Source organism: Emys orbicularis, chromosome 1, assembly GCF_028017835.1.
Source record: "Emys orbicularis isolate rEmyOrb1 chromosome 1, rEmyOrb1.hap1, whole genome shotgun sequence".
NCBI classification, from domain to species: Eukaryota; Metazoa; Chordata; order Testudines; family Emydidae; genus Emys; species Emys orbicularis.
Window position 1 is genome coordinate 99,903,865 of NC_088683.1, and position 576,716 is coordinate 100,480,580.

The following is a 576,716-nucleotide window of genomic DNA, read 5'->3' on the forward strand; positions in this document are numbered from 1 at the left end:
GCTTTACATACATTTAAGTTATGAATAAACAGACAATGGAAAGAGGGAGTGGACAAGAATATTTCCTGACTTAGATTTATTGATTCACTGGGTGGAGGGGAATTGGCTTATCTTTTTATTTGTGTTTTGCATCTTCACCACATTTTTCTTAGCCCCAATAATAATCTCCCAAACCACCTTTATAATTCTAATAAACCAGAGTAGAAAGCAGCAGACCTTGGTCCCGGCAGGAGTCCATTCACCTGCTTCCCCCACTTCAAGTTGTGGAATGTCCCAAGACCAACAAAAGGCCCCTGACTCCATCTTTTCTGTGGCCTTGGTTCATCCAACAGTCTCATACTTCCTGATATCTGAGAAATACATGTGGAATTGGTGCCAGCCCCAGGCTCTTCCAGCCCAGGGGCCAATGGGTGCCTCACTACTCTTTACAGGGGCCATGTGTTTATTAAAACACTCAGGATGCTTTCTTCATTCTAGGCTTATCGCTGGAAATGGAAGCCGCAGGTGCTTTGATAAATGGAATTAAAAGGTCAGGTGGTTTAACTGGAGCTTCTATCAGCCTCTCTGCTGAAAGATAACTTCCTGCAGGGAAGACACCTCGGTATATCTCCATCAATATCACCTAGCTCCTAAAGTAATAACTCCTCAGTGGGTCTCCAGAGCTATCTTTCCACCTCGCACAGTGCTAATGCCTCTGCCTCGGGTGGCAATACTGTCAGTTCAAGCATCTGTTGTCCCCAGGCTGCCTCTGCACATCTGACAGCACACATGAGTTAAAGAGAACAAGGAACAGTTGCCTCAGCTCAGCTGTACTCAGCTCCCCGCTCTGGCCATGTGTTTCAGAAGGAAGGGAGGGAGAGGAATAGATGGCTGGGCAGTATAGAATTGTCCAAGCTGATAGTGGGAGGCAGGAGAAGCTGGCAATGTGGTAGGAGATTAGAGGAGGCTTGCTAGAGAGCAGAAGAAAAGTCCCAGATGTGGGAGGGAATCTTGGCAGAGAAGCAGGTGGGATACTTGAACAAAGCATGTAGTGACTCCAGATGCATAAAGCTTGCAATGTGTAATACCAAGTGTTGGTGGGTGTGTTTACAAGACCTGCAGCATAAGCAGTTGAGCTGCATGCATAAAGTATGTAGCATCCACTGATAAAGAATGCATCTTAAATAATTCCCACAGATGAGGGTGAATACTTACTGGGAAGGAATACTGAACCACCCCTCCACACAGAGACACTCATCGGTTACCAGAGCAGTAGCTTCACCTTTGGTACTATACCCAAAGCCAAAAAGAATGGTTTTGATTGGACCAGTTTGATTGCTGGCAGCCAGAGGCAGTCTCTTTAATTGAGGATAGCTATAAACTACCAAGGTTGTGATCCCCAGCATGACAGCAACGTCATGATAATACTCAAAATGACTCCTACAGTATTGGAAAATTCCTCACTCCTGGGACCTTTGGGGCACACTAGAATATTTCAGGCTAGTCTCATTTTGTCCTCAGTCAATAGGGTAGAATGAAAACCACAGAGCCATTTTAATGTGAGCAAATATTTGGTCTTAATTACCACTGAAGGTTAAGACCAAGGCAAACACCAAACCTAATGTTAACTGGGAAGGCAGTGTTAACAGAACAAATGGTCATATGGCAATCTAAGAAAGGAGAAGTGCCATACCAAACCCGGGGGCACCCTTCCTTCCACTCCACTGAATCCCAGGACTAACTTATTTTTCTTTGCTCCCACTGTTTGAACCTTGGGAAGAAAGAAAAGAGAATAACAAAACAAAAACAAACCAGTCTCCAATTAAAAAGAACAGGAGTATTTGTAGCACCTTAGAGACTAACGAATTTATTTCAGCATAAGCTTTCGTGGGCTACAGCTCACTTCTTCAGATGCATAGAGTGAAACACACAGACAGAAGATATTTATACATACAGAGAACATGAAAAGGTGGAAGTACGCATACCAATTGTAAGAGGCCAATCAATTGAGATGAGCTATCAGTAGCAGCAGAAGAAAAAACTTTGAAGTGATAATCGAGATGACCCATAGAAGGTGTGAGGAGAACTTAACATGGGGGGGAAAAAATTCAATTAGTGTAATGACCCAACCATTCCCAGTCTCTGTTTAGACCTAAGTTAATTGTGTCTAATTTGCATATTAATTCGAGTTCAGCAGTCTCTCTTTGGAGTCTGTTTTTGAATTTTTTTTGTTGCAAAACTGACACATTCAAGTCTGTCACTGAGTGATTAGAGAGGTTGAAGTGTTCTCCCACTGGTTTTTGAATGTTATGATTCCTGATGTCAGATTTGTGTCCATTTATTCTTTTGCGTAGAGATTGTCCAGTTTGGCCAATGTACATGGCAGAGGGGCATTGCTGGCACATGATGGCATATATCACGTTGGTAGATGTGCAGGTGAACGAGCCCCTGATGGTGTGGCTGATGTGGTTAGGTCCTATGATGGTGTCACTTGAATAGATATGTGGACAGAGCTGGCATCAGGCTTTGTTGCAAGGATAAGTTCCTGGGTTAGTGTTTTTGTTGTATGGTGTGCGGTTGCTGGTGAGTATTTGCTTAAGGTTGGGAGGCTGTCTGTAAGCGAGGACTGGTCTGTCTCCCAAGATCTGTGAGAGTGAGGGATCATCTTTCAAGATAGGCTGTAGATCTTTGATGATGCGCTGGAGAGGTTTCAGTTGGGGGCTGAAGGTGGCGGCTAGAGGCGTTCTGTTATTTTCTTTGTTGGGCCTGTCCTGTAGTAGGTGGCTTCTGGGTACTCTTCTGGCTCTGTCAATCTGTTTTTTCACTTCAGCAGGTGGGTATTGTAGTTTTAAGAATGTTTGATAGAGATCTTGTAGGTGTTTATCTCTGTCTGAGGGATTGGAGCAAATGCGATTGTATCTTAGAGCTTGGCTGTAGACAATGGATCGTGTGGTGTGTCCTGGATGGAAGCTGGAGGCATGTAGGTAAGTATAGCGGTCAGTGGGTTTCCGGTATAGGGTGGTGTTTATGTGACCATTGTTTATTAGCACAGTAGTGTCTAGGAAATGGACCGCTTGTGTGGACTGGTCTAGGCTGAGGTTGATGGTGGGATGGAAATTGTTAAAATCATGGTGGAATTCATCGAGGGCTTCTTTTCCATGGGTCCAGATGATGAAGATATCATCAATGTAGCGCAAGTAGAGTAGGGGCGTTAGGGGACGAGAGCTAAGGAAGCGTTGTTCTAAGTCAGCCATAAAGATGTTGGCATACTGTGGGGCCATGCGGGTACCCATAGCAGTGCCGCTGACTTGAAGGTATATACTGTCCCCAAATGTGAAATAGTTGTGGGTGAGGACAAAGTCCAGTCACCAGGTTTGCCGTGATGGTATCAGGGATGCTATTCCTGATGGCTTGTAGTCCATCTTTGTGTGGAATGTTGGTGTAGAGGGATTCTACATCCATAGGCCAGGATGGTGTTTTCTGGAAGATCACCGATGGATTGTAGTTTCCTCAGGAAGTCAGTGGTGTCTCGAAGATAGCTGGGAGTGCTGGTAGCATAGGGCCTGGGGATACAGACTAACACGGCTGCTACTTTGAAACCAGTCTCCAATTAGATTCCTTACTTAGCCTTTCAGTCAGAGGCCCATAGAAAATAACTGAGACTTAAAAGCACCAAAACAATGTAAGAAATAGTTAAACACCATTCATGTTACTGGGTTGTTATACTAGAAAGCGCACAGTTATATCTGCCAAATTGCACCACTTTAGTCTATTCTCTGAGTCTCCCAGTCTAGTGACTGGACTTATTGTGCTGCATTTTACCTCATCCAAGACTCAGCCTGGATCCCTAGAAAGGAAGGTAGTGGCTTTGACAGAAATCTCCACATAGCCCAACCAGGCTGGAGAGAGAGAAGCAGCACTTAGCTGGAACTTACAATTACTTTAGAGTCTGTCGTTTTTCTCAGTGTCCTGTTAAGGCAGGCAAGTTTGTTTGCCATCCCAATTCCATAAACATGATGGGGGAGTGGGGGGGTTGGAGGTTGGGAAGGGATATTATTCTGCTCTTCTCAGCTTTATCCCTTTGCTGAGTAAGAAGAATGCCCCCACGTCCTTCTAAACTCAGGAATCTGAAGCATTTCTTACCCCCTCCGAGAAAGGGGAGGAGCAAGAGGAGGTGTCTGAGATGTTGAGAAAGGTCCTGAAACAATTGGAAAGCCACAGAACTGTGAGACAGCAGTGGTGAGATGAGGATATGATGTACAGGCCTAAGATTAGAGTTTTTCTCGCTGGCCGATTTGCTATTAAAATAGGTATTAAGAAGTAAAGAGCCACTATTCTTGTCTTATGTTATGTAGACAACAGGATTTGTTCTAGATATGTTCTGGTGAGGTCTGGGTGAACCAGAGGCAGGTAGACAGCTCACAGCCCAGGTCTAGTCTTTGGCACATTGATACCTTTGCTGGGTGATCCTCACCTCTGTTGGCCCTTTTGTGCAGTTTCACTGGATGACAGCCTTGCACGATATTGAAAGCCAGGTAGCAAATGCTGATCAGGAAGAAAATGGGGCAAGAGGAGCTGGAAATGAGAATGAGGGGGACAAACTGAGGTAAAAAAACAAGCACTGTGCATGCTCTTAGAGATTACAATAATAGGCATATTAGAAATTTGTAGAGTAGGTTAGATTGTAAGCATGCTCTGAGACATTCTTGTTAGTGCGTAGATCAGGAATGTGGTCTCCCCAACTTTACATCATGCGGTTATAATCCCAACACAGCATTTGGAGGAAATCATAAGCTCCAAGAACAGATCTCAGGTCATCAGATCTGACAAGATTGTCCTCTGCCTGAGATAGGAATACAGCCTTCATTTAGATGTATTTCTGGAGAAGATAAAACCATCTTTCAGTTGTGTCAAGGTACAACGGTCCTGTAACATTATCCCCCAAAATGGTAGTTTCTACTCTCTAGTATCTGTGCCTTCTGCTGGGGAGCAGGGGAAACACTCTAGACATGTAACAACGAGGTTCTCCTGTTAATTGCATCCCACTCGACTGAGAGCAGAGATGTTGGATGCATGTGATATTCTGCTGTGGACTTTGCCACTAATGCGTTAAGAAAATGACCACAGTTTTCTTCTTTGTTAAAGCAGAAGCAAGAACTGTGGTGATGGGGTAGGAGTTTAGCAGGTTATGAAGAATCTTTCTATTCATTCACTTAGCACAAGAATGAGTGGATTGCGGGGGCACGTTTGATAGGATTTTACCATAGACTGGCATAAAGCAGCTGTATTTTATAGGCAGTATGCTGCATTAAAACTACAATGCATCATGCACATTCCCTCTGGCCTCAGGAGTGACACACTAGGACAAGCCATTGAGCCCACAACTTCTGCACAGCTTTGCAGAGTGCTCCTGGCCCCCTGCCATAACTCAAGTGAGCAGAACCAAAACTCAAGCTCAGGTGACCAGAAGTCAAACCTAAGTCATCTAAAGCTTTAACCTCTAGGACATGGAACCAGCCTTGTTTCTTGTTTTTAAGTTCATGGTTCTCCTCCGCCAGTAATCAAAGAGCTGAAATCTGGTTCTTGTACTGGAGAGAAGTGGAGAGGCATGGACATATATAGGAAAGGGAAGTTGTGAGCTCTCAACAGTTGATGACTATTTCCCAAAAAGATTTGGCACTGAATGGATACAGTTCAGGGCACATAGGGAAAGAGGGAGTAGTAAATGAAGAGGTTCATAATGCATGTTGTTCCATTCTCCCATGCATCTGCCTCCAAAGTGCTGTCTCCTTTTGTTATTGTGTGTGAACTCAAACTATAACCTGCACCTATAGCAGCCACCAGCACTTGCTACAGCTTTATAAAGCCAATACTGAGCATTCTTGAGGGATCCTAAATTTTGGACTTTCAATGAAGCTCCCTTTGTTGGTATTTCAGACACCACAGAGCTCTTACCAATACTATGTTGTGACATTCTGCAGCTCTGTACATGTGTGGTTTCTTAACAAAGTCCCTGTGGTTAGCATTTAGCAATATGCCTTCTCTGAGGTAAACAACTTTACTCCCTTGTCTCTCTTTGTCTTTTATTCTATCAATTTTTGGCTAGAAACACTGCAAAATAAAAGCAGAGATTTTATCTGCAAAACATTAGGAAAGTGTTTTCATTATTAAAGTGTACTTAGTTGCTGGCCAAAGGTGCTGGCCTGTTTGACAGACTTGGAGACTGAATCTCCTGTTTATCTCAGGAATGGTACAGCTTGGGCAAGAGAAGTGCAAGTTTACACACACACACACACACACACACACACACACACACACACACACACACACACACACACACACACACACACACAGAGAGAGAGAGAGACTTGCCAATGAGCATCTATCCGGACCTATCTTAGATTAGCCTAAGAAAAAAGGTTGCACTTAAAATATTTGGCCCAGTGCCTTACATGCCTGGCATAGCACATTAAAGCCATTGAGATATCTGACCTGGTGCAATATATGCACAGAGCATGTCTGGCAGCCTGCTTCATTACATGCACTGAGCACACCTGGTCCAGAGCATAGTCACCGACTTCCAGAGAATAATCAAGTGGTTGCAGAGCAAAAGACGCCCAGAACAGTGTGCTTCTAGAGCTGGATCAGTCACCATAGTGCCAAATCCATTAAAGCAAAATGAAGGGCAAGCTTAAAGAGAAATCAGAGCTGGGCAGGATTTGTGTCTGTAAGGGAAGGAAGAAAGGTATTTCCGTTTTCTATGCAGAGCAATACTCCAGTTGAAAAAAGAATGACCATGGAGTACCCCCTGACAGTCAGTATGTATGGAATATTACATTCACCGCATTAGACAGGAAATCTTGCATAGATGATGTGATTGCATTTCAAAATGTACAGGGTTGGTGCTATGTGGGAGACCTGGGTTTGATTCCTGAACACAGGTGAGAGGAGACAGTGTTTTCAACAATCCACAATCCCTGATAGATTGGGGTGTCCTGGAAGCTGATTGGTTGGAGACAATTGTAACTCTGGGTGCTAATTGCCTAGGAGAAGATGTGCTTCAGAATTCTAGAACCTGGATGCTGATTGACTAGGAAAGAGGTGTTTCCTGACACCGGGTACTTCTGGATACTGCTGGTTAGTTGTTGAGGAGGTGATGACTTAGAATTCAGATAAAGACAGTGGCAGATTTGTTCTTCCAAATGGATGCTGTTGGCACATATTGTCCAGCAATAAATGTTATGATTGGAACTAGTCAGAAGGATCAAATAAAAATCGCATGAGCTTTTAGGACATAACAGGTGCACTCAACTTGCATGGCTTCACAGGAAAACTTTCTGATTACACTTTTGTATGTATGCCTCCTTTTTAGGGTGACTGCTGCCACCACAAAACAAAAGTCTCTGTACTGTGTAACTGGCATGCATAATCTGGTGCTAACAAATAAACAAGCAAAGGAAACTAGCCATTTCAAACCTGAATCAGCTTACACACAGAAATATTAGCATTAGAGAACAATTAAGAATGTTCAAAAGAAATTAGACATTTTTCCAGGAGGGAAAAGAGGGCGCAAAATTGCAGTAACTGTGGTCCTAACTACTAGGAGGACCAGACAGCAAGTGTAAAAAATCGGGACGGGGGTGGGGGAGGGGGGGTAATAGGAGCCTGTCCCTATAAAATCGGGACATCTGGTCATCCTACTAACTACTCTCCTCTCTCTAGTCTTTTCCTTTCTCAGCCAAGTGGTTGAGAAGGCAGCTTCCTCTCATTCTTTAATAGCCTATTGCACATTAGTATCTTTGACCATTTTCAATCTCAGTTTCACTCCAGCCATAAAATTTAAACCACTCTCCAGTAGTAATCAGCCTTTTTTTATGCTGCTACTGATGGCTCTTTCTCTTTTCTACATGCATCCTTGGACATAATGGACCATTCCATCATCTTGGGCCACATGAATACTGTTGATTATGCATATGTCCCTGGTTCCCTCTTGTCCTACCTCCCTTGCATTCTCTGGCTCTGCTGGTAGGTCTTTTTCTACACCAAGACCTGTCCTGTATGAAGTCCCACAGAGTTAAATTTTCAGCCCTCCTATTCTTTTCCACCAGCATTCCTCTCACTCATCTGTATCTTTAACAATACCACTTTTATATCCCTGTTACTTAGCTGTACATATCTTTTACCACCTTTACTGACTTCTCCCGCTCCACCTTTTGTGGCTTGATCAAGTAAACTTGTAGCTTTGTTCCAACTTCCTTAGCTAAATCTAAGACAGAAGTGCTTCTCTTGGGCAAGAAATGCTTGCTCAAACACATCTTAATTTCTTCTAATTTTTTTTTCAGCTGAAGCCTCTATCATTCGCCTCTTCTGTAGATAAGCTTAGTATGATCCTTGATCTTTCTTTATTTTACATTGTCTATGCCTGTGAATCTGCCTACCTCACAAGACTGTTATGAGAAGCTCTATATGGGTGGTACCTTGTATTTTTATTTACCTGTAAAATGCCTGACGCATATATAGTAACCCCAACCCTAATAATTAATAGCTAAGTATTCCTTCCTATCAACACTTCTGCAACATTGTTCATGGTTCACTGCCACTGTCTTCTGAAAGCCTTAGTCGTTCTTCCTCGCCTCTCATCTTGGCTATTACATCCCCCTCTTCTGTGGCCTCCCTGTATCCCAGCTCTCTAAATTTCAGCAAGTGAAGAGTGTTGTTGTCTATGTTCTTGCATGCACAAGAATGCTCAGCCACATCACCTCCATCCTTCCACAGCTCTGTTTCTCCATTCATTTCTTAATCCCTTTCAAGGGTCCTTATTTTTAAAGACCAATTGTAAAACAAAGAAAAATATATTTGTGCCTTTCCTGCTCCTTAATAATGGGTAAAGAATATCTGATATATAAAGCCAGTTATTTTCACATTAGAAGTATCAGGTTCTGCTTTCTTTTTCCTAGACAACTTTGGCAAGATCTTTGGAGGACCAGGAATATACCCCATCAGAGGAGGCTGAAACCTGGGCTGTAATTCTGCCAGCCTTCAAGCAAGAAAGAAGGAGATATTGAGGCATACACAGTGTAAGAAAGGGAAGGCACTAGAAACCACCCAGTAAAAGAAAGGGTCTGCTTAGGCTGGCACTGGTCAGTGGGTTGTAGTTTTTAAAGTGACTGGCAGACAACTGTAATTTTTACAGATGAAGAATTCCAGAATGGCCTGGAGCTGCCCAGGATGGGCCCAGTAGCACCTGGCCCAGGGATCTCCCAGCTGGCCCTGGTGGAGGAGATGCCAGAGGAAGGGCAGGTGGGGTGAAGGGCCATGGGACGGGCCTGGCACTGCCCACCCAGGGGCTGTGTGGGGTGGTGAAGGGGATTGTGGGAGTGTAGCTGTGCTTTACAAGGGCTGTGGTGACTGTGGGGCATGGAGGGAGGCTACTCTCTGCCCCCTCCCCCCCGTACAGTGCCCTTGCCCTCTCCCTCCCCCGCCTATCAGCTCCTAGGATCCTCCCCACACCGGCAGGACACGCTCGGCAGGCCTACTCTAGTTCTCATTGGTTGGCCAAGTTGTCAATCTGCGCCCCTCCCTGACTGAGCGCCCATTGGCTGGGCTCTTCACTCTCGAGCGTTAGACCCCCTCTTCCTAGAGGCGCCTCCTCGATCGCTGTTGGTTATGGTCGGAGTCAATCAGAAGCAACCCGTGTTTCTATTGGTGGATGATATAGAAACGGGGCGGAACTGTGCCTTGGCCGCGGCCGCTCCGCCCGGCTTGAAACCTCGCAGTGCCGGGGAGTTAGAGGTGTTAAAGCCGGAGCAGCGCGGCGGGCGAGCGGTGAGTCTGTGCAAGGAACCGGCCCCGAGGACCAGTCTCTCACCGCAAGGAGCAGGCGCCGCCGCCGCGGCTCTTCCCAGGCTTTGACCGGACTGAGGTGAGGTGCGGGCGGGGACGAGAAACGCAGCGCTCGCGCTTGGTTCTCAGGGTGGCGCTGGCGGCTTTGAGAGTGGGCAGGGTCGGGCGGGTCTGCTCCGGTACCTGGGAGCCGCTTGTCTCGCCAGTGGGCTGGGGCCCGGGCAGTGGCTTTGCCCGGCCTGGCAGCAGAGCCGTTACCTGCCGTCTCCCCCTCGGCCGGAGAGCGGACAGGGGGCATCCGCAGGGGCACGGAGGTCGCCCCGCCCCGTGCAGGGCAGCGCGCTGGCAGCCCTGCCCACAGGGCGAGCCCTGGCCCGGGGCAGCGCAGCACGTGCCCGCGCCTCTCTGCGGGGGCGGCGTTGTGCCGCGGGCGGTCCCTGCCCGGCGCTGGGTGGGTGCCGCTCGCGCGGGTGAATTTTCTCTCTCTTCTCTTCTTCCTCCCCCCGCCCCCCGCGAGTAACGGGCGGGCGAAGGGAGCGTTTGGCAGCTGTCAGGGCTCCCGCCTGAGTCACGGGCTGACAGTCCCGCTGCAGACATTGCAATGGGCTTGGCTTCCGCCCTCCGAGCCCGACTTCCTCATTCGCCTCGCTCCGGCTAGTCCAGCCGCGGGGAGGGAGGGAGTGACGGGGCAAGATGAAGCTTGCAGTGTGCAAAGGCTCGGAGAGCGCGGGACTTTCCGAGCCCATTCCAGCGCACCAGCGCGAAACCCTCCAGCTTTGTTACAACCAACCTGCCTCCGCTAGGAGTAGAAAGAAACAAGCTTCCCCCCCCCCCCCCTTGAGGGTGAAACGTACCCAATGGGTTTAATCAGGAGTGCTCCTGTCCTGATCTGCCTCGGCGCCGGGTGAAATGAGCCTTAAAGCGGTATCTTGTTCTGCCGAATACACTGTAGTTTCATGGTACCAAGATGCACTGGTCAGGTTAAGGAGGCAGTTCTCACAATGGCTACTGGTACCCTCTTCCAGCCCCGTCCTCCTGCTGAATCACCTTTGTGCTTATCTGCATTGCTCTCTTCCTGTTTGCGAGTCTTTCAGGCCTGGCCGCACCCAGAGTGGGCTAAGAATCTAGGGTTTTGTGGGAGAGACTGTTTATCAGGTCTGTCTTATCTACACTAATGTGCTAAGTAACGCATGATAGGTTTGAACTTCGAAGCTGAACGAGTGTTCTCCTAGAAGGAGTCCAAACTAGCAAACCATGTCGCCCTGCCCTTCTCTGTAAAGAAGGTACAGAGTAATTTGCATAGAGGTGTGGAGCTTTATGAACCTTGGTTCTAAGATTAAACACACATCCGTAACTCTTCTTAAAATACAGTTTCTTCCCTTAAGCATAGGTGTGATGCCTTTTGAGTTACTTTTCAGTTAAAAGTAAAAGCTCTGTAATCAGTTACTGCCTGTGTAAAGATACTTTCTAACTTAGTCACCAGGTAACAATGTGACTTAGTTAAGTTATCTGTGGCACTCCAATGAAAGCTGCAAACCTTGATGCAGCCTTGCATTGATTCATATGCCCACTTTCTGGAATTGTGGCACTCAAATCTTCTGCTTAGCTGAGATGAGATAAGCAAATGTTTCTGCTATGTGGGGTGTTGAGAGGGGTAATATTTGGAAGAAAAGACCCTTAATACAAGTAAGTGGGGCTACTTTAGTAATTAAGTACTTTGAAGTTGTGCAGGATAACGCTAACAGCCCATGATACTACTGATACTGGGCTATGTGAAATTGCCTCTGAAGCTACATCTGTAGTAAACAGTTTACCTTAAGTCATGGAAGCTTCACATCAATAGAGGCTAGTTAGGGTGGCTTGTTTCTCCTGAGCAGTTTGGATTACTTCAGTGTGTGTGTGTGTGTGTATGTATATATATATATATATATATATACACATACATGTCTGCAGGCAGACACTACACAAAAATCTCTTGTCTAAGATTTTCAGTAGTTTTGTTGGAATCAGTGTAGAATCATGAATGGTACCAGATAAATAGCTGTGAAATGTCTGGACCTTCTAAACTGGATATGACTAAGAAGGTTGAATTTCTTATGTAGTGTCCCCTCTCAATGTTTAATTTGTCTTGCCAAGAGCTGATATTGTAAATTTTCAGGAGAAGGTAGTGACCTTGTCCGCAGGCTTGCATGGCCATATAGCGCACATCTGTTCTTATATAAATAATAGGATGACTGATACTTTTATTAGGTTTTTCTGCTGATTACTCTTATTCCAGAGGAACAAACCCAGGCCTTGATGGGTTTCTGTCAGAGCAGTCTTATCTCACTTTCCAGGTTATTGATCCTAGGAGTATGGTTCTGCTTACTTCATGTCTGGTTCAAGTTAAACTTTCAGTAAAATAGTTAGACCCTTGTCAGCTTGACATCTTTGTTCTAGGAGAGGCGGTTGTGGCTGTTGAGAATATACAATTTTTCTCATCCTTTCTAGATGTATTCTGATTGTCTGTCTTAAAATGGGCTAAAGAAAACAAGTCGATGTATTGTCACAACTAAGTCTACATTGTAAAGCAGCTCGTAAATAATAAGGCCAGGAAATGGTTTATTCACTAAGTAGCACTAGGGAAGGCACTGTACATATACCTTCACTTTGGAGACTTCAGTCATCTATGGGTATGTCCACACTGCAATTAAAAACCCAAGCTCTAGGACCTTGCAAGGTGGGCGGGTTCAAGAGCCTGGGCTGCAGCCCAGTGTCTGCACTGCACTTAAACAGCCCCTTAGCTTGAGCCCCGTGAGCCACAGTTTTTTAATTGCAGTGTAAACCTACCCTGTATGTCCTCCTAAGCATTTGTTTCCCTGGTATGACAAATGCCAGGGGACTGAAGGTCTTGTGTTAAAACTCTGTAGTAAATGGCAACTAGTACTTCTCTTAAGTTGCAAGTTTTTCTAATGTCCTCTGTGTAGTCAAAAGCTGCAGGTGTTTAAAGCAGTCAAGCGTGCTGATAATGCAAAAGCTCATAGTCTGACTGCTGAGGCCTAGTATTAGTATTGTAACAGGCAGCATGAAAGCACGAAGCATTATTTTATTGGTCTTGCTTTAAAAATGCCATATTAAATGATGCAACAAACCCTATTTCATAGGATAATTCTCTTCCAAACTATCTCCATGAAGGTGAGAACATGAATGTACATGCCTGCGTGGCTAGCTGTGTTTGAAAATGTGAGAGATAAAGCTGCTATAGTGTCTAAATTATTTCAGACATTGATTGGACACCAGTCTGTGGGAGGTGTCTGTCTCATGACCTTCTCAATATGCTGAGTTGCTGGGAGATGAACAGTGTGACTAGTTTGTTCTGAGTTTTGCTACCTCTAACCTTCTAATTAGGCTGGAATGACTTTAAGACTCTTGAGTATGAGTAGCCTTCTGAATCTTTCTCTTGCCCAGGATTATGTAACTTTTAGGGATCTGTATGACTTTACCATGGTGAGATCATAAAATGGACCTGCTTGGAGGTACAGGCACACTCTTATGGTTAATCTAGGATTTATTTAAAGAGGAATTAAGAGTTATGATGCAAAAATCTTTCTGTAGTAGGTCTACATTCTTGCAAGGCAGCTTCAGGTTGTCTTATAGGAGAGGCTTTCTAACAGCTAAACTTCAAGGTCCAGAAACTAGTGTGAAGTTCTTCTGAAAGATGTCTGAATCCTCAAGACGGAACATAAGATTGAACATGGTTTTGTTCATTGTAAGTGCAGTGCTTAATCTGAAGGAATGCTAGATGGCACTGAGGGTTCTTCCTGGCTTCTAATGTGTATATTTTGTTAACCCACTTGCTTGATGTTTATTTGCAATTTTAAAGCATATATGCAAACAGCTGCATTGCATAATAAGTGTTAGAGAAAATTTTTCCTTGTGTTCATTTTCAGTAATTCCTGTGGGCTGGGATAAAGCTGTAATAGTATTGCATTGCCTGCAGCAGCATTGTTTTTGCTGGCAATCAATCTAGTTGTGTGCTGGCTTGAGGTGACCTTGCATCTTCAGTTTCTTTTTGGTCTGAGCACGCCGTCCGGTAGGACTAATTCAGTCGTCTTGTGCAAAAGGATCTGGAAACGAACAACCTATCTTGAAGTGTTATCCAATAACACAAACTGTATGTAGTCACATGCAAATGCAACGTCTACCCTGGAAGTTATTACCAATGGGTGTGTCCTAGTAAATTAGGAGTACATTAACTACAGGTTTGTGTTAATCTGTGTGCCCATGTTTAATTATGGTTTATCCCTTTCATGCACACTTTCCCTTTTAAGTCACTTGGTGGCTGTGGGAACTTGTATTGAGAAGATCAACATTTTCGGAACTCAACACTGATTCCTGTTGTTATCCAAGAGTACTGTAGTGGCATAGCAACATCTGATCTGATACCAACCCAGATTCTCTCCACAGCATACACCATGTACCTGCTTTCAGTCATTGCCTCTTGAATCTGTTACTCTCCCAGGCAGCATGCTGCTTTTTCCCTGAGCTTCCTAAAGAAGACCAAAGAGGTAGTGGAGTTTGCAATTTTCCATTAATAAAACTCTGAACAATTTCATTGCCAGTTACTTCAGAAACTAGTTCTTTTGCTCTTGCATTATGTATTGCTTATGTCAATGTCACCTTTGTGTCTAAGCATAACAAAATTGTAACTATAGAACTCCCTGGCATATTTATCTGAAATAATAGTTCCCCACACCTGAGGAAGAGCTCTGTATAGTTCAAAAGCTTGTACCTTCCACGAACCGATGTCGGTCCAATAAAAGATGTTACCATACCTTGTCTCTCATATCCTGGGACCAACAGGGTTACAACAACACTTCATACAGTAGCAGGAAACATAGGCAATAGATATGCATTATGTTGGATGAGGAAAGGTATTATGAGCAGGGTATGCAAAGGCATATTTCATAACTCCTGTGGGATTTGTGTTGTTGGGGGTTGAGGTTTCATCTTCCTTCAAAAGAAAACTAGTATCTAGTTACAATGTACACAAGCAGCTTATTTAGGCACTTTACTAAGGAATAGAGGCTAGAGCCAGGTGGATGGGTGACCAGCAACAATCTGTAACAAATGAACAGTAGTATATGTTGAGAGAAATTTAACAGTTTAGGAACATTTGTCATGATCAAGATCGGCATGAATTCTGCTGCTCATCAAAAGCTACAGTTTTACTGATCAGTCTCAGCAAGAAATCCACATGATATGATGTAGGTTAAGACACAGGAACTACAGTTCTCATTTGAATGCATGCAAAGCAGATACTCAGATTTGTAAGGCAGGTTCTATTTTTGATAGAAAAATCTTTGTTGTAGGCAAAGCTTACAACTTTGGTTTCTTGTATTTGGCTAGGAACTGCGTTTCTTGTCAGATAATCAAGATTGCAATTTCCTGTTTATTCTTAAGTAAAATGTATTCTTGTAGTTTACTTCTCTGTAATTGGGTTTAGTGATACAACACAATTTAAGATAATATGATCTTAACTTTCTTTAAATGCGCCTGTTTACTTGAGTTTATGCTATCTCTTGACCAACCTGGATGTGCAGGATATGCAGGTGGCTTTACTGTTAGAATGCAGGCTCTTTTCCTCTTAAGAGGATGGCTGCTTTTGCGTCTGAGTGATTTTAGTGGCATGCTTGGTGCTGCTTTGAGCAGAAGTGAACTGGAGTCACTGATCTGATTTTACAGCAACGCGGTAGTAGTTATGGTGGTGGTTTAATCTTGCACCCTGTGTAAATAAAGTGTAACTAAAACAGTTATTTGTTAATCCCCCGGCCCCAAAATGTAGCTGGTAACTGTCTATAAAATGGTATGGTTTCCCAGGTGAACTTTAGGATGAAATAGTGAGGGCTTTTTGGCTGTAAACTCTGTTGGGCAGGGACTGTCATGCTATGTCTGTAGAATGCCTTGCAAAATGGGGTGCTAAACTGGTTATTGCCTTTAGGTGCTATTGCAGTATGAATGTTAATACTAGAACATCATAAAAGTTTAAACTTTCTATTGCATGCTAAAATGTTCTTTATCTGCTTTATTTAACTTCCTGACACACAAGTCTTGTACAGAAGCACTTGAGCTTGCAGTTTAAGATATTGTATGGCAGGCAACGTGAAATGCACATGTGTAATTTTGACACTTGTGTACTGTCATGATTCAGCCACCTAAAAGTGGAATTCCCAAATAACTTCAGTAAGACTTAATATGTGATTTTTAATAACCGTTACATAGATATATGCAGATATGTATTGCATTGTAAATATTAAATCTGGAAATATGTGGTTGTATCAACCATAACTCTGTCTAGTTCTTTCTCTCTTGCCATGTAAAATACTTTAAATTTTCCCTTGTGCACATCTGATTATGACAGTATGGACTATGATTCTTCAATATAGGCCAAAAAGGCAGATGCAGGTTATATCTGAAACTGATATTTTTGACTGTATTGGTAGAATATGGTGGGGTGATGTCTCTACTCTGACAATTACTGCATCTAGCTTACAAATACAGTCTCTTGCTTGTTTGGGTACTGGGAGGATTAGTTGTGTAGACTTACCCCATCCACCACACTTATGGTGGAGAGGCTAAAGTTTATTGTGGTCCATGTGGGAAGGCTTTTACTCATTGATTATGAGGAGTAAGAATGCGCTCGTATTTTTCTTCCTCCTCTTGTTTTGTTTTTTTCTCTTATCACTGAAACTTTGTCTGGTACATTATATTTTCCAAATTATTGCCCTTACAGTGAGGGGAACATGAAATTTTATAGGGTGTACATGCTTCCTGTAAGAGTGAATTTGCTACTTCTGGTGCTTGAGTTGAATCCCTCCTCATTCTATTGTACTTGGAGACCACTACTTATGAGCAGCACTAGCACTTCAGACTAGTAAAAGAACACGCTCTATGGAGTTTCCAGAGTAAAGGAGACATAAAAGGGGTGAGAAAATGTGGGGAAAGCACTCAAATATTTATGGTGATAAGTGCTCTAGAGCAGTGGTTCTCAACTTTTCCAGACTATTGTACCCCTTTCAGGGGGTCTGATTTGTCTTGTGCATCTCAAGTTTCACCTCACTTAAACTACTTGCCTACAAAATCAGACATAAAAATACAGAAGTGTCACAGCCACTATTACTGAAAAAGTGCTGACTTTCTCATTTTCATCATATGATTACAATATTTATATATTCCAATTGATTTATTTTATACTTACATTTCAGTGTGATACTTGAGCCTGTTTTTCACTTGTGAGCCTTGTCTGAAGTCACAGACCCGGGCGGCGGGGTTGAAGCCTGAGACCTGTCACCATGCAGAGCTGAAGCAAGTAACTTAGCTTCACAGGGCCCTTGCACTTGGGGACCCCCCCTAAATTTGTCGCATGACCCCCCTGGGGGTTGCAACCCCCAGGTTGAGAAACACTGATCTAGACAAGTTGAGTACCCCCTGGAAGACCTCTGCGTACCACCAGGTTGAGAGCCACTGCTCTAGAAACATTTAAGAGGAGGGTTTGGGAGGACAGGTTCTAAATCAGTAAAAGATTGAGAGGCTTATTGTGTGCATAGGTAGGCTCCTTATTATAAATGAATAACTTCCTCTTTGGAAAGAGGGAAAAGGTAGAGGTCAGGGCTGGATGACTAACCAGAAGGAGCAAGTTAGCTTAAGGTCATGGCAGACAGGGCAGGGGAAAGCTCAGTGTAGCAGAAACAAGTGGAAACAACAAAGTGTGGGGTGCACACAGGGTTCAACTAGATAAGTATGCAGGGATGGAGCAGTGCAAAGCCTTGCAGATGTTAGATATGTCTTCAGAGTCTGAAGGCAAGTCTATACTACAAAATTAAGTTGACCTAAAATACATTGACATACAGCCACTGCAGTAACTGAATGGGTTCTACACATCCACACTACACTCCTTGTGTCAGCCTCACTAGGATTTAACTGTCAGTGAGGGGCATTGTGGGACTGTTTCTGAAAGGGAGCAACAGTCGCTGTAAGCAATGCAGTATCTACACTGACACTGTATTGGCCTAACTGTGTTGGCCTAATTATGTCAACCTAAGAGCTAGACCTCTCTTGGAGGTGGAGTTAAGTCAGTGTAGTGGGTGAGTTACATCAATGAGAGCTACATTTTAGTGTAGACGCTTACAGAGCTGGTCAACATAAGATGCCTTACATCGTCCGAACTCTGTAGTGTAGACCAGGCCTCAGTATTTATAGGTGGTGAAGTTGTTTTCGCTTGGCCCCTGCATACCTGTTGAGCCTCAAGGCTGCTTGGTATTTTCTATTAAAGTGTCTTGGCTGTTTTCCTGGCCAGAAGGTACTTAATGAGTCCTCTTTGCAGCTTACCTCTGCTTCCAAGGGAGGATCTCCCAATCCTTGACTGCATGGGGAGTGGTGTTGAGAATCAAACTTGGATCTTGTAAGCCTTAGCTACACTAGGCTTTTCTGTCCAACATTTCCACATTTGCTGTCAATGGTGGAGCTGAACCATTTGAAACGCAGGTGGGCAACTTTTGGCACAAAGGCCTAGTATATAGACTATCATAGTGTAGTAGAACTAATTACAAAGCCAGCCATAGTGTTTCTGGTGAGATGTAGACCCTGTTTCCATTGTAGAAATCACATTTGAACATGGCTGCCAAACAACTTCAAGTTTTCATTCTATATGGATAGGGAAAAATATTAGAATATTTATTTGAAATATTATTGGTATGGAAGATAAAAACAAGTTCTCTGATATGCTATTGCACTGAATTTCTGTACCTAGAGGCTAGGATGATATGGCTGTACCAATATTTTCCTTGGTAAGGCCTTGTGCCCTACAGCTCCACAAAAAGTAGCCAGCCCTATTTTTCTTCCCTGTCTTCAAACTAGATGTAATTAACTCAATCCCTGCCCTCTCCTGTGACAAGCAAATGTGTATTTACTACAATAATGTGAGTAGCTGGAGGGTTCTTATACTTAAAGCATCTGACTAAACTTTTTTCAGCACCCCAAAGTGTCTCATTAGCCCTAATGCAAAGTATTGGAGAAGGGAGAAAAGTGACCCTGAGATAACAAGGGGCTAAAACTGTCTGAAAGTCCTTACACCCTCTAATGCAGTGTTCCTGAGGAATTCTACATGTCTGGTCAAAGTTCTTGCTGTTTGTTCTGACTCCCGAGGCAACAATCCCCCAGCAAAACTGTTTGAGCAGCAGGGATGGGCTGCAGTTTTCTAAACTACTGCTATCTCCGTAAGTGGGATTACTCTGTCCAGTGGTCATGAAGTATGTGTTCTCTCTCTGGAATGTTTTCCTTGTGGGCATGCTGTCTCTGGGAGAGGGATTCTCTCCTTTGCTGAGAAAGCATGTACTGTATATCACTAATAAGAAACAACAGTTGCAGAAAGCATGTAATGCAGGATAGTGATCTTGGAATATTTATTTCAAATGAACAGTGTTAGGTGGCAGCCAGCCTAGATTTGCTGGATTTAAGACTGATCTTAAAGTTAAGATAAGGCCACTCCCTGTGAACAGCAGTTGGTATTTTCAAACACCAGTGCGTGCGCTTTGTAAGCCCTAGTTAGCTTTGAGTCAACTATAAAGTGTAATATGACTTAGTTTGAACAGTGTTATTGCGTGGGATGGGAAATGTGACTGACCGTTGCCTTCACCCAGATAAATTGTGATGGTAGTGTCTTACTGTTGTATGATTTGTGTTTTTTGGGAATTCCCACTTAAAACCTTTATGTCCCAAAGCAACCCTCCTGTGACAAGGACTATACTGGAGGGTGGAAATGCTGCTTCATGCACTTACCAGATAGTGCTTGAGATCAAATTAAGAGAATTCTAAAGCTGGTCATCCAAAAGCATGTATCCCATATTCACCATTCTGAAAATACCTGCTGCAGACCTTTCAAGGGAACCTGTAAGACACACACACTAACTCTTGTCTTTCTATCTCATGATTGACCTTGACAGTAGACTAGTTCAGATTTACTTATCAGAGAAATTCCGTGTTGCGTGGTACAGGGAGGAAAGGTAGAAAGAAGTCTCTTTTTCGGACACAACTATCCACTTCCAGAATCCAGTTTGCCATTCACTATCTAAACCTTGTATAAATCAGGTAGTGCACATATGTGAAATGAACTAATTTCCCAGCAGGGTAGGAATGGTTCAGTGTCTTGAAGTTGCCATATTGGACCCTAGAACTTAAAATTTCTCATCAGTGTTTAATTTACCCCTCTCCTCCAGTTAGTCCAACTCCCTTTAACCTATTGTCACTAAGATTCTTGATACCTCGCCTATTTATTGCCCCATTGGCGTGTACTCTATCCAGCTGAATACATGATGCCAAAATGCCCTCAAAGTTTCTTGATTACTTTTTCTCATGGCCAGTGGGGCACATATTAATGCTGTGCCTTTTACTTAAGGTACAGTAGTAGAAATATTGCAGCTGGCAAGTCTGGACAGCCCTAATGTCAATGAATTTTTAACAAAAATCACCAAACATCTACATTCCAATTATGAAATAAATCATTGTCCAATGTCTTGGATGAGTCAGGATGTGACTAGAAAGGACAGCAGTGAACTATATACTCCTGAGGGAATTCTGTGCCAAAAAATAAAAATTCTGTGCACAATATTTTAAAATTCTGCATATTTTGTCAAATAAATAAATATAGAAGCTCCAGCATGGCAGTGGGGAGCACAGGTCACTGGCTGCACAGAGGTGGGAGATCACCCTGCAGCTTCCCCCCACCCCTAGACAGTGGACTTGGCAGTGAGGCTGCACCCGACCCTGACACAGTGCAAGGGCTGGGCTGGCCCCAGAAACACTCTGGGATCCTGCCCCTCTGCGCCAGGTGCACCAAGATAGCAAGCAAGAGGGACAGAGTCTTGCACACATGCTCAGCCCTGGGCCCCAATCCAGATGTGGAGCAAACGGGCTCAGCGTGGCATGCTCCAAGTATGGAGGGGCTTAGTGTGGGGGGATCCAGGTGTGGAGTGAGAGGGTTCTGTGTGGGGCAATATGGGTGCGGTGTTCGGATGCGGTGGGGATTTGGATGCACAGGGGCTCGTTGGGGGGTGTGTGTCCCAGGTGCAGGGGGAATGGGACTCTGGGTGGGGGTCCAGGTGAAGGTGGTTGGGGCTCAGCAAGGGAGTCTGGGTGCTGGGAGAGTGGGCACAAGCACTTGGTGGGGTGGAGGTCCAGGTGCAGCTGGTTGGGGCTTGGTGGGGTAGGGGTTTGGGTGTGGGGGCCTCAGTAGGGAGTGGCCTGGATGCAGGGGTGTGGGTCCAGATGCAGGGGGAGTAGGGCATGGTGGGGCGGTCTGGGTGTGGTGGGGCGTGAGTTCAGGTGTAGAGGGCTCAGTGTAGGGGTTCTGGCTGCAGGGGGTGTTGGGCCTTGTGGGGTCTGGATATAGGGAGGTCCAGATGCACAGGGGTTGGGTGGGTGAGTGAGCATCTCCCTCTATAGTGAATCCTCCCGTGGTGGTTGAAAGGGTCAGGAAGCAGGGGGTCGGAACTTCCTGCAACCGGGGGAGCTTTCTGGGGGTGGGTCTGGCCCACCTCCAGCCGCTTCTTGCAGGGGAAGAGCAAGTCCCATCCTCCGCCACCCCCATCCAAGCCAGGACTAGCAGCTGAGCCCAGTGCAGGGCAGGAGCCACCAAGGCATCCGCAGCGTGTCCGTGTTCCCCTCCCCCCCCCATGGTGATTTACCTCTCTGCCGGCTGCTTTGGGTGCCCAAAATGACATGCCTGTGCTGTTGGGGAGGGGCGCATGACCACTCTTTCAGTTTCCCTTTGCTTCCCCATCATTTTTCTGTGGGGAAGCAAAGAAATCTGTGGGGGACATGAATTCTGCATGCGTGCAGTGGTGCAGAATTCCCCCAGGAGTAACTATAGCAAGTCTAGTAATGACTTCTGGAAGTCTTAAGTAAAAGCTCCATTAAAAAGAACAAAGCTGTGTAGCGACACAACCTCCTAAAAAAAAAAAAAAAAGTGAAGATGAGCATAATGAAGAACCTCTTAAATTCTAAGGAGGCTGTGTAGTAGGGTCAGGATGGAATTCCTGTCCCCACCCCCAACCCCACTGCGATCTACAGCATTAGACAGTTGACTGAGTGCACTATGACTTTTGGCTTTGTCTGTAGCATCAGGCTATGTATGTTATAGAGCATACTGGATTTGATGGGCTAGTAGTTAGATCCAGAAAACTGTTCTCCTAGGAACAGACATGAAATATTAAACTTAGCTTCTTCAATGATAACTGAGGTTTCAAGCTACAGTCCTATCTACAAACTAGGGTATAACCTTGTTTTTGCTCTTTCTTTGTTCATCTTCCCACTCACTTAATCAGTCCTAAGGAGCTGAGGCCAAACAGTTCCTCAGCAAATTCAGAGGAACATTCATAATGAATAGTAGATGCTGCAGTCTTGCAAGAAGCTGCTTTCAGTTCATAGTCACATGATGCATTTTAACACTCTCACCACTTGCTTAACCTACATACTGCACTTTCCAGTTTGGCACCATCTGCTATATAATTAGATCTCTTAAATATGGTTATCTTTTAGTTGTTGGTTTTGATAAACTATGCTCAGATGGCTGGGGAAGGAGAAATAGTTCTATCAGCAGAACCGAGGCAAGAACAGATTGCTCAGGCCATACATTTGAATGGGACTCCTATCATGTCTATTGATGAATGTTTCATTTCAGCCAGGCTATTCAAGGTCAGATTCTTTAAACATTCTACATTAGCAAAGAGTATCCAAGTTCTCCCACTGGGAAGAGATTCTTAGCTGTGATTGAATTGTATCTTAATCCGCCAGTAATACTAGTTCTCTAATGACAGAATCTTGTCATGTCAACAAGACATGGAGTTTGCCCTTCTTGATGGAAGGTCCTAAGCTGATGTATTCAGTGGGTTGTAACTACAGAGTAGTTTGTGGGACAATTCAACAAAGAACTGATGACTTACATTTGTGAACTTTGTTCAAATATACAGACAACCTAAAAATGTGAACTGCATACACAAAGTGAGTCTGTTTATCTAGACAGTAACACTTACCTAAAACAAGCTAATCTTCGTTTCCCCCTCTTTCTAATCTTGCCTCTACAATGCTGCCATAAAGGTCACTAAACACACTTCAGGATAATTTCCTATGAAATTTTCTTAGTCATCTAGTAAGACACTATTAAATTTATCAAAAGGTAAGCTTCCAGACAAATCATTCCTGCATGTAGAAAGGGAAGCACAAGCTCCAATTCTGAGCATGTAGACTGATGTTCTGTTACAGTGAGCTGTTTCGGACACTACACTACTTCTACCTAGGTATTCTATGGCCCATACCAGTGCACCTCACAAACATCAGTGAAGTTATCCTGACAAGACTCTAAAGTAGGAAAGTAATATTCCCATTTTACAGATAGAGCTGATGTTACCTGTGACCCTCCCAAGGCCACACAGGATATCTGTGGCAAATCCAGGAACTGGTCCCAGTCCAAGACTTACACTATAAGACCAGCCTCTTTCCCTTTAAATGCTATTCTCTGATAAGAAAGGAGACAAATCTGCCTCAGCATGGTAACTCCTTTTCCCCAGAAATTCTGTTTTAGCACCTATGGGACTAGTTTGGGAATCTCCAGTTAGTGAAAGCTTTGGAAGACTCAAATCAGAAGTCTCCTGGTTTAATACTAGCTGTTTAACCCGCCCTCCAAGTACTACAGTAAATTTGATGCAAAACTCCTGTTAGTGCTCTTTGATTATTTTCAGTCTAACATTACTTCTGCTTTTACCTAGATAGTTTAGTATAGTCCAAGCCCATCTTGATGAGCAATGGCTCAATCCCAAAAATAACAATTCTGTGGCTGCTGACAAAGTAAACACTGGGGGAGAGGGGGTAATGCAAATAGTTCTGGAAGATTAAATTACAAACAGATTACGCTGGCTTCTTTTAAAGGTCTTGAATCAGTTCTTAGTTCTGAAACATAGAGGCAATGGCTTTCAGCAAGGCGGGCAACTTTTAGATCTTTTTTGGCCAAGGTGAGTTTCAATTTGTAGAATTGTTATATTGGCACCTGATAGTCCTGCTGGAGTAAAAGGGTGTGGGGAAGAGAACCTCCTTAACTCTCAAACCCTAAAGCTGGAAATCCGTGGGAAGGCTAAACCTATGGCTACACTACAGAGCTTACTGCACTGCTAGTGCAGATGCTCTAAGCCAATGGGGGAGAGCTCTCCTGTCAACTTAATTACTCCAGCCCCCGCAAGTAGCAGTAGCTCTCCCACCAAGTGCTGGTGTGGACAACATTATGTTAGGTCAGTGCAACTTGCATTGCTCCGGGGGTGGCTTGTTCACACCCCAAGCATGTAAGTTATAGCACGGTAAGTAGTAATGTGTACAAAGCCTAAGGCAAACTTCAGTCTGTGTGATTCCCTTGGTGCCACAAGTACTCCTGTTCTTTTTGTAGACCGAAGTGTTTGAGACAAATGCATGTTTCCTCCTAGTTCCTAAGGGGGACAGATAGTGTCTTAACTAAAAAGCAATGTTTGGTCCAGTCAGCTCAGAAGAATCTGGAAGGAAATGCATAAATAAAGGGTTCTCATACTTTTATTTCATAGTGTGGACTATCTTAATATCTTATGGGCATTACCTCTCCCATTCGTGACTGTGGAGACCACTTCTCCTCCACTTGAAATTGCACCACATCGTTGTGATAATCACACAACTACTTACATAGAAAAGAATGTGTTTGTAGATTTCTTTCAATGTGATTTGGCACCTGGATAAAAGAAAGCAAACAACACTTGACTAACCAGCTCTTCAGACTACTATGGACCACTGTTTGGGAATTACTGTGTTAATAGATCTGTAACATTCCCTTGTGTACCATTTCTGAAAACAACACTAGGAAGGAGAATTTTAAACTCCAAAATTTTTTTTAGAGATTTTGATCTTGACACTTTTTTTACATTTTTTTGTCTATAGGCTGTATTGCAACAAACAGCACAATTATCTTCTCATCTGAACTATCGCCCAATATACTTGTATGTATATATATAAATGTCCATGCCTCACACAATCATGTCTACACCCAAAACAAACTACTGAGCAAACAAACCACTTGCAGAGCAACACTAGTAGCTGGTGTCTTTCCCAGAAAGAATGATTACCTGCTCAGCGCACCCATTAATTGTTTGGCTTTTAAGCATGACTGCCTGTGTTGATGCTGTGTCTCTAATTACCACATCAGCTTCTCTGGCAAACAGGATTCAGCACGTGGAAATCAGCCTATAGTCACAGCAGAGTGTTGTGATAGCCATGCTCATGAATATATAAAGTTTCACATCTTTCATACTCATCCATGTATAGGATTTCTTAGTATTGTAGTTCATTGGGTACTTGTACATAGCTGGCTTCAATAATTGCATCCCTCCCTAAACTAGGATCTTCTGCAGGCACTTGGGTAACTATGAATTTTTTTGGCCCATGGCCTCACCACTGCATAGAATTTGGGAACTCAAGGCTCCCAGGGAATAACACTGGCACGGGACCTCTGCATTATCACAGGCTATGTCTACACTACAACCGGGATCGATGCTCTGAGATCGATCCACCAGCGGTCGATTTAGCGGGTCTAGTGAAGACTCGCCAAATTGACAGCAGATTGCTCTCCAACCGACCCCTATACTCTACCCCGATGAGAGAGAGTAAGGTAAATCGATGGGAGAGTTTCTCCTGTTGACCCCCCACGGTGTAGACCCTGTGATAACTTGACCTAAGGTACGTCGACTCCAGCTACGTAGCGTAGGTCGACTTACTGCGGTAGTGTAGACATCACCACAGAGGTCCCAGGTTCAGGAGGTACTGTGGAGCTTGTCAGAAACAGGCTGGAGCAGTGAAGGATTGGATTGGGGGCAGTAGGTGATGTGACTGGAGCAGTCTCTGTCTAGGCAATTCCCTCCTACTGTGAGCCCCATAGTTGTGGTAGGAAGCACAAGGTAGGGCAGTGCTAAGGGTTGCCCAGGAATTAGAGGTGCAAACAACCTCTTCTTAGTCCTGGCACTAGTGTTAGCACCAGCCCAGGAGGCCTAATTTTTCTACATGCCCCTCCTGCACAATGCACAACCTGGAATAACTGATGGAGGCAGAAGTGTACCGTAGATGCTGAAGCCATAGGCTAGGAGGGCTAGTTAGCAAATGGTATTGTGCACTCCAACCATCTCTCACTGCTGAAGAGTGCAGTCTTACTGTGTGTGAGATGGAGGAGGAGGAGAAACCCTGAAATAAGGGTTTTGACCAGTCTCCTTAATGTGGCTATCATCTTTGATTGTGAAAGGGTCCATACCTGGGTGAGGTATCTTTTTGACCTGTGGTCCCATTTCCTAGCCAAAAGGTGTTCATCTCTACCTCAAAATGTGAGGGAGAAGAATCTCCAGACTGTAGCAAAAGTATGCTCTGAGTGGAAAGGAAGTCAGGAATATGTATTTTAGGCTGAATGTAAAGCTCTTCAGAATGTAGTTGCGTTCAGTTTAATCATTTCCTGAGGAATCCTAATTTAGCTGAAGCACTCAGCCTCTGGTGTCCTGCTTGATTATAGCCAAAAAAGGCAACTGGTTAAATTCTTGGGAGTTGCATTTGCAGGAAGCTGTGTAATGGAGGTTAGAATACATCTGTTGCCTTGCCAAACCTGATACGATCATGGACACAATGAACGTTTTAGTTCCTTTTTTCTCTCTTTAACCCTTTGGCTGGCCTACAATCTGTAGTAGATATGCAAGGCCACCTGAGATTTGCAAGATCTCATACTGAATCACCAACCCATTCTTCCAAGAACCTGGACTACTTTCCCCCTTCCTGTGTATTCTCTCAGGCCAGATGTCCTGGAGTGTGGTGTAGTGCTAGAATGGTCTGACAGCTGACTCTCATTTTAGTGGTGGCCTCATTTACAGGTGTGTGCTGTCTAAGCACTGTAGGATTACAAACACTGTTGCTCTACCTTTGCTCCTGCTGCTATCTAGCCAACAGTGGGTGTAATGGGTTGTCTCCTTGGGCCCCTACTGCAGGTTGTACCTGACTTGCTGCAGAAATAAGGCCTAAAATACCGTCAGATCACAAGGGCCCTGCTTGTGTCTACTTAGTCTTCTAGCCTCAAGTGTATTCTTAAAACAAGCTTGTTTAATTCCTTGCATTCATGGTCTAAGACAGGGGTAGGCAACCTATGGCATGCGTGCCAAAGGCGGCACGCGAGCTGATTTTCAGTGGCACTCTCACTGCCCAGGTCCTGGCCAACAGTCCAGGGAGCTCTGCATTTTAATTTAATTTTAAATGAAGCTTCTTAAACATTTTAAAAACCTTATTTACTTTATATACAACAATAGTTTAGTTATATATTATAGACTTATAGAAAGAGACCTTCTAAAAAAGTTAAAATGTATTACTGGCACGCAAAACCTTAAATTAGAGTGACTAAATGAAGACTCGGCACACCCCTTCTGAAAGGTTGCCGACCCCTGGTCTAAGATGTAGATTTTAAATCTGAGTCCAAGTGATATTGCTATATGTGGACTACTTGTTCCTTACTGATGGCTACAAAACTTGCAGAGCAGGAACAAGTACAGCATTCAGTACAAAGCAAGAGTACAGTTATCCATTTGTTAGAAGGAATTTCCCTGCATGTGCACACATTGCTGGATTGGGCCTCGGCGCCCATCTATACCATAGTTGGCATTTTTCCAGACTTCTCTTGCTGTTGCATGTGCCTGATGTTAGGCTTTAAGTTGATCCCAATGCATGTTGGGGCCAGATTGCTTCTGCAGTGAAGCTCTTAATGCCTGTTGTCTCTTTGGGAAACTCTGCTGTGCCCAGGTGGCTTTGCAGGCTTTGTTTATGTACCTGAAGAGGAACTGTTGTAACAGTATTTGACAGCCTCCTGTTGCATGCATAGACCATTCTGCCTCTTCTCCTTTTTTCTTCTCTTTTCTGGCTAACTGAAAATTCTGACAAAGTTGCACAAAATCAGAATGAGTTAAGTGACTGACAGGTGGGGGAGCACGGATTCTAAGGGGTAAGGCTTTTGGTGTTTTTGTGAAGTGTCTGGCTTTCTCTGGTTTAATGAGCCCTGGTGCATGTAGCGCACTAGAATCTTGATTCGCCAACCAAATGGTGCCTTTCATAAATCCCATTTTAGGAACCAGAAAGCGCTTGGCGGAAGCATTTCTGATAGTTTTGATGAAAGATTAAATCCAAATTACTTTGTTTTATACACACACCTAGAAATCCCCAACGTTCTCCCTGATGCAGTGTCAGTGATCTCTCCATCACTAAGCCTCAGTTATGTCACTGCTACAAAAACATGATGATCTTTAAACAAGATAGTGACCACAATATTTCTTAAACCAGAAGGTTTCTGTACCCTGATAACCAGCGTCTTCAACAGTATTTTCCTGTAAAGATGACCTGCAGAGCACAAATAAACTGAGTTAAGCCCAGATTTGTGTTGGGTATCTACCATAATCTGGCTATGGGGAGTACTTAGTGCATTCTTAACCCGCCTTTTAAATTCTCTTCTTAAAATGTATCTTGAGACACTTTGGGATATCTTCAAGGAATAAAGGGTAACTGCCAGCTCAACCCAGGCAATCCATGGCATTCGTAAATGCTGAAGTACATCAAATATCACATTTTCAGTGAACCAGGAAATACCAAAAAGACTTCAAAATGGAGGGGGAGCGAGGAGAGAGCTAAAAGGCTTGGTGAAAACTGTTCTGTAGTGAATTCTGTCAACAGCCTCGGGGTGGGCAAACTTTTTGGCCTGAGGGCCACATCAGGTTTCTGAAATTGTATGGAGGGTCAGTTAGGGGAGGCGGTGCCTCCCCAAACAGCCAGGCATGGCCTGGCTCCTGCCCCCTGACGGCACCCCCCCCCCCCGGGACTTCTGCCCCATCCAACCCCCCCGTTCCTTGTCGGGACCTCTGCCCCATCCACCCCTCCCTGTCACCTGACTGCCCCCCGCTGCCCCATCCAACTCCTCCTCCTCTCCTTCCTGACTGCCCCCCGGGACCCCTGCCCCATCCAACCACCCCTTCTCCCTGACTGCCCCCTGTTCCCCGCCCTCTGACCGCCCCAACCCCTATCCACACCCCCGCCCCCGACCACCACCCCGAACTCCCTTGCCCTCTATCCAACCCCCCCTGCCCCCTTACCGTGCTGCCTGGAGCACCGGTGGCTGGCAGCGCTGCAGCTGCGCCGTCCAGAGCACCGGGTCAGGCCAGGCTCTGCAGCTGCGCTGCCAGGCAAGAGCTCACAGCCCCAGTGCCCAGAGCATTGCGCCGGTGGTGCAGTGAGCTGAGACTGCGGGGAAGGGGGAACAGCGGGGGAGGGGCCGGGGGCTAGCCTCCCGGGGCAGGAGCTCAGGGGCCGGGCAGGAGGGTCCCACGGGCCGTAGTTTGCCCACCTCTGGCCTAGATAGTGGTGGTGATAGTACAGAAATCTGGTCTTAACTGCAATGCGAACAAGTAGTTATCTAGGTGTTTGTCAGTAAATTACTATAGGGATTGGTGCTTCCAAATTGTCTAACATGTTTACAACCTTAATTTCAGTTTAACTTGTTTTTGCTAGGGAATAGAAAATACATATTTTACAAATGCTAAATACTCAATGTTTCAAAAGTCTGTTCTTTTCCTGTCATTTTAGGAGGAGAAACCTGACCTTGTATGTAATTCAAGCAAGCCACCTGTGATTACTGAAACAAATTTAAGGTGGGGGAGGCTCTGATAGCCAGGGTAGAGTCTATTTGCCTCTAGGAGTTCATAATGCTGCTTAAATTGTAAAAACTTGACTTATTTTTTTGTTCTTTCAGGTCACTCATAAGTCACCATGGCTCAAAAAGAAGTTGATAAGTACCTTTATGTGGACAAAAACCTCATCAACAACCCCCTGGCTCAGGCTGACTGGGCAGCCAAGAAACTGGTGTGGGTCCCATCGGAGAAGAATGGGTTTGAAATGGCCAGTCTGAAGGAGGAAGTGGGAGATGAGGCCATAGTGGAGCTGGCAGAAAATGGAAAGAAAGTGAGAATAAACAAAGATGACATCCAGAAGATGAATCCACCCAAATTCTCTAAAGTGGAAGATATGGCAGAGCTGACCTGCCTGAATGAGGCCTCTGTGCTGCACAACTTGAAGGAGAGATACTACTCAGGGCTCATCTATGTAAGTAACAATCTTCTGTAATGGGGGGAAAGGCTTTTATGGGGATTCCATGTAAACTTGCTGCAACCAACTTCTCCCAAACATGCATAGTTAACCTTACACTGCCCCATATGAAACTCTTATGTGACACTGCTGCTTCTTCAGCCCCACAACTCCCCTGGGTAGAATGGATCCCCCAGGGAATGCTGTGGTGAAATGGTTGGATGTTGGCATTTGAGTGTCGTTGTTTGGAGTATGTTTTGAATATCATTAACTTGCTTTTGGCTAGAAAAAAAGACTTTGGAAAGCAGTAAACAGGAAGCCTGATTAAAACAGTACTAAATAACAAACATCCCAAATGGGGTTATACCTAACATCTGGCTTGCTTTTCCCACATCTGGAACCTCAGTGGAAGGGAATGCTAATGCCAAGCTGGCTGTCTAATCTCCCTCTGAGATTCAGGTTTTTAGCACATGTGCCCTCTCCAGTAACAAACATCCTGTACCCCAGAAGAGTGTCTTTTTCTGTGGATGAAATGAGAAATAGCTATCTGAACTGGCAGGTTCTATTCTCTTCCCACCCACCAAAATTTACAAGAGCAACCTTTTACTGGGTTGTTGCCATGGAAATGACAGTGATCTCTGTAGATGATTATGACAGTCATGCACAAGGAACAAGGTATAAGAGCCAGGCTTGCTGACATGCTTACATGTGCCCAAAGGGGGCGTGCTAGAGGATAAGGATTTGGAATCTGCATTGGTTCTGTAGTTCCTGTTTGTGACTTGCATCAAACAGTGCACAAAAGTCTATCCCTTAAGTCACTGTTAAAGCAGAGGCTGTCAAGGGGCATAGGATGAACTAGGTTCAGTGGTAATGTGGTGGTTTTTTAATGCACTGGTTGCTTACATCTGGAGAAACTTGTTCCAGTTTTGTTTGGTCCTAGTCCTTATTTGACAATACAGAATAGCAGCAAAATGGTCAGCACTGGAATTAGCAGGAGATATTACTATTAAGGCCTGATGTTGAGTGTCTCTAGGTAATGTAAAGTAGATTCTTTAGTGTGTTATGTCTGCTGCCCAATGACCTATTGAGGACACTAATGTTACTGTAGTTCTAAAGAAAATCTAGATGACTGTTTTGTCCCCCCCCCCCCCCCCCCCGAACACCAACCAGTAACATTCAAATCTCATGTACCTTGTCTGACCTCTCCTCCAAATGTCAAGAGCATGTTTCTAACAATACGTCTCCTATAGTGTCTCTCACGTACCTGCTACTTAATCACCCAAAGAGGCCTAGTCCTCTTCCTTACCACTTCTGTGGCAAGACAAAGATGATCTCTGTAGCCATTAGCAGAGATAAGCAATCTAATCTAGGGCAACAAATGGCATATGTTCACTCCCGCCATGTACCTCTGTAAGAACTCCTTTGAACTACCAACTTCTTGGTCAGTGGTTTTCAACCTGTGGTCCTGACCCCTGGGCATCCACAGACTGTCTCAGATTTCCACAGGAGTCCGAACCTCCATTTGAAATTTTTTTAGGGATCAGCAAATGGAGAGGCTGAAAACCACTGTTCTAGGTAATATAATCCTAACCTACAGTCTTTGGCTCCACTTCTGGCTGATGCTGTGGCCACCTTTATGCTACTCCAGAGGCACAGGGGACATAGGCAGCTGCTACAGAATACCATTGTTGGAGTGGGGGGGGTTCAAGGTATAGAACTGGTGTAGAAGCTCTATGCCAGCCTTCTCCCTGTCTGATGTCAGGGGGCATGATGAGGTGTTGGCTGGAGCTCAGTACATTTAGTTATTCTAGGTTGCTGAATAGCTGATTGGTATTGTGTGTAACCACACCTGCCCCCATCTCCCCAGGCTGTGACTTCTGAGTCGTGCAGCTCAGAATCAAAGCGGTACTTGTGCCTTGTACTGTTGAGAAATGGGTATATTTTCCCTTCCTAATAAAGCTATTAAATTTAAAAATAAAGTGTAAATGGATCGTATGTATCCTAGATAATATCTCCCTCCTAAATTAAATTAACAAGTCTTGAAACTAGTGGTAGGTAGTCAATTTTAAGTGACTTAAATATTTCACTTGCCTTGCAATAGGCTGCCATTTCACAGGTGTTGAGATGTCCCCTCAGTGATGCATCGGACAGATGGTCACATACCCTTTGTGAAACTGGTTATTTGTGGAAGTAAGATTTCCTTCTTAAACCTAACTAGTAATGCATTATGCTAGAGAGAAACTTGGTCCTACCAATCCATCCAAAAACATGAGTCTGCCCATTAGTGAAGTGAGCTGATCAGATTGGCCAGCAGCTCTCCCCAGTGAGTCAGGTGATTAAGGTGAAGGGCTAAAATCCTTCCACTGGACAGCAGCTGGGCACTAATCTTTGTGACAGGAAGAGAGCAAGCACAAACTATCTCTGGCATAAAGATCTCTGGAAAGGTCATAAATACAACACAGCTTTGTTCTTGGCTTCTGCCTCTTCCTGCGGGTAGGGGCTCTGTTTCTGAGAAGTGTGTTTGTGGGGGGGGTGTTTCCCCTATCCTTCCTGTGAAGGGGGTGGGAAAGCTTGAGACTAAGTTTACAGTGGGGACTCTGAGGCTGTCTACACTGCCACTTTCAGTGCTACAACTTTAGTCGTTCAGGGGTGTGGGAGCCCCCCCAGCAACAAAAGTTTTAGTGCTGAAAAGCGCCAGTATAGACAGCGTTTTATCGCCAATAAAGCTACCACCCCTCATTCCGGGGGGTTATTTTTTATCGCCCGGAGAGCTCTCCCCCGGACTTCTGGCTAAGAGAGGTGAAAACATTATATACCCTAAGATGTTTGATCAGGGCGTGGCAGACATTTCAGGAACTTGGAAACAGCAAATCAGTGTCAAATTGAAAGATTTGTTTCTACAATGGTGATTGGTTTAGATGACTTTGCTGATGGTTGTGATTATCTGCTTTCAGTCTCTGAACTGAGCTTGACTTTAACCCTTCCTGTCCTAAGCATGTTCTGTAGCTCATCTTGGTAACTTGTTTTCCCCACTGCTCACCTTAAGTGTGCGTCCTGGGTCCTGAGCAGAAAGTAAATCCAAAACCTTACAAATATTCCAGTCCAGCAACCACATCAGCAGAGGGTAGACCCTGGGAAAAACTTTTTTTCCTGCCTAAGCTGTTCTTGTCTCCTGAGTCAAACATGCTCAATCTACTCCTGTCAGCCTTGCAGAGATAGTGTAACTGCTAAAGAGTAAACCTGATTCAAGTCTGCCCTGTGCATCAACCAAAACACCAGTGAGGTTTAATTCCAGAACTATAATATTGGGCAGTGATATCTGAAGCAAAGCACAGCTGCAGTGGAGGCAACTTGTTAGGTCTCACCTTTGTGCATTAGCCTTTAATCTCTGGAAACTTGGGTTCAGTTCCTAGACTGGGGCAAAATTGACAATACAAAGAGCCTAAGATGACTTTTGCACTCCTTGGTAAGGCTGGCAGACTGAGTGGAGTAGCAGAGTGAGTGAGATCCCTGTGTTGGGACTGCAGATCAGGAGGGACGTGCACTGGTAGAGCTGTGTAATAAGTATCTCTTCCATGAACCTCAAATACTTAATTTTATCCTTTTAACTATTGTCTTAGAAAAAAGAACAGGAGTACTTGTGGCACCTTAGAGACTAACAAATTTATTTGAGCATAAGCTTTCATGGGCTTAGAGAATTACTGCTCTGCAAAAGAGACTGCCCTTAGGTGTTCTCTTCCCCCCGCCCTCTCCCAATTGGTGGTGGTGATGGGGGGAGGAGACGACAACCTTTTCCTTGCTGCATGGCTTCATTGGTCTGATAGCATTAATGTTCTTTTTGTTGCTAACTGCTGCTCTTCCTGTGCTGCAGACTGCTTCCATCCAGCTTCAGACCTCCAGGCTATTCTTGCTTGGAATATGGGCAGTCCTACTTCACCAGCTTACACTCCTCTGTAGGAAGCTGTACTAATGCAGACTCTAAATCCATAGCTGAATCTTTCAGCATTATTTGCTGCCACTTATTCACTTCACTTTTTTTTTCTTTACCCCTGGCCCCTCCCCGCAACAGGCATATTCTCTTCTAATCTGTTTCTATTTACAATATCCATATAGTGGCTATAACCAACAATGGTTATTCCCAAGAAAAACAGCTGCATAGTTTACAGTATAGCATCTCTTTGAACTCCAGCAAAACAATTGTGCAAGTTCCAGTTAGACTATAACTTGTCCCTTAACAGCATGGTTGCCTGCTGCATCAGCCACACCTGGTATAGGGGAAAAGAAAGGGTGTGTCTGGGGCATTCTGTGGGCAGGTGTGGTGGAACAGAGCTTCACTGCATCTGATCCACCATTGGCGTAAGGTATGCAACAGACCTTACACCATTGAAGGAAATTAGAGCAGAATGGGGCCTATTAACTTCCACTTGCATCTGGGAGCCATGGCAGCTCTATGTCCAAACACTATATTGGACATCCCGGAGGGCCAATATCTGCTGGTATTACTGTGGCAGAGCAACCCACTTGGCTAAGTCAGCTCACTAAAATTCAGTGAACCTATCTAAGCATGGCAATGATTGCTCATTCGTGTCAGTTTTCTCTTGGCCTCACTTAAATACCTCTCAACATTGAGCTACTAACCCAGCAGGTTGCTAAATTTATCTAACTCCTTTGGTAGGATCCCATCCTGGACAGATGCTTCAATAATATTGGGGTCTTCTCTTTTGGAAAAAGAACAGGAGTACTTGTGGCACCTTAGAGACTAACAAATTTATTAGAGCATAAGCTTTCGTGGGCTACAACCCACTTCTTCGGATGGTTGTAGCCCACGAAAGCTTATGCTCTAATAAATTTGTTAGTCTCTAAGGTGCCACAAGTACTCCTGTTCTTTTTGCAGATACAGACTAACACGGCTGCTACTCTGAAACCTCTCTTTTGGAAACTATTCTTTAAATAGTGTGCAAGTTGTCTAGTGTCTTCCAATGCAAGACTAATTCTGAAACCTCCATACACACAGGAAAACTTAGTTGGCATACTTTCTTTTGGGGAGGGGTGTGTGTGTCTAATTGGCGCACAGACTTCCATTACAGCCATGTGAAAATGGATGTGGATGCCCACTGAGGTGGTGTGGGATTAAAATCGTATTCCTGAACTTCTTTGTCTTGAGTCTCAGACACACAAGTAGGGCTAATTATTCAAAGTGAAAGCAACATCCAGAAAATCAGGGTTATGATCATAAACTATGTAACAGATGCTATCTCCACCCTTCTAATTGCCAGTAGTCTAATCTTTACCCTGATCCAGCTGAAGAGGCTAAATCTGATCAAATGCCCCCAGTGCTTAGAGTAGAGGACTCTTTACTACACCAAAACAGTTTTCTTTGAGAAAGTGAGGGAAGTGTAAGATGTAGAATGTGCCAGATATGCCCTATTCTTCTAGTAGCATTTCAGATAGGATGAGAGAGTGGTCTTATGAAGCAAACACATGCCAATAAAATCTATATGCTCTTTGAGTGACTACAAACCTCAGGAGCAAAGCTTGGATTCTTAGAATATCTAAGAATACATTCTTCCTTCTGCCCAAAATACTTTCCAATTAAAAAGTGCATTCTGAGACTTGGGTACTAACAAACCTGTAATACTTTCTCTTCCTGTTGTCTTGGCACCTGTCTTTCTCAGGTAGGTGTCTTAAAATTGCAGTAAAAGTATCTGGACATTTATCTTGCCTCAGAACTCTGCAGGATTAAAACCAGTTGAAACTAAATTCCAAAATTTGGGTTTGGTGTGATGGATGCTAGTGATGGTGGCAAGTATTCCCTTATTGTTAAAATGGGAGACTCCAAAACAGTTTTACATGTTGATCAATTCCAAGCTACGTTGGACTTGTGACCTTGTTTTAAATGCAGCCCCAGCCAAGTTTGTGTCTTGTATGTGAATGAACTACAGTGGTGCCTCAAAATATTTCCTCTTACAAACTAACTTTGGCTTCACCTCTGAATCAAAGCGTTGTTTTGAATGAAGGGGTCAGGAGGAAGTATCAGCTGTCCATCAAATAATGCAAAGAATAGCTTACTGTGTACTCCTTCAGGGATTTAGTATGGAGGACCTCTCCTGATCTCCTACCCCTTCCCTTTCTCCTACCTAGGGAAGTGTACTGCCTGTCAATTTTTTACAGCAACTTTAATAGGGGGAAACTGCTGAAAGTAAATCCTTGGTTACTCCCATACAGGGAATTCTACTGGAAATGAGTAACTTTGTAGGATCCTAACCAAGCAGTAGCCATAGATTCTAAACCCACAAAGGACCATTGTGATGGTCTAGTCTGACATCTTGTATAATACAGGCCATAGAACATCCCCAAAATTCCTAGAACAGATCTTTTTAGAAAAATATCCTATCTTGATTTAAAATGGTCAGTAATGGAGAATCTACCATGACCCTGGGTAAATTGTTCCAATGGTTAATTACTCAGTGTTAAAAATGTATGCCTTCTTTCCAGCTGGACATCGGTTTGTGATAGCATGACTCCTGTACTTCACACTTCTTGGCAAAGGATAGCTCTACTTAAGAATTGATGAATTTGAGCAGGGGGACCATATATGCATGTTAACGGGTGTTCTGTGATATATTAAGAAAAAATGCATGCCTCCCTGCCCATGGTGCTTAATGCAACACATTACTACTTGTCCCTACATTAGCTTATGGATGCTTGTTCCCTTGTGTAGCTTATCACGGGGGTCTCAGTTATACTCTGGACAACTATAGTAAGCAGGCTTTACAAATATGAGCTAGTGCACAATAAAATGTGGTCCCAGGCTTCTGGGAGGTGAACATCTGTTTTCTACAGTAAAGTGTAACTTGGTTTAAACTTCAGATCTCTGAAAGCCGGGGAAACTAGTTTTGATGGGCCCTGCAGTTAACTGGAATGAGCTAGCCAGTATAGATCAGTTGCTGCACAATAGCATCCTGATAGCATGGAGTACCTACTAGGGTAGCTTGAAGGTGGTTATGTGCCATAATGATAAACTTGGTATTAGCTGTTGCCCAGTTTCTAGTACTGATTTGTGCCTTCCTGTCTCTCTTCACTGCCCCAGTAGAACCTCTCAAGCAAGAAACCCTTAAAAGAACAAGGATCTGTCTGACTCTTAACCACTGTTAACTGATGTCTTTTCTCTGCAGACCTACTCAGGCCTTTTCTGTGTGGTTATAAATCCCTACAAGAACCTGCCCATATACTCAGAGGAGATTGTGGAGATGTACAAAGGCAAAAAGAGGCATGAGATGCCTCCTCACATATACGCAATCACAGACACTGCCTACAGGAGTATGATGCAAGGTGAGTGCCAACTATGGGACAGTGACTTTCTTAGTGAGATCTTGAAGTCAAAATGATATTCAAGACATAGTGGGAGGACTTATTGTAAAAGACAGCAAACCTCTCTGAGGATGTGTGGAGGAGTCGCTAGGCAGTGTAACTTCCTGTCCCCCTTCTAAGGAGGGGGAGATATGCTTGGGTGTGTGTATGTGCGTGCTTATAATAAAACCATTGAAATTCACTGAGGACAAACCTAGAACTGTTTTTGGTGCCGGGAGCAGAGTGTGGTCTGAAACTCTACATCAAGACTGTACATCAAGACCAGTTTTTTATTGCATGAAAACTCAATCAAGTTCTATCTTGTCAATACTTATCTTGAGGATAAATACTTATTTGCTAGTACTACACAATGTATTGGCTTTTCATAAATTTAAAAGTCAATACATTGACCAGGATAGTTTCCTGGATATACTTAGCAGAATGCATACATAGTGTCATCAGATATAAAGAATTTAATGCAAAACCAGGTGTGGTTTATGGGTTCCTGGTAAACTGCCAGTGGATTTCTTGGTGTCACTTGGGGATCTTTTATGTAAAGCTCTGAAGATCCTGTATGAATCCCACCTCTCAGTAAGGTGATCTCCTTTTAGAGAATCAAAGCCTGCAGTTGGGGATTCCTGTGGAATGCCCAGATGTATATAGAGTTAGCACTATTCTGTCTCTTCCTGTCTTGGTATCTGGATTATGGATGCAGACGTAGAAAAGCTAAAAGGAGTGCCTAAGGGAGATAATGGACAGTCTGAAATAGTTACACTTTAGGACAAGACAGCATGGGAGGGTTGAGGCTGAAACTCCCCCATCTTGTAAGCAACTGTTCACTATTAAAAATCTGGATTTCTGTCACTTCCCCTAGAAGGGCAGAACTTTATATCACCTTTTGTTTTGGAAGAAAATTCCGTTTGGTCAGTTTCCAGTTACCTGGTCTTATCTATAGGGCCCTACCAAATTCTCATCTATTTTGGTCAATTTCATGATCATAGGATTTTAAAAATTGTAAATTTCGTTATTCCAGATATTTAAATCTGAAATTTCATGGTGGTGTAACTGTAGGGGTCCTGACCCAGAATCAAGTTGTGGGGGTGGGGGGAGTCGTAAAGTTGTTGTAGGGGGGTAGCAGCATTGCCTCCCTTACTTCTGCACTGCTGCTGGAGGCAGCGCTGCCTTCAGAGCTGGGCAGCCGGAAAGTGGTGGCTGCTGGCTGGAAGCCCAACTCTGAAGGCAGCTCCGCCTCCAGCAGCAGCGCAAAAGTAAGGATGGCATAATATGGTATTGCCACCCTTACTTCTGCGCTGCTGCTGGAGGGGCACTGCCTTCTGAGCTGAGTGCCTGGCCAGCAGTTGCTAGTCTCCAGCCATCCAGCTCTGTAGGCAGCGCAGAAGTAAATGTGGCAATACCATGATCCTCCCCCCTGCTCCCACAATAACCTTGTGACCCCCATTTGGGTTGGGAAATGCTGGTCTGCCCCCTGTGAAATCTGTATGGAATATGGTAAAAGTACACAAAAGACCAGATTTCATGGTCCATGATGCGTTTTTCATGGCCGTGAATTTGGTAGGGCCTTACTTATATAGCTTGACACAGTTAATGACCTCCATTTCTCCCCGCCCCAACAGCCTCTCAGAAACTCTCCAGCATAGTGAAGCTATGACAGTACGATAGCGTGGAGGGAAAGGAAACAGGAAGAAACTGCTTTCCTTGTGCCCAGATCAGTGACTCAACAAAACTTAAAAGTGGAGGGAGAAATGCCAACAAAGGCTGCTGGAGTACTGTCCCACAGGAGACTTGGCATGACAGATGACTCAAGGTGAAATGGAAAAGCTGCTTTCTGGAGGAGTGTAGGCAGGTCATAGAGGAGTGTAGGCAGGTCATAGAGGAGTGGAAGCAGGTGGCAATGACTTCCAGGAGTAGGAAGGCAGTGCTTCTTGTTAAAGAGCATGATTCCCCGCTGAGAAATACTAATACCTTTCCTAGCTGTCACTCTAAAACTGCTCTTCTGCATCCAGAGAACACTGCCTGGAACCTGTCTTTTAAAGAACCTCATTTCCTCTTTAAACAAAGGAATTTCTAAACTCCTTGCTCAAATGACAGGACAAATGTGCCTTCTATTCACTACATGGTAGCATGACTGCCCATAAACCTCTTATCTCCAGTTCACTTCCTCTATTGCTTCCTTCTCTTCCCTGCCTACTCCTTGTCAGCAACAGTGCCAACAGCTGTTTTCTTTAAACAAGCTACTGACTTGTCCTAGCAGAGTTTCTAGTTTGTGGGAAGCACCTTCACTTCTGTGCAACAATGGAGGCAATTCCTTTGATGCTATTGTAACAGGATTCTCTGGAAGACGAGGCTTCCTTTGATTATAACTAACAGCAAAACCACTTGACGGATGTAGAGCAAGCATCCTGTATGGAATCTCTGCCAGTTACACAAGTTGGTTCTGCGGACAGCCACACAGTTGTGGCTTAGAAGTGATAGGTGAAGTTCCCTTGCACGTGGTGGTTTGTAGCCAAATGGTCACTAGTATCTCTCCTCATCTTTCTTCCTGACTTTGATGCAGTGTTAACTGTCTGAAACCCAGAAATCCCAGACTTGCATTGTTGATTCACTGCAAGAAGCTAAGGCCTTGGCTACACTTGCGAGTTGCAGCGCTGTAAAGCCGCCCGCTGCGGCGCCAGTGTGGCCGCCCAATGCACTGTGAATAGCCTCCAGAATTATTCGACAGTATCCCACAATGCCTGTTCTAGCCACTCTGGTCATCAGTTCAAACTCTACTGCCCTGGCCTCAGGTAACCAACCATGTGACCGACCCTTTACATTCCCCGGGAATTTTAAAAATCCCCTTCCTGTTTGCTCAGCCTGGCGTGGAGTGCTATCAGCGAATCTTTCCAGGTGACCATGCCTCCACGTGCCAAGCGAGCCTCAGCATGGAGCAATGGCGAGTTGCTGGACCTCATCAGTGTTTGGGGGGAGGAAGCTGTACAGTCCCAGCTGCGCTCCAGCCGTAGGAATTACGATACCTTCAGGAAGGTATCAAAGGACATGATGGAAAGGGGCCATGACCGGGACGCCCTGCAGTGCAGGATTAAAGTGAAGGAGTGCGGAGTGCCTACCGCAAAGCCCGCGATGCAGACGGCCGCTCAGGTGCTTCCCCCGCGACCTGCCGATTCTACAAAGAGCTGGATGCGATACTTGGGGTTAACCCCACCTCCGCTCCGAGCACCACCATGGACACTTCAGAGCCGGTGGGGGGGGAGGAAGAGGAGGAGGAGGAAAACAGGAGTGATGGTGGTGGGCCGGATGGAGACACCCCGGAATCCCTGGAGCCATGCAGCCAGGAGCTCTTCTCGAGCCAGGAGGAAGGTAGCCAGTCGCAGCGGCCGGTACTTGGTGGAGGACAAACAGAAGAGCAGGTTCCCGGTAAGCAGTTTTTTTTTTCGGGAAGGGATTTTTTCTGTGCAGGCTCTTTGGGAGAGGAGGGTTAGGCATGCATGCCTAGATGCGGAATAGTGCATTGATGTGGTTTATCACATCGCGGTAATCAGCCTCGGCAATCTCCTCGAATGTCTCATCCAGAACGTGTGCAATGCGCTTGAGCAGGTTTATCGGGAGAGCCACCGTGGTCCTTGTCCCAGCCAGGCTAACGTGTCCGCGCCACTGTGCCGCGAGGGGAGGGGGGACCATTGCTACACACAGGCATGCTGCATATGGGCCAGGGCGGAAGCCGCATTGCAGTAGAATACCCTCCCTTGCTTCCCAGGTCACCCTCAGCAGCGAGATATCATCCAGGACGAACTCCTGTGGAAAATGTTGGGACAGTGTTCAGTGTAGGTGCCCCCTGAAGCTGTTGGCTCTCCCCAAGGCACAGAAACCCAGAGGACAGTGCAGCCCTGAAACAACCAGTCCCCCTTACTCACCATTGTGAGGCTCCCGTGGGATATGTGTGCTCTGTTTCGGACGGGAAAATTATGCTATTGTGTAGACCCTGTGTGTTTTCTACTCCTTAAGTGTGGGGGGGGATCATTACTCTGTCTGGTATGAACAATGCTGCCTCTGTTAAATGTTGCATTTTGCCTATACAGCTGCATCAACCTTGAGACCTCAGCCGTCCCTCTTATCGCCTGCTCAGAGACTGCAAAGACTCAGGAAGAGACCGCGAAAAAGCAAAGAAGACATGCTGCAAGAAGTGATGCGGCAATCTATTAAAGAGAATGAGAAAGCACAGGACTGGAGGGAGAGAGAAAGCAGGATCCGCCAGGAAAACGCAGCGCACCGGCGGCAAAGCACCGCGCACCGGCAGCAAAGCACTGATAGGCTCATAAGCATCCTGGAGCGCCAAGCAGACGCTATCCAGGAGCTGGTAGCCATGCAGAAAGAGGAGCAGTACCGCAAACGCCACCCCCCCTACAGCCCTTGTCCCAAAACTCTTTCCGTTGTGCCCCACTGTCACCTCCAACCCACTTTCCCCAACTTCCGTGTTCTTCACGCCACCCGCTGCCTCCAACACCAGTATCTTCACCACCCAGCCCTGAAAACCACGACCCTTACCCTCTGCACTCAACCCCCATCACCATGCAGTATAGCTATCCTGAAGTGCAGCACTCACTGCACAGCACACCAGACAGGACATATGCGAATCTGTGATTGTACCGTTCCCCACTCCACCCCCTTGTTTCTTTTCAATAAATAATTTTTTTTTCTTTTCAATAAATGGATTCTTTGGCTTTGAAAACATTCTTTATTATTGCATAAAGTAAAAGACTCCTTAGCCCAGGAACTAAACAGGCACTGCAAGTCTGCTTGTCTGCTAAGCAGACACTGATTTCTAAAGATTGGAACTACTGCACTTCACTCCCGTGCAGGGCACCAGATATCACTGCTGGTTTTCAGCCTCAAATTGCTCCCTCAAGGCATCCCTAATCCTTGCAGCCCCATGCTGGCCCCCTGTAATAGCCCTGCTCTCTGGCTGTGCAAATTCAGCCTCCAGGTGTTGAACCTCGGAGGTCCATGCCTGAGTGAAGCTTTCACCCTTCCCTTCACAAATATTATGGAGGGCACAGCACGCGGATATAACCACAGGGATGCTGTTTTCAGCCAAGTCCAGCTTCCCGTACAGAGATCGCCAGCGGCCCTTTAAACGGCCAAAGGCACACTCCACAGTCATTCGGCACCGGCTCAGCCTGTAGTTGAACCGTTCCTTGCTGCTGTCAAGTCTCTCTGTGTAGGGTTTCATGAGCCACGGCATTAATGGGTAAGCGGGATCTCCAAGGATCACAATGGGCATTTCAACTTCCCCTACCATGATCTTCCGCTCTGGGAAAAAAGTCCCGGCCTGCATCTTCCTGAACAGCCAAGTGTTCCGAAAGATGTGTGCGTCATGCACCTTTCCGGGCCAGCCTGTGTTAATGTCAATGAAACGCCCACGGTGATCCACAAGCGCCTGGAGAACCATAGAGAAATACCCCTTCCGATTAACGTACTCGGATCCTAGGTGGGGTGGTGCCAGAATAGGAATGTGCGTCCCATCTATCGCCCCTCCACAGTTAGGGAACCCCATTTGTGCAAAGCCATCCACTATTTCCTGCACGTTACCCAGAGTCACGGTTCTTCTGAGTAGGATGCGATTAATGGCCTTGCAAACTTGCATCAACACGATTCCAACGGTCGACTTTCCCACTCCAAACTGGTTTGCGACCGACCGGTAGCTGTCTGGAGTTGCCAGCTTCCAGATTGCAATAGCCACCCGCTTCTCCACTGGCAGGGCAGCTCTCAATCTCGTGTCCTTGCGCCGCAGGGTGGGGGCGAGCTCCTCACACAGTCCCATGAAAGTGGCTTTTCTCATCCGAAAGTTCTGCAGCCACTGCTCGTCATCCCAGACTTCCATGACTATGTGATCCCACCACTCGGTGCTTGTTTCCCGAGCCCAAAAGCGGTGTTCCACGGTGCTGAGCATGTCCGTGAATGCCACAAGCAATTTCGTATCGTACGCGTTACGCGGCTCGATAGCATCGTCGGACTCCTCACCCTCACTCTCACTGTCACTTTGGATCTTAAGGAATAGTTCGACAGCCAAACGTGACGTGCTGGCGAGACTCGTCAGCATACGCCTCAGCAGTTCGGACTCCATTTCCCGCAGACAGATCGCGCTGCACTCTGAAACCGTTGAAAGATGGCGCCAAAGGTGGACGGAAACAAAGGGATTTCTGGGATGCGAAGCGATGCATCACGGGGCATTGGGACAGGACCCAGAATCCCCCGCACCCACGCCCCCTTCCCACAACCCACGGCGCCAGAATGGGAAAAGGTGCTCTGTGGGATAGCTGCCCATAATGCACCGCTCCCAACAGCGCTGCAGTTGCCGCAAATGTGGCCACGACAGTGCGCTGGGCAGTTGTCAGTGTGGACAGAGTGCAGCGCTTTCCCTACTCAGCTGCATGAAGTCAGGTTTAACTCACAGCGCTGTACATCGGCAAGTGTAGCCAAGGCCTAAAGGATTAGTCTGTCTGTTTTCTTAGCACTGGTGGGGGGAGGGAGGGAGGGTTTGAGCTCTGCTTAAGTGTTTACCTTGCCTGCTGTAAGGGAAGAGGTAACAGGTGGAGGAAAAAAGAGGGTTACAGTCCTGCCCCCAGGCAAATAGCTCTCAGCTGTTGCCCCTTTCCCACAACAAATCTAACTACATGATGAATGTGGCAGTCTTGTCCAATTAGCTGATTGCTCCAGGTCCTCTTTATCTAGTCCAGAATAACATGGCCTATAACCACCCTCCTTTGTGCACTTGCTGGGCTTGGAAATCATTCCCAACTGATGGGCTAGCTGGCTGTGACCACACTCTATTTAACAAGGTTTTAGTGGGCTCTGAGTGTGGGTTTCAGTGTCTTGTAAAGTGTATGTATTGGCAGCAAAGTAACTCTAAAGCAACAGTCTCCTTTTTCAAGGATACCAAATGGCAGAAACCCTAAACTGTAGGGATGACATTGGGGTTTGACATTGGGGGGGAGGGCTGTTGTAAAGTTTCTGGTCCCAGCCAGCCTCCTGGGCAATGGAGAGCAACATTCCTATTTGACTTTCTCGCCTTTTGATTAGCCTGTGGGGGAAGCTTGATGTAGCAGCCAGTGGTATGGGAGGAATCTGAACTGAGAACAGAAGATGAAAGAGCCCAGTGCTCTGCAAGGACTGGAGGCATTTAGGATTAATGGTTGTGCCCCTTTCAGAGTCCAATATGCAGGGAATCCTTCATGGTCTGAATGCTTTTAGAGAAAGATAGCAAGCTGGTAACTCTGAATGGAGAACAGTTATCTCTTGAGCTGATAAAGCAGAAAGCCCTACATGTTAATTTGTTTGGATTCTGTATTTTTTGGTTTCACTGGGTTTATGGTATTTTAATATGCAGCCTGTTCAGGTTTAGGCGTGGGGATAGAAGGATTGCTTTTTTATTCTGATTTAAACTAATCCAGAAATGGTTTAACCCTTTGTTTTTTGTATTCAAGCTGATGCGCTACCTTTCAGAACTGGGCTTTCTGGCAGGTTGCTGTAGAGGCCCCCTTACCAAAGGTGCACCGGTGCCTATATGTTCAATAGGATTCAGTCGCTTGTGGGAAACTTAATCCAGGGCACTGCGGTGACCTAGAGGCATTGTGGAAAATTTGCCATATTTAAAGTGGTGCTGTCTTTATCCCCAGTCTACTCTGCTATGGGGCCTTGGAGGGACTTCAGAATTCTGCTCTTGTTGACAAACTTTGGAAATCCTCCAGTGTAATAAAGTTACCATATTGGTGTGTAGGAGTGAAATACCCAGGGTGCCTAAGTGCTGCAATTCTCCTGGTGTCTGGCACCTTGAGTACCTAATGGTTTGAATGCTTTCAAAGGAAGTGGCTTTATTGCGTTGAAGGATAATAGTTTCATATGGAGATGTTTTAAGCATGCAAAGCATTACTCTAATGCAGCAGATGTGCATAAAAGGGAGAGTGTGTGTGTGTGTGTGTGTGTGTGTGTGTGTAAATTCTTTTACCTGCCTTAAATTTCTAAATAGTCGAGGGTAGTATCTTCAGTAGATCTATTTGGAAAATGCATTTCAGAGCTGTTGGAATGGAGTCTGTTCAAGCTAGTTGGGAAGCTTTCTTCACCAGCATCTGGAGCAGGTGAACAATCTTCTCTATGAATTACTGATGTAGGGCCAGACTGTCCAGACATGACACCAATGTCTAAAGAACCACACAAAATGGCTGTCGAAATGTCGCACTAAACATTGGCAACAAAACTTGGGGTCAACAGGGAGTACAACTAGTCCCTAATGGCTTCTTCAAAACTTCTCCCTAGAAGAGTGCTCCCTCTTCTTGCTCCTAATGCACCTCTCAGGTCTGGCTCTATCTATTCCCTCCCTGCCAGCTTGTCTCACTTCAGCAAGCAGAACAAGTAGCAGGGAGAGACTGTTTCCTACATGTCCCAGTGGTCAATTGTTGGGTTTTTAGCAGTGGATTGGACAAGAGTCTTAAAAATATGGGGCATATTAAACACTCCTTGATCTCCATAGATTAGCCCCCAGTGATTCTTAAATAGCCAGTTTACTGCTGGTAGTCACTTGGGAGCTAGCCAATCTAAGGGCTAAAGGGAATGAAACATCTAAGGGTACATCTGCACTGCACAAAAAATCAAACCCACAGCAATGAGTATTAGAGCCTGGGTCAACTGACTCGGGCTTGTGCTATGGGGCAAAAAATAGCAATGTAGATGTTCCTGCTCGGGCTCTGAGAGCCGTCCCCTTCTCTGGGTCTCCGAGCCCAAATGGGAACATCTACATTGCTTTTTTTTTTTTTTTTGGCCCCGTAGTGTGAACAAGGCAGTTGATGCTCACTGCCACAGAGGTGTGTTTTGCAGTGTAAATGTACCCTGAAGTACTGAAGCTTTGGATACAAATAATACAATTTTATCTTAAGGGGAGGAATGCCCCTAGATATTCTATACTGCACTAGGACAATTTTAGGTTCTAGAAGTATATGTAACCTCTTTAGATTCTATAGGGAGTCTTACCAGAGCTGTGCAGAAGCTTCCTTTTTAAAGAGGACACCATTGCATGTGGTTCACTAAGAGGCACAAAGTGGGTGGGGAAAAATAGCCTGTCAAACTGGATTGGAGGAGAGCTAAACTGATCAAGTCATGTCACTCTCTTAAACTCTAGAAGTGCCACATGTAATGTAAGTCAAAGAAAATACTGTAGTGGCCCCTCCATGGATTAGAATAAATCTATGATTAGTTGAATCACAAGTGTTTAAACTCAATATTAACACCTTTATCCCCCTTTGGGAAGGGAGATTGAGGCTCTTCACAGAGGCCCTTCCCCAGTTGCCACATTTCATAGGAAATACCAAGTCCCCTTGATCTGATACTATAGAACTTGAGCATGAATTACTTAGTTTATAACTCTCAGATGTTTACATATTTCCTAAGTCTGAGGCCTTGTCTACACCCAGCCGCTAGTTCGGCGGCTGGGAATCGAAGTTCTGGGTTCGATTTATCGCGTCTGGTCTGGACGCGATATATCGATCCCGGAAGCGCTCGCCGTCGACTGCGGTACTCCAGCTCGGCGAGAGGAGTACCGCGGAGTCGACGGGGAGCCTGCCTGCCGCGTGTGGACCGCGTCTGAACCGCGGTAAGTTCGAACTAAGGTATGTCGACTTCAGCTACGTTATTCACGTAGCTGAAGTTGCGTACCTTAGTTCGAAGTTGGGGGTTAGTGTAGACCAGGCCTGAGTTAACAGGACACTTCTGGTTTTGCTTAGTTTGACTGGACTGACCCAACCAGCATTTCATCTTTTTTGTGTCAAACTTGTATGTGCTGAACTGTCTGCTCTGCCCTGTATGTCCCTGGATGTTTAACGCCTGGCAAGTGCTCTGCAGTAAATATCTGAACTGGTTCTCCATCAGCTACGTAGCTGTTCAGGTGCTAGAGGTGGCAGCAGAACTGTGGGTTATGGGAGACTAAGTGTGGGAGTTTGAGTTTTGTTTTGTTTTGTTACAGCATGGAAGGGTCCAGTTAAATTCTCACTAAAAGGGAAGGAAAACTACCAGTGATTTCTTTAGCGATTTGTGCAGGGCTCTACAATAATCCAAAGCAAGAGGCACTGTTAAGTTTTTGGTTGCTTGTCATACAGAATGTTTCTTTTCAGTGGTGTCTACACATGAATTGGGTGATAAGGTTAACGTAGCTTTTGATTTCCATAGTTGAATTTTTTTTATAGGTTTGTCTTCTCTCAGATTGCACTCGGTAATCTTAACTAATTTGCAAGTGGCTTTTTGCTTTGAAATACCATTTCTATTAGAGCAAAGAACATAGAAAATCCTTTACTCATTTGGTCTGTGCTGCTTACCACGCACCTTCTGGTTGGTTCTTGTAAACCAAAGCTGAAGTGTTTTAGCCAGTGTATGTGGCACTTTAGCCCAGACTGTCAGCCCCTCTGCTGAATACTGTATTAGCACTATGAGCACAGGAGCATGCATACTAGGTTTTTTTTTCCTTTCAGAACTCCCCAAACATTTGTGTAACCTAAAATTGCAGGTAGACTCATTTATTTTCCAATTTTGCTGTTTCCAGATTCAGACATGGAATTGCTGGAGGAGGGGATCTGGTCCAAGAATGACTTGGGAAATAAGCTTGGATGTTTGTTTCCATCAATAGATGGAAAAACTTGTGTATATAACTTTTTCATACAAATCTTTCAGCTTAAGATAGCATGAAGCTGAGACTTCACTTCAGCTGATTCCTTTCTTGTCCATTCCTAGAAGTTCTGTTGCTATCCCTGTCCAAGGTCACCTTCATATTAATTCTGGTTTTGGATCTTGGATTTCGACTCTGTCTACGCTAACATTTTACTTCCAAATTTCTTCCCAGTTGGAATGCTAAGAGACTGTCTGCTGGCTTTTTAACCATCGTGCTTCTAACCCTGCTTGCAGCATGTCTAGATGGCATGCATGTTCAAATATCACTGGTCGGTCTGTGCTGGCATTCCCACCAATGGATTAATTAATTACAGATTTATTCAAATCCATGGAGGGGCCACTACAGTATTTTCTTTGATTTACATTACATGTGGCACTTCTAGAGTTTAAGAGAGTGACATGACTTGATCAGTTTAGCTCTCCTCCAATCCAGTTTGACAGGCTATTTTTCCCAGCCACTTTGTGCCTCTTAGTGAACCACATGCAATAGTGTCCTCTTTAAAAAAGAAGCTTCTGAACAGCTCTGGTAAGACTCGCTATAGAATCTAAAGAGGTTACATATACTTCTAGAACCTAAAATTGTCCTAGTGCAGTTCAGAATATCTAGGGGCATTCCTCCTCTTAATATAAAATTGTATTATTTGTATCCAAAGCTTCAGTACTTCAGGGTACATTTACACTGCAAAATACACCTCTGTGGCAACTGACTCTTGTGGGGAGAAACTTGAATTAAAATGCAAGTGTAGATAAGGCCACTGGGTAGAGCCCTTAAGGAGCCTGCTTTGTGTGTGGGGCAAAGGCTGTAATAACTTTACATAGTAAAGTCAGGTGTGTGTGTGAAGAGGGTTCAGGACTGAAATGCTTCATGGATAAAGCTTTTTCGTTTAAGGCTAAATCAGTCCAGCTCTCTTGCTTCGGCTCAATCCTATCATTTGGTCAGCCAGTCAGTTGCTTAAATTGGAGTGCATGTACTAGCAGCAGTGTCAGAGGAGCATTTAGTAACGGAAACCAAGAGGACTAGGCATTTTCTCTGGCCTCTCTCCTGCCAGACGTTATGTTCGGTGGTTAGGAGGTGGGCGGTACCATCTAGCAATGGTTAAGCTTTTTGCCTTAATGAGTCAGCTATAGGCTGGGGATTGCAAGCCAAGCCTTTGCCTTTCAGATACACTTCCTCTTAGCTGGAAAGATGATGTCACCATTGTGTGAAAGCTATATTACTTCTCCTTTTATGGAGATGTACAGGCTCAAAATCGGAGTTGCTCATGCAGAGGAAGTGGGTGATAAAGGCCTTTTAGGATGTTCTGTAACTAAGATGCTTAGCGCAAACTAAATGTTCTGTTCTAGCCTTCTAATTTCTCTTCCTCCCCACCCCCAAATCCTCCAAAACAAAACCACCTGAGCTGGGGTTGTAGCCATTTGCCCATTGTACTAGCATATGCAAAAACAGTCCCAGAACTCAGTCCATTTGCTATCTCACTGTACAATGTTACATAGAGGATTTTTACATACATCTCTTGTAAAAATCAACTTTTGCCTTAATGATATTTTTGCAAATGCTTTCAGATCCTGGAACCAACCTAAATGCACTCTGATATTTGGGGACTACAGAGGTTAAGAATGGTTAGTTTTTTGCATAGGCAAAAAAAAGTATATAATAAGCAGTTAGAGTATTACTGTACACCTTGAATTTGAAGGTTGTATTACTTTCTGGATCCTTGAGATTACTTTTTGTTTGTAAGTACTCTGATACTGTGGTAATAACTAAATAAAGCTTAGATAGAAATATTTCTTTGCCAGCTGGTCTGAAGTACAGAATTGTTGCTGCAATTAGACTAATGGCTTACTTATTAAATATGTAATTCAGAGGCGTGACTCTGTCTGAAAAGCAGATTCTTTTCAATTACTTTTTTTGATTGTCCTGTAGTAAACAATTGAAGTTATTGTACCCAGTATGAGTAACTTGCATGTGCCACCAGTTTTGGAGATGTGGGAGGTGGACCTCTAAGAAAATGGGTCCCTCTAGTTCTGGCAACTGAAGTTTGACTTTGGCCATGGTTATGCAAGAAAAATCAGAGGGTTGTATGGAATATGTAACATCCTGGAATTTAGAGTAAGTGCCTCTTAAAGTGGAACAACTTCTAAGAGGAGCTGCTTTTGTAGCAGTTTAACAACTCTTTTTGGTCTTCTGCTAGGATCCTACTTCCTGTAGCTCAGCACAGCATTTGAGTAGTCTGTCTGTACACAATTAGAAGAATTCCAGCTATCCCAGTGATGGCTGTTTTGCAGTGCTGGGAAAGAATTTCTTCTTAGATTCCAAACTGGAATGTTTCCTTTTATGGTAGTGTCTGCATACGGCTGTGACTTGCCTGCACTCGCAGGTACATTCCTGATGGCTTAAAGCGGAGGTGACTCACAGCTGCAGCTGGTCATGGGGAAAGCAAATGGGAGGGGGTAACATAGCACTGAAAGGGTCCACCGTTATTGTCTAGGGCTTTTCCTGTATGTTCACCAATTGGTATGTCTAATTTTGTAGTAAGGTGTGAAAAGGAAAAACTCTACTTACCATCCACCTGTGGAAGATATTAATTAGACTGCTGCTGTGTCACCACCTCCCTCCCTCATATGAGATTCTAAAACATTCTTGTAGACCAGTGGTTTTCAAACTTCATTGCACCGCAACCCCTTTCTGACAACAAAAATTACTACATGACCCGGGGGAGGAGGGAGAGTCTGAGCCCCGCTGCCCAGAGCTAAAGCACTCAGGCTTCGGCTTCAGCCCCGGGTCCCAGTGAGTCTAATGCTGGTCTTGGAAAACCCCATTTAAAATGCGGTCATGGCCCACAGTCTGAGAACCTCTGCTCTAGATAAAGTGTCTGCCAGGGCATTTGATTTGTGTATGTTTGATTCTAGTGTCCATCATCTCTGTTCTATTTGACATCTGGCTTATGTGACTGTTTGCCAGTGTTTTATCATGAAGGATAGGGATGTTACCTTTTTGTCTCAAACATGCTTCCTACATGAGCCCCCGAGTACCCAAATGAGTGTAAGCTTTTTCGGCAGATGAGCTGCTCATCACAAGTTTTCAAAAGGCCATAGCTACATATGAATGTGCTGCAAAACCAGCCAGGTGTCTGTCCTACTGAATACAACACCTGGGGCTATGTGCAGATGAATCATTAGTTATTCCCCAATGCACCCTCCAAGTGCCCAGTCATGCAGAATCCTGGCGCGTACCTTGGTGATCCATTGACCGACTGGAGACCTTAATGGGTGTGGCCTTCTGAACTGCTTAGAGGTCTGTCCTTATACCTGTCATTCAGCTGTGGATTTCTTAAAGAACTACATTGAACATATCTTAAGTCTTCAGTGACTGAAGAGTCTGCCACATCATTATAGGTAGTTATACCTATAGTTAAGGTTGCCAGGTGCTTAATTTTAAGACCCTATTTTCTTTTTTTATTACTTAAGCCATTTAGGCAGAGACTTTCCATGCCCAATGTCTGCCTTGCACTAAATATTTTTGGCAAGTTTCAGTAAAATGGCTCAGTCACTTCTGAGGACAAGATCAGGGGAAAATACATTTTTTGACTAGTTTTAAAAAAAAACAAACAAAAAAACCCTCTTGCAACAATTTCATTAAGAAGCCCTACCACTTCCATGTTTTAAAGCAGGGACCTGAAATTTGTCTGGGGTGATTGTCCTGGTATCTGATGTTCCTTTTGCCTTTGGGTGAATGTTTACAGGAAAGGACTAGATCCTTGGATGTATAACCAGGAGTAGGAAGGTGATTTTTTGTTTTTAAACCTCTGTATGGCATTGGTGAGACTGGTACTGGAATACTGACTACTAGAGGGCTGGTATCAAAATTTTTAAAAGGATACTGAAAAACTGGAGAGGGTGCAGTAAAGAGCCACAAACTGTTTGAGGGCTGGAGAAAATGCCTTACAGTGACACATAGAGTGCAATCTGTTTATCTTACAAAAAGAAAATTGAGAGATGACTTGATTACAGTGTACAAGGGGAGAAAATACTAGGTACCGCAGAGCACTTTAGTTTGCTTGAGAAAGGCATAACAAGAACAAATGGCTGGAAGCTGAAGCCAGACAAATTAGAAATAAAGGCACAAATTTAACAGGTTGTTTAAGCATTGGAACATATATCAGGGGAATTTGTGGATTCTCTATTTCTTGATGCCTTCAAATCAAGACTGGATGTCTTTCTGGAAGTTCTAGTCAAAAAGTTATTGGGCTAAATATATGGGTAACAGGGTGAAACAGAATGGCCTGTAATACAAAGGTCAGACTAGATCTAATAATCCCTTCTGCTCTTAACCTCTATGAACTTGGATTAATTCAGAGCATCTGAAAATCTCAACACATCATGCTCAGAGACTTGGTTGGCAGCTAAATTCTTGAAGATTCAGTCTGCACAGAGCATACTGCATCCCCATAGCTCCCATGTGAAACCAGACTTCACAGAAGCAGCAATGCTGTCCCCTCAGTAACTGAGCATCTTCCATTCCTGGGCTAGGACTCTCCCTGCAATTGCTACTCCTGGCTACTAGGAGCCACCATAGCACTAGGCTCCAACTGAGCATGGAAACTGTGTCCTGTGCTGTGTCTCCCCCTACTGATGCCTAGCCAGCATGGAGGAGGAAGCTACCTGAATTAGGAACAGGGGAGGGGAAAGTGATTACATACTGGGGTAGTGGAGGGGGGAAAGGATAGGAGCTGGGGGGAGAGGGGGCAAGATGGGTACAGATAGGAATGGGGGTGGGGGAGGATAATAGTAAGAAGTGGATATGGGGATAGGAATGGTAGGAACCATGTAAGGGGAGGATAGGACTGTTAGGGATGCAGGGGGAACCTTGAACAGGAGCCAGGGAAGGAAGGTGGAAACTGTTGGTGGGGGAGAGGAAAGGGAAGAGGCTGGGACATAGGGGTGTTTGTGAAGATAAATTCACTGTTTTTTAAAAATCTAAGATGTTATGATAGCACCATAGTAAAGCCTAAACACTAATAGTTGTGTATTCAATGCAGGGTTTGGATGGTGTGCAGTAAATAATACATGCGGCCACATATTGAAATGTTAAATAGTTACCCATTCAGTGAGCACCATTCATTCTGCGCTGAATGAGGGTGCGTGTGGGGGGGGGGGGGGAGAGGGAGGATGGTATTTGTTAATGTAATTGAATACTCACAGTGCATATACGCAAGGGATCCAAATTTGGGTTTATGGTCAACCTTAATTCTGGTACTTCCTGTATTTGACCTTACAACCTTAATGTTCTTTTAATGTGGTGGGTTTTTATGTGTAGTAGTACAGTGCCTCAGTCCTGAACTTGCCACATAAGAAATGGCTAAAGCAAAAAACTTGAGCCACTTCTTTTTTCACTCTAGCATCCCCATCTCCACTAAAGCTGTAGTCAATGCTTAGGCCTCCCTTGCTTTAAAGGATAGGTCAACGTGGCAGGGTTTGAGTTGCATGGAGTATTCTGCATTTGGTAGCAAATAGTTCAGGAGGCACAGGAACAAATCAGGAGGTTTGGGGGGGGGGGGTTCTATTCACACCCTGGAAAAAGCAAAATAACAATTACCTTGTTTTGTGCTGAACTACAGATACATCTGGACAGGTAAAACTAAAATGATGATGGTGCTATCTTTAGGACTTGGGGAGAGAGGAGGAACTATACCAAGATTTAGAGGTGACTGGTCATACTTCTGAAGACACTTGCATGAGGGCGCTTAGTGGCTTCTGCTCTCCATGTTTTGGGGAGTGCCAGCATACCCTCTGAACTTAATAGCTTTTGTGGTTTAGGCAGAAGTGAGTTTTGGCCTGTCTGATCCTGTTTCTTTTATTTCAGATCGAGAGGATCAGTCCATTCTGTGCACGTGAGTATTTACATTCTTCAGCTTGTCTTGCTGTCAGCTCTTGTTAAAATCCTGCTGGAGGGCTTAATTGGGGGGTTTACTGGAGTCAGTATGTCACATGATACTGTAGAGGCTAGGGAACATTTGCCTGTTTAAATCCTACTATTAGCATCCCTTCCCTGCCCACATCTCCCCTCTTTCTGCACAAGGATTGTCTCTGGCATGAAGGAGCAGGAAATGGGTGATCTTAAGGTGACTCCCTAGTGGAGATGTTACTTTATTGATGCTTGGAAAGGACTTTGGAAGAACTGGGGTAGCAGTGGTGTATATACAGTCAACAATGCAACTAGGAAGGCAATAGCCATGTGCTCTCATTCATGCTATCTAGGTTGAGGTTGTAGGGAATAATGTGCCTACTCAACATTGCAGTTTCCTCTTCCGAGCCTAAAAGTAAGACTGATCCCCCAAACCCTGTTAAGTTCTGGTTCTGAAGGAGTTAACTACAGATCTTTTGCTTAGGGGAATTCCTTTTAAGGAATTCACTTAATTGCCTTTGTGTCTCCTACACCCCTCCCCCCTCCCCCCCCCCCCCCAATATTATTCCTCAACCACTTGCATGTAAAGGCTGCCAAGTGACTGGAAAGCAAAATTTCCTCCTCTCTTCTCCCCCCTCCCCCCCCCCCCCCCCCCCCCCCCAAGTCACGAGAAACTGGCTGAGCAATAGGACTAGAGCACGGTACTGATTGCTCTACTGTTCACTTAATGTGTTCAGGTTCTCTGTTAGGGCAAGTATCTCAAAGCAATGTTTAATAGCAAGAATGCAACTAAAAGCACTGTGGTCAGCTGAAAAGCATATTGGGTTTAAAAATGTGAATGCATTTCCCCCGTCTTGTTCTTGAATGAATCCCAGACTCTGTCTTTGCAGAGGTGAATCGGGAGCTGGTAAGACAGAGAACACCAAGAAGGTCATTCAGTATTTGGCTCATGTTGCTTCCTCGCACAAGAGTAAAAAAGACCAGGTAAGTGCCTGTGTTAACTACAAGGATGCTGCACTGTCATGCTGAGCACCTACAAGCTAAGCTAGGAGATACCTTGGTTAATACTGGCTGAATAAAACACTAGGTACCAACTTGGGCATAGGGGAGTCAGGAGACAATGAACTATGGAGCCATGACAATTTTGTGTGTAGCTTGAAACACCCCACAAGTCAGGGGCCATTATTCTCCCCCATAATTCCATTGACTTCAGTGGATATACAGCAGTTTTTCAGAGTGTCTTGGTTTCATAGGTGGGTGTGTTTAGGGGCACAGTTTACAAACCATCACATATTAGTCTTCTGACTCGTTCATATAATGATTTGTGACCAATCTAAGCAACTTAAGTGACCCTGGGGATGTGGTCTCCTTTATTCTACTCCCCTGTATCTTGGGGCTGGTTGTTAAGTCTGTTCTATAAGCACAGTCTCCAATTTGGAGAGGTTCATAGATATGAGCTGAAGACTTGACTGAAACTATAACAGAACTTTTAAATGGGTGAAAAGTATCTAAATACATTAGAACAAGGGTCTTTGCAGTTGTCTCACTAATACTTTTTTCCCCTCCCTCTCCCCTTGATGGATTATGACCGAACTCATCAGTTGTATCCTCTTAGGTGAGCTGCACGTTTACTGCACGTTCTGCACCAGGAATGCATTTTGTCCCTTTGTGTGATTTGAGCACCTTTTCACTTCACACCAGTGTCACTTTCTGCAGCTAGAACAGTCCCATAGACAACTCACAGTTCTGTTTTTGTCGTGCACAATAACCTTTTGTGAGATGCTGTCAATTAGAGATTGCAGATATGTCAAGTTCACTCATCTAGTCTGCACTCAAGGTCTCTCTTGTAGAACTTCCCAAGTACGCTCTTGAGAAACTGTTCCTGTATAGTGAACTAACCAAGGGGAGTTGAACTGAACCTGGCTTTCCTAGAACTGTATATAGAGCCTCCGGTGTGCATGGTGTTCCTAACCAGATGGAGTTGACTGGCTGTCTAGCCTTCCACCACAGCAAGTTAGCTGTGAGTGCAGTTGCTGGGAAAGGTCAGGAAGCTGCTGCCCTGAGTGTACTGGATGTTCCAACACAATGAGCTTGTTAGCCAGAGTTGCACACATGGGAAATGCAGTTAACTTCTGAGCTTTATAACGAAACCCAGATGCCAAGCACATCTTCAATATCTCTATGTAAAAACCTCCTCTTAGTAACTTAATAGCCATGCTCTGTGTGTGTGTGTGTGTGTGTATAGGGTATATGAAAAGGATACGCTCTGCATGCAGGTGTGTGTATGTATGTGTAAGGACACCTTTCTAATGAGTGGTTTCTGGAATCAAAACAAAAACCTAGCCTTCCATGTGCCAGACACCTGAGATCTACAAAACCTTTTGCCATGGGCTGTCAGTAGCTGTATTTAGAAACAATTTTGTTTTTATATTTTTTCTTGGCATATGTGTGTTTGGGGGGGGAAGGATCATGGGATTGGGAGTTAAGCATTCTTCTGCTGCTTATTCTCAAGTGAAACTTCAGTCATCTAAGCCGACCAAGGATCTGGTTACGGTATAAACCAGCCTTTAGCTGGGCTTAACACATGACTTCTCTGAGTTCAAGCTCCATTTGGAAGGTTCTCTTAAGGAATCCTGCAGCTCACTTTGTAACTATGGTGGCTCCATGTTGGTTACCAGCCTTACCAATGAGGATTAGAACTATTCAGGATCCTTAATGTTAGATGGTAATGAGCCGTCTCTGCAGCCCTGCTGACCTTCACACTCCCTAGGCCTGACTCCGGATTCCAACTCAGGTTGTCTACAGATTAGTATAGTAACTTTGAGACATCTGTTCACCTATCACAGGGCTGGGCAAACTTTTTGGCCTGAGGGCCACATCTGGGTATGGAAATTATATGGGAGGCCATGAATGCTCATGAAATTGGTGTTGGGGTGCAGGAGGGGGTGAGGGCTTTGGCTGGGGGGGGGGGCAGAAATGCAGAGTTCAGGGTGTGGGAGGAGGCTCCAGGCTGATGCAGGGGGTTGGGGTGAGGGCTCTGGCTGGGGGTGCAGGCTTTGGGGTGGGGCTGGGGATGAGGGGCTTGGAGTGCAGGAGGGTGCTTCAGGCTGGGGTTGAGGGGTTCGGAGGGTGGGAGGGGGGATTAGGGCTGGGGCAGGGGGTTGGGGCTCAGGGATGCAGGCTCCAGGCAGTGCTTACCTGAAGCGATGGCATGTGCCTCCTCCGACTCCTGTGCGGCCAGGCGCCTCTGTGCGCTGCCCCAGCTGCTGGGGCCACCCCATCGCGCCGCCCCTGCAGCTCCCATTGGCTGGGAACTGCAGCCACTGGGACCTGCAGGGGCGGCGCTTGGACCGGGGGAAATGCACGGAGCCCCCTGGCTGCCCCTAAACGTAAGAGCCGGGGGGGGGGGGGGGGGCGGCGGGACGTGCTGCTGCTTCCGGGAGCCGCGCAGTGCAGCGGCACGCGTGTGCCGAGTGGCCCCTCGCCCCGCTTCCCGGCTGGTGCCGGGAGCGGGGCAAGCTCCAGACTCCACTCCCCAGTGGGAGCTCGAGGGCTGGATTAAATTGACTGGTGGGCCGGATGTGGCCCGCGGGCCGTAGTTTGCCCACCCCGACCTATCACTACCCAAGGGAACAAGTCTGCAAACTCTGCTTGTGCTAACCCCCAAGGCCACTAGATTAGGCCCCGCTGCTGGCACCATTAGATTGAGGATGGAGCATGACTCTTGGTCTCCTGCATTGGCAGTGCAGTACAGTAATGGTGTTACATTTGGTAGCCTAGAGCCTTTTGCATTTCTGATATCTTTTGCTCAAGAGATTAAATTTACAACTCAAGTCTCTGCTTTCCTACTTTTTCAAACAAAAACAGGTTTTCTAAAGCCCTTCTCTCAGCTGCAGTGGGGGGTGGGGAGGGGGACACCCCTTCCACTGATTTCTGTTGACTTGCAAGGATTCTAAAGCAATGATTAATGTTTTAGGTGATTTTTTCCCCAAAAATAATTCACTGCATTTATGGTGGTAAGTACTACTAGGCAAGGTGAGGCTGCATTTAGGGCATACAGCATTCCATTAAAATCTCTGTTTTCACTTAATCAAATTGTGTATTGGGGAATGGGGCAGGTGAGTTGTGGTTGAAGCTTTCCATGTTTGCTGTCTACCTCACTTCACCTGTCTCGAATCATAGGAGAGTAGAGTACTATTTTCAAAACTAAAATTATAACTTTTTGCAATCAGAAATGCAAATGCCATGTTGCAACTCCGGCAGTTTTTATTGTGAGTGATGTGGTGCCTGGTGCTGTTTTCTTAAAGCTCCAGCTGCTGGAATTCTGTTTCTTGAAAATCTCTCGTCTTATTTTTAAAGGAAGTTTGTAGCTCTCATGGCTGTAGAGAAAAGCTTGCAATCGTGAACCATAAAGGCTCAAAAACCAGAAAGAAAATAAAAAGAAACCAAAACTTATTTTTTAAATTGAATGATTTTTAAGTTAATCTCCTGATCTTTGGGGGCTTGCCTCATGATTTTTATTTTTAAACATGGGACTGGCAAGCTTGCTATTTTTGGCATATGGCTCCTCCTTTGGAAAGAATCTCTTAGACGTTGGGAGTATATGAGGAGGAATTCTGAGTTTTCAGTGGGCATCAAAGACGTTGGTAACTTAAACTAATATGAAATCATGGAGAGAGGGGGTGCTAAGGGCCCAGCTGCACATTCCCACTGTGGGCTAGCAGACCTAGAAGCTGGTACTGCAACAGTTTGCATGGGAGGGAGGGGGATGTTGTATCCATCTCAAATGCATACAGAATCTTTTTTAAATTGTTTAAAAATCGGCTCAGGACCTGCAACTACAGGTACAGAAAGGTTGGCAATTTACAGGATCTCAGCAGTCTTAATTACAGGATCTCAGCAGTTCCTGCTGAATTCTGCGAATTGTAAGGTTTCGTAGCTTAAAAAAAGTTTTTCCTCTTGGAAAGATAGTCCTCAGCATGCTGCTGCTTCTACCTTGCTAATGAGCCATGCAAAAACAGTCTTCAGTCAAACAATGGCTGCAGAGGTGTGAATGCTGCTTCCTCCTATGAGGTATGACCTGAAACCCTACATGGGCTACTTAAATACCAACATCAAAAGCACACTTTTTTTTTTCTGCTTAAAACTAACACTAAGGCAATGTTCAAGTTACATGTTTATACATCAGTGAGGAAAGGAGCTAATGCTTTCATGGTAACATTAACCTTTTAATCAGATGCAGCATTATAGTAGCATACTGAGAATTTGCTTCTGCAAAGGATTTGGTATTCCTGCTGCATTGCAACACTCTACCAAGCTGGTTCCCATGATTGGTCTCTGATTTGATTCACTTTAGCCTTTCCCTCTTCCTCTCACCCCACGCCCCCCCCCCCCCAGCCCCCACTTACCATTGTGATCTGCTTACAGGCAGCTGACATGCTACATGCCTACTACTACTGTGGGTCTCCTTATCCGTTAGAGCCCACTCTCCTAGCCCGCCCCTTCTCCTTGCTTCTGACTCCACCAACTTCTATGTGTCACTAATTGCACCCTTCATTCCCGAGGTTAAAAAACATGAAGGAATTAACTTGCCCACAATGCACACGTTGCTGTGAGACTCAACTGTCACTTTCCAGTTCTTGTGTAGCTAAATTTGGCCTTGCCGGTTTGGTTTTTTTTTTTTTTAGCTGAATAATTAAATCTATTTAATGCCAAAGTCTAACTGCTGTTTTCTTCTAAATAGTCTTTTGATCTTTTCCCTTGGTCCTGCAGTGAAGTTGTAATGTTGAATTTGTGACATCACTCATTTCCATAGTAACAGATTGCAGTCACAAACAGGATTAGGACTTCACTGCAGGATCACTCAGACAGGATGGAAACTGTTGGAGAGTAGGCGTGGGTGTTGCAGCTCACACGTGTGTCAGAATAACAGGAGAAATGCAAAATTACTGACAGACTTTTTATAGCAAGTTTTGAGGTTTTCTTCTTAGCACAGCCAAGTGTGACCTTATGGGATGGATGGCTGCTGTCCCAGCCTGTTCCTTCCTGTAACTAAACATCTTATACGCACTTGTGACAAAGTGCATAAAAACTTAATTGTGGCTGTCTCTTCTGTGTGTAACTCTGCAGACTAATAGAAATGGTTGACTTTAGGCTTGTGAAGGAGAGTTGTGACCTGAACGCAGCACTAAGGAGTAGAAATGCCAGGGTTCTAATTCCAGGTTTTAACCTTGGGCAAGTCACTTCATATCTCTGCCTCATTTTTACCATCACTAATGGGGCTAATATTTATTTTATCCACACCTAGAGGCAACATGAGGATTGACTAATGTTTATAAATGCACTTTGAGAATGAAAGGAGCCGTAAAAGTATTTTGTCATGTAAACACACCCTCTGCAATCTGACTTCTGGGATCAGCATTCATGGGCAAAAACGTTGGGCTCTATTCCCATGCATCAGGAAGTCCTGAAGGCTTACTCTCCACTACTAAAAAGAGAAACCTTAACCCAGTTGTCAATTTCAGTATGTGGGATGGCGTGTTTTTTGCATATGGCTAATTTTGAAATACATGGGACTCCCTACTTCCAGCGCAGAGAAGGAACAGTCAGTTCAAGTAACCACTTACAGACTTCTGGAAAACGTGTATATGCTCCAGAGATTGAGCACTTAGTAGGGACAGCAATTCTGGCTGGTCTCTCCACCCCAGAACTGTTACCTATGGGGAGGAGGAGTGTGTGGAAGTGGAAGACAGCGGATAAAACAGTTTGACTCAAATACCAGTAGTTGCCTTTTGTTGCATCCCCGCAGAGGAGGCTTTGATGGTCTGTGTAGAGATGAGAGCCCCAGTGCAAGCAAAGATTATTGTCCCCAAACCTCACAAACTGATTTGTATTCTGATCATCTATTACTGGTGAGGTCATCCTGTGCAGAATCCAGGGCTCCCTCCCACCTGAAAGCCAGGTTTGTTTTATTTTTCCGCCTGGGAGGCAGGATGCTGCTGGGTTGTGGATGTGATCTGGGGGAAGAACATTCCTTTCTCATTGCCCCCAGAAGAGGGGAGTATTGCACTGATGCTGACTGGTTGGGGAGGAGAAAATATTTCTTCATACTGAAATGAACTCAGTCTTGCCAAAAGAAGAATCAGTGGTACCCTAAAATGTTTAATATCTCCAAAGATCTAATATGGCTTCTCTACATAGATGCTAAGCTGATGTGAGATGAAACCTGGATCCTCTAGGTTAAGGTGTTAAAAGCTGCTGTCTTCATCCACTTTTGGTTTTCTGTCTAGGGAGAGCTTGAGAGGCAGTTGCTTCAGGCTAACCCTATCCTGGAGGCTTTTGGAAATGCCAAGACAGTGAAGAATGACAACTCCTCGAGATTTGTGAGTATTGTTGTCCTGCATGAATTCTGGTGTCCCCAGTGTTCCAGAGGGAGAAGCCACTAGTTGAATGAGTTGTGGGAGTCTTGCTTTACTTTTGTGCCTGATATGCAGTCCTGGGATGTTCTTTTCTGTAACTTGCTTCTCTTGAGTGAAATTGGGACACAGTTTTCACTTGTCAGTGAATTATCCACAAAGTACTGATGGGATTGAGTACCTGGAATGCAAGATGTTGAACCTTTGCCAGGACTCCCTGTGCCATTGTTTGTCTATCAAATTCATTTTTCTCCCAAGGAGAGATTAGTGACCCATATTGCATTAATTCTGGAGGGCAGTAGAAAGCTTCTAAGGGATGGGGAAGCTACACTTGAAACCAAATTGAAGTGTAAATGGTTGAAGAGGGGCTGAGCTGTCGTGGTGGTCAGTCTAGAATGCTATCTCTACTTATGGCACCTAGAACTGAGGTGGAGGGGATCCACTTCAGAGTGAAACTTAACATGTTTCCTGATGCCTAGGCAATCTGAAACCATGTAATTTGATGGCCCCTTTTCTCTCATAGGAGTAATTTATGGTGTCAAGGATGTTAAACTGTTCCATAATCAGTGAGTGTTGTGAGCTGGCTGGGCTTGTGGTCTGTTTAAAACTTGTCTTGGCTGGTAATTATTTGGGTCCTCTACCATTTTGCTCTAGCTGTGATAGCATAAGATAACAGTAATATTTCTGCTAATCTCTTTCTCAGGGCAAATTCATCAGAATCAACTTTGATGTCAATGGCTACATTGTGGGAGCCAATATTGAGACTTGTATCCTTTGCACGGAGCCACTTAATAGAAATAATTTACAGGGTGTGGGGAATGGAAACATGCATATCTAACTATCTACCTATATACAGCCAAATAGTGTCTGCCACCTCAACAGCAATGAAGTCAGAGGGATCCCTAGACTTCTGTCAACACCTGTCGTCTTAGGCTAGAGAGATCCCTGTTAAGATCGCTAGTTTCGTCTGCAAGTGAAAAAAGGAATCTCTTATTTAAATGGTACAGCATTTCAGAACCTATGTTGGGGTTATAGCAAGAATCCCTTCTGGATGAAATAATTCTAATGTTATGGGATAGAAGTGGCATTTTAAGCTGTGACATGCTGAGTAGACTTTGGATTCCATGACCCTTTCATGTTTTAACCCGGGGAAATGAGGAATGTGGCAAATGTCTTTCCTCCCTTTTATTCACAACTCAGTCTTGCATCCTGGTCCTACCCTTGGAATGAGGATTAACTCAGGAGTCCAGAAGTGCATCTTAAACTTAATCAGCCACTGAGGTTGTTGAAGGGTGGGTTGCTGTCGGCCTATGGCACTACCCAAAGCTTTGAAAGGGCAATGCAGAGCACTAAGCTGCCTGTCACGCCAACCAACTCGAAGGGCACTGACACCAAATAGAACCTCTTTCCTCAGATGAGTGGAATGGGAAGTTACTTGTTAGTCTCTCTGCTGTTCCTTTACTCTGTAAAGATCTCTTGGAGAAATCACGTGCAATCCGTCAAGCCAAAGACGAGCGAACCTTCCATATCTTCTACTACCTGTTGTCTGGGGCAGGGGAGCACCTGAAGAGTGAGTACCTTGTGCTGTAACTAGGGTCCCTTTCCCCTAACTGCCAAATGGTTCCAAACACTTGCAGTCTAGGCCCTATTATTTCCCCTCTTCCAAAGCCTGGAACTGCCTCCCACTGTTTGCTGACCAAGACCTCTCCTTTTAACCATCTCCTTAACTTTTTTCCCTTCCTGCATTGGTACCCCTGCCAATGATGTCTCCACACCCTTCCTTACGTGAACTATTGTCCCGTCCCATGTTTAGTCTTGTCTAATACAGTGCAAGTTCTTCAGGGCAGGAACGATCTTATTGTAAACTTGGCAATTAACAAAATACAGAATAACATTTGGCACCTATGCAGCACTAGGTGTGCCTGTACTCTGTTAGGGTAACACCTCAAGATCTCAATCTAACCTTCCTGTTAAGTAAGCAGTTTAAACTCACGCCGCCACTGTGGGAGAGGGCAGACAGACTGGAGAGGTGGGGGGCAGGGAGAAAACTCACTTCATAACCATCTGCACAGCATTAATGGCAGAACATACTGTTCCTAGAGCTGCGTGATGACCTCCATAACTGATTTGAAACAAACAGGATACCTGAAACTGGACGCAGTTGCAGGGCAGTCTCTGCTTCTAATGGAAGTAGGATCCAAGAATCACTGGGGCTGCTTTGGCAGTGTGCCAGGGGGATAGGATGGAGGAAAGAAAAAATAGTCTGGGCAGAAGAGCATTCTGATTTGTAACTACAGAAATGCTGCTACAAGAAAAACATAAGACAACTGATCTAAACATAAACCCTGGTTCACCCAGCAAGACTGTTTTTTTTACTTGCTGGGGACAGGAAAAGAACTAAGGGACAGATCTTCAAAGGTAATCAGGCACCTAACCTGCTTAGGTGCTTTTGAAAATCTCACTAGGCACCTATATGCATCTTTAGGCTCCTGAATACCTCTGAAAACCTGAACCCTGAGTCTTTAGTGCAGAGGTCCCCAAAGTATGGGGTCTGCCCCCCCGGGGGGGGGTGCAGTGGGGCCCAGGCCAGCCCTGCCCCCCACAGGGGTGGGGAGGGAATGCCAGCCAGCCCCTCCCTGCCCCCACTCTGCTCCGGTCCTGCCTCCAGTCGCATCCCCGGCTCCCAGCCCTGCACCTGGACCCCATCCCCAACCCCGGCACAGCTCTGCTCCCAGCCCCGCGCTGGCCCCGGCCATTGGCCGTGGCTACATTCCTGGGCCGAGGCTGGGGGCAAGGCCCCCAGCTGCCGGCCCCCACCACAGCCAGGCTGCGGCTCCGCTTCCAGCCCAGCCTTGACCCCTGGCCACAGCTCCCTTCCCGGCCCAAGACTCACCCCCAGCTGTGGCTCCAGCCTCAGCCCCCTTAGCCCTGTCTGTGGCCCTGTCCCCCCGAGCTGCAGCCCAGTGGCAGGAGGGGCATGCACAGAGGTAAGGGGGGCATGACCTGCCAAAGTTTGGGGACTGCTGCTTTAGTAAAAGAGGCCAGAAAAACAAAAGCTGTCTTGTTTTTGTCTCTGCTGGGTATTCTTGACTTCTGTGCTGATGGTTTGGCGGGGTCGGGGGGAGATGGTTGGAAGTGTTTTTTAAAGAAGCTGGAACTGGCAAATGAAATCGTTAAAATCAAGACTTCAGGTGGTTATAACTGACTTTCTTAGAAGCTTGTACAAAGGAGGTAATTCATTTTGGTAGATCTGGGAAAGCATACATTTGCAACTGCCTAAAAGAATGCTAGCTTGTTACCTATAATGAAGGCTACAATAATTCCTTGTCCTTTCCTCCCCCTTAAGCTGATCTGCTGTTGGAGCCTTACAACAAGTACAGATTCCTTTCAAATGGGCATGTTACGATCCCGGGTCAGCAAGACAAGGATATGTTTCAGGAGACCCTGGAGGCAATGAAAATCATGAGCATCCCAGATGATGAGCAGATAGGTATGGATCCTATGAAGGGCTTGGAAATGCATGGGAAAGGATTAAAAAGAATGGAACAGTCTGAACATATTCAAAACACATGAGGGGAAGGCAGCCTCTAGTATACCAATTACACAAGTCAATTAGTGGTATCTGAGAAGCAAGCTGGCTGGTGGTTGTATGGGAGTGGCCCATCTCAAAATTCACCAGCATAGCTTCAGCTAATGCAGAATGCAGCAGGTCACTGTACACAAACTGCCATGTCCCAGGCTTGTTCCCAATCTGTTGGAGTGCTATACATAGTGCTTACCTGTAAAGTCCTCATTCGGTTCTCACGTGGGTGCCTTTCATGGTGTTATCTCTAGAATTTCCTCTACTCTGCAGTCTGCCAGAGGCAAGACTTGGCCTTCTATGGGATGTACTGCAAGACATTTGTTCACTCTAGATTTCTCAACTTGGGCCCATAGCCATAGGGGTATCTACTCCACCAATGATTGGAGTCGCTTAGTTGTGAACAGTGGCACAAAGCAATGTACCTCTCTCCAGCTTACTGCACAGCTTGCTAACCAGAAAGTAATATTGTCCAACATCTAGATACCATAGTGATAGGCCTTTCTAAGGTACCGTTTCCTTCATCTACTTTCTAAGACTGGCCAAAACTCAGTTATTTTTGTCTTCTCTCTAGAGTGTCAAACATCTCAATTTAGTATCCTTTGTTCATCTTCGACTAAGTCCTCCTCCAGTTCCTGAATCAGTCAAGGAGGCTGGAACCAATGTGTGGGTGAAAAGACATCTCTGCATTGAGGTCTAGTTAGGGATTTGGCAACCTAATGTGTGGCCAAAGAGACCTGATGTCCGCTTTTTAAATTATGCTGAAGGGCACATCTTTACTGGCAAATGGAAGTGGTTCCAATAGCTCATTTGCAGAGATGCATGGAATGCCATTTCCTCTCTGTTCCGGGTGTGAAATATGTTAAATGTTCTTTTAGGCTTATGAGAAACATACATATGGCAGCTGGTTGAACAGTACATTTATTTGGTTTGAATCCAAAGTCTAAACACTCTAACCATCTTTTTAGATGAGACAATATAAAAATAAGCTTTCTGTTTGAAAGCCAGGTCTCCAGATCCAGTCATTGGGCTGTCAGATTTCATGTCATGTCAATGGGTGCATGTGTGCTTCTTTCCTGCCGGTCCTGAAATATCTGTGGAGGCTTTGTTCACTGTGGACATGTGGGCCAGAGATCCTGTAAACTAGCTAGTGCTATAGTAGGTAGAGGGGGAGACCACTTGAAGAGGAAGTAGAGTGACCAGTTAGTGGTATAAATAGTTAGCTACTAACAGACTTGCTGTTCAGTGAGACTTGAGATGAAGATGGCATCAGATCAACACTTTTTTCAATATTCAGTATTGAAAATTCTCCCTCTCTGTTCTAGCATCTGATGCTGATTCTTGAAAGGGCTAAGGGGGGTGCTTCAGTATGTTGTCTGCAGTGGTACAGGTGCTTCAGTGGATATCCTGATACCTGCAGTCTGCCACGCTACATATGTTCCAACAAATGGAGACTTTATAACACTTGTGCCAGGGAGGTGAAAGTGTGCTGGATGAAAAGAACAAAGATCTGCCCAACCTTAACTGGCTCACACCCTAATACTGGCGTGGCTTTGCCCTTTCAATGATTACTGTTACACAATGGAAACTTTCATCCTCTTAATCTGATGCCTGAGGTGAACAGGAAAAAAGTCTGTGCATGCTGTTCATACCTTCCTTACATGTATTGCTAATATGCAATTTTAATTTTCTAAATCTGACCTTCCTTTGCTCTATAAAAGGTCTGCTGAGAGTGATCTCGGGTGTTCTTCAGCTTGGCAACATAGTCTTCAAGAAAGAGCGCAACACAGACCAAGCCTCTATGCCAGACAATACAGGTAACCAATCCCACAAAAACAACCAATACTTCTTCCTACAAGAGCATGGGATAAGGGATCATATTTTATAAAGTTCTGTGCTTTCCAAAGGAGCCCAAGTTCTTTAACAAAACATAAATGTACAAATAATTTTATTCAGTGCTGAACTGCAGCCACCTTTGGGCAGGAATGTGGCAGTGTTCTTGTGGTGTTGGACAGGAAGTGAACATGGTAACTAGTTGAAACTGTTATACTATTGCCATGTGACCTGAGTGTGTTCAGCTGTGGTCAGACGTATGAGAACACCTATAAAACCTATTCTCAGCCTAAATCATGTGCCTTGCTCAAAGGATTTAAGGAAATATCCCTTCAGTAGTCTGTTTCAGTTAAAATACTGCTTGATAAGGCTTGAGTGGGCAGATCGGTGATGGATAAATGATACATTTACCTTAGCTAAGTGTTCTCTCTAAATAGGTGTAATTAGCACCCTGTTGGTGCATGCTTGGGAGACTTCTCTCCATTGCCCCATTTAAAAAGGGTACAAGTGGGTGCATTTTCTAGTGGTGTCCCACAGGGATCTGTTCTTGACTCCACAGTACTTAAAACTTTTGTCAATGACTTAGAAGAAAACACACAATCATCACTGATAGTTTGCATGTGACCCCAAAATTAAGGGAGTGGTAAATAATGCAGACATTTCACTGATAGAGCAATCTGGATTGGTAAACCAAAGAATGCAGGCCGTACTTACAGGTGGGGGGGCTCTATCCTGGGAAACAGTGACTTTGAACAAGATTTGGTGTGCGTGGTAAATAATCAGCTGAACATGAGTTCCCAGTGTGATGCCATGGCCAAAAGGGCTAATGTGATCCTAGGATGCATAAATGGGAATCTAGAGTAGGAGTAGGGAGGTTATTTTACCTCTGTATTTGCAACCACTACTGGAATACTGTACAATTCAAGGAGGATGTTGATAAATTGGAGAGGGTTCAGAGAAGAGCCAGGAGAATAATTTAAAGGATTAGAAAACATGCATTAGAGCAATAGATTCAAGGAGCTCAGTCTATTTAGCTTAACAAAGATAAGGTTAACGGGTGACTTGATTACTGTCTGTAAGTAACTACCTGGTGAACAAATATTTAATAATGGGTTCTTCAAACTAGCAAGAATGGTACAATATAATCCAATGGCTGAAGGCATAATTTAATAGAGCAATTAACCATTTGAACAATTTAGCAAGGGTTATGGTGATTCTCCATCACTGACCACTTTTAAATCAAGATGGGATGTGGTGTGTGGTGTTTTTTGTTTTTTTAAAAGAAAATTTTAAGAATTATTTTGGGAAGTTCTGTGGCCGATGTTACTCGGGACATTGGACTACATGATCATAATTCTGGACTTGGAATCGATGAATTGTAGTAAGAGGCCAGTAGATAGGAGGCTGCTGAGGACCATAAAAATGGCCTTTGGATTATACTTTCAACCATTATGTCACGATTTAGCAAATCCACTTCAAATGGTTTCCCTCCAGAGGAGAGGGGACAGTCTCATATCAGATGTGAAACGTTCTTACACTGATTACAGTTACCTGAAGAGGCCATTCAGCCAGTGCAGATAGACTGATTAGCTGGGATTCCTTTTATATATTTCAGCTACTTGGATGCATCCTCAAAATGGGTGCAGGTAGGGTTACCATACGTCTGGTTTTTCCCAGACATGTCCGGCTTTTTGGTAATCAAACCCCCGTCTGGGGGGAATTTCCAAAAAGCCAAACATGTCCGGGAAAAATACTCCCAGCTTCCGGCATCCCTGGCTTACCTTAGAGCAGGCTCCGGTGGCTGCTGTGCTCCCTGACTCCTCAGCTCTGTAAGAGCCGAGCTGCCCAAGCGCTACCGGCTTCGGGCAGCCGCCATGCCTCCGGACCCTGCGCCCCCGGAGGCTGGGAGGGGAAGTCCCTGGCCGGGGGCACAGCGGGTCTGGAGGTCTGGGGGCTGCCCGGCAAACCGTGAAGCCGGTAGCGCTCGGGCAGCCCTTTTCGCGTGGCTGGGAGGGAGGAGGAGGGGGAATGCGGGGCGCTCAGGGGAGGGGGTGGAGTTGGGGCGGGGACTTTGGGGAAGGGGCGGAGTTGGGGCGGGGACTTTGGGGAAGGGGCGGGGCCAGGGCCCCGTGGAGTGCCCTCTTTTTTTAAAACCTTAAATATGGTAACCCTAGTGCAGGCAGTTAATTTGATGGTGCTACTAGGCCAGTGGTCCTGTAGTATCACCTAAAATTTACTCTTGTGTTTCCTGAAGCAATTTAACACACTCCAGTGTTTTTAGATCTCTTCTTTGATTGTCTCATTAACCTGTTCAGTTAAGAGCTATTCATTGCTGGTATTTGACTCTCTAAGGGATAGATTGCCAGGAATATCTTTCTCCTTTTCTCATTTCCCTGTGAAGCAAAAGGAGCATTAATCTTAAGGTGAACATCTTTGCTTCCTCTTCTCCTTTCTAGCTGCTCAGAAAGTATCCCACCTTTTGGGTATCAATGTGACCGACTTCACCAGGGGAATCCTAACCCCTCGTATCAAGGTGGGACGAGACTACGTCCAGAAAGCTCAGACTAAAGAGCAGGTATGTGTTCTGCAGAAGTAAGTGAGCCCTTATAGTAACATAGCACTAAGATTAACATATGCACTAAAGACTTCCATAGCCTCAGATAGCATCTTAATTGACTCAGATAATTGCAATGAGATATGTAAGCAATAGAGTGTGGAAACTGCTTTAGTATTTGCTCCAGTGATCTACTATATATAGAAGGTTGTGTGGTGGTGCAGAGTGAGGCAGCTTTTATTTCCCATGTATATTGACTGTGCGACCTGTGATAAGGAAATGTGAAAATGGCAGTTGGCTGTCTCTAGGGAGTGAATTCCCTTCAGGGCTCTCAGCGTCTTATCCAAAGCTGGCACATGCCAGTCAGCCTCTGGGGTAACTCCTTGTGGCCTGCCATGGCACTGTTCACCCTGCCCCAGTTTCCCCCTGGGAAAGTCCCTGGCAGTCATCTCTCTGCATCACCTGGCAAGGCACCGGTAACCCATGTAGGTGATAGTCCCAAGTGCAACATAAACAAAAAGGGTCTTGTGCCCTTCTGGGCTCAGTTCTTTCCCATTCTCCTGCAGAGCTCTGATTCTCAGGGCTTGCTCCCTCTTCCAGGGCCAGTCATAGGAGCAAGCCAGCTTTCCTCCTGCAACAATCCTCAGTCCCCCTCCAGGGTGTCTATCTGAGAGTTATCCTTTTCCAGAGCCTACTAGAGGAGTCAGCTACCCTTCTGGAGCTCCTCTCTCCCAGATGAGTTCTCTCAGGCCTTTATAGATGCACCCAGCTGGGAAGGGGCCAAGGGGTAACAATTAAATGGAGCTATCTGTTCCCTAGCCCAGTAAAGGGCCAGTCAGCTGTAACATGGCATTTCCTACACATTAGGTGCAAAGATAGTGATGCTCATACTCATCCTCAGTGTTGACAAATGCCCTGTGGCATCCCTGAGTGCAGAAATTTAGTTGTAAAATGGAGCAGACCATGCTAGGCCTTTATCTTGGCTATATGTGGCAACTGGCTGCCTCCTGCCAAAGGGCTCTCAGGCCTGCAGTCTGTGTATTTTCACTTCTCAACTTGTCCTGTGATGAACACTTCAGTGTGGTCTCTGTGTGCTATACAAATATCCTCTTTAGAAGTGGGGTGATGGGAAGGAAGGATACCAGTCAGATTCTATAAATCATCCTTGACTGCCCTCCCATTTCAATATACAACTCTCTGCCTCTGATGCGGGAACTTGACCTTCCAGGAAGTGAGGCATTGAGAAAACAAGCCCCAGACTCCACAAATACCTAGGGTTCCCTTATGGAACCCTGAAAAGTCACCATGGTACAGCCATTGACCTTTATGAGAGGACTAGACAGAATTTCCCCTTCGGAGTACCTGGTATTGGCTCCTGCCAGAGGCAAGATGCTGGAATTGGGACTTCTTTGAATCTGATCCAGTATGACAAGTCCTCCATTCATTACTGAGTCCCTCCTTTTTCATCTGGAAGAGTCTGCAAAATGACTGACTCATTCACTAAGCCAGTCAGTCCACTGACTCCAACCTGAGTCTCCAATATGCCAGATTCCTGAGCTATTCAGTTTTGGATTACAATATAACTCTTGTTTTTGTTTCCTTCCTACTCAGGCTGACTTTGCCATCGAGGCACTGGCCAAAGCCACTTATGAACGTATGTTCCGTTGGCTGGTGATGCGCATCAACAAGGCCCTGGATAAGACCAAAAGACAGGGGGCATCCTTCATTGGAATCCTTGACATTGCCGGCTTTGAGATTTTTGAAGTAAGGAGGTATTCTATTCCTGCATACAATGCAGCATGTTCCTGCGCCCTTGCTCCCTGGCAGAATATCACTGAGGTCTGGGGAGAAACAGATTAGCCCCTTTTTAAGACTGAACTGGACTTTCTTAGTGGGGAACCGCACTGCCCCACTAATTGGGCAGTTTCTAGGTGTTATTTCAAATTTGTTGCAAATATTTAAATTATCTGTAGTATGTTCTGAGGCTCTCCTCCTTTCTGGAGTGTGTATTGTGGATACTGCAGTAACCATCTGTATGGTTCTGTATCTCTAGATTTCCTCCCATAGATCAGAGTCCAAATGTTCGTTAGCTTTAGGCTGAAGTTTAATGACTTTTGTTGTCTCTCTTGCAATGTGGAATTTAAGGGCCACTGTCAACTTGAATGTTTTGAAATTGACTAAAAATGTTTCAGAACACTAAAGGAGGATCTGTTGAAGTTTTTCCAAAAGATATGCTTTAGGAATTTTGGGAAGTTCTATTGTCTGTGTTATACAGGAGGTCAGACTGGATGAATACAATGATGGAACAAGAATAACCAGTGGGACACAGTAATACCAGGATACAAAATATATCGGAAGGTTGTGCTGGTGGGGGAGTGGCACTATATGTGAAAGAAAGTATAGAATCAAATGAAGTAAAAATCGTAAATGAACCAAACTGTGAATCATAGAATATCAGGGTTGGAAGGACCTCAAGAGGTCACCTAGTCCAACCCCCTGCTCAAAGCAGAACCAATCCCCTGACAGATTTTTGCCCCAGATCCGTAAATGGCCCCCTCAAAGATTGAACTCACAACCCTGGGTTTAGCAGGCCAATGCTCAAAGCACTGAGCTATCCCTCCTCTGAATCTCTATGGATAGTAATTCCATGCTTGACTAATAAGAATATAGCAATAGGGATCTACTATCAACCACCTGACCAGGATGGTGATAGTGACTGAAATGCTCAGGGAGATGAGAGGCTATAAAAATAAAAAACTCAATAATAATGAGCAAAAATAACAGGAGTACTTGTGGCACCTTAGAGACTAACAAATTTATTAGAGCATAATAATGCTCTAAGGTGCCACAAGTACTCCTGTTATTTTTGCGGATACAGACTAACACGGCTGCTACTCTGAAACCAATAATAATGAGGGATTTCAACTATCCCCATGTTGACTGCGTACATGGCACCTCAGGATGGGATACAGAGATAGTTTCTTGACACCTTAAATAACTGCTTCTTGGAGCAGCTAATGCTGGAACCCATAAGAGGAGATGCAGTTCTTGATTTAGTCCTAAGTAGAGCACAGGATCTGGTCCAAGAGGTGAATATAGCTGAATTGCTTGGTAATAGTGACCATAACATAATAAAATTTAACATCCTGATGTGGGAGGGAACACCAAAGCAGCTCATCATGGTAGCATTTAATTTCAGAAAGGGAACTACACAAAAATGAGGAAGTTAAACAGAAATTAAAAGGTACGGTGCCAAAAGTGAAATCCCTGCAAGCTGCATGGAAACTTTTTCAAGACACCAAAATAGAGGCTCAATTTAAATGTGTACCCCAAATTAAAAAAACATAGTAAGAGGACCAAAAAAGTGCCACTATGGCTAAACAACAAAGTAAAAAGCAGTTAGAGGCAAAAAAAATCCTTTAAAAAGTGGAAGTTAAATCCTATTGAGGAAAATAGAAAGGAGCATGAACTCTGGCAAGTGACATGTAAAAATATAATTAGGAAGGTCAAAAATGAATTCTAAGAACAGCTAGCCAAAGACTCAAAACATAACAGCAAAAATGTAAGTACACCAGAAGCTGGAAGCCTGCTAAACAACCCGTGGGGGGCCACTGGACAATCGAGATGCTAAAGGAGCACTCAAGGAAGATAAGGCCATTTCGGAGAAACTAAATTAATTCTTAGGGAGATTCCCAAACCTGAGATGTTCGTTTTTAGTTGACAGATCTGAGGAACTGTCCCAGATTGATGTGTCATTAGAGGTTTTGGAACAAATTGATAAATTAAACAGTAAATACAAGTCACCAGTATGAGATAGTATTCACCCAAGAGTTCTGAAGGAACTCAAATGTGAAATTGAAGAACTGTAGTATATAACCTATCCTTTAAATCAGCTTCTGTACCAGATGACTGGAGGATAGCTAATGAGACATGACTTTTTAAAAAAGGCTCCAGAGGTGCTCTTGACAATTACAGGCGGTAAGCTTATCTTCAGTACCAGGCAAATTGGTTGAAACTATAGTAAAAAACAGAATTATGAGCCACATAGATGAACCCGATTTGTTGGGAAAGGGTCAACATGTTTTTTGTAAAGGGAATCATGCTTCACCAATCTACTAGAATTCTTTGAGAGGATCAATAAGCATGTGGACAAGGGTGATCCAGTGGATATAATGTACTTAGGTTTTCAGAAAGCCTTTGACGAGGTCCCTGACCAAAGGCTCTTATTCAAAGTAAGCTTTCATGGGATAAGAGGGAAGGTCCTCTCATGGATCAGGAACTGGATAAAAGGTAGGAAACAAAGGGTAGGAATAAATGGTCAGTTTTCAGAATGGAGAGAGGTAAATAATGGTGTCCACCAGGGTTCAACATATTCATAAATGATCTGGAAAAAGGGGTAAACAATGAAGAGGCAAAATTTGCGGATGATACAAAACTCCTCAGGATAGTTAAGTCCAAAGCAGACTGTGAAGAGTTACAAAGGGATCTTACAAAGCTGGGTGACTGGGCAACAAAATGGCAGATGAAATTCAATGTTGATAAATGTAAAGTAATGCATATTGGAAAACATAATCCCCACTATACATATAATCTAAAATGATGACGTCTAAATTAGCTATTACCACCCAAGAAAGAGATCTTGGAGTCACTGCGGCTAGTTCTCTGAAAACATCTGCTCAGTGTGCAGCGGCAGTCAAAAAAGCTAACATAATGTTGGGAATCATTAGCAAAGGGATAGATAATAAGAGAAAAAAATATATTGCCTCTATATAAATCCATAGTATGTCCACATCTTGCATACTGCATGCAGATCTGGTCGCCCCATCTCAGAAAGGATGTATTGGAATTGGGAAGGGTACAGAAAAGGTCAACAAAAATAATTAGGGGTATGGAACAAGTTCCATATGAAGAAAGATTAATAAGACTGGGACTTTTCAGATTGGAAAAGAGATGCTGGGGGTGGGGGGGAATATGATAGAGGTCTATAAAATCATGACTGGTGTGGAGAAAGTAAATAAGGACATGTTGTTTACGCCTCATAATACAAGAACTAGTGGTCATCAAATGAAATTAATAGGCAGCAGGTTTAAAACAAAAGGAAGTATTTCTTCACACAATGCGCAGTCAACCTGTGGAACTCTTTACCAGAGGATGTTGTGAAGGCCAAGACTATAACAGGGTTCAAGAAAGAACTAGATAAGTTCATGGAGGATAGGTCCATCAATGGCTCTTTGCCAGGATGGGCAGGGATGGTGTCCTTAGCCTCTGTTTGCCAGAAGCTGTGAATGGGCGACAGAGGATGGATCGCTTGATGATTCCCTGTTAAGAACATAAGAAAGGCCGTACTGGGTCAGACCAAAGGTCCATCTAGCCCAGTATCTGTTTACCGACAGTGGCCAATGCCAGGTGCCCCAGAGGGAGTGAACCTAACAGGCAATGATCAAGTGATCTCTCTCCTGCCATCCATCTCCATCCTCTGACGAACAGAGGCTAGGGACAGCATTCCTTACCCATCCTGGCTAATAGCCATTTATGGACTTAGCCACCATGAATTTATCCAGTCCCCTTTTAAACATTGTTATAGTCCTAGCCTTCACAACCTCCTCAGGTAAGGAGTTCCACAAGTTGACTGTGCGCTGCGTGAAGAAGAACTTCCTTTTATTTGTTTTAAACCTGCTGCCTATTAATTTCATTTGGTGACCCCTAGTTCTTGTATTATGGGAATAAGTAAATAACTTTTCCTTATCCACTTTCTCAACATCACTCATGATTTTATATACCTCTATCATGTCCCCCCTTAGTCTTCTCTTTTCCAAACTGAAGAGTCCTAGCCTCTTTAATCTTTGCTCATATGGGACCCTCTCTAAACCCTTAATCATTTTAGTTGCTCTTTTCTGAACCTTTTCTAGTGCTAGAATATCTTTTTTGAGGTGAGGAGACCAAATCTGTACACAGTATTCGAGATGTGGGCGTACCATGGATTTATATAAGGGCAATAATATATTCTCAGTCTTATTCTCTATCCCCTTTTTAATGATTCCTAACATCCTGTTTGCTTTTTTGACCGCCTCTGCACACTGCGTGTTCTACCCATTCCCTCTGAAACACCAGGCCACTGTCAGAAGACAGGATACTGGTTTAGATGGTCTGACCCAGTATGGCTGTTCTTACGTCACTTCTGGCCTTGGATTCTATTAAGTGCTTCTAAAAATATTCTTAGAAGCAAGGGAGAGTGGGTCAGATGCAAACATCAGGCATTTTGTGGCCTATGTGCATTCCTGCCTGTCAGCCTGTTCAGCAGCATGCAGGTAAGGCATCCCAACTCCAGAACTTCTTCCTTGGACCTACAGAAGTCTCTAGAGGGTGAAAAATACCCTCTCCCGTGTCACCCCATGCTTCCCCAGGTTCCCGTTGCTCCTTGAGCAAAAACTTGGTGGGGAGGGTCAGGAGAGGAGAGAAGGGTCTGGGCTCCCATTGTTCCCCAGATCTATTAAGGGAGCTCCCAACTTTGAGGTTGTGGGAAAAGGGGAGACCTTCCTTGTCCCAGATTGCTGCAGTTTCTCAACTCTTCTGCTATATTGTAGAGTGTATAAGTGACGCTCTTGTATAACTGAAAGTGATTGACGTGGTGCTACCAGATGTACAGCGTACACAGAACATTTTTTTGTCAAACTAATCTGTTATAGAAGTGATCCTAAGTGGTAGTAGAAAAATAGTAAGTAAATCTTCTAACAAAGGTGACCATTCAAGTTGAGTCCCCCTCTAACTTCTCCCCTTTTTCTCCCTATTAGCTGAACTCATTTGAACAGCTGTGTATTAACTACACAAACGAGAAGTTGCAGCAGCTCTTCAATCATACCATGTTCATTCTGGAACAAGAGGAGTACCAACGGGAGGGCATAGAATGGAACTTCATTGACTTTGGCCTGGACCTACAGCCCTGCATCGAGCTCATAGAAAAGCCGGTAAAAAAACAATTTGCACACCCTTTCTGAGCAGCAAGCAGAGGCTGCATTACATGCTTTTTGCCTTCTATGCTATCATGGACAGGCTGGGGACTGGCCTTCCAGTTCCTGCAATCCTTTATCTAAGCAAGTGATTTTACTTAGATGTGAACATGGGCACTTCTTTCCATCTTACTTCCAAATAATATAATGCTGATCAGATGTACCAGTACCCATTCCTAAATTAATGTGCATTGTGAAATCCCCTGCAATAACCTTCTGTATTTTAATGTCCTCTGTCTACGCTTGTAAGGAGAGTGGTCAAGTAGCTTTCCTTTTTCCCTTTAAAAAGCATCCTGTCACCTAAGGCTGGCTCCCTAGACAATCCTAGTCTTGTTTAGGGGTCTTACTAGTGAAAGGAACACTCCAGAATCCAATTGGGGAATCACAGGTGATATTCTGTGATTAGCCATTTCTGTATTGTTGGGAATCTAATTTTAATACAGCTGCTTTTGGTGGTTGGGTATTTTTCTTTCAAAGTGTTTAAATGTTGGCAGTAGCGTAGGGCTGATTTGTGTCTTTATTGAGATGTTCTGGTATATTCCTTGTTTTAGGCGGGGCCCCCTGGTATATTGGCTTTGCTGGATGAAGAGTGCTGGTTCCCAAAAGCGACTGACAAAAGCTTTGTGGAAAAGGTGGTGCAGGAACAAGGCAACCACTCCAAATTCCAGAAGCCAAAACAGCTGAAAGACAAAGCTGACTTCTGCATTATGCACTATGCTGGCAAGGTAAGACTCATGGCTGCTGTGTGGAGTGAATCCAGAACATGCTGCTGGATTCTTCACAAATCTAACTAGATCTAGCTGTTCTTAGAATTCTGATGCTTCACATGCCAATGAAAGAAGTTTCTATAATTACTCAGGTACCTGACCCAGATGACCCTACCAAATGCATCCACCTTGTGGGCTAGGAGGACTTGCCTACAAAACAGTAGGTGTAAACATTGCAAGACTCAAACTCCAAACTGAGACTAAGATGACCTAACTCAACTTGTTGACTCTTGGTGAACAAATATTCGAGTGATCCTCCACTGCTGTTGAGTGACACTCCCAAGGTGGTGCATACTGGTATTGCAGCCTCACTCCTAGCTCTTAACAGCACATACTATAGCAACTGTTCAACTGCATTCTGCAGGTGTGCTCACTAGATACCTCAGAGCAGGCAGAGTGGGGAGTAGAGGGTCAGACCCACAAACAATGTCTATTAACCACATCCTTAATGTTGGTTTTTAGACTTGTGCAGGGTCCTACTAGATCCTGCACTTTTGGAAACCCTCAGTCAATTTCTTGGTGACTAACCTGATTCTTTCCTTAGGTGGATTACAAAGCAGATGAGTGGCTGATGAAGAACATGGATCCTCTGAACGATAACATTGCTACTCTTCTCCACCAGTCCTCAGACAAGTTTGTGTCTGAGCTGTGGAAAGATGGTATGTGATTAAAACTCTTTCCTGTTGGCAGTTTTTACTAGAAGAATTGACATTTAACATAATTTGGTATCTGATAAAACTCTATAACAAGATGTGCTGCTTTTCCCCCTTAGAATGAGAACAGAGATCAGCATGATCTGGAATTGAGCCCTGCGTGGGACTTTTTTTTTTTTTTTTTTTTATTCTGACCCGCAATACTCCCTCCCATCAGCTCCTGCAATGTTTCTTGCATTTTTATCCTGCTCCTACCCACAAAAACCTTAGATCCTGCAAGAGAGACAGATTCCCCCATGCTACTAAAAACCAAACAAAAAAAAGTTGGTTAATATATATAATAGAATTCAGAGTTTTTTACCACTAAAAGAGTAAAATATCTTGCTTAAACCATGTAAAAAATACTTTAACTCCTTTTATAATGGACATCAAATCTTTCTATCCCTCGCTTAAATTTAAGTATTAAAATGTTTTTTAAAAAAAAGAAACTTGCTTTACATTTCTGAAATTCTATTTGACACACTGACTAGAGATTTAGTATTTACCGTAGTCTTGTCTTTTTGTCTTGTTTGGGGGTGGGGGTATATTTTTGGCCCATCCAATCCCGCCTACAACAAAGTGTGTTTTACCTGCTCCCACTATTATGGCAGCGGGTTCTGCGGGACCCAGGGGATCCCAGTCCCACTGCAGGGCTCTAATCTGGAACTTGCTATCTGCTTGCTTCGCTTAGGCAACAATACTGCACAAGAGAAATATCCCCTCTAGCTGAAATGAGGGGTTGACATTCATTGGCCTATAGCCTGGTGCATGCACTGCAGCTACTTCTCTAACCAAGGAATCCCAGGCTAAAATCTGAATCTACCAGTATGTAGCTAGTAGCTACAGCATTCAAGCATGACATCTCAGAGGGTGAAACGATACAGTTAATTCTGTCACTAGTGTGTTCTTGCTGCAGTGTCATTAGGTGTTTTACTCTTTCCTCTTTGGATGTGTTTGTTGCTTTTGACTCTTACTGTTACTATCGCTTTTTTTCCTTGGGTTTTCTTTGACGTCTCTGTCTGTTGCAGAGATGCAGAACGTTCAGAGAGCCTATTTCTATCAACACTTTCCTATTCTTCATCTAGAACCAGGTGACTGAGAAAACCGGCTGTCGTGTCGTGTGTAACGCATCCTAGAGCCATGCAAGAAATGCTTCCGTTAATTCTTCTGTCCCTTTGCCACTCCTGCTTCTCTCTTTGTTCAGTCCCTTTGCTTCATGCTAGTAACCCCTCTTGGACTTGAAAAACAAAAGCAAAGCTCATACTTTGCAGTGAGATACTTGAAAATGCAGGCACATCCATATGCTGTCCATGCACTCCTAAGACCTGCATAGGAACAGTTAGAAAGGAAACCTAGGAATAGCCAAAAAGCAAACATTTCCATCATCTGTTTGAATACAGACCAGTGATGCTGCATTTCAGTGCAGGATTTTGAGGGATGGTTTCTGAGATGGTACCTATAAAAACAGAACTTCCACTGAATAGTACTCCAGTGGAATGATTTGACTTCAGCTGCTAACCATTTGAGAATGACTTAGAGACTAGTCTCATGTGACTTGTTCTGCATGGAAAATGGCCTGCCTAGTGAATGCTGTACTGCGCCAGGCTTGCAGAATTCATTCAGAAATGACAGAATGCAGTTGAGCAGTCCCCATGTACTGTTCCTAGCTGAAACGTCTGTCTTAAATGATTGTCATTTTTGCTGTTTTCATGTAGGCTGTAGGGATCAAGATTTTAAGAGAATTGTTCCAGCCAGAATCTGGGATACTCTTCTGTGGATTTCCCTATGATGTCATTCAGAGACACAGCCTTCTTTTCTCCCTCATTAGAGAGACTTGACCCTATTTTTAGCAGCTATTGTAGGGGTGGCAGGTTGTAATGTTGCCTTAGCTGAATAGCAGAGCCTGCCTCTTTGTGGGGTGTCTCCTCTTACCAACAGGTTTTTTACCCCAAAGCAAGGTTGTGCTCAAGTTAAATAGATCCTTTTGGAGTGATCCCCCCCCCCCCCCCTTTGACATGGTGATAGCTGTTGCCTGGCATCTAAACGAAGATCAGAGAAGCAATGATGCTACCAAGCCAATGTGATTAGGAGCCTAGGGAATTTGTTTGTCTTAGTTTTGCAGGCTGGTAGAAATTGGGTAGGAAAGTTGGGAAGATAAGTGCTATAGCTTCTCCTGGCCTCTTCCCCCAAAATTTGGCCAGTATCTATTGATAAAATAGCACAGTTCAAAAATGGAGAAACTCCATTAATCTGTGTCTAATGGCTTCTTCAATTCCTTGGAGCACAGTGTTTGTGGTACAAAAGGGAGCTGTTAGGATCTCTAACAACTTTTTCCACCAAGGCTGTTGGAAGTGTAGCGCACTCTCATATCTAACTTACAGTGTACTTGTCCTCTGAAAAGTGACTCAAATAATGGCATTGTGGGGGTTCCAAGTTTGTGATGATTCCATTCCATGTTTGCTCAGTTTACTGGTTAAGAATGTGGCTTTTCTAACTGCTAGCCCTGCAAGGTCAAGCAGAGTTATTACCGTGCACATAACTGGCTGAACTTGTAGCTCCATTTGTGTCAGTGTTGCTGGTCGTTGTGTAGGAAGGAAAAAGACCAGGTTGAATCTGTTAGAAGTGCCATCTTTTTACTTGGAAACTAACCAAGCCTGGTGTGGAATCTGAGGTAGTAAACACAAAATCCATTATGCCATTTTTTGTTTGCTCTTCAGAATACAACTGCTCTTTTTTTAAACTGTCAGTTGTGTCCATCTCACACAACAATTCATCACTTAAAGACCCAGTAGTGAGCTGCTGCTTTCTTTCCTTCCTGCCCCATTCCTGCACAAATGCTGGACAGGACTTCTACATCTGTGTAGAGAAGAAGCAAAAAGGATCCTGCAGCTCCTCTTATCCTGCTCTGCCCAAATATTATTTGCAGACACTCACCTACCAGACTATCGTGGAAGTTCTAACTCTCTCCCTGTGCTTTCTTTAGTTGATCGTATAGTTGGGCTGGATCAGGTGGCTGGTATGTCAGATACAGCATTGCCAGGAGCCTTTAAAACCAGGAAGGGTATGTTCCGAACAGTGGGACAGCTCTACAAAGAACAGCTATCCAAGCTGATGGCTACCCTGAGGAACACCAACCCCAACTTTGTCCGCTGCATCATCCCCAATCATGAGAAGAAGGTGAAAGACGATCTCTGGCTGGGCTAGCAAAATACTGGCAGTGTCTTGGGAGTGAGGGGATGACTGGTAAACCTGCTTGTTGTGAAGGACACAACTATGGCCTTCGATCACTTGCAAGGCTTTGTAGAGGGGTATGAAGAGTTTCCTTTCCTGGTGACTGCATTTGTTGCACAGCAGAAGTAATACCTACCTCTCTGTTACTCTTAAATCTCTGATGTCATTTTAATTATAGTCCACTTGTAATACCTGCCTGAAGCTCAGATGTATGATTTTCTTTCTACATGGCTTTGTAACATTAAATACCAGCCAGACTATTCTAGGGCACTAAGAATGAATCCTATAACTCCCTTAACTTTGGAGGTGGATCTCTGTTTTCCTCTATAGTAAAAAGGTGTAAGGGCCTTCCTTATGGCTTCCCCTGGAATGGGCACTTTGAGCTCAATGAGCAGAGTCTCTCTTTACAGCTCTGGTAAAGTTTTATAACATTTCTAAATGCCTTCCCTCATTAGGCTGGCAAACTGGACCCCCATTTAGTCCTGGATCAGCTCCGCTGTAATGGAGTGCTGGAGGGAATCCGTATCTGCCGACAGGGCTTCCCCAATAGAGTCGTCTTCCAGGAGTTCAGACAAAGGTAAAGTTCTGATCAGAGCATAAAAGTAGCCTCTCAATCATACCAGTTTAAATGCATGTTCAGTGCGTAAGAGTCGCTTTGTTTTAATCATAATTTGATTGCCCCTGCTTCTAAATGGCAGGGGACTTAAATATCAAAGGCAGTGACATAGGAGTTCGCCACTTGTTGTTATGGGAGCGAGGTCTCTCTAGAGATTGTAGTAATCTGTTGGATCTGGGCTGCTTTGCTTCTCTCACAACAAAAGCTGTGACTTGTGTGGTAAACCTGTAGTTGGCATGATGGGTAGAAGACCTCAGCCAAGACTGTGGCTTTATCTACTACTACCAAAGGGCATAAACACTGTATTCTGTAATCCACTAGAGTTGCAAACTATACAGATTGATAGTTCCATGGGAATATGTTACAGGCATTATTCTCTCCCAGATTTCTTCATCGGAGTGTCTAGTGCAACTTCTATATCATCTGTCAAACTGGTCTAACACGTAGATTGTCCCTGCAGATATGAGATCCTGACTCCAAATTCAATTCCCAAAGGATTCATGGATGGAAAGCAGGCCTGTGTGCTGATGGTAAGCCACATCCTAAACCAGGGGCAGGCAAACTTTTTGGCTTGAGGGCTGCATCGGATTTCGTAAATTGTATGGAGGGCCGGTTAGGGGAGGGGGTTGTGGCCTATCCCCCACCTCCTATCTGCCCCCCTCCCCCTGGGACTCCTGCCCCATCCAACCCCTGCTGTTCCCTGACGGCCCCTCTGGGACCCCTGCCCCATCCATACATCCCCCACTCCTTGTCCCCTGACCGACCCCGGACTCCCGCCGCCCCATCCAACCCCTTCTCTCATTCCTGACGGCCCCCTCAGGACCCCTGCCCCATCCAAGCACCCTTCTCCCTGTCCCCTGACTGCCCCCCGCCGCCCCATCCAACCCCATCTCTCCTTCCTGACTGCCCGCCCCCGGAACCCCTGACCCCATTCAACCACCTGTTCCCGCCCCCCTATCCACCCCCCCCACCCCCTGACCACCACCCTGAACTCCCCTGCCCTCTATCCAACCCCCTTTGCCCCCTGCTCCCTGACCGTGCTGCCTGAAGCACCGGTGGCTGGCGGCGCTGGAGCCAGGCCACGCCGCTGCCGCCACCACTCAGCACAGAGCACTGTGTCAGGCTGGGTTCTGCAGCTGCGCTGCCCAGGAGCTGCCCCGCTGCCCAGAGCATTGTGCCAGCGGCAGAGCGAGTGAGCTGAGGCTGCAGGGGAGGGAGGACAGCAGGGGAGGGGCCGGGGGCTAGTCTCCTGGGCCAGGAGCTCGGGGGCCAGGCAGGATGGTCCCACGGGCTGGATGTGGCCCGTGGGCCGTAGTTTGCCCACCTCTGTCCTAAACCCTACTTGTGTGCATTGGGGCTGGAGAGGAGAGTGAGGAAGGTCTAAATCAGACCTTCCTTCCTTCTCTAGGTGTATTACAGAATACATCCCATGTGCTCACAGAATTCTCCAACTGGAACGTCTGGTCTGTTATGGGGGAGAGCAGCAGAAGACTATAGCAAGTAAAAGCCCCTATGACTAATGCTGCTAATCCTTCTGCTAGCCAAATGACATATTGGGATTTTTCATGCTGGTGAGCTGAGACTCAGATACAGGCGGAGGTGAGCTGGGGGGGCGGGGCAGGGAGCTCCCGGTGGGTGCAGAGCACCTACCAATTTTTCCCCGTGGGTGCTCCAGCCCCGGAGCACCCACAGAGTCGGCGCCTGTGATGATAGCTGCTTTTAGTGCAGGGTCCAAGTGGCCAGTGCAGGAATGCCTGTGGCAAAGTGGCTATCTAGCATTCCGACTGAAACTGAACTAGTGTGTAGTGGATGCCACATCCACTCTGTCACATGCATAATGTAGCTGATTTTTTCCCCAGCTGTTAAATGCTTAATGCTAGGCAGGTCCTAGGGGAAGAGGAAACTGGGTGGAGCACTTCTTCTGACAAGGGAAAAGAAGCTGGAAGAGTTGTATCATTTATGGGAGGGATCAGCAAGTCTGTGCTGTTTAGGAAGGGAAGAGGAAGGTTAGGCACAGTATATATTTAAATATATTGGGTTAAACCCAAACCCGGCTACAACCTCTAGCAGACGGTGGGAGCACAATATTCACATTGTAGCTTCTTAAACTGGCTAGTAAGATGTCTTTTGTGCACAAGTGGTCAGGCCTGGACATACATGTTCCCTAAAGCACTCTTGTGGACTTAAATGCTCTAGTGTGGTGTACTAAACCTGACTGCATGTTTCCCCTCTGCCCCTCCATCCCATCCTGTGCTTGACTGAACTCTAAGAATCCTTCTAGAGCAGTGGTTTTCAACCTTTTTTCATTTGCGGACCCCCAGAAAATTTCAAACAGAAGTGTGAGGGCCCCTTTGGAAATCTTAGAAATAGTCTGTGGACCCACAGGTTGTAAACCACTGCTCTAGAGCCAGCTGTGTCAACTGGCCAGATGATCTCGGTGCAGGGGAGGAATGTCTTCTAGCATTGTAAACGGTTGTTTCTTGTGACAAATCACTCAGAGCAGTCCCAGTGCAGGGATGTTTTCCTATTTCTAATGGGTGCATTCTCCCTCTCTCTCCCCTCTTTAGATCAAAGCATTGGAGCTGGATCCAAACCTGTATCGAATTGGACAGAGTAAAGTTTTTTTCAGAGCTGGAGTCCTCGCTCACCTTGAGGAGGAAAGAGACCTGAAGATCACAGATGTCATTATTGAGTTCCAAGCATGCTGCAGAGGATACCTAGCCAGAAAGTAAGAACCATACTCCATGATGTACATGTGTGTCAAATGCATACTCATCCTTGTTGGGTCAAGCTTCTATTCTACGAAGCCAACTAAAAATGATTCCCTTCAGAAAGGACTAACTCTTGTCTGAGGATTCAGTCACAAAATGCAACAGCTGATGTTTAAGGCATTTACAAAACTCAGGTACAACTTATGAAAACTTGACACCAGAGTGAAATTGCAATGCATTGACTAAATCCTGGTAAAGACTTCTGCAAGGAAGTGTTTGAGCTAGTATCCTACCTCCTCCTTGGTTTTTATAGGCTGTAAAGCATACTCTTGTCTATAGGTACTTCAAGCAATGGGGAAGCCTTTTGCCAGAGCAATCCCAACCACAGATGGCAGATGTGAGAATTTGAAAAGGGTTTCTGTCATCAACATGGAGACAGTGTAGTGCAATACAAATGTTTTGTGTACATCTGCCTCTCAAAACTCTAGAGTTGGGACTGTGGAGAGAACAGTGTAAACCACAGCACATTTCTGTAAACATACAAATGGTATGGTGAGCAAACAGACATCGAACCAGTAGTGAAGGGAGACATGGGCAAGGGAACAAAGATCTCTTGATGGTGAGTAGTGAGTCATTGAGGCTGGGAGGATTGTTCCTCATGGGGCAGAAGTTGGAGAGAAGGCTCTTCCTCACTGATGAAGAAAATGAAGGAAGGAAGACAGCCCATGTATACTGCTCAGTATAGTCAAGGTCTGAAATAAAGAAAGCTCATGGAATGTTTAGAGAGGACAATCTGGAAATGACAGTTGGAGGTGGCTGAGGATTGACTTGATGATGTAGATGTCTGTGTGGAACCTGTGGCTTTGTTGGTTGTCTGACCACTCTTATTTTTCAGGGCCTTTGCCAAACGTCAACAGCAACTAACTGCAATGAAGGTGCTTCAGAGGAATTGTGCTGCCTACTTGAAGCTGCGTAACTGGCAATGGTGGAGGCTGTTCACCAAGGTACATCTTCTCACCTGGCTATTTGGCAAAGGGTTAACAGCTGTAACTGGAGCTTTCCATGCTCAGCAAGACAAAAACTCCTCCATACAGGGTCTCTGCTCCATGTTGTAGCTGGATAATACCAGCAGAGCTGTTCCAAGTGTAGTTATGCAGGATATCTGCATGCCTCAGGTGCACTGCTGCATAGGAATCTAGTAACGCTGTGGAAAAGGCAAAAATAATCTTCCAAGTCCTCCAAGCCCAGAAGAGCCTTGTCCTCTGCACCCTTCCAAGAGGAGGGCTGTTTGTTGTATAGCTGAACTGTGCTGTTGCTGGAGTTGTTTAGAGTGGTGAGGGGTTCACCATCCCTCCCAGAGCAGTAGAAGAAAAGAGGGGGAGTGCCTGAGGTTCTGATCCTCTACCAATAGACTCAATCATTTTCTGGCCTGTAACTGAAGTGGGCATCAGCAGGAATGAGGCTCTTGAGCTGAGTTAGGAGCAAAGTAAATCTTAATTTTCCCCAACTGTGAAATGAGATTTCTGATTGACCTTTCTGTGAAGTATCCCTCGCCAACATGCAGATGGACTTGCACTCTTGCTCTTCTCTCCTGATGTCTTTCCTGGCTTAGCACCAGGTCCTCCATGCACCTAGACATTACCTACCTCTTTCCTGCTGTATCCTGGCCTGAAGTAAGGGGTGGGTGGGCATTGAGAGTTAGTGGTGGGGTAGATTATACGGAGTCTCCAATGATTCTGCCTCCCAGCAGCACCTCTCCTACCATGACATTCTCTAGTGTCCCAACAAAACCCTGGCAATTGACCAGTACACCGCTACCCGATATAACACGAATTCGGATATAACGCAGTAAAGCAGCGCTCCGGGGGGGGGGGGCTGCACGCTCCGGCGGATCAAAGCAAGTTCGATATAACGCAGTTTCACCTATAACGCGCTAAGATTTTTTTGGCTCCCGAGGACAGCGTTATATCGGGGTAGAGGTGTACTTTAGATCTAAAACAAACCTTATCTAAGCTTGTGTTGGGACTGGCCTGTTTTCTAGTGTAAGTTTCCTTCCAGTGCCCATTTACTGAATACTAGGGCCTCTCCATGCTATTTTTCTTGCTATTGACTCTCTATACATTCCATTAATTTTCTCCTTGCAGGTGAAACCCCTGCTGCAGGTAAGCAGGCAGGAAGAGGAGATGATGGCCAAGGAAGAAGAGCTGGTGAAGATCAAGGAAAGGCAGTTGGCTGCAGAAAACAGACTGACTGAGATGGAGACCCTCCAAACACAGGTGAATCTCCCTCACAAAACCCCAGCTAGTCAAACTACTAGATGGCTGTTCTTTCACATAGCTGATCCATGATCTACAAATGGCAGGATTCCTGCTCAAGTGTGTTAATTAGTTCTCTCTGGCTTAAGTACCCCAGCTCTCTTCTCTTAGTTCTGCAACAGTGAACAGCTGTTGCTCCGCTACAGCCATCATTTGGATTAAAATCTCCATTGACTGAGTATTGTGGAGAGTCATAGAAACAGAACATGGTCACTAACAGATTGTCTCTGGCTTGGAGTAGAGAAGGGTTTTTTTTGTTTAGGGATAACATCTGTGTGTTTTCCTCCTCCCTCGTAAAGAAAAATCTCTCTCACTCAGGAAGGGCGGTCCCAAGACATCTCTTAAGGGTTGATGTAACGTATGAGATTGTACTATGCAAGGGGATAAAACTTAAAACATGACATTCCTACTTTGGCTTGTGACTAGCAGCAGGAGACTCCTGGTCCTGCACTGAGAAGAGTCTATGCAAAAGGAAGAGCATATGTGCAAAATATAAGGAAAAGTACCTGGGGTTTAGCACAAAAGTAAAGTCACCAAAAGGTTCAGTGATTTGGAACTTAAAGATCCCGGGTTTGTCTCCTGTGTAGCTAATAGCAGAGAAGCTGCAGCTGCAGGAGCAGCTGCAGGCAGAGACTGAGCTCTGTGCTGAGGCTGAGGAGATAAGGGCCCGTCTAACGGCGAAGAAACAAGAGTTGGAGGACATCTGTCATGACCTGGAGGCCAGGGTGGAGGAAGAGGAAGAACGGTGTCAACATCTGCAGGTTGAGAAGAAGAAAATGCAGCAGAACATTCAGGTAACATCCTGGGAATGGCACCAGTATGTGTGAATGAGGTGGTTGGTGAGTATCAGAATAGTGGTGCTGTCTCAGTGGGAAGGATAACAGAACAGGAGGCAAAAAATAGTGGTATGGAAGGTGGGGTCTGAGCTCCACATTAACTTGTTAAGGTCTGTTACCTCACTCGTGCCTTCAGGAAGTTGGCACAGACTGCTGACTCTGGAGACAGCAATAGGACAGTTCTAGCTCTGGGGTCAGCTAAGCCTAATACACATATAGCTATCTGAGAGAATTTCCCCAGTTCTTAGGTGATGGTTGAATCTGAGGTTGCTCTTAGGTGGCTGGGTGGATCCTTAGTTAAAATGGTAGTCTGGAGACTATATATCCTCTCTAGCAGAAGCAGCAGTGCCACTTTGCGTATAAGTTTATGTACTTGATTATATTTCTAAATGGGAATGCAGTGTGCTACATCCAACTAGTGGCTACAGAATTCCTGTATATTGGTGATTGTTTGGAGGATGGGGAGACCCTCATTTTGAGGGTCAATTTGTAATGGTTGTATTAATACTATAGTGATGACACGTGAGCAGTATGAATAACATGCCATGGGCCTTATTCAGGAACTAGAGGAGCAGCTGGAGGAAGAGGAAAGTGCAAGGCAGAAGCTGCAGCTAGAGAAGGTGACCACAGAGGCCAAGCTGAAGAAGCTGGAGGAAGATCTGATAGTTTTAGAAGACCATAATCTCAAACTGGCCAAGGTAAAGTGCACACACAGCTCCCTACACAACAGCATCGGGGTGCCCAGCTGGTCTGGTGGGTACAGGAAGTCAGCTGTAGCCACTCCTGGTATGTTGTGTCAAGGGAGGGGCTAAACTGGGTTTTCAGTGACTTTGCTGACTTCCTGAGCTGAACACATTCCTGAAATTAGTTACCAGTTTACAGGTCAATATACAGAGACTGGTACTGTGCTCAAGCAGTCTTGAGTGGGCCTGTTCTGTCTGATTATATTGCCTAGGGTGAGCAGCACATACCCTAAAGAGCTCTCTTCACTTTCAAAGGGCTATCAAATACTAGTCAGCTATTTTAAAAATAGCTAGTATTGGAATATACCCTGAATCCTGAAGTCTCCGTTATCACCAACTTTTATCTCCCTTTGGTCAGTGTAAAATTCCTTCCAGGGAATGGTCCTGTAAACCTGGAGATCAGTCTCCACTCCCATTCTGTCAGTGAACCTCCCTCTGAAGCCAGTGAGCACCCATTCCTTGTGTCCTGCAGAAGTGTGGTTGCTGGAGCCCAGAAGACTCCGGCCTCTGCCCCCACCCACTCTGGGACTCCAAGAAAAGAGTGCTTTATTTTCCCAGCCTCTTGGACTTGAACTGGGGTTAAATGACTAGTTCCGGGTGTGGTTGGGGGGAGATGGGGACACAGGGGTGTCAGACTTCCATTACTTCTAATCAGGTATGCATGAGACAGTTGGACTTGATACTGTCATTCAAACATTGCCAACCTAGAATGAGTTGTGCAGCCCGGTGAAAGAGCCATGGAACATTCTTGACCTAAATTAAACAGTATTTTAATTCTTAATCCAGGAAACGAAAGTGTAAGGGTTACACTGTCCCTGTATCCAACCCGTTGTGCTGTAGCCTCAGAAGATCTTTGGTCATAGGATGATCCTATATATAGGATTTGGGAAACCCAGGAAGTGTGGGTCAGCCACCACTCTCTAGCCAAATCCAAGACTGGGTTTGGGGTTTTTCTGTGGCAGGAGTCGGCACACATGAACAGATTATAGCCTATTTCAGTCTATACAAATGAGTTCATCCAAATTCCAGCACCAGATTTGACACTGGCTTTTAAATCCTGCAGGAGAAGAAACTGTTGGAAGACAGAGTATCTGAGTTCACAACCAATCTAACTGAGGAAGAGGAGAAGTCTAAGAGTCTGGCTAAACTCAAGAACAAACATGAGGCCATGATCACAGATCTGGAAGGTAGAGAGAGGGCTTGGGAAGAACTTGCTTATTTAGTATTGGTGTTCCTGTCAGTCAGGATTTCCTAAAGCTCAGTCAGACTGATTCTAGGTCTGTGGCCTCATTGGGATTCCAGTTACCAAAGGGTTAATACTGTGGGACTGTAGCGGGAATGCTATTGATCAGTCTGATGGAACCATTCAGTGGCTGGCTGGCTGAAGGTTATATGCCTTGTCAGCTGAGCTTTGGTCTAAATAAAATCATCTAAACCAGCAGACTAATGGCGAAGAAAGACTGGTTCCATTTCTTTTCGTGCTGTGGGAGTGTCTCCGCTCTTCTGCTTCCAGTGGTACCTGTACACTGGGGTTAGTGCTGCTGCTGATCCAGAGTGTCTCCTTGTTAGTGCCATTCAGGATGCAGATTTAAAGATTTTATTCACCTCTGATTGGTCTCTGTGGAAAAACTGCTGGGAGAAACACAGCCTGGAGCAGCCCATTCCCTTTCTGTGGAGGGAGGGGAGCTATTGCTGAGCATCACTTTGTAGCTACATGTGCAGTGAGATGTAGGTTGGGAGGAGCATGGCACTGTCTTCCCTGGCAAGGCGTTCTCATGATGGAGGAGAATAAGGGGAGCTGGCTGTAAAGTAAGAACCTGAAACATCTTCCGGATCTCACGTCTAATAGGAGTGTCAGACTGGGGGCAGACGCTACAGGTCATTGGAAGAACATATAGTATCCAGCAGGGTGGTGGTTAGATGCCATATTAGAAAAGATTCAGTCACTCAGTTTTGCTCTCTTGCTGATACATCATGCGGTGTCCTAAGAATAAATATCTTCTTTTATGCTACTGTGTCCCTCTTCCCTGTCTGTCTCCTTCAGAACGCCTGCGTCGCGAAGAGAAGCAGCGGCAGGAGTTGGAGAAGACTCGCAGGAAGCTTGAGGGAGACTCCACTGATCTGCATGACCAGATTGCTGAGCTGCAGGCTCAGATTGCAGAACTCAAAATGCAGCTGGCCAAGAAGGAAGAAGAACTACAAGCAGCCTTGGCTAGGTGAGGCCTTGCCACCTGATCAGAGTTTCTTGCCCTGTGTTGCTTATCGGAGTAGGAACTGAATGGAATAGGCAGCTCTTGTAAACTAGCTTATTTGACTGTAAAATCAATGCATTTAACACTATAGTTTTTTGACTGCCGATTCCTGCCACAGACGTGTGTGCAGCAGTAGAATATGAACATGCTGTGAAATGCCCATGCTTCCCAGGACAGCAATACATCAAAGGGGGTTGACATGGGCAGCAGCAGGGGCAGCTTAATTTACTGAACAGATACAAAAATCAACCTTGAAAAGTCAGTGCTTAAGTTACATTCTACATTACAAATTAACATGCAGTATGTGGCCCCTTCTCTTCTGTCTTCTCCCACCTTGTCAACATTCCTCTGCCCTCCAGTTTGAACTAGATAATCTCACCTCTCAATCAGTGGCAGACAGAATTAGGACCTTTAATTGTGGAGGGAATAAGACCAGAAACTAGGACCTTGGCCTCACAAACCAGTGCAGAGCACTAACCTCTCTCCTATTCACTATCTTGTGATCACTTTTCTGGAGACAGGTGGTGTGGGTCACTCAAGCGTCACATGGCTAGAATTGTATTGCTGTGTCTTATGCAGGGTGGAGGAGGAGGCAGCCCAGAAGAACATGGCTTTGAAAAAGATCCGGGAGCTGGAATCTCAGATCACTGAACTGCAGGAAGACCTGGAGTCTGAGCGGGCAGCTAGGAACAAAGCAGAAAAACAGAAGCGGGATCTGGGAGAGGAGCTGGAGGCATTGAAAACAGAGCTAGAGGATACGCTAGATTCAACTGCTGCACAGCAGGAACTCAGGTAACTGCAATACTCAAAAACAGTGGTGCTTGGTGAAGTAAACCAGGTGCTAGCATCTTCACCATGGGAGGAGAAGACTGAGTACTTCAGCAACTGCAGAGATTTAGAGAGGCTAGAGTGAAATGTCTGGTTAAGACTGCAGTCTCTCACAAGATGGTACCTTTCCTGGTTTGTGAAAGCTGATATTTTCCTAATCCTAGAATGACAAGGCCCCAGAACTACTGTTCTTGCAGCCAATGGGCAAAATAGACTCCGTCTGGAGGACACTTCTCCAAGCTTTGATCTGAGCTTAGAATCACAAAATTTAAAGATGGGCAAGGCTGGACTCTGATAATAACTCAAGGATTGTTTTATTTTTTCATAGCTTGAGTCTCTTAACCAGTACCTGGTTATCTCTGTCAAAGATGCCAAGCTACAGGGGAATGCATGTTCCTTGGTCTTGTCCATTAAAAATGTCTGGGGGTTTTGCAGGTCAAAACGGGAACAGGAAGTGACTCTTCTGAAGAAAACCCTGGATGATGAAGCAAAGACCCATGAGGCACAAATCCAGGAGATGAGGCAGAAACATTCACAGGCATTGGAGGAGCTGGCAGAGCAACTGGAACAAACCAAGCGGGTATGTAAAAGAACGGGAGTCATAGTGCAACATCAGACAATCTCTCTGGAACAGTAGCTGCTGTACAACAGGGGCCAATATTTAAAGCTTCAGAGGACTATGGAAATACACCCGATCAGTTACAGAATGGTAACTAATTTGTCTCATGTTTTTCTCTCACCCTCCCCCCCCTCGCTGCTGCCCCTCGCCCCCAGTAGATCAGCATATATCCTGAAGCATTATAGTTACTCTTAATATGTTGCACTCAGTGCTCTCCCCTCTCGCCCCCCAATATAACTGTACTGCATAGCTGTGACACACTAGTTCCTTTCAATGATGGTACTTGCTGACCTCTGGTCCCTGCTCTTACTATGACTGCAGGGAGTTTAATTTGCTAATCTGAACTACAAGACTGTCCTCAGTTTTATCTTCTCCCCATGACTGTTACTACTTTGAGTAGGTAAATGTCTGCAGCTTTTCAGTGGCTGGGTGCTGAATTCTAACTATGGGATCTGCTTTCTTGAGTAAGCAGACAGGGCCTAACTGTGAAACACTATTTGTTGGCTGTCAGAATAAACACCTCAGTGAGAGTAAAGATCCACTACATCTAAAATCTGCTCTTTCTCCTTCAGGTGAAAACGAATCTTGAGAAGGCAAAGCAGGCTCTGGAGAGCGAGCGTGCTGAGCTGTCCAATGAGGTGAAGGTGCTTCTGCAAGGCAAAGGGGACTCTGAGTACAAGCGAAAGAAAGTAGAGGCCCAGCTCCAAGAGCTACAGGTGAAATTTACGGATGGTGAAAGAGTGCGGACAGAGCTGGCCGAGAAAGTCACCAAACTCCAGGTAAGGGTCCATGAGTTTTCCTTAGCTCCTGTGGGGGCATGTTATGGGAAAGGTGGAAAATGACAGCTTCAACTATTGCTGCTGACTCCATAAGGGAGGGGTAAACCTTTCCCTCCCTCCCACTCAGTGGACACTGCCTCATGGTGCCTTCGTGTAGGGATACCTAGTGAAACTAAGTGCAATGGGTGGGAGACATACTGTGATCCAGGAAAGAGCAGAGACATGGTGCTGAGGAACTGGCATATCTAGTCTTGGGGCAGGTGGGTGTAAGAAGGAAAAGTATCAACAACTCCTCTCTGTAACCTTGAGTAATTGTGTAAAATCTCCCGTGGGCTGCAGCAGAATGGATGGCCAGTGCAGGCCTTCACAGATGGGGAAATTTGAATTGAGGTTCCATTAATGTCTTATTCAAGGATTCCATCCTTGGCACTCTTAGGGTACGTCTATACCCAGCCGCTAGTTCGGCGGCTGGCAATCGAAGTTCTGGGTTCGACTTATCGCGTCTTGTCTGGACGCGATAAGTCGAACCCGGAAGTGCTCGCCGTCGACTGCGGTACTCCAGCTAGACGAGAGGAGTACCGCGGAGTCGACGGGGGAGCCTGCCTGCCGCGTGTGGACCGAGGTAAGATCGAACTAAGGTACTTCGAACTTCAGCTACGTTATTCACGTAGCTGAAGTTGCGTACCTTAGTTCGATTTGGGGGGTTAGTGTAGACCAAGCCTAAGACATATAACGCATCCTGTTTGCAGTGAAGAAGGTGGCTTTTTCACAGGTCAAAAGCTGCACATCTATTCCTAGTTCGTTTGTTTGTGATTCCATTTGATAACTGGCATGCTTTAACTTCTCTTGCAGGTCGAGCTGGACAACATTACAGGCCTTCTGAATCAGTCTGACAGCAAGTCAATCAAATTAGCGAAAGACTTCTCTACTCTGGAGTCACAGCTTCAGGATACCCAGGTGAGGTGTGGGAGTTGCAGCATCCTTATGTACTGTATTCATCATACTTGCCACGTTAGTAGAGCACAGAGCAGATCTCAGCACTAAATACCCATGAACTTCTGTGCATCAGGTGTTTCTGGCTGATGTGATACGCTGAGTGGGTCCCCTCAGGAATGATCCCTCTGTCCTCCTACCTGCTCCATCAGTAAATGGAACAAACTTAACTTCCCTTACCCCAGGATTAGAACCATTCCCATCACCTTCCCACTTGAGTGTTGTGTGCGCCAATGCAGTGTTCTCACTTTAAGATCAGTGGTGGTTTTGGTGCACACTGTTTTTCAATTACTTTCCATTTGTAGCTTCCTGTGAAGTCCATAGTGACTGCACAAAGTAGCCTTATTTGGTAGTGAAGGGGAAAGCAGTACATCAGATACATTTGAGTGTTTCAGAAAACCTTATTCTGTTTAGATGGGCTTGGATACAATTGCCATTTAAGTATATAGGCCTGCAGCCAAAGGGGTGAGTTGTGGGGATACTCTACAGAATGATGAAGGTGGTCAGATTGGACCCAGTATTAATCTGGCAGAGTAAACAGCATGTAGATGGAATATAACTATGCTAAACTGGAAGGCACTGAACAACAGGGAGGATGCATCATAATCCAGAAAGGATTAATTGGGAAGGAGCAAGTTAGAAAATAGTCTTAGTACTTGTTGCTTCTGGTCTTAGATTATAAATTCTTCACAACAGGGATTCTCTTATTATTTGTACAGCACCCTGCACAATGGTCCCAATCCTGCTTGGGACCTAGGTGTTACTATAATACAGATAATAAATAGCTTATCCAAAGTTACGGTTGAAAAGGTTGATAGTGGACCTCTGACTAGAACAGAATGTGTGGCAGCAAAAGGCCAGTATAGTTTGGGGCTTTGTATGCAGAAGCAGCATATCTCTATCACCTCCCTGCTCTACGATATGCCTCTGATGCAACCATGCTTAGACTATTGCATTCGGGTCTGGGCATCTCTTTATCAGAAAGACTGACCAATTAAAGATTGCTCAGAAGAGGAAATTATTAAGGGGCTGGATGGAATCTTTTATGTAGAACTTGGCTAAGTGGGGAATGTGATGAGCCTACAAATTTGGGGGTGTAAATGCCAAGGAAAGGAGAAAAATTATTTAGTGGTCCACGAGTATAACTCTGAAATGGAGGGGGAAAGCTTAGGTTGAATATTTAGGGGCTGACTGTAAGACCTGTCAGTTTGTGGAATAAGCTCTATCTCTTATTGACACCTGTGTTCTTGGAACACTTAAAAGTAAACTAGACCCAATATTAATACACCACCGAACAATTGTGCATTGGCAGGGAGATTGAAGAGATCAGTATCTTTAGGTCATCTAGTCTAAATAGTGGCAGCATGATTTAATCAATGTGGGTGCTGCCCTAGGACAGTTTGTAGATCACAATCACCTATCTGAGCAGGAGTGTTAAAGGCACCAGCTGCTTAAGAGAGAATTATCATCCTTAACCTGTTCTGATTTTCAGTATTCAAGTCCATCATGAAATGGGGATGGCAGAATACAGCTAACTGCCAGCATGAACTATTGGAAGGAGTTGAAAAGCTTTGTGTGCTGTTTGCAGAGAACCCTGGAAAGGATTATGGGGTGGCTGGGCCGGGAGGCAGATGCTAGCACTTGTGCATCTCAGCTATACATAGTAAAGGAGTGTCCTTCAATGGTTAGAGTAGGATTGGAAATAGGAGTTGTGGGTGTTCTCCCTGGCTGTACGCTGACTTGCTGAATGACATTGAGCCGTCATTTAAACTCTGTTGTTTTCTCTTTGAAAGTAGGATTCTTAAACTGAATCTCATGAGTTGACATCCACGTTGGGTGGTTGGGGATTGTAAAGTTCCAAAGGCTCTAAATGTCCATGTCTTTGCTGTGTAGGAGCTGCTTCAGGAGGAGACTCGCCAGAAGCTGAGCCTCAGCACCAAACTGAAGCAGGTGGAGGATGAGAAGAACAGCTTCAAAGAGCAGCTGGAGGAGGAAGAGGAGGCAAAGAGGAACCTGGAGAAACAGATCTCTGCCCTTCAGCAGCAGGTACAGAACCTGCATCTCCTAGAACAAACCTTCCTGATTCCTAGGAATTCTAGTTCAGATGGAGAATGCTGGCGCAATCTGGATTTGTTAGCAAAGGAAACTATCCTGAGGAAGCAGGGACCTTGCAGGGCTCAGGCAACTGAAACTCCTGATAAAATGCTAAATGTTTTTAGATTTCTATCAGAGAGAATCTTCCCTAGAAACACCTAACTATTTGAGGAGAAGGGGGACTCTTCATCCCACACACCTCATAAGTCTGACTAACATGATCAGTTCAATTCTAAGGGAATAATTTCTCATCTCCCCCCCCGCCCACACTTAGGGTGACCAGAACACACAGGTGAAATACCGGGACGCGGGGAGGGCGGAGCAATAAAAAAAGGGGGGGAAAACGGCCGCCGGAGCTCCACGCCCCCCCCGCACCAGCATGCCTCTGCTCCGTCTCCACCTCCCCCCTCCCTCCAGTGCTTGCGCCGCCATACAGCTGATCAGTGGAAGCCTGGGAGGGAGGGGGGAGGAGGAGGAATGTGGTGTGCTTGGGGAAGAGGCGGGGGTAGGGCGGGGATTTGGGGAGGGATCCAATGGGGGAAGAAGGGGGCGGAGTCGGGGCAGGGGGGGGAGCCCCCTCCGGGCTCCGCCCCGCCTGTGAGCAGAGGCAAAATATCGGGACAATTTGCGTCCTGACCGAAGGTAGGTCGGGACGTGGGACAAATAAGCAAATATCGGGACGTCTGGTCACCCTACCCACACTAGAGGTCTCTGTGGTTTGGCTTAATCTCTGTTCTCTTCCCCCTCCCCAGGTAGCAGACACAAAGAAAAAAATGGATGATGGCCTGGGCTGCCTGGAGGCAGTGGAGGAAGCCAAGAAGAAGCTGCAGAAGGACTTGGAGGCCATGAGCCAGCGTTATGAGGAGAAGGCAGCTGCTTATGACAAGTTGGAAAAAACAAAGACCCGGCTGCAGCAAGAATTGGATGACCTCATTGTGGACCTTGATCACCAGCGGCAGATAGTCTCCAACCTGGAGAAGAAGCAGAAGAAGTTTGATCAGGTAGTGTCAGTCATGGGATATACAATGGGGAGGATCTTCCTTCCCAATACTACCTACCACAATGTAAACATCTGTTTAGGGAATGCATATTCCTTTCTGAATCATAATGGGGGTGGGGAGAAGAAAGCTGGCACTGGTGGAAATTCATGTTCCTTGCATGTGAATTCTAGTTTCACCTCTTGTCCAGGGGGACTGAAATGTTGAGCCTCATCTAACTTGTATAAGTGTTTGGGAGCAGACCCAGGCCGTGGGCAATTTGCAGCCGTCTCTTTGGACTTGCATATAAGTAGTGACTGTGACTACTATAGAAGACTATAGTCAGTAGAGTTCTAGTCCCAGCCCTGCCAGTCAAGTTGGGAGCCATATGTTTGGCTCTCAAGAGCCATGTTCTCTGCATTACCCTTGCCGCCCAAATCCGAGACACTGTCTGGAATGGCACTTAGAGATCAGCCTAGCTCAGCAAACCTCATAGCAGTCATTCTCTCTCTTCCTTCAGCTGTTGGCAGAGGAGAAGAACATCTCCGCCAAGTATGCAGAGGAGAGGGACCGAGCTGAGGCAGAAGCCCGCGAGAAGGAGACCAAAGCCCTGTCCATGGCCAGAGCCCTGGAAGAAGCCATGGAGCAGAAGGCCGAGCTGGAGCGGCTCAATAAGCAGTTCCGCACAGAGATGGAGGACCTGATGAGTTCCAAGGACGATGTTGGCAAGAGCGTAAGTATACTGTTAAAACATCTCCCTGTCAGTGTGTCACCTGCATCCCAGCCTGTTAAGCAGATTCATTGAGAAATTTGCAATGTAGGAGCATCTGTAAAGGAATGCAATTGGGAAAACGGAACACATGCAGTGGGCTTCGGAGTAGGAATAGATTGTTTTGTTTTTATTGGGGTTGAATGAAAGGCAGGAAGGAGAGATGGAATTTGACGAGCGTGATAAAGGCGCAAGCTGGGCATTGGCTAAGTGAAACCCATTAACCATTGTGGAGAGACACGAGAGGGTGCCAGATGAGCCTGGAATTTGAAATATAGGGAGCCAGCCAGAGAATAGGAGACTGACTCAAATCTGAAGATGCTAAAGATTAGTGATAAGGCAGGGGGAGGCTCGAAGGGGAGTTTGAAGCACTTCCACATCTTCGGCAACGTGACATGAGTGTTTCATGCCGCAGTGAGATCAGGACTGGCCTAACACATGCTTCCCCTTTAAATTTTCTCAGCATGCCTGATCAGAGGGAACAGGAAAATGCAATAGCTGAGGTCAAGGTTCAGATTAAAGGCTCTCAAGTATGCAAGCAACTTTCTTTAGCCTTAATAAGGAGGCATCATGGTGCTAGTACAAGGAAACTGAGGGTGATGCGGCAGGAAGGGCAGCAGGGTCTTTGCATCCTTTCCTCAGTGAGCTGCTGCCCTATTGATGTGGATGCCTCTCTGTTCTTGGGGTGGGTGAAGTTGGTGGCTGTGTTATTTGGGTGATCTGATGTGTGTTCATGCTACAGGTTCATGAGCTGGAGAAATCTAAGCGAGCCCTGGAACAGCAGGTGGAGGAGATGAAGACCCAGCTGGAAGAGCTAGAGGATGAGTTGCAGGCCACAGAGGATGCCAAGCTGCGGCTGGAAGTGAACCAGCAAGCCATGAAGGCACAGTTTGAGCGTGACCTCCAGGGCCGGGATGAGCAGAATGAGGAGAAGAAGAAACAACTGATCAGACAGGTCAGCATCACTCCACAAATCCTGGAAGTTGTCTACTCAAAGGGAAGTGCTTCTCTTCATCTGCCCTAGGACAGCTGGACACTGCCTTTCCAGATCTAGCCAGTGCCACTCCAGGAATTCCTGTTATCATTGGGAGGCATTGCTAGCGCTACAAATCACTCGCTGGTGTGTGCCCCTCATGTACCCTTGTCACAGCACTTGCACTGTCCATCAATCCAAGAAACCAGAATAGTGCTTTATTGCTGAGGGAACACTGTCTTAACTCTCTCTCCCTTGTTTCCTTCCATCCCCACCAGGAGAGGGAGTGAACTCTGATTATCTCTTTGTGGGAGATGAATGGTTCGTGCTGGCTTGTTTGGTTTCCACTGATGCCTTGTTTGTCCTACCAGGTACGAGAGATGGAGGTGGAGCTGGAAGATGAGAGGAAGCAGCGCTCCATGGCTGTGGCTGCCAGAAAGAAGTTGGAGATGGACCTGAAGGATCTGGAAGTCCAGATAGACTCTGCCAACAAGAATCGTGATGAAGCCATCAAACAGCTCCGCAAACTGCAGGTGAGGGATTTCAGTCCTGTGCCTGCTGCCTATGTGGGGGCATGGGGTGGAGACCTGGTTTTCCCTGTCAGAATCATGCATTTTCATCACCCGAGCGGTGTGGCACAGCATTAGAACCTTGATCTATGCAACAGTCCAGTTGGAAAGGTTCAGCAGCAATTCAGATGTCTCTGTAACCCCAGTTTGTGTCAATCCCTTAATTTATTCCCCTATTGGTGTTGCAAAACCAGAGCAAGCTTTCCTTACTTTGTACCACTGCTTGTGTAATGTAGTGACCGGAATGAAGGATGTTCTCTGAACTCTGTTTTGTTACCTCTGCAGGCCCAACTGAAGGATTACATGCGGGAGCTGGATGATGCACGCACCTCCAGAGAAGAGATTTTGGTCCAGGCCAAAGAGAATGAGAAGAAGATGAAGAGCATGGAGGCTGAGATGATGCAAATGCAGGAGGTAATGGAGCCTGCATTCAGGCAGGAGGGGCCTATTCACTTACTTTAGCCAAGGAATAGGCTGCTATGTGGCTCCCTAAGCCATCTCTGAGCACAGCACACGCGCGCACACACACACACACACACTTCCTCCACATAGTTGGCCCTTTCTTGCTAGTTGAATGAGAGTGACTCAAACACAGGGAGTCCATGTGGAAGTACAGAACACTAGTCCTCTTACTTCTTGGAATCCACCCACTACTAGTAGCTGTTTGTCCTCTGATCTGCATTAAGTGCTAATTTCACATTGCATCACTGACAGTCTCATTTTCATTCCAGGAACTTGCAGCTGCTGAACGTGCCAAGCGCCAGGCCCAGCAAGAGAGGGATGAGTTGGCTGATGAGATAGCCAACAGCAGTGGCAAAGGGTGAGTAATAGCTCCCTTTGTTGGGGAGGAGAAGCTGGTTTGGGGAGGTGCCCTACATAAGCATATACTCAGGGCCGGCACCAGGCAACCAAGCACATGTTTGGGGCGGCACCTGGTAAGGGGCGGCGGGGGGAGCGTGGCGCGGCATTCCGCGGGGGGGGGGCGCTCCGGTGGCTCGGCGGGGGCGGGCTCTGGCGGCGCGGCGCTCGGGGGCGCTCCGGCGGGGGCGGGCTCCGGCGGCGCTTGGGGGGGGGGCGCTTTTTTTTTTTTTGCTGCTGCTTGGGGCAGCAAAAAAGTTAGAGTTGGCCCTGCATATACTCTAGCCTGTATTGTAATAGTCTGTTAGATGCTTACTGTTTTGTAAGGCTATAACTGGTAGGCTTTCTCTAGAACTGCACTGCATCACCTCCATCCAGCACTTAATTCTTATTGTCATCGTTAGAGCCCTGGCCTTGGAGGAAAAGCGACGTCTAGAGGCCCGGATAGCTCAGCTGGAGGAGGAGTTAGAGGAGGAGCAGAGCAACACAGAGATGGTCAACGACCGGCTCAAGAAAGCAAACCTTCAGGTACCTACTCAGGGTCTTCCCACCAGCTGGCTCTGTAAACTCCCAAACTGAGTTCTGGATGAACTTCCTCCGGTCTTCCAAACAGTACAGATTCACAAAGTGCTTTACACAGCAGTGTCTGTGCACTGCTGTAGATAAAATGGGATAGCCATTCAGCGCTCACTGATGGCTCATACTGACCCTGGAATGTTATAACCTCTTTGTAAGAGAAGAAAAGTAGCTGGGACTGTCCCCCAAACTCTTCAAGAGTTCTGTCCAGTCATCCTTTGTATTAAGGGGTGACTGTCCCCTATCAACATTAAATATTTTGCTTCTTATCCATCTCTGTATTGTATTGGAACAGTCCCACTCTATAGAAAATCACTTTTCACTGCATCCTCCAAAATGATTAACCTTACCAAGTGCATTAGTCCATTGTAGTGTCTTTAAACGAAGACCTTAATCTGAATGTTCTTGGCATATATTTGATTGTAAGCTTTTTGGGGCAGGGACTATCTTGTTCTGTTGGTACAATGCCTAGCATAACAAGGCCCTGGTCCATGATGAGGACTCATGGTTGCTACTGCAATACAAATGATATATATTGTCCACCTCATCTAGAGGGTTAAAATAACCTGCCTGATTGCAAAAGTGAGTGAGATTAGTAGTTTCACTAGAGGCAGAACTGCAGGTTCATTCCTAACTGGGAGCTGGGAGAGAGGCACACCAGTGAGAAGGGAGAACATGACTGGCCATAGGAGGAAGAGAGATTACAAGGGAGTGGATGCTAGGGCATGCTCCGAACCTAAGAAAGGAGGAGCAGCTGAGCTGCCCATTACACAGGTACTATGGGAAGAGGGCAGCCACACTTACTAGCTGCTCCGCTTCCAGTACGTGTGTGTGTGTGGGGAAATGAAGACTGGGGAGGGGAAGGGGTGGTACAGAAGCCAAATACTGGAGTTCTGTCTGGTTCTTGGCCCAGTAGCTAGTCAAAGCTGAATTTTGGTACATCTTTCATTTCAATGGACTGATGATGTAAAGCAGAGCTTCTGACCTTCAGAGGCAGTCCCCACTATGCCATGCAGTCAGCACTGACTATGTATCAGACAGAGTCCTGGGCTGAAAGTGGCTTCAGTCCATTCCCTTGAAAAGAAAATCTCTCCAGGCTGCTCCTGGGTAGCTGAAATGTGAGGCTGTCCTAAGCATGTGACTGGCACATAATTTCTGGCAGATCTTTCTTATGGGGGCAGCTGGATGCTATGTTGTAGGGCAGACTGTCACTGCCATACCGCATGGCCTATGGCTGAGTTTGGCTAGCAAAAACAGCCCCAGAGAAGGGGACCTAGCAAACTTAACTCTCAATCCGTTCAGCCCTGGGCGTTCCTTGAATGAAAACTTGAGCAAACCAAAACAGGCTTCTAGGAGAGTTTGTCCTTTTGTGACTATGGAGAGCATTATGCTACGTTATACAGTGTTAGTCAAGCTTGACTTGTACAACATAAGCTTTTCTGCTCACGCTGGAGGTCCTTCCTGACAAGTATCCATTGGTGAGTAGAAATAAATCAGTCTTCCAGCCCAGAACCCTTCTGGTATGCTGAGTCTTTTCTCTCCCCAGATCGATCAAATAAATACTGACTTGAATGCCGAGCGCAGCAATGCCCAGAAGAACGAAAATGCTCGCCAGCAGATGGAGCGTCAGAACAAGGAGCTTAAGGCCAAGCTGCAGGAGATGGAAAGTGCAGTGAAGTCCAAGTACAAGGCTTCCATCACTGCCTTGGAGGCAAAGATAGCACAGCTGGAAGAGCAGCTGGACTCAGAGACCAAGTATGTTCTAGCAGAACCTCCTGTCATGTTAAAAGCCACCGGCCCCTCTGATGTACTAGCACAGAGCAAAACCCTACTCTTGAGTGCTGTGTGCCAGCCTCTTGGAATGAGTGCTCATCTGGTTATCAGGAAAGAGTAGCTCCCCTGACCTCCCCCATTCTCGCAGCAAAGTCCACTAATTCCTAGCCTACCAAGCTTTGCCGTTCCAGGAACTGTAGCTCTAATTCAGTGACCCCTTAGCGTCCCCCTCAAACTCTGGCAAAGAGGTCAGACTGACTAGCTAGTGCCTCCTGGGCATCTCCAGGAAACCAGACTTCTGTCCCCTTTGCTTTGCCAACTCCCTGAGTGGAGTTCTTGTCTCCTTTCATTCCCCTGAGGTGTAATGACTAGTGCAATTTTGTTCCTAACCCACATACATGAGTACTTTCTGTCTGGGATGGTGCCCATAGTGTCACCGGAGATAATCTGCTGCCTGAGCTGACACTGTGTTTCTGCACAGGGAGCGCCAGGCTGCAGGCAAACAGGTGCGCCGTGCTGAGAAGAAGCTGAAGGATGTCTTGCTGCAGGTGGATGATGAGAGACGCAATACTGAGCAGTACAAAGATCAGGTGTGTGCAAATGACACCGTGTAGCAGTCTGTAGTTTGGCTTGTGGCTGGTGGACTTCTCCCACATAAAGCCACATCTGCTTCATCAGTTACAGAATGGTGGCATTATTTTCTCTGTAGACTTTCCACTCACTGTTACACTGAGGATATGGCTGCCCATGGTCTTAGCTCTGTTCCATTTAATGGCTGGTACAGCTGAAAGGGTGATGCTTTAAGAACAGCTTCTCCCCTTCAGTAACTTCTACAGTTCATCTGTGCAGCATAAGTTGGAACAATGTGCTGGTACTGAGTCAGCTCAGCCTGGCATCTAAAAATCCAAATTCTGTTCCTCCGCTTCAGATCCTGGAGGCATATTCCTTTGTGGTCTCCTCTGTGTGGTGGAAGGAGAGTGGTGGCGTGTAGTGCAGGCTGTTGGCCTTCCGAGTGAGCCCAAGCTGAAACATTTGACCCTGTTGTATGAAAGAGGCAGCTTGTACAGCGCTTCCTGCACTAACAAGCTGAAACAAAAGGAGAAGCAGAAGGAAAAGCTTAAAACTAAAATAAATCCAAGTCTAGACAACTAACCTCAGGGAGCAAAGAGTAAGAGTAGGTGCCATTAGGGACTCAGCTTCCTTCTGGTGTAACTCCCTGCTGCAGTGCTGGAGCCCCCACGAAGGGCTAGGAGTGAGCTTTCTGAAAGGCTGACTTCTCCGTTCTGCTCTGCAGGTAGATAAGGCGAACGTGCGCCTGAAGCAGCTGAAGCGCCAGCTTGAGGAAGCCGAGGAAGAGGCCCAGCGAGCCAACGCGTCCCGCAGAAAGCTGCAGCGTGAGCTGGAGGATGCCACTGAAACGGCTGATGCAATGAATAGAGAGGTCAGCTCCCTCAAGAGCAAACTCAGGTAAGGGCAATCAATCATGCGTGAGAAATCAGCTCCCACCCCAGCAAGCTTCTGTCCTAGCCAAAAGCAGAGACTTCAGTGACCAGATGTGCATCTTCTCCAAGGAAGCAGTGTGGCCAGGTCCTTCTTTGCCCTCCCTCCCCCAGAGCATAATGTCTGACAGACGGTAAATGAATTCTGTTGCCTTGATTTGCTATTCATCCCTCTCTAGGCGTGGGGACCTGCCATTTGTCGTGCCACGCCGGATCGCCAGAAAGGGCACAGGAGAATGCTCCGATGAGGAAGCAGACAGCAAGGCAGATGCTGGTGATGCCAAAGCTACTGAATAAGTCTTCTCATCTGACCCAGGTTACGCCTGACGGAGTGACCTACCCACTCCTCCTCCAGTGGTCTTCCTGCAAACCACCTCCTGGGGAACACAGAGCCCATCCAATGTGTGTTTTGTGTATCTGGAGCCATTGGGCACCTGTGTTCCACATTTCCTCCTCTTCCCAGCTTCCAAGTTCTCTTTGTATTTAATGCCAAAGAGTTGGGATTCTAAAATCTGACCAGCAGAGTTCGATGACTACACACACCTGTAGAACTGTCCGTGCCGTGGCTGCTGGTGAATCTTTACACTTGGAAGGAGAGGGGTTAGGGAGAAAAAATTATTTTATTTTTTTTGCTGTAAATCTACTTTTTCTTCAGATCCTAGTTTGATAGATGCAAAGAAAGCCCGCTCCTCTATTCTCTTCCCCCTCCTTCTCTTCCCCTCCCTCCCCCCCGTTTGCTTTTTGGCAATCATGTTCAGTGACCTCAGACTTCTGCCTCTTTAATCTGCCCACCCAGATGGTTTGGAAGCAGTTTCAGGAATAACGGGGTGCTTTGGCCATGGCAATTCACCCTTTCTTCTTTCTAGAGCCCACACGTTCACAGGCAGGGGTGAAGGAGGGAAGCATCTTTCAGGATCACCCACCTGGGGGACTTGCCAAAGACTTTTTCTTTCTTGTTCTTACTGTCTGGCCAGATCTCGGAAGTGCAATGATGTCCTGGTAGTGTCTCTGCTTCTGTCTGCTTGGCTTTTTAGCTAAGGTAGTGTGGACCAGTAGCTGGTGACAGGGACAGAGAAACCAGAAGAATCTCTGTGTGCTTGTCTGAGAATCTCTTGAGGACCAAATATATTGAATGGTAATGGACCGAATCTAGTGGAATTTAATGTGTGTCGGTGGGAGGGGTGAGGAAGGGAGGAGAAATCCCTTTTTTTATTGACATGTCCAAGCCTCTTGTGTATCTGCTCTGTAACCAGGGGATGGGGTTAGTTATTCTGCACCATTGACTAAGAGTATATTAAAAACCCTTTAATCTGCACAGATATACGTAAAGGGCCTTTGTGTCTCTTGTAATAAGTAATTAAAAAAATAAAATAAAGGTCTTTATCACTGCCTTTCTATTGGGACCTTGGTTATATAGAGATAGTCTTTACTTTTCTACATCGTACACTGGTTGCTGGATTTACCTGTATTCTTAACCATATTGTATATGCTGCATTTAGACTTACTTATGAGCAAAGAAAAATAATTAAAAATATGAAGCTCCAATACTGTATGCCTGAAAGCTCTCTAAATTCAGGCACCTGTGTCCCAATCGCTGTCACAAAGGATTTAAAACCTTTTTTATATAAAAGTGCCTTAGCATATGCCTCAGCTGTCACCACTACAGTCAGTAATGGTTTACTGGTGCTCCACTGATGTTACCAATAAAGATTATCCATGTGCTGCAATCCGTGTGCTTGTGTTGCTGTTCCACCTTTCTTGAACGCAGTGGAGGAAGCCTGTGGAGCTGCCAAAGGGAAGCAGTCATATGGAATCAAATTGTCGGTCTATCCTGTCAGTATTGCCTCATGAGCACGTAGGCACCAGGTGACACTTCTTAGCCCAACTTCCTATCAAATATGAACTAGCATTACAGTACCCCAAGAGACTTCTGGTCTGGGAGCCTTTCTCCAGCAGTGGCCAGAGAAAGACATAACACCTTAACTATGCAAGACTAGATCCAGGTGGAGAAGGTGTAAAATTCTATCTGACCCAGCTGGCTCTGTTCATGGCCTGCAGAATGAGAATGTAATTGCTCTAATTGTAGAAATGCTATGTCTAAGCTTAGACATAATGCATGTCTGTTACCTACCTCCCCGCTTCTCCCACAGGGTTGAGGGGTGATAGGAAGGTCAATTCAGCAGAGGAGTAATGGAGAGGGTTAGAATAACCTTTCTAGTGTGGTGAGTGTGCTCTGTAGAGTCCCCACTTTCTCTTCCCTTCCCAAAGAACCTAGTCCTTCCAGCACTTCCAAAGGAGATACCCCTTTCCCAGGGTAGGGCTCCAGCACTCGTGGCCATCGTTTTTCTCCGCCCATGCCCTCCTGGCTGTTCAGATACCAATGGATGGATGTGATACGAGAATCTGGAGGATGGGGTCAGTGTCCGTGCTACAACGCAGTGCCTTCTCCTTTGGGGTTGCATTGAAGGTTGAATATTTCTGCAGGTTGAGGGGTCTTTACTGATGGACATGGTACATCCAGGTGTGCAAAGGGAAAAGCTACCCTACAGCGTGGCACAAGGACAGAAAATAACATCAAAGATGACCGGTCTCCATCCAGCTAGGTTAGGTACTAGGTATGCATGATGTCTGGAGGAGTTACTCTAAAGTCATTGTTAGTACAAGTGGCACTTCAGAATTCTGATCGTCCTAACCACTGCTGTTGTCCTACAAAATGCCAAAGGATCCAGCCTAGATAAAAAGGAAACCTAGGGTTGGATGCTGCACTTAAGAGGTGGGCTTACACCCTGAACTGAAGTGTACAGTGGCGGCTGCAAAATCCAGGGGAAGTGCCTTATGTTAACCAGCAGATGGCGTTTAGAAATTGTCAGCTGCTGCTGCAAAGGGGGGGAAGTGAGTGACCACAGTGTGGTTAGGACAAAGAGGAGGGAGGAAGCAGCTGTCACTCAGTGGAGCGCAGAAGACTAGAGCCCAAGGGCAGGAGGGGGGATTCTTGTCGACACAAGTGCTGAAAAGGAGGGGGTTGATCCTCCTGGAAAGAACAGAGGCAACCAGTGGAAGAGGCGATAGGTCCGAAAGCAACACATCTGCCACTACAGAAGTGGGCCCAATCCCACAAATCAATACTGCTTGTAAACTAGTTTCTATACTGTTTAATGGGGGTTGCAAACTTTCTTAAACTTCAAAGCAAAACATGTAATGCTTGCATTTTGGATGAGAAGTTCCTTTGTATGTGAAAACCAGTTAAAAGCATCCTTCACGCTTGCGTTACTGGAGCCTTGTATGAGAAAAGACAAGTCCTGGGGGAGACCACTCTTTAGCAATGTGTCTCCTGCCACTGCATTGCTCAACCACATGGCTGATCAGATTTTACAAATACAATGAATACTTACTAAGTATGAGCAGGAATTCCCCATGAGAGCACCTAGAGCAAACAGGGCACAACAGTGCTAACGTTATAGGAAATACAAGCTTTGCAGCATGTGAAACACTTGCTGTTTTGCTAATGTCTCATGGGCATTCTGTTAAAACCAAGACTTCACTCACTTTGCATAATACAATCAGGGAATTTACTGGTTCAAATAAATATGTAGCTATGGCCTTCACCAAATTTAAGCTGCTCACTGCAAAACAAGATGTTCAGACCTGTGTAAAGCACATGCCCTCAAAATGTGTCTTTGAAATACACATTCAGATGTGGGGCTCCTCTTAGGGTTGGTCCAGTATTCTTTAAAACAGAGAAGTCTCTACTGTCAAGAAAATACCTCTCACAATTGCATCAGTTTAATAGATTAACCCAGGGATCGGCAACCTTTGGCACGCGGCCCTCCAGGGTAAGGCCCCTGGCGGGCCGGGCCGCTTTGTTTACCTGCCGCATCCGCAGGTTCGGCCAATCGCGGCTCCCACTGGCCACGGTTCGCCACTCCAGGCCAATGGGGGCTGTGGGAAGCAGCACGGGCCGAGGGATGTGCTGGCCGCCACTTCTCTCAGCCCCCATTGGCCTGCAGTGGTGAACCGCAGCCAGCGGGAGCCACGATCGGCCAAATCTGCCGATGCGGCAGGTAAACAAACCAGCCCGGCCTGCCAGGGGCCTTACCCGGCGAGCCGTGTGCCAAAGGTTGCCGATCCCTGGATTAACCAGATTCACTGTCCTACTCAGGTAATTGCTAGGACCTGCTCCAGAATTCTCCCACGATTGAGCAGGTAGATGTTCTGAATCGAAGGGTCTGGGTCCATCTCATAGTTGTGTGGCCAGAATGGCTATAGCTGAATTAAACTCTCTCTACTTATTCAAACACATGGAGAAATTTCCATTTTCCTGCCGTATCAATGTTTGAACTGGGAAGAACCAGGGCAGCAGCCAGCTCTACTCAAGGAAAGCTGATGCTGTGGGATAGTCCTTAGACAACTGTAATGAGTTAGTAAAGGGATTTAGATGAGGAATTTGAACAACCCCCATCTTCCTCCTCTTTTCCCCCACCCCATTGATTCAAAAGGCGATATTGCTTTGGAACATACGAAGTTACAAATGGTTCCCCTTTGCCTAAACTATAGATATAGATGAAGTGACTCTAGTCTGTCTGAGTGACACACATCTTCTGGCTGCCATGTATAAGGGGGGAGGGGGAAGGAGAATGGGTGATATTTGACTGAAATGTGGATTGCCACGGGCACGCAGGGGCGAAAGAAAATGCAGGCCTGTTATTTACCAGGCTGCACGTGGCAATAGACTATATTGGTAAGGGATGCAAGGAGAGTATGGGTCACGATGCAAACTGCAGACACACACACACACACACACACACACAACTAAAATTAATCAATTTAAAGTTTTATTGGGGATAATTACAAGGGGTAAGGGAGCAGTGTTTGATTAGCTAATAGAGTTAATGAAACTTAAAACACACAATGACTAAAATATCTACTAACAATATTTATAAAAAAGATGCAGCATTTAGTAATAACTGATACTTACAAATACAAACCAACGCATAACGACCGGCAAACGTAGAAACTCTGTTTGAAACACGTGAGCTGAGAGAGAGGCTTCGAGGTGATCAGGCTCGGTTACGGGTGTACACAGGATACACAGGATTCGTTTTTCTTTCTCCTCTCCCTGCCTGCACATGGCAGGCAGGCCCATAAAGTACCAACTATGACATCATAGAAGTGTCATAGGGGACGGGGCCCAAAACCTGTTTGTGTTCGTTTCTGATTGGCACAAGCAAAGTTTACACCAAGTAGGGGAGCAGGTGCCTCAAAGTCTGGCTTCGCCCCCAAAAGGTGAGGAAATGCATATTGTTTTAGAATGCGTGCAACACTGAATGACAAAAGAAGAGGCCAGGGCAATACCGGTATGGGCAAGTTTTACAGGATGCAGACAGGAACTCATCTCAACAAAAACCTCAACACAAGATACTACATGTCTGAGGAGAAGTGAGGGCTGAGCCAAAGCTGGGTCTTAGGGTGACCAGATGTCCTGATTTTATAGGGACAATCCCAATTTTTGGGTCTTTTTCTTATATAGGCTCCTATTACCCCCACCCCCCACCCCCGTCCCAATTTTTCGCACTTGCTGTCTGGTCACCCTACGGGGTCTTGACGTGAGCTGTGAAGCAGAGCTCCGGGTTGGACTCAAACACACGCTGCTGCTTAGCTCGAGTTCTGTAAGTGACATAACCGGGGCAAGTTACAATTGATACACTGTTTGCTTTTGCCAGCTAACAGTGCTGTCCAGGCATCTACTTTCTCTCCGGCAGGCTCACTGTACATACCACTAGGTTTTCCCTTCCCTCTGTGGTTGTCCAACCCTGCCTCCCTCTTGAACCTAACCCAGTTCAATTTGTCTCCTAGCCACAGTAATAGCTGTGTTCCACACATCCTCCTCTCCCTGAGCTATGTTTGTTTTGTAGGTGTGGCCAGGGGCACCCCCAATCAGGATTGAGGCCTGTTGGGATAGGTGCTGTACAGCATGGTTGACAAAACATAGGGGATCAGCTGAAAGTGCTGAATGATACTTGTCTTAGAGGCAAATTTCTGGGCTCTCCTCAGATTAAAGGGAGTTTGCTCCATGGTGGGCAGCAGCTGCTCTTCCCTCATCTCCAGCACAGGATGAAAACTGAGAGTCTCGCATGCAGCTCCTTGCAGCTTTGCTAGACAGAGGAATAAGGCAACTTTTCCCCTCAGGAGCAGTCTCTCTGCGCTCCAGCTTCCAGCCTCTCACTTATTGCACTTCAGTATGGAGCCTTGCTGCGGTCAAGCTCTGGCCCTGCTTCAGCTTTGCTTATGCTACTGCTAGAGCTACCAGCTAGAAATGGGTGGAGGTACCAGTGGCCCAGAGGGGAACCCTTGGCTGCAGCTTTGCAAACAGCACCCCAACTTCTGAGCAGCGGGAGGGCCAAACAGCTTTATTGACTCTAGCTCTGGTAGGGCCACAGCATCAGAGATACCAACGAGGCTGTACCCTACAGGCCCTGGCCCAACACCACAGCCCCTTATGGAAGCTTAATGGGCCCTTTCCTGCCTCTGTGGCCTTCATCTCAGCAGCTGCATGAGCCACCTCCACTAGCCACCAGTGCTGCTTAGCAGCTGGGAGTAAATTCTCTCTACAGCATGCATTGCAGCAGCGTGTGATCCTTTTTCTCTGCTCCTCTAGCCACCACCCTCTCTCCTCATTGGGGAGCCGCTCAGAAACTATGCTTGAGCGAGGCTGCCCTAGCAAACAGGCTGAAGCCCAGGTGAGGCTCTCACGCTAGGAGTCCAAGGTGGCTCAGAAGTGGGGCCTGTCCTGCCCAGTTCCACAAAGAATGCTAATGTTCTCATAAGCAACTGCAGTAGGCTTTGAAGCAGACCAGCCAAAAAGAGTGTAAACAAGAGAAACCAATTAGCTGGGTGGGGTTTGGAGCCTTTCTGCTAAGGCTGTGAGTGTACGCTATGCTGCTCGCAACATGCAGGCAGCACCTTTTCAGAAGCACTGTGCACCCTGCTGTGGAAAAAGACTGTTTCCCTGTGTGTAAGGGACGTGATCGGCCATTTAACCACGTTGTACTTGGAAGAGTAGCTCACTGTTTCTCCTGTAGCTGGTCTCTGATCTGGGGAATTTCTGGGGACCTGATTAAAGCAGGGGTTCTCAAACTGGGGGTCAGGACCCCTAAGGGGGGCATGAGGTTATTATGTGGGTGGTCGTGAGCTGTCAGCCTCCACCCCAAACCCCGCTTTGCCTCCAGCATTTATAATGGTGTTAAATATATTAAAAAGTGTTTTTAATTTATAAGGGGGGGGGGTCACACTCAGAGGCTTGCTATGTGAACTATATTTACTTATATTGTCATTTCTTTTGGTCTGTGTTTCTATGGCGCCTGGCACAATGGGGTCCTAGTCTGGGATTGGGCTTCTAGCGTTACGGTCGTACAAATAAATAACAATCATATATTTGATCTCTGACCCTAAAATCTTGCAATGGGAAACTCCTGCTAACACAATGTGGACTTTCTAGCTTCTAAAACAGCTAATAAATATTTATACAAAGTTGGGAACAAACAGAACAATTTTAACAAGAGGTTCCCCAAACCAGGTCCCTTTTTGCCAGTGGCAAGCTCTATGTACCAGCGGTATGGCTACTGGGGGGAGGGACTGGGGAAGGGACTCGTGTTTTCCCCACTTACACTGAAAGTCTCTCATTACAATAGGTAGGAGCAAATAGCCCTTGGCAAGCACATATACATTAAGTGCCTTTGCTGGAAATGCTTATGCTTTGTTCCTGAAAAAAAATGACTATAGTGTTAGAGTTGAGTGCCCTGCTTGTGTTATTTGAATGGAGAGGGGGATGAAGAGAGATGTTTAGACAATCCTTTCCATTTGGTGCAATCTAGGCCGTTCCAAAGACCAGAAACTGCTCTCTTCTTTAGCAGTATGTGTTCGTGCTGGTTCGCTTTAGCAGTCTCCTGATGCGGTGCATGCACATCAGAGGCACAGAAGTCATCATAAGAACAGCCATACTAGGTCAGACTAAAGGTCCATCTGGCCCAGTATCCTGTCTTCTGACAGTGGCCAGTGCCAGGTGTCCTACAGGGAATGAACTGAGCAGGGCAATTATTGAGTAATCCATCCCCTGTAGTCCACATCCCCACCCTCTTGCATGCAGTTTGGTGGTACAACTAGCCTACGTGTCTGCTGGGTGGTGAACTGCCTTTCCAACCCCTGTGAAGGCAGCTTCCAGGAGCCTTTGAGAGCCCTTCCAGCACATCACTGGCTACCTCAACAGTTACAGCTGTTTAAAGCACCTGATGCTTTCAAATGTCATGTATAAATCATTAAATAATTGTGGTAACCACTGCCATCTTGAGACCTCTTGTTGTAACTGCATACAAGGGACTGAGAAATGCACAAGTCTTACCCTCCCAATCAAAGGCATAAGGCCTGGTCTATACTTGGAGTGAGCCTCAATTAAAGCCACCTGGTTAGTCCACCAGTGCAAATTACTGCTTCCCTTGTCTACACTTGGGGTTTGCACTGGTGCAGCTGCGCCAATGGCTGAAATTGGGGCTAATTCCAAGTGCAGAGGGGGCCTAACAGCACTTAAACGTCCAGTTGTGGCTGAAACAGGCAGCAGCGCTGAGCAGTGTTATAAGCAGGTTCAACCAACAAAAATCCTGCAGTAACCCAGGCTTTTCTTCAGCCTGGCTGTCATTAATGTGCTCTCTTCTTTTTGTTGTAGTTATAACAGGTTTTGGCTCTGTCCCCACAGGTTGTACCAGGCTGGGTTGTGATCTAGTTTGGCTACAAGGAAGGTTAACAACCACTGTTTTAGATGGGAGGTGAGTATATGAATGGCTAGTCATTTTTACTGTGTCACCAACATCTAAACATATCAGGGAGATACATAATAATGGCCATATTGGGTCACATCTCTGGTCCATCTAGCCCAGTAGGCCAGGGCTGTAACCAGGATGGGGCAAACAGGGCAGACGCCCAGGCCGCAAAGCTGCAGGGGTGAAAAAATGGTGTGGTGTTGGGGGGACACATGGGGTCACCTGCCTCCCCCAAATTTCTGCCTTCCATTTAGCACAGAGATTTTCAAACTGTGAGGCGCCCCACAGTTTGAAAACCATCGCCTCCTGCCAGGAGCTGGCGCATTGGAAGCTGGTGGGAGCCACCCGGCCTGCTCGGGCCCCTGACTCTCTGTGCTGTAGGAGCCCTCTCCACGGCCAGGCACTCTATAGGCAGAGCTCCGAGCTGTGCCCCTGACGTGTTCTTGCCCCCCCCCCTCAAGGAACCAGGTGCAGTTTGAAAACCTCTGTGCTAAATGGAAGGCAAAAATCTGGGGGAGAGCATGTGACCTAGCATGCCCCCCACGTATTGCCTGTAGGGGGTGCAAATACGCTTGCTCACCCCAGGCACTAAAATGCCTAGCTATGGCTCTGCAGTAGCTTGTCTTACAACAACAGCTGCTGATGCCGCATGCTTCAGAGGAAATGAACAGAAGAAGGCAATGATTGACTGATTCATCCCCTGTCATTCAGTCACAGATTCTGGCAGTCAGAGGCTTAGGGAAACGCAGAGCATGGAGTTGCACCCTTGACTATCTTGGCTAATAGCCCTTGATGGACCTATCCTCCCTGAACTTATCTAGTTCTTTTTTTAACCTAGTCATACTTTTGGCCTTCATAACATCCCATGGCAGTTCCACGGGTTGGCTGTGTGTTGTGTGAAGAAGTACTTCCTTACGTTTGTTTTAAACCTGCTGCCTATTAATTTCATTGGGTGACCTCCTAGTTCTTGTGTTCTTTGAGGGGTAAATAACACTTATTCACTTTTTCCACACTAGTCATGATTGTATAGACCTCTATCATATCCCCCCTTAGTCATCTCTTTTCTAAGCTGAACAGTCCCAATTCTTTTGTGCTCTCTTCATATGGAAACTGGTCCAAACCCCAAATCATTTTTGATGCCGTTCTCTGTACTTTTTCCAATTCTAATATAACTTTTTTGAGATGGGGCGGGGGAGGGGGAACAGAAATGCACACAGTCAATATTCAAGGTGTGGGCATACCATGGCTTCATATAAGGGCATTATGATATTTTCTGTCTTATTTTCTATCCCTTTCCTAATGACTCTTAACATTCTGTTCACGTTTTTGACTGCCGCTGCACACTGAGCAGATGTTTTCAGAGAACTATCCACAATGACTCCAAGATCTTTCTTGAGTGGTAACAGCTTATTAAGATCCCATCATTTTGTATGTATAGTGGGGATTATATTTTCCAATGTGCATTACTTTGAATTTATCAACATTGACTTTCACCTGGAATTTTGTTGCCTGTGAACCAGTTTTGTGAGATCCCTTTGTAATGCTTTGCAGTCAGCTTTGGACTTAATTATCTTGAGTAATTTTATATTGTCTACAAACTTTTCCACTTCACTGTTTTCCTCTGTTTCCCAGATCACTTATGAATATGTTGAACTTAACAGCACTGGTCCCAATATAGATTCTTGGGGGACCGCCACTATTTACTTCTCTCCACTGTGAAAACTGACCATTTATTTCTACCCTTTATTTCCTATCTTTTAAACAGTTACTGATCCATGAGAGCATCTTTCATCTTATCCCATGACTGCTTACTTTGAGTAAGAGCCTTTGGTGAGGGTCCTTGTCAAAGGCTTTCTGAAAATCTAAGTACACTATATCCACTAGATCCCCCTTGTCCACATGCTTGTTGACACCCTCAAAGAATTCCAGTAGATTGGTGAAGCACGATTTCCCTTTACAAAAGCAGTGTGGACTCTTCCCCAACATATTGTGTTCATTTATGTGTCCCATAATTCTGTGTTTTACTATAGTTTCAACCAATTTGCCTGATACTGAAGTTAGGCTTACCAGCCTGTCATCACCAGGATCGCCTCTGGATCCTTTTTAAAAAATCAGCATTCCATTAGCTGTCCTCTAGTCATCTGGTACAGAGGCTGATTTTAAATCAGACTTTACAAGCAGTCAAATATCAAAGGCAAATGTAGTACTGAGTTTCACAGAATGAAAAAAGTAATTCTGGAAATTACTGCCCCATAATTCTAACTTCTATTCCATATAAAATAATGGAATAAATATTAGGAGGAAAAACTAAACTAAATATGTGAAAGGGCACCATTAGCTCTATTTGGCTTGGGTTTATAAAAACTTGTCATGGGGGCGTATACACCTTTTTTTTATTTGGGGAGTCTAGAGTTAAAAATAATACAATAGTAGCTGTTGAATATCACTTTGAGTAGTTTTGTACCATGACTAAATTTGTCCACATTGAATAAAGTGAGATAAATGCACTTCTGTCCCAAACTCAGCGTTTCTATTAGTTATTAAGGAAATCCCCAAAAAAATTTGGGGGAGGGGAGGAGATACAGCCCCTCCCTGTTCCCAGCTGTCTACACCCAAGTGTCAGACAATGTTTTTGGTGAGTTTTGTTTGCTAAATTACAATTTTTGAGGCCAAAGAGAAAGTTGTAGATGGAATATTTGGCTCTAACTAAAGAATTTTAGTGTTGTTCAAAAACTGTAAAATGAATTACAGTTGGTTCTAATGGCAACAATGTCCTGTGGATTGAAAACTGGCTGAAGGTGATAAATGTCTACTGATAAATAACTATGTATCAAGATGGGAGGGGCCATGTGGTCTAGTAGATCATCACATATTTTGGGTCACACCCAAGTAAGGAACAACCTTACTCTGACCATGGCTAGATTATGATGTATTCTCTTGAAACATGTGCACTGATAATGCGTATGTGTTAGCTGCATGGGGAAAGCTAGGAGGTTGGAGTTAAGGCTACGTGATTGCCTCTGATGAAGAGGAATAAGATTATGCATTGTATGTTGGAAGTGCAAGGGAGCTTGTTATGGATGTGAGAAGCCTGTGCGTGTGTTTGGACAAGGATTGTTAAGGTGTGGCAATGAAGATTGCCTTAGCTGGTGATTTCCTTGCTTTTCAGTGACTGTTGTGTGGGATTTGCATTCCACCTACCTTAAATCCAAGCTAACTAACTTCTTTGTTTTGTGGGGACTAGACTGTGAAGAGAGAGCCTCTTAAATCTGGAGTCTACTTTAGAGCATTTGATCAGGAAAGATGGCACATGTGCTCCTCTTCTTCTGGCAGTATACTCAGCCCCAGGAAGTACGCCCTGAAACGGATCACTTTTGCCTACAAGATAGGTTGAAAACTCCTTGCAGCACGAAATGCCCAAGTCAAGTGATATTGCAGTAGCATCACTTCATGGTTCATCATTCCTAATGTATTTCAGAGCACTGAAAGAGCCAGCCTGCAGGCTCTGTGTGGGCTGGAAGCATGCAGGGCTAAAATGAGAGATGTCTCTCCTGTTGAGAGGGAAGTAGAGGCCAGGGTGTGTATTTATGAACAGCCTGACTTGCTGCCAGAGATCATGAGTGAGTCAGTAGTAGTAGCGTGAGCTGGCAGGGGAAGGCGGGAGAGTTTGTGCTTTGTAATAATCCCCTTTGTGGAAGATGAGGGTCAATTGTAGAACCCTTGAAAGGGCAGAACCTGGGCAGGGAGCCCCAGGTGGCTCCTGATGGTTCTAGAAGGCATTGGCAGTTGAGGAGTAAATTAGTGCCCTGGTGGCTCTTACTGCTGTGAGCGCCTGTGTCTGGCCTCTTATTCCTCCTCGTGCCCCGTCCCCTTGGGGCCTTGCAGTGGCACCCCAGGAAAAACAGATTGTAATATCGATAGGGACGGGGGGGGGGGGGGGAAGAGAAAGTGATGGCGAGCTAAATGCTGCAGGAGAAGCCGTGCCTGGGACGGAGCTGTTGGTGTCCCACCTAAGCTTCCTGTAAAGCAGGCTGCCAAGAAGCCGGGGCTGAGGGAGGGGCTTCCTGGGCAGAGGAGACCCCATGTGACAGGTCAGGGAGCCAGAGACTGGTGACGACATGGAGAAGCAGAGGAGGGAGTTGGCCAGCGAAGAGTCTGCCAAGCTAACCACAAAACCACAGAGGACCTTACAGCAACCAGACTCTGACAAGCCCCTTAGGAGCAGGGAGAGGCCCTGGGTCATGGATGGCAGCTCAAGGAGAAGGCCAAGGAGCCCCTCTCTTGGCAGAGGTGCCTATAGACTGGGAAGGGGACTCTGCCATTGCTATGGTGATGAGGAACAGGCCCCAATGGGGCCGTAGGGCAGTTGGCCCCATCCAGAGAGAAGAGTCTTTGGGAGAGGGGAGCAGCAAGAAACCACCAGGTGCCGGGAGCAGAGATGAGCCACAGTGAGTGAGGCAAGCAGGTCTCCAGGGTTTTTTTGTCTCTCTCTTTGTATTTGTATGGGTTTATATTGTACATGAAGTTGACACAATTTAGGGGGAAATACATTGTAGAGCTGTTGTCATTATGCCCTGAACCAAGCATTACAAACCCAGGAAATTCAGTGTTAAGGTTCAACTTAACCTAACCCCATTAAAGTAAGAAATGCACTATTAAGTGCCCAAACAACCTTAACTCTGACCTGTAGTGACAACATGATGGGAGGACATTTGAAAATAAAAAAACATTGATTGTGCCTTTAAAAATCAGTTTAATTGAATCTGAGAACACAACACTAAAATGCCCCAGTCACAATCACATGGTTATTGCATCTGATCACTCCAGGGCAGAGTTATTTTCATCACTTAATCACATGTTTAGATTTCTTACAAGTTTACTCTTACCAGTGAATTTCCTGGGTTTATAATGCTTGTTTGAGGGATTATTGCAACATCCCTATAATGTATTTTACCCTAAATTACTGATATGTCGACTCCATCTCAACTCCATTTTAACATAGTTTGTGTTTTGGAATAAAAATAATAATAATGTGTGAGGCAAGTCCCTGGCTGGACTCGGGTGTATATAGCAGTGATAATCATGAGTCAGAGAAAAGATATCTAGTATACTTGGCCCATAACCTCAGAAGGCGTGTGTCCCAATTCAGTGTCTGTCTGTCAGTCAGTCAGTTAGTCAGGGATTCCACTACAGTTTTGTCAGCAGCTCCACAGACCTGAGATATCCCCTTTTGATTTCTGGTAACACTTTGATTTTGGTTTGGATTTGTAGCTGTGGTCTGCTTTCAAATGGCTGTTCAGCATGAAGAAATGAGAGGAGCAGGGGCTGGAAAACATGACTAAATATGACTGGGTTTCCGATTGCTACAGACTGTTAGTTTAGCTGCCCCTCCCTGCCAGCAGCCACAGCTGGAGATCCCAAGGTTTGAGGAGAACCATGAAGAGCTGCAGTCCAGTCCCCCCTCCCCTTTTTTTTCTATGGGGAAATCTGCAACCCATTATTGGGGCTAGAAAGCCTGGCATGTTTGAAGTGTCTTTAAAATTTAATTAGGCTTTTATATTTCCTATAGGGGATTATGTAGTGTCTGGAGTTTCAATACATTCAGGGAGAGGGGTAGTCACAGACTTTTGTGGTGGGCATTGTAAATTGCATTTGAAATAATCTCATTCTGTTGGAGATAAGAGAGCACTGATGATCAGCAGAGAGGATCACATATTCCAAAACAGATGCGTGCAAATTTGCATGCCTGCCATCTGTGTACAAACACCGTGACTGTGCACACAAATCACGGCCCTGATTCAGCAAAGTATTCAAGCACATGCCTAACTTTAAGCATGTGAATAATTCCATGTGCTTAAAGTTAGGCAAATGCTTACGTACCTTGCTGAATTGGCAGCCATACGCTTTGCCAGCTACACCCCTAGCTGGCTGTGTGTTCATGCAAACATCCAATTTTCATGTGCATTCATAGTGTTTATGTAAATAAATTAGGCATGTGTGATTGTGTATATACAATGGAGTGTTCCCATCTTTGAAAACCTTGCCCAGAATATCTTCGTGACTTGTACACGAATTGTTGTTGGGGGTTTTGCTCCTGTTCTTCAGCACATGCTTGGGGGAGGGGTGGGTGTGATTGTGTATAGCGTGGAGAGAGCTGTTTAAAAATGTGTAAATATTTAAAACTTGCAAATAGCTTGAAATACGTTTTGTACAGGCATCATATCAACTTGTCAATGGATAAGATCGCATCTCTAGTACTTCTTGGTGCCTTCCATCCCAGTCTTCTAATAATTCTTCTGCAGCATTATAAATGCATATGGCACTTTCAGTGTAAATTATGGCTGATATCCTGCCACAGAGAGCCTACAATCTAAGGGCCAGATCTTGCAAACAGGTAGACACAGGAGTAAAGTTTCTCATGTGAATAGTTACATTGAATGTTTGCTGGACTGCTAAATAGCCAACAGTGGAATCATTATAATGCATTCAGCATGGTCTGGAATGGTGAATAGGTTTCAGATGAGCGTGTGAAGATAAATGGAAAAGTGTGAAAGTGTGGAGCAGATTAAGACTCAGAACTTCTGAGGCAGCTGTGGAGTGTTTAGCATAGCTGAGGAGGGGCATGGAAAGATGGCTCTAAGCTGCCTTTGCACTGCCCTGATACTGGGGCTACTTCATGCTTCTCTGATCCCCAGGCACAAATTGTATGCCTGTAACCTGCAACTGTTGCCTATCACCTGAGGGGGCTTTTGTGGCAGCTAAGAATCCTGAGGCTGCAGGGATACCACAGCCAGGCCTCCTCTCTTGGTCATGTCCCCTGCACTGGCTGCAGAGAGGGAAGGAACTGCTGAGTGCTGAGGACAGCCCCGCCAAGAGAAATTTGGGGACCTGGTACATCATGGTTGTTGAGGCCTCATCCCCTTTCATTTCACTTTATTTACACAAACTTTACAGACATTGGGGGGCAGAACAACTGTCCCCTATTTCCTCCCTTCTTCTCAGCTCTGGCTGTGGCAGCTTTGCACCACCCAAGGAAATCCATGCTGGGGAAATCCTCCTGAAGCTAGTTGTCAGCTTTAGGACCGAGAGATCTGAACAACATTGTATGTATATTGGGGCACTTTAAGACCCTGTTCAGTAAACCAAATGGTAAAAACATACTAATTCAAGAAACAGGCTAATTAATAGATAGAGGCAAGGTTGATTTGCAATTAGCAAGTGTGTGCAGGTCTTAAATCATACAAAAATTATAACCAAATGTATTTGATCATATAACTTGGCCAACCATCACCTTGACCATCTTACTTGTATATTGTACCCTTCCTTTTGTTGGATTGTTGGATTGTGGAGTGTAAGCTCTGCACATACCTGCCTTTATTTATGGAGTGCCTAGCACATTGTGGGCATTACTGGAAACAAACAATAACTAATACTCATCAGTGTTTGGTTTGTGTATTCCTGCAAGTCCATGTAAATAGAAGCTCTACACACTGCAACAAACCAGCCACTATAAACTTTGGTATGTCAGGCAAAAGGTGTTGCATCTGAGAGGCACTGCAGAGAAATAAGAATTGAAACATAATTAGTTTATGTACATATTTAGGCAGAGGAAGTGGGTTGGACCAAACTACAAAAGTATTGCCTCAATACTGGTAGCTACCAACCCATCAAAACAGACCCCAAACCCCAGGAACTTCCATTACAGGTTTGATAAGCTGTTATGAGGAAAAATCAGGTAGTCTAATGTGCACTTTTCCCTGGCACCCTGAATGGGAGAGGGTTCAATTTATGCCAACTAGTGCACCAGTTGTGGCACCTACATGGCTAGCGACCACAGTCTTTCCTGACACCTTTTGCTTTGAACTCAAGTGCATGCGATCCGGTCAACTCCATTTCCTCTACCCTGAGGATCTTTCATTTCCCAGGAGTGGTCTACACACAGTTTTTGTACCGGTATAACTATTTTGGGTGTGCGCGTGTGAGATGGCTTACTAATTCAGTTATATGGATACAGCCCCTAGTGTGGATGCAGTCAGTATAAAGGTGCCTTACACAGGTATAGCTTATTCCCCTTCCATTACAGGAATAAGCAATACTGGTGCAAGGCACCATTGTACTTGATATAACTGCATCTACATTGCGGGGGGAGGAGTTGTACTGCTTTCATTATACCAGTATAGTTGAAGGGGTACAATTTATAAACCTCCAGGGATGTCCAGGTCAATCAGCACTCAAATACCAAGTGCAGGTGCATTTAACCAACAAGTAAGGATGATGTAAGAATCATAGTTAAAATAAGAAAGAAAAAGCATTTATTCATATGCTTAGCTAAGGGAAGTTGCCCTGGCACAGGTTGGGATACTTTCAGTTACAAAGGTCAAAGCATAGGCATAAAGTGTACCTCAGCTGGCCCAGCATTGCTTGAGAACCCTGTGGCAGTCACTGCTGCCACAGGGAGAGATATCAGGCTCCAAAGCCCAGATCCTCAGTTATTTAGGTCTCCATTGAATTCAATGGGAGTTAGGTGCCAAAATCAGGGCCAGCTACAGCATTTTTGCCGCCCCAAGCGGGGGAGAGGGGAAAAATAAAAAAGATAACGCCACGATCGGCGGCAGCTCTACCGCGCCGCTTCATTCTTCGGCGGCAATTCGGTGGCGGGTCCTTCCTTCTGAGAGGGACTGAGGGACCAGCCGCCGAAGACCCAGACGTGCTGCCCCTTTACATTGGCTGTCCCAAGCACCTGCTTCCTTCACTGGTGCCTGGAGTTGGCCCCGGACAAAATATCTTTGAGGATCTGGGCGGCTGGGCCCAAGAGCTGTCCATCCTCCACTTTCTAATTGACCTGCAGGATAGAAACTGCAGCAACAAGCAGTGTGGGTCAAACCACTACTTCCCTACTGGTCTTCTGAGGAGAGCGACAGAACCACTGAGAACTTGGGAATGAGGAGAGAAACAATGTCACCAGGGCCTGGGATAGGAGATTGAGGAAAGGGTGGGCTGAATTAGGAGACACATCTTGAGCAGTGACAAAAGTAGCACAGGAAGAGGGACATTTCAGTCTTGTGGTGGTGGAAGGGAAAGGCTCACTTTGAACTTTTGCTTGGGTATTGCCTGATGATCTCAACACTTGGGATCAAAGACTGGTCACTGAATTTGCATTTGCTATTAGCAGTGTCTCATTTCAGGACTGTTTCTTAGAGCTCCCAGAAGTCAGTCCCCTCACTCCCATCCTCCAAGCCAGTGGTGGCCAACCTGTGGCTCCGGAGCCACCTGCGGCTCCTTGTATAGGCACCGACTCCAGGACTGGAGCTACAGGTGCCAACTTTCCAATGTGCTGGGGGGTGCTCACTGCTCAACCCCTGGCTCTGCCACAGGCCCTGCCCCCACTCCACCTCTTCCTGCCCCCTCCCCTGAGCCTGCCATGCTCTTGCTCCTCCCTCTCAGAGCCTCCTGCACGCCACCAAACAGCTGATCGGGAGGGGGAGTGGCTGCCGGTGGGTGGGAGTGAGGCGCTGGGAGTGGGGGCAGAGGGTAGAGCTGATTGGGGGGGGGCAGGGCTGCTGACGTATTACTGTGGCTCTTTGGCAATGTACATTGGTAAATTCTGGCTCCTTCTCATGGTCAGGTTGGCCATCCCTGCTCCAAGCAGTGACTATTGTGTATGGTGGAGTCCTGCTTTTTGTCCTTTCCACAGATTGCGCCTCCTCTCCTGCTCCCCGGCTCCCCACTGGTGTCTTGGTGCTGTCTGATCTCTGATTCATATTTAGTAGAATCCCAGAACTTATTCCTTCTAGCCCTTTCTTGTGGAGCCTTCCAGCGTAGAAAACCTACATGATAGCAAACATATAAAAGGTACTGGGTATGTTCAGGCAGAGGAGTTTTTCACACCAGCCGGCCATGAGTCCTTTGCAGGTGCAATGATTTACTTACAAGTGCCCTGCTCATTTCTAGAAGGCAAAGTTGTGGTGATTATTGAGCATTTTACATGTTGGATGGGGCATTTGTTTTGTCTCGCACGAGGCAAGTGCAGTAGGGAAAGTACTGGGGAAAGAGGAAGTACTGGTATGTCTCACATGTTCCCTACAATAAATAGGAGATTGAATTGTGTGACAGGGAGTCAACAGATCTGGGTTATAGTCTTAGCTCTGCCACAGACTTCCTGAGTGACTTGGGGGAATGTCACTTAACCTCGTGGTGCTTCAATTTCTCCTTCAGTTAAGTGGAGATGGTACCTTCCCCACAGGCACGTTGTGAGGGTTAATGCATTAGCAGTTGTAATGGGGTTTGAAATTATGGGATGGAAAGTGCTATAGAAAAATATAAAATATTATTAACAGCAGAGGGTGTCATAGAACCTACTAGTGGTAGCTCTATGGCAGTTTTTTAGATAGGGCACAATAACTTGCCTTAGCTCTGCATGTGCTCATTAACTGAGGGCTCTTTGGAAAGTTCCCTTCAGTGCCATCCAGTGGCTGATAGGCTGTTCAATTAAGTCCTGCAGCTGCTGCTACTTCAGAGCTCCCTGCTGGAATGTCCTTACATGGATTCTTCATCTGGAAGATCTCTTTAAAATTGGTTGTGAATGGTGCATAAAACTAGGATGAAGGTAGATTTTATGTTTATTTTCTCTGAATGGGGTAGTGGCCCACTGATTAGTCTCTCCATTCCCAGCCTATATCAGAAGGCTTTCATCTAACACTTTAGTTGAATCTTCCTCGACATGCCTTTTCATGTGGAATCTAATCAAGACGACTGGGCCAAGCACTTACCCTTGGCATGCTGGCAGACAGAAACTGCATCTAAGCTTCCTCTGGGTATGTGCTATTCCATGTAGGTTTACTGCTATTGAATACAGAGATTATCATGTCCTCACAAACTGGCACATCACAGCAAAAATATATTAGTTTAAATTATTTTTAACTTGACCTTGAAAACAATTTCTGGATCAGGAAAAGTGTCGCACATGGGAGGGCTGGAGTCAAATATTGTAATTGGAATTCAGAAGCCAGTGGCTGGATAATTTCATGAAGATCAATAGTAACAGTTGTAGAGATATGCTGAGATAGGATAATCAATTCTCAGGTTTCAGGGCATAAACTGATATCTGTGGAGTCAAGAAGGACTTCTTCTTAAACCACGTGCACTACTGGCTAGATCCATTATAGGTTTTTTTCCCCTCTTCCTCTGAAGCATCAGTGAGTGGTCACTGGCAGAGGTGGGATGCCCAGCCAGGTGGACCAGTGACCTATTCCAGTACCAAAACTAGACATTCCTATGTAACAACTTCAGATACTGAAACAAAACGAAGGGTAAATAATTGCATGGTTTCCACTGGTCTCTATTTGAAAATGTATCAAATAGCAAACAAAATGGGTTGGAAGCTCTGGCCTCACCCAGTTTAAAAAACAAAAACAAAAACACCACCTCTCATGTAGACAAGGCCTATGGGCTAATCCACACTGGCAAGTTATACCGGTAAACCCTAACTTGAGAATTAAAACCAATATAGTTATTCTAGTATAAATCCCTGTATGGACACTCTTATTCCAGTATAAGGATATGCCTATGCTACAGCAGCATAGTTATGGTGCTGCAGCTGTGCTCCAGTAGTGTAGGGAGCTGAGGGGTGAAAACGTTCCTACACTGACAGATTGGGTTTTTTCTGTTGATGTAGTTAATGCACCTCTCTGGGAGGTGGGAGCTACGTTGATGGAAGAATTCAAGCTGCATCTACAGTGAACATTTGGTTGACCTGACTACATTGCACTGGGCATGAGCTATGTACTGTAGCTAGATTGAAGTTTTAAGTATAGACCAGGCCTAACAGTGCCTTTTTTCCAATTTAGCTTATGTCACATTGGAAAGGGTTTAAGATAAACCAGAAAAAGCCACTCTGAAACTGGAATAAGAGTGTCCACACAGGGAGTTGTGCTGGTACAATTATACTGATTTAAGTGTACTGGTAAAATTATACCAATACAACTGGTAGAACTTTCCTGTGTCAACACGCCTGAAGCAACAGGTAACAGAGTAGGAAAAAATGGTCAGTTTTCAAGATGACGACAAATGATTAACACTGGTGCATGTTTAGATTTCTTTCTAGGTTCAATGTTGTTTATTAATTATCTGGAAAAGGAGATGAACAGTGAGGTGGCAAACGTTGCACCTGACATCAAATTATTTATTCAGGACTAGCTAGTCAAATTATCTAGTCAAGACTAGATAAGAATGACAAACTCCAGATGTACCTAACCAAGACAGGTAAATGGGAGCCCAGTGGTAAATGGAAATTAAATATTAAGAAATGCCAGGAGAAGCAAATTTGAAGGAATGATTTGAACTACTCATACACATTGCTGGGTTTTAAGGCAACTGTTAAATCACATGGGAAGACGATCTGGTCATTATGAATAGTCAGCAAAAACCTCTTCATAATGTGTTGCAGTGGACAGAAAAACAAGTAAAGTTGTATCATATAAAGAACAGGCCTGAAAATATTTTAATTAGGGCTGTCAAACGATTAAAAGAATAATCACAATTGTGAGATTAAAAAAGTCACGATTAATCACAGTTTTAATCACACAGTTAAACAATAATAGAATACCAATTTAAATATTTTTGGATTTTGTTTTTTACATTTTCAAATATATTGATTTGATTGATTTCAGGTGACATTGTAAATAAGAAGCAGACAGCATTATCTCCTGTAAATGTAAACAAACTTGTCTTAGCAATTGGTTGAACAAGCAGTAGGACTGAGTGGACTTGTAGGCTCTGCAGTTTTATATTTTGTTTTTGAGGGCAGTTATGTAAAAAATATTTGTAAGTTGTACTTTCACAATAAAGAGATTGCACTCCAGTACCTGTATGAGGTAAATTGAAAAATACTATTTATTTTGTTTATCTTTTTACAGTGTAAATATTTATAATAAAACGAATATAAAGTGAGCACTATACACTTTGTATTCTGTGTTGTGACTGAGATCCGTAGATTTAAAAATGTAGAAAAACATCAAAATATTTATAATAAATTTAAATTGATATTCTTTTATTAACTGTGTGATTAAAACCATGAGTACTTGCAACTTTTTAAAATCTAGTTAATTTGTTTTTTGTTATTTGCTTCAGGTACCTGTAGCTAATTGACAGCCCTAATTTTCATGCCATTATGTAAGTTGAGAGTTTGTCCTCACCTAGAGTGCTGTATTCACTTTTGGTCACCCTACCTCAAAAAAGATGTAGTAGAAATGGAGATAGTTCCGAGCCAGGCAGTGAAAATGAGTAGAGACCTGGACAGATTTATGTATTAAGAGAGACTGAAACGATTGGGACTGTGTAGTCCAGCCCGGGGACAAACAATTGGGGCCATGCCAAAGATACACATCTCAGGGACTAATAAGCTACGCACAGGAGGTGGCTCCTGTCACTCATAACCTTAGAACATGCAGACATGCCAGGAAGTTAAAAGGCAACACACGTTGAAAACTACCACGGGGCAGCTAAGGTAGGCACGGATCTCACCGCCCCAGGGCTCAAGAGCTGAGTGGGGTTCACCATTCAGGGACCATTACACAAAGCAGCGGCAGGTGTGCCCGTGCTGGACGTTGAACCAACCACCCTGCTGGGGCAGGGGAGACTCCGCCCCTGGGGACAGAACTGCCCCAGACTCCCCCTACCCTCTGGGCACCCAGGCTCGAAGTACCCTCTGCTTTGTGTGTGGCCCCGCCCCTCCCCATTCCCGAAGGTTGCCGAGGCCCCGCCCCTCCCCATTCCCGAAGGTTGCCGAGCGGGGGTAGTGCCGCCTCGGCTCTCGAGCTGGCGTTTCCGGAGATAGCCGAGGGGCTCCGGCCCCTCCCCTCCCCGGCTGCTGCTCCCGCCGCCGCCTCCTCCCCCTCTCCCGTGGCCGGCCCGACTAGCTCGGCAGAGCGGCTGCTGTGGGACGGACTGTGCTGCTCCTGAGCCGCCGGAGCCCGCTCCCTGACCCTTGCCCCGGCTGCGCCGGGCCCGCAGCGCCACCGGGCTATCGCGACAAGCGGGGACCCTATCGCCAGTGTGCGGCTGCGGCGGCTCCCCCAGGGGACGCGGGGCGGCCGGGGGGTCCGGCTCGGATGGCGGAGGGGACCCAGCCCCAGCAGCAGCAGCTTCTCCCCGGCGGCGGAGCCCCCCGGGGCGTGAAGCGGGAGCCGGAGCTGGAGCAGCCCATGCCCGGAGGGGACGGCGCCGAGACCGGCCACAGCAAGCGGCTGAGGACAGAGGCGGAGGCGGGCGGAGGCGGCGGCATGCAGGTAGCGGGGCCCCGGGCCGAGCGGGCAGGCTGCGCTGGGGGGCCGGCAGGCGGAGCGGGAGGGGGGGGTCGGTGCAGGCTCGGGGGGCACCCGCCAGCTGGGGACACGTAACTGGGTTGTGTGGGTCAGCGAGAGCCTTGCATCGGAGGAGCGGCGGGATCGGGACCAGGACCAGATCCTCTGGGGGCACCCGGTCGGGCCGATGACCGCGGGGACCGGCTCGGGAGAGCGGGGGGAAAGGAGCCGGCCAGGTAGGCTGCGGGAAGGAGGAGGCCGGTGCTGACCTGTGCAGGGATGGGACACTCTCCGGAGCCGGGGGGCATGGGCTGGCCCAGGACAGGTAGGGGAATGAGATTGGAGGGCGATGTGGAGTTGATTTGGGTCGTGGGTCAATTCCCCACCAGCAGCTTCATGTTCCCTGCAGCAGAAATGAAGCCAGTTTTCCGAGAGGTGTTTTCGCTCTTCCTTGTCCAGTGCCGAACATAATCCAAAAAGTTACTGATTCTAATGGAGAATACAGTGCTGATTCTGGAGAGTGCCCCTAAGGATATCAGTGTTTCGATTAAAGGCACACTTAGTTTTCAAACTGTTATTTTTGCTAGCACTCTCTTAAATAATGGGTCTTATTTTTTTTTTTAATTCCTTTAAAAACAAATGTATACAGGTTTTTGTTTGGTTGTTTCCCCCCTTCTATTGATGTTTGTAAGGGTCTTCTCAACAATGAAGAAACTGATGGGGCTATATAAGAGAAATTGTGAAACTGATCACATGCAAAGTGATTTCAAATGCACAATGTAAACAAACTGGATAAAAATAGAGACATATTTTGTTCATCTAGTTGTTAATAGTAATCTGAGGTATTATTTATAACGAGAATGTATAGGGTTTTCAGACCTGATATTTTCAAGTTGATGTCTTTTACTGTTCCATATGCCTATTTATTAAAAAAAATTAACACAACCTTAAAAATACGCCATTCCATCCTATAGTTTTGATTTTTAAGTACTGACTTTTCTGATGTTAAAGGTGTGGTAATATCTCAAACTGCAAAGACTGTTGTAGAATTGTTGGTATCCAATGTGGGGGCTGCCCTCCATTAACATATTTTCTTTTGCCAAATCACTATGTCTGTTGCACTGAGTCACTGGATGCCTATTTCTATCTTGGGTGCCTCAGATTGGTGACAGCTGCTTATTGTGGACTTCATTTACTACTTTTGTTGTTGTTGCTGTTTCTTCTGCTTTTTCCAGTTTTTAATGAATGGGAGAATATAGAAAATAGGAGTTCAGTGCTAGTTTACAGGATGGGAAGAGGCATTTTGGGGTTGGAGTATTAGTGTATGGAGCAGAGGTGGCTTGGATAACATGAGGGAACAAGGAGGATCTGGTCTGTAATCTTAGAGCCTACTCTCCCATAGATATAGATGGGCATGAGTTTATGAATTCACATGGGTACGTCATCACAATGTACTATTTTAATTTATCAAGGGTACATTTCTTCTGGGGACAGTCTTGTTTCTGTTTGTTCTTCACTGGGCCTTTCATTCCCACACGGCTGGATACCTCCCTCTGATTGTAGCTTCTGTGTACTGTATCACAGTCTGTGTAATGGCAGCGCTGCCCTGGGAGATGCTACGGATGGGAGTGGCAAAGGCAAATGGTTCGGCCATCGTGCATGTGTGTTTCTAATAATCAATGACACTTGGTCAGATCTTGCTCTTGTGTGTTTGTAAATAATGTCTAATTGGAGGTGCAGCTGATAAACAAGAGAGGGTATTTCTGCATCATATGTGGGTTGTTCCCAGGATTGGCAAAAAGAGCACTACCACTTATTATTAGAGTTTGAAGGCAGACATGTCAGCACACGAAAGAGTCTTCTATCTTCTTGCCCCTGTATGTTTTGATCATCATTAATGAAATGTTCTCTCCTTTTTCAGATGCATTTGTTTGGAGTGTTTTTATTTTTATTTTCTCTCTGGAGATATTTTACACAATGTGTTTCTGCTAGAGAAGTAAGCGTGTGGTCTCAGTGCTACTTGTGCTATTTCTTGCTCTGGATGTGTTGGAACTCTTTGAAAACAACGTGATTTATTCATCATATTTTTTTCTGCTCTCATTCCTGCTTGGGTTTGTGGTTCTTGTTAATAGTCTCTGAAGGGAGATTTGTGTCCCATTTAACATGTTTCTCTCCTGACCCCTTCCCAAGTGCCAACACAATTTTTCCTCACTTTTATTTTCTGGTTATTTCCAGATTGGATGCTGGAGACTTTTTTTTTTAACTACCTTGCAGCAGGAAGTATTTGTTTGGAGATCTCCTGTATCTGGCCCTTCCTGGTTCTCTCTCTCTCTCTGTCTTGTCACACTCAACCCCCATTTTCCTTCGTATCCCTCCTTTCTCACACCATTATATCAACTGAACTTGATTTGGAACATCACACATTCAATTTGTAATGCCCCCTGCTCCTCCAGGGGCTGCCAGGAAGCACACACTTCCCTCTTCATTCCTGGTTGCCATGATATTTTCCCTGGTATAAAGGTCTTGACGTGTGAAGACTATGCGTGAGTGCACTGGAAAAGCAGCTCATAATAGAAGGGAAACTTGTATATTGCATCTAGCTTGATAATTATGAATGAATACATGAACAGTCTGATATGAACTTCTTCCAGCTTTTAGGAGTTGAAAGCCAGGACATATGTCGTCGTTCTTGTGTACACACATGAGATGCACTGGTTTGGTTAAATAATGGTGGCTAATTTGGTTTACAGTTAGTTTACCAATATGTTTGTTCACACAGGCGTTTGCTCTGATTTAAATAAACTCAGGTTTTAAATTGAACTGGTGCAACTTTTGCATATGAAAAAGGCCCACCTAAATTTGGGCAGGGAATGTATTTTTGTTATGTGTGTGTACAGTGCCTATCGTAATAGGACCCTATTCCCTGATTGGGGCCTTTAAGTGCTACCACAATACAAATATTAAATAATAATATATATGAATGTTTTCCATACAGGTAATGTAGACAGACATACAATTCTAGCAACACAGGAAAAAAATTACAGTAAAAGTCCTTTTGATCTGAAGTTTCACATGATTTTTAGGCCAGACGAGAGTGGTTTGTTTGTTTTTTTTTGGAAGGTTTTTTTTGGTGGTTGGGAGTGGGCCAGTGGAAAGTTTGAGGCTAATCAGACAAGTAATTTTTGAGTTATTGTTTTTAGAAAAAATGGTGGTTCTTAATGTTTTGGAAATTTATCCTTATAACTACAATGCCTTAATGCAAAAACTTAGTACTTGATTTTCCATCACGAGAAAGAGTGCCCAGACACTTTTAACTTTTGAAGTCACTAATTTTTTAGCAAATCCTCCATGTAAAAGTTAGGCATGATGCTCGCAGAAGTTGTGAATTGCACATATATAGGATCAGTATCGGAGGTTTTATGGAAGCTAGAAATAATGTGAAACCAGTGACCTTACGTTGTGGCTCCTGCAGGTCTTTTACAGTCTCTAGTTACTATTCCAGAGGTACTAAGCTTTGTAGCTGCTGTCTTCAAAATGTTGAGACTCTGTGCCTGTAGAGCTTGTAAAGGTTGTGAAGGGGTCCTGAACTGCCATAGCTATCACAATTTCCTTTATGTTAAAGCATTACATATTAATGTCACCGTTAGGTAGACAGTGAATCAGAATAAAGAAGAAGAGCGTAATGTTGTAATAAATCAACTCCCAATTACTGAAAAATCGTAACGCTTCCATAAACCTAATGATGCTTTTTTGTCTGTTTATATAGAATTGAAAAACTAGGTCACAAAGAGAGACTCAAGATAGTAACTGGATATTGAGAGTCTAATGCTGGGGACAAAGTGTGCGTTAGGTGCTAATGTAACCCCTAAGTATATTGAGTTTCTTATTCTTCACTCTCTCTCTCAGCCCTGGCACTAGCAGACAGCTTACACAGTTAGGGTTTCATTATCTAATCCATCTCTGATCAGCCTGGATAAGCCCTGTTTGGCCGGTGCTGATCTTGTTAGTAGGGTGGTGTAAAGCCGCTTGAGCTGGGATTGGGACAAATCGGATCATAGCTGGTATCTGAATCGGACATATTTCTGTTAATCAGGCTGTGGGAGGGGGAAAGAATTAGCCGCAGCAGAAGGTCCAACATAAGCTGCTTCTGTCTCCCTGTGGCCTGTAAGTGGCATATCTGCTGTACTGGGCCAGTAATGTGTCCTGGGAGGGCTTGGATGCGTTTGCAAACTTTTTAAACAGAGTCCCAAGTGCGTTGTTGCTTCATCTATTAACCATTTAAATACTGTGGTGTAAGAATGTAACTTTCTTTTCTGGGGGTTTTGCTGTTCCGAAGTAGTGATTCATTGGTTCACTTGAGCACCAGTCCCTCTGCTTGACCTTGATCCACTACTTCTCCAAGAGGTTGCCTGTTGTTCTGATTGAAGGAAGAGTGCCACTGAGACAAGCACATCTTTTATTTTTGTGCTGGGTTGGAGGAGAGAAATGGGGCATTGAACTGGGAAGTGTGCACTCTTTCTCCTTCTCTAGGAGAAAATGGGGGGAGAAGATTGGAATTGAAAAACATCATTAGCATGGAAAACATTGAGTTGGACATGTCCTCCCTGCCCTCTTCATTGTGGCATTAAAGGAATGCCAGCCAAGTGGGATGCACAGGTTCTTGGCCACCGCTGGAGAAAATGTCCAAGTGCTTCTCTTCTGATTGGCCTGTGAAGGGGCTGAATTACTCACCCACACCACCCTTTTGTGTTTTCCACTTAATTTTGGGGGTAACTATCTATCTGAATTTGCCTTGTTTTGTGAATTAAAATATTTTTGCTTCTGTGGGTGAGGAACCTGGTACTGGTGGTGGTGGTGGTACTATGAATCTGCTAGTAAAATCTGTCTGGAGACTTTATTTTACAGCAGATTTCTTTTGGGAACGACCCATATGGCACCTGCATTCAGTATCTCTGTGAGGCAGGTAAAAGGAATTGCCTCTTGTCAGCTATAAATCTAACTGGGCATTAATGGATCTTTAAGTAAGGTGTGTGCTAAGCAGGCCACTGATGTTTTCAATGCTAATGATGCTTTTTCTCCTTCTTGCCATTCTTGCATCTCTGGTAACAAATTTCCAAAGACTGGGTTGGATTCTGCAAGGAGAAAAGTTGACTGGGACTGTAATAGGCAGGAAGAGTCTAGTTGATCCACCCTTTTGTGGTATGGGTGCATCCCTAGGAAGCTGGCTGGTTACCAGGTTCTCTAACTCCGACAAAGAGGAGCAGATAGTTTAAGGAGAATACTGTAGAAGGTGCACACTGGGCTTGGACTTCCCTCTTTTCTGTCACTTACTCAGTGGCCATCTCTGTATGAGGGATACCAGGAATGTAGAATATTCTTAGATAGAACTGAGCTTCATTTTCTGTATTAACCCCTGTCTGAGGTTCAATGAGGGATATAAAGGGAGTTTAACTGGGAGACTGTGGGTTTATAGAAGTTTTTTGATGTGGACAGGCATATTCATGCTGATGTGGAGGTGCATAATAAACCATCCTCTGGTTCATAATTATTTCTCTGTTCACTTTTATTCTCTGGGTTTTTTAGAATCTCTATATGGATGTTATAGTTGCCTCATAGGTGAAACCTGGGAAGGTTTTATATATTCTTCCCCGAGTTTAAAGGGAGCCTTTGGGAATAGACTGAAGGCTGTGACTGGTAGAGAAGCCGGCAGCTCTTTATAGCTGGCTCTTTCCCTCCTCATTCAGGAAGATAGGAAAGCCCCGGATAAATCAGACTGATGCAGTAGAACACCAAGAGAGTCTGTCAATATTTCTCTGGATTTTAGAGGTATGTGTTTAAAGGTGATAGCCAGAATTGCAAGTCTAGAAGCCAAATCAAGGTCTGGTTCTTCTGGGGGCTGTTTTCTTTCCATATACGGTTGGGTGCTCTATGAACAATTATTTTATAATATTTCCAATTAGAAAAAGCTGGATGTTTGCATTTCACAGAAATCCTGGGATCGTTGTGGCCATTTTGAAAACTTTATTGCCCACTTAGCCAATGAGGTTCATAACCAGGGTATCATAATGAACCAGAATGCCAGCCTTCCAGGCTTCCCTTGTGAGTGGTACTCTGTGTTATTTCCAGTGGTTTCACTTGCGGAATCTCCATTTCACAATACACTTGAGTTCACACCTCGGGTTTCATAGTTGTTGTGGAGAAGGAGGCACTAGTCCAGAGGTGGGCAAACTTTTTGGCCCGAGGGCCACATCTGGGAATAGGAATTGTATGGTGGGCCATGAATGCTCACAAAATTGGGGTTGGGGTATGGGAGGGGGTGTGGGCTCTGGGGTGTGGCTGGGGATGAGGGGTTTAGGGAGCAGGAGGGTGCTTCAGGCTGGGATTGAGGGGTTTGGCGGGCGGGAGGGGGATCAGGGCTAGGGCAGGGGGTTGGGATGTGGGAAGGAGTGCAGGCTCTGGCTGGGGTTGCGGGCTCTGGGGTGGGGCTGAGGATGAGGGGTTTGGGGTGCAGGAGGCTCTGGGCTGGGATTGAGGGGTTCGGAGGGTGGGAGGGGGATCAGGGCTGGGGCAGAGGGTTGGGGCGTGGGGAAAGGCTCAGGGATGCAGGCTCCAGGCAGTGCTTACCTCAAGCGGCTCCCGGAAGCAGCGTCATGTCCCTTCTCCGTTGGAGCGCTGGAGGGGGCCATTGGAGTGCGTAGAAGCCGGAGGAGGGCCATGCCGTGGCTTCCAGGAGCTGCGTGGAGTGGTCCCCAACCCTGCGCCCCAGCTGGAGCGCCGGAGCGGGGCAAGCCCCAAATCCCGCTTCCCAGCGGGAGTTTGAGGGCTGGCTTAAAACGGGTGGCAGGCCGAATCCGGCCCATGGACTGTAGTTTGCCCACCCCTGCACTAGTCGCTTGAGGATTGTAAGAAGCCAGAGTCACATGCTGGCTTCCTGCCTTACTCCAATCTCTATCTGTGGCTGTATTTACACTGAGGATTTTCCCATTGTTGGTCTAGCATTATAGTGAAAACATTAGTTTACATGGGGTGCAGATGACACAGCTGAAAAAATGCAAATGCCTAGTATACACTAGTGATTCCACTGTTGCTAGTACTGCTGGGGTCAAACTGGGGCTGGACTAATGGTGGGAGAAGTGCTGAAAATTCTCAGTATAGGCAAGACTGTCATTCAATCAACTGGTGAGTCTGATAAAGTCTGAGCTGTCCTGTATAACTGGGTGTAAAAGTAAGAGAGCAAAAGGTCTGGGAGGAGATTAGCAGGTGCTTTGGGTGGCATGGCAACCTAATATTTAATTTCCCCATATGAAATATTAATTGACTGCATTTGTGTGTGTGTGTGTAAAAAGCCTCTTCTGAGATATTTCAGCTAAGGGATTAGAGGAGCATCCAGAAGTAAAGTGAGAGAGGCAATTAGAGCTAACCAGTTCCAGTTCACTGAAGCATTCTGTTGATCTACATTTTGCAGTGGTATTGAGGTGACTCTGGAGTGTAGCTGTCATGAGATAATCCCACCGTTTAGGGATTAAAGCCACTTGGCTGAGTTTTGGGTCTTAACTCCCTCTGCTCTCCAGTGAATTTCATTTTGACCACAAACACTTCTGAATTTAAGAAAAAATGCTCTGTATTTTCTCAAAACACTCCCCCCCCCCCCGTATCAGTTTTGCAGTTATATACACATTTCTATACTTATGGCTATGTTGACTCAACCTATTGCAACCCTTGCTATGCACTGGGCTTTACTTAAAAATGTCTGTTTGACTGTTTTGTAATGTGGATTCCCGCTTGTGGGCTGTCTCCAAATTTTTAGGCAGGAGCTTGTGAACGATCCCAGTACCATTGTCATCTGCCTGGTCACCCAGACATATGGTACTGTACCTAGTGAATGCTACCAAAGTGGCTCTGTTGTTGGACTGGACTGGACTGGACTGGGACAGTAGCTGTATGGACAGATATGATGTGCTCAGATGGCTTAACCTTCTGGTAAGGCAGCAGGAGTTGTGGAAGATGCTCCTAGTTTATTTCGTGAGGAATGGTACCTAGACTTGAACATGGGCCTCCTATAGGGCAGTGCAAGGAAAGCTCTTGCGGCTTCTGCTGGCTCAGTCACTGAGAGACTGGGACCCTATACGCTAGCACCTCGTGGTAATCTGGGGTATGTGGGAACAGGATGTTTCCAGTCCATGTGAGTTAGGAAGTGTGGGACTCAGACTTCTGCTTGGATGGGTCTCCTCTACAGCAGAATATCCACCCCACCCCCACCCCTTGCTAACCAGTGTGATTGATTGTGTGTGTCCCTGTTGTCTCTGCCAAGGGAGAATTCTTTGCTCAGGATAATTGGATGCTTTCTTCCAGGGACATAGGTTAGACGAGTACTGTTTATTTTCCTTTATGGCAGTGTTGGTTTTGTCTGATCATAATTGCCTCCACTGTAATAAAAATACTATTTAGTGCAAAGATGGGACGAACCTGTACTATTAAAAAGCAGAGGAGGGGGGATGGTTTTGAAACTCTCCCTTCCCTCTATTTGTGGCTAAAATCCTAACAGAGGAGCTAAAGAAATGGTCTTATGTAGCGTTTCTGTGTTGTGGATATCAAATTATCTTCCCTAGAGGCTCTTGAGATTCTGGGATCTGGATCTAGATCAGGCTCCTCCCAGGGCCTGGAATGCATTCTGTTAGCTGAGGCTTTCTGCGAGGCTTGTCCTATTCTGTTATTTTAGAAGAATTCTGCAGACATCTGGAGTAATTGCCACCATCAGGGGTGATGTCCAGGAGTGAAATCCCACCAAGGCCTCACTTAAGTCTTAATTTAGTATTGTGTATAATAGCAAAAGGCAGTAATTGGGACCACAGGTATATAATTTGTCTGTGGTTGCAGTTTCCTCTCTGAGGGGGGTGGGAGTGGAGCTTTAATGTAGAATATGCTCCATCTACCATACAAAAGCAAAACAAAACTCAAGATTTATCAGAGCTGTGTACTTTCAAGAGTGCAGAATGCGGGGGGAAAATAACAAAGTATGACATGTCCAAACTATCTTCATTCCATACACCCTGCCTCAGAAAAATCCTCCGTATCTTTTGGCACAGAACAATCTCAAACCAAGATCTATTGACACAGTGCAGCCAAGAGAATATGAGCACCATCATTGCCAGGAGGTGTTGGAGATGGATTGGCCATGTGCTTCGGATGGAAACTGATTCCATCACCAGAGTAGCAATAAGATGGACACCTGAAGGCAAGCGAAAATGAGGACGACCGAAAACAACATGGCGAAGAGCTGTCGAAGCCGAGCTGAAAAACCTGGGTCACAGCTGGGGAACCATTGAAAGACTTGCCAGAAACAGACAGGAGTGGAGGAGCTTCGTCGCTGCCCTAAACGCCAGAGGCATAGTGGGAACATGATGATGATGATGACCGTAGACCAGGGATCGGCAACCTTCAGCATGTGGCCCGTCAGGGTAAGCCCCCTGGCGGGCCGGGCCGGTTTGTTTACCTGCCGTGTCCGCAGGTTCGGCCAATCGTGGCTCCCACTGGCCGCGGTTCGCTGTTCCAGGCCAGTGGGGGCTGTGGGAAGTGCCACGGGCTGAGGGATGTGCTGACCGCGGCTTCTCGCAGCCCCCATTGGCCAGTGGGAGCCGCGATCGGCCGAACCTGCGGACGTGGCAGGTAAACAAACTGGCCCGGCCCGCCAGGGTGCTTACCCTGGTGTGCCGTGTGCCGAAGGTTGCCGATCCCTGCCATAGACTACTGAGGCTTCAGCACTACCCTCTAGAATCACTGGCTCTCAACCTTTCCAGGAGTCTGATTTGTCTTGTGTACCTCCAAGTTACACCTCACTTAAAAACTGCTTGTTTACAAAATCAGACATAAAAAATACAAAAGTGTCACAGCCACTATTACTGAAAAATTGCTCTCGTTCTTGTTTACCATATAATTATAAAATCAATTGGAATATAAATATTGTACTTATATTTCAGTGTATAGTACATAGAGCAGTATAATCAAGTCATTGTATGAAATTTTAGTTTGTACTGACTTTGCTAGTGCTTGTTATGTAGCCTATTGTAAAGGCAGGCAAATATCTAGATGAATTCATGTATCCCTGGAAGACCTCCAAGTACCCCCAGGGTAACGCCTACCCCCAGTTGAGAAACACTGCTCTAGATCAGTCTTATCCCAGAAAAGATACTGGTGATGGGGTCTCCCCCTCCCAAGTCAGCCTGTGTGTGGATTCTCCGATTTCCTCTGCTGCCTTTTTACTTCTGAGTGAAAGCCTCATGCTCTTTGGTGAGCATGAAGGATGATCCATAGGCACCTCTCCTTTATTGTGAGTATTGGGGGATTCTCTAGGAAACTCACTCTCTCTTTGTGTGGCACTCCTCCAGGATTCTGGGCTCAGAGTGAAGACTTGCTTGTTAACTTTCACTACAAGCACTTGCAGCTTTTGCCAATCCAATCAGTGAGAAGCTGGGGTTCTAACATGAGTGCTAAAACCCCTGGGTGATCTGGGACGTTCGAGAACAGTCTACTGTATTTCCAGTCCATGTTGGTCCAGGAAATGTGGGACTGGAGCTTGAACTTCTTGGGTCTCCTATATAGAATGCCAGAACTCCCACTAGTCCAGACCTGAAAACTTGTAGGAACTTGAGGAAATCTCCATTATCATAACACACTGGCTCCAGCAGTGAGGGATTGAGTGAAGTAAGTAGCAAGATGATGCATTTGTTTTGAAACTGTTGTAATGGAGCACAGATGCATACAAACATGTGTTTATGGCTTGGCTGCTAACTGAATCCCGTGAATGTCTTACTAAAGAAAAGCATGATATTGGAACTCTGCCATTGTAACATAGTGTTTTTGTATGCAATATGTTAACAGAAAGTTAAAATGGCAAAGTCAAACACTAAGAAGTTAGGAAATGCAAGAATGGAGGTTGCCTGTGCAATCTTAATTCAACTCCTTTGTGTGTATGCATTATGGTACAGTCTTTAATTACATAATCACATATTATTTGGACAGTGTTCACTGGGGCCCATATCACTGGGGCCACTGAAATCAGTGGGAGATTTGACACTGACTAAAATGGGTGCAGGATCAGATCTTGAATGGATAGCTATTCAATATTTCTTTTTATTCTCATCATCCATTGTGTGGCCCCATGTATTATTTATTGCTCACCATCCAAACCCTGCACTGAATACAGAATTATTAATTTCCTCATGGGCTTTTCTATAGGACTATTCACCATAGTATCTGAATATTTCACAGATATTAACGAACTTATCTTCACAACAACCCCTGTGCAGTAGGGAGGTATTATCCCCACTTTACAGATGGTGAATTGAGGCACAAAGAGATTATTGTCAAAAGTGTTAACTAAATTTGGGTGTCCACTTTGGGACATCTAAGGTCTGATTTTTTCAGAGTACTTAGCATTTTTATATGTTCAATGCACAGCTCTAATCAGTTTCACTTGCAGTTGAGTGTGCTTCTGCAAATCAGAGCCTCTGTGTCTCAAATTGCTCACCTAAAAAATGAGGAACACACAATTAGTGACCACCTGTGAAAAGTTTGGTTTGAGTGACTTGCCCAGCATCACACGGAAACTTTGTGTCAGAGGCAGGGATAGAATCTATTTCTCCAGGGCAGTATTCAGACACCTAAACTGCAAAGCCCTCTTTTCTTTTCCTGCAGTCCCCTGCCTCATTCACCACTTGCCTTCAACTTCTGCAACAAACTAGAGTCTTATGGACACTGGCCTCATTCACATACACAGCCATGATTCATTGTCAGAGCACCCTCCATCCTGTGCACTAAGTGAGGCAGGGATACTGTGCAAAAAGTAGTATGTGATCATGTAATTAACGAGTTTATCATACATATGCATAAGGGGGCTGCTGAATTAAGGTTGCATGGACATTAATTCTGGCATTTTCTTAACTTTTGAATTCTTGACTTTATAATACAGAATTTTGGAATATAATTTCATAACTTTAAAAAAAAAAAGAAGATTGAAAAACAATTTCTGTCATGTGGAATCATACTGGACCTTCACCATCTCCAATGCTGGGAGCTTTAGATCAGCAGCAAAGACCTCTACCACTTGAGCAAAAGAGTAACTAACTGATAGCCTGTATGTGGACCAGAGCCACTAGAGGGGGAGAAGAGAGACAGGTTGCCAGTAGGTTTTACAATTATTTGCTCACAGTAGAAGAATGTCGACATTCGGGAATCCTGGATCTTGTTTCAGGTTCTGGAATGAGTGGTCTCTGGTGGTTCTGTCCCTGTCCTCTAGCATGTACCAGTTACAGCCTGCGTGTCATTGCCTCCTTTCTGCTCCTCACCCACTGCAATTACAGTCAAGTTACTTCCTCTTTCTTCTCCTCACTGCCTGGGCGCAACATTGAGAGAACGGGAGGGAGAGACTCCTTGGTCTCATTCCCTGGGCCCAGCACCAGAAGCAGTTGCAGGGAGAGTCTTGCTTAGCCCCTATATTCCTGGGCTGCATGCTTAATGCCGATGGAATCTTTGGAGAAGTTAGTTGCCAAAAGCTAACAAGTGTCTACTGAACTCAGATTTTCTGGAGGCTTGTAATTTAGCCAAATTTAGGTGGATTTTTATGAGATGGCAAAATACACATCCCTGAAACAAGGGCAAGCCCCTGCCAAATTTTAAGACTGCGCCAAAGGATGGAGGCTTTACTGCTTTTCAAAAAAGTCTATGGATTTTTTTAACATGGACAAAACTACATATTTTCCCCAAATTTAATTCTAGAAAATGATTGAACCATTTTTGCTGAAATTTAAAAATTCTGAAGCAGACATCTAGCATGGAAAATTTCAGCCTGAACAATTACATTTTGAGAAAGCCATAAACAACTGAAAATAGGATCTTATAATTAGGTTTGGCAGAATTTGATTTTTTGGGGGGTAATTTTGCTGGATAATATCAATAATCAATAATATCAATGTTTGTTTCTAAGCATTTTATTTATTTTTGTTGATTTTAAATTTTCACAGTTGTGGGAAATTGTGGTGGTGAGAGATAAGGGGGTCAGACAATAATTATTTAATGACAGTAGATGTTGAGATTCAAAATGTTAAAGCTTTATATCTATTAACAGAAATTGTCATCAACACGTGTCAAAATATACAAAGTAAATATCCTTAAATCAAACTCTAAGTTCTCAAGCAACATTTTTCTTATTTTGCCAATCTGTAAATTTCAAGTATAATTGATGGGAAATATTTTTTTGGTGTGTATGTGTGTGTACACAGTGAAATCAACATTTACTGACCTTTACTGATACAAATCTAATCCTTCCAAGTCTAATTATAATGGAATGTGTTAGGCAACCTTAAAAATAGGCATCCCTACCAACTCTGCCTACAATAATAAATACACACATGAGTGTATAAACTGAGTGTTTTCCTAATGTGTATTCTGCACTCATCCTTTGTCCTCAGGATTAGTTTAAAATAGTCATTATCCTACATCAATTCCCCCTTTCCACTTATCTTGAGAAGCCTATTTCTGGATTCTGAGCAGAGTTCAGAGGTTCAGACTGTTACTTGGTTTGTCTTTCTATTAGGATATTTTACTTGCATTGTGAGGCACGATTTTAAGGCCCATGACTGGTTTCTTCCTTTGGGCAAGAGTGGCTATGGGGCATTGCTGTTGTTGGGGGGCAGTGTGTGAATGCAGACCTTGGTATGGTTTTCTGCATAAGTGGGCACACAGGGTGCAGTTTTGGTGAGCTTTACAGTTGAACTGTAAATCGGTGAACTTGCTGAAGGGATGTGTTTTAGATCTATGGACAATTCTTAGTTAGGAATCCTTCCCTCTTCCCTGGGTTCTCTTCTAATGCAGGGGCTATTCGATCTTGGGGCTAGGGACCTCTGTGTGTGTGTGTGTGCGCGCGCAGGATCTGTTGTATAAAGCATTACAGCATAGTATTTTATATAGTTTGTCATTTAATCATGGAGGCAACTATCACTGTCAAGATACTGCAAAAGAATACAATTAATTGTGAATAGCCTGAATGACAACTGCTGGTTTATAGGACTGGAGGGCTCATGGGATTAGGAGTAGGATATGGTACCTTTCATCTCTTGGTTGCTACTTTCCAGTTGAACACCAGGTCAAGTAGTGCGGCTTGCTCAAGGGGTAGAACGCAGACTCCAGAGACTTTCACCTCGAGGTACGAATTAAGATTAGGCCTAGATTAGTAGTCATTGAAAGTTGTCATTGTCTGATGGCAGTTCAGTCCACTATGTGGAAATTACTTGGTAAGGTTTAAAAATTCACTTGCATAGAGAAGCCTAATCCCTCAGAATTTAAACTTGAATTAAAAAGAGAGTCTCTAGCTACTATGGTTGTGAAGATAACCGACTAAATATGAATCTATACAGTGTGGTCTTCTCGAGTCTGCTGCTAGACACCTCCATTGCTTCTGTTCTTGCTTACAGCTTGCCCATGTAGCAGAATCAAATTAACAAAACTGGTCAATTCATTGCTGCAGTTGAGAACCCTCTGGGCAGCAGTGAATCTGACAATAATTGCATGATACTCATACTGCTGTGGGAAAAGCAGAGGGACAGTAGTAAATGGAGGCCCCTGTGTAACCGTTCATGAGAGAGGATGATAATACCAAAATGGATGCAGGATGAAAAGTAGAGTAGAGGCGGTCCTTTGAATTCCTTTTCCTTTATCAGCTCCTAAAGGAGTTGAGGCTTTGGGGCAGGAGAGAGTTCTCTCCTCTGTCAGATACCAACTAGCCAGAGGCTGAAGGAGCCTTTGAGCATGGTTCAGGGACAGCCGCACAGTAGGAATCCCAGTACCCTCCCTTTTCCTGGCAGGCTTCTTTCTTCTTTTTAGTAGGATTAATCCTCTATTTAGTAAAATTTTCAACCCCAGTGAGTTGGTTGGTTTGGTCCACTTTCTGGTTAGCCATTGTCCACATTACAAAAACTGTAACACTTTATATCCCTCTAATCCAGGGGAGCCACATGCAGCTCTTTTACAGTTAAAGTGTGCCCCCCCCAACGGTGCCCCCCCATTCTCCATCTACCAGACTTGGGGGGGAGAGGGGTAGAAGAGTGCAGGGCTTCTGCCTTGCGGTGGGCTGGTGGGGCTAGGGGCTTTTGTTAGAGACAGCTGGTGCCTGCTTGGGGGAGGGGGGCAATTTAAAGGTTTATCCTCCCCCAACAGCTTGAGTGATGCCCCTCCAGGCATGCCCCCCTTCTTACCCTTAGTGGCCCCTTCCTGCAACTCCCAGCTGTTCTGTGGGAGAGGCAGCAACAAAAGCAGCAGCTCTCCATGCAGCTCCCAGCTGTTTGCCCCTGCCTTTCCCCATGGCCACAGTTGCCAGCTTGCTGGCTCCAGCAGCTGCCCTGCAGGGAGGGGGCTTGGTGACACCATGTGACTGAGCAGGGCCAGCAAACCCTGGCAAAAATGTGTGTGTGGGGGGGGCACATGACCCCACGTGTCGCCTCCCTTCCCCCCCCCCCCCATGTGTCACCTCTGGCTTCTGCCCAGTGGGGAGGGAAGGTTGGGACTTCAACCCCATAGGGTGTGCCTGCTGGGGCTTGGGGCTTCAGCAGGAGTGAGACTGAAGCCCTGAGCCTGGGCAGGCACCTCCCATGGGGCTGAAGCCCCGAGACCCCCCTCCCTGCAGGACTGAAGCCCTGAGCCCTGGCAGGAACACCCCAGCTCTTGAATTTCTGAAGATTGTTGTATGCAACTCGGAGGCTCAGTAAGTTTGGCCGCCCCGGCTCTATTCTATGGTAGTTTTCTGGCCCCCATTACCATAGTATCAAGCACCTCACGTTCTTGATGTATTTATCCCAGGGGTGGGCAAACTATGGCCTGCGGGCCGGATCTGGCCCCTCAGGGCTTTGGATCCGGCCCGTGGGATTGCCCCCCTGTGGTGCTGTGGGCCCTGCGCCACTCTCAGAAGCGGCCTGCACCACGTCCCTGCGGCCCCTGGGCGGGCGGGGGGGGGGGGGGGGGACATAGGGCTCCGTGCGTTGCCCTTGCCTCCAGGCACGCCCCCCCGCAGCTCCTATTGGCCGGGAATGGGGAACTGCGGCCAATGGGAGCTTCGGGGGAGGTACCTGGAAGCGTGGCAAGGGCAGTGCATGCGGAATCCTCCGCCCCCGCTCTCCCAGGGGCCGCAGAGCTTCCTGGAGTGGTGCGGGGCTGGGGACAAGGCAGGCATGCAGGGAGCCTGCCCTGGCCCCAGTCCGGTGTGCCGCTGCCACCCCGGAGCCGCTTTAGGTAAGCGGGGCCGGAGCCCGAACCCCTCCTGCACCCTGCCCCCCAACTCCCTGCCCTGAACACCCTCATACATGCCACACAACTCCTGCACCCCAACCCCCTGCCCTGAGCTCCCTGCTGCACCCTGCACCCCTGTGCTCCCCAACCCCCTGCCCTGAGCCCCCTGCTGCACCCCTCCCCCCTCCTGCACCCCAACCCCCGCCCTGAGCCCTTTGCTGCTCCCCGCACCCCTCCTGCACCCCAACCCCTTGCCCTGAGCTCCCTCCTGCACTCCGCACCCCTCCTCTGCCCCAATCCCTTGCCCTGAGCCCCTTCCTGCACACAGCACCCCCTCCACCCCACTCCCTCCTGCACCCCAAACCCCTGCCCTGAGCTCCCTGCTGCTCCCCACACCCTACTGCACCCCAACCCCCTTGCCCTGAGCCCCTTCCTGCACACCGCACCCCCTCCCACACCCCACACTCCCTCCCGCACCCCAACCCCCTGCCCCAGCCCTGCATACAATTTCCCCACCCAGATGTGGCCCTCGGCCCAAAAAGTTTGCCCATTCCTGATTTATTCTCACAACGCCCTTGTGAGGTAGGGAGGTACTGTTATTCCTGTTTTATAGATGGGGAAGAGAAGCTCAGAGAGGCTAAGTGATTTACCTAACAGTAAAAAGAACAGGAGTACTTGTGGCACCTTAGAGACTAACAAATTTATTAGAGCATAAGCTTTTGTGGGCTACAACCCACTTCTTCGGATGCATATAGAGTGAAACATATATTGAGGAGATATATATACACACACATACGGAGAGCATGAACAGGTGGGAGTTGTCTTACCAACTCTGAGAGGCCAATTAATGTTTCACTCTATATGCATCCGAAGAAGTGGGTTGTAGCCCACGAAAGCTTATGCTCTGATAAATTTGTTAGTCTCTAAGGTGCCACAAGTACTCCTGTTCTTTTTGCGGATACAGACTAACACGGCTGCTACTCTGTTACCTAACAGTGGAGCAGGGAATTGAAGCCAGGTCTCCAGAGTCCTAGGCTGGATCTTAACCATTGGGCCAGCCTTTCTTAACGTGCACTAATGACTCCTTTGACTGTCTGCAGAAACTGAAAGGTGAGTAGCCCCTTTTACTCTTAAAGACGAACCTCCAGTGTTGGGGGACACAGTGGAGGAGGATGATGTGTGCTTGCACTGTTGCTGCCTGTGCTGTACCTGTCCAGGGCATAAATATAAGACTTCTTTCTCCAGGGGCTACAAATCCAGCAACTCTTGCCAGCACCAAATTCACTTAAAACTAAATACATATAATGGAACTGCTCCCTATCCCTAGAGATTGCTCCTTTCGTGTCTCTAACCCAGTAACTTATTAAAAGAATGCAGTGTGTGTAGACTTTTTCTCCATCTCTCTTCCAAGTGAAAGATGGATGGCGAGATGGAGAAGGTTGTACCATTTCCTCCCTGCTCTCTGCCAGAGTATTCTGCATAGGAAAGCTGTTCAGGTTGTAAGAGATTGGAGCAATTGCCCAACCACATGGCTGATTTACAGGTGTATTTTCCCCACTCTGTTCCCTCTGTTCAAGTTCCATGTTTACTCCTCTTCCATTTCTAGCCCCGAGAGATAAGACTTTCAGACATTAGTGACAACTTGAATAGCAGAAAATGACCCTCTATAGCAGCTGACAGATGGGCTGGCGAACAGCTTTGGTGACCCAGTGCCTCCAGAAGGCTCTATCTTTCAAAAATTTCTCACCATAGTTAATGTCCTATCAACACACGGGCGTTCGTAATGTCAGGGTTTCTAGTGTAGGACGGTCTACTGGCTGCCGACATCATTTTCAGCTCCCTGTCTGATTGATATGGTGGCTAAAATGGTGGTGGCAGTCAGACACTAGCGCTCCTAACATTGTTGATGCTCAACCGGCATTAGCAATGGTGAGAAACTTTTGGAAAACATCCCTAGTGTAGACCAAGCTTTAATGGAGGCCAGTCCTTGAGCATTCGCACACTAGTACTAGGAACACTGACCACAGAAGCAGTGCTATGTCTCTGAGGTGCTATGTCTCAGAGGTGCTAAGCATGAGGCTGAAGTGAGCTGAAAGAACTCAGTCTGGAGTTCCTAGAGTGATGGTCAACAAAGAGTAAAGTGTATCATGTCATGTCCTCTCCCCCCCCGCCCCCAGTGAGCTGGCTGTAGCAGAGGATTGGATGGAAGGACAGGGTGTAGCTTATCTGTATTTTTGAAAGGCAACATGAGCCAACAGGTGGGGGCAGGAATGGAGAGGAGTTAACAATATGTTTCAGGCCTGTGCAGTGACAGTCTTCCCTTGCCTCTGTGATCTTAACAAGTAAGTGCATGTTGGCCTTCAGAAACCCAGCAGTATTGGGGAGTGAAAGGAGAGACTCTCTTGTAGTGTTATGTAAGGAGAGGCCATTGAAGAATTTGTCTCCCTACTGCCCAGGTGGCCGCTGCTGTTCCTCACAAAGAGAGGCTGTTCTGCCAAGAGCGTTTAAAGTTCCTGTTTCTCGGTGGTGTTTGGAGAACCGGTATCTACACTTACTCTGTGGGTGTGTGTGTACTCAGCACAGCTGAATACTGGTTTTAGCCTCAGTGCAGAACAATGGAGGGGGGCATAGCTCTTGTAGGCAGAGGCTCCTTGCTCACTCGGCATTGGTATTCCTCTGCCCACCTTTGTAGTCTATATAGACACTCTTTTAAAAAAAAATGTTATTTGGACTCTCTTCTTCCCTCTGTGGAAAAAGAGGAGAAAATATTTGTTTTGGTGGCTGCCCTGATTGCCTTTGAGTTTTAAACTCTGACCTTCCAGCTGATGACAGGCTCCCCTCCCCCTCAGCGCATGTCTGCAATGCTCTCGTCCGCCGGCACGCGCGTGCTGCCCTTGAAAACAGACTGGACTTATTAAAATCATTGCCAGTTGCCATGGCAGCCGTTGTCGCTGTGGGCTAATAGGAAAGGCAATTACTGCTGCACATCGGAGGAGCATACTGATGGGGGAGGGAGAGAGAGTATCCCATACTGATTAGCTGTGTGACTGATAGACTGGCTGTCATAGAGAACAAGCTATGGAGGGGAGAGAGGCTGGAGATATCTTCTAATAAGGTTTGGCTGAGAGTGTTCTATTTTCTAGCTCATGAGCTAATCCAAATTGAAAGATTCACACCCCTATCATTAGGAAGGGACATCTCCCATTTTAGATTCAGATTTACTTCCATCCAGGGCAGATCTGCTCATCTGACTCTGGGTACGTCTACACTACCCGCCGGATCGGTGGGTAGTGATCGATCTATCGGGGATCGATTTATCGCGTCTAGTGTAGATGCAATAAATCGATCCGCGATCGCTCTGCCGTCGACTCCGGAACTCCACCGACGGGGGAGCAGCAGTGGTCGACTCACCGCTGTCCTCACGGCCAGGTAAATCGACCTAAGATACGCCAACTTCAGCTACGCTATTCGCGTAGCTGAAGTTGCATATCTTAGGTCGACCCGCCCCCCAGTGTAGACCTAGCCTCTGTTACTAAAGCACCATCAAAAATTGAGTCTTGAAGGTAGAAAACTATACATGTTGAAGAAATGAATCTGGCCTCTTTCCAGCCATCTCCTCTTCTCCATAAATATCCCTCTTCTCTTCTTTTGCTGAGCCTAACAGGCTGAAGGTAATAATGAAAATTAATTCCTATTTTCTTATTGTGGAAAGAATGTCGTGTGAGAACTGGGAATAGAAAAGTGGGTTTCAAGCAGGTCACCTTGTCCCCAGCAGCAGCCTGTTCTAGCCCTGTTAGACTTTTGACATGGTATCTCGTGTGTGTAAAGGCTGAAACACCTTGACTGGTGACTGTAGTCTTCTGTCTCTCCACAGATTACATGTGGTCATAAAGGCAACCAATACCTATTTTTTTCTGATGCTTTTGATAGTAAACTCCCCTTCTTTCTGACTTTAAGAGAATGTACAGAAGCAGAATCGGAGCCATGTGCTGAACAGTTTTAAACTATACAGAATCAGTAGTTCCCTAAAATGTGTGAGTGTGTGTGTGTGTGTGTGTGGGGGGGAACTCTGCTTCCTATCCCAGAATTGTAATATACAGGAAGTAGTTTATTCACACTTGTCAAAGCCCTGCTCCTCTAGATATCAAAACACTGGCTTTCCCTCACCTCTCTGAAGGCTCTTCCTCCCTTCTCTTCTGGGAAACTGATGCCATTTCGTGACTTGGAGACACTTGGAGGAGGTCTCCTCTAATCGGCAGAAGGTCCATCGTGTAAGAGTTTCTTTTGGGATCAGAAATTCATCATGGTGTCAGCTCTGATGGTTTTGTTCCAGTTGGATGAGGACACAATCCTGGGGATTGGGGAAGGGATATCTTTCTGCCAAACCAAGAAAATAAAACAGCCCTCTCAGAATGGGCAAAATTGGACCTTAAATCCATGTTTCTCAGATCTCTCTCTCCAATCCCCATTTCAGTTGCTCTCACAACAGCTGTTTCCAGCTGCCCTCTGGATCTTACCCTTCTGGGATGGCTGTAATGACTCACTCAGTTGGGATGACTTCCACAGTATGTCTGATTCTTGCTTGTTAGAAATGAGTACATCAGGAAGAAGAGGAAGACTTTTGGTGCCCTGTTTTAAATCTCTTAGTCAGGATTGCTCTATGTCTAACTTATTGAAAAAGTACTTTCCTCTCTACATTTAGGTTTTTATCTCCTGGGATCTGATCTGGTAGTAAATGTGGATGATGAGCTTAGTGAATAATATTTCAGGAGGCAGTGGTGCAAAGGTCAGGGTGGGGATAGTTCCATATGAGTAAGCTTCCTTGTTTCCCTCACCAAGTCTGTTCTTTCTTTTCGTTTGGAACAGCCAACATGCCATTTGAGAAATTGCTGGATGTAGTGATGCAGTAATTCCTGTTAATTAAAAGGTGTGTGTATGTGTATGTGTGTGTGTGTTCCGAAGTAGAAGTTAGCTTCGTGTTCCTCTCATCTTCCTTTTTCTTTCCCCTTCTTTACAATTCACGAGTTAATGTAACGGGCTGGCTGCTGTTCTTGCAGTAGAATCTAAATTTTCAAACTCTTTGATCTAAATGTGCCAATTATCAATTTTATGTTCAGTTTTTAAAAAGGTAATTTTAGTGCTTTCTGTCTAACATAGACTTTGCTGTTTCCCAAAGATCCCATGCAGATCTATACAACTCCTCATGGGCCCTAGCCCTGGAAAACTAGAATAACGATCAACAGAGGGAATACTTAGGATTCCAGAGAGAGCTTCCTTATCTTTCTTATTTTACAGAGCGTTATTTGTGGATTTGAGATCAGGTTGGGATTTTTTTGTCCAGTGAACTGCAACCCAACTCTTTTCAAGGCCCCAGAGGAATCTTCACAACCGGATGGACATCTGTGCTCAAACTGCAATGCATTGTCAGTCTGCTGTTTGTGGAGAAGGGATGAAGGTGGAGAATGAGCTTTTCCCTAGAGCTTCCAGCAAGTGCAATGGACCCCATCCACTTTCACTTGCCCATTCAGCAGCACTTCTCTGGTACCAATTCACTTTCCAGACATGCTAGAGTAGCAGTCTATGTGTTTATGTATACAGAACAGTGAGTGTTCCTGTACTGTGTCAGGGATGGAAATGGAGAAGTATAGGTCACTGACACAAGCCTGGTGCCACCATGGTTTAAAATACTCATTCACAAATAATTTAATAGAAGAGTCATTGTGAGTATAAGATATGTAAAGAATTATTTCCGGCCAAGACCAACTTGAGGCTATCAGTTCAGCACATGGTGAGGAGGCGCTACCTTTTGCCTCAGCTGCTATAACTGCTGCTTGTGCACATCGTCTCACCAAATGAAGGTTGCTGGGTAACATGTGGGATATGTAAAAGCATGGCAACCGGATTGGGCTGAGAAAGACTTCTTAGCTCAGGAAATCCTTGAGGCACTTTTGTCATGTAGCAGATGTGGCAGGGTGTGCTGAGTTGAATAGACACTAAAGATGGGAGTGCCTGGAAACTTGGAACTGTCTAAACTTTTCTGGGTTTAAGAATCCAGACCTTTGGGAATGTTTCCAGATTTGGGTCCATTGCAGTGGGGAGAGGAAGAGAGTTCTAGAGGCATCATAACATTTGCTGCCCCCTTCTGAATGTCCTCCCATCCTTACCAGTGAGGCAAAATTACAACTAATTCCATTAGTTGAGGTATCTGGGATGTGCTGGGGTCTGGGTAGTCACCCACTTTCAGCCTGACTACCTGAGTGGAGAGGGCAGCATACCCAGCCTGGAGTCTCTCACATCCCAAACTTGTATGCAGTCATGTTCACTTAGATATTACTGCCCTCAACTGGGGGCCATTCTGAATCTTACCCTCTGGTGACACACCACGGTTCTGCAGGTGTTCTCCCCTTGGCTTTCTCAGGGTTCATGTGCAAGAATACTTAAAGTAGGATCCCCCTTGTGGAGTCTTATTTATTAAGTGTTATCAGAATATAGACCCTTTGGCTCCTTAGTCCCTAACCTTGTTCCTTCATAAGTCAGGAATCCCACAGCCCTCCTTGGGGCCTGTGCTATGATCAAGGCAAATGTTCTCTTCCTTGGGTCAGGAGTCTTACAGCTCTCCTTCTGGAGCCTGTGTTGGCAACTCCGGCTGGCTGCAGCCCTTGATCAGTTTCTTTGAGCTGGCCCTGCTGACATCTGTCCTTTCCTCCTAGGCAGGCAGGCTTCTATTTGTCTGCTCACTCTCTCCTCCTTTGGCTCTCTGGGAGCTTCTCTTTTATCCCTAGGCCTGGGACCGATTTAGCCACAGGGCCCACTAGTCATGTGACAGCAATAACTTTCCCCATAAGCGCTTAAAAGGGCCAGTCCCCCTGTGATTGCCCAATGTGCTGATTGTGCCTCTTTTCTAGAAACTCAATTCCCTTTGCAGGATAGTGCCATATTCAGGTAATAACTATATTTGAGGTTGAAAATTTTGAAACTGTTTTCCCCTTTCTCTGTCCTTTGAACCTTTCTTTCCCTCATCTTCTCCCCTCCCGTCCATCCCTCCCCCTCGCGTGTTTTTTTTCTTCTTCTGATTTTCCCATATTTACTGGAGCGGCAGAGTAGCTGTGTTTTCCACATGGAAGGGCTGTAGGTTGCAGAGGGAGAATGACTAGGAATAGTCTGTTTTCTTCTGTGTAAAGCTCTAGAGACTGGGCTGTACAGGAACATGTGATTTAGTCTCTTTCCCCTTGCAGTAAGCCCCAGGAAGATATGTTCAGAGGGAACAACCAGCTGTGTGTAATTAGCAGGGACTCTGATGCTGTTATAGTGGGGTAGTCAGTCGGGGTTGCTGGTTTCTGTAAGTGTGCATTGGTTCAGAACACATTGGCTGGCAGGACTGTTGTGCTTAGTTCCTCTCCTGGAAAGCGGAGTGCTTTTTTGGCTGGTTGGGCTCCCTGCAGTGAAATGAAACAAGCACTCCATTTGAAATTTGTGTCCCCACACTTCAGGTTTCAGCCCCTACCTGCAAATTATTATGGGGTGGCTGACGTCAGTGCACGTTGGTTTTATCTTTCCTTGACCGCCTCTTGTAAATGCATCGGGATGTCTGAATTATTCACTCCTCCTTGTCCTGCTGTTCAGGTTGAATTCCCGCTGTGGCTCTGGGGCATTTTGCCAGGCCCTAGGGTGATTGATCCCATTGCTTTGTGTGCTGTATAGGCACAGTGCTCTGTGTATATGAGCTTTGAGGAGGGGGAGAATGACGGTGGGTCATTTGATTGTATATGTGAGTATGCAACTTGAGGTTCAACTACAGGTCAAAAAAGATCTGATGGCCTTTTAGTCTCTTGATCTGTGTAAAGAGGCTGGTGGATAAAGACACACTTTCCTCTTTAGCAAGGACCACATGTCTGGTTTCTGTTCTGAAGGCCAACTGGATTCCTGAGGCATGCTCTTTACTCCTTCCTACCATATTTCCTCACTTTATGTACTCACATTCGACATGACACCCTACGTTGTAGGTATTTTATCCTCATGGCAAATACTATCCTGTAAAGCCTATCCTTGTCATTCCTTAATTGCAATTTGAGATGAAGCATCTCTTGCCCATATCCCCTGTTTTCAAGGGCCAGTGTGCTACAAAGCAACTTCAGTCATTACCCATCTCTGATCTGGTGGGAGAGTTTCCCCTACTGTCGAAATGGAAACCGTTTCCCATCAGTTGTAATGCTGGTTTTAGCAGTCTGAAAAAATTTACTGTTAAATGTTTCCTCTTCAAAGTTCTTATTCTGTCCATTAATTGTCTGTTGATCACAGCACCACAGGGCTAAAGCGCTCCCAGTTACTTACACAGAGGTGCAGTTTATAGTTAGTGACGAGTATCACTTTTCTTGCTGGGAACTTCCAGACTGATGCACTTAGCCATGGGGGAGACAAAGAGAAAAGGAGCCATCTTTGTCACTTAGTGGTCCCTATTTTGCCTTGTTCCTCTGACTTTTAAGCCATAAAGTTCAGATGGCTGCAAAATATCCCTGGAGAAGCCATCTGTGACTTGAATTTGTTCTCAGCTGTTGGCTAATGCTAGCAGGGGAGAGGGAACTCCAGGCCCCTCCCTCTGCTTGGATAAAGTAGTGCGTAATGTAACTCAACCCTTTCTTTGTGTATGCTTCATCCTCTTTGTCCAGAGACTCCCTTTAGCTCCTATAGACATTGAATTGATATACTATCAGTCTTGCCAGAATGGAATTTAAAGTCTATGGTATTTCTGACAAGAATAAAACAGGAATAACCCCCGGGGTTACAGCCAATATTCTCTCTGGGTAAAACAGATTCTAATATTTGAGGTGATGTGTGAATGATCTCTGAGCACAGAATGGCTGATGCATTAGTCTGTGCAGCTGCTGCACTGCTGAGATCTTACTCAGTGGTTTGTAAAGTGTTTTGGGGACCCTAGGGTATGAAAAGTGCTAGAGAAAATGGAAGTCTATCCTAGAGAGGAATCCAAACCATTCACATCAAAGCAAATATAGAATGGAAATTAAACAAACTTTTTGGGGAGTAAGTTGGCCATAGTTGATAAGCATACTCTTCTGCTGGTTGGTGAGAGGTTTCCTGGTGCATGGGGCCCCGTTGGCAATGATGAAATTTATCAGACTTGTAAGCAGGAGCGACAGAGACTAGATTCAGTCTCCTGCTGCTGTTTGGAATCCAGAGGGAGGTGGAGGGGAAAGAGAGATTTCTCCTTTTTCTTCCTTCCCCACTCCTGTGCCTAGACTGCTGGAGGATGCTGTTGCTTTTGAAGAAATCATGTTAGTGTCACTTTGCTATGACTGTCTGTAGCAAACTGCAGAGGAGGCTAGGTATGATTCTGGGGAGGGGGGGGGTAACAAAACACAAGCCAGAAAAAGGAGTGGAAGGTCAGATATATCTACAGAGAAGAGACTGCTGAAGAAAGAGCCAAATAAGCAGGAGAATGGGGAGTGGTTCTGCCTGTACACTTTCTAACAACCAGGAGTTGAGAGGTGGATGGAGAGAAACGCCATTTCTTTTCCAACTATAAAGAGGGAAGTGGGACCTCCAAACACAGGAAAACTACTACTCTGAGACCAGTTAAGCACAACCTTTCCCTCCCACACAACATAAAAACGTTGGGAGAGTGGAAAGGGGCACAGCAGGTTGTAGAAACAGTATTCTGGGAAATACACAATGCTGCCATCCTCCCAGCAGCCAAGAGAAATGGGGGGGGGGGCAAAATCTGGTTACCTATTATCTGTCAGGACTTAAAAGACGTATTAGACACTTACCATGTAAAAGGACGAATCCCAGCCAGAAGTAAATGCAAAAGATGGTGGGGGGGGGGGGGAAAGGGTTGCGCACTAGCAAGGTCTAGGCGCAATACCCTGGTGAGAAGCTGAGCCTCTTTATCATCCCCAGCTTCTAGGAAGTAGGAGAGTGCTGGGATTGCTACTAGGATGCTGTCCCTGGACTCTGCTTGCTCAGTCTTTTGTATCAGGTTCTAGGTGTAGGTGTCTGATTAAATTTTGAAGCCCCCCTCCCCACTCTAACTGGAAGAGAGGAGGAACTTGTTCTTCCTCCTTCCCTCCTTTGCCTCCATGAGTTTCCTGGCTAATGCCAGGAAGGAGCAGATCTCCTGCTCCCTCCCCCCCCCATACATCTAGATGCTTCAAGGGCGATGGGAGTGAAAAGCAGTCTCTTTCAGAAAATTTCCTGTTCTTCCCTCAAGTCTGTATTTTGCATGGGTTGAGTCCCTTTCCCTCCTGAATAATTCCAGTCTTTCTCAGCAGTAGCATCAGCGTAAAATGTATGTGATTCATGGCAGTTTTATTGCTACCCATAGATTTCTGAACAGCTGTAATGAAACTGTCAGCTGACCAGCATCTTTTAAATTTCACTCTGTTGCTGCTGTTCAAAGTGTGACCATCCTGCCAGGGACTGGAGCTGTCTTTTGTAGACTCAATCTGATGCAGTGCTGTCTTTCTATTTGGGAGATTATTTTTCCAATCTGAAGGACTAGAACCTTTTTACTTTTTAATGTGAACCTTTAAATGCTGCTAATGCAGGAGTTGATGGCTTAAGCCCTGACCATTTACTAGAAAAAAACAAAACAAAACTCTCCATGAGTTAGTGGATTTTCTGAACCCTGCCCATCAAATCAGTGCTACCGATCCCTGCTCAAGCTAGGGGAGCCATTTATCCTGTTAGCTGCTGGCTAGAAACTTCAGTGCTTTGGCTAGTACTCTAGGTGCTTGGTAAACAAGCCATAATACTATCATCATCATGAAGAAGCAAACGGCAGGAAATCAGTGTGTGTATGTGTGAAATCCAGTGCAAAACTGGCAGCCTCAGTTCCCCTTGGACCCTCGCTGATTGGTGAGCTGGAAATAAACTCCCAAGTGTCGATGGATTTAATTGATAGAAATGCTCGTTTCCTCCCGATGCACAAGGCTCTGTCAATAATTAACTGAGTGAGCACAACAGAGCTTGGTTCCTGGCACCCAGCTGAGGTCAGAGCTACTGCTGACATCACTCCCTTCCATTCATGAGAGTTCACTCAGTTTGAGCACCTCCACTCCTTGATAGAGCTGCATTATATTATATCCAGCTGTCCCCGGCTTATGGGTGAGGGGGGAAGGAGCAGTATGAGCAGATGTCTCTCACATGGTGGTTCTGTACAGTATGGGTTGGATTGGGAGTGTCTTGGCACACGGAGGGGAGCCAAGAAATGTGACTGGAGGGAAGTAGATTCCTTTTTTTTTCTTTGCCTGAGATGAAAGATGATGTCACATGGAATGAATGAATTGCAGAAGAGAACAGAGTCCTCGATCTTACCCTGAAGCAGTTTTAAGGGCCCAGTAGAAATTGTTCTGAAACGCATATTAAGGGTAGATAGATTTTTTTCCCCAAGAAGGAGGTTTAGTGGTTAGTACTCCACACCACCATGTGGCTGACCTAAGATTGTGTCCCTGTATCTTGCTCCCTGGGCTGAACATCTTTTTACCAGCCATGCAGAAGGAAGAGCAAGTAAGCTGAATGTACATGATTGCAACTGTCTGGGGCTTTGAATAAAAATCTTGGCTATGTTTACAAAACTGTTTTATAAAAAAAAGCAATGATGCTTTATTGTGGCCTGAAGTTTCGATTGGCTCCATCAGCTGCTGTTTGCCATGGTGCCTTGTGGCTGCTCCAGTTCTGGAGTCTGCTGTCCTGCCAAATTCTCTGTACCTAATTTAAGATGTTGGTGTATATAGTGAGAGGGCCAGCTCCCTTTTCTGTCTCCTTCAGATAAACTTGCCACATTCCAGGAGGAAATATGATGCTTTAATTTCAGGAGCCTAGTGTATGCGGAATGCTTCTCTCTTGTATTTCATCTGTATGTTCAGGGAGGGGATTTAACCTCTTGATGCAAATAAATCTCCAGGGATTTTAGAGGATTTTTTTTTTGCCTTGTCCGGCAGGGAGATGCAAAATAATATTGAAGCTTTTCAGCAGTACTTGCAGGAATTTGGAGTCTGGGATTTTTAAATCTCTTCTGTCTTTTCTGGTGTGTTTAAAGTTAGGCGAGTGGAACTTGGACCAAGTATGGAGATCCATTTATTAATGAGAAGATTAGTCAAATCTTAGGGCTAGTACAAAAAAAATGCTTGATAGTACTGACTTGTGATGCAAGCAGGAACTGTACAAAATTTCTGTCTGCTGATTGCACCTCAGTCCTGACCTATGGCAGTCCTTACTACTTCAGTTCTGAGCCTTCACGCAGTTCTGTCCGTGCAGCTGCTTGGCATTCCAGTCCTGGGCTAACTGCAGAGATCCTCTTAATGCCTATCTGGCCATCACTACCTTTTGCTTTTCCCATCCCGATATGTTCCAAAGACCCAGTATTTGTGCCAAACAGCATAACTTTTGTGAAGAATTCTCTAACTAGATTTAGTTTTGCCTTTTTTTTTATTCTTGCAGTCTAGGACAGGGTTTGAACTAGAGGTGTAAGGAGAGTACAATACCTCCCCTGTGCCACTGGTAGTTTCTTATCTCCTTCCCCAATCTCATTGTCACCTATGAATCAAACTCTTGGGCTTTCTCCTGGGAATTTCTAGCAGCAGCTGTTCTTCCCTTAAAAGCAAGACTAGCACTCCAGTGCAGATCAAACATGAGAAAAGTCCTGCTTTGGGTGGCTGGATAGTTACCTGGTGGATACTTTTCTCCAGGGCTTTGGAGTGGAGCCCGGAGCTGGAGCGCGGAGCAGTGGAGCTGCAGGTTTTTGCCCGGAGCTGGAGTGGAGCTTTAGCAGTCACTATTGGTGCTGGAGCGGAGCAATTCAAAAATTTGATTTCTCCAAGTCCCTGCTTTTCTCCACTTGTAATACGGTTTCTCATAGGGCTTGTCTACACTGCTAAAAAGCTGGGTTTTTTACCTTGTGGTAACTAATGTGCATGAGCTATCCTGAGGTGTAAAAATAGTGAAAACCAGGCATTTTAGTTTTACTGTGAGGTAAACTCATCAACGCTATGCTCCTGCCTGCTGTTGCCCTTAGAGAGGAAAACTGCCCTTGCAGTAAAACTAAAGTGCCTTTTTTGTTAACCTTGAGAGAGCTCATGCATGTAGTTACCACAAGGTTAAACACACACACACACACACACCCTTTTTTTTTTTTTTTTTTAAAGCAGTGAAGACAAGTTTCTAGGTCTCAGGCTGCTGGCACCTTGCAAGTTCTCCTTATAGTGGCCTGTCTTGCTTCCCTGAGGCACTTCCTCCCTTCTTCCCTGTAGCAGGCTTGATTCAAATCCTCTGCTCCCAGCACTCCCTCCCTGCTTTGCCTGCAGTCTCCCCTGAATGAAGTTTTGGTCTTGTTTTTCTCCTTTTAATTTTATGGTTTGTTCTGCAGTTTGATTGGAGCAATTCTGGGGAGGTGCTGTTCTTCCTATGGGAGTGGGGGAGACAGCCATATTGTTGGTGGCTTTTCCTGCTTTTAACACCGTAGTGGCTGCAACTGTCATTTGCACTGTGGTGACTCAGTCCTGCCCTTTGCATAGAGACCTAGTGAGTCTCAGCGAGGGGCAATTACTAAATTTAATGGGTTATTGACTATAACCTGTCATAATGGACAATCTATCTGTGGCTGATGTTTTTCATTCGTGACATATTGAGTGATGACATGCAACCCCCGTGCTCGTCCAGTATAGGAATCTCAGGGCAGAGGAGCTAGTTGTGTTTAGCAGCAGCCAGCCTTGTAAAGGAGGAAGAGGTCGGAAAGACAGAGAAGTGTGTCCAAAAGAATTCTGAGTGTGTGATTGAAAACATTTATTAGTTATTTACATAGCACAATTGGTGTGCCTGGTGCCTTTACAAAAACAGTAAGATGGGGGCTCTGGCATAAGCCACTTGCAATCTAAATAGCACCAAATCTGAGGCTGGACATAAGGGAAAGGCAAAGATTACTCTATAGAATGTTGTGATATTGTTTGTTTATCATGTTAGTTTCTGTTTGTAGTTGGTTTGATATCTGAACAGGTGATAGGTTTTGGTTTTTGCTTTATTTTTGTTTAGCTATGATTTTGAAAAAAATTCTTACATTAAACTAACAATGTAGCAATAGGGGTCAGTGCTGGAAAATTAATTGAAAAAAGTCGATGTGGAAGAGGGAGTTGAATGAAGATGGGGCAGATTTCAAGGCATGTGTTTCTTTGTTCTGGAACTAGTAAACTGTTACAAACTTGTAAGAAGGATTTACCGCTCTAAGTATATCAATGCATTAACAGCTTGTTGGCTGGGTAAAATGCCACAGTCACTACCTATCCCTCTACATGTTACAAATTAATACATGTGAATGTAGTATTGGTGAAAGGTGCAATATTAACTGTCCTGGAGATTGAAGTCATCTGTTTATCCTCAGAGCGGATATAAAAGGATTAGCAGTTACAAGCAGCTTTGCACCCACACCACTTCCTGCCAGCATATCCCAGCCCTGATTGGGAGGAACCTTTCTAAGGGTAAGAAGGGGTAGTTCCCTCTCCATGGACCCATTCAGTCCTTGGTACTGCTGTTGAGTTTGCCAGTTTAGTGCTAATTGTAATGGGTGTGTGTGTGTTTTATGTGATCATCCAGTCCATAAAGAACTGAACTGAGACTCTCTGTTTCATGCAGATACTGCAGAATATTCCTTTATGTTCAGCTAAGTGGATTTTCTCAAATCTGCATGCCAATTTGGCACTGGCCTGGAACTTTCAAAAGAGCAAGTAGCAGTGTGAGAGGTCTTCTGGGTGTGTCACTCCTTTTTAGGGCTGCTGTATCCACTGACAGATAGTTGGGATTAGCGTCCAAGTTCTCTCTTTATCTCTTTACAAGTGATTAGTGCACTGGACACTTGGTTACTAATGTTACTTTTGAAGAAGTGATTCTTACAGATGACTGATGGTTGAGCTGAGAAATAACCCATTCTGCCTTAATGATTTGTCTATCTTTGTTCCTTCCCCTTGTGTTGCAATCTCGTGATGACTCCTGTGAGCTGAGAGGGCCCTTGCACTGTGTGAGCCTCACTTGAGGGGTTTCATTCTCTCATATAGATAGATGCCCTTTTGTTTGCTGCAGCCACAGGGAGAGGCGGTTTCCAGGAGGGGAATGAAGGGGGCCAGGCTCAGTGGTTTTAAAAGAGGGAATGATTTTTTAGGGAGGGCCTGGGAGCTGCTTGGTTCTGACTGATTCCAGATGGTGCTGCTGGAACACAAAGATTGCCAGTGTGTTTGGGATGGTGCTGACTGAGGGCCCCCTGAGCGCTTCCTGTGTGGCTCCACAATCATACGAGCTTAATCAGAACCAGCCTTGCTGCTGGAACTCGCATAAGCCTCCCTTTTCTTTATCCAGCCTTCTGAGCTCCATGTTTTCTCCCACCCCTTTTAACCCTTTACCATTTCAATTCCGGCCTTTCAGCCCACCCTCCTCAGATCTAACCTGTTTAACTGTAGGAGGTTAGGTACCCAACGGATGAAGTTCAAGTTGTTTAGAGCAGGGGTTCTCAACCTTTTTCTTTCTGAGCCCCCCGCCCCCAACATGCTATAAAAACTTCACGGCCCACCTGTGCCACAATAACTGGTTTTCTGCATATAAAAGCCAGGGCCGGCGTTATTGCCTGGGGCCCCATGCCACAGCGCCCCCCACCCCCGAAGCTAAGTTGCTCAGACTTTGGCTTCAGCCCCAGGTGACGGGGCTCAGTGCCCTAGGGATCAGCCTCACACGGTGGGGTTTTGTCTTTCTGACCTGGGCCCCAGCGAGTTTAACACTGGCCCTGCTTGGCGGACCCCCTGAAACCTGCTCGCGGCCCCCTTGGGGACCCCTGGTTGAGAACCACTGGTATAGAGTGATTGGAAAGGAGATTGCTGTTTCTGGGGGAGAAGTTAGTGAGTAAAATGAAGCGGTGAAAATGACTACCATAAATATCTGGGGCGTCTCATACAGTCAGCTCAGAATATCTTGGGCTTGGAAAATTCCCTGACACCTAGATAAGTTCATGGAGGATAGGTCCATCAATGGATATTAGCCAGGATAGGCATGGATGAAAAACCATGCTCTGAAGTGCCCCTAGCCACTGTTTGCCAGAAGCTGGCAATGGGTGACAGGGGATGGATCATTTGATTGCTTGTTCTGTTCATTCCCTCTGAAGCACTTGGCATTGGCCACTGTTGGAAGACAGAATGCTGGGCTAGACGGACCTTTGGTTTGACCTGGTATGACCATTCTTATGACAAACCTATTAGTCTTGTTGAAAAATATCTGTGCTACTTCTCTCTCCCCCCCCCCCCCCAAGAAAACCCACTCTAAAACAAAGCCTTGCTTACTTAATTTATATTGTCCCATCTTCATTTCCCACCAATAAATCAGTTCGTCTCTCTCACACACAGCACACCATGAATTAATTCTGCCCTGCCTCTTTGTAGGACTGCTGCTCTCCTGATCATGCAGGAAGTCCTTGATCTTCTGGCTACCCCTCTGCATGTAGGGCTTCTGTTCCCATTCCCCTTTTCCTTCCCCCCCCCCCATCTTCTGAGAAAATACGAGCAGTGGCACTTGATCTGTTCTGCTGCCTTTCAACCTTCTTCCTCCCCCATCCTCCATGGAAGGAGTCAGTAGTTCCCTCGTCTTGCTTGCCTGGCCAAAATTTCTAGTTGCTGTGGGTGAGTGAGCAAATGGAGTTTTGAAACCCAGCGAGTGTCACTGTTGGTATGTTTACACTGCAGCTGGGGGATGTAATTCCCAGTTCGAGCTAGTGCACTAAAAATAGCAGTGTGGTTGCAGCATCATGGGCCGCAGCCCAGGCTAGGTGCCTGAGTGCAATCCCATCCTAGGTACAGACGCTCCCCGAGTTACGTAAACCCGATGTACACAAATCCGAGCTTATGGAAAAAGTTCGGTAAGCTGGAAGTAGGAGGGTTTTTTTTTTTTTTTTTTTTTTTTTTTTTGCGTAATGGTTGGAGATACGTTTCCGACTTGCGCAAAATTCGAGTTATGTAAGGCGTTCCGGAACGGAACGCTTGCGTAAGTCGGGGAGCGTCTGTACGTTTGTCGTGCCACTGTGGCCACACTGCTGTACTGTTGCAGGCTAGATTGAGCAGAACTAGTGCGTGGTATGTCTACCTAAACTGGGAATTACACCTCCTAGCTGCAGTGTCGGTGTACCCACTCTGACAAGTAGATTACAGTGCGAATAAAATGCAAGATGTTTCATCATCAACCCTACGTGATCTTAGTATCAAAAGGTGATTCCAACATTGGATTTTAAAGTCTGTGTATGCCCCTTAGATGTTTCCTGATGAGTAGAAATAAAAGTGAAGATAAGAGGTACTTCTAAAACACCGTTGTCTACCAAAAATTCAAAATTCAGTGCTGCTGACTTGTGTGCCTATAGCATGTCCTTGTATCTGCTGGTGTGTAGCTGTCACATACACATAGTATTCCCAGGGACTTGATAATGCACACACAGGTCATGTAGGCCCAGAAGCAGGCCATAGGCCCTGAGGTCTGAAACACTTTGAAAATACTGCCATCTCTAGCCTATATAACTTCTAACAAAATTCAGATTGAAAGTTGCTTTAAATAAATTGAATCTTTATTTAGTCTCTTTGTTCCAGAGGGCCAAAATGTCCTAAAGCAAAAATTTCCAGAGCTGATCTGGAGAGAGAAAAGCACAGTTAGCAGAAGATTCCTTCCTGACTTCCAGAAAACATGGTTAGCTACTTCTCAAGCACAAAACTGACTAATACCCCTGTAATGTATTAGAGTCCATGTAGCCATCCAGATTTTGTTTAAATACATTGATACTACTTGGCTCCTCCAGCTGTGGCAGTTCATTCCATTGACGGATAATCACCATCTGTCTAATAAGATTCCAGGGTTGTCACTCTGTGTCACTCTGAAGCCTAGAATGTCTACAAGCTAGAGCCCTGCAGTGGGATTGGGATCCCGTGAGTCCCACAGGACCCGCTGCCATAATAGCAGGAATGGGTAAAATGTACTTTGCTGTGGGCGGGATTGAGTGGGCAAAAAATACAGACTGTGGTAATTTGTGGGGAAACGCTAAATCTCTCATTAGTTTACCAAGAGTACCTTATTTGAGAAATTGCTAATTACTTTGTTTGAGCTTCTCTTTCCTATACATGTTTATCTCTCTCGCTCTGAATCTGGTGTAGTACACTGGCTCAAGTCAGGTCAGAGAATCACACTCATTGGTTTTATTGTTCTGTGACGTCACATACACGCAGACTGTCACTGTTGTATCAGCTTGCTGTCAGTGTTGTGAGCAGTTTTCCGGTAAATGTTTTTCAAAAAGCAATAATAATCCTGACATATAAATAATTTGAATGGTATGTTTCAAAGTTCCAAAAACAGTGCTTAAGCGGTTTAAAAAATTCCTGTTTTTTTTAAAACAACTTTCTTTTTATAATCATTAAAAAAATCTGCACCTTTTAAGGCAAAATTTTGGTGCAATTTGTGTTGACAACTGTGATATACATGACAGCAGTTTGTCATAAATAGAATTTCAGCAATGTAAAGCAATTTTTTTTATAAATAAAGGTATTAATACTTAAATTTAAGTGAGGGATAGAATGATTTGATATCTATTATAACAGGAGTTAAAGTTTTTTTTTTTTTTTTTTTTTAACCTGGTTTAAGCAATATTTGTTTTATTCTTTTGGTGGTAAAAATTGTGTCTGAATTCCATTTATATATATAATATATTAACTGACCGTTTTTGTTTTGGTAGCATGGGGGAATCAATTGGTCTCTCTTGCAGGATTTGCGGGATATAAGGTTTTTGTAGGTGGGAGTGGGATTAAAAAAAAAAATAGTCCTGTGCAGGGCTACACAAGGATTGTTGAGAGCTCTTTGTTTAGAATGTCAAGATGTTCTATCATCACTGCAATTTGAGGTCTTTTACCATCCGGTTTTTACATTCTCATACATTTTTGGCTTTTTTACACTTTATGAATTACAACCATATGACAGCATGGCTTTCACATGGTTCTCTTTTAAAATTATATTTCTCATTCTCTTTCCATGTATGTTCATTTTAAAGGGACACTTTCAGTTTAAAAATTGCTCTTATGTTTAAAACTTTACCTACTGTTGTTACTATTAACACTTGAGATTACTAATGGAATTGAAAGATTAGAGATGTTCTTTTTTGGTCTTTTTTTCTGTTTGTTTACATAGTGCATTTGACAGCATTGTAGTCAGTTTCACTTTTTCTGCTGTAGTCAATTAATTCCCTTTCAGGTTATGTGAGATTTCCCACTGTGGCAAGTGAATGGGGATTGGAGTTGAAGATAAATATTGAGATAAACACTTTAAAAATAGAAAAATGAGATTGTAAAACCATACAAAATTCAGAGGGACTAAGGGGCAAGTCAAGTGCCTCAAACCACTTTTAATTCTTCTAAGATGATGATCTCCATTTATGATAAACTTTCTTCCTTTATTTGTGATCTATTTGTGGTAGAAATCAGCATGACAAACTGGGAGTTAAGGGAACACATCAAGGAGTGTGCAGGTAGGGCAGGGAATTGTGAAGATGTGACACCCGTTCTTTCAGGCCAGAAAACCACACCAAAAAGTTTGGGGCCAATGAACTCCAGCTAGCTTTGTCTGATTTCAGTACTGCTTTACCTGACAGTAATAAAGCTCCCTATGGATGCTTGCATGTCTCGTCTTACTAATGACTTCTGGCTACCTTGCATGTTTTGTCTGGCTAACTGCTCCAAATTATTGACATTCTGATTAGGGCTGAAGGCTATTTTGATTAATCTTACATCACTTCCACTTCTTGTCTTTTCCTGCCTTTCCTATCTCACTGGATAGTAAAACATGCTTGAACTGGGACTCTGCCCTGCAAATTGAAAAATATATCTCTTCGGTGTGTGTCTCTCTTTACTGTACTCTTTCGGTTCTGTAAGGCTCTGACCAGTTTGGGGGACTTTCTTACTTGGTTATAATTGGTGCCTTGTCCATTAGTGGTAACGTAGAACAGAGCCACTTGACTGAATAGTGAGTAACAGGTTGTATTGGGCTATAGAATATTGCATTACTACTATAAAGATGTGCGTTTTGCTTATGATAGGGAAATACATGACTGCACTGAAAGTCAGCGTCCATGCTGTGGGCTGGCGTTTGCGGGAGGAGGGGAACGTGGCAGTCTCACTGTTGTAGTTTTACCAGGCAATCTGTATATGTGTCCCCAACACTTTATATGCACTGCTTCTCAGTAGGATATATTTCCTTGCTCCCTGGGAACTAAATAAAACTCTAATCTCATTGTACTGCTCAGGGAAATATGTATTTCTGGGTGGGGAAGTGCAGGACATAGTTCCTTAAGAAATTTAAAAAAAATACTTCTTTCCTCCATATGTTCAAGTAAGCCCCGAAGCATGGTGGGAATTAGGTGAGATTCAGGTGGCCAGTGTCCCTGTGGTTTTTTTGTCCCATGCAATCATTTATCTTATTCAAGAAAGGATGAGGTGAATTTTCTATTTTGTGTTCAGGGCTGATATTTATGGCAATGCCAGTTGTTTACATTCCATAGACATGTCCCATTTCTTCTGAATTCAGAGGGGAGGAGGGAAATATGGAGCTGTTTCCTTAATTACAAGACTCCATATCCCAAATGTCTAAATTTAGCTCTGATTCTTGTTGAAAGCATCATTTTTTTAGGCGAACGGGAAACCTTGTATCCTGCTCTGTAAGACCACTAAAGAAGCAGGAGGAGGTGAGGTTACCATGGAGATGATAGTTGTGTGCAAGGGGAGAACAGAATGGTTTAGAATTCCAGGAAGGAAGAGGGAGTGATGTCATCATATTTCATGCACCAGCCCAGGCACCACTGTGATGTTTGTGGGTGTGTGTATTTTTTTCAGGAACATCAAGGAAGTGCAGTCGGTCATGCAGAAAGGCCCCAGATGTTTCATTTGGAAACATCATCTTGAATTTGTTTATAAATACTTGTCGGGTCAATACCCTGAGTGCTTTTGAATGTATAGTGTGTGTATATGCACTGTATTTTATAAAGCATTTTTTTCTGGTTAAAAAGAAAAAAGGATGATGTAACAGTCCATGACTGCATCTGTTCAGGGAAAATGTGATTGCCAGCTCACCACGTATTCATGCCTCTGTGGAATAGAACTTATGGTCTTTGACTGCATTTCTGGACATCTCTTCCTGGTGAACTAAAGAAACAGCTCCACTAACTTAACCAAATGGGAAAACTTGTATACATATGGGCAGGAGTATATATCCTGGGCAACAGAGGACAGTGGTGCACAGTATTTTTAATATCTAAGTGTGATACCTCTGACCAAAATTATCTTTTTACATCCAAAATACGTCCTGTAAAAATAATGATGGGATGGGGAGGAAGTGGTATAATTCCCAATAGCCTGCAACTCTGTATGTAGGGACGTTCATGCTTGTGCACTAACGAGGCGGCAAATAAATGGAAAGTCTTCTATTAAACGATGTTTGTAGGATCGTTGATGGGCCAAATCCCAGAACCAAATGAAACTGGAAGAGGGAAGACAGCCAGAGGGAGGCTTACCGCTCTATACATGATGTTATTGGAGATTAATAGCCAGAGGTAATAAGAGCCATACATCAAATTGGGGAAAGTATCCAGTTGAGGTGCCATAGAGATCAGTTTCAAAACCAGTTTAATTCAGTTTTTCATGCGTAATCTGGTAGTTAAGCCTTAGACGCTACTTTTACATTAGTTGTGCTCACAGATGATACTAGATAGGGAGGTGTTGCAAACAGCAGTGAAGACAGACCTAATGCATTGGGTGCATCCACACTAGGAAAAAAGGGGTTTTCTTACCATGTTAGCTAATATGTGGTAACTAACACAAAATAAAATCCTAGGGAAGACAAGGCAGTTTGTAGTTTCCAAATGTGTTCGACCTGCTAATTGGTGGTAAAACTAAAACTGTCTTGTCTTAGGCCTGGTCTATACTAACCCCCAAATTCGAACTAAGGTACGCAACTTCAGCTACGTGAATAACGTAGCTGAAGTCGACATACCTTAGTTCGAACTTACCGCGGTTCAGACGCGGTCCACACGCGGCAGGCAGACTCCCCGTCGACTCCGCGGTACTCCTCTCGCCGAGCTGGAGTACCGCAGTCGACGGCGAGCGCTTCCGGGATCGATTTATCGCGTCCAGACCAGACGCGATAAATCGAACCCGGAACTTCGATTGCCAGCTGTCGAACTACCGCGGTAGTGTAGACCTGGCCGTAGTGTTTTACTTCAGTTAGCTAACATGGTAAGAAAACACCTTTTCCTCATCCAGCATATTACGTCTCTATCTTCAGTGCAGTTTTGCTTTTTTTCCTACTGAAGACAGGGCCACTGATATGAAAGATTGGAGGTTGAAGCAGTGGGAGAGGTGCAAGATAAAAGGACAGTGCATCCGCCAGCTACTGGTAAGGAGGGTGGTATTGGGATTCCTACTAGGGTGGTGTTGGGATCCTGCTCAGGAACTTCATCTTTCATATCCACCTTTGTTTAGTATGTGCCTGAGAAATTTGAAGCTCAAAATGCCCCACCATTTCAAAATCCCCTCTGGCTTCTGGAAGGAAGTGTTAGCTTTATCTTTTACTTTCTTTCTCCTGACTCCTGGGATTTCACTGCTCTACTTGTCCACAGGTCATCTGGCTTCTGTGCTAGTGATAGCTTTACCAACAGCAGGAACAGGGAGTAACTAACAGCATTCAGGGCTTGTCTACACAAAAACACTCAAAGTTAGGATGAATCAGCTAAAGGTGAGAAGACAATGTGCTTTAATTTATGCGCATTAATCCCTGTGTGGATTGTCTAATGCTTTAAGGTACAAGAACAGCAACACTAGGGCCATGGCTACACTTGCAGATGTAGAGCGCTTTGGGTTAAACCAGCCTTCGGAGAGCGCACCAGGGAAAGCGCTCCAGTCTGTCCACACTGACAGCTGCAAGCGCACTGGCGCGGCCACATTCATGGCACTTGAAGCGGCGCATTATGGGCAGCTATCCTGCAGAGCACCTCTTCCCATTCTGGCGCTGTGGCTTGTGGGAAGGGGGCGTGGGGTGTGGGGCATTTTGGATCCTGTCCCAATGCCCTGTGATGCATCGCTTCGCATCCCAGCAATCCCTGTGTTTCCTTCCACATTTGGCGCCATCTTTCAACGGTTTCTGTGCAGAATGCGCTTTGTCTTCCTTTTCGGTCTGCGGGAATGGAGCCCGAACTGCTGCGGAACATGCTGACGAGTCTCACCAGCACGTCTCATTTGGCAGTCGAGTTACTGCTTAAGATCCAAAGTGACAGTGAGGAGTCCGACGATGATATCGAGTCGCATAACGCATACGACATGAAATTGCTTGTCTCATTCACGGACATGCTCTCCACCGTGGAATGCTGCTTTTGGGCTCGGGAAACAAGCACTGGGTGGTGGGATCACATCATCTTGCAAGTCTGGGATGACGAGCAGTGGCTGCAGAACTTTCAGATGAGAAAAGCCACTTTCATGGGACTGTGTGCTGAGCTCGCCCCCACCCTGCGGTGCAAGGACACGAGATTGAGAGCTGCCCTGCCGGTGGAGAAGCGGGTGGCTATTGCAGTCTGGAAGCTGGCAACTCCAGACAGCTACCGCTCGGTCGCGAACCAGTTTGGAGTGGGAAAGTCGACGGTTGGAATTGTGTTGATGCAAGTTTGCAGGGCCATTAATCGCATCCTGCTCAGAAGAACCGTGACTCTGGGTAACGTGCATGACATTGTGGCTGGCTTTGAACAAATGGGTTTCCCTGACTGTGGAGGGGCGATAGATGGGACGCACATTCCTATTCTGGCACCAGCCCACCTAGCCTCTGAGTACATTAACCGAAAAGGGTATTTCTCCATGGTTCTCCAGGACTTGTGGATCACTGTGGTCATTTCACTGACATTAACGCCGGCTGGCCCGGAAGGGTGCATGACGCACGCATCTTTCGGAACACTTGGCTGTTCAAGAAGCTGCAGGCTGGGACTTTTTTCCCAGACCAGAGGATCACCGTAGGGGAAGTCGAAATGCCCATTGTGATCCTTGGAGACCCCGCTTACCCTCTAATGCCGTGGCTCATGAAACCCTACACAGGGAGCCTGGACAGCAGCCAGGAACGGTTCAACTACAGGCTGAACCGGTGCCGAATGACTGTGGAGTGTGCCTTTGGCCATTTAAAGGGCCGCTGGCGCTCTCTTTATGGGAAGCTGGACTTGGCCGAAGACAGCATCCCTGCGGTTATATCCGCGTGCTGTGCCCTCCATAATATTTGTGAAGGGAAGGGTGAAAGCTTCACTCAGGCATGGGCCTCGGAGGTTCAACACCTGGAGGCTGAATTTGCACAGCCAGAGAGCAGGGCTATTACAGGGGCCCAGCATGGGGCTGCAAGGATTAGGGATGCCTTGAGGGAGCAATTTGAGGCTGAAAGCCAGCAGTGATATCTGGTGCCCTGCACGGGAGTGAAGTGCAGTGGCTGTGTTTGGTACACTGACTTGCAGTGCTTGTTGCTTTCCTGGGCTAAGGTCTATTTTGCTTTATGCACTAATGAAGTACGTTTTCAAAGTAAAAAACTCCATTTATTGAAAAGAAAATTCATTTATTGAAAACAAACAAACACAGAAATACCAAAAGGGCAAGGGGGTGGGGTGGGGACCGGTTCACCCATAGGCTTGAGCATGTCCTGATTTCATACTCTTGAATCCTGTCTGGAGTGCTGTGCACTGAGTGTTGCACTTCAGGATGGCTATAAGGCATGTTGAGGGGGGTTGAGTGCAGTGGATAAGGGTCGTAGTTTTCGTGGGTGGGTGGTGAAGCTACGGGTGTAGGAGGCAGCTGGGGATGGTAAGAACCCGGATGTTGGGGAAAGTGGGTTGGAGGGGACATGGGGGCAGAAGGGGAAGAGTTTTGGGACAAGGGCTGTGGGGGAGGGGGGGGGAGCGTGGTAGTGTTCCGCCTGCATGGCGACGAGCACCTGGATAGAGTCCGCTTGGTGCTCCATTATGCTAATCAGCCGTTCCGTGCTTTGCCTCCGGTGTGTCGCATTTTCCTGGCGGATCCTCCTTTCGCTCTCCCTCCACTTCTGTGCCTTTCGATTCTCGTTTACAGACTACTTCATGCAGCATGTCTTCTTTGCTTTTATGCGGCCTCTTCCTGAGTCTTCTCAGTCTGTCGACTGGTGATAAGAATGACGGCTGAGATCTCAAGGTTGCACCTATACAGGCAAAATGCAACACTGAACAGAGGCAGCATTGTACACTCCAGACAGAGCAATGATTCCCCCACACTTAAGGAGGGCAATCACAAAAACCATACTTTGCCTGTCCCAAAGCAAGCGCACATAACCCACGGGAGCCCCAGAAATGGTGAGTAAGCACAGGGTCCATGGGGACTGATTGTTTCATGGCTGTACTGTCCTCTGGGTTTCTGTGCCTTGGGGAGAGCCAACAGCTGTAGGGGGCACTTACACTGATCACTGTCCCAACATTCTCCACAGGAGTTCGTCCTGGAAGATATCTTGCTGCTGAGGGTGACCAGGGAAGCAAGGAAGGGTCTTCTCCTACAATGCAGCTTCTGCCCTGGCCCATACGCAGCTTGCCTGTGTGCAGCAATGGTCTCCCCCATCTCGCCCAAAGAGCCCGTACCTAAAAACTTCCTTCCCGAAAAGAAAGCCGCTTACCAGGAACCTCCTCTGTTGTTTGTCCTTCCCCAAGCACCGGACGCTGCGGCTGGCTGCCTTCTTCCTGGCTTGAGAAGAGCTCCTGGCTGCATGCATCTAGGGATTCCGGGGTGTCTCACCCCGCCGCAGCACCATCGCTCACGCTTTCCTCCTCCTCCTCCCCCCCCTTGCTGTGCTGGGCTCGGAAGTATCCATGGTGGTCATTGCAGTGGAGGTCGGATCACCCCAAGTAACGCGTCCAGCTCTTTGTAGAATTTGCAGGTCGCGGGGGCAGCACTGGAGCGGCTGTTTGCCTCACGGGCTTTGCGGTAGGCATTCCGCAGCTCCTTTACTTTAACCCGACTCTGCACCGCATCCTGGTCATGGCCCCTGTCCATCATGGCCCTTGATGTGTGCCTGAAGGTATCGTAATTCCTACGGCTGGAGCGCAGCTGGGACTGCACAGCTTCCTCCCCCCAATCACTGATGAGGTCCAGCACCTTGCCATTGCTCCATGCTGGGGATCGCCTGGCGCGTGGAGGCATGGCCACCTGGAAAGATGCGCTGAGAGCACTCCACGCCTGGCTGAGCAAACAGGAAGGGGATTTTCAAAATTCCCAGGGAATTTAAAGCGGGTCTGACGCTTGGTCACCTGAGGACAGGGCAGCAGAGTTCAAAAGTGATGACCAGAGTGGCTAGAACAGGCATTGTGGGACGCTTCCGGAGGCCAATCAGAGCCAATCAGAGCGCATTAGGTGTCCACACTGGCGCTGCGGTGCTCCAGCGAGAGCGCAACAAACGTTATTCCTCTTGGGGAGGTGGAGTACCAGGAGCGCTCCAGCAGCGGAGTCAGAGAGCTCTACGTGCCTTGCCAGTGTGGACGGGGAGTGAAGTAGAACGCTCTTGGCGGCTTTATTGCACTATAACGTGCAAGTGTAGCCAAGGCCTAGGTCAGACCAATGGTCCATCTAGCCCAGTATCTTGTCTTCCATTAGTGGCTAATGCCAGATGCTTCAGAGGGAATGAACAGAACAGACAACCATCGAGTGATCTATCCCGTCATCCACTTCCATCGTCTGGCAACAGAAGCTAGGGACATGTAGAGCATGGGGTTGCATCCCTAACCATCTTGGCTAATTGCCATTGATGGACCTATCCTCCATGAATTGAGCTAGTTCTTTTTTGAACCCTGTTACAGTTTTGGCCTTCGCAACATCCCCTGGCAATGAGTTCCTCAAGTTGACTGTGCTTTGTGTGAAGACATACTTCATTTTGTTTGTTTTTAAACCTGCTGCCTATTAATTTCATTGGGTGACCACTGCACCTGTCAGGTTTCCTGCTGTGGTTCAGAACCATGTGGGCAGTTGAGAAACTGACAAGAATTATGTTAATTTCACTCCACTTTCCTTAACAGCATCAGCAGTTCAGCCACCTGTGCTGTCTTGCTGCAGACTTAGTGAAGAAACATGTCTTTGATTCATATTTGGGAGGTTGTTTGTAACCATAAAAACTAGAAACTTTATTTTAAATGAAAGCTTGAATTCAGCAGTTACTGGTTCTCCGAAAGCATTGGACAAATTTGCTGGGACAATATATTCCATGCTTACCAGGTTAAGTTCCTATGATGTGTTTGCAGTCCCCAAGCTGCAGGGAAAAACTTAGGCTGATGGTCAAGAAACAGTTGCTACTGAAGTCTGTTAGACCACTGAACAATCTTAAGGGAAATGGTTGGCACCCCATCACTTACTTACTTTTACAACTAAACTGTCAGGGAACTATCCTGTATTGACTGTAGTGGTGGACAAAGGAAAACTAAGATCTTTTCAATCTCCAATTTCTCTTTGTTTTATAGAGTAAAATTAAGGGAACCTATCGGACCTTTCAGTATGTGTGAGGACTATGGTATTTCCTATCTTGGATGCTGACTGTGTGTGTGCAGAGGAGGGAAAGCGGGGGGCCGCTTGCCCTGAGCTGAGTCTTTCTTCCATGTGGCTCCCACATATGGACGTTGTTTACTGTATCACACATGTGAGTAAATGGACTTCATTAGAGGAGTTGATATTGAGTTTGTCCCATCAGTTATGTTTAAATCTTGTCTTGTCTAGAGACCTCTCTTTAAAATTTCCATCATTGCTAACTCAGGTTCATCTCCATCAGTGTTAGTAAGGTTTAGCTCCATAGTGTGGGTGGTCTGACTGCCAACATCATTTTCAGCAGCGTCTCAATTAGATTTGCTCCCAGTTGGGTTAGATGACATGTTGCTGGAAATGGAGTTGGGAGTTTGTGAGCTGTCTGCACCAGAGCTCTTAAGTTGCTAATGCTGGTGGAAGTGAACTTGTACTAGCAAGACGGGGAAACTAAAACAAAACCAAAAAACAACAAAAACAAAACCCTCTGATGTAAGCAGGGTGTAAAGGTCTAGCATGGACTTCATGGGAGGAGTTGTGGGGGTAAGTCACAGATACAGTGGGCTGGCATATGTACTGTAACTATTACTTCTGTGCCGCAGTTGCAAACACTGTGGGAGTGAGGGAGTCATGGGTGAGAGATTAGTAGACAGTCAAAAAAGTGATATGCCTGTGACAATCCGAAATCCAATGCCTTTGTGCTCCCCTCTCTTCACCTTATTCTCCCCACTTTAAAGTAGGTCTCAAGCACCTGGGAAGTGCCTTTCAGCAGTAAACAAAATGATGAAATGCCCCATGGCAGTTTGATTTGATTTCACTGGCTGGCACATCCTAACTAAATCTCTCTGGAAATGGCTGGTTGCATGTAGGTAATGGGGAGAGAAATCTAATTTGGTGTTGGTAGGAGGGAGTCCTGAGGGAACTGGAATTAGCTGGGGTTGTCCTGTCTCACCAGGCTCTGTTGCTCTTACTGGAAGGCAGACACTTTCTTCTTCCTCCTTGAGGAGGGATGTGTGCGAGGTTTTTTTAATCAAACCTCTCTTTCTCCACTCCTCTTTTGTGGAATGAGTTGTGTTGGGTGTAGGCAGTAAGGTATATTTTGCTCTGTATTAAGTCTTTGTTTCCTCTTCTCCTTTGGATCTGCTACTGGGATTTTCTCTGTACTTGGTTTAACTGGATTGTTCTGTTCCAGTCATAGGAGTTTAACCTGTCCTAACCTTTTCACTCCCTGCTCCTTATAGTCCTCAGCAATGGCAAACTCTGTACAGAATAATCATGCAGCATGGCCATTCCTAGATTCACAATTAGTGACCTGTAAAATTGGCAGCACAGAGACTATTGGCAGGAGCCAGCTTTCCCCAGGCACTTCCCCACTCCCCTTGGAGAGTTAAGTTCAATTAGAGCTACAACATGCACAGCAGGGAATTTGCAAATAGTACAGTGCCACATGGCACCATTTCTGTAAGAAAGGCAGAAAGGTATCTTTGACCCTTCTGTGACCTTGGTGCTCTAGCTGCTTCCCACTCTCTAACCTCCTTTTTCAGCATATTTCTTAAGAAAGTAGCTTTTTCTCATTTCTTCAGGCACTTCTTGTACAACAATATCCTTGACTATGTTCAGTCTGTGTGGGTTTCCCCCCCTTCGGTCATAGTATGGAAACTTCTCACCATATAGTAACCTTTTTGTTGTATGGGTTTTCTTCCTCATTTTCCTTGACCTCAGTGCAGTCTTGAATCCTGGACCAGCTGCATAACTCTCAAGCCATCTCTGACTGACTTCCTTCTCTCTTGATGTAGCTCCTACTGTCAAACCACTCTGTTTCTGGAGATGACTTTTCTGCATCAAAATCCTTTCACTTACAAGTCCCACAAAGCTTAATTTTGGCTCTCTTCCCTGCCTCTGCCAAACCAATCTATGTTCACTTTGGGTTACTTTCTCTCAAACACTTTTATTTTGGTCATATACAGTGCATACATATCTCTCATCTTCTATAACAAGTGGTCTCTGTTTACCCTTTCTGCCTCTTGTCCAAGTAATTCCTCTAGTTAATGTCTGATGTGAACAAGTGCATCCTCCAAATAACGTTTTTTCCCCTTTTTCCTTGACTTGTACATCCCATTTGCCTCCACTGCCTATCACATTGGAGTTGTCTATCATCCTGCTCTTTCTTTCCTTCCCACATCTTCTGTGTCTGCCAATCTTTCTACACCTCTACCCCGATATAACACGAATTCGGATATAACATGGTAAAGCAGTGCTCCGGGGGGGCTGCGCACTCCGGCGGATCAAAGCAAGTTCGATATAATGCGGTTTCACCTATAATGCGGTAAGATTTTTTGGCTCCCGAGGACAGTGTTATATCGGGGTAGAGGTGTACTTTCCAGGGTGCTATGAGAATGTAGTCAATATTTCTAACACCCTTTGAAGATGAAGATCTATAAAAATGCAACACATCTGCAACATTGACTCTACTGCTGCTGAAAACTCATTCATGTCTCTTGCCTTGACAGCAGCAAATATCTTCTCTCTGGCTTCCACAAGTGTCATGGTGATATTTTGAATGTCCTCAGCTATTGATATGACTCTGCCTATAACCATAATAATTAAATACAGCAATCCTTGATAATTTTGTTTAGTTACACCTACTTTCTTCAAAAGCAGCCTATTCATGAGTTTTTACTAATATTTAATAATATGGGGAGTTTGAAGAGTCTATTATTCCATTATTAATCATAGCATACTAGAATTGTAGAGCTGGAAGGAACCTTGAGAGGTCGCCTAGTCCAGTGTTCCTCAACGACCAGTCTGTGGACTGGCGCTGGTCCCTGAGATCTCCCTGACACAGTTTAGGAAGACAGCAAGTCAGTCCCTGGTATCAAAGAAGTTGAGAAACACTGACCTAGTCCACCTCCCCCATGCTGAGGCAAGGCCAAATAAACCTAGACCATTTCTCATAGGTGTTTGTCTTACACTGGTCTACAATTTTTGAGAAGTCGTCTGCTTCAGAGATAAAATGTGCTATTTATTATGTATTTTGATGTGCTGAATTCAAATATGACAATTAAAACAACTGATTGGCTACTGTTTCTAAGATATTTAAGTTTTTACATTTTATGTCTATGTATATTGTGTAGATAGTAGAGTTTTAATCATAAATTGTAAACCTAGGTCTTTTCATGAGTTTATGGTTGCTTTACATGATATTTCACCTGTCCTGTTTATGTAACACTTTAAAAATCAGCAAAAGGGTTATATAAATAAAATTTATTATGAAACAAAAGGCAAAAAACTATTCTGTACATAGTTTAGTCCTATTCAGTGTCTACTCGGCGCTTCTTGGCTTGTCTCTTGTATTCATTAAATGGAGCATCTCTTGTCACTGTCCAGCAATAGTCTGCAAGCATTGATGGGCTCCATTTGCCCTGATAGCGTTTCTCCATTGTTGCAATGTCCTGGTGAAATCGCTCGCTGTGCTCGTTGCTCACTGCTCCGCAGTTCGGTGGAAAAAAATCTAGATGAGAGTGCAAAAAATGTATCTTTAGTGACATGTTGCAACCAAGGCTTTTGTATGCCTTGAGGAGGTTTTCCACCAACAACCTGTAGTTTTCTGCCTTGTTGTTTCCGAGAAAATTTATTGCCACTAACTGGAAGGCTTTCCATGCCGTCTTTTCCTTGCTATGCAGTGCATGGTCAAATGCATCATCTCGAAGAAGTTCACGAATCTGAGGACCAACAAAGACACCTTCCTTTATCTTAGCTTCACTTAACCTTGGAAATTTTCCACAGAGGTACTTGAAAGCTGCTTGTGCTTTGTCAATGGCCTTGACAAAGTTCTTCATCAGACCCAGCTTGATGTGTAAGGGTGGTAACAAAATCTTCCTTGATTCAACAAGTGGTGGATGCTGAACACTTTTCCTCCCAGGCTCCAATGACTGTCGGAGTGGCCAATCTTTCTTGATGTAGTGGGAATCTCTTGCACGACTATCCCATTCGCAGAGAAAACAGCAGTACTTTGTGTATCCAGTCTGCAGACCAAGCAAGAGAGCAACAACCTTCAAATCGCCACAAAGCTGCCACTGATGTTGGTCATAGTTTATGCACCTCAAAAGTTGTTTCATGTTGTCATAGGTTTCCTTCATATGGACTGCATGACCAACTGGAATTGATGGCAAAACATTGCCATTATGCAGTAAAATAGCTTTAAGACTCGTCTTCGATGAATCAATGAACAGTCTCCACTCATCTGGATCGTGAACGATGTTGAGGGCTGCCATCACACCATCGATGTTGTTGCAGGCTACAAGATCACCTTCCATGAAGAAGAATGGGACAAGATCCTTTTGACGGTCACGGAACATGGAAACCCTTACATCACCTGCCAGGAGATTCCACTGCTGTAGTCTGGAGCCCAACAGCTCTGCCTTACTCTTGGGTAGTTCCAAATCCCTGACAAGGTCATTCAGTTCACCTTGTGTTATGAGGTGTGGTTCAGAGGAGGAGGATGGGAGAAAATGTGGGTCCTGTGACATTGATGGTTCAGGACCAGAAGTTACATCCTCTTCCTCATCTGACTCAAGTAAGAATGATTCTGGTGCATCAGGAACGCTGGTTGCACCAATTCCTTCTCCGTGGGGTACTGGGCGTATAGCTGATGGAATGTTTGGATAATGCATAGTCCACTTTTTCTTCTTTGACACACCTTTCCCAACTGGAGGCACCATGCAGAAGTAACAATGGCTGGTATGATCTGTTGGCTCTCTCCAAATCATTGGCACTGCAAAAGGCATAGATTTCCTTTTCCTGTTCAACCACTGGCGAAGATTTGTTGCACAAGTGTTGCAGCATATGTGTGGGGCCCACCTCTTGTCCTGATCTCCAATTTTGCAGCCAAAATAAAGGTGATAGGCTTTCTTAACCATAGTGGTTAAAGTGCGCTTTTGTGATGCAAAAGTCACTTCACCACAAACATAGCAGAAGTTATCTGCACTGTTCACACAAGTACGAGGCATCTCTGCTCACTTTGGCTAAACAGAAATGTGTCCCTTTGCAAAATCAAACACTGACAAATAAGAGAGCAGGACACTGTATGATTTCTAGAGCTGATATAGGGCAATTTGTTCAGCAGAGTGATGTAAGCTTCGTTATGATTGCATCATCCATGACTTCTAGGAATAACATGATGCAATTCATATCATGTATGATGCAATACCAGCTTCAGATTGCATCATTCATTGTTTTGCCTAAAAAGCAAGTACTGTCCAAACCCAGTCAGATTTATTCATAGATCCAGTCAAAGATGTATTTTAGTCATTTCTGGTTTAAATTGAGATCCCTTCCCTTTATAACAGGTTTCAGAGTAGCACTCACTTATCCTCCACCATTCCCAAGTCAAGGGTCGTATATACTGACCCAATAGCATATCTTGAAAACTAGAGCCAATCAACAATTTTAAGCATCATTTTCGTTCTCAGTGACCCAGAATTAGTAAAGTTTGACTACATTTATTTCAGAAGCATTTTGGCTGTAGAGCAGTGTTATCTGTTCTTGCATGCCTCCAATGACGGAGATTCCACAACCTGCCTTGGTAACCAATTCCAGTACTTATCTATCCTTCTAGTTAGAAAGTTTTTCCTAATATCTCACCTAAATCTCCCTGGCAGCAATTAAACCAATCATTTCTTGTCCAACCTTCTGTGGGCATGGAGAACAATTGACATTGTCTTCTTTTTATAACAGTCCTTAACTTATTTGAAGACTGTTATCAGGTGTCTCCTCGGTCTTCTTTTCTCAAGACTAAATATGCCCAGCTTTGGTAATCTTTCTTTATAGGTCAGGTTTTCTAAACCTTTTATCATTTTTTGTTGCTCTCCTCTGGACTCTCTCCAATTTGTCCACATCTTTCCTAAACTGTGGCACCCATAACTGGACACAGTACTCCAGCTGTGGCCTCACCAGTGCCCAGTAGAGTGGGACATTTACCTCCCGTGTATTACATCCACCCCAGATTGATATTTGCTGTTTTCACAACTACATCACATGTTGACTCGAGTGTAGGCTCGGCAGGATTCAATTTAAATGGTAAATGTCGATTTCAGCTGACACATTGAAATTGACTAAAAAAGTAGCCAGCTGTAACAGTGGGAGTGCAGCCCCCAATCCCATTGTGCCTGCCGCAGTGCAGGGAGCCCTCTGCAGCCTGCTTTCATGGCTCTGCTCCCTCATTCCTGTGACAGGGCTGCAGAGGGCTCCCTGTGCTGTCACAGGGCTGGTGACACCCAATCCCTGCAGGTGCAAAGTGTGGGGAAAGCCGTGGCCAGGACCAGCAGGAGAAGGGCAAGCCCCCAGCTGTGAGGGAGGCCACCCAGCTCCTGAATGGCTCGTCGTTGTCCTTTTGACAGCCCTGCCAGTGGGTCTCTGCTCTGTCCTGTCAGGACTGCAGCCTTCCCCATACCTTGCACTTGCAGGGATCAGGTGCCACCGGCCCCACAGCTGTGCAAGGAGCCCTTTGCAGCTCTGCTGTCACAGCCCTGCTTACCAGCTGGCAGTGTGGGAGCTGTCCGTGGGCCGGAACTATTGAGTCCCTGGCCACAGAGTACTCCTGGTCCTCCTCCTTGCAGTCCTGGCCTGAGGGGGGGTCTCTTCTGGGCTAGGACAGCATCCTCCCCCGCACCTTGCACCCCTATGTCTTGGGCCCTTCAGTTGTGCAGGGAACCTCCCAGAGCCCTCTGCAGTCCTGCTGTCAGTGCTGTTCTAACCCCACTCCCGCTCCTTAATTTCCAGCAACTGTAAAAAAATAAAAATCCATAAAAATTGAAGAAAATTCTCAAATAAAAATTAGGGCTGTCAATTAGTTGCAGTTAACTCACCTGATTAACTCAAAAACATTAATTGCGATTAATTGCACTTATAACAATAGAATACCAATTGACATTTTATTAAATATTTTTGGAGGTTTTTCTACATTTTCCATATTGATTTCAATTACAACACAGAATACTAAGTGCACAGTGCTCACTTTATATTATTATTTTTTATTACAAATATATGCACTGTAAAAATGATAAACAAAAGAAATAGTATTTTTCAATTCACCTCATACAAGTACTGAAGTGCAATCTCTTTATCATGAAAGTGTAACGTATAAATACAGATTTTTTTTTGGTTACATAACTGCACTCAAAAACAAAACAGTGTAAAACTTTAGAGCCTACAAGTCCACTCAGTCCTACGTCTTATTCTGCCAGTCGCTAAGACAAACATGTTTGTTTATGTTGACGGGAGATATTGCTGCCTGATTCTTATTTACAATGTCACCTGAAAGTGAGAACAGGCATTCGCATGGTGCTTTTGTAGCTGGCATTACAAGGTATTTACATGCCAGATATGCTAAACCAGGGGTCGGCAACGTCCGGCACGCGGCTCGCCAGAGTAAGCACCCTGGCGGGCCGGGCCAGTTTATTTACCTGCTGACGCGGCAGGTTCGGCCGATCGCGGCCCCCACTGGCCGCGGTTCGCTGTCCCGGGCCAATGGGGGCGGCGAGAAGTGGCGCGGGCGAGCGATGTGCTAGCCGCGGCTTCTCGCCGCCCCCATTGGCCCGGGACGGCGAACCGCGGCCAGTGGGGGCCGCGATCGGCCGAACCTGCCGCGTCAGCAGGTAAATAAACTGGCCCGGCCCGCCAGGGTGCTTACTCTGGCGAGCCGCGTGCCGAACGTTGCCGACCCCTGTGCTAAACATTCATATGCCCATTCATACTTTGGCCACCATTCCAGAGGACATGCTTCCATGCTGATGATGCTCGTTAAAAAAATAAGGCGTCAATTAAATTTGTGACTGTATTCCTTGGGGGGACAACTGTATGTCTCCTGCTGTTTTACCTGTATTCTGCATATATTTCATGTTATAGCAGTCTCGGATGATGAGCCAGCACATGTTCGTTTTAAGAACACTTTCACAGCAGATTTGACAAAACGCAAAGAAGGCACCAATGCAAGCTTTCTAAAGATGTGAGATTTCTAAAAATAGCTACAACACTTGACCCAAGGTTTAAGAATCTGAAGTGCCGTCCAAAATCTGAGAGGGACGAGGTGTGGAGTATGCTTTCAGAAGTCTTAAAAGAACAACATTGTGGTGAGGAAACTACAGAACCCGAACCACCAAAAAAGAAAATCAACCTTCTGCTGGTGGCATCTGAGTCAGATGATGAAAATGAGCATGCGTCAGTCCGCGCTGCTCTGGATCGTTATCGAGCAAAACCCATCATCAGCATGGACGTGTGTCCTCTGGAATGATGGTTGAAGCATGAAGGGACATATGAATTTTTAGCGCAGTGGTTCTCAAACTTTTTTTTTTTGCGGACCACTTGAAAATTGCTGAGGTCTCGGCGGACCACTTAATGATCTTTCCAAATGTTGTTTGTACAATTACCTAACTATTATAAAGCACTTTGGATAAAACCGCTATATATTTTATATATATAAAAAGCCCCATAATAATCATTTTTTTGTTCTACAAATAAAAGCACACAACTCGTATTTTAATATCAGTAGTCTTCCCTTTCTAATGCAATGGATGTGCCCTCTCTCCCCTGCTGCGGCAGCCCCCGAGCTAGGGCCTGGAAGGAGGGGGGAGTCTCTTCCTGGCAGCGGCATCCCTGGAGCTGGGGAAAATCGCTTCTTTCTCTCGCCGCCACAGCTCTGCATGTCCCAAATTCCCCCCACCCCCTCTTCTCACCCCACTGCCCCTCCCACCTGCCCCCTATTCCCCCCTAAGGCCACCACCTCACCTTACATGTGTGTCTTCTCCAGGGTCCAGGCACCTAATTAGTGGAGCCACACCTGCGCAGCTCCACTAATTAGGTGGGTGGCCCTTCATTCTCTCATGTGCGGCCGCCCAGGTGTGCACCTTAGAGAGAACTATCCGCGGACCACCTGAATGGAGCAGTGGTCCGCGGATCACAGTTGGAGAACCTCTGCTTTAGCGCATCTGGCACGTAAATATCTTGTAACGCCAGCTACAACAGTGCCATGCGAATGCCTGTTCTCACTTTCAGGTGACATTGTAAACAAGAAGCAGGCAGCATTATCTCCTGCAAATTATAACCAACCTTATTTGTCTGAGTGATTGGCTGACCAAGAAGTAGGACTGAGTGGACTTGTAGGCTCTAAAGTTTTACATTGTTTTATTTTTGAATGCAGTTTTTTTTGTACGTAATTCTACATTTGTAAGCTCAACTTTCATGATAAAGATATTGCACTACGGTACTTGTATGAGGTGAATTGAAAATTACAAATTATTTTTTTACAGTGCAAATATTTGTAATAAAAAATAAATATAAAGTGAGCACTGTACACTTTGTAGTCTGTGTTGTAATTGAAATTAATATATTTGAAAATGTAGAAAACATCCAAAAATATTTAAAATAAATGGTATTCTATTGTCGGTCAACAGCGCGATTAATTATTTATTTAAAATAGTAATGATAGTCATGATGTGTAATGGAAGTAATACAGCACCTTCTGCCACGAAGCAATTGTCTTTACAAAGTCTATCTAACTTCCAGCTGTTTCCAACAATTCAACTACTGGCAGAAACAGCAGTCTTGGCACAGGTTTGCTTTCAACAATTTGGGTCTGGTCAGCTTTGCCTAGTTTTTCCTCTAGAAGCAAACAGCTGGAATAACATGCAGAGCTTGTTAAGACTCCAGAACACCCCCTTGCCAAACAATACCTACTGCGGTGTGTAGCAACAATTTAAAAACAAACTCTATGCAGGAGTGTGGGATTGCTACTTTCTTCATCGCCAGCATTTTATAACGTCTGCATACAACTCTTCCCCCGTCTGCCCTGGAGGAGGGAGCAGCAGCAGAATGAAACTGAAGCAATCCTATTCAGTTTTACTCACTCCCTACCCTAACCTTGTCAAAGAAAAGGGGCGTGTGTATGGTGAAACTGCCTAATTTCTCCCTCAATTTGAATTTGCAAGTGTGGGAGAGATTCTCTTCCTATCTCCAGGAAGAGTTTAAAAAAAAAAAAAAAAAAGCATTGATATGTTCACCTCATCTCCGCTGTAATTGCTAGAATAAGGGAGAGGCTGGGAAATTATAAGCAATTCCAAGGATGAATAGGATGGAGAAAACTCGCATATCCTTCCACTCAAGGCAGTGTGACCGAATTGCTGATGTAGGAAGTAGCATGAGCAATGAGCCCATTTGGAGGGGAGGGAAGAGAAGCTAGAACATTAGTTTTTTTGGGGAGTGCGGGAGATATTTTTGCCCAAGTTTAGTAAGGTTATAATTTAAACTGTAACTGTCTAACATTATGTTCATGTGTCAGTATTGCACGGTTTGCAGGAAGGAGTTCACACCTTTGCTGCCATTGTTTAGATGGAGAGAGTTTTCTCCAAGACTGGGTTAACTGGGCAGCAGCACACAGAAGTTTACACTGTAATTGTTCTATCTCCACAATGGAAAAAGAGACATTAAAAAAAAAAAAAAAGTCCTGTGAAAAATAGTAAAAGCTATAGACACATCTCACAGGAGATGAAGTAGGAATAGCTTATGGTTATTTCATGCCTGTATTTTCTTCTTCCATGCACTCTGGAATATATAGTTTCAAACTAGTCTGTATTTAGGTGCATTGACTCACACAGAAAATAGGATGTCAGTAGGAAATTTAAATGTTACCTGCCTCTTTCCCCAAATCATTGCAGCTTCTTGTGTCCACCTGGACTTGGGTAGACTTATAACCCCTTGTTTCTGTTCCTTACAAGCATTGCATTCATCTTTTCTGTTCTCTTGTAGAATGAGCCTCTGACCTCAGGTTATCATGGATACCCTGCGAGGGACAATCAAGTAAGAGTCGGATTACAGTAAAGTGTGTGTGTGTGTGTGTGTGTTTTCTGGCAGATGGCTTCCTAACACTGTTTGTTTGTTTTTGGAATGGCGACTGTTTTATTTCACTGGTTGAATGCTTACAGAGGTATACAGTAAATTAAACACATTTTTTGGCCATGCCACGTATGGAATGTGGCTGCATGCATGATGAGGGGTTGAATGTGATCCCTCTGGTTCTCATTAAAGAATTTCCTGACCCTTGGCTATTCGTAAAACCGGACTTCAGATCTAAATCCAAAATACCCACTCTGTCTCCTCAGTTTTACTTAGTGTAGATGTTCAGTCTGTGAACTCTTCACTCTGTTTTGTTCTTATTGCTGTAACTCTAGCAGCTGAGGAGAGATGAAACACAATTTTTGTCTGAGAGGTATCTTCCCTTGCAGTGCTGCTGGAGCAGAGAACAATGTGGCCCAGGATGGGTTGCTTCTAGCTCTTATGAATTTGCCTTGGTGCTTTTTGAGTCCTGCAGGGCCCATGCCCCATCCATCAATTGAGGATATTTTAATTTTAAAGTAGTAAAGATGATATGGTTTGATCTATTGCAGCCATCGCAACATCCCCTTCCCACTCCACGGAAGGTAGGAAACGCCAGCTGATGATGAGTCTGTGTAGAGCAGGGGAGGAGAGGGCCATCATAAATTATCTTTCTACCTTTCCATTGTAAGGATATTTGTCACCCTTTGCCTGTTGCAGCTTGCAAGTCAACATTGTCCAGGAAGAAGTCCTGAAGCTTGTCTGAAACCTTTATTCTAACTCTGGAATTGAATTTTATGGAGATTTTTAAGGGACCTAAGTGAGGAGTATGGGCACATGCACAGTAGAAGTGCAGCTATGTTTGTATCTAGTGTCACATGCTCTGGTTTTCTTTCAACAAACACTTGTGTTGCACTAAAAAAAACCCCCAAACAAACAGAAAATCTCCCTAACCCTGTTGTAGGGGCACCACATTCATGTGTTAGCTGAGTTTGTATCCATGCTTGCCATGATGCTGAACTGTTTGTATCTGTGCATTCCCGGGGAATTTGGAAAATTATTCCATAATGATTCCATGGGGGTGAGGGGATTGGGTTGAGTGACCAGAGCAAGGGCATATAGAGTGGCGCAACAGAGCCTGTGGTGCAGCATAGTCTGTGATCTCCTACTGCACAAAGTGCTGAAAAAAACAGGTGGACCAACCATACCAGTTAGGGGATTCCCAGCTATACTGCAAAAAGAAAAGCCTTGTCTGTGCTACGGTATTTTGGCATTGCAGCCACCTGTATGCCTTATTTGAACTATCAAGACCCTGGCTGAGAGCAAGTAGAATTACAAGCCTTGCCACCATTGAATCCCACACTGGGTTTCTCTACATTATTGTAGAGACATAGACCGAAAATATAAGTGTTATAGCTACAATGGCTGAGTTAGTTCTGCCAGTGCTGTGTTACAATGCTCTTGGCCCCACCATTTAGTATTAGATTTGACAGTTCAGAATACTGGCTCTGTCATCTATCATGCAACTCTTCTTTTGGCTGCATGTGGGGCTGAGAACACTTGCATTGGTACTCATCCGCTCTCAGCTATGCTCCGTCCTGTCTTCCAACTCCTGCCATTCGAGGCCACCCTGAGAGCACCTGGGACGCTATATGAACAGTCTTGAATGTTCTCCCTCACTCTGCACCCAAACTCTGCACCCTGGGACAGCAATGGGAGAGACAAAAATAAAATACAAACTACAGCTGTTGTAACCTGAACATGTTTAAACCTTGTGATGATTTGCCTGAAAAACAGAGGACCAAAATCAATTGCTGTTCAGCAGCCAATCTAGGCATGCATATGCCCTATTGTATACACTTTCCTGATGGGTGCCCTGGCAATCAAATCCATCTCTTAACTGCATTATTATTTTATTTACAAGACAGTAGCTCCCAGATGCCCCAGTCAAGATGGAGATCCAATGTGCTAGGCACTGTACAAATGTAGGATAAATGCCTCTGCTCAAACATGCAGAGGTCAAGGTGTGACAGTGGGTATAGAACACAAGGGGGGGCGGGAAGGGAGAAGACAAGGGTAATAGTAATGGAAACGCAACATTGAATATATTAGTGAAATGTAGTAGATTTCATGGTGGGTGGGTTTTTTTTTAAGGCGAGTGACACACCAACAAAACAAGAACAGACAATCAATCATGCAACAAATTAAAATGAGTTATTGAATAAATAATCAGACTCAAATCAAAGAACTTCCTCAAGAATTGTCACCCAAAGGAGGATAGTGTTCATCGTAGCTTGGGCCCAGAGTAAGTCTGGCAGCAGCTTGGGAGAGAGGTTGGTGAGACTATGCCATGAGGTTGGCAACTGTGAAACTAATCCTTGGCCCTCATGAGGCATATGCAAATCCCCATTGTGCAGGACAGAATTATTCAAAGGATCCATTGGGACAAACAAAAAATGTGAACCAGGTGCAAATACGGTATACCCTGTGAGGCCATAGACACTATGCACAGGCTGAAATTGTGAATAAACAGCATCACTTAATCATAGGCCCTGCTATGGCCGCTGTACCCTGATAGATCATGGGGACACTGCAGCGTTCTGGCAACTCTACGTAGCACAATCGTGGCCCTCCATGAAGGTGAGCACAGGTATCAATATATTAGCCAGTGTGTATAGGCATTTCAGATGGCAAGTTACTTCGTGGAGTTTCCTGGCAGGCCAAGCAAGCTCAATTTTTAGCCATCATGTTTTCACTTTAGAAAATCTCTCTGTAAAATGATTTTCCTTCCATATTTGCTCTTTATTTCTTGATCTGTTAGGGTTTTTTCTTAGTCTCACTTTTGGCTCTGAGGCAGATGAAATTCAGACCTGGCTTTCACTAATGGGATTTCAAGCTTTTAGCTAATCTGATTGGGAGCCTCTAATCTGATAGCAGCAGAGAGCAAAGTCCTCTGTAGCCACAGGCTGGGTCTGGTGTTGTAGAGATGGCGGTGTGCAATCTATCACCTGGTTCTTTGCAGTGCAGGGTGAGGGAGGTTATGTTTAGTAATTCAGGCTCCATGCTAAAGTAATTATGAGATGCAGAAACAGCAATTTGGTCTGTTGAATGAGATTTCTCCCCGCACTCCGACTGAGAGCTGGATTTGAACTGGTGATTTAGGCGCGGAGCCACAGAGGGATTTAGGTATTGCAATGCTGAACTTTTACTTCAAAAACTTAGGTGCAAAAGAGTTTAGGTGCCTGCAGAGTTCACAAAAACAATGAGGAGTCTGGTGGCACCTTAAAGACTAACAGATATGTTTGGGCATAAACTTTCGTGATACAGGGTTCCGCAGCAGCCAGGCAGGAGTTTTGTAGGTCGTAGTGGAGCATAAGTCTGGGAGTTAGGTGCCTAAATACCTTTATGTATCCGGGCCTTAGTGTTTAAAAGCTGCATAGCTAACTCTCTTCTGACATGTCACATTTATTTCTCTCTAAGAACTGTGCTGTTTTCTTACCAAGTCATTTTTTTTTTTAGCAGAAATGGCAAAACTGAATTTTATTTTCTGGATAAAAGTGCTCAGGGATGGCTCAACCTTTCTTCCATTGCTTCCTGTATGCCTTTTTCACTCCTTTGAATTGTAAGTGCCATTAATTGACGTCTGCAAACCTTTCACTGTGTTGTCTTTACACCATCTAGTGGATAAACCTTATCCATACATTCTTGACTGTTTCAGTTTTGTCCCCTTTCCTTCTTCCTCCCTTCCAGGTAACTGTTCAAGGTCTCACTGGGTATGTGTACGCTGCAATGTAAGCCCAGGGTTAGTGGGATTCGAGTCAGCTGACCTGTGTCTGGGAACCCTGGGCTTGAGCATCTACATTGTATTTTTAACCCTAGGTTAAGAATTTTCTGACCATTATGTTTGAACCCAGGGTTCTGGCATCCACTCTGTACTGTGCAGACCTGAATCAAAGTAACTATATCCCAGAGTCCCTAGTGACTCCCCTTCCCCAAAATGTGGCCCTAGAAATGCGGTGGACTGTGGGAAAACTTTACTGCCCCCCACTCCCCCCCGCATGTTACCAGGAAGCCGCTCACTTTAGAAAAGGCTTGATCGGTTCGCTCTCCATTGCCCAGGAGTGTGTTTGCAGATCGGTGATCAGACCAGAATGGGTTAACGCTGACCTAAGCTGCTGCCATTTGCCAAGGTGTGTGTGGGAGGCGTTTCTGTTTTCAACAGAGTGGATTGCAGGTTGTTGGGATAGAGAGGATTAAGGAGGTTTTCCTATGGAATTGTGGATTACTTCTGGCTGACTCCCAGCACGTGAGTCAAGCGGACCTGCAGCTACACTGCAAAGCAATAGGGCTTGGATCCTGGGTCCTGTCTTGACTTGAGCTCGGACCCTGGGTCTGAGCCCTGGATTAGCGCAATTGCAGTGTAGACGCAAGGGGGGTTAGCCAGGCTCAAGCATGGGCGTACATTGCAGTGTAGACATACTCACTGATGCAATGTGAGAGTACTCAGGTCTACGGTACAGAGTGTATCCTAATTCCTCTCCAAGTATTTAACTCTTTTACTTGTCATCAGATGCAGCACTGAATAAATTAGAATAGGGATTCCTACGGAGGCCATATTTGTCGCAATCTCAGTAGTACCAGCCAAGTATATTACAGTCTGGCTTATGATGGCTAAATCTCTGGGCTGCTCCAGTGGTCTCCCTGTGCTTTGCTTCATTGTAGTCCTGCTGGCCTTTCCTGCCAGAGCAGTCACCTATGCTTGATACAATGGGAGCAACAGGAGTAGGTGAGTGTGTGTGGCCGATCCACCAGGGCACAGGACTGGACAGAGCTTTATTTGTTTGAAGGGAAAAAGGAAAAGCTTCTGTTGCAGCATACAGTACTATATTAGAGGCTGTGTTTGAGCTGTTGCTGTGAGGATGGGGAGCATGGTGGGCAGGGCTGTGAGGTTTCCTAGGAATTGTAGGTTTGTTCTTTGGGTGACTGGTGCAGTCGCCGAAAGTCACCCAGTCCAGAAAAGAATAGCACAGGTAGTGGCAATACAGACTTCCTCAATGGTTGTGCCTCATCGTTGAACTGAAGGGGAACCACATGCATGGGTAAAGGGAATTCATTCTCTATGCCAGTGGTTCTCAAACTTTAGCAACCCAAGGACCCCTGTTTTGATTTAAAAGCCGGCTTCTAATTTTCCCCGGGGGTGCTCAACCCCGGCTCAGCCTCCGGCCCTGCCCCACCTCTTCCTGCCTTCCCTCCACCCTGTGCCTCCTTTCCCGCCTCTTTCCGCCCTCTCCCCCGAGTGCGCCCCATCCCTGCTCCTCCCCCTCCCTCTCAGCACCTCCTGCACCCCACTGAATAGCTGTTCCGTGGCGTGCAGGAGGCACTGGGAGGGAGGGAGAGTTGATCAGCGGGGCCGACGGCCCTGGACATGACTTGTAGACCCACTGGAGCTGGACATGACTCGTGGATAGGGCCGGATTAACTCTCCTGTTGGCCCGGGGCTATTAGATTTTGTGGGGCCCCTGTATACGTCTTTTTCCTAGGAGGGAGTTTGGTGCAGGAGGGGACAGGGGATTAGGGTGCAGGAGGGAGTGCGGGGTCTGGGAGGGAATTTGGGTGCAGGAGGGGGATTCTGTTCTGGGGCATGGGGTTGGGGTGGAGGAGGGGGGTGCGAGGTGCAGGCTCCGGCTGGGAGGTGCTTACCACAGGCAGCTCCCGGCCGGTGGTGCAGCAAGGCTCAGGCAGGCTGCCTGCATGCCATGGCCCCACGCTGCTCCCAGAAGCGGCTGGCTGCTGGCATGTCTCTGCGGCCCCTGGCGGGAGGGGGACAGCATGTATCTGTGTGCTGCCCATGCCCGCAAGCGCCGCCCCCGTAGCTCCTATTGGCTGGGAACTGGCCAATGAGAGCTGTGGGGACAGTGCTGGGGGTGGGGGCAGTGCGTGGAGTCGCCTCCCCCCCACCAGGAGCCGCAGAGACGTGCCAGCAGCCACCTGCTTCCGGGAGCGGCGTGGGGCATTGGCATGCAGGCCTGCCTTAGCACCCCTTCAAGTGGCCCAGAAGTCGCTGCCTGTGATTTATTTTTGCGGGGCCCCCCTTGAACTGGGGCCCTGGGCTGCAGCCCCTGCCTTTATCTGGCCCTGCTCGTGTACCCCAGTTTCAGAACTGCTGCTCTATGTGCTATTCAGCCCTAGCCCCTCTGCTGAGTCTGCCAACAAAGGGACCAATCGTGGTGGTTTCTGTGATATGAATACCTGCCCCTTAGGCACTCAACTGAGACTTCCAGAGCTCATTTCATGAGTCCTGCCAACACCTCTTAGATACTATAGGCATGTCTACACAAAGAAACTGACCTTCATTGCTATAGTGGAATAACTCCCCTGTGTGGACACTCTGTTCTGGAATAAATGTGACTTTATTCCAGAATAATTACTCCAGTTACTTCCAAATTGTTAGTCCGTTATGACTCTGCCAATCAGTTTCCCTGTTTTGTATTTCTCTAATGCTTTTCATGCCAAAGTGCTTTATAAACAATATCTGGAATTTGCTTCAGCCACTTCTGGGGTGAAGTATGCCCTTGCCCCAGTGTAAATTGAATATGGTACTCTTCCTCATTTTGTTCCAGACTGCTGAGTAGCATTGCTATGTGCCATATTCTGCCGGCAGAATGTAATTGCACAAATTGGAACTGGGCCACAAAAGTGATCTTCAGCTACCATAAAGGGCTAGGGTTTAGAATGTTAGTTTGAAGCCTCATTTAAAAGATTGCACCTCCAGGAATACAGAGTTCTAACATCATATTAATTTGGAGGGGAAAGTGCCATCTATCACATCACAACTGCTACTTCATGCAGGAGCACAATTTCCCTTGCTGGTTTCCCATCCAAGTACTCGCCAGGTCTGACCTTACTCCTCTTATGAGTACAGATGAGAATATAGTCCAAGGTAGTATGGCTGGATATGGTAACTGCTAGTAACAACTTTCAGTCACTGCCCCTTTGGTCTGGCTTCAGCCTCGAGGTGAAAGTTATCTAACCCAGTGGTTCCCAAACATTTTTCCTTCTTTTTTTCTCGTTGGTATCTGACTAAATGTCTGTTGTTTCTGGTATTACTGGAAAGCCACTGCCAGAGTGGGAGTGCCCCTGCCAGCTTGACCTCTCACGCTTGGAACGTGTGAGATCACGCTGTGCAGAGGATGTTATTTTGAGAACAAAATGGTGCTCTCCATGCAGCAAAAGCGCTTGAACGCTGTTCCGACATGTTCCAGCCTTGTTTCAGGGATGGACCCCGCATAACCCATGGCAGACCTCCAGGGGTCCAGGAACCCCATTTTGGGAACCACTGATCTAATCCATTTCCAACTGAGCCACTGACCTCTTGCATTCTTATTCACTTATTGTTTTAAAATGTATATTAGGTTTCCTGAGCAACTTAGTCATAAAGATTTGTGTGTTCGCTCCTACTCATGGTTGTAAACTGGTCTGGATGAGCCATGCATCACTGGCAGAAGCTTTGAAAACAGGCAGTCTTTTGTGCAGCTTGATCCCTTTCTGGCAACTGGAAAATTCACAGATCTGTTCCTGGTTCTTATAGGCTCAGCACAGCCCTTCCGCCTCCTCCCATTCCCTTGTGATGTGTGGAATTCGGCAAGAAGGCTCTTAGTGATGAAATGTAGTGAGTTTGCTGCCTCTCCCAGGGGAAGTGTACTGCAGAGCAGCCAAGCTTCCTGGTGTAATCGCCTCACAGATACTCTACCACTTCTGTCGGGGGGGGGGGGGGAGGGGAGAGGGGGGAGAGGGTCTCTGCTGTGTACAGCATCTTCATGACTTCTTCATTTGGGAAAGGGGGCAGCTAGCAGGGTCTCCTCATTGCCCTCTGACTGGTTTGGTATGGGTCTGTTTTCTGAACCTTGGTTGTCCTGTTCCCTTTGCGGGAGCGGGGAAGTGTAGCAGTATGAGTTGGGATTCCACATTGGGTGTTAGCCTTTTTTAAAGACAATACTTACTGTGGCAGGAAAATCTCTATCTGTGATTCAGAGTGTCTACATGAGGGAGTGGGGGAATAGTTCAGCCTCATCTGTCTTGTCTGTCTGTCATGACAGTGCCTAGGAGCTCCAGTCATAATCTAGGATCCTATTGTGCTAGGCGCTGTACAAACACAGAGCAAAGAGCTTACAATCTTAGGGCTTGTACACAGGGAGTTATTCTGGGATAGCTATTCCTGACTAACTCCATGTGTGCATGTAGTTATTCTGCAATAAAATCCTCCCTTGCACATAAGATCAGATGAACTGAGGTTAGAGTTGTAAAACCTTCTACTTCACTACTTTTCCAGCTTTTTGTCAGCAAGGAGTAAATGTTCGTACTCTGTACTAGACAGGCCCAGTAACATGTTCTGTTATTGACCTAACGTGCAACTTCTTGCAGAAAATAAAGAGATTCTGTTCAGAAAACGGCAAGATAAATATCTGGGCAAAAATAATCTGAAACAGAAATTTAAAGGAAGGGAGAAATCTGGGAAGCAGTCATGGTGAAAGATATTGAGGAGTGATATTGACCAATGTGGTAGACATGAGATTAAAATGTAGCATGGTTGCAACAATAAACCAGTTTAACTTAAGAGTGCATACATAAAGACTTTTAACAGAGTAGGAAGGGAAAAGACCTCCTTGAGACATCTCTGATACAAACATGTATGTCCTGGTCTGTGTACCTCAGTATAAGTAAGATACTGACAGATTGGAAGGAGTTAAAAGCAACATAAATGATGAAGTTTTGGAAGAAAAGAGTGTCAAATATTCCTTAGGGAAGAGCCAGCCAGAGGCTGAAGCTGGTATAGCACATGCTGAGGCACTTTAAGCAGGTGCAGCTTCATAGGTAAGGGTGGAAGGGGAAGAGGAAAGATGGGACCCACCTGGGGCTACCTCTTCGCCTCCAGTGCCACCTACAGTAACTCCTCACTTAACGTTGTAGTTATGTTCCTGAAAAATGCAACTTTAAGTGAAACGATGTTAAACGAATACAATTTTCCCATAAGATTTAATGTAAATGGGGGGGGTTAGGTTCCAAGGAAATTTTTTGGGGGTAGACAAAAGGCATTATATACTGTACAGTACTGTGGTGGGGAGGTGCCCCTGGCTTACCCCTGGGGCTCAGGGCTGGGGGTGCAGGGTCTGGGAGGGAGTTAGTAGGGGAGGGCGCTCAGGGTGGGGTGTGGGGTCTGGGAGGGCGTTAGGGTGCTGGAGGGCGCTCAGGGTGGGGGTGCGGGAGGAGGCTCAGGGCTGGGGCAGGCAGGAGGTGCAGAGCACTTAACTGGGGCAGCTCCTGTTTGGTGCAGGGGGTGTGCAGGTGACTCTGCGCAGTGCGGAACCGACCCCATGGCCGCGATTCTGGGAGCTGCCCCCCCATCCCCCAGCAGGCCAGGCCACCCGGAACGCAGGGGTTTTAGGGGCTGCAGGGCCCTGGCCTGCAGCTCTAAAGCCCCTTTCGGAATGCAGCCCTGCAAGCATGGGCCGGAGGACTCAGGAGGAGCGGGGCAGCCGTGCAGCCAGTGGCTGGAGAGAAGCGGCGCTTTCCCCTTCAAAGCGCCCTCCAACTGGCTTTGAAGGGGAAAGCGCCGCTTCTTTCCGGCCGCTGCTGCGTGACTTCCCCTGCTCCTCCTGAGTCCTCCGGCCCGTGCTTGCAGGGCCGCATTCCGAAAGGGGCTTTAGAGCTGCAGGCCAGGGCCCCGGGGCCCCCTTAGCCCAGGGCCCCTGCAGCCCCTAAAGCCCCTGCGTTCCGAGTGGCCCTGCCTGCAGAGGGGGTGCGGTGGGGGGGGAGCTTCCCCGCTCACTCCCTCACTCCCAGAAAGTCCCAAGCACTGCCAAACAGCTGTTTGGTGGTGGGGGAAGCGCTGGGAGGGAGGCAGAAAGGGAGGGGGAGGAGGCGGAGAAGAGGAACTTGTGCAATGCTCCCTTGTAAAGTCAGCCAAACAAGGGAGCATTGCACAACTTTAAACGAGTATGTTCCCTAATGGAGCAGCGATGTAACTTCGAAACAACGTTAAGTGGGAGGATGTTAAGTGAGGAGTTACTGTACTCTCAGACCAAGAACTGTGCAGAGAAGACCCCTCTGGGGATATTCGGAAGACCCATGTAAATCCAAACCCTCACCCCAGCTATGAACCTACATTGGACCATCCAGCCCATTTCCCTGCCAATGCAGGAGTGTTCCCTCCAGTGCTAGTGTTCTGAGTCTAGCCTTACATGTCCCAAACAATGGGACCACCACTATTTCCATTGAGTAACAGATCTCACTGTCAGAAAGCTAGTATGCAGCCTAGATTTCCCTGTTCTCAATTTGAGCTCATTACTCCTAGGCCTGGTCTACACTGGGGGGGGGTGTCGATGTAAGATACGCAACTTCAGCTACGGTATGTCGACATATCTTATTCCGACTGACCTCCCATCCTCACGGCACGGGATCGACGGCCGCGGCTCCCCCGTCGACTCCGCTACCGCTGCTCACTCCGGTGGAGTTCCGGAGTCGACGGGGAGTGCGTTCGGGGATCGATATATCGCATCTTAACGAGACGCGATATATCGATCCCCGATAAATCGATCGCTACCCACCGATACGGCAGGTAGTCTGGACGTACCCCTAGTTAGATCCTCTGGTAAACACCAAGGAAGGTGAGGAACAAGGGGGTCTGACTAGGAGTACTGAGCTCACATTGAGAACAGGGAAATCTAGGCTGACAGAAGGTGATCAGTCTGAGGCTCATGCGGTCAGAACTAAAACTGTGCAAACATAATGTCTGTCTTGTGTAGGGATATTTTTTCTTAGGGATATTCAGAGCACTATTCAGTGAGGGGAGCAAAACCCCATGGGAGATGGGAAGTTGTCAGCTCCCTGTGTATCTGTAGTTATCCTATCATTTGATATCTTCTGAACTGAAAAAAAAAATCACTTAAATATCTTACATTTATTTAACATTTTTAATTCTGAAAGATCCCAAGACACTTTACAGACTTCCTCTCTGGATATCTATAAATATCTGCACACAGCACTGCAATCACCACATAGCTGACTGCAACGTTTTTTTAAATTGTATGCTGCAACACCACACAGCAGTAGATCATTCATTTTCAGTTCTGAAGTCCCAGTTCTGACGTGAGCCACACACCAGTCAGCACAAAGAAAAGGAGTTTTGGAGAGGAGGCACCTCTGGCTGTATATGGGATTGATGTCATTACATTATTAGGAAAACTGTTACTGAACAGAACCAATAAAGGGCCTGCTGTGTGCCACGTGGGAGGAGATAGCTGATCCGTGTGGCAGTGTCTGTGTTTTGCCAGAAGAGGGCACCCAGTGCATAGCAAGTGCCAAATGTTAAAGTGGAAACAATTCAAGACTCCAGAGCTGGATCTGTCTACAGAATGGATGTACAGAAAAGCCAAGCGTAGGAGCATAAAGATTCCTCCTTCCTCTCCTGAAAGCCATTCTCATTTTCTAAGTGAGTCTTTTAGTCTCTTCTGTCACTACACATTTGTTGTGTTCAGTGTGGTTGTAGTGTGTCAGTCCCAGGATATTAGAGAGACAGTGTGAGTAGGTAATCTCTTTTATTGGACCAACTTCTGTTGGTGAAAGAGCCAAGCTCTTGAGCTTACACAGAGCTCTTCTTCAGGTCTGGGAAATGTACTCAGAGTGTCAACCACAAATTTGTGACTGCTGCTGTGGAACGGGAATGTCGTAAGGTTTGGGGAGAAGGTGGAAGCTGACTGGTTGCGTGAAGGAGTTAGCAACTAGGAAGTGGGAAAAGACATGATAAAGTAGATGTACTAGCTAGTAAGCAGTTAGTTACTGCTACTCTCTGTGGATGTGTAGGAGGCTAATCTTGACAAGAGAAATCTTATTTTTGGAGGTGGGAAGAAAATGTTATGAACAATTCCACACAGAGCAGGGAGAACCCAATGCAGGCTTGTGTGTGTGCATCTAAGGGTAATGGGTCTGTCATCCCCAAATACAGTCTGTTTTGGTACTAGGAGAGTTAATCTGAGGAGCTGTGAGAGCGCTTTTGCTGGCAAGGTATGTAAGAAAAGGTTTTAATCATGGAACAGTCTCTATCCGGTTGCCAAATACTATATATCCAAGGTGGTGGACAAAGTGGGAAATACAGGAGGGTCTTGCTGAAAAATGTTGGGAATAGACAACTGACCCTTTTGTAGGAAAGAGGCTGGTTGGGCACCAGGGCTGTTCTGAATTTCGCATGCTGTTGGTTTTGAGCCTGCATTATCATTATGAATATTTGAGTGTGCTGTCAAGCATCATTCCTACTCAGTGTTTTATATGTAATGGGAGAGTCACTGATCAGATCTAGGTACACCCCCCCCCCCTTTCAGGCCCCTAACCACCCTAGTTTCCCTAGAGACCACTCTGTAGAGAACACCTACTTTCTCCACTGCAATCAGCCTACCATAATCTATCACACCATTTATAGGAATAGAAGAGGGAACAGGGCTCCCACTCCTCAACCCCTTCTCCAGTGGTCTGAAAACAGGTGTCTCCATCTATATCATGACAGCCATGACAGATTGAAGGCTAAAGCTCTTCTGTCTGTGTCATTAATTGTAATACTGGAGGTCTCCTGTGGCTGACATATGATGTGTCCATCCAGGTGCCAGGCAGCTGGGTGGGTCATTTCTTTGAGACAGCTGTCCCACAGCTTTCTGTTTCTTCCTTGCCTGACTTAATACACGAGGGCTGAAGGAAGCTCTGGACTCCAGTGACAGGCCTTTCTTCTGCCTTGCATGGATAAGCTGGGCCAGGCTGTGAACCCCAGAAACCAGCTCAGTTGTACGACTCCCCCATAAGGTTCAGTGGCCAGAATTTCATCTCTTTAGCCCACTTGAAAAGGGATTCCTCCCTCTCACCATATGTAGCCCTTGCCCCCTTCTCCTGTTACACAAATAAAATTGGACTAACAACCTTCAGCACCAGTTTTTCCTGACTCCAGTGAGCTCTATTGCTTGCTTTTACCCACGTGCTATTGGGAACTGCCGGAGGTGGACAACATGTTACCTTCAGTATATTAATTGCTCTATGCCTCCTCCTTTCCCTCTTGCACCTCATGCTGCAGCACTACCCTGAGAATGAAATGAATGGGAATTTCCTAACTACTGCTATTCTGCTGACTTTTCCTGCTCGGTAAACAAGCAACTCTGCATTTGCTGGTGCAAGATGGTGCATTTAAGAATCCTTTCTCCTGTCTGTAAACAGATGCTCCTTAAGAAAGGACAGTGGATGGAGGATATTCATGCCCTTTCTAAAAGAGAGGGTTGCTCTCAGCATAGAGTAGGGTCTAGGTCCGGATAACACTGCCTGGAGCAGGCATTTACCAGATGGATTCTGCTCCCCAGAGGCTTCTGGATGTGTGTGTGTGTGGTGGGGGAAGGGCTGTAGACACTCTTGATTCATTCCATTAGTGGATTAATCGGCAACGTCCTGGCTTAACTCTCTTAGATTTCCCAATGGATCTCAGGAGGTGCTGGCACAAGCAACAATGTCTTTGGGGGATGGCAGGTGGAAGGAAAGAAGTTTAAAGGCAATGTCTTTGAAAACAGTCCAGTTAAGCTTTGTTAGTAGGAGTTACGTGGCAGGTGAAAGTGTGCTTTAATTCTGCTGCCATTTTGCTGGGGTGTGTGTGTGTACATTTAATGTCCTTGGAGTGTGGTCTGCTGAGCTAATTTGATATAGGAAAAAAAATATTTCTCTGTTCCGCATTAATTGCCGGCTGGATTGTGTTTTTCAAGAAGTCTGTAATTAGAGGACAAGGGTTCTCTTTCTAACAAAGGTCAGAGGCTGCTGTCTCCTGAGACTTGCGGTAAAATGAACAGAACTGTCTGACAGATTTTAGCTGAAAATTTGAGCAGATGCCATGTTGTTGTTTACTGGGCAGGGGGACCCATCTCTTCCTCCCCCCCCCCCACCCTTTACTAAGCCAGCCAATCATTGGGGAGTGGATTTAGCTGCTGCCGCCACCACCCACACAGGAGACTGGGCTTGTAGCTCTTGGCAGTTTTAGCAGGAATTTGAGTTTTTAACTCTTTGGTGGCTGTGAATGGTGATGAGCTGCACTGTTGACTGCATTTGCTCTCTATCTAATGCAGGTTTTCTGAATGGCTTGTTGCTGATGAGTCCAGTTGAAATTCCCACAAGGATTATAATGAGGAGAAGCTTAAGTAACTGCTGTGTAATACGTCCTAACCTCTTGGGCTTCATCCTCACTCCCCTGTTACAGCCTGGATGCCTGGGTTACACATTTTTACATGTCAACAAAGCAGCCATGGGAAACGCCTATTACTTTTTATGATCGTCATCTGTATTTACGAGGCACCTAACACCTTTGTACCTAAGCACACTTGATATAGGTTTAAAATAGTACTAAACAATTTCACATGATAGGGGAAAATGTATTTTCTAACCCTGTGTAGCAACCAACTCTGATCCTGTGCAAGGATCTGAGAAGATGGCTAGCAGCCAGAAGAGTAAATGTCATAGGATTCGAAAGCTTTCTGTTGAAAGCTTGGCTAAAGGAGATGTCTTGTATCTTGTGGTATACTGGGCCAGGTTTGGGCTGTCATATATATCCAGCAGATTGGCATTTCAGAGCTGACCGCTGTGAGCTTCACCCTAAAGACAAATGTCTGATGTATTCTCTCTGAGAGCAGTTGTTGTGGCTTGGACATAGGAGGAGTGCTGGTCTCTGAGATACAGTCCAAATTATTTTGGGCTGTGTAGATAGTAGCCAACACTCTGAATTTCACTCAAAAGTTAATCTAATCACTGCACAATATGCAACACAAGTGTAATGTATTCTTAGTGGTCTACACTACATAAAGGGCAAACAACTGCATTTAGCATAATTTGGAGCTTTTAACTGTCCTTCAGATTTAGCATTAGGGCAGACCTAATTGTATCCTCTTTCTTGCCACTTCCCTGTTTGGGGTTGGTGGCGTTTATAGCCTTTTTCTAAAACTCATCATTGTACGCCAGGCTGTCGTGCAGATTGGTGTCTCTGAGGTATGCTGATATCTGGTACATGTACTGAGTCTTCGGTCTCCCCCTGGGTCATCTGTCCACCTTGGGTCGACCTATTTGTGCGTGTGTCTGCCCTCAAATTTGACCCCAGCCAGTGTAAGCAACCCACTACAGCAACACAGAAAAAATCACCTCCCTGAATGGCGTAGAGTAATGGCTGACCTACTTAAGTCATTGCAGTGCTAGTGTAGACATTGAATGACCTGAGTTGACCCTAACAGTCCTCCAGCAGCTGGCCCACTTCCTGCGACAGCAACTACTCTGGTCACAATTTTAAACTTCATTGCGCAGCGGTCATGAGACTGGAAGCCCCCTTTTCTTCCCCCCAGTGTTTTGGAAATGCCTTTTCCTGATTGCCCACCTTGGCAAGCCCAGCTAGCAGCTCACCCTTGTTGTGTGCAACTGCCCATGCTGGCTCCTTGCACAGAGAGGGGTACTAAACGCAGTCCCGCCTGGAGTAGATGGGACATACTGGGGCTCCTGGGCCTGTAGAGGGGGAGGAGGCTGTGCAAACCTGTGACATTCCCCTGGGTACAATCTGAACAGATGGGCAGCTGTGTCCCCTCAAATCTCCAACCTCGGGTGCCTTTTACACTGCTTTGTTGTGAGAGCAACCTGGCCTGCTCACACACAGCCTCCAGCATGTAAATTACTCCCAATTATATTGTTTGAGCTTTTTAGCAAACCACTCATGAATTACATTACACGGCAACACCAGCAAATCCCCAGTCCCAGACCTTCTCCCAGAATTGTGCATCTTGTACTGTTCAGCTCTCTCCTGGACAATACAAGCTCATAGAAAGTCTGTCATTTCATTAATAGAAAATGATATGCACAAGCCGTTATCTCAAGTGGAGGTTCCCAAACACTTTAATCAAAACATACTGGCTTAGATAAAACAATAAAACAAGTTTATTAACTACAGAAAAGAAAGATTTTAAGTAATTACAAATAATGAGGCATGAAAGTAAGAATTGGTTACAAAGAAAATAAAAGGTAAAACACAAACTAATCCAAAATTTAGCAAATTAAATGAATTCAGAGCAAAGGTTTTTCTCACCACAAGCTTTTTGCAATCTTACTGGCTGGAGATTGAATTCCATCCCAGCCAGGACCACTCCCCCAGTTCAGTGTTCCTTCAGACCTAGTTGCTGCCATGGGGAGAGAGGAATGGAAGAGAGAGGTAATTTGTTGTGTCCTCTATTCTTAATCCTCCAAGAGGAGAGAGAGGTATATCTCCAGCTGGGGTACAGGCAACAGCCAGTCTGTTACACGGGAACCCCCAGCTGTTCCATTGACAAAATGTAAATTTCTCGCTCACACCCTTCTTTCTGCCAACGAATGGCCATTTACCCAGGTGATCTGATTATGCTGACACATGTCTGAGGTGCTGACTAACTTTTTGTCTCTGAGGAACTGGTTTGGGCTGTTTCCCCAGATATGGAATATGCTTTGCTAAAATCATACAGTAGAACCGTATAAACTTACATACTGTGTTTCCACACATTTTCCCAAGACAATAATGTTCAGCAGATTATGAGTTTTCAAATGGTACCTCACAAGGCATACTTTGTACAAAATGTATCATAGTCTTGTAAAAGTGGTGAACATTGGGTACTGTCTGTCACAAAGCCCAGCTACGGACCTGCTGCAGAAATGTGGACATCTACAAGCAGATTGCATGAGGGAATGCACGCAAAGGAGTACGACAGGGATCAGCAGCAATTCCATGTGAAAGTGAAGGAACTCTGTCAGGGATACCACAAGGCCAGAGAGTGCAACAATAGATTGGATGCTGCGCTGCAGACCTGTTGTTTTTATAAGGAACTGCTTGCCATACTTGGCAGAGACATCACCAGCACCCCACAGACTACTCGGAGGAGCCTGAGACAGAGACCCTTGTTATGAACAACGAGGAGGAGGAGGGAGACATGGCAGGAGACCCTAGCCATGCCACAAGCCAGGTCCTGTTTGAGACTGTCACAATCTAGCCAATTTTGCCAAGCAAGCATGGATGATCCTGAAAAAGGGGAAGGGAACTCTGGTAAGTGTGTGCATGTGTTTTCCCTTACAGTGTTTAAATTTAAAGATGGTGCCAGCCCATCCCCCAGTTAACAAGACAAAGATATTGATTTTTCACTGTTTTACTTGTACAAGAAGAGGTAGTGGTACAACAAACAGAAGTAAAGTTGGCGTCTGCTTTCATTCACCTGTTGGGTTAGGTGGGAGGGGATACGTGGAGCAGTTTGTTTATGTGCATAGGAATATCGCTTTTTTTCTCCAGAGAGATCTCAATGACACTTTCAAGGAGATAGTCTGCAGTCCTCCGCTGAAGGTTTCTAGGGATGACTGCCTTATTTCTTTCTCCACAGTAAGCCACTTCCACACGCTGCTCTGCAATGAGTTTGGCTGGCACCATTGCAGTAAACAGGGTAGCAGCATATGGGCCTGGGTGGCTTCTGGGTGTCAGTAGCAGCTGTGCTCTCTCTGAGTCTACAACCCTCAGGAGTGAGATATCAGCTAAAATAGTGCCAGTGTTCAATGCCATTGCCCTATGCTCCTACCCATGGAATAGGGACCAGAATTTTATATCTTCAGGCAACAGAAAATCCTCCCCCAACCACCCTTGCCGTACTTACCACAGGTGGGGCTGGAGAGCAGTGTTATGCCGAGGTGCTCCAAAGCTCTGGCGTGTAAGTAAGCATTTCTTATTACACCTCTACCCTGATATAACGCAGTCCTCGGGAGCCAAAAAATCTCACCGTGTTATAGGTGAGGCCGTGTTATATCAGGGTAGGGAGAGGAACCGCTCCCCAGCTCGCCTCCGCTCTGCCTCCTCCCACAAGCGCGCCGCAGCTCCACTTCTCCTCCCTCCCAGGCTTGCCGCGCCAAACAGCTGATTGCCGCAGCAAGCCTGGGAGGGAAGGGGGAGGAGCGGAGCTGCGGCACGCTCGTGGGAGGAGGCGGAGCGGAGGTGAGCTGAGGCGGGGGGGCCCCGGGGAGGGCCGCAGCAAGTAATGGGCGGGTGCAGAGGAACTGCTTGTGGTAACACAAATTCGGATATAATGAGGTAAAGCAGCCCCATCCCCCGGAAATAAGGGAAGGGAATTTTGAAACTTATCTTTCCCTGTCCCTTGTGACTTGTAAATCCAGAGGCACATTTGTTTTTATCAGCAGCTTCTATTGTGGTAGCCTTTTGGGGGGTGTCCCCCGCCCCACCCTCAAAACACCTGACCCTGATGAGGATGAGAAAGAAGAGGACTAGGGAGGACATGTTCTGTGAGATCCTTCAAGCCTATGCTGGATCAGACCATGAACAAAGGGCTTGGTTGCGGAATATGACCAAAAGCATGGAAAAAGACAGAACAGGAAATAGGCCCAGGAGTTCCATCAGGACGAGGAGTGGGAAGTGCACCAGGAAGTAATGGGTCTTCTCAGGTAGCAAACCCAAATGCTGCAGACCCTGGTTGATCTACAGGACAGGTCCAAAAATCCTGGAGACTCTGCCCTTTGCAGTCCTTAGAGAACTCTATGGTCACTGTTCCCTACACTCTCCATCATACCATGTGGCACCCCAGGGTGGTCATTACCCCCAACCACTTCACACTGGGGGACAGCAAGAAAAACCACCACTTCACATGCGCTGACTGGTGAGAACCACGGCTGGTGTATGTATAGCCCTAAAGGACACTTGTGCACTCAAATGGACGTAAATATTTATTTTCTTTCTAATTTTAATATTTCGCACTGTTAATTTGTTAAAATTTGTATATCATTGCCTGTGGTTTTATTAGCACATTGATTTTCTGATTTGTTTTTTCCTACTCAATAAAGTTCTATTTTTGGAGAATCAGATTGTTTATTAGTTTACATCAAATATTGCAGAATGCATAGTGGTAGTCAAAGCAAACAGTACTTGTGAATGCACACTAAGCACCACAGAACCAGCTTCAGGAAAATACCCAGTCATATTTCTACATGTACAGTAAGCACTACACGGTCTCAGCAGCACTCAAAGCTCCAGGCCAGGGGATACTCCAGCACAGAACGGGACTGTCGCTGACGGGTAAAGTATTCTTTCAAAGCCTCCCTCAGCTGCATAGCTCCATGCTGTGCTCTAGTAATAGCCCTTGTGTTCAGTCAGTAGACAACCGCTCCACCTGCACCCAGGTGGCAGCTTTTCCCCCTTTGCCTCACAGACATTTATACAGGACCCAACAGGCAGTTATAATCATTGGGATATTTTTCGTACTCAGATACAACATTGTAAATAAACACCACCAGTGTCCCTTCAATCTACCAAAAGCACATTCAGCAGTCATTTTGCACCTGCTGAGCTGGTAATCGAATCTTTCCTTGGTGCTCTTGAGGTAGCCAGCATATGGCATCAGGAGCAAGAGGTAGGTTGGGTCACCTAGAATCATTATTGGCCTTTCAGTATTGTCAGTGGTAATGCAGCAGCTGGGAAAGAATGTCCCTGCTTGCAGCTTTCTGAACAGTCCTGTGTTCTTAAAGATGTGAATTTGTTCACCACCTCTGACCATCCCAAACTGAATATCAATGATGTGTCCCTGGTGATCCACCAACGCTTGTGTAGCCAAAGAAAAGTAGCCCTTTCTGTTGATGTATTCTGTGGCAAGGTGGGTGGTGCCAGTATAGGGATGTGTATTGGCCCACCACAGTTCAGGAACCCCATTGCTGCAAATCCATCCACTGTTTCCTGCACTTTGCTGAGAGTCACAGTCCTGCATAGCAGGAGACAATGGCCCTGCATGCTGGGATGACAGTGGCCTGCACTGTGGATTTTCTAACCCCAAACTGATTGTCCACTGACCAATAGCAATCCAGTGTGGCAAGCTTCCAGAGTGCAATTGACACACTCTTCTCCACTGTCAGTGAAGCTCTCGTTCTGGCATCTGTGTGCTGGAGCACTGGGGCGAGTTCGATATACAGAAGCAGGAATGTGGCCTGGTGCAGCCGAAAGTTTGGCAGCAAATGCGCATCATTCCAAACCTGCGTTACAATGAGACACCCCTCCCCCCCAGTCAGTGCTCGTTTCTCAGGCCCAGAAGTGGTGTCCACTGTGTGCAGCGGCTCCAAGAATGCCACCAACAACCTTGAGTTGTTTTTCCTGTGTCCCACAGCAAACTATCCTCAAAGAAATCATCATGTCCCCAGTTGCGATACTTCCAGCAGGTTTGCAAATACAGAAGAATTGTGTGTCCTGTATTTGCCGTGTGCATGAGAACAGTGCAGAGCGGTGTGTGCTTCTGGCAGAGATGTGGGTTTATGGGATTTTTGGCCTTGGACATATCCCACTTTGGTCCTTCTGTATGTGGTTTGAGAGCTGTGGATACACATACTTGCAAAGTTTTAGTTCTATATGTGGCCGTCTGCCTTTGATTTTTTTCTACTCCTATGCTCTGCAAGGATCAGCTTTCCCTTAAATCGGTATTTGGTTTTCTTCCTCCCGCCCCTATTTAACATATAATTGTTACTATGCTTCACAGAAGTCTTTTAGCAATTGTTTTAATTTGAGTCTTCCTTTGAGTCAATTTGAGTCATTCCTCTCCTACCTGTGAATTATATACTCGTGTATTGGTCTCTTCAGGATCCATTCTCACACCAAAATCATGTAACTGGCATTCTGTTGGCAAAAACGAGCTGACAATCCAGACAACTTGTCTTGCGTTAGGTACGTAAAGTGTTTGTATAACCTTATTGAATTTTTTCTTTTATAGGGGATCAACACACAGACGATAATTAGATTATAAGAAAAGAACATAGAGAGAAAAATTAAAGGAACCATGACAGTAGGATGCAGATAGCCAACTATGAGTCTGTATAATGCAGAATTTGAAAAATACTTGGGTTTCTGTGCTGTTTTAGGTGTATTTTAAATCTGCTCAATGTGGTTTATTAATCTTTGGCTCTTCTTGGAAGAGAGAAAGCATTGCACACTGTTAAAGGGAATGTTCAGAATCTGTTCAGCTGATCAAGGGACTCTTACAATTACAGAATAAAATTCTTGTCTCCAGTTACATCCATATCCCAGGGCTTGTAAACTGCTTTACATAATATTGAATTAGATCTCAGTAGTATGGGGCTGTCTCAGGTAAACATAATAGCTAACAAGCAGTCAGTACTGTCATATGCCTGGAAAATTAGAATTTCTTTTATTGAAAAAGAATTTGGCATGGACAAGAGCATCTCCTACTTTTTGAATAATGCCCTAATATCTTTAGGTTTCTCCCACATAGAAGAAGAAAGGAATTCCTTTAGCTTCTGTAAAGGATGGCATTGTCCCCAGGTTCTGTCAGGAGGTGTCAACAAGGGGTATAAGCCACAGTTCTGTAGTGGAATTTTAACACGACTTCCTGGAGCAGAGGGGAGAACTCCGCTGCCCTCTTTCCCACACATACTGCTGTAATATCACTCCATACACAGCCTATTTGAATTCAGTGGATGATCTGTGTGCACACGCTCATGAGTTGCTAATGCATTAGGATAGCCTGCAGTAGTGGGAGACGGAGGTAAAAATATTGATTCCTAATTCAAAACGATGAAAAAACTCATCTGTTAGTGGTTCAGAACAGCAGCAGCCTCTCTTCTTCTTCACCTAAACCACCTATGCCTCAAGCAAGGCAACACCCCTGACATTGCCTGTCTGACCTGGCCATTGCCACAGTTATGGAACATTGGTGACCATTCCATCATTGAGGTTGCCCCTTAGTTTCCATTTTATAAGCCCCATTTGTCCCCTGTATAAAATCCACAAACAAATGCGTATCAGCATCGGCACTGATACATTAAATTGGGGCGGGGGAGAGGGGGAGATTTTTCTACCCATTTTCATTTAAATCAGATATGGGGTTCCTGATTTGACACACTAAAAAATAGAACAGCATTTGAACTCTGGAGAAGGTTTAACACTTTTTGTTGCTTTATAGGGACGAGGGAAAGAATTCAAACTTAATTTTCTGGACTCCCCCAGTCAAAATAACGAGCACAAGATTAAAGTTTAGTTGATTAAACTCTAACTTCAAAAATTATGAAAATTTTGAAATAGTGCCTCATACCAGTCCTAGCAACCCCCTCCTGTGCAGCTCCAAATGAAGTAACTTGTTGTGGCCCTTAGTAGGTCTTCCAGTTAGGGCATGGTGGTGGGAAGGGGATGGAGCTTGGGCTGAGGCAGTGAAAAGCAGAATTTAGGGATGATGGTAGTGGGGAGATTCCATCCATACTCCAGACCCTAGGCTTGGTTGGTTCTTCCTTCTCCACTAAATCTTTGTTAGCACCCCCTCTCCCCGCTGCAAGGTTTAATAGGTTCATTGAGGGTTCTTGCACCATCCCACATTCCCTGGAAGCCTAATTAGGTCTGCAGGTGCTGAGAAGTCTTTGTAGGTCCATCGGGAGCTACAGAGGCTTGTCGGGGAACTGACAATCCTATTTAGGGTCATTATGGACAGTTGAATTTCCTAAGGGTTACAAGGGAAGTATCAGGACTTGGTTGGGTCTGAAGTATGTGTTAAGGTTTGCAATGAGGGTGGGGATTTGTGGGATTCCCACTGCTCTTCTGCATCTCCTAACACTCATGGGGGTGGGGATTTTCCACTGAGCCTCCTAAGACTTGGGCAATGAGGGGGACTAGAGCCGCAAAAGAGTTTCACAATTTGGGGGCAGTGGATTCATACTGACTTCCTAAGGCTCCTGATAGTGAGTGCGAGCCTCCTATAGACTTCATGTGGGAGTGGACTAGTGTGACCTGGGGTGCTGGGGGCAGCTCTCATTGAAAATGCCAACGTCAGGGCAGGCTGCAAAAACGAGAGCAGATTCTCCCAAAACTGGTAGTTCACACTGAAGTTAGACTCATCAACCAGTCACAAACTGGGCTCCTGATCCCCCACACTGGTTATCAAGAAACTAAAAAAGAAATCACACATCCCTCTTATTGCATTCCAGTTCTCTGGCTCCCAATCAGCACATAGGTCCAGTACAGTGAGAAGTTATTTAAAACTCTGCTCACTATACAAAATGTTCTTCTGACCCCAAAGGGCCAGCTGCATTGCCAAGTCAATATTAGTTTGGATCTTACCCAAAATACCATGCTGCCAGCCAATCCTTTAGTATCTAAAACTAAAGGTTTATTATAAAGAAAGAACAAGAAGAGTGTTAAATGGTAAAGTAATCAGATACATTCAGAAACTTCAGAGTCCATATATCAGGTTCTTAGCAGTATTAGTGAGTTTGCTGGCTTGAAAGGCCTTATGGAACACATCCACAGCCTGGATGGGTCATTCAGTCCTTTGTTCAGAGCATCAGTTTGTAGAGACGTTACCCCAGAGGTAAGAAGGAGGAATGAAGACAAAATGGTGAAGATGCAGCTGCCTTTTATATTCTTTTGCCATGTGGCTTGTACTTCCTGTATCCCAAATACAAGCTTCACAGCACATGGCATGGAAAAGCCTTAGAGTTCTTTGTCCACCGGCCTGCCCCTACAAGTCTTGCTGACTCATAAGGTGTATCCCCTGGCTCCTTTCCATGGGTTCATTGTACCGCTGACGATCATTGATGGGCCATCGAACAGGCTAGGCAGTGCTGATGCCAATCTGTCTAGGGGTGTCACTCGGAAACACAGCACAAGTTTGGAAATACAGATGTACCCTACATATCTGTAACTCCTAATACAAAGGTAGTACAAACATATAATCAAGATTATTATACTTGGCAAATCATAACATTTTCACAGATACCTTTCATGGCATATCTAGCATGATTCATTGCAATTTTATAATACTGGTATTAATAATAATATAAAGTGTGTCTCAATTCCATACAGCTTCACAAATAGGGTGGGGGTTTTTAGCAAATCCCAAGGCCTTTCAGGAAGTGTGTTTTGGGGGTGTCTCTGACAAACCTCATAAGGCTAACCAGAAGGTTGATGCGCTCAGGTGAAGTCCTACTTCTGTGAACCTCTTAAATTAAAAGCATGGAGATTCATAGTTAAGGCACCCAGACTAGCTTACCTGTGCCCTGGCAGGACACCATCCTTGGCAGATTGAATACCAAAAAAGCACCACAGAACATTAGCTATCTGGTGTGTGGCTGTATTTCTAAAGTTTTGCATTTCTTGCAACGTTAGCCTTAACTCTGAATTTCCAGAGTTTAATTTCTGGTTGTGCTAACACTATGTGCTCTCTCAATCTTAACCTCATTTTAACAAATAACTGTCTGGGAATAACTACAAAGACTGCCTTGCTGGCTCTGTATTCACCCTACTTAATACTAGGTTCCTTTCTCCTTGCGATGGACTTCACCTTCCTTGGCTGCAGGTTTGGACAGTAAGGCTGTGAGCTGAGATCTTTTGAAGTAGTTATTACCATTGTACAAGACACTGGTGAAACCTCATCTGGAATACTGTGTGCCGTTCTGGTCTCCCATGTTTAAGAAAGATTAATTTAAACTGGAATAGGTGCAGAGAAGGGCTACTAGGATGATCAGAGGAATGGAGAACCTGCCTTACGAGAGGAGATTTAAGAAGCTTGGCTTGTTTAGCCTAACCAGATGAAGGCTGAGGGGAAATATGATTGCTCTTTATAAATACATCAGAGGGATAAATACCAGGGAGGGAGAGGAGTTATTTAAGTTAAGGACCAATGTGGTCACAAGAACAAATGGATAGAAGCTGGCCATCAACTCGTTAGGCTTGAAATTAGATGAAGGTTTCTAACCATCAGAGGAGTGAAGTTCTGGAACAGCCTTTCAGGGGGAGCAGTGGGGGGCAAAAACCCTAACTGGTTTCACAAGTGTGCTTGATAAGTTTATGGATGGTATGATGAGATTGCCTACAATGCCACGTGGCCCATCTGTGATTGCTAGTAGCAAATATCCCCAGTGCCCAGAGATGGGACACTATATGGGGAGGGCTCTGATTACGACAGTGATTTCTTTCCCAGGTGTCTGGCTTGTGGGTCTTGCTCACATGTTCAGGGTCTAACTGATTGCCATATTTGGGTTCAGGAAGGAATTTTCTCCCAGGTCAGATTGGCAGAGACCCTAGAGGGTTTTTGCCTTCCCCTGCAGTGTGAGTCATGGGTCACTTGTTGGTTTGAACTAGAGTAAATGGTAGATTCTCTATAACTTGAAGTCTTTTTAAATCATAGTTTGAGGACTTCAGTAACTCAGTCAGAGGTTATGGGTCAATTACAGGAGTGGGTGGGCGAGGTTCTGTGGCCTGCAATGTGCAGGAGGTCAGAATTGATGATCAAGATGGTCCTTTCTGGCCTGAGTCTACGAGAAGTATATTTAAGGCCAGAAAATTAATTACTGTCTGGCCAGTGGCAGGACATCTCCAGCAATGTTCCTGGAAATGATTTATTCCATCTGCATGTTGGGATATTCTTGCTGTTTGGATTGACACATTCCCTTTAGCAGGAGGTAAACTCACCCTAAGCAGTTTGCCTCCACAAAGTAATCCCTTTCAGAAGCCTGCTTCATGTGGTAGTTCATAGCTGAGCTGTACATACCAGAGGAAGAACGGACAATCCTTTTTCCAATGTCTCCTTTGCACTGTAACAAAATGGGTTTTCTCTTGAAACATGCCAATGTTTTGCTTACTTGTTTGATAAACCATTCTAAAGGACCCCAGGGACCTTTCTGGGTGGCTTAGTGTACACACTTTGTATTCTCCTAACTTTTTCCACAAGCAGGCTGGTGCAGAAAGAAACATTTCCAGGTGCCTTGGACACTGAGATGAGACTTACCTTGTGGCTTCAGACATTGATACCTGTAGATAATGCAGGAGAGGTTCAGAGTGAATATGTACTCTTTTATAAGGTTAGAGTTTCTAGCAGCACCCAAAGGAGTAAACCAGCCTCAAAGAAGATCTGCTTATTTCCATAGGAACTGCAGGTGTGCCCAGAGACTTTTGCGTCCCTCCCCAGATAGTTCCCATCCCGTAATCAATCTTTATTTTATTTTATTTTATTTTATTTATTAAAAAAAGCAAAACTTAGAGACTCTGATTTACACATTCTCTTGCTGGGACGTTCTGACAGAGTCAGATAAGCCCCGGAACACAGCCATTTAGTCATAGAAATTTCCCTTTGACAATTGCAAAGCACATTTCCCTTCCCATCTCCACTCAGACCTTTGTAGATAGTCCTTGAAGTATTTATCGCGGTGGGACAATGAATGAGTCTCCATCCTTGATCAGTATACTATTTCTGCATAAATTGTGGCATCCTCTGTCTGACTTTTGGCTTAGAAAATAATCAGTTTCCCCAGTTTGAAATGAAATTCTCCTTTTCCTTACCCCTCCAAGACATACACACCTCTAATCCCACTTCTTGGCCAGAGGAATACACATAATGTAGGAACACCAGTACATTCAGTAACATTTACTAATCATAATAGGACATGGTCATCCTTATTTAGGTCCCAAATTAAAATTAACTACTTTTTAATTTTATCTTACAGGAAAGGGTTCAGACAAGTCTTATTTGCTAACAAAAGCAGATACATCCCTGACCAGAATTTTCCATCACAGGATATGATTTTGCATTAGCAGCATCTCTCTGGGAGAGCAATTTATTTTTGTTTCCCTCCCTTATGCCTTCTACTGCATCTTCGTTCCCCTTACCTTCTGTCATCTGATTGGCCCATCTTCATTTCTTCTCTCCTTTGGCCTGCAGCATTAAAGCGTTGGGCTGGGTTATGCTGGGTCAGTTCCTGGATGGGAACCTTCTGGTCTCCCATGTTTAAAAAGGATGAACTCAAACTGGAACGGGTACAGAGAAGGTCCACTAGGATGATCCGAGGAATGGAAAACCTGTCGTATGAAAGGAGACTCGAGGAGCTCGGTTTGTTTACCCTAACCAAAAGAAGGCTGAGGGGGGGATATGATTGCTCTCTCTAAATATATCAGAGGGATAAATACCAGGGAGGGAGAGGAATTATTTCAGCTCAGTACTAATGTGGACACGAGAACAAATGGATATAAACTGGCCGTCGGGAAGTTTAGGCTTGAAATTAGACGACGGTTTCTAACCGTCAGAGGGGTGAAGTTCTGGAACAGCCTTCCCAGGGAAACAGTGGGGGCGAAAGACCTCTCTGGCTTTAAGCTTGATAAGTTTATGGAGGGGATGGTTTGATGGGATAACGTGATTTTAGTCAATAGGTCAATAACGTGCCATCGCAGGTAATTAGTATAAATGGTCAATGCGGGTTTGGCTGGAGAATCTTGCCCACATGCTCGGGGTTCTGCTGATCGCCATATTTGGGGTCGGGAAGGAATTTTCCTCCAGGGTAGATTGGCAGAGGCCCTGGAGGTTTTTCGCCTTCCTCCGCAGCATGGGGCAGGGGTCGCTTGCTGGAGGATTCTCTGCGACTTGAAGTCTTTAAATCATGATTTGGGGACTTCAAAAGCTGAGTCAAGGGAGAGAATTATTCCAGGAGTGGGTGGGTCAGCTTTTGTGGCCTGCATCATGCGAGAGGTCAGACTAGATGATCATAATGGTCCCTTCTGACCTTAAAGTCTATGAGTCTATGAAAACCTAGGTGCTGTAGAAAGTGGTATTGATGATTGTCAATGGTAGTATTTAACTCCCTCAGTTCTGAACCAGTGCCCTGATATGTCCCTATGGGGCTGCTGATGGAGATGCCTTAGTTTGGCCAAGACTTAGCCCCTGTCTGAGATACAAAAAAAATAACTGCATCAGGGAGCCTGGCAACAACATGGTGGAAATGTTTGACCTCGTTTCATTATAGTTAAAATTTTGTACTGTAGATAGGGCTTATGGTGGTTGTAAACAGGTCATGTAATTGGGTTAAAACCTTAGACGTGTCCACGTGCCTCCACCTGGATGTAGTCAAATCTTTAGCCTGATTAAATAATCTGCGTATATACCGTGTGGTTAGGTCCCTTCTATTCTACAGATTTTACCTAGATTAGAGGACAATGTTGTATCTTGGCACCATGATGTGGTTGTTTGTTGTGTAAACAGGGCCTTTTAAAACAAAGGCTGACTGCTCCTCCTGATTAAAGCAACAAAGATTAAGTATCCTCCTGATTAAGTATCCCATAACACTTTTTACAAGAATAAGGGTGGCAACTCTGTCCACTTCCTGGCCATATTCCCATTTGGGTCATTACATTCTGCCAATCTAAATATCAAATAAAATATGATCTACTTTGTGTCCTGTTGTAAAATGTTGAGTGGAGTTGCTGTGTGGTGTTAAAACAACTGCTGGGATTCAGAGGCGATGGAAGCTCCCTAAAAGTGTGTGTGTGTGTGGGGGGCACTGGTGCCCGAACTGTGACCCTTTCCCCCGCACCTCCCCTCCCCTCCTTACCGAGGCTCCGCCCTTGTGCCACCCATTCCTCTGAGTCCCCATCTCTGCACTGCTCCCCCCCCCGCCAAATCCTGCCCCCCGTTTGCTCCTCTCCGCACCCCTCCCCCCCGGTCGCTCGCACTTATGGCTAGCAAAAAATGATAAGGCCATGGCCCTCCCTGCTGGAATTTACCCCAAGGATGGCTGCATTTCACAGCCAGAGAATGTGAAACTTTGGCTGAGATATCCTTTGGAATCTTTCAGGATAGAAGATGCTATATGAATATAAAATATTTATTTGTTTAATCTTCTTTATATTCTTCTCTCATTTTCCATATTAATCCTTCGATTTTTCTCTTGTATGGGGTGTGTGTGTCAAATAATTAGGTAGTGTGGTTTAGTGAGTAGAGCCTGGGACTGGGAATAGAGACACCTTGAATTCTCTTCCTTATTGTCGCTGTCTTGTTGTGTGATCTTAGGTAAGTCACTTATTTCTCATATGTACTGCAAATATAACCATGTTAGGGGACTGTGAGGGAAACATCTCTGAGGCAGGCAGTGGAAACTGTCGTGTCTTCCATCTAGCGAGCAGTGGTATAGCTTAGTTTCTGGCCAGTGAAGTCATAAATGCAAAATGCAATCATAGCCATTTAGACGTAGTCCTATCAGTAACAGCATTATAAAACAGTGGGGTGGAGACACCATGCCTACAGATTTTGACACACATAGGAGCTTAGCTGTAAGGGAGAAAATTCTCAGATTAGGATGGAGTGAGGTGCCCTGGTAAACTGTGATGATCCAACACCATACTTAAGAGCCATCCATCATGCAGGAGCCTGATTCCACTGTGGATGACCCTTGTTAACCTGGCATACTTAGTGCCATGAGAAGATGAGTAATGTGAGTGGCAAAGAGAAACCTCAAGTATCCCACCACTTGAGTAAGTTCTGATCCCACGACTCCCTGATCCAGAGACCATTCATGAGTGTCTGTAATGGAGCAACTCAGTCAATCTGCAGTCACGTTCTCCCTCCCTCCCTGGTAGGTACTTGGAAATCAAGAATATTGTGTGGAACATGCACACCCAGCCATTGTAGGCAGGCCACAATTACAGCCAACCTTTTTGTGACAACACTGAGTGGCAGCACCACCCCAAAAGGCAAAACAGGAAAATGGTAGTGGTAGTGTGCTGTGGAAAATCTGATACACTTCTGTTGCTTAAGAATTATCCTTGTGTGCATGGTCCAGAGCATGTAATAATTGGTCACCTTCTTCTAAAAGAAGCATGATATCACCCAGGGTGATGGTCTTGAATTGTCCTTGAGTAAATAGTGATTTAGGTACCTGAGATCCAGGATGGGCTGGAGCCCTCCTGTTTTTTTGGCTACCAGGAAGTATCCCTCTTGGGTCTAGTTCCGGGGGTATGATGTCTTTATTGCCAGGAGGGTCTGGATTTCTTACATCATCTTTTCCTGATAAGGTGTCAGATAGTATTCATGGCAAGTGGGTAGTGTGAGACCTGATTTTGTAGTCCCATTAAACAATGGTCAGGCCCTATGAGGCGTTGGTGACAAGGGGCCAACTGGCCCTAAAAAAAACCTTCCAGTTTGCCTTCAATGGAGAGGTTCTGACTGAGTACTGCTGGGGGCAGGATGATTCTGTATTTGATCGTTGTGGAAAAAGGGGTTTTAGACTTGAGTTCCGGATGTTGCTTTGGAGGCTGAATGTGCTCTGTGCAGCAGCGGAGTTATGGAGCTGTCTTGAAACCAGTCGTCAAATTGAAATCCAGCTTTCAAGGCACAGGCTTTCCCTTACCTTTCCTGTCTTGTGAAACGGACCTAAGGGGTGAGACAGGCTGAGAAAATGCAGCGTAGTTTTTTGCCTTAGAGAGCTGTTGGGTATTCAGGACTTTTGAAAATCAGGTCACCTATTTAGGAGCTTAATTTTAGGCACTCGTCTTTTAAAATCTCTCCTAAAAATACATTTATGTATGGAGCTTGAATTTGCTTGGGTTGTGCTGGGCCAGTGAACTGCTTTGTGTTTTTATAAGCTGTGCTATTGTATTCCAGAATCTCCAGCTTTCATTTAAAAAAAAATTGTAAGTCTCTAGCCATCATGATTGTGAATAAAATCTTGAAAATGTGACCCAGGTGCAAACCAATGCAGGGATCCCCTCCTGAATCTGCAGACAGCCTGAAGTAATATCTCCCAGAGGTGTAAACGTGTCCCATTCATGTCAGTGAAATGTTAACTGAGATGTCCAGTGATGTTAATGTGAGCATTTTTAACTATTTCACTGCTATTCAATGCATGTAAGAAAGAAGCAGAAGGGTCATAGTGCACATTATAATGTCTTCCGAGAGTGACAGCTCAGTTTGGTGTCATGACTGGGTGATGTTTTGAGGGGGAAAAAGGTGGTATTCTCCCATCTGACCTGTGGAGTCACATGGCCCAAGGGATTATTTTAGCCACACCAATGGGGAGCCAATTGTGCACAACCCAATGGGATATACAAGCCTCCCTGTGCCCCTTCTCCACAGCCTAGTGTGTTCTGGTAGCGGGTATTGGGCCAGGTGGCTTCCTCCCTGGCTTTAGTGGCTGCTGAGAAATCATTGCATTTCTTCCATCCTGGTCATGCGGTCTAGCTTTTCTTTGCAGCCATGAGGGTCAGAAACACAACACCCCATCTCCCTGACGTTTTGATATTATTTTTTATTTATCTCTCTCTCTCTCTGTCTATGATTCTGGGAGAAAGGGCTCTAGGCATGTGCTTGTTGTGCCTATACCTTAATCCAGCCTAGTCCATGGTGTATCTGAACCCTACTGAGGGGGAGTCAAGTGTGAGGAGCCCGGCAGAGCATATGTGAGCATACTTTGAACATTTTCACAAATTGCTGTGGTGGCATCTCATTTTGTCACCCTACATAGGTGGCGCTTGTGGGAGTGAGTTGGGAGAGTACCGCTGCTGTTTCCACTTTGAGCCCTATTTATGTCTATAATTTATATGTAAGGATAAGGAGCAGAGGTGGTGTGCGATTTCTATTTCTTCTGCCGAGATAAAAATATTTGTTCCAAACACACATTTCCAAGGAGACCATTGCCTCTGCCTCTTGATCTCATTCAGTTAAAATACAGGCTCTTGCATTAGAAGAGAGGCCAAGTGAGGCTTATCATTTGGGGCCTAGTGAGGCGAGGTAATTCTGCATCCCAAAATGGGGAGGTAAACCCGTTTTCCTAGTTTGGAACAGCAGTTTTAACAGGCTAGCTAGATGAGAAGTGACATTTGTCCTATGAACATGGGGAATGGGATTGGGGGTATTGTGTGGAGGGGAAGGACTTGTTGGCTCATGTCTTTTTAGACTGGTGCTGGGAGTTCAAGAAGAGTGTCTTTTGTGCCATGCACCTCTGCCAGGGCTGGCTCCTGATTGGTAGGTGTTTGTAAAACTGAAATTGAGGATGGGGATCTGAATGCAGTAAGCAAGAGGGTGCTCACCTCAGCTAATCTTAGGGGGAGCAGAGCCCCAGGGCAGTTGGAACTCAATACTTTCCATGAATCAGGAGCCAAGCCAGCTGCTTTTTTCCCTTTAGTGATATCAAAGGTTGTAAAATATTCCCGTAGAAAGCCACCTGCAAAAGCAGATTTTTAAACCCTTTTATCTTTTGATTCTCTCCCCTTCTGATCCCACCCTGATCTTTTCTCTCTCTTTCTCTCTGTTGATAACTTTGGGGTGCCCGGCACACTGTATGCACCATCTTCTTAGCTTCAGGGTTCCCAAGATTTGTTCTCTGCCTTGGTCCCTGCAAGTGGCATACTATAAATACATACAGCTACTGAATTATGACTAAGCTTTGTATGTTGACTAAAGTTGGCTAATAGTTGCAGGCTAAGATGTTGCAGGAATAGAGCTGTGCACAGTTTCTAGGTTTATGACTCCTGGAGAGGAAACTAAGGGAAGGGAGTTGTAGAGAGGGGAGGACTTGCTCTCACCCTCCTTGACCTTGGAGAGTAGCTCTCTGCTTCATTCATGTTTAAAGAACCCATTTCTAAAGTAAGCACACTGGCATTAGGAGTTGGTCTGCATTTATTAGTAACCCCACCCATCCCTGCCTTTTGCAAGAATCTTGTGAGCCCGTGATTGTGTTTTTAGAAGCAGAATGACAGAGAGAAATTCCCTAGAGGCAAATACAGAGTGTGTGCGTTGCACGCCAGTACAGACACACAGGGCTGGGAACTCCCAGAGAGATTGAGAGAGAGAGAGAGAGAGAGCACAGAACAGCCAAACAGTGTTGGAGGAGGAGGGGGGAGGAAGAGGCGAGACACTTTTTAATCCTTAAACTGAGCAATTTGGATTTTTTTTTTAAAACCCTTTGTCTCTACTTTTTACTGAGGAGCCTTTTGCGTTCCAGGATCACCTCCCTGCTGGGTTTGAACAGCCCAGGCTGACATGATGTACCTCTGGGTGAGTAGAGGGTTGTGTGTGTGAGGGCTTACACGCTTTGCACATATAAGGAGTGGAAAGCTGAGGGATTCTGTACTAGCATGAGCGGCCTTCCCCTTAGGGCTCAGCTCTCTGCAGCCCCTACACACAGTAGGCTTTAGCTTCCATTTTAAAAAATTCTTTAAAAAATTATATGGGTAACTGAATTTTAAACAGACTTTTCCCTCAGCGAGATCCCTCTGAGCTTGTATGTTTTTCAGCAGGTGCCTCAGAGAGAGAATTCTTTGTGGAATTATCCTCATTCTCCAGCACCTGTAGGACCTGTGCTGTTCCTGGACTACTTCCTATGCTTTGTGAAATTTTGGTATGACTGAGGGGCACCGTGGGGGTGTACAGGGTAGAAAGAAGTTTGATCCTCAAATGTCAGGAGAAGAGAATATGATCGGGGAGGATTAGCATTGTAATTGGGGAGTATGTGGCCAGATGCAAGGATGCTTTTATCAGAGGCGCCAGGATTACAGGAATTTCTGGTGGATTATGGGATATAGTGACAGGAAAAATGCATGTGAGATGATAAATATCTAGCTAGTGTTATAAAATACACATAAATTTTCATCCTCTGAACAAATTCTGAAATTTTCTCTGGAGTAGTCAGCTGTTCGGCTGCTTGGCTAGGATGTGTAATTCTCTCTGCTCCTTGGTACCCTTGAAATCTGTCGTTTGCCCTTGGCTCTGTTACCCATATGCCCAAGATTGTAGGCTCCTGCATTTGATTTAAGGATAATCAGGTCAAAAGTTTAATATATTCATTACTGGGGAAGTTATGGGGTTCTGTCACTGTCATTTTTGAAATCACATCTCCCCTCTCCCAGCCCTTCCCTCCAGTTCATTTGGAAAACAAAGGAAGCCTTGGAACACAGAGGTGTTTTGCTGCTTTTTACTTTCTTCCATTGTGCACACACTCTAGCTTTGTAATCATAGGGTAACTTACACATGCTGGGCAGTGCACACTTGCTTGTTTTTATAGGGTTGGCCCTGTTAATGTAAAAAGATTTCAACTTTTAAATTCCCTTTCTTCTCCGACCACATATTCTGGGCCCTGAATGTGGCCACCGGTTTGGCCTAGGAGGGCTAGATAGGCCTTCTCTCGTGGCGCAGATAAGACTGCTGCTTAATCTGCTGGATGGGGTGAAGTGAGAAGCTGCTCAGCGGTGCTGGTACTGATTTTAGTTAATAAGTGACAATGGTGTGATAGTTCCCCACTGACTATGGGTGCTCCTACTTTGGACCTGTAATTTCCAGCTCAGATAGGTGTACAGTACACATGCTAGCTTTGATCAACCGAGTGTGCTAAAAGTACCAGCGTAGCCCCAGTGGTGCAGGCAGCAGGACAGCTAGTCAGCTCCAGTACAATCGAGCCCAGCACCCTGGATTGGTACTTGGGTGGCTAGCCCCTTCTGCAGCTCGTGCTGCTGCAGCGACGCTGCTATTTTTAGCACATTAGCTGGATCAAAACTAGTCCGTGTATATCTGGAAATTATACCTTCAGCTCCAGTGTAGATTGGCTAAAGTGTGGGAGCAGACATCAGTAGCCCTGCTCTACTTCGTGTGTGTGTGTGTGTGTGTGTGTGTAACAGTTCTGGGGGTAAGGGATATGGCCTGCCAATGTGTCAGCCAAGAGCAGGGGTTCTCAAACTTGGGGTTGGGACCCCTCAGGGGGTCGTGAGGCTATTATGTGGGGGGTCGCAAGCTATCAGCCTCCACCGCAAACCCTGCTTTGCCTCCAGCATTTATAATGGTGTTAAATATATTAAAAAGTATTTTTAATTTATACAGGGGGGGGGGTCGCACTCAGAGGCTTGCTATGTGAAAGAGGTCACCAGCACAAAAGTTTGAGAACCACTGACCAAGAGAGACTCATACTAGAGGTGTGCTTCATCTTTAAACGGGAGTGATTGTGACCTGCTGCTCTTGTGGATCCTGCGAGAAGGTTTAGTTTTGGCCAGTTTCCCAGCAGATTGAAGAACAGTTTCTTCCTTTATGCTGCATGTACCACTCTTTCTCTCACCTCCACCCCAAACTCCCAGATCTGCTATTGCTTTAGTAGGATTATAGTTAAACTGAGGTGTTTAAAGGGTTTCAACTGCTAAATTAGTGCTAAGGGCTCTTTACAGAACCAAGTATGTTAATTCAAAAATGGGTAACTGGTAACATTCTTTTCTCTTCCCAGCACAATGTGGGGAGTTTTCTGCAACCCTTGTTCTTTGGGGATGGTCTCTCTCTCCCACTCCACAGAAGCCTTTGTCTCCCAGTGCATCCTACAGTCCCTCTTATGCTTTTGTCTCACACTGACTTCATAGAATCATAGAATATCAGGGTTGGAAGGGACCTCAGGAGGTCATCTAGTCCAGCCCCTGCTCAAAGCAGGACCAATCCCCAGACAGATTTTTACCCCAGTTCTCTAAATGGCCCCCTCAAGGATTGAACTCACAACCCTGGGTTTAGTAGGCCAATGCTCAAACCACTGAGCTATCCCTCCCCCTCTACTTACCATGTAGCCTTCAGTGCCAAAAACTAGGAACCCAGAGATACCTATCTGATTTGACTCTGAGTCTGCTGTGCCACATCCATGCTGTAATTGGGCTCTGGTTTCTTGCTTCAGTGCTTGTGGTCACGGCTCTTTCTGTTCCCTGTGCTGTATTTTCTCTGTTCAGTGTCTTTTGTCCATAGAACATTGGAACGTCTGTAGATCCATGGAGATTTGTACTGAGTCATTCCTTAATTTAGTGTATAAAGCTACATTAATACAATGTTAAATTTGAGGTTTTAAATGCACAAGCCAGGAAATCCCGAGTTAAGGTTCCAACAGCAACCATAACATTGTCCCTTGTGCGTGCACATTACAGTATGATATTTTCTTAAGTGATCCTGCAACACTGGACACTGCCACATACTATTTGGTAAATAATGCAATGAAATAAAATACAAAGGAACTGCACTTTTCTCTAACTGTGAGTGCAGAGTAGAATCCAGCCCAGAACAGTACAGTAGCCAGAACACAATAGCTTGGGGGTTATAAATGCTGCCTCCTTTTAATGAGCCATCATCATATTCCACATTCAAATTAAATTTCCTGCTTGCTGATCTCTACTCTCTAGCGTGTAATGTGTCACGGGATATTTTAAATAAAGCCTTTGTAGGATGCAGTGCATTCTGGGCTGTAGAGGTCCAGAGAGTGGGAAATTTAAAATCTAATGTGATGACCTAATCTGTGGGAAACAGCTGGCTGTGGTGTGGGAAGCTGAGAAGGCAGGCTAACAGTGGAACTGCACAGTTATAGTGGTAAGAAACGCTTTTTACCTGAATAGTGTTACAGTGTGGTGTATGCAGTTGTACGAAGTCTGCTGTGAGGCAGTGGCAGTAGGGCAGGGTATTGCACAGATCAAAATACAGAAAAAGATGCCTACTGTAAAGTTCTGTATTTGAACTGAAAATCTTTTAACTTTAATATTCCTAAACACGTAATGGTCAAACTCAGAAAGGGTAATATTCCTTCTAGAGGACTAGCCAAGGGTGAAGTCTGATGGGAGTCCTGCTGCTGAAGTTCACAGGAGGCTTGTGGTGAGGGAGGGAAAGAAGTGCTGGTGGCCCCGACATCCCAGCCTTTTCCTTCTGCGCCCTTGAGCTGAAAATAAGCAAAGGTGTGAATTAAAACAGACTTAGTTTGGTGCGAGTCCGTGTCTGGACACTTGTATTTTAGAATAAAAATGGCTAGGATCGATCTAGCTAAAGCTGCTTTGTGCTACTGACTGTAGCATTGGGGCTCAGATCTACCTGTTGTGTACCAGAACAGCATACCAGCACTTATGTCTTGCTGCTGCCTTATTTGCCTGAATTTAAGCTTTCACTTGAAGTGCAAATAAGAGCTTGTCTGCACTTGAAAATTTACCAAAGTAGCTATTCAGGGATAGCTATTTTAGTATAAGCCGCAGTATGGACACTCATTCTGGAATAAGTGTGTCCACACGGGGCTTATAATAAACTAACTATTCTGGAATAGCTGTTTGGTTAAATTTCCAAGTGTAGACAAGTCCCAAGTCTCTAGCTGTTATGGCTAACTAATGCAGTGATGTCTACCTGTATTTTCGATCTGAAATGATAACTCTAAAAGCCATTAACTGCCCCATTCATCTCAGTGGGGGCTAACTGAGGTACCCAGGGATGTTTTGCCATTGAAAGTATTAACTACTGAACTGCTCATCAAAGCATGTAAGAAAGGAAAGGGAAGATCATATTATGAAGATCTGCAAGTGACAGCTCATTTTTGAACCATGAGCATGTCGGTTTGGAGACACCACACTTTTTCCTACACACCAATCAAGAGTGAGCTAAACTCAAGGAGCAGGACATCTGAGGCCTTCCAGAGTGTGTGGGAGGGTCAAGCACAAAAAGCCCAGTGGGTATGTCCTGACCAATGGGAAGCCAAGCCCAAGGAGCACAGCAAAGTCCATGGGTTTCTTTGTACCCAAAAGAGCACAAAGTACATGCAAAATCATAATCTGAGTGTCTGTACAATCTATTGTGAGCAGTCTCTCGTGTGGATGTAGCTTATTCTGTGGGCCGAGTCTGGAAGAGTATGCCAATTTTTTTTCTCAATCTGACCCATGTTTAGTTCAATCAAATTTTATTCCACAATAAGTGTCCACACACAGGCTTGCACCAAAACAGATTTTCGGAAATTGACGTTGTTAAATGAGTGCAAGTTTATGTGTAGACCAGCCCTTAGTTGCTTTTTAAATAGAAAAGCCTTACCCTCGCATTAGACATCAGAGGTATGGCCCTTAACCCTTTGTACACAATGAATCTTGTGGTACAAATGTAGGGTCACTTTATTCTGAGGAGTGCTTTACAGAGTGCAGGATGTAGACTCAAGAGTTACACAGATGCTGCCTTGCTGAATGTATGTTGGAATATGAAAGGTTAGAAGAAAGAGCAGCACCCCCAGCAAGCAATTTGATCAATCTACCCTTCCTCCCATTCTCTGAGAGGGTTGAAGCCATCAAAGACAGGAGGGACTAATGGAGCGGAGGTCCATGTTGTTGCTAGGCTCCTGATAGGAAAGCACTGGATTCATAGCTCTGATCTCCGAGAGATTATAGTGTCTCTAGATAATTTCCTCGGTTCTCCCAGCTGTGCACAGGGTGCATGCTGAGTGTTTGTGAGAGGACTGGCTTCACAGTGCAGATTTCTTTCACCCGAGCTCTATGGAAATGAAGCCCTTCCCCAGACCTCTAATGACTATTTGTTTTGCAAGCAGGAGTGGTGTCAGCTAGCTTACCAAGTCATTTGTAATATTTCTTCCTTTGTCTCCTTTTTCTTTTTGATCTGTGTTTCATTTGCCCTGTCTTCACTGCAAGTGGAGCTCGCTCTAGAGTCTCTCTTTGGATTGCATAGAATCATTTTTCTTTTCCCTCCCTCTAGGCGTTCAGCTCATCAGCTTTACCACCCTGGGGACTAGAAACCCAACTCTGCTGCCAACGCTGGGCCTTAGCAACATACTTCTGCTCATGCCATGTCTTTCTTTAATTTGTCCTCTTGCATGAGGTTGGTTAGTGCCAGTGCATAGTATGATCAGCACAGGGTGTTTTTTACAGGACGCAATATATATATAGTCACATAACAAGTGGCCATCCATGCCTCTGAACTTTTCACATACTGTGCTAGGGGCTGGATCTCTGAAAACATTGGAAGAATGGTTGGAATTGCATGGGGCTTTGTTAAATATGTAAATGCTGATCTATAAAACACATATTATAGTTCTATTTATTCTCTTTGGGTAGTGAACTAAGGGCATAAGAAGTGTTTCTCAAAATAAACCAATTAAATGAGATCTTTGAAAGTGATGCATAGATCTGATATTTCTTAGACCTTGTCTTCTCTAATGTAAACCGGGTGTGTGTGGGTGTGTATAAATATTGTACAAAAAGCTATGTTAAGAGAACTTTGTTGCAAAGTCAAGTGCCCCAACGTTAGGGAATTCCAGAATTGAACCTTAATTCTGCCCATTTGAGCATATGCATTATAATAGTCTTAATTACATGATCACATGATATGTTTTCCACAGGCCCACATTCTCATTCAGTGCACAGGATGGAAGGTGTTCAGTTTCTGAGCAGCTATTCAATATTTTGTTTTATCCTCATTGTTCATTAGTTTCCTTATGGGCTTTTCTATGGTGTTCCTTAATGTAGTATATGAGTGCATCACAGTCATTTGATTTTTCACTACACCCATGTGAAGTGCAAGGGGTGTTAATATTTCCATTACTTAGTATTATGTAGCACTTAATATGTTCAAAGCACAGCTCTCATTGATTTCAGTTACAGCTCAGCACTTCTACAAATCAGTTTGGGCACCCAGAAAATGAGGAACCCACAATCAGTTATCACCTGTGAAAAGTTTGGTTAAAGTGACTTGTCCAACATCATACAGCAACTGTGTCAGAGGCAGGGATAGAATCCAGTTCTCCAGGGCAGCATTCAACTGCCTTGACCCTGAGACCCTTCTTTCTCTTCCTGTAGTCCCAAGCCTTATTCACTACACACCTTCCAACTTCTGCAACAAATGAGGTAGGGGTTCTACAGGCAACAGCTTCCTTTGCTACACAGACCTGATTCCTCTCCAGAGCAGGTCCATCCTGTGCATAGGCGCCAACTCTTTGGGTACTCCAACCAGCGGGCCCCACCGATCAGCTCCTCCCTGTGTTCAGCGGTGGGCAGGAGGCGCTGGGGGGGAGGAGGAGGAGCAGGGGCAGGAGGAGGCGGGGCACGCTCAGGGGAGGGGGCAGAATGAGGTGGGAAGAGGCAGGGGGAGGGCGGAGCAGGGGTAGGAAGAGATGGGGTGGAGTGGAGTCTTGGGGGAAGTATGGAGGGGGACTGGGGTGGAGCAGGGATTGAGCACCCCCGCGGAAATCAGAAAGTCAGTGCCTGTGATCCTGTGTGCTGAATGAGACAAAGATCCTAGTTTTTTTCCCCATATGTGATCGTGTACTGTATCATAATGCATGTGTACAAGGAGACTGAATTAAGGTTGCACAGGCAACCTTAATTCTGGTATTTCCTGACTTTTGAGTCCTTGATATTGCAACCTCTCAGTAACTTTTTAACATAATTTTTGTATGTAATTTCCTAGGTTCTTTGCTTTATTTAAAAAAAAAAAAAAAAAAAAAAGCCCTAAAAAAAAAAGTTCCATCCTGTAGCATCTTATTGGCACCCATGTGGTTCATCAGCAGGGTTGGAATCTATAGGCCCAGAGCACAGACCTCTGCCACTTGAGCTACTCTGTCCCTTGACGTAACTGATAGCAGAACATGATTGTGACCAGCACTAGAAGGGGGATGAGACACAATTTGCCAGATGATTTCCCAGGTATATGCTGACAGTAAAGGAATGGTGAGACTTTAGGCTCCTTTCCAGGCTCAGGAGGCAAGTGTGCCCTAGTGCAGGGGGTCTCCACCTTGTTCTTTCCGAGGCCCCCCCAACATGCTATAAAAACTCCATAACCCACCTGTGCCACAATAACAGGTTTTCTGCATATAAAAGCCAGGGCCGGCGTTAGGGGGTATCAAGCAGGGCAACTGCCTGGGGAGCCTCATGCCACAGGAGCCCCCCGCAAAGCTACATTGCTCAGGCTTTGGCTTCAGCCTCGGGTAGCGGGGCTCAGGGCCTGGGCTTCAACCCCATGCGGCAGGGCTTCGGCTTTCTGCCCTGGGCCCCAGTGAGTCTAATGCTGGCCCTGCTTGGCGGCCCCCCTGAAACCTGCTCGAGGCCCCCCAGGGAGCCTCGGACCCCTGGTTGAAAACCACTGCCCTAGTGGGCACAGACTCTTGTGCCTGTACCTCCCAAACTTGACCCCTTCTGTCCCAGCCCTTTGTCCCCAGCCCTATCTCTTTCTACTCCGGTTCCTTCTCTTCGACTGTCTACCTAGTCCCAGTCTCCCCATATCAGACTTCTTATTGCGGTGTCTTTTCCCAATCCTAGTCTCCCCCTCCGGGTTCATTGTCAGAATCCCAATTTCCTCCTCACCACTCCGTATCCTTGCTCAGTTAGTTTCAATTCACCCTTTCCCATTCCCTCTCCCCCCCCCCACCCCCTGTACCCCTGGCACTTCAATTTCTTGTCAGCTCAGTCTACCCTTTCCCTGCCCCATTCCCCTCACATATTGGTTCCTAGTCCCAGCCTCCTTGTCTAGCCAATCCAAGTTTCCCCTTCTCTCCCAACAACTTGTCTGATCTCTGCTTGTACTCCCCCAAACTAGCTCCCAGTCCCTCCACTTCCATCACCAGCTTCCTCCCCCACACCTCCCAGTCCCAGCCACCTTGTCCAGCCAGTCGCAGTCCCAGTTTCTCTTTCCCCCAGCCTCCCACTCCAGTCTTAGTCTCACCAGACTTCTTGTTCCACATCTACTCCTTTTCCTACCCACTGGTCTGACTTCTGTTCCCTCTGCATTCAAACCAGGCACTTTCCTTTTGCATGCTGCCAGGCTGCCTGCAGCGGGATAGTTGAGAGTGCAGCTGAGCCAGGTTCCCTGCTTTCAGTTTGGGTGCCCAGTCCCATCCCATTTCAAAGGAAAAGTAGCCAAATGTTTTTAACATGGGCAAAACAACATATTTTTCTCTAGGCTTTTCATCAGAAACAGTGGAACAGTTTGGGCTGAAATTGTGTTGTAAACCCCCCTCCACGCCCCCCCCCCCCAAAAAAAAAGTCAGCCTGAGGCAGACACCTGACATGGAAAATTTAAGCCCAAACAATAGCTTGGTGAAGTTGTAAGCAACTGACAACAAGGTGTTATAATGGGAAGTGTTGGGCAACCTTAATAATAGGTGATAGTACCAGCCCCATTTATAAAATAATAATAAAAATATCCACAGCACATGCTCCTCCCGTGGGGAGAGGATGAGAGAACAAACATGTAACTGATGTTAGGCATGTTGTTTAATGCACTGCTGGAAGGCATTCAGATGCTATGGTGATGAACGCAGTATAAGAACATATATAGAACAGAATATTAGGGAGTACTGTGTCTTAAGAGATAAGAAATGCCTAGTCTCATCTGAGCCTACATGTATGAAACCATGAAGGAGAAAGCTCTGTAATTCTGGGGTTTACATTATAATGAGTCACATTACTCACCCAGTCAGTGTTCCTCTGTTCCCCTCCCCCATCGTGGTCTTGTGCCATTTTCTGTCGATGTATTTGTTGGATCTCTTCTCTCTCCCCAGCTCCTTATTCCCCCAAGCAAAATGCAGGAACAAAAACCTATATTTTTCCAGTGTGCCATTGGCCAGGAAGTGTACTACTGTTAATAATTATTCCAGTAGCTGCTAGGAGTAGGGGCCCATCATACTGGGTGCTATGTAGTCTAACAATGTGTATTACTTGATGTCCAAAATATGCAACAATGTTTTAATAAACATTGCCTGTTTTTGCTGGTTTTAAATGGCTTCTGTTTGTTCCTTTTTAAACAGTCACTTCCTGTTTCTGTTTTATTCCTGAAAATGGCAAGAGAAGAATAGCTTTACAACAGTTGGGAGGAGAGATTTGAACACTGGTTGGTTGGTGGCAAGCTGGTTATTTGGGCACACTGATAGGGAGAGGTGGGAAAGAAATTTGCTAGCCAAGTTCAGGTGGTAGCATTTCAATTCTAGGAGATTACTTTGGAATGATTTTGGTTGAAGTTCAATTTAGTAAATGTCATCGTGTCATCCTCCTGTTCAAAGTATGTGTAAAGCCACTTGGAAGAGAGAGGATGAGATGTTTCATATCATCATTATCATCTTCTTGTGAAATCCCAAAGGGACACAGCCTTCTTGGAGATCAAGCACCACCCGGATCAATCCCTAGCTAGGTCCGTAAGGCAGTCTGACTTGATGTTCAGTTTATGTCTGTCATTGATTAGCTTATCAGGCCACCAAAGCTTTCGGCATCCACGTGATCGCCGGCCATTCCTTGGTAAACGCAGAGTGGTTACCATGCTGATGCTACTCACTTGTCATCTTTTCATTTAACCCAGGGTTTGTTTATTTGTTGTTGATGTCTTGAGATCCCAATGAAGGATCAGGGCCCCATTGTGCTAGGCACTGTTTAGATATCTAAGGCCTGGTCTACACTACCCGCCTGAATCGGCGGGTAGAAATCGACCTCTCGGGGATCGATTTATCGCGTCCCGTCAGGACGCGACAATCGATCCCCGAATCGATGCTCTTACTCCACCAGCGAAGGTGGGAGTAAGAGCCGTCGACGGGAAGCCGCGGAGGTCGATTTTGCCGCCGTCCTCACAGTGGGGTAAGTCGGCTGCGATACGTCGAATTCAGCTACGCTATTCGCGTAGCTGAATTTGCGTATCTTAAATCGACCCCCCCCCCCCCTGTAGTGTAGATGTAGCCTAACAAAAAGACAGCCCTGTCCCAGAGGGCTCTGGTCTCATTATATTACTAGTGTATGATACAAATTGGGATCTGGAGGAAAACAACATGGCTGTGATTTAACTTGGATGAAATAGAAGAGGTGTTTGTTGCCAGGGCAAGAAGTGTTGAGAGAGATGGATGGAGGAGGTATCCGTATAAAAATAAACACGTTTTCAGGGTGTTTGTACACCTTTTGCTCAGTTAGTTCACAACCTCTACGTCCAACTGGCTTCATTGCTGTTCTGGGATTCTCAGAAAACAGCAGAAAAAAACTACACCTTACAACAGTAACCCGCATCTTTTTTCTTTGATATTCTGTGCCAGTCCAGACACATGGGTATAGTTCTTCCCAGCCAACAGATGGAGACAGAACTGAGTCTTTTGATGTAGTTCCGCTCTCCATATAGGTGCTTTTCTGGCTTTCAGACCTTGGTGGTTTCTATTTCCAACAAGTAGAGCACATCAATACCCTTGCCATCAGTGAAGCCTGAACAAAGGTGAGAATAGCCTATGTTTCAGAGCCTAATAGGAGCTTTATCTACATATTGGTGTGAATCTGCCTTTTTTGGGCTCATGATCCTGTAGGTCAATTCATCAACTCTCTCAGTATAGCTTGGCTGATTCGTGCAATTAGAGTTCCAGGAAAGTGACAGAGGACAGGAAGATGGAAGCTTTCTGAGGAGAATGGCTTCAAGGCTTTCTCTGTAAGCTTCACTCTATCAACTGATTCATTAGCAGCCATCAGTGGGCTGCAGAAACTGAGTAAATCTCCTGTTCCAGAGACGAGTGCTGTTGGTGCCACATTTAGCGTGTGCACAACCCGAGCCCTCCAGTTCCTTCTCAACTCTCCTCGGCTGAAGATGGAGCTCTGGGGCAGTGTTTGTCACTCTTGCCTAGGGTTACCAGATAGCAGCTGTGAAAAAACAGGACGGGGTGGGAGGTAATAGGCGCCTATATAAGAAAAAGTCCCGAAAAACGGGACTGTCCCTTTAAAAACGGGACATATGGTCACCCTACTCTTGCCAGATCTTTAGAAATACAGTAAGTAGCTAGTTAGTCATTTGAAAGTTATAGTTAGTTTTTTAGTAATAGTAATAGTTTTAGTTAAATAGTTTTAGTTAAAAAAAAAAAGTTTACTTTTCTCAGTTTTACCCTCCCTGTAGTTTCCCTGCACTGGGGTCTATTAACTATTAGGATGCCTGGCTCCCCAGGCTTTAAGCGATGCAGCTCTTGCCGCGAAGCAATGCCCGCTTCGGACGGGCACTCTGTGTGTCTGATGTCTTGGTGAGGTACATATCCCACAAAAATGCGCCCACTGTAGTAATTTGAAAGCGAGAGCCCGGTGTGACTGGGATCTCCACTTGAAAATGATACTGATAGAGAAATCTCTCCAACCAGAGCCTGACCAACAGACCTCCTCTCCCGGCACCCCCACTTCAGGGGCAGGAGACATGCCTTTCTCTAAAAGACCGAGGAAGATGGTGTAGAGGTCTCCGCAGAAAGCACTGCAGAAATATAGGCTGTCTCCTTCCAGGTTGCTACCCCCGATGCCGACACATGCTCAGGTGAACACCTTTGACGCTCCTAGCACCTCCGGCACCACTGAGTCCTGAGTGAAGGAGACTGAGTCGAGGCACAGACACGGACATGCCTCCTCCATGGCACCAAATTCACCTGTAAGGGACTCGGTGCCAAGCGTCTCCTCAGGCACTATGCCTCCGTCCCCGGCACCAACATCGCAATCGGCACCAATTAAGAAAACTAAGTCGACTGATCTGCAACAACATCTGACTGCACGGGCATTGGCACTGATGAGAGCGGCACCAACTGTACCGACATCAGAACCAACACAGAATCTGCTGCAACAGTCCCCACTACTTGGTGCAGAGGGCTCTCCTGTAAGTTCTAGAGGAGATCCTCATACTTCTCATGACGCTGTACACTCGTGATGCGCAGGAACCATGCATTTTCTCGCTGCACCACTCATCACCGAAAGGACGCCAATCACCCTGGAGCCATATGGGGCCCAAATACCCTTACAACCAGACGGTTCAACCATGATACGGACTGCCGTGGATGTATCCACCAGTGGCCTGCCCAATGCAATGGGCACATTGGGAACCCTGGACAACTTACTGGGGCTCCCACTCCAGGTCACCCACGGCGCATAGAGGCGAGTTGAGGTCTAATCCCACATCCCCCACCCCGCAGCCAACGGAGGCTCAGGATGTTGGGGATGACACAGAAACAGGCACAGATCAGGAAGCTGCATCTCTTGCTCACAATTCTTCCTCCTCCCCGGATGAGGCAATCATGTCACCGCCATCTACCTCGGCGGATGACTTCATGCAGTTCCAGGAACTGTTTAAGCGGGTCGCCCAAAGCCAGGACATCCTGTTGGAGGAAGTGCAGACAAACCAGCACAAGCTGGTACAAATTCTATAACCTTCATCTACTTCCAAAATCACTCTGCCCATCCACGATGCAATTTTGGAACCAGAAGACAGTCTGCCAGCCTCAATTCCACCAACATGCAAAAGGGCGGATAGGAAGTATTACGTCTCTGCCAAAGGGATGGACTTCCTCTTCCCACAGCCGCCTCCCAACTCCTTGGTGGTCAACGCCACTAATCAACATGGCAAACAACAACAGTTTAGATCGACCCCACAAAATAAGGAACACAAGAGGCTCAACCTCTTTGGACAAAAAGTTTACTCCTCGGTGACACTACAATTCCGAGTCGCCAACTATTCAATCTTGTTGGCTAAATATGATTGATACTTCTGGGATACTTAGCTTGTTCACAGTGGAGCTTCCAGAAGAAAAACAATCTAAATTTCAGGCGATTGTAAACGAGGGTCAATTCATCGCTAAAACAGCCCTCCAAGTGTCTTTGGACATTACAGACACAGCCGCCAGAACCACGGACACAGCTGCCAGGGCCACGGCCACGGCCATAGTGATGCACCAGGCATTCTGGCTGTAGTCCTCGGGCATCCCTAAAGAACTTCAAATGAAAGTCGAAGACCTACCTTTTGACCAAGAAAAGCTGTTCTCGAATAAGACAGACGAGGTGCTCCACTCAATGAAAGACTCTCAAGCCACTCTGTACATTCTGGGGATTTACATCCCACCTGCAAAGAGACAGGTGGGATGTAACCTTATCAGAGGTCTAGAGATTCTTCTTCTAATTGACAACAGCAACGACTATACGAGAACCAAAGACAACGTCAGTGTTCATAGCAACTGAGAGCACCTCAATCTCAACCGTCGAGTTCTCAATCGGCTCCACCCAAGCCACAATTTTGAAGTTTTCATCGAGGGTCTGGACGACCTCCCTCACTAGGCAGTGCTTACACCTGATCTATCCCCATGTTTTGGTCATCGTCTTCGCCCATTCTATCGTATCTGGGCATCAATAACCACAGACCAATGGGTGTTAGACATCATACGATCAGGACATACCATCCCCTTTACCTCCCAACCACCTACGCTACTCCCCTCCCCGTCCCTCTTCAGGGACCCTTCTCATGAGCACCTGTTATGACAAGAAGTCGATCATCTTCTACAACTAGGTGCCATGGAATGAGTGCCTTCACAATACAGGGGCAAGGGGATTTACTCCCACTACTTCTTGACCCAGAAGAAGAATGGGGATGGAGATTTATCTTAGATCTCAGGAAGCTCAACAAGTTTGTATGCTCTCAAAAGTTCAAGATGGTCACAATACTGGGCACGATACTTCCAGCACTGCAAAAGCAGGACTGGTTTTTAGCCCTCAACCTCCGAGATGCTTATTTTCATATTACCATATACCCCGCCCACAGGAAATTCCTGCGATTCACAGTAGGACATGAATACTTCCATTCCGCCTATCCACTGACCAAGAGTTTTCTCCAAAATCCTAGTGGTGGTAGTGGCACATCTACGCAAACAGGGAATAATGATCTTCCCTTACTTGGATGATTGCCTTTTCAAAGGCCCTACTCAACAAGAAGCACGGGACAATGTCCAGACGACGATCACACTGTTCAGGGATCTAGGGCTACAGATAAATGAACAAAAATCCACTCTAATCCCTGTTCAACAACTGGACTTCATCAGGGCACATCTTGATGCCATAGAAGCCAAGGCATCCCTGTCCCTGAATAGATTCACAATGCTGACAAACCTCATCTCAGAGGTAAGAGTCAGCCCCCAAATACTGGCTCATACTTTCTTGCAACTGTTAGGACACATGGCAGCCACAACATTTGTGGTATGACACGCAAGACTACATATGTGCTGCCTACAGAGCTGGTTGATCTTGGTATACATACCTAGCAAGCACAGCCTGCACAAATGACTTACAGTACCACCCCACGTCCTGAACTCTCTACACTAGTGGACGAGACCAGAAAATGTATGCTTGGGTATGCCATTGCAACAGGATCCCCCATCAATAGTAATCACGATAGATGCCTCACTGAAGGTTGGGGTGCCCGCATGTATCAGCACACAGTTCAAGGGAAATGGTCTCTTGCAGGGACTCAGTTACACATCCATCTACTAGAGCTACGCGCAGTCCGCAATGCTGACAGACATTTCCTACGTCATATAAAGAACGAATCAATTTGCATATTGACTGACAACATTGCCTGCATGTTTTACATCAGTCGCCAAGGGGGCGCTTGATCTCACTTGCTACGCACCGAAGCCATGCAACTGTGGAACTGGTGCATATGCCACAACATAAAAATTTCGGCCTCCTACCTTCCATCACATTCTGACAGCCGGGGTGACATGCTAAGCGGATACTTCTCTCGAGACCACGAATGGAAAATGAACGAGGGAGTCCTGCTATCCATATTCTGCCAATGGGGCACTCCCCTCATCGACTTGTTCGCTTCCCCAATGAACCACAAATCTGCCATGTTCTGCTCAAGAGCGGGAATAGGACCGCGATCACTGGGGGACGCCTTCCTCATCACATGGGATGCACCCAACTCATGTACACGTTCCCACCGATTCCCCTGATACCATGAATGATACACAAGATACAACTAGACAAGGCCAAGGTCATCCTCATAGTCCTGACATGGCCCAGGCAAGCATGCATGCTACCCTTACTTGATGCACGTGGCGATATGTGCCCCTCAAGTTCTCCCTCACTGTCCGGGCCTGCTGTCTCAGAACAATGGTCGCACTCTTCACCCCAGTCTGGAGAAACTCCACGTTCAAACATGGCTCCTGCATGATTCCATTATGGCGAACTAGCCTGCTCAGAACAATTTAAACACATTTTACTAAACAGCAGGAAAGTGACCACGTGTAATACTTACCTTTAAAAATGGAAGAGAGTCTTCTCCTGGTGTCATGAAAAACATGTGATGGCCTCCACATCACCGTTACCACTAGTGTTGGAATACCTACTGGAACTGAAACGCTACGGGGTTTAGCAGTGAGCTCGATCAAAGTCCATCTCGCGGCCATTATTGCATTCCATCATGAAATTGATGGGACCTTGATCTTTGCGCACCCCATTACTAAACGCTTCCTCATGTGCCTCCAGAACATTTACCCAGAGGTTCGCCAACCTACTCTGGCCTGGGACCTCAATCTGATATTGAAATGCCTCACCAGACTGCCATTTGAACCCCTAGCCATCTGTTCCCTCCTACGTGTATCCATGAAAGTGGCCTTTTTGGTCACTATTACTTTCGCCAGATGAGTGAGAGAGATAGGGGCTCTCACGGCCAATCCTCCCTACACAATATTCTTCAAGAACAAGGTCACGCTACGTCTGCACCTAAAATTTCTACTGAAGGTGACATCATCCTTTCATATTAACCAACCAATCCATCTTCCTACGTTCTATCCCAAGCCTCACGGGTCTCCAACAGAGACTGTCTTGCAATCATTGGATGTTAGGCATGCGCTAGCATTTTACCTGGAAAGGACCAAGCCTTTCCAGAAATCTAGACTTTTCATTTCTACTACCGAGCGTTTGAAAGGCTGCGCAATATCCACTCAGAGACTGGCTAAATGGATCTCCACATGCGTTCAACATTGCTATAGTATTCGGAACACAGATACCCCTACGCACATCAGAGCGCATTCCACACAATCTGTTTCTACCTCGATAGCGTTCCTCAACAATGTTCCGATATTAGAGATTTGTAGGACAACCACTTGGGCCTGTGCTGAGCACTATGCAATTCACTGAGCACTATGCAATCACTCAAGACTCCAGGGCTGACGCCATAGTTGGCCTAACCATACTTACTTCTACGATTCAAATGAACCCGAAGTCCCTCTTGCCTTCTAAGGGGCATTGCTCTACAGTCACCTGAAGTGGACCACCCACAGGGACAGCACTTGAAGATAGACGATTACTCACCTTGTGCAGTAACTGAGGTTCTTTGAGATGTGTGTCCCTGTGGGTGCTCCACTACCCACCCTCCTCCCCTCTACTTTGGAGTTCGCAGTAAGGACTCTGCGGTAGAGAAGGAACTGGAGGGCTCGGGTCGTGCATGCGCTAGACGCGGCACCAACGGCACCGCGAGATGACTACTGTGCACGCGTGATCTGCGCGGACACTGCTACCATAAAACTCCGCTCGATGGTGCTGGGATGCACCGACACCTGAAGTGGAGCACCCACAGGGGGACACATCTCAAAGAACCTCAGTTACTGCACAAGTTGAGTAACCTTCTCATTTGTTTCCTGAATGAGCATAAACAAAAGAATACCAGGGTCCTGGATGGTAGATTCTAGCCATTGGACATACTGTAGAGTTCAAGTGTGAGTTCTTCCTGCAACTCTTCTGCTGAGTTGCCCTGCACCAACTTGTCCAGAAGGCAGGGAGTGCAGGAGACCTTTAATCTATTGCAAACAGAAACTGTTCTTCCAGTCCTGGAGGACCACAGAGGACCAAGGGCCCACTCAACTTAGTTTGTGCAGAACAGCAGGCAGCCCAATCAGTCTTGGAATTGAAGAGAGTAACATTTTTGTTAGGGTTCACAGAATCTCAAAAGTAGATCATAGAGTTGAGAGAGTAGTGCAGGCAGCTGGTGATTCCCAGTGAAAGTCAAGATCTCCCTTTTTCTGCTGGCAGAAAAGAAAGAAACCAACAAAGGATGCCCTCTTGAGCCCTCAGATTGGAGGATCCTAACATACCCTAGCATTGCTATGGGCCATCAATCAAAAGTGTCCAAGTTCCTCAAATCTGTGAAGAACTAAAACTGGTAATTAGGCCGCCTCCTGTCCCTCCCTTAAATTTGGTTTTCATTGTTCTCTCACAGCCCTTTAGGAAAATCTTAATTTGTATACCTTCAGTATCCTATTTCTGATGACTAAAGTTCTGTCTGCAAGATATGATTTTCCACCAGGTTGAGGTTTTCTTGGGCCTTGAGTTGAATTCAGGCTGAAGACGGTTTTCATGTTTCATATGAGCTAGGAGGCAGCCTGTTCCCTATCCCTTTGTCCTAATTCATGCCTAGACATCAAGACAATTATTTGAATTTGTCCTGACCAAATGATGAACTTCAGATACTCTGTAAGAGATTAATCATCTTGCTTTAAGGCTCTACTGTAGGATGATGCTAAAGGTGGTTTTGTGATGCATGATGGACAACAGTGACATTCCTCTGAACATTTTCATAACTTTGAAAGTACCTAGAGTAGAAACAAATTTAAATGCAGGAAAACAATGTAAAAATTGCAATTACTGCATATGTTTTGAAATTGACAAATGAGCATGCTCCGGCCTATTATATTTATTTTTTCCTCATTTCTGTCACAGTAGCCTCCCCTTCCAGGAGAACCATATCAGCTTGAGCCTTCCAGGAAATTTCATGGGTGAAGTGGCCTGTTAAGGATGGTCTCAGACTCCTTCAGGAAGGAGAGATTTCACTGCAATATTTGCAGCAACAGGAGCAGGAGTTAGCTGAGCTTCTGCCTTCCATATACCCACAGAACGAGGATTTTGGGGGTGCTTGATTCCAATAGCCCTGTCTCCCAATAGCGCTAAGGGGTGGCTGCTGTAACAGTTCCAGGGCTCCAGTGTTGTCTGTGTTCCAAACTCTCAGAGCTGTTTGAGATTGAGAGATTGACTGTTCAGTGCAGAGGTGTGGCAAAGAGGAGGGATAACTGGGATTAGTCCCTGGTTTGTCCATTTCAGCTAGTGGGACAGATGGTGCAGGGTAGGTGAGATTGGTGATGGTGGCACCTTGTGAGGAATGGCAGGTAATTGAATTGTGAAATTGGGTGTTTTGCTGAAGCATGATGCCTTCAAGGAACTGGAGAAGAGAATGGGGTTGGGTAAACATTATTAACTGCACTTGAATGCTTTAATGTAGCATTATTTTTGTGTGTATACATATAGAGTGTTTGTATAATTACTGTTTTTTAAAGTCATTTGGGATTTTTCAGGATAAAAAGTGCTTTAGAAAATGCAAGATATTATAATGCCTTCTTCTGGTGTCTCAGATGTAGCTCCCCTGTGCAGCTGCTTAGTTGTTGTAAATAGCTGTGCTCTGTGTTCTCTTACCATCCTCCATTGAGTAGGGCGGTTGTGACAGTTTAAATTTTTTTTTCAGATTGTGGGGGGGAAAAAAGAAGCTTTAAACATTCTGTGTACATTATATGAATGTCTAGAGAGAACTGGGTACCTTGCCTTCTTTTCCTCTCCACAATATCAATTCAAATTACCAGCACAAGCTCTGGAAACTTTAAAGACCAGTGGAATGGAGGAGCAGCTGGCCTGCATGTGCTACACCACAGTAATGCCAGTGACACGTTTTTGAGACAGGCTTTTCTTTCTTATGTGATTCTTGGGTTCTATTGTACAATGGGGATATGCAACAATTTTTCTTAAATGTGTGTTTGCTGATATGTCCTTTCTAGTATATTGCTCCCTTTGTTCCTGATAGTCAATGGACACCATCAAAAGCCAATTGCCAATCTGCAGCATGTCTGGGTACAGCTGGGGCTCTTTCATCAGTCAAGGGGCAACACAATCAAATTCGCTATAGCTAGATTTATGGCTGGCCGGGACACTGCTTTGGTAAACTTCAGACTGTCTTCAGTACTCAGGCAGCTTATTATGTCGTCCCTTTGCTTTCTGTGAATAGCAATGTCTGTTCTGTGGTTTTTCTACAGTTACAGAATTGAACTTGGTAGTGCTCCGTCATCCTTCCCACAAATCCTGTAGTGGTATTGCAACCTCTCTGCTGTTTAATTGGAGTGGCGGCAGTGTAGGCGCTGTGGTTTAGCTATAAAAACAAAAGCTGCTGTTGATTTAATCCCATTACGTAGTGTTGATCTCACGACCACTGGACTATTAGTAGGATTCCAGTTTTAATCCTGCAAGAATCAATCTAGCCTGTTGCTCTCTCTGTCCTGATCCTAAATCCCCCTTTAATCTTGTTAATTACACCAGGCCTTTTTCCTGTGGACCAGCATAGCCACATTATGCCTTCATGCTGCCTTCCTTGACCTGGGATTTTCCCTTTATTTTTGCAGAGATGAGTTACTATTTGTTCCTGAAGACTGATTTCACCAGTACAGTAGCACTGTATCAACCCATCGTGGCCCCAGATTCACTTTCTCAGATGCTTGTACTGCAGGTGGTATCTGTGCTAGAACTAGGTCAGGGTGCTCTGCTTCATCCCTCCTAGCTTCTTCCTGGAAAAGTTTTTCCCCCTCTGTCACATGATAGGGTATCCTCTGAAGGAAGAAGAGCTTCTGGAACACCGGGGCCCTCTGAGAGGGAAATAGGAATCTGATGGGAAGAGGCTCTTCTAAGATGGCTAGGAATGGGGAATGCCAGAGATGGCATCAAGGATTCCTCTGCGGGAAGGGAATCTCATGGGAAACAGGAGGATTCTCTGGGTGTGGTGACGTCTCCTGCTGAGGCTCTGACTACAGGGATCCCTTGGACTGGAGATAGGCACTCCCATGGTACAAAGATCCCAGGATGACATATTCCAAAGGCCAGGCAGAAATCCAGTTGCTTAAATCAGCTTTTTTATCTGGACATATATTCTGTGGCTTAAGGTAACCCTGGGAGAAGAGAGAAATAACGTGCATTCAGATTTAAGGCTCTTTATCTTCACGTTGCACCGTCTGCAGGCTGCAAACCCCTGTGCTGCCTTTTCTGTATAATGCACAAGGCCAATTTCTCACTGTGACAATCTGCTCTTAGTACTTGCAATAATAGAAACTAGCTGGGTTTAATGTATTCATTTTTAGTATATTTTATACTGTAAAGAAAAAAAGCAAACCAGAAAATCCCCCTTTGTTGTAATTTCATCAAGAACTGACAGATTTTTTTTTTCCCCTTCTAGAACGGGTCTGTACAGGGACTCTGACAGCTGTTCCAAATCCAACTCCTTCATCTAGCTGGAGCCCAGCTATTCCAGTCTTTCCCCTCCCCCTTCTTTCTCTTTTGTCAGTGCTCCTCCATCCTAACAAACAGAATCTCCTGCTATTTCAGTCCAACAACCAGGCCCCCATCTCCCAGAATTTTGCCTGTACATCTCTGTCTTGATCTCCTTCCTCACCAAGAATACAGTCTGCAATGACAGCCTGCAACACAGGAAGCCAGCATAATTCCATTTTAAGTCAAATAAAGGGAAAACCCTTTTGGCTCATGGAGGATGTGTTTTCTGGCTGCATCTCTCTCTCCTAATTAAAGGGTCCCTGATACTTAGTTTTTTGGGAGGAAGGGTTTAAAGCTGTGATAGAAGGCGATTGTTTTAAGCAAATGCTGACATGATCCCAGCAGTTCTAGGGTTAAAGCAATCACACCGAGGGGTGACATGGTGACTGTGTTCCATATTTTGTGTGTGTTGCCAGTAGCGAGAAGGGGGAAACTTTGATTTCTAATCCGCTTTGGAGGAAACTCCGTATCAGGGCTGCACAGAAACATCCAGTCAAGCAGTTCCTTTATCATAAAGGGGATTTTAATTAAAACTGTTCTTGCATCATGAGCGGAATGAGCGTCAGCACCAGCCAGCCCCGTACCGGGCATTTATCTCCTTCAAACCACATTACCAGTAATTGCTACATTAAATCAAAGTCGGGGGAGATTACAGGTCTGAATTGGGCAGGCGACTGGTGCCAATGCAGAGAGCTCCATGCTGCTGAGTGGCTGATATGGGGACCCCTCCTTTTCCCAAATGAGGGTCAAGGGTTGAAGGACGGCTGGTTCCCAACCAGCCCTCCCTGTTCATAGGGCAGGATTCTTTCTCATAATCTAGGAGAAGTGGCAGGCTGCATGCTTCAAACAACCCAAGCTACTGGTGTGTTCTATTAGTATTTTCCTTTTTCTTAATTTCCATATGTAGCAGGAATCCTCCCCTCCCCCCATAGCACACCATCAGATGCATTAGAGACACTCCATCCCTTTCATCCTATAATCCTTGCCCCACCCCTTGAACTCAAGAAGAAAGCTCTCCCCTTCTCTCTTGACTTGTGCCTTCCCTCCCTGCGCAGAACCATGAATGAAACAGGGAACTTCTAACTTGGTCACTCGTTCTGCCTTCCCCTGGGTGCAGGAGAGAATTTTTCCTTCCATCTGCGACTTCCCTGCCTGTGCTTCCCCTTCTGCCAAGTGCAGCTCATTAACTCTGTGCATTATTTCTAAATGTTAACCACACAACTATTTTTAATTATAGACCTGGATGTCCCCCTTTTTATACCTTTGTCTTGACCCTGTCTACAACCCCCAGACCATCTGATCTTCATACTGTAAGTTCTGACATTGGAAGTATCACCTGGTGAGATTTAGGAGTGCCCCGTCCTCCTGAGACCTTTGGTCTGGGGACTGATTGAGGGTTTAAAAGTACTTGCAGGCAATGGGAGAGCTACTGAAATGTGACAGCTGAGTTTGTAGGGGCCACCATTAGAATGGTCTCTCAGTACTAACAAGGATGGGTGAGGAGCAGTCTTTGCAGAAAGCTCCCTTTCCATTTTCGTTTTCATTCTCTCTGCTTTCATCTTGATGAGAACTGCACTTCTGAGAACTTCATTTTCATTGCAACTAGTTAGGGGCAGTCTGGTGGCAACCCCTCTTCTCTTCCTCTCCCCCAGTACATCCCTTTGGCAGTGTGTCACTTCTAGAGGTACACTTCCCAGAGGGTTTCTCTGTCTGCCACTTCTCTCATCCCCAGCAGAAGGTCTCATTGTCAAATCTGTACATAGGACCTGGGTAATTGGTATGTGAGAACAATACAGCCAGGTCTGTCTGCTGAAGAAATTAATAATAGACATCTAGGCAATTTAAATTCTCAAGGCTCAAATGAGCTTCCTGGAAGTGATGAAATGTGGAGGCATCACAACATGTGCAAGTTAGGCTCTTTAAAATGGGAAACTATAGGGCTTGCTTCACTGCAGTGTTAGCTTGAGGTATGACTCAAGTGTTGCCCCATACCTGACTCCCATCCACACATACACACACATTTCTAGTTTGAGTTAGGTGGTGCTTTAAACTCCAGCTAGCTGGCCTATCAGGGGTGTGGGTCGAAGCTTGAGTGCTGCATCTCAAGCTAGTAATGCAGTGGGGACACAGCTACTCTGTGCTGCTAATACTGTCACTCTACAGCTCAATTATTGTTTTGCAGTGTGGCCACTATCAACTTGAGCCAGGCTAACTCAAGAGGTATGTTCTAGGAATTATTTTGGGGAAGTTTTCTGGCCTGCGTTATGCAGGAGGTCAGGCTAGATGATCACAATGGTCCCTTCTGGCCTTGGAATCTATGAATCTATGAGAGGAGGTAACTCAGGCTAACTCTGCAGTCAAGACATATCCGTAGTCACAGAGCACATGAGTATGTGACCTATAGAAAACCAGGTATAAGGCTGTATCAAAGTTCAGTCGATGCAAGTTATGTCAGTGCAGAGCCGCTGACTTTTGTTGATAGCTCAGGCATGTGCACACTTGGGTGCTTGCATCGTTTTAAAATGTGGTGCAGCACAGGTAGGTATCCCAGTGGGCCCCTCACTGCTTGATGGGTCGGTGCCTTGTAGGACATTTGCACTTTTGTGGGATACCAGTGATTCTGGTATCACCCAGGGTTTTCTAGGAGCTAGGGGTCAAGTTCCTGCTATGCCACTTTCTCCATCCCATAATTCTTTCCCCACCCCATAAATTTTGTGCTGTTTTTTAAAACTCCCACAGTCCCACACACAGCTTTTTGTCCTCTGCCATCTCTCTGATAGAAGCATGGACCCTGCACAGTTCAGCATAGTTCTTATGAGCATTGCTAATAGAGGACGCACGATTCTCCTGTATTTGCAGAACTTGAATGAGTACTATTACAACCGGGAGTATGATATGGAAGAGGTGGAGATGTTCAAGCACAATAACTGGATGCTGATGGATGCAGTGGGGAAAAAAAAAAAGAAGCCAGGTTGCTGTTAGCGTTCATGGAGCTGCTCCACTTGGTAGATTGCCTCTTCTGGACCTGAGAGACGAGCACTGATTGGTGGGATTGCATTCTAATACAGTCTGACATCAGGAGCAGTGGCTGCAGAACTTTCAGATGCAAAAAGCCAAATTCCTGGATCTTGTGCCCGAGCTCACCCCAGACCTCCAGTGTACTGAAATCAGAGCTGTATTGACAGTGGAGAAGTGAGTGGCAGTCATGCTCTGAAAGCTTGCAATGTTGGATTGCTGTCCGTCAGTGGGCAGTCAATGTAGAGTTGGAAAATCCACAGTGGTGGCCATTGTCATCCAAGTGCGTAAGACCATTAAGAGTCTCCTGCTACACAGGATTGTCTCCCTCAGTAATGTGCAGTAAATAGTGGATGCATTTGCAGCAATGTGGTTCCCGAATTGTGGTGGAGCGATAGATGGCATCTCTATTGCAGTACTAGCCCACCTTGCCAGTGAGTACACCGACAGAAAGGGCTACTTTTCCATGGTTATGTGAGCACTAGTGAATCATCAGGGATGCTTCACCTATGTCCGTGTGGGCTCGACAGGGAAGGTGCATGGCGCTCACATCTTTTAAGAGCACAGGACTGTTCAAAAAGCTGCAATCAGGGATATTCTTCCCCGAGTGGCGCATTACCACTGGTGATGTTGAATGCCAGTAGTGATTGAATGACCCAGCCTACCCCTTGCTCATGAAGCTGTATATTGGCCACCGCGACAGCACCAAAGAAAGATTCAACTACCGGCCCAGCAGGTGCAGAAGTTGAATGTGCTTTTGGTAAATTGAAGGGACACTGGCACTGTTTGTTTGCTAACTTTTGACTCGGGGAGGCAAACATCCCCATTATTATAAGTGCATGTTATATATGGCATAATATGTGAGGCTAAGATGGAAAGGCTACTGGCAGGGAGGAAGGGTGAGGTGGACTAGCTGTCTGCTGATTTTCAACAGCAAGTTACAAGGGCTATTAGAAGAGCCAGCCATGGAGCTATACGGCTTAAGGAGGCCTTAAAAGTCCATTTTAACAGTCAGTCACAATAATGTTGTCTGATGCTTTTATGAAATAATGTCTATTGTGTGTATGGAGATCAAATATGGATGGGTTATTGCCTCTCGCTATGAATTCTGTAATGCTTGGTGTAAAGATACTTTGAGTTTCCAAAAATAGAACTTCATTGTGTGCAAAGCAACAGGGAACAAAATTAAAGTGCAAACAAACACAATGTAAAAACTGTTTAGCAACACTGTAACAGGGTGAACCATACTTTAAACCCCCAAGTGAAAATGGAAGTAAACAGTGAATATTTATGTACAGGTATGTAAAACATGACTATAGTGTATTGTGTCAGATCCTGTGGTTTTCACGTGGGTGGATGTGTAGCTGTGGTTCTTTGTTTTTCAAAGATTGGAAAGGCAGCTGAGTCTGGGGTCTTTGGGCATGTAGGTCAGTAATGCTCTGCAACATCTGAGTTTGTTGCTTGAGCAAACTGATGATTTCCTTGAACATTTTCTGATGAGTCTCTAAGTTCTTTTTCCTCTCTTGCATCAACCGCTCCCTCCATTGTTGGTCCTTCTCTAGGGTCAGGGTCATGGTCATATGGCCCCTCCAAGCTCCGTGCTCACGGTCTGAAGCTATAGAGGATTCAAGGTTCTCACAGAACATATCCTCCCTAGGCCGCTTCTTTCTTCTGATCATGATCAGATGTTCAGCAGGTGTGAAAGGGCCACCTCTCAAGGCCACCATCCCAGAGGTTGGTGATTAAAACAGACAGATACGTCATTAGATTTACAGTCATAACAGAAAAAGAAAGATAAGCCTCAACTCCCTTTCAACATTATTCTCATAAATACCATTAGAAATGCTAATTGTCACTTTTGCTTTGGAAAACCTCGCTACAGCACTACTTTGCAGCTCAAACCATAATATGTCTGCTCTAGCAGGAAGGAGGGGGATTGTTCTAAAGAGTGGATGCTTTAAATGCTGGGTGCCCCAGAGTATGGGTATAGGGAAAGTGCAGCTAATATTGGCAGTATTTTCTCAGGTAGTGGTGATCTTGGCTGATACCTCACTCCTGAGGGTGACAAAGTCACTGAGAATCCAGCTGCTATTGGTGTCCCAAAGCCGCCTGAGCCTGCGTGCTGCTAGCATGTTTGCATTCAGTTCCGCTGCCAGCACTGCAGTAGAGTGGTGTGGGAAAGTCTCCTATCATGGGGAAGGAAACAAGGTTGCCTTTCCTTGAAATGTCCGGACAGGATTGCAGAGGATCTCCATGAAAGTTTCATAGATATCTTTTGGTAGGATAAAAGGGACATCCCTATTAAGATAAGCAAAGTACTCCACAAGCGCCCCACCCCCAGTGCAACAAATCAAAGAATTGAAAAGTGGATTCCAACTCTACCCCTGTTTGTTCTACCTCTACTCAAGCACAGGACCCTGATCTTGATGTGGTTTGTGTAATCAGACTGTCATACTACTTTTTAAAAAATTTATTCTCCAACATTTGATTTTTCAAACATTATACTAATAAAGTAAACAATCGGAAGTCCATACCTTTGTTCCCTATACATGCAGATGGGACGGGTGCCATTTTTCAGAGGGGAAGAAGGGCAGAAGAGAGGGGAGAGATGAGGTTCCAGGAAACAAAAAGGAAAAAAATGATTATAAGGAATAATGTGCATACAGACTTACCTAAGCTCCCTTCCCCTTCATCACCTGTGCTTGCCCAGTGGGACTGGGTAGACTATGGTGGAGTTTCAAACAGTTCATGGCATGGTCTGAGTCCCCTGCAGTATGACTCCCCCTTCCACCCTTGGTCATGACAGGAGTGACTCCTGCAGGGTGTTGGTGAGGTGACTGCCAATATGGCTGTAGTTTGTGGTAAAAGCAGCAGGTCTTCATGGCAGCACCAGATTTCTTGTTGCGCTCCCTTGCTTGCTGTTAAAGTCCCTCCGCTTTCATGCGGCACTGCTGCTCATCCCAGTTGTGTCCCAGTTTCAGCATCGCCTGTGCAATTTGCACATAGATGTCAATATTTTTATAGGTGTTCCATAGCTGTTTGCTCAGCCTCTTCTTTGCACAGGCCAAGGAGATCCAAGACTTCTTGCCTGCTCCAGGCAGGAGCATGTCTAGTTGTGCTCTGTGTGTGTGGAACGAGCATGGTCAGATGCACACAACAAAGGTGGGCTGGGAGGTGTGCTTGCCAAGGTGGACAATCAGGAAAAGGCACTTAAAAACACACAGGTGGTTTTAAAGGGGGAGGGCAGGCTTCCACATCTCTGTGACCTCTGGGTAGCTGAGTTCAAAATTGTGACCAGAGTGGCTTCTGTTGTGGGGACAGGGACATTGTGGGACAGCTGCTGGAGGACTGTTAGGGTTGACACATAAGAACGGCCATACTGGGTTAGACCAATGGTCCATCTAGCCCCGTATCCTGTATCCACCAGTGACCAGTGCCAGATGCTTCAGAAGGAATGAGCAAAACAGGGCAATTATCAAGTGATCCGTCCCTTGTTGTTCAGTCCCAACTTCTGTCAGTCAGAGGTTTAGAGACACTCAGAGCATGGGGTTGTGTCCCTGACTATCTTGGCTATTAGCCATTGTTGGATCTATCCTTCATGAATGTATCTAATTATTTGTTGAACCCATTTATACCTTTTGGCCTTCCCTGGCAACGAGTTCCAGAGGCTGACTATGCACTGTGAAGTACTTCCTTATGTTTGCTTTAAACTTGCTGCCTCTTAATTTCATTGGGTGACACCTGGTTCCTGTGTTTGGTGAAGCGGTAAATAACACTTCCCTATTCACTTTCTCTACACCAGTCATGATTTTATAGACCTCTATCATATCCCCACTTAGTCATCTCTCTTCCAAGCTGAACAATCCCAGTCTTTTCAATCTCTCTTCATATGGAAGTTACTCCATATCCCTAATCATTTTTGTTGCCTTTCTCTGTACTTTTTCCAATACTAATGTCTTTTTTGAGATGGGGGAGGGAGGGGAACCAGAACTGCACGCAGTGTTCAAGGTGTGAGCATACCGTGGATTTATATATTGGTATTATGATACTTTATTATGATCTTTTCTATCCCTTTCCTAATGGTTCCTAACACACTGCTAACTTTTTTCACTCTTGGCGCACATTGAGCAGATGTTTTCAGAGAACTATCCATGATGACTCCAAGGTCTTTCTTGAGTGGTAACAGCCAATTTAGACTCCATCATTTTATATGTGTAATTGGATTATGTTTACCAATGTACATTACTTTGCATTTATCAACTGAATTTCATCTGCCATTTTGTTGCCCAGTCACCCAGTTTTGTGAAATCTTTGTAACCCTTCACAGCCAACTTTGGACTTAACTATCTTGGATAATTTAGTATCTTCTGCAAACTTTGCTGCCTCACTGTTTACCCCTTTTTCCAGATCATTTATGAATATGTTGAACAGCACTGGTCCCAGTACAGATCATTGGGGGACACCGCTATTCACCTCTCTCCACTGTGGAAAATGACCATTTATTCCTACCCTCTATTTCCTATCTTTTAACCAGTTACTGATGCATGAGAGGCCTTCCCTCTTATACCATGACAGCTTACTTTGTTTAAGAGCCTTTGGTGAGGGACCTTGTCAAAGGCTTTCAGAAAAGTTCAAATACACTATATCCACTGGATTTCCCTTGTCCACATGCTTGTTAACTCCGTCAAAGAGTTCTAGTAGGTTGGTGAGGCACAGGTAATACAGTGGCTACACTTACACTGCGTCAACCTAAGTAGGTCAGCCATGGCTCTGTGTTGCTCAAGGAGGTAGTGTCATTGTGTTGTCGTAACTGGGCACTTCATAGATTCCAAGACCAGAAGGGGCCATTGTGATCCTGTAGTTTGATCTTCTGTGTAACACGGGCCACAGAATGCTCCCAAAATAGTTCCTAGAGCAGATTTTTTAGAAAAACATCCAATCTTGATTTTAAAAGTATCAGTGATGGAGAATCCATCACACCCCTTGTTAAATTGTCCAGATCGTCAATTACTCTCACTGTTAGGGTGATTGGATTGTGTTGTACCTTTCTCCGCTAGACTGAAGTGACCATTATTAAATATTTGTTCCCCATGTAGATACATATAGACTGTAATCAAGTCACCCCTTAATCTTTCTTAAACTAAATAGATTGTGCACCTTAAATCTTTCACTACAAGGCATGTTTTCTAATCCTTTAATCATTCTCATGTCTCTTCTCCAAACCCTCTTCAGTTTATCAACATCCTTCTTGAATTGTGGGCACCAGAACTGGACACAATATTCCATCAGCGGTCACATGTGCCTCAAATATAGAGGTAAAATAACCTCCCTACTCCCATTCTAGATTCCCCTGTTTCTGCGGCCCAGGATCGCATTAGCTCTTTTGGCCACAGCATCACACTGGGAGCTCATGTTCAGCTGATTATCCAGCATGACCCCCAAATCTTTTTCCGAATTACTGCTTCCCAAGATAGTCCCTCATCCTGGTATGGCTGCATTCTTTGTTCCTTTGTATACATTTACATTTAAATGTATTAAAACACACACTGTTTGCTTGTGCCCAGTTTACCAAGCGATCCAGATTGCTGTGAATCAGTGACCTGTCCTACTTACCACTCCCCCAATTTGGGTCATCTGCAAACTTTATCAGTGATGATTTTGTGTTTTCCTCTAGGTCACTAATAAAAATATTAAATAGTGCAGGGCCAAGAACTGATCCCAGCGGGACTCCTCTGGAAACACACCCGCTCAATGATGATTCCCTGTTTACAGTTACATTTGAGGCAGTTTTTAATCCATTTAATGTGTGCCATGTTTATTTTATATTATTTTAGTTTTTTAATCAAAATCATGTGCGGTACCAAGTGAAATGCCTTACAGAAATCTTAACTATGTTACATCAACACTATTACCTTTATCAATCAAATTTTGTAATTTAATCAAAAAAAGTATCAGGTTAGTTTGACAGGATCTGTTTTCCATAAACCAATGTTAATTTATGTTAATCACATTACCCTCCTTTAATTCTTCATTAATAGAGTCCCATATCATCTACTCTATTATCTTACACTGGATTGATGTCAGGCTGACAGGCCTATAATTACCAAGGCCATCCTGTTTACCTTTTTTCAATATTGGCACATTAGCTTCTTCCAGCCTTCTGGAAGTACCCCAGTGCTCGAAGACTTAGTGAAAATCAACATTAATGATTCAATGAGTGCCTCAGCCAATTCTTTTAAAACTGCTGGATGCAAGTTATCGGACCTGTTGATTTAAAAATGTCTAACTTAGTAGCTTCTATTTAACACGTTCCAGAGATACTAGTGGAATGGAAAGTGTTACCACCACCATAGGACGAGCCTATATTCTGTTTTCCCCCCCCCCAAATACAGAACAGAAATATTTATTGAACACTTTTGCCTTTTCTTCATTATTATTGATAACTCTGCCATTCCCATTCAGTAATGGATCAATACCATTGTCAGGATTCTTTTTGTTCCTAATATATTTTAAAAACTCCTTATTGTCTTTAACTCTGCTGGCCATAGAGATCTCCTTGTGTTCTTTTGTTTCCCTTATCAATTTCCCACAATTCCTAAACAATACTCATGTCAGTGGGAGACAAATTTTGGTGTAGATGCATCACAGCCAGGCTGATGTATGTTCACTTAGGTTGATCTAACTCAGTGGTTCTCAAACTTTTGTACTGGTGACCCCTTTCACACAGCAAACCTCTGAGTGCGGCCCCCCCTTACAAATTAAAAACAATTTTTAATATATTTAACACCATTATAAATGCTGGATGCAAAGCGGGATTTGGGGTTGAGGCTGACAGCTCGTGACCCCCCATGTAATAACCTTGCGACCCCCTGAGGGGTCCTGACCCCCAATTTGAGAACCCCTGATCTAACTTTATAGTCTAGACCAGGCCTCTGGCGCAGGGACAGCAGATAGGGGAGACTCAGGGTCAGGGAAGCTGTAGTATGAATCTCTTCATAGTAGCCAAGGAGGCTGCTAAAGGGGTAGAGTGTGGTCCTCTCACCTCCCAGCTTGTGGAAGCTGGGAAAATGTTGGGTGGTTAATATCCAGTGTTTTGATTTTATTTGCTCTTGTTTTAAAACCGTTGCTTGAAAATAGAGCTAGCCCTTAGGAAAGTGTCTTGGACTGAACAGTTGTTGGGAGCTTTATTCTACCTTATCTGGCCTGTGTGTTTGCCCACCAGCCTAGAGCAGTGGTCTCCAAAGTGCGGTGCGCGGCAGGAGGAGCGCTTTTTTTTTTTTTTTTTTTTTTTTTTTTGCTTCGTCAGGCGGGAGTCTGAGCGGCTTTTTATTTTATTTTATTTTTTTGCTTCGGCAGTTCGGGCGGCTTTTTTTTTTTTTTTTTTTTTTTTTTTGCACTTCAGCATGGCAGGGGTGCGTGCTCAAAATTTTTTTACTGATAGGGGGTGCGCGATCAAAAAAGTTTGGATACCACTGGCCTAGAGTCAATGGAGGAATGTTGTGCCATTTTGTGTCCTATTTCACGGGGTTTTGTGAAAGTGCAAATATTTAAATTTCTTGGTTTGCTGATATTGGATCGCAACACCTGTCTGCCTCAGGGTGAGAGCAATCCCCTTCTTCCACACACACCCTGTCTCCAAACACACATGCTGCATTTATTTGTAGGTCTCACTGCCTTTTTCTGGCTGTGTTCATCTGCTCTCTTTCCCCCCTTTTCTTAGTATGAGGCAGAAGCTGACCTGAAGACTACTTTTGGTGGGTTGGCAAACTGACTGCACAGCTTGCATGAAGCTCCTCTAATCTACCCTGCCACACCCTATGTCCAAGAAAAACACAAGAACGTGAGCAGAACATCCACAGCAATAACTAGTGTATTCCCCCCCCCCCCCAGAAAAGTAGTCCCTGGGGTCATTCCCTGCATTAAAGCATGACTTGCTACTGTCACCATTCATTTAGCAAGGCTGACTTTCTTCTTTCAGGATAAACCTTGTCATTCTTGCCAAACATCTTCTCTGAAATCTATTTCTGAATTCTTTCCACACAACTCAGCAAATTCACCTAATTCTTAACATGCAGGACTTCTGGTATTCTGCTCCTGAGCCTCTCCTTAGTAGACTACCAGACTGAGTTTGGTTTGTTTGTTTTATGGGTATAGAGTGAAACAAGATAGATGGTCTGAAGTTTAGTACCTAAGTCAAATTTGAACCCGGATCTCTAGAGATTAAAGGACATGTATAGCTTTCCCTCCTGAAATTGCCTCTGCTGATTTTGACTTTACCTGTCACATGCTATATTTTGCAGACCGAGAACCATTGCAAAAGCAATCTAAGTATTGTGATGTGTGCACCGATATATTTCAGCTGCAGTTATAAAGGTCCCTCTTGTACAACATCCCCTGGTTTCTCTATTTCCAGTGTCTGTGTAGTGTCAGAACCAGTTCCCTCAGTTTGACTGTGCTGTTTATTTAGCTTAAATGTATAATAAAATAATATAATAATAATTAATGGAGATATCCCATCTCCTAGAACTGGAAGGGACCTTGAAAGGTCATCGAGTCCAGCCCCCTGCCTTCACTAGCAGGACCAAGTACTGATTTTGCCCCAGATCCCCAAGTGGCCCCCTCAGGGTTGTGAGTTCAATCCTTGGGTTTAGCAGGCCAATGCTCAAACCACTGAGCTATCCCTCCCCCCAATTTCCAAATTTCCAGTTAAGAGGTTAGTTTATGTAATGTGTGTGTTTGCTCGCCTACTTATAACCTGCAGTTCTTCGTTATTGCACATGTGCTTTGCACTCTTGGTGTTGGTGTGCCCTGCGCGAAGCCACCAGAAACTTTTTCCTTCAGTGATACCTGCTGGGTAGCTGGAGCGCCCCTTGCTGCTGTGTGCCACTGCACGCAGGTATAACGGGCACCCTCAGTTCCTTCTTACCTCCCACAATGATCATTGGAACCCTGTTCAATATCAGAACAGGTCTTTCTCTCAGCCTTTGTACATAGGTTGTGGTGTGTGTAGGTAATCTAGTCTTTGGTGTAGTTAGTACATTTTAGTTGTGCTGTTTAAAAAATAAAATAAAAAAGGCCTGTGTCAGTGAGTGACCTGCACAATAGCTGCCTGAAGTGCTTGGGGGGAAGAACACATAAAGGACCAGTGCCAGATTTGCAGGGAGTTTAGGCCTAAAGACAAAGAAGGATAGGGAGGCTAGGCTGACATTCCTGCTGATGGAGGTGGAGCTCAGGCCACCATTGGAGCCATCCTGGTCTGACTCAATGCTGAGTGCTGCAGATTCAGTGAGAAGCTGCCTGCAGCTTTCGCGGAATCCAGGCACTCTTCTCTTTCACCTGTACCATGGAAGAAATACAAAACTTCTAGAGAAGCCCTGGCCGGGGAAGGTCTCCATCCTCTAAGTCTGGTAAGAGGAGCAAGAAGGAGTTCAGTAGAGAGCACTTAAAACCTAAGCACCCTTCCTCCAAACTGGTGTCTAAGTTGGCTCAGTCGGCTCCGGAGCTGCAAGGAGCACTGTCAAGCCCGGTGCTAGAAGTGGCACAGTCAACTTCTTCAGTACCACAACAAGAGACCATCTTGGTGTCGACTGCCCCAAGAATTCTTCTCTACCTTCTTGTTGACACTGTCTCCTTTCTCACAGGAGTCCACTACCTCGGCACTGCTGCCCCGTCTGCCAGCAATCCAACCTCCAGTACTGCAGTTGCCTGCTTCCTGGACAGGCAGGCCGTCAGTACCGTTCAATGGGGAGCCTGCAATGATGGTGTCGCTCTTCCCATTGAAAGGCTCTTGGCACTGGTCCCTGGCACCGATTGGATCATCCCTGCCATGGTCACAGGAAGGGGAATCTTTGTCGTCAGACTCAGAGGTGGAAACTTACATCTCACAGCCCCGAAACAGGACCCGTCTGTCTCCTCAAAGATCCTCTCTTCTCACCTACCACCATGACTGTTCAATGGGAATGTGGCCAGGACAGTGGGAACAGGCCCCATACCAGTGGCCATTTTGGAACCTGTGGGGGTATTCCCCTGGCTTCCAGATCTTCCCCACGCCGTGTGTACTCAGTACCCTTGTCTAGAAGGGGAGAATCTATGCACCAAGCAGCTCCATCCCTAGAATCTGATACTGGCTCCAGTACCGAGCATCAAGAAGAGGTTCGAGAACCAGAGCAACAGCTGGTAGAAAAGATTCTACCCCTCCAGTCTTGGCATCCTCTTTGTCCTCTGCAAATGAGGCCATTTTGTCTGGGATAACTTCACCCCCTCCTGATTATTTTAAAGAGAGTGGCTGCAGACTTAGGTATATAGGCTGAGGAGGTTAGAGAATCCTCACATTGCTTGGTGGACACTTTATCATCTGTGGGTCCCTCCAGGGTAGCTCTGCCAGTTAATGAGGCGATACTGAAGGCTTTATGGCAGATGGGGGGAGGGATAGCTCAGTGGTTTGAGCCTTGGTCTGCTAAACCCACAGTTGTGAGTTCAATCCTTGAGGGGGCCATTTAGGGATCTGGGGCAAAAATCGGTCTGGGGATTGGTCCTGCTTTGAGCAAGGGGTTGGACTAGATGACCTCCTGAGGTCCCTTCCAACCTTGATATTCTATGATCTATGATCCATCCTCTTTGCCTCCCACTTCTAAAAGGGCAGAAAGAAAGTACTATGTACCCTCCCAAGGTTTTGAGTACCTTTATACTCACCCACCTCCAGGCTCATTAGTCATCACAGCAGCTAATGAGAGAGTGCGACAGGGCACTGGGCTGCCACCCCAAATCAAAAGATGTTAAGAGACTAGACTTATTCATCAGAAAGATGCAACCGCGTATTTGCTACTGCGTATTGCTAACCAACAGGCTCTGTTGGGGCAGTATGATTTTAATTTGTGGTCCTCCATGGAAAAGTTCAGAGAATTACTCCTTGAGAACGCTTGTTCTGCCCTGGTCAATGAGGGCAGACTAGTCGCAAGAACTTTGCTGCAGGCGGAGCTCGATGCAGCAGACTCAGCAGCTAGAACCGTGGCTTCCACAGTTGCAATGCGTAGATCATCCTGGTTGTAGTCTTCTGGTCTTCCCTATGAAGTACTGAACACTATCCAGGACTTGCCATTTGAGGGTCCTTCTCTGTTCTAGGACCAGATGGACAGCAAGCTCCGTGGACTTAAGAACTCTAGAGCCACCTTGAAGTCTTTAGGTCTGTACATACCTGGCCTGGTCGGGAAGCACTATCAGCCCCAGCAAATGCACTGATATTCCACTCCTCAACAGAGCCTGTCAGAAAAAGAGTTCCTGGGGTTATAGACATATGCCTCCCCCTCCTGCAGGTTCAGCTCCACTTCCACACCCTTCAAGACATCCGGGAAGTGCAAAACAGTCATTTTTATGGATCAGTCGAGGTCAGCTAACCAGTCTGCATCTTTTCAGACCCAAATTCCCTCACCTTTGCAAAACATCTGTCCCCCTTCCACAGTGCTTGGTCCCTGTCACTTCGGACCCATTGGTCTTGGGCATTGTGGAAGTGGGATATACTCTCAAGTTTGCTTTTACCCCTTCCTCCTCATCCCTCTTCAGGGACCACTCTCACAACAAACTCCTTATCCAGGAAGTACAATCACTCCTTTGCTTGGGAGCCATAGAGGAGGTTCCAAATGGTCTCAGAGGGAAGGGGTTTTATTCCTGATATTTCCTAATCCGAAAAGTGAAGGGGCGGGGGTGACCAATTTTAGACTTGTGTCAATTCAACAAATTCTTTAAAAAGATAGTTTTGCATGGTCACCTTAGCTTCTGTTATCCCTTCCCTGGATGCTGGGGACTGGTATGTTGCCCTTGAATGAAAAGATGCCTATTTCCATGTGACGATCAGGTTCACAGGAAGTACCTTTGATTTCTGGTAAAATGATTACTGGTTCACTGTACAGCCTTTTGGCCTCTCAGCAGCTCCCAGGTCTTACAATAGTCATGGCAGTAGTAGCTAAATTACTCTGAAGATCAGGAGTTCTGGTTTATCCCTATGTGGATGACTGGCTGTTCATGGGTTAGTCCAAACTGCAAGTACAGAACAATGTTGCCCTGATCTAATGCTCTGAGAGGAAAAATCTCTCCTCTCCTTGGTCCAGAGGATAGAGCTTATAGGGACTGTACTGGACTCATCTCAAGCCAGTGCCTTTCTTCTGGACTCCAGGTTCCAGGCAATTTGATCAATTGTTATAGGTTTGAAGGCTTACCCGGTCACAACAGCACAAAACTGTTAGAGTATTTTGGGTCACATGGCCTCTTGCACGTACGTAGTTCAATATGCCAACTTGCATCTCAGAACTCTGTAGGGCTGCTGGTATCAGTCTACTCACCAAGCCACCATCAGTTAGATGTAGTGGGTGAGGGTGCCTTCCCATGTCCTCACCTCCCTAGATTGATGGACAAATCCAGCCAATGTATGTGTCAGCGTTCTGTTTGCTAGTGACAGATGCTTCAGCTCTGGGATGGGGAGCTCACCTGGATTCTCTACAGACACAAGGTCTATAGTCCTCAGAGGACTTAGCTTTATACATCACTGTCAGAGAACTGAAAGCAGTCAGACTGGCATGCCAAGTATTTCTGTCGCAGATCCAGGGAAGCGGCCTGTTAGTCCTCACAGACAACACAGCAGCAATGTTCTACCTCATAAGCTGGGGTAGCCTGCTCTTCTCCACTCTGTCAAGAAGTGACTCTATTCTGGGAGCTCTGTATTGCCAATTTGATAGATCTAGAAGCATTTTATCTGCCAGGAGGACAGAATGACCTAGCAGACCACTTGAGCAGATTGTTTACAAGTCACCACGAGTGGTTTCTTCCCCCAGATGTGGCCAGATACATCTTCCAGCAGTGAAGGGTTTCCCCACGTAGACCTGTTTGTGACAAAGTCCATCAGAAAGTGCTAGCAGTTCTGTTTCCTAAAGGGTCACAGCTCAGGTTCCATAACAGATGCCTTTTTACTGACGTCAGGCAGGCTTTTCTGTGTTTTTCCACCAATCCTGTTCATTCACAGGGTATTACTAATGATAAGAGAGGCCAGAGTCATACTTATAGCCCCAGTATGGACCCATCAGCTCTGGTTCTGTGCTCTCCTGGCACTGTCAGTGAAACCTCCAATTTCATTTCCATTACACTTGGACCTAATTGCTCAGGATTATGGTTGCCTACTCCACCCAAGCCTACAATCCTATCACCTAACTGCATGGATGCTCCATGGTTAGACACTAGAGAGAGACATTCTAGAGATCCTGCTAAATAGTAGAAAGCCTTCTACAAGAGCTACTTACCTCTCTTAAATGGAAGCATTTTTCTGTCTGGTCTCACCAGTTTCGAGTGTCACTGACCAGTTCTTCAGTTCTACATATTCTGGAGTACTACTTATACCTGAAACACCAAGGTTTGGTGGTTAAGTCAGTTAAGGTTTATCTGGCAACTATTTCCATGTTCTACCCTAATGTGGACAATTGCTCTGTTTTCTCCAATGACATGTCTGTACGGTTTTTAAAAGGCCTACTCAAATTATACCCTCAGGTACAAAACCCAGTTCTCGTGTGGGAGCTAAACTCAGTGTTGTCAAGACTTATGGGTTCCCTGCTCGAGCTGTTGGCTCCCTGCTCTATGCTGCTTCTGTCAATGAAGGTGTCATTATAGGTGGTTGTTACCTCGGCCAGAAAAGGAAGGGAGCTATGGGCATTAATGTCAGGGCTTCCATATATGATCTTTTTTAAGGACAAGGTTTACCTCCATCCTTATCTGAAGTTCATCCCAAAGGTAGTTTCTTCTTCCCACATCAGCCAACTAACTTATTTGCCCATTTTAACCTAAAGCCACATATGATGAGGGAGGAACAGCATTTGCATACCTTGGATGTAAGGAGAGCCGTAGCGTTTTACCTGGACAAACACTTTCGTAAAGCCTCCTAGGTGTTAATAGCGGTGGTGGACAGAATAAGAGGTCAATCACCCAGAGAATTTCTCCCTGGATCATATCCTGTATATGCCTGTGCTATGACTTGGCTAATGTTGCTCCACCCGACAGAGTCAGAACTCATTCAACAAGGTCACAATTGGCCTTGACAACCTTTCTGGCACAAGTTCCAATTGCACACAGTTGTAGAGTGGTAGTCTAGTGCTAGTTCCACCCATTTGCCTTCCACTATGCTGTGGCTCAAGACTCCAGAGACGACTCTAGATTTGGATGAGTTATTCTCCAGTCTTTATTGAAATAGACTCTGATTCCACCTCCTGTTCCTACAGCTTGTGAGTTACCACAGGAGGAATGTGCATGTGCAATCACATGTAGAAAAAAGGTTACTAACCTGTTCCATAACTGTTGTTCTTCAAGAGGTGTTGTACATGTCCATTCCATGACCCGCCCTCCTACCTCTCTACTTCGGAGTTGCGGCAAGAAGGACCTGAAAGGGCTTGGGGGAGTTCTGCCCTTTATCCCTGCACACAGTGGTGTTCTGCAGCAGTGGAAACTTGAGCCAACCAATGGGTACAGCTGAGGGGAAAAAGTTTCCGACAGCTGGGCGTACTGACACCAGGAGTGGAATGGACATGTGCAACACAGCTCTAAGAACAACAGTTATGGAACAGGTTAGTAACCATTTTACAGCTGCTCTGAACCTAAGAATTTTTTCTAGTCCAAGAAGTTGAAGCAATAAACAACTATACTCCTGTATAAAAAGAACTACATTACAGCTAACACAGTATTTCTCCGAAGCTCTAAGGGGTTGTCTCCACAGGAAAGTTATACCAATATAAAGTAGGGTGTGAATTTAAACCAATGTAGTTGCATTGGTACATCTCCCAATGGGGATGTTCTTAGTCCAGTACAAGAGTGCCTTTTTCTGGTTTAGCACATGTCATTTGGAAGTAGGGTGACCAGATGTTCCGATTTTATAGGGACAGTCCCGATTTTTGGGTCTTTTTCTTATATAGGCTCCTATTACCACCCACCCCCTGTCCCGATTTTTCACATTTGCTGTCTGGTCACCCTATTTGGAAGTGACTTAAAATAAGCCTCCCCCCCATCGCCCAAAAGGAGCCACTTTTCTTCCCAAATAAGAGTCTCCGGATAGAGACGTTAAATTGGTATAAGTACAGTGGTTTAACTATTCTGGTATAACTGGAAAAATCTCCCATATAGACAAGCCCTACCTTATTATTCATTCAATTAAAAAGATTTTGTTAGAGTATCTCTAATAGTGCCATCTGGTGACTTCCAATAATATTACAATTTATTCTTAGATAGTTATTTAAATAAGGATTTAAGATTAGTTTTAATAGGATTAGCGTGGAATCCAGTTCAGGTGGATTTGGAGAAATGCACAGGCTTCAGGTTCTGTATTTCATGTGAGAATAATGTTCCTGTCATGAATCTGCATGTTAGGAGCTCAAAACACCTTTGAGAGAGTCATTCCCCTTGAGGATATTCATGTTGTGCAGCCGTTAGTCTCAGAGTGAGAATGAAATGGGAGTACAGTAGAACCTCAGAGTTACGAACACCAGAGTTGCGAACTGATGGGTCAACCACACACTTCATTTAGAACCAGAAGTACACAATCAGGCAGCAGCAGAGACGGGGAAAAAAGCAAATACAGTACAGTACTGTGTTAAATGTACACTACTAAAAAAATAAAGGGAAAGTTAAAAAGTAAAATAAAAAGATTTGACAATGTAAGGAAACTGTTTCTGTGCTTGTTTCATTTAAATTAAGATGGTTAAAAGCAGCATTTTTCTTCTGCATAGTAAAGTTTCAAAGCTGTATTAAGTCAGTGTTCAGTTGTAAACTTTTGAAAGAACAACCATAACGTTTTTTTCAGAGTTATGAACATTTCAGAGTTATGAACGACCTCCATTCCTGAGGTGTTCGTAAGTCTGAGGTTCTACTGTATTAGAGGAGGACATGCCCACTCTGCCTTCTGTATTTAAGGGTCCACAGATGCCTGAAAGGAAGCTGCTAGATCTATCACAAACAAAGGGGAAAAAATATTTTGGTTTGGTCTATTTCAAAGCCTTTGTTGCTGCTGTCATATTCTCTCAAAAAGAAATACTAAAAGGCAACGTGGCTATCATGAATGTCTAAACCAGTGATACTCCGATTGAGGCTCGAGCTACAAGTGGCTCTTTAATGTGTCTCTCTGCAGCACATGAAATTAAAACACTGTGTGATTTAATTGGTTAATAACTTAGGTTGGTTAATCAGGTTGCTTTTACTATGTTATTAACCAGTGGTAGATGATAAAATAATACTTCATCAGTCATTTTTCTGTGTGTGTGTATGTGTATATATTTATTTATATATTTCCCCTGTCATATTGTTTAATATTTAGTACTATGGTAAATGAAACAATGAATTCACACTACTGTGGCTCTTCTGGGTAATGTTCATCACTAATTTGGCTCCTGAACCACTGAGGTGTGAGTATCATTGGTCTAAACCATCAAAAAGGAAGTTCATTCTTCTCTCCTCTGTAGTGATCTGTTGAAATAGTGCAGCCACAAGGCTCCTTTTGCTCTTCACATGGCAGCCCAGTGGAATTCTGTATGGACAGTTAGAACTGCCAAGATCAGATCATACACCAATGCTATGCTATGAACACACTTTTCCCCAAGTGGTGTAACCCAAAAGGCTTATTTTCTTTCTGAGGCAATGCCAAGAGCTCAAAATTTTGTTTTGAGGAGATCTAAAAAAGAACAATTTTTTTTTTGTTTTTTGGAGAAAAAAAAGTTCTCCTTCACTGGAGTCTGGAGCTTCTGTGTACATTTTTCTCCCTTTCCCATTGATATCTTGTGTCTTACAGAAAATAAAACAGGACTGCACTTCTGTGGAATTAGAAGTTCCGAAAGGTTTGCCAGGTTATGATACTCAGATATGCTGGCAATATCTCAAGATAATGTAATTAAAGATGGTATCTCAATATGTACGCAAGTGGAGAAGAGTTTATGTGTGTAACATAGACACTGGCATTTCCTGACTTATGCTTCATTTTGCAGCTTTAACCTTTTAAATGCATTTTAAAATTATTTTTCCATTAAAATTGTCTTCCTAGGAGTTACCTGTTTAGGTAGGACGATGAGTAAAATCCAAGCTTTGGTAGCAGATTCTCCTGATGGAGTATTTCACAGTTAAGATAATGCAGTGTGTCCATCTGAAGTTTCTTCTTATGGCAATGTCTGAATTTCACCTGAACCAAACCTATATCCCAGTTTTTCAGCTGAATCTGTTCGAGCAGACCACGTGCTTTTGTGAGGAGTTCCATTTACTTTAGCTGAGGTCTGTTTTCACAGACCTGATTGCAGAATCAGGACGCTTTGTTCTTCCACTGTTTCTCCCAAAGTCTCACAATGTGCCTGGGAAAGCTAGATTGCATAGATGGGGTGTGCAAAGAGCTTTGTTATTATTTGGAAAGGATCCAAGCCCTTTCAGATGTTCGTCCATTTGTTGGTGCATTTAAGGAATTGATTTCTGCCCACCTTGATAAATATGTACCAAACCTACTATAGGCAGGAGTTCCAGTCCATTGGGATTCACTCCATTGGAGGAAGATTACTATTATCATTTATGGTAGAGCCCATGGTTTGGAGGCACAGTCCACAATCTAAAAAGAAAGTCTCCTCCTTGGTCTTTTATGTTACATGCATATTGATGACTTATAAGGCCACAACTTGGAGTTCAATTCACACTTTTTCTTAGAAGTACTATCTCTACTTTGGAGCCTATTATCAATTATAATTATTCTATTTATACTACCCAAAGTGGGCTAGGTGCTTTCCTAATAAATAAATAAAACACTAGATCCCTGCCCTGAAGAACTTGCAGTGCCCTTAACCAAACTGGATGCTTATGTTCGGAGATCAGTCCTTCAACCGTTAGTTAAACTCTCATTAATCTTCCTACCCGATTGCTGTTGCCATCCAGTTTCCTACAGTACAGAGGCAATTCCATGTGGTAGAAAAGGTTACTCTCCAGTGACCTGAGTGTCTTGGAACATATTGCCTCTGCACATCCACACTGACTCTCCCCGCCCCCCCCCCCCCCCCAAGACATGGGAAGGCACCCTCACCACTACATCTAACTGATGGTGGCTTGGTGAGTAGGCTGATACCAGGAAAGTAAGTTGTTTGAGAATTATCAATTTTAAACACAACTGGGACTGCCTACCTTACCTTCATAGTTGTGTTTTAAAATTGTGGTGTTTTACACACTTTCAAACACAATTTATTTCCCTAGTTTAGACAAACCACTGGTGTATGATAACTAAGTGTAGATGAAACAGTGAGAAACTGAGGACAGTAATTGGACCAGGGTATCATATAACTACAGTTTATGCCCCCTAGTGGTTAAACCACTTTACATTGGTTCCAGCATTACACAGTTTGGCTTAGAATTCTTTAGCGTGGCAGAGGCAGTATATGGGAAGAACTCCATTAATTGTAAGCATCCTTTGACTGACCTTCACACCTAGATCTGCATTTGTCCAGTAGTTGGTTTTAACAAGGACATTAAAGTCTCCTGAGCTGTCTGACCTGTGCGCTGATGCCCAGATAAGAAAGATGCTTACTGGTCATGTGGGCAGAAGTGCACTTTTTTTCTCTCATGTGTCAGGATAGAAATGAGTGCATCTCTGAGCAATTTTGAAGATGATTTACAGAGCTAGGTGACGGTAACATTTCATACATCTCGGAAATGGCTTCATTCTCATTAGTCCCAAAAGCTGCCTCATTACTTCTTTCCTGGTAAAGCAGTGATTCCCAGGGAGTCTGCCATTGCTGTGCTGGGAAGACTTGAGCTCACTTCGTGTCACTGGCTGAGTGCAGAACTTTCTTTTGGAGATGACAGCAGAAAGTTTTTACCAATTGAGGGCACTAGAGCTTAGTGCCCTGCCTGTTATTGGTGCTCAATTTAAGGGAGTCCATTCACTTGGGTCAGCGATGTCGCTTCTTGTGGGGATGCGTACTTGGATGCTTCTCTCATTTGGGATATGTCTACACTGCAATCATGGGATGTGATTACAGCTCTCACAGACATACCTGAGCTAGCTTAAATCTAGCTACCTTGAATACTGGAGAAGTGAAGCCATGGGAGCATGGGCTAGCCACTCTAGTAATTAACCAGGAATCTGGGTGGGCTTATACAGACTACTCTGTGTTGCCACAACTTCACTGCTCTAGTACCAGAGCAAGCTACATTAAAGCTAGTACAGGTATGTCTACGTGAGCTGCAGTCATACTGCATGATTCCAGTGTAGACATACCCTTGCTGTCACCAATTCTTACAATATTTGTGTCCAAATTTCAGTATTGCTCTTTGAATATTTCCTGTCTTGTGCTTTTAAAATCTGGTTTGCGGTTCTAATGATGGGGAATGCTAATGTGCTTAACAAACCCAGAAGTAGGTATTAAACTGTAAAGACTTACAGTTAAAGAGATGAGTATATGGCAAGTTGAACATAATAGTTTTATAGGCATTGTCTTGCAAACCCAGTTAAACTGAGCAAAATGGCAGAAGATGATTAAATAGGCGGAATCTCCAGCCTCTTCTGAGAAGGAAAGAGAATATATAGTAACAATTTTCGAGTTTCCATTTCCTTAAATAATTCTGTTTCAATATTACGCCCATTAACATCCTCCTGATGTCTTGGGTCACATCCATGAAAGCCAGGATGGATAACAACTGAGATCCCTTATTAGTGTGTGTGTGTGTGTGTATGTATATATATATATATATATATATATATATATCCTCAATATATGTTCCATTCTATATGCATCCGAAGAAGTGGGCTGTAGCCCACGAAAGCTTATGCTCTAATAAATTTGTTAGTCTCTAAGGTGCCACAAGTACTCTTGTTCTTATTAGTATTGTTTCAGGGACTCTAGCCCTAATAACTTGTCAAATTTTTGAGTGTATTTAAGGCTTGTGAACATTGAGGTATCAGTAGCATTGGCTAGTCAGGCATAGCTCAGGCCAGGTAGGTACTATGCAAGCTTTTCCCTTACAGTTCTGCTATTATACTTGATTCCTGACTTGACAATCATGCCAAATTATGTGGTGGTTTTGTGCAACAGATAAACTGTCCACTATGCGCTTTGCTGAGACTGCCAGATCTTCTTGCTCTTGTGACCAAAGGAAGTATCTAACATTTCTAGATCTCTAAAGGTGAAAAAAAGCTTATGCCCTAATACACTTCATTCCCTCATAGAGCACTGCAGCATTGAGCTCTGTGCCCTGCACTGTACTACTGAACACCTCCTGATGTATGCTGTACTTAATTTGATATCCTCTCTACTTTTGTGTATGATCCCAAGGGCCAGATACAGTCAGGCTTACCTTAATTGCTACAGTTTTTAGTGGATACTAAAGCTGGCTAGGAGATTGCCATCAAAACATTTTTTTGACAAAATTGGGAGGAGAAAAATTCATAACAATTTTTGAGAAAAAGTTTTTCCTTTTTCCACCCAGCAGTCTAGTGAGTATATTGCTAGCCCAGGAGATGGAGCCCTGCACTACAAATGAGGTGTAGTCCTGGCATGAGTTCACTAAGTCACCTTCTGGCCTAGCAAAAGCCACCTTCACACACAGGCCATATGATTTGCATTGATACCAGTGGCGGATTAATAATTTTGCCGCCCCTAGGCTGGGAAATAATTGTCGCCCTGGCCCCGCCCCGACTCCGCCCTTTTCCTGCCCCCATTCCAACCCCCTCCCCAAAGTCTCCACCTGAACTCCGCCCCCTCCCTTCCCCTATTGGATCCCTTCCCCAAATCCCCACCCCCGGCTCTGCCTCTTCCCCCAGCGCGCGGCGTTCCCCCTCCTCCCCACTCCCTCCCTGCCCCGCGAAACAGCTGTTTCGTGGCGCAAGCACTGGGAGGGGAGACAAACAGGACGCGGCGGCGCGCTTGCAGAGGAGGCGGAGGTGAGCTGGAGCAGGGGGGCGGGGCGCGGAGGGGAGCTTCCGCCCCTGCAAATTTGCCGGCCTAGGCCTCGTTGGCCTAGGCAATAATACGGCGCTGATTGATACAGAATGGGACGTACAATGCCTAAATAAGGTGCTATCTGCTAATTTTATTCCCAGTCAGTTTGTCTAACACTTGTAAGAGCTGACTAGGCCCCTTGGTCTATTTAGCTGCTGTGGAAATGGGTACATACCATGCCAGAAAATGCATCCTTGCTTGCTAGCTTGTTTCTTACATTGCCCTAGTCTTTAAAAAGCATAAACATATCCCAAGCTCCTCACCGGAGCTCTCATGACCCAGTTTAGCAGGTGCATTAATTGTCTAGTTATTAAAGATGCCAGTTTGGGTGGGTGTGAGGAAGTGCGCCAGCCAATCCTCCTGGGATGAAGGGAACATGAACATAGTTAGAATATGTGGAGGGGAGAGTGTCTGTAGTGGGAATACAAGATGAGGCTAAGGATTATTCTGCTATCTCCAGAGGAGAGAATTTAGCATAAGACATAAGATTAAATTCTGTTTACTGTGAAACAGTTGGTGTGTTGATGTAATTTACTAAGTAAAGATCAGTATGGAGTGATTATTGTGCAACACAGAAAAAAACCCAGATGCTGTATGCACTCTGTCTCTTTGGCCATGTCAACATCACAATCTCTATGCAGTGTTAGGAAGCTGTTTTAAAAACTTCTGTAGAAAATGATTTCAGCTACTATGATTGTGCCAGACGCATGGATACAGTAATTACTAACTTATGTTGGTTTGTAATTTTGAGTTAGCATGCTTTCCGTAGCCAGTGCTGAAAACAGTTTGGCCATGCTTACTCCAGCAGCCCAGTTTTGGGGAAGGAGAGTGGGATCTGATTTGATTGTGTATCAGAAAATGACCTATTGTTGACCAGTGCAGAGAGGGCCCTGGTCTCACAGTTTCTAAAAATAGTCTGCAGTCCTGAAAGCACTTCCTATGGGTTACTCACATGTTTGTAAGTACTCATCATCTTACTCACATAGAAAGTTTGCAGGATCAAGGCCAGGGTTTTTTAAAAGTTACCTTACCCACACTAGTGTCATGAATCATGTCAGCTGAATATTTAAAATTTTCTTTCTTTCCCTTTCTTGTTTTAAAACCATTTCCTAGCGTGTCACATGGTAATGTAGTTGGGGCCTCTGTCTCTTCTCAAAGTGCGAAGTGTAACTTTTGATATTAGGAGGCACAACATTTAGCAAACTCCTTCCACCATCTCCCCCAGTAAAGGTCTGTGCCATTGGCCCAATGCTCACAAGCAACTCTACAATAACAAGCCAGCCATGATGAATAGCCCTATAATGACAGCATTCTCTAGAATGGGAGTCCATGTAGCTTGATACTGGTCAATAAACGGTGCATATTTTTATTTTTTTGTGCATGAGAATAGTGGCTTGGTGCAGTGATCTGAAAACAGATTTGTAATTTAGCTGTACTTTTCTGAGGGTGGAGGGGAACCACTTCATCACTGAAGTGCCACCTAAGTAAATTAATGCTAGCAAGCCTAAGTGCATTAAAAAAAAAAATCAACTTTAAAACATTGTCTGGAGTTATTTACCTACTATAGTTCAAGTAATACTGAAGATTAGAGGGAAAAAATGTTTCCTCTATTTTTTTCATTTTTGTTTTTTGTCCATTTCACAGCATTTTATGGATAGTAAGTTTCATTGTTTCCCCCTGTATAACCAATTGGTTCCTCTGTTATTTATGTAGGTCTTTTCACACAGCAATTATGGGGATGGAAACATTTTTTTAAAAGTAGGAAAATGTGATCATATAACCACCAGAATTTGTGGAGTGGGGCACTCGGGGGCAGGTAGAATACCGGAAACTGCTTTTAACTCATTTTTAAAATGGATTTTATTTTATTGTGGGTTCTGTTGTAAGCTTCTGGGGGCAAGGATGGTCTCTTACTCTGTATGATGCCTAGCATGATGGGGCCTCTATAGGCTAATGGAATATAAATAATGTTGATGGTATCCCTTCAGCACTAAAATACTTTAAAGTTATGCTATTGGTGAAATTCTTAAATGTAGTGTAGCCGAGGCCTTTTATTAGTTTAAAAAAAAAAAAGCCCCACCATTGCTACCACTAGTTCAGCTCCATTGGTGGTAGCAGCAGTGGGAGCACAAATGTAGAAGAGGCACCAGTGGCTGCCAATATTTTAAGCACTGTGTTGTGTAGAAGGGCTGTGTGTGGTTTAGGCAACATGAGACTTAAAATGCCAGCAGCTGCAGAAGCTGTGTCAGCCCTATCACCACCACCAGTGGAGCTGCACTTGTGGTAGCAACAGTGGGAAACTTGACAAAAAAGTGTAGTGTAAATAAATCCCCTGTGCTTTAAAGCTGAAGCACTTGTCAAATGTGTGAGGGCACCCATCGTTCTATGGCACTTTCAGATTAAGGTGCACTTAAATACTGAATGAAAAATGTTTCTCTGCATAGATATGTTCAAAGTATCCAGTTTATAAAGCACCATGCACATAAATTGTGCTGTATAAATCAGGTATTTTAAACCTTTATAACTTTTTAAAAATAATAAGTCAATTTTCTTCAAACTTAGCTTGATTTCTGCTTTGCAAGAAGGGTTATTGATATGCTAGATACAAAGTTTATAGCTTCATCTTTTGAATTGAGTTTTTTTGGGGTAAATAAGATACTTGAAACACAGGGTAGGATGGAGATAAAGAGATGCATTCTAATCCTTAACTATAGTGGTCACTACTATGAAAACTATCATGCAGAAATCGTTTCACCAGTCATGGAAATGCAGCCACCTTAGAGGTAGGACATAGCAGCTATTTAACAGTGCACAGCAATGCTTCATAAGAGTTCAAGATCAGAAGTGTAGAAAAAAAATCCATAGCCAGTTAAAACAGTAGCGGGAATTGAGGTAGACCCTGCTTTTGATCACCACAGCTTTCTCGGTTTTTGAACCTCCAAGGTGAAGGATACCGTTACTGACCTCTGAGGATTCATGGAGTCAAAGAGCAGTTTGGAATTGTTCACTATTTTCTAAGTGTTAACCAAATGTTTGAACCATTGGGTTCATGTCTGAAATTGAGATTATTTATTTTGGAGTAGAACTCAGTGAAATTTCATGTGTTTTGTTGCTGGAGGTGTCCCCTTCTCTCTCTCTCTCCCCCCACCCCCCCCTTCAGGCCACGTTCTGTCTTCTAAATCACTGGTCAGGTCTCAGGTTACAGATAACACATATGGCATCCAGGGCTCTAAAAGGAACTTCTGAACCTGCTGGCCTTTGTCAGATTAACTCCGCATCTGTCCATGTCAGTTACACATCCAGTATCCTTTTGTAGGAATGTGTGTGCGTTTGGAAAAGTACAAGGGCGTTTCCTAAAACGGGAAGAGCAACTGGGTTTCCAGACCTAGCCGGCTTCCCCACCCCTCACTATCCCCTTTGCTGACAGCCAGAGTTAATCCTCCCAAGTTTGATTGGAACAGCTGAGAGAGTGCATCCTGCATGTTTCAAGGCCTCTCAGTGGCTTCATGTTGCCCCAGAGCTGGGGCCCCATTCCCTTCACACATGCCCCACCCCAGTGCTGGTTCCGGCAGCTGTCTCCGCCTGGGTTAATGCAGAGAGAGAGAGAGGTGTTAAACGATACAAGCATGTATTCTGCCATGAAAGAGATCCCTTCACTGCAGATATCAATGTGGCTTCTCTCTTCTCCCCCCTTCTGCATCACCAAAGAGTTGTGCTATGCTAATCCCAGCACCTGTCCCTGCCTAGGACACTAAGAAGGGTCTCGGAATAGGGGGAGAAACAGTCCCATATGCTTTTCCCTGTCCTGGATTGGGAGTTTTCCTTCTGACGCACCTAAAGCCCAGGACATATGCCCTTTCCTAAATGCTGCTTGCTTCCTCCCATCTCTGTCTGTTGCTGCAAAGTGCCTATGTTCCCCTCTTGAGTTGCAGGAGAGTTGTCAGCTGCGGATTCAGTTTTCAGTTCAGGAATCCTAATTTAGTAGCCTCCTCTCTGCCCCTGTGCACTTTGGCTCTGCAGTGCTGGATACCACTGGAGAGGGGAGAGGGGGGCTGATCTGAACTGAATCAGGCAGCTCCTTTTCATTTTCAGCTGAGCCAGTATCAACCTGAGTAGACCCAGAGTCCTGAGCCAAGCATTGCACAGTGCTGCCAGAGTCCTTTGCATAAGACTGCAAGACGGAGACGCAGATTTGGAGCTTCCAGTTCTCTGTCTAGCTGGTCTTTAATTGGAGAATCTTTGGCTATGTATGGTGTGTATTGTATGGATTATCAATACCCAGTTGTCCAGGTAAGCAAAGGAACAATTGCAAATTAATAGCCTCTTCATCTTTTCCATTTATTCCTGAGCTATGCTTACGTGTGTGTTTTATGGAAGGGTGATAGGCTTCTAAGCTCTGCTCCTCCACGTGATGCCAATTGGGCCTCAGCTTTCCAGGGGCTGTGCGCTGAGCTTTGCTGTAGCATGAACTGTGAGCTTTACCGCATGGGGGTCCTGTTGAGGGGTTTAGCATTAAACTTTGGAGATTCAGTTGTTCCAGATGCAGTTTCCTGGATTATTTTTTTTCCAGAAGGATGGGAAATGGTTTTGAATTGATAAAACCTTCATGCTCTGTGAACTGAGTCTTTCTTATTGGGTGACTCATTGCATCATCTGGGGGCAGTCCATTTCAGAGATGGCAAGCAGCGGAGGGAGCTGTTTCTCCCGCCCCTCACTTGTAACTAACTAGATTTTGTTAGGCTTTGTGGAGCATTCGCCTTTCACTTCTGAAGATCTGGGTTAAAGTCTGCATTAGGCTGTAGGTGAGAGAACTTGATGGTTTCAGGCTAGTACTTAGTGGACATTTGTCCACTTTAAAACAGGCTTCATGTCCTGTGTTCAAGGGAGAGCCGGGGCCCGGAATATCAACGAGTACTGCTACTCAGACCTGTGGTGTGCCTGAAGAGCTCTGAAGCAGGAGATCAGAACTGAGGTGCTTTTGGCACAGCTATGTGGAGAATGGTATACTCTGCACCATGCCTATCTAGCCAGCTCCAGCCGCCCTTCAATTTCACAAGCATTAAATTCGTCCACAAAATTTAACAAACAAACAAAATAAAGAAACATTGGGTGAAGATTCTGTGCCCTGACAGTGCCCAGATGGCCACTGAATAGTCAGTGTTTTTGTTAGGTTATTTTGCATTGGGGTTCTTATTACGCTACGTGACAAGAATCCACCACCAGAAGTGTCTCTCTTGGTTGTTAAGATTTGTCCCTGATAAATGTGGTTCTTTGCACTTGAAACTTTTTATCTGGCTCTGGTCCAGCTGGCAGGTTTGTTCCATCTCAGTTTGAGCCAGCACAGAAATGTACGTAATGGGATGTTAAAATCGAAGTGTGTGCTCTCTTTCCACTCCACCAAGGGGGAATTACAGGGATAGTAAAGAAAAATTAAAACTAACCCTGGAGGCACTTGAAGTAAAGAAATAGAATCAACTGCTGCTCTCCCTTCACTCCCTATCTGCTATCGATGGTATATTAGCCTTTCAACCATGGTGGCTAATTTAACTGCAAACCAGTTATCCAAACCAAAGGTTAGCCCTTGCTTTATTTGTTCATGTTCATAGTGTAATTTCAATGCCTGACTTCACCTTTGTCACCTGCAGTCGAATCATTCTCCTCCCACCCTCTCTTTCCCTTGGAATTGAATGACATGGACTGATGGAAGTCGTCAAGTGCATTGAGGTTATAAAGGAATTTAAGGATGGGCGGAAATGCCCGGGTGTAATGCAGGGCCCTGTAGGACAACAAAGCATGTCTGTTTAGCCACTATGGAGACAGACAGGTTAAATTTCCCCATGGTTATTTTAGAATGCTGTTTATCCAACACCAAAATGAAGTTCCGAGTGCATACACGCCTACCCATACTCGCACCAAGATGCACACAAGATCATGAGAACTTATAAGTACCGGTATCCAGATATGATTTGTTTCGGTTTTTAAATTTTTAATAAATTTGGTGACTAGGAAATGAGGACCTGATAATACAGAGCTGGGTGTAGGGGAGGGAAGTGTTATGTAAGCTTCCCACACCGCTCTGCTTGTGCACCTCTATCACATCTAGCAGCATCCCCAGTAGTTTCAACCTGGGTTTTTTCCTAAGTAGAGACTGATTGCCGCAGCCAATTATGCTAAATTGTGTTGTGGTTCTGTGGTGTGCACAAATGAGATGCTAGGTGGAGGCCCACCAATCTTACTTTACTTGACTACAAAGCAGTATTTGAACCCTGGTCACCAGAGTGAATGGATGAAACCCACTTATCCCATGGATCTTGTTCATCTTACATAAAGTTCTCCCTTGCTGGTTCCAGCAGAGCACAGTGGAGAAATGACTATGTTAGTGTGCCTGATCCTGACCTCCACAGCTTTCTCTAAGCTTTTGAAATTCTATACTCGATTCTTATTTGACATGTTGTTTTTGTTTGTATTGGTCAAAACCCCTAAAGAGAACCTTCCTTTCTTGCCACACCAGAGAGCGCATTGGCCCTTGGGCGGCATTCCTCTTCAGTCAGGGAGGAGCAGAGATGGTGGATAGGGTGGATGTATACCAAACAAGGGAATTAGAGTTTCTAGCTTGTGAAGTGTTCATTTGGGTAAAAGGTAAAGGCAGCAGTTGGGCTCCACTGTGGGCGTGCCCCTTGTTCTGGCGCATGTGTAAAGCGGCTGTACCAAGGAAGTGACAGGATGCAGTGCACTTGAACAACAGGGTTATGAGCAGTTGTTGTTTTCAGAGGTTGGTTTTGTTAGCAAACATCTCTAGAAATTTGTAAGGTGAAAATTTAAATGGATCAAAAGCATGACACTGCACCGGTGATTGGGGCTGCCACCCCTTTGTGTTTATGGCTCCACCACATGAACCTTTGTCTCTGAGTTGACTGTAAAAATGACCATCACCTCACTTGTTCGATACTTGTGATTTATCTATTGCAGTGTACTACAAGCTGTCGTGGATTTATGAGTTACAGTAGAGTAAATGCACGAGTCAAGCTGGCTATTGGGTTTGGGAGGCTGACTATACTTAGTGGGGCAGGGTTTGTTTTCTAGGTTTCCTGGGTAGTATTCTGGACAGATGTATGGTGAGTTGATACACACAGGACTGTACACAGAAAACCAAGTACTCTTAATATTTGTAGGCGGTCGATTTGGATTTGTTTCTATTCCTGTCAGTGGTGTCTGGCCCCCATTCCCTTTGTAGAATTTGCAGTGGTGGTATTTCTTTGGAAGTGTCTTTATCTCTAGCATGTTGAATGTAACAGTTTCTCTCAGACATGGCTCTGGCTGAGTTATCCGTGTTTTTGTGACCTCCAGATTGCAATATGGTACATGGGTCGACTGTTCAGAAGCACTTTGAAACTGTAGCTTGTGCTGAATATGCCTTTTTGCTTATTTAGCAGATATAGCCATAGGTAGCATATTATATCAGTGCTCCACAGACTGCACTGGCTTCTTATTCACTTCTAGGTTCAATTCAGAGTGTGATACTGACCCTTAAATCCCTGTGTGTTTTGAGGCCTGGTTAACCAAGAAATCGCCTTACTCTCTCTGTTCCTTCACGATATTTTAAATCAGCTGAAGTGCCTATGTTAACATTTTTTAAATGTTGGGGGCTGGCAGCAAGATGCTTTCAGTAGAGGACTTTTGATTTTGGAGTACACTTTTTTATTGATTAAGTAGAGCCCATTTTAAGCCAATCTCTTCTCTCAAGCTTCTGCCTGAGGCAGAGAACTTGGGGAATATTTGTTATACTGAAATGTTAAATTCTGAGGCTGAGTTTCTAATTTTAGTTAAGATTGTCTGGTTACAGATAACTGCCAAAATTGTGCTCCACAATCTGAGCTTTCTTTTAAAGAAAGTCTGTTTCTAGCCTTTACAGTTGCAGAGAGAACTTTGGAAATCCAAACAAAGTATAAACCAGTGTAATGTTGTATGCTTGAGTCTGCAGACATCCTGAAACAATAGCTTTGAGAGGCGTGAACTGCCCTATTCACCTCAGTCAAGGCCCTCGGACTCAAGAGTTCCGCAGCCATGGAGTTTGGTTCTTTTCCAAGATGTCATAGAATTCACCATTTTCCTGCAACTGCCCACCTGACATTTTGTTTTCTGCCTCCTTGCCTTGCCGGGATGTGCCTGCCAGCAGCTGCCTCTTGCTCTCCAACTTTATTTGTGAGAGGGAGGTAACTGGATTACAGTACATGCTTCAGGCACTGTTCCACTCAAGCAAGCAGTAATGGTGGGGAAGCCAGAGCACCCAGAAGTAGTGTAGGTTGGTGAGCTAGGCAGCTTGAAGAACAGTGCAGCAGCAGAAACCTAGGAAGCCAAGGAGACAGATGTCATGTCTTTCCACCCCCCCCCCCCCCCCCAATGCCTGCTTTCACTGGTAAACTTGAAGAATGTTCTGAATTTGGTCTCCTGGACAACATTGTGTGAGCCAAGGCCAGGGGAATGGAGCCAGGCCACATATAGGAAATAACAGTGACAACAACAAAACCCCCTCAAAAATAATGATAGATGAAATTTACTCCAATAAGTATTTTCCATGATAAACATGATATGGTAGTGATTATGGGTGATTTTTCTGCAAAGGCTGGAAGCAACAGTGATGGGTTGAATAAAGTTATGGGCAAGTGCAGCAGGGGTTTGGACATGAACCAAAATGGTGAACGATTAATATATATGAATAACTAGTGGTAGGTGGAACAATATTTCCTCATGGAACTCCCCAGATGGTACTACAAAGATCCAGATAGATCATTTCTGCATTTTAGGAAGGTTTTACAACTCTTTGGTCAATGTATTTGCTTTATATTGCTAAATTGAAGATCAGTTTAGAGGATGAAGAAGGTTAAAAGGAGACCATGCATCAACAGTGCGCAGTTAAAAGATTCAAACACAACAAGTGCTTTTCAGCTTGAGCTGAAGAACAGGTTCAGTGTTCTAATGGAATCAACAGATGAAAACAAAGTCATTGATACGCTGTACTTCAGTTTGTGCTATCTAGAAAGTGCAAAGATAGCTCTAGTAACAATGAAATCCAAAGGGGAAGAATGGATTAGCAATGCTACTTGGGCAGCAGTGGAAAAGAAAAGTAATACAAAGCAAAAACACATGCATGCTAAGATATGTGAGGAGACAAGCAAATAGTGCTCCTGGGGGAATTCTACGCTACTGCGTATCTGCATAATTAATGAGCTGTGCATATTTTTAATTTTTTGTGCAGAAAAAAGCTTCTGCTGAAATGTTGCTGTAGTTCCATCTTTTCCCCACAAGAGGGCGCTGTGGCAATAGAACAAAGCAGCAGCTCCCCGCCAGCTAGGGAAGAGAGAGAGCCTGCCTTTTTCGCAGCACCTGTTAGGCTAGGTGGGGAGACAGGGGCTATGGGGAGGCAGACAGCGTGGGGTGCTGGGGATGGTGGTCAGACATGGGCTCATTAGGGCTAGTGGGAGAGGACAGACTTGGGGCAGGGGCTGAATGGGAGTGGAGGCACCGGGCCACAGAGGGGAGGGAGATGCAGGGCCACATGGTGACGGGGGAGGGGATGCAGAGCTACATAGGGACGGGGTAGCTAAGTGGGGGCACAGAGACACATGGGGACAGGGGAGTGGCTGAGTTGGGGGCACAGAGACACATGGGGATGGGGGAGTGGGTGTCTGAGTGGAGGTGGTGGGACACGTGAACATGGGGTGCAAGGATACATGGGGTGTAGGAATACATAGGGACAGAGGCAGATGGGCATGACTGAATGGGAGAGGCTAGGGGTCAGCCAGGGTCTGCATGGGGGAAGCTCCCTAACAATTCTCCCCTCCCCCCGCCCCCCCCCCCCCCCCAAAATCCTGTTCCATACTTTTCCCACCCATACCCAACAGCTCTCCAAGTTCACACCCAGGCTCCTTTCCAGCAATTTACTTCCCTCTCCCTCAGCTCCTCTGTTACCCCTGACTCCCCCAAGCCTTTGCACTGCTTTTGAGGGGTGTGGGAAATACGGTTCTCTATTGTAGTTTAAATGAATTATTACTCAGTGTTCTGTATTAATATGCCTAGTAAGGAATCTATTTGTCAATAAACATTTCCTGAATCTTTTTTTGCTGTCTGTATTGTTACAGACATATTTGCTAACAGGTATTTTGAAATAAATGACCAAAAATAATTGAAACTTGTGTTATTTTGACAAAATATGCAGAATTTTAAAATATTGTGCATAGAATTTTTAATTTTTTGTTGCAGAATTCCCCCAGGAGTAAAATAGCAAGAATACAGAATTCTAGATGAGAGACAGAAAGGAGAGCCAGGAGGGATACAGGGCATGTATTGATAGAAATTATTGAGAGGCTGAAGATACTAGCCAAAGAGGTGGCCATATTACCTTGTATAAGACAATCAAACAGCTAACAGGAATATTTAGCAATACCGGAGGCCCTATGAAAGATGCAAATAGGTAGACTCTTAGTACAGAAGAACAACAAAGGAAAAGATAGTCACAATATTTTCAGGTTGTTTTAAATAGACCAAGACCAAGCGAACTACTAGAAATATGTGATGAAGACTTACCACTAGAGCTTGATATTGATTTAGGCGATATTAAAATGGAAGACATTAGAAGAGTCATCAGTAAACTCAAAAATGGGAAAGCAGCTGGAGAAGACAGACAACAATAGTGGAAGAGAGATGTTCAAAACAAGTGATGAAACAACCCTCCAGACTTGTGTTTTTGGCTAGAATATGGAATGAAGAAAAGAACCCAACCCAGGGGAAGAGAGGCCTTAGAGTAAAATTGCCATAGAAGGGTGACCTTCTATGAATGGCAACATCTGGAGAGGAATCACATTACTTTCAGTGCCTGGGAAAAATCACATGCAATATCATCCTTCAGTGTATCAAGAAACAAATAGATCTCCAATTTACAGAGGAACAATCAGGTTTTAGACCATTGAGAACATGTACAGACCATATTGTTTTCAGGCATATTATAAAACCAAGTGTGGAGCAGCGAGCACCTCTTAAGATCAGTTTTATAGATTTCCAGAATGCCTTTGACAGTGTACACAGAAACAGTGTCTGGAGAATTATGGCATATTATGGAACACCAGCAAAAGTAATTAGAATAATTAGTTATCTATATGATGGTGCCGAATGTACAGTTGGAGATGGTAACATTAGCCAATGGTTTGCAGTGACACCTGGAATAAAGCAAGGGTGTATTTTGTTAACACTGTTGTTTGCACTGGTCATTGACTATGTCATGAAGAAAGTAACAACAGAAGGCAAATGAAGAATTTTATAGACAAGTGATAAAGCACAATTGGATTACCTCATTTTGCTGATGATACTGTCCTGCTTAGTTCAACACATTGCTGAATGGAAGAGAAGACCCAGCTTTTGGCAGGCATAGCAGAACAGGTTGGTTTGTTTATCAACGGGAAGACTGTGTGTGTGTGTGTACACACAATATATATATAATAGCTATTAGTGTCCCAAAAGCAACCATCAGGATAGACGGAGAGACACTAGAAGAGGTAAAATGACTGACTTATCTACGGAGTGAGATGTACAATGATGGTGACACAAAGTTATATATCAACAAATATCAAAAGCAGCAAACAACTTTCATAAACTTGAAAAGATTTGGAAAAGTAGCATAATGGGCGCCAATACGAATTTTTAATACTGGCATCATGTCTGTTCTCCATATGGAGCAGAGGCATTGAAATCTACAACAGAGAGAAGATCAACTCATTCTAAGTAAATGCCTGCAGAAAACCTTCAGAGTACAATGGAAAGAGGTTCTTGCAACATCAGAAATTCTAAGTAGAGCAAACCAACCTAAAGCATCAAACATGGTAATAAGATGATGATAGACATATTTAGGACATGCTTTATGGATACCACTGACATGACTTCCACATCAAGTGATGATTTGGATGCCGCCTGGAAGGAGAAAAAAAGTGATCAAAAGAAACATGCAGAACAATAGAGAGAGAGGCCAAATGTATCAGCATGACACTCAGAAGTCCAAACAGACCAGCAGAAGACCAAAATAAATGGTGGAAACTGGTGGATGCCCTATGCACCTGGGAGTGTGGGAGGATAAAGAAAAAAGTATTTTCCAACCGTAAGCCATAATTGTGTGTGTTAGCATGAAGGTGAATGGATGGGGATGAAAGGATGAACAAATATTGCTGCAGGATTTAGAGGTTGTTTCAGTGGAATTTGCTCCCATTGTATCACAGAGTGCGTGGGGCCTTGGGTATAAGCTATTTTGTTTGAAGGAGTGGCTTTCACAAGTGCCAACTTTCCAAAGTGCCAGGGGGTGGTGGTACTCAACCCCTGGCTCTGCCCCAGGCCCCACCCCCATGCTGCCCCACTCCCGCCCTGCATCTTCCTGCTCCGCCCCCTCCCCCAAGCGCGCTGTGTCCTTGCTCCTCCTCCCAGCCTCCCTGCATACCGTGAAACAGCTCTTTGCGGCGGGTGGGAGTTAGGGTGACCAGACAGCAAATGTTACAAATCGGAACGGGGATAGGGGGTAATAGGAGCCTATATAAGAAAAAGACCCAAAAATCGGGACTGTCCCTATAAAATCGGGACATCTGGTCACCCTAGGGGGAGGAAGGGTGGAGGTGCTGATCCGCGGGGCCCACCAGCAGGCGGGGGGGTTGAAGGGAGCTGATGGGGAGGCTGCAGGTGGGTACTCAGCACCCACCATTTTTTCCAAGTGGGTGCTCCAGCCCCGAGCACCCACGGAGTCGGTGCCTATAGTGGCTTGGAAGGGATTTGGTGCTCTGTTGGTTTTATTCTTCAGGAGATGTGAAAGTGGTACGATGATAAGGAAGGATGGTTCAGTGGTTGACACTAATCTGGGATTTGGGAGGCCTAGGTTCAATTCTCGACTTGTTGCAGACTCCCTGTGTGACCTTGGGCAAATCAATTGCTCTCTGCCTCTGTTCCCTTTCTGTAAAAGGAGGATTATGGTATCTCACATGGGGTGTTGGAAGGATAAATATGTTAAAAATTGTGGGGCACTCAGCTACTGTGGCTAAGGGGGCCAAATAAAAACCTAAGATAGATGGAGGAGCCTGGGAAAGAATTCAGTGATGTCCATAGTATGAAGGAAATACTATTAATGCAGACTTTTTCTTTGGCATCGCATCCAGTTTCATGTGTAATCTCTAATCCAGTCACTTTAACTTCTGTGATGGGAGGTCTGTGTAAAAGTATTGGACGGTCAGGCAATAGCTTTTCAGGTGTGATCGCCCATTGCCAGGCTGTGTTTGATCCAGGACTCAGGCTGGCTTGGTGAAATAGAAGTGGTAGTTCCCTGGCCTAATATGGAGCTGTTTGAAACCATGGGTACAAGTGGGCATAGACAATATTTTAGTTTCACTTTCATGGGTCACATTTTGTCATATTGGGAAAGAAGATTTGTTTTGTTCTGTATAATACTTTTTGTTTCCACACTGCTAGATTTTTCTCTCATCTTCCTAATGTGCCCATTATTTAAGGATCAGATAGTTTTCAATGCCACCTCTGCCCTATTTGTTTATGGGGATTCTGCAGGCCCTATAGGGGACACAACTCAGGAAGTGTGTGTATTGGCAATTGTGCCTTGGTAATTGTGGGGAATCCTTGTCACTTAAATACCAACATCTAGGCACATTAGAAATATGAGACAACATTGTAGGCATGTGCCTGACTGTAATTAAATATTTCATATTGCCAGCTGCAACATTATTTGTAACCTTCAGGGCTGTGGGCCCTTCGGTGTGAGAGAAATTGTACTTGAGGGGAAAACCACCCTGGGCAGTTCTCAGGTTCGTTCTGTATCAGTGACTAGCCTACCCTCCTGGTGCATCTCTGCTTGCCTACATGGGCACACACCCAATAGCTGAGCGCACACATGCCCATATACACACACATCCCTTTCCTCCAGCCCCACACACAGAGCGCGCACACTGGCTTCCAGAGTCGCAGCCTCCAAAAGGCCTCTCTGTGTCTCTGAATTGGATATGTCAGCAGGCCAGGCGGGGATGGAGGAGGAGGCGGGACCCTGCTCTGATTAATTACCTTAGGCATTCGGGGGTGGGGCTTCCATCAGCCATCTGGCTGAGATATGGGAGGGAGCTGGAGGCGCGGGGGGGGGGGGGGGGGGGGGGAGAGGGAGAGGCAGCCAGAGAGGAAGAGAAAAGAAAGGAAGAAACACTAGAGAAGAAAGGGAGGAAAACGGGCGAAAGGGAAAACCCCACGAGCTCATAAGAGCCACACGAGGGCAGGGTGAAAAGCAAAGAGCCAAGGAGCTTCTACCATATCCATCTCGAAGGGTTTTTTTCCTCCCACTTGTCTCTTACTCCGGTTTGGTTTATGGAGAAAAAGAAAATGGTAACTCAGGTAAGGTTTGTGTTCCCTGCTGCTGTCTGCGCTGTCTCCCCCTGCAACTCTGAATAGCGGGGAATTGAGAGGCTTCTTGCAGAGCTCTCGCCTGCTGGAAAAAGCAGCTTTTAGTGTTCTGAGCCGCAGGACGATTGATCTGCATGGTGTGTATGTGTGTGTAGCTACCCCTCCACCCCTGCTCCATAGCAGATTCCTGTTTCCTGTGCTGTGCAGCTGCAGCTCAGGAAAGACCCTGTGGGGATTTGTCTACCTCTTTGTCTTGATGTTGAGAGGGAGGGAGAGGGACTGCAGAGGTACGGAGGGATTCTCACAGAACTGCCATGAAACCAGGGGCTTCGCTTTCCAGGTTCACAGGAGAATTACTAGGGGGTTGGACCTCACTCCCTTTCACCTCTCCTATTTTGGCTTGGGAGCTGGAATTTAACTCCTTCACTCAATGGCTGGGGCGTCTTGTGGAGAGCAATTCATTTTTTGGCTCGGTTGGCAGCACAGGCCCCAGCAGATGGGGGTCCGCTGCGTATTTACTGGGCATGGGATTTGAAGCCCCTTGTCTTTGACAACTAATTTAGCTTTTTAGTGCCCTCTAGAGAGCAGAATGCATGGGGGGCATATGTATATCTTCTTTCAAGGGAGGCTAAATCTGCATTTTAATGGCTTGTTTCTGACAAGCAGAAAGGTAAACATCCCCGTCCTCAAGTGGCTCTGCTGGTTACCCTCCAAGCGATGGACCCCTCTTTAAGGGATGTGGAAATGGGAATGGGACTGATTACAGTTTAGGAAGGAGAAAGTGCTCATGTTGAGGGCAACTGACATTTGTGAGGGAACTTACCCAGGGTCTGGAACCATCATCTTTCTCCCACCCTGTGAGGAGATTTAATCGGACAGTGCCCACCTTTTGAGGCCACTACTTGTTTTAGGATTTTCTGGGCATGGAATCGCCAAGTCGCCACCATAGGGAGAGGGTAAGGAGAGGAGGAGGAGGAGGAAGGAAGTGGCATCGCAGGAGCTGGAATCCTTTACCGTTAGACATTATATAATGCCCTGCAGTGCTGTGCAGAGCCGGAAACCTTTGGGGGATATTCCCAAGGGGAGTGGGGGTGGAGGAGAGGGAACTTTTCATCAGATCTGGGGTTGGTGAGTGCTGTTTTTCTTTGGAGCTCAGCATTATTTGGAAAACATTCCAATTTCACATATACACATCCATTCTTAACTCCCTTTAGCTCTAACTGGATACATGTTTGTTATGAACATTGCTGAGACTGTGCCTGTCCCACCGCAAGGGGACATTTCATAGATATTTGGCTTAGTATGAGACAGCCACAAGAAGTGGTGATACCAGTTTTGACCCCTTCATTCTCTCTCGCCTTGCATTGATTGTCAATGGCTAAAAGATAGGAAGGTCTCTGTCCGCTCTAAGGCATTTTCCAGGGCTCCCTGTCCCCAGCCCCCTCTTCTGCTTTCACTGTCATAGTCATCTCCATCAGTGTGCCCTTTCATCCAGACCAGAGCTTTCTGTTAGCAGAGGGCTTTTAGTGATCTCCTGAGACTTTCTGCCTCCATTTAGTTACCGAATGGTCCTAAAACGGTGTCTTAACAGTCAGTGTCCAGTTGTGTGTAGCTGTAGTGTGCCTGTAGAATGTGCAGTTATTGTACAGTTGTATGTACATAGCCTGTGTTCCTCCGTGTGTGTGTGTGTGGTTGTATGTGTGGGAAGAGGGGTTACCATGTTTATGTGTGTGTGATGTGTCCTTATTGTGTGTAGTTATGGTGCACATGGTCTAGGTCTATATTGTGTGTATATATGTGCAGTTGTGCATGTGTGTGCCTATGCCCCCAATTACAAGTGTGCACAGTAAGTGTGTGCATATGGCCAGAAAACCTGAGACGGAACGTTGGCATAGAGACATGCAGAAGCTTGGCAGTATGGGATTCTTGTAGTACAACGTTAAACAGAAAAATTATAAACCTATCAACGGGTTCTGGGGACACCCTAATAAACCAGGTTTGGGAAGTCTGGACTATTGCCTTTCCCAAAGAACCATTAATTCACAGGCGTGTGGGAGAAGACGTCAAACCCATGAATTGCTAGTCTTGGTTGACCTTGAATTACAATGTCTTAAGTGTGTGTAATTTCAAGGATACATTTGCTGGGTGGAAGTCGCATGTTTACATTCTGATATGAGAGAAATCCAAATTAAAATAACCAGAAGGGTCTGAAAGCTCAGGCTTCGTCTTTCTCTGAGGGTCTCTGAACGACTGACTGGTATCGATTTACTCAAATGTAGGAACACAGTGGTGTAAATTCATCCATTAAGTACTGCCATCTTTTAGGGAGACTGCATGGGTTGCTTATAGTCTGGCCCTATATGTTACTTTGCTGCAGGTTTGGGGTGTTATATGGTCTAGAATAACGGGGCATACAGAACAGCATCCTCGCCCACGTTATTCTTACTGAGTCTCTGGTTCTGTGTATTGCAGTGACCCTGTTCAAAGCCTGTGAGTGAAAGCCCTGTTTATTCCAGTGGGACTTTGAACCTTTATGTATGAAAAGCAAGTGATTTGTGTTAAGCTTATAGCAGTTAGTGTGTGTGAATATGACAGCTCTACACACACAATCTGCTGCACACCTGCTTTTTGGAACATCTCAAAACAAGGTAGTCTGGTTTGCTATATTTTAGGGAACAATCTCCCCAATCTCCCTGGAAGTGCGAGAGTGAGGTTAGATGTATGATGGGCCATTTAAAAAGACAAAAATGGGAGGAGATCGGGGCTAGAAATAGTGATGGGTAGAAACAGGAGATTCTGATATGCTTTTAAAATAGGAAATCAAGATTGCTAATGAGAATTTGAGCTCCAGTTCATTAGCAGAATGTGCCCTGATTCCCTTAATCCTAAATCAGTGAAAATGAGTATAAACCAGGCCCAGTATGTCATGTGCTAATTGCAGATGAAAGGGAAAGTCTTGGGTGGAGAGGAAAAGATTATATGTTAAAGGGCTTTTCTCTCTGCAGTGCATGGTAAGATTGCTAGTTTCTGTGAAACACAAAGCCCTCCCTTTCTTGGACAGCCCTGTGCCGTGCTGGCATTTTCCTTAGAATCTGTTTCCCATCAGGGCTGAGAGAGGGGGAAGGTGTTGAACATCTGGGAAAAGAGAAAAGGGGCTGCTGTCCCTTTAAGGAGTTCAGCAAGCCCATGTGGCAGCAGGCAATTCTGGAGTGTATTCCTTTGTAATGAATCACCCGTTCCATTGTTTGCTCCCCCCCACTCCCCTGTAGCTTGGAGGGATGGAGCCTTTCACCTGGGCTGCTGCCTGCTCACGGTTCTTGTTCCTAGGTGGGGGGAGGGGATGTTTGCTGTAATTAAAGCCAGACACAAGAGAGCTGCTTTCTTCAAACTGCAGTGCCCCATTTTCTCTCTAACATGTCATGGGGTAGGGGGTGGCAGCTCTGCATTTTGTGGCGGGTACAGGCAGTAGCATCTGAGGGTCTGGTATTCCTTTTCGTGAGAGTCCTGGATCTCCTTGTAGGATTACTAGTCTCCATTTTGTGACACCATCAGAAGTGACTTCACTCCATTCTCTGCCAGCATGCCCCCTCCCCCCAGCACCCCTCTGAGACTCCAGCTAGGACCGTTTATCTTGGCACGTGCTTGACTCACTACGCTCTGTCCAGGACTCAGAGAGGTGGTGGGGTTTGTGGGTTTGAGACTAATTTATGTTCCTGTTAAAACGGACTAGCAGCGGCCTCATTTTTTCCAGAGATTGTTTCTTCCCTTCCCCCTTCTATAACCCTTTCCTTTCCAGACCCGCGCCGCGCCAGTCTGAGAGACAACCTTCTGCAGCCAGAAGTTGCTCACCCAGTCTCTGCTTTTTTTGAAAACAAATGCAGAGCTCCTTAAATGGAGATCGTATTTGAATCTGAGCAGCTTTCTGACTCATTAAAGGCCTCTCTCTGTGCCCATCTCATTCCTTTGCCTCAATCTCTCTCCCTATCTTTCCCAACCCACCCTTACAGTAATGACCAGATAAAATGAACCTTTGTCTGCACCCTCTATTGGGATTAGTCGGGTGCTATACATTAGGCAGGGTGGAGACAGGAGGCCGGGTAAGGAGGGCTATCTTGTACTACCTAAAAATAAACAGTGCTCCTTTGTCTGAACTGTCTGTAAGGAAGACTCAATCCCAGGACAACTCTACCTCCTTTTGCACTGTGTGGTGAGATTGTGTCTCTCCCTCTCCCTCAGGAGAGTTGTATGCTGCCAAACCCCTCTTTTCCCCCTTTAAACACCTCTTCTCCCCCTCTTGTATGGTGAATGGCTCTAAATTCTCCCTGTTCCTTCACAAGCACCCCTCCCTAGATGATGTGTGTTTCTCTCCTCTAGCCCACCCGCACCTTTTTGCTGTATGGCGTCTCCATCTCCCCTGGGCAAGCTCTCTTCTCTGCTGTTCGGTTTGGAGTCCCTTTCACCATGTGCACAGACTATCTGAAAGCCTTTGTACTTCTCTTCACGCTAGGGCTCATGTTCATGGTTTTCTTTTTATTCTGAAAAGGGTGCCCGTTGAAATTTACGCTGCTTCTGTGCCTGTGGCATTTCCTTGTCTCTCCTCATTTTCCCTGGTTTGTCCTCCTAGGACTTTTTTCAAATGCTGCAGAGACAATGTTGGCAATGGAGGGATGTGTATGTGCATACATGCGCACACGTGAGAGTGAGAATAGGAGTCCTAGCAGGTCATTTCCCCAACAGAACCTTCCAAGGAGGAATCTAGTAATGGGACTTGCTGGGTATATGGGCCTTTGGTTTGTTTCCTTAGATGTAGGAATATTTTAAAGAGTGTTTATTGCATTTAGAGGAAGAACTTAAAAATCAGTGGGGCCTATCAGAACCTAGAGAGTGAATTGAAAAACCTATTCTCTGACCCACCCAGCTGAGGACTTTCAGGCGCATTTGAGCAGAGTGCAAACTGCTCCAGGCACTCACTTAGCAGCCTCAGGATGGCAGATGCTGCATTTAATCATCCCTAAGCAGTGAGGTGGTGGGAAAGGGAATTTGATACAGCTGTGCCATTTGCTCAAATCCCGGTCTCAGGAATTAACTATTTCATTTAGCACATTTCTACTTTGAAAGACAAAGGTGACAAAGGTGACAGGATAGCAAATTAGGAGAGTGGGGTTCTTAGGCTCATGGTGAAACACATTGTCATCAGATTAAAAGTGCTATGTAAATGCAAAGTATTGCTTTTTGTTATTACTTCAAGAAGAGGTCCCAACATGAAAGATCCAAATGTATTGCTCATTGGGCTGTGGTGAGTTAGCAAGAGCCATTTGAGGATAAGGACCCTTTGGTGCCTTCTGTATGTCTTTTGGCCACGTGAACAAAACATGAGTTCTTTGTGATGAGTGGGATTTCAGTGAATTAGTATTGGACATCTACTTACTGCAAAGCAGGACCTACTACTGCTAGAAGAAAATAATGAGAGAGCAGAATGTCCTGGCTAACAGACATTTGTGTGAGGATGAACTCCATTTTCAAACTAGCTTTTACAGGTAAAGTGATTGTGCTCATGTGTCAGATTCTGGAGACAATTTCAGTGGGAGATGCATCTGTTCATTTGTGGGTTTGTAGAACAAAGTAGTATACTCTATTCTCTTTTCTTTCCTCTTACCCTCACCGTTACCGTTTACCAGTTGGCTTCTTAGGCCACAGAATTCGGGTTTCAGTAGAGGGAGTAGAAGCAATCAAATGGCCTCATGGTGGGGCACACAGATGGAAGAAGTTTGCTTGTTAAAAAAAACCTCATAGATTTAAAAGGAATGTAGTCAGGTGCTCTCCCGATTTCTCATTTTTTCTGGAACCTGAAAACAGAAATCTTTCCTTCCCACTAAATCTATTTTCCGTCTACATTATGTGAAACTGCTCTGATTTGTTGTTGTAGGGTTATCTATGATCTCTGTGCTGTGCAGATTTTTTTTTTTTTTGTTGGCTTGCTAGTGAATGCTGGTTTGTGGTTTGTGAGAGCGGGAGTTGCATATATTGTTTCTGTAGGGTTGTTTGCAGACACGAGAGCTACTAATGCTGACTTGTTTTCTTCTAGAAAAAAGAGCATTGAAACCTTTTTGAAAAATAAAGAATTGAATGGACTTTGCAAATAGATGGAAAAGAAACCAGTTAGGACAAATATCGGGCCTGTTAAGTGACAGTGTGCTTTTTATAAATGTCTTATTTCTTTTCGCCTTACCAAATTCAGTCTGTTTATGTAATTCATATTAATATTGCACACAAAAACAATGTTAAAAGAACAATATTAAGGTTGCAAAGTCAAGCACTCAAAAATCGGGACATACCAGAATTAAGGTTTTGTGCAAACTTAATTCGGCCCCCTTGTGCAGTATGCATTATGAAACAGTCTTTGGCTACATGATCTCATACAGTTTTTTCCCCAGAAAAGAGAGAGAAGGGTTTAAAAAAAACCCAACAAAATTCCATCATGTGGCGTCATATTGACGCAAAAATGGATCATCCGCGTGGCTAGAACCTTTAGATCTACCATCCAGACCTCTGCCACTTGAGCTAAGGGAGTAACTGATACCAGTAGTAGGTGGACCAACACTAGAGGGAAATGAGACACAGGCTTTGCCAGTGGGTTTCATAGCTATTTGCTTTCAGCACAGGAATGGTGAGACTCAGGAATCTTGGGTTCTGTTCCAGGCTCCGGAGGGGAGGGGGCTCTAGTGGACGCAGACTCTTCTGCTTATTCTCCCAACCATGACCCCTTCTGCCTTGTCCCCTTCAACCTGTCCACATCCAAGTCCTGTCTCTGCCCCATCCTTGGCTACTAATCCCAGTCCCTGCTGCCCAGCCAGTCCCAGTTCCCCTCCTCCTGACTCCTTCATCCAATCTCTTTCTCCTCCACCCCACTTCCGGTCACCAGAGAGCTCTCTCGCCCACATTCCCCATCCCTACTGGTTTCCAGTTCCAGTCTCCTTCTCTGGGTTCCTTGTCCAATTGCAATATGTCTCCCCTCTTCCCTGGCTCCTAGTCCCAGTCTCCTTGCCTGACTCCCAGCTCCAGTCTCTCACTGTGACTCCAGTCCTAGTCTGTTTGCTCAGCCAGTCTCGGTCTTCCCCCGCAACTCTGTCTGCCATCCTCTGGTTCCTTGTACTAATCTACTCTCCCTCCCTTGTTCTCCCCCAGCAGATCTGGCTCTTGCCCCCTCTGCACTCTAATCAGGCAGCTTCCTTCTCCACTCTGTCTGGGCCCAGTAGAAGGTTCAAGGAGAACACAGGAAAGACAGTCTCCCCTGCTATCTCTTCAGGTGCCGAGAGCTGGATTCAGACCCAGCATATGGCCTGCAGCAGTCGAGAGCTGCAATTGCAGTGAAAGTCCTGCTCTGCTCCAGGCTGGAGCATGCCTATTGCAGATGGAATCTTCAAGGAATTTAGCTGCTAAAATCTAAGAATTCTCAAATCAGCATGTGCAAACTGTGATCCCCCCGCCCCAAAGGATTATAATTTGTGGCCAAGTTTGGGTGGATTTTCAAAGGATTAGAAAAGGCACATCCCTGACACAAAGGCCTTCCCCCACCAAAGTGCCCTGCTTCCCATCATGGGGGTGCTATGTCTCATCAAAGAAAGGGTCACCAGAATTTTTTAAATTGGGCAGAACAACATGGTTTCCCCTAGCCTTTTTCTCAGCATTAGCTGAACAATTTTGGCTGAAACTTTCACAAAAATTCAGTCTGAGGCAGACACGTGGCATGGAAAACGTCAAACAGTTAGTTTGGCAAAGTTATAAGTAACTGAAGACAGGGCCTGATAATGGGAAGTGTTGGGCAACCTTAATAATAGGCAATCGTACCAGTCCTGCCTATAATTGGGCTTGGCAAAATTCAATTTTTATATTTTAAATAATTTTGATGGATAATAGTTTACTTTTAATTGTTTTTTCTATTTTTATCTTTTTACATTTTCAGTTGTGCAATAATATGTGTGTTAAGCATTTCCCCAAGTTTATCCATATAAATGTTCACAGTTGTGGGAAATTATGGGTGGTGGTGGTCAGGCAGTGGGGGGTGTCAAACATTAATTATTTAATGACAGTAAGCATGGATTCAAAAAGTTAAAGCTTTATAGCTGTTAAAACACAAATTATCATCATCATACGTCAAAATAAACACAAATATTCTTAAAGAAAACTCTGAAAGTTCTCAAGCAGATTTTTCTTACTTTGCCTATTTGTAAATTTTGATTATTGATGGAAATATATTTTCATTGGTTTGTGTATACAGGGAAATTGGCATTTATCAACATTTACCAATACAAATCTAATGTTTTCAAGACAACCTATAATTACTTTTACCTCAAATACAGTAGAACCTCAGAGTTACAAACACCTCAGAAATGGAGGTTATACATAACTCTGAAATGTTTGTAACTCTGAACAAAACGTTATGGTTGTTCTTTGTAAAGTTTACAACTGAACATTGACTTAATACAGCTTTGAAACTTTACTATGCAGAAGAAAAATGCTGCTTTCCCTGAATTTTTTTAGTAGTTCATGTTTAACACAGTACTGTACTATATTTGCTTTAAAAAAAATTTTTTTTTTGTGTCTGCTGCTGCCTAATCGTGTACTTCTGGTTCTAAATGAGGTGTGTAGTTGACTGGTCAGTTTTAACTCTGAGTTCCTACTGTAGTCCCAAAGTACTGTATATCGCCTGTAAAGTACAATCCAGTTATCTGAGGGTGCAAGGGGACACTACAACTTTAGGGTAATTGGGATGGCAGCCTAGCTAGCAACCTTTAAGGACTACACTTAGATTGAGGAACCCTGAGTGCAGTTAGAGCCTGAGTGCAGTTAGAGCCATCCTACTTCCTTAAGGTTCATAGATTTTGAAGTTCTGGTCCTGCAGACTTTAGGAGTTGTTCATGGTGAGGCCCTGGTCCCATGAAGCTTCCAAATTTTGGAGAGCAAATTTGACTTCCAGATAACTGTTTTTGATTGATCGAGTTTTAGACATCAAAGTTTGACTTAAGCAGTACATACAATACCACTCAGATTCACCTTCCAGTTTTGTATCTTCTCCTTGTATAAAAGCCTATCTCACCCTCCAATCCCTAAGTCGTAGCTAGGCTTAAAATATTTGCAAGGAGTGTGAGAGGCTCACCTAAGAGTGGACTTAAGGGTTTTTTTGGACAGCATCAATCCTGTATAGTGCACATATCCCTATGTTGTCTTTAATTTGTTTTGTTGTCCTTCTCTGGATCTTTTCTTGTTTTTGTTGTGTCCTATGTAACACTTGAAGTGAGGTGACCAAAACAGAACACGCTATTCAAAGTGAGCACAGTTAAGGAGAGTGGGAAAGGCATTTGTTTTTCAACCAGCCCCCTTTTTGAGAAAGATCTGTCTCTGTAGCGCTAATTGGAAAGTGTAGTATAGACAGGAACAAAAGTCAGCCATTTGAATAGGCTGAATTTGATATCCATGGTTTCCTACAAGCAACTTCTTCCAGACTGACTAGATTAGACAATAGGAGAGGGGAAGGTGGCTCTTGAGGGATCCAGGAACTTGTTGACTCCCTGTGAACTGGTGAGATTTTGTGGAATGTTAGCTTTGTTTGGTGTTCAACTGTTTGAATTTAATTCACACTAAGTTGGTGTAAGTTTTCCTCGTTTTTCTTTCTGTGTGTCTTTAAACACCATCTTTCACCTTGCTGTATTTACCAAACACAACTTTGTGAGGCTCATTTTCTGCTAAGCTGAAGCCCCTCAATGTCATTGTGGCAGTGTAAAGGGACAGAACTTTACTCTGGGGAATTCCCTCCATGTAAGGGGGCTACATGAGTGGAGGACAGGGAGGAAAGAGGGCTGATCAGAGTTGAGGAGTGGGCATGGTGGGAAGCACACTGTGCTCTGGCTGTTCTCTGCTTCCCATGTAGGGTTGCCAACTTTCTAATGGCACAAAACTGAACACCCTAGCCCCGCCCCTTCCCTGAGGCCCCACCCCCACTCACTACATTCCCCCTCCATCGGTGGCTTGCTCTCCCCCACCCTCACTCACTTTCACTGAGCTGGGGCGGGGGTTGGGGTGCGGGAGTGGGTGAGGACTCTAACTGCGGGGTGGGGCCAGAAATGAGGGGTTCCGGGTGTGGGAGGGGGCTCCGGGTTTGGAGGGGGCTCAGGCCTGAGGCAGGGTTTGGGGCTCGGGGTTGGGGTGCGGGCTTACCTTGGGCGGCTCCTGGTCAGTGGGGCTAAGGCAAGCTCCCTGCCTGTCTTGGCTCCGCGCTGTGCCCTGGAAGCGACCAGCAGGTCCGGCTCCTAGGCAGGGGGACAGGGGGTGGTGGTGCCTGTGGGTAAGAGCAGTGCATGGAGCCTCCTGGCCCCCCCACCTAGGAGCTGGACCTGCTGGCCACTTCCGGGGCGCAGCGCATTGTCAGGACAGGTAGGGACTAGCCTGCCTTAGACCCTCAGCACCACCCACCGGACTTTTAATGGCCAGGTCGGCAGTGCTGACCCGGAGCCGCCAGGGTCCCTTTTCGACTGGGTGTTTTGGTCGAAAACTGGACACCTGGCAACCCTATTCCCATGAGCTTTAAGTTAGAGCAGCAGTAAAGACCCTCATATCAGGGCCCAGTCAATTTCCCAAATGGCTCAAGAATATTGTGAATGCAAAAGTAGTTTAAAGCTATTTTTTGATCCCGTGCCCTGCCCGATATTCACTATGTCACTGTGCTGAGAATTGAGTCCTGTCTGAGGAAGAGGTTAGATCCCCGTTTTCTGTAGTAACCCCAGAACTTCCAAGATATTTCAGGTTGATGTGCCATAAATGTTGAGAGGGCAGGATTACCCAATAGTAAGCATATTAGATAGACAAATGCAGACAAAACTACAGAGGCCTTAGGCATTCTGAAGGCCTGGTTTTACCAAATTAAGCTAAATCTAAATAAACCAGGTTTAAATTGAATTAAGAGTGCCCACAGTGTGTTTTATATCAGTTTAAAATTGTAGCTTTAGGCAAAGTGGTGCAACTTTGAAAATAGACCAGGCATAAGACTCATCCTTAAGAAACCATCCAGTTCTGGGAGGTAAGAGAGAGATGGGCAGTATAGCAACACCACTTAGGCTACATCTACACTACAGCTGGGAGATGCTTGGAAATCGATCCACCGGCAGTCAATTTAGCGGGTCTAGTGAAGACCTACCAAATCGATAGCAGATTGCTCTCCAGTTGACCCCTGTACTGTAACCCCGACGAGAAGAGTAAGGTAAGTCGACGGGAGGGAAGATATAAAAGCAGTGTATTAGGTCATCCCATGTTATCTTAAGTGTATTTGGAGAATCACACATACAAATAAATGTCAATATTTAATTCCTGGATTGAAAGTAGATCTTCCACAAGCAGGGTGGATTGATTTAAATAATCAATTTTAGTCTTGTTTTACATTTGTACTTTTAAATTATTTTCCTAAATAGAGGTTGATTTCTCATTACTTGATAACCATTAAAACATGTTGATTTGCAATTAAATATAGTCTTTACAACAAAATTGGGTACTACTTTTTGCTAACCAGGAGGCTCTACTGTATCTAGTGATACACATTTATTTAATCAGCAATATGGCTTACTGTACATTTATTCAGATTCTGAATTTTTACACGTTTATTATGTTAGAAAATTGTGAATGATGCATTTCTTATTTAGATTAATTTTTAGACATTTGTGTCACGTTTTATTTGGATTGAAATTGGAATTCAATTAAAATGCACAAAAACAGCATTTTAAAATGTTTTTTATTACTTAAATGAAAGTACCTTAAATGCACTGAATACATAAAGAAAAAAGGTTTATCAACGCATGTTTTGCTTTTAAAATTAATTGATTATTTTAAAAAAAGGGTTCGGCCATGATTAGGGCTCCTAGGTGCTACAATAATACAAAACAACAATAACAATAATAATAATTATCTGTAGCTAATGAACTCAATAGATAATTTCTGGTCATCATGTCCTTTAAGATTTTAGAACTAATAGATCTCATCCTCTTGCACCTCGTTTTTATTCATAGACTGGAAGAGGAAAACAAGCTTTCCTGCTTTTTCACTGCCAATGAGTTCTTAACTTGGAATGAACTGTGCATTGAACTGAACTAGCTGAATAAACTGAAATGAAGAAAATATTCTCTCTGCACTTGCAGAAAAGCTTATTGCTGTCAAATGCAGGTTTTAGCAGTTCAGCAAATTGTGGTTGTGTAGCCAGTGACTTCCACCAATTCAATGGTTTGACTTTCTTTAAAACTTTGGCAGCAAAAGTATACATTCTGCTTAATAGTATCTTTAATTAAATGATTGTAATAGATGATCGTAAGTTTAGACCTTAACATAGATTTCTATTTCAAAAGAAAAAAGTATTTAATTTAAATTTAAATTTTTAACTAAAAAAAAAAAAATGATTTTTTTTATCCACCATGACCACAAGTACAGACCTTCTGGTAAGCCTCTTCTTCTTGTAAGCCCGCTGTTCTACATCTGCTTCTGGAAAGGACTGGAATAGAAAGGATGTGGCAGGTTAGACTAAAGGTGTGCTGGCAGAGCTGTACTGTTAACAATCTGTGGCCATTTTGGGAGTATTAAAATTCAGTAAACTCATCCCACAATTTTGGGGAAAGAAAGCAAAGCTTAGTTCCTCAAAAGTGCCACCAGTCTGGATGCATGGAGTTGGAAGGAACTACACACAATAGAAAATGGATTTTGCAGGACTAATGCAATCTTGTTTTAACACCTGGTCAGAATCCCTTCCAGCAAAGAGAAGCAGTCCAGACCAAATCCCTTTATTCTAGAAAAAATATGTTAAAACAAACTGCCCAGGGCTCTGTACTGTAGAAGGTTTCTGGAGTTTGACAATGATAAAGTGTGTCTTGTGAGCTGTGCTGGCCCATCTGGAGGAGGCTTGTATGGAACCCATCCAACAATCTGGGGCTTCTGCTTCCAAAGCAATGAATGTGTTCAGTTGCAAAGTGACATCTGCTTCAAAAGAACATGTCTGTAGGATGGAGAAAACTATCTTTCTCTGTGTTCTGTATGGGACTTTCAGTGAGCAGAGACTAGATTGCATTTTCCAGCGTCCCCACTATATGTCAGAAAAATTTTGGTGCTAACACTGAGACAGTCTCACCTTTGCTTCCGTTTGTGCTTCTGGCTCCTTTAACATTCTGTTCCTCCTAGAATACTTAGAATTACTATCTTGAACACCTGTGCGCGCACACTACAGCATCTCTGCTCGCCTTTCCTGTCTTCCATTAGTATTTAATTTGCTTTTTCATATCCCATCTTTCAAGCAGAAGGTCAAATCTTCTTGTTCAAGATGCTCGTGACAGGTTCTGCTGCAATCATGTGGCGTTTGGGATGAATTGGTAGTGAAATTAGTATACTCCATGAGGAATATCACCACTATTGCCTGCAGCATGACCTTCCTCCCACTAGGGCTGCAGTTATCCAAAATTAAAGTTTGTCATCCGCTTATCTCCATTAATTGGAAATAAATCTATCTTTAGAAAATACAGAATAAAATTTTGTTTTCTTTCTTTATTGTATTTCTCCTTTTCCATTTGGTAAACATTTAACTTCTAATTTGTTTTCTGTCACCCTGGATCAGATTAATATAACCCTCTCCCCACCCCTGCCTTTTTTTGTGCACTAGTTTACGTATGCACGGTTCCAGGAATAGTATTAAACTACTACCTAGCAAGTAGAGGGAGCTCTCACTAGTTTTGATGTGCCCTGCAAAATGGTGGCAACTACTTTAAATTTCTCAATGGAGGGGCAGATTTTTTTTTTTTTTAATAGTGGACTCATGATCCCCACTGAACCTCCATAAGCCTCCTTTTATATATATTTGAGTGTTCGCAAGGCCTGTTAGGAGACTGAAAGGTGCAAGGCATTCTTCTTTGTCAGATCAGGTGTTTGACTTTTAATGGGGTTCCCCAGATCCTTTTTCATCTTCCTTAGTGAGGGGTCTGTCAATACTAAAGGTGACTGCAGTGAGAGATGGGAGTGAGAATGTAAAATCCCAGCTCTCAACAAAGGTAAAATAAATTGCTGCTGCCCTTGGAACCACTTTGCTATGGTCCTTACAATGTTGATGTAAACAGGATCCCTTGCCTTGTCCCCTGGCCATAGTCTGGAGTAGTGGCTGCTGCTAATCCTCCTGGAGCCTCTGTTCTGCAGGGATGGAGGGAGGCAGAAAGTGATCGATCTAACAATTCAATACACAGCTTCACTTCCCTGAAATTCTATCTGGGGAGCGAGGTTTTGCCATTTGATGGCTCAATATTTCATGTGGGAGCCAATTCATGCCATGGAATGGGAGGGAAGGAGAGGGTGTTTCATTAATATGGAACTGGCCATCCAGAGGAGACTGAGTAGCATTCAGACACTTTGATGGTCAAGAAAAAAGAGCACTAATGGCATATTGTAAACCCCCACTTGCATTAGAAGGGTCCCTCTGAGATATAAGTCCCCTTGCCTGTGGAAACTTAGACCTTTCATTTTCTGTTGTTGCTGATTTGTTTGATAAGTTTAGACTTCCAGAGGGATAGCTTCAAGTTGCACCTTCTCTTTGGTTCTTATCCTCCAGGAAGCAAAGACCAAGACCCCACACTTCGTTCTTCTCTCCCCCAGGATCAATTATCCTGGCATTTAGGAAAAAACACTAAATAGGGGGCAAAAATAAGGAATAGGAAGCAGAATTTATCCTTTAGATTTCTGAAACTTGTTAGGCCAGTACAGTGGTGTCTCATCATAGGCGCATTTAACTTACGCAATTTTAACTATACACGCTCGGCAAAACAAAACAAAAAAGAGAAAAATAGCAATTTAAATATTGTACCTGTAGTGCGAGCAATTCCACCCACCATTCCACTCAATGAGCGTTTGACTATACGTGATTTTCGCCTTACGCGCGGACTTAACCCCCGCGTAAGATGTGACTCCCCTGTAGTACCAGCTGGAACTCTGTTCCTGTGTCAGTGTGATTGGTAACATCAAATTCTTCAGTATACCTGAAAATACTTTTGAGGAGCAGAAAGATGCATTTCTGTAGTAAGATTGGGGTATCCCCTTTGATTTAATCAGCAGGAGACTAATCAAATCTGTGCTTATGCAGAGTGGGTATGGGGATGAGATAGGGGAAGGATATGACCATCCTGCTGCAAGGCAGTCGGTGGAGTAAATTTCTGTCATTAATGTTATCGCGAGATGGCGCAAAGAACCACTCACTCCAGTGGGCTTCAAATTCCCTCTTCCTAAAATCCCATCTGAAAGCATTGTTTCTTTTCTCCCCTTGCCCTCTAACAGATGGGAATCATACTGCTTTTCTTGGACTTTTTATTTATTAAATTGGTAACATTCAGGCAGGCCTCGGGAAGGAGGGTTTGTTTTAATCTAACTGGTGTTCCGCTGATTTCCTTTCACTCAGTGTAAGGCTAAATGGCGTCCTGAATGGCTTTTCCTAAAATTGTACATCTGTTTAGAATTTTAAATGGGATCTTTCATGACCTGGTGAAGAAGTGGTGGTGGCTGATATGACCGTCTTTGTAAGCAGACTATGAATTCTACATCCTTGTCCTGTAATTTAAGCATATCAAAGTCGATGATGATGTAAATGCAGGTATGCCCCATCCCCAAAATATACCTTCTGCTCTCTTAGCATTCTCAGAGGAGCTTTGGGTTATCCATCTTGAATTTTAGAAGCAGCCAGTGTTTTTGGGAAACCTATCAGGCCCAAGGCTGATATCTGACTCTGTGAATATGGCCCTCAACTGGAGTTCCATACATATTTGCTTCAGAATTTACTGAGGACTGTAGCCTCCAGAACAGGAGGAACTTGGTCTCCAAGGAACCAAACCCTGGAAGTATAATCAAGGCCTTGGTCAGGAGCAGACTTCTAGTTCTGAAAATTAAAACCCAGTACATGAAGAAGGTATGCAGAAGATGAACTGATTAAACAAATGTATTTTCTGTAGTGTTCTAAAATTTATTTTCTATCCATTCTCATTCATGTTTCATATTTTATCAGCAATTGCAAAATTCTGTGCAACTGTTACATCCCACAGAGAGCTAAGAGCAGGGAGAGGAATTGCTAGCAATAGAAAAAGCACCAGAGTAAATTCAACAACTAAGGAGAGGGGTTGTAGCTGAACCTGACTGACCTGGCACTGAGCTTGGCCCTCAACATGTCTTACTGTTTCAGGATGTACTGTGGAAGAGTAAAGTCTAAGAAAGCTTTGAGGGGACTTAACACAATTTATTCTCCCCCAGAACAAGATAATATCACCTAAAAGTTTGCATCTCCCCAGAAGCTGGTGATCGTTTCGTGGTCCCATCCTGCTGGGATGTGGGACACACATCTCTTTCCTCCTTTGTGGTGGTTTTTGCTGTTTGGAAAGTAACTGAAGCTGTGCTCATTAATCTTTGAAGTTCTCAGGTGCCTAGTGGAGGCTTCAGGAAGGAGGGGGGAACAGGACAAGGAGTGGCCATGGCCCTGCAGTATTTATGTCTTCTCTTTTATCCTAATAGACTTCTCGTCAGGATGAATGTGTTCTGAAATATTTATTGCCCTGTTTAAATATTCATTGCAAAGGCAGTGCAGCATCATGGCAGCACTGGTGCCTTAGGAGACGGGTAGGCTACAGTGCTCCTTGGCAATTCTTTTCAGTAATATGATAAAAATGGAATAAATATAAGGCATTCCCCCACTGCAAGATTCATACTAGCATTCGGGCTTACATCTTGGTGTTTCTTCTGAGTACCAGAGTCTTGCATTTGTTCTTAGGCGTATATCCTAGAGTGTCTCTCTCTTGGCTGCCAGATGCTCATTCTTACTCCCAGGCCTATATCCTAGGGTGTGTTGCCTTGTTTAGCCTGGCATTTATGTGTAGGACCCGTTGGCAGAAAGAGTTTGAGTTTGATGTGGCGCAGCCTCTTATATTTCTGGTATGGTGGCAGACTAATGGAAAGCGGAAAAATTGTATCTACTCACCCTTTAGTACACTGCTGTGGGTGGCAGAGATCTGTTGGGATTCACTGAGGTGCAATCTTTGGGAGTTGCACAACCTTTTAGAGGAGTCTGTAGATACTCACAGAAGCCCTTACATCAGTTTAGCTTACACAAGGATTTAAACCAGTTACAAGTTTGTCTGCATATTAGGAGTTTGCACCAGTTTAAGAAGATCGGTTTTTAAATTGGTCTCGTTAAACTGGTGCACTTTTCTAGTATAGACAAGTCTTTAGTGGGGTGGGGATAGGGATGAGCATCTTGCCTTTGGAAAGCTTGGGGGGACTGTTCCATCTGAAGGCATCAAGGCCTATGTTTACTGAGACCTCGCTGAGAGAATGGAAGTGTAGAGAAGATGTCACTAGGTGGGCTGCACCTCTGAGCAATGTCTGTGGGTGATATAGGGCAGAATTCGGTGCAGGCTTGTGGGTTACAAACTGGTATATGATAAATTGAGGTTTCTCCTCCCCCAGGTCTACAAAGAGATTCAGCAATAAGGTAGAAATTTTTTACAGGTATGTCTGACATTCATAGAGGTTTAAGGCCAGAAGGGACCGTTAGATCATCTAGTCTGATCACCTATATATTACAGGCCATTAAATTTCACCTAGTTACCCCTGTATTGAGCCTAGTAACTTGTATCTGTCTAAAGCATAATTTATGTTTAACTAAAGCATGTATTCTAGAAAGGCATCCACTCTTGAGCTGAAGACCTCAAGAGGTGAAGAATCCACCATTTCCCTTAGTAGCTTGTGGCAGTGATTAATCCCCTTCATTGTTAAAAATTTGTGCTTAATTTCTAATTTGAATTTGTCTGGCTTCAGCTTTCAGCCATTGGTTCTTTTTATGCCTTTCTTTGCTAGATTAAAGAACCTTTAATACCTGGTATTGTCTCCCCATGAAGGAACTTATACACTGTAATCAAATCACCTCTCAATCTTTTTGATAAATTAAATAGATTGAGCTCTTGAGGTTTCTCACTGTATAGCACTTTCTCCAGCTCCCAAATCATTTGTGTGGCTCTTTTCTGTAACCCCTCCAGTTTTTCAGCATCCTTTTAAAAACTATGCTTGGTATTCCAGTATGTCTCACCAATGCTGTAGAAAGTGGTAAAATCATCTCACTACTCCCCTGATTGTACATCCAAGAATCACATTAGCCCTTTTTGCCACAGTATTGCACTGAGAGCTTATGTTGAGTTGCTTTTTCACTATGAGCCCTAAATCCTTTGCAGTCAGTGCTTTCCAGAATACAGAATGAAACCTTCCTTTAGGATGGAAATCTGGTCTTGGAACAAATGAATAACAGAAGGCAAGAGGAAGCTAGATTAGCTAGAGGAGCCAATGTGGGAGCCAATCTGGATTCCTGAGCCACCAAACTCCTTAAAAATAACATGCCAAGTCAATCACAGATCTCCATCGCTGCTTCTCTCCTCTATCCACACCCCCATGGCAGATTGTTACAGTATTGTTGCTTTGCTATTGAGTCCTGGCATTTAAGACACAGAGGAGAGTCTGGTTTGCCTTGGCTAGGATTGTGTGCATCTGATCCAGTCTGGTTGCTGTTGAATTCTCTCCATGCGCAGGACGAATTCATATGGACCCGTGGTATGTGTAGTCTGCAGTGAAAGTGGTATGAGGCTGACAACTTTAGCTGCTCATATAATGAAGAATCTCAAGAGGAGTTGTGCTTTATATATAAATACGCTCTACGCTTTCCGCCACATCTCATCTCCATAGTCGTGTCTGTACATACAGCTCCTCACTTTGTTTTCTGCCAGCTCTGCAGTTCCTTCCAAGGCATTCAAAACCCTACCAATTGATTCCAGATGTTTTCCCCTTTCCCAGCATTCCCTCCTTTCCCCTCCCCCTCCCCATCCAGCTGGCAGCTGAGCCAGCACTGCTGCTCTGTCCTTGGTTTTCATCCTGAGGTGCTGGATTTGGGGAAAGGAGGTGCAGGCAAGGGGGCAGATTTTGCTAGCCACTGGGACAGGGGAATCAAAGAGTGGATTTTGTTACGCAAGTGAAATTAGACATTTGACAGGGCTCTGACGTAGTCCTTAATGTTTATGTCCATCCTACCATCAAAATCACAATATAGGCAGTGACTTTGCACAGTTCAGTACCAGCCAACTTTCCTCTTTCAGCTGTGGAGAGAGAGACAAGGAAGCCTGGCTTCTGGTTGCAAAGGGATCGCCACAATTCTTTCCAGAGAAGCACCAGTTTGAGAGAGCTGCATGAGACTCCCATGCAGGCAGACACATGCAATAGGCAAGGCTTTGAAAAATCCACTTGCCTACAATGAGTAGGAATTTTTTCTGGGTGAGGGGCATCAGCTTCTCTAGGATTTAAGCTGTAAAAAAAAACAACCTTTAGTTTTTACTGTGATGTCTTCCTAAATCTGCAGAGCTAGCTCCAGTGCCACTTTTGGGGAATCTGGTTACTACCGCTGTGAAGTAGCTGGGATGGAGTGCCCCCGTCACTGCTTGTAGGAGTATGGTGCCCTGTGGAGGGCTGTCATCCTCCCTACCCCTTGGAGCAGAGGCATCTGGAATGGATGGCACTGCTTCGAGCAGGAGACCCAGCTTGTGTGGGCGGTGGCCCCTGCCAGCACTATCCTGTCATTCCTCCAAAGAGTTTTGCTTTCCCCACTCCATTCCCACACTCAGAAAACTTCGTTTTCTGGTGTGATATTGGGGAAACAGTGGACTGAGGGTCAGGAAGTCAGTCTGAAAGCCACTGGTGGCATGCCCTGTATCTGGCTCTCTAGTAGTGGGCTCATGTATGGGGACCCCTTATCCTGAGTCTGCTGCTCCCTTATGTTGGGTGATGTAGGTTCTGATCCGGAAGGGAAGCCTCCGTTTCCAACCATCCCAGCAGAGGACTCTGCTGCTGTATGGGGACCCTCCTACCACTTCAGCAGAGGTCTCTGTGAGTCAACATAAAATGTTTGGAGACCACTAACCAGCATTAATTTATTTCTGGGGTGTCCCAATGATGATATATTTTGTAGTTGAGGCAGTTGATGCAGAGTTCAGCAGCAGTAGACCCAGGGTTTTGGAGTCCAGCAGTGGAGGGTACCAATCCACTGGGAGACTGGGCAGAAGGTGGTATGGCTCAGAGCACAGGTGTATTTTCAGCCTGGTGATTGGGCTTAGTTCTTGGCTAGTAAGTATTAAATCATAGAATAATAGAATAAAAGGGTTGGAAGGGACCTCAGGAGATCATCTAGTCCAACCCCCTGCTCAAAACAGGACCAATTCCCAACTAAATCATCCCAGCCAGGGCTTTGTGAAGCCGGGCCTTAAAAACCTCCAAGGAAGGAGACTCCACCACCTCCCTAGGTAACGCATTCCAGTGCTTCACCACCCTCCTAGTGAAATAGTGTTTCCTAATATCCAACCTAGACCTCCCCCACTGCAACTTGAGACCATTGCTCCTTGTTCTGTCATCTGCCACCATTGAAAACAGCCGAGTTCCATCCTCTTTGGAACCCCCCTTCAGGTAGTTGAAGGCTGCTATCAAATCCCCCCTCATTCTTCTCTTCTGGAGACTAAACAATCCCAGTTCCCTCAGCCTCTCCTCATAAGTCATGCCCTCCAGACCCCTAATCATTTTTGTTGCCCTCCGCTGGACTCTTTCCAATTTTTCCACATCCTTCTTGTAGTGTGGGGCCCAAAACTGGACACAGTACTCCAGATGAGGCCTCACCAATGTCGAATAAAGGGGAACGATCACGTCCCTCGATCTGCTGGCAATGCCCCTACTTATACAGCCCAAAATGCCGTTAGCCTTCTTGGCAACAAGAGCACACTGTTGACTCTCATCCAGCTTCTCGTCCACTGTGACCCCTACGTCCTTTTCTGCAGAACTGCTACCTAGCCATTCGGTCCCTAGTCTGTAGCTGAGCATGGGATTCTTCCGTCCTAAGTGCAGGACTCTGCACTTGTCCTTGTTGAACCTCATCAGGTTTCTTTTGGCCCAATCCTCTAATTTGTCTAGGTCCCTCTGTATCCGATCCCTACCCTCTAGTGTATCTACCACGCCTCCTAGTTTAGTGTCATCGGCAAACTTGCTGAGAGTGCAGTCCACACCATCCTCCAGATCATTAATAAAGATATTAAACAAAACCGGCCCCAGGACTGACCCTTGGGGCACTCCGCTTGAAACTGGCTGCCAACTAGACATGGAGCCATTGATCGCTACCCGTTGAGCCCGACGATCTAGCCAGCTTTCTATCCACCTTACAGTCCATTCATCCAGCCCATACTTCTTTAACTTGGCGGCAAGAATACTGTGGGAGACCGTATCAAAAGCTTTGCTAAAGTCAAGGAATAACACATCCACTGCTTTCCCCTCATCCACAGAGCCAGTTATCTCATCATAGAAGGCAATTAGGTTAGTCAGGCACGACTTCCCCTTGGTGAATCCATGCTGACTGTTCCTGATCACTTTCCTCTCCTCTAAGTGTTTCATAATTGATTCCTTGAGGACCTGCTCCATGATTTTTCCAGGGACTGAGGTGAGGCTGACTGGCCTGTAGTTCCCCGGATCCTCCTCCTTCCCTTTTTTAAAGATGGGCACTACATTAGCCTTTTGCCAGTCATCTGGGACCTCCCCCGATCGCCATGAGTTTTCAAAAATAATGGCTAATGGCTCTGCAATCTCATCCGCCAACTCCTTTAGCACCCTCGGATGCAGCGCATCCGGCCCCATGGACTTGTGCATGTCCAGTTTTTCTAAATAGTCCCGAACCACTTCTTTCTCCACAGAGGGCTGGTCACCTTCTCCCCATATTGTACTGCCCAGTGCAGCAGTCTGGGAGCTGACCTTGTTTGTGAAGACAGAGGCAAAAAAATCATTGAGTACATTAGCTTTTTCCACATCCTCGGTCACTAGGTTGCCTCCCTCATTCAGTAAGGGGCCCACACTTTCCTTGACTTTCTTCTTGTTGCTAACATACCTGAAGAAACCCTTCTTGTTACTCTTAACATCTCTTGCTAGCTGCAACTCCAAGTGTGATTTGGCCTTCCTGATTTCACTCCTGCATGCCTGAGCAATATTTTTATACTCCTCCCTGGTCATATACATCTCTATTTTTCAAATCTTAGCTATATCCACCAGGAAGTCTCTCCAGAGGTACTGAGATCCTCTTGATTAAGTTGTTGTCCGTTTCAGCACAGAGAGCTTGAATTTGTGCACAGGAATAGAGTGAAGGTTGACTAGTGTTGGGAACAATGATGGTCAGGGTGTTTGCTGTATTTCAGGTGCTTGAAAGTAAAGATCTCTCTTTTTCTTCCTTTCCCACAGCAGAGGGGTTTGGCTTCCTTCTATATGGTGTGTTTAAAAAGAATTCCAGGGGGTAAATTTCATATCTCAAATTTCTTTTGCCTGTCTCCATTATAATTTTTCAGATGAGCTCAATTCACCATTAGATGATAGTGATAAAAACGCTTGAATACATAGGAGGCTTCTATGAACTACAGCTTCCATGAGTGCTCTCATGAATGGAACTGCACCTACTGTGAATTACAGGCCTGAAAAATTCCAGTTTAAACAAAACTGCTGTGATGGGGAGAATAAGTGTCCGAGCCTTCAGACAAAAGAATCCGTAATACTATAGTGGTAGTAATACCTACCTGTTGCACACTGCTTTACAAAGGAGGTCAGTATATCCCCATTTTACATATTGGGAAACTGAGGCGAAGTGACTTGCCCAAGATTACCCAGCAGGCCAGTGGCAGAGCCAAGAATAGAACCCACATCTCCTGAGTACTAGTTCAGTGCTCTGTCCTGTCTCCTTTTATCCAATGCAGTTTAGTGCTGGTGAAAGGTGCTAGTGGGACCGCCTTGGGTGCTGAAGACCTCTGTTTATGGAACAGATATGGTAGCAGTGCAAGCTTTCCATACCCTCCATCTAACTCTCAGTGGTGTTCGGTCTCCAGGTTTTATTCAGTCCTTACCCTGTGCTGGCAGTGTTAGCAAGGAAGCAGTTGTGGTTGCATTTTTGTGTTGCGAATACCAGCCAACTAAAAACAGAACTGAAAGTTAATTTTGGCAACACTTGTATGCATTGTCATTCCAACAGAGTTGTTAAAAGCTGATTTCAGGCCCGTTGCTTGACCCTATCCCTTTGCACCTACCCCACTGAACAGCTGTTGGATGGTGATAGATTTTGATCACTTCCAACAAGAACCATTTGGAAATAGTGATATAGAGACAAAAGGCTTTGTATGTCATTTCCAGTCCCCTTAACCCATCCAGTTTCCCCAGTATGGGGCTGTGGTATGTATGTCGAGTAACACTCTTCAGGGCAACTGGGATACGAGACTGGCTCCAGATGGGGCTGGAAAATTGTGCTCTCAGTATGTACATGTAAATGGTCAATACAATTCTTGACTTTGAATCCTATATTAGTGAGATATTTGAAAGGCCTCTCTTTGGCGTTTCAAATGTTGGTAGGTGATGGCGCTTGAATTACCTTTTTCCATCATGACATCTGAAACCTACTCAGAAGAGACTTCCATTTCTCTGTGAACTACTGAAGGCTGAAATCTCCTGTCCAAAGCAGTTTCAATAGTTTGTCTTAAGGGTTTCTTGAGAACAGTGGTAGAGCTACATAAGAACTTCCTTCTTACCTGTATATACAGAGACAAGTTCCCATTTCTGCTCACTGTCTCATTTCCCAGTTGGCCACCAAGCTGCTTTCTGGATCTGGGAGATCAACAGTGTTTGAGCAATACTGTGACACCTTGGATTTTGAGTGGTAGGGCTGCAGGCAGCCATGGGATTTTTTTGTTTGTTAGTTCCTATCATTTCCCCAGAGAAGAGGAGAAGGAAACAGGACACAGTCCCCAGAAAGGAAAAGCATCTGATTCTGAGCTGATATGATGGATATTTGAGGACTTATCCTGGGGAGAAGGGAGATACATAATTCAGGCTAGATCTCCTGCCCTGTTGTTTTATCAGAGACCTAAATATAAAAGCACTGCTAAATAAGGCATTCTTTCACAATTATCATGACAGTGTTCTTGTTCAGGTGTAAAATACTTCTGTCAATGAGGATGATGGAAAAGTGAAATTTTATTTTCCCTACCCATCCAAAAAAATTACTCCTGTGAGGCAAATGGGAGAGTAGAATATTGCAAGACTGAAATAATATTTAAGAACATGCAAGTGATTCTTTCTGCTCCTTTACCTTGACTTCTCTGTTCTTGTGAGCTTCCCTGAAACTTGAAGTCCATGCAAAAATTCTAAGACTCGTGCTTGTATTATGATTGGGTTTGAATAGTACAGTATTTATAAGATGATACAGTGCACTTTGAATGTGAATCCCTGTTTTACATATCTGGGAGTAGGAGGCAGTGATAAGTCTTCTCTATATACAGATTTGCATTAGATTAACTAAAGGTGTGTTTTTAAACAGATTTAGTTAAACGAGTGCAAGTTTGTGCATAGATGCTTCCTTTTTTTCCTTTTAAGAGTGTCTTATTTTGGTTTAGCTTAATCCAATTTTAAAAATGAGCTGGATAAACTAGCCTCAAACTGAAACAAGAATGTCTACACACAAATTGTACCCATTTAACTAAATTGGTTCAAAACCACACCTTTAGTTAAACTTGTGCAAGACTGTGTATAGACAAGGCCAGAGGTAGTCAGTTATTTTTTGTCAAGGTCCAAATTTCTTGGTCAAGATATAGTCAAGGTCTGGACTCCAGAGAAACATTTTTCACACCACAAGTGCCCCTGTTCAACGAACACATACAATACTGTGCAATATACCCAGGGCCTATATTGCTTATATTTTACTGCATTAAATGAAAAAGAAAATCAAACCACTGTATAACCTAAAAATAACCTCCAAGAAAGATGTAATTTATCAGAGACTTTGAGAAGTATTTAGCTAAAATGTCAAACAGATGCAAATATTTGTGGTCAAAATCCATGTGCTTCATTTCGTAGTGCCGTTTGATGTTCCCATTTTTAACAACAGCCACTGTCTCTGTACAAATTAAACATACTGGTTGACCCTTTGGGTGTTGTGGCAAAATAAAACAATAAGCATCGGTCCACTCTTCTTTAAATGAACGGTTTTCAGTGTCAATTTTCCCTTTTTTTTTTTTTTTTTTTTTTGTGCTGACTTTTTTAAACACAGTGCTGTTAAATGTTGAAAACACCGGAGGTGGGATTACCTTGGCTCACCTTTGCTCCTCCTGCAGTTCTTGGGGCTCTTCACCGCCCTGAAGCGCCAAGTCCTGGCACGATTCCAGGCAGGGCTGAAGCCGTGATTCCCGGTGGGGCTGAAGGGGTGCAGGGAGGAAGAGAAGAAGAGGGAGAGGCACAAGAGCCCCTCTCCTTATCCCAAGAGTAGAGGGAAGGGAAGAGCAGAGCTGCCACAAGCCACTGAACTGTTCCCTCTTTCCTGTAAAAATGGCGCCTGCTGAGGGGCAGGGGCAAAGGCAAAGAGCACCGCCTTCTTTCTCCATCAGCCCTGATTGGCAGCAAGGGAAAAAACAGTCCATCAGAAGAGGTTTTTCCAAGACAGGAAATATGCAGCTTCAGCAGCTTGGGTGGAATTGTGGACATTTTAATTGCAGGGTCTGTGCCCCAGGTGTACCATTTTAGATTTTGATTGGGGTGGTGGGTAGCATTCCAGGGGCTACTTAGCTGTCAGCCCCGGGCAGGCTCCCACTGTCATGGCTTAAATTCAGGTGCAGCAGATTAGAGCTGGGTAAATGTTTGAGAACGCCCCCTGTGTTTCCTGCTAGGCTGAAGCCCCAATTCCCCACGTGCCTCAGGTGGGGCTGAAGCTCCACGTCCTCGCGTGCCTGGACGTGGGTCTTCAGCCCCACCAGGAATCCAAGGGTCAGCCCTGCAGGAAGCACCTCGGGACTGAAACACCCTTCTGCAGGGCTGAAGCCTGAGCCCCCATGAGCCCTGCGGTCTGCTGAAAAGGCTCTCGCGGTCCGGATGTGGACCGTGGGCTGCCTATTGACTACCTCCGGACAAGGCCCTAATATCAGGAAGAGACTGGGAGAGTTGCTGCCACCCCTATAGTGGCAGATATCAGAATCTCTGGCCTCCCTTGCTGTCATGTAGCTGTTCTTCAGCTGGCTCATGCCACAAGTACTAGATGTGCTTTCTCTGGCTTCTTTTCTTTGACAAGAGGTGAAATTCAAAAGCCTTGATTTTATTATTGGACTCCCCTGCTATGATATTTTACTTCTGACCTCATACTAAAAGGAAAGAAGCTCTGACAGGGCAGTGTCCTGCTCCTGTCTCTTTTCAAGAAGAAACTGCTTGGAGACCTTCTGGTCAACACTTAATGGCTTATTTCACCAAGAAACTGTGTGGTCAGGTTCTGAATTAGTTTTACCCAGCTTTACTTGACCCGTAAGACCGTAGTTCTGGCATTGGGCTTTGAAGGGAGAGGGCACGACAGTTCCTTGGTCCCTATCTCATGTTTCCATTCATTCAAACAGTTCAGTAGACAACATCAGCAGGTTGGAAAGCTGTCATGTGCTCAGTGCCTTCCTCTGTGTGGGCTTGTCTTAACACACACACACACACACACACACACACACACACACACACACACACACACACACACTCTCTCTCTCTCTCTCTCTCTCTCTCTGTCTCTGGGTACGTCTTCACTACCCGCCGTATCGGCGGGTAGCAATCGATTTATCTGGGATCGAAATATCACGTCTCGTTAAGATGCGATATATCGATCCCCGAACGCGCTCACCGTCGACTCTGGAACTCCACCAGAGCGAGCGGTGGTAGCGCAGTCGACAGGGGAGCCGCGGCCGTCGATCCCGTGCCGTGTGGACCCCAGGTAATTCGATCCAAGATACTTCGACTTCAGCTATTCGCGTAGCTGAAGTTGCGTATCTTGGATCGATCCCCCCTCCCCAGTGTAGACCAGCCCTCTCTGTCTCTATCCAGGCTATAAATGTTTGTTCTTTACTTCTAGTCTATTGTCCAGGTGAAAGAAGTAAAGAACAAAGGATTATAGCCTGGATCACACTAGCCTTTACAAACATGTTAATTACCTCAAGTTAACAGGCAATCAGTTACCACAAGGTTTAGTGTAGACATTACAATTGAGAACAGTGCCTTGGCTTTTGCTTGGTGGATCGTTTTTGTTTTTTTGTTTTGTTTTGCTTGGTTGGTTATTTTTAAATGAGGGATATAAACCCTAGTACTTCAGGACGTAAGTCAACCAACCACAACCTGACAGGAGAAGGAAACTTCCTCCAAGGGCAAGTTATTCACCGAATGTCTTGCACCTTCCTAAAGCATATGATGCCCGCTACTTTCATACAGGGTACTGGCTTAGATCCAGTATGACAATTTTTATGGGCTTCTCTAAACACAGAGTTGTACTGCTTTAATTATACTGATATAGTTAAAGTGGTACAACTTCCCTAGGGTAGTCGCAGTTTGGTAGGTATAAATGTGCTTAGATCAGGATAGCTTATTCCCATACAGGAAGGGGAATGAACTGTACTGGTGTATGGCATTGTTATACCAGTATAACTGTATTCACCCTACGGGTTTTACTGGTATAACTATTTAAAAAAAAAAATTCACACAACTGACCAAAATTGTTGTACCGGTTTAAAAAGTGTGTAGACCAGGCCCATGTTTTTCTAGTAGCCGTGCTCCATTTCAATGTCATGATCTTGGATCACCACCTACTGACTGCCAAAGGAATTTACCTAATTAACATTGCAATGAAGAGTAAAGTAGTTTAATAAATATTCAAAGGAATGTTCCCAGCTCCACATCTTTATAAGCTATTACATTTCTATAAAGGCTGATCTATATGCAGTTTTTGCACTGATTTAACTAAATTTCCTGATGTAAGCTGTACCAGTGTGAGCTGGTATAAGTGTCCACACAAGGGGTTTGATCAATTAAACTAAATCAAATTTTTAAACAATTGTAGATAAATTGGTTAAGTGCGTGTACAAGATCTAAGTTGGGAGAAGGTCTCTGTCTTTAGTGTTCTACTCGGCCTCAGCAGAGCCAGGCACGACTCTGGATCACACCTTACAAGCCAAGGGGACTGGGTGAAAGCTGCAAATGGAGCCCCTCCGTCTAGTTACACTAATCCCATATCCCTTTTGTGCTCTGCTCTGACCACTGTTTCAATTACGTTGCTGAACAGAGCCTTAGCTTTCTTATGAGTAATGGGAGGTGTTCCCTGTATCTTTATGGGAGTGGGGTCTGACAAGTGGATGTGTGCCAATGAGTCCGATGCAGGAATCTATTCATCTCCTTTGATAGGGGAGTTGGTTTGAGTCCTTACCTGGTTGTGGATGAATTAGTGGGGGAGAGCAGAATTTTTTCTTGTTCTGAACTGCAGGTTTAAAAGTACCTTACACTGTGTTTAAAGAAAACGGTGCGTATACATTTAGTTACGGTTTGCCAAGTTACCACTGCACTTGGAGGGCTTGTTGCTATTCGTGAGCAACCCTTCCTTGTTCGGCTAGTCTGGGATGGCTGCTGCTGCTGTCTGCAGAAGCGAGTTTGAAACACTCTATTGCCGACAAGCCTCTCAAGACAGTTTGTAGAGAGGATGGGTTTCAGTCTGTCCATCCACACCTCCTCCTGCTTGTGATTGTCAGGACTCTTGCATTTCTTCATGTCGTTCATACCTGGGAAGTGGGAGAATCAGTTTGCTTAAATGCTGCTGTTAGAATTGTTTTTACATTTTAGGAGGGAGGGCAAGGAGCCCAATCCTGGCAATTTCTATATTTGAATTATAATTTCAGGTCTTGGTGGTGTTTCATGTACTAGGTGCAGTACTTAGCAGATGTAAAGTGTTCTGTACATGCTAAGAATTAGTAGTAGTAAAATAATGGAACAAGTATTAAGAGGTGAAACTTGCTGAACATCTAGATGATAACAGGACAATAATGACACTTACAGATGGTGTAATAGGAGGTATTACGAGCACTAGTGAGGACAGAGAAATAATACAAAGGGATCCAAGAAGATTAGAAATATGGGCAGAGAATAATGAGATTAGGCAGGAAATGTGCAAGTGGATACATCCGGAGAAAAATAATCTGAAATACAAATATTCAGCGGGAGGGAGAAACCTGGATAAGAATACTGGTGAAAGATAGTAGGAAACCTCAAATTAAAAATGAATTGGCAACAGCGTGGCAGCAAAACAAGCCTATGTGGTTTTGAACTGCATTACTTAGGCCTGGTCTACACTACGCCTTTAATTCGGATTTAGTGGCTTTAATTCGAATTAACTCTGGAACCGTCCATACAACGAAGCCATTTAATTCGAATTAAAGAGCCCTTTAATTCGATATCTGTACTCCTCCTCGACGAGAGGAGTAGCGTCAAAATCGGTATTGTTAATCCGAATTAAGGTTAGTGTGGCCGCAATTCGATGTTATTGGCAATTAGATGTTATTGGCTACCCACAATGCAACGCTCTGGAAATCGATGCTACTATGGTAGCTTGGACGCACACCACCGAATTAATGGTGCCTAGTGTGGCCGAATACATTCGAATTTATAAAATCGGTTTCCTAAATTCGAATTATATAAATTCGGATTAATCCTGTAGTGTAGACATACCCTTAGACATAAAGTCACAAAGCAGGGTGTGATAGTCCCCTCTAAATGGCTCTGGGATGACTTCATCTGGTGTACTGTATTCAGCACCAGAAATTGATTGAAAAATTTGGGAAGTTCAGAGAGGAGCAGTAAAAATGATTATAGTTGGATTTATGAGTCAAGATTAAGAGCTAAATATATATGTGTTGTCTAAGCATACACTTAGGCTTGGTCTACACTAACCCCCCAAATCGAACTGAGGTACGCAACTTCAGCTACGTGAATAACGTAGCTGAAGTTCGTAGTACCTTAGTTCGATCTTACCTTGGTCCACACGCGGCAGGCAGGCTTCCCCGTCGACTCTGCGGTACTCCTCTCGCCGAGCAGGAGTACCGCAGTCGACGGCGAGCACTTCCGGGTTCGACTTATCGCGTCCAGACAAGACGCGATAAGTCGAACCCAGAAGTTCGATTGCCAGCCACCGAACTAGCGGCTGGGTATAGACGTACCCTAAGAGACATAGTCTTTTCACCCTTAAAATGTTTTTATGTGACTAAACGTGGGAGCGTAGTTATTTAGGATGGTACAAGTGGATGTAAGATAGGAGGAAAGGAATAAAATTAAATTAAGAGGGAAACTTCTGAAAATGAGATTGTTAGGTTTGCGGGATAGTCTTTTTGGGGTCATTTTAAAACAAGATTAAATAAAACAATAGAATATGTCCTGCAGGGAACAATCCTGCGTTATCAAGAGGATAGACTCTGTGACCTAATAGGTCTTGTTCATAGAATCCTAGAAATGTAGGGCTGGAAGGGACCTTGAGAAGTCATCAAGTCTGGCCCCCTGCGCAGGAGCAGGACCAAGTTAACCTAGACCATCCCTAGCGGATGTTTGTCCAACTTGTTTTTAAAAGCTTTCTAATTAGTATTCTGTTCTCAGGGTTAGAGGTACTGTCAACTTGAAAGCTAGTCCAGTTAAAAATAAATAAGTTAGTAGTTTTAGATACTGCACCTTCCCCAGAGTCCTGCTGCCAATTTTTATAGTTTTACAATCACCGTTTCCTATTTTGTTCCTATTTTTAAAATGGAAAAACGTACACAGTCATGGGGAACTGACTTATATTGAAACTAACTATAGACAAAGAGCTGTCAAACGGACAAGGAAAATAAACTGAAAAAATATTAAAATTATTGTTCTCTAAACTTTCAGTTATAATAATCAGAGATGTTATCTCTCACAATGATAGGTTTAAAAAGTTCTAGACAGAAGCATAATTAAGTTGATGGTGTTTCTTTAAAATCTTCATTTAAAAATAAAGTCTTCAGGCCTGTCTTCATTTAAAAAGATAAACTTGTTTATTGTATTAGTTTAGATTGACTTAAAGGTTCAAAGACAGGGAACTTGTCAGGGTAAGGGAAGCAATGGGGTAGAAATTAAAGCATGGTAGGGCTACCACTTTTCTGGGCTTTTGGGGGAAACCTTGCATTGCACAGATGATGCATTGAGTGAGTCTACACTGGAAAAAATTGTAGCTATATTCCCGTAGCTGCCAGCAGTGGTGCAGCCATTTTCATGACATGGTGGTAAAAACGTCTGAGCTGTGTCTATGAATTTAACAGTGGTGTGGTACGGCTGCACTGCTGCTGATAGCTGCAGTACTTATATGCAGCTTTGTGTAGGGACTGGACGTCAGTAAGTGAAACTGGCTGTGTGGTTAGGGTCCATGGCTGCAGCTCTGCACTGCTAAATGGTGTTGAATGCCCTTCCCTCACCTTCTTCCCAGCTACAGGCGTGCATGATCATGTGGCCCACAGGGGACACAGGCCAGATATACTAGTGTCAGAACAAATTTGGGATTCAGCCAATGTCTGAATGACCTGTGTTGGCTGGAGGTGCATTGAATTTATCATTGTTTCATTCGCCCTGAAATGGGAGCTGCAGGCACTTTGATAAATGGATTGAAAGATTTGTCTAGTTTCAGCGGAGCTCCCTTCAGTGTCTCTGTATTCTCTGCTAAAAGACTACTATGTAATTTCCTGCAGCAATTACCCCTTGGTGAATCCCTTCCCAACAGAGATCCCTTTTCCTCATCTAGTGACAAGACTGTTTTCCCTTTTGTCTATTGATTTAAGTACACCAATATTACAACAGGCTCTACTACCTCAGGGTGTTATGGGAGGAGGACCCATGTCTGGAATAGCAGGTGAAATTTAAAATCGGGATTACAGTACATTGACAGTGGTGAGCAACCTCCTAGCCTGAGATTATTCCTTGGATTTCTCTGGTGGGGTGATGGGTGCAATAGAAACAGAGCAATAGTCCAGTCTTCTAAGGTCAGAGAGACTGGAATGTCATCGGCCGTTCTTCCTTTACACCAGGTGACTGAATTCTTCCAGCCATGCCTCTCTCCCTTCCCTGAGGGCATGTAGATGAGGCCTGACAGTTGGGCAGAGTGGCTACAATGATGATTTTTGAAGTGCTAGGGCTCTCTGGAGGCATGGCAGTGTGGGATTTTTACCCTCTTCGGCATACCTTTTGTCTGGTGGAGTATCTGTTTAATAGACAACCAGTTGGCATCAAATGGCGCCAAAAGCTGCTAAAAAGCCCATTGTCCTAGCACAGAAATCTCTGTGGGATGCCCTGAGCTGAGGGAGGAGTATAATTAACGCCTTGTTTGAAGGTAGCGATGCTAATGATTGGGAGAGAGCAAGTGCTGCAAGCCTGTATTCTCAATTTTCAGTTCCCCATGGCTCCTGTCTGTCTTCTGAGGAGTAGGCAAGAAACATGAATTCCAGTAATTGGGTATCTGGGTAATCTGTTTTGCACAGATCTGTCCTGGAATATAGATCTCTGCTCTCTCTTTTACTAGAGTATAGTAGCAAGGAATACTGCCCTAAGCAGAGGTACTTGGGGGCAGTGCCGTGAGGATGCAGTTTATCACAAGAAATATTTTAACAGTTACGGGACTGGGAGAAGTGGGGTGTGCCAGCCAAGCACACTGGCATTTTATAGGGGTGTTAGGACCAATGCCACCCGCACTGGAATGCTGGGAGCACTCAGGAAAAGTCAGAAAGAGAATTCTATTCTATAATTTGGGCCTGAGGAGGAGATGCAGACCAGTCAGGCCCCAAAGATACATCTTACATGACTTAGTTAGGGCATCCTGTGATATTTCAAGGGTGTGTAGGTCCTGAGCCCCAAATATGGTCCCTTCATTCTACCCAGTATCCACAAAGCTGCCAAAGCAAACTTAAAAAATGAAAATCTGTGCTCTCAGGGGAGGAGTGTTCCTTTCTATATAAAATACAATAGAGGACTTGTTTGTGTGGTAGTGTAGTGACAGTGAATGGGATACTGAGCTGAGCTGGATTGGACACCTGTTTGCTCTTCTTAGATTGGATTCCTGTTCCATCATTTGTAGCGTATTAAATCCATTTTCTCCTTTCCCCTTCTCCAGGGTAACCAGGAGCCAACAGCCACTCCTGATGCAATGGTCCAGCCATTCACCACAATCCCGTTCCCACCACCCCCACAGAATGGGATCCCCACAGAGTATGGGGTGCCACACACTCAGGACTATGCAGGCCAGACCAGCGAGCACAATCTGACACTCTACGGAAGTACGCAGGCGCATGGAGAGCAGAGCACGAATACGCCCAGCACGCAGAATGGATCTCTTACGGTATGCACAGCTAGTTGCAGAGGGGGAAAACCAATACAGTGCCATTCATACAGTGCTTTTCCTGAAACTGTTTTAGGTTAGATTACCTGATAGCTCTCTTCCATCCCTAATGTCTCATAAGCGCGTAGGTAATGTTGCTCTTGTATCAGAGGTGGGCCGCTTGTACCCCAAAAGTGAGAGAATTATTAAAGCCCAGTGGCTTTCACATCCCAGTGCAATGCTCCTACCTTCCCCCTCGGATATACTCTCTTGATAAATTTGTGTTTGTGAAGAGAGAATTATCCCCTCTGTCACAACAAAGAGTAGCAATAGTTTGCGGTGGCTTTCTTAAACGTTGTGACTGAAGTGTAGCCTAGAACAGCCATTTAGGGATGTCCAGGCTTTACAAAGGTGTTAACTACTTTGAGTTGATTGGCAATCAAATAAAAAAAAAACAACTAAGTGAAAACAAGCCCTAAAAGGCTGAAATTATAGATAGGATTAGAATTAGTAGACACAGATGAATTATCCCAGTTGAGGGAGGTGGTAGAGTGGGGAGACATTTTGGCTTTTTGAAGATGGCCGTGTGCGTGGAGGGTGCAGGGGGGCAGACCTAGGCAGGAGACAACCTTTGGCTGCTATGCAGCCATTTACTAAACAAAGACTTTCACCTTCTTCCTTGTTCATTTTCATCTTCCCATAGCCTGGAACTGGACAACATGCTGGCAGATTATCCCAGGGAAAGCTTTATCCACCCCTTAAGCCACTTGTTAAGATTTAACTTCCTAATAAAGAGCCTTATGGTGAGAACCTTCAGTGCAAAGGGATGGATTTAATCTGCTAATGCTTTCAGTTTTCCTTGTAGTTAGGTGCTTGGCTGCTAGAGATTATTTTTTTTCCCTATAAGTACGGAGTGAATTTAGTGCCAGTGATTGGAAGGACCGATATAGTGCCAGCTCAAGTGTGTATGGATGCACAGCATGTAGCACCCTTCTCTCTGTGATTGGCCATGGCTGCACTGTTGACAGCACTGGTCTTGACCTTGAGAGATGCTTCGAGCTATGGTGTTCACAAGATGAATGGATTCAAGAAGGAAAGGGTATAAGCCCGGTAAAGTACATTGACCATGCTTTCAATTCACTTCAAACACCTTACTAAGCCACAGGGCAATGCAATCCTAGTTAATGACAGATCATGACTGGAAATGGAACCGAAGGCTGATGCAAGGCAAGTGCAGAGCCATATAAGTAACCTTTATGACACTTAGCTGTCCCATGTCCCACCCACCCAGTGAACACAACACAGGAACTGGAATTTTAGTTTCCTGCCTGGCAATGCAAAGCAATACTAAGCGCTACCAGCTCAAGATGGAGTTGGATGTTGGGAATGCAACCTAGATCTCCTGCATGGCAATGTAGAGTGCTTCCTGGCTTGTCTGCTTTTTCCATGCGTTTATGTTGTTCCTATCTTTGTCCAGACATTAAGAATGTTTTTTTTAAATGGAAATGAATAATGTGAGCCTTGACCCTGGACACAAGCTGCTGCCAACCCTCCTGTTCCTCTTCCATATTAGGAACCATCTCCACTGCATTGCGGGGAAGAGCTCTGTGTTTCATCGACTAATACAAGCTCCAGAGAGCCAAAAGAACGAGAATAGGAGTCTGCATATGTGCTCTGGCAGGGTGAGGCAGTGGTACTTAGTAGACTATGAGGAGAGAATAGAAGCTCGTGTGGGAGGGAGTGTGTTGTTGAGTGCCTGCCATGAGAGGGAGAATTGTTGTCAGGAGTCTGTGGAGGGAGTGTAACTGGGAGAGGTTAGATGATAGGTTAGCTAGCATGTAACTTTTGTACCAACTACTGGGAACAGTAGGCATGTCTGCTCTAACCATTTAACATAGTTAAAGGTGCGCAAGTGAACACTGCAAAGTAGAGTGCACAGAACTGGAGCTGGCCAGGAAGGGGTAAAGGTAACCACCTTCAAGAAAACACATGAACACATTAGTGGTGGCAGTTTTTTAACCTGAAAGGATTCCAGTTGGTGGTAAGCCACTGTGTGTTTTTCATGGAAATCCAACGGGAGTGGACAAAGTTGCTGAGGGCTTTCCCAACCTATGTCTTACATGCTTTGGGCCTTGAATCTTTCTGCACTTATCCCTTTCTATTCCTCTAGTGGAATCTTAGTGTATGAAGCTCTTTTGATTCTGTGGAATATAGGCCCTGGGGTGTATTTGCTTTTAGCTTTATTCTTTGCTCACCACACTGAGGAGTCATGTGGGGACTGAGCGAAACTCACTGTATTGTGTTGGAAGTAGGAGGCTTAGTTACTCAGGCCAAAGGTGGGTGTTAGAATACAACACACCAGGTAGATGATACTACCTTTCCGAACACACCCCTAACTCACAGGCATTGTCCATCACATATGCCAGTTATTACATACATACTTGTGTGTGTTTGTTGCATGTGTGCACTCATCTGTCACACACAGGTTCTCCCTCTTTCTCATCCTGTCTTCTGGCCCACGGGACTGTACTAACCTAATATTGTATAAAGTTGTCTTAGGGCCTCTAATGCGCTCCTCTTGCTACAGCAGTCAACAAGAGCAGCTGCCCTCACATGTGTGCAAGTGAGATCCCAGACCCAACAGGCCCGCAGATTCCCCTGCTGTTGTGATCTTAAGCCTGGACTCCCAGGGGCATTTCAGGAATTCCTTTAACCAGAGAAAAGAGACCTTTCCCTGCTTTTAAGATCAGAGTTTGTGCTGATGTCCATTTGGTGCAGTACACAGTCAGTTAGCAAAAAGGGGATGGGAGGAAGAGCTTAGAATTCCCGCTTTTCAGCCTGGCAGAGGCAGGGTCATTGCAGAAATGTTAAACTGAGAAGACAGGGTGTCATTTTTGAATTGGTTTTGGGTTGGTTACATCTGACATAACAAGCCTGTGCGACAGTGTAATGAGTTCATCCAATTTCTTTTCTTGTGTGCCAGAGCCTGACTAGCTCATAAGCCAGACAGGCTGATGTGAGGAGACTGACAGTGGCAAAGTGAGTTAATTAACACAGTCTGGAGGCCTGAGTTCAAATGTCAGCTCTGGTCGCAAATGAAATAAACTTCGGGAGTCAAGGTCCACTCCATACTGGCCATTTCTCTACATCAGGGGTAATCAGTTATTTTTTGTCAAGGGCCAAATTTCTTGGTCAGGGTATAGTCAAGGTCCAGACTCCGGGGGGAGAGGGGGAAAGTAAATAAAAATATTTGGGGTCCTTTTAAAAGCATCTGGCGGTTCGGGTTTGGCCCGCGGTCCCCCTACTGACTACTCCTGCTCTACATTGTAAAACCAGTGCACATTCTAGCATGATTGTGTTGTCAGCCAAGGAGAAACCTGGGACTGAAATAATGTTTATGCTATAGGTCAGGATTGAGAAGCACAGAAATGGAACTGTGAATGGAGGAACTTGCACATTAATTGCTCATATTATGCTTGAGTTTAATTTGTGGCATTGGCCCCTCACTTATTGAGGATCAGACCTCATGTGCTGGGCTGTGTTTCCTGCCTGGTACTTGGGGTTATGAGTCTATTTCCAAAGCATCTGGCCTTTCTTCCCACACTGTGCCCAAAGCACAGTTGAGAGAGCTGGATCAAAAATTGACAGGGACATCAGTTCAAACTTGGCTTAACAAAACAACCTGCAGCGGAAGAGTCTGTTTCCCTGACTGATACCTTGCATCTCAGTTTGTCAGTGCTATGACTCTTGAGTTTTTATCAGATTACAGAGGTAGACATAAAACAGCCTGAGGACTCTCAGTCTGAGACAGCCCAAGGTGGAAAGACTTATTTAGAGGAATGATTGACCATCTAGTGAACTAAAATGGCTTTCCTGAGAGTAGAAAACAAGAAGATTTCCCTATAAGGTGAATAAAACTGATGAAAGAAGCCAGTTGAATAGTGGGAAGAAGCTGTGTGTGTATATGTGTGTGTGGCTCTATATCTAGAAGTATAGCTGTACAGACATAGACGTATGTAAATTACTTTATATGAAAGTTCCTGATGCAGCCTCATAAATGGCAGGTGTTGAGAGCTTGCCTTTTGCATTATGTCATGAACCGGTACAATACAAAATCTAATTGCAGAGAGCAGTGTCTGAGATAAGTCTCTGACGTACCGTCACTTAAACACATTTAGTAAATGCAGCACATCTTCCAAAGGAATACAGATGTACTTTTTTATTAGAGAATGAAGAATCACATTCACAGTGGGATCCATGTACCTTAGTCAATGTGACTGGTGAGATAGGGACTAGACTTTCAGATTTCTGGGTGTCTTATATGCATCTAAACGTATGTTTTTGAATGTGCAAGGTTTTCCTAGGACAGGGTGTTCCCAAACTTTTTTTTTAATAGCATGAACCGTGTCTTAACAGAAGGATTGTCCCATGGATATCTCCTCTCCCACAAATAATGTAAAATCCCTATGGTAACTACAGCAATTGTGTACCTAGGACATTTAATATTAAGGAAGTATGTAATGTTTACATTTAGCTGTCTCTTAATGCAGTTTAACAGGCGAAGGAGGAGCCATCACTATGTGACCGACCAGCTCTCTGTGGACCACTCCATGGTCCACAGTTTGGAAACCACTGGCTTGGGGTAACTAAATATGAAATTTGGAACTTGAGAGCATGGTCTGACCATGAAGCAGATTAGTTCAGTTTTCCACACTTACAAACCACTGTTTAATGTCTAAGCAGGGCAGCTGTTCACCACCACCTTCTCTGGCTTGTGTGCCAAAACCTCCCTATTTGATAAAAGATGAATTTGGTCCCAAGAGACTTTCATGAAGGTTCTGGCTTGGTGGCCATCAAAACAATCCTGTCTGGACACTGCATGTCACCATTGCATAAAAGAACATTTAATACATTCAGAGATTCCAAGGTCAGAAAGGACCCTTTGTAATCCTCTGGTCTGGCCTCCTGTATAACACAGGCCATAGAATTTCCCAAAATAATTCCTTTCTTATTATATTCCTAGCATGTTCTGAGTTGCATTTAAACTTCCATATTGCCATCTCTGGAAATTGGGCTCCCTATTTTTAAGGTAAATAATACAAATGGAAATGGATTTGTTAATTTTAAAAATGAAATTTAGTGCTGTTGAAAAGTGCCAATTGGCACTGGAAGTCCTCTCTCTTCAGAAGAGGTACAGCCTGGGCAATGACCATTCAAGTTCCCACACCCACTGCCCATGACAGTGTACTTCAACCTTAACTCGGAGGAACAACCTGTAGGAGTGAGGGGGATTCAGTGTCCATGGCCCTTTAAGTCCTTAACCTGCATCTCTATTTAAACTGCTTCCTAGGGTGTCTGTTATAATGGTAGCTTTTGTGATGTGAACATTTACCTATTGGAAGCTGGACTGAGACCCCTCCACCCCCACCCCAAGTTTCCAAAAAACTCAACAAGCAACCTTCCATTTCTGTAGCCACATAGCCATCAAATAGTTGTGAATCTCAGTCACTGCCTTCAATCATTCTATAGCTGGTGAGCTAACCAGTTTCCTGATCTGGGGCCCAACTATAACTAGTGGAGTCAAAAAATGCTATAGCTCAACCCCAAAGCTCATAAGCCAATCTAGTTCCCCTCTGAATACAGGCATTAATAGTTTACATTTTTCTGTCCGTTTTGTAAATAAACTGTACCCACAGTCTACCCTTGTTCTTGGGCTACACAAGATTCTGGATCTTCTATTTCCAAACATTTTAAATTTCCATAACTTGCATCTGAAAAAGCAAGCGAGGGAGAGAAACAAACTGTACTTTGTATTTATAGTCTCTGTGCTGGCTGATACCTTTGCTGTTGTCAGTCTCCCTTTGTCTATTCACCCTATGTCTGCTCACCCAGGCAGATAAATATTCACTGTTGGCTCAAGCAGTATAGATCCCCTGCTTCTCCGAAATCTTAACTGAGACCCTAACTTGGGCATGCAGTCTGTGGAACTGGCTGCTTCAGAACAGTTTGGGGCCATAAGCATAGTGCCAGGTGACATTACCACCAATGTATGCAGAATTGTTGTACCTATAGTGGTCCCAGAATATTAGAGAGACAAGATGAGTGAGAGAATATTTTGTTATTGGACCAACTTTTGTTGGTGAGAGAGACCAGCTTTCAAGCTTACACAAAGCTCAGACCTGAAGAAGAATAAAAAAGGATCACCACCTTCTCTCTCTAATTACCATCAATGTAAATTACACAGACTAATGTGAGAGTGCAGGATGGGACTAAAAGCATTTTAAAATCCAGAATCTCTGCCACAGCAAAGTCTCCTTATTATTGCCTCCCTGCTGGCAGTTGAGATTTAAGGAACATGAAGAGACTCTGCACCCCACTGTGCTGAACTGACAACAGGTTGTAGTAGGTATCTCGGACTTGCGGAGGGAGAAGTCCAGTTCTCCGCTGTCAGATGTTGCTATCAGGCCAGAATGAAGTAACTGAGAGTTAGTGTGAGGAGGAGAGATTTGGTTTGTGAAGTGTGTGTTTTTTATTATGCGACTCAGGGCAACTTTCTGCCACCAGTCTCCATAAAATGCTGCCTCTAAACAAGCTCCAGGCCTTTCCCTTTCATCTCCAGATGAATTAAGTCAAGGAATGACCAAAACCAAGACCTTAGGAAGCCATTTCTTCTGTTTGTATTTGCAGCTGAATATATTGCAATACACAAACGTATCAAGCCAGTCTCATGCTGGCTGAAAGACTGAACCTCACTTTAGGGTCACAGACATTAGAAATGGGAAAGAACCATTAGACTGCTGAACCCATCTCCTTGCAAGTGCAGTTTATAGCTTTCAGAGAGGGAACATATCTGACATTAGCAGGAAACTCTTGAATTCATGCAGAAGAATGTACCCTTCCGCATTGGTGTTACCTGTCTCTGAGCTTGGGAGTCTTATCGTAGTCAAGGTGAGGTTTGACAGAAGACCTCTTGTCTTCCCTGTTTGAAGCCTTATCTCATTGTACAAAGCTAGCATGCTGTAAAATATTGTCTCTTGTATGGCAGCAGCACGCTGCCATATGCAGGCACAGCTGTGAGGGATTTTTGAACAGGCCGCTGTATGACATAGTACAGGCTTAGTAAGACATGAGTTCCTGCCTCTAAGAGTTTTTACATTCTCCTCGGTCCACTAGTTCACAGCCTCCTGGTTTCCATGCCTATTGAAGCAACAGACCTATTCCTTGGCAGATTACATCAGAAACTGTTCAGAGTCCTTAAACTTGTGCTGACATACCTCACTTCATAGAGTCTACACTTGTCATGCTTGGGAGGGATGGACAGAGGGTGCATACCTATCTGGTGGGGCATGTGTCTACTTGCAACTTTTACCATCTGTTGCAGGAAGCACAGGGCTTGGAAATTTGCATTAATGGGACTCCAGAGTATGCATAAAACCTGACTGAAGAGAGATTCCCTTCAAAACTCAGTAGCACTGGGGGAGTTAATGATTTCTGGGGGTTGTTTTGGAACACTAATTTCTAGGCACTGTTTGCACTGGTGATGGATGAGCCGCCATGTGTTCTGTCCTTCTCCTTGGACAGATTTGCCCCCGGGAGCAGAGGATTCTGATGGAGTCATAAAAATAAAACTGCCAAATAGCATGGTGTGATTTAATCACAAGCTGACTGCATTGATTCTTCCCCTAGGGTGCACCACGCATGTGTTTGGAGATGCATTTTGTCACGGGGTGAGGGGAGGGAAAGGCATCTGGAAGTGGTACATTTTAGATATGGTATCTGTCAAGATGTTGTCTGTGTCTGATATTTGGGGGTGGGTAAACCGTTGCTGATTGTAAATGGTATACTCTGTCCAGTGTGTGGTGGGCTCATATCGCTCTGCTGTCCCCTTCACTGCAACTTGTGAATAGAGATGCTTGCATAGCCATGCCATTCCACTCTCCCCCTCACTGCTAGTTTATACCAAATGGATCACATTCATTTGTACTGCCTGCATCGCTTAAGTGAAGCGAAATGGAAAGCTGCCGTTGCTTTGATCAGCATGCCGAGGCCACAGTGTTCACTGTTAACATGCTATTGTCGGTCCTGTATAACTCGTGTGTGTGTCCAAGAGAGAGGCTTCTGGCTGAGAGAATTTCAGTGCTACTGCTGCCCATTTTGTATAGCAATGGAGAGATGCCCCTTTTCAGGTCTTTGGGACTATGTCTATACAGCAAAGAAAAATCCACGGCTGGCCCATACCAGCCGACTGGGGCTGAGAGGCTGTTTCATTGCTGTGTAGGCTTCTGGGCCCAGGCTCTGGGACCCTCCCACCTTTCAGGGTCCTAGAGCCTGGGCTCCAGCCCAAGCCTGGAATTCTACATAGCAATGAAAGAGCCCCACAGCCCGAGCCCCGTGAACCCAAGTTGGCTGGCACGGGCCAGCCATGGATTTTTCTTTGCTCTATAGACATATCCTGGGAGGCTCCCAAGTCTTTGCTGCACAATGTTCAGGACACGCTGGGTAAGTCCAGCCAGTGGTGGAGGAGCCCAGTCTTTGGTTAAGTCCCCGGGAAGTATTTCTTTGCACATTTGATAGACAAAATGGATGTCCAGCAGCAGTAAAATACTTGATTGTTTTAAGCTGTTAGGGCTTGGATATGTCTTTGCAAGTGACTAAAACAGGCTGAATCTAGTCTTTGCTAGCCCTTTGAGTTCCCACACAATAGGTTTTCACTATTGCTGTGGGTGAAGGGGAGAAGTAAGTCCACACCATATGAGAGAATGAAGCAGGGCTTAAGAAATTTACTAGACATCCAGCCAAAGCATTAAACCTTCATCTGAGACAGGTGACAAAAGAAGGGGTGAATAGGTGCTCTGGTGATTATCCTGGCATACCATTCACAGCTGCTGGAAAGGAACACAGCAATAAAACTGATCAGATTATTATCAATTTCACTATTCTGCTGGCAAGCATGAGTCAGTGAGTGCATTTTTCATGTCTCAGAGTAAGGGATGGGTTCCCCCATGCTGGGGTTAACAAAGTCTTGACACAGCTTGTGGAATCTCCTGGAGGAGAGATTCAAATGGAGATTAAATAAATCTGGCTGTTTCAATTTCAGTTTTAAAACCTCCTACCAAGACATCTTCATTTGTGCCTCGATATCATCTATGATGCAAAGCAGGTTTAGGGGCAGCACGTACATTCTGGCTGCAAAGCCCAAAAAGGAGTGTGGCTCGTTGAGTTTTGGCAGAACCTAAAAATGGCGATATTTGTTTATTTAATTTCTTGAAGTAGATTTAAAATTAACTAAAATAAATTAAACATAAGAATGCATAGCCATTGCCCCTGGGCTGAACCATTTTAGTATAGGTCATATTTGGAGGTGGTACTTCTCTGAATGGAACACAGCAGAACAGATGCAGTTTTGCCTGGGGGTGCATTGCTGACATCAGTCTGTTGGAAAGCTGCACCTCAGTCGTGGGATTTTGATTATTGCATCAACATGCTGCTATAAGAGATTAGAATAATAATATTACTTGCCAGCGTGGGGACAAAAAAGAAGACCCACCTCTTCACTGTAGCTTTCCCATGGTAACAAGGAGGAAGAAAAGCCAAGGGAAAGAGAGGAGAAACTACTTTAAAAAAAGAAACCTACTAAGATAAAAGATTATATTGGGGGAGGAGAGGAGAGAAAGACGACCAAGATCCTCTTACTATTTGCTCATGGAAAGGAGGGAGAAATAAAAGATTAGTTGGTTGCTGGGTTTATCATACTTACTGTGTCACAGTTACAAGTGTAGTGTAAATCCATAGGCAGAGACAACCTCATAAGGGTTGGTTGGAATTTGTATGATTTCTCTTCACTTCTCTTTTTGTCACTGTTTGATTTCAGCAGACAGAAGGAGGGGCACAGACAGATGGACAGCAGTCACAGACACAAAGCAGTGAGAATACCGAGAGCAAGTCCACTCCAAAGCGGCTTCATGTCTCTAACATTCCCTTCCGCTTCCGGGATCCAGATCTCCGACAGATGTTTGGGGTAAGTTACTGAAGCCCTTAAGGAACAATAGACTCTACTTCACTACAAGTACAGTACATGGTGACACTGATGGTGTGTCCATGATAAGAAAAAAGGTGTTTTTACTACGTATTAGTTAATGTGGTAAAATCCCAATGTGAACAGGGCAATTTGTATTTTTCACATGTTAGCAGGGCGAGGTAAGCACTAGGTAGGGTTTACCTCTACTTGCTATCACTTGCCCTTTCCGCACTAAGATTTTATCATGTGGTAGCAAACAATTGATACAATTCTGCCTTGTTGCCTAGTGAAAATAAGGCTTCATAGCTAAGGTTGATTTAGTGTTTCCATTCTAAAGCGTTGTTTTTCAATTGCTTACAAACTTTCTGAAACATTTAAGGCCCTCCTTATGATCGACTTCTGGGATCTTATGAAGAGATTCCTGTGAAGAAATTGGCCAAATAATATTTGAGGAGCCATTGGGGAGGGGATAGTATTTTAAAAAGTATATAACATACACATTGTGTGTAGTTTGACTGTATCTTTTAGCCTGCTCCCCTCTCCACCCAGCCTTCGTACATTACCTACTTCTTAGATTGTAAGCTCTTTGGGGCAGAGACTGTCTTCATATGTATGGCCAGGGACTAGTCCACCATGGACACACAAAAATTCAAAGGATGATACAAGGCTTTGCAAGAGCTATGCTTCAAGTGAAGGGTCTATACAATCCACAGGAGCCTTTGGCTTGTTGGCTGCTCATCCTGTGTGGCTGACAGTGCACTAGTGTTGTCTGCAAATAGTTCTGTGTAATTAAGTTTTTTGTTTTTCTTTTAACAAAATCTAGGGAATTTTATTTAATAAAACAAAACAAAACTTTGTTGCATACTAAGGCTGCAGACTGAAGAACTCAAGTCAGGAAATACAATGTTAAGGTTGCTCATGCAACTTTGATAGTTGTTCCCTGAATGTTGTGTTAAATCATTTCTAACTGCACCATCGCCTACTACTGGTTCTGCAGGACTCTTGCTTCAGACATTGTACAGCTTGAACAGTAGTCAGTGAATGAGGCAGGTGTCCTATGAAACCATACCTAATTCACATCAGCAAACTATCCCGATGCGAAGGAAAGATCAGAAGAATAGCAAGAGGTCAATTTGGCTCCATCAGGAGTTCTTTAATGACCTGAAAATCAAAAATGAATTCTACAAAAAGTGGAAATAATGACAAATTGCTACGGAGAAGTATAAAAGAATGGCACAAGCATGTCGGCACAAAACAGAAAGGCTAAGGCACTTAGCCTTTGAGTTACACCCAGCAAGGTACATAAAAGGCAACAAGGAGAAGTTTTTTGAACACATTAGGAGCAAGAGAAAGACAAAGAAAAGTGTAGGCCCACTACTTAGTGGGGAAGTAACACTAATAACTGATGACATCAAGAAAGCTGAGGTATTTAATGCCTAATTTGCTTCAGTCTTCACTAAAACAATAATGGTGACCAGATACTCAACAAAATTAATATTAACAAGGGGGAAGGAGAAGGAATGTTACCCAAAATAGGAAAAGAACAGGTTAAAGACTAGTTAGATATGTTTGATGTTTTCAAGTTGGATGGTCCTGCTGAAATTGATCCTAGGAACTTAAGGAACTAGATGAAGTAATCTTGGAACTATTAACAATTATCTTTGAGAACTCTTGGAGGACAGGTGAAGTCCCAGAAGACTGGAGAAGGGCAAATATAGTATTTCTTTTTAAAAAGGGGAACAAAGAGGACCCAAGGTCTTATAGACCAGTCAACCTAACTTTGATACCTGGAAAGATACTGGAAACAAATAATTAAACAATCAATTTGTAAGCATCTGGAGGATAATAGGGTGGTTCTTCAAGTAGATGTGGCCTTGTATTCCATGTAGGCGTGTGCATGCTCAGTGCACTGAAGCCGGAGAACTTTGCCTAGCAGTACCTGCAGGGGCGTTGCTTGTGCCCTGTAGCCCTAGCCTCTACCTGGCTATATAAGGGTGGCATGCCCCAACCCACCTCAGTTCCTTCTCCCCACCCGTGGCTAGAGTCAGAGCTATGTGTGGTGTTTCACCTTATGTTTTCAGTGTCAGTTTTTCTGAGTTTTTCCTCTAGAATAGTAGTTAATAGTCCCTTAGGTTTAGTTTAGTGTTAGTAAAGCATTAGAGTAGTTGGTTTCCCTGTGGGAGGCCCCTCCTTAATAGTGATCCCCACATGAGGTGCTTGAAGTATCTCGGTGAGGGACACATTGAGGAATGGTGCTCCATCTGTAAATCATTCAAAGAGGATTCAGGTAGCAAGAGACTTACAGCCAAAGCAGCACCTTCTGGAGCAGACCATCAGGTCACTTCAGCACCAAGGCCCTCATCTTACAAGTGGCTGCCTTCAGAACCAGCAAGCAATGCTGTTCCATGTTCGGACTCTGGTGTTTCGTCCAAGAGAAAGAGGAGTTGTTATTCCTTCAGTGCAGCGAGAAAGACATCCGATAAGACTAATCGGAACCATTTCAGGCTCGGGAGACTGTTCTGCTTCTTCTAAGAGGAGTGCTGACCAGCATCACACTCCTTCTGGCATGTGGGGTGGAGCAGGTTGTCTAACCAGTCCCTGGTACTGCACCGAGATTAGTGAGAGCCGGTACCGTTGACTCCCTGGTTCCAGCCACGGGGCATCTGTTGAATCTGGTACTGATGATGTTGGCACCAGTGTTAACTGTCTCCACACCAGTGGCATATCAGCAGGCATCAGACCTGCTTTGCCACTCAGTCCCTGACTCTTCACTACTTCAGGAGTTTTCCAGTGCCATAGCTTCTACTACTTTGTTCTCCATTACGTCTTTGGCACCTTCTGGCTATGTTAGCACGGCAGCATGCACTGCCCATGTCCCAAACTGTGGAGTTGAGGCTGATGCTGGGCACAACATCAAAGGCCCCCTCGATGCTGGTGTGTCCTTTGGCACTGTCATTGCACTTTTAGGGGGTCCCATTGTTGAGTTTGGTACCACTCTGGGCCTTGGTATTGGTGCCTCTCCCAGTACTGAGTGGGAGTGTGTCTCGCTCAATACCATCGATTCCCCATTCCTCTTCAGCAGCGATGCTGGCCCCCATGTTGGGCTTCAGATGAGTCCAATCATTTGTTCGCCCCATTGGGGCTAGCTCCCCTGTTCTCACTGCAGAATCTTCGGGACTCCTCGAGATCCAGATTGGGGTTGTCTCAGTGAGGATTGTTGTCTGATAGAACGTCAGATATGTGAGGTCACCCTAGCAACCATTCTTCCTGTGTTAAATCACAATGATTGGCTTGCTGCCCTGGACCTTCAGGATGTTTATTTCCATATGTAGCAATTCTTCTGAGCCACAGTAGGTTTGTCATGGTAGACCAGCACTATCAGTACACCGTGCTTCCTTTCATCTGTCCTCTGCTTCCTGGATTTTTACCAAGTGCACGCTTGTGGTGAGAAGTACCTCAGGAAGAGGGGAATTTATAGCTTCTTTTATCTGTACGCTTTGGTACTGAGGGGCAAGTCAAGAGACAAAATCCTCTCACCTTCAGTTCACGCTACGCTTACTTGGTCATCTAGGTCTCATCCAAAACAGTGGGAAGTCAACATTGGTTCAGACTTACAAGAATTGAGTTTTTTGGGGCCCCTCTAGACTCTGAGTTTGAGACTGTTTCTACCAACCGACTGGTTCCACATGATTCACCATCTTTGTCTGGAATTGCAGTTTCAATCCTCAACCACAGCTTGAGTATGCCTGAGGTTTCTAGGCCATATGCTGCATGCACATAGGTAGTCCAATATGCCAGGTAGTGCCTTCATCCTTTTTAGATGTGGCTGAAGTTGGTGTATCATTCAAACTGTCATCTCTTGGACAGACTAGTTCAACGTCCTCTGCCAATCCTGGACTCTTTCCAGTGGTGTATGGCAAGGGTTCTCAACCTTTTTCTTTCTGAGGCCCCCCAACATGCTATAAAAACTCCATGGCCCACCTGTGCCACAATAATTGGTTTTCTGCATATAAAAGCCAGGGCCGGCATTAGGGGGTATCAAGCAGGGCAACTGCCTGGGGCCTCATGCCACAGGGGCCCCCGTGAAGCTAAGTTACTCAGGCTTTGGCTTCAGCCCCAGGTGGTGGGGCTCAGGGCCCTGGACTTCAGCCCCATGCGGTGGGGCTTTGGCTTTCTGCCCTGGGCCCCAGCGAGTCTAATGCTGGCCCTGCTTGGATGACCCTCTGGGTGTTCCTTTCTCTCTGTCCTCACCGACCAGGCCTCTTGTCATTGTTGCCTCCTTAATAGATTGGGGAACACATCTGGGGTCACTGAAAGTTCAAGGTCTGTGGTCAGAGGAGGAAGCATCTCTGCATATCAATGTCCTGGAGCTTCATGCCATCTACAGTGGCTGTCAGGTACTTCAAGATCACATCAGGGACTTGGCAGTGCACATCCTTACCAACAATACCACCACAATGTATTACTGTATGTGAACAGACATGGGGGAGCACACTCCAACGTGATGTGTCAAGAGGCGATCAGGCTCTGGCAGTTTTGTATCAGGTAAAACATTACCCCTGTGGCCGATCGCTTATGTGGGATCCAGAATCACCTGACGGATCATCTCAACAGAAATTTCTCCCTGAATCACAAATGGACCCTGAAGCCCAGAGTTTTATGGTCAATCTTTACATTTTGGGGCATCCCAACTGTCGACCTGTTCGCCATGAAAGACGACAAGAAATGCCAGCTGTTTTGCTCCTGAGGGGGTCTCTGTCCAGGCTCCTTGACCTTTCTGCGTGGGCTGGGAATTGTCATCCCTGTGTGGTTTTCCTTCAATTCCAATCATCCCGCAGATCATTCTTAAGCTGAAATTGGACTCTGCCAAGCTTATTTTTATTGCTCTAGCATGGCCAAGACAGTGTTGTTTCTCCAACCTCCTTGCATTATTGTTATGGCTTCCCATATCCGTTCCTCTTCATCTTGATCTCCTGTCTCAGAATCACGGTCAGGTTTTGCATCCAGCACTCATCTCATCTCACAGCATGGATGCTGCAACTAGATGAGGAGGAGGAAGGATGTTCGGAGATAGTCCAGCAAGTTTTGCTCAATAGTAGAAAGCTGGCCACCAAAGTGGCCTATTTGGCCAAGTGAAAGTGGATCTCAGTGTGCTTGTTAGCCTGAGGAGTTCAATACCATGCATGGGATTCTTCCGTCCTAAGTGCAGGACTCTGCACTTGTCCTTGTTGAACCTCATCAGGTTTTTTTTGGCCCAATCCTCTAATTTGTCTAGGTCCCTCTGTATCTGATCCCTACCCTCTAGTGTATCTACCACGCCTCCCAGTTTAGTGTCACCTGCAAACTTGCTGAGAGTGCAGTCCACACCATCCTCCAGATCATTAATAAAGATATTAAACAAAACCGGCCCCAGGACCGACCCTTGGGGCACTCCGCTTGAAACCGGCTGCCAACTAGACATGGAGCCATTGATCACTACCCGTTGAGCCCGACGATCTAGCCAGCTTTCTATCCACCTTACCAGTCCATTCATCCAGCCCATACTTCTTTAACTTGGCGGCAAGAATACTGTGGGAGACCGTATCAAAAGCTTTGCTAAAGTCAAGGAATAACACATCCACTGCTTTCCCCTCATCCACAGAGCCAGTTATCTCATCATAGAAGGCAATTAGGTTAGTCAGGCATGACTTGCCCTTGGTGAATCCATGCTGACTGTTCCTGATCACTTTCCTCTCCTCTAAGTGTTTCATAATTGATTCCTTGAGGACCTGCTCCATGATTTTTCCAGGGACTGAGGTGAGGCTGACTGGCCTGTAGTTCCCCGGATCCTCCTTCTTCCCTTTTTTAAAGATGGGCACTACATTAGCCTTTTTCCAGTCATCCGGGACCTCCCCCGATCGCCATGAGTTTTCAAAAATAATGGCTAATGGCTCTGCAATCTCACCCGCGAACTCCTTTAGCACCCTCGGATGCAGCGCATCCGGCCCCATGGACTTGTGCACATCCAGTTTTTCTAAATAGTCCCGAACCACTTCTTTCTCCACAGAGGGCTGGTCACCTTCTCCCCATACTGTGCTGCTCAGTGCAGTAGTCTGGGAGCTGACCTTGTATGTGAAGACAGAGGCAAAAAAATCATTGAGTACATTAGCTTTTTCCACATCCTCGGTCACTAGGTTGCCTCCCTCATTCAGTAAGGGGCCCACACTTTCCTTGACTTTTTTCTTGTTGCTAACATACCTGAAGATGTTTGGTGTGAAAGAACTGAGGGGGATTGGGGAAGCACCGCCCTTATTTAGCCAGGAGAGGAGCTAGGGCCACAGGGTGTGAGTGCCACCCCTATGAGTACTGCTAGGCAAAGTTCTTTGGCTTTGGTACGCTGGGCGAACACACACCTACATGGAATGCATGTCTGCATCAAATCACAAAGAACAATAGGTACAGTACAGGGTGAGTAACTGCTTTTTATGAGGAATAGCCAGCATGGATTTGTCTAAAACAAATCATGCCAAACCAACCTAATTTCCTTCTTTGACAGGGTTAGTGGTGTAGTGGATGGGGGGAATCAGTAGATGTGCTATATCTTGATTTTAGTAAGGCTTTTGACATAGTCCTGCATGGCATTCTCATAGGCAAACTAGGGAAATGTGGTCTAGATGAAATTACTATAAGGTGAGTGGACAATTGGTTGAAAGATCGTACTTAGTAATAATCAGTGGTTCGCTGTGAAACTGGGAGGGCATATCTAATGGGGTCCCGCAGGGGTCAGTCCAGGGTCAGGAACCCATCAATATTTTCATTAATGGCTTGGATAATGGAGTGGAGTGGTTGCTTATAAAATTTGCAGATGACACCGAGCTGGGAGGGTTTTCAAGCCCTTTGGAGGAGAGGATTAGAATTCAAAAGGACCTTGGCAATTTGAAGAATTGGTCAGAATTCAACAAGATAAAATTTCAATAAAGACAAGTGCAGATTACTTCATTTAGGAAGGAACAATCTGCACAACTACAAAATGGAGACTAACTGGCTAGATGATGGTACTGCTGAAAAGGATCTGGGGGTTACAGTAGATCACAAATTGAATTAGTCATCAATGTGATGCACCTGCCAAAAAGGCTAATATGATTCTGGGGTGTATTAACAGGAGTGTTTTGTATGAGACATGAGAGGTAATTGTCTTGCTCCATTCTGCACTGGTGAGGCCTCAGCTGGAGTACTGGGTCAAATTCTGGGCACCACACTTTAGGAAAAATGGGGACAAATTGGAGTGAGTCCAGAGAAGAGTGACAAAAATGATGAAAGATTTAGAAAACCTGACCTATGAGGAAAGGTTAAAAAAATTGGGCATGTTTACATGGTCTACACAGGCTGGGGGAGCTAAGTCAGTCTAAGTTACGCAACTTCAGCTACGAAAACAGTGTAGCTGAAGTCGACGTACTTAGAGCTACTTACCGCCGTGTCTTGGTTGGCTGCTGACGCTCCCCCGTCGACTCCGCTTACGCGTCTCGCTCCGGTGGAGTACTGGAGTCAACGGGAGAGCACTCAATCGACCCCCGCTGGATCGATCGCTCTGGAGGTAAGTGTAGACATGCCCTTAGTCTTGAGAAAAGAAGACAGAGGGGAGGGGCCTGATAACAGTCTTCAAATATGTTAAAGGCTGCTAGAAAAAGGACTGTGATCAATTGTTCTCCATGTCCACGGAAGGTAGGACAAGAAGTAATGGGCTTAATAGTCAGCAAGGGAGATTTAGGTTAGATGTTAGGAAAAACTTTCTAACTAGAAGGACAGTTAAGTTCTGGAACAAGCTTACAGGGGAGGTTGTGGAATCCCCATCACTAGGTTTTTAAAAACAGGCTGGACAAATACTTGTCAGGGATGGTTAAGTTTACTTTCCCCTGCCACAGTGCAGGGGACTGGACTGATGACTTCTCAAGGTCCCTTCCAGCCCTACATTTCTATGATTCTGGTTTGTGTCTCATTAGCAATTAACAGTGGTTTAAATGAGAGCAGAAGTGGGCTCTCAGTTCACATGTTGGCCAGGGTGAAGTGAATGAAATGTGCAAAAATGTTAAAACAACCAGCATTGGTCTCCAACTCTGCTGACCAGTAGGAGCTGGGAGTGCTGTGCACTGTGGAAGATCAGGGTTAGTCCTGTTCTTTTGCACTAGGGTGGGAGTAGGCACTGAGAGAGACCTGGTTTTGAGTTCCAGGCAGTTAATGTAGTAGATTGCAGCACAATCCACTGCTGTGCAGATGACCTGGGTTTATTTCTAGTGACACATACACACAGTCCTGGCAGCCTGGGAGTTCAGGAGCCTCTGTCCTCTGAGTCAGCTATTCGGGCTCATCACCATTGTGTCTGAGCACCTAACATTATCATCTGCATTTTACTGATGGGGAAACTGAGGCACATTGAATAACCACACTTCTATTTTATGAGGTTTCTTCCAGAAAGCACATTGTAACTGCTGGGTACTTGCAGTAGGGATTTCCTATCCTTCACTGAGGCCCAGGTAATGCCATGTTATGTTACATGGAGGAAAAACAAATGTTTTACTTGTTAATTTTCATTCTCCACCAAGTGATTTTGGTGCTTTAAAGTTACCTGACTGAGATCAGCAGTAACAACAGCTAGAGAGCCAGCTCAGTGGCATGGATTTAAGGGGAGAATTGTGACTAGTAAATCTCAGTGTCAGTGTGCTCAGCATATCTGTATGTCCAGCGAGAAAGATACGAGCTTTTCAGGAGTGGTCTATCAGAACTGTATCTTTTGAGCACAAATTCAGTTACATGCCATTTTTCAGCACTGAGAAACTTCAGCTTTGCCAGAGAAACAATCAATGACTCCTCTCTGCTCCCTTTTCCCCTGTCAGTGCTGCTTCTTTTAACACATTCACAGCCTGGAGCAGTAATATGGGGCTTCCTGAGCACCCCCTCACTCCCACCCTTCACAGGAAGCAGGAGGCTTTTCCTTAGGTGACTCATATTGAAACAAACCTTCTCTCCTTCAGGGGACTCATGGTTGTTTGAGTTTTCAGCTGTGGGTGGTTGCAAGCCTCCTTCTCCTCCCTCCCCCTTTTGTGTGTCAGGTCTGATCTCCTCAACATAATCTCTGAGAGACTCAAAGCCCTTGCCTCGAGTGGTTTTCCAAAAATACTGTGCAAAGGGTGAAATCGGGTAGACAGCATTGAAAGGGGGGAAGGAGTGAAAGTGACGGTGGGGAAGAAGTCCCTCAAGGATAGAATGGCAACCCAGAGGTCAGCTCTGTCCCCAGGCATGAAGCATCAGCTAATGTTTTCGTGCAGTCTGGAGCGGACATAGAAATGAACCTCAGTGATGTCGTGTGAGTGGGGAAAACCATTTAACCCTTTCCAAATCACTGTCATTAATGAAAGCTAGGAATCTAAGGGTTTCCTGTCAGATTCAGCCTTTAGAGCATCTCATTGTAATTCCAGCATGTACTGGAAATGGAGAGCTAGCCCCCTTGTGATACCTGAACACATTTTTAGCAACTCTAATGGGGTCTCCATTCGAGCCCTCGCTTCCTGCCCACTGTCCCTCCTGTCTCAGAAAACTGCATTCTTGATAGTCATTACCTCTGCCAGGAGAGGGTGTGAGTTGCAGACCCTGACGGCTTGGCCTCCTTATACATAGTTTTCCAGGGACAAGGTTACGCTTTGGCCATACCTGAAGTTTTTATTCAAGATGGTGTCTCAGTTTCACTTGAACCAGGTGGTATATTTGCCTGTATTTTCTCCTAAGCTGCATTCCTCCCCGGAAGAGCAATGCCTCCGTACGCTAGACGTCAGACACTCTCTAGCTTTCTATCTGAACAGGATGGAACAGTTTTGTGCTTTGCCTCGCCTGTTTCGTATCGTATGTGGACTGCATGAAGGGCACAAGCAGTCACTGTGCAGACCATCTCTAGATGGATAAACATCTTGCATCAAAACTGCATACAATAAAGTGTCAGCTTCACCTCCTTAACAGATATGGGTGCATTCGACGACAGCACAGGCAACATCGTGACATTCCTCAATGACATGTCCATATTGGACATTTGTAGGGCGACCACGGGGTCATTCATGCATACTTTTACAGACCATTATGTGATCACCGCTTCTTCCAGAGCGGACCCTAATAGAAGAGCGGTCCTTCAATCTTTGTTCAGGTAGACTCCAAGCTGAGCCTCTGGTTGGGTGTACTGTTCACTAGTCACCTTCTTGGAATACACATCTGCATCTACTTGAAGAAGAAGAAATGGTTGCTTACTATAACTGGTTCTTCAAGGTGTGATGCAGAAGTGTATTCCACAACCCACCTGCCATCCCCTCTGCATCAGAGTCTTTCACTGGACATTTGATAAGAAAGGACTGAGGTGGGTGGGGGGCAAAAGTCTCTGGCTCCAACGCACGCATACACCTACTTGGAATACACATCTGCATCACATCTTGAAGAACCACAGTTGCAGTAAGGTAACCCTTTCTTCTTATTTTCCACTAAATGACCCTAAATCGACACCTAGCATGGTGAACGTTTTTGGCGTTCACAACTGGTGAAGATAGGAGTCTTACTCCTGCTGTTCAGTGGGGAAACAATATGATAGGGAAAACTAAACTATAGGTCTTGATTCAGTGAGGAATGCAGGAGCTTAAAACAAAGAAAAGTATTGCTGCTGTCCAAGGGCCTTCCATCTTCTTACTCTGCATGCATTAGACATCCTTATGGAAGGGCACCTAACCTTTAGGATGTCAAGACACTGTTATCTTCTTCCCCACCCTGGACATGCTCCTTGTACTTGACTCTAGTCCCACATTCTCAGATATAGCTGTAAGGAGGTATAATAAAAGCTGTGACACACAGTAGTACTGGTAGAGACTGCTCTTTATTCCCTGGTCCTAAGAGTCAGGGTTGCAAAAGGTCATACTCCTCCCTGTCATGTGGTGGGAGGGGGGCTGTCAGTGTCTGCTGATTCTAGTGGCTACTGTTACAGGAGGCACTGGCATTATCTTGACACCTTGCATCAATAATATGCTTTCTAGAGTGATGTTTAACTGGGAACTGTGTGTTCAGCGCTGCTTGAGCAACAGACGTTGTCCAAATGGATACCCTAGAAGTAGAACTCTAGCGCTAGAAGCGTCTATCCTAAGCTAATGGTAGCAGTACATCTGTCAACAACTATTGTGCTGCCTTTCTTGCTTGGGGACATAGTTTCTGCTGCACATAAATTGTGTCTGCATACTTGAATGCATAGGGACTCGTGTGGTATTATTCTAGTGGAAGGCAGTGGTGACTGTCAGTTGTCTGGCTGAGACATCTTTGAGGCTTTTATTTAAGTTGCAGGGAATGTCTACACTAAGGTCTATAGGAAACTAGGTGAACCTGTAACTTTTAAAATCCAGTTACATATGGATTCTATCCACAGGTGCCAGTGCAATCAAACTGTGGTTCTACTTACCCTGGTTCTAAGCAATCATCTGTATAACTCACTGTCTTGTAGTGCAAGAACTCTTTACCTCGCTGGCAGGTTTCAGGCTGCTGGGGTTACCAAGAAACAGTATTTTTATATGAAGTTTCCTGTCTCTCTGGTCGCATACTATCAATGTGGCTTCCTTATTTGGATCTAGCCTATTAGAAAACTTCCAGGTTCTGTTGAGCAAGAGGTTAGCCCTGGCATGGCTAGTTGAAGGTAATCTATGGTCTCTTCAGTTGATAATGAGCTGCAGCCCTGCAAGTATTTAATCCCTTTCAGTTCTGTCATCCTCTTTTTAAAAGGTGGTATTCTATTTCGACTGAGTGTGGGAGATTCCAAATGAGTCACTTCAAGCCTGGGAACTCCTATTATTTCACAGGTAGGAAGTCAGTTTATCAGTTGTTTTGATTGTGTGTGTCAGAGTGTAGGAGCTTTGGTCTCTAATGGCTACTCCACCTTTTGCCGGATTAAGTAGAGAGATGGGGTGATGTGAATTATGGATTCCTTTTGTGAGTGCTGATGGGACGGGCCCTACACAGCGTTCTCCAAGGAGAGAGGGAGTTCTGTTCTGTGGTGGTGGAAGGTTGTCGAGCCTTACATTATTTCTCCCTTTTGTTGTCATCTGGCCAATTCTGGAGAACTCACATTTATGATTTTTATGGTTTTCATTTTTAGAGGCGCTAACTCTTTTTTTCCTGCACGTTTTGGAATGGACAGTGACTGCTCTAGAGAGGGAGCCATGGCAGTGCCAGTTGGAACAGAACACCAGGGAGGGGCCATACTAAACTGCCAGTGTGTCAAAAGGCAATCTCTCAAATTTATCGCAAGTAATGCAATTTTGGCCTCTGCTGCAAGAACTCTCACAAAAAGCTCCTTTCTTCATGACTTGTGGGTGGGAAACAAAATGAGAGACAGAAAGACACACCCACCCTTCCCCACAGGTGCATAAGCTGCAAGCCAGAAGAAGAATACTGAGTTGTAGTCTCATCTGACTGCTGTTAATATGGCTGTGCTCTGTACAGGCCTTATTATTAACCACAGCCTCATTGTGCTACCATAGGGTGGCTTACACCTTAAGGGCTAGAGGACTGGGGTCAGCCAACCCTGATTACTAAGGAAGCATACCTGAGCAGGAATCACTTGATTTCTCTATAAGAGCAGGAGGAAGCTGCAGAGAGTGTTCTCAGGGAGAAGAGAGGCTGCTGGGAGCGAATAGGCTCCAGCAGAGAAACCTGAAACTTGGAAAGGCCTTGGAGAATGGATGGACTTGAAAACTTTATTATGAATGTTTGTTAAGTTGTTAAAGCAGAAGCTGATAAGGGATGGGAATGGATGGAAGTGTTTGAATTATTGAGGAAGTCCCCTGAAGGGGGGAAATGAGGCAAGGGACTGCTTGTAGGGCCATTCTGAGGCTGAGAGTGAGCGCCCAGGAGAAGGTCACTTGTTGACAACTTTAAAAAAAAATACAATGGGGGTGTTGGTAACAACCCCTATGGTTAAATTGCCTAATATTTTCCATTATAAAAAACTCACTCACTCTTCCATTGTTTACAGAAAGCTGTTGATATTTGGCAGGAGGAACACTCTCCAGCTACAGAAATGTCTTTTCTTTGTACTGTGAGATTCTACTCAACCTTTTGCTGAGATATAAACTGTTAAAATTCACCATTTCACTTCTCTGCTTTTCATTCCTCAGGATAATTTTGACAGCATGAAAAAATAATGAAACACGTGAACATCCTAAGGCTGGGCTCATGACACTGCCACAGCAGCAAGACACTAGTGGGAAGAGTGGGGTAGAAGAGCCAGGCTCTAGAATATTATTATATTTTAAAAAAATCTCTTGAGAAAGTAATTTAGGTTTGCAAAATGAAGCACTTAAAAATTAGGAAATCCCAGATTTGTGGTTGCTCACACAACCTTAGTTCTGCTCCCTTCTGTTATGCATTATGCCGGTCTTTAATTACATGATCACATATCTTTTCCCCACAGGGCACCTGCCCCCATTCAGTGCACAGGATGGATGCACAGGGGGATAGAATTAAGTTTGAGTGGGCAACCATAAATCTGGCATTTCCTGTCAAGTGCTTGACTCTGCAACCTAAATAATGTTCTTTTGTGTGTGTTTTATGTACATGTATATTATGGGCAACCTTAATAATAGGTGTCACTACCATCTTCACCTAACACTTCCGGTATAAGACCCTGTTTTCAGTTGCTTATAACGTTGCAAAACTTTTACTACATAGGCTGAAATTTTCCATCCTGGGTGACTGCCTGATTTTTTGTGAAAGTTTCAGCTAAAATGGTCTAGTTGTTTCCAAAAATGAGATTCAGGAAAAAGATGTTGTATTGCCCATGTTAAAAAATTCTTACAACCATTTTGTTGTATATCTGGAGCAGGGACTTAAATTTGGCAGGGGGTGTTGCGCAAGTGTCAGGGATTTGTCTTTTGCCATCCTCATGAAAATCATCCCAACCTGGGCCAAGTTATAGGCCTCTGGAAATTGCAGTTTATGCAAGCTCAGTAGGCACTTGTTAGCTGCTGGCAGATAAATTTTCTGAAGATTCCATCTATTCTGGGCATGCTCCATCCCAGGATTGCAGCAGCTGAGCTGCAATTCTCTTTCAATTGCTCCTCCTAGCTCCCAGCAGCCAGTGGTGCTGTTCTTTGTCCTCCCTCCGGCACCCCTGCCCCAGTGTCCAGGCAGTGTGGAGGAGGAAGAAACAGCCTGACTGGAATGCAGAGGGCTGAGGAGCAGGAGTTTGGGGGGAGTGAAGGGAGGAAGGAGCCATAGGGTGAGGGTGTATAGGCAAAGGCATGGAGGAGGGTAGGACCAGGGGGCACAGATGGGTGCAGAATGGGGAGGGGGCAGAAATTAGGGGTGAAGGTGGGGGCAGAAGTGTTTATAGCTATTTAGCGTATGCTTCCCTCCAGTACTTGAAATTTGAACCCCAGCTACCCCCTGATACATTTCTATGCTGTCAATAAATAGCTGTGAAACCCTCTGGCAAAGCATATATCTCATCTTTCGCATGATTAATTATAGGGTGACCAGGTGTCTGGTTTTCAACCGGAACACCTAGTCGAAAAGGGACCCTGGCGGCTCCGGTCAGCACTGCCATTAAAAGTCTGGTCGGTGGTTCTGCGGTGCTAAGGCAGGCTAGTCCCTACCTGTCCTGGCTGGCACCACGCTGCGCCCCAGAAGCTCCTAGGCGGGGGGCATGGGGCTCTACGTGCTGCGCGAGCACCGGCTGCGCAGTCCCATTGGCCAGTTCCTGGCCAGTGGGAGCTGGGTGGGGTGGTGCCGGCAGGTGAGAGCTGCATGTGGAGCCTCCTGGCCCCTCCGCCTAGGAGCTGGACCTGCTGGCTGCTTCTGGGGGGGCGCGCAGTGCAGTGCCAGGACAGGCAGGCAGCCTGCCTTAGCCCCCGTTCTGCGCCGCTGACTGTGAGCTGCTGGAGGTAAGCCTGAGCCCCCAGTCCTGAGACCCCCCCCCAAACCCAGAGGCTCCTCCTGCACCCCAAACCCCTCATCCCCGGATCCAGTCCAGACCCTGAGCCCCACCCACCCCAGCCCAGAGCCCCACACCCTGAACCCCTCATCCCCAGCCCTACCCCAGAGCCCTCACCCCCTCTTGCACCCCAACCCCCTGCCCCAGCCCCAGCCCAGTGAAAGTGAGTGAGGGTGGGGGAGAGCGAGCCACCGAAGGAGGGGGAGTGTAGTGCGTGGGGGCGGGGCCTCAGGGAAAGGGCGGGGCTAAGGTGTTCGGTTTTGTGCAACTAGAAAGTTGGCAACCCTAATTACGCATTTTTCCAAAGCACCCCTGCCTTATTCAGTGCTCAAAATGGTGGACATTGCCCAATGAATTGGGAGTTATTAAATATTTCTCTTTGTCTTCCTCAGTGTGTAGCCCCAAGCCTTATTTAACACACATCCAAACTTTGCACTGAATACAAAATTAATTTCCTCATGCCCATTCCTATTGTGAATTCACTATAGTATCTACACCTTCACTTGCCGTTGTGAGTTCTCAGCCCTTCTGTAAATCTGTCCCCAGGTCTCTCAAATTGGGTACAAAGAAAATTCACTAGATACCTTCCAACTCTGCAACAAATGAGATGGGTCCTATAGACAACAGCCTCAATAACTACCATGCTGAATGAGGCAAGGGTCCTGTGGAAAAAACAGTGAGAGATCACAAAATTAGACTGAATCATAATGCATATGCACAAGGGGGCCGAATTAAAGTTATACAGGCAATCTTAGTTCTGGCATTTCCTAACTTTTGAGTGACTGATTTTTCAAAGGTAACTTTTTTTGACATTTTTTTAATGTATTATGGTTATTCAGGAGAATTTTTGAATATAATATATAGTTAATGTAAGGACGCTGGAATGACTGTAATTGTTAGAATTACTTAATATGCCAAAACATTATATTCAGAAGTGAGTCTGGATGTTTTTGTTTTTATTGGTGTTTGTATTTTGGTTGATCTGAGCTGTCCCTTAAAGGACGAGATGCGGAGAGCAGTTTTACTGTCATGTGTGTTTGAAAGCATTGTGTAAGAGTTACTGCTGTATCCACACAGTGGAGGACCCAGCCTTTGTATGTTCCTGGGAGGTCAGATATTGATTTAACTTTTCAGAAAGCAAGCCTCATTCTAGAAGTGTAACATTAGTATTTCTGGAGGACTGGATGCCTTAGGGCTTTGCTAATGAGCTACAGTGCCTTTCCCCTGGAAGTCATCAGTGAGCGTGTGTAAATATAATTTGGTGCATCCCAGTTCCAACTCCCACATCGCACTTACCGTTATCATTTGTACTAGTTAGCAAGAGCTTCAGGACAGAGGCTGTCCTGAGTTGTGAGTCTGTACAGCGCCGCCCTGATCTCAGGTGAGCCCTCTGGAGAGAGCTCCTGCTGCAGGGGTGAAAATTGTGTTACTCATGATAAATGTGCGAGCGATAGCAACACTGATGGTCTCACACACATGCCTCGAGGGTGGGTGGGGGAGTTAAAAACATGATTTAATCTTTTCAAAAAATTTCTCGCCAAGCTCATTATTTCCTATAGGCTTACTCATGACTATTGAACATTTTACGGTTGCCAAACCTGAAAATAGCTAAGAGTTTAGGGAAGTTCCTATCTGTCTTATGCAGGGAGATGATTCCCAAGAATAGGAGTCCTGTGTGATTATCCTCTTCAGAGAAGTAGGATTACAATTCACTTTCTCTTTGTCACAGCCCTTTCAGGAGGCAGATGGCATGATGTGACTACATTTGGGAGGTGTCGCTAGTCTGAGAGGAAACAGTAGAATGGGGGAGGAGGGAGATTGTTGAAAATATGAGTGAGGACAAGACCTAAAACTGTTCTGGAAATACAGTCTGAGAGAAGAGAAAAGTCAAGAGAAACCAATGGGTCTGTGACCGAGAGAGAGTCTGAGGGCCCCAGAGAATTGGGGCAGCTCTAGGGTTGTCACTGGGATTTAGTGCTCTCACTTGTGAGTCAGAAATGGAAGGATTCCCGCCTCCCTTCTTTCATGTGTAAAGAGGACAAAAATAAAGAGAGGGGAAGTGGCTAGCAAGGAATAAATCTTTCTTCTCTTGTCTCTCTGCAGCAGTTCGGCAAAATCCTTGATGTAGAGATAATCTTTAATGAGCGTGGCTCCAAGGTAAGTCCTGTTTCTATATCCAGTTTCTCTTGTTGTTTTGATTGCACAGAGAAAGAGGCAGTTCATTGCCTAGATAATATGCTCTGCAGAGATCAGGAGGGCCTGGTGTGATGGGGGGGAATGGAGAAGCTACTTCTGGGACTCTCTCCTGCTCCCTCTAACTCCAGAATCCGAGCATGGCCAATTCTGGGCGGCACATCCAAATGCTCCCAAATATTCCTCTCTCTAATGAGAGATCAGGTTCCCCAACCCTGTGATGAAGGAGGGAGTCATTTGAACCCTCTTAGCAGCAGTTTTCACTGCAGAGCAATGTGGTGTTCTCTGGGGAAGGCAAGACAAGGTGACACTATGTGTTATGTATTGATATCCATAAAACAGTTTTTATTACATAAAAAAGTGCTTATTTAGAGTAAGTGGAATATCTCACATATGCAAGGAATTTTTTCCTCGCCTTTGAAAACTTAATAGGCTGTTGTGAGAAATACTGGCCTTCCTTGACAGAGACATCTGATGCTTAAATTAAGCACCCACAATTTCCCCCAGTATGAACCCTTCCCCATTGAATTTCTATTTGCGCAACTATTTTCACCTTTAAGATGCATCAAAAGGGAGGTTTTGTTCAGCATTGATGCTAATTTACCTCTCTGGAGTCCAGGCTTCAAATGCTGTTCAGGTCAAATGTAGTGAATTTCAGTGATCTCTGTCCTAACTGGCAGTTGGGTCTCATCTCATAACCAAGATCATCACAATGACAAATTGATGTGATTCTCTCTCTGCCCAGGAGGTCCAGCACTGGAATAGCAGGGAGTGTTGCAGGTCAGGATCAAGGTGCATTGGCAGAGCTCTGTGGGGGAAGCTTGCACAGTGCATGTCTATACTATGCTTGACTTAATCAGTGCTACGATTCCCATTTTCAATTAAAAATGAAAATTTCCTCTCTCACATGACATTTTGAAGATGCAAGCCAGCTAAGCAGTTTATATTTTTAAATCCCTGCCTTTCCCTTGGGTTTGAAGTTCACAGCACTATGCGGCCTCACTGCTCCTTCAGCGATATACTGATATACAAGATTCTCTACAAATTCTCCCCTGTGTTCCCTAAATTGCATTTTAAAATTCCTTAATCTCTCCATGCATTCTCTGGAATCCAGGCAAGGGGTTGTTTTATGTCTAAAAGAGCCAAGATTCACTCCCCGCTCCCGACAGCGCACCCCTCCACCCATTTTTTCCTATTCTCTGTGTTTTATAATCCAATCTTTGTAAATAGGTTTCTGGATAGTTTAGTTTTTGGGAGTTTTCTTTCTCTTTATAGATACAGTAAACCCTACATGCTTTTACCAGAAACATTCAGCTATGGCAGAACCTGTAAATATTTATTCTGCTCTGCACAGTTCTTCTGATGTTTGTAGGCCAGAGCTGTCTGTGAATTAGCCTTGATTTTAGTCATTTCTCTCGGGCGTCGTGAACAGCCTCTAGCAAAATCTCTGCTTTTTCTGAATGTAATCACTAAAGAAAAAACAAAACCAACTGACCTGTCAAAAAACTGTGGAGCTATATACCTCTTCCCCCACGGTATTTGTGCTTTACAGTTCTATATGCTTTTCCACTTCCATACACACCCAACCTCCTCCCCCAGCCCTGTATTAAACACCCACACCTGCCCTTTCCCATTTCAGCGATATTAACATGGGGGATTTTCTGTGAAGCCTTGAATTCTGATTATGAACTTTAGCTGTGCAAGAAGATAATTAAGCCCAAGGCTTCTGGTTTTTGGTTAAAACAAAAACCACATTTACTGAAGTCTTTTGCAGAATTTTGCCCTGGATTCTTAGTAAATATTTTTAAAATGAAAACAACCCAAAGACCTAATATTCTGGATATCCAGTTTCCTATTGCTGCTTGTCAACTTCATAGCAATGAGTAGCTGCAAAACTGATGCTTGCTGTTTCAGAGATGGGGAACAGCTTGAATGGAACCCAGAATACACCTAAAGAATATTTGTTCATGATATTTTGCATTCTGCTGTACCCAAAGTAATTATAATTGTTTTTTAAAAATGCCAAAATTATTCCTACTTAGTGTGAAAATGGGAAGCCCAAGTGTTACTGAGTGGGGTATAGCTGCACGAGCCACCTGGTATTCACGCTATAATGTAAAAACAACAGTTTGGTGACCTGATGGTGAAGCAAAGGAAATGGATCTTTCTGGAGGCCCCTTACTCACTCTTGGGTTCTTCCCCCCCCCCCCCCCCCCCACCTCCAAAATAAAATTTGAAATAAATTAAAAATCTGAATGCATTTCTCCTGCCCTGTGGTTTCCTTTGAAATCTAATTATATGAAACCTCTCTCTTCTCCTCCTCCTCTCTCTTGGGAATCTGAAAGCAGATGCTCCTGCTGCCTGCCTTGTGCTGTGTTCTCAGTGCTCCCCTCCCCTTCCCAGAGTTCCTAAAGGGTGTAGTTTGTATGTGTGTTTGGTAAATATTTAAGGTATAACGGTAAATTCCAAATTCCCCTGGTTTTGCCCCCATCCAGTGTGCGATGGGAAACTCCTCCGTGGTCTGAGCAGCTCTTTGTCCCTAGCTAATGGTGACAGAGGTTCTCTGCCAGAAATTGCTCCAAGGCTGGTAAATGTAGGGATTTGAGAAAATGTGCAAGTTATATCCTTCCTTTTGGATCCACCTGAGATGAACTGATAACTTTTCTTTCTGCATCATTAATTCACTTAGATGGGTGATGTTCTTTTTTTACATTCTGAGAGGAATTGTACCCAACAGGGCAAATGATTGTGGCCCCTGACCATCTGAGAAATACACTAACTGAGTCATAAACAATAGTTACATCACAACAACTGGATTGGATTACTCATCTTAGAAAATTGCATTGTTGACTTTCTGAAGTGTGGAGTGGGGTGAATTAGTTCCAAGTCATGTGGTGGTTTCTGTTAATCACATTATTTGGATTCCAAACTAATCAGAGTGCTCCTCTGATTGGGACTATTTAAAATGACACTGTTTCCCCTGGTGGTCTTTACACTGATTCTGTGCTGCTACCCATTCGAAAGCATAAATGAATGTTATAAGGCCTCTTGGTTTTCTTGTAGTTTTCAGCTTGCCTAACAGAATGACTTCAGATTTCCCTTAAATGGGATTTTTTTGTTCCCCAGGAAACTAGCTGTTTGTTTTTGATTCCCCTCCGCTCACCATAAAAGTTCTAGTTCTGATTCATGTAAACGGTACAACACTCCCATCCCCAATTCACCATGCATTTTAGTGAACCCTGGACAGAATATATCCAGAGTAGGTGAGGGTATTTGATGCTCCACTTGTTAAGAGGAGGCACCTCTTCTAGTAGATGTCCCAACATTAGTACACCAGCTGAACAGCTGTGCTTGTTTGCAGAGTTAATGCCATCTGCATGTTAGCTTAACCATAGAATTTTAATTGAGACCTGCTCCCCCCATTTCCTGTTCCCAGAAGCTATAACGGAACATTACACCAGAAGGAAACTTAGCACTTTTCTCTTCATCAGCCATTCAAGATGCAGCATTCAGAGCTGTGCACATGATGATATTAATAACAAAATAAGACTGCTTCTGAACCGGGAGTCCTGGCTGCTGATTGGCTAATGAGGGAATCATTTACAAAAAATATTAAGCGTTCAGTTTTAGTACAGATCTCACATGCCATTGGTTTCAGATTTACGTAAATGATGTCCCCCGCTTCATTTTATGGGGAAAACCCAGACCCATCGAAAAAGAGTTAGCCCAGTGTTCTGAACTTCTTATGGGAGAGAAGGTAGTATCCACAGGAGCAAATCCAATGGAGCTTAACCCCAAAAGGGATTGTGGCTTGTTGGACAAATATACATCGATCACATCTATAGAGTTCCACTTTTAGCTGCTAGCTGAGGAACCTCCTGACAATAGTGCACACTACTACTGTGGTGACCTGGGCTACTGGCCACGTATTTGATTACAGGATTCTGGTTCACAGAGCAATTTAATTCACACTGGGCTCCGCTCATCACCACTCCAGCCCCCCGTGTAGTTGTATGTTTCATTTTAACATTTTGTAAAATATCATACACGTTGTGTAAATTTTGTTCCGGTCTATTGCAATTCATACAGAAAACAGGCAGAGGTGGTTAGCAGGCACACTGATACATCCACCCACCCTTTATGGACTTCCTGTACTGAGGGTTGCCATGGCAGTCTGTGCTGCAGCAACAGCATCTCCTACATTCCTGAGATCTAAACCAGAGAAACAAAAAAGGGATGATTAGTTAAGACAGTCATGTGCAAATCTCTCTCTCGTTTCCTGTTATCCCCAAATAAATCCTCATACTTTCACATGCTGTTCCAGCACCCAGTCATCACCTCTTCTTTCCCCAAGGACTGAAACACATCTCCTGGAGCCTCACTGCTAGAGGTGGGGATGGGTTACATCACCTCTTCAGACCTTTTTCTGGACCACACCCATCTCTGGATCTTAAGAGAGAAACATGAGTGAAGAAACAATTAGTGCACCTACAAAACAAACTAAGAAAAGAAAATCAAGCTCCTTACCTGTTGAAGCACCAACATCAGAATTCATATATTCAAAATCATAATATTGCCCATACTCCAGGCTCAGAATTGGTCTGGCAGCAGCAGCAGCCCAAGTGGAGGCTATCTCACCCTTACGATAAAAGACAAGGAACAGCTTCAAAACACTGGTAGAGCAGACACCCTTCCCTACTGTTGCCATGCCCTTGAAAGCTGGGGGCGGGGGTAGGAATCTCACAGTGTTCATACAACTTTTATAGCGCAGCATAGTTGCAGAAAGCACACTCCTATTTTTTAAAAATATGGCTGCACACTAGCTTAAGGCTTGCCTAAACAAGAAAGTTGCACCCATTTAACTAAAGCTGTAATTTTAAACCCATTTAGTTAAACCAGTGCAAAAGGTGTGTGGACACTCTCATGTTGGTTTAAGTCAATTTAAACTAAAGCCAAATAAGTCACTAAGGCTATGTCTACACTGCAGACCTCACAGCAGTACTGCTGCAGCTGCGCCAGTGTAACGTCTCCTGTGTAGCTGCTCCATGCTGGCGGGAGAGAGCTCTCCCGCTTGCATAATTAAACCACCCCTAATGAGGGGTGGTAGCGATGGCAGCGGGAGAGCGTCTCCCACCGACATAGCGCTGTCCACACCCCTGACCAACAAAGGTTTAACCGACAAAGTGCCAGTGTAGACATAGTTCATTATTATTTTCTTACTAAACTGAAATAAGTCTGTCCACACAGGTTTGTATTGATTTAACTAAATTGGTTTAAAAACAGACAAGTTAAATCATTGCCACTTTCTTTTGTCAGGAAGGTCCTTAGTAATTACTTGGAATGAAAGAGATGTAGCCAAAATCTTTCCCCCTTGTTGTCTAGCTACAATTTTAGGCCTTGTCCACACACAGTCTTGAACCCAGGCAAACCCTGGTGTGCGCACCTTTATTTCGGCTTACCGGTCACTAATTTCAGTTTAGTTTATACCAATTCATAATCAATTTGAGACAAACTGAACAAAGTCTGGCGTAAAACAAAATAAGAGAGTTCACACAGCCATTTGTGTACTGGTTTAACTAAATCCATTTAAAATCGCACCTAAGTGCAACTCTGCTTGTAGACAAGCCCTTCGTTTGATTTCCCTTACTGACCAAAAGTTCTACCGTTCTCCTCCTGCAGGGTTTGGGGAATGTGTGTCCACTCTTTAAACAGTGGGTGCTTGTTTCTGAATCTCCTGCTCTGTTGCTGTTGGTGCATTCCAATCACTCATCTCAGGTGGATTATGGAGGAAGGTGGAAGGTCCCCTAATCTCTCCTAAAGCCTTGGAAGCAGGCAGCCCGAACTGCTGGACTTTCCTGGCCATGTCTCTATGCTTCTGTGTCTTGCCTGTATCTATAAAGAGGGTTTATTTTCAGAAAAAACAACTTATTTTTGGTAAAAATTAATTTTTGAATGTAGCAGCAAATTAAGGAAATGCCCTTCTGAGGCTTTGTGTTCTAGCAACACAAGACAAAGATACTGCTGCTCAGGTGAATGTTCTAAGCACAGTGGAAAACAAAGAGTTAACAATGCATGGATTTCAAGGGACTGGTTTAGTTTCCTTTGGTTTTTATTTTCTGTTTTTTGTTGTTTTATTTTTTTGTTTTGTTTTAATTTCTGTGTTCTGGCCACACCCAGGAGAACCGTCTGCTTTTGATTTCTCCCTTTACGGTCACATGGTAAATTTTCTTTCTCATTCTTCAGAGATGGAAACATTCAAAGACTATATATCTCTATCTATCTATTTTTTTACACCGCTCATCCTGTTGCTTGTTATTTATTGCAGAATCTGAGGCCAGACTAAAAGAGTGACAGTTACTCGGTCTCTTCAGGGCCCTCAAACAAGTCTTTGGGAAAAGAGAGGGGGGTACTGTTGGGTTGCAGATTGCTCAAATGTTGCAGAGAGGTTTCTTTGGGGGTACCCAGTACTGTCTAAGCTTGATCTTATTTCCTACTGGCGGTTGAGCTACTGGCAAGGTTGACATTGGAAAGTCATAACAGTCCTATTAAACTTAGTCTACTTGTAATATTTAGAAAACCCTAGATCTCTCTTGACCCAGGCCTGTATCCTCCCTGGATCTGGCCCTCTGCCTGCAGAGGTAAGGAGAGCCTTTGCCCATTGTGGATCCAGGTTAGCAAATATTTTTTGCTTGACACAAGTATTGTTTTGTAAAGCAGACAGTCTTGGGTGTGAGCAGAAATTATCGGGGGGGGGGGGAGGAGACTGTTATAAATGAATGTGGGTACAAAATAACCTCCATTCTTTTGTAGGTCACCTTTTAAAAAAAAGATGTTTAAAAATCAGTTTTGTGCCTTTTTTCTCCCACATGGAAATTTTTAAAACAAATGAAGAAAATAAAAATTCTGCCAGTTTTTTTGTTTTTTGTTTTGTTTTTTTAAACCTTAGAAATAGCAGTAACGTCAGGTCCGGTCTGGTCTACTTTTACTGGAGTAGTAGTTGTAAGCAGTATTGTCGTAGCCGTGTTGGTCCCAGGGTATTAGAGAGACAAGGTGGGTGAGGTAATATCTTTTATTGGACCAACAGAAGTTGCCTCTGGAGTACTAGTTGGAAGGCTCAGATGTGCATTATGTGGTCTCATACTTTAATGGAGGGTGTATAGGTGTTGAATCTTTAACACCATCCATACTCCAAAGTGTTAATTGGGTATTAGAATTAAATAAGTGTCAACAGAGGGTTACAGTCTGAGGGCTTGTCTATACATAAACTGGAACCAAAATAACTAAATCAGTTTTAATTCATACCTTTAGTTATTTTAGTGCAAGTCTGTGTATGGGCATTCATTTTGGAATGAGTGCCCCCAGTTTGATATTAGTTGTTGGTTTCAAATTTTTTTACTTAAGTTCATTTGAAATAGGGTACTCTTATTCCATAATAAGTGTCCCCACACAAATTTACACTGTCTAGAATAGTGTGAAGTAAAACCAGTGTAGTTATTTTGATTCCAGTTTGTGTATAGACAAGCCCTAAAAATCTCTCTTCCTCTGTTGCTCAGTTTTATGTCATTTGTGATGTCATAATTTCTTTAATTCTCTTCTCTCCATAAACTCTTCCAGGACAGATAATTACTGATGTTTTTAATGAAAAAGCAAGTTTTTATTTTTAATTTTTTTACAACAAATTTTCAGGCTGCCTTTATACACCATAAAGAAACAGAGGGGCACAACCATAACTTTCCCACCTTCACAGGTTGCCTTTAAAGGCAACCTATGGTCTATCCTCCCTTGGCAGCCAGCTCAGCTCCAGCATGTCTGAGGTTCAAGAGGGTTTTATCAATTCAGACTAGTTTGTCATCCCTGATTCTGCCCACCATGTGGTCCAAATTTTAACTCATTTCAGCAACACACTTTCAAACTGCTTTGAAAAAGGAGACACTTGTTAGTCGCATAGTTTGTTTTATTTTTTTAGTAACCAGGAAAATGTGATTGGCTGGAAGTTAAGATTCCTGGGGTAAGAGGAGACATGAGATTCTCTTACAGAAGCCAGCGTTACAATTTAATCATTAGCTACGATTTTTTTTCTTGATCTTAAAACAAAAAAACAACTACTACCACCAAAACTCTCTGCTTTACAAATGTAAAAGGATTTTGTACTGGAAACCCAGTTGTGAAGGATAAGAGCTACTGTGCACAAGGCTACCGGAATGGCAAATGGCTCAAACATTATAAGGTTCTCATTATAAAACCTTAAAAAGCCCTTGTAAAATGATGGCCTACTAGCCTCTTGCCATTAAGCCTGTTTAGAAATCAAGATGCTGCTACTCCACTTCAGCCTGTCCGTTGAAGAAGGGGGCTGCAGAGCCAAGATGCCTTTTCCCTGCAGAGGCATAGTCTTACATCACTCACATTATCTGGGTCTCTGTTTAGTATAATTGTTTCCATTACATCAAACACAAGCTTTGTTCTCCCTGCTCCCCAGGGTGGTTCCAGCACAGATTACTGTCTGTACACAACTGGTGTTCATTTTATACCAAGCCACAGGAACTAGGTACCCCTCTCCTGCTCATAAAGGATCTGAAAAGCAATCTGAGGTGAAATTTTCACCTTGGTCCCTGACCACTAGACTTTTATATTAAGAATGTCCAAATCAACAGAGCTGTCTGTTAGAATGTATCATTTACTGCTAGTTAAATTCCTAGTTCATTTAGGGTACATCTATACTTACCCGCTGGTTCGGCGGCAAGCAATCGATCTTCTGGGATCGATTTATCGCGTCTTGTCTAGACGCGATAAATCGATCCCGGAAGTGCTCGCCATCAACGCCGGTAATCCTGCTCCGCGAGAGGAGTAGGCAGAGTCGATGGGGGAGCCTGCCTGCTGCGTGTGGACCCGCGGTAAGTACCTTTAAGTTCGAACTAAGATACTTCGATTTCAGCTACGTTATTCACGTAGCTGAAGTTGCGTATCTTAGTTCGAACTGGGGGCTTAGTGTGGACCAGCCCTTAGTCTCGTCAGTCCATCCGTGTGACAGTGCAGTTCATCCCCATGGGAGTCAGTGTGATGTCATACACTGCACTGTTTTATGATTGAATGAACCTGCATGAGTGGAGACTTCTTAGGAAAGAGATTCTGTAAGTAGGCCTAGGGCTTTGCATGTAAGGAGATGTTACAATAGCCCTTGGGCCACCATAGTTACCCTAATAGGCATAGGTGCTGGCTTGAAGTGGTTTCCATCATCTACAGGGTTTAGTTTGGTTCAGTGGCTCTCAGCGTCCCCACTATACAAATTGTTCCAGCGCCCCTGCTCACAGGCCAATGGGAAACCATTCTTCTCCAGCTTCAGAGTTCAAGCCCACCTGGTGGTCCCACTTGTCTCTACACACAATTGAGAAGAAACCGGGATACCTTTTTGAAGTAGGAATTGTTAAGATAGTGGTGTAGGTATGTAACTGAGTTAGGAGGGAGGCAGCTGTGGGATAGGGGATGTCAGCTAAATCCTGTCTTGGCCTATGACATTAATGCACATAGAAATCTCGTTCAGACTTACTATACTGTATAGATTTGATATGGCAGTCACAGAGGGAAAATTTTACACCACTCTTTTCTGACAATAATATATAGTGCTTTATATGTTTATATTTTGGTACCGCCTAGAAGCCCGACTTAGTATCAGGGGCCTGTCCTAGGCATTGTACAGGCATAGAGGTAGACATGATCTCTGCCCCGGAGACCTTACACTGGGCTTAACAAACATCTAATCCTCACAACAGTTCTATGAGGTAGGTAAATATTATTATTGTACCCATTTTACAGATGGGAAAAGTGAAGCAGAGAGGGTGACTTGCCCATAGCTACAGTGGTGTCAATGTAGGAGCCAGGATCGGAACAGAGGAATTCCTGGTGCCCAATCCTTAACTCAAACCACACCTCTCTCCTGCAAGAGACTGTTGAAACTACCAGGTGCCTTTCAATACCATACAAAGGTCCACAAAGTAGCACAGGCATTAATTGGCAATGGCGTGAAATGTCCAGCTTGGGCTTCACCAGCTTCTCTACATCAGAATAGAATAGGGCCTAGGATTTACCTTTAAGAAAATTTGTCTCGAGTAACTTTGTACTTCTTTTTTGGTCTGGCCTCAATTGCTTTTACATTTTCTTTTCATTATTATTATTTATTATTATTTATTATTTAATATTCTGATTAAAATTCCTTTATTTTATTTTATTGAATTGAATTTCTTTTATTTATGAAACATGCATGAACCAACTATGTGACTCTAGGAGAGTATTGCTGAGTTGTGCTGATGTCAATTTCATACTGTGATATTTTTTCTCTATTTATCTAGAGATCAGTATTTCAATATATAACGATGTGCATGTTTTCCCCCCTTCTCCCGCTGCATGCAGGGATTCGGGTTCGTAACTTTCGAGAATAGTGCTGATGCAGACAGGGCCAGGGAGAAATTACACGGCACCGTGGTAGAGGGCCGTAAAATCGAGGTGCATGTCTTCAGTAATTCAATTTCTTCTTTATATTTATTCTTTTTATTTCTTTTTTGTGTCTTGCCTCACTTATTTCACATTTGGATCCCCGTCTTGTGTGTGCGTGTGTTTGTGTCTCTGTGTCCTTCACCCCACTGCACTGAAGTGTACAAAAGTGACAACCCCTCCCAAAAAATATCTTTGGTTGATTTGAGTATTTTTCTTTTTCTTTCTTTCTTTTTTTTTTTTAAGTTTGTTTCCCACCCACTCCAAAATTTTGCCCTTCTGCTGTCTTGATTTTCCTTTGCTTCAGTTTGTGAGGCTCCGATTTCCTGTTTGTTATCAGGCCTGAACAAAAGTAACTCAAAAAGTACTGTCTGATTTCTAACTCTGTGTCTGACAATAAAGCAGGGGGCCAGCCAGTATCCTCTCTTTCCTCAGAGGCCAGTTCTCCTTCATATGAGTGTGAGCTGATGTTGAGGGCAGGGTAGAGGGGAAAAGGCACTGATTGGGCTGCTATAGCTGCCTTCTTGATCTGTCTGCAGTCAATTAAAGTTAACTCTTAAAACTTCCTGTAAGGAGAGCTCTCAGTAGAAGGGTTAAGTGGCTGGCCAAAGTAGCTACATATGAGGCCGTTGCATGGTGCTCACCAATTTTCTGTTCCACCTTGTTGAAGGCTAACTGGCCCCTTCCCCTTCTCCCTCTTTCTTTACAAAAAAAAAAAAAAAAAGTACTAAATATTAAAAAAATAGTAAACAAAAAAGCCGCCGTTTTGAGTAAGATGTCTGCATATTTTGCTTTTTTTTTTGTTTTTGTTTTTTTTATTTCCTTTTTCGATGGTTTAGCGTTTAGGGCCCTTCACTTGACTCACTCTTTCCATGGTAACTATACACAATGCTGGCGATGGTACGAGTTGGCGGTAAGTGAAACAAAAGCGCTGGAGAAGAAGCTTGTATTTTTAAATTTTTTCTTAAAGTTACAAAAACAAAATTAAATAAGAAAGAAAAAAAATCCATCTGCCATCTCACATTAACACTACAAAATGTGATTTGACTTGTTGTCCCCACCCACCTCCTTTCCCTTTTCCCCTCTTTTATTTTCAATGCTGTTGAGTAATGCCGCCTGGACTTTGGATGTACGTATCGTTTTGTAGCAGTCTGAGCTGTTTGATTACTGACTTCATGGTGATTTCCCCTTGCACATCTTACTCAGAGTTACTGAACTCCAGTTTGGCTGGTTTTTATTAATGCACCCATCCCCTCCTCTTTCTCCCCTGCCCCTTCTTTCTCTTGCTCTGTCTTTCCCAGACCTGTTTGTAGCTGTGATTGTTTGTTCTCTCTTTCTCTCTCTATGCCCCCCCCTTCCCCAGTTTATTTCTTTACTCAGTTAAATGCAGCTGTTGGTCTCTCTTTGCTGACTGGTGGTTTCTGATTGGTTCTGGCAATTTTTCCTTTAAGTGCTTGTGTTGCACTTTGCTGTAGCAGCTGATTTCAGGCACTCGCTCCATCTTAATGATTGTCTGTGACACCCTCTCTTCTCCCTCTTCTCCTCCCCTCCCCCCCAATCAATTGTTGTTTTTTTTCCCTTTCTTTTATCAGTGTGTGTTTAACTGCATGCTCTCAGTCTCATCATTGTTGTTTCCCATTCTTTCTTTTTTAAATGTGTAATGTTTATATTGTTTTGGGGCCAAAACTAGAGTAAATGTGGTTCCAGGCTCCCCTCGCCTGCACAGGCTCACCACTCCATAAATCCCAAAGGATATGACGAGACTCTTTTTTGGTTTACTTCTCCTTAAGACTGGCTTCTTTCATTCCTCTGGCCTCTCAGTTCCATTCTGGCCTGAGATTTTGACAGATCATTGATTCCTGCTAAGAAGCTTCACCCTCCTTGCAAGAACTCCGAGGCTGTGTCTGACACAGGGCTGCAGTAACTTGGCTTTCAAACCCCATCCATCCTTCCTTTATCAGCACCACCTCTGCTGTAACACCCACTTGCAGTAGCACTCAGAATGCTTGGAACTATACGGAGCTCTGTAATGAGGGTGGAGGGTACAATGAAACCAGGAGACCCATCTACACCTCTGCATTTTATTTTAAGAGATTTTTGTGAGAATTTTAAAATCAGAGATAAACAAATCAGTAACCCAAGGGCATCTTGAAACTGGGTTGAAGGCCACTGTGTCATAGGATTCCAAAAGTCTCTCTTGGCCTAGCGAGATTAAATCCAAGACAACTGGAAACCAGATTACTTTTCTTCTTGAAGACCTGTTTGTCTGTGACATTTGTGGTCTACGACATTTTAATGGTGGGCTTCTAAAAGGAGCTAGTTTATTCACCACCTGCTTTGTTTGTCCTCTGCCTCAGCTGCAGAGATCACCATCCCTACCACTCCAGTGGGCCTCGGACAAGCTTTTTGCCCATCCAATTGGTGAGCTGCAGATATCCAGTGTGGTCTAATGGTGGCAGGATGTCTGAGAATCCCAACTTTACTCTCGTTGGCCTTTTGTTTAAATGCATAAAGTGCCACAATTAGCTGTAATGTTTACAATTAAATGGCAACTTTTAATAGTAATTTAAATATCTTGCATTTGTATAAAAGTAGCTGTTTGATTTCTTTGCTCTAAGATGTATAGGGTATGTGATATTGGAGAGGTTGTTATAATTTTCCCTAACGTCTTGTGCTTCCTTCCCTCTCCTCCCCCGCCCCTTTCTTACTTTTAGGTGAATAATGCCACAGCGCGAGTGATGACCAATAAGAAGATGGTCACGCCATATGCAAATGGTAAGAGAGAATGTTTGCGCTAATCCTAAACGGAAAGTTTTCAGGGGTGGTGACAAACTCTACAGCCTCAAATTGAAGACCTTAGTACAAGGTCTCGTTGTTCCTTGACTACAGTGGGATCTCGGGCTGCTCAGCGCCTTTGAAGCTCAGGCCACTTATTTAGGTGCTTAATTGTGGATTTAGGAGCCCAACTTTAGGAACTCATTTTAAAAAAATCTTGGCCTTACTTTTAGCTGTAACTATAACTCTCTCCTTGGAGCCAGGAAAGCTGGGGCACCAAACAGTTTGTCTCTCACAGAACTTGCCTATTGTCAACAGTTTTCCAAGGAACATGAATAAGGAATGACTCAGTTGTTTTGTGCAGTGAAGAACTCTGTCTTGATTCGAAGTCTTGGGTCTGTTGTCTACCAATCTCTCTGCAGCAACTCTATGTAGCATAGTATAGAAACAGCAATACACTTATTAAACAGTGCACGTTACGTGAAGAGGCTTTCCCTTATGAGAACTGAGCACCATTATACAGGATGCTGTATATTTTAAATCTCACCCCCCAGTGAAATGAAACGTGGAGTTTACGAAGTTGTCCTGGGACAGACTGAGGTACACAAAGTTGTCCTGAGACATAGTCAGTGGTCCCCAGTTGCATTGAAAAGGTTCCCAAACAGCTTCTGTGCAGTAGCAAGTTAAGCATACAGTAGATCGTGAGAGAGCATGGGTTGGTGGTTAAAACAGAAGATTGGAAATCAGAAGATCTGGCTCCTATTCTTGCCTCATCTACAGATTTACTATGTACCCTTGGGCAAGTCACTTAATTTGCGTGTGCCAGTTTCCCAAGTGTGGTGAGGCTTAATGAATGTTTGTAAAGAGCTTTGAAATCCTGTGGTGGGAAGTCACTATGGAAGTGCAAAGTGGTCGTGTTGTATTACCCAGTGAATAGGGACAGAGAATGTATAGGGTTACATTGTAATGACTTGTAGACCAGGGTGACTGGCAGGAACATCCTTTTGGTTTGTCAACCCATAAAGTCTACATTAAAATAATGTAAAGGTGTATGGTATTTGGGAAGTTTGAGTGTACTAGTTAGTGCTTTTCACTGCCATGTGAGAGAGACTAGGTTTAGGAATTAAAATCCATGTCTGTCTGTCCACGTTCTTATCTTAGCACCCATCATCTTAGTCTCTTGCTCACAAAGTTGGCAGTGCACAGGCAATACGCCCAGTGCGGCAAAGAGGGTGTGCATTACATCATTCAGCATTACCCCCCAGCATATTAAGTAGTGACATTGTTGCGCTGTGATCAAATCATACCAGAAAGATGATTTATAAGACCTCAAAGGTGAGGCTGAGTAGTTAAAGTGTAGTAAGTTTCATAGGACTCCTGTGGAGGAAAGGTATGTGATATTTATTAGTAAAACCTGCATGGTTACCAAGTAAACAGATGAGGCCTGCCCTGAAAAGTAAAGACTTTTTTGTAGAAATCAGACCCGAGTCCACCCTAATACCAGTTCTCTTCCCTTTTTGGTTAGAATGGGTGGAGACAAACAGGTTTTCCAGCTCTGCTCACTTGGGAAAAGTGCCTCAGTTCATATCCATTCTACAATGGCAGGTTTTTCACCAGGTTCATTATTTGCTAATTTAACTGTTGCTCTCTTGTGTATTTGTGCTGATGATTTTCAATTCTTGCCCATTGTAAAGATTATATTAAATGATTCTCTGGGAAAGATTGCATCTGGGGGATGCAACGTGGAGAAAGCAGCAAAATATAAATAAAATGGAGAAGAGAAAATGTGGAATGAACAAACTTGTTTGTTTGAAATACTTTTGTGCAACATATTGTGTGTGATTCAATTACCTGGGAAATCTCAACTCAATTGCCATGCGGTCTTTAGTGACACTCCAGTAAATATCATAGCCAGTGTATTTGAGACATAGGGGTGTAACATGACTTGCCTGAGATCACAGATTGAGCCAGGGTTTAGACATAGTTAGAATCTACAAGATTCCCAGTGAACATATAGAATAGTAAGAACTGACGGGAAGATTCACAGAGAGAATGAATCTTGTGGGCTAACTATGGGGATTGTAGTGAACATATGTATAAGGCAGTTGGCATTCTGCCCAGTTTTGTTTCTTATAGCTTACACCAGAGGTTACTATGCAGTGGATCATAGTCTATATCTGGACCCTGGCATTAGGAAAGATAGTCTGCCTCTATTCAAAAGCACAGGGACCTCGGTGGAAGCCATAGTGGGAGAAGTGCCTAAAGCTGAGTTTCACATGCAAAGCTCATTTTCCTCCCCCACCCTTTCCACTGTTTTTCCTGGTATGGACTTCAGCACTCATTGCCATCTTTGCTATTTCAGGTTGGAAATTGAGCCCTGTGGTTGGAGCAGTGTACGGCCCTGAGTTATACGCAGGTAGAACTTAAGTAGACACTTCCATTTCTGCCATTTAACTGCAGTGGTGTTTGTTTGTGTTCACAGTCTGCTGTTTCTTTATAACCTTTTGACGTTTTTTATTCTTTTTAAAACTAAATTAGCGTCCAGCTTTCAAGCAGATGTCTCGCTGGGCAATGACGCCGCAGTGCCCCTGTCAGGAAGGGGGGGTATTAACACTTACATTCCTTTAATCAGTAAGTAGCCCCAATTGGCCCCTGTATTGTTACTGTGCTTGAGTAAACAATGATCTGTTAGCCCTCTTCTCTCCAGCCTGTATGATATATACTTGAAAGGATGGGTCTTGTTGGGGACAGATTTGCCACCAACCAGAGCCCCCAGGCATGGTACCGGCCATGACCTTTCCATCTTGCAGTGTGTGTCCATGCTTGCTTTTGACTGGGGCTTCTGAAATGATAAGGAAGGTGCAGAGCAGGAGGGAGGGGAGTGTGAAGAGAGTGCCACTGCTTGTACTTCAAAACCAAAGAAACCAAACAGACAAATCCCCAAAGTACATATTATACAAGCTGCTAAACTGCGAGTCCACTGCAAGCCCCCTAGTGGCATGTGCCTGGAAGCACCTTGGGTTGAATTTGTGCCTTGCGACTGGCTCCTTCTGGGTATCTGTTATTGCATTGTGTTTGCAGCTGCCTCTGAGGTTTTGACCTAATTTGCCCTGAGCCAGTTTACTCCAGCATGAAGTGTAATAAAACAGGGCCCAATACACATGGAACCGGTTACTGGTCACATTTGCCAGAAGACGATGGGCTCTTGGTAAACTGGCACTTAATGGGGAATTTCTGCTGCCTTACATGGGGGTTATCCTGTCTTTCTGGCTTTAAATTGAACATGGGGAGGGAGGGGATGGCAAAGGGGAAGGGAAGAGGACAATTGACTGATTTAAGGGGCTCATGCTGAATTGTTTCAAAGAAACCAAACAGACAAATCCCCAAAGTACATATTATACAATTTGGAAGAGTCGCCTGCTATATTGGTAGCAACTCTTTGTGCTTCTCGGACTCTTTCTAACCAGACTGCATGGCAGTGTCAAAATGGGGGCGGAGGGAAATTGTACCACGTTTGCAATGAACAAGGAATGACACAGCATTAACCCCTTGCATGGCAGGCCTCTCTGCAGCCCCTCTCTCCCTCTAGTGATGTAGCAGGAGGTACACTCTTTCTATGGGGCTGTAAGCATGCCCCTTTGCCGGACAGACGCGGAACATCCCATAGCTCTGGAGCCTATTGTATTATTTTGTTCAAAACAGATAGTTTTGAATTGGGCAGGAGTTCTGATCTCTCTCATCTTTCTCCTTATCTGTCTTTACAGTTCCAGGCTTCCCCTACCCAACTGCAGCCACCACAGCAGCTGCGTTCCGTGGAGCACACCTGAGGGGTCGAGGACGAACAGTATACGGTGCAGTCCGGGCAGTACCCCCCACGGCCATCCCTGCCTACCCAGGGTAAGCACTGGACACCAAAACAGTGTGTTCTACGCCATGTTGAGAGGTAGCTGATTGGCCAAGGATAAAAATCAGAGCTCTGTTGGATGGTGAGAGTCAGGATGCACCAACTTCAGAGTACTCTGCACCCAATGACACCGAAAAAAGACAGATCTAAAATCTTTTGGGTTAGATACTTTACACTTCATTTCAGTATCCTGACACTCTAGTAACTAAAGGCAACTGCCTAAGGTACCAGCAGGTTCCTTCTCATATGCATTAGTAGTATGTCCATGTGGAATTCATCTAGCATTGACGCTATGAAAAAGGACAAAGGAAGGGTCTCAAGTCTGTGGAGTGAGGCAGGTTCTGTTCTCTTCACTCCTTTGTATTTTGTTATCCAGGAGTGGGGAGTATTATCAGTTACCTTCATGCCTCACCATCTGGGAGTAGGGTACAGGAGAGCTAGTTACCCACAATGGATTTGCTTTCTTTGTTGGAGACAGTTTAAAAAGGTTTAAAACAAAGATCAATCAAGTCCATTTAAATTAAGGTAGGGGAGAAGAGGGAGTATAGGGAAAATGAAACGGCAACATACTTCGAATAATAAGAATGGTATAAAGTACTGATGGACGTGTGATCTAGCATCCTTCACCATCTGATTTTCATTAGTCATGCAGTGGAATGAATTCCGTAGCAACAAACTATTCTGTTATTTGAAAGGTGTAAATTGCTGGATTTATTTGGGTTCTTTGGATCTGTGAGGATGCTTCATTCACATTGCTTACCCCGGTAGCCTGTTTGCCCGGTTTTCAAGGCAACATCCTCACATTTTCACAGAGGGAATCTGAGTGAGAGAGAATCCTCCCAGAGAGCAAGAAATTTGGACACTAACTCCCATTTCTCCTCATTAAGCCAGCTATGGAGAGGGAGAGCATAGACTATAAGTCTCCTAATACCACAGTACATTTGGACCTTGCCCTCGGATGTACTGATCAGCTTGGGAGACCTTGTGTAATAGATTAAGATGAGGGTTACTGTGCCCTTTCTTTGTAGAGTCCAGTCTGGCATTTAAAATAGAGCTCAATGAAGCAAGTTGGAGTAGCCAGACATCCATCTAACCTACAGCAAGAACTTGTAGCAATAATTTGAACTGCTTTGCATCTTACATTAGGCAAATAAATATTTTGGACTTAGTACATCCAGTGACCCGGGGTGGGGAAACTGTTGCCTGAACACATGGGGGTTCACAAGGTGTTCTTTTTGCTGAGTTTTCAGATGATCCCTCTTACACAGATCCATCTCTTTCCACTGCTGTGACCTACAACCTCTGTCCATCTTTGTTACTGTAATAATGACCCAGTCCTGTTTTATCAGGAAATGCTCCAGAGTGAAGCACACAAGCAAAACTGAGCTAAGTGCTACCATCTAGAAGGACTTTTATCCTGTTGTAGGAAGGACTTTTATTCTTTATCCCTGATAGTAACGGCTAGAGCATTCCTAGCAAGAGGCTGTCATCAGTGGTACACTGGGAGAACACTCCTTATAGCCTTTCTGCACTTATGATTGATTGGTTAAATCCAACCCCATCTTTGTATAAAGGAGTTATTTACATTTGGAATACAGGTCATGCACCAGTGACCATCCCTTCTAAATAATGTCTCATGACTGTATTTACTTGCAATTCATTCAGTATGTCTGACGCCTCAGATTGATCTCATATGTCTTCATGTTCAGTGAACTGTCCAGCAAACAATTGGAAGACAGCAGTAAACAAGCTGCGCTCACAAATGATCCTGAATTCTGCTAGATACAAACATGAGCTTTTAATTAATACATTTGTTGTTGTCATAGACTGGGTCTCCAACATTGCATGTCTTACAGAGGAAGGTGGTTCCTCATTGTAGAGTTATAAACTGCTCCACACATTTTAGTTATAAAAAAACAGTAGAAGAGAAACAGTATTACAACTGAAGTTACATCAGGCCACTTTTGACCTTGAATGCTTAGTGTCATGCATACATTCCTGGCACCAAATCATGCATCAGTTACTTCCCCCTACCCTTTTAATGGAAAGATGAGACCATGAAATCAAGAACCAAGCCTTGAGTGACTAAAATAAAGTGGATGCTTAGGAAGAAGGCATTCAATAAAACTGAAAGGTGGAAAATTCAAAACTGATAGTAGAAAATACTTTTTAAAAAAACACAATTATTTTGTGGAAATAATTGCCACAAGATAATCATTGAGGCTTAGAGTTTAGCAGGATTCAAAAAGGTAAGACATTTATACGGATAACAAGAATCGGGATTGCCAGACTGGATCACGCTCAAGGTCCATTTAGCCCAGTATCCCGTCTCTGATAGTAGTCAGATCCAGATGCTTCAGAGGAAGGGGCAGGAAACTTCCTAATCCCTAGTAATTACAGATTTGGTTTAAGACCTGAAGCATAAGGTTTAATAAAATATGCATGAATGTGCATTTTAATACTGCTAATTGCAAGATCATATATGTAGGGACTAAAAACATAGGTTACACATACAGCCCCCCATCCTATATCTTGGAAGGCTGTGAACCAGAAAAACCTTTAGGGGTCATGGTCAGAGGTGAAAGTAAGCCGGTCCGGCGTACTGTCAAGAGTCGGTACGCCATGCCGGACTGGACCGGCTTCCCCAGGCCGGCGATTTAAAGGGCCTGGGGCTCCCGGCAGCGGCTGGAGCCCCAGGCCCTTTAAATTGCCACCAGAGCCCCTGGGTGGCGGAGGCGGCTCAGGCAGCGAGTTAAAGGGCCCTTTAAATCACCGCTGGAGCCCCCGGATGCCGCTGCTACCCCGGGGGCTCCGGCAGTGGGGCTCAGGCGGAGATTTAAAGGGCGTGGGCCTCCAGCTGCTGCGGGGAGCCCCGGGCCCTTTAAATCGCCAATGGAGCCCCGTTGCCAGATCCCCAGGGTAGTGGCGGTGGACCAGGGCTCCGGTGGTGATTTAAAGGGCCAGGGGCTCCCAGCTGCCGCTACCGCAGCAGAGCCCCGGGGTAGCGGTGGCAGCCGGGAGCCCCCGGGGCTCCGTCGGCGATTTAAAGGGCCCGGGGCTCCGCTGCGGCCAGGAGCCCCGGGCCCTTTAAATCACCACCGGAGCCCTGGGCTGCTGCCGTTACTCCGGGGGCTCGGGCAGCGATTTAAAGGGCCTGGGGCTCCAGCTACTGCGGGGAGCCCCGGGCCCTTGAAATCATCGCCAGGGCTCCCAGCCGCCGCTACCGCAGCGGAGCCCTGGGGTAGCAGCGGCAGCCCCGGGCCCTTTAAATCACCCTCTAGCCCCAGGGCTCCCAGCTGCCTGGGATTTAAAGGCCATACCTCTTCCTGTTGAGGCCCCGCCCCCTGCTCAGGACTCCAGAGTACCGGTAAGTCCTTTAAGTTACTTTCATCCCTGGTCATGGTGGATAACCAGCTGAACATGAACTCACTGTATAATGTGGGGACTAAGAGAGCAAATGGAATCCTTGAGTGTACAAGCAGGAGAATATTGAGTAGTAGTAGGGAGGTGATATTACCTTTGTATAAAATGGTAGTAAGACCATTATTGGTATACCGTGTCCCTGTCTAGTGGCCATGCTTTTAAAAGAATGTTGGGAAATTAGAGAAGGCCCAGAAAAGAGCTTCTACAAGAATTGATTCAAGGTCTGAAAAACATGTCTTACTAAAAAAACTCAAAACTAAAAAAGCTCAATCTGTTTAGGTTAACAGAAAGAAGGTTAAGAAGTGATTTGATCACAGCCTATTAGAGAAAGTACCTATGTGGAGAAAGAATTTATGATAGTACAGGGCTCTTTAATACAGCAGACAAAGGCATAACAAGATCCAGTATTTGGAAGCTGAAACTAGACAAATCTAAACTAGAAATAAGGCACTTTTTTAATTTTTTTTTTTTTTTTTGGTATTACTACTTTTTTTTTTGGCAGTGCAGGTAATTAACCACTGGAATAATTTACCTCGGGATGTGATGGAGTCTTCATCTTCTTCTGTGCTGGGCCCCATGTGTATTCCACACGTGGGTACACATGCGCACCATGCAGCTGAATCGGGAAGTTTTTCCAAGCAGTGTCCGTTGACCTGCACATGCGTAGTATCTTCCCTTGTGCGGCCGACTGAGGATATAAGGGGTGGTGCAGGTCAAAGTGGAAGTCTTTCTAAAAGTTATAGGCTTGAAGCAGAAACCACTTGGTGAAATTCTAAGGTCTGCGTAATGCAGGAGGTCAGAGTAGATAAACATTGTGGTCCATCTGGCCTTAAAATAATATATGAATATCCCTTCAAAAATTTGTTTGCAATAATGAATGAATAAATCTGGATATTCTTGCTATCCATATAAATGTCCAGTCCCTTTTCGAATCTTGCTAAGTTTTTAGCCTCAGTAACCAGAGTTGTTCTAGTAAATGCCAAGAGGGGAGGAAAAAATACCAAGAGTTTTGGAAGGGATTTAAACCCTCAAATTTCAGGGTGTAAGCCAATCTCAATTTATTAGGGGTTACGGAGGAGAACTTTCTCTAGTGACAAGTTATCCCACAACATGGATTCTTGTACCTTTTTCTGAAGCAGCCAGTGCTGGCAACTGTCAATGACAAGATCCTAGACTAGATGGACCATTGGTATAATCCAGTATGACAATTCCTATGAACTCCAAAATATTTTTACCAAAATGGTAACCTATTCATAAAACAATCACGTTCTCTGTCAAGTGTTTACCCTTCATGCAGGAGTAATAATAAAACACACTTGACGACAGAAAATCTAACAATTTAAGTCACGGCCCCAGAAGCCAAACTTTTGTGGTTTTAGAGTTTGGTTCCTACAAACACCATATGGCCCACTTCTCCCTGCTGAGGTATATCATCTTTTCTCTTCATCTCCACATCTAGTGCACTTAGAGACCAATGCAACTCTGTCCATGGGGAATGGATTGCACCTATCTTGGAGTAGACAATATTTTACCAAAAGACTTTACTTTACTTGTAGCTAACGCTGCTCCATTATTTTTAATAATAGCTTACAGTCTGCTTGCAAGATATCCTGGCCTCTCTCTGTGTACTTTACAATAGACGGGTGTTTTAATCAGGGTGTCAGGATCTTGGCAGCATTTTACACTCCAGCTGATGCCACACAAAAAATTACAGCTAATGTTCCCTACCTCTTTCTAGCTTGTGGTAATGCTATTGGTAAGTTATACACATGCCCCCATGGGTCTCAAAGATGGTGGAGATAATGCTTTTTAAAGTGTTGGTGGCTTAGCACTGAGCTGTCCAGAGGACAAAACAGGAGAAAGTTGTGTAATATGAAAGCATGTGTTTATAACGGGGGAGGGGGGGGCGGCGGCGGCCTGGAGTATACCCTTTTGTCCTTCCTTGTCCTTCCCCAATTTCCATCCCCAAAGCAAGCTACATTACAGCCTTACACTGCCAAATATTCTGGTAAGAGTGGCTCTTTGGGAACCCCAGACCCTGATTTGACATTTTTGCAGCTTGAAGTTCTGAGAGAAACTAATAGTGATCAATAAAGCCAAAGAGAGCACCATCCCATCCAAGCCCTTCCAGTTGCTCCTCTCTGCTGTGGAATGTGTCGTTACTATCAGGGATGATCCCACTGCACCTTTCAATTCTTGAACCTTGGACCAATCATTTAACCTTTTTAGCTCATTATCTCTGCTTGTGAAAGCAATGCATTGTGGGTATTTTTGTTTTTTTCTTTTTAATTATATTTCTCCGTGTTTACTTTGATCAGAATTGATTGACTTGTTTTCCTGAGGTGTTGCATCGGTTCTTTAAGATGCTGAATAATAATACTTTGCATGCTTGTGTGATCAGCCAAATCTTATCGCATGTCTAATGTGCAGGGTAAAAACAGGTGATGTATGGATATCAGAAACAGTCATGCAGCCCTGTAAAACTCAACATACAGAATTATACATAGCTTTCTCCAATGTGCTTCTGACTTAGGTGGATTCTAGCCCTTGTGGGACTGCTTCTAAAGGGCTTCTTTAGTCCATGTGAAACCCACTCCATGAAGCCAGTTTTTCCATGTGTTTAGGGAGTAACTAAAGTAATTCCAGGATCATAACCAGAGTGGAGGCTCCTAAATCCATGTTTCTCTCCCCTTCAGGGCATCAGGTCTTTCTGAGTCTATTTTTATTATACAATATGAAGGCTGTTTCCCCCTCACCCTATGCATACTGTCCCGTCCCTCTCCCCCTCCCCCCCCCTGCATGCCATGGAGGATGACATGGGGCCGCATGGGTACGTGCGCACACACATTCTCTTGCTGATTCGCTCCTGCCAGAAAGCCCAGGTTGTGGATTCATACATCACCTGCCTGTGTAAAACGCATGTGCATGCTGCCGTCCTCAATAACCGGAATGTGTTTTCTGTTCTTTTTGTTTTTGTTTTGTTTTTGTTTTTTGTTTTTGTGTGGATTTTCTGCAGTGTGGTTTACCAGGACGGATTTTACGGTGCTGACCTCTATGTAAGTACACACACCGGAGCCTTCTCATCCCCAACCTTCGACAAGCCAGCCTTTGTTGTTGTTGTTGTTGTTTGTTTATTTGGTTGGTTTGATTTGTTTTTGTTTTTTTAAATATCATTTTCTTTAATTTTCTTCTTCCTTGTGGATATATATATTATATATTTAAGAATGCAAGCATGCTTCTCTGTCACTGCGCTTGCCCCTGGGTGCAAGACCTAAGCCTATGGGTTTCCTGATCATTGCCAGGGTCAGTTTACTGGGTGTCCTCTCCCCACATGCACACTGCTACTAATCAACCTGAGAGATGATTAGCAAATTAAAATTTCTCTCAATACTTCTCTCCTTTGCATAATTTGGATATAAAAATAACAGGACTGGTTTAGCCTCAGACGTTCCCTTTCCCTCTCCCCTCCCCCTTCTTCTCCCCTCTTGGGGCCCTTTCAGGCTTGATTTGTGCACCATGCACTAAGCTAAGTGAGCTCTGTGTTTACAAAAGCTCGTGTACCATTGGGATGTGGATGTCAGTCCTCTGGAGAAGACATGGGTCTGATTAAAAATGGAGTCTGAGATACTGGAGTGAAGGTTGGCATCTCATTTTGCTAGTTGAAATGGTACCTAACTAGAATAAGGGTTCTCTTTCTTCTCCCTAGGGGAGTTGTAGAGCACGTATATGTGAGGATGTTTAGATGGAAGAGTCAGCAGCCTCCTGCATCCTGGTAAATTTCTCAAGCACCGAAAAAGGCTTTGCCCAATCATGTGACTTCACCAGCATATCTGTATCCAGAATTCCTAGTGCACTGATGTTTGAACTGATTGAGGGTGGTGTTCCTAGAACATAGCGTTGGGCGGGGGGTTCTGATTGGTAGGTGAGGAGAGCAGTTTTCCTTTGGATGGAAAGTTTCATTATAACAATCATACTATAGGAATGTGCTCTCCAGACCAAAGAACTTTAAATTCACTGTCCCCACCCTCATCCTGCTCAGACTATCAGGCTCCAGCAAAGCTGTCCCTTAAATAGGTGGAGATGTATCTTTGGAGTTTCAAGAATTTTGTCTTGTTTGTGGGTATAGTGGCCAGAATAGCTGAACTTGGTTTCCATACTGCTTAGGAGATGGTGCCCCTAACATCCAAAGATATACATCTAGAGGTTGGTTCCTGGGTAATGGATAGGGTTGCCTTTGGGCTTCTCTGGTCTATATGGAGCTTCAGACCTTATAAAGACACTTTTCCCAACCCAACAGTTAGAAAACATTCTATCTAAACACAGAGGAACTTAGTGTTATGTATATACTTTGCCTGCTTGCAAGTAAACTCTCGCACACATGCTCTCACATGTACATGCCTGCACACACCCATGCACATGAATTTCCTGATTCACACACGTGCTCTTGCACATATGCTCACCTAGAAATTGACCTGCCTGGTCAAGTGTTCCATGATAATACTTCTTCAGGATGTAGGAAAGAGTTCTGTTTTTTCTCTGTCACTCCTAAAGCCTTACTCTAGTCTATATAGATCAGTGAGTTTGGGGCTGACCATGCAGTGACTAAGCAGGTAAATGGGCAGCTATTCTGTGCTTGGTGGCTTCTCTTGCACAGTCTGGCACATTAAAGCCTTGTTGAGAGGGAAATGTTGACTGGGGTTATCCCCTGATTCTTTTCAGAAAGTTTGTTCAGATCTTTAACTTGCACCTTTGATGCATAAAAGGGGCTCATCTAACATCTTAATACCTTGACAGTGACTTTAATAGTACAGAGAATCCCCACACCCACCTCATGTTGCACTCCAGTTTCAGCATTTAATGTGTCTAAGCTCTAAAAAGGGACTAGAACCCTCAGATAAAACCATTTATTTGACATCTTGCTATAACAGTTCAGGTCCCACTAATGGGGAAAACAGGAATGCAATATAGGGCATCTCTGAAAATAGGTTGGCCAGGTTCATCCCTTTACTTTTTATTGCTAGAGTTCTCAAGAGAGATGCATCTCAGCCCGAACTTCTAAGTTACCCCACTTTCCCCTGTGGATTGGCACAAATTGAATGGGTGCTGATGCCTCATATCCCACTGGATTGTATTCGTTTAGTTGCTATATGAGGGCTGTCCTAAGTTATAGGATGAAGGAACAGGGTTCTTCAGCCACTGATTGCTGATTTTGAGAAGAGGATTCCCTCGCTGTTGGGGTGATGGAAGTTAAGGTGAAGAGCCCTCACATCTGCTGAACTGGTAGGGGTGGCTGAGGAAAAGCAGGGGGGAGAAGGACCTCCAGCTGGCAGGATGGGGTGAGTAGGGGGAGAAGAGGGTTGTTCCAGGCTTTGGCTGCTCTTCCTTCCCACACAGGCATCATACGCTTTGATTTGGTCTTCCTCTTCCTCCTCCCTCCTCTTCTTTTCTGGGGCAACCATCCTGCTAGCCACTTTCTTCTATTAAAAGGGTTGTTCCATCTCTTGTTGGACTCATTCCTGTCTGGCAAAATAACTGAATTTATAAAGTAACCTTCCCCAGGGTCGGTGTTGGGGGCTCCATTTTGGCCATGAGGAAAGACGATGCTTCTCCTACAATGGGGTCAGTCTGGGACAACAAACCACCCATAAAGACCACTCCCATCTATGAAAAGCGTGCTTGCATCCACTGGAAAGAAAAGGCTGGTGAGCCCCTCTGTGGGCTGTGTTTGTATGATTGTTTCTTTCCACAGCTGTGTTTTTTGAACTGCTCTTCCTGTGTTCTGTTATAGAATAGTCTTACAGGAACCAATCATTAGCGCTAAAATACCTCAGGTAGGAGTGCCAGTGTGACCTGCCAACCAATCAGATTGTGGATTGCAGTGGAAAAAAAATGAATTATACTAACCATTCCAGCGCCACGTTAGAGATGGGAACAGAGGCTTTTTTTAGGACAGTGCAGACTTGTGAGCGTGTGATCAAAGCTCCTGCTACCTCTGGGCTGCACATGTTCAGGTTTTACACCAAGTGGCTTTTCATTCCAAAAATTAAGTGGAAGGGTTAACAAAGGTCATGCTTGTCCCATTACTATGTAGGTTCACCTGGTGCAGTGAATGCTGTTGTTCTGTCACCTCTTTCAGGTCACCCCTGCCGATCCAGAGTGCTTACCTGCCAGCTTTCCAGACATCCTAGAAATCAATTCCAGCCCCTTCTGCTTTTTAACCTTCAGTTATAGGGGCATTGGGGAATGGAGAAAAGACACGCTAGGCCTAGAAAACAAAGGGTTCCTAAAATTGGACTTGCAACCCCAAAATGGATAGGGTAGTGAGTATATAGACACACTCATCTGCATGGACTGTCCTTTTCTTCATGTTTCTGGAAATACCTCTAACACCAAGAGGTATGCAGGTGCTCCATAGTACTGAACCTGAGCAACACGCTTCTCTGCTCGCTCGCTCTGTCCTCTGCCACTCCAGAGAAAGGGCACTTGCTAATATGCCTGAATAATAAGGCACTGAAAGAGGAGAGGGGAAGCTTGTTGCAAGATGTAATTGGATTTCCTTATGGTCTGTTTAGTTTATGATTACCCCATTTGACTCTTATGTGTGGAAGAGAGTGAGTGTTTTTTTGTGCTGAAGAGCGCAGTGTAGGCAACTTGAAAACACTTGCTATCTGCCTTTAGAATCTTCAGTGGACAGTTGAAATGTTGCTTCAGTCAGACACCAGCTTCATACTTACATCAGTTGTCAAATAATTTTCAGGTACTTGCAGCAACAAACTAATACTGAAAAAATCCACATTTTCATTTTGGCAAATTTTGGGGATGTTTTGACTTATCCTTCTGTTGCTGGGTCATGGCTGGTATCTGCTTATCTTGGTCCTCTGGCCCTCAGAAAAGTAGTTTGAGGTCAGGGGACTTCTGCCACACACCTAGGAAAATCCAATCAGATTGACAAATGAGGACAATGGAATCAGCCTGTAGGGCCCTCTATATAGCCACAAAAGAGGAGAGGTTCATTAAAGACAACTTCTCTCAGCACTTGAGACATACTGAGAGTAAAAGAACTCAAATGAAGCTAATCTGCACTTTGCCAAAGCAGTGCTTAGACTGTCCTCATCTGTCTTCACACATCTCCCTCAACCCAGCCAAAATAGTGTGTGCTCTAAAGACCCATATCTGCTGTAGAAGGACCTTCTCTTTGCAATTGATTGCGCACTAAATACATACAGCCCTTCTCCTTGCCCCTCCTCCCTTCTTGTGGCAGAGCTTTGTTACTGCCTTGCTGGTAGGGAGGTGTCTGACATCACATTCTCACAAGAAGTCCAGACCCATTCATTTGTTTTGACACACAGTTTGGAGGTTTTAAAAAAGGCTAACTAGGTTGAGGGAGATTGCACAGCTGCCTTGGGTATTTAGGGACTATGCCATTGAAGGGTAGGCTCCATTAGGGTCCCTCTGCAGCACTAGAGAAGTATGGAGCAGCTATTCAGGAGATGTCTTTTTCATTGGATGACATGAACATGCAAGTTCAGTGAAAATATCCTACAGTGACGCAATTTAAATACGCTACAATCCCTGATGAGAGTGGCATCAGAAATCATTGGGGGCACGCCCCTGTGAGTGGGTTAATGGATTAGCTTTTTACTTCAGGCAAAGTTGTGCGTGGGCAGGAATAGCAGGATGGAGACATTGGAGGTGCTTTGGACAAGCTGTGTGGGATCTGAAATGCATTGACGGAGCTATGTGTGGGTCATGGGTTTGGAAAAGCAGGGGTTGCTGCTGAGGAAGGAAACTCCCACAGAGCTTCCCCTTGCCTTTTACAAGTCCTAAAACTCACCAGAAATTATTAAGGAATGAACAGGAGTGAGAAATGGGACCTTTTATTTTTCCCGTTTTGGTGTATTTGGACCTGCTTAGGTAAAGCTAGATATATCCAGATGTCTAAATCCCCAGAAGCGGTCCTTGCTCAGGAACGTATCATAGTGATGTTAGTCCCCGTTTTTTGTTTTATTTATTGTACACACATAGAATATGTAAACAGCTCCAGATCAAATAGGTCTGATTATGTGTGTATATACATGTATCCTTTAATTTTTTTTTAATTAACAGTAGCTTCCATTTTGCATCAGTGCATGGTTAAGACCAGTACACATGTCAGCTGTTTCTTAACTTCATTTCTCCAATGAAATATTTCTCCTGTTTTTTGTTTGTTGTGCAGTCGGCTGAAGAAATGTTAACATCTCGCTCTAAATCTCTCAGTGGAGTCTCTGTTCCCTTCTCTGATATAACAGATGGGTTATTGCTTGTTATAATTATTAACATTGTGGTGTGGGCTAGGGCTAGGGTGGGAGACGTTTTTATTTTGGGGCGGGATGCGGGGATTGTTAAGGTTTGGAATGTTAACTCCAGTGGTGACTGACTGTTTCCGTAATAGCAGGTCGTTGTGGCTGCACGCTCTAGTAATTGAGGCTGTGTACTTCACCGAGCTTGTGGTAGAGCCTAGGACAAACCGCTGTCCCAAGAGAATGCTGGGATAGATAGAACTAGCCAATATGAGTCTGAACGTGGTGATTTTGCTGGTTGTTTTAGCTCCAGATGTCAGCATGCTTAGTTTTAATTTGATTAATAGATGTTACGCCATTACCTTTCCCACACCTGATTCCAGTCCCTCTGTCCCTTTTCCCGTTATATGACATGTAAGTTAAAAGAGAATAAATGAAAACCTTTTTTTGGTTTCAAACTGCATCTTGCTGTTATGTTCACAATAACCTCCACTCACACTAAACATGGCTGCTGATCTCCCATGCGGCTAGTAAATGTTCGGGAGAGTGAGAATCTGGGCACATTCTGATGCAGGCTGCCCTGCATGTGATACTAACGTGCGGAACTGGGTACATTTTGCATCTGTCTGAACATTAGACATACCAAGAATTCAGGAATCTCATAAACTAGGAGAGTACAGTGGTGATGTCCATTTGAAGTTTTGCTTGCATTTGCTGGGGAAAGTTAATATGGATAAACTGAGTGTACCTCGGGCACCCTCTCTCTTTCATATTTGGGGATCAGCAGTAAAGTATAAAAACCCAGCAAATTTAAGCAGCCGGACTAAAAAACAGCTAGCTAAGAATGGGAGGGTAAAAGCAGTGACATCACACCATTTTAAAAAGATGATGTAATGTTTAATGGGTGAAGATTTGCAGTATGCTGTATCTCATTAACAGGAAGATCCTAACTTACTCATCCACATTATATCTTCATCTCCTCCAGAGTAAGAAAGCATCTGCAAACTTGTCTTCCATTCAGCTCCCCATCCTTCATTCCAAGTAGCTCCACTAAGGCAGTGGAAACAAAATAAAAGCCATTGCCTCTTTTTAAAAAGAAAACTTTGAGACAAACTTCACAAGGAAAAGGATCGTGTATTTTCCCTCAGATTGAATATGAGCTTGAGTTTTTGCTTTTGCCCTCCTCTGGACAAAAAATGTGTCGGCTAATGATGGCAAAGTTGTCATTAACCCTACATAAGGCCAGTTTTTGGTCCTACACAACTGCGTAAATGTTGAAAACTGTCTCTGGGGTTTTCTGGCTTTAGCAATGGCTCCCTGTGATTCAGAATCACATAGCACAAACTGGAGTCACTGGCCATGTTGTCCCCATATGGTTAACAAAAGCCATGTTCAAAGTTATACAGTAAATCAAGCTCATTATCCTGGTTTCTGACAGTAGAAACCTCTTCAGATGGGCCTTTGTCTCCATTCTGAGCAGGAATATACCTTCAGTCCGTAGGTTACCTTTAATTGCCCCATGAAAGATCTAGAAAGCCACTTGCCTGACTACTCAGGTCTCTCTCAGCCCAGAGAAGGGGGAAAAGGAAGGAACTGCCTGTCCCTCTGCTTTTCAGGAATTCCACTCAGAGACCCACAAATCTACCTTTGGCTCAGGATTTAGGATGAATTTTGCCAATTCCCTGGGAGCTGTAACTAACTTTCTGAACAACCTCCTGTGATCTGTAGCATCCCAGCATCTTTTAAAAGGCTTCTATTTATTCTCAGAGCAACTATAGCATGGACAACAGCAACAACACAAGCTTCCCTGACGTAATGCCCAGAGGTCCCCAACATGCCTCAGCCTTACTTTGAGGGGCCAACCCAAAGTGGAAAAAGGCTAGTTCAGTCTCTCTAAACGTTTAATCCTTGCTGCCTCTGCCGAGAATGCCAGTTAGTTGCACCTGGTTCAGTTTCTGGGAGTTTCACTAACTGATCATTCTTTTGTGTATCTGAACCAGGTAATATCTAAACTTCTTGTCCCTCTCACAGCAAAGAAACAAAAGCAGGAGTTTCCCTGGGTGATTTTCTTTCTAAAGTGCATATTGCTGGAAAAGAGAACACCTTGTTATGTTCCTTTGCCCGCAGCCCACACCTCTCTTCTTAGGCAGCTTCCCCCAACTCTGGCAGAGGGGCATATAGGGGTACAACAGCCAAATTTAGCTCTTTTCTGTCCTGGTTTTCCCCTCCTCAACACCAACTGTAACTTCCCACACGAATGACCATATGAGATTTCCTTCAGCCTATGCCTTTCACTAAACTGCCTACTGAGGCTCTCCCCAAGCCTACTGAGGGGTAGAACATAGAGGGATTAGAGGGTGACTCTGTTGTGATGGATGTAACATGGGAGCTGATGCAGTTTGAAACACTTCCTCTCCTTGTGGTGTGTGTGAGTTTTGCTTTCTGTTGGTGGACAGGTATCTGTAAAGTCAGTTCTCTTTTTCTCCTGCAGGGTGGATATGCAGCCTACAGATATGCACAGCCTGCTACTGCAACAGCAGCCACGGCCGCTGCCGCCGCTGCAGCAGCTTACAGCGATGGGTATGTAAGGAGGAATGGGGCAAGCTTGATGTGCTCAGGGGTTCATGGAGTACTGCTACTCCATTTAAATACTCCTCTACCTCATTACTCTCGCTCATCTCCCCCCTCTCCCCCAAACACACACACACACACTTGAGAGGAAAATGTCCAGTTGGCCATTCAAGGCTTGGGCTCTGTAGCTGTCAGATATATGGGATAGGGCACTAAGCCTGGTTTCTCCCTTACCCCTTTGGTCTTCTGTCAAAAGAGACAACATGGTTTTATGGTTAGGGCCAGGTACTGGGAGTCAGGAGACATGGTTTATATTCCAATTTCTTTGTTCTGTGACTGTGGGTAAGTCACTGAATCACTCTGTGCCTCAGTTTCCCCATCTGTAAAATAGTAAGAATTACCATGTAAAGTAGTTTGAGATCCTTTAATGAAAACTTCTGTATATGTGCAAGGAATTATTCAGATTATTATCAGAGTGAATGTCATAAGGTCTTTTATCTCCCTGTACAGTGAAAATTGCATATTAATTCAAATGCATGATGGGACTTTTCAGCCTTACTAGAGCTAGGGGAAATTTTTCAACCAAAATTTTTGGGGGGTGGGGGTGTCAAAAAGGCAAATTCAGTGACACCAAAACATTTCATGAATTTGTGTTGGTTTCACCAAATTGTTTTGGCCAACTCTCCTCCCCCGCCATCCCTCCCAAAAATCTGAAAAAATCTAAATGTTTTGTTTTGACATTTCAAACTGAAAAGTTTCATTTTTGGTGTCAAAACCACTTTTTATTTTGAAATTTCCTTTGGTTTTGAAAATGCAAAAACGTAAAGAAAAACACTTAAAGTCAAAACAAAAGGTTTTGTTTGACCTGAAACTAATTTTTTCAATTTTTTTGGAATTGCCAGCAAACTGAAAAATCTCTCATTTATCCATCTCTAAAACTTGCACTCCTATCTTCATATGCTGGACAAGTCCTCTCTCCCTTCCAATTAGCTGCTGTAATCATGGCAGCTGCCCTAATACCAGTAGTTGCCCTCCTCCAAAATCGCACCACTAGATGTAGCGGGGGCACTAAATGTGATGCCAGCTGCTCTCACCATGCTCCTGCTAATTGAGAATATGGCTTTTGTGTGTCCCCTCCTTGCAGGCCTTTCTCCCATCCCATCTCATACAATGTATCCATAGATTCTCTCTGGAGTGGGGCTGTCTCAAGCAGGTGTGGGGGGGGGGCACAACACCATCCCCCCACCCCTTCTTCTGGTCAAAGAGCAATATCTACATCCCTCTGTGCAGTGACATTTTTTCTTTCCCCCCTTTCCTCAGTTATGGCAGGGTGTACACAGCAGACCCTTATCACGCCCTTGCCCCTGCCGCTAGCTACGGAGTTGGCGCTGTGGTAAGTATGATTTTCTTTCTATCCTCCTGCCATTTCTCTCATTCCTACTATGGTGAATAGCTGCCCAGGGCACAGGAGCTGCTGAGAGTCTCTATCGACCATCTTTTCTCTTTAGTCAAGAGGCCTCTCACTGCAAGGAAGCTCTCCAGCTAGTCCATGCCCCCTTGTCTGTATTGCTTGACAGATCTGTTACTGCAGTTGGAGATGAGCAGTGTCTTATTGTTCTGGTGCTTAGGAGGGGGATGGGGAGAGCAAAAAGGTGATATCTGATAGTGTGGCTTTATTATTACTATTTATATGACCATTGCGCCTAAGAGCCGTAGTCATGGACCATGATCCCATTGTGCTTGGTGTTGTACAAACAGAGCAATAAAAGATGGTCCCTGCCCTGAGGAGCTTACAGTCTAACCAGACAGCACAGAAACAGGGTGGGGGAAGGGGTCTCACACACAGTCAGAGTGAACAATGTGTTGGTGGCAAACAGCAGGTTAGTGCTGTGACTCTTTTCCTTATTTTGGTGGGTACAGTTAGGGTGGGATAATTAAAAGGAAGGGCGAGGGGGACGTTGAAAGGAAGGGAGATGAGGGGAATAGGGAAGGGGAGAAGAGGGGAACAGGGGTGATGCTGAGGCAGAGAGACTGTGAGGGAAGGGGGAGGGTTGGAGCCAACAGCCAATCAGCACAGGGCGGAAAAAGAGCACTCAAACCTGCAGAAAGTTCTCCAAGGATACGTCTACCATGTAGTGAAAAACCCGCGGCACTGAGTCTCAGAGCCCAGGTCAGCTGACTTGGGCTGCAGGGCTATAAAATTGCAGCGTAGACGTTCAGGCTTGGGCTGGAACCTGGGCTCTGAGACCCTCCCCCCTTGCAGGGTCTCAGAACCTGGGCTCCAACCCAAACCTGAATCTCTACGCTGCGGTTTTATAGCCCTGCAGCCTAAATCCTGTGAGCCCGAGTCAGCAGACCTGGGCCAGCCATGGATCTTTTATTGCAGTGTAGACGTAACCATAAGGACCAAAGGTCTTTGATTTGGCTGTTTCTGCCCTTAACCTGCCCTGCTCTGTAGCTTTCTCCCAAGCCCACATGAGGGGAAGGGCAGAGAGACACACCTGAGTCCTAGTGCCCCCAGACTGTGTGGGCGGTCTCCCCTACACAATTCTGAGGGCAGGAGTACCCCCAGCTGGGCCCCATTGTACACCCTGGCCCTCGCTTTGGCTGCTTCTGCTTCTACTGGATGGAGTCTCTGGAAACTGTTGTGGCAAAGCTTGAAAGTGCAAGGCATCCTCTCACCACCACTTACCTTAACTTTAAAAACTGTGTTGCATGCAAAGAATACTAATTCTTGGTGAGGGAGGTAGAATAAGGTCTTGTCTCTCCTGGGCCTCAGAGAGCTGCCAATGGAGCTGTTGTTCCTGGTTCCCCTTGGCACTAGAATGAGGTTGCTGAGGAGCAACACAATGATTGGCAGCGTGCAACCTGTCAGCTATGGCAGAATGAAAGTCAGGAAAAAATTAGGCCCTCAGTGCCACCTTTGCACCCATTGCCTTCAGTGGGTTTCCACAGGTGTCACTGCTTGGGACTTAGTATACCATTGTTTTGTACAAGATGGAATAGATTCCAGTTCCATCGCTCAGCTCTGCAGGGCTCAGAGGAATAAAAAGTAGCAAAAGCTTATCTGGTTACTAAAGTCAGATCTGACTCTGATACATACACCGAGCAGGTTAGCTGAGGTAGAAGGAGCCATTTTTCTGCCCCTGCATTGCTCTGTAAAGCAAAGCAGAACTATATAGGAAAGATGGCAGGTGAATGGATCAAGGACTCTTTGCAGGGAACAGACCTAGATGGCTTGCTTGGCTCTCCATTATCTTTAGTGCTTCTTGCATTCCTAAATCCCAAGTTCTATATATTTAAGGGCTCTGAATGGGAAGAAACCCCCTATAGAAAGGAACATGAGGGCCTTCGAGCATTGGAAGCATTGCAGACCAACACTGAGGTGCATGGGGCTGTGGAATTCCTGGGATTGGAAAAGCAAGGGGTGTTCCAGGTCAGGAGTGAGTAAGGTGACCACATAGAAAGTGTGAAAAATCAGGACGGGGTAGGGAGATGAGGTAATAGGCGCCTATATAAGAAAAAGCCCTGAATATCGGGACTGTCCCTATAAAATCGAGACATCTGTCACTCTAGGAGTGAGATGCTGGGGAAGAGCTGTGGTGGGGGACATGACTGGAAAGACACAGGTTAGACCAGGTCAGGAATGAGGTGTGTGGGCATCTGAGGTGAGTGGAGCAGCTTGCACAGAACTCATCCTCGCCATGTCTGCTTCCAGTCAATACTGTATCTCTGCTGTTATGAACATTGAAATGCCAGCGGATTCATCCAAAAAGGAAACATAGAATTGTACTCGGAGATCCTTGGAGCTGTTTCGATTGGGTGATTTGCTCAACTCTACTTTCAACTAACTGGTTGTCTGTGAGGCTGTCCCACCTGCGCCTGGTGTCTGTTTTTTCTGACTTTCCCATCTCATCTGCCAGTTGGAGGCTCCAAAGGTGGTAGATCCACACCCGGACGCACTCTCTCCAATCCCTTTCATGGAGCTTTTGTCATTGCTTTGAATGTTTCTCTCCCCTAGCTCCTAATCACCTTTTCTTTTCTCCTTTAACTTCTGCAGGCGAGTTTATACCGAGGTGGCTACAGCCGATTCGCCCCCTACTGAAGTGACATGAGCCCCTGCAAGTGGAACAGCCCCCCCAGTTCATGAGGCCTGGCTATTGCAATATTTACTAGTAGAGGAACTCTATAGCAAGATGAGGAGGAAAAACAAAAAAAACAAAAGAGAAAATACTTTTTTATACCTCACTATGTTCTTTGAATATGTATTTTTCCTTTAAATTTCTGCCTTTAATTCTTTTGTTCCAAAGATTGTGCTTTTTTTTTGTTTGTTTTTTGTTTTTTTAACTGTGGTAAAAAATAATGCATTTCCGTGTCTGTATGTTGGTGCATAGCTTATCCTACCAATCACGGAAGAGGCAATTAATGATAAGGAAAGATGTTAGGAACCAATATCATGCAATTAATTGTGGACAAAGTTACTTACCTGGGTCTGGTGCTTGGCACCTGTGAGACAGGAGGATGTGAGGGAGAGCCTCTTCCTGCCGTGTTTCTGCTCTTTGGATGGACGCGTTGATTGGCTGTGGCTGGAGAGAAGTAGTTGTTTGTATTTGAAAAGAGGGGAGATGCAGAGACTTCCAGAATTTTATCACCGTCTGACATGCACACACTTGGAACGGTTTCAGCAGTGTCAGGACTGTATAGTTGCCCAAACTTGCCCAAAGACTTGGGCTATTAACTGCAGTAGGGGACAAGACTTTGAAATGAATTCTTGATATCTCTCCCTCCACACACACCTAATCCTAGTTGATTGTTGTCCACTACTGGACTGTAATTGTCTGTCCTTCCTCTGCTTTCTAAGGTCTTTCTCCTTTACTGCCCCTCTTTTTCCTTTCTTTCCTTGAGGATTGGGTGGTGTGATGCTGCAAACGTGGGCAGTAACAGCAGAGCTTGAGGCAATGGTTGAGAGTGCTTGTGTCTCGGACATCAAGGAGTGGTTAGATTTATCGAGTGTTTGCAGCTTTATGGGGAAGAAAGCTGGCTGAAGAACCCTGCATCGGTGCCACACTGAGCTGCTCTGAGGTTCAGCATTCAAGGTCCCTCTCTCTGTTCACCATGAGCCACGTAGGCATTGCTGCAAATAAATCATTAAAGTAGTGTGAAGACAATAAATGAGTCATGGATCAGCTGCAGGGGGACGGGAGTGTGTTTGAGGGGAAGAGAGTGTGTTTTATTTCAGAACGCTGTTCCTGAAGTGATTTTGGATAGCTCAGATGTCTGGCGGTAGGCAGAAGCCGTTTGTACAAGCTCTGAAGTCATAGGAACCTCCCATCTCCTAGATCTAGTTGAGGCCCTTAAATATTTAATCTAGAGCCCCAGTGGCCATTCACCCAGCCTCTCAGTATCCTGCAAAGAGCACCTGGACTGCTTAGTCCACATTTACACTACAGACTGTAAGATTCTAAAGCAGAGAGACTATTTAGAAGGGCTCCATGGCTCCCAAGGCCATCTTCCTTCTGCTCTTGTAACTAGAGTGATTCTTCTATTTTAAAAAGCAGGCATTTTATAGGTTGCTGCAAGGAGTAGCACTGTGGCAGGGAGTCGTTGCTCTCAACAGCTGATTTTAGAACTCAGAGGAATTGTCTCCCCTCCAGTTGTTAGTTATTGCTATGCTCCCAGCAACTCTTGCAATCAAAGGCAGATTCTCTGACGCTTTATCTAACCCTAGACACTAGAGAAACAGAGAGAGAAGCACAATTCCATTTGGCTCCCTTGTCTAGCTGAATTGGTCCGGGGGTGACTTTTCACTCCCTGAAGGGCAGTGTGGGGTGTGGATTTGTAGCTAGAGCCTTTCAACTCCTGCCACCATACACTTGCTTCTCTGTCAACAGTTGATATCAGAATAGGAAACCAGATGCGTTGAACTTTAAGCATTGTAAGTGAGCAGGGCTGTCTGGGAGGTGCACTGACCCAGCCATGCACAACACACATCTTTGCTCTTCCCCTCAGCACACGTCCTCCCTGTGCCTGGCAGGGAGGAGGTGCCTGAAGTGGGAAGGATCGGGGAGACATGAGTTAAGCTAGAGACCCTAAAGCTATTGATTCTGTGGAAGAATAGCTAGAACAAGGGGACACCAAACTGCCAGCCTGTTGGCCACTTTTTTCGTTTTTGTTTGTTGTTTTTGGTTTTTTTTTCAAGCCAAAGTTTGGTTTGTTGCAGTTATGACAATTTTTGTTGTTTGTATATAAATATTTTAGTTAGATTGAAAACGGGGTGGGGGGAGTGGGGTGTTGGGGCTTTCACAAAATCAAGGAAATGAGGGGACGGTGGGATTTTTGGCTTTTACTGGTTGAGTGGGGGAAAATTTTTTCCAGTAGAACTTCTAGTGTCATATTGAAGGGAAGCCAATTTCCATCATGTGGCAGATGGGGGTGGGAGACTCCTTTCTGGAGCTGAGACGCAGCAAAAGCCTCAAACGGAGTTCATCATAGCCACACCTAGGGTGGTGGGGGAGTGAAAACAGGATGTCTCTTTTCTTACTCTCAGGAAGGAGAAATTGCTGATGCTGTGGGGCCGCAGAGTGAGAGAGGGCGAGGGGACACAGCTTGCTTAGCACTGCAATGACAGCAGCTTGAGCTTCGGCCCCTTTCATATGTCTCAGTTCAGCTGGTTCTGACTGTAGCTTCTGAAAAGTCAAGCTCCACTTTCTCAAGAGCCCTCCTGCACCATGGCAGCGCAGCATGTGGTTGGTTGCCCCCTTTCCTCTCCATCTGTAGGGAAGGCCGAACACACTTCTGCTTTTAAGTAGGGTCTGTGCTTGGCAAATATAACCCTGCTTAGTGCTCAGAATCTGGGTTCTTGTCACATAAGTGCCTGGGTTTTGCAGAGGGTGGGTCACCTAATGCTTTAGCACCTACTGTCACCAACTTCTGATCCACAAAGGCCAGGCCCCTAATGCATCAGTGGGGCCTGCCCTGATCTATTAATCATCACTGTTCAAGGCCCCTCAATGTATTAGCACCTGGGTTTCCCTAATTCCTACTCCGTGGTGACTGGGCTGGGGGGAAACTAAGCCCTTTACCCTGCTGACTACAGGAGTTGGTTCTGTAATTTTAGACATTTACCATCCATACAGTCCAGGTGATACTTTCCAAATCCAAGACCTCCCAGACAGCTTTTACCACAGCTGGATTTTTGCAGCAGGGTTGCGCCTATGAATTCTGTGCCATGGCAAGCAAGAGCCCTTCATCCCTTCCTCCATCCCACTTGGCAAACACAATGACTCTGATTCCACAGATGACATTTAATGAATTGGCTCATGATACGAAGGACCTATTTCCATTCAGATTAGCCAAGCCTTGACTGTATCAATCTTTGAAGTATCCATTGTCCCAAAGATTGAGGAAGGCCTATATCTCCCTATGCAGAATCAATTATATGCAGGCTTGTTACAGGCATGAGGAGAATGGGGGTAGAAATGGGGCAGGCTTTTGTCACTGAGAACATCTAGTACTTTTGCCCTGTAATGATCAGTGTTCAAGAGTTTCTCTCACACAGGACTTGGCTCAGGTCCTTAACCACTTAGGTCTGGTCTGCCCCCCAGTGTTTGTACCAGTATAACTAGTTTGGTTAGAGGGGTGATTTTAATGATATTGTTATACTGGTACAATCTAATGTGAGTGCTGTTATATTGGTATAAAGGTGCATTATACCAGCATAGCTTATTCCCCTTTCCACATGGGAATAAGCTATATCAGTATAAGGCACACATATATATAATTGTGTCCACACTAGGGGTGTTGTGTGACTTTAACTACACTGGCGTAGGTAAAGCAGTACAACTTTTGTGTGTAGACAAGCCCTTAGTGTACCAACTTCTTATAACCAGCCATTTGTAGGGCAGGCAGTCATGGAGGTCCTGTCTACAGTAGAGTTCAACCATGCTAGCCAAAGCCATGCTTTTAAATTATATTCTTAGGTAGCCCACTGCTATGGGCGCAGTAGTGTGGTCCAGTGGGATGGAGCACTAGGCTGGGAGTGGAAGACCTGGGTTCTGGTCTAGTCTAGTCTCTACCGATGATTCTGCAGTGTGACCTTGGACAGGTCAGTTCACCTCCCTGTGCTTCAGTTTTCCCTATCCACAAAGCGGGGATAGTGATACTTTATCCTCCTTTTGTGAAGCCCTTTGAAACCATGGATGAAAAGTTCTATATGAGATCTAAGTAATGTCTGAAACCCCAGTATACGTAGGACCTAACTGATATAAAATGTTTATAAAACTATTTCATAGCCTAGCAGCTTTCTGGTGAGGATCATTCTTAAATGAGGTCCTGGCTATTGTGGTTTTTTGAGCTCTGCTATGTAGGCACCTTAGGGGCTTTGCAAATCTTCACATATCCCCCTTCTCCCCCAGTCCCCAAGAAGAAGACAAGTAGAGAATAGGTGTGGGGAGCACTTAGGAATTCAAGAAGGGAAAAAAATATTGGCTCTGGGGAACTCTTCTTTTGCTGAGTCCAGCTCCAAAGGGAAACCACACGAGCAGCTTGGAGAATAACTTGCTGCTTGCGCCCCTCTAGTATGGCCGCGTCTGAGGAGTCCATGCCTTGGCGGAGGGGGAAGTGGTTTTTAAAGAGTGTGTTACTTGTTTGCACTGTTTTAAAATAGGAGAAAAAAACAAACTAGTGAACAAGGTGAACATCCAATGTAAACTTCAGTGTGTTTTTATTTTGTCATGCTCTTGAAAATGTCAAACATTTTGTAGTATACACCAGTGAGACTTGATTCTTTGTTGCATAAAACACTATTTTTTGGTGATGTTACTGTCTGAAAAGCTCCTCCCTCCTTGTCCCCACCCTACTGATCTCCCCTTCCCCCCCTCCAACTTATTTTATTCTATAATGAAATCACCAGTCGACAAGGCATGCAGGAATGTGATAGCCAGAGTGTGAAATGGGGCCCTTTCCAAGTAGGATTTGGGCGTCCTCCAGGGTGGAGTCCTTCCTGTAGCTTGCAGTATGCAATGTAACCCCCCTCCCCAGAACACACACAGGTTACAAAGCAAATTGAACTAAGACGTCCAAGGCCAGAATTGGTTGCCACCACTAACAGTGGAGGGGGACATTCCAGAAGTGTTGTAACCACCTGCAGTTGTTGTCCTACCCATGTTTCTGGCAGCAACCGGTGAAAGCTTACACAGGAAGATGACAACTAAGGTCAGTGCCAGTGCAGCCAGTCGGCAAAGACTGGTAGCAGAGTAAGAATACATCAGCCAGAACCTTGCCTTTAAGGAAATTGCTGATGTGTAAAACCGTCCACCTGAGTATTCATTTGGCTGGCAATCTGCAAAGTGCCAGTAATTTAAGGATTGATTCTAAAGCTGGTCAATAAGTCTCTCTTTTGCCAGATTTTTTTGGGGGGTTGGGGTGGGAGGGGTCAGTTTGTTGCTTCCCTGAGGAGTGATCTCGTTAAGGGAATCTGGCCTCCCACATAAATAGTCTCAGCTTCAGTCACTTTCTTCTATTTTTCTCTTGACAGTATTTTTTGTGTGCGCGCGTGTGTTGTAGTTTTGGCAGCTGGGTTTGGCTGCGTTCTCAAGTGACGAAGTAATCCTCTTTTACCCCAGGGGATATGATTTGTTTTTCTTTTTATGTTATCAATTCTGCTTGTAAATAGCTGGAGCAAAAAAAAAAACCTGGGGCCGATAGCAAATGAGAACCAGGGCTGTAGAGCGATATGGAGCTGGTGGAGAGTTTACTGACCTCACGGGCTGATCTGCCTGAGACTTGGAGCTTTTCAATGCAAGGCTAAAATTCCACGGAACCTCCAGTGGCAACGACTGACTTCGCCCCTTCATGCAGTCTCCCCACCACCTTTCCATTGCCAGGTACCCTCGGGGCATAGGATGCATCAAAATTGGATGCTTTCCTCTCCCCTGGATCATTTCCTAGGACGCCCAAGCTGCTTGTTCAGGGTCCCATTTCTCTGCTGACTCTGGAGAAGCAGTACCTGCATCCCAGGGCTTTGTGACCGTCTCTAACTTCTTGCCCCCCCTCATTAAGTATCATATTGTATAGTAGCTTTCAGACCATACAGTATTCATTGGGTTACTCCTATTATTATCAAGTAGCTGGAATTGTGAAGGTCGGAGTAGTTAGATCTTTAGCTTTTATTCCTTTTTTTTGTATTACTATCCATGTGTATAAATTATTGATCATGTTGCTGGCTTTTATAAACTCTAAGCAAGGGAGGAGCCCTTCCTCACCCTTTGCAAATGGTAATGAAGCACTGTTTTTAAATAAAAGAGAGAAACACCAGTCGGATGTGTCCTGAGTGTTTGTTTACGGGTTCTCTGTGGTGAACATCGTTGTTTTTCTTGCCCAATTCCCCTTTGCAGAAGAATTTCGCTGTTTTCACTTTTGAGGGCAGAGAGGCTTTAAAAAAAAAAAAAAAAAGATAAATGTAAAGCTCAGGAAAGTCAAGCCGAGAATACTGCCAGAATACAGGAGAGGCTCTCTCTCCGCTCTGCTGATGCACCTCAGTCCTGACCTACCGTGTTCATACATTGGGCCCCCAAAACGGTCCATATCTCCCAGTCCTGTTCTACAGCACTCCCTGCTATCCATATCCTGTTTTCTTAAGAGCAGAAAAACCCACTCACTGTGGACATGATTTGAGACTTTATTTCACCTATAAGTAATCCACATCTGAACCCAGTTTTAGAGGGTAAAAGGCTAATATTTCAGCCCACAGCGTCTTTAGGGCCATTTGCCTTAAACCTGTGTACCCAGCCACCCTGCCATTTGTGTTAGCATGGCCTCAGCACATGACTCAGAGTCAGCAGTTCTAGGTTCTAATCTCGGCTCTGCATAGATTTCCTGTGGGAGATTGGACAAGTAATTTTAAACTCTCTGATCCTCTTTCCCCGTAAAATGAGGATACCTATTATCGCACACAAGTGTTGAGGTTTAAATTCATTTATATTTTATAAAGTGCTGTGAAATACTGAAATGAAAGACATCATGCAAGTGTATTATTATTAGCCCTTGAAATAGATGTGTTTTCCAGGCTAATGATCCTAAGAATGAGGGAGAAATAATAAATCGTAGTGCTGGCAGAATTACGTGTAATTGTAGAAGCTGACAAGGGAGCAAAAGAATACAAGGAGAAATCTGTGGCCAGCAGCGTTAAGGAAAATAAGAAGGAGTATTCTGAAGTACATCAGGAACAAAAGGAATGCTACCAAAGGTATTAGTCCATTTCTAAATGGAAATAGTAGAATTGTCAATAGTAATGTAGAAAGGCAGAAATGTCCAATAACTATTTCTGTTCTGTGTTTGGGCAAAAGCCAGATGATGTATTCATATCATTTAATGCTCAACTATTTTCCATTCCACCAGTAACTAAGGAGAATGTTAAACAGCAGCTACTCAAGTTAGACTTCTTTAAATCAGGAGATCCAGATAACCTGTATGCAAGTGTTTTAAAATAGCTGGGCAAGGAGCACTCTGGACCATTAATGTTGATTTTTAGTAGGTCTTGGAACACTGAGGAAGTTCCAGAGGACTGGAAGTTAAGCCAGTGATATGCCAGTATTTAAAAAGGGATGACCCAAGTAAGTGTCAGCCTGACTTTGATTCCAGGTAAGATAATGGAACAGCTGATACTGGACTTGATTAATAAAGAAATAAGAGGATAAAACAATTCATGCCAATCAACATGGGTTTGTGTTGATATCCTTTTTCTTTATATTACAAATTTGGTTGATGAAGGTGGTAGTGTTGGTGTAATATGCTTGGACTTCTGTATGGCATTTGACTAGGCACCCAACTACATTTTGATTAAGAAACTAGAACAATACAAAGTCAACATGATACATAATAAATAGATTTAAAAACTGGCTAACTGATAGGTCTCAAACAGAAAATCATTACTGAGCAGGCGTGTTTCTATTGAGGTCCCACAGGGATGGTTCTTGGCCCTGTGCTATTCAACAATTTCACCAGTGACCTGGAAAAAACACACAAAATCAACACTGATAAAGTTTGCAGATGCCCCAAAGATTGAGAGTCATAAATAATGAAGAGGACAAGTCACTGATACTGAGTATTCTGGATTGCTTGGTAAGCTGGGTGCAAGTGAACAATATATGTTTCAAATATGGCCAAGTATAAGGTCATCAAGGAGTAACGAATGTAAGCCATACACAGTGGGGGACTCTTATCTTGGAAAGCAGTGACTTTGGAAAAGACTTGGGGATGATCAAATACTCTGGCCAAAAGGGCTAATGCTATCCTTGGCTCTGTAAACAGGAATCTCGAGTGGGAGTAGGGAGATTATATCACCTCTGTATTTGGCACTGCTGTGACTGTTACTGGAATACTGTGTCCAGTTCTGGTGCCCACAGTTCACTTGAAAAATTAGCAAAGGTTCAGAGAAGAACCACAAAAACAATAAAAGGATTAGAAAACATGCCTTATAGTGATAGACTCAAGGAGCTAAATCTGTCTAGGGTATCCAAAAGAAGGTTAAGGGCTGAGTTGATCAGTCTATAAGTACCTATATGGGAAACAGAAATTTGATAATAGGGGGCTCATCATCTAGCAGATAAAGGTATAACAAGATCCAATGGATGGAAGCTGAAGCTAGACAAATTCAATGTTGAAATAAGGCACATTGTTAAAAAAATGTGGGAAATTAATCTGTGGAACAACTTACCATTGGGTTGTGGTGGATTCTCCATCACTGAATTTTTTTTAATTAAGATTGGGTGCTTTTCTAAAAGATCTGCTCTAGTTCAACCACAGCTATCGGACTTGATGAAGGAATTAATTTAGGGAAGTCCTATGGCCTGTGTTAGGCAGGAGGTAAGACTGGATGATTGCCATGATCCCTTTTGGCCTTTCACATCTATGCATCTACTGCACTGAGATGCCAACTCTTCAATAATAGGTGATGGGCTTGCTTTCACAGCACTTTGGTGCTGCTAGTCTGTCCTCTAGTGGCTGATTGAGAAAATCACAATTATTCCTGATAACAGTGATGGCTCTGAAACATTTTGGGACCCAGTGGAGAGCACCCTTTTCTTTTTTTCTTTTCACAAATAGTGTTTCTGTTCTGAGAGCCCCATTCTGAGAGACAAAAAGCACTGACTTTGGAGCACTGGCCGGGGGTTATTTCTTTGCCCTATTGGGTTTATTTCCCATGGCTAGTCTCTCTCCGGACTGGTGCATAGAGACTGGGTGCATTCTGCACTGTGGTGCCACATGTTCCAGGTTCACTCTCCAGTCCTATTGTCTCAACCTCTGGCTTCATGTTGGCTCTCAACAACATTGGGTTGTATTGTTTGCATTTCATTAGCTGCGAGGGGCCCCAGTTAGAACGTGGGCTCCATTGTGCTAAGTACCATCCAGACAGAAATGGATTCTACCCCAAAGAGCTTACAGTCTACAAGAGAGGGCAGAAGTGCACTTGCAAAGACATACTGGGAATTCATGTCTAGATTAGCAGGTTGGAGGTACACACCATCCACCAGCTGGCGTTTGGAAAGGCCTGTTCAAGAGTGAGTGTGAAAAGGCCCGGGATAGACCTGAGGAGAGCGTTGTTTCTAACCATGCACACTCTGCTTCTGTTACTCTTTGGTGAAAGTGGAGGCGGAAGCATTTTCTTGACACCCAAAGCGCAGTTGCCAATATCCCAAGATGTGTGCCAGAAGGCAGGAATTGACCTTTTATGTTGACAAATCATGCAACAGTTGGCTCCTGCTTTGCTGTGAGCTGATCACCCTTGGAATGGTCTCGAGATTTTGTGCACACATGGGAGAGAGAAGATGTGCAGTGCCTGCATTGAGAGCAGCTGTCCCAGTCTTTTTAAGGACATGCTGAGTGCTGCACTCTAACTTTAGCACAACGGTATGGATTGACTCGGCTTGTTTTATTAATGGAAGGATATAAATACATCTGTTTTGCATCTGCCTTGTTCTTCCATGTGCAAATGGCAGGCTTAGTCCCGACTCTCTTTGATGATTAAACTCACCATCTTTTCAATCACAAATCACATTTCCATGTGTCAGTAGGAAATGTAAAGCTACAAAGTCACTTTGCTCGGCAGACTGTAACTCAGCCGAGAAGCCACTGATTTTGTGGAGCTCTTTAAAAATATCTTCACTTAATCTTTGTTTATATCAAATTATCTTTTCCATGAATTGACAGTTCTAGCACTGCCGATGCACTATACCTCTTACCCATTCCGCACTATTCCACCCCGTCCCCTCTAGCTCAGCTCAAAAAACCCTAGATCTCTGAGTTAAAAGCAGCAGTGATTTTTAAAATTTTTACTACTACTTGGTTCTCCTCTGTCCACATGGAAGGAATTCAGCCTCCATAAATATCTCATGAAATTGATCAAGTACATTTCACATGTGTGAAGCAATTGACATGTGTGTTGTGAGCAAGACACGAGAAGTCATTCTTCCACTCTACTCTGCGCTGGTTAGGCCTCAACTGGAGTATTGTGTCCAGTTCTGGGCACCGCATTTCAAGAAAGATGTGGAGAAATTGGAGAGGGTCCAGAGAAGGGCAACAAGAATGATTAAAGGTCTTGAGAACATGACCTATGAAGGAAGGCTGAAAGAATTGGGTTTGTTTAGTTTGGAGAAGAGAAGACTGAGAGGGGACATGATAGCAGTTTTCAGGTATCTAAAAGGGTGTCATAAGGAGGAGGGAGAAAACTTGTTCACCTTAGCCTCTAAGGATAGAACAAGAAGCAATGGGCTTAAACTGCAGCAAGGGAGGTTTAGGTTGGACATTAGGAAAAAGTTCCTAACTGTCAGGGTGGTTAAACACTGGAATAAATTGCCTAGGGAGGTTGTGGAATCTCCATCTCTGGAGATATTTAAGAGTAGGTTAGATAAATGTCTATCAGGGATGGTCTAGACAGTATTTGGTCCTACCATGAGGGCAGGGGACTGGACTCAATGACCTCTCGAGGTCCCTTCCAGTCCTAGAATCTATGAATCAGAGGCCCTGGTTCTACAGAGCACAAAGTCAGTCACATACTCAACAGCTGCAGGGGTCGCAGCATCCTCATCATGTGAGGGGAGATGACACTCTCCCATGACTCAGGAACAACATTGACCGGCTGTGGAATTAGCTGCAGCCTCTAACTCTGTGACTGTTCAGATATAGGGCTTTTGAGGGAAGGGTAGCAAGAAAAGGGGGGGGAAATGGAGCAACCCACCCAAAGCTTACAAAAAATGATGGTAAATATGTCACGAGACTCCACATTTATGGATTTTACATATTTGTGTCTCAATGACTCAATTCAGTTAACCCATTTTATATTTTAAAAGGAGCAGGAAGGAAGCAGGGGGAGGGATTCTAGCTGCCAACCTTGCAAACTCACCGTGGGCTCTGGCAGTCAAGCAGAGTTCTTTATGGCTGTGATATAGGCAATAAATATTCTAGTTTATTCGAATTTAGTTAAGAATACTGTCAACAATGTGTGAACCAGAGTCAAATCCAGCTTGCTGTACCCTAGTGTGTTGGCTCTGCAGGGGGAGCAGCAATAGAAAGATGTGAAAGCTTGATGAAGACAGAAAAAGGTCTCTGAAGACATACAGAGGATCAAATCCATCTCTGATGTAATTCCAATAACTACAGGGGGGACGGATAGCTCAGTGGTTTGAGCATTGGCCTGCTAAACCCAGGGTTGTGAGTTCAATCCTTGAGGGGGCCACTTAGGGATCTGGGGCAAAATCAGTGCTTGGTCCTGCTAGTGAAGGCAGGGGGTTGGACTCAATGACCTTTCAGGGTCCCTTCCAGTTCTATGAGATAGGTATATCTCCATATATTATTATTATTTACTGCTGACTCTAGTGACTGAGGCTATGTCTACACTACAGATTGTCGGTATAATTTACGTCATTCAGGGATGTGAATAATCCACACCTTGAATGACATACGTTATACCGACCCCTAAGTGCCGGTGTAGACAGTACTATGTCAGTGGGAGAGCTTCTCTCGTCAGCTTAGAGCATCTTCACCAGAAGAGCTATAGCGGTGCAGGGCCCTCCCCATCAAGTAGTTGTTGCTGGCTATTACTGGACAGCTATGGGCAATATGAAATTATCCATTGCAGCTGCATATTGTCAATACCCTCAAGCCCCAAATTGGGGACAAACTAATGCTCTAAGCAATTGATACGTTTTCACCCTCGTTGGAAATGCTGCTGTAACACTTAGTGCTCCAAGACATAACCCTGAATGCCCTGAAAACACAATAGTGCCTTGGGAGCCAAATGCAAGGTTTTCCCTTCCCTCCCACCCCTCCTACACAGACGCCTTTTCAGGCCCCATACTTCTTGTACCCTAGTCTTGAACTCCCAGATCCGTCCAGGCCCTAAGCTCCCCAGAACCTCATGAACACCCCGGGGTGAAATCCTAGCCCCATTGAATGCAATGACAAAACTCACAACTCACTGGGGCCAGGATTTCACGTGCTGTGCTTTCCCTACCTGGACCTTGAGCTTTTACAGCCCCTGTTCCTGGCTGTGTGCTCTCATGGGCACAGGCGCTGTGCTCATAGGTCCCGTCCCTGTTTAGACCCCAACCTGGATGGTACCCCATCCCTCCCCTGCCAACCAGGGCCCATACCTCCTGCTTCCATTAGCTGTAGGCCTGTGCTCCCATGCACAACCCCCACAATCCACATTCTGCATTCCCAGGGCAGGAATTCCCTATGCAGCAACAAACCTTATATTTTCTGTATTGTGAGTGTTTGCACATGGGCTCCTTGCTGATGAAGAACTAAGTTTTTTCACCCTATTTCTTTGGAAAGTTAATTCACCTGAGACTTGTGGTCTTGGATTTGGCCTAGGTACTAGACCAGGGGTCGGCAACCTTTCAGAAGTGGTGTGCCAAGTCTTCATTTATTCACTGTAATTTAAGGTTTTGCGTGCCAGTCATACATGTTAACGTTTTTAGAAGGTCTCTTTCTAGAAGTCTATAATATATAACTAAGCTATTGTATGTAAAGTAAATAAGGTTTTTTAAATGTTTAAGAAGCTTCATTTAAAATTAAATTAAAATGCAGAGCCCCCCAGACCCGGGCAGTGTGAGTGCCATTGAAAATCAGCTCGCGTGCCGCCTTTGGCACGCGTGCCATAGGTTGCCTACCCCTGTACTAGACAGAATGGCACAGCCATTTTGAAACCTGAGGGATCTGGAATGACCTCTTGAGCCATTAGGCAAATCAAGGACATTTTAACTACCACAAGCCATCAGGAAATTTCCCCTGCGTTTGCCATAAAGTCTCAGATTTGCCAGGTAAACTCAGGATCCCAATAATGTGGGCATGCACAATAGACCGATCGGGCACTGTACTTCCCAGAGTGTGGTGGTTTTGTCCCAAGTTGATACTATGTTGTTGTTTTCCATCGAGTGATTGTGCACATACGCATTCCACAGTAGGGTCATGGAATGTATGTGTGCACAATACATCCTGCAAAACAACAGTCGTACATATCTTGTGAGTAACAGATTCTTGGTTTTTTGCAACAGCAGTCCTGGGTTTTCACACGTTGTGATAGGTGGTGTTGCCATGTGGGTGTGTACCTCTGAGTGGTGATTCTTTGTTCCTCAGTCTAGCACCTGCCTTCCTTTACCAGAGCACCACCCGTTGGAAAAATCTTTAACTTCATCTATTTTTTAAATACCCCCCTTTTTTTAAACCAAGAATTTTGCAGCAAGTTCAGTGGAAAATGGTGCCCTAGAGAGAGAAAGGAATTAGAGGCTGAATTTAGAGCTACTGGAAGCAGGTGAAACTATACTGCCTTTGCTGGAGCTACACCTAATTCTAACAGTTGGAGTTGTGACCACAGCTGCTGAAATTCTAGCAGTGCTCTACATTTCCAGCGGGTACATTGGGCTGACAGCAAGAGCCCAGCATGCTCAGCAGTGGAAGGTATCAAGCAAGCTCCTGCTCTGGTTACCCAAGTTGGTTATCAGGTGTGATATCCTGATGTCTGCCTCAACATGAAGGGTGCATACTATGTATCATCACTGGGTGGAGAAGCGCAAAGTTTCCCTTAGAGTGAGTGAGGTACCATTTAGCAGCAGAGTTTGGCCTCTTTGTCTTCTTCCTGTACAAAAGAGCTCAACTAGCTTGTTAATTTCAGTAAACTATGTAAGGAAGCTAGAACAGGGAATGAACTGAGGCCAGTATGTACAGTTAAGACCATGCATAAGTCTGTTCTGGATTGGAGCCTTGGGGCATAAAGCAGACAGGGAAGAATGTTTATTTTCAGACTGTTTACAAGACCGCAGAGGGAAGGGTCAGGTCCTGTCACCTTCTCAAGTCAGAAATAATTGTTCCTTACGGAGCATTCAAGTTTACATGTCCTTGCCTCTGAAAGCAGGTGGGTGTCCAAATCATTAGCTATTTCAGACACTGATGTTCCAGTGCTCACCATGTTATTTTTGAACAACATTGTAAGGGAACCAGCAACTCTGATTTTTGTCCATTTGATTATAAATTTGTCAAAAGCACAAAAGTCTCAATAAGTGGCAATAGAGGAGGGGACTGATGCTTTTGGTGGAGAAATAAAAGGAGACTCACCCGCATGTCACATTACTACTGTATTCCCAGACTTAGTACCTTGGATACCCTGATTCTGTCTAATAGTGACTGCCATGGATCCAAAAGCTTGTCAGAGAGAAGGGGCATCCTTGTCCTGAGTCACAACCTGGATTTAAAGGGGCTGGGGAAAAATCCATTACTGCCTATTACAGACAAGGCCTTAGTTCAGCACTAATGAATGCAAGAGCAAAATGTAGCTCTCCAAATCCACATTTACAGGGCCAAATTCTGCTCTCAGCTACACTGTATAGATCTAGAATAACTCCAGTAATTTCCGTGGAGATACTTTGGCTCCACACCTTGCAGCTAAGAGAAGAATCTGGCCTGTCAAGTTAAAAGTAGTGGCGCCAACCCCATTCCACCCTGTTAAAAGCTTTGTCAGGCATGAGAAGAGACTCCACGTTTTGTGAAATTAGACACCGGTAGAAATTTTCAAACTAGGGACCATACAATTAATTACAGAAATCCATATTTAGGCACCTAAATAGAAATGGCCTGATATTTAGAGGTACTGAGAGATCCAAATTTCTGTTGAAGTCTGTGGGAGTAACAAACAATTTTGGACTGGGAAATCCACATTCAGAGTATTTCTCAACCTCCAGTTTTGCTTCCCCAATCGGTGTCCTGCCACCTGACTTTTAACAACCTATGCACATGTACCAGTTTTTCTCAGTTTTCCTAATCCACTGCATTTATAAAACATCATCTCAATATTTGATCAGAGTACATATGTTTAAACAGTGAAAACTGCCCAATATAGGGATTATAGGGTGGTGGAGGAATTAGTATTCTGTCCTACTCCGGGTGTAAGCAGACTCTTAAATTGACCACATTATCCTTCATTTCTCTGGCCTCCTCTTTGGATCTAGTTACTTGGGAATAATATGGCCAAGGGATGGATCCCTCTTCACGATAAGGCCAGTGTCTCTGCCCTCTGACACTCAGTGCATGTCCATTTGAGGGAATAGTTTTCAAATAACTATTTAATTATTCTAGTGTACTGAAAATGTATTAGACATTCATCCATTACCATGTGTTCTGATTAATAAGAATAATAAAAATGTAGAAAAAGCAATTTTTGCCTGATTGTTAGAGTCTGAGATTATAGCAACATTTGGATGCAGATAAAATCAAAGGAAGCACCAAGGGCCGTATGCCAAGATAACAACCTATTTACCAGAACAAGAATATAGATAACGAGAATCACATTGACCGTAAAAATAAAGTGAACAAGTTTTCCCGTCAAATCCCCAAATCAACCTTTTCCTCTATGAAAGAAGGGTAGAAAGAAAAAGAGAAAAGGATATATCCAAGAAGCTCATGCATCTTCTTGCATACCTATATTATTTATAATTATTTTAAATCCTACAGGATAACCCAATATATTAAAAGAGAAAAAATAGTTCTTTTGGGAACGGCTGCCACACTGAATCCTTTAAAATCAGAGTCTCTGGTCTTTTCCCTCCTCTTGGGCAGCTTCTCCACTCTTCTTAAAAACCAGAAAACTCATTTTTATCCATAAATGGCCTCTTTTCCTTGAATAAAAACATGTTTCATTTTGTGTGTCTTCAATCACTGAGTGAGTGGAGCATCCATACCCCTGTCATAATGTATCTGTTTGTTTGCTACAAGCCAGCTCAGAGTGAGACATACGGCCTCATCTGGGGAGAAGTCAGGAATTAATCATCAATATGTCATTTGGTAACAATAAAAGAGGGGGAACAATGCACTGTGATGGCCAACCCATCAGAGTGTCAAAGTTTGTCCCAAAAGATGGAGATACTTAGGTAGGCCCATTAGCAATGAGATTAGTTAGCTGGACTTTCTCCATATTTTAAGAGAGAGTGAATCAGCTGCAATCACAAATTGACTTCTAAGAGCTGAAGTCATATACAATTTATGAAGATTGTTGTACTAGATTTTATGGACCTAATCAAGAGAGCCAAGATATTCTAGATTATGTTCTTTCGTTTTTGTATTCACAGTTGCCTTTGCAGATAACCTCCCAGGCTTTCCATGCTCTATTACTGATAAATGTTTTAGAGAGACAGGGTGGGTGAGGTAATAACTTTTATTGGACCAACTGCTGCTTCACAGTAAAAGCTATTATCTCACCCACCTTGTCTCTCTAATATCCTGGGACCAACATGGCTACAACAACACTGGAAACAACAAGTGGTTTAGATTCATTCAACGTTTTGTAGACTTGATGTTAGACCTTTGCAAAGGCCAGTAGATTGGATAATTGATTCAAGTGGGGAAAGAGAATAACATTAGTTCCACTCATGTTTTCTGAATCCATGCCTTAGTTGAAAGTAAGCAAAAAAATTTGGAATGAGGATGACATCAATATAAAAAGCACATCTTAAGGGACCCTAGCGCACCAGCATAGAAAATGACAGCCAGACATCTGATAAACTGTGACCAACTGCATGGAACTAGGCTAGGTCGAAATATTTTTGTTTTTGTGACTGGGGCATAGAGGAGAAAGGGATGGAGTTTCACAAACAAATCCATGTTGGGGGTTGGGGAGGAACTGCTTACAATGGCTTCACTGATTGGGGAGATGGCTTTTGCCCATCAATCTGTGTATTGAGGCTCAATTTTATAAAGAGCATGTTGAATATGATGTAAAGCATTCCATCCCTCCCAGGTGATCCTTCACAAATCTTAATGGGAAAGCATTGTTCTATACCAGTAGTTCTCAACCAGGGGTACAAGTACCCCTGGGGGTACACAGAGATCTTCCAGGGGTATATCAACTTATCTAGATATTTGCCTAGTTTTACAACAGGCTACATAAAAAGCACTAGCAAAGTCAGTACAAACTAAAATTTCATGCAGACAATGACGTGTTTATACTGCTCTATATACTATACATTGAAATGTAAGTACAACATTTATATTCCAATTGATTTATTTTATAGTTATATGATAAAAATGAGAAAGTCAGCAATTTGTCAGTACTAGTGTGGCTGTGACACTTTTGTATTTTTATGTCTGATTTTTGTAAGCAAGCAGTTTTTAAGTGAGGTGAAACTTGGTGGTACACCAGACAAATCAGACTCCTGAAAGGGGTACAGTAGTCTGGAAAGGCTGAAAGCCACTGATCTATACCATGGTTTATATTTAGGAAGCTCAGATGCCTCTCCTGCCTTGTATTAGAGGGGTAGCCGTTGTAGTCTGGATCTGTAAAAAGCGACAGAGAAGCCTGTGGCACCTTATAGACTAACAGACGTATTGGAGCATAAGCTTTCGTGGGTGAATACCCACTTCGTCAGACGCATGTGGTGGAAATTTCCAGAGGCAGGTATACATATGCAGGCAAGAATCAGTCTAGAGATAACGAGGTTAGTTCAATCAGGGAGGATGAGGCCCTCTTCTAGCAGTTGAGGTGTGAACACCAAGGGAGGAGAAACTGCTTTTGTAGTTGGCTAACCATTCACAGTCTTTGTTGAATCCTGAGCTGATGGTGTCAAATTTGCAAATGAACTGAAGTTCAGCAGTTTCTCTTTGGAGTCTGGTCCTGAAGTTTTTTTGCTGCAGGATGGCTACCTTTAAATCTGCTATTGTGTGTCCAGGGAGGTTGAAGTGTTCTCCTACAGGTTTTTGTATATTGCCATTCCTAATATCTGATTGTTAGTCTATAAGGTGCCACAGGACTCTTTCTCCTGCCTTGGAGCACTTCAGATATTCCAAGTGCATTTGGAGATATCTGACCTGCTGTATAAACAAAGTTGAATAACTTCTCCAGCTCCACCCCACTTCTGTTGAAAGGGGTAATTTCTGGAAGAGAGGAAGAATAAGGGGGGAGGAAATAGCCATTTTTATTAGATTAATTGGACCCATGAAAGGGGGAGTGGAAATTTGTCCCACCTTAACAGGCAAAATGTGATGCCTGGATGCATAGAGTGAAAGTTACAGATGCGGGCATTATATACTGACACAGTTACTTCACAAGTGGAGAACCAGTGTTGACAGGGCCAATTCAATCAGGGTGGATGTAGTCCACTCCCAATAATGGATGAGGAGGTGTCAATTTCAGGCGAGGAAAAGCTGCTTCTGTAATGAGCCAGCCACTCCCAGTCCCTATTCAAGCCCAGATTAATGGTGTTAAATTTGCAAATGAATTTTAGTAGTAACCCTATCAATGGGGCTACTTACATAGATTCTTCTCAACATAAGTCAGAGTTTCAGAACTGAAGGAAATGTTAAACACTGAGAATTTTTTTTTCTTCATATTTTGAAACCAAAACTAGAACTGAATCTGGTATTAAAAACCAAAACCAAAACCAAAACCCACCACCTCAACTTGACTGCAAGCTCTTAGGGGCAGGGACCATCTCTTACTCTGTGTTTGTACAGTGCCTAGCACAGTGTGGCCTCTAACTGTTACCGTAATATATATAATGATCCGCATAAAATGCCATCTTGGTTGAAGATGGAGATGCCTTTGATCATATAAAACCATTGCTCACTTCAGCCAGCAGTTCTACTGCAAGAATAAACAGAAGGGGATATTTAATGTATGATTCTTCATTTATGGTGTACTGAAACTCTGTTAAAATTGTAGGCAGTGATTTTAAATTTCAGGTTTTTATTCCTGGTCCTGCTTGCAAGCTAGGGGACTCTGTAGGAAAGCATGTGATCAGTCAGTCTAGACTCTAGTGCAGGCCTGCACAACTCGTAAAGCGGCGAGGGCCATATTACTCCAAAGAAAATAGCCGAGGGCCGAAACCCCCCCAGCCCCGCTGAAACCCCGCCCCCAGCCCCGCCCAGCCCCGCCGAAACACCCCCCCCAGCACTCATGTAAGGCGGCGCCTCCTGCTGGTCTTCTTGGGAATTAGCTCATCCAGCCGTTGGAGCGCCCTCTGCAGGCCAGTGTCCCGCTGCCGCTGGCCCCGTGTTCCTCCCAGACCCCGGTGCCCTTTGATCTGGCGTGCTGCCCCCTGGCAATACCCCCACACTCTGGCTCTAGGTCTCCCCTCTCTGGGGAACCCCCAACCCTCTCCCCACCTCGCCTCAGTATAAGGCTACTGCCAGTCAGCAACTAGCCCCTGTGCCCTGGGGCAGACTGCAGTATAAGCCACTCATCACCGGCAAGGTTGCGTTTGGACCTGCTGCCTCTCTCTATAGCTGGGCTGCCCCTCTGCAGCCCTGGTACTGGTCTTAGGCCCTTAGCTAGGGGGTTTTCCAGGATGGAGCTCCCCAGCTCCTCTAGCCTTCCCCCAGCCCTGCTCCACTCCCAGTACCCTGCTCAGCTCCCTATCAGCAAGGCCCTTTTTGCTCCAGAAGCCGAGGGAGACTTCATCTGGGACTCTGGCTCACAGCCTTTTTATATAGGCCAGTTGAATGAATGAGGTGTGAATGAGGAAGGCACGGAAGGCAGCACCTCCAGACAGCTGCAACCCTTGGAGAGGGGATGGGAGCCAGATCAGGCCCAATGCTGCTATATAGAGATGCTCACCTGGATGTAATGGGCCAGTGGTAACCACTCCATAGTTCAGACTGATCACAACTTAAAACTAAGATCCATTTTTAACTTCCCTGTAACTTCTCCAAAAAATTACCAGATCCCCTGAGCTCTCCTAGGCCAGGTAGGATTTGTCTGGGAGGTTTGGTAACCTTCAGAAAAGGGGTTTTGCTTGCCTCTTCAGCTGCACGTGCAACAGAAAAACCTCTCTCCCAATTGCCCCCCACCACTGCCCCCCGCCCGCTTGCCTCTTCAGCTGCACGTGTAACACAAAAACCTCTCTCCCAATTGCCCCCCCACCACTGCCCCCCTGCCCGCTTCCCTACTCAGCCACCCCTCCCCCGCCGCTGGCTCACCTGCCCCCCCCCTTGCCTCTTCAGCTGCACGTGCAACAGAAAAACCTCTCTCCCAATTGCCCCCCACCACTGCCCCCCGCCCGCTTGCCTCTTCAGCTGCACATGCAACAGAAAAACCTCTCTCCCAATTGCCCCCCACCACTGCCCCATGGCCGCTTGCCTCCTCAGCCACCCCTCCCCCACCGCCAGCTCACCTTCCCCCCCTCCCCCGCTGCTTGCCTCTTCAGCTGCACGTGTAACACAAAAACCTCTCTCCCAATTGTCCCCCCACCACTGCCCCCGCCCGCTTGCCTCCTCAGCCACCCCTCCCCCACCGCCAGCTCAGCTGCCCCCCGCTCGCCTCCTCAGCCCCCACTCCGGCTCACCTGCCCCCCCGCTCGCCTCCTCAGACCCCCCTCCCCCACCGCCAGCTCAGCTGCCCCCCGCTCGCCTCCTCAGCCCCCCCTCCGGCTCACCTGCCCCCCCGCTCGCCTCCTCAGACCCCCCTCCCCCACCACCAGCTCAGCTGCCCCCCCGCTCACCTCCTCAGCCCCCCCTCCGGCTCACCTGCCCCCCCGCTCGCCTCCTCAGCCACCCCTCCCCCACCGCCAGCTCAGCTGCCCCCCGCTCGCCTCAGCCCCCCCTCCGGCTCACTTGCCCCCCCGCTCGCCTCCTCAGCCCCCCCGCTGGCTCACCTGCCCCCCCGCTCGCCGCCTTAGCCACCCCTCCCCCACCGCCAGCTCACTTGCCTGGTCTCTTACCTCCTGCCACTGGCTCACCCTCACTCTCCGGAGTCCAGCCTCACACTGGCCCCTTCACCACCCCGCCCACCTACCGGCCAGCCAGCCAGCCAACCGGCTGTTGGCTTCCCTACTCACCTCATGCGGGCCGCACAGTGCGCCCAGCTATTCACCCCCCCGCGGGCCGTATGTTGTGCAGGCCTGCTCTAGTGTATGGTGGGTGAGTTGTGCCTTTCTGTTTTAGGGAGCAGCCTGTTTTGTCTCTCTCTGTTTTGCAGCTTTTGTTATTGTGTGAATACGGGTTACTTGCAGGATTCTCTGGGTATATCTCATTTAATCATTTCCCTGCCATTGCTGGGGCCTCCAGCACCAGGGCACCTCGGTCCCCCTTGTTCACTGCCTGTGGCACATAATAGTCTAGTCTCCTGTGGGCTAGTCTCATTTCAGTTGTTGGGTTTAGGGTGCAGGTGCTGGCTGATGTTGATGGCCTGTGCTATACAGAAGCCCCTTTGTTTTCTGTTTAAGCTGATTTTTACCAAAAAATGCCTGGGTTTTAGAAAAAGTATTATTCATTTTCCCCCCGGTTTTCACCCTACTTTTGTATCATTCAAATATATAAAAAAATAACTTCTTTTATTAGGAAAATACAATATATTGCATGAGATATATGTATTACGATAGTACATTAGTCTGTGTGTATATGCAAAGCTGCCTGTTGAAGTAAGGCTATGTATTAGTCTAGAAGATACACACAATACACAAACAGGCATGCACGCAAGCTCTGAAGTGCGTGCGCGTCTGAAAATACTGATGAATCTCACGTCCACCACGTACACGTTTCAAGCTGTTAGCAGATAACGGTTTAAAGATTTGACACACTAAAATGGGAAGAAAACGAAAATCTGTTTCAGAATACGTTTCAGCACACAAGGAAGTATTCGAAAGTTTTTAAAAAAACAAAAACAGGAGAAAAGGATGAAGTTGAGTGTATGCGCTGCAAATGGTGTGGCACAATTATTAAATGTAAATATTTATAGGCTAACAGTTCTAAGTCTACAACAGTCAACTGTGTATTCAAATGAAAAGTTTTATTTGGGGATTAGAGATATATTGTTTTCTTAAACTCAGAGGTGGCGTTGTGTTTTGAGTTCTGCAGCAAACCCACATTGATTAACGGAATTCGAAACATTAATCTACAGAATACTCCCCCCCCATCTTTCCATCCACCAAAATAAACCCCGATATTTACCCAGTAAAATGATGAATAAATAGTCTTTTGCACTGATTTTCACCTGTTTTTGTTATGATAATAAACACTGATAAATACCTGGGAAAATAAACACTGAAAATGAAGGGCCCTAGCTATACAGGAGGTAGGGTGACCAGACAGCAAATGTGAAAAATTGGGGGGGAGGGTTAATAGGAGCCTATATAAGAAACAGACCCAAAAATCAGAACTGTCCCTATAAAATTGGGACATCTGGTCACCCTAACAAGAGGTCAGACTGGATGATCTAGTGGCGCCTTCTGGCCTTAAATGCCATGATTCTAAGACTAAGGGCTGGTCTACACTGGGGGGGGAATCGATCTAAGATACGCAACTTCAGCTACGAGAATAACGTAGCTGAAGTCGACGTATCTTAGATCGATTTACCTCGGGTCCTCACGGTGCGGGATCTACGGTCGCGGCTCCCCCGTCGACTCCACTACCGCCTCTTGCTCTGGTGGAGTTCCGGAGTCGAGGGGGAGCGTGTTCGGGGATCGATTTATCGAGTCTAGACGAGACGCGATAAATTGATCCCAGATAGATCGATTACTACTCGCTGATCTGGCGGGTAGTGAAGACGTACCCTAAGCCTACACTTAAACCACGACTGCAGCACAGTTGCACAGCTTCACTGTAGACACTCACTAGAGTCGTAGGAGGGGTTCTCCCATTGCTGCAGTTAATCCACCTCCCCAAGAGTATTCTTCCTTTGACCTAGCGCCGGCTCGACTGGGGGTTATGTTGGCTTACCTAGGGTTACCATATTTCAACAATCAAAAAAGAGGATGGGAGGAGCCCCGCCCCTGTCCTGCCCTAGCCCCGCCCCTGCCCCTTCCACTCCCTCCCACTTCCCGCCCCCCTCAGAACCCCCCAACCCTCCCCTCCACTCCTTGTCCCCTGACTGCCCCCTCCTGAGACCCGCCCCCCATCCTAACTGGCCCCCTAGGACCCTACCCCCTACCTGTCCCCTGACTGCCCCAACCCTTATCCACACCCCCACCCCCAGACAGACACCAGAGACTCCCACGCCCCATCCAACCACTCCCCACCCCCTGACAGCCCCCCCCAGAACTCCCGACCCATCTAAACCCCTCTGCTCCCTGTCCCCTGACTGCCCCCTCCTGGGACCCCTGCTCCTAACTGCCCTCCAGAACCCCACCCCCTACCTAAGCCTCCCTGTTCCTTGTCCCCTAACTGCCCCCTCCTGAGACCCCCCCCCACCCTAACTGCCCCCCTAGGACCCTACCCCCTACCTGTACCCTGACTGCCCAAAACCTTACACCCCAACCCCCAGACAGCCCCCCCCAAACTCCTGACCCATCCAACCCTGCTCCCTGTCTCTTGACTGCCCCCTCCAGAACCTCCCTGCCCCTTCTCCGACCCCCTGGCCCCCTTGCCGTGCCGCTCAGAACAGAGTGCTGCGGAGCGGCGCGCTGGGCAGCAGGGGAGGGGGAGCAGGGGGAGGAGCTCCAGACTGCCGGAGGCCCGATGCGAATGGCCGGCAATCTGCGAATGCGGGGGGGGGGGGGAGGGAGGGAGAGAGGAGGGGAGTGGTCTCAAGTTGCAGGGGAGAGGAGGGGTATGTGGAGGAGGGGCTCTGGCTGCCAGAGCCCCGTGTGAGTGGCACTATCCGGCCGGCTGCCCTGTCAGCGCGCGCGCTCTGCATGGGGGGGAAGTGCGGACATTTACAAATTCCCCCCCCCCCCCCCGGGCACTATTTTTAACTCAAAAATGCCGGACATGTCCGGCAGAATCCGGACAAATGGTAACCCTAGCTTTACTCTGTCTCTTGGGGGGGGGGGGGGATTTTCCCCACCCCTGAGGAATGTAGCTATGCCGATGTGACTTTTCAGTGTAAACGTTCCCTAAATAAAGTCGTGTTATGTTGCAGCCTTCTAGCAAGAGTATGTTTTTTATCTAACGTCTCCGTGTGTATGCCTTGAACACGATGTTTATACTTAAAAGTTTGCTAATTTGCCATATCTATCAACTCCATATACGCTGTATACAGCAAACTGATCGCCTCAAGTTTCATTTTCAGCTTCTCAGCGATTTTTCTTATTTCAGCTCCAGTCTCTCCCTTACCTCCCTCAGCTAAATGTGTGAAGCCTTTCGTAATCACACAGGCTTTGTTTATGATGGCTGGTGTTGCTATTGCAACATCCTTCTGCCAGTTTCCTTTGGATGCAGCATGTGGTGTTTCAGCTGAGTCACTTTCCATTGCCTTAGGCCTGGTCTACACTAGGAGTTTATGTCGAATTTAGCAGCGTTACATCGAATTAACTCTGCACCCGTCCACACAACGAAGCTATTTAGTTCGACATAGACGTCTCTTAAATTCGACTTCTGTACTCCTCCCCAACGAGGGGAGTAGCGCTAAATTCGACATGGCCATGTCGAATTAGGCTAGGTGTGGATGGAAATCGATGGTAATAGCTCCGGGAGCTATCCCACAGTGCACCACTGTGTTGACGCTCTGGACAGCAGTCCGAGCTTGGATGCTCTGACCAGCCACACAGGAAAAGCCCCGGGAAAATTTGAATTCCTTTTCCTGTCTGGCCAGTTTGAATCTCATTTCCTGTTTGGACATCGTGGCAAGCTCAGCAGGACTGGCAACGATGCAGAGCTCTCCAGCAGAGATGGCCATGCAATCTCAGAATAGAAAGAGGGCCCCAGCATGGACTGATCGGGAAGTCTTGGATCTGATCGCTGTGTGGGGCGATGAGTCCGTGCTTTCCGAGCTGCGATCGAAAAGACGGAATGCAAAGATCTACGAGAAGATCTCAAAAGCCATGGCAGAGAGAGGATACAGCCGGGATGCAACGCAGTGCCGCGTGAAAATCAAGGAGCTGAGGCAAGGCTACCAGAAGACCAAAGAGGCAAACGGATGCTCCGGATCCCAGCCCCAGACATCCCGTTTCTACGAGGCACTGCATTCCATCCTAGGTGCGGCCGCCACCACTACCCCACCACTGACCGTGGACTCTGAGGATGGGATATTGTCGACGGCCGGTTCCTCGGAGATGTTAGCGGACGGGGAAGATGAGGAAGGAGATGAGGAGGACGAGGCAGTCGACAGCGCTTACAACGCTGATTTCCCCGACAGCCAGGATCTCTTCATCACCCTTACAGAGATCCCCTACCAACCGTCCCCAGGCGTTAACCCGGACCCAGAATCAGGGGAAGGATCAGTCGGTAAGTGTTTTAAACATGTAAACATTTATTCTGAACAGAACAGGAATATTAACAATATTAACAATGGGTTTTTCATGATTAGTTTGCCCTAGGCGCTTAACGTTTCAGTCCTTGGCAGTGCAACTACTGCAAAAAAATCTAACAATGTCCGGTTTATCATGATTGGTTTGCCCTAGGCGCTCTACTGTTTAGTCCTTGCCAGTGCCGCTACAGTAAAATCCGGTCTATATGTCCGGGGATAGAGCTGAAATCCTCATGGGACATCTCCATGAAGCTCTCCTGGAGGTAATTGGAAAGCCTTTGCATGAGGTTCCTTGGGAGAGCGGCCTTATTGTGTCCTCCGTAGTACGAAACGTTTCCGCGCCAGGAGATAAGCAAGTACTCGGGGATCATTGCCTTGCAGAGCATGGTGGCATACGGCCCTGGTCTTTGCAGGCTTTCCCGAAGCATCCTTTCTTTCTCGGTCTTTGAAATCCTCATCAGAGTGATGTCGCTCATGGTGACCTGCTCTGAATTAGGTAGGGGAATGTTAGTATTGGGACTGCTTGCCTGTTCCTTTACAGAACTGTAACCGGCGGTTTACAGCCACGCGGTGGAGGCGGGAGAGGGGCAGCATACAGGGATCTTTCCCTGGGACAGCCACGAGGGGGTGGGACAGGGGCAGAGTTCATGCTTGCCGGATTGCTGGCAGCAGGAACTGGCCAACGCTAGGAGCATTGCTTTGAACGTGAAAGGAGGCCAGTGCTATTATTAAAGCTTTAAGCAGCCACAAGTCTACGGCTTACCATGTCAGTCTGCTACCAAAATTCCGCTATCCTGCCCCGCTTGTGTGATCTGCACTGCAAGACCCCAGGCACTGAAAGCGAAGGCCGAAAATTCGACCTTGTCCTGAGTGCGCATGTGATAGGTGCTGTGCATGGTCTTGTTCACAGAGAAAGACTATGTTCTTTGTTCCCAACAAAATTTATCTTTCTGAGGAATTCACTCCCTTTTTCCCATCCCACAGCTGCGACTGTCTCCCGACCTACCCTGGCATCACACTCCCAGAGGCTAGCGCAGATTAGGCGTAGAAAGAAGAGGACACGGGACGACATGTTCTCGGAACTTATGGGCTGCTCCCGAGCCCAGGCAGCCCAGCAGACCCAGTGGAGGGAGAACTTGTCCCAAATCCATCAATCACACATTGAATGGGAGCAGAGGTGGCGGCAGGAAGACCAGCAGGCGACTCAAACGCTGCTTGGACTAATGAGGGAGCAAACGGACACGCTCCGGCGCCTTGTGGATGTTCTGCAGGACCGGAGGCAGGAGGACAGAGCCCCGCTGCAGTCTATCTGTAACCGCCCTCCCCCCGCCACAAAGTCCCATACCCCCCTCACCCAAAGTCCCAAGAAGGAGGGGCGGCAGAGTCCGTGAAAACTCTCACTCCACCCCTGCAGACTGCTCAAGAAGCAGAAGGCTGTCATTCCCCAAAATTTGATAAGTACTTTCCTTCCCGCCTCATCCAAGCCCCCGTCCCAGTTTCATCCCCCAGTTTCATGTGTAGTTGCTAATAAAAAATACGTTTCTGTTAATTACTGTTTGCATCATGTTCTTTTAGAGGAGAGTCTGTTTGAAGGGGGGGAAGGGGGTTGGTAATTGGACAGGACAGTCACCTTTACCAGGGTACAGATGCGGGGGCAGGTTCAGCAGCAGGGCACACACACATTGCAGTCACTAGTTACCCTGGTCAGTCTTGGAGGTGGTTTTCATGTTCTCGGGGGGGTGGGGGGGGCTGGCTATGTGACTTTGTGGCGGGGGAGGGCGGTTAGAGATCTTATGCAGCGGTCCTTATCCTGGATCACAGAGCCACGAAGCAGGGGATCTGTAACCGTCCTCCCCCTGCCACAAAGTCACATAGCCCCCCCACACAGAGTCCCGAACAGGAGGGGTGGCAGGCTCCATTGAAACAACCAGTCCACCAGTGCGGACCACTCTAGGAGCAGGAGCCTGTCATTCCTCGAGTTTAGAAGCGTCCTTTGCATCACTACACTACACCCGCTCCCCACCACAGTCTGCGTCCCAGTTTCAACACTTTACCGCGAAAACAGTAATAAAGAAAACGGTGTTCATTAACAAATTTCCAGTGATTTTATTTTTAAACGTGTGTTGGAAGGGGGGGAACGGGGTGAATGGGGTATGTGACTGGAGAGGATAGTGAACATTCACTGGGTAAAGAAACGGGGGCAGGTTCAGCTTCTCTGTAAACAAACTTAATAGTCACAGGTTACCCTGCTCACTCAGGAACCTAGCTTTCAAAGCCTCCCGGATGCACAGCGCGTCCCGCTGTGCTCTTCTAATCGCACGGCTGTCTGGCTGGGCGTAATCAGCAGCCAGGCTATTTGCCTCAACCTCCCACCCCGCCATAAAGGTCTCCCCCTTGCTCTCACAGAGATTGTGGAGCACACAGCAAGCTGCAATAACAATGGGGATATTGGTTTCGCTGAGATCAGAGCGAGTCAGTAAGCTTCTCCATCTCCCCTTGAGACGTCCAAAAGCACACTCCACTACCATTCTGCACTTGCTCAGCCAGTAGTTGAAGAGTTCTTTTTCACTGTCCAGGGCGCCTGTATAGGGCTTCATGAGCCAGGGCATTAGCGGGTAGGCTGGGTCCCCAAGGATCACTATAGGCATCTCCGCATCCCCAGCAGTTATTTTGTGGTCCGGGAAGTAAATACCTTCCTGCAGCCGTCTAAACAGACCAGAGTTCCTGAAAACACGAGCATCATGAACCTTGCCCAGCCATCCGACGTTGATGTTTGTAAAACGTCCCCTATGGTCCACCAGTGCTCGCAGCACCGTTGAAAAGTAGCCTTTTCGGTTAATGTACTGGCTGGCCTGGTGGTCCGGTCCCAGGATAGGGATGAGAGTTCCATCTATAGCCCCACCGCAGTTTGGGAATCCCATCGCGGCGAAGCCATCTATGATGACCTGCACGTTTCCCAGGGTCACTACCTTTGACAGCAGTACCTCAATGATTGCATTGGCTACTTGCATCACAACAACCCCCACGGTAGATTTGCCCACGCCAAAGTGGTTCGCGACTGACCGGTAGCTGTCTGGCGTTGCAAGCTTCCAGAGGGCTATGGCCACTCGCTTCTGGACACTCAGGGCTGCTCGCATCCGGGTGTCCTTGCGCTTCAGGGCAGGGGACAGCAACTCACAAAGTTCCAGGAAAGTCCCCTTCCGCATGCGCAAGTTTCGCAGCCACTGGGATTCATCCCAGACCTGCAGCACTATGCGGTCCCACCAGTCCGTGCTTGTTTCCCGGGCCCAGAATCGCCGTTCCACAGCATCAACATGACCCATTGCCACCATGATGTCCTCGGCGCGGGGTCCCGTGCTTTGTGACAGGTCTGTGCCACTCTCAGACTTCAGGTTCTCACCGCGCTGCCGTAGCCTCCTCGCCCGATTTCTCAGCATCTGCCTCTGGGAAAGGTGGATGATAAGGTGCGAGGTGTTGACAACGGCCATAACTGCAGCGATGGTCGCAGCGGGATCCATGCTCGCAGTGCTGTGGCGTCCGCGCTGTCACTGACCAGAAAAGTGCGCGAACTGATTTCCCGCCGGCGCTTTCAGGGAGGGAGGACAGGAGTGACGGTTGGATGACGACAGTTACCCAAAACCACCCTCGACACATTTTTTCCCCCAGCAGGCATTGGGGGCTCGACCCAGAATTCCAATGGGCAGCGGGGACTGCGGGAACTGTGGGATAGCTGCCCACAGTGCACCGCTTCCAATGTCGACGCTTGCCCCGTTAGTGTGGACTCACAAAGTCGAATTACTGTCCTTAGTGTGGATACACACGTTCGACTTTGTAATATTGATTCCACATATTCGATTTAAGTAAAATCAAACTACTCTCGTAGTGTAGACATACCCTTAGACTGTCTAGTTGTGCTAGTGCTGCTGCTTCCTTCTGACCCTGAACTAGGGTTAGCTTTTTGTTGAGTTGATTTGTTTAACTTTGTAATGTTTCTATGTAATCCTTGAGTTGAACCAGCAGCAGACATGAAATCATTCCAGTAGCTGCACAAGGTCTGAGTCTTCTGAAAAGCTTCTAATTCACAATCCTCTTCATCAGAAATTTTCAGATAATTCAGGCTGTTTTCATATTGCTTTAGCAACTCCTCAACTTTAGCCTTTATCTGGAAGTGGTAAAGAATTTTGTATATAACTCTGGAAATATTTGCAACATCACCTAATACCTCCAAACCAACAGAGAGACGGCTACCATCTTTTACTAGATTAAAAATGCTTGAAATAAAACCCATGGTGTTTGCTGCAATACTTATTGAGGCACATTTCTTATGGACTTCATCCGTGTTGTCTACCATTTCCTCAAGGCATCGTATGCAGCTTTCCACCTTGTTTCTTTGCTCAGGAAACTGCTTCAGAAAGTCACCAATACTTTCTTTATTCCTGTTGGATGACAAAGTCATATGTTTATATTTGGTGCCACACGGTCAGTTAACACATGAGAGCTGCTAAAAGGTAAAGGCTTGGCTGGGATAATCAAATACACAAATGCTGAAGAGTTAAATACTGGCTACCCATGGACAGTAAGTGCCCCAGTGAAACTCTGTTCTATTCAGGTTCTTATGCTGCAACCCCTCACCTTGTATCTGAATGTGAAGATGTTGGAATGACAGGAGATAAAAGACTGCAGAGACATAGCTGTTGGAGGAGGGTGAGATTCTATGAAGCTTCTCCTCCTGGCAGGGGCGGATGTGTAGAGTGGGGGCGCTGAGAGCCATTGAACCAAACTGTAAACCCTGGATATGGTGGAAACTACTTCAAGCCTGGAGGTGCGGCCATAGGCGCCGACTGCCTGGGTGCTCCGGGGCTGGAGCACCCATGGGGAAAAATTAGTGTGTGCTCTGCACCCACTGGCAGCCAAGCTCCCCTCACCCCTGCCCCACCACCTCCTCCGCCTTCCCTCCCTGAGTGTGCCGCGTCCCCACTCCTCTGCCTACCTCCCAGCCATTGGCGGTGTTAACAAGCTCTGGGAGGGAGGGGGAGGAGCGGGAATGTGGCGCGATTAGGGGAGGAAGTCGGGAAGAGGCAGGGGCAGGGATTTGGGGAAGGAGTTGGAATGGAGCAGGCAGAGGTTGGAGTTGGGACGGGGACTTTGGCAAAGGGGTTGGAATAAGGGAGGGGCAGGGATGGGAAGAGGCAGGGCAGGAGCGGAGCTGCATGGAAGGGGTGGAGCAGTGACATAGCCAGGTTCTAAGAGCAGGGGGCGCAAACGTTGAAAAGGCGCCCCCCCTTGGCTCCTCCTCTGGCCACGCCTCCTTGGCTCCTCCTCCGGCAGCGCCGTGACCCCCCCCATGGCTCCTCCGGCCGTGCCGCCCCCGTGTCCCCCCAATGCCTCCGGCCATGCTGTGCCACCCCCGCGGCCCCCCCATGGCTCCTCCGGCCGTGCCACCCCCCTCCATGGCTCCTCCGGCTGCGCTGCGACCATGCTGCGCCCCCCTTCAAGCCTGGGGTGCGGCAGCCCTCCCCCAGTTCCAGCCCTGTGTGTGTGCAGGGAACAGAGGAGGTTACAGCCTGGATCGGGGTTACAGGGCCCGGCTCTGCTCAGGGGTTCTGACCCCTCACGGCTGGCCGGGAACGCAGCTCCTGGTGGGTCCGAGCCCCTTGGGCAGCGGGGCAGTTTGGGGGAGTCTCTGCGCTCCAGGCTGAGCGCCGGCCGCCCCAAACTCATCCCCCACTTGCCCGGCTCAGGCCGGGCGGCAAAGAGCCAGAGGCTCCCACCTAGGCTGACATCCCCGCACGCCTCTGTTCTTCCCCGGGGCCCGCCCTCTTCCCCTCACGCACCCCGGAGCAGCGAGAGAGCCGCCAGCTCCATTCGCCTGTCTCCTTCCCCTTCCTCACCCGAGGCCACCCTCGCTCCTTCGGCCGCACCGCCCCCCCCCATGGCTCCTCCGGCCGCGCTGTGGGCTGCCATGCTGCGCCCCCCCTCGCTTCGCCGGCAGCACCGCCCCCCCATGGCTCCTCTGGCCGTGCCGCCCCCTTCCCATGGCTCCTCCAGCTGTGCTGCCCGCCCTTGCCTGCAGGAGCCCAGTGCCGGCCGGGCAGGCCAAGCTTCAGAGCGGAGCGTGGGCCCTGCCCACTGGCGCCGTGGTAACCCCTAACTAAGGTGCTGCTTTTGGAAAATGTGCTGAGGGGAAGCGGCTGCTTCCCCTGCACCCCCCCCAGCTTCGCTACTGGGGTGGAGTGGGCGAGGGGCAGAGGGGGAGGTCGAATACCCAAGGAAAAGCAGGAAAGTCGGTGCCTATGGGTGCCGCAGCACCCCCAGCACCTCTAGTTCCAGCACCTATGCCTCCCGGTGAGTCCCCTCTAATACTGACCTCAGCCGCAGTGCCTACAGAACAGTCAATGATGGTTAGATGGTGGGTGTGCAGTGACTGCTGCTGAAGATGCTCGTTCCAGTGTTACCTTCCCCCTCTCTCTTTGCTGTATCCACTTATTCTCCCTCTACGCCGAGGTTGTAAGCTCTTTGGCACAGGGACTACCTTTCTATTTATACATGTGTGCTACATCTAGCGCACCGGGAAACCCAAACCCTGTCTGAGCCATCTAGATGCTACCACAATCGCCAGGGCCGGCTCTAACTTTTTTGCTGCCCCAAACAGCAAAAAAAAGCGCCGCCCCCCGAGCCCCCCCCCCGCCGAGCGCCGTGCTGCCGGAACCCCCCCCGAGCGCTGCGTCCCGTGCCGCCCCCCCCCACCGAGCGCCGTGCCACCGGAACCCCCCCCGAGCGCCGCGCCCCGCACCGCCCCCCCCCGCCGAGCGCCGGAGCCCGCCCCTCCCGCCGAGCGCTGCACCGCCCCCCCCCGCGGAATGCCGCGCCGCGCTGCCCCCCGCCACCCAAGATTGGCCGCCCCTTACCAGGTGCCGCCCCAAGCATGTGCTTGGTTGCCTGGTGCCTGGAGCCGGCCCTGACAATCGCAATAATTGTAGCTCTCTTGTCATTTGGGAGGGTTGAGACAAGAGCTCCCCCAGACAGACAGCGGCACAGAATCAGCAGTGAGCAGTAGGATGAACAGGAACTTGAAGCTACCTGCTCTACCCATGTGCTTGAGACCTAGACAGCCACTGGGGCGTTAGTGCAGAGCAGTTGTTGCTAGCCCAGAAGTTTGACTGAGATGCCCAAACAACCAGACTCTGTGTGCAGAACAATCTACGCCTGGACACCCAGCCCACACAAGCTCCTTGTTTGGAGGAGGGGTAAGGGAGTCAACTTCTAGCAGCAGGACATGTTGCCCCTCAATTGCTTTCTGCGGGATGGAGTGTGGGGACGGGACACTCCATTGGCTTCTTACCAGGAGCCCAGCTGAGCAGAAGCACCCAGTCCCTTGCCAGCTAGTGGTCCTGAAATAGCTCGGCTACTCGAGGCATTGGCCAAGGAGAGAGAATTTCAAAAAGTGAGTGATCTTATTCACTTAGTCACTGTAATATATATATCGGACTAGGGTAGTATCTCTTTTAACAGTCCATGAGCCCTCTAGTGGCACTCCCTGTGTTCTGTGTTTTAGAAGCCCCCGGACACCAGCCAGAGCAGCAGCGTGTATGTGACTATGCTGCCTCCCATCTTTGTGTATGTTAGTAAACATGGTCCCAACTGTGCCCATGTGGTTTCTTCATGTAGTTATTGTGTGAGGAGCAAAAGATGCAGCGCCTACATTTACTGAGATGGAAAGTATCGTTTGATATTGGGGATGGGGAAGCACTGGTGGGATTTATTCTGAAGCACTTTGAAAAGTCACTGGAGGCAGAAGTGAGCAGCACTGCCCCTTGACTTGGAAAACCTGCAAAGCTGTTGACTCACAGGACGCTCCAGCCACTTCCCCAGTTTCTTGGTGTTCGCTTCACGCATAACAAACAGGATTTGAGCCAGTCATGCAGCACTGCTCTCAGATATCACCCTGAACTGTGTAAATCAGTGTGTCACATGCACCAAAGGAGGAAGTAAATTGCTCTGCTTTACTGGTTAAATCTCTCTTAGGGCAAGTCTGCACTCGACAGTTTCTTAAGATTTCCCACCATTGCCCTATATCCCACCTCAATGATCTGTTTGTTTTAAACAGTGAATGGGGAAAGAGCCAGAATCTTAACTGTTAAAATGAAAGCTGAATTCAGGCTGAACGTGTAACAGTTGCGAGACATAGGAACTGCCAGGTTGGATCATACCCTAGTTGTCCATCTACAGTAGTTCAGTATCCTGTCCCTGACAGTGGCCAGCACCAGATGCTTCAGAGGAAGGGGCAAAAAAACCCCTGCAGCAGGCAGCTCTGGTATAACCTGCCCCCAGGGAAAGTTTCCCCCTAAACCCCAATAGTTAGAGGTTGTCCTATGCGCTGAAGCTTGAGAGTGGGACATCTTTCTATCATAACTGGCACCTGGAGAATGTCTCACTCCGCAGAGTAAGGAACCTGACTTTGATTAACGTTGATGGACTTTGAGTGCAAAGGATAGCCTTAAAAATACTAATCCTAGGTAATAATTCTCAGAAGCCCTGTTTATGCTAGGGATTCTTCTAAAAAATTCCCACTCTGTCTAATGTCAGTTCAGCTTCACAGACGTTAGTAACATTGAGAGCCCCAGCTCAGGACTGATGCTGCTGGCTTTAATGTTGTGTCATGTAACCCCGCTCAAGGCAGATCTAATACATTTTCAGTACAAAATAATACATCTGAAACATTTCACAGACTATGCACCTATGCACAGAACTGGAATACCACAGCCTGCATTTTTCACATAACATGGAACCTTGTGCAGTACTAAAGGGGAAGTAAATTAAAGCAGATCAACTGGTTAACTTCTGTTAGAGAAAATTCTTAACTGACCAAAATTTCTGTGCATTACCTCTCAAGATAAACCAAGGCCTGCTTGACCATCATCAAATCTTCAGCATTCAAGTCAGTGACAAACTTGTCCACCAGTATCCTCTTCAGATGCTTTGATATTTCAAGGTTGTCATCGAGATTTTCTAAATCAAATTTAAAATAGTTAAACCAAGTATTCCCTTGTGTTTCGCATGAGAGTCAAATTAAGAGGGGGCAGGAAGCTACAGGCAGTGGTTCATGCACTGTGCTGTGGTATAGGAGATTAGAACTCAGTTCCAAGTCCTGATCCTTCATTCCCTGGACTCACAAGGCCTGGAAATGCTCCTCATAATCATGTAGAAGACCCAGATTTGGGTCCCAGTCTCTCTCACTGCAGGTCAAGTGTAATTGGGAGTGTTCTACAGGTTACCCGGGTGACTCTGCTTAGGGTCCCAGTCTCTCATGGCCAACGGGATCATGAGAGAGGAAAGCAGGAAATCCTGGCCCTGAAAGGGTGTGTTAAGTGTGATGCACTAGTTCTGAACAGTGAAAAATAGAGAGAGAGAGAGATTGAGAAACAGCCTGAGCTGCAGCAGATATACAGGTACCTTCAGAAATACTGGATGCTCCTGAAGACATCCTGGAGGAAAATACCCTTTGCATCTTCTCTGTTGAACCCTTCAGGAGTATCTTGTTAAAGGTGACTCAAGAGGAGACTGATGTGGCTGTGTGGAATGACTCAGAGTCTAGTTCCTGGTGGGAACAGGTGCCCATATTATAAAACTATCAGTGGAGTCAAAATTGGCATGAGCTGTCTTTGTTGGTAGCCTCAGGGATTCCATGGGCAACATTCCCACCCCTGAGAGATGTAGCTATACTGAAGCCCTGGTGTAGACAGTGCTAGGTCATTGGAAGAATTCTTCTGTCAACCTAGCTACTGCCTCTCGGGCAGGACCGGCTCCAGGGTTTTTGCCGCCCCAAGTGGCGGAAAAAAAACAAACAAAAAAACCCACGATTGCAATTGCGATCGGCGGCACTCCGGCGGCTTTCTTCTTCGGCGGGAATTCGGCGGCAGGTGCTTCCCTCCGAGAGGGACCCGCCGCCGAATTGCCACCGAACAGCCCGATGTGCCGCCCCTTCCCCTTAGCTGCCCCAAGCACCTGCTTGCTGGGCTGGTGCCTGGAGCCGGCCCTGCTCTCGGGAAGGTGGATTAACTACGCCAATGGGCGAACCCTTCCAGTCAGTGTAGGTAGTGTCTACGCTGAAGCACTATGGCGACGCAGCTGCAGTGGTGCCACTGCACCACTGTAGCATTTTAAGCATAGACAGAGGCGATGTGTGGGGCGGCCTGTGGGGTGATGTGCCCTCCCCCACAGATTTGCTGCTTGGTTTGTACTGAGCATGCTCACATAGACTGAACAGGCTCAGTAACATCTGCTGAAGCTGCTGCCCTCATTCTGCCCTCCGCCCCCCCCCCCCCAATGGGCAGGTCTCTGAGTGTAAACATACCCTGAATGCCTTTCCAAGACCTAAGGAAGAGCTTGTCTTTTTCACCAACGGAAGTTGATCCAATAAAAGATGTTACCTTGTCTTTCAATTAGTTTGTTATTTTGCCTTAATCTGGCAAATGTCAGATTGAAATGCCATTTGACTAAAACATAAGGCTGTTCTCAATGTGTAGAAGGCAGAACACTAATAAATCTTCAGTGCTCTGCAGAATCTTCTTTGCAGTAGAAATAAAACCAATCACATTTCTGGCTTGGACTCTTATCTGTAGATGCTAGATGAAGCACTAGAAAATATATCATGAGGAACAATCTTGTGCTAGCAGGGCACGAGAGAGGAGTGGACTCAATTACCTTGGTAGATCTTTTTCATCTGTAATTTCTTTGTTCCCTTAATTTAAAAACTGGTCATTTAAAGTGCTCTGGGCGGCTAGTTGTCTTGGCCTCAGTAATTTAATTTAACAGCTCATGTTCAGAGCCTTGTAAGTGTGTCCTGGTAACGATGTGGGTTGGGTTCAAGAGCACATCGGAGTAAGGAAGGTAAAGTTAATATTAACAACAGCACTGCATTAGGACGACCATTTAAGAGAAGGAAAGCAAAGTGAATCTGGTTGCTGTGACCATCAGAAACAGTCCGCCGTATGTTTTCTATAGTAAATACTTTACTATATTTATATTCTTTACTAAGAATTCCAGCTCCAGTGTGTTCTGTTTGCCAGCAGGAGGCAAAACAGTAGCACCTTGCTTGATAAATATAGAAGATCTAAATCAATAGTTCAAATGAAATCCCATTGCACTTACCTCTCGGGCTGCCACTTGTTTGTCTGTATCATGATTTGTATGGCTTTCCCTCTCCACTGACACCCAGGCTGTGCTGTGGGAGGACAAAAAGCAAAGCTTTAAAAAGAAAGTGGAAACAGGAAACTGATGAGATAGAAACCGAAAGCAGATCCGATGGGGATTTTAGTGTGTGTTTTGCAAGGTTAAATTAAGGTCTTGGGGCTCTGGTTAACAATCCTGCATTAAATTGCCTTTCAGCATATGCAGAAAGCCTGTCTGTAGAGAAAAGGTTTATACAGAGATGAGCATGAAACTCCTGGGTACCTCTTACCACCCAGTTCAACATTCAGCCAGCAGACGGCTCTCTAATCCTTCTGGAGCCCAGCACAGGAGAGGGAAGGAGGAGGTCACTGGGGGACCTGGCTCAGAAGAGAGCTGAGGGCTCTGTGGGAGGAGCTGGCTGTTGAAAGAAGTCCAGGCAGCTTGAGAGCTGGGGCTGGATCAAATCACAGCCTGTTGCTGGCAAGGGATCAGCACTAGCTGCTGCCAGGGGTACATCAGGTAGAGAGGTCACACCAAGACTCTTTCCTTCATCACCTAGTACTGGGCTGTCCTTGGCCTTGGGGACTCTTGAGTTAGGAGCTGCTGGGCTGATCATTTATCATCTCTTTTGCCTGTGACTTTAAAGCAATTGTGCTGAGGGTCTTTGCACCTTACCTCTGCAGCCCTAGTTATCCTTTATGTTATCACAGTGAATGGGTGCTCACCGAGGGCTACAGCTGAAAGAACCCAGTGCTTGGAGCAACTAAAACATTCACCTCCAGGGGTGTGAGTCACCCAGTGATCCGGGGTGTGGTTCACCCAGTGTGGCACCAGATACCTACAAGTCAGTGATCCACAGCACTCAGCGACGCCCTGCACTAGGGTTGGATACAGTGTCCCGTGGCTTGCAAAGTACAGCTCACACGTGGGGGGGCTGCCATCTTCTAAGCCTCGGCTCTGCTTACAGAGCTGGAAAAGGTCTGCCTTGCTCCCTGAGGGACAGTGCAGTGTGTAGTGTGGACATGTGCTGAATTGGAGGAAGATTCAGCTACAAAGGCGCAGTGGTACCTGCCGTCGTTGCTGGGTTTTTTGAGCCTCGCGTTTGTACCAGCATGTGAGTCCCTTACGCTGTCACCGGGACCCATCTTTAACATCCCTGGCTTTGTCACTGCACGGAACTGTCTGTGTTGCAGAGATTATCTTGGTCGGTTTTAGCATGAAATGAATCTGCACTTAATGCATCTTTTAGAGCGTAGCCACCAGATGGCTTCAGATCATGCCAGTGGCTAGAAAGAAATTTGGACTACGATAGAGGTACCAGAAGGAACGTAACGTTTGAATATGCAGGAAGAGCTTCAATGTCTGCTAGTTCAGTTCAGTACGATAGTTGGTTAGGGTCAGATATACACGACTGGGGAAATGCTAGACACACGATGTGAAAACTTCTAATGTGAAGCCTTGAGAGAGACCAGAGTCTGTTCTGGGCAGCCTAAGGAGACTAAAGGGAGATGACAGGGGACATGGTTATTTGGAGGAGGGGGACTTGGGAGGTCTGACTGTGGAATGGATGAGAGACACACAAGAGTCCAATGCTGTTACAGGCCTGAGGCACAACGTTCTGGGAGTTTGGATCCAGGGTTTTAATTCAGCTCATTAAAGGGCTGGAGGCCTCCCCAAACTGCAGACTTGGAACTGGCCTTCCCAGGAGTGCGTGGATGGTTGGGTCTGGGATTTTGGCTTGGGCTAGCTGCCTAAGTAGGGAAAGCAGGACATGCTGTGTTTGGAATGAAACCTTTTAGTAGAATGTGCTGACTCTGGATCAATTTGTGTGTGAATGTTCAGAAACAAGCTCCCATCACGTGTCAGTGGAAAGGTTATTCTCCCTCTCTTTGCAACCTGGGTTTCACCTGTGATTTTGATGTCACAATAACTTAGCTATTCTGAATGTACCAACAGTCTGCCTGGATCCCTCCTCAGCCTGCTAGGAGTTGAAGGTCAGGCCATGGGTCATCCTCCCCAACTCTCCGCTCTCCCACTCCCCCAGTTTGCAGTAAAGTCTTGGATTTGGCATGTGACCTCAATGTCACAACCATCTGGGCAATCTGTTCTGGGAATGGGCATCATATGAATGGTGTGTGTTTTGCCATATTGATCCTAGCTAGTACAGTGGGCGGCTGAACCTGTTCTGGAGGCTCTGGGCTCTACTGTGGTACAAATAAGGATGCGCTTTCTGAACGGCAGGGCTGGCTTTTGTGGGTTTCTGTGTATGTTTTTGCCACAGCAACGTGTATTTTTAAATTGGAAACAAAATGCACGCGATGCCCTCAGTGCTCCTCCATTTATATTATCAGTAATTTTGAAAAAGTGTTTTTTAATTTCCATGTCTGCTCCTTTCAGACTACAGTTTTATTTTCCAGCTGGATTAATTTTTTTCAAACACATTTTTAATTCATTCATAATGAGTCAGGAATTAAACTGCATGTGTCTAATGGGAAATACATGTGCCCAGCTAGGGTTTCATATGCCTGCCAAGCTAGCTCTGCTTAGTCTTAACTCTTCACGGCATAAAACACCAATAAACCCCTCTTTTGCCAGGTCTGGTCTCTTGGTCTCAAAGGCAAGACATGGGAGCAATGTCACAGCTGCTGTACAGGGTGCATTCTCTAAGGCACTGGCTTTCTCTTGTTTTCCCTTCAAGGGCTGATACAGCCTTCCTTTTTCTCTAAGTTACTGTCTGTACATCCTCTCAGCTCCCTCTTGGTACTCTGGTCCCGAGGGTATGGAGGCACGTATATTGGTTCCTGGTTAGTGCTGGCTGAGCCCATAAGAACTCATTAGCCTCTTCTCTGCTAGAGTGAGGGTGTGCCCCTCCCCTGAAATGTAAAAGGTTTGACTCTCCACCTTCTGGAAACACCGCTTTGCTACTCTCCATGCTAGTTCATGGCTGTGTGGTTGGTTAAAGCACGCTGGCTAGCCTAGAACTGCTAGGACTCCACGGCATGGCTTTAATTTCAAATGAAGGGAGTTGAGGGAATCTCCCCTTCTCCAGATGCTCTTGCAGATGGGGGTGAATTTCAGAACTTTGGAGAAATTTCTCTCCCTCATGCCTTCTCTTCACATCCAGCCCCAGTTTCCACTGAGTCTGTACAACCCCCAGCGTTGAGGCATGTAAGTGCTACTCTAATATAAAAATAATGATGGCAAGGCACAAATATCTCAGGTATTTCTATCTATTTGCTGAGGTGAATTAAAATGCTTCAGTGAGCATTACAGATGTGGGCAAGGCAGCTAATACACTCAAATCAGAAAGGAAGAAGTTTAATGCTTTACAAGTTCATTTGAAAAGCAGTTACTGCTCTTGCAATTTCACTCCTGAGCAGATCTCTCACACATGCGTACAGGATATTGTTGCTTTCTCTTAAGCATAGGCAAAATAGGATAAATTCCTAGCAGGATGATTCATGGTGTCCCAGGTTCTGAATTAACAAAATGTTGTTCAGTAGCACGACGTCTCCTGATCCTTTCACTGAATTCCAAACGCAGGAGGGAGTGAATTACGGTATCAATCTCTTTGAACTGTTCAGATTGCTTAATGCTTTTGGTCAAAGTGGAGCTGGCATCTCCTTGTTAGTTGGCATCGTGTGTAGTTTTTGGGGGCTTTGACTTCCTGCCACAATCTCTTGTGAATTGGTTCTTCTCCTGGCCCAGGGCTGGAAATGGGAACTTGTGTCTCATCTATTCATACACCATGCCTTTCAGCTCCTCATACAGCTCGCTGAGATTCTGAAGGTCCTTTTCAAGTTGGCTAGCTTTTTCTCTTATATCTGCTGCAGCCTCTGCCTTCGCCCCCTCAGTTAAATGGATGGAGTCTTTCACGAGACTGTAGGCATCAAACATGACAAAAACTCCTGCAGCTGTGGCACCGAGCACCCTCGCACTTTTGGACATGGCAAGAGTGGTCCCAGCTAAGGCTTTTTGCACTTGCTTGGTCCCCTTTGCTGTGTTCCGGGCTGTCCTCCCAGCCGCGGTGAGCCGTTGTGCTAAGGCCTTCAAACCAGGGTTAGCTTTCACCACTTTGAATGCTCTTACGTTGGTTCTTATCCCCTTAACGCTTTTGTATACTACCTCTGGAATTTTACTAGCAGTGGAAAGGACGTGTGTCAGATGGTTGCCCATGGCCTCGCTCTTTGGGGAGAATATGGGTCTGAAATCCACTTCATTGGGGTGGGTCAGTGTTTTAAGGTTGCTTTGGCATTCCACCAGCAGGTCGTTGGCTTTGCTCCTTTCCTTCGAATTGCTGACGTTCTCATATATGCTGACAGAAATGCTGGTAGCCGCTGCTGCTGCCCCTAAGCCAATCCCAGTTGCCGTGAGAGCCAAACTCCCCCCTGCCGTCAGCGGTGCTAAGGTCAGCCCAAGGATGGTCAAGATGCCAGACGCCAGGCTCGTGGAGTTCGCAGCCATGTTGGCAATGGTGCAGTTCTTATGGGTCAGGTCAATGTTGTCTGCCATGTCCTTAAGGCACTGGATACACTTCTCTATCTCCTTTCTCTGCTCAGGGAACTGCTTCAGAAAGACCATGATATCTTCACTGGCACTCTCTTCCCAGGGGATGATTCCTTCAGACCTGTTAGAAGCCAAAGGTATATTTTGTTCACTGCAAGAGACCTTATAGTTGTGCTGTGAAAAGTGACTGTTAAAAATGGCCCCTTCTTCCTCAGCAGATCTGTTCCCTTGTGTGTATCAGAGTCATTGCTATGCCTGGCAGTGAAAATATTTTCTGACATATGCAGAGACTATGTGTTATAATGGCTGAGGTACTGCACTGGGACTTGGGAGACACCTGGTTCTTATTTTGGCTCTGCCATTCACTGGCTGGGTGACCTTGGGCAAGTCACTTTACCTCTGGGCCTCTGTTTCCCCACCACCCTTTGCCTTGACCGTAATCTCTTTGGGGCAGGGCTTGTCTCCTAGCTGGTGTGATACAGTGCCCTGCACAATGGCGCCTCAGTCTTGGTTGGAATCTCTAGGCGCTATAGGAATTCAAATAATAATGATACCACCAGCCTTGTAAACTCAGCAAGTATCCCGGGGCTAGTCTACACTAGAGAATTAGATCAACCCAGCTACATCGCTCAGGGGTGTGAAAAATCCATCTCCCTGAGTCATGGAGTTAAGCTGATCTAAATCCCCGTGTGGGCTGCGCTAGGCTGAGGGAAGAATTCTTCTGTCTATCAAACTACCGCCTCTCAAGGAGGTGGATTAACTACGGCAACCGGAGAGCCTCTCCCCTCACTGTAGTAAGTGTCCACAATGAAACACTACAGTGATGCAATGGCAATATTTTAAGTTTAGACATAGACTCTATCCCTTACATACTTATCTGGCCTCCATTGCCATAGAACTGGGTGCCTCCTATTCTTAATGTATTTATCCTCCCTACACCCCCGTTAGGAAGGGCAGTGCTGCATTGAGGCACAGTGTGAGTTGCCCAAGGTCACACAGGCAGTCTGTGGCAGAGCAGGGAACCCAGGTCTCCTACGTCTCAGGGTAGACCCCCTAACCGCTGGACCATACTTTGTGCATTATCACCACAATGAACGTTCTGCAGATACTACCCTCAGCTACAGCTGTGCAATGCCTCATCTTCCAAAATGCTGCCCTCAGTTACACCTGTGCCTTCAGGGCAGCTGCTCTGGTGTAATTAAAGGGTCATTTGAAGACCGGTTCCACAGGTGGCACTGCAGTTGGGTTTACTGGACAATGATGTGTGAGCCAGAAAAGAATCCAGCTCACGCTCTTGGAGCTGTGCTGGTTCTGCAGGGCTAACAGGAGTAACTTGCCATTACTTTTATTTGTAGGCTGAATAATGTTTTTTTCCTGGAAATCATAAAAATACAGTAAGTGAGGAATCCCACGGCACCATTTTGAGTGTTGCTTTTCAGTCAGCTCCACCCTGTGGTGCTGCTAACCAGTTTCTGGTGACTTCCTACTTTCCATATTAGGGAAGATCAGGGGAATGATCTGTTGGGTTTTTCAAATTAATTTTGTCCTCAGGGAAGGTGAGAGAAAACAATCAGAGCTTTGCATTTTTTCAGCCTCTCCCCTTTCCTTCCTGTGTTCTTGGCAGCAGCTCTGGTCTCTCTCAGTGCCATGGGCAAAGAAGTCACCTGCATTTGGCTCAAATGCAAATAAATAATTGACCCTGTGGCTGTGCCTGCTCCATCAAAATGAGTTTGAAGGGCTGGTCTGTAACCTCCACTCTGCAATGGCCCCCTCCCTGTCAATCTTCCCCCTATCACTGTTTTTCCCATCCCTTGGTGGGAAGACGCTGCCAGCTGGAATCTGCCCATTGAGCAGGAGGGAAACCGAGCCACCGCTGCTTCCACTTAGCTTCTCCACAGCCAAAGCCACAGTGAAGGAGAACAAGGGAGAAGATGGAGGGGGAGGCTTCCAATGAATGCAGCTGAAGCTAGACGTGTTCAGACTGGAAATAAGGTGCCGTTTTTAAGTGATGGTAATTCACCATTGGGACAGCTCGCTTAGAGTCGTGATGGAGTCTCCATCACTTGAGTCTTTAAATAAAGGTATGCGCTGTCTTCACTGGGAGCCGTAGGCTTGATGCAGCAATTGCTGGGTGAAATTCCATGGCCTGTGGCATGCAGGAGGTCAGGCTAGATGATCACTATGGTCTGTCTGGGCTTAAAATACATTAATCAAAACCAGATCAGACAGAGACCGAGGGAAAAGTTAGATAAAGGAGAAAATAGGAATCTGATGAACAAACAAGGGAGACCGTAAGTGAGCTATTTTAATAGTTTTATGAAGGGTTTGATGACACAGAGTTACTAAGAAGATATCTTTGTATATACCGGGACAGGTCAGAGGATGCAGCCCTGTAGGGTGGGGGGTGCTGGGAGGTCTGGCTCTAGTAGGAGATGGAACTCCACCGCGGCCACTGGGAGCTGCGGGGGGCCATGCCTGTGGATGGTCAACGTAAACAAAATGTCTCGCGGGCCACCAGCAGATTACCCTGATGGGCTGCATGCCGATACTGCTGCAGCCTTAGTCCCTCTGAGGCAGGGTTTCTCAACCTGTGGGTTGGGACCCAAAATTGGGTCACCAGAATGTTTCAAAAGGTCATGTGGCAGCTCCTGTGGTTCTGTCCCACGGGGCTGGCTGGGCTCACATCCCTGCTCCCGGCACTGCAACCTCCGGGGTAGCAGCGCCACTCAGGTTTGGCTCAGATGTCATGATGACGGGAGTCCAGCTAGGCCAAATTTGAATGAGTGGCACTGCAACCCCATGAGGCAGGTCACAACTCCACTCACACAAATTTGTCCTAGTGCAGGGCCAAACCTGAGTCGTGCTGCAACCCCAGAGGTTGCAATGCCTGGAGCAGAGAGCCAAGCCCAGCCAGCCCCACAGCACAGGAGGTGCAGGAGCTGCCATTGTGGGGTGAGTGTGGGCAGGACCACAACCCCTGGGGGACAGGACCTGACCAAAACCACCCCAGGCCCCAGACTATTTACTGGGTTGTGACTGGGCATAAACATTTACAAATGGGTCCAAAGCCCAAAAAGGTTGAGAACCACTATTCTGAGGCACTGAGTTGTTCTCTCTGGCACCCTCTATTCCTCTCTCTTGCTGTGCTTAGCGATGAAGCTTATCCTTTCCCTGAACTGAGCCTGCTGGCAGAGAACCTTTTCTGCTTTATACAGCCTCACTGGTGCTAATAAATCTGAAATTGTTCACCAATAACAAATAAAATGGAGGCAACACCCGGGGCTGTCATGGACGAAGGGACCTGGGTGCTATTCAGTTGGGGGTCAGGTGTTATCAGGAGACAGCTGACCAGCCTGTGTGTGTGAGAATTCTCTTTTGACCAAGATTTCTCTTGCTTACCTCTCGAGGTCCATCACGTCCTGCAACATTTCCTCGTAGTTCCACCCTTCAGGAAAGAAGCTCTGCAGCTCCTCATTATATATTTTCTCCTGCAAAAGCTCTGAGATCCCCAGGCTGCCGTCATATTGCAAATCGTGGTCATCAATGTTTTCTAAGATTAAAAACAACATCAGACTGGAGCGTCTTCAGACCTACTTTTAAAAGGATGCATGCATTTCCAGTTCCTAATCATGAAAACAGAAGGAAAGAGAAATAGCACAGTGGTAGGAGCAGGGAATACCTTCATAAGTACTGAATGTTCCCGAGGCCATCTTATTGGGTGAAAATACCAGGTGCAATCTCTGTGACTTCGTTTATGTTGCAGTCCTTCAGCACCCCTCATGCAGAGAAGAAGAGGGGCTTCCACCCTGGTAAAGGGAAGGGTAGGAGGGAAACATGGTTCAAAGTGAATCAACAGAAGAAACAAGTGTTGCATGTGGAACCTGGTCTACACTACGAGTTTAGGTCGACTTTAGCCGCGTTAAATCGAATTAAGCCTGGACAAGTTCACACGACGAAGCCCTTTCTTTCGACTTAAAGGGTCCTTTAAACCGGTTTCTGTACTCCACCTCCGACGAGGGGATTAGCGATAAAATCGGCCTTAGGGGGTCGGAATTGGGGTAGTGTGGACGGAATTCGACGTTATTGGCCTCCGGGAGCTATCCCACAGTGCTTCATTGTGACCGCTCTGGACAGCACTCTCAACTCAGATGCACTGGCCAGGTAGACAGGAAAAGCCCCGCGAACGTTTGAATTTCATTTCCTGTTTGCTTAGCGTGGAGAGCACAGGTGACCACGCAGAGCTTATCAGCACAGGTAACCGTGATGGAGTCCCAGGATCGCAAAAGAGCTCCAGCATGGACAGAACGGGAGGTACGGGATCTGCTCGCCATATGGGGAGATGAATCACTGCTGGCCGAACTCCGAAGCAGTAAACGAAATGGCAAAATATTAGAAAAGGTCTCCAAGGCCATGAAGGAAAGAGGCCGTAACAGGGACGCACAGCAGTGCCGCGTGAAAATTAAGGAGCTAAGGCAAGCCTACCACAAAGCCAAAGAAGCAAACGGAAGGTCCGGGGCTGAGCCGCAAACATGCCACTTCTACGCGGAGCTGCATGCCATTCTAGGGGGTGCAGCCACCACTACCCCAACCGTGTGCTATGACTCCCTCACTGGAGAAACACACAGGGAAGAGGGTTCGGAAGAGGAGGATGGAGGAGATAGCTCACAGCCGCAAGGAAGCGGAGAAACCTGTTTCCCCAACAGCCAGGATATGTTTGTCACCCTGGACCTGGAACCAGTAACCCCCGAACTCACCGAAGACCCTGAGGGCACACAGGGGACCTCTGGTGAGTGTACCTTTGTAAATATTACACATGGTTTAAAAGCAAGCGTGTTTAATGATTAATGATTAATTTGCCCTGGCAATCGCGGCCAGTACAGCTACTGGAAAAGTCTGTTAACGTGTATGGGGATGGAGCGGAAATCCTCCAGGGACATCTCCAGAAAGCTCTCCTTCATGTACTCCCAAAGCCTTTGCAAAAGGTTTCTGGGGAGGGCTGCCTTATCCCGTCCGCCATGGTAGGACACTTTACCACGCCAGGCCAGTAGCACGTAGTCTGGAATCATTGCATAACAAAGCATGGCAGCGTATGGTCCCGGTGTTTGCTGGCATGCAGACAACATCCATTCCTGATCGCTCTTTGTTATCCTCAGGAGAGTGATATCATTCACGTTCACCTGGTTGAAATGGGGCAATTTTATTAAGGGGACATTCAGAGGTGCCCGTTCCTGCTCTGCTGAACAGAAATATTCCCTGCTGTTAGCCACGCGGTGGGGGGAGGGGTGAAGTGATCGTCCCAGAGAATTGGGTGTGGGGGGGAGGGGAATTAGTTGGGTTTGTGCTGCATGTTAACCCTGAAACCGCAGCCCCTCCTTTTACATTGCAAACCCATTTTAAATGGCCAACCCAACGGGTGCTTGGTATGGGAAATGAGAGCACTACTGTTTGAAACCATTCCCACATGTTAAGAAGGTTAAAAAAGCCAAAAGACTGTGTCTTACCATGGCTGCCTGCAAGCTGAAATCTGTGGCCTGGCACTGCGTGAGTGATCTCTCATACCAAACCGGCAGGCCCTCAATATAAGAGGAAAAATGCGACCTTGTAACGAAAGCACATGTGCTGTGTAATGTGAACAGCAAAATTTAACGTGAAAGAGTGTACCTATTGTTCTCTAAAATGTGTCTTTTTTAACCACCTCTCCCTTCTCCTCCACCAGCTGCAAATGTTTCTCCTTCACAGAGGCTAGTGAAGATTAGAAGGAGAAAGCGAAGGACACGTGATGACATGTTTACAGAACTACAGATGTCCTCCCACGCTGACAGAGCACAGCAGAATGCGTGGAGGCAGTCAATGACTGATTATAGAAAAGCCCAATATGAACGAGACCATGAACCACACCTATCACATGCGCACTCAGGACAAGGTCGAATTTTCGAACCTCGCCTTCAGTGCCTGGGCTTTTGCACTGCCGATCTGGGAAGCGGGGCAGGACACGGTACTCTCTGTAGCAGGCAAACATGGTAAGCCGTAGACTTGTGGCTGCTTAAAACTTTAGGAGTACCACTGGCCTCCTTTCACATTGAAAGCACTGCCAGTCTGTGCTGCCAGCAATCGGCCAAGCAGGAACTCTGGCCCTGTCCCACCCCCTCGCGGATGTGCCAGGGAAAGATCCCTGTATGCTGCCCCTCTCCCGCCCCCACCGCGTGGCTGTAAACCAGCGGTCACAGTTCTGTAAAGGAACTTGTTGCAAGCAGTCCCAATACTAACAGTCCCCTACCTAATTCAAAGCAGGTTGTCATGAGCGACATTACTCTCATGAGGATCCCGGACACCGAGATCAAACGGATGCTTCGAGAAAGCCTGCAGAGACCGGGGCCCTATGCCGCCATGCTATGCAAGGCAATGATACCAGAGTACCTGCTTGTCTCCTGGCGCGGGAACGTCTCGTACTTCGGAGGACCAAGTAAAGCCGCTCTCCCCAGGAACCTGATGAACAGGCTATCCCATTACCTGCAGGAGAGCTTTGAGGAGATGTCCGTGGAGGATTACTGCTCTATCCCCGGACATATAGACAGGATTCTAATATAGCTGCAGTAGCAGGGACTAAAGAGTGTAGCAGCTTGGGCAGCACAATCATGCACAACCGGACACTGTTTGATTTTTTTTAAATAGTTGTTACTGATTACTTAAGCGCCCAAGGGGAAGAAATCATGAATCACGGATTGTTCTTAGTCTTAATATTCAAGTTTTGTACAAAATAAAGGTTTATATGTTTAAAGCACTTACCGCTTGATCCTTCCCCTGAATCTGTGTCCGGGTTAAATGCTGGGGACGGTTGGTAAGGGATCTCTGTAAGGGTGATGAAGAGCTCCTGGCTGTCGGGGAAATCAGCTTGGTAAGCGCTGCCGACTGCCTCGTCCTCCTCATCTCCTTCCTCATCTTCCCCGTCCGCTAACATGTCCGAGGAACCGGCCCTGGACAATATCCCATCCTCAGAGTCCACGGTCAGTGGTGGGGTAGTGGTGGCGGCCGCACCAAGGATGGAATGCAGTGCCTCGTAGAAACGGGATCTGTGGGGCTGGGATCCGGAGCGTCCGTTTGCCTCTTTGGTCTTCTGGTAGCCTTGTCTCAGCTCCTTGATTTTCACGCGGCACTGCGTTGCATCCCAGCTGTATCCTCTCTCTGCCATGGCTTTAGAGATCTTCTCGTAGATCTTTGCATTCCGTCTTTTGGAGCGCAGCTCGGAAAGCACGGACTCATCGCCCCACACAGCGATCAGATCCAAGACTTCCCGATCAGTCCATGCTGGGGCCCTCTTTCTATTCTGAGATTGCACGGCCATCTCTGCTGGAGAGCTCTGCATCGTTGCCAGTGCTGCTGAGCTCGCCACGCTGTCCAAACAGGAAATGAGATGCAAACTGCCCAGACAGGAAAAGGAATTCAAATTTTCCCAGGGCTTTTCCTGTGTGGCTGGTCAGAGCATCCGAGCTCGGACTGCTGTCCAGAGCGTCAACAGAATGGTGCACTGTGGGATAGCTCCCAGAGCTATTACCGTCGATTTCCATCCACACCAAGCCTAATTCGATATGGCCATGTCAAATTTAGCGCTACTCCCCTCGTTGGGGAGGAGTACAGAAGTCGAATTTAAGAGCCCTCTATGTCGAACTAAATAGCCTCGTGGTGTGGACGGGTGCAGGGTTAATTCGATTTAACGGCGCTAAATTCGACATAAACGCCTAGTGTAGACCAGGCCTAAGATGTTGTGTAGTGCTGTATTGGTTAACAGAGGCATTGAACTGCTCCAATGAAGTGACTCAGAGCAGTATAAAAGCTGCTGGGATGTAGTCCTGAGAAGGCGATTACAAGCAAACGGATGTAAAGAGAGGCCCTAACGTATTTACTTGTGTGATTAAGTAATTTTTTTTCTGTTTTTCTGGGCAGTGCAAGTTCTGCTGTGTCAAAGTGAGAAGAAGACAGGATCGTGAATTTTGAAAGCATGAAACCTGGCTTACCTTTGTGGTAAGAGCCAGAACCGGGATGCAATTTGAGTGGATGCAAATGTGCCTTAGTGTTGAGTCTTGCACTGCAGCTGATGTTTGAAGCAATAGTTGTTTCCTGATAGATAAATGGATTTTGTAATAGTTGGCGTTTTCCGTACAGTAGATTTTGACCTGGTCAAACTGCATTTCATTAAAGTCTAAAATCTAGAGAGATAATTTTAATCTAGATCAAGATGAGGCCAACTACACATACAAGACCTGAGTCTCCTCTCACAAATACCAGGTTTAAACAGGTCTAATTCTGCCAGTGGGGTGGAAGAATGCTCTTGTGCAGTGTTTTCCAACCATTTCAGGTTGGCAACCCCTTATTCAAATGCAACTTTTTTCCTGACCCCTTATATTTTTTTACTTTTACTTTTATACTAGCTGTATTGATGATAACAATACCAAGCCTACATCATGTATCCGTATGTGTATTTCAGGAGGTTGAATATTTGACCTTGAAGGGTAAGGGAGGGGGGACTGGAGGACCTTTAGATTCTAATTAAGTTTTCAGTGCTTCACAATGTACCTTGATTGCCTTTTGTAACTCCCCTGAGGGTCATGACCCCCCAGCTGAGAAATTCTAGTGTAGTAGATGAGGATCTGGATTGGGAGTCAGGAGATTGAGGTTCTATTCCTATCTCTGCCACTGACGTGCTGGGTGAACTTGGGCAAGTCACACCCCGTGCCTCAGTTTCCCCGTTGACTAACTTGTCTCTATAGTTAGCAGATTATAAACTCTCCTTATGCATTTATGCAGTGACTAGCACAGCGTGGTCTTGATCTCATCTGAGCCGCTAGGCTGTACCATAATACAAATAATAATCTATAATAGAATGTAGGAAATGGAGGATTTAAAATCTCAGCTCAGTGCTAGTCTCTTTGGCCAAAGAATTTCAGTAGTGATTTTGGGGGCCCAGCTTTGGGGGCTGATTTTCAGAAAGCACTGAGCATCCTCCTGTGAAAATCCAGCCCCTTTAAGGGACTGCAAGTTGCACTCTGAAAATCACCAGATGCTTTAGAATAGAATAGAATAGAATATCAGGGTTGGAAGGGACCTCAGGAGGTCATCTAGTCCAACCCCCTGCTCAAAGCAGGACCAATCCCAACTAAATCCCCAAATCCCTAAGTGGCCCCCTCAAGGATTGAACTCACAACCCTGGGTTTAGCAGGCCAATGCTCAAACCACAGCTCTTGGCCAAGGAGAGCAGCGCTGGTCTGAGATGTTTTAAATCTTGGCCTTTGTGTTTTGTCAAGCGCCGCGTACATCTACTGGGCTCTGTTTAAAATTTTTTTTAAACGGTTATTTTTAGAGCTGATTAAAATTCTGTGTATATGAATATGGAAATTAGGTGCAGCCCTGGGGCTCCTGGCAAGCAGTGAGCGAGCGTGGCTCTTAGCACTGCAAAGGCTGGGCAGCTCTGCTGGTCAAATGAGTAGAGCCCAATTTACAGGTAAGAAAATTCCCTGTTGAGCATGTCCAAGTGCCTCACTGTAATTAGCATCTGTCACACTGCAAATCAAATGAGTGCCTAGAAGGATGCGGGGAGGGGCAGCAACCCAGCCATGGGAAAGAAATGGTGATGAGGGATCTACTGGATGCTGGAGAGGCAGCATGAGAAAGGGACTTAGGAGTTGTATGACCCGGTCCTGTCCATGATTCCACTCTGGCCATCCTGCGTGCGCTTCGGCTAGTCACTTAACTGCTCTGCGCCTCATTTACTCCATCTGCAAAAATAGGGGTCATTCCTGTGCCTCTTTTTGATGCGCTTTGAGCTCTTCAGATGAAAAGTGCAATATGAGCCCAAAGCACTGGGTTATTGTTACTACATCTGTTGTCTCCAAAGAGTAGCTAAAATTAAAATAAAAGAATATTAATTAGCAGTTTAATCAACTGCATTTCTGCAGCATTAGAGCAGTGTACAAACTCCTCCCAGAAGAGGATGTTAGAAATCCAGCGATACAGAAAGGGTGTGTGTTTACATCGTGACGCAGCCTTGTTCTCGCAGCACTAGCAGCTCTGATCTGCTGGACTCACAGAGAGGAATGGTTATGGATGCCTTGTCCTGGGAAGTGCCTTGTGCTTCCTGCTGGAGGTTGAGTGCTCTCATCTGCCCCGAACTCAATGGGAGCTGAGCTGTTCAGCACCGGTCAGGATCAGGCCCTTAGAAAGCAAGAGCCCCCATTTCCTGCTTGGCAAACAAGAGAAACCTGGTCTGCAGTTTCAGTTCAACTGAAAGTACCTGGGTCTGGGCCTCATGCTGATGTTTGGTATTTATACCCGGGGCGGGGTGTGTGTGTGTGTTAATGAAATGTGAATACTGACCACATGCTGTTCAGTTGATGTTGGCCCACGCACCTTGGTAGAATAACCTCCACTCCCTGCCTAGCTTCCCTTCCCCATCACAAGTGGCATTCAGCTGAATCCTGCCATTTTCCTGGTGTCATTTGGGAGGCATTATAGTCAGAATACTGATTTGGTAACTAAACAGGATAGGCTTTCCAAGGGAATTAAACTGTTTTCTTCTTGTTTCTTCTGCTGCTGGGGCAGTCTCGGCGCCCCTCTCCCTCAGCAGCAGCAGGATTTTGGATGTGGGAGGGGGATCAGGGCTGAGGCAGGGGGTTGGAGCGTGGGAGGTGGTGGAGGCAGTGGGTGGCGCTTACCTCAGGAGGGGGGGAGGGCTCCCTGGAAGCAGCCGGCATGTCCAGCTCATAGGCGGAGGCGTGGCCAGGTGGCTCTGCATAGTGCGCGCTGCCTCCGCCCGCAGGCACTGCCCCCACAGCTCCCATTGGCTGCAGTTCCCAGCCAATGGGAGCTGCGGAGTGGGCATTTGGGGCGGGGGCAGTGCACAGAGCCCCCCGGCCGCGCCTCCACCTAGGGACTGCTGGGACAGACCGGCCGCTTCTGGGAGCCGAGTGGAGCCAGGTAGGGAGCCTGCCAGCCACCCTCATCCCTGCAACAGTGGGGGTCCTGGGCTATGGGCTCCTGGGCCACCCCTCCCAGAGCACCCACTGCACCCCCGGGCCACCCCCACCCCCCTGCACAAAGCACCCAAGTTTTAGTAAGGGGTATATAGTACAAGTCATGGACAGGTCACGGGCCATGAATTTTTGTTTACTGCCTGTGACCTGTCCATGACTTTTACTAAAAATACCCATGACTAAAATGTAGCCTTAGCCATGATCACCTCAGCGGGCTGACTTATTTTCAGTGCCTGCATTTTTGTTCTCTGTGTGAGCAATGACAGTGGTATTCACTACCCAGTAACAGAACAGGCTTCCTAAAGCAGAGGTTTATTTATTTAGAACCAAAGCTTTTCAGATTAAACAAATCTTAAAACAATAAACAGACTAATGCATGTCTAGCTTACCAGGTATCCAACACTCTTCCACCTGAGGATCTTGATAGGTAGGTCTAAGCTTCCTGTAGACACACTGAAACCTCTAGGGTCTGGCCTGCATAATCTGTTGCTTTAGCTCACAAACCATTTCTCCCCATTTCCTGCTTGTTTTTCCAACAGTCCTCATTGAATTCGAGCATTATACGGTTATAATACACCTTCCACTACCCCAGTGTAAGTTACGCAGTCTACCTCAATAACCAATAACCTCAATAATACAGCATACATAGAATTATTACATACTGGTGGTCTTAGATTATTACACAGCAGCTTTGTGCCCATCACACCATGTCTCAACACTGACTTGTGCACTCTCCAAAAGAAGGCAATCAGGTTATATAATTTTCTAGCTAGTTGTCTTTGAAAGCCTGAAACTGTGACCACTGAAGTCAATGGCAAAGGGTCCCTTTGATTTTAATGGCCCTTAGAACAGTTCACACAAGCATACTGATGAGTAAAGTGCACTGCACTGCACTGGTCTCTACACAAGTGAATAACCCAACATACCCCACAGATGCTTACCTCTCCCCTCCCACCCCTCTTCCAGCTATAGCCCCCTCCCCTTTCAGCAGGCAGCCCAGCCCCACCTCCCTGCTGCTGGAATCTATCCGTGTCAAGAGATGAGGTAGTAAAAATAGCATTTAAAAGGAAGGAATCTGCATAATCCCTAACAGACCACCTTATGTTTCAATAGTAAATAGTTTACATTTTATAGGGAATTTCAGGTTGGCCCACAGGCCAGCAGGAGCCAAAACAATATCCCCTTCCTCAATATAAGGTCTGCAAGATCGAAAGCCCCGATGAAATGCTATGACCCTTACCTCTCTGGCTGCCCCTGGCTAGTCTGCCTGAGAAATCACAGGGCTGTGTTTGTGTAGACTGAAGCACAGTTTCCTATAGGGAAGTGGAGAGGAGTTTCTCAGAAGTGCAATAAAATATGTCATAGAGAAGCCAAATATACTCGCCAAGGCCCTTGCTGTGTGTTTACCAAGGGTGGAGTAACCCAGTATTATCTGTTATGAAGGAAAGTGGGAGGAGTGAAACAAAGGGCATGTTTTTTTCAAAGAGGCAGCTTGTCTGCTGGCTACACTCTCCTGTTGTAGGCAGTGTTGTTGTAGCCCTGTCAGTCCCAGGCTATTAGAGAGACAAGGTGGGTGAGGTAATAGCTTGGACCAGAGGTGGAAGTAAGCTGGTCCGGTCCGGCGTACTGGCAAAAGCCGGTATGCCGTGCCGGACTGGACCGGCTTCTCCGGCGGTGATTTAAAGGGCCCAGGGCTCCAGCCGCTGCGGGGAGCCCAGGGCCCTTTAAATCCCCGCCCGAGCCTGGCTGCTGCAGCGGCTGGAGCCCTGGGCCCTTTAAATCGCCTGCGGAGCCCTGATGCCACTACCCCAGCCCTAGCCCGAGCCCTGCCACCCCAGGGTAGCGGCGGCAGGGCTCCCGCGGTGATTTAAAGGGCCCGGAGCTCCACAGCGGCCGAAGCCCCAGGCTCTTTAATTTGCCCCGGGGCTCCCAGCCGCCTTTGCAGCTGGTAGCTCCGGGGTGATTTAAAGGCCCTGGGGCTCCCATCCACAGCCGGAGCCCCAGGTCCTTTAAATCTTGAAAGACCCCGCCTCTTCCCATTGAGGCCACGCCCCACTCAGGACTCCGGCGTACCGGTAAGTCCTTTAAGTTACTTTCACCCCTGGCTTGGACCAACTTCTGCTGGTGAGAGAGACGAGCTTTTGAGTGACACAGAGCTCTTCTTCAGGTCTGAGAAAGGTACTCTGAGTGTCACAGCTAAATAGAAGATTGAATAGATAGTTTAGTAGTCTAGAGTCATGGTCTTAATAAGGACACTGGATTTATGGCTTATTACAACAATCTGTAACCCACTAACTTCCTTTTTGTCCTATGACTGCAGGGGTATTAACGAGCCACTTCATCTTGAATGGTCCCTTAGAATATGTGCTAACTGCTTATGCTAAACTATCTGTTTGATCTTGTATTTAGCTGGGACACTCTCAGTCTACACTACAGAATTATGTTGACCTAAGTTACGTTGGCATACAGCTGCAGCAATTACATTGTTTGTGCGCGTCCGCACTGCGCTCCGTGTAATGGCGGTGCGTGTCCTCACCAGGAGCACTTGTGTTGATGCAGAGTGCAGTGCGCCGTGGTAGCTATCCCACTGTGCACCTCGCCTCCATCCAGTGTAGGGTGTTGTGGTAAGTTTTCACAGTGCCTCATTGGGACGAAACGAGTCGCGCAGGGGTGACTGGGAGCATGGATTCAACTTCCCAGAATGCAGTATTCTCCATCCTATAATTGCAACTGCATCCCATAAACCCGCGCTTCCCTCCTCACTGTCCACCATCTCCAACGGAAGCGTGGAGCCTACACAGCGCTGCACTATGGCGATGAGCAATGTGAGCACAGGCCATCTGGTCCTGCAGTAATTGCAGAACTGCAAGAGGCGCCACGGGGAACATGATGATTCCTTGGAGGCTAGATTGCTGTGGGACGTAGAAACAATTCAAGATTGTTGGCAGCATTCACAGAGCAGCTTCAGACAGTGGAGTGCTGGTTCTGGGCCCGAGAAACAAGCACTGACTGGTGGGATCGCATTGTCATGCAGGTTTGGGATGACCAGCAGAGGCTGCAGAACTTTTGGATGCGCAAGACCACATTCCTGGATCTGTGTGCAGAGCTCGCCCAGCCCTCCAACTCAGAGACACCAAAATGAGATCTGCATTGACAGTGGAGAAGGGAGTAGCAATTGCACAGAGGAAATTTGCAACGCCAGATTGCTACTGATCAGTTGGGAAGCAATTTGGAGTTGGGAATTCCACCACGGGGGCTGTTGTGATGCAATTGTGCAGGGCCATTAATCGCCTCCTGCTATGAAGGACTGTGATTCTTCCCAAACGGCAGTGGGCAATAGATGGCACGCATATCCCTGTTTTATCACCAGACCGCCTTGCAACAGAGTACATTAACAGAAAGAACTAGTTTTCTATGGTAAAGCAAGCTGTGGTGGATCACCAGGGATGCTTTACTGACATCAGTGTGGGCTGGTCAGGGAAGGTTTATGACACACAGATCTTTAAGAACACAGGAATGTTCAGAAAGCTGCAAGCAGGGACTTTCTTCCCTGACCGGTGGATTATTGTTGGGGATGTTGAAATACCAATAGTTATCCTGGGCGACCCAGCCCTACCCCTTGCTCTAATGGCTCAAGAGGCTGTACACTGAGCACCTCAACAACACCAAGGAGTGCTTCAGCAGGTGCAGAATGACTGTTGAATGTGCCTTTGGATACTGGACGGGTCACTGGCGCACTCTACTCATGAGATTGGACCTCAATGAAAAAATATCCCAATGGTTATAGCTGCCTGCTGTGTCCTGCATAATATCTGTGAAGCAAAGGGGCAAAGTTTCCATGGGGTGAAGGGCGGAGGTGGAGCAGCTGTCTGGTGATTTTGAGCAGCTGGACACCAGGTCTTTAAGAAGAACTCAGTGCAGAGCTATTCGGCTCAGGGAGGCTTTGTAAGACCATTTTAATAGTAAGCCAGTGTAGTGTGAGTTGCTATAGTGTGCTCTAGCTGGCCTTGCTCTTTTGCAGCTCTGTTATGAACTCTTTGGTGAGTGCTGTGTGCGTAGTAATATAACGCTGCCAGTGCACCGATACTGTCTGTGAATGATGGCAGCACCACGCAGCATATGTTGTGATCTGATAAAAATGAATGATGTTTCCCAAAATAGATTTTTATTCCATAACAATGCAAACAGAAAAACATTTATAACTTAATAAAACGTAATACATTAAGGGAAAAGAACGTATGAAGGGGAAAGAACAGTCATTTCCATCTCAGGTGCACATACACAAATCATGTCTTTCACAGGTCAGTGTATGTGCGGCTGTGAAGGTCTTTAACGTCCCCAAGGAGTGGAGTGGGAGGGGTAGTGCAACAGCCCCTGGTGCCATGTGGAATGTTGGGGGGGGGTGTAGGGAGGTCCCGATATGCAGTTCTCTATGGACTGCAGAGGAAGGCAAGCATGGATTGTTGAACCTACAGGTCTATCAGAGTCTGCAGCATGTCTGTTTGCTGCCTGAGAAGCACTAGCATTTCCTGCTGCACGTCCCTCTCCTTTTCCTGCACTTTTCTCCGCACTGCCTGTCTGGCTAGATTGTCTGCAAGGGTGATTCTCCAAGTCCTATGCTCATTATCTGAAGCAGCGGAGGCTTGCAGGATTTTTTGGAACATATCATCCTGACTCCTCTTTCTCCTTCTCCTTATCTGGCTCAGCCATTCTGCTGGTATGGATGGCGAGACCCCGAAGGCCGCGTTTGCAGCTGCTGAAGATACAGTACACAGAGGTACTGTTGTCAGTGTATTCACGAGATAAATTGAAACTTTGGGCTGGTCTACACTGGGGGGAGGGATCGATCTAAGATACGCAACTTCAGCTACGCTATTTGCGTAGCTGAAGTCGAAGCATCTTAGTTCGACTTACATGGCCGTCCTCACGGCAGCAAGTCGACCGCCATGGCTCCCCCGTTGACTCCGATTACTCTTCCTACCGAGGTGGAGTACAGGCGTTGATTTGGGGATCGATTTATCGCGTCTAGACAAGACACGATAAATCGATCCCCGATAGATCGATTACTACCCGCCAATCTGGCGGGTAGTGTAGACATGGCCTTAGGTACTGAACTCACTCCCCTTGATCCAGACAAGTTTTAAGCACTCCATTTTCGCTTCTCCTTGGGGTGTATACAGCATGGTGACAGTCACAGCGCCATCCATGGTGAGTATGGCCCTGGGACGGGGGGCAAATTGGGGAGATGAAGGGAGATAGCTCACAAGCATGAGTATATGTGTATAGGGCAATTGAACTGAATACTGGCACTGTTTTCCATAGGTGGAGCTGGATTTTAGCCGATATTTCAGTCCTGAGGGTAACGGAGGGTGAACAGGGACAACTCCTGCAGATGTCTGGCTGCAGACCAAGGCTGTATGCTGCCAGCCTGTTTGCTGCAATGGTGCCTGCTGAACTAATTGCTAAGTGGTGTGGGAAATTGTCCTACCGCAGTGGAAGAAATAAGGCAGTCCTCCCCAGAAACCTTCAGCAGAGGATTGCAGACTATCTGCAGGAAAGCTTCAGCAAGATATCTACGGAGGATTTACGGGACATCCCAGTGCACATATATACAAATTGTTCCATGGGGCCCCATCTGCCTAACTCTAGAGGGAGATGAGAAGTGGATAGCGGCTCTACGTCTCTTGGTTGTTTCACTATCTCTTCTAGCATAAGTAAAAAAGAGTAAATCAACAGATGTGTCCTGCTACTTTGGGGATTTTGTCTCTGTAATTTCTAAGCAAACCACATACTTACCAGAGGTTCCTTACCCTGCATCAGGCTCGCCCGTACTCAACTGTTAGAACTGGTTGGACTGCGTTGGAGTCAAAAACAGGTCCTGGGTCGCTGCGCTGCTGGATCCTCTGGTCATCTCTCTCCTGTATTCCACGTTCCTTCTCGCTGTTCATGGCGGGAGCCTCTGCCTTGGGGTCCTACAAAGTGTACACAGGGCTCTTGGGGATGGATGGTCTCGTCCCAGGATGGCGTGCAGCTCTTTGTAAAAGCGGCAGGTCTGTGTTCCACAGCCAGTGCTTAATTTGTAATGAAAGAGGTGCCGGGGCTCAAGCAATTTTTTTACTTTCATAACTGATGCAGCAAGCCCAGAAGTGCTGGGGCTATGAACTGCCACGCCCAGAGGTGCTGGGGGCTCAAGCCTTGCACAAATTAAGTATTGTCCACACCAGAGTGATTGTTAGCCTCCCTTGCCTTCTGGTTCGCCTGCCACAGCTCCTTGGCTTTCATGCATCACTGCTGCTGGTCCCTATTGTAGCCCTTCTCCTCCATGCCTCAAGCGATCTGCTCGTAGATGTTGAAATTTCTATGGCTGGATCAGAGCTGTGCCTGCACAGCCTCTTCTCCTGCCAGACCCAAAAGATCCGACCCCCCCGTTCCCGGTGTACTCCAAGCAGGGGTACATCTGTAGCACATAGCCAGCATGCTCAGCGGGGCAGTTGCTAGGCGTGCTCTAGAGTTGCTAGGTGAGCTCTCCAAGCCGGGAAAACAGGAAACGGAACTTCAAAAATTCATGGGGCTTTAAAGTGGAGGGATGGCTTTCTGTGTACCTGGCTGCTGGGCAGTGGAGTTCACAATGGTGACCAGAGCAGTCAAGGTGCGGCATTGTGGGATACCTCCTGGAGGCCACTGACAGTTGATGTAAGTAACGCAGTGTCTACACTGACACTGCTTCGACCTAACTACATTGACCTAAACTCTCCGCTGCTCATGGAGGTGGAGTTAGTAAGTCGGCATAGTGGGTGAGTTACGTCGGCGGGAGCAAAATTTTAGTGTAGACACTGTGACGGGTTGGGTCACAGAGACCCCCTTGGGACTGTCACCTGATGTGCTGAGACTACCTCTGAGCCCGTTTTCCCTGCCAGGTTGGGAGTTCAGAACCCCGCCTTGTTGAGCCAGATACACTAATCTGCTGCAACACAGACCCAGGGTCCGACCCACGCCCCCAAAAGTGCAGGCTTAACTAAAAACAGCTTAACAAGTGCTCTTATCTCTAGCACCCAGACACTCAGCTCCCAATGGGATCCAAACCCCAAATAAATCCACTTTACTCTGTATAAAGCTTATAAACTCTGTAAACTCATAAATTGTCCGCCCTCTATAACCCTGATAGAGAGAGATGCACAACAGTTTGCTCCCCCAGGTATTAATTACTTACTCTGGGTTAATTAATAAGCAAAAACTGATTTTATTAAGTGTAAAAAGTAGGATTTAAGTGGTTCCAAGTAATAACAGACAGAAAAAAGTAAGTTACCAAGCAAAATAAAACAAAATACGCAAGTCTAAGCCTAATACATTAAGAAACTGATTACAGATGAAATCTCACCCTCAGAGATGTTCCAATAAGCTTCTTTCACAGACTAGACTCCTTCCTAGTCTGGGCCCAATCCTTTCCCCGGTACAGTTCTTGTTAGCTCCAGCTCAGGTGGTAATTAGGGGATTTCTCATGACTGGAACCTCCTTTGTTCTGTTCCACCCCCTTTTATAACTTTGGCCCAAAGCGAGAATCCTTTGTCTCTCCAGATCCCCACCCCTCCTTCTAAATGGAAAAGCACCAGGTTTACGATGGATTTCAGTATTAGGTGACATGGTCACATGTCACTGTAAGACCTCATTCTTCATTACCTTTATTACATAGAAAGGCTTGCAGGTAAACAAAGCCATCTACAGTCAATTGTCCTAGTTAATGGGAGCCATCAAGATTCTAAACCACCATTAATGGCCCACACTTTGCATAATTACAATAGGACCTCAGAATTATATTTCATATTTCTAGTTTCACATACAAGAATGATACATTCATACAAATAGGATGATCGCACTCAGTAGATTATAAGCTTTGTAATGATACCTTACAAGAGACCTTTTGCATGAAGCATATCCCAGTTACATTATATTTCACACTCATTAGCATATTTTCATAAAATCATATGGCATGCAACGTTACAGACACCTCCATAGTTAGGTCGACGTACGCTGCCTTGCGCCGACCTAACTGTAGTGTAGACCAGGCCTTAGTACCTTTCCCAGCCCTGACAAAGAGCTCTGTGTGGCTCGAATGCTTCTCTCTCTCACCAACAGACATTGGTCCCATAAAAGAGATTACTTGAGCCACCTTAATACTCTGCTGTTGACAGGCTTGTAATGTGACCCTGCAATGCTATCCATGATACAAAGGTGTAATAGCCGGGATGGCCTGAAGCTGGTCACAGAATCATTTTATTTTAATGAAAAATGTCAATGTAAATGATGTTTTTGTTTTTGCCCAAACATTTTGGGGTTTTGCCAAAAAGCTGAACATGAAAATTATTCCCCTTTTTGGCATCTGCAAACGAAGACACAACAAAACGAAATGAATTTTCTGGTTTTCATTTTTTTTAATGAAAATTCAAAACAATTTGAGGAAAATGAACATTTTCCATGGAAATGTTTGTTTCTATGAAGAAAAACATCTCAAACGAAAAATTTCAGCCAGCTCTACTAGCAACTCTGTCCTGAGGGTGGCCTTTACTGCATGCACTCAGGAAGCCTGGCTGTAGGGAAAAGCCTCAAAAGGCTGAGCATTGTGGATTCAGGGTTTTAATCGAGAGGCAAGAGTGAGGTGCCAGGAACTATAGTGACCTCAGAAGAGTGAAGCTTTTGATGTCATCAGACCCCGAGATGTCTTTATTTCCATTCACTTTATGGATTACAGATGAGTCTCTCTTCACAGTAGTGTCAACACAAGAACAGTTTGGACTGGGTGCAAATCACTTGGAATTAGTTCCCGCCGGCCCCCGCCCAAATACAATGGTATGGCTCACTGGTCCATAATTCTCAGGGGATCTCATGGCTCCTTTTTTGCAGATGGGCCCCAGCTTAGTAACTAAGGAACAGCTGTAGTTTCTAGAGCTAAATCTATGCCTTTCATAGAATCATAGAATATCAGGGTTGGAAGGGACCTCAGGAGGTCATCTAGTCCAACCCCCTGCTCAAAGCAGGACCAATCCCCAACTAAATCTTGAGAAGGATCTTGTAGTTAGAGCAGTGGACTGGGAGAACTGGGTTCTCTTCCTAGCTCTGCAAATGACCTTGTGCATGGCCTTGAGCAAGTCACATAACCTCTCTGTGTGGCTCAGTTTCCATCTGTAAAATGGAGATGATAATGCAGTAATTGCCTTTCATAAGTGAAGTTTAATTCCTTAACGCTTGTAAAGTGCTTTGACATCCTCACAGAGAAGGTGCCAGAAAGATGAAAAATATTACATGGTCATATTCCCTATTTATTGCCAACAGAACCTTCAGATGCTGAATACTCAGATGGTGCAGTACTGACAATGAATTGCATTTGAGTTTCTCTAGTTGCTCTGTAATTTCCTTAAAGATGTCAGTCCCCATTAATGTGGGTAGATCCAGGCAGGGCCGCCCAGAGGGGGGGGCAAGTGGGGCAATTTTCCCCAGGCCCCGGGCCCCGCAGGGGCCCCCATGAGAGTTTTTCGGGGCCCCTGGACCGGGGTCCTTCACTCGCTCTGGGGGCCCCGGAAAACTCTCGTGGGGCCCGGGACCCCGGAGCTTCTTCCGCTCCGGGTCTTCGGCGGCAATTCGGCGGCGGGGGGTCCTTCCGCCCTGGGACCCACCACCAAAGTGCCCTGAAGACCTGTGGTGGGGGGTCCTTCCGCCCCAGGACCTGCCGCCGAAGCGCCGGGTCTTTGGCGGCAATTCGGCGGTGGGGGCCCCCCACCGCCGAAGACCCCAGGCCCCCTGAATCCTCTGGGCGGCCCTGGATCCAGGAACGCTGCATCCTGTACCTTGCAGTAGAGCCCTGTGTGGGATTATTTTTTAAATCCTGCTGCCACTCCCACCTGCTCCCACATTGTTTCTTGCATTTTTATCCTGCTCCCACCTGCAAAAACCTTCGATCTTGCAAATCCCCCAAGAGAGACAGATTTCCCCCATACTACTAAAAAAGAAAAACAAAACAAAACTCAGTCAGTTAACATATTATATATATAAACATAATTCAGGCACAATTTTTACCACTGAAATTATAAAACAAATCTTGCTTAAACCATATAGAAACATTTTAACTCCTGTTAGAAAAGACAGCAAATCTCTTTGGATCTCTCATTTAAATTTAAGTATTAAAACCTTTATTTAAAAAAAGAAAAACTTGCTTTACATTGTTGAAATTCTATTTATGACAAACTGACGAGAGATTTAGTGTTTTCCTGCAAATTACCGTTGTCTGTTTTTTTTTCTTGGCCCACCCAGTCCTGCCCACAACAAAGCACATTTTACCCACTCCTGCTTTTATGGCAGTGGGTCCTGTGGGAGCCCAGTCCCACTGCAGGGCTCTTATCTTGCAGTGTCCCAGACATGTTTCTTGGCATTGCCATTTTTGAGTTCCTGCCTCTCCTTTTTATAAAATGCCCAGCTACACACTGGAAAGTTGCAGAATTGGGAATCCAAAATGGCAGCTACTATCTGATAGCTCCTTTTGCTCTAGTGATGATCTTGTAACTTGTCCTCGTCATAGCACGATAGCTAATACTGAATTGGAGAAGCAGCCTTCTACATACATACATTAGTCATGCTTTAGTTAGCAATGGACCATAATCTCTACTCTCCTTTCCCTCTGCCACAGGCAGAATTCTTTAAAATCCCTGGCTCCTGCCATTGGGATTATCCTACTGTGATCTTGCTATGAATGAGTCTGCACTTATTGCATTACTCACCCAGAGCCACTAGGTGGCAGCAGGTCCTGCCCAATAGATTAAAGTTTGGGCTGAGCTGCGGGGACTTGCAGGATGTATGTATAAGCATGCAGCAGGCACCTGTCATATAGATGATGGCATTATCTCTCTGTGTCGCTCACTCGCACCTCCCTCCTCCCCACTTGGCTGACATACAGGGTATACTCTGATTAAGAGTCCCAGTCAGAAGAGCACTCATGATGACTTGGAGGCATAAGGAAGAGGGAAATAGAGGGACTCCTTAGGACTTTAAAGGGGAGAAGGGAAGGGAAGGGCTGGGGGGGTGTCACTTGTTAGGTTGGCAGTATTCTGCTTTGAACCTCAGAGCATTTGTTTGGTCCCAGCTAGCCAATGGCCCATCGAGTCATGTATCCTGTCTCAGGGCTTGTCTACACTTAAAACGCTGCAGCTGCAGCGCTTCAGTGTAGACGCTACCTACGCCGACAGGAGGGGTTCTTCCTTTGGCGCAGGTATTCCACCTCCTGGAGAGGCAGTAGCTAGGTCAATGGGAGAATTCTTTTGTTGACCCAGTGCAGTCTACACCGGGGGTTAGGTTGGTACAGCTACGTCTCTTGGGGGTGGATTTTTCACATTCATTAGCACACTCTGTTACACAGCGTTATAATTATTAGCACTTATATACTGTGTTTCAATGTGATTTACAAAGATGATCTAATCAGATAGAATGTTTTTCCTGAGGGCTGGAAGCTATTTGGAATGATTGTCTCTTTAATTAGCCTAATGGATCGATCTGAGATGCTTATGGTCCTCACAAACATTAATTTATTTTAGCCTTGTGAGATGGTCAAGTATTATCTCCATTTCACAGATGGGGACCTGAGGCACAGAGAGATCGACGTGATAGAAAGGTTGTATTGGTTTTTTTTAGGGTTTTACTTAGATTGTAAGCTCATTGGGCCAGAGAGTGTCTTTTTGTTCGGTGTTCATACAGCACAATGGGGTCCTGGTCTCTGACTGGGGTTCCTAGGTGCTACCACAATATTAATAATAATAGGCTGAGTTTGGGATCCTTATTCAGAGCAGAATGAAGCCTTTTTACCCATGAGCTATGTGGTTATCCCAGATGAGTGCTAATAAGACGTTTTGTACCATATCACACTATCATGTATCTGTAATTGCCCCATATTTTTCAAGAAAACTTTGTTTTAAACAAGTTTAGAGTTATATAAAATGCTAATAGTTCTATATTCCTTTACTTGTCAAGCCAGACTCCCTTCCATACCATGAGACCAACTTTATGAGCCTCAGAAGAAGAGGAAAATTAGAACAGATAGATTTTGGAAAGGTATCGCCTATACATATATAACAATGTCACTAACTTAAAATCTGATATCTTGTGATTTACCATGGCTAGAAAAAAGTGTTTTATCTTATTGAAAAGGAGGCTTTCCTGGCTTGCTTACACTATAACTCTTATTTCTAGCCCTGGTGGGTCATGAGTTATCAGAGCTTTAAATCTCTCATTGTTCTAAGACTGAATATTGACCTGTCCCTGGCCTAGTATCTGTGTAATTTGGGTGAAGGGGAGGGGGGAAAATGGAAACCTTTGGTGCCAGGTTGGTTTAAAAAAAAAAGTAGAGTAGTTTGGAGCTTCTCAGAGGCCTGGAGTGTTGTTAGACGTCCCAGCAAGATGGCTTAGTGGGTGAGTGCAGGTGAGGTGGTCAAAAGTACATGATAAATGATATCAATCAGACAGCTGTCACCTAATACTCTACATCTCACACTCCTTAACCTAAATGTCTCCTTCCATATAGAAACTCTGAAATGAAACAGTCTTTGATTAAATCTAAAGTCTGGGTGGATGTTTACTGGCAGAAAATTGATGGCCAGAATTTAGTATGAGGTTATCATGGTGAACCATACAGTTCAACCTGGTTGACAGAAACTCAGTACAAAATTATATGCACATTTTACACGACACCTCTCCAGAGCAATTTTGTACCTGGGTTTGATATCTCATGATGTCTGACATGTGATATGTGGTGTAGTAAGCTAGGCACAAGATAAGAAGAAAACTGTAATTTAGGGGACAGAAGGGATAATGGGAGAAAGGGAACAGAAGGGTTACAAATCTGAGTTTGTCTTGACTAACGTGCTAGCTAAACCCAACCGAAACTTGTCCTTTCCCCTAGGCTAGCTGGAGGGTAACACCTTTAGCCTCAGTTTTAGCTGGTCAAGTTGTAGCTTAGGCTCCTGCCACTTTTCCTAGCCAAGACAAACCCTCTAAGACTATGAGTTATTCAGAGATGTCATGCACAGCTCTTGAAGGTACTTATCTGGCCCTCTTCACTGTAGTATCTGTAACCTTCTCTGGAATTGGTTGTTCCTAACATATTACACAAAGCCTCTAGGGGGGATACCCCTGGACTACAGCAGCAATGGCTACAGAAGCTCAGGACTCTTTTCCCAGATTGCCTAGATTCCAGGGTGGAGATAAAACAATCTGGAAGCTACTACCAGAACCAATCATAAGCCAAAACTCAGAGACAAAGGGTTTGGTTATACTTTTGGGTTTTGGTTGTGTTTGGAGTATTTCAGGGAGAGAAGCATCACAGCCAGGGAGGACCCGTCTACTCTCCATGTTCCTAACCAAGGGAAGACTTTTGCTAGTCTACTTAGATGACCTCATCATCTCCGGGAAGCCCCATGAAACACATTTGCTAAAGGTCCTGGATTGTCTGCAGGAATGTGACCTGAAATTATCACTGCACAAATGTGTTTTCTGCCAGACCTCCATCAAATATGGGGGACACATCATGTCTGAACTGGGAATATCTCCCAGGCCTGACAAAATAAGTGCTTTGACTACTTGGTCTCAGCCATGCAATTTACGAAGCCTACTCTTCTTTTTAGAATTATGTGGATACTGCTGCAGGTTTGTCGAGAGCTATTCATTAATTGTGAGACCTCTGCGTGAACTAATACAGGGATATGCGGGGACCAGATCTGAGGGGACTGGCAAGAAAACATTTAAAGAAAAACCCTATTTTAAGGAGTCTCAACCTTTCAGAGCCCAATGAGATCCCAAATGTGAGGAGACATTACAGCAGATCATCCAGTGCCTGACACGGGCCCTGGTACTAGCCTATGCTCACCCTAAAACCCCTAAACTTTGCATGCAGACACTAGCTGTAGTGGTCTGGAAGCAGTTCTTTATCAAGGAAATAATAAAGAGTTAAAACCCATTGCCTTTTCCAGTAGAAGTTTGAAAGGGGAGGGGAAAAATATTCTGCTCATAAATTGAAGTTTCTGGCATTGAAATGGGCAGCAGTGAACAAGTTTCACGACTATCTTTACCCAGCCAAGTTTCTGGTATGTACACACAACACCTGTTATCCTATGTGCTAACATCAGCTAAGCTTAATGCTACAGGACACCGATGGCTTTCAGCAATGTCCATTTATGACTTCAGTACCAGCTTGGTTTGAACGACGCTAATGATGGTGCTCTGTCTTAGCACCTTCACCCAGAACAGAACACACCAGATTGCTGGAGGACTATTCCTGACCCTGGTGTAAAGGCTATATGCCATATGCTAAACTATACAGACAAAACAACCACCAACCTGAAGAGGGCTGTCAACCAGCTGGGAGCCCCTCCAGAAGCTATCTCTATGGGTTACGCTCATTTCACCCATCTGGATATGACTTCTTTACTGCAACTATGCAAGTCTGCCTGGAGAAAAGCTCAGAAAACTGACTTCAGTTTAAGAAACTTTATTCATACTTTACAGAAGGGATTGTGAGAGTTGTCAGTCAAGTATTCTCACCAAGATGCACCCTTATTTTTTTTAAAGAAATGGAGTAAGCTCTAATAAATGCCCTATTATTTCACATAAGCCAAGGTTCAATGGCCCTGAAGAAACAACTAGTGCTTCCTTTTAAACTTTGGAGGATTGTCCTCCATTTCCTCCATTATTAAAATGAGCACTTGCGAGTACACAAAACTCTTAACCTAGTAAAGTCCAGGTTCTATTGGCCATGTATAGCTCATGAGGTGGAAAAGCATTGCAAGGCTTGCTTTAGATGTACATGTAAGCAGGATCTGACTGAATGCTTCCCTGACAGCTAGCTGGGAGGGGGAGAGACTTTGGGTGTGTTTATGTAAATACAGTTTGCGCCTGCCTTGGTTAGATATTCATCAGATGGAGTGGTGTCAAAGTAATCAGCTTTGGCTGGTGTTGGGTTACAAATCACTTTAGTACTGAATTCAGGAGTAATGAAATACGCTTACCAATGTTGTAATTATTGTAAGAATACAGGAAAGCAGGACTGTGCTTAACCTGTCCCAAAATAAGGGGGTCACCCTCAATTTAAAGAACCTCATTAAGCCAGGGGCTTGAATGCCAGATCCCTGTGAAAGTAAGAGGGGTGGGGTTAGGTGTGCCAGCCAGAAGGCTAAGAACCGTCCCCAAGGGTCTTCCCTGGACTAGTTAAACCTGTTCCTTCCCACTGTTCAAAGAAAGAGCTAAATAGGCTTCATTGGGAGCTTCTTTGTTATTTTAAATGCTCAATCAGAGCTGAAATCAGTTGTGGTAGGACTGTGTTTCTCCCCTACCTGCTAAGAGCTAAAAATCACTGAGAGACTGATATGTAGAGGTCATAGCAGAGAGGCAGGTGGCAGCAGTAGGTGACTGACAGCTAGCAAACGAGTGGCTGGTGAGATGGAGAGGCACAGTGAGCAGCCAGCAGGGCAGCTGGCGGAGAGCGCCACAGCAGAGCCTTGCAGAGATGGGTGGCGAGCGAGTGCTTGTGCAGTAAGGTGCCTCTTTACCCCCCCCCCACTGGGTGGGGAGGTGAAATCTGCAGATGCACCTCTGAACTGTGGGTCTGCCCTGACGAAGGATAGCAACTGTGAATGGGGTGCAGAGAAGGGTTGGGCACGTGAAAGGGATTTTTGGGTTGCAGGACTTAAGAACCTGAGGGGAAAAGGGCACTGCCTGACTTACTTGGGGGTGAGTCTTTTGCTCATGGTTTATGTTTATGAACCCTGTTTGCAGTGTTTTTCCAAATTAACGCCCAGTTACTTCCCTCCTTTTATTAAAAGTTTCTTTTCTACACTCAGACTCTGTGCTTGTGAATGGGGAAGTATTGCCTCTCAGAGGCACCCAGGGATGGTGTGTCATTTTCCCAGGTTACTGGGTAGGGGCTTGAGCCGGTTTTGTGTTGTATCAATGGAAAGGAACCCCTAGATATTGAACCCGGCCCCAGTTGCTGCTGGCTCCACCTGGCAGAAGGGTTACCTTCACAAAGAAAAACACTGCTAAAGATATCTTCCCCTTTAGTTAATAATACCAGCTGTGGACCCTTTGATCTCGTACACATGGGCTTTTTAAGTTTGGAAAGTAATACTAAGAACATTGAAAACATACTCCTGGTAAAGGACCATTTCACCCAATATGTGGGGACTAGAAAGCTGCCACCGTTGCAGAGGTGCTGTGGGAAAAGTTCTTTGTGCACTATGGATTGCCCTGTAGAATCCATTCAGATCCAGGAAAAGATTTCAGAAGTCAGCTTATTAAAGAACTATTGCAAATGACAGGAATGAGGAAATCCAAAACCACTCCCTACCATCCCCAAGGAGATCCTCAGCCAGAGAGATTTAATAGGACCTTGTTAAACATGTTAGGCACCCTGAACCCTAATCAAAAGTCCAAATGGAGTCAGCATGACAGCTGCTTAGTACCTGTCTACAATCACACAAGTAAAATCCCACTAGGTATTCCCCATGCCACCTAACGTTTGGGAGAGAGGCAGACTGCCAGTGAACTTAGCCTTTGGAGCGTCTGCTGATGGAGCTTACCCTGAAATCTACCTCCAGTGTGTCATCCAACTAAGAAAGCATTTAAAAGGGTCTATAAAATAGCCACAGAAGCAGAAATAAAAGGCAGAGAGTCCAACAAAGCCAAATACAATGACTGTGTGAGGGATCAAGCCCTCAAACCAGAGAGCAGATCCTGATACAAAATCTTGGGCTCCAGGAAAGACACAAGATTGCTGACCGTTGCCAGGCTAAACCTACGTCACAGAAGAGAAGGCACCAGGCCTTCTTGTCTACAAAGTTCGGCCTGAGGAGGGGAGAGAACCTAGCAAGATTCTCCACGGAAACCATCTGTTGCCCATTGGACAGCTAGACTCCAGTACTAACACGGCAGTACCAGCCCCTGTCCAAAGACCTCCTGTTACTTGGAGCGGGAAGACAGCAAGAGAACCTCAGTCTCCAGTGCCATCTCCTGATATAGCTCATTCAGCGACAGCTAAGGGGAAACCTGTTGCTTCTAATGACGATAGTGAGTATAGTTTCCCATGTGGGGAAATGAGCACATCAATCTGATGACGTTTGGAAGGAACAAAACTCGTAATGAAATAAAAACCCTAGTTTTAACAAAACCTTACTGCTCTACATAAGTTAAACCCTTTAGCTGAACATTTTATTTCACCACAAAATCAAGAAGATATGGTTATGGAGAAATATCCTACTGAGGGAGAAGTTGCAAACCCAAGTGTGGAGCCTTTGGTGGGAAGTGCATGCCCTACTGCTGCCAAGGATACAGCTGTACCCGGACAGTCTGGTCAAGAAGTGAAACCTGTCATAAAGTTAATCTCTAACTCCCCTGGTATCTCCTCCAGAGTACCTCTCCTTGTGCTGTATAAGTGGGTGTCAGGAGCATGCTGTCCAATATTAAAACCCACTGTGTAGTGAGTGGGGGGAGGTGCTGTGTAGTTGGAGAGACAATGGTGACCACCCTGTGGTAGGCAGAGCCAGGACACACACGCCCACCTTGCCAGAAACAGAGGGATGGGACAGGAAGTGGAAATATAAAAGGCAGTTGGAGAGGCTGGAGCTCGGACCTGACAGCGGCCATTACAGCACCCGAGACCCAGGGTATGTCTACACTACGGGATTAATCCGAATTTATATAATTCGAATTTGGGAAACAGATTGTATAAATTCGATTGTATGCGGCCACACTAAGCACATTAATTCGGCGGTGTGCGTCCATGTACCGGGGCTAGCGTTGATTTCTGGAGCGTTGCACTGTGGGTAGCTATCCCATAGCTATCCCATAGTTCCCGCAGTCTCCTCCGCCCATTGGAATTCTGGGTTGAGATCCCAATGCCTGATGGGGCCAAAAACATTGTCGCGGGTGGTTCTGGGTATATCCTCCCCCCTCTCCAGGAAGCAACGGCAGACAACCGTTTCACGCCTTTTTCCTGGTTGAACAGTGCACACGCCATACCACGGCAAGCATGGAGCCCGCTCAGCTCAAGACAGCAGTCATGAACATTGTAAATACCTCGCACCTTATCGTGCAGTTTATGCTGAACAAGAACCTGGAAAACCAGGCGGCGAGGAGCAGGCTACAGCAGCGCGGCGACAAGAGTGATGAGGATATAGACATGGAATTCTATCGAACCGCGGGACCCGGTGCTTTGGAGATCATGCTGTTAATGGGGCAGGTTATAGGCATGGAACGCCGATTCTGGGCCCGGGAAACAAGCACAGACTGGTGGGACTGCATAGTGTTGCAGATGTGGGACAATTCCCAGTGGCTGCGGAACTTTCGCATGCGTAAGGGCACTTTCATGGAACTTTGTGACTTGCTTTCCCCTGCCCTGAAGCGCCAGAATACCAAGATGAGAGCAGCCCTCACAGTTGAGAAGTGAGTGGCAATAGCCCTGTGGAAGCTTGCAACGCCAGACAGCTACCGGTCAGTCGGGAATCAATTTGGAGTGGGCAAATCTACTGTGGGGGCTGCTGTGATGCAAGTAGCCAAAGCAATCACTGAGGTGCTGCTACAAAACCTAGTGACTCTGGGAGATGTGCAGGTCATAGTGGATGGCTTTGCTGCAATGGGATTCCCTAACTGTGGTGGGGCGATAGATGGAACCCACATCCCTATCTTGGCACCGGAGCACCAGGGTACCCAGTACATAAACCGCAAGGGGTACTTTTCAATGGTGCTGCAAGCACTTGTGGATCACAAGGGACGTTTCACCAACATCAACGCGGGCTGGCCGGGAAGGGTTCATGATGCTCGCGTCTTCAGGAACACTACTCTGTTTAAAGGGCTGCAGCAAGGGACTTACTTCCCGGACCAGAAAATGACCGTTGGGGATGTTGAAATGCCAATAGTTATTCTTGGAGACCCAGCCTACCCCTTAATGCCATGGTTCATGAAGCCATACACAGGCAGCCTGGACAGGAGTCAGGAGCTGTTTAACTACAGGCTGAGCAAGTGCAGAATGGTGGTAGAATGTGCATTTGGCCGTTTAAAAGGTCGCTGGCGATTGCTACTGACTCGCTCTGACCTCAGCCAAAGAAATCTCCCCATTGTTATTTCTGCTTGCTGTGTGCTCCACAATCTCTGTGAAAGTAAGGGGGAGACCTTTATGGCAGGGTGGGAGGCTGAGGCAAATCGCCTGGCTGCTGATTACGTGCAGCCAGACACCAGGGCGATTAGAAGAGCACACCAGGAAGCAGTGTGCATCAGAGAAGCTTTGAAAACCAGTTTCATGACTGGTCAAGCTACAGTGTGAAATTTCTGTTTGTTTCTCCTTCATGAAAACCCGCCCCCTTTATTGACTCATTCTCTGTAAGGAACCCACCCTCCCCCTTCCCCCAGCTTGCTTTCAAACCAAATAAAGTCACTATCGTTTAAAAATCATTTATTCTTTATTCATAGATTATAAAAAGAGGGAGGGAACCCGGGTGGGGTTTGGGAGGAGGGAAGGAAAAGGCCATTAAAAAATGGTTAAAAAAATGACAGCCTTTTGCTTGGGCTGTCCACTGGGGTGGAATGGGAAGGTGTACGGAGCCTCCCCCCCCCGCGTTCTTACACGTCTGGGTGAGGAGGCTATGGAACATAGTGAGGGGGGAGGGGGGTTATACAGGGGCTGTAGCGGCACTCTGTTATGAAAACCAGCCCCCTTTATTGACTCATTCATTCTCTGTAAGGAACCCACCCTCCCCGTTCCCCCAGCTTTCTTTCAAAGGAAATAAAGTCACTATCGTTTAAAAATCATGTATTCTTTATTAAGTGATTATAAACATAGGGAGAGAACCAAGAAGGTAATCTGGGTGAGGTTTGGGAGGAGGATAGGAGGGAAGTAAAAGGCCACTGAACAAATTCAATATAATGACAGCCTTTTGGTTGGGCTGTCCACTGGGGTGGAGTGGGAGGGTGCACGGAGCCTCCCCCCCCGCGTTCTTACACGTCTGGGTGAGGGGGATATGGAACATGGTGAGGGGGGAGGGAGGTTATACAGCGGCTGCAGCGGCACTCTGTCATCCTGCTGCCATTCCTGAAGCTCCACCAGATGCCAGAGCATGTCCGTTTGCTCACGCAGCAGCCCCAGCGTTGCAGCCTGTCACCTCTCATCTCGAGCATCCCTCAAGACCTCACGTTCACTGGCATCTTTCCTAAATTTAGATACAGTGTCCTTCCACTCATTCAAATGAGCTCTTTCATTGCGGGTGGATTCCATTATTTCTGTGAACATGTCATCTCGCGTCCTCTTTCTACGCCGCCTTATCTGAGATAGCCTTCGGGACGGAGGAGGGAGGCTTGAAAAATTTGCAGCTGCTGGAGGGAGGGTTGAAAGAAAGGAGAGAAGTTTTTAAAATTATACATTTTACAGAACAATGCTTATACTCTTTCATGGTGAAAAACACTATTCACATTACATAGCACATGTGATTTCAGTACAAGGTCGCATTTTCCATCTTAATATTGAGTGCCTGTGGCTTTGGTGTTAGAGATCACAGACGCAGGTCCGGGCAACAGAATTCAGCTTGCAGGCAGCCATGGTAAGCCATTGTCTTTCGGCTTCTGCGCCCTCCTTTCCCACATACCAAGCAAAGCCTGTTGACTGCTGCGGTTTTCCTGTTAACCTTCAGCAGCAGAAAACAAACTAACCACCCCCCCATCCAATTCTCTGGGATGATCGCTTTATCCCTCCCCCCACCGCGTGGCAGGTATCAGGGAAGATCCCTGCAGAAACCAAACTAACCCCCCCACCCCCCTCCTCCCGCCATGAATTCCCTGGGATGATCAATGTACCCCTCCCCCGACCGCGTGGCTGGTAACAGGGAAGATCCCTGCTAGCCAAACGCGAAAAGCTCAGGGCCAATTCCCCCCCCTGTGCTTAGCTAACTGCAGGGAAGGATTTCTTTTCAGCCACAGGCAAACAGCCCAGTAGGAACGGCCACCTCTGTCCCCTTAATTAAGTTCCCGTATTTCAACCAGGTTACCATGAGCGATATCACTCTCCTGAGGATTACACAGCAAGATAAAGAACGGATGTTGCTTGAATGCCAGCAAACACCGGGACCATACGCTGCCAGGCTTTGTCAGGCAATGATACCAGATTACTTGCTGCAAGCATGGCGTGGTCAAGTGTCCTACCATGGAGGACGGAATAAGGCTGCACTGCCCAGAAACCTTGTGGCAAGGCTTTTGGAGTACCTCCAGGAGAGCTTCATGGAGATGTCCCTGGAGGATTTCCGCTCCATCCCCAGACACGTTAACAGACTTTTCCAGTAGCTGTACTGGCCGCGAATGCATCCCAAGTCCTCAGGGCAAATTAATCATTAAAAAACGCTTGCTTTTAAACCATGTTTTATATTTTAAAAGGTAAACTCACCTGAGGTCCCTTCCATGGGGTCATGGTCTTGGCTACTGGCTTGGGAGGGTACTTCAGTCAGGCTGAGAAAAAGATCCTGGCTGTTGGGGAGAACGGAGTGCTGGGTGCTCTCTGCAAGATCGTCCTCCTCCTCCTCCTCCTCTTCCCCATCCGCAGAATCCTCAGGTGTAGCTGATGAGACTATCCCCGACCCGGAATCCACGGTCACAGGTTGGGTAGTGGTGGCGGCCCCCCCTAGAATTGCATGCAGCTCGGCGTAGAAGCGGCATGTCCGCGGCTCTGACCCGGAGCGACCGTTTGCCTCCTTTGTTTTTTGATAGGCTTGTCTGAGCTCCTTGACTTTCACGCGGCACTGATCTGAGTCCCTATTGTGGCCTCTCTCCATCATGCCCTTGGAGATTTTTTCAAAAGTTTTGGCATTTCGTCTTTTCGAACGAAGTTCTGCTAGCACTGAATCCTCTCCCCATATAGCGATCAGATCCAGTACCTCCCGTACGGTCCATGCTGGTGCTCTTTTTCGATTATCAGCCTGCATGGTTACCTGTGCTGATGAGCTGAGCTATCTGTGGTCACCTGTGCTCTCCACGCTGGGCAAACAGGAAATGAAATTCAAATTTTCCTGGGGCTTTTCCTGTCTACCTGGCCAGTGCATGCGAGTTCAGATTGCTGTCCAGAGCGGTCACAATGGTGCACTCTGGGACAGCTCCCGGAGGCCAATACCATCGAATTGCGGCCCTACTAACCCTAATTCGAAATGACAAAATCGATTTTGGCGCTACTCCGCTCGTCGGGGTGGAGTACAGAAATCGATTTTAAGAGCCCTTTATTTCGAAATAAATGGCTCCGTTGTGTGGACGGGTGCACGGTTAATTCGATTTAATGCGGCTAAATCCGATTTAAAGTCATAGTGTAGACCAGGCCCCAGAGTGACTACCAGAACTGCTGGTCGCTGGAGACACCGAGGAGTTGCTATTAGCTGTTTATCCCAGCGAGGTGAACGACGACACTGGGACCCAGGTACACGCCCCCGAACAGGAGCGTAGGAAGTAGCCCAGGGGAGCCGAATATAGTTCAGCTGTGTTGCTGACTGACATCTGACCAATGTTTTGTGGCCGGATTTCCCCGCTAACCCAGCGGTGAAGCATTTCACCATTGCTAGGGCCCTGGGCTGCGACCCAGTGTTGTCAAGCAGGCCCATGTCCCCCTGCCACCCAACTCCTGGGGTGGCAGGGTCCTCACTCTAGGCCAAGAGACCTGTGTTTGTTGGCGGTCTTCCAGAGCCAGGACCCCCAACTGTGTGCTGCCCCACCTTGCCTGAGGGCTGGGACTTATAGACATTACTGCTGTACCCCGCCGAGTGGCAGAGACCCCAGTGCTAATTCCCCCTCGGAACTGCACCCTCCCAGAGGCCTTGTAGCGAGGGGGCATGGCCTCCCTCCTAGACGGATGGAGGGACAACTGCAACTGCCTTACACCATTAATGTTGTGCGCAGGTTTTAGTAGGACAGTGTATTTGTCTACATTAATGAAATTTAATTTATGTATCATTTTAAATGTCTATTGAAATTCTTGATGGGAACATCAAGTTTTCCCAGGTGAGGGAGCGTGTAACCCCCTCTGGAATTGATTGTTCCTAACATATTACACTGAGCGTCTAGGGGACTTGCCCCTACACTACAGCAGCAGCAGTGGCAACAGAGGCTCAGGATCCTATTTCCCAGACTGCCTAGAGTCCAGGGCAGAGATCCAACAAGCTGGACGGTACTACCAGAACCAATCAAAAGCCAAAACTCAGAGACAAAGGGTTTGGTTATACTTCTGGCTTTTTGGTTGTGTTTGGAGTGTAGCGGGGAGAGTAGCATCACAGCCAGGAAGGTCCCTTCTACCCTCCACATTCCTGCCCATGAGAAGATTTTAAGACCTTTTGGAATTAATAGGACAATGGACAATGTCATCTCAGCAGAAATCAGAAACTCAGAAAACTTCAAGTTGCAGTCAGGCTACCGAAAGCCAGCCTAACGGCACACTTAAATCCAGATCAGAGAGGCACGACGACAATCTCCTTGGTGCAAATACAGTAGTTTGTAAAAACACCGTTGTTTGTTTATTCTGATATTGTGTTTTAAGCAAGCCACTGATTTCAGTGCTGCACCATCCATCAAAGACTGAGCCTGAACTCACTGTTTGCCTAGGCAGATGCTAGCTGTTGGGGGAGGAAGCAGGGTGGTTTGCACTGGCTGTAAATGTTGGGTAGGCGGTAGAGTTTATATATGACTAATTTTGTCTTTTGTTGTTTTGTTGGTTATTGTTTTATTACTCTGAGAACTGATATAACTATTTTATTTTTGTTTATTCTGACTAATACTCCTCCGTATGCGTTTGGGTGGTAAATATTTTCCCAAGGAACAGGCCCTCTGTGTTATATTGGAATTGGAAAAGGTTCAGAAAAGGGCAACAAAAATGATTAGGGGTATGGGACATTTCAGCTTGGAAAAGAGACGAATAAGGGGGGATATGATAGAGGTCTATAAAATCATGACTGGTGTGGAGAAAGTAAATAAGGAAGTGTTATTTACTCCTTCCAATAACACAATAACTAGGGGTCGCCAAATGAAATTAATAGGCAGCAGGTTTAAAACAAACAAAAGGAAATATTTTTTCACACCACACACAGTTAACCTGTGGAACTCCTTGCCAGAGGATGTTGTGAAGGCCAAGACTATAACAGAGTTCAAAAAAGAACTAGATAAATTCATGGAGGATAGGTCCATCAATGGCTATTAGCTAGGATGGTGTCCCTAGCCTCTGTTTGTCAGAAGCTGGGAATGGGCAACAGGGGATGGATCACTTGATGATTACCTGTTCTGTTCATTCCCTCTGGGGCACCTGGCATTGGCCACTGTCGGAAGACAGGATACTGGGATAGACGGACCTTTGGTCTGACCCAGTATTGTCGTTCTTACGTTATGTTCTTATGTTCTCTGCACTAGGAGGGGTTTCCTTGGGCGGAGGCACCAGGTGCCTTTGTAGATGAACCCAGGACCCATACCCACACCTCAGGGCTGGGTTACACTCACAACTCCACTGTGAAGTAGGACACTGCTATTACCCCCATTTTACGATGGGAAACTGAGGCACAGAGAGACTGAGTGACTTGCCTAAGGTCACATAGGAAGTTTGTGGCAGGGAACTGAACCCAGGTCTCCCAAATCCTAGGCTGGTGCCAATATTCATCTCCTAACAAGAGCTCCCTTTCTCTGTGTAGATACACTTCTGCTTAGCCACAGATACGGGTGCATATTACAGCAGTAATTGTTGAATGAATTTTATTATCAGGCCATGTTCTGACCATGTCAATAAAGATTCCCTGAACTTGGGAGGGAATAAATCACCACGTCAGTGTGTCTGCCAGTTCTCTCTCCTTCCCTGGCCAGCTCCCTCTATGGAGCTATAAAGAAGGTTGGTAAGTCTCCCAAACAGTAAACACAGCACTGTCCTTCCCTGCCCCCCCCCCCCCCCCCGGCTTTCTCCAAACACACTGTTATTTGAATGTAGGGATACAGACATTTAGTTAATGATTAGGGGAGAGAACATTATCAGACAGGATCAGACCATGGGTCCATCTAGCCCAGAGTCCTGTCTCAGACGCTTCAGAGCCCTGAAATATGCAGATGTGGGATAATCTGCCCCTGACAGTAGGTCTAACTCTTGTCTCTCATAGTTAGAAATTGTTTTGAGCCCTGAAGCATCAGGTTTTGTATCGTTTGATGAATGGCTACCTGGGGGCTCTGTGACACATTCTGGGTGCCAACTTGCAACATTCAAGCAGTTCAGTGCTATAATGTAATATCCCCCTTGTTTTTTTCCTGGTTCTGGGGAGTGAGGAGGGGAACACATGGCACTTGGACCCAGAGGAACTAAAAGCTCCCGAGGAGACTTCTCCATGAGACTGTGCGATTTTCTAAAAGAGAATCACCTGTTTTATCGGAGAAGAAAATAAGAATATTAAAAAGGAAATGTAAAATCTAATCCCAGATCCGCAGTGGAAAGGAAATACTCTTGCAATCAGTAACCAGTTCTACAGGAGAGCTGGGCCCTCCCCTGTTGCCCATCCTGGGGGGATGAATGGGGGTGCAAAGAATGGGTCACTACAGACAGACATGGTCCATCTCGGTGCTGCCGAGTGTTAGAGAGCTTATTCCTTCACTCTCACACTTCCCTGGTCCTTCTCGCATGAACAGAGAGCAACAATACCCAAAGTCCGAAGGTGCAAACAATTCGATGTTTATTGGGGTGAACTTCCAGCAAGCTTAAATCCAAATTCCTTTTTCCTTATTTTTGAATCCCAACTTACTTCCTGTTTGCCCCTAATTTATATAGTAATATTTTTAGCTATACCTTAACCAATCATTCTACTAAAATTTACCTAACCAATCCTAACATATTGTAACATGATTAGCTAACCAATTATATTCCACCACCTTAATTAATTTACATCCAGCAAAATTAATTATACAGCAGACAGAAACAATTACAGAACCAGACAGAGACCATGCAAATAAACAGACAAAACAATACAGAAGTGAGGATTTCACAACTACATCTATACAGACATAAGGGTTTTCCAGCTGTGTCTATTGATAAGTGAGTTCTTACCAGACAGAAAACTATCAAACTAAATTTCCTTTTACATGTTCCTTTCTCTGGAGGTGATAGATTGGATCACCTTCCTAACAGCCCCAGATTGCCTTATTTCAATGTGACTAAACAGGGCCTCAGACTGTCACAGTGAGAGAAGGCCCTTCCACAGATAGACAATGATTTTGATTCTTTCTTTTATACCTCTATAACTAGCTAAGTGATAAGAATACACCTAAATTCTTAAAGTATAGGCCTTTGCAGACAGGCCTGAATATCTATATCCTAACACCGAGTATGTGGTTCTGAAATCTACAGCTTGAAATTTTGACTCTGCCTCTCGGGTACTTGGGACACCAGCTCTGTGACAGGCTCCTGGCACTGCACTTCAGCAGTGCCCTTTCTGCCCACAATGGGACATGTGCCAACCCAATAGGAAAAGCAGAAATTATTCCCTCAGTGGCAGCCACAATAGCACCTGACCCAAAATAGCTTCCCAGAAAGAGAGAGGCAGATTAGGTTAGACTAGCCTGAAAGAGAGTGAAACTCCAGCTGACAATTGACAGGTGTCCATCTGTGAGGAGGGATTATAAATCCCAGGAGTGAGCTCTCTAGCAGCACTCTGAGGCAGGGCATACAGCTGCACCACTTGGGAAACAACCTCATCTCTGCTTTTCTTTTTTTCAAGCACCAACAAATTATGGGGCTCAGTGATGACGAATGGCACCATGTCCTGGGCATCTGGGCGAAAGTGGAACCAGACCTCTCGGCCCATGGACAGGAAGTTATAATCAGGTAGGCATGAAACTGGTGATGGAAGTGCGAGAGAGAGCATGGCTCAAGAGCTTGGTGCACTGGACTTTATGAATAATCTGCTTTTGAGCATCCCTTAGAGCAGGGGCGGGCAAACTTTTTGGCCTGAGGGCCGCATCGGATTTCAGAAATTGTATGGAGGGCTGGTTAGGGGAGGCTGTGATTCCCCTGGGCACCTGTTTCAAGTGACATACACCATGAGCTTTAACAGTAAATTGAGATCCCCTTTATGTATCAGTTCTACCTGCCAATTTCAGAGGTCACTAATCCCCATAGGTGCATGCTAAAAAATGCTGCACATAACCGTGTTCTTGGTTAAGTTGCTTTGGGTGCTTTACTTGTGTAATGGTGAGGTCATCTTAACTAAATGTGGCGCCAATGACATGTTGTTGATATTTTAAGCAGGGGCTGCTACCAGATTTCTCCCTTAGCCGGGGTTAAATCCCATGTACCAGAGGTATGGCGTACACTTGCAAGGAGAGGACATGGTGCAGATGACTGGAGAATCTATCGGTCTGCTTCCCCTCTTTGAACGAGAATGTTTTCTTTTAAGCATAGCTAAGGAGGGGAGCAACATTGCTTGGCAAACCCATACTCTGTGCCCTTCACTGGAAAGGTCTATTCTTTGCTCTTGAAAAATATCCTGAGTATAGTATTCTTGTATGACAATTTTTGGTTCTGGTAGTGGCCACAGTATGTTGGACGCTTTTCAAACAGAAAAGAAGGAATTGTCCTTACTCCAAAGAGCTCACACCTGAAAAGACAGACAGAGGGAGGGTAGGGGAAATGAATACAGCATAAACCAGAGGTGGGCAAACTACGGCCCACGGATCACATCCAGCCCGCGGGGCCCGGCCCCGGAGCTCCTGGCCCGGGAGGCTAGCCCCCGGCCCCTCCCTTGACGATCCCTCTCCCCTGCAGCCTCAGCTCGCTGCGCTGCCGGCGCAATGCTCTGGGCAGTGGGGCTGCGAGCTTCTGGGGCAGCGCAGCTGCAGAGCCGTGGCCTGACCCGGTGTGCTGTGCTGTGCGGTGGCGTGGCTGGCTCCAGCCGGGCGGCACGGCTGACTGTCCTGGTGCTCTGGGCGGCGCGGCTGTAGCGCCACCAGCCACCGGTGCTCCAGGCAGCACAGTAAGGGGGCAGGGAGCGGGTCTAGGGGGAGGTTGGATAGAGGGCAGGGGAGTTCGGGGGGTTGGTCAGGGGGTGGGGGTGTGGATAGGGGTGTGGGTGGTCAGAGGGCGGGGAACAGGGGGGTTGAATGGGGGCAGGAGTCCTGGGGGGGAAGTCAGGAAGGAGGGGGGGGTTGGTCGGGGGTGGGGGTGTGGATAGGGGTTGGGGTGGTCAGAGGGTGGGGAACGGGGGTTGAATTGGGGCAGGGGTCCTGGGGGGGCAGTCAGGAAGATGGGGGGGTTGGATGGGGCGGCGGGGGGCCAGTCAGGGCCAGGAGATCCGAGGGCAGTAAGGAGACAGGGAGAAGGGGTGGTTGGATGGGGCAGGAGTCCTGGGGGGGCAGTCAGGAATGAGAGGAGGGGTTGGATGGAGCGGCTGGGGGCAGTCAGGGGTGGTCAGGGGATAGGGAGCAGGTGGGGTGGATGGGAGAAGGGGGGTTGGTTGGGGCAGGAGTCCTGGGGGGGGCTGTCAGGGGGCGAGAAGCAGGGGGGGGGTCAGATGGGGGCGGGGGCCGGGCCACGCCTGGCTGTTTGGGGAGGCACAGTCTCCCTTACCTGGCCCTCCATACAATTTCCGAAACCCGATGCGGCCCTCAGGCCAAAAAGTTTGCCTGCCCCTGCCAGAAACAATAAGAAAAGATGTGGCTATATTCATGGTGGTGTATAGCCACATCTTGGCAATACAGTGTTTTAATAACATAATGGGGAGGAAGTGCAAGGGGTGTTTGTTTTTTGCATAACATACATAGATTATCCCTCACTACCCCAAGACCTAATCAGCCAGCTGGTTTCGTGTAGAAATCAAGAGGGATTTGAATACAGGGAGGCCTTGCAGACTTCTGTTGGCATAGTCGTGTGTCCAGCTTGTGCTAAGTGAAAGAGCTTGTAGGTAGATATCCCCTGGAAATATTTTTGACACTTAATGCAGCTGGATGCATTTCAAGCAAAACAAAAATTGCTCTTCAGAGGTATTTTTAGGAGTCCAAAAGATGCATCATCTTTGGCAGGCATAATTTAGCCATAGCCAGGCAGAGGGTGAAGGGAGACCGATTACAAGCATAGAAATGATCATAACCTTTCTTCCAATGTAGCGGTGGCATTTTAACAAAGCTAATTGGTCCTGATAGGCTCCTTACATTGCACTGGGTGGAGAGAATGTCTGCAACAAATTGCTTCGCTTATCAACTACAATAGCATATCGTTCAAATGATACTAAGTGAAGCAATTCGTTGCATGTCCTTCCCTAAGAGAGACCTCTGTGCCAGTCGTTTCTTTCTGAAACAAACCAGGTCATGGGGAAGAAACAAACAAGAAAAAGACCCATCTTGGTACATGTAGTACCCGATAAAGGACAAAATTGACACAGACATCCTTTGTTCTGGTAACACTGGTGCCTTCTTAAATGAAAGCCCTGTAAAGAATGGTCACCCACATAAAGAATCTTTTTGCTGCAAGGCTGTTCCTATTATCTGTATACTCGGGGTGTTTGTCAATTTAATCTAACTAATATAATGCTGTGGTAAGACTGAGAATCTGGCACGAGACTGAATGGCCCATAGAAGCTGAACTCCCTTCTTACTGCCCTCTAAGGGGTCTCTAGTTAAAGGTGGAGGGACTGGCATACCGGCTACTGGCCAATAGCATCATTCCACATGGCAGTCAAACATGGTGGCCATCACGTTGTGAGAGATGGTCTGGTGGTGAAGGCACTGGACTCAAGAGATGTGGGTTCAATTTCTGGCTGTACCACAGACTCTTTGGCCAAGTCACTTTACCTCTCTGTGCCTCGTTTCCCCCTCGTGTAAAATAAGGATACCAGTATTTTTTGCCTCTTCTTTATTTGCCTCGTTTATTTGGAGCATATGATCTTCAGACCAGGGATGGCCTCTTTGTCTGTGTCTGTACAGTGCCTAGCTCAATGGAGCCGTGATCTCAGTGCTACTGTGACACAAATGATACATACTTCTTAGGTGCGATACAAATAAATAATAGTAATGTGAGCCAGTACTCCCCTTTCATTGTCACTGCAGAACGTGGGGCAAAAGTGACATTTCCTTTGGGATTGGCTGCCTGCAGTATCACCCCCCCCCGGCCCCCATGTCTCCAACCCCCAGTAAATTCAGCAGGGGAGGGATGGTGACAGGTCTGGTTTTTAACCACCTTCCCACCGTCTCCATTTTAGGAAACAGAGCTCCTGTTTGTAGCTTTGGATGGTGTGGGAGACTTGCCGGCCCTGGGATGGCTGCAGGCCTTGTGCTCCTCCAGCTTCTGTTACCCAGTTGCTCCCAATTCTCTAACAGTGCACAGCGGCAGAACCGCGGTGTCAGATATCGGGCTTAGCTGGTGGATGGGTGAGAGAAGTGGTAGGAATTAACACACACTCTCTGCCATGGTGTTGGGAGTGCTGACTGCTGTCTGCACACACACACACACACACAGGACTCTGTGGCACAGCACTTGCTGTCTGCACACACACACACAGGACTTTGTGGCACAGCACCTACACCTCTCAGTCAAAGGGCTTTTAGTAGCACCTTTGACCATTGTATTTAAGTGCTGTACATGGCTCTGGGGGGAGATGTCTAACATTGTTCCCTCCTGGTCGATTTAAGAGCAGCGCTGATGGGTTCAGATGGGAACTGAGTTTAATGGCTGTAATGCCTCATGGAGCAGAGTTGAAGAAGCAGCCAGGGCATTAAATTGTATGAATCCTCAGAGCCCCATGGCAGGTGAGGGAAGAAGGGTTTTCTCAGACAAATGTCAGTCACTCCGTCGTGTCCCGGCTGACCCTGTGTTCCTACCCTGATCCTAATACACTGGCACAATCCCAGGTGACTGGTGCCAAAGGGCTAAACAGCTGTGAAAAACAAGTAAGATGGGCACCTGCTCTGTGGCATCATTTGAAAATGTTAAGTGCACTGCCAGCCTGCCTCTCATGGAGAGAGATGGAGAAGGCTGGGTTTGGTCATCTTAGAAAGGAGACAAATACGAGGGAACAGGATTAAATGTTATAAAATGATGCTTGGTCCAGGGGAGGAGCTTCTGTTCTCCATGTCTTGTAACACAAGAACAAGGGGATGTGCAATGAAATGTAAAAGCAGCAAATTCAAAGTGGATAGAAGGAAATACTTTCCCACACAATGTGCAATTAGACTGTGGAACTCACTGCCACAGGATGTTGTTGAGGCTAAGAACTTAGCAAAATTCCAAAAAGGATTAGGTATTTATGTGGGCAACAAGAATAGCCTGAGTTGTCAAAGGTATTACTGAAAACTTGGAAAGGATCTAAAACTTCATGCTTCAGTACACTGGAACTAGTGTACGGGGGGTGCTGCCGCACCCGTTGGCTTGAAGTGGTTTCCATCATATCCAGTTTGGTTCAATGGCTCTCAGCACCCCCACTATACAAATTGTTCCAACACTCCTGCTTCAAGGATCAGACTAATCTCAAACAATTGAGGGCTAGCATGAGACCTTAATGGGAGGCAAATGATCCCACATCTGCTTTTTTGTGCGGTTCTTACACTTTCCTGTGAAGTATCTGGTTCTGACCACTATCTGAGAGTATGTCTACACTGCAATCGGCGGTGTGATTGCAGTGTGCATAGGGATACCTGAACTCTAGCTAGCTTGGATACCAGAGCAGCAAAGCTATAGTCGCATGGACTGGACAAGCCTACCAAGAACCCTGGTTAATTACTTGGATGGCTAGCCCATGCTGATGTCTGTTCTGCCTCAGCTTCACTGCTCCAGTACCCAGTCTAGCTAGATTCAAGCTAGCCTGGGTATGTCTACTCGAGCTGCAATCATGCTGCAGTGTAGAGATCAGTACGATACTGAACTAGATGGACCTTAGGTTTGATCGAGTCTGGCAATTCCTATGGTTTTTTCCCCCATCCCACCTTTGCACCTCATGGGTTCCCTGCCTCTGTTCACAGACTCTTTCAGGTTCACCCCGAGACCCAGGAACGCTTTGCCAAGTTCAAAAACCTGAAGACAATCGATGAGCTGAAGAGCTCCGAAGAAGTGAAGAAGCACGGCACCACTGTCCTTACCGCCCTGGGCAGAATCCTGAAGCTGAAGAACAATCATGAACCGGAGCTGAAGCCGCTGGCAGAGAGCCATGCCACCAAGCATAAAATCCCCGTCAAGTACTTGGAGGTATGGGAGTTGGAGAGGGTTCCTTGGGTGAGAGGGGGTTCAGTGTGTGTAGAGAATATGGGCTTGAGTGGGAGAGTGGGTTGCACCTCTGTTCACTGATGTCTAGTTGGACTTGTCTGAGCTCTGTGTGATGTAGGAGACCACTGTAATATTGGGAGGCTCAGCTCCTGGTATGTGAGTCCCCGTGTTTACATTGCTCACATGCAACCCTTAACAATAACAAACCAGTGGGTGCAGCACCAGCACCCGTGGGAAACCAGATCATATTAGAATCTAGTGAGTGACAGCACCCAAGGGACTTCTTCGTATTACAGCAGCACCTGGAGGCCCCAGTGAAGATCGGGGACCTATTGCTCTAGGCACTATACAAACTCAGAGGGAGAGTTTACAGTGTAAATGGACAAGGCAGACAAAGGATGGGCGGGGAAGTGACTTTCCTAGGATCACGACAGATCCAGGACTAGAACCCAGGTGTCTCCCAAGTCCCAGCCTAGTGCTCTATAGGCCATGATGCCTCTTGAATGGCTGAGGGAAGGACTACTGAATTCAGTCCTAGGACTTGTCTATGCAAACACTTAATTTGTGGCCAGCTGGAGCGTAAATCTATCTTGCAGTAGCTTGCCACGCACTAAGTGCCTGTATGCACCCTGCTGCCATGCACCAAAAGCTCCCTAGTGCACTTTGATCTACTCCCATTTCAAAGCGGGGTAGATCAAAGCACACTAAGGAACACTTAGTGTGCAGCAGCTGGGACCACATGGACACTCAGTGCACAGCAGGATAGTGCGGGGTAGATTTACACCCCCGCTTGCTGCAAGCTAAGTGTTTGTGTAGACAACCCCTAAGATGTCATTTCCACTATCTGCAAACAATTTTTTACTTTTCATTTACTGAAAGGTCCCTACTGTGAGTGACACTTACTTGTCCCTTTTCCTTCCTCCCCCCCCCCTCTCCTTCTTGACAGTTCATTTGTGAAATCATTGTCAAGGTCATTGCTGAGAAACATCCCTCGGACTTTGGGGCCGATTCCCAGGCTGCGATGAGGAAGGCCCTGGAGCTGTTCCGAAATGACATGGCCAGCAAGTACAAGGAGTTCGGTTTCCACGGCTAGCGTGCACATGAGGCGACACCTCCATGGAGGCCCAGCAGTGCATCTTAGAATAGCTTTCTAAGCCCCGGTTTGGGTGCCTCTTAAGTGACCATCCAAAAAGCGAGGGGGCGCTTTTGATTAGAGCAGTGTTCAGTCTCTCACCAAAGAGAGGCCCTCACAGTGATATCTGGCTTCACCTAGAGGAGAAATAATCTGTTTTCTTAGCAAAATAATGTATTTGTTCGTTAAGGAATGACCTGAGACCTTCTCCCCTGAGCTCGGCCCCAAAGACCCTATCTCATAACAGAGCCAGCGAGTAGGAGAATGTTTAGGAATAGATGCCTGAGAATGTGTGTGGGAGAGAGAAACTGGGCTTGAACTGAGAACTCTCCTGCCCGCTGCTAGAATTGACACCACAGCTGGACCCTGATGGACAGACTTGGCCAAGGTCTCCAAAAGGAACTCGGGGTTTTAGGTGCCCCACCGGAGATGCCATAAAGGGGCCTGATTGTCAGGAAGTGCTGAGCTCCTGCCCTCTGAAAATCAGATCTCCGTAAGGTGTCAAAGTCACTAGTTTGGAAGAACTTAGCAGCCTCACATGAGCCACCAAAGGAGTGAATGAGCTGTGGGGAGCGTCCCACTTCCCCCTAAGGGGGGGTGACAGTCTCTCAAGAACAGGGATGAGACATGTTAGCAGGTTGCAGAGGGGAGCTTGCAATGGTATTATGCCAATTCTGGGGATGGGCACAGCCCTTCAGCCTCTGGGGACTGGCAAGTGTGTCGCTAGTTGGTAAACTCTCATTAGCCAAAACTCTCAAGAGAAAGTGTAGGACTCCCTTGATCCCCAGCAGCTGCTGCTACGCATTTGAATTTCCATCGCACTGGGTGGTGAATAGTGTGTTTCACAGTAAATAAATATGCTTGCTGTACCGGAGTCTGTGTCTGCTTCTTACTTTTGAGAAGTGCCTAGGTGAGAAGCAGGGGAGGTGGAAAAAGGAGAGTGTAGCAAACATCCAGCATTTTCTCTCTGTGACCATCACAGGACACTGCCCCTGTGGTACCACTCAACGTCTTGAGATGCACTTGGCGTCTGTATGGTATAGCGGAAATCAAGCTGCCCTATGGAGGAATAAAAGGCCCTTATATCTGTGTATGGGGGAAGACATCCTCAACTCCATCATTGCTCAAATACCAGCACAGATTCACAGGCTCATCAGTCTTTAAAACTCCACTTCAGCTGAATTCTGGGTCCCTGACTGCGCTGTGTGGTTTCCTTGACCAAACTCTGTGGCCACTGCTGGGCTGGGGATTCTCCTTGGCCCAGCATGGGTTCTTCCTTTCACAGATGCTTGGTTGGTGCTGCTTCTGCAGGGAACTGAAGGTGACACTGTACTCTATTTTCTAACGGCAGCACGTTTCTTATGTAAACTGAAACATGGCAACAAAAGAAATGCAATTCCTAGTTCAAGAGGGCGATAGGGGGATGTAGCTGGCAGGCAAATGGTTAAAACCTGCAATGGAGGAAGGATAGGCCAGTGGTTAGCCTAAGACTTCGAAGACCCCAGTGCAATTACCTGCTCTGCCACAGACTTCCTGTGCAAGTCACTTAGTTTCGCTATGTCTCGGGATAGTAGTGTTTCCCTACCTCACAGAGCTGTTGTGAAGATAAATACATTGAAGATAGCGAGGGGCTCAGTATGATAGTAATAGTGGCTCTAAATACCTTAGAGCGCATTCCCTACTTCAGTGTGAGTAAAATCAGCAGTGACTAAGCTACCAGTTTCCTTAAAATACAGAAGCCTAGCTGGGGTGGTCCTGCTCCTTTTCCATTCAGCTCAGAGGGCCAAAAACCCTCTGCCACTCAGAGCAGAGTAGGGGCGAAGTCCTTGATGGAACAGGGAGTATTTCTTACTTTGCTCCCTTTATAAATCCCCACCACTCCAGTCCCGGGTCATGAGCAGCATTCCTGTCTGGGAACTCAACCTTGCAGAATCTGGCATTGTTAACTAGCTGGAAGGGTCACTGAATTCCCTCTTGCCACCTAGATGAGGGTACAGTCTGCTTGGACCTTGTCTCAGTCAGACCACTAGCAGCTTGCGCATTCTGGCTCGGGGTACACCAGCCACTGCAGGAAGAGCAGTGTATTAAATACGGGCCTAGGATTGTCAGCTGAACACAATAAGATTCCCTGCCAGCGACAACAGCTGCTGCTTTTGGCTTCAAAGCTAGGCTTGGTGGGGAGCTAAATTCTGCAGCTATGGCAGCTGCTTATGTCAGTCCAAGTGGGCCAGCAGCCATCTATGGCTATGTTCACTTAGGGCAGTGTAATGGAGGGGGGCTTGCTGCTGGCTGTGTTGTGTCTCACTACGTGCTGCATACTCAGCATAAGCTGCAGTTCTATTGGGTGAGGTGAGTCTCTACCCTCCCCAGCCAAGCTAGTAGGGAACAGTGCTAAGCTTACCTCAGTCGTGCCCCATTGGCTTGGCAGAAAGCCCGTCACCCATTTGTCTGTAGTGTGGTAGCATGGTAGCACCCCAGTTGGTGAGCAGGGCTGTGTTGGGCTGGGCACTGTACACATAGGACAGTCCCAGCCCCACAGTGTTCACTAACTAGGCTTTTGCACAGGCTCAGGTGGTAGCTTTTGCTTTAAAACCTACCCAACATGCTGATCACCTACCACATGGACAGTCCTCTTGCTTCGTGAATTTCCCCCTCCAGTGACTGGTAGCACTGGCATGCACGTTAGTGACTAAATGCTGCGGTGTTGATCACTGGGTCGGTGCAGGCAAGGATGGAGATGGTTAGTTATGTTATAGGGTGAGACCAAGAAAACACCTCGTGGGCGCTGTACCCAGCTTTGTCCCACCATGTGCAGCTGATGTGAGGAACATCAGTCATTTCTTCAGCCCAAACACTTGAATCCTCATCCATTTGAGGATATTTGAACATGCTGCGACTGTTTGAGCCCAGTTTGGGGTCTAGGCAATGTCCCAAGAGCACAGAGTCTGCACCATGGTTGTTGCTAGACAAAAGGGTGCCGCCCCATTGCCCTGCAACCAGTGCAAAGTGATGTAAAATGCTGCCAGCTCAGCATAGTTACAGGTTATGGTCACTTCGATGGACATGGAGACTCAGGCCAGAGGCAATAGGGGACTGGCAGAGGGGTGCATGTGTCCGTCCTAGAAGTGACAAAGACATGGAAAGAGAAGTGCAGTTCAGACTGGTCTCACAAAGGCTCATAAATGTGTCTAGCCGAGCTTGTGTGAGAAAGAGAGAGCCGCGCAGGCCCGTTTGTTAGCACATAAATTCACTCCCTGCCTCTGTGACCCTAATCATGGCAGGATCCATCTCTCAGTCCTGTGACTTGCATATAATCCCTTTGCAAATGTCAGCAAAGGTGACTTTGTGGCTTTTTAAAGAGCTGTTTTATAGACGCTTGGCTGAGTTGCACCAAGGTCCTTCCCCAGCTTGGCTGCCCTCACTCCATAAAGATACAAGCAAAACATGCATCTTCTGCCACCCCAGGAAGCACTGATGCTGCCTTTTATGGTGAACAGTAGCAAACAGAGGCACCTCCCCGGTATGTCATGCAGTCTAGGCTCTTGCATGTGTCCACAGGCATTACGGTGATTTTCCAGCATGATAGCCGTGCATTCGAACTACAATGCGCGTTCAGATCATGGTGATGAGCTATGTCTCTGCTTCATCCCCCTCATCCGATCGATCCTGCCGCCTCAGCTGTTACTGGGGAAAATGGTGATTTAGTAGCACCAAGAGTTGCATTAGTTGGTGATGGATTGTTTCCGAGACTGTTTGTAAGCAATACAAATATAGCATGCAGGGGCCCTGATGTAATATTACAGCCTTGTTATGGCCCGATCACACACTGAATCAATTGAATAGCTTGGGCTGGAAGACCTCTTAGCTTCTAGTTCTGGTGTTAGCTACTGTTTCTCTGTGCCTCCTTGCTTATCTGAACGGCAGCTCTGTGGGTTGACAGTGGTATTTGTTTGGAACTCCTGGTGCGAGAACGGGAACCTCATTTACTCTATCCCTTTCTCATCTGCTCCCCCCCTTCCAAATTCCACAGTAGATTCTCCCCCAATCCCACCGTAGGGGTGGAAAATCACTGGTGTTGACATCATGCTAATGCAGGGGGGGCTCTGCCTAGGGCCTACGTGAGAGCAGTCCCGTCCTGCTGGCTCTTTGTGAGCTCTTGGGTTATCGAGAGAGTAGCTGATATGTCAGAGTGGTTCTGTCTCTTCTCACTCACCCCCACCACTGGATGAACATATACAGGAATAATCAAGCCACTCAGAGGAAACCCTTTGAGGGATGCAGGACGTCACGTATTTACTGTGAGCGGGCAGAGGAGGAAGAAAACTAAATGGGACAGAGAGAAAGAGTGAAGGTAAAGCACAGCTGGAAAGAAAAGAAAAGAAAACTGCAGAAATTGCTACCAATGGGCTATCAAGCCAGGTCTCTTCCCTTGGACAATAGCTAATTCTATGAGCTTCAAAAAGTTGCTCATAATTTTTCACTGCTTTACAATGGGCAGGAGGGGAGGAACATGGCCTGATCCCACTGATAATCCATTTATGACCTGTTGCAGGGGGATAGTGAGACTTTTTAGTATGGCTACTCTCACTTCAGCAGCTAGTCGTCTTAGTACCCTTTTAAAAAAATCTTATATGCTTTTTGTCTCAGTAATATTATGTGTCAGTGAGTTCCACAGGTTAATCATACCACATCAAGTTTAAACTGCTCATCCTCACTTTCATGCTCTTACATAATTCTTGTGTGTCCAACATCTCAGATCTACTCAACTTATTGTAAGCTCTTCTCCCGGCCCTTCTCTGGTCTATCAACAAAGGCAGGCTTGACACCTGCTTAGTCTCCTTCCACTCTTGTCCCCATGACTTTTTCCCTGCTCCCTCTGTTACCCGGGGTTCTTTCAACCCAAAGCTCTTGGTAACTTTACTCTGTGTGAGGAGGTGTCAGGAAATAAATCAGGGGAGACACGGCCGTCCGACCGATAGATGGTTGGCACAAACAGGACAACACAAAAGTGTTTTCACTTAAAGCTAAACTTTACTAGTCTCAAGCACTTACACACGTCCGCAACAGGTTAGTAAAACATCCCCAACCCTTGATAATTACCAACGCTGAATGTGGCTCTCGAGTGACACAGTGGCAGGCTTCCGGTGGCCAAATCTTCCGTCTGCCGGTGGGGACTGCAAGATGTATCCAGAGGGAGAGTCCAAAAGAGTCCTCAAACGAGTCCAACTATCTCAAGCTTTTCCCCCTTATTTATACATTAGTAATAGAATGACATGTCCCTTAAAGAAACCTTGTTAAGTAAGCAGTTTCAAGCAAGAGGTTCCTTCTGACTATTGATTAACCAGGTATGGGCTTTCCAGAGTCTGTAGCTCTGAGACCCCAATAAACATTCCTGCTCTTTTTAAAATGGATGTATCAGCAATTTCAACACAATTCTTATCAGGAAAGACGGGGGTCAAGCTGCCCTTTCCGTGGCACCCAAAACCCTCTCCCCTCCTGCCTTGGTCAAGCCGAGATTGCTGAATGATCAATTTACAGCTTCCTGACTAGGTTGCTTTTTAACAATAAGCCATAGTGGTTTTAGGCACTTTACTGGTTTGCCAAAGTCTCCCCGTACACCTCTGTAAATGAAATGACCTCCTAGTCCCAGTTCATGAAGCCACCACACTCTTTTTCTTCATTCAAATCCCTCCTAAAGATTGACTTTTTTGTGATATCTACCAGATGCACATTCATAGATTTAAAAAATCCTTAACATGGTTCCTCCTGTGGTTTTCCAGCACATTCTTTGTAGGTCTGTTTTAGATTGGAAGCTCTTCAGAGCAGAGGCTGTCCATCTGTGTGTCTTGTCTGGGATGGAGCACATTATTAGTGTTTGTTTAATGATAAGGTATTCTGGTTTATTATCTATTTTGAATCCATTGTTTTTTAAATCGTAATAGCCATCTGTTATTGAAGCATGACTTAGTAAATGGGCACACCTGCTTAGCCTTCTCCCTGCTATTCATTATATTATTGCTGTCTCAGTTAGACCTAGGATGCTTCACTTCCTGCATAGAACGACTTGGGCAGTAGTCCCATGTGCTCTTAAACAATTCCATCCCTGAGGTGGTCCCCTTTAATTGGTAGATGAGATGATTCCTGTATCCAGCTGTGCAGCTACTCCAGTGATAGCTAACCAGACAGATTACAGATGCTGTCTGTAGGTATGTCTACACTTCAAGTTGTGTAATTTCCAGCTCAAGGAGATAGATTCGTGCTAACTCTGATTGAGCTAGTGCATTCAAAATTAGTGTGAGGGGCTAGAGGCCCCAAAATCTGTTCGCGACGCTAGGTATGTACTGAGGTGGCTGCCGCTACAGCTACACTATATTTAGTATGTTAGCTCATCAGAGCTAGTGCAGGGATAGCTCCTGGGGCTGGAAATGATATCTCCAGCTTGAAGTTTAGATACATGACAGAGTGCTGTTAAGAGCTTTGGGTTTCGTTTGGAATGAAAGGCCCTGGAGAGATACACACTATTATCCTTATAACTCTGTATAGTGGCTTAGTCTTCTCCTTCCCAAAGAAAAAGCCCTGGTCTGCAAAGAAAATGGCCACAGGTGCTGTGAACATCAGTGGCAGACCAAAGCAGAAATGGCTCCAAGCCCCTGGATTCACTAAGCTAGAGATTTATATATACAAACACAGAGAGAAGGGAGCAGCCTGTCTTTTGAGGGCACAGCAGGTGACAGCCATCTGGGGTACAATTCGGAATCGCCTTTTCACTCAGACCCATTTGCTTTGCATTTAGCCTTTGCACAAGGTGCTATGGATTCTAGTGGGAGCTTTTAGGCTACCATCAGCCGTGTCCCGAGCTATTAGTGCACAGTGTTCCTGCTGTCAGACTGAACTATACGTGCTGGGATTTGGACAAAAAGCCACTGGCTTGAGACGACTCAACATATTACACTTGCAATGTAACAGAAAATGGAAACTAGGCCTTTGTGTATTAACCTACTGAACCCTGAGTTCCCGGTGATAGTCCCTTTTGTGGCAATGGCTGTGATCTCTTTAGAGCACTAAGACTTCAAATCACAGTTCCCAGCAGCTGGGGTAGAGAGTAAGATATCAATGGAAGCAAGTCAAAAACAAAATGACATCCCTCCCCCACCCCCATGCTGGTATCCATCCCGGTTGGCAGTGGTTGGTAGTCCCTGCTACTTGAGGGCATGACTTGGTTTCTGGCTTTGGTGTGTTACAGCTGTGTGGAAGGGAGGCTGGATTTCCTGGAGAAATTGTGCTGTGATTTGTATGCCTGCGTCACGCTCATTCTCCTTTATTTATCCCCAGGGAGAGGGAGATGGTCCTATCCCACTGACTAGATCTGCATTCGCAAAGACGTCATGACTAAATCCACATGGCATGACTGCCAGACTGAACTCTGATTTAACAGCAGCACATCCATTTTCAAATCAGCAGTTTGTCCTTACAGGGGAGGTTTAAACAGCACGGGGAGGGTGCATACATATGGTGGGGAACAGGAGGGTCTTGGACAGCCTGTTTTATAGGAGAACTTGCTTCAATTTTCACAACCTCTTATCTAACTCTGTATAGTGCTGTAGCAATATTATTAGTGTGAGCTATGCACAAGTGTAAGGAGTCCAGTAAAGGCAACAAAAGCAGGCTGCTCTCTCTCCTGGCACAATATATGTAACAACCAGGATATCATGGAGGCCCCGGAGGAGCTCCACAGATAAAGGTTGTGTAGAGATTTCTGTTTAAAGCAGGACTAAAGTCCATCTGTTTTGAATTTCAGCTTAGGTGCTGATGCTCAGTTACTCTGTTCCTGTGGGCACAGAGGGCAGGGCAGGAATGGGGGTAGGGAAGGAGAAACGGGGCTTTGAGTGAGGTTTGAGCTTCCTGTGTTGTGGGGTAGCCAATGGCCTGCCTGCTCTCCAATTCAACCTAGAGCAGCCACAAGGCTGCTCTTACGTATGTGCTGCTTCCCCTGGAAGCAGTGAATAGCTGGAGTGTGGTGGATTCTGGCCACCTCTCCGCCTGGCTCTGCCTTGCACAAAAAGCCACTGGCTTGAGACCACTCAATATGTTCCACTTGCAATGTAACAGAAAGGGGAAACCAGGCCTCTGTGTATTAACCTACTGCACCCCGAGTCCTTGATGGTCCCTTCTGTGGCACTGACTGTGATCTCTTTAAAGTGCTCAGACTCCAAATCACCATTCTCAGCAGCAGGTATAGAGAGTAAGATATCAGTGGAAGCAAGTAAAAAAAATAACCCCCTCTAATGCTACTGCCCAGGGCCGGCTCTAGGTTTTTTGCCACCCCAAGCAAAAAACTTTTGGCTGCCCCCCACCCCAGCCCCTGCTGCCCCAGCGCTGGGCTCTCCCCCCCACTCCACCCGCACCCCCTGCTGCCCCAGCCCTGGGCTCCCCCCAACCAGTGCTGACTCCACCCACTCCCCCCTCGCCTCCAGCCGGTCCGGCGCTGGCAGGGTCGGGGTAAGCAGCGGGGCTCCCGGGCCGTGCCTCAGCTCAGGGTCCCTCCAGCCAGGGCTCCCGCCTCCAGGACTGGCCGGGACCGGGAGGGCAGAGCCGGGGGACGGCCCTGGCAGGGAGCTGAGGAGCCAGGGCAGGGTAGCCCCAGAGGGAGCAGAGCCCCGGAGAGCGGGACGCGGGCCCCGCACTGCAGCGCCCCGCCCTCTATGGCCCCACTGCTGCTTCTGGCCGCCCTCCCACAGTCCCTGAGCGGCTCGGGCCACTTTGTCCAGCCCCGGCTGCGGCGCTGGGGGGGGCAGCCACCCTGCAGCACCTGCAGGCAGCTCCGTGTGCCCCGCGGGGCGGCCCCCAGCCTGAGTGTCCCGCGCTCGGAGCCTGCCCGGCCCAGCCACAAGGTGCGGGTGCTGCTGCTGCCAGGGCTGGCTCTAGGCTTTTGTCGCCTGAAGCAACAACAACAACAACAAAAAGAGGCCGGAATGCTGCCCCTGAAAATGTGCCGCCCCAAGCACCTGCTTGGTTTGCTGGTGCCTAGCGCCGGCCCTGCTACTGCCTCATCCACTCACCTACACTTTTGCTTGGAGGAGATTCTCAGAGTGCTGTTTCCACTCTATCAATCGTAGTGTAACTGAGAATCAGTCCCTTAAGTCTCTAAATTATGCACTGCTAAGCAGGAGACAACTGAATTTTTGGGTAAACTGCCACTGCCTTCCATGCTAGCTTCTGCCTTTGGCTTTTGATTGGTTCAGAGGAGCCTCGGCTGACCTTTCCCAGCCTCCTTTCTGAAGAAGTTGGCTCTATGTTGCTTTCATAACTGGATAGGAAGGCTGAGGTCATGTGACTTTGCCCCTCAAATTACAGACAATTGTCTTGTATGAAATTGCCTTTTTACTGAGTAATGTGACTTCCAGCACAGCCAGGACTTATTATAATTACATCACTAGTTTCTTTAGGGAGCAAAGCCTTTCTGAACCATTTCTTCTTAGCTTGAGGTAGAACCACGACTGGGGGAAACAGACACCCACCCTCCCGGCCTGAGAGGAGGCTTAAGTGCTCAATGCCAAAATTATCAGAGAATAGTTCTCTCACAAAGCCTGTGTTTGTGGTCACGTATGGGTATCCCAGGGTAGGGAAGTCTAGCAAGAGTGCCTGGAAGAAATGCGTGGTGGAAACAAGCAGTTGGTAAGAAAACAGAAGATTAAATAGTACTTTCCCCTTGATTGCTCTGAGCGGCTTGACAGCTGCACCATCTGGAGGGAGAGATGTTGAACAGACCTCCCTTCAGAGTGTGTCCCAGTATAGAACTAAGGATTAGAGGAGTTGTCCTGCACACAAGACCTTAAAATGCCTAGGGTACTTTCAAACTGTTATATGCACGCTAGAGATCCTGGCCATGACTGGTATCCTAATCAAACAGGTTTTGTTGTCTATCATGCTACATGAGCAATGGCTGGACCACATAACAGTTGCCTGCACAGTTAGCATCTATGCATAGCCCTGTGTCATAATGATAACAGTGCTTTGAGATCTCCAGAGTCATTCTTTCCCCACCCTCCATTTTTTGATCCTTTTCTTTGGAAGCAGATATTGGTATGAAACTCTCCATTTCACATTATGGGGATCACTAGGTCTGTTCTCATATTTTCCTTTACACAGACTCTTTCATAACCTCCCATGAGACACCATCCTACGGCGCAAATGAGAACTGCCCTCCCTTACCTCTCAAGGAGCAGCTTCTGAGGGGGGCCTTGTCATAGCTGTCATTTGTTAAGCACAGACCATGCACTTGGGTGCTGTATAAGACACAAGAGATGACAAGTTTCCTGCTCCAAGCAGCTCATTTGCTGACCAAGTGGAACTGAGAGAGGCCCATGCCTTGCCATCAGCCCACTAAGAGAGAGGCGCTAAGAAGGTCATCTCAGCGAATCCTCTGCACAGACATCAGCACAGTCAAGGACATCACAGAGGCCAATGACATCAGGCCAACAAGGTGGAAGTGCTGAGCAAGTGTTAGCTCAAAGGCTAGTCCATCAAACTTGAGACGTTGAGCCAAAAACTTCAAACTTTGCCTCAACAATAGCCCAGCAAGATAGCCTGACGTAGTCAATAACCTTACAAATGTCCGGGCCTTTATGTAAGGCCAGAAAAGCTAACAATGTTGATCCAATGACCTCACAGAGGGCTGCCCCTTAACATCAGGCCAGCAAGTTAGAGGTACCGAACCAGTGAACTCAGAGGCCTATGCCATGATGTTAATCCAATAAGGTATAGATGCTTAACCAGTAAGTAACTCTACAGGGGCCTGTGTCTTCAACTAAGCCAGCAGTTCAGCGGAGACACAAGAGTGCCTTTGCAGAGGTCTGTGTTTTGATATCAGCCCATCAAGGTAGGGCGCCAAGTGGCAGTGTAAGTAAGGAGCAGTGCCTCGGAGAGCAGATCCCTCAGAGCATCTCCTTTTCTTTGCCCGGGGAAGGGAGGACTCATCAGGTGAGGGACTCTGAAGTGGGAGCACAGCGGCGAAAGGAGCAGAACGTGGGGGCCCCTACTATACAGGCCCCGGACAGGAGACGCAGGTACGCAGCTGCGTGGAAGGGCTGGGGGCGATACAGCTCAGTTCAGGGATCTCCCAGGAACACAGCGGCGAAAGGAGCAGAACGCCACGCCGGCAGCTCTACATCCAGCCAATGCAATGGACTAGCTCTTACTTTAGTCTGCTTTAATCACTTAGAAGAAAGCCCACCAATCAGACACAGCACACCCGAGCTCCAGCCTCTTGGCATTCACGTAGTTCCTGGGTTTGAGAGGCAACGGGTTCAGCATTCTTACTGGTGTCTGTATACAATGGCAGGTTCCTGAGGGAAGGGATGTGAACGGTTGATGCCTGGTGAACTCTGATAAGAAGGAGTTCCAGGTGTAGGAGCAGCATCAGAGTAGTCACATAAATAAGATTAGGATAGGGATATGAACATAGTGGTGAGGTGGAATTCAATGGCAGCTAAAGAACATGGGACATACTGAGCTGACGGTAAGTTATGGGGCTCAGTACAGGAACTGTTGGGTGACCTGCAATGGCCTGTGCTCCACAAGAAGACAGACTAGATGAGCTAATGGGCCTGTCTGGCCTTAACCTCTGTTCATTTGGCACAAAAGAGGAGGCCCCACTCCCCAGTTCTGATGGCTGTCATCCCACATCTTGCTCTGGTGTGGTGAAAAGATGTTGCATCGTCTTGTGGTGACAGTATACAGCAGGAGGACACTAGATACTATGGCCCAGCTCCACAAAGGTACTTAGATGCCCCAAGCCCAAATTTAGGCACCTAAATGGCAGGTTTGGGTTCCACTTCAATCCACAAAACTTCTGCTGAACACTCAGCAGGTAAGTTTTGAGAGTAAAAGTTCCCTCAGCACCCAAGTTTCTGCCTCTGGGCATGCGTCCTGCTGCCTCACTCTAAGCATCCAGATGGGTGCTCTAACCATTGGACTACAGAGTCTCTCTCTCTCTCTCTTGCTGGGCCAATGATTGTTTGATGTGGATAATTTTAAATAGTCATTGGGCCAGACACCAAGAGAATTACTCTGTTGTCCAGTGATCAGGGCACCCATCTGGGAGATGGGGGACCCCTGGGGGCCAGTCCCCCCCGCTCCAGTTACTCTTATTATTTATCCACAGGGGAACAGCTTCAACAGGCAAAACTGAGGGAGTCCTACATCAAAAGATCCCAGAGCTTAGTGGTTAGATACTCTCCTGAGAGGTGGGAGACCCCTGTTAAAATCCTTTTCTGCCCTCTGACAGAGTGCAGGGATTGAATCTTAGGCTCTCACCTCCCAGGCAAATGCTCTAACTACTAGATAAAAGTTATAAGGTGGGCACGGGCACCGGCACCGCCCCTAGTCCCACCCACCTCCATTTTGTGTGGAGCCATGTAGGTGCCTAACCACAGGTGAGAGGGATGGGTCTTACGACACACTGGTGGTCAGCATTTCCCATGGGCTAGCTTAGGCAGCTCCCTGCCTAACATGTTAACTTTTGTGGATCATCACAAGGCACTTCTCTCTCCCTATTCATTGTATAGGCAGCCCAGGTGCCTAAGTCGCTCTTTGTGGAGCGCAGTGATGTTCCTGGTGCCTAAAAAAGTTAGATGCCTTGAATCTCAGCATTGCATAGGGTTGTCAGGTTTCCTGTTTTGGACCAGACTACCCAGTTGAAAAGAGACCCTGACAGCTCCGGTCAGCACTGCTGACCGGGCTGTTAAAAGTCTGGTCGGCAGCACAGCAGGGCTAAGGCAGGCTCCCTGCTGTGGCTCTCTGCGGCTCCTGGAAGCAGTGGCATGTCCCCCTGTTGGCTCCTAGGCTTGGGGCAGCCAGGGGGCTGTGCATGCTGCCCCATACCCCCAGCGCCAGCTCTGCAGCTCTCATTGGCCAGGAACCTGCCCCCTTTGTGGGTCCCTGGGTTTGGCCCAGCTCCTTCAGCAGAGACACATTCCCTCCTGTCTACTTCCTCCAGCTAAGTCTTCTGTTTCTGCTTTTTTGGCTTAGAGAGTGACCCCACGGGGTCAGCTGCTCAAAGCAGATGTAAGGGGACTGTTATCCCCTTACTAACATTCAGTGGGGGTGTTCTGGTTGGCTACCTTCCAGTACCAAAAGGGGAAGGGTCGATGGGAAATCAGGACGCTGAGACTGACAGTCACCAGGGGCAATGGGGAGAGGCCAACGCTCCAGGTCAGCTTGATTGACAGGAGGCCAGCGGGGTCCCGTCCTCCATGTGAGCTGGAATTGCCTGGGTCAGACAGAGTGGGGTCGAGCTAAGGAGAGAGCAGGGACCAAGCTAAGTTGCTGGGAGCAGAGCTGCAGCCCCAAAGACAGAGCACAGCCCAGAGAGCAGACCTGCCCTGGGAGGAGAGCTGCAGCAACCAGAGCCAGAGGGGCCAGACAAGCAGCCCAGGAAGCAGGTCAGAGCTGGGAGCAGAGTCACAGAAGCAGCCTGCAGAGCCGACCTGTCCTGGGGGCAGAGCTGTAGCAACCAGAGCCAGAGAAGCAGCCCAGGGAGCTGGAGGCAGAGCAGTAGCAGCAGCCGTGCTGAGGCAGAGTGGAGCTGGAGCTGGGGCTGGAGCAGTCCGGAGCTGGGTGCAGTGAGCAGCTGGGGAGAGTGAGGGGGACCCTGGGCAGTGGGCCCAGCACAGGGAGATGCCTCAGCCAAGAGGCTCTGCAGGCCAGACTTGGAGGGGGATCATAACCCTGACAGGGCGGGGGTGACGCTGGGACCTACAAGGAACAGACTGTGAACTGCCCTGACATTCCAGAGACACTGTTTGTAATCTTCCCTGCCACAGAGCGGGGTGATGTGTTTCCTTCAACCTTTCCCATTTTTCCTTATTCCTTTTTAAACTAATTGTTAATTAAATAAACTGTATTGCCTTAAATTGTATGTAATGATCAGTGGGTCAGGAAACCATCCAGTGCAGAGAGAGCCCCTGACCTAGGTGACCACAGAAAGGTTGGGGGTCGAGCCCCTCGCCACCCCCCCAGGAATCCTGGGACCAGCCTTGTTGGGGTTACGAGGACTCTGCCAAACAGGAGAGTGCAAGGGGAGACCTCCAGGGCAGGGAGGCCTCTGGGTAAAGGAAGTGGGAGCGAGGACTCAGATCCTTCCGCTAGCCCATTTCACCGGGGTAGTGCAGAAGCCAGGAAAGTTCCCCACAATAGTGGGACCATTCCCCCGCTTACACAGAGAAGCTGACGTTCTCCCAGCCATCTGCTCAGACCAGGGGATTCCAGCCCTCCCTTCCCCGCAGACAGGTTTCTGGGAAGAGAGTCTATTCAAAGTCAGTGACCTCACTGGCAGATAGCCCAGTGTCCCAGCAGGGGAGAGTCATACAGTTGATGTCCCTTGATGGCTCTGTCAGCATCAGCTTTCTAGGAGGTGCCCCCATGCCCTCTGCAGGAGCACACTGTGTCCAGAACAGCCTGGTGTTCAACACCACCTTTGTCTTAACCCAAAATGGAGGATACAAAGTAAAAGGACTTTCACAAAACAAAATGGCATTTACAAGTTGACACTGACATATTCCCTCAGACTATCACAGTGCTGGTTAGCGATTCATGGGGTGGGAGGAGGGACATACCCCTGGGAACCAAAATACAAGATCAGGTTTGGAAATAGACTGACAGGGCAGACCAGTCTTCCGCATGGGCTCTGCATTTGTACAACAATTGCCTGTTGGTTGAGAGTTTCATAAAAATAACTCACACATGGGCTAGGGTTGCCAGGTGTCCAGTTTTTGACTGGGCGTTCCGGTTGAAAAGGGACCCTGGCGGCTCTGGTCAGCACCGCTGACCGGGCTGTTAAAAATCTGGTCGGTGGCACAGTGGGGCTAAGGCAGGCTCCCTGGCAGCTGTGGCTCTGCACGGCTCCCGGAAGCAGAGGCATGTCCCCCCTCTGACTCCTATGTGTAGGGGCATCCAGGGGGCTCTGCGCGCTGCCCCCCGCCCCAAGCACCAGCTCCACAGCTCCCATTGGCCAGGAATCACGGCCAATGGAAGCTGCAGGAGCGGTGCCTGTGGACAGGGTAGCGCAGAGAGGTGACTGGCCACGCCTCCACGTAGGAGCCAGAGGGGGGACATGCTGCTGCTTCCGGGAGCTGCTTGAGGTAAGTGCTGCCCGAAACCTGCACCCCCCCCACCTCCTGTCTCAGTCCGGAGCCCCCTCCCATGCTCCACCCCCTGCCCAGAGCCCCCTCCTGCACCCCAAACCCCACATCCTGGGCCCCACCCCAGAGCCCACAACCCCAGGTAGAGCCTTCACCCCCTCTCACACCCCAACCCCCTGAGCCAGCCTGATGAAAATGAATGAGTGAGTGGGGGTGGGGGGGATGGAGTGAGTGGGGACGGGGCCTCAGAGGACGGGGCGGGTCAAGTGTATTTGGTTTTGTGTGAGTAGAAAGTTGGCAACCCTAACATGGGGACTGATGCATCAGGCATAGGTATTGCCTGCTCTATTTACAATTTATCTAGCACCACATCATTGGGGTGTGTGTGTGATTTTTTTTAACTGAAGTAAGCAGTCATAAACATTTTGCCCCTGCCCTCCCAAAAAAGAAACTTAGGCCTGGTCTACACTAGGAGTTTATATCGAATTTAGCGCCGTTACATCGAATTAACCCTGCACCCGTCCACACCACGAAGCTATTTAGTTCGACATAGAGCTCTTTTAAATTCGACTTCTGTACTCCTCGAAAACGAGAGGAGTAGCGCTAAATTCGAAATGGCCATATCGAATTAGGCTAGGTGTGGATGGAAATCGACGGTAATAGCTCCGGGAGCTATCCCACAGTGCACCACTCTGTTGACGCTCTGGACAGCACTTCGAGCTCGGATGCTTTGACCAGCCACACAGGAAAAGCCCCGGGAAAATTTGAATTCCTTTTCCTGTCTGGGCAGTTTGAATCTCATTTTCTGTTTGGACAGCGTGGAGAGCTCAGCAGCACTGGCAACGATGCAGAGCTCTCCAGCAGAGATGGCCGTGCAATCTAATAGAAAGAGGGCCCCAGCATGGACTGATCGGGAAGTCTTGGATCTCATCGCTGTGTGGGGCGATGAGTCCGTGCTTTCAGAGCTGCGCTCCAAAAGAAGGAATGCAAAGATCTACGAGAAGATCTCTAAAGCCATGGCAGAGAGAGGATACAGCCGGGATGCAACGCAGTGCCGCGTGAAAATCAAGGAGCTGAGACAAGGCTACCAAAAAACCAAAGAGGCAAACCGACGCTCCGGATCCCAGCCCCACACATCACGTTTCTACGAGGCACTGCATTCCATCCTAGGTGCGGCCGCCACCACTACCCCACCAGTGACCGTGGACTCCGAGGATGGGATATTGTCCACGGCCGGTTCCTCGTCGGAAATGTTAGCTGACGTGGAAGATGAGGAAGGAGATGAGGAGGACGAGGCAGTCGACAGCGCTTGCACCGCTGATTTTCCCGACAGCCAGGAGCTTTTCATCACCCTTACCGAGATCCCCTACCAACCGTCCACAGCCCTTACCCCGGACACCGAATCAGGGGAAGGATCAAGCAGTGAGTGCTTTAAACATCTAAACATTTCATTTTAACATAACTGGAATATTTATATTGTTAAGAATGGGCTTTTCATTCACTCATTTAAACATAGAAACTTTTATTTATAACAAAACAAGAATAGTAACTATATTAGCAATTTGGTGTTCATGATTTATTTGGCTTAGTCAACTATTTAGTCCTAACTATGTATAAAAAAATCAAGTAATGTCCGGATATTCATGATTAGGCCACCACAGGACGCTCCACTCTGTAGTCCCTTATGCTGCACTTAAAGGAAAAGACGGTCAATGTGCCCGGGAATGGACAGAGAGTCCTCCTGGGATAGCTCGGCATAGCTCTCCTGGAGGTACTGCTCAAGCATGCACATCAGGTTCCGCGGCAGGGCGATCTTGTTCGGTCCACCATGGTAACACACGTTCCCACGCCATGAGTCCATTAGGTAGTCCGGGATCATGGCACGGCACAGCATGGCGGCATACGGCCCTGGCCTCTGCATGGTCTCCCGAAGCATCCTTCCCCTCTCGGTCTCCGAGATCCTCATGAGAGTAATATCACACATGACGCCCTGCTTTAAATTAGGGAGGGGAATGTTAGTATTGGGACTGCTTTGCAGCCACGCGGTGGAGGCGGCAGAGGGGCAGCATACAGGGAGCTTTCCCGGGGACAGCCGCGAGGTGGTGGGACAGGGGCAGAGCTCATGCTTCCCTGATTGCTGCCAGCAGAGAGTGGCCTTGCATTCAGTGCGAAAGGAGCCCAGTGCTACTATTACATTTTTAAGCTGCCACAAGTCTACGGCTTACCATGCTTTCCTGCAACAGAAGTAGAGGTGTCCTGCCACGCTTCTGTGATCGCAACTGCAGGACCCCAGGCACTGAAGGCGAGGGCCGAAAATTCGACCTTGTCCTGAGTGCGCATGTGAAAGGTGCAGTGCATGGTGTTGTACACAGAGAAAGACTATGTTCTTTGTTAGCAACTTCATTTATCTGTCTCAGGAATTCACTCCCTTTTTCCCATTCCCACAGACACATCTGCGACTGTCTCCCAGCCCAGCCTGGCATCACACTCCCAGAGGCTAGCGCAGATTAGGAGAAGGAAGAAGAAGACGCGTGAAGACATGTTTTATGAACTTATGGACTGCTCACGAGAGCAGGCAGCCCAGACGACACAGTGGAGGGAGAACTTGTCACAAATGCACAGAGCAGTCATGGAACGGGAGGAGAGGTGGCGCCAGGAGGACCAGCAGGCTACTCAAACCCTGCTTGGACTAATGAGGGAGCAAACGGAGACGCTCCGGCGCCTAGTGGATGTTCTGCAAGACCGGAGGCAGGAGGACAGAGCCCTGCTGCTGTCTATCTCTAACCGCCCTCCCCCGCCACCAAGTCCCACACCCCCCTCACCAAAAGTCCAAAGAAGGAGGGGCGGCAAGGGCCGTTAAAACTTTCAGTCGGCCCCTGCACACTGCTGCAGCACTGGAAGGCTCTCGTTCCACAAAGTTTGAAAAGTCCTTTCCTACCCATCTCACACTAGCCCACGTCCAAGTTTCCTCCCCCCCCTTTTCATGTGCGGTTCATAATAAAACATCTGTTTCTGTTAAGTACTGTTTCCGAGAGTGTCTTTTAGAGGGGATTCTGTCTGAAGGGGGGGAAGGGGTTTGTTACTTGGACAGGACAGTCACCTGTAGCAGGCTACAGAGGCGGGGGCAGGTCCAGCATCAGGACACATACACAGTGCAGTCACCAGTTACCCTGGTCAGTCTGGGAGGCGGTTTTCATGTTCTGGGGTGCGAGGGGGTTGATCTGTGACTTTGTGGCGGGGGAGGGCAGTTAGAGATCTTATGCAGCGGTCCTTATCCTGGATCACAGAGCCACGCAGCAGGGGGTCTGTTACCCTCCGCCCCCTGCCAGAAAGTCACTTGGCCGACACATACACGCAGTCCCGCCCAGGACTGCTGGCAGGCTGCGTTGAAACAACCAATCCAGCACTGCGGAGCCTGTCATTCCCGGAGTATAGAAGCATCATTTGCATCAGAACACTAAACCCGCCCCCCGCCACAGTCTGCGTCCCCGGTTTAAAACATTCCCGCGAAAACAGTAAGAAAGAGAACTTTGTTCATTAACAAAACGGAACAGATTTTATTTGTTGGGAAGGTGGGGAAGGGGGTATGTACCTTGGAAGGATAGTCAACAGTAACTGGGTAAAGAAACGGGGGCAGGTTCAGCATCTGTGTCCACAAAGTAAACAGTCACTGGAGACCCTGCTCAGTCAGGAACCTGGCTTTCAAAGCCTCCCTGATGCACAGCGCGTCCCGCTGGGATCTTCTAATCGCCCGGCTGTCTGGCTGGGCGTAATCAGAAGCCAGGCTATTTGCCTCAACCTCCCACCCCGCCATAAAGGTCTCCCCCTTGCTCTCACACAAATTGTGGAGCACACAGCAAGCAGCTATCACAATGGGGATACTGGTCTCGCTGAGATCACAGCGAGTGAGTAGGCTTCTCCATCGCCCCTTGAGACGGCCAAAAGCACACTCCACCACCATTCTGCACTTGCTGAGCCGGTAGTTGAATAGTTCTTTCCCTGAGTCCAGTGCGCCAGTGTAGGGCTTCATGAGCCAGGGCATTAGCGGGTATGCAGGGTCCCCGAGGATGACTGTAGGCATCTCCACATCCCCAACAGTTACTTTGTGGTCCGGGAAGTAAAGACCTTCCTGCAGCTGTCTAAACAGACCAGAGTTCCTGAAAACCCGAGCGTCATGAACCTTGCCAGGCCATCCAACGTTGATATTAGTAAAACGTCCCCGATGGTCCACCAGTGCTTGCAGCACCATGGAAAAGTATCCCTTTCGGTTGATGTACTGGCTGGCCTGGTGGTCCGGTCCCAGGATAGGGATGTGAGTCCCATCTATAGCCCCACCGCAGTTTGGGAATCCCATCTCGGCAAAGCCATCTATGATGAGCTCCACGTTTCCCAGGGTCACTACCTTAGATAGCAGTAGCTTGACGATTGCCTTGGCTACTTGCATGACAGCAACCCCCACGGTAGACTTGCCCACACCAAAGTGGTTAGCGACGGACCGGTAGCTGTCTGGCGTTGCGAGCTTCCAGAGGGCTATGGCAATTCGCTTCTGGACAGTCAGGGCTGCCCGCATCCGGGTGTCCTTTCGCTTCAGGGCAGGGGACAGCAACTCACACAGTTCGAGGAAAGTCCCCTTCCGCATGCGAAAGTTGCGCAGCCACTGGGATTCATCCCAGACCTGCAGCACTATGCGGTCCCACCATTCCGTGCTTGTTTCACGGGCCCAGAATCGCCGTTCAACAGTATCCACAAGACCCAGTGACAGCGAGATGTCCTGGGCGCTGGGTCTCATGTTCTCTGAGAGGTCGGAGCTAGTGTCCGACTTCATGCCGTCACGGTGGTGCCGTAGCCTCCTCTCCTGATTTATATGCAGCTGCCTCTGGTACAGGTGGATGAGAAGCTGCGAGGCGTTGAGAACTGCCACAACTGCAGCGATGGTCGCAGCGGGATCCATGCTCGCACTGCTGTGGCGTCTGCGCTGTCAGTAATCAGAAAAGCGCGAACGGATTTCCCGCCGGCGCTTTCAGGGAGGGAGGGAGGGAGGGAGGGCGGGATTGACGGACGGATGACGACAGGCGCCCAAAAGCACCCTCGACACATTTTTTTACCCAGAAGGCATTTGGGGCTCGACCCAGAATTCCAATGGGCAGCGGGGACTGCGGGAACTGTGGGATAGCTGCCCACAGTGCACCGCTTCCAATGTCGACGCTTGCCCCGTTAGTGTGGACTCACAAAGTCTCACAAAGTCGAATTACTGTCCTTAGTGTGGACACACACGTTCGACTTTGTAATATCGATTCCACATAGTCGAATTAACTAAAATCGAAGTACTCTCGTAGTGTAGACAAGGCCTTAGTTCCAGTTAGTTGAAAGGCACCCAGTTCAAGTTCTTTCCGTCCTCCCGGGGCTGGACTCAAAGTACAGATGAACTGACATGACTCTGGGAGCCAGGAATTCCTGGATTGTACTTGCAGTCCTGCTGCCACGTCTCTGTGCCTCAGTTTCCCCACCTGTAAAATTGGAATAATTACCTACCAGACTGAGGGCTTGTGAGGGTTAAAGTGATGTGTGTACACATGTGAAGAACGTAAAGTATTTATTATGCCAGGCAGGTGGCACGTACAGCATCTGGTGTCATGACCTGGCACTTTTTGTAACTGGCCACAAGATGGCATCATTGTGCCTCACATCCCACCAGCTGGGCACTTAGAAAAAAAGAAGAGTAGGGTGCATGTAGGTGGCTAAGAAGCTACAGTCATACCATCCCCATCACAACAGATCTTCCAGGAGGGAACATTAATCAGCCCCTTGGGGAGACATTTAACAGACACATGGGTGGTGTGTATAAGAGGCCAGAGGAGGCTAAGCCTCCCCAAAAAGCCAGCCCACCATCTTTGGCGCGCGCCGCCACTGAAAGGGCACCTGGGCCGTGGCCCCGCTTATGCTCTGCCCGGAAGCCTCGGTCCCACTAGTCCTCTTCCCCCTCGAGGCCCCATCCCTGCTCTGCCCACATGGGGACCTCGGGGGTTGGGGTGTGAAGAGGGACGTGTGAGCAGCCAGCCAGGTGTGTGGGGGGGGAGCCTTGGGGGAGGGGGTGAAGAGGCACAAGTGGTGGGCTGGCAGTCATCTCAGGGGAAGAGGAGTGAGAGGTGGACAGTAGGGTTACCATATTTCAATCCTGCAAAAAGAGGACACTCCACGGGGCCCCGGCCCCGCCCCGGCCCCGCCCCAACTCCGCCCCTTCCCCAAAGTCCCCGCCCCAACTCCGCCCCCAGGGTGACCAGAGCAAAAAAAAAAAAAAAACGGCGACAGAGGGAGGCCCGGGAGACGCAGGGGAGCGCGGGGCCTGGGTGAGTGAGTCCGGCCTGGCCCCGAGCGCAGGCAGGACTCAGGCGGTACCTGGAGGGGGAGAGTAGGGGGGCGGCCCGCGGGGCCAGGCGGCGGCTGTTCCTTCTCCCCACCTGGGCAGCCGGACTCGGGAGCAGCCGCTGCTGCAGCTCCCACTGCCATGGGGGAGGAAGCGGCCAAGCATGTGGCGCTCGGCGGCTGCGGCTCTGGCGCCCGAGCCCGAACCCCCCGAGCCCGGGCCTGCTGTGGGGACCCAGCAGCGCCCACGCGGCGCCCAGCCCCTGGCCAGTCGCGTCTGGGCTGGCTGCCCAGCTGGTGCAGTCCCGCGGGCGGCCCCGGGGCGGAGGCATCGGCAGCCCCGTTCGTTCCCCTGCGGGACCCGAGCGGGACGGGGAGGCTGGGGCCTGCTGCCCCCACTCCAGGGCCACCCGCAGGATTGCACCAGCTGGGTCCCCGCAGCAGGCTCGGGCTCAGGGGGTTCACGCCCCGGGCGCCACATGCTTGGCCGCTTCCCCCGCGGCAGTGGGAGCTGCAGCAGCGGCTGCTCCCGAGTCCGGCTGCCCAGGTGGGGAGAACGAACAGCCGCCGCCTGGCCCCGGAAAGTTGGAGCCCGGGGAGGAGGCGGTCCCCTTACCATGCCTCCCTATTTTCCCGGACATGTCCTGCTTTTTGTAAATTCCTCCCGGACGGGGATTTGAGGACCAAAAAGCAGGACATGTCCGGGAAAATCCGGACGTATGGTAACCCTAGTGGACAGGGAAGGCCTCGAGGAAAGAGGGCGAGGTGTGAGAGGCGGGCCGCGGGGGGGGGGGGGGGGGGTTTGGGGGAAGAGGCAGGCGGCGGGGGACCTCGGGGGAGGGGGCCAAACAGGGCTGTGGATCATGGGCAAGGCTTCAGGGGAGGAGGCCGAGCGGGGGCAGGCCTTTGGAACAGTCACAAGCCACGAGTGAACAGACACACTCTGACTGGGGCAAAAAGCTGCTGAGAAACTTGACTTTGCATATCCTGCTCCCCAGCTGCTGTGGCGAAACATGAGAAAATCTGCCTTGGTGGTAAATATAGTGAGGAAAGAACTGCCTCTCCCCCTCCTAAGCTCCCCACCCCTTACACACACACACACACACACCAGCATTAACTCTCCTCCAGCCAATTGACAGAGGCTATATAATCTTTTATCTTTACCTATCAACATTTGCAGAGCTGCGTCACTAACAATTCAGAGGCCCAGCAAGGATTCTTGGCTGTGGATCGGCTGGAGAGCATTCACATTTAAATTCTTCAAGCCAGACTATGACTCTCACATATATGGGTGTAAATCCAGAGTGACTGCGGTGAGGTAAACAGTGGTATTTACACAACGCAAATGAGATCAGAATCTTCCTTCTCATTCTTGCCTCTAAAGCTCTGCTCAGCTCTGCCTCTGCTAACATCTCAGACTGGTCTCCTCCTGCATTCCCTATGCTCTGCCCCCACTAGTCTTTACTTGATGACCCCTTGGTATCTTTCTCCCAGGCACAACTTTGATGCCACTCCCTATGCCTGGAAAAGCCTCAGTCCCCTTGAGCACTGAACACCTTCCATCTCTAAATCCCTTCTCAGTTCTCTTGGCTCTCTTTCACTCCCTGACAGCCGCACTGGCATCATCAGTAACCTCACTCCCATCCAACCACATCATTAATTGAAACAAATAACCCATCGCAGATCTGGTCAGACTCCCTCTTGCAGGCCGCCCACCAACAGGCTGTGGAGAAATCCAAACCTTTGTATCCCTGAGTGTTTTAAGGCTCCGGAGTCTGAACGCTGCTCCCTCCTGAGAGTGGTGACCTTGCTGTCCCCTGCCCAACCCCATTACCAGAGCTGACCCCACAGGCTCCACCATAGCTTAAATACACTTTTCTCCAGAAATCCACTGAAGGTGTGAACCATCGGGGTTACTGCTTTACTCTCTCAGGGTTGCACATGGTAGATGCAGCATATAATACTCACGCATTTTGCCTGGAGTTTTACAATGCTGCTCGTCTTTAATAGCATGAGAATTACACAGAGCTTTACAAAATAAAATAACCTCCCACACAATTCCCCTCACTCTAGCCAACCCTTCCCTTGGGAGTCCTATCTGTTTCCAGATCGCCGGAGGTTCCCTCCGCAGCAGCTTCCCTGATCTTACCCTAATGAAAAATGGTCAGAGAGAGAGCAAATAGACTGAGCAACTCCTGCCCTTTATAGTATTCCAGTCCCTCTGTCAAGTGACTCATTGATCAGCCTACTCAGGTGATCCACAGGCCCTTACCAAGGTGACTTCATTGCCAGGTGCCCTCTCCCCGATAAACCGTTTCTCCTGCTGGGGAGCCAGGCTATTGTATAGAGTTATTCCATTTCAATGGTCGGCCATCTGGATTTACCATCCTGATATTGTCAGCCTTGTATCACTACCTTGTTAGAATTTCAGTCCAACCTGGTGGTACAGAGGTAACAGAGTAGGAAAAGAACCCCACAGCCAAGATGGAGTCAGCAGGCTGACACAGATACAGATGAGTTCATAATCTCACACAGAGCTCATAAATGGTACAGATTTCCCCCAATCACCACACCAACATTAAAACCAAACAAAAATAGAAAAGAAACATGGAACCAAAACATACAGAACTATCTCAGTTCTTCATAGCTCACTCTCCCAAAATCAGCTTTCCTTTCACATTTTCTGTTGTCTCCCCTCTTGCCCTCCTATCCTTCTCCATAGATCTATTTATTATTCTTGAGGAAGGGATTGTGCCTTCCTGTCCATACAATGCAATTCATATTTATTGGGCTAATGCCATAGGATGGGAGCAGGATCTTGGTTGCCAGCCATCAACTAGAGATATGTACTAACTCCAGCATGGGTTATTGGCTTGATGCAGGAGTGGTAGAAATTCCCTAAAAGTGTGTGTGTGGGGGGGGCGGTCACAAGCGCCTGAACGGTGGCCCCGCCCCTGCCATCCCTTTGCCCCCGAGGCCCTGCCCCCACACCATCTGTTAGCCCTGAAGCCCCACCCCCCACACTGCCCCGTCTCCCTGAGCCCTGCCCCTCACGCCACCTGTTCCCCTGAGGCCCCACCTCCATGCCACGTCTCTCCCCTCCCCCCCAAACCTCCTCCTTCCGCTCGCTCACCCTTAGGGCTGGTAAAAAGTGGGAGGGCATATCCCTCCCACTTTTAAAAGTGATGGGGCCATGGCCCCGCTGCCCTCCCTGTTCTGGCACCCCTGGCTTGATGCATGAATTACTGGATGAAATTCTAAGGCCTGTGTTATAGAATCATAGAATATCAGGGTTGGAAGGGACCTCAGGAGATCATCTAGTCCAACCCCCTGCTCAAAGCAGGACCAATCCCCAGACAGATTTTTACCCCAGTTCCCTAAATGGCCCCCTCAAGGATTGAACTCACAACCCTGGGTTTAGCAGGCCAATGCTCAAACCACTGAGCTATCCCTTATCACAGAGGACAGGGTAGATGAATACAATGGTCACATCTCACCTTGACCTCTCTCTGTTTATCATGCTTGTCAGCATATGAAAGCTAACTAGAACTTCTAGAAGAGAGGATCTAACCCTCTAAACTTCCATTAAAGACAGGTCTTAATTGAATTGCACTGGCCTGGGAGGAGTTTTGGGGATGGACAGAGGTAGAAAAAGGATAGCTGTTTTGCTATGAAAAAAAAGCAGGGATTAGTCCTACTAAGGAGGGGCAGTCAGTGTATGAGTTTACTGATTCCGTTAAAAATAAACCATCAAAAATGGACTGACATTAAAGTCAGTAAAAAAAAAAAAAAGTCAGTGCAAGAGACGAGAGTTGGAAACATTTCCCCCTTAATTGGTCATATGCTTCTAGATGGATTCTTTTCTTATATATGTAATCCAGATTTATGGCTTTTACTGGAGAGCTGAAATAGTCAGTTTTTCAAACATTAACATTGTGTGATCATCAACAAAGAGTGTCTTAAGATTGCTTTGAATTGGACCCAGTCCTACTCTGTAGGAGTTTTGTCATTGTTATCAGGGGAGCAGAAATGGGCCCTGATTGAATACGTGATAATACATCATCTGATATTAGCCTTCCAAGAGGGAAGGTCCTCTCATGATTCAGTAATCAGTTAAAAGATAGGAAACAAAGGGTAGGAATAAATGGTCAATTTTCACAATGGAAACAAGTGAATAGCGAGGTCACCCAGTGATCTGTATTGTGACCCAGGGTATTCTACATATTCATAAACTATCTGGAAAGGGGGATGGACAGTGAGGTGGCAAAATTTGCGGATGATATGAGACTACTAGATAGTTAAGTCCAAAGCTGCCTGTGAAGAGTTTCAAAGGGACCTCACTAAAGTGGGAAACTGGGCAACAAAATGACAAATGAAAATCAGTGTTGATAAATCCAAAGTAATGTGCACTGGAAAAAAATAATCCCAACTATACATCCAAAATTATGGGGTCTAAATTAGCTGTTAACACTCAAGAAAGAGATCTTGGAGTCAGTGTGGACAGTCCTCTGAAAACATCCACTCAATGTGCAGTGGCAGTCAAAAAAGTGAACAGAATGCTAGAAACAAGTAGGAAAGGGATAGATAATAAAACAGAAAATATCATAATGCTGCTATATAAATCCATGATACGCCCACACCTTGAATATTGTGTGCAATTCTGGTCATCCTATCTCAAAAAAGATATATTAGAGCTGGAAAAGGTACAGAGAAAGGCAACAAAAATGATTAGGGGTATGGAACAGCTTCCATTTGAGGAGAGACTGAAAAGACTGGGGTTGTTCATTTTAGAAAAGAGACGACTAAGGGGTGATATGACAGAAGTTTATAAAATCATGAATGGTGTAGAGCAGGGGTTCTCAAACTGGGGATTGGGACCCCTCAGGGCGTCGCAAGCTTATTATAAGGGGGGTCGTGAGCTGTCAGCCTCCACCCCAAACCCCGCTTTGCCTCCAGCATTTATAATGGTGTTAAATATATTAAAAAAGTGTTTTTAATTTATAAGGAGGGGTTGCACTCAGAGGCTTGCTATGTGAAAGGGGTCACCAGTACAAAAGTTTGAGAACCGCTGGTGTAGAGAAAGTGAATAGGGAAGTAAACAGCACCAAAGAGTCCTGTGGCACCTTATAGACTAACAGATGTATTGGAGCATAAGCTTTCGTGGGTGAATACCCACTTCGTCAGATGCATGGGGAACGAATAGGGAAGTGTTATTTACCCCTTCACATGACACAAGAACCAGGGGTCACCCAATTAAATTAATGGGCAGCAGGTTTAAAACAAACAAAAGGAAGTACTTAGTCAACCTGAGACACTTGTTGCCAGGGGATGCTGGGAAAGTCAAAAGTATAACTGGGTTAAAAAAATAATTAGGTAAGTTCATGGAGGGTAGATCCATCAATGGCTAATAGCCAAGGTGGTCAGGGATGCAACCCATGCTCTAGGTGTCCTTAAACTCCTGATTGCCAGAAACAGGGACTGGACAACAGGGGAAGGATCACTCCATAATTGCCCTTTTCTGTTAATTCCCTCTGAAGCATCCAACGCTAGTCACTGTCAAAAGACAGAACACTGGGCTAGAGGAACCATTGGTCTAACTAATATTTATTATTAGAATTAATTATTTGGATTACCATAGCACTTAGCATCCCTAGTCGTGGACCCAGACCCCATTGTGCTAGGTGCTGTACAAACACAGACTAAAAGGCAGCCCTTCCCCCAAGGAGCTGACACTCTAAGTATCATACAAGGGATAAGAGGTGCGTACAGCGCGAGGGGGGGGGGGGAAACATGGAAACAATGAGACAACAGTGGTCAGGATGATGAGCAGCGGGCCTAACCATTGTCAAGGGTTATTTTTTGTAGGTATCATGGCACAGGAGAGTTTTAAGAAGGGATTTGAAGGAGGATGATGAGGTGGCTTTTTGTTGTACATTTTTTCAGTGAAAAGGGCAGAATGTCAGTGCTGTCAAACAAGCATATTATATATCTGCTGTATCCTGGGACTGTTAGCCCCTTCACCTTGCCTGAAAGGAACCAGTCCCAGATTTAGAAGGGGGAGCTAGGAGAGAGACAGGGAGTTCAGGTGTGAGTGGAGCTCTGAACAAGACTGAAATGACAGGCTTTGTCTCTCACTTATGGACCTGATCTTACACAGTGGGGAACTTCCTCAACTCCGGGCCCAGTCAGTGAGGATGGTGAGGAGCTCAGCACCGAGCAGAACAAAGCCCCAAATGCTTTGAAATCAGAGGAGAGTTGGTGTCACAAAGATCAAATGCAGCCTCTTCTTTTCCATGGGTGAAGCCCCCGTCCATGCAGGGGGAGATTGTCCATAGGCACAAATAACACCTAACTCCCATTGAAAGTACACGCATTGGGCATCTGGATAGTTGTTTTCCCTCACAGGCCTATCCTCTGGAGCCCTCAAGTTCCAGTGTCGCTGTTCAGTCACTACCACAGTTATTTAGTGTTATACCTGTACAATGAAAAATAACCACAACGCTCTGCCCTTCATCTGAGGATCTCAAAGCACTTTGTGAACGTTTCTAGGTCTCATAACACCTCTCTGGGATAGATACAGTATTTATACCCTAATTTTGCAGACGGGGAAGCTGAGGCAGAGTCACTTGCCCAAATTCAGACAGAGAGTCAGTGGCAGACCTGGGAATAGAACCCAGAAGACCTGCCTCCAAGTCCACTGATCTAACCAATAAGCAATGGTGCTGGTTCCGTCTCACCCAGATTTGAACTGGAAACTTTGGATCTTCCTACTCAGAGTTTTCAGTCTTCCGCCAGATTTCAAATGGGAACCAAAAACAGAAGGCCCCGACCAAAACTCTGGATCTCCCAAACTTTGGAGAGGTCCAGATCTGAGGTTTGCTCCTCAGAATCACCTCTAGTGGACCGGATGTCCCATCTCTCCGGGACCAGCCCTTGGTGGGAGTGATTGCCTCCAAAAGCCCAGTGCAGAAGATGCTGCTGTCAACCTGCAGCCATGACAAGACAACCCTCTCCTGCCTCTACACTGTACTGTAAAGCCTCTTCCATCTCCTGCCATGTGGGGCTGATCCCACAGGATATCTTCACTTATTGGGGCAGAGGGATCTCATAGGTACTTCTTTGGCCTCCTGCCTCACAAATGCCCCCAAAGTGCACAGTTGTCCAGTGCAACCTCAGTACAATTGCTTAGACATTATGCAACATTTCCAAAAAGTCAGCTATCTTTCTCCCCCGGCTCTGTAAACTACACCTGTTACAAGCAATAAAAAGGAGCCACGCAGTCATCAAGTGGAAAATATTTTCCCCCTCCCCCTCTTTCTTCCACCTACGAGGTAGGCTGCAGATTTTCAGCGAGTCACTTATTGCTGGCAGAACCTGCCTCCGCTCTCTCTCTCTCTGCTCGCTGGATAAGTGACACTAATCAATGGTGTGGGAGGTAAGGAGGAGATTAGCATTGCTGTGATTGACAAGCCTCACTCAGTATAGCAGTGGATACCTGAAGACCCACTGGATAGATCTAACCCATTGATACCACACCCGTCACTGAAACAAATGGCACACTTCATGGACAGAAACAAACAGGGCAAGTTACCGCAAAAAAGGCCTAACTCAGTGACATTTTTAATCAAGAAATTTCCCTGTATTAATCACAATATGTAATCAACAGGAAAATTGGTCCCTGCTGTGGAAGGAAAGATCCCTTGAATTATCTCAGCAGGGAAGCCGGCACTAATTTATTGCTGTTTCATGCCAAGTCTTTTTGATGCGATAGATGACTGAAGCTGATGTTTTGGACCTTGACTCTCTCATTTACCCTAAGGCCCTTTACACTGGGCTGTCAGGGCCATGTAAGTGGGAATCAGGCCCTTGGTCATGTGAAGTATGGCTACGGTCAAGAAAGCTGGTGCTGTTAAAACTGCTCTCTCTCTTTTCCTTTCTTTTGCTCACCCCAACCCCATCCCCACACACCTCCAAAGGCTTGGCTGGATAGGACTCTCCCACCTCCTCCCTTCATCCCCAAAGAGCTGATGTCACTTCAGAAGAGCAAGCATTGAAGCCCATTCTGCCTCATCTCAGCAAACTTGTGGGCTGAGTGCCTGTCACATTGTGGCTGGCAATATTGCTGTAGAAAGCAGCAAGGGCACAGTTTGCCTATCAGAAACATTTGCTTCCTCTAACTCCATCACAATATGGAAGAGGAGTAGCCAATAGCTGGTTAGATCAGAGACAAAAATATAATATAGACTTTCCTTTCCTTCTCAGAGGAGTGAGGCTCTGGAACAGCCTTCCAGTAGGAGGTGTGAGAGCAAACGACCTAGCTAGTTTTAAGATGGAGCTTGATGCGTTTATGAACCGGATTATATGATGGCATTGCCCAGGACTGGAATGGATGACCCAGGGGGTCCCTTCCCATCCTATGGCCCTGCATGGCAGCAATGTCCGTTTTCTCCACAGATCTAACCAAAAAACCAGAGCCAGAGGGGGCAGAGAAGCAGCAGCAACCGTGCTGAGGCAGAGTGGAGCTGGAGCTGAGGCAGAGTGGTGGAGCTGGAGCTGGGGCTGGGGCTGTCCGGAGCCGGGTGTGATAGCAGCTGGGGAGAGCAAGGGGGACCCTGGGCGATGGGCCCAGCACAGGGAGATGCCCCCAGCCAAGAGGCCCGACTTGGATGGGGATCGTAACCCCGACGGGGCGGGGAAGACGCTGGGAAGAAGGGTCCTGCCACCTAGAGCCTGAGAGCGTGTGGCCACCGCCAGAGCAAGTGTCCGACCCGCAGCATCCCTGCAGCACAGCCAGGGCCTGAGAAGGAGTCCTGGGACTTGTGAGAAACAGACTGAACTGCCCTGACATTCTAGAGACGCTGGTTGTGATGTCCCTGTGCCACAGAGAGTGGTGACAAATTTTCCTTTAACTTAACCTTTCCCATTTTGTCCTTATTTTTTTTAATTGATTGTTGTTTAATAAATTGTATTTGCTTTGAACTATATGTAATGATCAGTGGGCAGGGAAGCATCCAGTGCAGAGAGAGCAACCTGGAGTGGGGACACCCAAGCCCCTGCCCTATGTGACCACAACAAGGTTGGGGGGGGGTCGAGCCCTCCAAGAATCCTGGGACCAGCCTTGTTGGGGTTATGAGGACTCTGCCACACGGGAGAGTGGAAGGGGAGCCCTTGAGGTCAGGCAGGGAGCGAGGACTCAGATCCTTTCACTAGCCCACTTCACCGGGGTAGTGTATAAGCCAGGAAAGTTACCCACAATAGTGGGCCCATTCCCCCGCTTACACTAGCTTGTAGTTCCTCTTAGGTGTCTCAGGCTGGCTTCCTGAGAGGCAAATGGACTTTAGCTATTTTGTGAGCCTGCTGGTTAACCCTTGCTTTCCTGACTGGATCCACAAAGCTTTCTAAATATGTCACTCCCTCCCCTTCCTGGGACCCAGATATGTAATATACCCCATCACAGCAAGGTTACTGACTTAAGTACCTGTACAATGCTGGAATGATATCAAGACATAGGCCTCTTTTAAGTTGCTGTCACTAGCTTGCTGATCTGATGTCAAGGAACGGGTCCCTATAAACTCACTGACCGAACATCCCCGGTTTTCTGGTCACTAGCTCAGCAGTTTTAGCCAGTTGGTATGATGTCATGGCCTCTGTGAGGTCACTGGCTTCACTCATCTAGCAAGCTGGGCTGATGTCTAAACAGAAGAGTCTCTGAGGTTACCTATTCAGCACCTCTACCTTGTTTGGATGATGCCAATGCACAGGTCTCTCTGAGACTACTGATTTAAACTGCTGGTCCTTCAGTGGTTGAGAAAGATCAAAGTAGGAGGATACCCACCCCCATTCTGGTGGATGCACGTTATTGTGGAGGTTGACATCATGTAGTGAAGTGATACTTCAATATCTTGTCAGATGGGACATGGCATGTTGAAGAAAACAGAGCTAAGGGAATAAATGGTACTGTGCATGTGTGCGCATGCAGAGTGTGCAGTTGGATAGGGGAACAAACTTTGTCCACCCACAACCCCACAGTGGAGTGCCAGGAGGGGACATGGTATTGACAGCCATTTTGTTTTCCTTCATTCTGGTGAGAGGAAGGGGGCAGGCTTTTCCCCAGAAGAGAAGGGAGGCCTAGAAGTGACAAACTCTCCTCTTTCCTTCTGCCCCCTCTATAAGGGAGGGGGAACCAGTAGGGGGACTGATCTTCCTGTAGAAGAAAGGAAGCTGGTCAGAGAGTCCTAGTTTGAATAATTCTCCTAGCAGGTGCTAGTGCTGCTCCACCTACTGACAGGAAGGCTTGAAGTCCCAGAAATGCCCCCAGCCAGACACCAACCAGCCCCTCCTGCTGCCTCTGCTTCAGATTCTCTTTTCACCAGCCAGTGAAGAGGCGGGAGGAGGTGGAGGGCTGGGCAGCTGAGCTCTCCATGCCCAAAAGAGGAGGAACCCACCTGAGGTCCTTCTTACTTTAATCCCTGATTAATGAAAAGATGTTAACTGGGAAAATAACAAACAACCTTTGTCCTTGTGTCAATGCAGTCCCCAGGAGTGCATTCCTTTGCCCGACTGTTTGAACAGAAATCAAGCGTCCCTATTTACTAAATGTAATCAAGTGAAAATAAAGACCTCTCTCAGCCATTTGACCGAGGAAATGGTCTCAGCTTAAATACCTCTCCTGGAAAGCCACTTATTGTTCCTTTGAATGGGAACCCCGTCCAAAACAACATTGCTCTTTAATAAACATCAGACCGCAAATTCCCTCTCTCCACTTAGACAATTGGGGGAACATTTTCAAAAGGAGCCAAGTGATCTAGGAGCCTGAGCCTCATGGAAAATCAGTAGGAGTGAAGGCTCCGCTGTCAATTAGGTGCTTTTGAAAATTTCACCCTTTGGCAGAACGCTGAAAAACGAGCCAGGGTGAGAATTCGCCCAGCCCAGGGAGAAGGAGCTAAGAGGACTTTAAGCCACTTTTGTGCCCTCCTGATTCCAGGCTGCTGTAGAAGCCAGTGTGCTCCCAGAGAGCAGCTGTAGAAGCCAGGCAGACGCCTTCCTGCCCCCAACACTCACCCAACAGAGTTGCTTGCAGCCGGGCCTTTTAGGACAATGTAAACTGCCTTGCCCAAGCCTTTACAGGGAGTGGGGGAGGAGGCGAATTCTCTCCTGTCTGGATGCAGGGCTGTACCAGCTGTGCTACACTCTGCAGCAGTACAAAGGAGCCGTAGAGAAGAGAATCCCTCCCCCTGCCGCGCACACTCCTCACTACTTCGCCTTCAGTGATGGGGTACAAACATCTCCTCTCCCACACTCAGTACCCAATTGGCTACGTCTTACAGAACCACTCAAGAGTCAGCTAAGGCGCAAAGCGAATGTGCCTCGGTCTAGCAATCCCTAGAACAGCCCTCCATGAGAGTATTGGCGGAGCGACTTAGACCAATATGTTCGACAGTGGCTGCTGATTTTTGGTGCCTCAATTTTTGGATGCCCAACTTGAGACACCTGTTGATTTTCAGAGGTGCTGAGCACCCACAGCTCTCTTTGACTTCAGTTGGAATTGTAGATGCTCAGCACCTTTGAAAATCAACAAGCTGGGCATCCAAAACATAAGGCCCCCCCAGAACTGAAGGGACAATATTGCAAATTTTGGCTTTCCCGTCTTGCCCTAGAATCAACTAGGGCTCTACGACTAGTGGGCAGGACTGTATGGGAGCTCTGTCCTCTCCAGCTGTGTCTTAGCAAGTCCAGCTAAAGAAACGTTGTCCCTAAAATTACACAAATTATCGGTGCTGCTACCCATTAGAATATAATAGCTTCACAGACATACTTATCACTTATTTATAATATTAACCAGGGCAGTGGCTGACTTCTAATGCATACAACCATACCCATTTCAGCTTACCAAACAGGGAGAATGAATGAGAGACAAGGGTTGTGCAGATGACTAGCCAGCATGATTAAAGCTTAGGACAGACATCATTATGATGGGCACAGTATGGCTATAGTATGGTTGGCTACTGTGAGCTAAATTCTGCCCTGGCCTTTATTTCGATTGTAAGCTCTTTGGAGCAGGGATCATCTCTTTGTTCTGTGTTTATACTAGCACAATGGGATCCTGGCCCAATAACAGGGGCTCCTCGGCACTACTGACACACAAGTAAATAATACATAAAATAATAATAGTCTATATAAGATTCCAGGATTGTCACTCTGAAGCCTAGAATGCCTGTTGAGTCAGTGTGACGTGATAGACACTGCTACAAGCATGGCTGAGAGCTCTTTGTTCCTAATATCACCAGGTTCAGTTATCACTGGGCTTCACAGTCTGTTACCGTCCAGTGTTTAAGTTCTCAGCCATTTTGAAAGTATGAATTACACCCATACAGTGAACAGCTACAGTAAGGCCTGTATCTATGCCATGCCAAGAGTCCTAGACCACTGTGATATCAGAGGTAACTCAACCAAACACTATCCTCACTCTACGGGTAATTTGCTTGTGACAATTTCATTGGTTGTATTAGGGAGTGTGGACAGATGGAGGATTACTTGGCCCAACTCCCATACCTGTGCAATACCAGGGTTTTCAGCTCCTAGTAATAATAATAATACTGGACTTTGTGTAACTGCACTGAAGTCCAGGGAGTTGCACGGCATATGAGTCATTGTGTTTGTATAAGGGGATAATGTTCATCTTGCCAGCGGTGTGCCTGGCTAGAATTGTTCTCTTCTATAATTGCCAAAATGTAGGTTTCTCCCAGCTGGCAGCAGCTCATAAAAAGTGTCTGAAAACTGCTGCTGAGCTTTGTCTATGAAGGCTCCAAGGAGAGCTGTTCATCCCCATCGTGCAATTCCCAGGCAAACCTCCTGTCACTTGGGAGAACACTTTTCCACTCTGTCTTTATTTCCCTTTTTATTTTATTCCTTTTTAGAAACTTGTATTTCTTTGGTTGGCAGCCTGCCACTGGGACTGGAACAAACTGTCCCCTTGCATGTGGGGCACTCGCCTGCATCAGCCAGTCAGAGAGCCACCTGCCCTGCCACCACTCCCTGGCCAGCGTCACTTTATCAAAACACACACTATTTTGTAATCAACTTGTGTTTTCATTAGGTTCCAAAGCAACAAGGGGATGGATGAGGAATTTATACTCTATGCCAGTGCAACAGGCTCTTGGGCTTCCACCTGTCTGCAATCCACTCCCGGTTCACACATCACTGTGCACTGATCTGGGGGCGGGGGTGGAGGGATTTTAACCCTTAAACTGATGGGATTTTCTAGGCTGCCAGGAGGACATGCATAATCTGTGTACCTCAGTTTAGAAGCGGTGAATAGCTCCTAGGAAATGTAACTGCTTTCCCCCATTGTTGGCATTGCAGTAGTTAGCTTATTTTTGGTATTTCTGTTGAACTCCACCACCATAGTATCTGAGCAGCCCACAGTCAGTAACATCTTTATCTTCACAACCCCCCTATAAAGTAGGGCAGTGCTATTATCCCATTTTACAGGTGGGGAATTTAGGCACAGAGACTAAGACTCAGATCCTCAACAGCATTTAGGTGCCTAGCACCTATTGGAAATCCATGGAGCACTTTTGTATTTCACACCCTTCATAAACGTTGTTACAAAAATGTCCTGCTTTTTTTTTTAATTTTGAAAAATATGGTGACCTTATCCAACCCTCCCTCTCTGTCTCATCTAATCTAAACGATCCATTCACCCGTCCATCCACTGGCTGGAATACATTTGCATAAATCATTAATCAAATACTTTTGAATAATGAACACATATGTAAGAGCCAGTGTCTGTTCATGGATAATTCATTGATTGTTTGCTGCAAATAGTTCACTGAGCTCCTCTAGAGACGCTCTCAAAATGGGTCTAGTACAGGCCACCAGGTCTACCTTGTAGTATTGATCTGCCTGAAGGGGAGCAGAGAACTACCCCATCTCCAAATGGCATAGTGAGAATGTGTGGAGGGAAGGGAGTTGGAAGTAAGGGGAAATTTGGGGAGATTTTTCATAGATACCAGATTCAAAGGCCAGAAGGGACCACTGTGATGATCTAGTCTGACCTCTTTGATGCAGACTTTGGGCAGCTCATGTTCCACCACAGAGACGCTCTTAGAGATGGAGATAACCTATTGTTATCCAGTCCATCCCACTATCAGCACAGAATGATTCTTTGCAAACTAGTATATATTCTAGTGTTTATCCCTATCTAGTCCTAATGAGTCTTCCATGACTTCCCTTGGGAGATTATACCAATAGATACCAATATCAGGAATTTTTCCCTTCTTAACTTAATCTTATTATTCCCAGTTAGATATTCCAGGGTCCAACATAAATAACTCCTCTTCTTGATTGGTGTCTACACTCTTCAACTACTTGTAGCAAGTTTTCATACCATCACCACCCTTAGAGATTGTTTGCCTAAGCTGTACATATTTAGCTCTTTCAGCCTTTCCATAATCCTTATAAAAATCACTCTCTGTAGCAGCCCCATAATAATTTTTGCTGCCCTAACTCCCAGTCTACATTGTCAATAACCATCGAGTAAGGCAGTATCTAATAGCCAATGAATAGTCCAGATGCTGGGATGGGCCTGTGACTGTTTGTGTGGGAGGGGAGTAAGGAGAGGATCTGGGCTGATGGTGTAATGGTCTTTCCCTCCAGCTGCATCAAATGTTTCCTGGAGGAAGGCCTCATCCCCTGAACCCACCAGATAGCAATTCTGTAGGAAGTGAGGGAGTCTGGTGATGGGACAATAATGCTAAAATCCACCCACTTTTTCGGCCTGCAACGTGGCTAGATCAAATATCCCTGCACAACGTCTTATAGTTACTTGTGGAAGTTGGTATCTTACATAGAACAGCAGTTCCACCGTGCTTCTCTATACGTGTCTTGCAGGAAGTATCATCAAGGAAGGTATGTTATGAGGGCTGGCCCCTGGTCCTTGTTTCTGAAGGGTCGACATTACATTCCCAAGAGGACTAAGGGGCAATATATACAGGCACTGGTGAAGATCAGCTTTTGTGTACCTCGCCCACTGCAAACTTTCTGTTGTCACTGTGAGCTGAGAGAAGAGACAGTCACTATGGAAACCAGGGGGGAAATATACATTATATCCCACTTTAGACCTGTTTCAAGGAAACCTTTTCATCCAATTCCACAGCTAGGTGGGTTACTACAATGATTTAATTTCTAAAGCATCCCTGGCCCCAATCCAATCCCACAAATGTGATGGAGGGGTGGGTCCCATGCAAGGCTTAACAGAGCTTAAAACTGAAGAAGCATTTTCAGATGCTTCTTATAGGTGCAGAAGGACAAACTGAGGAGGATACCAAAGGGAAAAAGGTGTCACTTCCCAGCAGATGCCACAGCAAAACCTCTATCAGTGACCAGCCATGGGTGTAACAGCTGAGCTCCTAGATGGCAACTAGCGTCAGATACCCATCCGGAGGAGCCCCTCAGACAAGGTCTTGAAATAACCCAGGCCTGCAGCTCTTTACAAGAACCAGGTGTGCCAGCTCGGAATCAATCTGACCGTCTTTTATTTGTGTGACTTCATCCCATCCATGCCCTTTCACTTCTCCCACCCACCTCTCCCTCAGCATCTTTCCCCCATCTCCCCAAACAAACCTCCCACACATACTTTGGACTAGCAACATCGGCAACTAACAAACATTATTAGCCCTTCGTCAAGCATGCAGAACCTACCAAAGCAGCCACATCATCTAACTGCTGTCACCCTACCCTCCTCCCATGCCCCTATCTGGACATCTTTCCCTACATTATATCTCCTTATCTAAGGCTGTAAGCCCCCCCAGGACAGCCCCCCCCTTTTACTGCTCTGTAAAGTGCCTTGCACACTATGGGCGCTGGACAAATGCGAAATCATAATAGCGGTGATTGGACTCACTGTTTATCAGCATCCAATGACCTCCAGGTGTGATTCAAACCAATGGAGAGCAATTCCACACGCACATCAGCAACATTCCTTGGAACGTCAAGGCAACAGCCCACACTCAACCACTCCGAAAACTGCCAAAAGGCCCAGCATGGGCAGCTGGCCCCAAACTAAATAGAGCCTTAGATCATGTGTTTGAAATTATTGAAACAAACCATTTTGATTTGTCAGGCAAGATTCACAAGGAGATTTCGGCACCAGTCACAAAATTGAGGAGGAGCAGGTGGTGGTGACTGTGGTGCATGCCCTCCTTTTAGCCAATAGCCTGATGGTTAGGACACTCACCTAGAAGGGGAAAAACCTGGTTCAAATCCCTGGTCTGGATTTCAAGTGTTCCCCATCCCAGGTGAGTGCCCTAATGACCATGCTACTTGTTAAAAGGGGGCCACCACCTCCTCCAGGAATCTAGCCCTTCAGGCCTTTTGCTTTTATTAAACTAACCCTTCTGCCAGGCGGAGCTGCAGCAACCAGGGTTGGGTTCAATATCTAGGGGTTCCTTTTCAACAATACAACACAGAACTGGCTCGAGCCCCCACCCAGTAACCTGGGAAAATTACACGCCGCCCTATGGTGCCTCTGAGAGGCAATACTTCCTCACTTGCAAGCACAGAGTCTGAGTGTAGAAAAGAAACTTTTAATGAAAGGAGAGAAGTCACCTGATATTAATTAGGGACAATGCCGCAAACAGGATTCATAACCATAAAACTGAGCAGGTCACCCACCCCAGAGTGCGTGGGGCAGAGTCTTCCACCTCATGTTCTTGAGTTCTACAACCAAAAGTTCCTTTACAGGGCCTCCCTCTGCTCCCTCACCATACCCCACTCACAGTGGTTGTCCTTGGTCAGTGAGGACCCTGGGTTCAGAGGCACATCTGTGTGATTTCACTTCCCACCTGGGGAAGAAGGCACCTTGCTTGCTATGTTATCTGAGCACTTGCTCTAGCTGGCCACCCTGCCAGCCGTGGTTCCTTGCTGCCTGGCTGCTTTGCCAGCCACTTCTTCCCTCACCAGTCATTCGTTCTGCTCACTACCTCACCAGCCGCCAATCACCTTCTGCTGCCACCTGCCTCTCTGCTGTGACCGCTGCGTATCAGTCTCTTAGTGACTGCAGGCTGGGCAGAAACACTGCCCCTCCCCCCCCAAAGTGATTTCAGCTCTCATTTGAGCACTTTTACATAACAAAAGGTTCCTAATGAAGCCTATTTAGCTCTACCTTTGAACTGTGGAAAGGAACAGGTTAAACCAGACTGGGGACCGTTAGGGACAGGCCACACCTCCTGGCTGGGACACCTGTCCCCACCCCTCTTACTTTCACAGGGGTCTGTCATTCGAGCCCCTGGCTTAGCGAGTTCCTTTCAGCTGAGGATGGACAAGCTCAGCACAATTCTGCTCCCCTTTAGTCATACAATGAAGATAACATTTCTCTATCCCCTGCATTCAATACTAAAGTGATTTGTAACCCAACACCAGCCAAAGCTGATCACTTGGCACTACACAACTCCTGTCTGCTAGATACCTACGCAGAGTAGGTGTGTTCACGTCAGGAGAGAGTTCATTCAGACCCTGCTTACAAAACAAAAGGCTAAAAATACACTCCCCCGCCCCCACAGCAAAAATAAATAAAATCAACCTGACATTTTGTTTCAGGTTGTGAAACATTTCATTTGACCAGAAATGAAATTTCCAATTTTTTTCAATTTGCTGTAAATGCTGATTAATTTTTTTGTTTGATTTTTCAGAACAAAAGCATCAGTTATTTGCACAGTTCTAATGGTGGGTCAGAGGGGATGCATAAGACAATTTTCCTTCACAGAGACCACATCTAATCCAAGCAGGCGTGGACAGTGTTTTCAGTCCATGAGAGGAGGGAGAGAGTGGCTGTCTCCCTACACTGTGGGCAACGTGGGGAGCATAGCTAGCTGCCTGTGCTCGGAAGGAGATATTTGCCCCTTTTCATTTGTGCTAGTAGCATAGCATCACGGTGTGTGACCCAAACAACCCAACTCCTTCTCAGGAACTGCCAAAAATGTGTGGCATCCTCAGAGCTATGTCAGGGATGGATGTACATAGTGGGATCCTTCTGGAGAAAATAAAATGTTCTGTTCCAAGCAGGTCAATATCAAACATGAAGTCTGAAAGGGCTATGAAAATCCCTTGAAACTTATGCTCCCATCGGGAACTAGAATCCTTTTTCTAAGGCCTCAACTGAAGCCCCCTGTTCAAAATCCCCTGACGCCTTACATAAAAACCCTACAGCCTTCCTAATTACTCCTGCTAAAAGTAAAATCAGGCAGGACACTGCTAATAAATCAGGTTTAATCATAAACAGTATACATATTTATAGAGAGTGAGAGAGACTTGATAATATAGGGTGTTGCCATGGCACCAGGAATCAAACACTTGTGCGTTTTACCTGTGAGCAATACAAGGCGAGGATGGAATGACGGACAAGTGGAGACGGGATTGGGTCTCTCAGAAGCTATTTCTATCAAATATCCGTCATTCTTTGTCACCTGTCAAGTTACAGAATGAACTAGCATTCAGCCCACAGCTCCAGCCAGGACACAGCGAGATGGATACATACAGGGGCAGTATGTGAGGGATGGGGCGGGGTGGAATATGCCAGGGCTGGTATGAGGTATGTAAATTAAAAACACACTCATGGGAAGAATATATGCACTGTTGTTACTTACAATTTTAGAACCAGATTCTGCCCACAGCTATGTATGCCCATCTCCCATTTAAATCAATGGGAGTGGCATGCTCATATCTGAGGGAATACATCTGGCTCTCTGAGTGCACACAGGGCCCCAGCACACCAAGCAAGAGACACTGAAATAGAAAAGGCAGGGAGATAGCAGCCAGGGACCAGGGCAAGGGAGGAATGGGAAAGAGTGACTCCATCCCAAATTAATCACAGTGGCAAAATTCACCCTGTGCAGAGAGTTAGCACAAGGATTATGCTCTCAGGGACTTTAGTGGTGCCTATGCCCATCCTCTGTTCAGGGGCAAACCCCATCAGTAATAAGGAGAACTCTGGAATGAAGGGATGGTTCCAAGCAGAGTTGGTTCCAAATCAACTCCCCATGTCCTGTCATCCCTGAATTCCAGAGGAAGGTCCAAACCTCTTTCTATAATGGTTCAAGCCAAAATTCAAATCAGGTTAATCTCTTGTCAAAGACAGGAGGAAGGAACCATTGCTCTTATAGAGAGGTGGGCAGAGTGAGTATTTATAATGAAGTATTCAGAGTACCTGTAACAGATTTGTGCTTGTTTTGAGACACAATCACACATGAGGAGAGCTAGCAGTCAGATGTGTTGGCTTTACAGTACAACAATTTCACTTTCAATTACTGTACATATTATGTAACCTTAAAACTGAAAATACTTGGCAATTCTAGAACAGAGACACGGTTTTCATTTCAAATACACAATTGCCATCTGGTTTCACTTGAAAAAACAAAACAAAAACAAGATTAAAGCTATAATACAAAAGTGACGTTTACGTCAATGGCTGTTAGAAACTGCCACCTGTACAGCAAAATTTCATCACTCCCAGACTTTCTAAGATACAGCAAACCAGAGGTCATCTAACTGGCCAGTCAGAATTGCACACCCATGTATAGAGTCCACCCTCAGTCTGGAGAGCCTGGGTTAATACAATTATCCGTTGAATGAAGATGGGTAAACTGGAGCATTTTTAAAGTGTGCTTGAAAAAAGACACACATTTGTTTTTCTCAGCAGAGGCTGAATAATGGGTTACTGTTATTTACATAGACCCAATGCCTTTTCTGTGTTACTGACCTATTCCCTGGGTAGGCATGAGGCAATCCTTCTTTACAAGTCCAAGTTCTTCAGACAGGAGAAGAACGAAAAGGAACTTAATTAAGAAATGAAGAAGCCAGTCACCTTTCAGACCTCTGATTTCCTCAACTGTTTACAAGGGTAGCTTGGAAGTTTACTATTTACATTAGCGATGCTGTGGAGGTCTGAGGAAGAGCCATGCTTATGGTCATGGTGGGCATCCTCCATCAGGTGGGTGCTATGAACCCGTTCTCAAACCGTTTTCTTTAAGGCACTGCACCAACACAATGACTTCACTCAGAATGGCGGATACCCCTTCACTGGATAGTGCATTTCTCCCTCTCCCTTGCCTGGCCTTCCCTGAGAACTTTGGATTTGATGTATTTCAGGTCACTGTTGACACTGGGTCGGCGAGCGAAGGGGGAGACCATGCCATAGGCATCCATCTCTTTGACCCGGCGCATCCTGAAGGATTTTTGGTGGAAGGCGTCGCCATACTGGACAGAGATTTTCCTGTGAAGGGCAGGGCTCATCTCGTGAGGTAGCTTGGCCATGCTGAAGAGGACATAGAACATCTCATCCACGTTCGTGTTCTTCTTGGCTGAGATTTCAAAGTAAGCACAGTTCTCATCGCTGGAGACAAGCTTCTCTGCTTCCTCTGAGCGCACCTTGCGGTAGATTTCACTATGATCATTTTTGTTGCCACAGATCACCATGGGGAGGTCAGCTGTCTCTTTGGTCTTGTTCTTCAGGCAGGATTTGACTTCAAGGATCTGCTTTTGGATCCTCTTGACCTCATCAAAGGATTCTCTGTTGTCCAAACTGAACACCAGGATAAAAACATCTCCTGCAATTAAAAAGAAAGAGGACTTGTTCATTAGAATCCACCTCAGAGCAGTCTGCTTCCCTTCCACCAAAGAAGTCGGTCCAATAAAAGATATTACCTCACCTATCTTGACTCTCTCTATTTAAAACATAGTGGATTTTGTTCCCCTATCCACCCATCATTCTTCCTCTTTGCTTGTTTCTCCTTCGATCCTATACACCAGGGGTCGGCAACGTTCGGCACGTGGCTCGCCAGGGTAAGCACCCTAGCGGGCCGGGCCAGTTTATTTACCTGCTGACGCGGCAGGTTCGGCTGATCGCGGCCCCCACTCGCTGCGGTTTGCCGTCCCGGGCCAATGGGGGCGGCGGGAAGCCGCGGCCAGCACATCCCTCGGCCCACGCCGCTTCCCGCCGCCCCCATTGGCCCAGGACGGCGAACCGCGGCGAGTGGGGGCCGTGATCGGCTGAACCTGCTGCGTCAGCAGGTAAATAAACTGGCCCGGCCCGCTAGGGTGCTTACCCTGGCGAGCCACGTGCCGAACGTTGCCGACCCCTGCTATACACTCTCTAAGGTCACGAGTTCCTGGTCACTTTCTGATTCACCTTCCCCCTTGTTCCCACAGCTGTAGAAATGTCTTATGGTCAAAGTATTTCCTCAGTCACATCCTGTTGTCTTATCCTAGACTGCATTTGACTTATTGATGTTGCCCATTTGCACCATGTTTTTCCAATAATCTTCTGACTTAATTCTTCTGGGTCACTCACTCCTCCCCGCCACCCTTCTCTTGATCATTTCCCCTGAAAAACACCACCTGTGTAGCAACTCCTAAGAACAGAAAACAGTAGCCACGATGCCTCAACCCTTTCAATATACAAGAACAGGAGCAGCACTTGACCTCAAGACCCACAAGCCAGGTTTCAGAGCATCTGAGAAATGAGTTTGAGCTTCCAAGAATCCAGTGCTCTGCTACCATTTCACTTGCTCAAGAGAAACAGAGTACAAAAGAAAGTGCAAATGACATACGTCCTCTGGTATTACTTACAGTACTGGGACTCAGAATCTTTCTTGTACAAATATAAGATAAAGCAAACCAACAACCTGTTAAGTGCAGTTTACACGGAACTGAGAAAGATCTTTCATGGACCCAAGCTTATCCCCATCCACATCCTGGAGTTGGGCACCTGTATCATGTAGGATCCAGATCCTGGTATCTAGCGCTACTTAATATAGACTTAGGGCAAGTAGGACTGAACCCAGGTGGCTATGAACTTTGGCTGTATACTCAGCCATGTATGCACCCACGGTCTAATTTTCAGAAGTGATGCATGCACAGCAGCATCCACTGAAAACAACAGAAACTCCTAGCTGATCAACACTTTCAATATGAGGCCACCACGCTTCTAATATGTGGTTTACCTCATTCTGGGTGACTACAGGAGAAGGAAAAAAATAATAAGAGTGGAGAGAGTGACTTTAGGGAGATGCATTCCACTGGAATTTTTAATTGTCCAAAAGCAGGGAACCAGTTTAAATTTTTTTAAAAAAACCTTGTCAAGTTATTTTTAACCCCTCAGAGTATATTTTACATTTGTATTACATTGCTTGTGCATGGTGGTGACAAACTTCCTCTTTCTCCTGGCATTCTTTATACCTGTGAGATTTTGATTTTACCATTCACTTGTCATCGCAGTTAAAAAACACAAGTTGTATGTGTTATACGCAGGGGTTGAGGGGAGGAGAATAAATTAGGCAAAGCAACTCAAATTTTAGAACGTCTCCAAGTTGATTCCTGGATGAGTGATGTACCCCCTGATGACATCTGGGGTACTCCAGTCAGGGAATGTCACTGGGGAAAAGATGCATCTTTATAACAAGCTCCATCCCATTACCCATCATTCCCTCTATCTAGCTCCCATTTTTTCCTCATTCACCATATAAACTAGTGCTCTGTTAGGAAAGAGTTGTGTCCAGGTTATTATTCGCAAGTAGAAATGCACAGTTGGGATCCTTGACCCACCATCCCTCAGTAGGACACCCCTTTCTTTTTCACACCCCACCCCTCTCACCTGTCAGTATAGAAAGCCTCCTCATTGCAGGGAAAGGGTGATTCCCAGATGTGTCCAGGATGTCCAGCTGGTACATGTCTCCCCGGATGTTGTAGACCTTGCGGTGAAAATCCTCAATGGTGGGAGTGTACTGGTCCTCAAAGCGGCCAGTGAGAAAGCGTGAGACGATGGAGCTCTTGCCCACCCTGGAGGCTCCCAGCACCACCATGCGATAGGAGTTCTTGGCTGGCACGCTCAGGGTGCAGTTCCCACTGGACACAGTCTTCATCATTGCTTGGTGCTGAAAGGGTCAAAATAAAAGCAGGCGGGGTGGAGAGAAAGGAAAGAAGAGTCAGGCTGGAGTGGAGAGACCCCTGTGTTTTCTTACAACAAACTCAAAGAGCACTGTGGATTGCTCTATGATGTAAGATAGAGCGTTTGGTTCTGGTTAGCAGGTCTGCTTAGCAGATATAGGAAATCTTGATAAGGAAATTACATGGGGGAACCTGCCTCATTTTTTAGCCTGGTTTAAGGAGAATTTTCTTTTTTAAGTCACATCAAAATGAAGAAATTTATATTTGCACATAAAGTTTTGAACTACAATTTGCAATTTTGTTTAAACGTTGAGGGCTAATTTATCGGCTTGGCTTTAGCCATGACTCCAGTTTCGTGCCCACAGTTTAAGTCACTTAGATATTTGGGGCCTGATTTTCAAAAGAGCTCAGTTCTCATTTAGACACCTAAACGAAGCAGCCAGGTTTCCAGAAGCACTGAGCAGCTCCCATTAAGATCTAGACACTCCCTTTAGGTGTTTAAATGGGAGCTGCTCACAGTACCTGCTTTCTAGGATGAATCAGAGTCCAAGTGACCTAAAGTGCTGGTACAGGTAATTGCAGGCACAGAATTGCATCATCAGACACTAGCTTCAAAGACTTGGGCCCCAAATGTTCTTTTTCAAATTTTGACACCAGATTTTTATCCAACAAATCTCTTATGCCAGAGCTCCTCACCCCCAAACGGTTAGCATTTCAAATACTGCTGCTTTGCAGCAAGCTGGCTGGTAGTGGATGGAGCTGCAGAAATGCTAGTTTTGTTTTTCATGGATGTGTCACTCTTTACATACACATGTTAGTCCTCGGTTCTGGCAGTCCTTGGCTGTATTGAGAGAACTAGAGAGAAATGAGGGACTGTGGGGAAGAGGGCAGCTTTCTGATATAACCAGAGAGCAAGATGAATACTAAAGTGAGTCTACAAACCCCGGAGATTACATTTTGACACAGCACAAAGATATAGGAAATCTTGATAGAAAAACATGGATTCCACAGACATTTTTCATCTTTCAGATCAAATATGTTGTGCACAGAAAAGAAAAATACAAGCACACTGTGGAAAACTAGCTGTCATAGCATAGCAGACACATTTGGACAGTTTATTTTGGTTACAAGGAGCTTATGAAAGAAATATCAAGTTCCCACTGTGCTGTTTATTAAACGTAGGTGTTGTTTACTGAATGATAGGTTTTGAGTATTTATATATACACACAGAGATTATTTCTGGGTACAGATCTGGATTCCTATCCTTTCCCCATGTGAATTTCATCTCCCAAGCCTTTATGCCAAGAAAATCACTTAAAATGTTTTACATGTGTTAAGTACCAAGCAGAAGTAACGAAATATTCTTTGTATATAAAGAAGCCTGTAAGAAGTCCGAGCCAGCATCTCTACCGGCTTTGTGCTGTGGTTTAAGGCAATAGCAGAACATTACTACTCATTAATATTGTTATTTACTGAGCATTGACAGCATTCTCAGCTCTCTAAGAAGCATAAAAGAAAATGCAGCGCTTGCCCCAAAGGCAAATTATAATCTAGATTACACTCAAAGGGGATTACAGCCTAAATTACAGTCAGGCATTAAAATCAGGACATAATATTGTGCACATGTAGCATGGGTCCAAGTCTGTTGATGTGAGCGCTGCGCCAGGCTAGGCTGGCAAGATCCGGCCCTATATCTGTACTGGACTCTGTGTCTAATTTGGAACAGGTTGTACCTTCTCAGTGCAAAGTCACCAATTTTCCTCAGAAACACCGACATCCAGTGGTGTTCACTGCCCCTTGTACTCTCCTTTGTACACTAGGATGTGCAGGTTCTAGGGTCTATGCACCAAATGGATGGGGATTGAGCTGTTTTGGGATCAGGCAGAAGTGGTTTATTTTTTCCCATTGTGCTGTCTGAGCTTTGTTTAGTAAGGTGGGGTATTTTAAAAAGCAGAATCAGTTTTGCCAGACAATCCTTATAAAAAAGATTGACATTATCCTGCCATAATGGTCCAATGCTATACATAGGGCCAAATCCTCAGCCAGTGTACACTGGTGTAGCTGCACTGACTTCAGTGGAGCGATGCTGATTTACACCATCTGAGGATCTGGCCCAGTATCTTGTTGCTGTGCTGCTGCAGCGGCTGGGGTGAATACTGTTAGAATACGGTAGCGTTCTTCAAATACGGGACTCTATCGGTGCTACCTGACGTGTTTGGTACAGCGCCCAGAATGACAGGCCCCTGATCCTCACTGCAGCCTCGGGGTGCTACCGTAATATAAACTAATAAATAAATATTGACCGAGAGGCAACTGCGTGAACTAGCAGCAAATCACAGCTACACAGTCCATCAAGAAAGCAAGCAGGAGAGTGTCTCATCTCAATGGGTGGGAGGAGAATTCTGCATCTATCATACAGACATGCCAAGCTGCACGTGTGCATCATCTCTTTCTATATTTGAGTGTGTGGAGGAAATACTCATTTTGGCTAATAGCTTTAAAAAGTGGTCAAAGTAGGTGACTATCCAAATGTAATGGATCATAATATAAAGCGGCCCTGAGAGGTGGCCCATCACAGAGGTTCTAGGGGGATGGGGATGAAACAGACGCTCCTCAGCTGAGCACCGGAGGAAATGTGAGAACACAGGGCCAGATTTTCAGCAGAGCTCTTTGTTGGGGTCTGAGCACTGAAATATCTGGCTCCCATTGTGCATGACGTACAGCTGAAAAGCTGGCCCCAAGCCCATAATGACCCTATATAAACCCTGAAAACTGATCTTGGTCTTTCAGAACATGCTGAGAACAAGAAGCAAACAACTGAACCGGGGAAGAAGAGTATTATTTTAGTTTTGGGTCTGGTTGGGAGCATACACACGTTGTCAGTTTCATTTTACACGTGCAGGCTTTTCACGCTGCTCTGGATGTGCCACGTCACTTTATTGATAACACGCCCCCTACAACTCTCTGTCCCTTCTCTCCCGAAATAGGACAGCATACATTCCTCCACTGAAAAGAAAAATAATCTACTTTCTGTCCGTCTTGCCTAGCACAGGACTTTTAGGAATTTTTCTCTCATATTCATCCTAACAATCAGGGCTGAGAGTCTGCAGAACTGTCTCTCTTGGGCCCTGGTGGGAGCCTTATGGCTTGGGCCAATTAACAAGCTTGACGAAGCATGGGAGAGTGCACAGTTGGGAGCAATCCTAAAACATATGGGCCTTCTCTAATTTCTATACACTCAAGCTGGGGCAGCTCCAACTTTTCTCCTTCCTCTCAAAGACGCACAGGCCATGACAAATACAATAAATCAATACCCTCTTTGCATCTCCACAGCACCTTCAATCCAGAGATTTCAAAGCACTTTTTGTTAATTTCTCCTTCAGTGTACTCCTGAGAGAAAAGTATTATCATCCCCATTTCACCGAGGGGAAGAGAACGAGGCACAGAGAGGCTCAGTGACTTGACCAAAGTCAGTAGCAGAGTGGGGAACAGATCCCAAGTCTCCTGACTCTCAGAGTGCCCCAAATTCCAGTCACTAGGCTACACTGCCTGCCATCCTGAGCAGGGCAAAACCTTATTGTGTGTGCTCATACACACACCCATGTGGTCAGTTTCTGAGGCTTCGACTGAGCGGTCTTTGTGCACAGGAGAGGTTAGGGGAAGTGACAGCTGGAAGCAGATCTCCCCCAGCACATCCAGTATTCATTTAAAATGTCACCTTATGGTGCCCTTGAGAGGTTGGTTCTGTTTGTCAGATTATCCCTTTAAGGGAGCTCCCATGCTTTGCAGCCTGCCTTTGGTCTAGTGCACAGTAAATAGATTCTTTCAGCACTTCTAATTCCTGTAGCTGCTATTCATTTAATTGCCTCCGCTGAGCACCTGACTTGCAGGGTGCGGCATAACCTGGAACCTTCGTTTGTCTTTCACGCTCTTCACATCACCACAGCTTCTCTCTGACTCAAACCTTTCTCCTCTCTTACTCGGAGAAAGAGACCAAGTTCAAGCCCCCTGCGGGGCGCAGGGAGCCATACATGGGAAAGATTAAAGGCAGTAAAGAGGAAACAGAAAGAGACCACACAGTTATTTACGAAATAAAGTAAAAATCAATCAGAAGAGGACAAACAAACACCACCAGCTGATTTGAATCTATGACTCTTCCTTCAAGTTTATTAAAGGTTTAAAAATAGATTTGTTCCCTGCTGTATCTTTAGCTTCAGGCACTGACTTTAGGGTAACAAAACACCTGATTTATACTATTTTGCACTTTTAGAGCACCTTCTGTCCAATGATTTAAAAATGTTTCACAAAAGGTAGGTCTATTTAAAACTATCCCTATTTCTGTGAAACCAGGGCACAGAGAGATAAAGTGACTTGTCTAAGGTCACACCGTGAGCCAGTGACAAGGTAAGCATTAAAACCAAAGTCTCCTGACTCCAGACCCTTGCTCTAATCACTAGAACTGCTGTTTTTGCAAATTTAAGACTACATTACCATGCACCTGCCTTTGCAAATCCATGCATGGACTGAAAAGATCATGCTTAAATTCCAGTGAGGTGGTGAAAAGTCTGATCCTATGCACCAGTTACAGAAAAACATAATGAAGATAGAAAACCTGCTGCCTGGAGCTTTTACATACTAGCTTTCAATACCCAGATTCTGCATATTACTGCATGCATTATGCTCTCTACCACTGAACATACATAAAAACATTCTGAGGTGCCACTGTTTACAGTCACCAGTTACAATATTTCTCTCTATATACTAGTCCTAAGAGATGGATTGCATCTGGCTAAAAGAGACATAGGCAGAAGCAAACCAAACTGTGTAGTACAGACCTGTCATTGATTAGAAAATCCTGGAGTACTTTCATTTTCATGCACACTGATATTATTTCTGTAGGGTGCTGTTCTCCCTTATTGCTTTAATTCCAGGTTCCGTGCCTCTCCCTTACCTTTCTTTGTTTGGAGGAGAAGTCCTGAATCCTAGTGTCGTGGATGAAGCTGTCTTGATGGTTTTAATCAGAGGCTGCTGCTGCTGCTGCTGCTCTTTTCTGGATCCCAAGTCACTGGGCTGGGCTCTTCTCCACCACTTTGGACCCTAGCTGGACTGGGAAAGACCAGAGCGCTCCAGGGGCTGGTTCCCCATGGGTGATCTTTATTGGGTCAGAAGATTGACATGGTCCCAAGTAGACTCTCTGTACCCGAAGTACTCCTGTTCTTTTTCCCCTCTGAAGAGGTTTGCTCTTCTCCTGGTACTCTCAGTTCACTAGGTCTCCCACTCCCACTTGCTTTTCTTGCAATCTGTAATTCGTAGACTCATGTGGGTGGAAGTGGCCTCTGGTGCAACACCTAGCTGTCAAGGCTAGTGTGTGCATTCAGCTGACCCATAGTGCTTCTATGTAGACTCTGTGAAATAAAGAGGGAGAAGCAAATTAGGGGTTAAGAGGGGGGCCTGGGAGTTTCTGATGATAGCAGGTTTGAAAGCACACCCTCACACTTGCACTGCAAAAAATCCTGGCAGATAAAAGATTTCCCCCCTCATCTAAGATTTGTTTAAAAATGCTTTGCTTTTTCTTTAAATTTTAGAATTTGTCTATTGATTCTTCCTCCCTGCCTCTCTCGCTGTCTCTCTCCCCCAGCAGCTGGTAAGTTGCAGGTTTTCCTTCTGCAGAACTCACAGATAATTGGCTCACTCCTCCCTTGAAGTCAGAGACAGTGGAAGAAGAGTTGCCAAGGGGGTGGGATCTTATGTTTATTGAAGGTCTTTTTTTTTTTTTAAACACAAACTTCTTTCACTTTCCAGATTGCAAATTCTTTTCCTTTCCACAGGAGACGTGTGTATGTTTGTCATCATGTGTGAGAGAGACTTGTTACTCCTAGTACATTTTACGCTCTGAAAACTCATGATCTCCCACCTCTGTTTCCTAATTTCTATGATTCTTTTGAGATATAGCATCCCCTGCCCGAAGACACTTTGCAACTTCATTTTGATCTGGATCAATCCAGAGACAGTGCTAATTTCCCACCTAAAAGCTGTGGTCCAGCCTGCTTTCTCATGGTTGGATTCCTGACCTCTTCTTGCTGCAACAAGACCACTTTCTCCATAGACTGCGTATCGGCACTACTACTGCTGCCAGCCCTGGTTTGTAACCACCTCCCTCTTTAGCCACACCCCTTAGCTCTATGAATGATTAATCACTTCCTAGGAAGAGGACTGCTGGTCACACCCACCCACCCACTGCTGAATGTGCATGTAGTATTCCTGAGGGCATTCTGTGCCAAAAAAATGTAAAATTGTGCACCAAAATATTAAAAATTCTGTGCACAATATTTTAAAATTCTGCAAATTTTATCGTTGGAGAGCAAAGGGCACTGGCTGCACAGAGGTGGGAGATCACTATGCAGTTCCCTCCCGGGACACGGACTCAGCAGTGAGACTGCACCCAACCCTGACACAAGGACCCGGCCTGCCCCAGAAACACCCCGGGGCCCTGCCCTTCTGTGTGGGCAGGCAGGCTCAACAAGGGAGAATCTAAGTGTGGAGTGGCTTAATGTGGGGGGATCCAGGTGTGGGTTGAGAGGGTTCTGTGTGGGGCAATCTGGGTGCAGGCGGTTCAGTGGGGGATCCGGGTGCAGAGGGGATCTGGATGCACAGGGGCTTGTTGCGGGGGTTCTGGGTGCAATGGTAATGGGACTCTGCAGGGGGTCCAGGTGAAGGTGGTTGGGGCTCAGCGGTGGGGGGGGAGTCTGAGTGTGGGGGGCTCAGTGGGGGATCCAGATGGAGAAATCTGGGGGTAGGTCTGACCTGGCCCCGGATGCCGTGCAGGGGAAGAGGAAGTCTTGTCCTCCCCAGCCCAGCCGGGACTAGCAGCTGAGCCCAGCGCAGGGTAGGAGCCACTAGCCGGGTCTTCCCCCGTCCTGCCTCCTGCCCCACAGTGATTTGCCTCTCTGCTGGCTGCCCTGGGAACCCGAAACATACTGCTGGGGAGGGCTGCATGACTGTTCTTGTGGCTTCCCTTTGCTTCCCCATCAGAAAGTCATTTTTCTGCGGGGAAGCAAAGAAATCTGCAGGGAACATAAATTCTGTGTATGTGCAGTAGCACAGAATTCCCCCAGGAGTAATGTAGCTGCTCTGTGTCAGGTACTTGGGCTCCAGCCCCGGGGCTTGGGTTCTCAGCCATCCCTTGTAACTCCTGTATGATAGAATCATAGACTCATAGGACTGGAAGGGACATTGAGAGGTCAGTCCAGTCCCCGGTGCTCACAGCAGAACTATGTATTTTCTAAACCATTCCTGAAAGGTGTTTGTCTAACCTGCTCTTAAAAATCTCCAATGATGGAGATTCCACAACCTCCCTAGGCAATGATGGTACCATACAATAATGGGGGATAAATCAGTGCATCAGTTCAGCTCCCTGCCTAACCTCCTTGTCTGGGGTGAGAGTAGGATTGCCAACTTTCTGACTGCAGAAAACTGAACACCCTTTCCCTTCCCCCTGCCCCGCCCCTTCTCCAAGGCCCTGCCCCTGCTCACTCCATCCCCACTCCCTCCTTCACTCACTCTCCCCCACCCTTGCTCACTTTCACCAGGCTGGGGGACGGTTGAAGTGCGGGGGATGCGAGTGCTATGGCTGGGGGTGCGGGCTCTGGGGTGGGGCCACGGATGAGGGGTTTGGGGTGCAAGAGGGGGCTCCAGGCTGGGTCCAAGTGGTTCAGAGTGCGGGAGGGGGCTCAGGACTGGAGTGCTGGAGAGGGTGCAGGAGGGGTGCAGGCTCTGGGAAGGCGTTTGGGTCTAGGAGGGGACTCAGGGCTGAGGCAGGGTGTGGGAGGGGGTGCAGGCTCCGGGTGGCACTTACCTTGGCACGTCCCTGAGGCTCCTAGGTGGAGCTATGGCCAGGTGGCTCTGTGCTCTGCCCCTGCCTGCAGGCACCACCTCCACAGCTCCCATTGGTCACGGTTCCCAGCCAATGGGATCTGTGGAGCTGGTGCTCGGGGCAGGGGCAGTGTGCGGAACCTCCCTGGATGCCCCTGCGCCTAGGGGTCACAGAGGGACTTACTGGCCGCTTCTGGGAGCCGCGTGGAGCCAGGACAGGCAGGGAGCCTGTCTTAGCCCTGCTGTGCCACCGACCAGACTTTTAACAGCCCAGTCAGCAATGTTGACTGGAGCCGCCAGGGTCCCTTTTCGACCAGGTGTTCTAGTTGAAAACCGGATGCCTGGCAACCCTAGCTCAGAGGCCTGCAGTTGGCTGGCTGTCTAATTAGTCCCACCTCACTGCACCTGGGAAAAAGACAGCAACTTAATTGGCTGGTCCTCATAAAAGGAGGAGTAGGAAATGGGAGAGTGGGCATTGATACTTGTCAGAGGCTAGGATGTGCAGCTCCAAGAAACAGAGGGGAGACTGGGGGAAATCCAGTTAGCACAAAGGGCTCTGAGGTAAGAGCCCGGAACTTTTGGTTGATGAACTCATAGAGTGAGGGACAGACTTTGGGGGTGGGGGAGAGACTTAATCTGTACGGGCTTTGTGGGGAAAGGCTGTGAAACTTTGATCTTGTTTTCATTAAGAAGGCTTGAAATGAAACCCACAGCAATTAGTGGGAGTGGAAACTACTCTACCTGGATTCTGCGAGAGGCCCCATGCAGGATTCCCCCAGGGAGGGAGCTAGCTCTGCAGGCACCAGCCTGGGCCAAGCTGGAAAAGGGCACTATAAGGTAGGCCTAGTCCTTCCTACGTGGCGCCTGAACAGGGACCTTTCGATCTGAGCCCTTTCCATCAATGGAGGAGATACTCTGACTAAAGGTGAAGCAAAAGCACGTGGAGAATAAAAGTATCCCCAAATTTCTTGTCTCATGAACTCCTATGACTAGCCCATACACTCCCCATGGCAGGACACCTAAGTAAGGTGAAAACCCAAGAAAGATTGTTTCTATTGGGTCTATTCTTTTGGCCAGGGATACAGAAAGAAGTAGGCAATTTCTGCGTATTGTGCCCCAATTACCAAAAAGTTACCCCAACAAGTCATGGCTGGGCCCCTTAACCCCCTACCAGTCATTGCAATCCCCCTTGAATGGGTAGGGATTGATTACTAGGCCCTCTGGAGAAGAGTGCCTGAGGTCACAAGTTTATTTTGGTACTGGTGGACTACACCACCTGAATTCCTTTATGAAATTCCTTTGCCTCCACCCTTGGATTTTCCTGGGTTGACCTTCCTGTGGAAATCCTCACTAATCGGGGATGAATTTCACATCCCAGGTGTTCCAAGAGTGGCCACTGTTGAAAGTAAAACCACTCCAGAACTCAGTCTACCACTCTCAAAAAGACTGGCATGGAGAGTGGGCCAATAAGACCCTTAACAGTATGTTAAATTTTGTGGAACAGAGGCCAAAGACTGTGACCAACTGCTTCTCTATATTTTGTTTGCAGTGTAGGAGGTATTGCAGGCCTCCACAGGCTTCTCCCCTTTGGAGCTCCTTTATGGGAGACAGCCTCGCAGAGTGTTAGACTTAGTTAGGGTATGTTGGAAAGTTCACCCCACCTGCTCTACCAATAACCTCCAATACGTTATTCAAACAAGGGAAAGGTTAGAATGCGGGGGCCACCTTGCCTGAACTAACGTCTTGCAGGCCCAACAGGCCCAGATGCAACAATAAAATAAGGGGGTTAGAGCCAGGAAATTCTAAATACTTCCCAGCTCAGAGAGCAAGCTCCTGGCCAAATGGCAGGGATAATATGAAGTGCTCCGTTGCGTGGGATGAGTAGACTGTGAAATCTATTGCCCTGGCTCGCGAAAACCAAAGTAGATTTATCACATAAATCTGTTAAAACCCTGGAAGGTCCAGGAATGCCTCTTCATCCACCTGAAGGAGGGCAAAGAGGATCTGGGTCCTCAGCTCCCTACACCAGCTGAAATAGGGATAGGAGAGGTGCCACTTGGGGACAGGCTGTCTGATGGGTGGAGAAGGCAAACAACCTCCTGAAAGTTTACATGGAAGTGTTCTCCCCACTATCAGAATGAACCTCCTTAGTAGCTCGCTGCATTGTATAGAGCCGGGGGCCAAGCCCCTCCCAGAAGGCATAAAACCCATTAGTTCAGGAAACACAGGAAATGTTAAGACTGGGAATAATCAAGGAGTCCAGTGGTCCCTGGTGTAGTCCGCTAGTTTTGGTACCAAAGTTAGCCAGCACTGCCCAATTTTGGGTAGATTTCTAGATATCTGATGCTCCAAGTCAATGGATTGCCTCGGTCAAGCCTGCTTTATCACAGCATTAGATTTAATTAAGGGCTATTGGCAAATTCCTCTTACTCCCATTGGAAAAAACACCTTTCCTACCCCACCTGGTCTATTCCAATTCATTAGCATGGCCTTTGGATTGCATGGGGCCCTGGCTACCTTTCAAAGGCTGATGGACCAGGAGTTGCAGACCCATCATCGCTATGCTGCAGCCTACCTTGATGATGTGATGTTCTATCATCAGGACTGGCCCACCAAAACCTAGCAGGTGTCTTTCAAGCCCTATGGGAGGCCATCCACAGCAAATCCAAAGAAGTGCCTGGTTAGGAAATGGGAAATAAAATATTTGGGGTATCTAGGAGGGAACAGAAAGGTACAACCCCAGTGGACAAAGTTGAAGCCCTAGCAAACACTCCCATATCAAGAACTATAAAGCACGTCTAGGCCTTCCTAGGTCTTGCCGGGTACTATAGAAGCTTGGTACCAAACTTTGCCCGATTGGCTGCACCACTTATGACCTTTTAAAAAATCAGCCCCTTGAGAGGTCATGTGGGCTCCCCTGTGTGATCAAGCATTTTGGAAAAATTAAACAGATTCTATGCAACAAGCCAATAATGCACAGCCCCAATTTCTCTCGAGAATTCGTTCTACACCCTGACACCTTGCACCACGTTGTGAGTGCAGTGTAATCCCAAACCTTCCATGGAGAAGAACACCCTACCCTCTATATAAGTAGAAAACTTTTATTCTGGGAAACCTGATACAGTACTTGGTCCTTGAGAAGGAATGCCTGACCACACACTGGGCTGTAAAGGCACTGAGGTACTATCTGTTTGGAAAACCCTTTGTCTTGGTCACTGATGATGTGGCTCTAAGGTGGCTCCAAACCATGAAAAACTCAAATGCCCATGTGACATACTGGTACTTACCCTTACAACCCTTTCAGTTTTGAATAGAGCATTGACCCGGGAGTGACCATCAGAATGCCAACTTCCTGTCATGAACTGAAGACTACTAGGGGCCCTGTGGTGAGTGCCTGACAGGACCACTCAAGGACAGGGGGTATGGGAAAGTATAAGGTCAGAGGCTTCCAGGTGGCTGGCTGGCTAAGTAGCCCGACCTGCGTCGCCTGGAAAAATGACCGGCAACTCAATTGGCTGATCCTCTTAAAAGGAAGAGCAGGAAATGGGAGCGGGGTCAGCCATACCTGGGCTGGAGGCTGGAGCAACTGCTGGGAGGAGCAGCTCCAAGGAGGAGCAGCTCCAAGAAACAGAGGGACAGAAGAGAGACTTGGAAAAGTCCTGTTAGTGCAAAGGGCTCAGAGGTAAAGAGTGAGGAGATTTGGGCTGAGGAACGCGTAGGGTGAGAGACAGACTTGGGGGGTGGAGGGAGAAGGGACTTAACTTGTACAGACCTGGTGGGGAAGGCTATGAAACTTTGATCTTGTTTTTATTAAGAAGGCATGAAATAAAACCCACAGCAATTAATCGGAATGGAGACTATTCTTCCTGGATTCTGTGAGAGGCCCCTCCGGCAGGATTTCCCCAGAGAGGGAGCTAGCTTTGCAGCCTGCATTCAGCCAGAAGAGGGCGCTATAAGGTAGGTAGGCCCAATCCTTCACACTCCTTTCATACGGCAAGACCAGGACTCCTTCAACTGCCGGGTCTCAGCTGGCATCTTGACACATACCGGGGTGGGGACTGGATAGCTCAGGACATTTTTTTAAAAACTGGAATATGATGCCCTTTACCTCTAGGTTACCAATTCAAACTGAATACAGGTCAACAGGAACCAAAAGCTGTCACTATAGGATAGCTGTTTAGTGGTCTAAATAAGATGAGCATGGGGCCCCCACCACCCAGTTTCTAGCCGATAAGGATCAACAGAACAAAATCATCACCCCAAGAGAACGGGAAGAGCTTGGTTTGTTTAGCCAAACAAAAAGAAGGCTGAGAGCGGATATGATTGCTTTCTATAAATATATCAGAGGGGTAAACACCAGGGAGGCTGAAGAGCTATTTAAACTAAAGGACAATTCTGACACGGGAACAAAAGGATATAAACTGGCCAGGAATAAAAGCAGGCTGCAGATTAGAAGACAGTTTCTAACCATCAGAGGGGTGAGGTTCTGGAATGGTCTCACAATAGGAGTTGTGGGGGCAAACAACTTAATTCATTTTAAGGGATAGCTGGACAAAATTGAGTAGGATTGTATGACGGGGTTGCTTATGATGGTGGGGGACAGGGCTCGGCAACTCTGAGGGGGACGTCCCTTCTGGTTTATGTCTTATTTTCCTGAAGCTTATGCTTCAGGACTTCAGCCAATCGCCTACAGGGGGGCAGGAAGGGATTTCCCCCCCACCCAGTGTATTATGGGTTTTTTTTTGGTCTCCTTCCTCTGACACATCAGAGATGGCCAAGGCTGGAGAAAATGGGACACGGTGTGGGGTGGGCCAGTGCAGTGAGGTGACACCAAGAAGTCTTTCTCCAAGGTGCTTGGCTGGATGGTTCTTGTTCACATGCTTAGGATCTAACTGATCGCCATATGTAGGATTAGGAAGGAATTTTTCTCCAGGTCAGATTGGCAGTGACCTTGGGGTTTTTTTGGCCTTCCTCTGCAGCATGGGGTATGGGCCACTTGCCAGGATTATTTGGGTATCTCTCAATCAATTCTCTGCCACTGCTGGGGGCCTCAAGCGCTGGTGTAGCTCAGACGCTCCTATCTCTGCCTGTGGCACATAATAGTCTAGTCTCGTGTGGGCTGTAATGCTTTGGTTTCATTTCCATTGTTGGGTCTAGTGTGCGGGTGCTGTCTGGCGTTGGTGGTCTGTGATATACAGGAGGTCACACTCGACTATCTGGTGGTCCTTTCTGGCCTTAAACTCTATGATTCTATAACGGTCACTGGCAGTATTATCAGAGAGGCCTAGGACTGGATGGGCTATGGAAGCTGAACTTACCTTCCGCTGCCAGAGTGCATGTACCCAGAGAATATCTCTAAGGGTATGTCTACACTACGAGGGTAGTTCGATTTCACTTAAATCGAATATGTGGAATCGATATTGCAAAGTCGAACGTGTGTGTCCACACTAAGGACAGTAATTCGACTTTGTGAGTCCACACTAACGGGGAAAGCGTCGACATTGGAAGCGGTGCACTGTGGGCAGCTATCCCACAGTTCCCGCAGTCCCCGCTGCCCATTGGAATTCTGGGTTGAGCCGCCAATGCCTTCTGGGTAAAAAAAATGTGTCGAGGGTGCTTTTGGGTAATTGTCGTCATCCGTCCGTCACTACCGCCCTCCCTCCCTCCCTGAAAGCGCCGGCGGGAAATCAGTTTGCGCACTTTTCTGGTCAGTGACAGCGCGGACGCCACAGCACTGCGAGCATGGATCCCGCTGCGACCATCGCTGCAGTTGTGGCCGTTGTCAACGCCTCGCAGCTTATCATCCACCTTTACCAGAGGCAGATGCAGATAAACCAGGCGAGGAGGCTACGGCACCGCGGTGAGGGCCTGAAGTCTGAGAGTAGCACAGGCCTGTCAGAAAGCACGGGACCCAGCGCCGAGGACATCACGGTGACAATGGGTCATGTGGATGTTGTGGAACGGCGATTCTGGGCACGGGAAACAAGCACGGACTGGTGGGACCGCATAGTGCTGCAGGTCTGGGATGAATCCCAGTGGCTGCGAAACTTTCGCATGCAGAAGGGGACTTTCCTTGAACTTTGTGAGTTGCTGTCCCCTGCCCTGAAGCGCAATGACACCCGGATGCGAGCAGCCCTGACTGTCCAGAAGCGAGTGGCCATAGCCCTCTGGAAGCTTGCAACGCCAGACAGCTACCGGTCAGTCGCGAACCACTTTGGCGTGGGCAAATCTACCGTGGGGGTTGTTGTGATGCAAGTAGCCAACGCAATCGTTAAGATACTGCTCTCAAAGGTAGTGACCCTGGGAAACGTGGAGGTCATCATAGATGGCTTTGCCGCGATGGGATTCCCAAACTGCAGTGGGGCTATAGATGGAACTCACATCCCTATCCTGGGACCGGAGCACCAGGCCAGCCAGTACATCAACCGAAAGGGCTACTTTTCAATGGTGCTGCAAGCACTGGTGGACCACAGGGGACGTTTTACCAACATCAACGTCGGATGGCCGGGCAAGGTTCATGACGCTCGCGTCTTCAGGAACTCTGGTCTGTTTAGACGGCTGCAGGAAGGTATTTACTTCCCGGACCACAAAATAACTCTTGGGGATGTGGAGATGCCTACAGTGATCCTTGGGGACCCAGCCTACCCGCTAATGCCCTGGCTCATGAAGCCCTATACTGGCGCCCTGGACACTGAAAAAGAACTGTTCAACTACCGGCTGAGCAAGTGCAGAATGGTGGTGGAGTGTGCTTTTGGCCGTCTCAAGGGGAGATGGAGAAGCTTACTGACTCGCTGTGATCTCAGCGAAACCAATATCCCCATTGTTATAGCAGCTTGCTGTGTGCTCCACAATCTCTGTGAGAGCAAGGGGGAGACCTTTATGGCGGGGTGGGAGGTTGAGGCAAATAGCCTGGCTTCTGATTACGCCCAGCCAGACAGCCGGGCGATTAGAAGAGCCCAGCGGGACGCGCTGTGCATCCGGGAGGCTTTGAAAGCTAGGTTCCAGAGTGAGCACGGTTACCAGTGACTTTTCAGTTTGTGTACAGAGAAGCTGAACCTGCCCCCGTTTCTTTACCCAGTTAATGTTGACTATCCTCTCCAGTTACATACCCCCTTCACCCCCTTCCAAAAAAATAAAATCAGTTTTATTTTCTTAATGAACACCATTGTCTTTATTACTGTTTTCGCGGGAATGTTTTAAACCTGGGACGCAGACTGTGGTGGGGAGCGGGTGTAGTGTACTGATGCAAATGATGCTTCTAAACTCCAGGAATGACAGGATTCGCAGTGGTGGACTGGTTGTTTCAACGGAGCCTGCCAGCCCTCCTGAGCGGGACTGCGTGTATGTGGGGGCTATGTGACTTTATGGCAGGGGGAGGAGGGTTACAGATCCCCTGCTGCGTGGCTCTGTGATCCAGGAAAAGGACCGCTGCAAAAGATCTGTAACTGCCCTCCCCCGCCACAAAGTCACAGAGCAACCCCCCCACACACATAACATGAAAACCACCTCCCAGAATGACCAGGGTAACTAGTCACTGCACTGTGTATGTGCCCTCCTGCTGGACCTGCCCCCGCCTCTGTACCCTGCTAAAGGTGACTGTCCTGTCCAATTACCAAGCCCCTTCCCCCCCTTCAGACAGACTCTCCTCCAAAAGAACATGATGGAAACAGTAATGAACAGAAACGTATTTTTTATTAACAACCACACATGAAACTGGGGGGTGAAACTTGGACGGGGGCTTGGGTGAGGCGGGAAGGAAAGGACTTTTCAAATTTTGGGGAATGACAGCCTTCTGGTGCTTGAGCAGTCTGCAGGGGTGGAGTGAGAGTTTTCACGGACTCTGCCGCCCCTCCTCCTTTGGACTTTGGGCGAGGGGGGTATGGGACTTGGTGGCGGGGGAGGGCGGTTACTGATAGACTGCAGCGGGGCTCTGTCCTCCTGCCTCCGTTCCTGCAGAACATCAACAAGGCGCCGGAGCGTGTCCGTTTGCTCCCTCATAAGTCCAAGCAGCGTTTGAGTCGCCTGCTGGTCTTCCTGCCGCCACCTCTCCTCACGTTCCATGTGTGTCCGGTGCATTTGGGACAAATTCTCCCTCCACTGGTTCTGCTGTGCTGCCTGGGCTCGGGAGCAGCCCATTAGTTCTGAGAACATGTCCTCTCGCGTCTTCTTCTTCCTCCGCCTAATGTGCGCTAGCCTCTGGGAGTGTGATGCCAGGCTGGGTTGGGAGACAGTCGCAGATGTGGCTGTGGGAAAGAGAAAAAGGTAGTGAATTCCTCCGAAAGATAAATGTAGTTGTGAACAAAGAACATAGTCTTTCTCTGTGAACAAGACCATGCACTGCACCTATCACATGCGCACTCAGGACAAGGTCGCATTTTCGGACCTCACCTTCAGTGCCTGGGGTCTTGCACTGCCGATCTGGGAAGCAGGGCAGGACACCGGAATTTCTGTAGCAGGCAGACATGGTAAGCCATAGACTTGTGGCTGCTTAAAACTTTAATAGTAGCACTGGCCTCCTTTCACATTGAAAGCAATGCCAGTCTCTGCTGCCAGCAATCGGCCAAGCATGAACTCTGCCCCTGTCCCACCCCCTCGCGGCTGTCCCAGGGAAAGATCCCTGTATGCTGCCCCTCTCCCGCCTCCACCGCGTGGCTGTAAACCGGCGGTTACAGTTCTGTAAAGGAACGGGCAAGCAGTCCCAATACTAACAGTCCCCTACCTAATTCAAAGCAGGTCATCATGAGCGACATCACAATCATGAGGATCTCAGACAGCGATAAAGAAAGGATGCTTCGGGAAAGCCTGCAAAGACCAGGGCCGTATGCCGCCATGCTGTGCAAGGCTATGATCCCGGAGTACTTGAGGATCTCCTGGCGCGGAAACGTCTCCTACTTCGGAGGACCCAATAAGGCCGCTCTCCCCAGGAACCTGATGAACAGGCTTTCCAATTACCTCCAGGAGAGCTTCCTCGAGATGTCCCTGGAGGATTTCAACTCTATCCCCGGACATATAGACCGCATTTTAATATAGCTGCACTGGCAGGGACTAAAGAGTGGAGCGGCTTGGGCAGCAGAATCATGCACAACCGGACACTGTTAGATTTTTTTAAAATAGTTGGGACTGAATAGTTAAGCGCCTAGGGCAAACAAATCATGAAAAACACATTGTTCTTATTGTTAATATTCCAGTTCTGTTAAAAATAAATGTTTAGATGTTTAAAACACTTACTGCTTGATCCTTCCCCTGAATCTGTGTCCGGGTTAAATGCTGGGGACGGTTGGTAGGGAATCTCTGTAAGGGTGATGAAGAGATCCTGGCTGTCGGGGAAATCAGCTTGGTAAGCGCTGTCGACTGCCTCGTCCTCCTCATCTCCTTCCTCATCTTCCCCGTCCGCTAACATGTCCGAGGAACCGGCCGTGGACAATATCCCATCCTCAGAGTCCACGGTCAGTGGTGGGGTAGTGGTGGCGGCCGCACCTAGGATGGAATGCAGTGCCTCGTAGAAACGGGATGTGTGGGGCTGGGATCCGGATCGTCCGTTTGCCTCTTTGGTCTTCTGGTAGCCTTGTCTCAGCTCCTTGATTTTCACGCGGCACTGCGTTGCATCCCGGCTGTATCCTCTCTCTGCCATGGCTTTAGAGATCTTCTCATAGATCTTTGCATTCCGTCTTTTGGAGCGCAGCTCGGAAAGCACGGACTCATCGCCCCACACAGCGATCAGATCCAAGACTTCCCGATCAGTCCATGCTGGGGCCCTCTTTCTATTCTGGGATTGCACGGCCATCTCTGCTGGAGAGCTCTGCATCGTTGCCAGTGCTGCTGAGCTCGCCACGCTGTCCAAACAGGAAATGAGATTCAAACTGCCCAGACAGGAAAAGGAATTCAAATTTTCCCGGGGCTTTTCCTGTGTGGCTGGTCAGAGCATCCGAGCTCGGACTGCTGTCCAGAGCGTCAACAGAGTGGTGCACTGTGGGATAGCTCCCGGAGCTATTAGCGTCGATTTCCATCCACACCAAGCCTAATTCGATATGGCCATGTCGAATTTAGCGCTACTCCCCTCGTTGGGAAGGAGTACAGAAGTCGAATTTAAGAGACCTCTATGTCGAACTAAATAGCTTCGTGGTGTGGACGGGTGCAGGGTTAGTTCGATGTAACGGCGCTAAATTCAACATAAACGCCTAGTGTAGACCAGGCCTAAGAGTTTCTCTGAGCTGATGCAGCTCCACCAGTGTTATCAAAGGAAGAAGCTGTAGTGTAGATGGGGTGCAGGCTATATCACCACCATGATGTCTAACCGTAATCAAGGTAGGTTACTCTATACCTAATGCAGGTGAAGACGAAGAAGAAGCAGATAAACAAAAGCAAGGTTACAGCTTGAAAGACAGCCTTCTTCATGAAAACCAAAATTGGATTTAGATATCTTTTCCTGAAAGGTGCCCAGATACCATGTTGATGGGTGCTGGATGGGAACCTAGATAAGATAAAAGATTTCCAGACTTGCAAATCAGTTCCTGCAATTATATCAAGAGATAATCTGAACAGATTTTGTCAGGTGCCCTTGGATCCATTTGATCTCACCAAATGGGTAATAAAACAATCAATTGTATTAATAAAGTAAAAATAAACTATACATCTTTATGAATAGCACTTTGATTTTTATTTATATTTTTCTAGCATAGTCACACAGGTCATAAGAGGAAAGATGGCCCAGTGGTTCATGTGCTTGCCTGGGACTCAGGAGACCAGGATTCAAGTCCCTGCTTTGCTACAGTTTTCCTGTGTGACCTTAGGCAAGTCACTTAATCTCTCTGTATGAGACCCAGGAAGCAATTTAGGCACCAGTTAAGCTCCTAAGTCCTTGCATGCAGCACCACTGTGACCCACAAAACTGCTGCTTGGTTACTGCCTTACCTCACTCAGTGCCTATCTTTCTGCTGTCAAAGTTCCCTAGGCACCAAAATTTTAGACCCTGAGGCATGTACATTGCCCTACTCTAGGCATCCAGACACCTATCTCCCACCTAAGCCCCAGAAGGATGCATGAACCAGGAGCATTTGGCTACCACTCACTTTATACCTTGTATCCCGTTAGTGGGAGCACTGGGGGGCATGGATCAGTGTTCACGTCATGCTCCCTGTCAGTACATGAGCTGGGCCAGGGAAGCTAATGATCCAACCATTGGACCAAATTCGGTGAGGAATCCTGGTCACGTGCCACCTGAGGCATGTTGTGCATACGTTAAGAAGAAGTTGGAGCACTCGCTGGGGCTGGAGGAGACCCAGATTCAATTCCCCCTCTCTGCCAAAGGGGGAGAAAGGAGTTGAACAGGAGATTGAGAACCTGTCTATAGTCATTCATTCTCTGTCCCCACTCACAAATGACTGTTCCACTGTGGATAAATAGAGCCAGAGAGCCAGCAAGAGAGTGAGAATGACTCTGTAGTCCACCTGCCTAGGAGGTGGGAGACCAAGGGACCAGTCCCCTTGCTCCAATCACTCATTTATCCACAGGGGAACAGGTTCAACAGGACAGAGTGAGGAAGCCCTCCTACCTCAGAATATCCCATAGCTCAGTGTTTAGAGCACGCTCCTGAGAGGTAGGAGACCCTTGTTCAAATCTTCTCTTCCCCCTCTGGCAGAGATGGGGGAGGCGAATTGAACATGGGTCCCACCTTCCAGGTGAGTGCTCTAAAGTTATAAGGTGAACACCACCACCACTGGCTATTTAGTGCAGAGCAAAGCAGATGCCTAACCCATTCCCACAAGAAATGTCTTAGGTGCTTACGCTGTCTGACTCCCAATGGTTGGTTCCTATTCATGGATTGCCTGCAGAGGTAAGTGCCTATCTCATAAGAATATAAGAATGGCCCTACTGGGTCAGACCAAAGGTCCGTCTAGCCCAGTATCCTGTCTTCCAACAGTGGCCAATGCCAGGTGCTTTAGAAGGAATGAACAGAACAGGTAATCACTGAGTGATCCATCCCCCGTTGCTCATTCCCAGCTTCTGGCAAACAGAGGCTAGGAACACCATCTGCCCATCCTGGCTAAGAGCCATTGATGGACCTATCCTCCATGAACTTATCTAGTTCTTTTTTGAACCCTGTTATATTCTTGGCCCTCACAACATCCTCTGCGAGGCGGTGCGGCTTAGTACATACTCCTCTCATCAGCATCCCCCATTGGCTAGCTTAGGTGGATCCCCATCTAGCATGCTGGCTTTTGTGGATCAGATTCTAAGGTGCCTCTCTCTCCCCAGTCATTATACAGGGAGCCCAGCTGCCTAACTCAGGCTTTCTGAATCACAGTGGTGTTCCTGAGATTTTTTTGTTTTAGGTGCCTATAGGTTAAGTGCTGTGACACTCAGCATTGCAATGTGTTGTGGATCCCTCCCTTTGTGCCTCAGTTCCCATGTGTAGAATGGGGATAGTAGCACTGTTCTTCCCCCCAGGAGTATTGTGAGGATAAACACATCACAGATTGTGAGTGTGAGTCAGATACTATGGTAATGGGGGCCATATAAGTGCATTGTATATGTACATAGTTGACTTGTGATCCAGAACACGAAGCCAGCTAACGTGTGTAAGAAAACCACGTTGCATGATACTGAATGCAAGCACACTCACTATGGTACAGATCCCATAGCAGTGTAGAGCCCAAAGAAAGAAGGCTGGGTTATTATGCCCAAGATAAGAGAAACAAAATTCCACATCTCAAACAGCTCTCTGTCTCTCTCTGGCCAATTAGCGACTAGCATCAACAGGTTCTGGAGGGAGCTCCGCCTACCCCTTCTTGGTCATACTGACAGCGTAAGAGAGGTAGGGAAAAAGGAACAGTGCTTCAGATTCTTATCATTTGAACAAAACCAGTAGCCATTATTTGGTCCAGGCCCACAAAAATAATGTTCCTTCCTCCATATACTGGCTCTGCAGCAACGAACACATCTATACACTGAACCATGACACCAAGATCACTCACTGATGCTGGTGCCTAAATGAAGTTGTCTCTGCAGCAGAATGTGCTGTGCAGGATGCAGTGGTTGCTGATGGGCAAAAGTGCCATGCTCATTTCAGATCAACTGGGAAAAAATAGGTCAGCAGAGCAGAGAGGGAACATTTACCAATAAGGGTCAAGGGAAGGAGAACAAACATGGTGATGGGAGAAGCTCCATGTTCCAACCTCACCAGAGGCTTTTCTAATAAAGGAGGAAGGGGTGTGGAGAAGTGAAAAGCCAGAGAAAAGTGCAGTTCAAACTGACTGCTTCCAAATCTAAATGACAGACAGAAAGCAAAGTGACTTGCTCTGTAATATTCTGCATTTGAACCAAAGCACAAAATAGCAGCTGCAGGGAGGCTCCTCCACTTTTAAAGATGCAGTGCTCCCAAAACAGGATGGCGGCATCACCTCATTGCTACAGGATCACAATACAGCATTGCACAATAGGCTAGGTGCCATAATTGTTATTGTTGTACTTCTGCTGAAGTATCAGCCAGGGCTGAATACTGGATGCTGACTTAATGGACTAGTGGTCCAATGAAGTGAGACCCCGTCTGTTCTCTCTTAACCAGGGAAATGACAATTGCATGCCTCTCACCTCTGAACACAATTAGTTCAAGACAAAGGATGTCTCCTTTTCAATGCAAACACATGAGAAATTAAATATTTAAATCAGCTTTTCTCTCTTCTCCCATTCATTTTAATCTCCTTCATTATTCAATGTACCAGACTCATTCTCCCACCCCCACATCTTTGCTCTTCCCTCCACCCTTCTCGTATTCACTTCACTTGCTTATGGCCCCTCCCTGAATAACTGAAAAGTTATTACACAGGAGACAACAAGCTGCATCTCTTTTCCCCAACCCCATGTAGAGTTGCCAATTTCGGTTGGAAGTATTCCTGGAGCTGTTTCATCATATGACTTAATCCTGGAGGCTTGGCACCCCTACATGTCACACTTACTATAAGCAGCACAAAGTTGGGTAGCCCTACAGATGAGAGCCCCCAGCTAATTCAACTTAGTGAAGGACACTCAAGGGGGGGGGGGTTACAATTAGTCATGAACATGGGGAAATAAGTGGCTATCAACAGCGTTAACCTAGAACAGGAGGAAGGATAAGATGCAAGCCTGGGAGACAGCCAGGGTTCTATTCCTAGACTTGCCACAGACTATGTGTGTCACCTTAGATAAGTCATTTGATTTCTCAGTGCCTTACTGGCCTTGGGTGTAAAACAGAATAATAGTCACCTGTCTCACAGGGAGACTGGATAAAGCTGGTTGAAAAAGGGAGGAACAATTTTGTGAAAAATTCTGAAGTTGTTTCTGATTCACGAGGTTTGAAATTGAACAATTTTTCATGCAACAAAAATGAATTTTCATTTCCCCCTGGTTCTCTCATTTGGCCACTGAGTGCATAAAATGAAGGATGCCCAGATTTTACCTCCTCCCCAAAGTGCACAGACAGCCTTTTTTTCCTTTTGCCACTCTAGCTTTTCAAAATGTTTTGCCCATCTTTGAAAAGTTACCAAGTAGTAGATTTAGAGTTTCCTTTGCGTATTCAGAAAGGTTACAGAGTGGAAAATGGGAAGAAAACAGAAAAATGAGGAACACCCCCCCTCAAATATCAACATCGGGGGTGGGGGAAATTGGGAGAAAGAAAAACAAATTCAAAATATTTGTTTTTTGTTAAAAAAAAATGGAAAAAATGTAAAAACAAACTTCTTGCAAAAGTTTTCAGTTTAGAAACAAGCCATTTTTCATCAAAGAAGTTGTGAATGAAAGTTTTCAGCCATCTCTAGTTGCAAGTCTACATTCCTTTATGTTTGTAAAGCTCTTTGAGGTTCTTGGATAGAAGGTGCCAGGGAAATACAAAGTATTATTCTTCCCCTATCCTAAGGAGGGCTATAGAGCTAAGGGTAAAGAAATCAGTGTCTATACTCCCATTGGTGGACCAAGTTCATTGATTTATAATCTCCCCTGCCCTGATGAAGGAAAATAGAGTGGTCTAAACAATGAGGAGTCCTTGTGGCACCTTAGAGACTAACACATTTATTTGGGCATAAGCTTTCGTGAGCTAGAACCCACTTCATCAGATGCATGAAGTGAAAAATACAGGAGCAAGTATAAATACATGAAAGGATGGGGGTTGCTTTACCAAGTGTGAGGTCAGTCTAATGAGATAAATCAATTAACAGCAGGATACCAAGGGAGGAAAAATAACTTTTGAAGTGGTTGTTGAGATGAGTTCCTGTCTGCATCCTGTAAAACTTGCCCATACCGGTATTGCCCTGGCCTCTTCTTTTGTCATTCAGTGTTGCACGCATTCTAAAGCGATATGCATTTCCTCACCTTTTGAGGGCGAAGCCAGACTTTGAGGCACCTGCTCCCCTACTTGGTGTAAACTTTGCTTGTGCCAATCAGAAACGAACACAAACAGGTTTTGGGCCCCGTCCCCTATGACACTTCTATGATGTCATAGTTGGTACTTTATGGGCTGCCTGCCATGTGCAGGCAGGGAGAGGAGAAAGAAAAACGAATCCTGTGTATCCTGTGTACACCCGTAACCGAGCCTGATCACCTCGAAGCCTCTCTCTCAGCTCACGTGTTTCAAACAGAGTTTCTACGTTTGCCGGTTGTTATGCGTTGGTTTGTATTTGTAAGTATCAGTTATTACTAATTGCTGCATCTTTGTTTATAAATATTGTTAGTAGATATTTTAGTCATTGTGTGTTTTAAGTTTCATTAACTCTATTAGCTAATCAAACGCTGCTCCCTTACCCCTTGTAATTATCCCCAATAAAACTTTAAATTGATTAATTTTAGTTGTGTGTGTGTGTGTCTGCAGTTTGCAGCGTGACCCATACTCTCCTTGCATCCCTTACCAATATAGTCTATTGCCACGTGCAGCCTGGTAAATAACAGGCCTGCATTTTCTTTCGCCCCTGCGTGCCCGTGGCAATCCACATGGCGTCACGAACAGGATGCAAGGGAGTTGGGCCATGCCCGTGGCACGCTGCAGACCGCGCAGATGATGAAACTGAACAGTTCCAACATTTGCAGTTTCACCTTTTTACTAGCCAAAATTCGACTGATCCAAAAATAGAATGGATCTGTTCCCTTGGCTCGGGTAAAACTCTAAAAGGCTATTCTGTACCATTAACCCTGGCAGGGGATGGGGGTTGCTTTACCAAGTGTGAGGTCAGTCTAATGAGATAAATCAATTAACAGCAGGATACCAAGGGAGGAAAAATAACTTTTGAAGTGGTAAGAGAGTAGCCCATTACAGACAGTTGACAAGAAGGTGTGAGTAACAGTAGGGAGAAATTAGTATTGGGGAAATTACGTTTAGATTTTGTAATGACCCAACCACTCCCAGTCTTTATTCAGGCCTAATCTGATGGTATCCAGTTTGCAAATTAATTCCAGTTCTGCAGCTTCACGTTGGAGTCTGTTTTTGAAGTTTTTTTGTGGAAGAATTGCAACTTTTAGTTCTGTTATTGAGTGACCAGAGAGATTGAAGTGTTCTCCTACTCGTTTTTGAATGTTATGATTCCTGATGTCAGATTTGTGACCATTTATTCTTTTGCATAGAGACTGTCCAGTTTGGCCAATGTACATGGCAGAGGGCCATGGCTGGCACATGACGGCATATATCACATTGGTAGATGTGCAGGTGAATGAGCCCCGGATGGTGTGGCTGATGTGGTTAGGTGCTATGATGGTGTCCCTTGAATAGATATGTGGACAGAGTTGGCATCGGGGTTTGTAGCAGGGTTTGGTTCCTGGGTTGGTGTTTTTGTTGTGTAGTTGCTGGTGAGTATTTGCTTCAGGTTGGGGGGCTGTCTGTAGGCGAGGCCTGGCCTGTCTCCCAAGGTCTGTAAGAGTGAGGGATCATCCTTCAAGATAGGTTGTAGATCCTTGATGATGCGCTGGAGAGGTTTTAGTTGGGGGCTGTAGGTGACAGCTAGTGGCATTCTGTTACTTTCTTTGTTGGGCCTATCTTGTAGTAGGTGACTTCAAAGGCATTCTCTGCTGAAGGAGAAGCCCTGTTCTCCTCTGACACTGAGTACAAAGTACTGTACTGTGTAGAAGCCCTTCATGAACGTGTAGGAGCAGGCACAAGTCATGAGTTTCAGTCTCTTTCCAACACCCATTTCTTCAGGCAGACAATTGTGCATATGGGAGCAAGGAGGGGTGCACACCTCTCCCTCTTGAGTCCTGCAGGCCAGTAACTGTGGGTGTGCAGCATGGTATGAGGGGTTCCACAGACTCCATTCCCCAGGGGTCCTGCTGGCTTCTTCCATCCAGGAGCTGCATACAGAGAGGGGAAAATGGCAGCTACCTGGCCTCTTCCATAGTTCTGTTTCCACAGTACTGGGTTATCTGGTTATTACTCCTTGGCACTCCATTTTGTGACCCTACTTTCCCCCTCTCTCCCAATCACCTCCTGTCAGGGTTGGAACCTTCCAGAAAACGTTTAGTTACAACAGGAGTGTGAGGAACTGACGGAGGAGTCGGGTGAAGAGGTGAATACAGGGGATCACTTGAAAGCATCAGAACAAAAGCATAATAAAGCCTGATAAGATGGGAGGGAGGTGGGAAAACAGAGACAAAACAAACTGCATAGAAACAATCTGAAAAACATGAAAAATGCATGAAGCATTGAGTAAAACACCACAGCCTTCTGCAGCACATGTGATGCGGTCTCTGGCAGGTAGTTCTATTTTGGTCCCCTTTAAGAAATGTCTGTTATAGCCCAGGCAGCTCTGGCTACTGGGACAGTGTAAATACTCATATTCTGAAGCTCCATCTGCCCTGCAAACTGGATGGAGCACTACTGGGTGGGGAAGCAGCTTATAAAAAAAAAATGCTTTCCTTGGATCTAGGTTTTTAAAATCTATTAAAAAAAAACCTTTTCCACGTTCACCCCCTCCTGTGCCTTCGGGAGATGCTGGGAGCAGTATTTCCAGAAAATACTTTGCAGATGGTTTCTTCTAGCAGGAACACTGCCAAATCTGTGTTCTTTGTGACTGAGAGATGGACTTTTCTCAACCCTGCTTCTCTGCTTCCTGGAGCAGATACCTCACTGGTGGGTGGTGCAACTGAGGTTCTAATCCCTTTGACACTTCCCTTGCTCTTTCTCCCTGAAGTCAGTGTCGGAGGACCAGATTTCCCTGTTATTAAGGATAATTAATCCCTTTGTTATCCCCCTTGGCCTCCTCCCTGAAGCTGGCTTCACCACCATGTTGCTCCAATGTTATACTATTGCAGATCCATGGATTTCACCTTGGCGCTTGGTTTCAATGGAGTCATACCCGGGTTAAAAATAGACGGCAGTGAATCAGGCTCAATGTCTCAGTGATTTAGGTGAATGTCCTCAATTACCCTCCCATTCCTGTCCCATAGAACTGCTGGACTATCTCACAGCTGTGCCATTTCTATGTAATCACAATAACTGTTCTTTCCCTACCATTTTTTCCTTTTATTATGAAAATAAGCAGGCCTTTGGGATAAATAAATGCCTCATTACTTTGTCACAATATTAAATACCTCTGGTTTTTTTAATTGAAGTCTGTGACTACCTATAATTCCTGGAAAAAGAATAGCTCAGAAGTACCCTTTGTCCATGTTTTGTTCGTGTTCTCCGCACCCTGTTTTTCTTTTTGTTCTAAGCACAGCAATAATGTACTCAAGATGCAAAATGACAGCCATACTAATAAATAATAGTAATGCTTGGACTTCTATCAGCTTTTACTAATACCACAGGATGCTTTATGAACAGCCATGAGTTTAGCCTCAGACCCTCCTATGAGACAACTACACAAATATTTGTCTCTTTTGACATATGGGGAAACTGAGGCAGAGAGGCAAGCTGTTTTTTTCAAGGTCACACAGTGAATCAAGTGGGAGAAGTGGGAATAGAAACCTTGTTTCCCAGCCACTCCAGTGCTGGGTCTGAACCATCAGACCAGGCATAATGAGCAGAGAGAGAGGCTACAAGGAAAACTAATTGCAAAGTCTGAACGCTTACCCTGGGAGGTAAGTTATTGCATGAGTGAATAACAGTCCACGTGGTATGAAAGTCTGGGGGAGAATTGATAACTCATATGGAACAAAGCCATTTTGGCCCAGTTGTTATAAATGCAGCATTGTCAACTTCAATGCCAGCCACAAGCATTCAAAAATTATGAGTCAACCTCCCCCCAAAATAATGAGATAAAAAATTATTTTGGGTTCTTTTTATTGTTTGATTTTTTGAGCCTTTAGGTACATTGGGGTCACATTTTCAAGCTTTCCTTTGAAAATAAAAGGGCTAAAATCTTACTTTAAAAAAGTTGGGGTTTTAAGTGAAATGTCAAATATCACTAGACGTGCAATAAAATCAGAGCTGGCAGTGCTAAAACAGAGCACTATATTGTTAAGTAGGAGATGTAGGGTACCTACCAGAAGGACTGTGTGAATTTGTTTGCCTCCAGGGTTTGATCTGAAGTTTGAACGAGCCCCAAAATTCAATATGGAGCTCATCTGCAAGCTCTAATTTTCAGGAAACAGGGCTGCTTCAATGTTTGTGAGCCTGTCTGCAAGCCTGGTCTGAATTTCAAGCTTTGAATGAAATCCAGATCTGGATGAACATGGCCCAGTTTCAGGTTTCAAAATGAAAGCTACAAACAGCTGTGCTGACATGGGGCCAACTTTACCATCACCTCGCTCTTTAAATGAATAGATTTCAAGGCCAGAAGGAACAATTCTGATCATGCAATTGGGCCTCCTGCATAACACACAGCATGCAATTACACCCAGTGATGCCTGCATCAAGCCCCAATAACTTGTGATTAAACTAGAGCCTATATAAATGATGTAAATTGCTAATACTCTGACACAGCAGTGGTTTATGTGTGTAAGTGACCATACAAAGTGCAGGGCCATAGGGAATCAGACCCAAAGTGCTTTCTATGTGTTCTGGATCAAAGTTCACAGAACATGTGTAGTACAAAGTTATTGTTACCTTCTTTTCACTTCCATATACTCCTGACCTTCCTCTGCTTTGAGAAGCTTCTCTCCTCTCCAAATAATCCCACAATAATCCAATTAGCAACAGAACTTTCTGCCTTCAGTGCCAGAGACTACTGGATTAATAAAAGCTCCCACTGGCTGTGACCACCGCTCTCCTTAAAAGTGGAAGAGGACTGCATCTGTGAAATGAACAGCAGAAACAACTTTAATTAGTATCAAACTAACTAACTGGAGTCCCACTCCTTGCAGTGCCAGAGCACAGGGGAAAGCGAGCTACAATTTATATGGGGATTAGAACTCTCGGACAAAACAAGGAGAAGAAAGGAAAGAGGGAAACTAGGAGCATTTGTGCAGTGCAGAATACCATTTTACAGCTAATTAGGACATGAACTGTGTATATTCATCTCTGCTTACCGTTGCCAACCCTCCCGGTTTCGCCAGGAGTCTCTTGGAATCAGGCTGTATCTCCCAGAGGCTACTGGAGCCAAACCAGGAGATTTTAGGCTGCTAAAAGTCCAGCAGGGCTAAGGCAGGCTCCCTACCTGCCCTGGCCCCGCACCCCTTCCAGAAGTGGCCAGTACGTCCCTGCGGCCCCTGGGAGTGGGCAGGAGGTCTCCGTGTGCTGCCCCCGCCCCTAGCGCCAACTCTGCAGCTCCCATTGGCCCAGCCCTGAGCCCCCTCCAGCACCCTGACTCTCTCCTAGATGTAAGCGGGGGAATGGTCCCGCTATTGTGGGGAACTTTCCTGGCTTCTGCACTACCCCGGTGAAGTGGGCTAGCGAAAGGATCTGAGTCCTCGCTCCCACTTCCTTTACCCAGAGGCCTCCCTGCCCTTGAGGACTCCCCTTCCACTCTCCTGTCTGGCAGAGTCCTCGTGAACCCCAACAAGGCTGGGCCCAGGATTCCTGGAGGTCTCGACCCCCAACCCTGCTGTGGTCACCCAGGACAGGGGCTAGGATGTCCCCACTCCGGGGTACTCTCTTTGCACTGGGCACCTCCCTGACCCACTGATCATTTCATACAATTTTAAAGCAAATACAAGTTGTTTAATTAACAATTAATTAAAAAAAGAATAAGGAAAAATGGGAAAGGTTGAAGGAAACACATCACCCTGCTCTGTGGCAGGGAACATCACAAACAGTGTCTCTGGAACGTCAGGGCAGTTCACAGTCTGTTCCTTGTAGGTCCCAGGCTCCTTCTCAGGCCCTGGCTGTGCTGCAGGGATGCTGCGGGTTGGACACTTGCTCTGGCGGTGGCCACACGCTCTCAGGCTCTAGGTGGCAGGACCCTTTTTCCCAGCGTCGCCCCTGCCCGGTCGGGGTTATGATCCCCCTCCAAGTCTGGCCTGCAGAGCCTCTTGGCTGAGGCGTCTCCCTGTGCTGGGCCCACTGCCCAGGGTCCCCCTCCTCTCCCCAGTTGCTCACTGCACCCAGCTCCGGACTGCTCCAGCCCCAGCTCCAGCTCCACTCTGCCTCAGCACGGCTGCTGCTACTGCTCTGCCTCCAGCTCCCTGGGCTGCTTCTCTGGCTCTGGTTGCTACAGCTCTGCCCCCAGGACAGGTCGGCTCTGCAGGCTGCTTCTGTGACTCTGCTCCCAGCTCTGACCTGCTTCCTGGGCTGCTTTTCTGGCCCCTCTGGCTCTGGTTGCTGCAGCTCTCCTCCCAGGGCAGGTCTGCTCTCTGGGCTGTGCTCTGTCTTTGGGGCTGCAGCTCTGCTCCCAGCAGCTTAGCTTGGGTCCCTGCTCTCTCCTTAGCTCGACCCCACTCTGTCTGACCCAGGCAATTCCAGCTCACATGGAGGACGGGACCCCGCTGGCCTCCTGTCAATCAAGCTGACCTGGAGCGTTGGCCTCTCCCCATTGTTCCTGGGGACTGTCAGTCTCAGGGTCCTGATTTCCCATCGACCCTTCCCCTTTTAGTGCTGGGAGCTAGCCAACCAAAACACCCCCACTGAATGTTAGTAAGGGGGCAACAGTCCCCTTACATAGAGCTTGCATCCGCACCCCCTCCTGCATCCCAACCCCCTGCCCCAGGCTCAGCCCAGAGCCCCCTCCCACACTCTGAACCCCTTGGCTCCAGCTCAGAGCCCGCATCCTCTCCCGCACCCCAACTCCCTGCCCCAGCCTGGTGAAAGTGAGTGAGGGTGGGGGAGAGCGAGCGATGGAGGGAGAGGGGATGGAGTGAGTGGGGCGGGGCCTCATGGAAGGGGCGGGAAAGGGGGCTGGGCAAGGGTGTTTGGGTTTGTGTGATTAGACAATTGGCAATCCTACCTCTGCTCCACATAATACACAGCTAATCTACCCTTGAATTATCTCTCTGCGTCAAGGGTCCTACCGTCTTACTCTATTTCTCCATTTGGGCATTTGCAGTTTACTTCCCTGCCCCTGCCTTAAGAATAGACTATAGAAAGAAAGTTAATGAAGTTAATATTGATTTTTTTGGGCGGGGGGTGAGGGGAGATTGGCTCTAGAAAGCTTATATAGCCACCTGGAAAAAAAAAACTCACCCTCCTTGCTAGTTTCTTTGAAAAGCACTTTATTCTATTTTAATCCCAGAGAAAGAGACACAGATATACAGAGAGATACATACTGCATTTCAGTTCCTGCTGGCTGGTGACAATACGTGCTCAATGAGGACTGAAAGCCAAAGACATCTGCAAAGGACATGCTACCTGGAATGTTGAGGTGAAATCGATGCTCATGAAACTGAGGTAACAAATAGCCCAGATGGGAAGACACTATACAAACTTCACATTCACCGTGCTAGTGACCTCCGTCCCAGCCTCCTGTTAATTCAATCCGGGGCACCCCTCCCTGTTCTACCAATGCACCTAAATCATGACCTGCAGTTCCCCTACTATTCTAGCCCTGAGACCCAACCCCTCCGACAGCTCTGCCAGTGCATTTAAATCCTCACCCGCATCACCCCCTGCTAATCCCCTTCTCGAACCCTCCAGCTCACAAAAACAGCCTTGCCAATGAACCTCAGTCCAACTTTGCAGTGCCACCTGACATTATTGTTGCCAACTCTTGCAATTTTATTGTGAGCCACAGGATATTTGGTGCTTTGCTTAAAGCCCCAGATCCCAATTTTTAAATTTTTATTAATGTGATGATGTGAAACCCTCAGATTTAATTTTAAATTTTAAGTTTTACGTTTCTAGCCCTCATAGTTGCAAAGAAAAGCTTGAAAACATGATTCCTGCCCAAAGAAATGTAAGCGTGTTATGACTTTATTTGACATGTGGCCACTTGTTGCCAACATTCGTACTCCTTATGACTTGACTCTGCCCTTTGATAATAAACTTATTCTTGTTTTCACAATAAATACATCAGTGCTGTGCTGCTAAGCAAAGTGCTGGTCCTGAGTTGAATCTTACACACTGGTGTGTGTTGTTCCTGGGGGGACAGGAGGCCCAGTTATTCTGAAAGTGTTCAGTGGATGAGGGGCTGGACACTGCAGGGAACCCTCCGAGTATTCAGGGGTTGGCGTGTGCCTGTCGCGACCTGTATGGAGAGTGCAAGGTCTGCAGAGGCCTGGATACTAGCATGAGTATCCCTTGTGCTTGTGCTGCCAGAGGCTCTTGGTTTCAGGGAGCTGATCCACAGCAAGCACAGAGAAGACCGCTTCATGCAAAGGGCAGGTAGTGGTAAGGTGCCTCACAACTCAGGGAGCATCACAGCCCCCCCAAACAAGGGAGTTATTTGTCCATCACTACAGTGTGTGCTCTGCTCTCTCTCTCCTTCGCGCACACACACACACACACACGCACACACGCACACACGCACACACACAAAGTTTTCTACTGAGAGGGAGACGGAGACTCGGGGATGGAAGTTGTCATAGCAACCTCCAACTCTGCAGTTCCAGTCTTATGCAACCATAAGCAGGTTTGGAAGGTGCAGTGGGGCACTTGCCTTCTGGCAGAAGAATTGCTTTAGTTAGTTACAGTTCAATTGAGTGCTGTGGGGTTAAACGGAGGCAATCTGTTTGCCAGAGCTACGGCACTTTCTTCCTGGCACAGCCCTTGCCCTCTTCAGTCACATCTCACTGCCGCTTGCATGGTGGGATTGCAAGCTTGTGTGTGCACCGCCCTCTGCCAACAGACCAGCCCTGTTCTTGGAAAGGCATCCATGCAAGCCATTTCCCACCATGCCATCAGCCAAACATGAGCATCCACAGCCAAGTGTCACACCACTTAAACAGGTGCACACAAAAAAACCCCAAAACCACACCACTGTGGTGAGACTGGACTGAAATGCTGTTGGACCAGGTGGGCGTGTTACTGCTACTAGTCTCTGCGACTACTTCATTGAAATGCAGCTCCGCAGCTCTGAGGACACAAGGCACAAAGTCTAGAGTAAACGTGACTGTTTTTTGCTCTCCTTGCCACTTGGAAGCTTGGCGATTTAGACGCTAAACAGTAAAGAAGCTGTTTTCTCTCCCCACCCCGCACAAAGAAGAAAGGCAGAGAGAGGCCAGGAACAGTTGTCTATCTACACACTGATCTCCAAGTGGGTCTGCTGGAGCATGGTGGTGCCTGGCGTGAGAGCAGGGTATTGCTTTCTTTGACCACATTTGCTCATTGCATCCTTGGGGGTGCCTGTTCTGTATTTTCAGACACACAGCACAACCTGCGTCTTTTGTTGTAGAGCAGTGATACTCAGACCTCAGTGGTTCAGGAGCCAAATTAGCGATCAACATTACCCAGAAGAGTCACAGTAGTGTGAATTCATTGTTTCATAGTGCTATGTATTCCTATTTAAACAGTATGACAGGGTAAATATTTAGCTTCTATATGTAATTCTCACAGCAAAATGACTGACCAAGTATTATTATTTTATCATCTACAATTAGTTAACAACATAGTAAAAGCATCCTGACTGGTTAATAATTAAATCAGTGTTGTAATATCATGTGCTGCAAAGAGCTGCAGGAGACGCATTAAAGAGCCATTTGAGGCTCAGGAGCCTCAGTCTGTATCTAGATGCATTTTATTTCAGATGAAAGAAAACAACTGGAGAAGAATTCCAAAGTCACCGTGACAGAGGGAGGACAGTGACTCACTAATGCCCTGCATCTGATCAAAGCTAAAACTGATCTCCAATATGGACAGCCTCAAAATGAAAAATGAAAAAACACAAGGTGGGTGAGGTTATGGCTTTTATTGGACCAACTTCTGCTGGTGAGAGAGACAAGCTTTCAAGCTTAGACAGAGATCTTCTTTATATCTGGGAAATGTACTGAGAGTATCACAACACTGCATATAACCTTAAAATGGACAACCAGGCTGCCTTCTTAGGGATTTAAAGAGACCATACACCGAAAACAGATTCAGCATAACATTAACACAGCAATGCTGCAAACTCTTGTGATTTTACTGTAAGTCTTGAAATATCTGGTGCTATTCATAAAGTCCCAGCCTCTAGAGTCATATGATTAGAGGAGTATCAGGGGGTAGCCATGTTAGTCTGTATCTACAAAAACAACAAGGAGTCTGGAGGCACCTTAAAGACTAACAGATTTATTTGGGCATAAGCTTTCGTGGGTAAAAACCTCACTTCTGGAGAATCTCAGCTTTCATTTAAAAAACAAGGTGTCTAGACCGAATGGTTTCAGCAAAAAGCTTAGAAATGTGACCCAAGTGTGACGGGTTGGACCCCCCCACTCTCGGTCCGGGATGCCACCCGATGCGCTGAGGTTTCACTGAGCCCGCCTGCTCAACTAGCCTGGGCTCCCTCTCCCCGTTTTGCTGAATCAGGCTTTCCGGCCTCTGGCAGCACACACACAGGTAGGGACACACCTGTAGAATCACACACAGTCTGCAAACAGCTCTCTCTGAGAAGTCTCAGGTAGGAAATTGCCCAGCACTCAAGTGCACACCCCCTTTTGGGGAGTAAACCCAAGATAATATTGTCTTGCACTATATAGAAAGATCTGCACACAATTCGCCCTCTCCCTCAATGTGGAGAGATATGCACAACTCCCCTCCCCCCCCCCCCCCCGATATGAATTACACAATCTGGGTTATGTTATAAACAAGAAATAAGTTTATTAACTATAAAAGGTAAATTTTAAGTGATTATAAGGGATAGCAAACAGAACAAAGCAGATTACTGAGCAAATTAAATGAAACACACAAACTAGGCTTAATACAGTCAAGAAATAGATAACAAAATGTAATTTCTCATCCTAAATGTTGTTTTAGGCAAGTTTCAGAGTTTTTGTAGTTTAGAGTTCCAGTTATTTCTCTTTACAGATTAGACTCCTGTCTTAGTCTGGATTCAGTCCTTGCCTTTCCCACAGCTCATTTCCTTTGTCTCTTCAGGTACTTTCAGCATTCTTTCTTCTTGGGCAGGAAGAGCCCTGTTTGCCTTACTCCCCAGCCTTAAATAGAATTTACATAAGGCAGGAAGCCTTTGTTTCCAGTGGAAAAGTACCAGAAGTGTCCAACGTGATACTTTTTACCAGGTGACATTATCACCTGACCTTGCAGTGTCAAAGCAACCATGAAACCAGATTTATTTGCAATGTCCACAGGAAGGAACTCCCGGAAGATGGGGGATCTGCATCTTGGAAGACTCATTGTCTTTTTCCTAATAGCCCATTAAGGCTGATTGCTTACTGTCTGGTGGGTGTCTCCAAGTATAACCATAGATGTAATTGTTACATAGTCAATATTCCTAACTCCAGATACAGAAATGATATATGCATACACATTGGAAAATCGCATTCAGTAAATCATAACCTTTCCAATGATATCTTACATGAGCCATCTTGCATATATTATGCCATATTCATATCATAAGCATATTTCTATAAAGAATATGGAGCGTCACGTCACACCAAGTTCACCCTAGAAGCTCAGAAACCAGATGATAAACAGGAAGGACCCCCTTTTTTTAAAACCTCATTATTGTTAAGCCAATCTCATGATCTTTGGGGACTTGACTCATGATTTTGAATGCTTGGGGGTTGGCCAACCCATCGACCACCACAGGAAGTGGAGGTGTAGGGCTTTCCATATAGGCATGACATATGCATAAAGTCTTTTCTCTCCTAATTGTAATATCGTGACATCCCTCAGTGCAAAGGGCCTGCCAAAGACACCCTGCTTTCAGTTATATATTCAGTGAACGTGGCCCACTTACTGACTGGCTAAGCCAACAATCCTTTAAGCAAGGGTCAGTCCTAGAGCAATATCATGTATTTGCATGAGGAAAGCCTTCTGGTCTCGCTAGTAAGTGGTGATTCCACCCGAAGTTCTACCTGCTAGCAGGTAAGGATCTTTTCCATTACAAAAATAATCACTAGCCCATGGGCTAGGACATTTTGTCAGCACTCAGACATGGGCATTTACCATGGTGGTCTCTGTAGTTAAACCCTACAGCAACGCCGCACATTGCAAAGAATTTTGGGGTATTTCCAGGCTGTGGTTATACTCTGCAGGGAGAGAGCTGACAGAGAGGACTTGGCAAGCAGACATAGGCTGCTCTGAAGGTGTAAGTCCACATGTTCATCTAAACAGTGCAGAGTTAAACAAACTGTCAAGAGCGTCCACTAACAGCTAGCAAAAATCCCCCAAGCCCATCACAAATGTCAGCTGAAGGGGGAAGTATAATGAAATGTATGCAACGCTCAACCTGACCAAGCTGCGATGGCCTGAGGAGAAGCTAACGGAAAGGGAAGGAGAGAGTTCAGCACATGGGAAGGGGTGAGGTGGGAAAGCAAAAAAAAAAAAAAAAAAAAATGAAACACAGCTGTTTTTAAATTCCCCATTTCCTTGTTTGATTCCTGTCTCCGGGCCAGCACAGGTGGGGACTCGAGGAAACGTATGACGTATGAAAACAGAACAAAACAAAAAGAAAACAAGGTAAAAACTTTACTTTAAATAAATCCAGTAAATTAATTATTTTAACCCTTCAGGAATCAAGCCATCTTCCTCGTCAGCCATCTTCCTGCATCGAGCCCTCTTCCTCATTGGCTATCACCAATCAAGAGCCACAGTGACTTGCCGCAAACCCCACACGGGCACACGGGCATGATAAGGAAATCAGATAAGAAGCAGGAGGATTCGATGAGACTTTTCAAACTCTTCGTCAGCGTGTTTCATTTCCATCGGAATCAAAGTGTCAAGTCCTAAAAACAACAACCCCCTAATGGGTGAATTTCATAATCAGTTGCACTTCAGAACCAGCTGAACTGCACTCCAGCTGGGCTTCTTGCTATGGAATTACATGGGAGCCATCAGAGTTCTTTCCATTGCTCCCAGCCTCTCTACTGAATGCCCTGAAATTTCACCATCCACACAGTGATTTACAAGCACTTGACACCAGCCATTTTCTTTAATTGACCTTGATTTCTAAACCCTCCTTCAGGTGGGAGGCTAGCAGGGCTGCTTTACGTCTCTGTTGTGTTTCATTGTCTGCAGTTGTCATGAGCACTAGGGTATGTCAGCGGAGAATGTTCTCAGGAATGGACGAGCTTCAGTGCTCTACATCCGTCGCTGCAGGGAATGGCTGGTTCGTAGCCATTCTGGAGTTGATGTCCCTGAGCATGAAGCCCTGTCAGGAATGGTGTTGGAGCACTGTTTGTGGGGGAACCTACTCCAATCCCAGCCTCTCCCAGCAGCAGGTGCTGTAGAGAATGGCACACAAGCACAGGCTCTGAATGGCACAAACAGCTCCACCGTTCCCAGCTGTCCCCAGATGTTGGGAATGGGACAGATTTTACTTGAGATGCTCCATTGCCCACCATACAGAACAGGATTCTTCAGAGACTTTGCTTCCAATAGCATTTGGGGGGCTCTATGAATTACTTCCCCCCTCCACCCATCTCCTTCCCCTCTGCTCCATCCCCCAAACTCTGCTCTTGCCTCCTGGTGCTGGGATGACTTGAGCTGTTCCTTGCTGAAGCCTGGCACCTTTCCCCTAGGTAAGCTGTGCTGCTTCTCCGGACTCTCTTCGAAACCAACTTGGCTGCGGTAGCTGCCAGGCTTCAAAAGGAAAACATCATTAACAAAAAAGGATTTCTCTCACCTCAGAGATGGGCAGTGAATATTTTTAAACACAAGATGTGCTAATTGGCACCACTGTAACCCCATGATCCTTCCTCCTGGGCAAGCTAACGAACACATTAATATTATTATGAAACCCCAGAGTGAAAGAGGGCTTGGCACACCTCCAGCACTCAGAAGAAACACCATACCAACGCCAACCCTCAGTTATGAGTGAACCGAACACACATGCCAATGCATGCTCTAGGGCTCAAGTCAGGAGGGACCTAAACAGATCAGATACTTGGCTGGAGAGAAGATAAATAACATGAGTTTAAATGTAGGAAAATACTAACTAATACACCTGCGGGAAAGCAATCTGAAACACAGATGCTCAATAGGATGGAGAATCCCAAAGCAATGAAGAAGAAATCGTGGGTGGCAAGTCAGTCTTGGCTTTACAATCCAAATGTCGCAGCCAGGAAGAAAAAGGGCAATTCAGTTTTGGGCTGAATACACATTGGCGTCACATCACATATAGAGAATTAATAAATTCCTTTCTGCATGGCTCTGGCACACTTACACGTGGAATATTGAATTCATCTGTGGTGTGGTCATTTCATTACCAGAAAGATATTGGAGGGTGTTTAGAGAAGAACAACAGAAGTAATTAAGGTGCTGTAAGTACAGTAACTCTTCACTTAATGTTGTAGTTATGTTCCTGAAAAATGCGGCTTTAAGTGAAATGGTGTTAAGCGAATCCAATTTCCCCATAAGAATTAATTTAAATGGGGGGGGGTTAGGTTCCAGGGAAATTTTTTTCACCAGACACAAAACTATATATTATATAGATATACACACAGTATATGTTTTAAACAAACAATTTAATACTGTTCACAGCTATGATGATTGTGAAGCTTGGTTGAGGTGGTGAAGTTAGAGGGTTGAAGAGGGAGGGATATTTCCCAAGGAATGCCTTACTGCTAAATGATGAACTAGCACTCGGCTGAGCCCTCAAGGGTTAACACATTATTGTTAATGTAGCCTCTCACACAAAGCAGCACGAACATGAGGGAGGGGAGACAGCATAGCAGACAGAGACAGACAGACACACACACCTTGTGTGTGGAAGAGAGAGAGAGAGAGATGCACACCACCCCTTTAAGTAAGCTGACCCACTCTTAAGTGCATTGTCTTTTTAAGTTGAGACAGCAGCTGCTGCCCCAAGCTCTCTCTCTCTCTCTCTCTGTCCCCTGCTCTATATGGAGAAGGGGTAAGCGGGGTGCAGGAGCAGAGGGGAGGGGGACACCCTGGCATTAGCCCCCCCTTCCCCTCCTACACAGGAAGCAGGAGTCTCTGGGAGCAGCTCCAAGGCAGAGGGCAGGAGCAGCACATGACAGTGCGGGGAGGGGCAGCTGAACTGCCGGCAATTGCTAGCCTGCTGGGCAGCTGCTGCACAGGGATCTTAGGGGAGCGGGGAGTTGATAGGGGGGCTGCCGGTCCACCCTGGTTCCAAGCCCCCACCAGCTAGCTGCAACGGGCTGCTCTTCCTGCAAGCAGTGGACAAAGCAGGCAGCTGACAAACGACGTTAGAAGGGAGCATTACACAACTTTAAACGAGCATGTTCTCTAATTGATCAGCAACGTAACAATGAAACAACGTTAACTGGGACTACTTTAAGTGAGGAGTTACTGTATTGATTTATAAGGAAAAATTAAGGCTGAGATTTTCAAAGGGGCCTAAGGAAGTTAAGCAATCAATTCCCATCAAAATTCAATGGGTGTTGGGTACTTAAAGTCCCTTGTAAAAATCTCAGCCTAAGTGCCTGATGCAACTCCCATTGTAGGCAGTGAGAGATCTCATTGATTTGCATGGGAGCTAGACTGGGTCCTAAGTGTGCTAAATACATAGGGTGAAATCCTAACTCATTGCAGTCAGTAGGAGTTTTGCCATTGACCTCAATGGGGCCAGAATTTCACCAATACAACTTAGCTAAAGGACTGTATGGCTAGAGATGACTAATGTTACTACAGACCAGTGGTTCTCAATCAGGCGTATGTGTCCCCCTGGGGATACGCAGGGGTCTTCCAGGGGGTACATCAACTCATCTAGATATTTGCCTACTTTTACAACCGGCTACATAAAAAGCACTAGCGAAGTCAGTACAAACTAAAATTTCATACGACCTGTTTATACTGCTCTATCTACTATACACTGAAATGTAAGTACAATATTTATATTCATATTCCAACTGATTTATTTTATAATTATATGGTAAAAATGAGAAAGTGAGCAATTTTTTAGTAATAGTGGCTGTGACACTTTTGTATTTTTATGTCTGATTTTGTAAGCAAGTCATAAGCAAGCCCCCCCCGAGCGATGTAGTTATACTGACATACGTCTGCAGTATAGACCTGGCCTTCGTTTATATTGCTTAATTTATGGGAAAACGTTTAAGATGTTAAAGATTAAGTTTAAGAGTGTCCACATAGGCAGTTATAGCTGTATAACTCGTAAAACTTTCCTGTGGAGATAAGGCCCTAGGCAGATAGATCAATAGAGGATATAACAATCTGAAAATATCTGAAGGGTGCAGAAACTCAGGAGAGAGGAACTGTTTGGAATGAAATTAACAGAAAGTTTGGCCTGACTATCATGGAAGCCTTCCCAACAGTGTCTTCTATTCAGCTGTGGAATAATCTCCCAAGGGAAACGGTGGAAGTCCATCACATGATTTTTAAAACTAGACAGAATAAAACAGAACATATATTGCATGGAACAATCCTCCACTGGCAAGAAGTTTGACTCTAAGATCAAAATGGGCTTTTGCTATCTCTATGACCTTACTATGACATGGTGCTATGAGCAACTCCAGCCCTCATGAGCCCAAAATAAGCAACGCCACACACACAGCTCTGGCCCACATGAACAACCCTGGAATAACAAAAATCAACAATCATAAGCAACCCTACAAAAACAAGCCGGAACATGCAGCTCAGCCTTCAAGTACAGCCCTGCAACAACAAACCCATGTGCGAGCTGGTGAGCAATTTAAATAAAACCAGATTTCAGTTCTAATCTGCCAAGGGGTTATTACAAACAACAGGGAAGGAAAGAGGAGTTTACAAATAAGGAATGCCCAGGTTTCCCTTTTAAGCTGTACAATAACTCCGACTCTTACTTTGAAGAGTTTTCTCTCTACCTCCTTCTTTGTTCTGAGGTCCAGTGTCACTCTGGTTAGTGATACTGGATGAATATTCCAGGAAGCATGGAGATGATGCATGGAGGTGCCAGTCACTGAAGATGGAGCATGCCCTTCACCTAATGAAGGTGGGGAGGGACTGCCAGTCGTCGTCACTTGCCTCTCTCAGGAAAGCTGGCATCATGCTTTTCCAGCAGATGGAGTAGTAGCCATCTGGGAGAGAGGCAAGCTGGTTGCTATGCCACTCACTAGCTGACTGATAGCAGTCATTAAAATGGCATTTCTTTATGTGGCAAGGCAACTTCATGTGGTTGCGGCATCTTTAAGACCTGGAATATTTTGGGTGCAGAGTTCAAAGAGACTTGTCAGGTGGAAGCAGTTGCAGCTGGAAGATGGTGGGAGACCAAGACTAAGAATGAAGTGGGGATGGATGTAGCTTATAAACAAGTGACCGTCTTACTGTGCTATCTTGATTATTTTGCCATTTTATTTTATTGCTGTCATTAGGATCCAATTAAAGACACTGTGGTTAAAGTCTATGGCATGAGTGATAGGGTGCTTGGAGGGCTGGGCGGTCTAGCAGTTAGCACACCTGACCTCCAGCCCCTTGTTTCTGCCAGGTTAGTAGAGGGGCTTGGTTCCTGACTCTAAGCTTGGAATCTTCTGGCCTCCACCTGCAATGGGATGACAGTCGTTAAGAGGATCTGGTAGGGGAACCCATAGCTCCCTCCCCATTGGGTCCCAGCCCAGGACTCTGTGGGAAGCAACATTGGCAGGGTCCTCTCTGCAGAGAGGACAAGAATGCTTCTCTGGTCTACTTCCTACCTATGTTCCTTCAGTTTGGGCCATGGCCCCTATAGTCCAAATAGTCAGAGTCCAAAAGAGCAGGGCCCTGCGGTTCTCAAGGGGGGGGGGGTTGGAGAAGGCTCTGCCTGGGGGCCTTACCCACTCTGTGGTCCCCTCTCAGGCTCAACCTTCTGTCTGGCGTCCTGGAGAAGTATTCCCCTCTCCTGTAGTCTGTTACCACTCTTTGCCTGGGCTTCTGAGCACCTTTTAACCCGCTCCTCCAGTCAGAGCATGCTCGGCAGGCCCGGAGGGACGGGGCTACCTGGGCCCAGTATTGTTTTTTAACCCCTTTGGGCCCAGGGTGGAGTTTGTAAATCCCATAAAGCCACAACATTTTGTAGGTAAAGGTTTTCGGAGAAGAAGTGCTGATGACCCCATTTCTTACCTTGATCCCTTCAATTCACTACACCTAGTAGATGGGTGGCCCTCAGAACTGGGACCCTTGCTAACATACTCAGTGTTAACGAAAAGCACTAGCAAATTTGTTGAATAGGTTTGACCTAGCTGGAGGTCTATGCAGAACTAGCTAGGACTGCCCCCAGCCCACACTGGGTCTCATGTAAAACCTGGGGAAGGGTGTCTTTCTCCTGGAGCTGTTCTAAAGTCCTGTGATGGTGGTGGGACTTTCCAGATCGTTTCACTATAGTGGCACAATGGGCAGCCAGAGAGAAGGCAGGGCAGTATTCTGGTTCACTCCCCACATATCCTGGCTTCAGCCCACCTGGAATTCACTAAATGGAGCTCCTTCAAACTGAACCCAGCTCCCGCTGGCCCTTCATCTATCAGACAACCCCGTCTCCTTATGAGGGCCGCAGTGCTCGCCCATCCTCCTGAACAGATTGTGCCTCCTGCATTTTGCCCCACTTTGCAGCTTGGCTTTTTGATCTTATACATGCCCCACTGCCTAAATCCCAGAATGTTCCTTCCTCATCCCTTCTCCAAAATCCAAGATGTCCCGTTTTTATATTGCAGCATAAGCCTCTCTCTACTTCTGGGGCCTGCTCCCCTGGCATGCAAGCTGTGTTCTCCTGTAGCTATACTTCCAGGCTCCACCCTGCTAGCCCCAGTGAGCTGGACTGGTTTCCAAAGTGAGAGTGAAAAACCACCCTGAGGAGGAAGAACTATAGGAACTCTGTAAGAGCGTAATACCAACAAAGTGAGGAGGCCCCTCTGCAGTGCCATATGCTGCGGCATTGCCAAAAAAGGGAAGAATTACCTACAACCATGTCCCCAGACAATCACTCTTCTGTTCTCTCTCACTCGCTCGCTCTCAGCATCCTGTTCTCTTTTTCCTACAGGCAGATCCATAGCAGCACATCAGTCACTCTCTGACTCAGCTTGTCATGATGGATTCACCCTCCCCATTATTTTACCCTTTGTTGGTCTCTTTTATTCTGGTTCTTATTCCGTGCCCATCACCACATGGCAGGCATAGCACAGGTATGTGCAGACTGGGAGGGCAAGACGGGGACAAATGTAGATTAAAGCCACCTTTGTCCCACCCGGGTCCAGGATTGACTGGGGTCTGACGCAGGCTTTGGGGTTGCTCTGATTTACAGCAGCCTTACAGTGTTTGCCTACAGGCTGCGGTACAGTCCGGGACTTTTGTAGCAATGGGCACTACTAAGACTCCCCACTCCCGCCACTGGCTCTGCACCCATCCCCATAGACTGAGGCTTGCAAGGGGCTTGGTATGGGGCCAATTCTTCCCCAACCACTTGTAGTGCCTTTGCAATCCCTTCACCACTGCAGCAGCATACAGGGGCTGGAGCAAGGGCGGGGGGGGGGGGGGGGGGAGGACAGAATCTCTCCCTAACGCCTGATTCTCAGAGGTGATGAGCACCTGCAGCTCCCATGGACTTTTAGACCTTAATATTTGAGTGAGGATAGAAGTCACACACCCCCAACTCACCTCCCCATTACCCACTTACTGCCATATCTCATCCAGATTTAACTCACTCCCATGCACATCCACTGTAGGGTCTTGCTGAATCTTTGTTGGGCCCCATAAGAGTCTGGCAGCAGCAATTCAATTTAAACTTTTGGCCCTCATTAAAAAAACCCAGGGAACTTCCTAAACAAAAGCCTTAAAGGGTTCAGGTTGAAATTGCGTTTCACTGGACTCCAGGTACTACGCAAAAAGCAATATCTTCTTTACAAAAATGCTAAACCTTTAAAAACCACACACCTCTCAGAAAGCCTGGAAATATTCTGAGTGAGGTGATACGTCAGCTGGAGAGAAAAAAGGAGCTGAAGGCATAGTACAATAGATGCCATGAACATGTCACGCCAACAGCTTTGTACTGGTATGCGAGAAGTTATATAACAGAGCACAAGGCCCTCGTGAAGCTGTGGAACAATTAGTGACCGAGTTACGATTGCTGACTAAGGACTGTGCATTTATGAATGTGGATGAAATTATTCAGGACAGGAAGCATTTGGGACAAATTTACCATAATAAGCAGAGAGCTGAGCTTGATTTAACTGAAGCTGTGCACACTGCTAGAATGGCACAGACCCATCTCAAAATCTGTCTAAAGAAGAGATGGTGTGTGCAGTAGCTAGCTAACTGGGCAGTTGCCCTCAGGATTCTTGAATGTAAACAGCGATGGTTTGCCCTGATCACAATTTTTCCCCCTGTTCAGATAGCAGTGAAAAAGATCTATAGACTTAATTACTGACAGAAGTTCCCAGCAGGGATGGTAATAATTCCTCTGTGCACAACAGACTTTTGCTGTAATAACCTACCACCTCTTCAAATCTTTTGTGGTTTTGGGCCAACGCTGTCCCTAATCTGTGGGTTCCCAACTGCTTCGACCCACAGAATTACACTCTGCACTCACAGCTAAAAATATAACTTTCTTTCTCAAATATTTTTATATACCAATTAAGTTTTCCTTTATATCCTTTCTCAGTTTGGTAAACTCGCTGCTGCTGCCTGTACTTTAAAATACCTTAATAGAGTTAAGTATCAAAGGGGTAGCCGTGTTAGTCTGGATCTGTAAAAGCAGGAAAGAGTCCTGTGGCACCTTATAGACTAACAGACGTATTGGAGCATGAGCTTTTGTGGGTGAATACCCACTTCTTCGGATGCAACTTTGCTGCTTTTAATAGAGTTAGTTTCTCTTAAATTAGGTCTCCCTACCTTCCTAGGTTGCTCTTCATCTTCCCCCGCCTTCCCCCGCCTCTCCTCACTTCTGCCCTCTCTCTTTGTTTTAGTGGTCCAGTAAAGTTTTCAGGATACTAGTACTGTGCTTTGTCAACAATAAACCTGGCTGGGTGCCTTCATACCTTAACAGATCTTGTGGTCATTGGGCAGTTCGCTCAAGGTTTGCTGTGCCAACTGTCTGTGCAAAGCTGGGACAGCACACAGAAAGAACACACACATGCAGCCAAACATCTAACCACACCTACATCCCTCCTCAATATTCCATGTGGCATCAGGGGCCGCATGCCTACCCCCACCACTCCACACAGGGAGACATTAAGGACAATCATGGCTTCACACACACTGACCTGTGAAAGCCATGGTTGCTGTATGCATAGCTAATATGGAAATGAATGTTTTCTCCTTCTTAAGCTCTGATCCATAAATGTATTACGTTTTTAACATATTTGCTTTTAACTTGTACAGAATTTTTTTTGCATTTTTTGTTACTAAAATTCTGTCGTTTGGACAATAATTCATCTTTATTAGTTCCCAATATATGCTCCAGAGTGCCTTGCGGTACTGAAAGCACCCACTTATTTGTTATTGTACAGTGTGACACAACTCGTAAGATCAGTGACAAAGGGTATGTCTTCACTACCCGCCGTATCGGCGGGTAGCAATCGATTTATCCGGGATCGTGTTAAGACGCGATATATCGATCCCCGAACGCGCTCACCGTCGACTCCGGAACTCCACCAGAGCGAGCGGCGGTAGCGCAGTTGACGGGGGAGCCGCGGCCGTCGATCCCGCGCCATGTGGACCCCAGGTAATTCGATCCAAGATACTTCAACTTCAGCTACGCTATTCGCGTAGCTGAAGTTGCGTATCTTGGAGCGATCCCCCCCCCAGTGTAGACCAGCCCAAACTGTAATAATCATAAACGTACAGTAAGCATGTGGCATTGACAGTGTTATATTTATAGATCTACACCAACCACCACACGATTCCTAACAGGCCCTGAAACAGCAGGGCAAAGTAGAGCACAGTACACCAGGCATTACTGTGGTTCACTGTTCAAGCGCTCTTTCAAAGCCTCCCTGAGATGTATAGTTCTGCACTATGGCTCTGGGGGCTCACTGTTCAAACCCAGCAGACAGCCACTCCACCTCTACCCTGGCAGTAGGGTCACCAGATGTCCCGATTTTATAGGGACAGTCCTGATTTTTGGGTCTTTTTCTTATATAGGCTCCTATTACCCCCCACCCCCGTCCCGATTTTTCACACTTGCTGTCTGGTCACCCTACCTGGCAGCAACTTCTCCCCCTTTGCCTCACAGATATTATGCAAAACACAACAGGCAGCTATAACCTTTGGGATATTTTTTCCACTGAGATCCAATCTTTGATTAAACAACACCAGCATTCCTTCAATCTACCAAAAGCATATTCAACTGTCATTCTGCACCTGCTGAGCCGGCAGACGAACCTTTCCTTGGTGCTATCATGGTGGCCGGTGTATGGCTTCATGAGCTAGGGGAGCAAAGGATAGGCTGGGTCTCCCAGGATCACTAGTGGCATTTCTGCATTGCCAATGGTAATCCACCATTTGGGGGGGAAAGTCCCTGCTTGTAGCTTTCTGAACTGTGTTCTTAAAGATGCGAATGTCATGCATGTTCCCTGATCAGCCAATGCTGATGTTGGTGAAGAATCCCTGGTGATTCTTGCATGATTATAGAAAATAGCCCTTTCTCTTGATGTACTGTATGGCAAGGTGGTCTGGTGCCAAAATAGGGATGTGAGTGATGTCTGTTGCCCCATTGCAGTTTGGGAACCCCATTGTTGCAAATTCATCCACTATGTCCTGTATATTACTGAAAGTCACATTCCTGCATAGCAGGAGATGATTAATGGCCCTGCACACTTGAATGACAATGGCTCCCACAGTGGATTTTCCAACTCTCAAATAATTTCCCACTGACCAGTAACAACCTGGCTTTGCAAGTTTCCACAGTACAATCACCATTTGCTTCTCCATTGTCAGTGTCTCTCATTCTGGTGTCCCTGCGCTGGAGGATTGGGGGTGAGCTTGGCACACAGATCCAGGAATGTGGCCTTGCACATCCAAAAGTTCTGTAACCGCTGGTCGTCACCCACACCTGCATTATGATGCGATCCCACTAGACAGTGCTCATTTCTCAGCCTCAGAAGTAGTGCTCCACCATCTGCAGCTGCTCTGGGAACACCACCAACAGCCTTGAACGGGTTCTCACTATGTCCTACAGCCATCTGTCCTGCACAAAATAGTCACGTTCCCCACTGATTCAGTTCTTGCAGCTCTGCAAATATTGGAGGATTGTGCCTCCTGTGTTTGCAACGCTCATGACAATAGTGCAGAGCTGTGCAGGTGCCACGCTTCCGTCAGAGATGGTTGACAGTGAGAAGGGCTGGGTGGGTTTGTGGGATTTTTTTAAAAAGGCACAAAAATTATGGGACATAAATGACATGATGGGATGGAGAAAGGTCCATGCTGGGAAGTTGACCTCTTGCTCCCAATCACCCTTGCGTGCCTCATGCACTGCCAAAACTTTGCAAAAGACAGTGTGCTGAATGGTGGCAAATTACACACTGGGATACCTACCCATGATGCACTGCACTCTGCATCGACACAAGCACTCCTGGTGTCTACGTGCAGCACCAATACAAGGAACCTAGCACACATGCGCACAAGCGATATACTAATTGTGGCAGCTTTATGCTGACGTAACTTGAGTCCGCAAAAGTTTGAAGATATGCATATCACCTTACACTGATAATCTTGAGAAGTAATTTGGGATAATTGATAGATAATCTACATAATCTACCCCTCCTCCCCTGCCCCCCTATACTCAGACATACAACCCTCTGTTAATATAATCTTACATTACCATGTTGTGGCCAGTCACCACCTTGATTCCTTCCCTGATCTGCTGGGTCTTTTTCCCTTATCCTTTGTTTTTAGACTGTGAGCAATTTGGGACTGAGACTGTTCTTTAATCTAGGACATCGTGGGCTGTAGCCAGAATGGAAATAATAATAAATATCTAAACCCAAGATAGCACCAATGGGAATTCCCGAACAACTGCCTACTGTTGACACAGCCTGACAGCAAGAGTTTGACATTTGGAAGGCCAAAGAGTGGAAATAAAATCCTTAGATCCTGTCTACCTTAAAGGTGGAACCATGTTAGGTGTACCTGGTCTCTGATACACTCACTTGACATGAAGCAAACACATTTCAGTATGTTTACATAGTTAATTTTTTCTTGACACAAGTGCGGATACAATTCTTCCCTCATTTACAAGGTACGACTCCCCATTGAAGTTAACAGGTGTTGCTCTGTGCAAGTGAGGGCAGAATCAGAACCTATGCCTCAACCATGTTAAGCCCTGAAACATGACATTTAATATCTCTGAGGACAGGTTAAGACAATCTCTAACTACTAGGGATTAGGAGGTTTCTTGTATTTACGTCTGGTGTTGGCTACAGTCAAACACAGGATACTGGGCTAGATGGGCCTTGGATCTGATCCTATTTGGCAATTCTTATGGTAGATGTGGACAAGCTGACATAGTTGTCATCCAGGCTCCAACACTGCCCTCACTTATGCATGGCAACTATATCAATGCATTCTGGGAAATTCTCTACTCAGTGGCAAAAGATTGTTGGTGTTTTTCAGACAGAGCAAAGCACTTTGGAATGTCCCCTTGTACAAGGATCTGAGAGGCAGGAGGACTAGCTAACCCAGTTGTACAGCAGAAGAACCACATTAAAGCTTTACAGCCTGACAGCTGTGCTATGAGCAGGGCTTGTGGCAGTATGCATGGATTAAGTAGTCCAAAAACTACTCCAAGATCCCATTCCTCAGCATGGGATGTTCCCTCTTAGCACAAGCATGCTCCAAAGGGATACACAAATGGACATACTGAACCATCTTTAAAAATTATCCATAAAACATTAAGAAAGGGTCCCTAAACCTCTCCCTGGAGAAAATGAATGAGACCTACAAACACCAGGAGAGCCCAGTCCCCTCCATAGGACATTCAGCTAGGCTCCCTAAAGCATCTCCCACCTCAAGCCTTTCTGCACTCGCTTTATAACCAGCTTTTCCAGCCAGCAGCTCTCCCAACAACTCTCAGGGAAGAAACCTCTCTCTTGCTTTTGTCTTAGTCTGAGGTTTTTATAGCTACTGCCCTCAGCATAGGTACAGCTCAGACCATCCACAGGTAGGCCTAGTTTGCCCTCCCATTACAGCTCAATTAGTCTTAACAGAACCACCTGTCCCCAAGTAAATCAAACTGTTCTTTTAGGCCCCTTGAACTCATAAATGGTTTCTTTAGCAGAGGGTTGAAACACAGCACTTCTACATGGTTAGAAACTACATGTTAACCAGGTTGTGTGGGCATGGACTGGAGGTAGAGTCAACCATACTACAGATACGTTAAAAACTTGCAGTACAGATGGAACCTTGGATTACCCTGACATTTTGTTTTCCACATGCACAAAACTACATATTTCTAATATAAATAAAAGTGACTTTTGTTCCTGCTTATAAGCTTGGATCCAGACACTGATTTCTCTGGGAAACTTAGAACTGGGATTTGGCTGTTGTCAAATGAAAATAAATACAGGGGTTTGATAGATGGAACAGCTCTGTTCAGTGTTGGTTTAGTGAGTCTGTTGAGGAAGGGTGAAAAACCCCAACATCAACTAAACCCGGCACTGTACGTTGACTTCATGCAGCAGATGCTTTGGAGTTCGTAGGATTTCACATGGGAATCAGCTGTGGAGGGTTGGGTGCAGTGGGGAAGCCATGAGTTAAGGGCAGCGTGATGTTGCAATCAGTACTTCTTGGAGTAATACTACAGAGCCAGCCAATCTGGACTGGCTTCTCAGCATTGGAAGAAGTACAATTAGTAACAGTTTATCCTGTGTGTGCTACTGTATGAGATCCAAAATAAGATGTTATTTTCAAGGCAGCAGCAGAGCCACCATTAGGGGTAGGCTAAACAGGTGGCTGACTATGGCACCTTATTTTTAGAAGTGGTTTTAGCCCTGCCCCCATGACACCAGCTCAGAGAGCTTGGGGATGGTGGCTGTTCCTTTAAGGCTGCCCATCCCACCACCACTTGGAGCAGAAGCAGGTCTAGGAGCTGCTGCACTGGCATGGTTCCAGTCCAGCTCCTCTTCTCCACCAGATGGGACAGCTTGTGGGGGGGACAGTCTGCCCCATTAAGGGTGCTCCCCCGACCTCAACCACCAGGTAGCAGTGGTTTAAGCCACCTCAGTGTCTAGTCCCAGCCTTCGGTAGCAGAATTCTCCCTCACTCCCATTCATTATTCCTAGACATCAACCCCTCTTCCCATTTGGAAATAGCCAAGTTTTCCCACATCCTTAGGGTTCACCTGTTGCTCATAAAATCTGGCCTGATATTCGAGGTAACAGGTGTTGTCTGTCTGTGTCCATGCAGCTCCTGAGACCTAACTGCAGTGCTGAAGTGGAATATCCATCCAACTCCTACATGCCACAGGGAACACTAGTGAGGGGGAGATAACATGGATTACCAGACATTCCCTCCCTGTAGAACACTCAAGAAATCTACGTCACACTCATACTAGCCCCTATTAATTGCTACTAGGTACATTGGAGAACAATTTGACTAACTTGCCTCTTTGCGGACCTGTCTATATTCTCACTTCCAGACGATTGAGATTGTTATTTTGAAGTTGCTTTCAAAAACAACTATATGGAAAGAACCCAAGATTGCTTCTCTGGTTATGTATATTTGGACTTTCTGAACTGAGGTATTTGTATGCCCCGATCTCTGTAGTATCGGAGTAGCTGGCGATCTTTGATGTATTTACCCTCAATATGCCCCTCTGAGGTAGGGAAGCACTATTATCCCCAATTTATAGCTGGGGAAGTGAGGCAGAGAGAGACTAAGACCTAGATTCCCAAAGGTACTTATGTATCTAGCTCCCACTGAAATCAAGTGACTCCCTTAGTTCACACATGAAGTCTGTGGCAGATCAGGGACTTGAACCCACATCCCCCAAATCCCATCTTATTGCTCTAATCGCCAGACTATTCTTCTGTGATGCTGCCTGGGTGGGAGGAGGGGGCAGGAATGTGAGGCACCTCGCTACCACCTGCCCTTAGTGTGAAGAACCTGTGTCTCTGAGGGCCGTGGAACTGTTCCCCAACACCAGCAGTCTCTCGCAACACAAGTACTCCCCTCTAGGCCTCTGGAGGCCCTGCTCTCTACAGGTTAGCAATAGGCTCACTCTAACCCCTGAGTCCTCCAAGCATCAACTTGGAGTGTCCAGCCCCTGGTCCACTGGACACTCACAGAATTCCCAGATCCTCTCTTCCCAGAGGGACAATACAACCCAGGTTACTGGTTCTACTGTAGAACCACAGCTCCACTTAACACCCAGCACTTAGACTTGCTTTCTCTACAATCAAATCTAAGTTTATTTAACAAAGAGCAGAGATTCAAAATGACAGCAAGCAGAAATATTGGAAACAAAGGGTTACTTACAACATGAAATCATAGCACACCTAAACTTAACTGACAAGACATTGTTCTATCATACAGAGCAAAAGCTTATGCAAAATCCTTCCGGCATATTACAGCCAGACTTGGCTGTGATCTTCCATTCACAAAGCAAGCCCAGTATCCACGTACTTCCTAGATGAAAAATGCACACTGAGTCTCTGTACCTGCAGTTATACTTCCAAACATCCATCATCTCCACAGGATAACCCCTACTACTTATGGTTTTTCCTAGGTCACATCTTCCTCTACTGAGAGCTCTGTTTCTGAGTTAGTTAGGCTAATCATTCAAGGCTGAACTTTGTGACTTTGTCCTCACCCACAACTATTTCACATTTGGGGACAATATATACCTTCAAGTCAGTGGCACTGCTATGGGTACCCGCATGGCCCCACAGTATGCCAACATTTTTATGGCTGACTTAGAACAACGCTTCCTTAGCTCTCGTTCCTTAACGCCCCTACTCTACTTGCGCTACATTGATGACATCTTCATCATCTGGACCCATGGAAAAGAAGCCCTTGAGGAATTCCACCATGATTTCAATAATTTCCATCCCACCATCAACCTCAGCCTAGATCAATCCACACAAGCGGTCCATTTCCTGGACACTACTGTGCTAATAAGCGATGGTCACATAAATACCACCCTATACCGGAAACCTACTGACCGCTACACTTACCTACATGCCTCCAGCTTCCATCCAGGACACACCACACGATCCATTGTCTACAGCCAAGCTCTAAGATATAACCGCATTTACTCCAATCCCTCAGATAGAGACAAGCACCTACAAGATCTCTATCAAGCATTCTTAAAACTACAATACCCACCTGCTGAAGTGAAAAAACAGATTGACAGAGCCAGACGAGTACCCAGAAGTCACCTCCTACAAGACAGGCCCAACAAAGAAAATAACAGAACACCACTAGCTGTCACCTTCAGCCCCCAACTAAAACCTCTCCAGCGCATCATCAGAGATCTACAACCTATCCTGAAAGATGATCCTTTACTCTCACAGATCTTGGGAGACAGACCTGTCCTCGCTTACAGACAACCCCCCAACCTAAAGCAAATACTCACCAGCAACCACACATCACTGAACAAAAACACTGACCCAGGAACCTATCCTTGTAACAAAGCCCGATGCCAACTCTGTCCACATATCTATTCAAGTGACATCATCACAGGGCCTAATCACATCAGCCATACCATCAGGGGCTCGTTCACCTGCACATCTACCAATGTGATATATGCCATCATGTGCCAGCAATGCCCCTCTGCTATGTACATTGGCCAAACTGGACAGTCTCTACACAAAAGAATTAATGGACACAAATCTGACATCAGGAATCATAATACTCAAAAACCAGTGGGAGAACACTTTAACCTGTCTGGCCATTCAATGACAGACCTGCGGGTGGCTATCTTACAACAGAAAAACTTCAAAAACAGACTCCAACGAGAGACTGCTGAGCTGGAATTGATATGCAAACTAGATACAATCAACTCAGGATTGAATAAGGACTGGGAATGGCTGAGCCATTACAAACATTGAATCTATCTCCCCTTGTAAGTATTCTCACACTTCTTATCAAACTGTCTGTACTTTTTTTCTCTTACTTAATTGGCCTCTCAGAGTTGGTAAGACAACTCCCACCTGTTCATGCTCTCTGTATGTGTGTATATATATCTCCTCAATATATGTTCCACTCTATATGCATCCGAAGAAGTGGGCTGTAGCCCACGAAAGCTTATGCTCTAATAAATTTGTTAGTCTCTAAGGTGCCACAAGTACTCCTGTTCTTTTTGCGGATACAGACTAACACGGCTGCTACTCTGAAAGCTAATCATTCAGTTACCGTTTGGGTTTCATTGTCAACCAGCCTGAGGCAGGTATTCAGAAGCAAACTTGCCCATCAAAGTAAGATCACATGACAATTATTTTTCCTGCATCTCTGTTTTCTGCAGTAGTATAAATGTGCTTGGGGAATTTCAGATGGTGGGAAAGTGATTGTCATGAATGACCTGCACCTGCCTCACTGAAATCCCATTGGGGGTATTACCACTGACTTTGCTGAGCCAGGATCAAACCCTAAAGCTAGTAAATGAAGCAAAACAGCATTAACAGAGGATAATATCAAACCTACCCATCAGAAGCAATCAAGGTTGAGCAGCATTTCAACTGTATGTTTTAGCTCCTTTAAATTTTCCCTTTCTGAAAGGAATATACTGGAAAGTCCTTACAAAGGACAGACACAACCTATATATCTTTCCAACATAGATCAGGTCATCAAACTTCTGTGCTGCCATTGAGTTGAAAGGGAGTTAATGAGAGGGATTTTCAGTCATCTGCAGTACTTTTATGGTTTGCTTAGGATCCCCGAACAAAACATATTTTGCCTTTGTGCTGTACTCTGAGATTTGTAGCAAACAGGGCTGCAACCCCAATGTTTTCCTATAATGGGCTTTGTGAACCTTGATCCTCCAAGTCCTGGTGTGGTACACAGCCAGGAGTATAAGCACAGGTTATGGATGGACAGAAATACAGTTAAGTGCTGGGCTTAGTCAACCTTGCTGAGCAGAAGTAAGTCTCCCTTGCACACACGTTCTCTGACGCTCAAAAACACTGAGTGAAAAAGAGGGCAGGTGTGTGTGGGAGGGGGCAAATGGGCATATCAGAGGAGACGAAGTCTAAAGGTTTGTTGTCACTGCAGAGTTAACTCAGGTGATTGGCAGCCAAGTATGAGCAGCCACACTGCAAAGCCCTTCCCAGAGTTACTGCATCCTCACTGGTGCTGCACTGCCCCTCGGTGTGTGTCGCTAGGACTTCTGGGGGCACAGCCCATGGTTCCTTGTGCTGGAGTAAGTCGAGCAGCTCTATGAGTCTTTCCCAGTGAATTGTGGAAGAATTTGTCCACCCTTCTGTGCACATGGAGGAACTAGGAGAAGGAATTGGAGGACTAGCAGCACTGGCATGATTTAGTCCGCGTCCTCACTGCAAAGTGGGTTGGTTACCAGCCTGAGCGAAAGTGGTACTAAGCTCTAGTTTGTATCCCCAGCTGGGCCAGCTAGCCTTGGTTTAAAAAGTGCCACCACACTCCAGGGAGAGGGTTTTGTGTGTGGACAAGAGGCGGGGTTCGGGGCAACACCTGAGTAAGAGACTGGGTAAACTCTGCAGAGAAGACATACCCTTATAATACGATCCTCAGCATGGCACTAAACTGCACACTCCCCTATTTGGCCTCTCTCCTGTTACAAGGCAAGAATAAACTGTTGCTTTCAGTGATACAAGATTGGGTTCCCTCACACTCCAGGGCCCGTTCATCATTTTCTACCTTGTCCATACATGTGCTACACTCTGCCCCTGTTATTAAAGAATGCCTTGTTGCCTGGATACTGGGATCCAAGACAAGAAACGTAAAAACTGTAGAGGTTTTGTATGTAGTCTTTTTGTGGAGTCTGCTCTTTGCTGTTTTTTGGGGAGCTGTTTCTGCAAAAAATGAGCCCAGATCTTCCTCTCCATTCTTGTTCAGTAAAGCAGAGATCTGTACATTGTAGATTCTAAATTGGCTTTCAAGTGCAGCAGCTGCTTTATAATGTAGCATTTAGTTTTCTTCGACCCTGCAGCTAAGTAAGCTAGAAATAATTGTATTTTTGTCTTCATGTTGTTAGAGTTTTGATCTGATTTGCTAGAGTTGTGTAAATTGGCCTTAGTTACTCCTAAGGAAATTCGAAGCTAAAAAAAAAAAAAAAAAAAAATCAGCACCAAAAAATTTAAAATTCTGCACACAATATATTAAAATTCTGCATGTTTTATTTGTCAGTAAATAAATGCAGAGGCTCCAGCATGGCAGTGGGGAGCACAGGCCACTGGCTGCACAGAGGTTGGGAGATCACCCTGCAGCCCCCCTCTCCTCCAGGACACAGACTCGGCAGTGAGGCTGCACCCGACCCTGACACAGCACAAGGGCTGGGCCTGCCCCACAAACACCCTGGGGCCCTGGCCCGCCACAACAGGCATGCCAGGTGTGGGGCAGGCAGGGTCAACCACGCAGGATCCAAGTGTGGGGGGGATCCAGGTGTGGGTTCTTTGTGGGACAATCTGGGTGTGGTCAGCTCAGTGGGGGGTCTAGGTGTGTGGGGGATCTAGATGCACAAAGGCTCATTGAGCGGGCTTCCAGGTGCAGGGGCAATGGAACTCTCCAGGGGGTTCGTGGTGAAGATGGTTGGGGCTTAGCAGGGGGGTCTGGGTGCTGGGGGCGTGGGGCTTAGTGAGGTGGGGGTCTGGGTACAGCTAGTTGGGGCTCAGTGGTGTGGGGGTCTGGGTGTGGGGGGATCATCAGGGTAGTCCAGGTGCAGAGGGGTGGGACTCATCAGGGTGGGGGTTCAAGTGCAGAGGGCTCATTGGGGAGTGGTCTGAGTGCAGAAGTGGGGCTCCAGATGCAGGAGTTGAGGTTCAGCGGGGTGGGGTTTAAGGATGGAGGGCTGGGGGGTTGTTGGTGTACAGGGTGAGGCTTGGTGGGGGGTCTGGGTAAGGGGGGTCTGATTGAACAGGGGTTAGGTGGATGAGGGAGCAGCAATGGGGACAGGAAGCAGGGGAGGATGCTGAGCTTTCTGCAGATGGGGGAGGTTTTTCTGGGGGTGGGTCTGACCCAGCCCCATCTGCTCCTTGAAGGGGAAGAAGAAGTTTTGTCCTCCCTTGCCTCCAGCCCAGCCTGGACTAGCAGCTGATCCCAGCACAAGTAGGAGCCACCGGCTGGGGTGGCCCCAGCCCTGTGATGATTTAAGAACATAAGAACGGTCATACTGGGTCAGATCAAAGGTCCATCCAGCCCAGTATCCTATCTGCCAACAGTGACCAATGCCAGGTGCCCCAGAGGGAGTGAATTTAACAGGTAATGATCAAGTGATCTCTCTCCTGCCATCCATCTCCACCATCTGACAAACAGAGGCTGGGGAACACCATTCCTTACCCGTCCTGGCTAATAGCCATTAATGGACTTAACCTCCATGAATTTATCTAGTTCTCTTTTAAACCCTGTTATAGTCCTAGCCTTCACAACCTCCTCAGGCAAGGAGTTCCACAGGTTGACTGTGCGCTGTGTGAAGAACTTCCTTTTATTTGTTTTAAACCTGCTGCCCATTAATTTCATTTGGTGGCCCCTAGTTCTTATATTATGGGAACAAGTTAATAACTTTTCCTTATTCACTTTCTCCACACCACTCATGATTTTATATACCTCTATCATACCCCCCTTAGTCTCCACTTTTCCAAGCTGAAAAGTCCTAGCCTCTTTAATCTCTCCTCATATGGGACCCGTTCCAAACCCCTAATCATTTTAGTTGCCCTTCTCTGAACCTTTTCTAATGCCAGTATATCTTTTTTGAGATGAGGAGACCACATCTGTATGCAGTATTCAAGTTGTGGGCATACCATAGATTTATATAAGGGCAATAAGATATTCTCCGTCTTATTCTCTATCCCTTTTTTAATGATTCTTAACATCCTGTTTACTTTTTTGATTGCCGCTGCACACTGCGTGGACATCTTCAGAGAACTATCCACAATGACTCCAAGATCTCTTTCCTGATAAGTTGTAGCTAAATCAGCCCCCATCATAGTGTATGTATAGTTGGGGTTATTTTTTTCCAGTGTGCATTACTTTATATTTATCCACATTAAATTTCATTTGCCATTTTGTTGCCCAATCACTTAGTTTTATGAGATCTTTTTGAAATTCTTCACAGTCTGCTTTGGTCTTAACTATCTTGAGCAGTTTAGTATCATCTGCAAACTTTGCCACCTCACTGTTTACCCCTTTCTCCAGATCATTTATGAATAAGTTGAATAGGATTGGTCCTAGGACTGACCCTTGGGGAACACCATTAGTTACCCTCCCCATTCTGAAAATTTACCATTCATTCCTACCCTTTGTTCCCTGCCTTTTAACCAGTTCTCAATCCATGAAAGGATCTTCCCTCTTATCCCATGACAACTTAATTTATGTAAGAGCCTTTGGTGAGAGACCTCGTCAAAGTCTTTCCGGAAATCTAAGTACACTATGTCCACTGGATCCCCCTGGTCCACATGTTTGTTGACCCCTTCAAAGAACTCTAATAGATTAGTAAGACATGATTTCCCTTTACAGAAACCACGTTGACTTTTGCCCAACAATTTATGTTCTTCTATGTGTCTGATAATATTATTCTTTACTATTGTTTCAACTAATTTTCCCGGTACTGACGTTAGACTTACCGGTCTGTAATTGCCGGGATCACCTCTAGGGCCCTTTTAAAATATTGGCGTTACATTAGCTATCTTCCAGTCATTGGGTACAGAAGCTGATTTAAAGGACAGGTTACAAACAATAGTTAATGATTCCACAATTTCACATTTGTGTTCTTTCAGAACTCTTGGGTGAATGCCATCTGGTCCCGGTGACTTGTTACTGTTAAGTTTATCAATTAATTCCAAAACCTCCTCTAGTGACACTTCAATGTGTGACAATTCCTCAGATTTGTCACCTACAAAGGACGGCTCAGGTTTGGGAATCTCCCTAACATCCTCAGCCGTGAAGACTGAAGCAAAGAATTCATTTAGTTTCTCTGCAACGACTTTATGGTCTTTAAGTGCTCCTTTTGTAACTCGATCGTCCAGGGGCCCCACTGGTTGTTTAGCAGGCTTCCTGCTTCTGATGTACTTAAAAAACATTTTGTTATTACCTTTTGAGTTTTTGGCTAGCTGTTCTTCAAACTCCTTTTTGGCTTTTCTTATTACATTTTTACACTTAATTTGGCAGTGTTTATGCTCCTTTCTATTTACTTCACTAGGATTTGACTTCCACTTTTTAAAAGATGCCTTTTTATCTCTCACTGCTTCTTTTACATGGTTGTTAAGCCACGGTGGCTCTTTTTTCATTCTTTTACTGTGTTTTTTAATTTGGGGTATACATTTAAGTTGGGCCTCTATTATGGTGTCTTTGAAAAGTGTCCATGCAGCTTGCAGGGATTTCACTCTAGTCACTGTACCTTTTAATTTCTGATTTACCTCTCTGACGGCTGCTCTGGGTGTCCAAAACGATGTACTTGCACTGCTAGGGAGGGGTGCATGACAGCTCTTGCAGCTTCCCTGTCAGAAAGTCATTTTTCTGCGAGGAAGCAAAGAAATCTGCAGGGGACGTGAAATCTGTGCATGCACAGTGGCACAAAATTCCCCCAGGAGTACTTTGTGTAAATGAGACACAAGCCCATTAATGTTCGTCAAGCATTTTAAGATCCTCAGAGGGAAAAGTGCTATGGAAATGGATTCTGTATATGTCTGTCTATTATTACTATTGGAGGGGAAAGAACAGCGGGTCTGGCTTCAGGCCATTCTGGCTGGCTCAGTGCTGCTCCTTCCCTGCCATCCCTAGGAGCACCCTGGTCAGTACTATTGTGTTTCCTGCATCATTTACCTGAGACTAATGTATCAGCATCAAGCCTATTTTCTTTTCCAGCAAGGAGAGATTTCTGGATCAGCCCTAACCAAACTGGCTATAGTTGTTACAAGACCTTAGCATGGTGCTTTACCTTCTGCCAACTCATATGTCTCACTGTCCATAACAGCCTCCTCAGAGTAACAGTTAAGGAGACCCGCCTCTTTGCTGGTTATTTTGTACATCCACAATGTCTAAGGGTCTCCTTGATCAGCCATTGCCAGAGAGCCTGGATGCTAGTCTCATCCACCTTCCTTACAGCCACACAATATATCTTAGTATAATTATTCCATAATGACATGCCTCCCACAATGCATTTCCTTCTTCCATGGTGCTGTCCACTGAAAATACAGCCAGATCCAAAGCTATACAGAAATGCAACAGAATAAACTTCTAAATGAATTCTTGTGAATGGACTGAATCTGGGGACTGATAAACCTTTAGGTCCCGATCTTCAAAGGTATTGAAGTGCCTAACTCAGGGAGTTAGGCACCTCTATACATTTGAGGATCTGGGCCTTAGTCGCTGCTTCAAATCGAGCCCTGGTTGGGAATAACTGGAAGTCATTACAGTCAGATGACTTTGTGGTGAGCCATGTGAATGGAGAGAGGGGATGGGTCTTGATCCGAATGTCAGTGAATAGGTGGCCACATCAAAAGCCACTGTAGCGTTTGGCACCCTTATTGGTATTCTCAGCAGAGAGCCCAAGGACTGAATGGGCCATAAGGAATGAACTCCCTTTTCACATCGTTATATGTGTTTTCTCCAAGGCAGGTTGAACCTGGAGTAGCTTGCACTGCGACTGACTCCTCAAACGTACCTCTTCTATGCATAAACAGAGGATTTCTTTCTTCGGAGCTGCCTGTCTGGTACCTTTCATAAACACTGGTGTTACATGAAACATTACAATGAGAAACAACCTTTCATGAGATCCTTTTCATAGGGAATTGACAGAAATTTGGGATGGGAGTATAGACTTGTCTCCCTCGTTAAAGCATTTACAGATAGAATAGAATAACTTTTGAAAGGTTAAAAATGTGCCCTGATTTATTAAGATTCTTGTTTCCCGGTTAAACAAACAATCTGTGAAATGTCTCGCTGTGTACAAGTTCTGGTGTTTTGTTTTAATGTTTCTCTTTTTTATCGACTTCCGCTCACAGCATTAATAAAATTTACTGGTTTTTTTTAGTGCCATGCTGATTCATGAGAGAAAGGGAGTCATTAGTTTAACATTTCCTCTGCTGCTTAGAGTAGCTATTGAATTTAATGATTCAGATGGGAAAGTAGGAGACATTTGGGTATCTGAAAACTTCCTGAACTACAGATCAGACATAAAACCAAGTTCCTAATCCTAACCACTTATGGTCATTTAAGACCGAACAGCACTTTCTGAAAGGGTAGTGGCCTGAACCATGGTGTCCTGGCCAAATTCCAATCTGGTTTAATTATCATCTTTTTACATAGATTTCCCCCCCAGTTTGGGATGTGGTATTCTACTTCACTTCCTGTCCTAAATCACTATTTAACATTGCCACATGCTGTTAAACAGATGACACATTTCACCCCAGAAGTGGATCCCCTTCTTCAATGGGCGAAGTAATTCCTGCTGCATATATGGGCCTGATCTAAAGCCCCTTGAAGTCAAAGGCAACAGTTGTTATTGATTTTGGAACACGGGTGTATGGACTGGAAAGCTATTTGCAAGCCTTTGGGAGAAGATATACCATGGAGATGCCGGATGTTATTGCTACCTTTTAGAAAGGCATGTTGTTGTTTTTAAGATGGGAATTTCCTGTTGGCTTTTCCTAAAATGGAAGATGTGCCTCAAACTACTTCAAGCTAGAGGTCCTGAGAAGGTACAGTTCCTGGTCTGCAATGGTTCTTAGCTTGATTGATCTTTTTATCTTGTACTTCCTCGGTGTGCATCAGGCAACAGGAAACTGACTTTTGATAAGAGACGCAGATGCTCAAAGGGAAATAAAATTCAACTTCAAATAAACAACAATCACCGCTTCATTTTCGACTGCAGTCTAGGGGGAATGTGTCATGAGACACAAGGGCTTGTGCCTTTGAGGATCCACTTCAGGAGTCAGGCTTTAAGAAACTGTCAGAGTTAATCACTTCAAATAAGGCTGCAATAGAACACTGGGCTTGCTACAGGAAACCGTTACTGCAGTAGACAAAACAGATTACATGTTGAATTATCTGGCAGGGATAGGAAAGATGCCACTGTCAATGGATTTGGATGACACAGCTAAAGAAGATCCCTTCCAGAACAAACTGCACCCTGACACAATCAGACTAGTGGCCCTCCAGGACCTGATGAGTACAGAACTCTTAATTTGGAAGATTTTTTTTTTGTTAAGCAGGTTATGATTATTGCTTAATATTTGCATTGTTATAGCACTTAGTGGCATTAAACTTAGTGCTCCATTAAAGTAGGAACTGTGCAAACACACTGAGAGACAGTCACTGTCCCCAAAAGCTTACAGGCTAAGCAGACAAGATGGACAAAGGATGAAAGAGGAAACAGAGATGAAGTGACTTGCCTGAGGCCACACATCAAGTCGATGGTAGAGCCAGGATGTAACACCTAGTCTAGTGCCTCCAGCTGATAGACTATGCTGCCTCCTCAAATTGCATCTCCGAACCTGTCACAAAATCCCCAAAGGTTCTACAAGTGATTCACTTTCCTGATTGTCCCACTGCGGTCTCAGCGAGATTTTTATCACTGGAAAAAATGTGTGGGTAAGAAACATATTGCATGGTTAATAGCCTGCATTGCTTTCAACTTACAAAAGTCTTCCAGGACCAAGTGAGGAAATGGAGATCTAATGGAATGGGGACCGAGTTCAAGACTATGCACAGACACCTCTTTTTAAAAAAAGAAATTGCTTTGGAGGTATTAAAAAGAAATGTTTCCAGGATAGTGACTGGGATTAATGCTAGTCATGACGTTCATTAGAAAAAAAATGTTGATTTCAAAAGTGGAAATGTTTGCAAAACAAAATTGATTTTCTTATTGCTTCATGTTCCCAGAAGCTGCCAGTAAGTTTGTGGGATAAGTGGGTCGTAGATATTCAGGAAGGCACTGGAGGGGTGATTAAACTCTCTATAATGCACAGCATTGATGTTGATATTAGTTACCCATGTATGCTGATTATTTTCTGTACTGTACCCCAACAATACAACTGCTTAGTAAGGTTCATTATTTATCTGTAACCATAGTGACTCAGCACTTGAATAAGATATTGTCTAACCTAAAAGACAGATATCCAGGTGTGCGAGCTAGTTGAGGTACTTCGGTGGCCCATGTTACCACAGTATCTAAGCACCTTACAATCTGGAATGTATTTATCCTCACAGCAACCCTTTGAGGTAGGGCAGTGCTTCTATCTCCACTTTGCAGATGGGGGACTGAGGCACAGAAAGACTAGGGGCTAGAGTCACAAGGGGACTGAGGCATTAGAACGCTTCACTGGAGCAGTAGCTGGAACCCAGCTCTCCTCTCTCCCAGGTAGGGGCCTGAACCGCCGTGCTATAGAGTCATTCTCACATGCTCTCTGGCCCAATGAATATGTAATTATTTATACAAAGCGGAATAGCGTCAACAGAAGAGCTTGAGAGACCAAACCCAGAATGCCGTACAGCCCAAGGACTATGGCATTCTCTGAGGAGAATGGGTTCTAGTCCCCGCTCCACATCAGGCAGAGAAAGGATTTGAACCCAGATCTCCCACAGCCTGGGTGATTGGGTAAAAAGGGAGGGGGCACGACCTCCTCCTCTTTTGCCCAGGGTGAGGTGTGTTCTGAGTACACCTATCAGATCAGATGGGGGAGGAGGGAAGCATCTACTTCATGAATCCTACCAGGGCTTATGAGTGAGTGAGGCACCAAGTAGCTCTGTAGCATCAAGACCGAGCTGGCTGCATGCATGCTGAAGTGTAGGCACCTTGGGGGACTTCACTGGTGGAAACTTAGGCACCTACAGGATTAGGCTGCAGTAGAGTAGGGGCTTGTGAATACCAGTGCTGCCTAACTGTGGACTTTGGCACCTAAGCCCCCCTTGGAAATCCAGCCCTAAGTGACTCACCCACAGTCACACAGTAGCAGAGCAGAGACTTTAACTCAAGTCTAGCCAACAGCTAGGCTAGTGCCCTGACCACTGGACCATGCTTCCTCCCTGGCTAGCTCACAGAACTCTTTATTTCCCCCCATCCATACATGTCGCTGCTCTGTACCGCTGACTGGCAAATTAAAACCAGTGAGAGCTACTGGGCTAAGGGAGAAGTTTATGGAACTTAAGAACTTCCTAAGAGCCCTAGAGAGCCACTGAGGCCAGGGAACCAGCACAGATTTATAGGGCCAGGTTGTGATCCCACTTGGAACCTGTGGAGTTACTCTGGGTTTATAGCAGTGTAGCGGAGATGAGAAGCTGGCCCATAATTAGTTGACTGTTATTACAGAAATTCAGCCAGATCCTCAGCTGGTGTACATCAGTGGAGCTATGCTGTGCAAGTCTACATTTAAAACGCTGCATACAACTGCGTTATGTAGCGCTTTAATGAAGACGCTTTAAGCTAATGGGAGAGAGCTCTCTGGACAGCATTGTTAATCCACCTCCCCGAGAGGCGGTAGCTATGGCGACGGGAGACGCTCCCACCGACACAGCACTGTCTACACAGGGGGTTGGTATAACTACGTCGCTCAGGGGTGTGGATTTTTCACATCCCTGAGCGACGTAGTTATACCAATGTAGGTCTGTGTAGTATAGACCAGATCTTATTTACACCAACTGAGGATATGCCCTTTTATTTCTACTTAAAGAAAAATATTTCTTAGAAGTAGCTCCCTGCTATTTCCTGTGGGGAGACAGGGAGGCATTTGCTGTTCTTTAAACAGAAGTTTCTATCCTGCTGCTGTGGCCCCCATCTCACGTGCTGCTTCCCTATAATTCTTAAGCTCTGCAGGCTTCTTCCAGACCTGGAGGCTTTTGCAGCTCTGTGGAGCATTTAAACTTTGTGGGCTCCCCCCAGCACCCTGGCAGCTCTCTGCTGCCAAAGCCTGTTTCCCAGGGAAATATATCTACAGCTAGAACAGCACAGAATAAAGCAAACGTGAAACAAACAGATCTACAGTCATTTATAATAAAAGCTAGTCTGATCGCTAAATAATTGGTGGGAGGATAAGGCTCCCCTGGGCTCTTTCAATTCTTTAGCATTTGGCGTGGTGTTTTTCATTGTTAAGTTCCAATGCTGTTCGATCCCATGAAGAAGACAGTGTCATTGACCCACAGATTTTACAGCCTACACAGAAAGACAAGTTGAAAGAAAAGAATAAGGGTGGAACAAACAATGTATTTTATTTGGACTGTATTTTTTCCTGCAGCACCTTCCTGTCATTTCTGATCTTTGTGTTTCACAGCTCCCTCCCTCCCTCCCAGTGAAGCATCCCCCTTTTCCCTCTAATATCACATTCTGCTGCCATGGAAATGATTGAAATGTCATAGATCCAGCATTGTGACCTCACTGCGGGAAGGCATAGGAGAAGAAGGGCTGAGATGGAACCAAGCCAGTGTCTGAACACAAAGGTTCTATCAATAAGTGGCATGTGATGAAAAGGGAATGGATGTATGTTTACATCGTATGCTTTTTTATAATGTTCGTCCTCTAACATCATAAAGGGAAATTGGAATTTCCCACGGTGCATTGTAGAAAAGCAAAGTTCAGCTTTTGCATCAAGGGAGGATTAGCTTTTCACAATGAAATGTATTTTAATTGTAGGGACATGAATATGGCCTAGTTGAATTGCCAGTGGGGTTTAGAGATCATTTTTCAGACACGTTTCCTCATTATTCAACCAGCTCTCATCAACACAGAGCAAATTCTGTCCCCTTCCCTCCCGCTGCTGCTGGCCACCCCTCCATCTCCTCCCGTTTCTCATTTTGATCTTGTTCATGTTCCAGTTTCTAGCAGTTTATCCAAAGGCACAATTTTAAACTGACTGAATTAAACCAGTGTAAAACTCTGTGTAGATGCTCTTAATTTGATTTAAACCTGCCTTACATCAATGTCGTTTAACTCAGCTCCTTATTGAGTTAAGCTAAATCAACTTGGGCTTGTCTTCACTAGAGGACAGACTCAGTATTCCTCTTGATTGTTCCTGTTAACTCACCCCCACATCCCTGTCCAGACTCAAAACCCCCACAAGTTGTGTTCTGGCAGTGGCACACAATCAGGCAGCTGCCTTGCTCTGAGGTTTAGTCCAGACTGTGACTTAGCTTGGCTCAGTGTTTGCTAACCTGACAAGTCCCCAGTCAGAACACTGGCCTCAGCCCCCGCCCACCAGTCCATTGTTGCTGGTCCTCCAATCCTTTTCCACAACTCCACACAGCACTTCAGCCTATGTCCTTATCTTGCCATCTACCCATTGTCTGTATGTTGATTGGATGTCACCTCCTTCAGATGCTGCTGCTTGAAGTCTTTGGCCCCACACAGGTTTTGCACCAATTTAACTTTAAACAGATTTTTTAAACCAATTTAAAGTTCACCTGGTACAACTTTTAAATATGGGCAAGGCCATAGATAGCAATTCTTAGCAAGTGGTGTTTCTTCCATAAAATAACATGTGTCGCTCTCTTGGGGCCCCCCAAATTAAAATTCCCAGTTCGGTCACTTATTCACTATGACCCTCACTATTCAACAAAGCCAAAGTCAGCAAAAAAAAATGTTTCCAGCTGTGGAAAAAAGTAAAATTTTTTATGTATTGTTTAAAATATATTTCCATTATGCTGTAAATTGCTTTTCATGGAAATTCTGAGAGAGCACTTGGGAGGCAGCCCAGAAAAGAAAGACAAATTTTGTGTGTTTTATGGGAATGTGAAAGACAAGACCCCATGAATCATTATTAGGGCTGTGTGCCATAGGTCCTGGCTGATGTCAGCTCTAGTAGCCTTCTGGCTATTTAATGCCAGACTCCCAGCTCCCGAAGGTCACATTTTCTTTTAGCAACATTTTGCATTTAATGTCTTCGAAAAGCCTAAATCCCTCTTTAGATGAAATTTATCATCATCATCGTCATCTGATAATTAACATACCAGCTGATAAAAAGTGTTCTAAATGACTGAAGTTCTGTACAAGGAGTTTCAGTTAAATCACACAACACGTGTAGTAGCTTTACAGTCCTTAGCTCTTTGTAATAACAGATACAAGTTGTACTGATATGCAATGAGCAAAATTATTATACAACATATTTCTGTCAGTCAGCACCCAGAATTCTCCCAGCATTCTGAAGTACCCTGTCCCCAACCAATCAACTTCAATGATCCCTCAAATGCCTCCTTCCAACCAACTGGCATGCAGGATTATCTCACTATTCTGAAATACATCCTCACCCAGTCAACACTCTTGAATCTCCCAGCTTTTGGAAGTCCCTCCTCCTCAGCCAATCAGCATCAACAATCTTTCAGTATGCTGAAGTGCCTCCTTCCAAACAGTCAGCACCTGGGAGTCCCCTAGTATTGTGAAGTTTGTATTTTGCTGTGGATGGAGATGACTGCAGCTCCCAGAAACCATGGGGAAATCCACCCATTCCACAATTAAAAACAAAACAAAACACAAAAATGTCTACTATTTTTTGTAGGACCTATTGAAACATACTGTTTTATTGCCAGAGCACACTTCTGGAATGCACTGCTGAAAACAAATGGCCAAATTGTAAAGCCACCTGGAATTTTGTGTGTCTTGTGAAGGAGAAAAAAAATGGGGAGGTGAAGACCGGAATAGGCAGTGCAGCTGCCAGACTGGAGGAACTGAACCTTTTTTCCCTGAGCACTGACTGTTATCTATCTGAAAGAAATAGGAGCACTCAAGCCACAGAATCCGTAATAATGTAACCAAACTGTCCAGAGTATAGTGCCAGCAATAGTAACATATATAAGAAGATTCCAGGATTGTCACTCCTTCTGTGTCACTCTAAAGCCTAGAACGTCTGTTGAGTCAGTGTGAAATGATGGAAACAGCTACAAGCCTAGTTGAGAGCTTTTTGTTCAGAGTATCACCAGGTTCAATCATCACTGGGTTCGCAATCTGTTACAGTCCAAATGTAAGTTCCCAGACATTTTGACTTTACAAATTACACCCGAGTGGTGTACAGTGACAGTAAGGCCCTGTATCTACGCCATGCCAAGAGTCTTAAACAACTCTGATATCAGAGGTAACGCAGCCAATCACCACCCTTATTCTACAGCTAATTTGCATGCAACAATTTCATTATTTGTATGAGGGAGCGTGCATTACTTGGCCCCAGCTGTGTGACACCATGGCGTTCAACTATTAGTTTACTGTAAGCTAACAGTAGGGTTTTCCTGAAAGCCCACCCAGATAGTGGCCTCATCATGCTTTCATTTTTGGCCCTGGTACATTCCCTTCTCTGAAAGCCCCTCTTCATCTTTAACTCAGTCTCCATTTGTGAGACACACTGACCTACAAATAGCTACACAGATTTCTTCATATCCATGAACTATTGCTATTGATTGCACTTCTGGGCGTACCTTGCTCAGGTCTAGGGTGACCAGATGTCCCAATTTTATAGGGACAGTCCCGATTTTAGGGTCTTTTTTTATATAGGCGCCTATTACCCCCCACCCCGTCCCGATTTTTCACAATTGCTGTCTGGTCACCCTACTCAGGTCTGAATTATCTCATGAAGTCTGTTCCCTACTCCCTCCCTCCCAAATACACACACAAATTTCGGTGGGTTCCTATCTGTTTCTGGGAGCAAAATCAAGATGTTGATTGTAATGGTTCAGGGCCTGGCTACCTCAGAGACCACCTCTAATGACACACTCTAACAGCTGACATTAGTTGAGATGCTGTTGCTGACAGTGTGTAGATGTACACTCTTGAGGACTGGAGGCAAGATATTTTCACTGGACATGGGAAGCCCTGGATGTGGTGGAATTCACAGTCTCTGTTCATTGAGTTTATTGCCCATGGCTCTGAGCCAACTTCCATCAGCATCAGTGGAAAGCTTACTTCAATGGGAGTAGGATAGGTCCCCCTCAGAGAATGGTGTAAGGCATAACCCTTTTGGTCAAAGCCTTTGTTGGCCTCAATGGTTTATCAATGGCAGAGTTTTCCTTATGTTGGGCTGGGACAGCCAGAGAGAGGATCTCTTTGCATAGGCTATTGTGGGTAGTGTCATTCAATGCATGGGCTGCTTTTTACATATGTTGTGCCTAGATACCATGGCTGTGTACATAAAAATCATTTAAATAAATAAATGCTTTACCATCTGTTTCTGCAGATGGCATAACCCTGTTTAATTATTTTGTAAGTTTCCATTAATCCTGGCAAACTAATTTGTTTTCTATTGTACTGATATCTATGAAGAAGCTAAAATTCAGTTTATAAAATGTAAAAAAATGAATAGAATAAAATTCCCTCATCTAAAAGATGTGTGCAGCTTCTTTTAGCTTTTTTCCCCTCTCTCTTTTCCCCTCATTTCCTTGTTTCCTTTTTTCTTTTCTTCCTATTCCTCTAACTTTCCTTTTCTCTTCCTCTGTTGCCCATAGTGTTTCCCTCATTTCTGGTGTTTTTCTCCTATCTAGAGCTGGTTGGAAAAAGAACATTTTGTTTTGGTGGTTAATTTTCATCTCTTTCTAAATTTCCTGCAAACATTTTTGTTCTTTTAATGCAAAAAAGCAAAAGCCCAAATTGAAACATTTGATTTTTGAAAAATATTTCCACTGGAAAAGGTGGGGTGGGAAATGGAGAGAAAGGGGGGAAACTGAAAAACCAAAACCCAAACATTTTGGGGGGGTTGATTTTTCATTTAAAAGAATGACAAATGAAAATTCTCATGAAAATTGAGAAAGGCATTTTCTAGGGAAAATAATTTTGATGGAAACATTTCATCCAGCTCTACCCCTATCTCTGTCCTTGTGCCTCAATCTTTTAGAAATCATAATATGATCCCCTTTTTCCTAGACTGGAGCAACAGCTCCTTTCCCCTGCTGCTCTATTGCATCACTCCCTCATATCATATGTCTGTCCACATATCCCCCTCCACACACACACACACACACACACACACACCTGACTCTCCTCCCTTGTTATGCCTATTCTGTTCCCTCTCCCACTCTGCTCCTGAAGTGACCCCAGTTGTCTCTCTCCATGCCACCTCAGTCCCCTGCTCGGGTATGTTTGAGAAACATGGAATTCAAGGTAAATGCCCAAAGCAGGAGGCCATCCCTGGAAAGTACGGTGAGGTGAACAGATTATCTCAACGTTACACAGATCTCTGGTTATGTGCAGCATCTTAATCCTTAGCTTCTGTTTATTTAAAGTGTGTTGATGAGACAGAGCTCTGACAAGGCTGAAGTTGAGTTTCCATTCCTCTGGAAATGTTTAACTCCTAAAATACCTAGGGCCTCCGTAAAATGCATTGAGGAACTCAGATGAGTCTAAACATCCTCCTGACTCTGTCTTCTCCGCTCTATCTCCTCCAACTTCTGACTCTTCTCTCTTACAATACACAAGTACTCTTCCTAGCTCTCCCATCCTACAACATCCTCAATAGTAGAGCTGGTGTGGAAATTTTTGACAAGTCATTTTCCCACCAAAAAATACTGATTTGTTGACACAGAAACTGTTCACAGGAAAGGGTCAGTTTCAACTAGTTTCTTGACTTGAAAAGATGTTGGGAAAGAAGTTCTGAAATGATCAAAACCTCCTGTTCAAATGGTTTCCCCATTCAAAATGAATGTTTGTTTAGAAATCTAGGCTAAATAAAGTGAAATAAAATAATAAATAATAATAATAATAGAAAACTAAACAAAATGTTTTGAAAATGTCAATGAAATGTTTTGATTGCCCCAAACTGAATTTTATTTTATTTTTTTGGTTTGTCAGTTTGCAAAAATTTCTGAGATTTTGACTTTTTGTCCTGATTCAGAAGGAGAATTTCTTCTAAATCTAAAATATTTTCCCAGGACACAAAAACCATTTCCTGTCCAGCTCTACTCAATATCCCTGTATTGCCAACCCCAAGTCTTCTAAAATCATGAGCCAGCTTGCTCCCCCAACCCAAATAATGATTTTTAAGCCAGATAATAAATGTTTGATTCTTTTTATTTATCGTCAGGTTTCTGAGCCTTTAAGCTGTACTCAGGTCATATTTTCAGGCTTTTCTCTGCAACCATGAGGGTTAGACACTTGCTCTTTAATAAATGAAAGCTGAGATGCTCACATAAATCACTTGCCTCTGGGAGCTGGGGCTTTAAGAAGATACCAAATATTGCAATACGCATGATAAAAACTCATGAGTTGGGAACAGTGATATCCAGCATGCTTACCCCTTACATCTGCTGCCACTCAGTCATCCTCCCTTGTTGTCAACTATCTTTCTTGACCTCACCCCCACAATTTAGGCTCCCAACTGTGGGATTCACCATGAACATATATCAGTGTGAGATGGAAGGGTTTCTGGCACCAGGGAAGCAGAGTGGATCAGGACTCATTCTAGAGGAAGATCCCACACAAGCCCCTCATCCCAGCTGCCAGAAACTTTGCTCAATATCCAGACTAGTGCTGACTACCTTATCCAGCTGCCAAACCCTAATGCCCCCAACTTCCAGGTGTCCTTTGCCTGATGCTGCTCAGCGTTCTAAGAGTTAAAAAGTTTCTCTTGAGTTTTATTCCCATTTTATCTGCATAGCTCCCTCCCACATTCCCATCCCCACGGGATTTTATAACCTCCATGTCCTATTTTGGCTTGTGATGTCAGAGGCAGAGCTGTTACCATGGAAAGGAGAGGGACAGACTCCACTGAGACGGACACAAACATAGCCTAAAACTAAAACAAACTTCTGATTCATCAGCCAAATTGTGTGTCATTGTTAACGGATTGCAAAAGGGTCATCAATAATTTCCCAGATGGATGTGCATGGTGGGAGAGAATTACATTAAAGCCTAATATAAGACTCTGGATAACATTTACGTACGAAGGTTCCAGAACATGTATTACAAATTAATCTGTGGAATGAAGTCAGAGGGCCATCTCATGAATGGCCAAAGATGAGAGCATATTGAAACCAAGCTGTGCAGATGTGGATCTTCTCAGAGAGCAAACAGGATTACTCACTGATACCAAAAAGGATGGCTCCCATACTGAAAACAAAATGATATTCAAGGACCATATATATACACACTACAGCAACAGTAATATGGTGTATAGACACCATAAGGAAGACCTTTAATGGCTCCTTTAGAGCAAATGAGATGGTGCATAAAGCCCATAAAGAGCCCATAAGCAGTAATTTATTACCAATTATTTCTGTATTGGCAGATGAAATTCAGCAAAGTAATTCACATTGGAAAAAAACATCCCAACTGTATGTACAAAATGGTGGGGTCTAAATTAGCTATTACTACTTAAGAAAGACCTTTGAGTCACCAGGGACAGTCTTTTGAAAACATTTGCTCAAAGTGCCCCAGTGGTCAAAAAAACTACAGAATATGAGGAACCATTAGGAAAGGGCTAGATGAGAAGGCAGAAAATATAATGCCACTATATCAATCCATGGTATGCCCACACTTTGGATACTGTGTGCAGTTCTGGTTGCCCCATCTCAAAAAAGATCTATTAGAATTGGTAGAGGTGCAGAAAAGGGCAATGAAAATGATTAGGGGTATGGAACAGCTTCTGTATGAGGAAAGATTGTTTATCTTAGAAAAGAGACCACTGAGTGGGGATATGATAGAGGTCGATAAAAGCATGACTGGTGTGGAGAAACTGAAAATAGGGAAGTGTTATTTACTCCTTCACATAACACAAGAAGCAGGGGTCACCCAATGAAATTAGTAGGCAGCAGGTTTAAAACAAACAAAAGGAAGTACTTGTCAGGAGACTGGATTGTAGGCAATCTGGCCTAGCGGTTGGAGCAGGAATCAGGCCTAGTAATCAGAGCAAGGATCAGAACTGGAGTCAGAGTCCAAATGCCAGAGCCAAGGGTCAAGACAGAGTCAGAGCGAGGAATCAAAGCTGAGGGTCAGAACTGAATTACCTGGAGACAAGGAAGGCAGGAGCAAGGCTGGGACAGAACTGGAACAAGGCTGGGTGCAGGGGAGGGTCCAGGTTGGAGAAGTGCAGGAGTGAGGCAGGAGCAGTGAGGCCAGCACAGGGAGGCAGAGAATGCACAGGCATGTGCGCTGAGCAGCTGCTTATCCACTGCAGCTGATGGACTTAAGAACAAGCCACTTGACTGCCTTAGCCAATCAGGTGGTTCTGCTATGTATGACCCAGCTGTGCTCTTTGGCTGCTTGGTGACTGGGCAGGCACAACTGTAGATCCTCATTCCTGACAGTACTTCTTCAGACAACACACAGTCAATCTGTGGAACTCATTGCCATAGGATGTTGTGAAGGCCAAAAGTATAACTGGTTCCAAAATGAATTAAGTAAGTTCATGGAAGATAGACCTATCAGTGGCTATTAGCCAAGATGGTCAGGGACACAACCCCATGCTCCAGGTGTCCCTAAACCTCTGACTGCCAGAAGCATCTGGCAGTGGCCTCTGTCAGAGACAGGATATTGGGCTACATGGACCATTGGTCTGACCCTGTATGTCCATTCTTATATTTCTTTCTACAGATATATTATCTACAATGTTTAATTTATAATTTTTTTTAAGGTTCCACCTCCAATGGAACATTCCACCACTAGCAAATTCCCTTTCTCAACAACTGCCCTGCTCCATCACTCAGAACTGGGGAATCCAGGATGCTCTTTGGTTGTTGTTGAGGTCACATGATTTATTATTAGATTTAAAGTACTTTACAACGTTACTCTAGAAATAAAAACATCACAGGGTTCTGTGTTGATTGTCTTCCAGGGATTCCGCATCAATATTTCTCAATTTACAAGTAAAAAGGATTGTTTATTTATTTATTTTTGTTAACTACAAGCCTGGCAAACTCAACCTGGGTTCTGTCTAGCTCATGCATCATCACCAGTAATAAGGATTCCACAACTGAAACTTAGTTCACAATTCTGACACTAGCACAATAGAATCCAAACTGTTCTCTCATATCTGTGTTAGCTCTCCATGACAAACAGGGCTAAAAAATAATAAAACCAACAAAACAAAATCTTGGCCAAGATTTTCAAAAAATAGATGCATAAAATTGGGCTCCTAAATAAGTAGCCTAATTTTCAAAAGTGCTGAGTACCCACCAGCTTCCGCTGACTTCAGCATAGTTTTAGGAGCTTAAAGTTAAGTGCCTATATTTGAAAATCTTGATTTATTTTTGTCACTGAAGTCAGCAGATATACTTGTATACACACGGGGAACAGATCTGTTTGTCCTTTCCTAGATTCACTTTTCTGATTATAACTGCACTTTAACTGATTGCTTATTGTATGTTGTTCCAATTATTAATCTTTCTCATGCCCTACAGGTGTGTAAGATCACATCCAACAATGCATCTGTCCTCCATCCCCCCATATGGCTGTGCTGGGTATATTCACATGCTGCAGTCATTCTCATGGACTCAGAGTGACCATAGCACACCAGCAAAGAGCTGACAGCAATGCATGGAACGTGCTGTGGTGTAGTTTAAAAACAACATGTGTTTATTTAATATGCCATAACAATCTTATTCAGTCGGTGAAGTAGGGAACCTTCATTTAAAGGGTCACTTGTAATATTAGCCAGGCTTCTCTTGAATCCAGACTTGCTGCAATGGGACAACACGAATGAGCTCTTTCCTCAAAGCCCCTGGCTCTTCTTAAGTACAGAGGGCAAGTTCTTGTAATCCACCCTAAACCAGCAAGGCCTGCTGCGGCAAGAGAGAGGCTTGGTAAGAAGCATTTCCCACTACAATACGATGAAAAACCTGGACTTCTCATGGTGTCACAGCGAGAAGAAATAGCTTGCTCTGTTTTTGTTCCGTAACGGGCGTGAGAATTTTAACATAAATAGATTGGTTTATAAATGTTAACTCTGGAGTCAAACAGTGCCAGGGCTAACAGACACATGCAACAATGGCCCTACCACAACACTGCCGTTCTAAAAGACAAGGATATATTTCTCACCCTTGTTTTTCCTCCTCTTTCCCTTCTTCCTCCCCCTGCCCACCCCACACCTGGGGATAAGTGCAAAGGGAGTTGTACTGAGGCGTGTTTTTCATTAAGTGATATCCATTTGTTTAACTGAGGGAACTCAGAGAAGCAGGAATAAACATTCCACGCGACGCACCAGTGTAAATATTTAAGTCTGGGAGTTCATGACCAAACTGCATTCTGGACTCAGCGAAAAGTTATATAACCAGGTGGAGAGCACCCTGAAGCTTCTTGGGGGATACTTTTAGAAAAACGCCCCACAAGAAATGTTGATCTCTTGGCACTGCTATGGGGTAGTTCACACCATTGGAGTCCTGGGCTGTCAGACACAAGACAGGCTACGAGGAAGCTCAGAGTCTCAGAGCTCCAGGGTGTGCACTGGCAAAGTACTGCTATTAAGAGGCTCACTGCTAGAGCTGGTTGAAACTTTTTGTTCAAAACATTTATGGCTGAAAAATGGCTTTTTTGTCAGGATGGAAATTTCCACAGGAACTATCCATTGTCAGGGACACTTTGAGGAGGGCTGTCAAAAATCTGAAAAACCAAAGATGGAAAAGTTTTCATTTTTTGTTCCCCAAAAAATCTCCCCCAAAAGGTCAGTTTTTTGGGCAAAAAGGCAAAAACAATTTTAGTTTGTATGTTTTGCTGAAGTTTTTAATGGGAACAAAAGCCACTTCCTGATCAGTGATTCTCAGCACTGAATTCCCTGCTGGCATTGATGCTCCTAGAGCCCCTACAACTTGGCTTCCATCCCCTCCATTCCACTGAACCCACCCTCACCATGGGTACCAGTGACCACCTCAAGGCCTCTTCACTATTCTCATCCTTCTCACTCTACTTGAGTGAGGTGCTCCAGTCAAGAAACCCGCCACTTCCTTGGCTGTAGAGACTGGGCTTTCCCGGTTTTCTTCCGCCCTCTCCAGCCACTCCCTCAGGGTCTCCTTTTGTGACTCTCCTTGCTCTGCCCTCTCACTATGTCTGGGTTCTTGTGGTGGGGCTCACTCACCCTTGGAGCACCCCTTTGTGTCAGTGCGGGATGTTGCCGCTATCTTCGGTTCCAGAACATTCTGCAGGCGGTCTGCCTCTGGCCCCAGATCTTCTGTGGCTCAGCTCTCTGGCCAAGTCACCCAAGTTCAGACCCCTTCTGGCATATCATAAGCAAGTGTAAACAAAACTGAATAATTCTTCTGCCCTCTTGGGCTACTGAAGTCTTCTCTGCTTATAAACCCAATCTCAGGGCTCCCTCGCCCAGGAGCCTCCTCTGCTCCCTGTGAGTGTCCCTCCATAGGAGAGTCCTGCCTTGTCCACTGTCTCTCCCTAAATCATGCTCCCTTTTTCTAGGCCCCACTACAGGGCCTAATCCTGTCCTGTGGCCTTCCTTAGCCTGCCTACTCCAAGCCTTTCCCAGGGAGAGGGAGGGTCTTCCCTTCTCAACAGAGCGCCTTCAGTCTACTTAAAGGCCTAGATCCGCCTCTTCTTACCAGGAGGCAATTAGTTAATCAGCCCTCTGCACTCCCCAGGTGCGGAGCATGACTAATAGGGGTTTTATCCCTTACCTTGCAGGTGTGATGAGGGTTAAACCCTGACACTGTCCCACAAGGGTCTGTACTCTGCCCACCCTCCTTCTCCTCAACACAAATACTCAGTCACTGGGCAACCTCATCCATTCTCATGGCTTTAATTACCACTCCTCACCAATGTCTTTCACATTTGTCTCTCCAACCCTGACTCCTCCCCTTCGCCTCCAGTTTGCATTTCCAACTGCATCTCTCATATCTCCTCCTAGACAATCTGCAACCTATCAATTATTATTATTGCCACCGTGCCTAGGAGGACCCCATTGTGCCAGGCGCTGTACATACAAACACAGAACAAAAAGACAGTCCCTGCCCCAAGGAGCTGACAATTCAAGTAGAGGAGAAGAGACAACAGATGGATACAGACAGATGGGGGAGTACAGTGAGACAGTATTGGTCAGAACTACAAGCTGTGGTCTCAGCACACCAGCAGCCTAACTGTTGTCAAGTTTTTTTGTAGGCAAAGGAGAGTTTGGAGGAGGGGTTTGATGGAGGATAATGAGGCAGCTCTGTGAATGTTTGCAGGGAGCTACTCCTGTGTGTGTGTTTGGGGGCGGGCAGCATGGGAGAAAGCACGAAGGTGCTTGTTTGACAATATAACGAGTGGGCAGTGGAGGCTGATATCATGGACTGATTAGAGGTGGAAATCGACATTTCAGTAGCGAATGAGAGATGATAGACTGTGAAGGATCTTGAAAGTGAAGACAAGCAGCTTAAACAAAAACTGAACTCCTCATCATTCCTCCCGAACCTTCGCCTCCACCGTTGTCTGGAACTGTCAACTATGCTGCCATCCTCCCTGTCCCTTCGGCTCCAAACCCTGGTGTCATCTTCAGCTCCTCTCTCTCTTTATCTCCTCCCACATAGATTCTATAATTAAACCCTTCCAGTTTCAGCTCACCAGAATCTCAGACTGGGGTGTCAAACACCCAGTCTGTGGGTTGGATCCAACCTGTTTCACATAATGATCTGGCCCCCGTGACAGATTCCGCTTTTGCAAAACCTAATTTTCATTTAAAAGGGAGGTGTGTGGAGCCCTTCTGCCAGGTGCCAATGGAATCAACTAAGGCTGGGTACAGTCGGTGCAGTGGCACTTTTCTAAAATAAATTGAAGGATGTCTCAAGCCCTACCTAGAGCCGTGCCCTGTCTGCTTCTGGCTCTGGGAAATTAAAATCCAACTTCCCCGGTCGCCATTGCAGGTGGCTCTTCCCCACCTGCTGGCACTCAGGAGTGCTTGGGAACATGGAACCACAAGTACCTTTTATTTGTAGAGGAGAAAGAAAAAATCCAAACAAAGAAACCCTATTGGGTGTACATGTATGTATGTACACCCAATCAGTGCGTCAGGAGTTTGGTTAGCCCCACAGTTCCAATGTATTAATTACCTGGCTTGTTGGGTCCAGAACTTTTAGCCACACAGCAACCCCCACCCCTCTAAAACCGCAGTCACAGGTCCAGTTAGATGCAGGAGTAGCAAGGGCTATCAGGGGATTGGCTCTCTTTCACCAGCTGCTCCAGACCAGATCATTATGCCATACCACCTGGTCCAGCTCTACGACATCAGCTCTATTGTGGTGGGTCTGGTAGGTTTTAGATGCAATAATCTCTACAATGATGCCTGTTGAAACTCTGTGGCGTCACCTGTGCATTGCCGCAATCGGTCCAGTTGGGCCTCCCTGCAAAGAATCATAGAAATGTAGGGCTAGAACGGACATCAAAAGGTCATCTAGTTCAGTCCCGTATGCTGAGGCAGAACCAACACCGAGCCACCATGGTCCAGGCAGGCTCTGCAGCAAAGCCAGCTCTGCACCCCTCTCTGAACTTCAGCTTGGTCTGGTCCTGCAGAAACACTCCACACAGGAATCAAAATCTTCAAATGCAGAACCCAGAGCAGTACAGGCCCC

The 576,716-nt window shown here is 46.0% G+C and overlaps 5 protein-coding genes across 10 annotated transcripts; 3 read left to right on the top strand and 2 right to left on the bottom strand.

The window, feature by feature from the left end:
* Nucleotides 1-9,720: 9,720 nt before the first annotated feature.
* MYH9 (myosin heavy chain 9) lies at nucleotides 9,721-105,581 on the top strand. The gene is made up of 43 exons (XM_065415046.1): nucleotides 9,721-9,901; nucleotides 29,681-30,030; nucleotides 37,188-37,344; nucleotides 53,954-53,981; nucleotides 54,886-54,979; nucleotides 58,624-58,641; nucleotides 61,285-61,377; nucleotides 62,114-62,177; nucleotides 62,882-62,980; nucleotides 64,757-64,900; nucleotides 66,712-66,807; nucleotides 69,280-69,398; nucleotides 70,989-71,141; nucleotides 76,169-76,342; nucleotides 76,936-77,109; nucleotides 77,696-77,810; nucleotides 78,872-78,934; nucleotides 80,827-81,020; nucleotides 81,530-81,651; nucleotides 82,151-82,220; nucleotides 84,258-84,418; nucleotides 85,297-85,405; nucleotides 86,546-86,677; nucleotides 87,304-87,510; nucleotides 88,113-88,250; nucleotides 89,359-89,482; nucleotides 90,340-90,511; nucleotides 91,127-91,339; nucleotides 91,811-91,955; nucleotides 92,567-92,773; nucleotides 93,626-93,730; nucleotides 95,660-95,812; nucleotides 96,613-96,861; nucleotides 97,358-97,570; nucleotides 98,349-98,561; nucleotides 98,951-99,112; nucleotides 99,434-99,562; nucleotides 99,880-99,968; nucleotides 100,411-100,534; nucleotides 102,129-102,337; nucleotides 102,837-102,945; nucleotides 103,650-103,822; nucleotides 104,034-105,581. Exons 2-43 carry the CDS (start codon nucleotides 29,698-29,700, stop codon nucleotides 104,149-104,151), a joined length of 5,964 nt encoding a protein of 1,987 aa, XP_065271118.1. The 5' UTR covers nucleotides 9,721-9,901; nucleotides 29,681-29,697; the 3' UTR covers nucleotides 104,152-105,581.
* Nucleotides 105,582-126,772: 21,191 nt separating this feature from the next.
* Nucleotides 126,773-369,886, top strand: RBFOX2 (RNA binding fox-1 homolog 2). 6 transcript variants are annotated; one of them, XM_065397511.1, is made up of 14 exons: nucleotides 126,773-126,949; nucleotides 181,645-181,695; nucleotides 306,947-307,171; nucleotides 317,022-317,168; nucleotides 334,255-334,308; nucleotides 344,749-344,841; nucleotides 347,544-347,604; nucleotides 349,967-350,020; nucleotides 350,143-350,235; nucleotides 351,369-351,501; nucleotides 357,948-357,987; nucleotides 365,702-365,790; nucleotides 367,102-367,174; nucleotides 369,842-369,886. In XM_065397511.1, the coding sequence occupies exons 1-14, from the start codon at nucleotides 126,773-126,775 to the stop codon at nucleotides 369,884-369,886; spliced, it is 1,335 nt and encodes a 444-aa protein (XP_065253583.1). The 6 variants fall into 6 exon arrangements, with proteins under 6 accessions (XP_065253583.1, XP_065253585.1, XP_065253584.1 ...); XM_065397513.1 differs by having other exon boundaries at nucleotides 334,258-334,308; XM_065397512.1 differs by having other exon boundaries at nucleotides 317,025-317,168.
* Nucleotides 369,887-410,353: 40,467 nt separating this feature from the next.
* On the bottom strand, nucleotides 410,354-414,834 carry LOC135895019 (apolipoprotein L6-like). The gene is made up of 3 exons (XM_065423068.1): nucleotides 414,804-414,834; nucleotides 414,524-414,674; nucleotides 410,354-411,245 (listed from the first exon to the last, which is right to left on the bottom strand). Exons 1-3 carry the CDS (start codon nucleotides 414,832-414,834, stop codon nucleotides 410,354-410,356), a joined length of 1,074 nt encoding a protein of 357 aa, XP_065279140.1.
* A 34,103-nt stretch (nucleotides 414,835-448,937) lies between these two features.
* On the top strand, nucleotides 448,938-455,489 carry MB (myoglobin). Its single transcript, XM_065423614.1, has 3 exons — nucleotides 448,938-449,032; nucleotides 454,156-454,378; nucleotides 455,343-455,489. The coding sequence occupies exons 1-3, from the start codon at nucleotides 448,938-448,940 to the stop codon at nucleotides 455,487-455,489; spliced, it is 465 nt and encodes a 154-aa protein (XP_065279686.1).
* Nucleotides 455,490-497,104: 41,615 nt separating this feature from the next.
* RASD2 (RASD family member 2) lies at nucleotides 497,105-499,950 on the bottom strand. The gene is made up of 2 exons (XM_065423565.1): nucleotides 499,680-499,950; nucleotides 497,105-497,634 (listed from the first exon to the last, which is right to left on the bottom strand). The coding sequence occupies exons 1-2, from the start codon at nucleotides 499,948-499,950 to the stop codon at nucleotides 497,105-497,107; spliced, it is 801 nt and encodes a 266-aa protein (XP_065279637.1).
* Between the last annotated feature and the right edge of the window lie 76,766 nt (nucleotides 499,951-576,716).

Excerpts from the sequence above, each read along its gene's own strand:
- MYH9 (XM_065415046.1), top strand. The coding sequence starts at position 29,698 with ATGGCTCAAAAAGAAGTTGATAAGTACCTTTATGTGGACAAAAACCTC. Across the intron at positions 88,251-89,358 it reads ATAATCTCAAACTGGCCAAG|GAGAAGAAACTGTTGGAAGA; the intron begins GTAAAGTGCACA and ends TAAATCCTGCAG. Across the intron at positions 95,813-96,612 it reads TCTCTGCCCTTCAGCAGCAG|GTAGCAGACACAAAGAAAAA; the intron begins GTACAGAACCTG and ends CCCCCTCCCCAG.
- RBFOX2 (XM_065397511.1), top strand. The coding sequence starts at position 126,773 with ATGGCGGAGGGGACCCAGCCCCAGCAGCAGCAGCTTCTCCCCGGCGGC. Across the intron at positions 126,950-181,644 it reads GCGGAGGCGGCGGCATGCAG|AATGAGCCTCTGACCTCAGG; the intron begins GTAGCGGGGCCC and ends GTTCTCTTGTAG. Across the intron at positions 307,172-317,021 it reads CGCAGAATGGATCTCTTACG|CAGACAGAAGGAGGGGCACA; the intron begins GTATGCACAGCT and ends GTTTGATTTCAG.
- LOC135895019 (XM_065423068.1), bottom strand. The coding sequence starts at position 414,834 with ATGGCCTCGGGAACATTCAGTACTTATGAAG. Across the intron at positions 414,675-414,803 it reads AACATTCAGTACTTATGAAG|AAAACATTGATGACCACGAT; the intron begins GTATTCCCTGCT and ends TTTTAATCTTAG. Across the intron at positions 411,246-414,523 it reads GACGTGATGGACCTCGAGAG|GTCTGAAGGAATCATCCCCT; the intron begins GTAAGCAAGAGA and ends GGCTTCTAACAG.
- MB (XM_065423614.1), top strand. The coding sequence starts at position 448,938 with ATGGGGCTCAGTGATGACGAATGGCACCATGTCCTGGGCATCTGGGCG. Across the intron at positions 449,033-454,155 it reads GGACAGGAAGTTATAATCAG|ACTCTTTCAGGTTCACCCCG; the intron begins GTAGGCATGAAA and ends CTCTGTTCACAG. Across the intron at positions 454,379-455,342 it reads TCCCCGTCAAGTACTTGGAG|TTCATTTGTGAAATCATTGT; the intron begins GTATGGGAGTTG and ends CCTTCTTGACAG.
- RASD2 (XM_065423565.1), bottom strand. The coding sequence starts at position 499,950 with ATGATGAAGACTGTGTCCAGTGGGAACTGCACCCTGAGCGTGCCAGCC. Across the intron at positions 497,635-499,679 it reads GAGGCTTTCTATACTGACAG|GAGATGTTTTTATCCTGGTG; the intron begins GTGAGAGGGGTG and ends TTTTAATTGCAG.